The sequence below is a fragment of the Sciurus carolinensis genome, chromosome 2 (assembly GCF_902686445.1).
Source record: "Sciurus carolinensis chromosome 2, mSciCar1.2, whole genome shotgun sequence".
Lineage (NCBI taxonomy): Eukaryota > Metazoa > Chordata > Mammalia > Rodentia > Sciuridae > Sciurus > Sciurus carolinensis.
Window position 1 is genome coordinate 151,982,657 of NC_062214.1, and position 534,639 is coordinate 152,517,295.

General features: G+C 38.9%; 2 protein-coding genes, 1 non-coding gene and 1 pseudogene across 5 annotated transcripts; 2 read left to right on the plus strand and 2 right to left on the minus strand.

The window, feature by feature from the left end:
• Positions 1 to 145,089: 145,089 nt before the first annotated feature.
• LOC124977950 (high mobility group protein B1-like) lies at positions 145,090 to 145,731 on the plus strand (annotated as a pseudogene).
• Positions 145,732 to 187,331: 41,600 nt separating this feature from the next.
• Trnaa-cgc (transfer RNA alanine (anticodon CGC)) lies at positions 187,332 to 187,404 on the minus strand. Its single transcript has one exon. It is a non-coding gene; the product is annotated as a tRNA-Ala (tRNA).
• Positions 187,405 to 199,437: 12,033 nt separating this feature from the next.
• Positions 199,438 to 454,274, plus strand: Frmd6 (FERM domain containing 6). Of its 3 annotated transcripts, XM_047540498.1 has the most exons (15): positions 199,438 to 199,730; positions 290,263 to 290,325; positions 403,759 to 404,003; positions 411,567 to 411,657; positions 419,786 to 419,889; positions 422,453 to 422,529; positions 424,604 to 424,790; positions 428,090 to 428,245; positions 431,146 to 431,211; positions 432,073 to 432,141; positions 434,710 to 434,884; positions 440,389 to 440,724; positions 441,736 to 441,867; positions 445,074 to 445,165; positions 451,337 to 454,274. In XM_047540498.1, exons 3-15 carry the CDS (start codon positions 403,905 to 403,907, stop codon positions 451,619 to 451,621), a joined length of 1,869 nt encoding a protein of 622 aa, XP_047396454.1. In that variant the 5' UTR covers positions 199,438 to 199,730; positions 290,263 to 290,325; positions 403,759 to 403,904; the 3' UTR covers positions 451,622 to 454,274. The 3 variants fall into 3 exon arrangements, with proteins under 3 accessions (XP_047396454.1, XP_047396453.1, XP_047396455.1); XM_047540497.1 differs by lacking the exons at positions 199,438 to 199,730; positions 290,263 to 290,325 and adding an exon at positions 363,177 to 363,306; XM_047540499.1 differs by lacking the exons at positions 199,438 to 199,730; positions 290,263 to 290,325 and adding an exon at positions 363,177 to 363,306 and having other exon boundaries at positions 419,786 to 419,865.
• On the minus strand, positions 362,962 to 364,149 carry LOC124976600 (putative uncharacterized protein FRMD6-AS1). The gene has a single exon (XM_047539392.1). It carries the CDS (start codon positions 364,147 to 364,149, stop codon positions 362,962 to 362,964), a length of 1,188 nt encoding a protein of 395 aa, XP_047395348.1.
• Positions 454,275 to 534,639: the final 80,365 nt, after the last annotated feature.

Consider the following 534,639-nt stretch of genomic DNA (forward strand, 5'->3'; position numbering starts at 1 on the left):
ATTTATTTGGGTTTGTGTCCATGTCCTCTATTCTGTACCATTGATCTACCAGTCTATTTTGATGCCAATACCATGCCGTTTTTGTTACTACTGCTTTGTAGTATAGTTGAAGTTCTGGTATTGCGATACCCCCTGTTTCTTTCTTCCTGCTAAGGATTGCTTTAGCTATTCTGGGTTTCTTATTCTTCCAGATGAACTTCACAATTGCTTGTTCTATTTCTGTAAGGTACATCATTGGGATTTTAATTGGAATTGCATTGAATCTGTATGGCACTTTTGGTAGTATGGCCATTTTGACAATATTAATTCTTCCTATCCAAGAACATGGGAGATTTTTCCATCTTGTAAGGTGGAATTTCTTTCAATTTCTTTCTTCAATGTTTTGCAGTTTTCATTTTAGAGATCTTTTACCTCTTTGATTAGATTGATTCCCAAGTTTTTTTTTTTTTTTTGAGGCTATTGCAAATGGGATTGTTTTCCTCATTTCCTTTTCAGCTGTTTCGTCACTTGTGTATAAAAATGCTTTAGATTTATGCGTGTTGATTTTATAGCCTGCTATTTTGCTGAATTCATTGATGAGGTCTAGAAGTTTTCTGGAGGAGTTTTTTGGATCCTCTAAATATAGAATCATGTTATCAGCAAATAGTGACAGCTTAAGTTCCTCTTTTCCTATTCGTATCCCTTTAATTTCTTTAGTCTGCCTAATTGCTCTGGCTAGAGTTTCGAGGACAATGTTGAATAGAAGTGGTGAAAGAGGACATCCCTGTCTTGTTCCCATTTTTAAAGGAAATGCTTTTAGTTTTTCCTCCATTAAGAATGATGTTGGCCATGGGCTTAGCATACATAGCCTTTACAATGTTCAGGTATGTTCCTACTATCCCTATTTTTTGTAATGTTTTGAGCATGAAGGGATGTTGTATTTTGTTGAACGCTTTTTCTGCGTCAATTGATATAACCATATGATTCTTATCCTTAAGTATATTGACATGATGGCTTACATTTATTGATTTACGGATGTTAAACCATCCTTGCATTCCAGGGATGAACCCCACTTGATCGTGGTGCACAATTTTCTTAATATGTTTTTGGATACGGTATGCCAATATTTTGTTAAGCATCTGTGCATCTATATTCATCAAGAATATTGGTCTAAAATTTTCTTTCCCTGATGTGTCTTTTCCTGGTTTGGGTATAAGGGTGATATTAGCTTCATAGAATGAGTTTGGTAGGGTTCCCTCCTTTTCTATTTCCTGGAATACTTTGAGAAGTATTGGAATGAATTCTTCTTTGAAGGTCTTGTAGAACTCGGCTGAAAATCTGTCTGGTCCTGGGCTTTTCTTGGATGGTAGGTTTTTAATGGCTTCTTCTATTTCATTGCTTGATATTGATCTGTTTAAATTGTGTATGTCCTCCTGGTTCAGTTTGGGAGGATCATATGTCTCTAGAAATTTGTTGATGTCTTCGGTATTTTCTATTTTGTTGGAATACAGATTTTCAAAGTAACCTCTCATTATGTTATATATTTCAGTGGTGTCTGTTGTGATATTTCCATTTTCATCATTAATTTTAGTAATTAGAGTTTTCTCTCTCCTCTCTGTTAGTGTGGCTAAGGGTTTGTCTATTTTGTTTAGAACCAACTTTTTGTTTTGTCAATTTTTTGAATGGTTTCTTTTGTTTCAATTTCATTGATTTTAACTCTGATTTTAATTATTTCTGGTCTTCTACTACTTTTGGTGTTGTTCTGTTCTTCTTTTTCTAGAGCTGTAAAGTTAGGTCATTTAGTTGTTGACTTTTCATTCTTTTCTGGAATGTGCTCCATGCAATGAATTTTCCTCTTAGTACTGCTTTCATAGTGTCCCAGAGATTTTGATATGTTGTATTGGCATTCTCATTGACCTCTAAGAATTTTTTTATCTCCTCCCTGATGTTTTTTGTTATCCATGTTTCATTCAATAGCATATTATTTAATCTCCTGGTGTTGGAGTAATTTCTGTTTTTTATTTTGTCATTGATTTCTACTCTTAGTCCATTATGATCTGATAGAACACAAGGCAGTATCTCTATGTTTTTTGCATTTCCTAAGGGCTGCTTTGTGGCATAACACATGGTCTATTTTCAAGAAGGTTCCATGTGCTGCTGAGAAGAAAGTGAATCCGCTCGTTGATGGATGGAATATTCTATATATGTCTATTAAGTTTAGGTTATTGATTGTGTTATTGAGTTCTATGGTTTCTTTTGTTGGATTTTGTTTGGAAGATCTATCTAGTGTTGACAGCGGTGCATTAAAGTCACCCAGAATTAATGTGTTATGGTCTATGTGATTCCTGAAATGGAGAAGGATTTTTTTATGTACATGGATGCACTGTTATTTGGGGCATAAATATTTACATTCATTATGTCTTCCTGTTTTATGGTTCCCTTAAGCAGTATGAAATGTCCTTCTTTATTCCTTCTGACTAACTTTGGCTTGAAGTCCACTTTATCTGATATAGGATGGAAACCCATCTTTTTTACTGAGTTGTGTGCATGGTAGGTTTTTCCCCATACTTTCACCTTTAGTCTGTGGATGTCTTTTTCTATGAGATGAGTCTCTTGCAGGCAGCATATTGTTGGGTCTTTCTTTTTAATTTATTCTGCCAGTCTATGTCTTTTGATTGATGAGTTTAGGCCATTAACCAGGGTTATTATTGAGATATGATTTGTATTCCCAGTCATTTGGGCTTATTTTTGGTTTTTAAGTTGGCTTGGTTCCTCCTTTGAGTGGTTTTACTCTAAGGTAGTTCCTCCCTTTGCTGACCTACATTGTTGTTTTTCATTTCCTCCTCATGGAATATTTTGTTGGGAACATTCTGTAGCGCAGGCTTTCTGTTTGTAAATTCTTTTAACTTTTGTTTATCATGGAAGGATTTTATTTCATCTTCAAATCTGAAGGTTAGTTTTGCTGGGTATAGGATTCTTGGTTGGCAACCATGTTCTTTCAGAGCTTGAAATATGTTGTTCCAGGTCCTTCTAGCTTTTAGAGTCTGGGTTGAGAAGTTGGCTGCTATCCGTATTGGTTTCCCCCTATATGTAATCTGATGCTTTTTTCTCGTGGCCTTCAAAATCCTATCTTTATTTTGAATGTTAGGCATTTTCATTATAATGTGCCTTGGTGTGGATCTGTTGTGATTTTGTGCATTTGGTGTTCTGTAAGCCTCTTGTATTTGATTTTCCATTTCATTCTTCAGGTTTGGGAAATTTTCTGATATTATTTCATTGAATAGGTTGTTCATTCCTTTGATTTGTTTCTCTGGGCCTTCCTCAATCCCAATAATCCTTAAATTTGGTCTTTTCATAATGTCCCATAGTTCATGGAGATTCTGTTTATGATTTCTTATCATCTTCTCTGTTTGTTCAACTTTATTTTCAAGATTAAATATCTTGTCTTCATTGTCTGAGGTTCTGTCTTCCAAGTGGTCTAGTCTTTTGGTGATGCTTTCCATTGAGTTTTTTATTTGGTTTTTTGTTTCCTTCATTTCAAGGATTTCCATTTGTTTTTTTTTTTTTTTTTTTTTTGAGAATCTCTATCTCTTTGTTGAAATGATCTTTTGCTTCCTGCAGGTGCTCTTTCAGCTTATTGGTATAATCATTCATTGCCTGCATTTGCTCTCTTATCTCATCCTTTGCTGCGTGAATCATCTTAATCAGGTATAATCAGAAGTCCTTTTCTGACTTTTCTTCTAACATACTGTCATTGGATTCTATTAATATAAAATCTAGATTTGTTTGGATCATTTTCTTCCCTTGTTTTTTCATGTTTTTCATGTATCTTCCCCTCTAGCACTGCAGATCTGGGGTACTGCAGATTTCCCCCTAGAGGCTTATAGTGGCCCTATAGGTTTCCAAAACCCTTTCTTTAAGGGGAGATCAATATTAGCAGTGCCCAATTCAGACACTATGCAATCCTAGATCAAATAGCCCCTATGAGGACAATAACAAAATTGTCATAATAAACAGAATGAGTTCAAATATTATCTTTGGTAAAACAAACAGGTTTGCAATAAGGTCTGCAGTTTCAAATGGAGGACAAAGAGGATGCAGAGGGATGTAAATGTGGCTGTTAATGGGATAAGAAAAGAATATACCGAAGTTCTAGATAATAGAAAGGGTAAGAGTGTAATCAAAAGAAATTGGATGTTAGCATGCAAAAAAGGGAGAAAGAGACTCTGAGGGAACAGGTAAACAAAAGGAAAAGAGAGCAAGAAAAGTAAAGAAATAAAAACTTAAAATTTTTCAATAAGGAGAAAAAAGAAAATCTACAGTATAACAGTCATATAGTAATGAAGCCTCTCAGTGTTCAGTATCCTGATGCTTGAGAGGTACCTGACAATGAGCTTCAAGCCTCCAGCAGGCGTCTCAGGATGGATGTTACCCCACCTAAATATCGGAGCTATAGTTCCAGGATTATCCAAGATGGCTGCTCTGGCTTCGAAATGTGTTGGCAAATTGGGAGCTGCAGCTCAGGGTGTGGCCATGGTCAGCTGGAGGTCCTAGAGGCGGTTGTGGTTGGTCAGGCAGGGGTCCTGGAGGTTGGGTGTGTTTGGTGTGGTTGCGGGATCCTGGAGGCCGGGTGCAATCGGTCTGGGGTCCCGGTGATAGGGCGCAGTCAGTTGGTTTGGGGGTCCTGGCGGCAGTGAACAGTCAGTCGATGTGAGGGTCCCAGAGGCAGGGAGTGATCAGTTGGGCTGAGGGCTCCTGGAGACAGGGCTCAGTCAGTCTGGCCAGGGTTCCTATGGGGCCTGGCTGTTGTCTCAAAATAGGGGCAGCTACATGTATTCAAACCTGCAGGTACTGTAACATTGAACTTCCAAGCAACAGCAGGCAGCTGGTGCTCCACTGGTGGTCAGTGATCAGTTTGCTGACTGTTGTCGTATGATCGGGAGGTGAACCTCAAGCGTTGGGTGATGGATAGGTGTAAGGCAGGTGATGGACAGGCGAGAGGCAGGCAGATGGTGGATGATAGGTGCCTGAGAGTGAGCAATCTACTCTCAAAAAAGGTGTGGATATGCTGACAGACTGCAGGTGGTCACAGCAGACAATTGGGGTAAACAGCAGCGGATCGATAAGCAGCAAAAACTGCCTCACCAGGAAACAGATATCCTCTGCTTGAAACCGGAGTTACAGAGTGACAGGGAATGCAGCCTCCCTCTAGTCCGCCATCTTGGATCTCTTTTTGAGTTCTTTATGATGCCTAGAGATTAATACTCTATCTGAGGTTCATGTGGTGAAGATTTTCTCCCAATCCATAGGCTCTCTCTTCACATTATTTTTTCTTTTGCTGAGAAGAAGCATTTTAGTTTGAATCCATCCCATTTATTGATTCTTGATTTAACTTCTTGCACTTTAGGGATCTTGTTAAGGAAGTCAGATCCTAGGCTGACACAGTGAAGATTTGGGCCTGCTTTTTCTTCTAGTATTTGCAGGGTCTCTGTTCTAGTGCCTGAGTCTTTGATCCACTTTGAGTTGATTTTTGTGCAGGGTGAGAGATAGGGGTTTAATTTCATTTTGCTATATATGAATTTCTGTTTTTCATAGCACCATTTATTGAGTAGGCTCTCTTTTCTCCAGTAAATGTTTTTGGCACTGTTGTCTAGTATTAGATAACTGTATTTATGTGGGTTTTTCTCTGTGTCTTCTGTTTGTAACATATGTGTTTTGGTGCCAATACTATGCTTTTTTATTACTATAGCTCTGTAGTATAGTTTTAGGTCTGGTAGTGTAATGCCTCCTGCTTCACTTTTCTTGCTAAGGATTGCTTTGGCTATTCTAGTTGTTTTATTTTTCCAAATGAATTTCATGAATGCTTTTTCTAGTTCTATGAAGAATGTCATTGGGATTTTAATAGGAATTGCTTTAAATCTGTATAACACTTTTAGTAGTATGGCCATTTTGACAAATTAATTCTGCCTATCCAGGACCCTGGGAGGTCTTTCCATCTTCTAAGGTCTTCTTCAATTTCTTTCTTTAGAGTGCTATAGTTTTCACTATAGAGGTCTTTCACCTCTTTTGTTAGATTGATTGCGAAGTTTTTTTTTTTTTTTTTTTTTTTTGAGGTTACTGTGAATGGGTTAGTTTCCTTTATTTCTCTTTCAGTGGATTCATCACTGATGTATAGGGATGCATTTGATTTATGGTTATTGATTTTATATCCTGTTTCTTTGCTGGATTCATTTATTAGTTCTAGAAGTTTTTTGGTACAATAAATGTTGGCGAGGATGTGGGGGAAAGGGTAAACTCATACATTGCTGGTGGGAATGCAAAATGGTGCACCCATTATGGAAAGCAGTTTGGAGAGTCCTCAGAAAACTTGGAATGGAACAAACATTTGACCCAGCTGTCCCACTCCTTGGTTTATACCTAAAGAACTTAAAATCAGCATACTACAGTGACGCAGACATGTCAACGTTTATAGCAGCTCAGCTCACAATAGCTAAACTATGGAACCAACCTAGGTAACCTTCAACAGATGAATGGATAAAGAAAATGTGGTGCGTGTGTGTGTGTGTGTGTGTGTGTATGTGTGTATATATGATGGAATATTACTCCGCTTTAAAGAAGAATGAAATTCTGGCATTTGCTGGTAAATAGATGGAGTTGGAGAATATCATGCTAAGTGAAATAAGCCAAACTCAAAAAACAAAAGGCTGACTGTTTCTCTGATATGCAGATGCCAATTCACAAAAAGGGGTCGTGGGGTAGGGAAGAATAGAGTTGCTTTACATTAGGTAAAGTGAAGGGAGGGGAAGGGGTTTGGGGGTAGGAAGAATAGTAGAGCGAAACAGACATTATTACCTCATGTACATATAGGACTGCGTGACTAATGTGATCTTACAATATGTACAATCAGAAAAATGAGAAATTACACTCCATTTATGTATGATTTATCAAAATATATAAATGCATTCTACTGTCATGTACAACTTATTAGAACAAATTAAAAAATTAAAAAATAAAGTTATACTGCCTCTTTAAAAAAAAAAAAAGAGCAGAATTTTTCCCTTTCCCAAGAGAGGATGTGGTGAATAGAATAAAAAGTCCCATATTCACATTCTTCAGTTAATGTGGGGAAAGAAGCCAGGGTGTCTGTGTCGCTATGTGATACAGAGACTCTGGCTCCACCAGGTCAAGGCTCTGATCCCATTTGTCAGCCCCCCATGCTTCAGTGACACTTTAACATCCTGACTTAAAAAGTCTGTCACTTTTCTAGAATAGTAAAGACTGGAAAATCCTGACCACCAGCCAACTCCCAAATGCCAGGAACTCCTTACAGCTTTAGCCCTGGCCAGAGATTTCCCTGCCAGGGTTGGGTCTCCTTAGCTCTCGAAGAGGAGTCCTCCTTTTCAAGGGGTTAGATGGTAAAAAGAAGCTCCAGTGGTCTTGCCCAAGGGCTATACAAAGGCAAATAGAGCCCAGACTGGGGTGGAAAGGGGGCAGAAATTGCCCTGGTTCAAAGTCATTGTACTAGCTTTGATAGATGAAATAAGAATCAGTTACTTGGTTTTATTTCCAAGTTACTAGAGGAGAAAAAAAGACAAATTGAGGAAGAGAAAAGAGATAGAGTGGGATATTGACATCAAGGTCACAGTAAAGAAATCTGATATATTGTAGGTGAGTAGGTAAGACAGCTTTGAGTTCTTCACTTTAAGACAGAGTGATGAAAATGAGCCAGAATATTATAAAAGAGAGAGGACTATTCGTTTTACATTATCCTCTTCTTAGTTGGAACCATTTTCCTCTTCATCTTATTTATAAATGACTGCTAGTCTACTAGGACATTGAGAAAACAGGATGGGATAGGGAGTTGGAACCATATTTAAGTGATTCTAGGATGCTCATTTTCCATGTCCCATCATCTCTGGGGATCATTTGATGTGGTGTTGGCTAGCCTCAGTGGAGTTACAATTGATAATGTCAAAAGTTAGTCATAGCAGTTCATACTGTCATAACTTCAGTTGCATTAAGTGCATTGTTAGTAACGTAGGTTTGGAGTTCAACTGCCATTTAAACAGTCCTCTAAAAGATTATGCTATGAGTTGAAAGCACAATGAAAAAACATGTGCAAAAAAGGCCCAAAACAGAGCAGCAGGACTTTGAGATTAGTGAAGTAGATATACATGATCAGAAGGGTGAATGTGATAGTACATATTTTTGCAAACTGACAACCAAAGTACTTTCTGGAAACCAGGAGAGTAAAAGCTATCCCTCAGGTAGAAGAAACTGTTACTGAGATCCATGATGATGTTAACCATTCCAAGTCCAGCCAGTGACAGCAGAAACTGGTGGCACATCTTGGTGAATAAAAGAAGCCAGAAAGCAACCAGAGACTGATGGTGGAGAACATGGTTAAGGCATCATGTTCTATAGTAAAGGACATCGTTTGCTCTCAATGACATTTAAGATAAAGTGTGTCTTAGAATCAATGGAAAATGGTACAAATGCAGTCTTACAACATTAGGGATCCACTACTGTTTTCACTGTTAAGCAGATGGACCTAATGCTTCCTTTGTGGGTAGCCTCCTCTTTCGAGATTCAGTCAGTGCACAGTTGGCACATAGTTGACCAGGCACTCTTAGTGGGAGTGTCCTGTATGCCTATAATCCTACTTGCCCCATGGCTTAACAAACAGGAGATGAACCAGTCTAAGAGTATGGAGGGGAGTCTATTCTCTTAGGCATGTGAATTTGAGACAAAGGATTTAAAAAAATTACTGTATAATTTTACTTAAAGAGTACCCAGTTTGGGCATTATAAGGTAAGTGTTATAAAACTCAAAAACAACTAGATTTTTAAAAAGTCCTGCAGTTTCAATATCACATCTCAAATGTTTTAAAGTAAATTCAAGTAGTAAATATTTGTCTTCAAGATTGTACCTTTAAATTTACCAAGCATGATTATTTCATCAGCATACTAAATTTTATATAATCAATTATTAATGTCCCTAAGATAACAAAATTACTTCAAATTAATAAAAGCATTAGAAAATTATTGCATATATCTACATGTCTGCCAAATTTCTATGAACAAACAGAACATGAATAAAAGGAATAGTTACAAACTTGTTTCCTTATCCATCATACCCATCCCCACCTTGACTTTCTTCAGGGTTGGATAAAAAATTCTGGACATTTTTGGTTTTTAATTTTCTATCATATTTATGGTAGTACTTAATTAGGACTCATAGGGCAGAGTTCCATGTATTGGGCTTCAGGAAATCCTGTACCCCTGAAATAATATAAAAAATCTTGGGTAGTATGTGCTTTACGGTGGTATTAAGGAAAGGAAAGGATTCTGTTTGTCAAATAGATTTATTTAAAATGTCAAGTGTTCCCCTCTACCTCTGCTCCAGTACTGATGATTGAATCTAGGACACTCCACCACGGAGCTACATTCCCATCCCTTTTTAGTTTTGAGATAGGATCTTGTTAAGTTGCTAAGGGTGGCCTTGAACTTGTGATCCTCCTGCTGCAGCCTCCCAAGTGGCTGGGATTGCAGGTGTATAACACCATGCCCAGCCAAAAGTGTCCATGTTTTAAAGAAGGAAAGGGTGTGTGTTATTTGTATCTGTTGTGACCAGGGTGAGCATTTGGATTTGTTGTGACTATGCCCTTGGCCCCTCCCAGAAAATGGGCACTTAAGTTGAATATTTTGCCTTAATAGGAGGCTGGAGTTAGACCCTTTGGCAACTGAGTGGGAGACTTGTGAGTGACAAAACACCTCAGAAATAGCTTTGTGATTCTTTCTTGATTTGGGGATTTGGCTGCCAAAATGTCCCTGCTGTTCCTCAGAATAAACAAAGAAAAACCACTGCATTCTTGTGCCATCCAGATTTAATCTGGCACTTTGAACTTTGTTTTTTAAGTGACAAAACCCAGGTCCCAGTTCTTTAGTGTTCATTTTCCTCTGACAGGGTCAGATATACTGTGATTGTGATAAGAATAAGATGAGGGGAGGGCTGTAGGGGCAGTTACCCAAGCTACTTGCCACTGGTGGTAACTATTATACTGCAATTTGAAAATGCAAAATGGCCAGGTCCATGGATTCTTTGTTAGGTCCTTAGGAGTACTCTACTCCATAGTCCTGGCCTAGCCCAAATTAATGCTTAGCCTCTGAATGTCTGTTAAGAGATGACTTGGGAGTTAAGAATGTCTCCAAATTTAGCAAGCATCAGAATTTGTGGGATAGCTAGTTCAAAAGAGATTCCTTGTATCATACCCAGAGGTTCTGATTCAGTAGATTTGGGATTCCTGGAATTGGCTTTTTCTAACCAACATCTCCAGATGATTTTGAGAAATAGACTGCCAAGGGGTTTGGTATTCCAAATGTTGGGAACTTGGGTGAAGAAGAGGACACCTGGGCCCTTGATCATTCTGTCCTTCACATGTCAAATATGTTGGGTCTGAATCCTTTCCTAATCTTCTGAGCCTAGCTTGAGAGAGGAGCCCTGGGCCTGCTTCTGCTTTCTCAGAGATGTGCTGTGGGGACCAGGCTGACCTGGGTTCTGGTACCCTGACTCCCTTAGTCTTAGAAGCTGGAAGGTTCCTACTCAGCTCTGCCACTACATATCACCATTCCTTTCCAGCCAAGGGAGCACATCTCCTGAATGTCATTGAGAGTGGGATGCAGTATGTGGGCTAAATCCTTAACCAAGAATTGTCTGTCAGGGCCTGAACTTGTCCAAACCCTTTTCCAAGAAAAAGTCCAAAGCAGCAGTATCTGGAGTATCAGTATCTGTCTAGGAGGAGATAGAGTGGTATAGTGGAAGAACATTAACCTGGGAATCCTGAGTCTTTTAGTCATTCATTTATCCATTTGTTTATTCATCAGGTACCCTGTTGCTTGCCATATGCTAAGCATTGTGTTAGGGACTCAAGGGTGGATGAGACATAGTCCTTGCTATCATGAACCCTTCATGCTCATCAGAGTGAAAGAAATTTAAAAAATAGATCTAAAGTTTCTGTATGAGAGGGGATTGGGACTGTGATCTGGTTTTAAGAGATGGAGTGGCATAGAGATTTGTCTTCAAGATGATTTTGTATGGCAAAATGACTCATATCATTTGTTTATTTGGGGTAAATGGTAAGGAAAAGCTAATGGAGATTGTTTACTGGTTAAAGACACCAACCCCCCCAACACAACACCAAGCCCCTTGGTGCCAGTATCAGAGGGTGAACAACACATTATCTAATCTCTTTAATTATTCTTTCAATCACTTGACTGGTTAGTGACAGTCCTGAGTGCTAAGAGGTACACAGCATTATGGGAGCATTATGGGAGCTCCTGAAAGAACTGGCATTATGGTATGCAGGCAAAGATTTCTTAAGCAAGTGCTAAACTGAGCTCAGAATAAGAGGTCATAATGGGTGTGGATAAGTGGTGTGTTGGGACCTGGCCAGGGTGCCAGAAGCCCGGGGAAACCTAAGGGAGAGTGGCACAGCAAGGTTAGAGAGGTCTGGTAAGATCCTATAAGGGTTTATATATTTTTTCTTTCAACCTGTTGATAGGTGATCTTGAGTAAATTTTCTTAATTTCCTCATCTGTAAAATGGGGGAACAGAGCCAACTTGACAAGGTTGCAGCAAGTTGTTTTGCAAAATGTAGCTTTATAAAAACTATATCATTAGTGATTAGTCCTGATAACTTATGTTGTACACTCTTGAGAATGATAGAATGGTTTTGTCAGGAACCCAGATGAGACCCTCCTCAGCATCTCAGAAGGCTTTCTATGCAGGGGAAGGAGGCCCATCTGTCCTGCTATGCCAGCCCCTGATCCTGAACCATCCTGTTCAGAGTCTTCTGTGGGCTCAGCCAGACTATGTCCTCCAGCAGGCCCTCCAGCTCCTGGGAAGGAGATTCTAGTTTCTGGGTGTACTTTCACATACTTTTGTGCCTTCTCTGACTTAATGATTTCTAGACCATTTATTTTGTTGATGTTTTTGGAGGTATGTTGGAATCAGCAACCCTTGTTTAGATACATATGCATTTTTTCTAACTCAGTAAATCCATATTAATAGAATCAATGAATCAACATGACATTTTGTAGTAGCATCACGAAACAGAAATTGTACCTTTAATTTAAAAATTTTACATTAGTTTTATATGGTTTACAAATGGTCAGTGGAGATTCTTCTATAAAATGGAAATCTGTGTGCTCTTTACCTTCTCCTCTTCTTATTGTCTCTCTTTCTAAAAGTTGGGTAAACATGCTCAAGCAGAGTTTTTAGACTGAACCTGCTAACTACTCTCAAGGTATTATTTTCAGCCAGGCACTGTGGTGCATACTTATAATCCCACATACTCAGGAGGCTAAGGCAGGAAAATCACAAGATTAAGGTCAGCCTAGGCAACTTAGTGAGATGCTATCTCAAAAAAAAAGGACTAGGGATGTGGCTCTGTGGTTAAGTGCCCTGGATTTGATCCCAAGTACCCCCCCGCCCCCCCAAAAAAAAAAAAGTTAGTTCAGAGTTTTCTGACTTAATGAAGAAAGAATAGAAAAAAAAAATCTCTTGGGCCTTAAATCTAATGTTGGCTTAGACGCTTGCTACTGGTATGACATAATATGGGTTAGATTTGGCAGCAAGTAACAGAAAACTTGACCAGTGGTGTCTAACCCAAAGATTGATTGATTGATTAGTCAGTTATGTACGTAATAAAACATGAAGGCTGAAAGCAAGAAGTTGCTGTCTGGATTGAGCCTAGCTGAATTATGTCATCCAGGACCAGGTTCCCTATGTCTTTCTCTTTCATCTCCCTTATCATGTTGTAAACCTTTTGGTGTTGGTCTCCATTTGCCCCTCCACATTTTTTGCCTCTTACCTCTACCTGGGTTCTGATTCCACTGGGTCTGGCCAATGGGAATCAATCACAAGAGACTGTGGCTTATTGACAAGATAGAGGTTAATTTATTTACTTGCTTTCCCCTCTGGCAGTTGCTGTGTACTTTAAGGCCACAACTCACATATATGACTTCTTCTTAGTTCCCACTGGTTTCCACTGACTGTTCCCCACCCTTGGCCATTCAGTGCTAATGATCACTCCATCCCCTCTTTCTAGAAACTCGGTGCCTTACCATCCCTTTTTGTTTTCCTTAACCCTGCCCACATCTGTAAATAGTCTTTTTGGTTGCTGTCTTCTAGTGTGCCATGCCATGAATATAGACCAAACACATTTGCATCTTTCCACATTGTCAGAATTTACAAGTTACACCATTTTTATTGACTGCTATTCACCAAGTAATATACCCAGTTACATACCATACTTCAAACAATGATATATGTGGGTTACAGAAAGGCTATGAATGAGTTAAGGTGGGTTCAAGAGGATGAACTGAGAGCAAAGGCAGATAGACATGCAAGAGTCATTGCAGGTGGTCAAATAAGATTACCAGCAGAAGCCATTCAGGGCATCAGAGCTGTGAGAGCACAGAATAGGGTCTTAATAGACCATAGTTTCAGAATGTCACCTTGAGGTATCAGATTGGAGTGTACTGTGCATCCTAGCCCCAGATAGGACAAACCACACTGCCTGCCCTTGACACTCAATGTTATGCTGAAGCATAGACTTCCAGAAGCATTGGCTGTTTTGGAATAGGGATGAGTTCTGAAGAAAGTGATATATAAGAGAGGGGAATCTGGATATGCAGAATTGAAGGTATGTGGGAAGAACCCTGGCAATCGGCTGTCCTTTCTACAAAGCATGCAGTTATTCAACTTCTCAGAATACCTCAGGAAAAATGACTTTCAGCCATGTGTGCCCCGTGTGGGAGTCAATCACTGGGTTCATGTTTTCCATTTCTCCCTTTGGTAGGTATGAGGATGCAAAGTCTCTCTTTCCTTTTCACAGGTCCCAGGTCAGAACTCATGTTCTTGTATCATAGTGGCAGGGAAAAGGAAAGGATTGAGTCCTTTCTGGGATCTAGTTAGTTCCAGTTAGCTGAAGGACTTAGAGGAGATCCTGCCTCCACAGCCCATTAGGTATTCATGTACATTGGTTCTCTTATTCACAGGGGATACATTCCGAGATCTCCACAAGACCTCCAGGGAATTCCTGAAACCACTGCTAGTTCTTACCCCTGAATATATTACTATAGGTATAGATTAATTTATAAATTAAGCACAGTAAGATATTGACAACACAATAATAAGAGAGAACAATTATAACAATATACTATAATGGAAAGTATTTAAAACTTATGAATTGTTTATTTCTGGAATTTTCCATTTAATGTTTTCAGTCCAGAGTTAACCACAGGTAACCAAAACCACAGACAGTGGGACTACTATCATCATTTTTGTTTTTATTTACTCAAAGATGAATTTGCTCTTTTTCTGTTTTGCATGTGGAGATATAAATTTAACTTGAATCTAATTTTCCTCAGCTTTACTGTGGTAGTGGTAACACCCACCTGATGTGTGCTGTGTATCTTCATGTGCATCCACATCACAGAGACTAACCCAAAGTAGGTGTTCACAAATATTAGTGAGCAATATTAGTGTTTACAAATATTGCTCCCTCCTCTTTCCCACCTTCCTACCTTCCATTTAAAATCATTATGAAATGATACTAAGGATTTTGGAGGGCAATCTATCATTTTCCTTTTACCCCTTTTTTCCATCTTCTTACTATGAAAAATTTCCAACATACATAAAAGAGATGGTTTTAAAATGTGCCTTCATCATCACCATCATCAAGATGTGATAATGCTCAACAGCCTGCTGTATTTGGTCTATTTCATTTTTGTTGAAGCATTTTAAAGAAATCTCTAATATCAAATATCTCAAATGTATCAGTACATGTTTCTATAAAATAATATTTTAATGCAGTTCCATTAATATACTTCACAAAATGAATAACACCTATACACAAGTAATACCCAGACCATATTCAAATATCTCCACTTGCCACCAGTCTTTTTATAGTTGATTTGTTCAAATCAAGATCTAAACATGGTAGAGAGTACAAGAGAGACCAACTACATGGACCCTGTTTACAGTTTTTAGAGTAGAGTTCAGGAATTCCTTTGCCTTGTGCACAGTGATTCAGCTTTGCTGATAAAGTGCACCCTGACATTTGTGGTTTTGGAAACAACTCCAAATGGCCACGGCATTTAGCAATGTCTGCTAAGGCACAAATGTGACTCGTAGGCCCATCCAAACCTGGAAGGTATTTGTTCATCTAGAGAAAGAATGTAGCTGAGAGCTGGTGCTTGGCTTCTCAGTGACACTTTGTTGTTCTCTCTTCTTGTTCTTCTCTGATTTTGAATTTCATAGGCTGGTACAATAAAAACAAAATTAGGATAGGATTATTGATTTTTAAATTTTCCTTAGTAAGAACATTAAAAATATTTCCTATCACCTTTTGCTAAGGTTTGGACATGCTTGACCAGCAAAAGTTAGTGTTGAAAGGATGTCCCTGGTGTGGCAATGTAGAAGTGGGACATTTAAGGGATCATTACTGGCCCCTCTGTGCTGTCTAACTTCCTGTCACAACTTGTAACCTCTCCCTTTTACCCATACTTTGGCCATGGTGATGCCATAGTCATGAGGTAATGCAGCCAGGGGAGCCCTCACCAGTACCATGCTATTTGGACCTTTAGCCTCCAAACTTTAAGTAAACCTCTTTTCTTTATGAAATACCCAACCTAAGGTATTTTGTGTATCAGAGAACTGAAAAATATACCATCATTTCATAAGAGAAAGGACAGTTACATACTAAAAAGCAGGACTGACATTTCAGAAGAAAGGAGCATCTTTCCCAGGAATGATAGCTGGTCACCTTTTGATGGCATATATATGATCCATGGTTCCAGTTTTCTCTTTTGTCATGGACTAGTAAGCACCTTGTCACAGTTTGGTATTTGGGAAGCATTATCCGAGATTGCTTGGAGAGTAAAGGTTGTAGAGTGATCAGAATGTCATCCTTTTTTGAAAAATAGTTAAGTAGGAGATGAAAGTTTTAGTAAGAGCTGAAAATGAACTTATGATGTTGAGATAGGCATAGAGATGTTACTTTTTCAAACTGTGGTTTGGGGAAATGAAGTAGGTATAAACAGTTCCTGGAGTTGGATCTGGAGTTGGATCAAGGAATATCAAGAATTATTTTCTTAAGTTCATTAGACTTCTCACCCATCTTTCTCTTGGTTCCCAAGAACCCTTGTTGATTTTGCTTACTTTTTCCAAAACCACATCCCCATCCTTGTCTTGTACTCTGTACCAATATCCCTTATATGAGACCACAACAATTTTCTACATCCTCAAGCCTTCTTCCATGGCTTAGCACCAGTGCTAAGTGAATGAGTCCCCCATTTAAATCTTTCACCCACTCTGCTTTACTGAGCTTCAGACCCATGTATCCAATTGCTACTCAACAACTTCACTTGATTTTCTCAAATGAGAACTCTTTCTCTGCTTTTTCAATCTGGTTCCTCCTCCTCTTTTCCCCAGTGGACAAACTGGGGAAGTTGCTCATGCCAGAAAATGAACACATCCATCATTCCTCATATTCATTCCACTAACTATTCCTAAAGAATTTACTTCCAAATATATTTCCAATTTATTTACTTCATGCCATTCTACTGCTGCCACCCAAGTCTAGGACACTGTTAACTCCTGCCTAGACTATTGCTACAATTTATCTTAATCCCCCATCTCTTCCTTAACCACTTCTAATCCATTCTTCATACACTAGCCAGATGGAAATTATGTCACACCCCCATTCAAAACTCTTAAGGGATTTGATACAAATGAAAAAAAAAAAATCCCTAACAGGTGCTACAAGGCCAGTGTGGTCTCCCCAATGCTAACTTTGTCTCAAGCTACTTTCTTTCCCATTTACCATGCTTGATTGACACATACTGGAATTTGATTTCCTTGAACACTCAGCCCTTTCCTGCCTCAGGGTAGGGAACATGTAGTACATCCTTTACTGAAAAGGGACTTCTTCATTGCCTCCCCACCCTCTGTCTGTTCCTCCTTCCTATAGTTTAGGTCTTGAATGTCCTCCAAAGTGGTGCTATTGAGAGGTGGTGAAAACTGAGAGGAGGGGCCTTGTAGGAGGTCTTTGGTCATTGATAGTATGCTCCTGAAAGGAACTGTGGGACCCTGGTCTCCTCTTCATCCCTTTCACTTCCTGGCTATAATGTGAGTGATTTTGTTTCACCATGTACTCCTGCCATGATATTCTGCCTTCCCACAGTCCCAAAGCAATAGAACCAGCCAATCGATCATGAGCTGGAACTCTAAAACTGTGATCCCACATCAAACTTCTTTCTTTCTAAGCTGAGTACCTCAGATGTTACAGTGATGCAAAGCATTGGAAACATAGAAAACGCTGAAAATTGGTACCAAAGAATGGAGCTGTCTTTATCTTTACTATATACCTGACAATATGGAGAAGACTTTCGATTGGTTTACAGGAGGAGTTTGAAAGAGTTTGAAGGAGTGACTAAGAGAAAGCCTAGAATGCTGAAAGCAGAACTTACAACATTCCAGAACAACTCTGGTTGGGGCTCAGAAGACTAGAATGTTGATGAGATTGTTGGAATAGTTAGGATAATCATGGGGACAAAAAAAGGCAAATGTACACCTGAGGCTTTAACTCATACCATTTGAAGTACCACAGAACTGAACAAGCTAGGGCCCCAATTATAACAGGAACATGGAGGTTGCTTTTGCTAAAAAGCACTGACTTCAGTTGATGAGTAACTAAAAGAAGGATAAAGGCTTGGCATCTCTGCCTTTGTTTTATATCTGTTTTCTTTACTGCTTTAAACTTTGAGTCAAATTCCTGCTCAGTTCTGCATGTAGGTATGTTAATCACTTCAGGTTATCTGTTTAAAACCTGTTAACATAAGGTTTATTGGCCCTGAATTTATATAGCCTATCTCATTCACCTTCAAGGCTAAAGACACTAAGATAAGAGCAACTAAGATACCTTCAAGGGACACTCAACTGCCAGTTTTTACAGTGTCCTGTCCCAGGCCCTCTGAAATGATGCTTATAAGTCTTGTGCCATTGCCCTGTGCCTTCTAGGAATAGCAGTGCATAGCAGGCAGGTTGTCCTATGATGAGACCGTCCCCCTAAATAGGAACAATCACCTTAGGACAATCAAATTGGCCCTCCTTCTAAGATTATAGGTTTGATACACAAACGTCCTATAAAATAAAATGAAGATTGTCTCCTCCAGTGATAAGGACTTCTCCAGAGCCACCTAGCAAAATCAGAACTGAGATGATGATCAGTCAGAACCTAGCATACAACAGTAACCCAGTGTTTTACTCAGCTTTTTTGCTACTGTGACCAAAAGACCTGGCAAGAACAACATGGGGTGCGGCCGGGGGGGAGTTTATTTGGGTCTCATGGTTTCAGAGGCTGAGAGAGAGAGAGGAGAGAAAATATTAACCCCAAAGGCATGCCCCCAGGGACCCACCTCCTCCAGCCACACCCTACTTGCCTATAGTTACCACCAAGTTAATCCCTATCAGAGGATTAAGGCACTGATTAGGTTGAACCTTTTAGGACTCAATTATTAAACTCTCTTGCGTTGTCTCACACATGAGCTTTTGGGGGACACCTCACATCTAAACCATGGCACCCAATAAAGGACTTGTCCCTTACCTTATTTGGACCTTATTTGGAGAATAACCTAATCTCTGTCATTGCTGTCCCCCCTCTTCTTGAGGCACCCACCGCCTGCAACTAAAGCTTTGCCTATGCAAAAACCTGACTGTTTTTCATTTCTATTGTCACTGGACCAGAAGTTCCTGTCTGTGATATAAATGTGACTGTAAAGGCTATGCCGACAAGAGTGCAAACAGAAACGGGAACTTTATTGGGTATCTTACTAGGGGCCATCCATTGTTAACGCCTCCACAAAGAGTTTGACTGCATTTTGTCCAGGTTTTTTTTTTTATTAAAATATTTTTTATTTTTACAGACACATCATTTTGATTCATTGTACACAAATGGGGTACAGCTTTTCATTTCTATGGTTGTACACAATGTATATTTGTGCCATTCATGTAATCATACATACATATATAGGATAATACTGTCTGTTTCACTCTACTGTTTTTCCATCCCTACTCCCTCCCACCCCTTTTTCCTCTACACCATCTAAAGTCCTTTCATTCTTCTCTTCCCCCTGCCAACCCCCATCATTATATATTGTCATTCACTTATCAGAGAAAACATTCTGCCTTTGGTTTTTTTGGGCTTGGCCTATTTCACTTAACATGATATTTTGCAATTTCATCCATTTACCAGCAAATGTCATAATTTTACTCTTCTTTATGGCTGAGTAATATTCCATTGTGTATATATACCACAGTTTCTTTATCCATTCATCAACTGAAGGGCATCTAGGTTGGTTCCACAATCTAGCTATTGTGAATTGAGCTGCTATGAACACTGATGTGGCTGCATCACTGTAGTATGCTGATTTTAAGTCCTTTGGGTATAAACGGAGGAGTGGGATAGCTGGGTTGAATGGTGGGTCCACTCCAAGCTTTCTGAGGAATCTCCATACTGCTTTCCAGAGTGCAATTTGCAATTCCACCAGCAATATATGAGTGTGCCTTTTTCCCCACATCCACGCCAACACTTATTATTGCTTGTGTTCTTGATAATAGCCATTCTAATTGGATTAGAGGAAATCTTAGGGTGGTTTTAATTTGCATTTCTCTAATCATTAGGAATGATGAGCACTTTTTCATATATTTGTTGATCACCTGTATATCTTCTTCTGTGAAGTGTCTACCCATTTCCTTTGCCCATTTATTGATTGGGTTCTTTGTATTTTGGGTATAAAGTTTTTTAAGTTCTTTATAAACTTTGAAGATGAGTGCTCTGTCTGAAATGTGTGTGGAAAAGATTTTCTCCCATTCTGTAGGCTCTCTTTTCACATTATTGATTATTTCCTGTGCTGAGAAAAAACTTTTTAGTTTGAATCTATCCCATTTATTGATTCTTGCTTTTATTTCTTGTGCTATGAGGTCTTGTTAAGGAAGTCTGGTCCTAAGCCAACATGATGGAGATTCGGGCCTACTTTTTCTTATATTTGGTGAAGGATCTCAGGTCTAATTCCTAGATCCTCGATCCATTTTGAGTTGAGTTTTGTATAGGGTGAGTTTAGGGGTTTAATTTCATTTTACTGCATCTGGACTTCCAGTTTTCCCAGCACCATTTGTTGAAGAGGCTATCTTTTCTCCATTGTAAGTTTCTGGCACCCTTGTCTAGTATGAGGTTACTCTATTTATGTGGGTATGTCTCCGTGTTTTCTGTCCTGTACCATTGATCTACCTGTATAGTTTGGTGCCAGTACCATGCTGTTTTTGTTACAGTTGCCCTATAGTAGGGTTTACGGTCTAGTATAGTGATACCTCCTGCATCACTCTTCCTGCCCAGGCTTGCTCTGGCTATTCTGGGTCTTTTGTTCTTTCCAGATGAATTTCATGATTGCTTTTTCTGTTTCCATGAGAAATGTCATAGGAATTTTAATTGGAATTGCATTAAATCTGTGTAGCGCCTTTGGAAGTATGGTCATTTTGACAATATTAATTCTGCCTATCCAAGAACATGGGAGATCTTTCCATCTTCTAAGGTCTTCCTCAATTTCTTTCTTCCATGCTTTGTAGTTTTCATTGTAGAGATCTTTCACTTCTTTGGTTAGATTGATTCCCAAGTATTTTATTTTATTTTTTTTTTTGAGGCTATTGCAAATGGAGTTGTTTTCCTCATTTCCCTTTCAGATGTTTCATCATTTATGTGTAAAAATGCTTTAGATTTATGCGTGTTGATTTTATAACATGCTATTTTGCTGAATTCATTGATGAGGTCTAAAAGTTTTCAGGAGGAGTATTTCAGACCCTCTAAATAGAGAATCTTGTCATCAGCAAATGGTGACAGCTTAAGTTCCTCTTTTCCTATTCATATCCCTTTAATTTCTTTCATCTATCTAATTGCTCTGGCTAGTATTTCAAGTATGATTTTGAATAGAAGTATCTTGTTCCCATTTTTAAAGGGAATGCTTTCAGTTTTTCCTCCATTAAGAATGATGTTGGCCATGGGCTTAGCATAAATAGCCTTTACAATGTTCAGGTATGTTCCTACTATCCCTATTTTTTGTAATGTTTTGAGCATGAAGGGGTGTTGTATTTTGTCAAATGCTTTTTCTGCCTCAATTGAAATAACCATATGATTCTTTTCCTTAAGTCTATTGACATGATGGATTACGTTTATTGATTTACAGATGTTAAACCATCCTTGCATTCCAGGGATGAACCCCGCTTGATCATGGTGTACAATTTTCTTAATATGTTTTTGGATACAGTTTGCCAGTATTTTGTTAAGGATCTTTGCATCTATATTCATCAAGGATATTGGTCTATAATTTTCTTTCCTTGATATGTCTTTTCCTGGTTTGGGTATGAGGGTGATATTAGCTTCATAGAATGAGTTTGGTAGGGTTCCCTCATTTTATATTTCCTGAAATACTTTGAGAAGTATTAGAATGAATTCTTCTTTGAAGGTCTTTTAGAATTCAACTGAGAATTTGTCTGGTCCTGGGCTTTTCTTGGTTGGTAGGCTTTTGATGGCTTCTTCTATTTCGTTGCTTGATATTGATCTGTTTAAATCGTGTATGTCCTCCTGGTTCAGTTTGGGAGGATCATATGTCTCTAGAAATTTGTTGATGTCTTTGGTATTTTCTATTTTTTTGGAATACAGATTTTCAAAGTAGCTTCTTATTATGTTATATATTTCAGTAGTGTCCGTTGTGATATTTCCATTTTCATCATTAATTTTAGTAATTAGAGTTTTCTCTCTCCTCTTTGTTAGTGTGGCTAAGGGTTTGTCTATTTTGTTTGGAACTAACTTTTTGTTTTGTCAACTTTTTGAATTTTTTTTTTTTGTTTCAATTTCATTGATTTCAGCTCGGATTTTAATTAATTCCTATCTTCTACTACTTTTGGTGTTGTTCTGTTCTTCTTTTTCTAGGGCTTTGAGCTGTAATGTTAGGTCATTTAGTTGTTAACTTTTTATTCTTTTCTTGAATTTCTCCATGCAATGTATTTTCCTCTTAGTACTGCTTTCATAGTGTCCCAGAGATTTTGATATGTTGTATAGTTCTCATTTACATCTAAGAGTTTTTTTATCTCCTCCCTGATGTTTTCTGTTATCCATGTTTCATTCAATAGCATATTAGTTAGTCTCCAGGTGTTGGAGTAATTTCCCTTTTTTATTTTGTCATTGATTTCTACTCTCAGTCCCTTATGATCTGATAGAACACAAGGCAGTATCTCTATGTTTTTGCATTTACTTAAGGGCTGTTTTGTGGCATAACATACGGTCTATTTTCGAGAAGGTTCATGTGCTGCTGAGAAGAAAGTGAATTTGCTCGTTGATGGTGGAATATTATGTCTGTTAAGTCTAGGTTATTGATTGTGTTATTGAGTTCTGTGGTTTCTTTGTTTAGTTTTTGTTTGGAAGATCTATGTAGTGGTGACAGTGGTGCATTAAAGTCACCCAGAATTACTGTGTTGTGGTCTATGTGATTCCTGAAATTGAGAAGGATTTGTTTTATGTACATGGATGCACTGTTGTTTTCGGCATAAATATTTACGATCATTATGTCTTCCTGATTTATGGTTCCATTAAGGAGTATGAAATGTCCTTCTTTATCCCTTCTGACTAACTTTGGCTTGAAGTCCACTTTATCTGAAATAAGGATGGAAACCCCTACTTTTTTACTGAGTCCATGTACGTGGTAGGTTTTTTCGCATCCTATCACCTTTAGTCTGTGGATGTCTTTTTCTATGAGATGAGTCTCTTGCAGGCAGCATATTGTTGGGTCTTTCTTTTTAATCCATTCTGCTAGTCTGTGTCTTTGATTGATGAGTTTAGGCCATTAACATTCAGGGTTATCATTGAGATATGATTTGCATTCCCAGTCATTTGGGCTTATTTTTGGTTTTTAACTTGACTTGCTTTCTCCTTTGAATGGATTTTCCTTTAAGGTAGTTCCTCCATTTGCTGACCTACATTGTTGTTTTTTTGTTTCCTCCTCATGGAATATTTTGTTGAGAATATTCTGTAGCGCAGGCTTTCTATTTGTAAATTCTTTTAACTTTTGCTTATCATGGAAGGATTTTATTTCATCTTCAAACCTGAAGGTTAGTTTTGCTGGGTATAGGATTCTTGGTTGGCAACCATGTTCTTTCCGAGCTTGAAATATGTTGTTCCAGGCCCTTCTAGCTTTTAGAGTCTGGGCTGAGAAATCTGCTGATATCTGTATTGGTATCCCCCAAATGTAATCTGATGCTTTTTCTTTGCAGCCTTCAAAATCCTATCTTTATTTTATATGTTAGGCATTTTCATTATAATGTGCCTTGGTGTGGATCTGTTGTGATTTTGTGCATTTGGTGTTCTGTAAGCCTCTTGTATTTGATTTTCCATTTCATTCTTCAGGTTTGGGAAATTTTCTGATATTATTTCATTAAATAGATTGTTTATTCCTTTGGTTTGTATCTCTGTGCCTTCCTCAGTCCTTATAATTCTTAAGTTTTGTCTTTTCATGATGTACCATAGTTCTTGGAGATTCTGTTTGTGATTTCTTACCATCTTCTCTGTTTGTTCAACTTTATTTTCAAGATTAAATATTTTGTCTTCATTGTCTGATGTTCTGTCTTCCAAGTGTTCTAGTCTGTTGGTGATGCTTTCCATTGAGTTTTTTTATTTAGTTTATTTTTTCCTTCATTTCAAGGATTTCAGTTTTTTTTTTTTTTTAGAATCTCTTTGTTGAAATGATCTTTTGCTTCCCACAGTTGCTTTTTCAACTGCTTATTGGTATGATCATTCATTGCCTGCATTTGCTCTCTTATCTCATCCTTTGTTTCATGAATCATCTTAGCCATGTATAAGTCCTTTTCTGACTTTTCTTCTACCATACTGTCACTGGATTCTATTAATATAGAATCTAAATTTGTTTGGATCATTTTCTTCCCTTGTTTTTTCATGTTGTTCATGTATCTTCCCCTCTAGCAGTGCAGATCTGGGATATTGCAGTTTTTCCCCTATAGGCTTATAGTGACCCTATAGGTTTCCAAAACCTTTTCTTTAAGGGTGATCAATATTAGCAGTGCTCAGTTCAGACAGTATGCAACCCTAGACCAAGTAGCCCCTATATGTACATTAACAATATTGTCATAATAAACAGATTGAGTTCAATTATTATCTTCAGTTTAACAAATAGATTTGCAATAAGGTCTGCAGTTTCTAATGGAGAACAAAGAGGATGCAAAGGGGTGTAGGATGTAGCTTTCAATGGGATAAGAAAAGAATATACCAAAGTTCTAGATAATAGAAAGGGTAAGAGTGTACTCAAAAGAAGTTGTTTGTTAGCATGGGAAAAGGGAGCAAGAGACTGAGGGAACAGGTAAACAAAAGGAGAAGAGAGCGAGAAAAGTAAAGAAATAAAAACTTAAAATTTTTCAATAAGGAGAAAAAAGAAAATCTATACTATAACAGTCATATAGTATTCAAACCTCCCAGTCTTCAGTAGCCTGTTGTATGAGAGGTACCTGACAGTGAGCTCCAAGTCTTTAGAAGGAGTCTCAGGATGAGTTTTGTCCCACCTAAAGCTGGTAGTTATGGTTTCCAGGATTATCCAAGATGGCTGCTCTGGCTTCCGAATGTGTTGGCAAATGGGGAGCTGCAGCTCAGGGTGTGGGCCAGGTCGGCTGGAGGTCTTGGAGCCGGGGTGCAGTTTGTCAGGCAGGGGTCCTGGAGGTAGGTTGTGGTCGGTCTGGTTGCAGGATCTGGAGGCGGGGTGCAATCAGTCAGTCTGGGGATCCTGATCCTAGAGATGGGGTTTAGTCAGTCCGGCCAGGGGTCCTATGGGGCCTGGCTGTTGTCTCAAAATGGTGGCAGCCATGTGTAACCAAACCCGCAGGTACTGTGACAGTGAACTTCTAGGCACCAGCAGGCAGCTGGCGCTTCACTGGTGATCTGCGGTCAGTCAGTTTGCTGACAGCTGTTGGATGATTGGGAGGTGAACCTCAGGCAGTGAGTGATGGGTAAGTGTAAGGCAGGTGATGGACAGGAAGAGGCAGGTAAATGGTGGATGATAGGTACCTGAGAGTGAGCAATCTGCACTCAAAAAGTGTCGATATGCTAGCAGACTGCAGATGATCGCAGTAGACAAATGGGTTAAACCACACGGGATTGATAAGTTGCAAAAACTGCTTCACCAAGAAACAGATATCCTCTGCTTGAAACTTGAGTTACAGAGTGACAAGGAATGCAGCCTCCCTCCAGTCTGCCATCTTGGATCGAAGAAGCTTGTCCAGGTTTTTATATGTTGTGGAAGGTTGAGCTTAAAGTGATATACTGGTTTATCTGCAGGAGGAAATTTCAAGGTAAAAGCATTCAGACTGCAGTGTGGATATCGTTGCTGTTAGGCAAATTTATAGTTAGAATCGGGACCAAAAAAGAGCAGAGTAGGTTTTAGAAAGCTTGCAGTTTGGTCAAAAAGAACATGTATACTTGATAATCGCCATTCTGAACACAAGCAACAATAGGTGTTGGCGAGGATGTGGGGAAAAAGGAACACTCATACATTGCTGGTGGGACTGCATATTAGTGCAACCACTCTGGAAAGCAGTATGGAGATTCCTGAGAAAGCTTGGAATGGAACCACCATTTGACCCAGCTATCCCACTCCTTGGCCTATACCCAAAGGACTTAAAATCAGCATACTACAGAGATACAGCCACATCAATGTTCATTGCTGCTCAATTCACCATAGCCAGATTGTGGAACCAACCTAGATGCCCTTCAGTTGATGAATGGATAAAGAAACTGTGGCATATATATACAATGGAATATTACTCTGCAATGAAGAATGATAAAATTATGGCATTTGCAGGCAAATGGATGAAATTGGAGAATATCATGCTAAGTGAGATAAGCCAATCTCAAAAAACTAAAGGACGAATGATCTCGCTGATAAGCGGATGAGGACATATAATGGGGGGTGGGAGAGGTTAGCGTTAGGGTTAGGGTTAGGTTTAGGGTTAGGGATAAGGAGTGTGGTAAGAATGAAGGAAAGAAGGACTGTATAGAGGGAAAAGGGGTGGAGGGGTGGGGGGAAAGGGAAAAAAAAATAATGGATCAAACATCATTGCCCTATGTAATGTATGATTACACAAATGGTATGCCTTGACTATCTCTATGTATAAATAGAGAAACAACATGTATCCCATTTGTATACAATAATAATAAAAAAAAAGAACATGTATAAATGTGTTATGATGGGTTGACAGATCTGACTCCATGAGAATGTTATAGGCCAGACTCTGGGGGAAATGACTAAACAGACTCCATTTTGCTCTGAGACTCCATGTTATGTAGGAAATAAGATTCTCCCATGGGAGCACCCTACCTCTGTGCCCATCATCCGTTACTTGGTGTGACATGTTTAATAATATACAATGGCAACTCCTATGTAGTAAAAAATTGCTCTCTTTTGATTCCTATTGCTCCTAAACAATGTACCATGTGAACGGCAATTGTGTGGATGTTAGCAACCATTCTTTAGTTTGTACCTAGATAAGGGTCATTTTGACCCACTTCCCCCTCTGTCGATGATCTCATGATGTTAATGTGTAATTTCGAATCATAGCAACAGACACTTAAGATTAATGTGATTTTTGGTATAAGAACCCCTACAACCCTGTGGTTGGGGCTGTTCTCCCAATAGCCATTTTTGGGGCATTGTGTGAGACAGTCAGCTGGCCAGCTTAATAAAGACTCTCAAATTTGGACTTCTCAGTGGTGATCGGTCTGTTCTTAAGTTGTGCCCCATAACAGTGTGACCATGAGGGTACAATTGCTAGCCTTCATAAAAAGAAGCCAAAGAAGCCAAGTGCTTTCTTTCCAAGGTACAGTAAGGAAGATGCCTCAGGGGCATCTCAGGAATCTGCAAAGTCTACCTCAGGCGTCATAGGTCCAAAGGTGTAGAAATGCAAATTTGCTTGAAAGACTTTCCATTTCTTTAGAAAAGGAGCATTGGGACTGCCTGCCTAGGACCACCTGAGAGAATCTTTTACCCTGGGTTTTTCTCCCAAGTTCATCTGACAAGGCACTCAGAGGCCACTGCAGAGGTGGTTCAAGCAGCCCAGTTATAGCTCATGCTGGCCTCGGGCCTGTCATTGTCCACATGATGCTGGTTTTGCAGACATGTAGAATGTAAGACTTATGGAGTCCTGGAGACTTCCACCAAGATTTCAAAGGAAAACTTGGAAGGCCAGGCAGAGTGTTTGGGGTGACAGTACTTGCCAGCAGCCCCTGACAGGGCAGTGTGTGAGGCTGAGAGTGAAGCCAAAACTGCAGTGGAGAACCCAGAAGGGTAAAGGTACTGGCAGTGTGCATTGACCATCAGGGAAAGCTACAGGCAGCATGTAAGTCAGTCTGAGAAAAGGCCATTTGGGTTGCAACCAGAAAGACCAAGGAGGCAAGGATGCCTAAGTGTGAGAGCTGACATTCCACTACAGTATGCTGGACGAGGAGACTTGGAATTTAATGTTTGCCTGCTAGGTTTTGATATTACTTTGGGCTGATTCGATCTTTGTTCCCATGTTCCTCTCTTTTGGAATGGAAATGTATGCTCTGTGCTGGTCTACCAATGTAACTTGGAAGTTTATGGCTTTCTTTTATATTTTTAAAGGGACTTATAGCTGTATTTGCTTAGAGCCTTAGAATAGTCTTTGGTCTTGCATTTTGAGTAGTGCTGGAACAATTAAGACTTTGGGAACTTTGAGGGATGTAATGAATTCATTTTTATATTGTGAGATGGACATGACTGTTTTGGGAATTGGGGCAGAATGCTGTAGTTTGGAGCCTGAATGTCCACAAAGGTCCTTGTGTTAAAAGCTTGATCTGCTGTGTGGGATTTTTGGGAGATGGTGGAGCTTTTGAGAGGAGGAGCCTTGTGGGAGGTCGTAGGGTCTTTGGGGCATGCTGCTGAAGAACATAGTGGGTTCTCAGTTACTTCCTCTTTTTATCTTTTGTTTCCTGGCATGAGGTGAGTGATTTTGCTCTGCTGTGTATTCCCACCATGATGTGCTACCTCATCACAGGCCCAAAGGAACAGGGCCAATCAATCATGGACTGGGACTTGCAAAACTGTGAGACAAAAGAAACCTCCATCAGTTGATTATTGCATATGTTTTTATTATAGAGATAGGAAGCTGACTAACACACTCCTCAAGAAGGTAAGTTCCCTGGTGACTGATTTAACAATTCTGCCCCTTAATGAATTGCCAACATCTGGTATACGCTCTGCAAGAGAGTAGGTACTTGGTTAATCTCTGTTAAATGAGTGAATGACCATTCCAGTTAATACCAAAATTTTTCTGTCCATGGAGAGGAGAGGCAGAATATATTTTAAAAATAAACAAGGTCATATTTTGGTTAGATCACCTTAATTGATATTGAGTATTCAGACCAATATTTACCTTTATAGTTTTAATAATGGACATTTCTATGAAATAAAATAAATAATATTTGAATGATATTAAAATCTGCTTCATTTTATCTGCATTACCAATTTGCTGAGGTTCCTGTAAAACTGCTGAAAAGAGTGATTACTTTGTCTTAGTGAAGTGTTAAATTTGTCCATTTCTGAAGGACAGGGACCAATAATATGTTGATTAAAAAACACTAAGTGTCTTATTAGTGCTGGCTATTGAAAAGGCTAAAATCAAATACATGGAAAATGGCCCATAAATTAAACTCACACCTTTATAGCACTTTTAAAAGAAGAGTCACCATATTAGTGGAACCATTTCCTATAATACTTCTTAATACATTCTATAATTTTAAGTTTTCTTTTATTTAATGGAAATGAAATGTTTCTGAGAACTGCAAGCCCTTTACTCCCTTTTAATGCTTTGTCTTCATGGCTCACCATTGGCACCATATCATATTTGCTAATTTATCTACTTTGCAAATTAGACTTTTTGCTTTAGGTTAATTTGTTCCTTACTTTTGTGAATATGATTTATCTCCTCAGGATATCAGGTCTTTTTCTACTTCTGTATCCTCAGTGTAACATTCAGGATAGATAAAGTCATATAGTGGTAATCAAACACACCAAATCTGAGGGGATTTATTTCCTTCTCCACCTACATATCTGTGTGGGTCAGCAAAGGTACTCTGCTCATTGTGTTCTCTCAGAGACCCAAGTTGATGAAGGCTTCATCCTGACACCTGCTTCCCTGATCAAAACAACAATGCGGAGGAAGCATGATGAACCACACCGCCAGCTTTTGAAGTTTCTGTCAGTGTATAAAAGCATATCATTCATGTACAACCATAAGAAGGAGAAGTTTTCCTTTATTTATGTATGATGTGTCAAAATGCATTCTACTGTCTTGCATAACTAATTAGAACCAATTTTTAAAAATGGCATATCATTCCACTTGTGTGTCACTTGCTAGTTACAGGTCCAAGTGACAGGGCTGACTTCAAAAGGGATGGGCAAGGGCAACCTTAGCAAGTGCTGGGAAAGAACAACCAGGATCATTGGAAGCACTAGAGGGGTGATCCACACTCAGTGCTCTGCTTGGTGAGATTTCTGTATGCTTTTTTCACTGAAGTTGTAGGCTAGCGGTAAGGGAGAAGAAAGTTGCTCGTTGAAAATGAAGGACGTATTAATCACAGTGTATTTGTGCTTCCTTTCCTGATTTTAACTTCTAAAATCTGGAAGGGAACACCCTAGAGAATATTTCAAAATACAAGACCCATAGGAATACCTGCCTTTATGCAGGAAACACACTGATTAATCATTTGGTTTTCCACCCTGACCTAGTCAACATTTCTGCCAATGATTTGAATGACTGCAGATGTTGATATGTAGAAAACACTTGCGGGCTACGTGAATCTGGAAGCAAATTACTAGAGTGAGTAATTTGGGTGATAGAATTATGACCCAAAGCTGGAGTCATGGGTTGGAATAATGAGTTCACTCTAAGGGGTCAATGTGTAATGTTTGAATCTAAAGATGGGTTGCACAACTAAGGGATGGTTGGATTTTGAATAACAGCACATGTGAAACATCTCCCTGGCTCTCTGTTGACATGAATAGTGCTGTTATTGAATGGTGGGATATAGTGGCCAAATGAGCTAAAGGAATGTCAGTTTGCCCTCTTGGGAACATTATACCCAGGAGAGGACAGGGCCACACAGACTCTGCTCAGGCAAGGTGCAGAGGCTTGAGCTCAGTTTGGGATGTCATTCTTTGAGGGATAGGGACAGATGAGTCTACCCAGTGGAGAATAATGAGGTTATCAGTGGAACAAGAACACTCAAGGAGCAAATGAAGGAACTGGATCAACTTAACCTAGAGAATATAGAATGGACTGGGGAAATGTGGGATGGGAAGGCAGTCTTTGAAAACCCAGAGCTCCTAGGTAGAAAAGGGAATAAACTTTTATTTTGTTGCAGAAGACAGGGTAAGAATAGGTTATAAGGACACTGATTTTCACTCAGGGTGTAGAAAAGAACCCTGAGAAAGTTATGTCAGTGAAATGATTTGTGAACCCAAAGAGTACAAGGACCAGGTTTGTCTAAGATTTAGGGTTTTTGTAAGGCTTGGGATGCAAGTCTGTATAAATCAGTATCCAATTAAAGATTGTCTTTAATCTCTTTCTCTAAAGATATTCTATGATTTCTAAGAAAGATATGTTGGTTTTCTCAGAAAAATGTCAGACAAAATAATGATTTTTTTTACACAGTATTTTTGGTTTTCAATCCCATATTAATTTAATCACACAGTACTTTTTTGCATGATGCTTGAGCAATTGTTCCAGATCTGTGTCTAAGATTTAATCGTTGTTGGTAGATTCATGCCCTATAATTGTGTCACATAATCAGGTGAACATATCCCTGCAAGCCCAAAGTCATTCATTAAATGAATGAACATTTTAGAAATAAAGAACTGCACCTTTTTTCTCAAGAAATCACAATGGATAATTTTTTATTGTTCAAGTTGCTGTAATTCTTAGATAAAGCATGAAGGAAATGAACAGCAGTATAGGCAGTTAAAAAGTTCCATCAAGATGAAATTTCCCTGTGTTTATGCACAATCAAAGAGCTGTTTGTGTTCTGCACACACTTGTAGAAACTTTGTTCCTTTCTTTTGATTGTTTTTTTGTATTTGTGATTCTGGAGTAAACTTATTAAATCAAACTGCAACCTTGCAGATTTGTTCATTCTTCAGGGATCAATGTTTGTGTTTTTAGGAACAATAATACCATGACAAAGAGGTTTTGTAGTTTTCTCCCGGCATTCTTTTTGGGGATGTGTCACTTTTCCATTCTAACTCTTCAACTTCAGTAAAACCATGAGATAGGTAACTGAGGTTTGCCAACTTCCTGAAACCTTCCCCTTGTAATACATTTGCTAAAACCATGTAAATAGAGTCCTTTGAGAGAAGTAATAGTGAATGGATTGTATTTTTTCTAGTTGGGGATTTATGGAGGAGAGGTGTCCTTTCAAGTTTCTGTCTTTATATCCAGTCCCAACAGTAGAAATACGTGGATATGAGAGAATCCTGGGGAGGCTCTGATGGGACCTGAAGGGTAGTAGCAATTCAAAGAATCTCTGACCGAGAGGGGAACAGTGGGAAACCAGTTGCTTATTCAGACTCCTTTTCTGCATGCTCCTTCCTTTCAGTTTGGCATCACACATTCTGGGAATTTTCCTTGGATCATGCACTTGACTCTTCTCTTTGCCCACAAATAAATATTACTCTGTTCTTGGTCCTGTGCTGTCCACTCCAGTTGTTGGTAATAGACTTACTGTAGGATCAGGAAAAGAAATCTAGTTCTTGAAAAGTAAAATCCATAATGGATACAGTCTTAGTACCCTTTAATTGTCTACTCCTTTAATTGTTATCCATATAGAAGAGGCATGCAATTGTCTTATTCCCTGGTTCTATCACTGCGTGTACTGTGACTATGGTAGCCTGTGAAACTCTAGTTGGGAACATAATAATGCAATTTAGAAGGACAGTGATAGAGAAGATGTACATTTGTTACTAGAATATGCAACTCCCCACATATTCTCTCCAACCTGTTAAGTCCCACAGAAACCATTCTGGAGTATGAAACTGAGCATGGATTTCTATGCTCACCTTAACAGCCTCTCACATTGATTTGTGAAGAAAATCAGGACTGAAATTTTCAGTGGACATTGCACTTTTGATCCAGAATCTCTCTGAACTTTTTATGAATCCACCCTGGGGTAAATATTGGAAATCCATTGTTCAAGTTCAGAAAAAGGCTCGCCAAAGGTAAATAGCACGTGTGCTCATCAATGGTAATCAGCTTTATTTTATTTTGCAATAGTCCAGCCATGTTTAAACACTCATGGGAATGTGGCTGCCCTTTTCCAGGTTTGCATTTGAAGTTGTCTAAAAGGATAAATGTGGATTCTCCCCACCCCTACCAAGTGATTGCTTACATCTTCTCTCTTGGTACTCATCTTCCCTAGATATGATGATTTTCTCACACTATTCATACTGAGGTAAAATGAACATCCCCTCATTATTTCCCATAATTAGGATGAAGATGACACTTAGTTGTAGAGTAGAAACCTATCCTTAAGAGAGAAATTGGAAGAGTATTGAGAAATAGTTGCTTGTGGTGGTATGTCATGATTTGGATGTGAGGTGTCTCCCAAAAGCTCATGTGTGAGATAATGCAAGAAGATTTAGAGGAAAAATGATTGGGTTATGAGAGCCTTAACCCAATCAGTCAGTTAATTCCCTGATGGGATTAACTGAGTGGTAACTGAATGCTGGTAGGGTGTGGCTGAAGGAAGTGGGCATTAGGAGCATGACTTGGAATAAATATTTTGTATCTGGTGAGTGGAATCTTTCTCTGCTTTCTGATTATCATGTGAGCTGCTTCCCTCCACCACACCCTTCCACCATGATGTTTGGCCTCACCTTGAGTCCCAAAGAATGGAGTCAGCTGTCTATGGATTGTGACTCTGAAACCATGAGCCCCCAAATAAACTTTTCCTCCCCCAAAATTGTTCTGGTCAGATCTTTTAGTCATAGTAGCGAAAAAGCTGACTAAAACATTTTAAAAGAATATGAAGAGACTTACTAGTATTGGGTCTGGAAACTCAGTATGATGGGAATGATGTGCACAAAGGACTTAACAGTGTCAGGAGTACAAGAGAAGCTCTGTGGCAGGATAGTGGGGTTGGCTCCAGGGACTGCTGTTCTTGTGACCCTGCCAGGGGACTGTCCCTGTCTATGCTCTGAGGCTCTTCCTGTGTTGTCCTGGACTGAATGTGATCTCACAATGACTGTTCCTGTACTTTTTGGCAAATAGTATTCTAAATTTATGAAAATATCAAAAACTGAATGTTACTGATTGGATTTATTTCAGGAAATACTCCTTCACAAATACCCAGGGCAACCCTAAGCTCATGTAAATCCCTCTTGCTGCCCAACTGCTATTTAGATCTGCTGGGTTCTCTTGACTGCCCTGTTAGTGTGGCACTCACTGAACATGGCCACCCTCCCTGACACCATCCACACCTCCATCCATGCTTCAGTTTCACTACCATGTTATGAATCTCTCAAATGGTTTTAATTTTCTTCAACTAGTATCAGAGCAAAATTATCCTTGGGGCAGCCAAGCTCTTTTTCCTTTACTTCACTTGCTTTTGAAAGGCTTTATAAAATAATAATTGTATAATTTACAGTTATGAATTAATTATGGTTGGAGTAACAATCGCCAAATTACTGTTTGGTTTATAACTTTATTCTCATGACATTCATCAAATGACTGAAATAAATTGCTAACACAAGCACACATTTTTATTTCTTATAAAAGTTTTGTTTCTGTCTCCTATATAATCCTCAAGCACAAAGCAAATGCATGTGCCATCTGACTTTTCACTGAACCCGCAAAATCGGTGCAGGTCCTTGTTTTCTCCTCTTTTCTACTTTCAAAGTAGAAAGTTAGTTCTAATGTCTGAGGCAATCAGCACAACCATGATAGGAATCTCACCTCATTTGTGTTTGTCATTATACACAAAGGCACTGCAGAGATGGTAAGGTTTAATTTACCTATTTTATTCAGAGATGGGGGAGGGAAAATCTTAACATAAAGAGAAAATGCAGCATTGGGAAGAGATTGATTTTTCACTAGAATTGCTTGGAAGGCAACGAACTGGTGTAATTCCTTAAAATAAAGCCAAACCACTCTGATATGCCATCTTTTTACCATTTATATCCTAAAATTGGTTTGTCTTGTAAACTGGGACTATGGCATATTGATTTTGTTATCGTTCCTAGACTCTTAATAGTCAAATCATTAAGGAAAATAACTAGCATACTGTCTATGTATTTCTAAATTATAAATTTAACTCTGGACACAGTCATCTTCAAACAAATTGATGTTGGGTTTACAAAAGGATTTTTTGGAGGGTGATTTTAAAAACTGTCCTGCCTTTATGGTAGTCCCCACTTATCTATGGTTTGCTTTCAGTGTCAAAGTATGAAAATATTAAATGAGAAATTCCAGAAATAACTCATAGATTTTGAATTATCTGTCATTCTAAATAGCATGATGAAATCTTGTGTCTTCCCTCTCCAGCCCACCCAGGATGTAAATCATTTCTTTGTCTAGTGCATCTGTATTGTATATACTACCCGCCTGTCAGTCAATTAGTACCTGTCTCAGTTATGGGAACTACTATTGTGTATCATAGTGCTTCTGTTCAGGTAACTCTTACTTACTAGCCTAATGCTGCATCACTTCATCTCATCACATAGGCATTGTGTGGTCTCACATCCTCACAAGAAGAATAAGGGCGAGTACAGTAAATAAGATATTTTGAGAGTGAGAGGGGAAAGAGCACATTCACATAACTATTATTGCAGAACATTATGATGATTGCGCTATTTTATTATTGGTTATTGTTATTAATTTCTTACTCTGCCTAATTTATGGATTCAATTTTATCATACCTATGTACATATAAGGAAAAGTATAGTGTATATCAGGTTTAGTTCTATCTGCAGTTTCAGGCACCTGCTTGGGGTCTTGAAATGTGTCCCCTACAGATAAGGTGAGGTTACTGTAATTACACTTCTGCAACATTATTTTGGCTACACAGTTTTTCATCAGATGACATATATAACTCAACTCCTGATATAATTCATGGTGTGAATTCTCAGCGATATTTAAAAGTTTGCCAGGTTTATTATTCCTCCAATCCAAGTGTTTGTCTGCTTCCACAAAGATTACTTAGCTTCTTATGTTTCAAGTATGGCAACTTTTAGCAAGAGTTTTATGGAGAATCTAAAAATCATTTGTTTATTCATTAACTAATTGATAAATATTTATTATTTAAAGTATAGTATTGGTGTTTCTAGAGAAGTTAAGCAATATGTGGCAAGAATACTAAAAATATGGATGATCTTTGTTCCAATTTTTCTGTTTTCAGAAATCCATCATGAATTATAGATGTGCAGATAGATTTATGTACATGAATGTTCATTGCCATGTGGAGAGCAAAAGAATGGATGTGACTTAACTTTCCAGCAGGGAAATAGTTGAAATAATTGTGGACTATCCATATGATGAAATGTTTTTCAACCATTAAAAACAGTATTCTCTAATAAGAGTATTTAAAAATATGGAAGTTGCGTGAAATAGAATGTTAAGTGAAAAAAATCAAGCTACAATATGTGTACATTATGTGATCTCAGATATGTACAAAACAAATCAAAATCTATCCATAAGAAATAAAAGAAAATATCAAAATATAATTTGTTTCCTCTAACAGCATGATTCCTGCTCACTTCTTTATTTCTTCCTATATATGACAGATTATCTATGGAAAATATGCATTATTTTTGTGATTAAAAATGTTTGAACAGTTTAAATTATTCAGGATAGTTTATTCATTTCAATGGAGAACCTTTTATTGGAATCATCATTTTGTTTTGGTAAAATGAGTTGCTTCGGTTATAGTTTGATGCCACACCTTTATGGTGATGCCAAAAAAATTTTTGGAATGTTGTATTTTTAAAATTTTGTAATTCTTTTGAGATATACTAACAATAGAGTGTATTCGACATATTATACATACGTGGAGAATATCTTATTCTAATTAGGATCCCATTCTTGTGATTGTACATGATGTGGAGATTCACTGTGGTACACGCATACATGAGCGTAGAAAAGTTATCTGTGATTCATTCTACTGACCTATTCCTATTCCCCCACCTTCCCTTCATTCCTCTTTGTTTAATCCTTTGAACTTCTGTTCTTCCCTCCCCCACCCCCTCGTTGTGTCTTAGCATCCACATATCAGAGAGAACATTCGACCTTTGGTTTTGGAGTGTTTTTTTAAAAAATTTAAAAATTTTTTAATTGTTCTTTTTGGAGTGTTTTTAATGAAGGGAATCATATCAAGGATATGGAAAGTATCATCAATATACCCTGTGCACTTGTTCTTCAAGGACCAAAGGGAAACCCTCCTCTATTTTCTCTGTACCCTACCCTAGCACCCCCACCACAAATCCTGTGTAGCCACTTGTCACCTGTGTGGTGATTATCCATTTCTTTTCCCTCCTGAAAGGGCCAAGCATAGTACCTGGTTTATAGGAAAATATTGAATGCACGAATGCAGAATGGATAATTAAATTAATCATTTATTAAATAATTAATTAATCACCTTCTGAAACCCCTAATACCCAGGCAAACTGAAGCTGGTAAGTTGGACTTGATGGAGTGATAGCTCAAGAGAGGATCCACTCACATGTCTGGATGTGGAATGGAAGGTGTCATTACAACCTTCATGAATGTTGTTCATGTGCTTTCCTGACCTTATTCTCCATGATTGGCTTGTGCATCACCTACATTCAGCTTCACACTTTCTAAATGAGAATTGTAAAGCAGAAGGGAGGCAACCTGCTCTATATTCTTGCATTATTTGATCTTGAGCTCTGGTAGGGCTGATCCATTTCTACACACTGACTACCTTTTTAGGATGGGTTGAGCAAGGTTGCTGGAGTCCTCTGACCTCAAAATCCCAATAATAACAGAACAGCCATATGGTAAAATATGTTGAGGATAGAGGCTATTGTTTTGTATGTGGCAGCACAAAAAGATGTGTGACTGGGCTGGAAATAGGAGCCTTGCTGATAAACAACGGACCCTGTGAAGGCTCTGACTGCTCTCGGTCCTGGAGAAAATGGCTGGAACACAGGACTCTTTCTGTTAACTGCAGATTCCATTCCTATGGTGTAGGACTGATTAATAGGACACAGGTCACATTCTGCTCCCCAATGCCATGTTCACAATTCCTGCTGGAATTAGTGGGGAGCTGTGCGTTCACAAGCTGGGGGCAGTCTGGTTTCCTTGGATGAAGTATTGTGTGTGTGTGTGTGTGTGTGTGTGTGTATGTGTGTGTGTGTGTGTGTGTGAGAGAGAGAGAGAGAGAGAGAGAGAGAGAGAGAGAGGGAGAGAGAGAGAGAGAGAGAGAGAGAGAGAGAGAGAGAGAGAGAGGATGAATTGGCCTTCTCCAAGGGAAAAGACTGAGGACATCATTGTACTGGGAAGGCCTTTTCTTTGCTGTTATGAATTGCTCTGCTAATAGAAAGAATTAACAAGTACTCCATCTATCTTAAATCCCATTTAATATTCATGCCCAAAATAAACTGAGTTCTTGCCCTAATCTGGCTTGCTGACTGTTAACTTCTCAGCCCCAGGGAAAGGATCATTTCAATGGAATCTCTTCCAAATATTTGAAGAAAAGGGAGTGGAGATGGAGATAATGAAAAGGCTGATTCTGCCTTCTGAGATTAATGAATGCCACTGCCTTGAATTGCTTTGTGGCAAATGGCTCATCCTGGTTTTCTGAAGCATCTATCTCCAGTCAACACAGGCCATTCAAGGTCACCATGACTGGCCATAGTCTCTGAAGTATCTCTCCCTACCGGCCTGGGTAAAAGCTTGGTTTCTATTTTGTTTCCTGATGAGGCTGCCTTTTCTGCAAGGGGTTCTGAAAGATTCTTCTTTGATATTCAGTTTTCTAGAATATTTGCATTGTTCAGACACAGGTTGACTGTGTTTTCTGTTTTATATAGGGATTCTTCATGAAGGGTGGAAGAGAATTTGCTTTTATGATTTGACAAAACCACACCGACAGTAGATGTGTTATCAGTACTCTCGGCCATTGTAGGGCCCACAAAACTCTCAGGTGAGTCCTACCCTCTTACTTCAAGGTGAACCTTAGTACCCAAACCTACTGTATTAATTAGTATAATTTTAATACATTTTGATATAAATGCAAATAAATGCCTGTGACTTATTGTTCTTTAAAATTATTTCAGATATTCTTGTTCCTTTGCTTTTATATAATGAATTTAAAATCATATTGTCAAATTCCAGTCAAAATTATTTTTGGTTGGATTGCACTTTTACTGAATTTATAGGTTAATTTGGAGAGTTATTTCCTGTAGAATATCAAATCCTCATCACATGGTGTTGTTTTCTATTCATTTGGTCTTTCTTTCATATCTTTCCAGAAGCTTTCATAATTTTCTCCATAAAGGTCTTATGCATACTATTTTTGTGTATAGTTCAGTGCCTGGAACATTGTAGATACTCAGTAAGTAAATTCTTTTTAAAAGAATACATTTTGTTGCTATTGTGAATGGAATAAAAGTGCAACACATTTTTCTATATTGATCTTTTGTCTAGAAAGCTTTCTGATGTATTTTTCAATTCTAACATGAATTCTATGTAGGTAACAACATTATCTGAAAATCAGTTTTTTTCTTCTTTCCAATTCTTACATGCTTAATTTTATTTATTAATTTATTTTACTTGGAATAATCTCCAATACATTGTTGAATAGACACATTAATAAGGCTAACCACTTCTTTTCCTGAATTTAATGGAAAATTTAAGTCACTATAATAATATGTCTGCCTTCGGTAGATGCCCATTATCATATTAAAGATGTTCCCTTCTATGACTAGTGTTCTAAATGCATTTTTTAAAATGATGAGGGGGTTTCAAATTTGACTAAATTCTTTTTAAAATTTGCTTAATTAGATGTGATAATAATTTATTAGTATTTTTGGCATTATGGTTTTCCTTCTTTGTTATTTACACGTGTTCACAGATGCAGTGCAGAAGGGAATATGGCAAAATGGTTAAGAACATAGGCTCTAAAGTGAGACTATTGTTCTGCCATTTCAGTTATTACATTGGGCATATTATGTCTCTATGCCTCAGTTTCCTCACCTCCAAATGGAGTGACCAGTTATATCTATCACATAGTGGTTTTTCTGGAAAAAATTAAGTGAAATCATCCAAGTAAAACAGAAGAGTTCTTAGTGCCTTGTTGAATATTCAGTGTATGTCAGCAGCTGTTCTTCTATTACTATTGTTTTTCAGATTCTTGGTATCAAGGTTATAATAATAACTAAAAGGAGATTGAAATAGAGTTCTTTAATTTGCTTATATTATTTATATAAAATTTGGATTTTATGTTCATTGAATCTGTAGTAGTACTCGTTAATAAAAATCTGGCCCTGGGAATCTATATGGATTTTTTTTTTTTTTTTTTTTTTTTTTTTGCGATTCTTGAAGAATGTTAGATTCTTGTTTACTTCTTTTGTCAATATTGGCAAGTTTATCTAAAAATTATAAATTTAGTTCTCAAAATTTGGGTTCATAACATTCACTTAAGATTTTTTTAAACCTCTGTTTCATCTGATTTCAAATGATGACCTCTTTTCTAATCCTATCATTAAAAAATGTGTACCATCTCTTTTTTTTTGACCAGTCTTAACCAGAAAATGATCCATTCGATTCACCATTTCAGGAAAAAACTCAGTTTATTATTCCTTTCTATTATTTCCTAGTTTCTTCCCCTTACTTTCTTTGAGTTCTGTTTTTTCTTTCTAACTTCTTGGATTGAATGCTGATCTCACTGCTATGGTTTGGATATGGCTTGAGTGTGGTGGAAGCTTGGCCCTAGTGTGCTGGTCATGGGAAGTGTGGAAGCTGGAGAGGTGGGGTCTCATGGAAGGTGGTTAGGTCACTGGGCATTCTGCCCTTGGAAGGAATTAATGTTCTCAAGAGATCCCAAGTAGGTTCCCTCAAGAAAGGGTTGCTGTACAAAGAACAAGCCCAATCCCTGAATCTCTGGTTTATCATCTCACCATGTGACCTCTTCGTGTGGTCATTTCCCTTTACATTTCTCTTCTGTGTTATTGTGTTGCAGTTAGGGGTCCTTCTCCAGGATGCCAACAGGTACGCTTGAACTTACAGAACTATGAGCTGAGTAGATATCTTTCCTTTATAAAGTACTGCCTTGTGGTACTGATTTTATGTGCCTGACCTATGCGACTTAGCATAATGTCCCTCAGGTTCATCCATGTTGTCACAATGGTGGGATTTTCTTTCTTTTTAAGGTTGAATGTTATTATACTGTTGTATATATGCCTGTGTGTATATTTATATGTGGAATTTATCAGGAGAAAGTGTTTATTTTTTTCCATTTTTTGTTGGTACATTATCTTGTACATAGGCAGAATTCATTCTTACATATTCATACATGCACACAAAGTAATTTGGCCATATCATTTCCCAGTATTTCCCCTTTCTCACCTTTCCTCCCTCTTCCTTGTCCCTCTCCTCTACCTAGTGATCCTCCTTCAATTTTCATGAGAAAATTTTCTTTTCCTCTTTTCTCTCTAGTTTCTACATATGAGAGGAAACATACTACCCCTGACTGAAAAGGTTTACTTAATTCTCACATTTGGAGGCTGAGAGTCCAAATGACCTATCACAGGCTCAGCATTCATACTTGGCTGTGCTGCCTCGTGTTGGGGATGGCAGTGGTGGCTGAGCCTGTGTGAGCCAGTGATTACATCTCAAACTGGGATTGCAGTTTGTGTGTGTGTGTGTGTGTGTGTGTGTGTGTGTGTGAACATAGCCATATTCTGTCTTTAACAGTTCTCTTATAAAAAAAAACTACAAAGGAACCTCTGGAGAACTACTTTTTGACCATGTGCGTACTATGACCTAAGGACCTTCCACTGGTCCCACCTCCTGAAGTTTCTACCACCACCCAATAGTGCAACATGGGAGACCAAGCCTTTGATATATGAGCCTTTGGGGCACATTCAACCTCCAACCCTGTTTGGTTTGGATGTGAGGTGTCCCCCAAAAGCTCATGCATGAGACAACACAAAAAGGTTCACAGGAGAAATGATTGATTGTAAGAGTCTTAACCCAATCAGTGATTTATCCCCTGATAGGCATTAACTGAGTGATAACTGAAACAGTAGTGTAGCTGGAGGAGGTGGGAACTGGGACATGGCTTTGGGTATATATTCATATCTGGCAAGTGGAATCTCTCTCTGCTTTCTGATCATTTATGTGAGCTGTTTCCCTCTACCACACTCTTCCACCATAATGTTCTACCTCACCTTGAGCCCCAGAGGAATGGAGCCAGTCTTCTTATACACTAAAGCCTCTGAAACCGGGCGCCTCAAATAAACTTTTCCTCCTCTACAGTATGTTGGTCAGATCTTTTAGTCACAGTTGTGAAAAAGCTGACTAAAACAAAGCCATAATGCTCACATTTTCTTCATCCATTCATCTGAGCGCTTTCACTTTTTAAACTCAGGTCTTTCATTTTCATGTTGTTGTGACTACTGTTTTCATTTATCTTCTTCCAACTTCCCCATTAGGTATTCATATTATTATGCTTTGTTTATATCAATTTTTATTCTTATTTATTACCTATATATTGGTATTTGTGTTTGTCTTTGCCTCTTACTCTTTGTTCTGGATAAAATTTCCTTCTTTTTTTTTTTTATTGTAAACAAATGGGATACATGTTGTTTCTCTGTCTGTACATGGCGTAAAGGCATACCATTTGTGTAATCATAAATTTACATAGGGTAATGTTGTTTGATTCATTCTGCCATTTTTTCCCTTCCCCCCCTCCCCTCCCACCCTTCCCCTCCATCTATACAGTCCTTCCTTCCTCCATTCCTGCCCCCCTCCCTAAACCCAACTCCAACCCCAACACTAACCCTTCCCACCCCCATTATGTGTCATCATCCACTTATTAGCGATATCATTCTTCCTTTGGTTTTTTGAGATTGGCTTATCTCACTTAGCATGATATTCTCCAGTTTCATCCATTTGCCTGCAAATGCCATAATTTTATCGTTCTTTATGGCTGAGTAATATTCCATTGTATATATATATACCACATTTTCTTTATCCATTCATCAATTGAAGGACATCTAGGTTGGTTCCATAGTCTGGCTATTGTGAACTGAGCAGCTATGAACATTGATGTGGCTGTATCTCTGTAATATGCTGATTTTAAGTCCTTTGGGTAGAGGCCAAGGAGTGGGATAGCTGGGTCAAATGGTGTTTCCATTCCAAGTTTTCTAAGGAATCTCCACACTGCTTTCCAGAGTGGCTGCACTAATTTGCAGCCCCACCAGCAATGTAAGAGTGTACCTTTCTCCCCACATCCTCGCCAACACCTGTTGTTGCTTGTATTCTTGATAATTGCCATTCTAATTGGGGTAAGATGGAATCTTAGGGTGGTTTTGATTTGCATTTCTCTTATTACTAGAGATGTTGAACATTTTTCCATATGTTTGTTGATTGCTTGTATATCTTCTTCTGTGAAGTGTCTATTCATTTCCTTAGCCCATTTGTCAGTTGGATTATTTACATTCTTTGTGTAGAGTTTTTTGAGTTCTTTATAGATTCTGGAGATTAGCGCTCTATCTGAAGTATGATTGGCAAAGATTTTCTCCCACTCTGTAGGCTCTTTCTTTGCATTGCTGATAGTTTCCTTTGCTGAGAGAAAGCTTTTTAGTTTGAATCTATCCCAGTTATTAATTCTTGCTTTTATTTCTTGTGCTATGGGAGTCCTGTTGAGGAAGTCTGGTCCTAAGCCAACATGTTGAAGCTCTGGACCTACTTTTTCTTCTATAAGATGCAAGGTCTCTGGTCTGATTCCGAGATCCTTAATCCATTTTGAGTTTAGTTTCGTGCATGGTGAGAGATATGGGTTTAGTTTCATTCTGTTGCATATGGATTTCCAATTCTCCCAGCACCATAGATCTCAATAACACAATCAATAATTTAGACTTAACAGACATTTATAGAATATACCATCCAACCAAGAGCGAATACACTTTCTTCTCAGCAGCACATGGATCCTTCTCTAAAATAGACCATATATTATGCCACAAAGCTAATGTCAGCAAATACAAGATGATAGAGACACTACCTTGTATTCTATCAGATCATAATGGATTGAAGTTACAAATTAATGAAAGAGTAAAAAACAGAAACTACTCCAACACCTGGAGATTAAACAATATGCTACTATATGATGAATGGATAACAGAAGATATTAGGAAGGAAATTAAAAAATTCTTAGAGGTAAACGAGAACAAAGAAACATCATATCAAAATCTCTGGGACACTATGAAAGCGGTACTTAGAGGAAGATTTATTTCATGGAGCGCATTTAATAAAAGAAGTAAAACTCAAAAAATAAATGACCTAACACTACAGCTCAAAGCCCTAGAAAAAGAAGAACAGACCAACACCAAAAGTAGTAGAAGACAGGAAATAGTTAAACTGAGAGCTGAAATCAACGAAATTGAAACGAAAGAAACAATACAAAAAATTGACAAAATAAATAGTTGGTTCTTCAATAAAATTTCCATCTTAACGAGGTTTATTTTTCAATAGGTAATTCAGTGAGAATCTGTGAATGATAAATTCTCCCTGTGTTCATTTACAAATGTCTTTATCAGCTCTTTTGAATTTTAGTATAGTTAGGTATTGGATTCTAAATTGATAGTTAATTTCTCACAATAGTATGAAAATACTGTTTCATTTTTCTGTGGAATATATTGTTGCTAATGGGAAGTCTGCTGCCAATCTGGCTATCATTATGTTATAATTTGTCTCCCTATGTTTGCTGGAGAGATTTTCTATTGTTTTTGATATGCCGTAATTTTACCAAAATGGCACCCCCCCATTCTCTCTCTCTCCTCCTCGCTTTCACTCTCTCTCCTCCTCACTCTTGTTCCCTCCCTCACTCGTGCTCTCTCTCTCTCCCCCTCTCCCTCTCTCACCCTCTCCCCCTCCCTCCCTCCCTTCCTCCTCCCCTTTCTCTTTTTCTTGCATCCTGCAGGGAGACACTCTGCCTGTCCACTTAATAAAATCTCTTGCATGAGTTCCCTTGTCTGGAGTGGTTTTTGGGTGCTTTCAACTTGGAATTCAAAAAATCTCTGGGGATTGGGAAATTTTGTCTAAAATATTCAGATTCTCAAGCTGCTGGAGAGCCTATCATGGCAAATATTTCAACATCCCTTGAGCCTTTGAGCCCTGTTCCTTCATGCCCTTGCTTGTGACACCCGGCACCTCTGCCTTCTGGTTGAGGGCTCTGTCTGGGTGTGTTGTAGGCCCCTCCTCACCTCCCCTCAGCCATGATGTTCATTTTCCTTGGTTAGCTACTCTCCGCCTCTGCAGAATGGTGACTGTCATTAGCAGCGCTGTGGCTTGGCTGTTTTCAGTGCCAGCTGTGCTGGAATCTGTTCTCCCTTTCCATAGACACGCTGGCTGGCTTGGGGCTTCACCAGATTGCAGCGGGCTTTGCAGGCCTCTGTCAGCATTTTTGCCTTTTGCCTTCATTGTCTCAGTTGTTTCTAGGAGGTCAGAACTTCATCACTGAATCATCACTTGCTGAGATGTGTGAAGAGAGAACAACTCTTAAACTTTCCCTGTTAATTTGTGACTCCTCCTTTACCCTCCAGAACTCTAATGGTATCTTCAGGGAGCAGATTCATAGGAAGAGATTAATCTAGCAAGAACAATAGGTTGGGATGGACATAATTTCTCCATGTCCAATTACTGCCCACTTGGATGTGGGGAGGGGGTTGGTTAATTGTGCCATGTCATTGGAACTTGCTTTGGTGTCCATGTACTATGATGAAGCAGGAAAAGTAATGATGGGATTGCATTAGCTCTCCAAAAAGTGCTTATTTGAAAAATAGTGTGGAAAATAGGGTAAAAAAAGAAGGAAAGTTTTAAGGCAGAAAGAAAGGTGGTGGTAGGCAGAAATAGAGAACCACAGTGAAAGGCCAAGCAAATGGGTTGCCTCAGCTCAGTCCCTGGACTGTGCTCCTGGCTCTGCCCTGAGTTTTCCATTCTTGCTGACCTTTCCAAGTCATGAGTCAAGGGGGCATATTTGAAGAGCCTTATGTATTTGTTGACATAGGAGCAGCTGGGAGCCCCTCTGGGTGTAGGAGGACTTGCAGGTGCTGGAGGTGGGCAGGATGTGAGTTGAATAGCAAGGAGGGACCATCTAGGAAAGGGTGGCCACTGCTTGTGAATTCCAGGATTTCTCCATTTTTAATGAAACTTTGGGGTTTTGGCCTGTAAAGGACAGTCCAATGAGTCACTTCTGCTGAGCTGGGGTGGAAAATTGCTAGTTTTTGTTCTCTTACGATTCCAAAAAAAGTCTGTAGGTGTGCAACCATAGGTCTTATTTATTTCTCTACACTCTGCCTTTAAACAACTTAACAATTAGCAAAACTTCCTCATTTTGCTCCTGGTGGATGAAATTCTTTTTCTGTCTTTTGACCCTACAATAATCTTGAGAACTTTCTGGGCACTTATTAGATGAGGAAACTGTGTCTTGCCCCAAATCCTGTCCTTGTGATGGGATTTCCCAAAGCTTAAGACCAATCCCTGACCAAAGTTATGTTTTCAGATCAGTGATGATTTCACTTTTGTGCATGTTCTAACACTTGACATGGGCATTTATCTTAAAGACTTTCTTTCTGGACCTCTTTAAGGACTATTCTTAATTGCTCAATACCATAGTCTGTGGCAGTGGCTATGTTGTTGGTATTGTGTTAATTTCCAGACAAACATGATTTTATTTAATTTTTACAACCCTGCAAAGTAGGTATTATTATTATTGTTGTTGTTTTTTTACAGGAATACAATGAGGTTCAGAAAAATTAGTTAAGTTAACCCAGAATCATGCAGTTGGTAAATGGCTGAGTCAGGATTTGAACCCAGGTCTGGTCTACCTTAAAACCTATGTGTCTAACCAGCCTGCAAGGGACTCAGTCTGGAGTTCATGCTCCTGCCATCCCCACGTTCTATGTGAATTTTGTGTGTGTGTGTGTGTGTGTGTGTGTGTGTGTGTATGTGTGTGTGTGTGTATTTTTCTAGGAAGTGGGATCATGGTCTCTCTTGGACCATGTCAAAGGGTTGTGATCCCACATAGGTTAGAAACACTGCACTAAACTATTAGAGTCAGTGGATTGGTGAGGATGCTTTGGGTTGCAAACAAAACAAAACCCAACTCAGACTGGCAGTGTACCAGTGTTCATGTAGAGTTCAATCAGGATTCCTTCTTCCTTGCTCTGTAACACTCTTAGCTTTGCCCTCCTCTGGTACTGTTTTGTCCTCAGGTTTCCCTCACTGATAGCCACATGCTTGCATGAGTTCCAGTTCAATGTCTGCTCACCACATATCCAAAAGGAGGGCTCTTCTCTCCACTGTTCAATAGTACCTGTAGTCTACATTCTGACTGGACCAACTAGGGTCAAGTGTGCTGTCCCAGCTAGTCTGTGGGACTGAGGGATGCCATGCATTCATTAGGAGGCAGATAGCTGGGAGAGTACAGTGGAGGGGTGGAATGATGTGAGCACACCAAGACTGTATGTCTTCATAGCTTTCATGGTAAACTGAAGAAATGGAAGCTCAGAGATCCCAAATAACAAATCCTGGCTTGCTCAGCAAGTCAGTGGGGGAGACAAGATTCTTGTACCTAATTCTGAAACCCATGCTCTCATTTGGAAAGATAATCTTTTTTTTTTTGGTACCAGGGATTAAACTCAGGAGCACTAGACCACTAAACCACATCCCCAGCCCTATTTTGTAATTTATTTAGAGACAGGGTCTCACTGAGTTGCTTAGTGCCTCACTTTTTCTGAGACTGGCTTTGAACTTGCAATCCTCCTGCCTCAGCCTCCTGACCCACTGATATTATAGGCATGCATCATGGTGTCTTAGAAACCTACAATCTTAGGGTAAGATTATATTGGGTACCTTAGGCCACTCAAGACCCACCACTGGGACTTTGGAGAAGGGTCATTCTTACCCAAACAACAGACTGTTTCATAAGTCAAAGATGGGTGAAATGGATCATGGGGAGCCATCCCACAATACCCAACATGGTAAGTATTCTCCAAGGAAAGATCTTAGAACAGACTCCTTACCTTAATGGGAAAAGATGAAAGCAAATTCAACATCTCGTAGTAAGCTTTTTGGAATTTCATTGTTCTCTTTGATTTGAGGAGTTTAGTATGCTGCCTTCTCCCTATCCCCAATCAGAGCCTATTTAGTGAGGCAGGATGCCCCTACCAGCTAAGAGATATTTCCTTTGAGATGCATGTTCTAATTAGAATCGCTGTTCCTGAGAAGCATTTGCGTGGCCTGAGTTAAAGATTTCTTAGGTATATTTTCCACTTGTTTAGGAGTATGTCATTTCAGACTTCAAGTGCGGGTAGGGTAGAGGAAAAACATTTGAAAATGAGAACATGAAGGAAGACAGAAGTCTTTTTGTGAGAAACTAAGCAGAGTGATGACTGCTTGTGTCTGAAAATATAATTATACTCTTTTGTTTGCTTGATAGAGTTTTGATAGATAGAATCTTGACAGCTCTGTTATGAAATGTTAAAATATAATTTAAGTTAAAAAATCTTAATTATCTTAAATTATAGTCTGAAGTCATGTTCTAGGCTTTGATCCTTTTCTGTGTGGGACACAGCAGGGGCTGCAGGTGCAGCTAATCCAGCTGCTTTGTTTGCATAAAAGAATGAAAAAAAAGGTTGATTGACTCACTGGCCACCCCTGTGGTATATATGTATGCACAGAGGGGCACTAGCAGGATTTATCTCCTGCCCAGAAATTCCTAGAAGAGACTTTTAAATTTAGAACAGAGGGGCATTGTGGATATTTCCATTCATTGGAGAATAAAGCCCAAGCTCCTTAGTGCAATATTCAGGCTCTTAAGGACTTGGTCTTAAACTGCTCTCTTGGTCTCAAGGAGCTTGATGGTGCAGAGAGGAGAATGGGTTTTAGAATTGGAGACAAGACTTATTTCCCTGCTGACCAGCTGAGCAAGTCAGGATTTGCTATTTGAGTTCTCTGAGCTTCAGTTTTTTCAGTTCACCATGAAAGTGATGAAGGCATACCATCTTGGTGTGTTCTCATCATTTCATCTTTTCTCTGAGCCCTTCCAGCCATCTGCCTCCTTTCCATTACTCAGACCCTTCCATATATTCTGCTCTGTTTATTTCTCATGATCTCTTCCTCTCTCCCACTCATGCCAGGGAGACTAACTGTTCATTGGAGACACAGGTTGCATATCTTTCCCTTCCCTCTTTGTTCCCCCATCCTAGGAGATTAGTAACATGGTTTAAGTGCTGGGTACAACTTTGTAACATGAGTGTTCCCCAACATTTTCATCATCCATTTAGTTTTCTTAGAAAATGTCAATAGAAAGATAAAAAATACTTCAGTGAGTCAGAAGGCGAGGTGAGCCATAGCTTTCTAGGGTGAGTGCTGGAGTCAGGAGCTCTGGGTTTAAATCCTGACTGATGACATTGGGCAAGTCTCCATTCTGTGCCTCAGTCTGGTGGGCAGTGATGGAGATGGATTTGCAATGAGGCAAGTCTCATTCCAAATCCTAGTCTTCGCCACCAACCTGCCAACTTCTCCATTCATGATATCTGTGCCCCAGTGGTACAGTATGACCCTGAGTCCATGTTCTCATAAGGCTGGCCCTTCCCATCTGGGTGCTCCTCCAAGTCTGTTGGATGGTGATAAAAGTTAATAGAGTTTTGGACTTTAATACCTGTTTCTACCTGTTTCAAAGGGGGAATCATGATTTAAAAGAGGCTTAGTGAAGTTTCACAAATTCAGAAAGATAATTCCCCTAAGCTTGGGGTGAGTTGAAAGAGAAATTAACACATGCCAATCTGCTTGATGCAATGTCATTGCTTAGGGTCTGCAAGGGTTCAGTACGAAACAAAAGTCCCAGGTGCAAAAATGGGAAGGCATGCATTTCCTTCCTTCTGCCAATGGGTGTCCTTACTCCCAGTCTTTCCACAGACTCTTCCCATCTTCCACCCCTCCCCTGGCTCAGAATCCCTGAACACCTGCAAGAAAGCAAGAACCAGTTTTACCACAAACACATTGCACATGCTTCTTGTGAACTCCAGGGTGGAATCAAGCCCCAGAGAGGGAAAGAGGAAATAGTGAATTTTATTTTTCTTCAAAGCACATTGAATTCCACCTGCTTGTCTCAGGAAATACCAACAGTGCTCTAGGGTATCTCTTAGGCCAGGAAGCTCCCGAGAACATTCACTGCCACAGAAGAAATCTCCAGAGAAAATTTCTCTCAATTGATTTAAGTGCTTCTTGAAGTAGAGATTCTAAACGATGCTTAGAGGACAGTGGATATGTTTCTTTCTCCTTGGAGCCTGTTGTTTAACATCTTTGGGGAAAGTGTATTTGGAAGACAAAAAGAAAACTTTCCTTTTTTTAAATTTAGTAGTTGTTTACCCTACAAAGTTCCCATGTAGAAGGATAGGTGTTAATAAGGCTGCAGAAATTATTGTGGGAACCATCTGACCTCAGGCCTCTGTACAATATGCTAAGACACAGGATTACTCTACCTGGTTGCCTGCTGGCCTGCTCTCCTGGGCTCTACGCAGCCTCTTAGAAAGGTTTCCCCATTTTCTTACTTTTGACATGTGGGGCTGTAAATCTGTGAGCTTGCTGAGATGTCAGCCAAATGTGAAGCCAGATTCTGTGTACTGCTGCCTGTGTCATCTTCCAGACCTGAAGCCTTTAAAATAATCAGACATATAAGTACTTGAAAGGCCGAACAAGGAAAACTGAGCTGAAGACAGACTGCAACAAGATGTGACAAGCCTCCTACAAATTATTCATAATTCCATTCTGATTCATAGCAGGAATTAAAATAGCTTGCAAGCCCAAAGACCGCAGCTGGTTAAGGGAGAGCACTGGTGTGTTTGTTTATTTCCTCCAATGAGGGCAGGCCAAGTGGAGGCCTTGGGGAGGGAGATCCCTGCAGATAACAGTGATTCTTCAAGGCCAAATGGTCTTTTGGCTGGAACTCTTGGAGATTTGGTAACCAGAGTTGGACTGTAACCAAGGAAGAGGCTGGGGAAAATCTCAACCATCAGTTTCCTGGATATTTTCTGGGGGTGGTGGCTCCTTCTGTGCCTTTACCTCACTTATTGCAGATTGTCTCTGGAAAATGAGGTTCCCATAACCCAGTTTTTGGTCAGAGTGGTATTGATGAATTATCTACTTCCAAATTACCTAGAACACTTACTGAAATGCACATTTCAGGTCCCACCCCAGACCCACTAAATCAGAAACTTCATCAGTGTAGCTGGGGAATCTGCTCTTCTAGAAAATACTCCTGTCTCTTTGTATTAAATATTGAAATCCACTGCAGAAGCCTAATAGGCAAATACTTTCCTGAGCTCTAGCATAATCTAAATGTTTATTTCAGTAAGAGAAGGATCTATTATGATCCAGATTGCACATAGAAGGGCAGGAATTTGATGTATATGGAAAGACTTACTCACTGATTCGAAAAATGAATTATAAAGTGCTTACCAAGCATCTCTGTTAGAGAAGCTCAGTAATGTTGGTTGTGCCTGTTATTTTGTGATGTCACCAGTGAGAAATGCTCAGGCCATGTGGCAGGTACTTTGTCTCAAAGGACTTTTACTCTATGCAAATCTCTGAATCCTGTGAGGTACCATCTAATAAGTACTGAATTACCTAAGGCGAAAGTTAAATATTAGGTAAAAGCTAAGGCCTGGCACAATCAGGAAGCTTCCTGGAGAAGATGGGATATAAGATGGATTGTGAAGATTTGGTGGATTCGGGGTCTTAAGAAGGAGAAGACATTCTCAGCAACGGGACATGATGTCCAGAGGTCTGGAGGTAGAGGTGGGCTTGAAGACTGATGGCACAGTAAGAAGACCACAATGGCTGGAGTGAATGGGGTATGCTGGAGGTGGGTAGGATGGGCTGGATGGATCATGAAGAATTTTAGAAGCTACACAGAGGAATTAATACAAGAAAAGGGAACAATTGAAGCTATTGAAAGCTGTTGAACAACAGGGACCACACTATTGCATGGTCCCAGCAAGACCAGAAGAGTTATTATTTCTTTGGGCATCCAGAGATAAGTGCCATTCATATGCTAAGCAGAAAAGGTAGTGAGAAATCAGATACATCTGCAGAGATTCAGTGTAGAATCTGTATTAGAGAGAGATGGATGGGAGGAGATGGGGAAATAGAGGGCAGGCAATCCCAGGTCTGTGAAGCTCTGGCTGGCAGAGAAATTGGGCACCAAATTCAACCCAAGATGGCTTGAGCCAGATATGGAGTTGAGTTGAGGTCATGGGTTACAGAATCCACAGTGGAGGAGGCCAGGGCTTCACAAGCAGGGCAGGAAGCCAAAGAAGACATAGAATCTAGCGAGTAAGGAAGTCTTGGCACTGCAGAGTCTGTGGAATTATTCTGATTATCCATGGCAAAATGAGGCTCATGGGATATGCTCTTTGGAAATTCCAACAAAAAGTGAGTGCTGGGCCTTAAAGGGCCATCTCTCATTGCACAACAAGGACTGGAGATACATTCCACCCAGCTGTGGGTTAGAGTCACAGCTGAGTATAGTTTTCTTCCACATGGTATGCTGGCAAGATCATTCCACAGTTTGCTTAGAGCTGCTGTGGAAAAGACAGTAGGCTCTAGATGTGTTACTGTTGACTTCCAGGATGTCATGGCACTTCTATTTCTGGTGATGCTCATCAATCAGCAAACCTGTATGTTCGGGAAATCCATGTCATAAAAGAGAATGTTCAAATAATAAGGGGAAGTTTTAGATCAGAACTCAGGGATGGTAAAGAGATTGTCTCCTGGGCCAATTCCAATTATTTGATTGTTAGTTTCCTGGAGTGCTGGGTCTAAACTGGGTTCCTCAGGAAAGAATGTCCTGATTAATTAATGGTGTGTGCCATGGATGTGGGAGGAGTGAGTGAATGGTGGCACCAGCGCTACCTATTTGCCACGTCTAATTAGGTACCAACCTCCTGGCCCCATATGAGAGGAATATGAAGCCCTGAGACATAGTGTTACTCAAGGCCACAGAACTCAAGGGGCCATCTAGGGCTGGAGCTGAGGTCTCCTGACTCCTGGTCCAGTGTTTTTTTCCTTTGGCTCATGCAACCTTCCCACCCTCCTACTCTCCATGGGGCTGTCACACTGACTTCATTTTCCCAGTCCCGCCCTTGGCTTCTGTTAGACTTTGCATTAGGAACTTGGCCATGGAACTAATTTGCACAATGGCTAAACTTGTTTCACATGTGATGAGGACTCTTGGGGTTGGATTCTAGGAAGAGGAATGGCAGATTGATTCAGAATTCCCAGGTGCTGGAAAATGTAACTAGGTAGGGGGATGGCAAGAGCTGACTGAGCGTGAGGAGGAGGATTAATGAGGGAAGATATTACAAGTGAGGCAGCAGTAGACTGTCACTTCTTTTACAGAATTAAAGATGCAAAACTGAAGTTGGCGGTTTTGGGCTACTCAAAAGGGGAACATTGGAGGAAAGAAAGAAGCTGATGTTTATTGAGTAATGCTGGGAAAAATAATGTGGGGTCTTGGGCACACTCAAAACTTAGCTCTGCTGACATGAAGTAGGCATACAATCAATGTTAGCTAAGATAACCAGTTGTGCTTTCCTCATGTTATCCTCACAGCCAGCCTAGGAGTGATGATTAGTGCAATCTGTACAGTAGTATGAAGTGACTTGGGTTTTAGAATGGTTAACTAACTCTCTAGTCTATAAGGGGCTGATCACAGTTACAGGTTCCAAATCCCATTCTCTTTTCCCTGTTAGTGAGAAGGTGCCCACAGGGAACCTTCTACTTAAGAGAAAGAAAAGGGGTTTCTCTCTCTGCTTATTACCCTGCTTGTTGGTGAAAACCAGTTAGCTTCTAGTCTGTGGGACATCAATCTAACTTAATTCCTAATCCCTAGAGTAGAGACAGTTCTGCGTGCTGATTTGTTCTTGGGGTGTGTACATGTTGAAGAACTAACTTCGTAACTAAGGAGTATGTTTGTAACTTTTGTTAACTGCATTTGTTACTTGTATTATTGAACCTCTTCTCTTGTTTTTGCTTTTTAAAAAATGGCAGCAAACCATTTATCTGGAGAAATGTGCAACCTGCTGAGTCCAGACCACCCTTTCGTTCCTTTGGTATTTTGAGACATAAAATGTTGTTATTTGAATCTATTCAAAGATGGTCCTAGCACATGCCCAGGCAGGGCCTCAGGGTGAGCAGAACTCAGCTTGGCTGCTGGCTCCACCAGGCTAATCACAGGGTAATGTGGCTCCACCTCAATACAAGCTCCAGAAATTCAGCCTACACTTCTGGAGCCTGGTTGCAAACTGCCAGCTCTGGGCTGCCAAGCAGGAGCTGTGCCCTCAGGGACCATCTGCAGGGGTGGTGTGGCCACTTATGGGCATTAAAAGCAAGCCAACTGGTTTAAACCATCTTTTGCTGCTAGTGTTGGCTGTTGGCAAGGAATCCAGAATCTAGAAGCCACTAGGGAAATTACCCTGAAGCCTCTCTTCAGTCTTACAAAGGCCCCATGTCTAATTTAACTTAGTGCGATGGTCTCACAACTGCACCATGAGCTGTGAAGAGGTCATCAGTCTCCTTTAACACACGAGAACCAGAATGCAGACTTAATAAGTGGCCTGCCTAAGATTACATTGAGTCCCTAGCATTTTAAAAGGGAAAGCCATCTTCTCCATTTCTTTAGACATGATTGTTTAAATGAATACAAGCAATCAGATTCTGTTTTTATTACAGTGCTCCTTTCTGAGGAGAGATCATTATAATGCAAGTGAAAAAGAGAAAGAAAAAAATATTAATAGTTTCCTGCTTTTCTTTTTGGAGGGGAAGAGAACAAAATCATGCCAACCAAAAACACTTAACTACATGGTATTTCAACAGCTCCTATTGTTTTTCTTTAAAGACTTTGCATGTGTTACAGATTTGTATTTTTAAAACCCTGTATTTAAAAGTCTTTGCAGTTATGATTTCTAAAACTTTATACATACATTATTGATAAATAAACTCATAGGAGTAAACTTAGAAATTGCTATAAAAATAGAAAGCGAATGCTGTGGTACAGTAAAAATTTGGAAATAGCTATTTATATTCCTATATTTCTCAGTTTTTTTAATGCCTACATATATTGTTGAACAAAATTAAGGTTTTGCCATGTACAGTCTATTAGAGACCAAATTTTTTCCACAGAACATTGTATTACCCTATTTGTGTAATATTAAGATTATAATGCATTATTATTTTTAATTGATGAACAAAAATTATATATATTTACAGTACACAGTGTGGTACTTTGATATACACATATATTGTAGAATGCTTAAAGTGAAGGTAATGAACATGTCCATCACCTCACACCTCCTTCCTCATGGAGAAAATAGAAGCCACTGAACAGGCAATCGTTCAGCTTGCTGATGCTGCATCTGCAAACCTACCTTTTTCCATGTTCACACATTTTTCTCTCTTCCCATAGTAAAGTTAAACATTTCTCCTCCTTGCCAAGTATAAACAATTTCTATCCAGAACTACATCCCTGGCTTCCTTGTCAAGGAACTAGTGACTTCAATTATATCTCCTCTTTTTGGTATCTTTGAACATTCCCTTTCAATGGGTCTTTCTCCAAAACGTCTAAATATGATCAAATCTCTTTCATTTCTACATATTGTAAGATCACATCCGTCATGCGGTCATATGTACATAAGGTAATAATGTCTGTTTCACTCTACTATCATTCCTACCCCCATATCCCTTCCCCTCCCTTCACTCCCCTCTACCTAAAATAAAGTAACTCTATTTTCTCCCTCTTCTGCCCCCTTATTGTGAATTAGCATCCACATGTCAGAGAAAACATTCTGCCTTTGTTTTTTTGGGTTTGACTTATTGTGCTTAGCATGATGTTCTCTAATTCCATCCATTTACAGGCAAATGCCATAATTTCATTCTTCTTTAAAGCTGAGTAATATTCCATCACATTTTCTTTATCCATTCATCTGTTGAAGGGCATCCAGTTGGTTCCATATTTTAGCTGTGGTGAATTGAGCTGCTATAAACATCGCTGTGTCTGTGTCACTATAGTATGTTGATTTTAAGTCCTTTGGGTATAAACCAAGGAATGGGATAACTGGGTCAAATGGTGGTTCCATTCCAGGTTTTCTCAGGAATCTCCATACTGCTCTCTATAATGGTTGCACCATTTTGCATTCCTACCAGCAACGTATGAGTGTACCTTTTTCCCCACATCCTCGCCACCGTGTCTTCTCTTGATCTCTGACCAGAGATCCACTGGCCATTTTTTTAAAGAGATGTTTTCTTTTTAATTGACCTATAGCAATTGTACATTTTTATGAGTTATTATATAATATTTTAATACACGTATATAATGTGTAATGATCGGATCAGGGTAATGGGCATATCTATCACTTCAGGCATCTATCATTTCTTTTTGTTGGTAGCTTTAAAAATCTCTATTACCTATTTTGAAGTATTCAATTAATTGTCAATCATAGTTACCCTACTATACTATTGAATAGTAGAAGTTATTCCTCCTATTGGACTGCACCCCTGCACCCATTAATTATCCTCTCTCCATCTGCCCTCTCCCACACACTTCCCAGGCTCCGTTAACCTCTCTTCTATTTTTGACTTCTTTGAGATCAACTTGTAGCTTCCTTATATAAGCAAGAACATGTAATATTTGTGTTTCTTTGCCTGGTTTATTTTACTTAACAAAATATTCTCCGTTTCCATCCATGTTTCTGTAAATGACAGAATTTTTCTTTTTTGTGGCTGAATAATATTCTACATTTTCTTCCATCTGTCAGTGGACACCTAGGTGAATTCCATATCTTGGCTATTGTGAAGAATGCTGCAACAAACACGGGAGTCTCCTCAACTTACTGATTTCATTTCCTTTGGATATATACCCAGTAGTGAGAGAGCTGGATCATATGAGAGTTGTGTTAGCTAGTGGTTTTGAGGAAACTCCATACTGTTTTCCATAATGACTACACTGTTCACATTCCCACTAACAATGTGTGAGAATTCCCCTCTCTCCACATTCTTATCAGCATTTGTTATTTCTCTTTTTGATAATAGCCATTCTAAATAGAATGAGATGATATATCATTGTGATTTTGATTTGCATTTCCCTGATGATTAGTGATATTGAACAATTTTTCATATACTTGTTGGTCATTTATATATCCTCTGTTAAGAAATGTCTGTTCAGGTATTCTTCCATTTTTAAATGAATTATTTGTGTTAAAGGGGTTGTCAATAAACCTTTTTTGTAGTTCATTTCAACATGGTACCATCATAAAATGGTGCTCAGTGATTTATTTGATTACCAGTTAGAAAAATTCAGTACTTCAATGGTCCTTCCTTATTTTAGGCCAAGTTCATTAATAGAGACCTGGCTTCTGGAAAATTGATCTTTAATATCAACTGCTAAGTAGTACTCTTCATTTACTGAGCATCTAATATTGACATTATATTACTCAACACTAATATTGCAGGTTAACTGTAGGCACAAAATTCCTGAGACTTACAGAATTTGGGAACCCATGTTGTTATTTGAACCTATCATTAAATTTCTGTTGTTGCAGGACACACATGTTATGGCCCACTTGAATGCTTTGATGTTCCTGTGTAGTACTGACCCCTGTACAGAAGAGAATAGTAATCAATTATGTAAGAAACACTTGAACAGTTCTTTAGTACCTATAGAAGGCACAATTTTGATACAATCTCCAGTGAGTCACAATCTTGTAATAAGTCACTTGGATGTTGGTGGAACCTGTGAGTTGTTCTTATCAAATAGCATATAGATAGTTGCCCCCATAGTCATGTTATTGTTATATAAGACTCCATTGTAAGAGACGGGAGAGAAGGAATATCCTTCTGACCTTGAAATGGTAAGCTATCACATAGCATGGTCACTGATATCCAGACAGAAAAACGGGGACCTCAGTCCTACAGCTGTAAGGAAGTGAATTCTGCTAAACCAGTGTGCATGTCGTGTGTTCCAGAAGGGAAAGCAGCTGGGCCAATACCTGGATTGACCCTTATGAGACCTTGCAGAAGATTCAGTCAAGCCATGCCTTCTCTCCTGACTACAGAAACTGTGAGATGATAAATGGATGTTGTTTTAAGCCATTAACTTTTTGGTAATTTATTACATAGTAACAGAAATTTAGTACAATCTCCTTATCAGGGTGGAATGTGAGAGGGTGGGTATAAATCTCAGTTCTACTACTTATTAACTGTTTAACCATGACAAATTACTTAACCTCCCTGAGATTTTTACTTTAACTGTAAAATAGGAACAAAAGTAATATTATTTTAAGGTGAGGAGGATTGAATGAAATAATGCATATAAGTCATTTATCCGGGGACCCAACCCATAGTCATTTCTCTATAAGTGTCTTTCATTGCCACCAGAGACTGGACAGTTTTAGTCCTCAGATTCTAGACATTTCATTATGTTTTTTCTCCGTGGATTCCAGGTTTTTAAGATGTTTGCCCATCATATTATTTATTTGGATTTATCAAATATAATTCATTTTCTCATCATTTCTAGATCATAGAATACATAGAGCTTCTGATTCACTTGAGATATTCTTAATAGGATAATTATAGTTAATGTAATTTGACTAAAAGCAAAGCCATTTAGTGTTGTAGTTAATATAATTTCCATTAGCTTTGAAATATTAGAAATGGATTGCTGAAACTTGTTAGACTGCCAGCTCTGGAATCATATTAGTTAATGGATGGTAAATAGACATGGGGTGACTTCTGTTGGTAAACAGAGTGGTCATGGTTTACCCCTAAATGCAACCGTCTGCTCAGGTATTGCTAGGGCTTGAGAATGGCTGGAAAGAAAATTGTAAGTTCACATGAAATATAAAGGTGCCAGGAAAGGAAAAGAAAGATATCTGATTCAATGTTAACATCATTTACATACTTAAAGGCTGGAAATTCACTTGCACATCCTTGAGATTTTAGGAATGGTTGTACAATGTCAATGTTTGAGTTATGCTAAAGTGAGCATATAAATGTTCGTTCTGCATTTATATTAAAATGTCATTATTTTGCAATTTATTTTGTATATGGCACTAATATTTGAAGTATGATTGCTATTCTTTCATTAGTGCTTTATTTTCTCTGAATAATGTCTGGAAACTAGCATTTTGTTGTATTATTTGCATCGGGCATAATGTATTTAGTTCTAGTTGAACACTTTTCAAGTTGATTACATTTTTGATAGAAATTTATATTTATTTAGTAGAAGTCTCTCTTATGCAAGCTTAGCTAAAATTCTGAGGAAAAATAGCTTTAAGGAACTGTTTCATCTGGTCTTAAAGTACACTGATTTTTTTAAATGCAGAAAACAAAAATACAGCTTAAGAATTACATTTGAAAAGTTAAATGAGACTTGCCATTTACACTCTGTATATACCTTAAAAAACACCAGTTCTTCAATATAACACACACACAATATACACAGTCACATAACAGACCTACACTCACATAACAGACACACAATACGCATAAAACCCACAGCTCATACACACAAAACATACAAATAGTAGCCTGCATGAGTGTATTAAGGGCTCTGGGAAGTCCCACAATAGAGATCAATTAAACTTTGTTTAATCATATGCTCTTCAAATTAAATTAATCTCAGAATCCCCACCCCCACCCCACCCCAGTTAATTCTGATTTTTGATGCCTTAGTGTTTCCTGGAACATACTTTGTGAGAATTAAGTGTTGCATATGGTAAGTATGAGGTTCCCCAACATTCATGGGTACTTGATACATACACCATTAAAACAACCCACAAGCCAGAATATAAAGAACATGGAGAATTATGGCAAGTACTGAAAATCTTTCTTGCTTCCTTCCGGGGTCAAGGTTCTTTCTTTGGGTGTTATGTTGTGATAAAGCCAGGTTTGGCTGCAGGCAGTCACTGCTCTGCTATCCCCTTTCACATAGGTAGAGAGATCCTGCTCAGCAGTAAAAGGTAGTCATCTTCCTGCAAAACAATCCCATAACACAGGGATGGAATCCACAACTCTCTGCTGCCTTCAGCATCCTTGGACTTGACAACATGATTTACAGCATTATCCTTTCTGCCTTCCTGCCTTCCTGCCTCTGAGGACCAGAGGCAACTCCTTATCAGCTTGTACGCTTCTCTGTTTATTTCATAAAGAATGAAAAGGCATATATTTCAACATCTTAAGAATCTATGGTCGGGCATTTGGAGAGTGCTTACTCTAAAAGATTAACATGGTTTTATCTTCATTAGGAAGCTTTGACATTTGGTGTCAGGATGCCAGACCACAGTTCTATCTAAGCTCTCCTCAGGGTTTCACTGATGACTGCTCAGGTATAGGAAATCTTTATTGCTGCAACAAGAAGCAAACGCCTGTATAGTTGAATGCATTAATATTTTAGATTTTGAATAAAACCATAATCTTCCACTGAGTGAATTCTCTATTAGAGTTTGAAATCTTGGCAACTCCTAGATAAGCCTTTTATCAATAAATTACTTATTTATTAAGATAGAGCAATGAAAGAACTTGCTAGAAACTACTTTGATTTGGTTCACTCAATATTTGAATACATGCAAGGTATTTTGCTATGTACTATGCCTGTCTGTGTGCTCCATAAGCAAGAAGCCAATGCATGATATTCTCATTTTTCCAGGATAATTTCCACTCATTTAAGGGCTTATTTGATGGGTATTAGCAGACTGAATTTGTGCCAGAGGCAAACTGTCCTTTCTTCTTAAATACATAAAACTAGGTTAGTAAGTGAGTAACAAATAGCACCAAACTAGGCCCAGTTCACAGGAAATTTAAAATATTAAAGAACTACATCTATTTATAAATTAGTTTACTGATTAAATGAAAAGTTTCTTTTATCAATATTCTGAACTGACATTTTTACCAGGCTCTTCCTGCCTTTTTAAGTGTAGTGTCTTGAGTTGAAACACCAGAGTCCCCACTTTGGAATGTACATATGGTTTAGGAAGTCACATTGTTATAGAATATTTATGCCCCATCAATAGGACAAAGACAGGAGCTTCTCAGCTTTTTACCTGAGATCATTTCTAGAGGCTCAACTCTGGGTGTTGGGATGCAGAGGACTGCCTTTTATTTGTAGCAGGTTATGATAGTTAATTTTACGTGTCAACACAGTTAGGCCATGATACCCAGATATTTGGTTGAACAATATTCTAGATGTTTCTGTGAAAGTATATTTTAGGTGAGATTAACATTTAAATCAGCAGATCTCAACTAAAGAAGATTGCCCTACATAATTTGGGTGGCCCTTGTCTAATCAGCGGAAGGCCTTTTATTAAAAAAAAAAAAGACTGGCCTCCCTGGAAGAAGGGAAAATTCTTCTAGTACACAGCTTTGGGGCTTGAACTGTAACATCAGCTTTTCCTTGGGTCTCCATCCTCCCAGCTTACCCTGCAGATTTTGTACTTGGTAGTCTCCATAATATGTGAGCCAATTTCTTAAAATCTTTCTTTATATAAGTCCTATTAATTCTGTTTCCCTAGAAAGTCCTGACTAATACACAGGTGCTCTTTAATATGTCATAGACACCTGACTAATACACAGGTGTCAAATGTATGAGTTTCTTCATAAAAATAATCTGGGATGACAAGGAAGACTTTTAGCCATATGGTTTGGTATCTCAATTTGCCTGAACTTTAGCTGCTGTGTGACTCCCTGAAAACCCTACAACTGACCCTCAGAGCCCAACTGACTGCCTCTTAGGGAAAAACCTAGGTTCTCTTATACAGAGCTGAGCTGAAGCCCCTTGGCATTTTTTCTCCAGCTAAAATTACACATGGCACACTTCTAGCCTTGCACAACTCAAGAATCTATTCAGAAATAGAAAATAGAAGAGGAGGGAACCTTTCCAAACTCATTCCATTCAGAAGTTAAACAGCATGTCTGAGTGCCAATATCATACAGGTTGGCCAATTACTAGTTTAAGGCTTAGGTTTTGCTGTACTTTCCCCATTCAAGTCACATAGAACTGGCCCTATTCTATTATTGTGCCATTTTATACAATTTTGGTGCATTTCTGCTCATGCTTTCCCCTGACCCTATTCTGGAGAGAGGACCTATAAGACAAGCTCACAGATTCACCTGCATGGATACAATATTATATGTGGATGATCTAACTCTGAATGTTGGTAATGCTAATTATTATAATATTCATATATAGAGAGTGCTTACTGTGTGGCAGTACTGTTTTACAGATACCAAATCCTTTAATGCTCACACCAACCTTAAATGCCATAGCTTTATGATCCTGATTTTAAATGCAAGGAAACTGGATCACACCCAATAGCACTAAAAATAGCAAATGACCCAGAGGTGGTTCAGCTATACTTATTAGGAGGCCTTCCTAGTGTTCCACTGCTGGCCTTGGGAGTTTCCCCACCTGCCTCCATCCACAGGTGCACACAGCACTCCAATCCCCTAAGCCAGCCTTTGAGGACACCACCCTTTGGAGCAGAGCAGATGTGACTTTGCTTCCCACCAGAGAGGACAGCTATTCAGTCTGGATGTTTTCTGGTTGGTTCTCTTTCCCAAGGTTTCTGTGGCTTCTGTCCTATAGTGTCTAATTTGTCCTAATTTCCTTTTCCCCCTGTACCCTCCCCCTCAAAACCTGTGGCCCAATTTTGCCTGGTCTCTGTGCTCTGTTCCTTCTCCAACAAGTTTCAGCAAGTGTTCCCAGGGGCCCAGGGTGCCAGGTCTTCAGCTCACCACCAGAGAGTGGCTCTGTGCCTTTGATCTGCTTCATGTTCTGAAATGTCCTACAACACTGAGGGCTCTGGCTACTGGAGAATTTTCCATCAGACAGAGAAACTGACCCTCTCTCCTGATTTGTGCATAAGGTCATAAAGTACATTTCACATACCTTTTTTTTTTTTTAACCAAAGTTCAGTGGCACTCATTTCTTTTAAGTATGGCTTTAATCAACATATGAATTTGTAGAGTTTTAAGTTCTCAGTGATTCTGATTAAATTCTTAACTGTGAGGAAACAGTCTTCTCTTGCTGGAATACACTGGAGAACTCTTCTTGAGTTAAAGGAGCCCTTTCCACATGTCTCTCTGGAGCATCTTCCAGTGCCCAGTGTTCCCTCCCTTCAAGTGGAGGCACGCTCCTTCACCGTGTGTCCTTATATCTCTGACATACCATAAGTTCATGGAGCCCTTTATACCCCATGGTAAGATGACCGTCCAGGTAATTTTTTAAAAATGTTACTCTCCAAAAAAGAGCAGCCATTATAACCCAAAGAATTAATTCCTGCTAGAACTACAAGGTCTGAGTCCTGCCAGATATGGGCAGACTGAGCTGTCACTGTCAGGAAGCAGGAGTGGGCGGGAAGGAAGTGCAGACTAAGAGATTTGAGACCCAAAAACAGGGTCATAGAGTCAGAGTCCTGACGGCCACTGACACAGACACTGAATAAATAATGGCCAGGAGAGGAATGGGGCCACAAGTGGACAGCCAGGACAAAGTTGGACTTGGGTTCAGGCCTGGGCTGAGAAGACTCAGAATTGAGACTCAGAGACATCACTGTTGCTCTTGCCTCAGAAAGCGATGACTTTCCTGAAGTGTTAGGTAGATTCCCATTCTCTGAGGAGTGAAAGATCCTGTTGTCCTGGGGCCAAAGTGTGAGAGATCTTCACGTTGTGAGTGTTACTCCTGGTTGCATACTTGTGTGCTTTTAAGAAATTTAGATTTTCTTGGACATTGAGAGTTTGTTTGGATGTTCCAGCAGAGGAGCACAGCTACTCATATACCCTTGACTAAAGAACGGTTCTCCTCTATTTTGAGAAGGTTGTCCTCTTCGACCATGTGCACAGCTTTGGGAGGGATATACCCAGTGAAGCAGTGAGGGAGGAAGGGGACACCCGCCAGCCAGCCAGATCAGCCGAAATCAACCCTGGCAATCAGTGAGATGACAGATGTTACAGCCAGATCGCCTTCACATCCTAGATGTTCTTGGAAAACTGAGCTGAACTATGTGAGAGAAAAGGAGGAGGAGGAGAAGGGGAAGAAGAGGAGAAGGTGCATAACCAGTGAATGAGCCACAGTTGAGACAACCTTCTCTGAAATGCATATTTTAATATTTAGTTGTTTATCTGATTGTCTCTAAATATAACATTTCATTTAAGGGAGGAAAGGGGATCTAATGTATGACTCAGATATTTTGCAAATCTCATTTGTTATTCCTCTCGTGGTACAGGAAAGCAAAGTGAACTAAATATCTAAAATAATTACATTTCGCATTTGCCAATTCTTTTCCTTTTTTCCATGTTTTTATTGGTGAATTATAGTTGGACATAGTGGTGGGATTTGTTGTTATATATTTGAACGTGCACACAATAGAACAATATAATTTGACCAATATCATTCCCCAGTAGTTTTCCTTGCCCCCCACTCCTCTCTGTCCCCCTCCTTCTTCCCTGTCCCCTTCCCTCCTCCCTTTGTCTACTCTACTGATCTTCCCTTGAATCTCATGAGACCACCCCTCAATCTTTCTTTTCCTTTTTCTACTCTGTCTTCCACATTTGAGAGAAAATATATAACCCTTGGTCTTCAGAATTTGCCTTATTTCACATAACATAATGGTCTCATGTTCCATCCATTTTCCTGCCAATAACATACTTTCATTCTTCTTTATGACTGAGTAAAGCTCCATTGTATATGTACACCACATAGAGTACACCATATATCCATTCATCTATTGATGGACACCTAGACTGATTGCATAATTCAGCTACCATGAATTGTGCTGCTATAGCATGGGTCACTGGAGTACAATGACTTCAATTCTGAGGAGTGGAATAGCTGGGTCATATGGTGATTCCATACCTAGGCTTTTGAGGAACCTCCATACTAATTTCCATAGTGGTTATACTACTTTACAATCCCACTGACAGTGTAAAATTGTTTCCTTTTTTATCCACATTCTGTCTAGCATTTATCATTATAATGTTTGTATCCTTCATGGTTGCCATTCTAACTGTAGGGAGATAAAATCTCAGTGTAGTTTTGATTTGCATTTCCCTAATTGCTAATGATGTGGAACATTTTTTAAGTGTCCTAAAGTATTTTTGAACATTTTTTTCATGTATTTGTGGGCCATTTGTATTTCTTCTTTTGAGAAGTGTCTGTTTAGTTCATTTGTCCATTTATTAATTGTGGTTTTTTTAGTACCAGTGATTGAACCTAGGGACACTTAACCACTGAGCCACAAACCCAACCCTTTTTTATATTTTATTTAGAGATAGGGTCTCTCTGAATTGCTTAGGACCTCCCTAAATTGCTGAGGCTAGCTTTGAACTCACAATCCTCCTGCCTCAGCCTACTGAGCCGCTGGGATTATAGGTATGCACCATCACACCCAGTTTAATTCTTTATATATTCTGGATATTAATCTTCTGTCAGAGAGTACCTATCAAAGATTTTTGCTCATTCTGTAAGTTCTTTCTTTACACTCTTGTTTCCTTTGCTCTGCAGAAGCTTTTTAATTTGATACCATCTCATTTATTAACTCTTGACATTATTTCCTAAGCTTTAGGGGTCCTATTGAAAAAGTCATTGCCTGTGCCTACATGTTGGAGTGTTGATCCCACATTTTTTTCTAGGAGTTGCATAGTTTCTGGTCTAATTCCTAGAACTTTGATCCATTTTGAGTTGACTTTTATACAGTGAGAAATAAGGATCTAGTCTCATTCTACTACATATGGATAACCAGTTTTCCCAGCACCATTTGTTAAAAGGGCTATCTTTTCTCCAATATATGTTTTGGCACATCTGTCAAGGATCAGATGACAGTAGATGTATGGGTTTGTCTCTGTGTCTTCTGTTCTGTACCACTGGTCTATGTGTCTGTTTTTATACTAGTAACATGAATTTTTGTTACTCTAGCTCTGTATGGTATACTTTGAAGTCAGCTATTGTGATGCTTCCAGCATTGCATTTTTGGCTTAGAATTGCTTTGGTATTCTGGGTATTTTATTCTTCCAAATGAATTTTAAGACTATTTTTTCTAGTTCTATGAAGAATGTCATTGGTATTTTGATGGGACTTATATTGAATATGCATATTGCTTTTGGTAGCAGGGCCATTTTCAAGTCTTTCCTAACAGCCTTAGAACAGATTTTGTGGAGACCCCTGAATAAGTGCAAAAGGTAGTAGATATTAGCAGAAATTAAAGTTCACCTTCCTAAGCATTGTGGAAAGAGGCCACCAATCCACAGATTAGAAGGATGCGTATCTAGAGAAAACAATGTTTGAGACTTCTTAAAGATGTTATACTTACTGTGTGCAATGGGATTACAACTGTAATCCCAGTGATTTGGGAAGCTGAGGCCGAGATATGTTTGAGGGTATTCTGGGCAACTTAGAGAGACCCTGTCTTAAAGTAAAAAATAAAAAGGGCTGGGGAGGTAGCTCAGTAGTAGAGCACCCCTCTGTTCAATCCTCAGTACCACACACACACACACACACACACAAAAGATCTTACTCTAGCTTAATCTATGCATAATTATAGCATTCCCCACTTATTTTGCAAGTGTTTCATTATTCTGTCCCATCCAGAGAAGACGCCTCTCTTTGGTAGGGTAACTCTCATTTTCTTCCAGTGTAGCAGCAATTCCCACCTATAAACCTGCATAATTAGAGACCTAAAGGAGATCCACATTCCTTTTCTTGTTTTGTCTCTTTAAAACTCTCATTCATTTCCCGTTTCCCTGACACATCATACATGCTCTTCCTTCCCTTCATGCTGCTCAGGGCCCAGCCTCGGGAGAGCACACTTTCTAGAACTTTCTGGAGACATGGTGCCTCTATCTAAATGCCCTGTGGCTGGAGTTCTGGTAAACAATGAAAGGCATGTGTGGACTTGTGGGCGTATGAAGGTTTTGCCCTTCTGCTTCTTGGTGGGAAGCCTGGGAGGCTGGCCCCAGTTCAACCTCCAGCTCTTTCTTTTTATGAAGATAATGATGATCACAGAGTCATATTATTGGCTTCCCTGCGGGCACTTGGAGGCAGCCAGCCTGATGCTCTCACGTTCCTTTGCCTTTCATTTGGAAATAACATGTAGGGGCACATAGGCTTGGTCAAGATAATTTTAAAAGAAGAATTTTTTCATTTAATGAAAAAATATTTAATAAAGTTAGTTCAATTGCACAGCATATTGCAACATGCAAAGGACTTTCAATGTACTTGAAACATTGAGCTGTCTTTGTGATTGCACAACTATTAAAGTAGATGTTTTTCTCTGTTTCCATTGAAAGTGTGGCAGGAATGGAATATTTGCCATTGAGTCTTTTGTTTAAGCCATCGCAGTCTCATGTTTTTCGGCACAGACTAAATCCCACCTTAATCTAGTGCTCCTCAAAACACCTTGTACTTCTTTTATAGCCTATCATTTAAGCTAAAATTAGGATTCACGGTCATATACTTGTTAATTCCCTTTATAACAAGGAGTGTTGTTATCAATCTGTGCTGATGATCTGTTAGTTTGGGCTTGCAACTCACAGATTCTTTGAGGGAAAGCAAAGCACAAGTGGGCTGGCCTCCAGGATGTTATTTCCTCTTTTCTGTAATATCTTAAACCTCACGCAGTCTCCCAAGAAGACGGTGTGATAAAGTTTTCACATTTGGGAAATACAAGTCAACTTTGCAAAATGGTATGGACAAGTATAAATCTTTCTGAACTAATACATGAGACAGAAAATAAACAATATTAAAAGGGAAGGTGAATCTCTGATCTTGAATGAAAACAGGGCTTTCTTTTCCTCCTGATCTTTCAAAATACTGAGATGGGCTGCATGTTGCCCCTTAGTGGGCTCCACTATCAGGAGTCTAGACCAGTAAAGAGGGAAAAAATGTATCATTTCAATAAAAATAACAAGAACACCCTTTTTACTGAGTATGGCACACATACAAAAAGGTGGTATGTTGTGCCTATGTATTTGTGGGCACACGTATGTGTCCTAACTCTGTTTACTGACAAGGCCTAGAAACAATGATCAATTCAGTAGCAATGAACATCCTTAAAGCCCAGATACATCTTGAAATACCATTTCCCACTAAAGGAAACTAGAGAAATGGACAGGTTTGAGATGGGAAATGTACAAGATGTGTCTGGAACATCCTGTCATACCAGATAATGAGGAAGCTGTCCAACACCAACACAACCATGTCAGAAACACTCAGAAGTCAACTTGAAGAGGCTTCTAAGAGCCGAAGAGGGGGAAATTTGAGCTTCAAAGAGGATAATAATTGTAATTATTTGAAACCCATCAAATAAGTTGAAATCCATGACTTAATAATGATGCAGTCAGCTCTCTCTCTGCAGTTCTGTACCTGTGGATTCAATCAACTGCAGATCAGAAATATGTGGAGCTGGGTATGATGGCACACACTTGTATACTGGGGATGCCAAGACAGGAGGATCACAAGTATGAGGGCATCTTATGCAACTTAATGAGACCCCATCTGAAAATAAAATTTTAAAAGGGCTGAGGGTATCACTCAGTGGTACAGCACTGGCCTAGCATGCTCAAGGCCAGTCTCATGCTTTTCGGCACAGACTAAATCCCACCTTAATCTAGTGCTCAGTCCCCAGTACCACAAACAAAACAAAACAAAACAAAACTGTATCTATACTGAACTTTTTTCATGTCCTTATACCTTAAACAATAAAATGTAATGAGTGTTTATATATCATTTACATTGTTTTAGGTATCATAAGTAATCTAGAGATGGCAAAGTATCCAGGAGAATATACACAGGTTATGTGCAAATGCTATGCATTTTGTATAAGGGACTTGAGCATCTGTGGATTTTGGTATCCACAAGGGTTCCTGGAATCAATCCCCTGTGGGTACCAAGAAATGACTATGTTAAAAATTGACTTCCTCCAGAGGATAAGAAACCAGTTAACTTTTGTGAAAATTGGTAGATAAAGGAAGAATCAAATATTCTATTTGTCTATGTGAAGGTACCCCTGAGTAATCAAATAATAGATGAGGGAACCATGCTTTTATAAAAGCAATCCAATGGATGAATTAATAAATGGAAAAGAAATGAAAGAACTAAAGTATCACCATCTTGCAACCCTCTTTGAATGAACAGATCTTGGCATTGAGCATCCACAGCTGCTATCATCACAAGAGAGACAACCAGACATTAGTACATGGCTCAGGATGAAAGAATAAATCACCACCGAGAATCTTGCCAAAGATCAAACCGGAGACTGACCAGTTATCTGGATCCAATTCCTATTTGCAGGAAATCTGGAAGACAGAGGAACATGGTGACTTGTACCGCAACTGTACAATCAGCAAAGTCCAGATGGCAGGAGGTCTATAGGTTAAATACTCAGATACATAGTAAGAAAAAGAAAGGAAAGAAGTAGGGGGGACCTGTAGAACCTGAGATGTACAAGACAAGTTGAATTTTACAAATGGGTAATATTCTGTTGTGGTGTTTAGGGATGAACACTCAGGTTTCAGCCAGTGGGAAAACACCAACACAGAATATAAATGCATAACAAAATAAGGGTACTTTAGAAGTCAGGGTAGTGGTTAGCTTTGTCAGGAGGAAGCCACAGGGACCAGAATAGGACACATGGAGAGACTTGAACTGTGACTGGAAAGTTCTCTCTCTTGGCTTGGTTGGTGGTTGCTCAGGAGCTCATCTTGGAACACCTCACTAATTTACTCAGCCACTTTGTGTAGTTTCTGGAATCTGTGTTTTATTTTATAATGGAAAGGTTAAAAGAGAAGAAGATAAGAATAGTAATTTTAAATTTACATTTTATCAATGTAATAAAGTGCTTAGATATTCAAGAATAGTTTGGGTCAAGATACAATATAATGGGATGATATAAAGTGTGAGCTTTGGAACCACTCCAACAAATCACAGCTTGAACATTTTTCTGGCTGTGTAAACCTGGGCAAGTTACTCAGCCTCTCTGTTGTCTCAGTTTTCTCTTCTATGACATGCATGTTGTTGTAGTTCCTACTTCAGAGTGTCGTCATGAGGTTTAAGTGAGATAATGCATGTAAACGTTTAGAATACTGTAGGCATGCTTAGTAAGGGTTCAATATGTGATAGGTAAATTAGTCCTCCTTCTTCCCATTATTTTTCCTCACATACTGTAGCACTATCTCTGCCTTAAAATTCCTGGTCAGGGGTGGGGGCAGGTCCTCCCCTAGTCCTCAACTGTATCCTCTTATCCTCCTTTTCTTCCCATTCTGTGTTAAAGACTAAAGGAGGAATCTCTCAGAATCCATAGGGAAAGATCCCAATTGGACAGATCCAGAATCTGCTTAGTGGCCAGCAAGGAGGGAAAGGGATTTCTCTTATTTGTCACTGGATTCCTAGTCCCTAGAACAGTGCCTGACAGAGTGAGTGGGTGATAGACATTGCTGAAAGGATGAGTGAAAGAGCTTACAGAACATGATTTAGAAAGCCCTGCTCCAGGATTTCTCTCCTGCACGCAGAGTCTGAAGTGACCCATGGCTTTGCTTCCCTCCTGCCCAACTGTTTCTCTTCCTTGCTGCCCCATTTCAGTGTTCATGAGTCAGTTCATGTCTATGTAATTGCCCTTGGCAAAATGTACATATCATACTCATCCTTCCTCCAGAAAGCCAGACATTGACCCCAGCCCACGCCTGCCAACCCCCTGGTCAGTTTCCTCTGGAGCTCCCCCTGCCCAGCAGACTTGCCCAACCAATCCCTTCTTCCTCCAGTGCTCTTCAAGTCCTTCTTTCCACACCTGGCTCATTCCCATCCTGTAGTGCCAGTGTAGATACTATAGTATCAGTATCCATTGGAGCAAAGCCTTTCTGGACCAGCCTATCATTGGTATGTGTCCCTGTCCCCTGCTTGTTGAACCCCCTGTCTTCCTTCAAAGCACTCACCATGTCTCTTCCTGTGAATAAATGTGATGAATACATGGAGTGGTACTTGGTCACAAATGCCTAGGAGCAAACTGCAGGAGTAGAGGAGGGAGTGTGAGCTGGTTTTTCCATTGTCTTCACCATAACTTTCCTGAAGGGACCATGACTGTTGAGCTTAATAGCTGCGGCTTCTTAGTGGGAGTTCCATAAATCCTTTGCAAATTAATGAATAAACGAATGGATAAAATGTGAAATCTCAGGCTTGGGGTTGGGGCAGACAGTTCTACAAGATGAAGAATCACATTCTCATTGAGAAGGTAGACCAAGGAGTTGGGGAATCCAGAGCAGGGAAACTCATCAAACTTAAGGAAATAAGATTTTCTACCTGAAAGATGTGCCTACAGTGAAAGGAATCATCCCTGTCTTTACTCAGAGAGGGACTGGAAGGCAGGACTTAAGATCAGGACTGAACCTGTAGCCAAGGATGAGGGCTTAGGGACAGTGAGTAGGATTCCTGGACTTCACTGGTATCCAATGGACAGTCCTTGAAATGGATTCCCAAGGGCATTTTTGAGGTTTCTGAGAGTGACTGATGTCTCGGTTCTACCAAGGACTCAGCATGGCCTGTCCCTTACAGGGTTCATTAGGACTTGGTGTGCTCTGTACCTGTAGACAATCTGACTTAGAAAGGTTTGAATTTGAGTCTTGGTTTTGTCACTTCCAGTGTGGACAAGTTCTTAACTTTTCTGAGGTTTGGCTTCATAGTCTAGAAATGAACATTTTTCTACCTTCTTTTGCCATTCTGAAGGTAGATCAAGATCATGAGAAGTGCCTCATCCTATGTTGCTCAAACCTGGCTGTGTGTCAGAATAGTCTTTGGAGAATTTAAACAGTGTACCAGCACCTGGGTCCAACTGCTGGAGATTCCTACATAGAAAATTGGGTGGGTTCCAAGAATCTGTGGTTTAGGAAAGCTTACAGATGACAACAAAGCTCAGGCTGCTCTGAGCAATGGCATATATGCAAAGCCACAAAAAGTGGTGGCTTTTTCATCTACCTCTTTCTTCTCTGCCACCACCCCATCTTTTTTCAGGTCCTTTATGTGTATGTGTTTTTCTTTGTTATTAGGTGCAGCATAAGTGGACTCAGAAGCAGAGCCATAAAAAACAAGTAAAGGCTAATAGCAGACATTTTGGACACTGAGTCCAGCAAAAGGCCAGATGAAGGCAGCAGGAGCTGAGATCTTGGTGCTGATTAGTCAGCCTCAGATGTCTGGAGCAGCAAATGTGAAGGTGAGAGAGACGGCTCTACCAAAGCTTGCTTTGCATGAAATGACACATACACATCTTCCCAGTTTTTCTGTGTTTCGAAAATTCACTCTTTGCTTAAAAAAAAAAATGATTTTTGCTAGAGAGTTTGAAATACTCTTAAACGAAGCATAATCACATAAAATAAAAGTTGTGGCATGGTTTAATTTTTTTATGTAATGAAAATTTACCAAGTGGCTCCTGGGTTCACAGAACTGGGCCATTGAGGTATGATTACATTCATTTATTTATTCAAAGTGTTTATCAAGCACTATTTAATAAGCGTTGGGATATAACAGTGAAAAAAAAAATCTCTACCCTCTTGGAGTTTACATTCTAGTGACAAAAGACAAGTCATAAAAGAATAAACATAAAAATAAATCATAAAATATTAGAATGTGATGAAATGCTATTTAAAAGATTTTTTTTTTTTTTTTTTTTGGAGCCAGTGAAAGGACCCTGAGGCATACAGGGTATGTCTAGAGAGTAACCAAGGCCAGGTTGGTCTGAGTGAAGAGCAGCTGAGGAGTAAAGGATGAAGTCGAAGAGAAAATGACTAGATTATGTTAGGTTTTGTAGGAAATTTCTTTTACATTGAGTAGGACAGAAAGCCTACTGGTGGAAGGGTGGTGAGACAGAGGGATGAGATTTGTATTATAACAGGATCACTCTGGCTGCAGCACTGAGAATATATTTTAGGAAAGCCGGGGTGCAAGGAGGAGACACAAGAGGAGGTGCTGCAGGAATCCAGGGAGAGCCCCGGTGGTGCCGACTGAGGTGGAGCCAGTGCAGGTGGAGAAAAGCAGATCGATTTTGGAGGAAATTCTGCAGAATTTCCTGACAGGCTGAAGTGGGGTGTGAAAAATAGAGTGGGGATTAGAAAAGAACCCTAAGGTTCTTTTGTTATTGTTGTTTTGTTTTTCTCTTTTTTTGCCAGAGTGACCAAAAGGACAGAGTTACTTTCAAGGTGGGCAGATTGTGGGTGGATCCAGTTTGGGGAGGGATATTAAAGTTTGCTTTTGGTCATCTGAGTTTGATTCCCAAGTGGATACATCAGGAGACACTGGACCCAAGGGTCTGGAGTTAGGAGAAGCAGGAGGTGCACACGTGGGACCCTTGAAGGATAGAGGGCTTCATGCCAGAGTCTGCATGAAGTTGCCAAGGGGTCATGGTGCAGATGGCGGGAAAGTGCAAGGACTGAGCTTCAGCCCTCCCCAGGAGGTGGGGGCCGCAAGGAGGAGCCAGCAGATAGTGATGGGGACAAGTCAAGGGAGTGTGGTGTTCTAGAATCTAAGGGAAGCCAGCATGGTGAGAAAGGTGAGGGACGGTCAGAGGAAGGTAGCAGGTGCTGCTGGTGATCAAATGAGAGAACTGAGAGGCGACCATCAGATTTAGTTCTGCAGAGACCACTAGTTACCCTAACAGAAGCAGAGGGGTTAAAGCCAGTGTGGGGAGGAATTGGAGACAGAATAGAGAAAGAGGAAGTAGCTCACAGGGAACTGGGTGAAGAGGTTTTTATATTTTTGTTTTTAGTGGGAGTGATAATAGCATTTTTGTGTGATGATGAGACTAATGCATGAGATGAGGAATTCTTGATGCCAGAAAGAGAGGGGGATTGGGGGAGAAGAATTGCTGGAGTGACACCCTTGAGTAGGTGGGAGGGGATGAGGTCCGTGTGCAGCGGGGGCTTGGCATTAGATGGGCACATTGACAGGAAGCTGTGGGATCTGATCGAGGCAGCACATATGGTTGCTGATGCTGGCTCTGGTTTTCTCTGTAAAATGATAAGCAAGCTCATGATCAGGAAGGAAGGAGGGGGAGATGACATGAAAAGCCCAGGAAGGAGTAAGGCATTGCGTGGACTGCCAGGACAGCGGGAGATCTGCAGGCTGGAGAAGTGGTCATGGCTGCCTGGCAGCACGAGAAGCTCACTGATGTTCACCCTGAGCACCAAGTGGGATCAGTGAGTGTCGTTGTGACTTTGTCCCCAATCATGTGTTCTGGTTTGCTGGTTTAAGCAGAGTTGAGGTTTTGCAGGTGATAGAACTGGAGAGGGGTGAGGGAATAGAGATCAAATGCTCAGGGGTCATTGTGACAATCCACCAGATCACTTAAACAGGCTATAGAGTGAAGAGGGCAAGGTGGCACATAAAAGTGGTGAGATTAATATAAGGGAAGTCCCAGAGGGTGGAAGGCTTCTTGTTGGGGTGCTAGGTAGAGAGCTGGAGAGGTAGGAGGAAAGTGTCTAATGACTGGTTCTGGCAAAGGGAACGTGGTGGAAGAGATGTACCCAGTTTCTAAGCCTGGCACATAAGAAGTCCCCTCCTGCAATCGTATCTCCTCCCTCTTTTCTGTCTGCCAGCTGAGTGTAGAGAATCCAACCAAGGACTGTGAGACCAGGGAATGACCACACCTCAGGCCAGAAGGAGCCTGGTTCCCTGTGCCATCATATGGAAACTCTCCACCCGACCCAATATTGTGATATAGCTCAAAAAATGAAATATGTTTAGCATGTGCTTATTTAGTTAGATTTGTAATATATTTTTTAAAAAGTTATCCTCCCCCTACAAAATTGGAGTTGCTGAAATTATTGGTGTAGGAGGGTAGGTCCTTGGTAGTAGGTGGTTGCTTTCTTCCTAGTAATAATATGGAATGCATCGCAGTGCTTCTCAAACTTTAAAGTGCCTGAGAATCACCCAGGGATCTGGTTAAAACACAAATGTTGATTCAGTAAGTGGCTAGAATCCTGCTTTCCTAAGGAGTCCTAGTGATACTCGTGCTGCTGGCCCATGGACTACTGGGTGAGAATCTCTTCCAGGATTGTTGGAGGAGAGGAGTTCATGTGACTAAGAGGACAGGTTGTTGGAGCCTCTTTACATGTATTGAAATCACCAAGAATAGAGAAAGAAGTAGTATAGGAGAGACCAAATGAGCCAGGAGCTGAAAAAATCAAACAAGGAACTAGGAGTAGAGAGCATCGAGGAGAGGTAATGGGTGGGAGGAAATGCAGAGGATTTTTAACCAGGGAAGAGGTGAATAGTATAGAAGCAGTGTTTGGTGGCAAGGGGAAAACCACTTAACCTCCAGGCCCAGGGGTTGGAAGAATGAGCGAAAACCATCACGGTGCAGGATGGGGTTGGCTCAGCAGCAGTGTCTCAGGGGCTCCAGAGGAAAGGAAGATTCAGGACAGAGAGAAGGAACTTGGCTAGAGGATTGTGAAACCAAAGGCACATGGAGGGTCTTGAGATGGAAGATGGAGACAGAATGAGGGATGTGTGAAGCCTTATGGGGGCTGAGAGTGGGAGGAGAAGGGTGACCTGAGAGCCTGGACTTCCTGTGACCACAGACTCAAACAGGGATGAAAAGCATGATGTGATTAGTCCTCAGGAACCCAAGGCAAGTGGTGGTGATGAGGGACAGGGAGCTGCCTTGACTCCTGCTGGTGGAGGCAGGGAAGTCTGGGGATGCACGAATGGCATTAGTCCTCCTCCAGTGGGGACTTCTTGAACCCTTTTTAGCTCCCGTGGATGGAAGGAAGAAGGCCTGCTAGGAGTCGGGTCTAATAGTTACGATTAAGAGACTGTCGCTCTCAGGAAGCATTCTCAGTTTATACATAGAGGGAAAACATGCCTCTACGTATAATATGCCTACACTGGCAAATCAGAGCAGTCTTCATTTAAACGTTTGCTCTGTGTTCATTGCAGAAAGCCGAGTCTGTGCTCTTGGCATTCTTTGCATGACTGGGTGGCTGTGCCCAAGTTCCACCCACCAGGTGAGCCTTAGCTAATTCCCTTAACCCTGATGCCCTGCTTCTCATCAAGTGGTCTATGGACCAGCAGCATGGGTTTCACCAGGACTTCTTAGGAAGGCAGGATCTTGGCCACCTACTGAATCAGTGTCCCCAGGTGTATTGAAATCACTTTAAAGTCTGAGAAGCACTGCGATGCATTCCATATTATTAGTAGGAACAAAGCAGGTGCCTCCAAGAAGGAAAAAAGCAAGTCTAAGAAGAAGCCTTAGGAAGGATTACACGTTACTCATGAACCTTCAAATCCCAAGTTCAATGCATTTTTTTCCGTCCTGGCAGTGTACTGGATTCATGTGAACTTCATTAAAAAATAAAACAAACAAAGTTCTAACTTGCATGACTTGAAAAACATTTCATTGTTTCTTTAGGGAGAAATAGATCAGAACAAAGTTGATTATACAGAATAAGGGAGAAAACAACCCTGAACTTTTAACCTGCATGAGTTGTCATTAGAGTCTTAGACAACTCCAGAGTTTGGAGCAGTCTTTCTCCATGCTGGATGTTGGCTGCTCATTAGCGTCACCTGGGGAGCTTTCAAAACAGGGAAGAATAACAGTGTTGAGCCCCAACCCCAGATATTCAGATTTAAGTAGTCTGGAGTGAGACCCTGGCGTCAGATGATTTTCAAAAGCTCTCTGAGTGATTCTAATATGTAGCAAGGAGTGAGACACCTTGGTAGAAATAAAATGCAAGGCACTTTATCTAGAAGCCAAATTAAAAAGGGAGACACAAGTGAAATTAATTTTAATAATGTATTTAAAATATTCAAAATATTACCATTGAACATGTAAAAAATGATAATGAGGTATTTTCTTTGTTTCTTAGTAAGGCTTCAAAATCTGGCATTTATTTTGGGCTCGGAGCAAACCTCAGCTGTTTCATAGATCAGCTGTTTCAGGACTGTGAGAGCCATGTAGGTGCTGGCTTCATATGTTCATGTGATGGTTGTGGTGGCAGAGAGTGCAGCTTCAAGTACTAACTACAGAGCTAGGCTGTGGTTTGGATGTGAGGTGTCCCCCAAAAGCTCATGTGTGAGACCAATGCAAGAAGAATTAGAAGAAAAATGATTGGGTTATGACCGCTTTAGCCCAATCAGTGAATTCACCCCCTAATAGAGATTAACTGAATTGTAGCTGAGGGCCAGTGGGGTGTGGCTGGAGGAGATGGGTCATTAGGGGCACGCCTTTGGAATAGATATTTTATGAGCTGAGTTTAATCTCTCTCTGCTCTCTGATCATCATGTGAGCTGCTTCCCTCTGCCATGCTCTTCTGCCATGATCTCCTGCCTTATCTGGAGCCCCAGAGAATGAAGCCTGCCTACGGACTGAGACCTCTTAAACCAGGGAATCCTAAATAAACTTTTCCTCCCCTAAAATTGTTCTTGTCAGGTATTTTAGTCGCAGCAATGAAAAAACTGACTAAAACAATAGGTTTCCACCTCCGGATATGAAACAATTGACCATTTAAAGCAGAGGAGGAGCGTCAGAAGATAATGAGGTGTAATTCAGCATTTCTTATATTTTTTTCTCAGGACGATTATAAGCAGCCCCTTAAAGATCATTGTGGAAGTTCTATGAAGAGGTAGGATTTAGAAAGTTTCCAGATTTTCTTCCTCAAAGGGAAATGTTGTTTGGGATTTCAGTGACGTAGCCATGTCCTTTGTGATGCTCTACTGTGAAGGTACACAGAGGAGTACAGTGCTGGCTCCACATCCTAAGGTGTTGGCAAATAATCCTGTTCATCTGGTTTTGATGTAGGGAAAGTTCATGTAGGTGCTGGCTCCGTATGTACACATATAGTCACACTTTCTGCCTTGGAATGAACCACTGTGAAGTGCAGGCATCTTTGGGGGTTTTGGTATCTGCATAACTGAGTCAATGTTGGAATCAGGGATGGGAGAGGATAAAATTCTGTGGTTTGGCATTAGCCCAATTCCTTTCCTCCTCTTAGAAAAGAAGCATCATTCATGGATCTTCTCCCAAACCAGCTGTGGAGAATAAAAAAGACCTTAGTATTGACATTAGATTGGTTTCCTAGGCTCTAATTTTTACCATGTGTTTTTTCCTAAAAAAAATAGAGAACTCCGCCACTGGCATGTGTTAAACTACAACAAGGTCATACAGCTCTTCAGAGCCTGAGGCAAATAAGCAGAAAGTCTTAGTGGCATGTGCTGAGAACTAGGTTAAACCAATTTCTCAGGACGATTGCAGAATGGTTTGCTAGCACTGGCAGTCAAGTGTAGAGACTTGGGAGGGATGATCTCCCCTGTCCCTCCTGTCCCCACAACCTCTCCAATCCGTCCAACTCCCTATGCTTATGTCAACCCTCCTTTCCATGTGTCACCAACATGTCTTAGCTTCTGTCAAAGCTACTTTTTCCTGAAACTGACCATGGTCCATAAAAAGAAACAAAAATTGTCTTTGGTTCATCTACCCTCTCCATTTTGGACCCTTCCCAGTGAGGGAAATGTAAGACTTCTTCTCTTCTGAAGGCCCTCGAGTGTATCTCTACTGTCAGAATCCCGCTCAGCAGAGCCGTGAACTTACCCACACCAAGATATAACCTTTTACTTCAAGGTGCAAATGACAATCAGTTACAATCAGTTGTTTCTTTCCCAAGATTTTTGTGAAAAAGGAATAAAGCTCTACCAGAAGAATATCAGGCATCAGCCAGTTAGTGGGAATTTCTAAAAGGTGATTATTAAATTAGACCTAGCGGAAGCCTAAAATAGCACTGGGTAGGCGATAGTGCGACTTTTTGGAACCAAGGACATGATTAAGTTGGAGAACCTTCAAGGGGTCAAGTATAAGCCTGCAATTATGTTAGGCTGCCACCAGGGGCACTTTGGGGCTGTGGCCATGTTGCCAAACTCTCAGGCTAAATATAATCAGAGAATAAGGTAATTTTTACTTTTTTAAAAAAATGTAGAATTTAAATACTATTGCCAAAATTAGGTTTAAAGATGATTCATATAAGTAAATTCTTTAGAAAACCAAAGCCTAAGAAAAAACTTTCTACCTGCCTTCACTGTTTTCATCATGCAAGGCTATAGACATTATTTATAGCCAAAATATAAAATGACTGGTTCCTTCTGGCTCGCACTGATTTCTTATTTGTGAATCATATCTTTCACTATGACAAGGGAGAACTTTTAAACAGGATTTTCACAATTGCAGTGGCCCACCAATTCCTGTAACTTTCCCTTTTCTACTGCCACGTGGAATGGGAGGAGCATTGTGTCAGTATGTGGAGAGTGCTTTGTTGACTTGATTGTGGAGAACAGTCACATGAATTATAATTTTTTTAATAAATGAAGTAATTTCAGTGGATGGCTGCAAGATATTTTAAGGGCTTTTTGGGTCAGATTATTCTGAAGTCACTCGTTCAGAGAGGTCTGACACTTATGAGACAAAATGTGTGTTACTTCATCTGTCTGCAACTCTACTTTGTTTAAAGATTGGGTATTATTTGTTCCATCTAATGTGAATGTCTGTAGGACACATAGAGGACTATTTTAGGTTAATCCTGGAAGGTAAGGTGAAGACAGGTTATGAAAAAACCTTAGTGTTGTATTCTAGAGGTTGCACTCAATTTGGTGGGTGGCAGGGAACCACTGAAGGTTTTTGAGTAAGTGGGTTGACGTTCTTAGAGTGGTACTTTAATAGCAGGAAAAATCAATAGAAGGAAAAAGGCTCAAAAGCTTGATGGAAGGACCATCTATAGGACCAGGCTGCAGATTAGATGTGGAAACTAGGGAAAAAAGAGGAGTAAAAGATGACTGATTTTGAGTATAGGAGCATGCTAGTGTCCTAAAAGAATAGGAAGACCAAAAGTTGTTCAGAAGAAATAGAATAAACTTGATTGTGAAGATCAAATAAAAATATTTACTGGAACCCCTTGAGAAGTATAAAATGCTATTCTCATGTAATAAAATAATAAAATAAATGTTAGCATTTATTAAGCATGGAGCAAGTATTTCCGTACTCTCTCAGAGACAGGCTGAGCTCTCCCTACATTAAAATGATCTTTAACTCCAGGAGGAAGAACCTCTGTGCAGATGGGGACTAGGTCCTGGGCTTATTTTACAGCTGGGCTAAATGAAAGGAAGCAGTGAGAAAGGAGCAAAGGTCCCATAAATGGTCACTCAGCATGACATGGCAGCTCAGACATGATGAGCTTTGGTACAGGAGCATGGGCCTCAGGTAGTATTGGTTGAGTTAGATTCAGACTCTGCTACTTAGCCAGCTAAGTTATCTTGGGCAACTTCACCTGTGTGTGCTTCAATTTCCCCATTTTTAAAAACGGCTAATAAATGTAGCTGCTCCTGAGGATGAAGTGAGAGTATGCTTGCAAGTGCTGAAAACAAACCCTGAGCACGGCAATGCCACAAGAGCTGTCAGTAGTGGTGTATGGGAGTTAAGTCACAGAAAGCTGCAAGGACATGGCCAGTGATATCAAATGTTGTGAGGACTCCGTGACAATGAGGAGGAAACAAGATCATCGTGTTTGGCAAAAGGGACCTGTGTAATGACATTATGCAGGAGAGTTTTCTTAGAGTTGTGGTGAGGGATGGCAAAGCTTGCTTTCGGGATGCTGTGATTCACTTATTATGTTAGAGTAATAGTAATAGCAATAAAAAAAGAAAATATCTATACTTATTTCTTTCAAAGTGGCCTTCTGATAGAATTGTTAAGCATTGAGGGGATTTTTTTTTTCAGTCTTCCTCATGCCCATGAATAAAGCCCAGTAAAGTAACAATGTGTTAAAAGAGTGGGTGCTCTTATTGTTGGCTGTCCATATCTGTGGGTTTTATAATTGCAGATTCAACCAACTATAGATCAAAAATATTTGAACTCCAAACCTTCTTGCATTGTCTCACACATGAGCTTTTGGGGGACGGACATCTCACATCCAAACCATAACAGCATTTTACATCCTCACAGAAACCAGAGTACAGGTGTTCCAACAAAGGTTGTGTGCTCTCTCTCCAGCACTGTCTCCTTTACCTGTCAGGAGCTCAGTCTATAGAAATGTGGCTAACCGAGAAAATAATTAACTACTATAACAGTAATGAAACAAGAAAAACAGGCAATTGAGATGCAGCAAGGACATGGTCAAGACATATTGAAACATAAGGACCATGCTACCCATGCAGAAATGGGAAAAGAAGTATAAGGGTAGAGATACAAACAAATGTACATAAATAAAAGCGAGGAGCATGTCCTACCCAGTGTAAACTAGTGTGAAGCTGATGCAGGAGTGAATTTCCCACAAGTGATTTCAAGACTGAAAATGTGAGATCCAAGATGGCGGACTAGAGGGAGGCTGCGTTCCTTGTCGCTCCGTAACGCCGGTTTCAAGCAGAGGATATCTGTTTCTCGGTGAGGCAGTTTTTGCTGCTTATCGATCCCCTGATGTTTACCCATTTGTCTGCTGTGATGACCTGCAGTCTGCCAGCATATAGACGCCTTTTTTGAGAGCAGATTGCTCACTGTCAGGTGTCTGTCATCCACCATTTGCCTGCCTCTCACCTGTCCATCGCCTGCCTTACACCTATCCATCACCCAACGCTTGAGGTTCACCTCTTGATCGTCTGACAACAGTCAGCAAACTGATCGCCGACCGCCAGTGGAGCACCAGCTGCCTGCTACTGCCTGGAAGTTCACTGTTACAGTACCTGCAGGATTGATTACACGTGGCTGCCGCCATTTTGAGACAACAGCCAGGCCCCATGGGACCCCTGGCTAGACTGACTGAGCCCCGTCTCCAGGAGCCCTCAGCCTGACCGATCACTCCCTGCCTCTGGGGCCCTCACATCAACTGACTGCTCCCTGTCGCCAGGACCCCCAGACCAACTGACTATGCCCTATCACCGGGACCCCAGACTGACTGATTGCACCCGGCCTCCAGGATCCCACAACCACACCAAAGACACTGGCCCTCCAGGACCCCTGCCAGACCAACTGCATCCCATCTCCAGGACCTCCAGCTGACCACATCCACCCCTGAGCTGCAGCTCCCCATTTGCCAACACATTTCGAAGCCAGAGTGGCCATCTTGGATAATCCTGGAAGCTGGAGCTCTGATCTTTGGGTGGGGCAAATTCCATCCTGAGATGCCTGCTGGAGGCTTGAAGCTCATTGTCAGGTACCTCTCATGCATCAGGCTACTGAACACTGGGAGGTTTCATTAGTATATGACTGTTATACAGTAGATTTTCTTTTTTCTCCTTTTTAAAAAAATTGAGGTTTTTATTTCTTTACTTTCCTTGCTTTCTTTTCCTTTTGTTTACCTGTTCCCTCAGAGTCTCTTTCTCCCTTTTTTGCATGCTAACATCCAATTTCTTTTGATTACACTCTCACCCTTTCTATTTTCTGGAACTTCTGTATATTCTTTTCTTATCCCATTAACAGCCACATTCTACATCCCTCTGCATCCTCTTTGTCCTCCATTTGAAACTGCAGACCTTATTGCAAACCTGTTTGTTTTACCAAAGATAATATTTGAACTCATTTTGTTATTATGACAATTTTGTTATTGTCCTCATAGGGGCTATTTGGTCTAGGATTGCATAGTGTCTGAATTGGGCACTGCTAATATTGATCTCCCCTTAAAGAAAGGGTTTTGGAAACCTATAGGGCCACTATAAGCCTCTAGGGGGAAATCTGCAGTACCCCAGATCTGCAGTGCTAGAGGGGAAGATACATGAAAAAACAAGGGAAGAAAATGATCCAAACAAATCTAGATTCTATAGTAATAGAATTCAATGACAGTATGTTAGAAGAAATGTCAGAAAAGGACTTCAGATTATACATGATTAAGATGATTCGTGAAGCAAAGGATGAGATAAGAGAGCAAATGTAGGCAATGAATGATTATACCAATAAGCTGAAAGAGCACCTGCAGGAAGCAAAAGATCATTTCAACAAAGAGATAGAGATTCTCAAAAAAAAAAAAAAAAAAAACGGAAATCCTTGAAATGAAGGAGACAATAAAACAAATAAAAACCTCAATGGAAAGCATCACCAACATACTAGACCACTTGGAAGACAGAACCTCAGACAATGAAGACAAAATATTTACTCTTGGAGGTTTCAAGATGGCGGACTAGAGGGTGGCTGCATTTCATGTTGCTCCAGGACTCAGGATTCAAAAGTGCTAGAGAGACTTGGGACCAACTCAGAGCAGCTGGGTGAGTCTCTCCCATTGGGGAGGCATCCCGGATGGGGCGGTAATCCCGGAACGCAGGGAACTTTGTGAAGTAGAGTTGCCCAGCGAGACACCCCTCCCCCCGCTGGAGAAGTGAACTTGGACAACTGGGAGCATTGTAGAGGAGGTCGCTCAGCACAGCGCTTGGATTCGGAGCAACCCCTGGGGCTCCGGGCGGCTGCGCAGAGGAGAAGCTGTGCAGCGAGCTGTTTGGACTCAGAGCAACTGCTCCTGAACACAGGGGGGCTGCCCAGAGGAGGAGGAGGAAGAGTGTGGCGGGTCGCTTGGACTTGGAGTGACTGCACCAGAGCTGCAGGCGGTTGCCAGAGGAGGAGCTGCATGGCGAGCTGTTTGGACTCAGAGAGACTGCTTCTGAACACCGGGGGGCTGCCCAGAGGAGGAGGAGGAAGAGTGTGGCGGGTCGCTTGGACTTGGAGTGACTGCACCAGAGCTGCAGGCGGTTGCCAGAGGAGGAGCTGCATGGCGAGCTGTTTGGACTCAGAGAGACTGCTTCTGAACACCGGGGGGCTGCCCAGAGGAGGAGGAGGAGTGCGGCGGGTTGCTTAGACTCGGTGTGACTGGATCAGAGCTCCAGGTGGCTGCTCAGAGGAGGAGGTGAGTGGTAAGTTGTTTGGACTCAAAGCGACTGCTCCTGAACAACAGGGGGCTGCACGGAGGAGGTGTGCGGTGGGCCGCTTGGACTCAGAGCGATCGCTCCTGAACATCTGGGGGGCTACCCAGAGGAGGAGGAGGAACGGGTCGGGTCACTTGGACTCGGAGTGATTGCCCAGGGCTATGGGCGGTTGGCGGGAGGAGGAGGCGCGCAGTGAGTTGCTTGGACTCCTAGTGACTGCACTGGAACACCGGGCGGCTGTCCAGAGGAAGAGGTCTGCGGCGGGTCGCTGGAACTCGGACCGACTGTACAGGGCTCCAGGTGGCTGCTCAGAGGAGGGGCCACATAGCCAGGTGATTAGGTGCAGAGCAGGGTCCCAGGACCTAGGAAGCTTCTTGGTGGAAGAGCCGCACAGAGACACATTTAGAGGTGGAGCGAAGGTTCCAGGACTGTGGGCAGATTCTCTGAGGAGAGGCAGCCTAAGGAGACTCATCTGCGAAGGGTGAGGCTCCCAGGCCCAGGAGGTAGGTCCGGGCCCCTGGGAACGTTGCAGAGGAAGGCAGCCCAGCCCAGGCAGTAGTTGTAGATTGAGGGGAACCTCTAGGAGGGAAATGACCAGCGAGACCTCCCCACCGGGTGAGTCTTCCCTCCTGGGTGAGGTTTTCCCACAAGGACAGTAAAACCAGAGACACAGGCACAAACAGGCCTTGCCTCAGCCCACAGCCTAATTCCCAGTTGGATGACCATTGGTCAACAAGTGGAGGCACCTCTGCCCATTAGCAGGGAATATACCCCATCTGAAGGCCACCACCCTTAGGCAACTTCCTTGTGAAGCACCGCATTATCAACTTCATCTAAGACTTCAGACTACTGAAGGATAAGAGGGGATATACTAGAAATCTTCAGGGACATTATAAATCCATAGAGGAAATCTGCAATATCTTAGCGGTCCACTGATACCTGAACAATATGAGAAAACAAGGGAAGAAAATGCCCCAAACAAATCAAGATGTTACATCAATAAAATCCAATGACAGCATGGCAGAAGAAATGACAGAAAGGGAGTTCAGAATGTACATAATTACATAATTACATAATTCAGGGAAGCAAACGATGAGATGAAAGAGCAAATGCAGGCATTGAATGATGAGATGAAAGAGCAAATGCAGGCATTGGATGATCACACCAATCGACAGTTAAAAGAGCAAATACAGGAAGCAAAAGATCATTTCAATAAAGAGTTAGAGATACTGAAAAAAAACCAAACAGAAATCCTTGAAATGAAGGAAACAACAAACCAAATTAAGAACTCCATAGAAATCATAACCAATAGGATAGACCACCTGGAAGACAGAACCTCAGATATTGAAGACAAAATATTTAACCTTGAAAACAAAGTTGAACAAACAGAGAAGATGGTAAGAAATCATGAACAGAATCTGCAAGAACTATGGGATATCATGAAAAGGCCAAATTTGAGAATTATTGGGATTGAGGAAGGCTTAGAGAAACAAACCAAAGGAATGAACAAACAATTCAATGAAATCATATCAGAAAATTTCCCAAATCTCAAGAATGAAATGGAAAATCAAGTTCAAGAGGCTTATAGGACTCTAAATACACAAAATTACAACAGACCCACACCAAGGCACATTATAATGAAAATACCTAACATACAAAATAAAGACAGAAAATTAAGGCTATGAGAGAAAAGAACCAAATTACATTCAGGGGGAAACCAATACGGATATCAGCAGATTTTTCAATCCAGACCCTAAAAACTAGAAGGGCCTGGAACAACATTTTTCAAGCCCTGAAAGAAAATGGATGCCAACCAAGAATCTTATACCCAGCAAAATTTACCTTCAAATTTGCCGATGAAATAAAATCCTTCCATGATAAACAAAAGCTAAAAGAATTTACAAAAAGAAAGCCAGCATTACAGAATATTCTCAGCAAAATATTCCTTGAAGAAGAGATGAAGAACAAAGAAGCAAATCAGCAAAGGGAGGAATTATCCTAAAGGAACTGTCAAATAAAGGAGGAACCAAGTCATGTCAAAAAAATAAATAAATAAATTAAATTAAAAAAATGAACCAAATGACCGGGAGTACAAATCATATCTCAATAATAACCCTGAATGTTAATGGCCTGAATTCATCAATCAAAAGACATAGACTGGCAGATTGGATTAAAAAGAAAGATCCAACAATATGTTGCCTTCAAGAGACTCACCTCATAGAAAGAGATACCCATAGACTAAAGGTGAAAGGATGGGGAGAAACATACCATGCACATGGACTCAGCAAAAAAGCTGGAGTATCCATCCTCATTTCAGATAATGTGGACTTCAAGCCAATGTTAGTCAGAAGGGATAAAGAAGGACATTTCATGCTGCTCAAGGGAAGCATAAATCAGCAAGATAGAACAATCATAAACATCTATGCCCCAAACAGTGGCTCATCCATGTATGTCAAACAAATCCTTCTCAATTTTAGAAACCAAATAGACCGTAACACAATAATACTAGGTGATTTTAACACGCCTCTCTCACCACTGGACAGATCTTCCAAACAAAAATTGAACAAAGAAACCATAGATCTCAATAACACAATCAATAATTTAGACTTAACAGACATTTATAGAATATACCATCCAACCAAGAGCGAATACACTTTCTTCTCAGCAGCACATGGATCCTTCTCTAAAATAGACCATATATTATGCCACAAAGCTAATGTTAGCAAATACAAGAAGATAGAGACACTACCTTGTATTCTATCAGATTATAATGGACTGAAGTTAGAAATAAATGGAAGAGTATAAAACAGAAACTACTCCAACACCTGGAGATTAAACAATATGCTATTATATGATGAATGGATAACAGAAGATATTAGGAAGGAAATTAAAAAATTCTTAGAGGTAAACGAGAACAAAGAAACATCATATCAAAATCTCTGGGACACTATGAAAGCAGTACTTAGAGGAAAATTTATTTCATGGAGCACATTCAATAAAAGAAGTAAAACTCAACAAATAAACAACCTAACACTACAGCTCAAAGCCCTAGAAAAAGAAGAACAGACCAACACCAAAAGTAGTAGAAGACAGGAAATAGTTAAACTCAGAGCTGAAATCAACAAAATTGAAACAAAAGAAACAATACAAAAAATTGACAAAATAAATAGTTTGTTCTTTGAAAAAATAAACAAAATTGATAAACCTTTAGCCACACTAACAAAGAGAAGACGAGAGAAAACCCAAATTACTAAAATTCAGAATGAACAAGGAAATATCACAACAGACACGACTGAAATACAAAACATAATTAGAAGCTATTTTGAAAATCTATACTCCAACAAAATAGAAAATTTTGAAGACATCAGCAGGTTTCAAGAGACATATGAATTGCCTAAACTGAAAGAGGAGGACATACACAATTTAAATAGACCAATTTCAAGTAATGAAATAGATGAAGTCATCAAAAGCCTACCAACAAAGAAAAGTTCAGGACCAGATGGGTTTTCAGCCGAGTTCTACAAAACTTTAAAGAAGAGCTCATTCCAATACTTCTCAAAGTATTCCATAAAATAGAAGAGGAGGGAACCCTCCCAAACTCATTCTATGAAGCCAATATTACCCTGATACCTAAACCAGACAGAGACACATCGAGGCAAGAAAATTTTAGACCAATATCCTTAATGAACATCGACGCAAAAATTCTCAACAAAATTTTAGCAAATCGCATACAAAAACATATTAAAAAGATAGTGCACCATGATCAAGTCGGTTTCATCCCAGGGATGCAAGGTTGGTTCAACATCAGGAAATCAATAAATGTAATTCACCATATCAATAGACTTAAAGCCAAGAATCACATGATTGTTTCAATAGATGCAGAAAAAGCATTTGATAAAATACAGCATCCCTTCATGCTCAAAACACTAGAAAAAATAGGGATAGTGGGAACATTCCTTAACATTGTAAAGGCCATCTATGCTAAGCCCATGGCTTAATATTATTCTAAATGGTGAAAAACTGAAAGCATTCCCCCTAAAAACTGGAACAAGGCAGGGATGCCCACTTTCACCACTTCTATTCAATATCGTCCTTGAAACTCTAGCCAAAGCAATTAGACAGACCAAAGAAATTAAAGGGATACGAATAGGAAAAGAAGAACTCAAACTATCCCTGTTTGCTGATGATATGATTATATACTTAGAGGAACCAGGAAATTCCACCAGAAAACTTTTAGAACTCATAAGTTAATTCAGTTAAGTAGCGGGATATAAGATCAATGCACATAAATTTAATGCATTTTTATACATAAGTGATGAATCTTTGGAAAGAATAATTAGGAAAACTACCCCATTCACAATAGCATCAAAAAAAAAATAAAATACTTGGGAATCAATTTCACAAAAGAGGTGAAAGATCTCTACAATGAGAACTACAGAACACTAAAGAAAGAAATTAAAGAAAGTCTTAGAAGATGGAAAGATCTCCCATGTTCTTGGATAGGAAGAATTAATATTGTCAAAATGGCCATACTTCCAAAAGTGCTATACAGATTCAATTCATTTCCAATTAAAATCCCAATGACATACCTTACAGAAATAGAGCAAGCAATTATGAATTCATCTGGAACAATAAGAAACCCAGAATAGCTAAAGCAATCCTTAGCAGGAAGAATGAAACAGGGGGTATAGCAATACCAGAACTTCAACTATATTACAAAGCAATAGTTACAAAAACGGCATGGTATTGGTACCAAATAGAAAGGTGGATCAATGGTACAGAATAGAGGACATGGACACAAACCCAAATAAATACAATTTTCTCATACTAGACAAAGGGGCCAAAAATATGCAATGGAGAAAAGAGCCTCTTCAAACAAATGGTGCTGGGAAAACTGGAAATCCATATGCAACAGAATGAAACTAAATCCGTATCTCTCACCCTGCACAAAACTCAACTCACAATGGATCAAGGACCTTGAAATCAGACCAGAGACCCTGCATCTTATAGAAGAAAAAGTAGGTCCAAATCTTCACCTTGTTGGCTTAGGATCAGACTTCCTTAACAGGACTCCCATAGCACAAGAAATAAAAGGAGGAATCAATAACTGGGATAGATTCAAACTAAATAGCTTTCTCTCAGCAAAGGGAACTATCAGCAATGTGAAGAGAGAACCTACAGAGTGGGAGAATATCTTTGCCAATCATACTTCAGATAGAGCACTAATCTCCAGAATATATAAAGAACTCAAAAAACTCTACACCAAGAATAGAAATAACCCAATCAACAAATGGGCTAAGGAAATGACAGACACTTCACAGAAGAAGATCTACAGCAATCAACAAACATATGAAAACAATGTTCACCATCTTTAGTAATAAGAGAAATGCAAATCAAACTACACTAAGATTCCATCTCACCCCAATTAAAATGGCTATTATCAAGAATACAAGCAACAATAGGTGTTGGAGAGGATGTGGGGAAAAAGGTACACTCATACATTGCTGGTGGGACTGCATATTAGTGCAGCCACTCTGGAAAGCAGTGTGGAGATTCCTCAGAAAACTTGGAATGGACCTACCATTTGACACAGCTATCCCACTCCTCGGCCTATACCCAAAGGACTTAAAATCAGCGTACTATTGAGATACAGCCACATCAATGTTCATAGCTGCTCAATTCACAATATCCAGACTATGGAACCAACCTAGATGTCCTTCAATTGATGAATGGATAAAGAAACTGTGGTATATACATATAATGGAATATTACTCAGCTATAAAGAATAATAAAATTATGGCATTTTCAGGCAAATGGATGAAATTGGAGAATATCATGTTAAGTGAGATAAGCCAATCTCAAAAATCCAAAAGACGAATGATCTCACTGATAAGCGGATGATGACACGTAATTGGAGGTCGGAGGGGGACAAGAATGGAAGAAGGAGGGACTGTATAGAGGGAAAAGTGGGGTTGGAGGGGTGGGGGGAAGGTAAAAAATAACAAATGTATCAAACATCATTACTCTATGTACATGTATGAATATACAAATGGTATGCTGTTACACCATGTTCAAACAGAAACAACAGGTATCCCATTTGTTTACAATAAAAATAAATTAACAAAAGATATTTGAAAAAAATTGTACCTTTACTAAACCATACCTACTTTAGTTTTTCTGATCCTTATTCCCTGAACAGTGCAGTATGGTAACTATTACATAGCATTTACATTGTATTATGTATTATAAGTAATGTAAAGATGATTTAAAATATATGGGAAGATGTGCAGTAAGTTGCATGCAAATGCAAAGCCATTTTATTTGAGGGACTTGAGCCTCTATCTAGTTTGGAGGAGTGTCCTGGAGCAAATCCCTCAGGGATACCAACTAGATGATTTAAAATACACAGGATGTTGTTCATAGGTTATATACAAATACTATGGGGACTTGAGGTTCCTAGGATTTGGTATCTGATTTAAAATACCTAATACAAAGTAAATGCTATGTAAATAACTCGTATAATATTTTGTTTTTTTAATTTGGATAATTTTATTATTTTTGTTTGCTTTTAACATTCTTAACCTGTAGCTCATTGAATCCTTGAAGATATAGAATCTGGATTCAGAGAACTAACAGGTTATACTAGATTATTTCCCAAAAGGACACATGTATGTGTATGTGCTAATAGAAAAATATGTCTTGCTTCAGTTTCTATTTCTCTGATTACTTCTAAGTTTCAATACTTACTGATTGCATTCCTCTAATATCATTTGCTGGTTCAGCTTTTTGTGTTGGTTTATTTCCAGAAAAATGATTCTTTAAGTTAACCTAAGATGAAGGTGATAATAAAGTTAGACTATTTATTACTTTCTGATACTTACTAACTCCCCCAAAATATGGACTTCAGTCTAGAGCTGTGCTTTTGAAATGCAATCACCATGTCAAGGTTTGATGCATATGAGCTTTAAAAGGGCCAAATACTTACTCTTCCTACTCAAACAGAATAAACCACCTGAAATACTTCCCTCAGGGGAAAACAGACAAACAAACAAACTTCAGAGGTCTTTAAAAAGAAAAAGATCTTTAAGAAGTAAAACTTGATATAATATATGAGCAGCTCAAAGTACTTAAAAAACAGTGGGGCAATTTGAAAGCATTTTTAAGAAAGTAATCAGGTTTTTTAGATAGATTGATGAAAACCTAAAGGCAGGATTCCTTAGCATCTTGTACCTACAGAATCAATTTCTTTTTTTTCCTTGAAAACTGTACTTTCAGTTGAAAATATAGAAAAAGAAAATGGAAAGCTTGGAAAATGGAAAATGACCAGTATATGGGTTACAAGTTCTAGCATTTGATGTCTTTGACACATTCATTATGTCCTTCTTGTCCTGGTGTATTGATCAATTTGCAAGGAGAAAAAATCAATTCCAGCAAAAAGCAGGAGAAAGAAAGGAGGTAGAAAATTGATGGGAGGGTTAAAAGAATATCTCAGGGCTGGGGAGATAGCTCAGTATTGGGACTAATGACACGTTAACTAACTCAGGCTGACTCCTTACTCCCTGGCGAGTGAGCAAAGGCGGTTTCAAAGGTTCATGACGATAAACCGGACCACCGTCAGGGATTGGTTAACAACAGTTCTGCAAACGTGATCAGCTCGTGCCTGCCATATAGTCCAATGGGACTCGCCTGTGTGAACCACACTGCCTTGCTGACCTTTAGGCTGATTGGTTCCCGCCTAGCCCCCACCCTACATAAAAGCTGTGCGATTTCCTCAATAAACGAGTTCCTGCTGTGACTGGTCTCCCTGACCGTCTGATTGTCCTCCGCTGGGAGGGCTGGGAGCGGGCGGTCAGTTGGCCCTACCTATCCTGGTCTGACCTTGTTGGGGAGTGTCCCCTTCCCTTGTCACTGGTCGAGAAGAGCAGGGGGGCTTAAGACCCCAACAGCTCAGTTGGTAGAGTGCTCGCCTCGCTAAGCGCTAAGGCCCTGAGTTCAATTCCCAGTACTGCAAAAAAAAAAAAAAAAAAAGAATATCTCAAAGAATCCAAGTTGGGGGTGCAACCGATCTATAGGAAGAGCCAGCGGGGAGCCTTTTGGGATTGCCTCCTTTCTCTCAATTTGTCTCTACTTCTCTCTCAGTGACAACTTGTTCTTTTACTTAAGATTTTTCATTCATGAATCCAGAATTTTTGGGAAAGAACCAGTTGGCTGAGCTTATAGGAAACTACCTATTTGTGGGTCTCCTATAGCTGTGTGGGCAGAGATTCCATAGTGTGAAGGCATGGCATTTCCTACTACGATTTGGGTGGTGGATGAGTGGATAGAAGCTGTTCTCAGCAAAATGTGAGCTGGGCAAAAAATTAAATAGCGTGCCTTCTATACCTGCTACCTTGTTTCCCTTTGTGCCAGTCAACTGCAACTTCAGTTTTGCAGAAACTTGATACACTCTAACTTGTCCGTTCCTCTGGTGAGCTATTCTATGGCACTTTTTGTATATTTGTGTCTATGTTCAAGTAATGTATCATAAATACCTAAGCATTTATCTCCTGTGTGTATATAAGTAGATAGAAGCATTTCTTTAATTGTGCTTATGAAAGATTTCTAGAGAAACAAAATAATATTCTCTGTTCAAATAAAAGCACTGAGCTGAACAAAGATATAGTTTTTTTATTTACATGACTTCAGGGTCTTTCATGTGCTAACATGTATTGCATACGTATGTATGATGGAGTTGGGGGAAGGAGAGAGAAAGATCATTAGAATTTCCTAAACTTATTGAAATGTACATGTGTGTGTTGTGTGTGTTTAAATTTGACAAATATCTAGAAACATCTTGGATGTCATCTAGAATGCAATTTTGGAAATGCTTAGTTTTAAAGATAAATATGAGTTTCCTTTCAGAAAATGAAGAGAAAAGGTGTTGTATGCAAAAGAGATGAAAATTTGTTAATAAAAAAGCCAAAGAGAAAAGACAACTGGAGGAAATGTGAACCTTAGGGAGAAAATTAGCCAGGGGAGATGTGAGATGCAGCCCTGTTTTCCACTGGCATGTAAAACGCTCAGGTAAGCGAGGCACCCACTACCCAGTGTAAAATAGCAGAGTGCACATTTTATGCTTCTGGAGCACCAACTGTATTTTTTGTGGTGTTTGTTTTGATTTATGAAATACTCTGCCTCAGAATTTCACACGATCTTAGGTATGTTTCTATGTAAGTTTAGGAGAAAAACATCATTCAGCAATAGCAGTAGGTCGACAGCCAGCTGCTTCAACTGAAATTACCACATTCTTATAATTGGTAACAGGATGTTTCAAGCTCCACATTTCCCCTCTGCATTAAAGTCTTCTCTTCTACGTCCAGAGAAGCACTGTCACCCCTTCCCCACCCCAGATTTCTCTTTTAGTGATAAACTACCAAATTACCAGTTTACAAACTAAAGCCTTTGTTTTTAATATCCTGCAAGACAATGGACAAAGGCTATATAAAAGTTTTAGCTATCCTGATCACACCTTAGGAGAGTTGGTCCTTCATTTAAACCACAATCTGTTACAGACCAGATACTGTTTTAGGTGCAGGGAAAGTGGCAGTGAATGAGGCAAAGCTCTGCCCTCCTGGAGCTTCCATATGAGTGTCTGTGTGCTGCTAGGAGTGTGTGTGTAAGTAGACCAAGTACAGTGAACAAATATATAATGTCAAATATGCATGTGCTAAGAAGCAGACTAAACACATGAAGAGTGACAGGTGCCATTTTAGGGAGGGATGGTCAGGGAAGGTCTCTGTGTTCAATAACACCAGAGTGCTCACCTGGACTAGCTGAGAGAGTGAGACACAAAGCTATGCCAGGGAAGAGAGTTCCAGGTGTCCAGAAGAGCAAGTGCAAGTCTTGGGGAGTCCATCTGCTGGATGTGTTTGGGGAGTAACAGGTGCTCCGGGAGCTGGAACTTGGTGAGCAACAGGGAGAGAGATGGCAGAGGAGTCAGGACTGCAGTGGGGCCAAGGTGGGTGTGTGTGCGGCCATGGGGTCAGATTGTGAAGGGTCCTGGGGACTCCAGGAATCTTTTTTTTTTTTTTTTTTAATTTTTGGAATCATTTTTATTTTATTTTGTGATAGGGTATAATAACCAGAATACAAATTATCAGCAACAGTATGCTCTACATTCTGTTACTCTTTCTTCTCTCAGTCACTATAACCAAAAAATTCTTATGTGAAAGGAAAAACACACATGCTCTCTGTCGAGCACTTTGGGAGAAGGGCCATGAGGAAACGGCAGTACTGCATGTGTGGAGCCATGATGGACAGGCCCTTTAAATGGGGTGGGCGTGGCCACTGATTTGGTATTCCATTTGCTGTCTATAAATATCACTTTTAATGAGAGCCATTAGCTTGGTGACTGGGTGAAGAAAGGCAAGTAGCACCAGGTCGCAACTGCTGAACGGTGAGTCAGTATGGCTCTGTTCTTACCTGCATGACTTAAAGAAGTGAAAAGCTGTTGGTAGGTGTATAGAGGCATGCTGGTGCAAGCCAGGAAGAGGCATAAATCAAATGACACTCAAGACTTACTGGTGTCAGGAGCAGAGAGAGCTTTTACTATACCCTCAGAAATCCACTGAAGATAGATTAGTTCTGAGGCAGTAAACCACTTTCTATTATCTTTCTAACACACCTATTATAGTGAGTTTCAAGCAAGGTGCTCAGACCTGACTCCCAGGAACATCTTTGTAATGGCACATAGAAATGGTAACATATTCCAGGTGCCAGGCTCTGGTGATGTGGCTCTGCAGATGCTCTGAACTTGGTAGCTTTAAATTCTCCCTCTGGCTTTGCCCCTGAGGAGTTCTGTTGTATACCTGACTCCTTTTGTTTCTCTCTTCCCCTTCACTGTCTCATATGTCGAAACCAGAAAGATTCTGGGCTCCAATTCTAGCTTCAGAACTCAGTGACCATGTGTCCTAACTAGCAAGTATGGGATCTTTCAGGGCCTCGGTTTCCTCATTTATAAAATGGGGGCAATATTATGTACTTGTTATAAAGTGCCCAGAAAAGGATTTGGCATTCAGGAAGCAACTGAGAAATGTAATGGATGTTAGAATGTAATAAATAGGAATTTGAGTCTTCTGGAGCGATTACTTGTTGATTGTCTCACTTGAGGGAAGTTTTTACATATTGTTTTTAAAAAATAAAAATTTAGCTATAAAATGTATACAGTCTCTTTTTGTGCTTCAACTGGATACTAATACTCTTACCATTCCTATAATTCTGCCCAATTACATAAAGGGAGAAGAATCAAGATTTATTAAGCACCTACTACTGTTGAGGCATTATATACAGATATTTTCTCTCATTGAGACTCAACATTTTTAAGTATGGCTATGTTCATCCAATGATTGAGAAAACAAAGCTCTGAAAAACTAACATTAAGAATTTAGCAACTGATGAAATGGTGGAAGTGAATGCCAACCTAGGTCTGCTTGAATCCCAGACCTGAACTCCTTCTAGGACCCTGGGTGGTCTACCAACAGCACATCACTGTATGCGAACACTCAGTGTTGCACCTGAAGAATGCCCTTAAAATAACAACCAGGGGATCAGCAGGCAGGGGATTTTACCTTGCTGACTGAGTCTTTCAATCTCACTGGACTCTGAATAATTCCCAGAAGTGGGGCCAGTCTCGTTGATGGTTAAGTATAAACCTATCCTTAGGCAACACTAGATAGAGATTCTTCTAGTCTATTTTTAAACTCAACACCTCCCTGGCAATCAGCTCTGCCATCTTATACCCTTGTAGAAGTCCTCATATTCAGCATTAGTCCCATTCGTGGGGATGCCGCCACTCCTATCAAAGCTCTACCCAGTTGTGAAGACAGATTTTGAATCCCACAGTACACTTCTCTTAAAAAACTATAATAATAGCCCGGCTCCTTTAGATTTCTCATAAGGTCCATTTCCTTTGCCTTTTAATAAATTTCACAACTCTTTTCTGGACACTTTTTTCAAACTTTCCACCACTTGCCAAAGTTACTGAGTCCAGAATCGGACATTTAAATCTAATAGAGCACTAAGGAAGCCTGGGCAGCCCTATAAATCTATATTCTCACCTCCTGCTTCTGCACCCCGGGGGTGTGTTCCATGTTTATGCTGCAACATTAACGCATTGAGTCATTTTCCTCAAGAAATGCCAACTTGGGAAAGAAACCCAACAAATGAGAAAGCCAGGGTTTCTAACAGTATCTAATAAAGCTCCTGCTACTACTATTGTAATGGACAATTCCCACACATAGTTCCAAGAAGGAACATACCTAAAAATGAGCATTTTCTACTACTCATCTCCAGAACTTAAAGTGCCAGAAAAATGGATTAATTAAATACATACTATTAATATTCCTGGCCCCCAAGAATAAATCCTTAGTTAATAAACAATTGGGGAAGGACCCATATGGATAAGCAAATAAGCTAAGATAAAGACTTTTAAAGTGTTTTTTTTAAATTAAAGTATTAACATTTGGTGTTCATTTATAACTTGGGGATTAAATGGATTATTTGGAATAAAGAAACGAGTTGCTTATTGTTTTAAAAAATACACTCATATACATCCAACCAGAGGGAAACATGTTCACAATTTGATATTTGAAGTTTCAGTATTTGATTTGGTTCATTTTTTCAGAGTTATCATTATTACATTTAAAATTTAATTCAGCTTGAAGATTAGAAGAGCTTTCAAGATTCTTACACAAGATTTTTTTTTTTTCTTGTCGCATCTTTGATCAGTATTTTTGTCCCCTTTGGGACTGTATTTTTCAGTTTCAAAGAGTCAATGAAAACAAGAATGCTTAATTTACAGAAAATTCTTATTTAATAAATTGATCAAAACTAGCAGGCAGACCTGGCTACAAATCCGGTCTCCCACATTGACAAACAGTGTGACCTGGAGAAAATGACTTAATTTTCTGTCTTAGGATTTTTTGTAAAAATGAATGTACTTGCAGTTCTTAATATGGGCTTGAAACATGGTAACAGCTCAACAAACATTAGCAGCCCTTACATCTTTGCCAACTCCTATTCGTTTAGTTAATTTGAATTCTAATCCAGTTCTTCAAAGTATCAGTCATCCCACCATTTTAACAAACTAGTCTTGGGGAAAAACATAAAATACCATTCAAATTAAATAAACCTTTGAAATTCAAATTGAAATGCGTTCAGAATCAAACTATCTCTTGCTTTTGTTTTTTTCACTTTATCCGAAAAAGTCTACCATTATGAATCTTAGTAACGTGTGACATTTCCATTCTTTAGGATATTTATGTAAACTTGATGTCTATGTGGCTTTTTTTTTTCCATACAGCATGTGGTGATTTTCATCTGTGACGTGGGCACCCATCTCCTTATGTTTCCATGATAATTGTTATTGTTGTTTTAATAAGAACTTTTATTTTCCTGATTTTATTAACCCAGAGTACTTTTTTTTAATCTCATAGAACTTTTTTCTCCCCTACTATTTTCATAAGCAAAATGAAAACTTAGAAACTTAATTCAATGTTTCCTAATATGAAGCATAGAAGTGGACAAATATTACCAATTCTCAATGGTAACAAAATTGTCACATTCCGTGATAAACTGTTACTGTGATGGCCCCCAATGAATTATGTCCTTGTGTAATCTCCTCCCACACTGACTCTGCTCTTGGTAATGGAGATACTTTTGGTCAAGGAGACATTAGCTGTATGATGCAAGGGGAAGCTGGGTAAGTAGTTGCATATTGGAGCAGGGTGTTTTTGATATTTGCTCTTAGGAAGTAACTGCCATACTGTGACAAACCCCAAGTAGCCACACAGACAGGACTATGTGAAGGAAGACTGACTCTCTGATGAATAGCCCTAGTTGAAGTCCCAGCTGACAGTCAGCAGGAGCCTGCTAACCTTGCAAAGGAACCCTCTTGAAAGTGGATCTTCCAGCACCATTTGAGCTGTGCCAAATGACATATGTGGAGCAGAGACAAATTGTCCCTGCTGAACCCTGACCAAATTGCAAAACTGTATGCAAATAAGTGATTGTTCTTGTTTTAAGCCACTGGATTTGGGGATGGTTTGCATGTTGCAATAGATAATTGAAACAATCACTTTCATTCCTGACCAAAAATGCAAAATCAAGAGAAACTGGCAACAAATTGACTTAATACAATAGTGTTGATGCTAGATAAATGCAAATCTTTCCCACCTAAGGCATAACGAGATGTTGAGAACAAGGAGGGTCCTGAGGCTCAGAGGAGAATCAGATGTCATTTTTCTAGTGGAGGCAACAGTTCATCTGTTCTTTCTTTGCTTTCTGTTTTTGACACATATCCATGAGGCACTCAGAGTCAACAAAGGAAATAGCAGTCTCTGATGGAGTTAGCTTACTTCCTACTGCTTTAATTTTTACCAGATGTCATGACCTTTGATAGATTGAAGTCTGACTGACTTTCTTATGCCTTATACAATGCTGGATTGTTAAAAAGTGACTAGTGGTAGACCAAGAAGGAGCAGCAACTGAAACATAAGCCCAACTTCCATGAGAATGACTGACACAGATGATAGAGATGATGTCTTACATGTGCCACATTCATACTTAACAAGTCAGTTCTTCCACACAGACATGATTTGACTGTGGAGAAACTGCAGCTTCCTTTCCTGGTGGTGTATCTCAGCAGGTCTTGAGACTCCAGCCTTCCCTGTGCAGTGTTTCTGGCACCTTCCTGCTAAAGGGTGTGGTTCTCTTCAGTACTCATCGAGTTCCTGATGCCTCTCCAGACACTGTACACTCCTTGGTGTGTGAGATAGTAGATTTTAGAAGCTGGGGACAAATCTGAAGGGGTGAGGCAGCTCTTGCCTTCCAGCTAAAAATAAGAGTGGTGTCTTTATGATTAGCAGCTGGCAAGAGGATAAACTTTGGAATCCTGGAAAGGATCGAAAAGGTGGAAGAGAGTTTGTTGCACTATAAATACAGTCCCTGACCTAATGATAGCTTCAATTACCATTTTTGACTTTATAATGGTGCAAAAACAATATACATTCAGCAGAAACTATTTCAAAGTTTGAATTTTTATATTTTCTTGGGCTAATGATATGTGGTACCCTACTCAATAGAGATGCTGGCCAGAGGCAGTAGGCTGCAGCTTCCAGTCATCTGGTAACAAACGATAGGGAACATATATACTTTGTTTACTCCAAAGCATAGAAATTGCTGATTATTTCATCAGATAATTGAAAATTAAAGGGTTTTCCTTCGAAATCTGTAGGGACTGTACAATGTAATAGTTGTAAGAACTGGAGTTCTTATAACTGGAGTTTATAAGAACTATAAGACTTCTTGGGTTCGTTTAAAAAAATTTTTTTTAGTCATAGATGGATGCAATGCCTTTATTTTATTCATTTATTTTTATGCAGTGCTGAGGATCGAACTCAGTGCCTCACACATGCTAGGCAACTGCTCTACCATTGTGCTACAGTCCCAACCCTTGAGTTCTTAATTATCCTCTGCCACTTACTAATCCAGTGAACTTAAACAAACTGTTAATATCACTAAATCTCAATTTCCAGAATCTCTAAGATGAAAGGAATAATAGTACCTACTTCATAAGTTGTTGGAAAGAGCAAATATGCTTGGTAAATATCCAATAAATATGGCCTATTAGTACTGGCTATTAATTCTCTCCTCAAGCACTTTCCAACCATTCATTGATTGAACGTGCCCTTAACTGCAAGGCAGGAAGAATCATTTTAACTATTCGAAAGATAAACTTTGAGATGTGTCCCATTTAGATTTTCTCATAAGAAACCTAGCTGCAAATCTGGAAATATCCAGCTTCAGAAAACCTTTATTTGATCTAAACATATATTATAAAATTGTATTTCAAGAGCTTTTTCATTTGTAAGCATTTAAATGATCTGTGTAGTGGAGATATTAAAGTAATGCATATCCCTCACAACTAGTTATAGTATGTAAATAGGTTTCTGAGACCCTCTTTGAGTCATCTCTGCCCAAGGAAGGCTTTTGATCATAGAACCTTTTTTCAAAAGACTATGCACTAAGGGAGCACTAGGATCACTATTACATACTTAGAATCTTCAAAGTTCTGTGTTAGGAGCTTTATTGGGAAACCAGCAATTCATCCATTCGCATGCAAGTAAGTTTACCAACAGAGCATGACAAATATTGGATATCCCTGTCCTGACTGTTCCTTCTTGAATTTGTAGTAAAAACATCTAACGTTAGATATGGCTTTAAGTGTATAGTACGATATTGTTAAATATAGGCCATAATACTGTACTGCAGATCTCTAGAACTTATCTTTCATTAAAGAAACTCTGCAGCCATTGAATAGCAACTCCCCCTCCCCCAATCACTGGCAGCCAACATTCTACTCTCTACTTCTGTGAGTTCGCCTGTTTTAGATACCTTATACAGGTGGGTTCATAATGTATTTGTCTTTCCGTGACTGACTTATTTCACTTAGCAGAATGCCCTCAGGGTTCATCCATGTTTGGATGATATTCCATTGTATGTGTCTACATAATTTTTTATCCATTTATCTGACATTACTGTGAATAAAGCAAAGAACATGGGAATGCAGGTATCTCTTTGAAATCCTGATTTCAAGTTTTTGAATGCATACCCAGAAGTGGGATTTTTGTATCATATGGTTGTTCTATTTTTAGTTTTTTAGGAACCTCTATACTATTTTCTATAGCAGCTTCACCATTTAACATTCCTACCAATAAGGTACAAGGATTCTAGTTTTTCCAAATCTTTTCCAACATTTGTTTTCTATGTATATATCTACCCACCTACTATCTGACCATGTATCTTAATGATCATCCTGACAAGTATGAGGTAATATCTCATGGTTTGGATTGGCATTATTTGCATTTTCCTGATTACTAACATTGAGCATATTTTCATATAGTATACCCATTGACCATTTATATGTTTTTGGAGAAATGTCTATTCAAGTTTTTTCCTATTTTAACTTGAATTTTTGTTTCTTTTGAGTCTTAGGAACTCCTTATATGTGTTAGATAGTAATCCCTTATCAGATATAGCTTGCAAATATTATTTCTATTAGTATATTGACGTCATACTCAGTCAAGTGTTGTCTTTTCCATGCAGAAGTTTGATTTCCTTTTCCACTCCCTCCTTCACTCCTTCCTTTCTTTCATTTCTCTTCTCTCCCTTATTCCCTCTCTCCTCTTCCTTCTGCTTTTTCCTTCCATCTCATTGAGATTTTCTCCTAATATACTTGGGCTCTTGGAGTGTCTGTTGTGGTCATAGAAAAAATGGCAATGAAAGTTATCCATGTAATTTAGAAATTGTACTCTGTGCAATGGGAACTTGTTCCTTCTACTCTGTTTGGACCATGTTTTAAAGTCTGGGATAGAATTTTCTTTTGCCTTTTTTTTTTTTTTTTTTTCTTTTACTGGGGATTGAACCCATGGTTTTGGCCATGGTAAGCAAGTGTGCTACCACTGAGCTACATCCCCAGCCCTGGAGTGAAACTTCCTGAACATACTCAATCTCAAGGTCATGGCTCATAGAGCTGGTTTACTTAGTTAACTTAATCAATCAAAAGACCAGAAAACTTCACACCCACTAGGATGACTACTACCCTAACAACAAACAATAACAAGAGTTGGGAGATGTAGGTAAATTGGAATGTTTGTACATCATTGGTGGTATTGTAAAAGGGTGCAGCTGCTATGGAAAACAGTAAGGCAGTTCCTCAAAATATTAACAATAGCATTGCTATATGGTCCAGAAATCTACTTCTGGGAACATACCCAAAATAACAAAAAGGAGGATTTCAGTGAGACATATGTATACTCATGTTCATAGCAGCACATAAATTCACAATAGCCAAAAGGTAGAAGCAGCCCAAATATCCATGGATGGATGAATGGATAAAGAAAATATGGTGTATAGATATCATGGAACATTATTTGGCCCAAAAGGGAAGGTAATTCGGACACACACTACAATACGTATGGGCCTTAAAGAAGCCAGTGAAAGAAGCCAGTCCCAAAGGAACAAGTGTTGTATAATTCTACTCATATGAAGTATCCAGAGTAGCCAACTTTATAAAAACAGAAAGCCAGGGCCCTGGTGAGTTAGGGTTTAACTGGTACAGTTTCACTTTGAGAAAATGAAAATTCTGGAGATGGATGGTGGTGATATAACTCAATTGAACAGCATGAGTGAAAATGGTTAAGGTGGGAACTAGGGATGCAACTCAGGGATAGAGCACTTGCCTAACATGCATGGGGCCCTGGATTCAGTCCCCAGCACTGCAGGATAAAAAATGGTTATGATGGTAAACTGTATGTTGGGTATTTTACCAAGATTAAAAAATGTTTAAAGGATAACACACAATAAAAAGTCTTAAGAAGGTCTGTTTTATTTCATTTCTCACTGGTTATGAAAATACTATAATCCTAGTACCCAAGTTTTATAAAGCTTTTTTTCGCCCTAGTTGACCCTAATGTTTTTAACAGATGACATAGAATGAATACCCACCTGTGTCATTCACACAGCGAACATATGAAGGTAATATTATCATCTTTATTTTAGAGATGAGTATATTGTTCTTAGAAACCCAGCTGTTAAAATTGGTTTTCTTGAGCATTCCTAAGAGAGGCAGGAGGTATGGCAGAAATGATTGGGCCCACTCAATCAAATGAAGAAGTAGAAGGGACACAGGTATCTACTTCTCATCACCTATAAAGCTTTAGAATAAGTTGGTCCTAAGTATAACTGGTTGTGTCTCATTTCTTTGAAATTTAAAAAATGAATTCTGAAAAAGCGACATAAGCTATTTTTCCCTGTCCAACAGGTGTCAGACACACAGGTTTATCTCAGAACCTGGAATCGTCCTGAGAGTTGGATGTGAGGCATGCTTTAGTAGTGTACACACACACACACACACACATACACACATGAAATTCATAGGCCCCACAATTAGAAAACCACGTTCCCATTGATTGTCAATTTTCACTAGTTGACACTTGTGCCTAGTACCCACTTGGTGGAGGTATGTCTCTTAGTTCCCTGATCTTGATGTAGTCTAATCCTAAGAAGTGGCCCAACTCGAGTGCCAGATAATAGCAGGACCAAAATTTCAAATGTTTGTTTTGACCAGACAGGTCTACAGGGCACAAATCCTTCTGTTTCTTCATAGGTCTGCTCAGAGGGCCAGGCCCAAGCACTCAGAGGGTCCTGGGTCTTCCTGGTCCCCAGAAGTGAGAGGCCTCCTGTTTTTAGAATGAACCTGAGTCCTGGGATCTGGAAAAGCACTAGATGCCTTCAGTGAATGGGTAAGAAATGATCAATTGATGACTTCAGAAGGTGAAAAAAATATTTCCATGACAGCTTTTAGCAGTACTTAGCAACACTATGATACAAATAGCATGGTAAAATAATGGGCTGCTTCACTATCGAATATCCTGTGAATTTCTCCTCAAGAAAGAGCCATGTCTTATTCCTCCCTGTGTCTAGCCCAGCACTGAGCACAGTGTTGTCAGCAAGAAGCATAGAGCTGATTGCCTGAATGAATGTGTGCTCTGTTCAAAGTTTGTCAATTACATCTGATAAATGTAATTGTTTCTGTCATTAAGACTCCTCAGTTCTGATGTTGGCAGAGAACACACTGCCATGTGTAAATCCATGGGTAACCCTTTGGAGTGATTCATGCTTCTCATAGGGTCCAGTGGAATGTTACCCTGGGATGTGGGAACCTAGGTTTCTTGGACACAGGCAAATTTAGAGGGGAGATGCCAGTGAAGCTCAGTGGAGAAGGTTGGTGAGGCTGCTTCAGGGTTCCAAGGCTGACCCTGGAAGATCTTCTCTTTCCAGTTGTGGTGCCTACTACAGGGATGGGTATTCAGTGGAAGAGAAGGAAAGTGAGTGAAGAAACTTGTACTTAACATCTTTTGTATGATTTCAAAGTTTTTCTGTAACATTTGTGAAAAAACAAAGAACCTTCATTTCTTTTAGAACCACACTGAGGAAAAATAAATTAGGTTTGCACTTCTCTTCCCTTCTTTATTTTATATATAGTTTAACCTTATCATTATATAGATGAGGAAACTAAGGGTCAGAGTGGCAAAGTGACTACCCAGTTATCTAATTTTGTACATGAGAACTAAAACCCATGGCTCTCGACTCTCTAGACGACTACTGTTTCTACTACTTTCTACTCTGTCTTCCACCAGTCTCCTTTCTTAGAGCGCTTTATTCTCTTTCACCATTATTATAGTTGTAATTTATAGAATCTTCCTTATGTCCCAGACCTAGCAACTTCTATGTATTTTTATTTAATCCTAATAGCTTTATAAGGTCAATACAATTGTTTTAGCTTTTTTTTTTTTTTTTAAATTTGTAAAGAGAAATTTATTTTCTCACAGTTCTGGAGACTGAGTAGTTCACAACCAAGGTGTTGGCTGTTTCAGTTGTTTGATAAAAGCAGCTTTCTGCTTCCAAAATGTTGTGTCCTCTGTAAGGAGGAGAGCTATGTCTTCATATATGGAAGGCAGAGGGTAGGACAAGTAAATCCCCCCCACCAAGTCCCTTTACAAAGTTTCCTATTCGCATTCATGCACACAGAGCCCTCATCACACAATCATCTCTCAAAGGCCACATCACTTAATTCTGGGGGTTTCAACATGAATTTTAGAGGTGACAAAAACATTGAAATCATATAAAACATCCTGTGACCTGGTATTTTTCCTTTTTATTTATTTATTTATTTTTTCTTTTCTCTAAGTACACCAACTCTGTAGGGGTATTCATTCACCTCATCACTTTGTATACCACACAGGTAAAATCATCCTGAAATTTATAGATTCTGTCCAGAACATTTTGTGAATTGTATTCATGTATACAGCTGAAAGTATGACATCTCCAAAATTTAACTCCTTTTATCCCAACTAACTACTCTGCCTGCATGTTCCCCTATTTCACTAAAAGACAACTCAAAACTTTCAGTTACTCATATCAAATACCTGGGAGTCATCCTTGGTTCCTTTTTTTCTTTCATTTCTACATTTAATTCATCTGAAAATTATATTGGCATTATTCTCAGATTATATCAGGAGTCCAACTAGTAGTTGGCACCTTCTGGTCTGAGCCACCAGCACCTCTTATCTGAACTTCTTGTAACAGATTCTTATCTGACATTCCTGCTTCTGACACATTTAATGTTATACCATTGTCCTTTAAAATAAAGATTGCTGTTGAGAAGCCTGTTGATAAAATATATTCATTTCCTTATAGTCATTTTACTTGCATAAACAAAAGTCCTGTTGTTATTTTTTTAATTTAATACCTGATGATTTTGCTAGACTATTTCTTTTTTTTATATTTATTTATTTTTAATTGTATACAAATGGGATACATGTTGTTTCTCTATTTGTACATAGAGTCAAGGCATACCATTTGTGTAATCATACGTTTACATAGGGCAATGATGTTTTTTTTTTTCCCTTCCCCCCCACCCCTCCCACCCCTCCCACCCCTCTTTTCCCTCTATACAGTCCTTCTTTCCTTCATTCTTACCGCTCTCCTTATCCCTAACCCTAAACCTAACCCTAAACCTAATGCTAACCCCTCCCACCCCCATTATATGTCCTCATCCGCTTATCAGCGAGATCATTCGTCCTTTAGTTTTTTGAGATTGGCTTATCTCCCTTAGCATGATATTCTCCAAATTCGTCCATTTGCCTACAAATGCCATAATTTTATCATTCTTCATTGCAGAGTAATATTCCATTGTATATATATGCCACAGTTTCTTTATCCATTCATCAACTGAAGGGCATCTAGGTTGGTTCCACAATCTGGCTATGGTGAATTGAGCAGCAATGAACATTGATGTGGCTGTATCTCTGAAGTATGCTGATTTTAAGTCCTTTGGGTATAGGCCAAGGAGTGGGATAGCTGGGTCAAATGGTGTTTCCATTCCAAGCTTTCTGAGGAATCTCCACACTGCTTTCCAGAGTGGCTGCACTAATTTGCAACCACACCAGCAATGTATGAGTGTTCCTTTTTCACCACATCCTCGCCAACACCTATTGTTGCTTGTATTCTTGATAATTGCCATTCTAATTGGGGTGAGATGAAATCTTAGGGTAGTTTTGATTTGCATTTCCCTTATTACTAGGGATGTTGAACATTTCTTCATATATCTGTTGATTACTTGTACATCTTCTTCTGTGAAGTGTCTGTTCATTTCCTTAGACCATTTGTTGATTGGATTATTTGTATTCTTGGTGTAGAGTTTTTTGAGTTCTTTATAGATTCTGGAAATTAGCGCTCTATCTGAGGTATGGTTGGCAAAGATATTCTCCCACTCCGTAGGCTCTCTCTTCACATTTCTGATAGTTTCCTTTGCTGAGAGAAAGCTTTTTAGTTTGAATCTATCCCAGTTGTTGATTCTTGCTTTTATTTCTTGTGCTATGGGAGTCCTGTTAAGGAAGTCTGATCCTAAGCCAACAAGTTGAAGATTTGGACCTACTTTTTCTTCTATAAGATGCAGGGTCTCTGGTCTGATTCCGAGGTCCTTGATCCATTTTGAGTTGAGTTTTGTGTAGGGTGAGAGATAGGGGTTTAATTTCATTCTATTGCATATGGTTTTCCAGTTTTCCCAGCACCATTTGTTGAAAAGGCTATCTTTCCTCCATTGCATATTTTTGGAACCTTTGTCTAGTATGAGAAAATTGTATTTATTTGGGTTTGTGTCCATGTCCTCTATTCTGTACCATTGATCTACCTGTCTATTTTGGTACCAATACCATGCCGTTTTTGTTACTATTGCTTTGTAGTAGAGTTGAAGATCTGGTATTGCAATACCCCCTGCTTCGCTCTTGCTACTGAGGATTGCTTTAGCTATTCTAGGTTTTTTATTCTTCCAGATGAATTTCATAATTGCTTGCTCTATTTCTGCAAGGTACATCATTGGGATTTTAATTGGAATTGCATTGAATCTGTATAGCACTTTTGGTAGTATAGCCATTTTGACAATATGAATTCTGCCTATCCAGGAACATGGGAGATCTTTCCATTTTCTAAGGTTTTCTTTAATTTCTTTCTTTAGTGTTCTGTAGTTCTCATTGTAGAGGTCTTTCACCTCTTTTGTGAGATTGATTCCCAAGTATTTTATTTTTTTTGAGGCTATTGTGAATGGGGTAGTTTTCCTAATTTCTCTTTCTGAAGATTCATCACTTATGTATAAAAATGCATTGGATTTATGAGCATTGATCTTGTAACCTGCTACTTAACTGAATTCACTTATGAGTTCAAAAAGTTTTCTGGTGGAATTTCCAGGTTCCTCTAAATATATAATCATGTCATCAGCGAACAGGGATAGTTTGAGTTCTTTTCCTATTCGTATCCCTTTAATTTCTTTGGTTTGTCTGATTGCTCTGGCTAGAGTCTCAAGGACGATGTTGAATAGAAGCAGTGAAAGAGGGCATCCCTGCCTTGTTCCAGTTTTTAGGGGGAACGCTTTCAATTTTTCACCATTTAGAATGATATTAGCCATGGGCTTAGCATAGATGGCCTTTACAATGTTAAGGAATGTTCCCACTACCCCAATTTTTCTAGTGTTTTGAGCATGAAGGGATGCTGTATTTTATCGAATGCTTTTTCTGCATCTATTGAAATAATCATGTGATTCTTAACTTTAAGTCTGTTGATATGGTGAATGACATTTATTGATTTCCGAATGTTGAACCAACCTTGCATCCCTGGGATAAAACCCACTTGATCGTGGTGCACTAACTTTTTAATATATATTTGTATGTGATTTGCTAAAATTTTGTTGAGAATTTTTGCGTCGATGTTCATTAAGGATATTGGTCTGAAATTTTCTTTTCTCGATGTGTCTCTGTCTGGTTTAGGTATCAGGGTGATATTGGCTTCATAGAATGAGTTTGGGAGGGTTCCCTTCTCTTCTATTTCATGGAATAGTTTGAGGAGTATTGGAATGAGCTCTTCTTTAACGGTTTTGTAGAACTCGGCTGAGAACCCATCTGGTCCTGGACTTTTCTTTGTTGGTAGGCTTTTGATGACCCCTTCTATTTCATTGCTTGAAATTGGTTTATTTAAGTTGTGTATGTCCTCCTCGTTCAGTTTAGGTAATTCATATGTCTCTAGAAATTTGTTGATGTCTTCGAGGTTTTCTGTTTTGTTGGAGTATAGATTTTCGAAATAGCTTCTAATTATGTTTTGTATTTCACTCGTGTCTGTTGTGATGTTTCCTTGTTCATTCCGAATTTTAGTAATTTGAGTTTTCTCCCTCTTTCTCTTTGTTAGTGTGGCTAAGGGTTTATCAATTTTGTTTATTTTTTCAAAGAACCAACTATTTATTTTGTTAATTTTTCCAATTGTTTCTTTTGCTTCAATTTCGTTGATTTTGGCTCTGATTTTAACTATTTCCTGTCTTCTACTACTTTTGGTATTGGTCTGCTCTTCTTTTTCTAGGGCTTTGAGCTGTAGTGTTAAGTCGTTTATTTGTTGATTTCTACTTCTTTTTTTGAATGCACCCCGTGAAATAAATCTTCCTCTAAGTACTGCTTTCATAGTGTCCCAGAGATTTTGATATGATGTGTCTTTGTTCTCGTTTACTTCTAAGAATTTTTTTATTTCCCTCCTGATGTCTTCTGTTATCCATTCATCAGATAATAGTGTATTATTTAATCTCCAGGTATTGGAGAAGTTTCTGTTTTTTATTCTGTCATTTATTTCTAATTTCAATCCATTATGATCTGATAGAGTACAAGGTAGTATCTCTATCTTCTTGTATTTGCTAACAGTAGCTTTGTGGCATAAAATATGGTCTATTTTAGAGAAGGATCCATGTGCTGCTGAGAAGAAAGTGTATTCGTTCTTTGTTGGATGGTATATTCTATATATGTCCGTTAAGTCTAAATTATTGATTGTGTTGTTGAGATCTATAGTTTCTTTATTCAATTTTTGTTTGCACGATCTATCCAGTGGTGAGAGAGGTGTGTTAAAATCGCCTAGTATTATTGTGTTGTGGTCTATTTGATTTCTGGAATTGAGAAGGATTTGTTTGACATACGTGGATGAGTCAATGTTCGGGGCATAGATATTTATGATTGTTATGTCTCGCTGATTTATACTTCCCTTAAGCAGTATGAAATGTCCTTCTTTATCCCTTCTGACTAGTTTTGGTTTGAAGTCCACATTATCTGAAATGAGGATGGATACTCCAGCTTTTTTGCTGTGTCCGTGTGCATGGTATGTTTTTCCCCATCCTTTCACCTTTAGTCTATGGGTGTCTCTTTCTATGAGATGAGTCTCTTGCAGGCAGCATATTGTTGGATTTTTCTTTTTAATCCAATCTGCCAGTCTGTGTCTTTTGATTGATGAATTCAGGCCATTGACATTCAGGGTTATTATTGTGATATGATTTGTATTCCCAGTCAATTGACTCATATTTGTTTTTGACATGATTTGGTTTCTCCTTTATTTGGCTATTCCTTTAGGCTAGCGCCTCCTGTTGCTGATTTGCATCGTTGTTTTTCATCTCTTCCTCATGGAATATTTTGCTGAGAATATTCTGTAATGCTGGCTTTCTTTTTGTAAATTCCTTTAGCTTTTGTTTATCATGGAAGGATCTTATTTCATCGTCAAATTTGAAGGTAAGTTTTGCTGGGTATAAGATTCTTGGTTGGCATCCGTTTTCTTTCAGGGCTTGGTATATGTTGTTCCAGGCCCTTCTAGCTTTTAGGGTCTGGATTGAAAAATCTGCTGATATTCTTATTGGTTTCCCTCTGAATGTAATTTGATTCTTTTCTCTCGTGGCCTTTAAAATTCTGTCTTTATTTTGTATGTTAGGTATTTTCATAATAATGTGCCTTGGTGTGGGTCTGTTGTAATTTTGTATGTTTGGAGTTCTATAAGCCTCTTGTACTTGGTTTTCCATTTCATTCTTCAGATTTGGGAAATTTTCTGTTATTATTTCATTGAATAGATTGTTCATTCCTTTGGTTTGTTTCTCTAAGCCTTCCTCAATCCCAATAATTCTTAAATTTGGCCTTTTCATGATATCCCATAATTCTTGTAGATTCTGTTCATGATTTCTTACCATCTTTTCTGTTTGGCCAACTTTGCTTTCAAGATTAAATAATTTGTCTTCAATGTCTGAGGTTCTGTCTTCCAGGTGTTCTATCCTATTGGTTATGCTTTCTATGGAGTTTTTAACTTGGTTTATTGTTTCCTTCATTTCAAGTATTTCAGTTTGTTTTTTTTTCAGTATCTCTAACTCTTTATTGAAATGATCTCTTGCTTCCCGTATTGGTCTTTTAACTGTTGATTGGTGCGATCATTTAATGCCTGCATTTGCTCTTTCATCTCCTCCTTCAATGCCTGCATTTGCTCTTTCATCTCCTCATTAGCTTCCCTGATCGTTTTAATTACGTACATTCTGAACTCCCTTTCTGACATTTCTTCTGCTGTGCTGTCATTGGGTTTTATTGATGTAGTATCTAGGTTTGTTTGGGACATTTTCTTCCCTTGTTTTCTCATATTGGTCAACTGTCAGTGGGACCCTGAGATATTGCAGTTTTCCGCTATTGGCTTATAGTGTCCCGGTAGATTTCCAGTGTATCACCCTCCCAGCCTTCAGTAGCCTGATGTCTTGGAGGAATCTGATAAAGCAGCGCATCCAAAGAAAACTGCCCCTAGCCCCCTACTGGTTCTACGGTTTGGAACTGGTTCTGTGCGGAAATGCTCTCACTGTGGGCCTGCACCGTGCAGCTGGCCGTGTGGGAGGAGCCCACTGCCGGAGTGTGGAAGGCTACCTTGGGAAGACTCTAGCTGCCCTGCCTGGCTCCGATAAGCCACCTCTATGTGGGCCTGCCACCTGGGCCGAGCTTTACCCAGTGGGCAGACTCACCTGTGGCTCTATTTCAGTCCGAGTCTCTCAATGCCTCCCCTTCTTAACTCCTGGGTTCTGGAGCGACTGGGGGTGCAGTCACCCTCTAGGCCGCCATCTTGGATTGCCCTGTGAAGAGAGCCTGCGACCGGAGTGGGCAGAGCTGCCTGAAGAGTTCTCTGGCTGCCCTGCCCTGATCCCAGAGGCTGCTTGCAGATCAAAGCTCTCCGTTGGTTCGGGGACTTGTGGCTGGTTCTATGTAGAAAACCTCTCACTGGGCGGTCTGGTCTGAGAAGCTAGACTTGAAAGGCACCTCCCACCGCAGGGGTCCAGGCTACCTGGGGAGGTCTCTGGCCCTATCCTGGTCCCTGAAGCTGCTTGTGTGCCGGAGTACGTTGCGCTTCACTGGCTCCGGGACTCAGAGCTTGTTCTGGTCAGAAAGGCTCTCACTAGCGGGCCAGTTCCGTTCCGAGAACCTGGAGAAGCTGGCTGTGTGGGCGGGGCCCACCGCCGGAGTGCGCAGGGCTGCCTGTGGATGACTCTAGCTGCCCTGCCTGGCTCCGATAAGCCACCTCTACCTGGGCCTGCCACCCGGGCCGAGCTTTACCCAGTGGGCAGACTCACCTGTGGCTCTATTTCAGTCCGAGTCTCTCAATGCCTCCCCTTCTTAACTCCTGGGTTCTGGAGCGACTGGGGGTGCAGTCTCCCTCTAGGCCGCCATCTTGGATCGCCGCCTGTTTTAGCTTTTTTTTGCTGCTGTAACTAAGAGACCTGACAAAAACAATTTTTAGGAGGAAAAGTTTATTTGGGGGGCTCACAGTTTCAGAGGTCTCAATCCATAGAAGGCCAACTCCATTCCTCAGGGCTCTAGATGAGGTAGAACATCATGGTGGAAGAGTGTGGCAGAAGGAAGCAGCTCACATGATGAACAGAGAGCAGAGAGAGACTCCACTCACCAGATACAAATATAAACCCTAAAGGCACACCCCTAGTGACCCACCTCCTCCAGCCACATCCTACCTGCCTTCAGTTACCACTGTTAATCCCATCAGGGGATTAATTCACTGATTGGGTTAAGGCTCTCATAACCCAGTCATTTCTCCTCTAAACTTTTTTGCATTGTCTCACACATGAGCTTTTCAGGACACCTCACATCTAAAACATAACAATTATAATTGCTACATCATGGATGAGCCAACTGAAGTTCAGAGAAGTTGAAAGAGCTGACTTGAGGTTCTATAGCTAGTGCTGATTCCAAAGCCCATGATCTTAAACACTGTACCCCAGCATCCTCACAAGGCCCCAGGTCTGTACATGGTCTCCATTCCTCAGCACTGTAGAGTCTTGCTTCTTTTTTACTATCAATAATTCCAAGTGAAAATACTCTATGTAGTGACTTAAGTACCTTAGACAAGGAGACTTGAATAATAGAAATTTATTTTCACATGATTCTGGAGCTAGAAGTCTGAAATCAAGGTGTCCCCAGAGTCAGTTTCTTCTGAGACCTCTCCCCTGCTTTGTAGGGTCCTTATCTAGGTGTCCCCTCTGTATAAGTCTGTGTCCTAATTGCCTCTTCTTCTAAGGACATCAATCATATTGGATTAAGGCCCACCCTAATGGCTTCGTTTTAACTTAATTACCTCATTAGATAATTTAGGCCTATCTCCTAATCCAGTCACATTCTGAGGTACTGGGGGTTAGGACTTCAACATAGGAATTTTGAGGGGACAGAATTCAGCCCATCCATGTAGACTGGTATACCCTTCCAAGAATGCTCTCATTTTGAAAGAAATGCCTTAGATTAAAAAAAAAAAAAAAATGCTCAAGCCTAAAAGAATAACCAGGTCATTGCTTCATGCACAAAATGAAGGCAATATGTATTCCATGTAAGAGCAGGTGGGAGGAATACAGGTTTTAACTTCACTTTCAACAATACTGGTCAGTCCTGACTCTCAACTGGTATGGATGAATTCTCAGGTCATTGCAAGTTACTTAGAGGAAAAAGAAAATAACAATTCAAACTGGTAGTGCCTGTTCACTGGAACCTCATGGACACCTCACATTTCTAATGATCATCCCTTCTGGAAGAATCTGTAACTCTCACAATTTAATGTGATTAACAGCAATTTTGAAATTCCGGAGGCACCTCAGGCAAATTCCCAGGGTCAGTGAACGACATAGCTCCACAACCATTTACTGTTAGTTTGAGAGTTATTTGCTTGGTGTGCAAATAATTCCCTGACTTCTGACTGAAGAGCAGCCAATTCTTCTTTCTCAGGAAGGCCCTTAAGTTCTGTTTATAAATCCTCTTTTGTCATAAAATCCAGACCCAAAGAGTCTCCAGTTGCACTCTTGTTATTTCCTGGCATGAAGTAAATCAAGGATGGGATGCAGGGACAGCTCATGCAAGTGGACTTCTAGTGCTGCCCACCTGGAACTTCAAGCATCAGGAGTCCTTGAAGAAATGAGGAAGAAGCACTACTTTGCGGGTTACAAAGTTGGGGGCCTCTTGGGTTTCTCCTTTCCTGGAGGTCGTGGGGTTTACACAGTGGCTCCATTGTTCAAAACGAAATGAGGTGCCAAACTCCTGTCCTGAGAAGTAGAAGCCTCTCCCTATTTCTTCTCTTCCTGTCCCTGCCCCCTACTCCAGCCACATTGGTGTTTGAACTTGCAGTTCAGGTCAAGCAAGTTAGTGCAAATGATATATTATTGTATTTGACATGTTCCTGTGGCAAACAGGTGTGGATTTAGTAACATAAATGATGCCTGATGTTTCTCTTTTCCCCACCACTCCTTACTAACTAACCCTAAAGTCCTGCCATTATCTTCCCTTGAAGAATAACCAAACTAAGGTTATTACTTCTCATTTAGACTAATCAATAGGATGGCCAAACATTAAAAGTAAGGTACCCATCCTTGGGATCTAATGCCAACTCTTCACTACCTCAGCGTGACCCATGTGAATAGCTCTTCCTAACAGCCGTAAAGCTCTTGCTTGTGTAGGTCATCTTGAAATTCCCCTCTAGCTCTCTCTGACTCTTGTAGGAAGTAAACCCAGCAGTCTGCAGCTTGGTGAAGCTGAGGGCCTGTGAGACCCAGTCAGGCTGCCCTCCCCACTGCATGAGGAACCGCTGGGTTGACTGGTTCTGCCTCTCAGGCTGGGTGAGGACAGGTGCCACATGATGGCTGCTACGCGGAGCCCTCTTGGGAACAAGTCTGGGCTTCACCCCAGTGCTGGTGAAAGCAGGTCAGAGCCTGAGCGAGAGGGCGGGGGCCAGGGAGGGGAGGCTCCACACATTTGTTTTTGATCCTCAGAGCACGCCAGATGGACTTAGGATAACTTGGGATCTGTAAGAGAACATTCTTGTCAGGAGGCCAGAGGATAGTGCCAGAACCTTCAGCATTAGGTTGAGCCGAAGGGTGACGCTTCCCCTCCTAGGCTGGGGAGGCCAAAGGCCCACTTCCTGCTCCAAGGAGAGGCAGATGTGGTGCAGAGAGCTTCCCGAGTTCCTACTTTGTTGTTATTCCTAGGTCTTAGGCACCTTGGCTAACAAAGAATCCACTCAAACCTCCCCTTCTTTCCCATTCATCCTTCCTTTTCTTTTCCTCTCTTGCAAAAAAAGCATTCATTTTCTCTTTTCAAAACTACAACAAAAATGTTTGTTGTTGTTTCTAAACAAGAGGACAAAACCAGAGGGAAGAAGTTCAGTTCTCACTTCATGCAGCATCTCTTCCCTTGTGTGGTGGTCTGTCTACCACTGGAAGGAAGATCCAGTAACCTTTGGTGTGTCATCAAGAACAGTTCAATTCACACTATCCAGAAAAGCTGGGAAAGTAAAGACCTTGATGTTCCATACATTCCCACTTATTTAAAGAATATATTCCGTGACCTAGAAATTTCTTATACATGTATATGTAGTCAAAGATGTACCACTAATTAGTAAATAACTTGGAATATTTGTTCATGGAGGTGGAAGGGATTTTTCTCATGATTCACCACCATCTGGTTAAATAGCAGGAAATGAGATGTTTGGCAGATTTCTTTTCTTTGGCCAGAGGATTCTTTTCTTCCTGAAGAAGCTGAACATGTGCTGCGTGGCCTGTGACCTGCGAGAGGTCTTATACTCTTTTTCATTACAATCTATGGGCTTGTGGTGTCCATGTTGCCACAGAGCTGTGGGCTGGGGAACACAGCTGCCCGGGGTTAATGACTCAGAGCCACCACCTGTGCCGATTTGTCTCTGGTGTCCATCACACAGACATGTGCAGAGGCCAAAGCAACGTTCACACTTGCAAATTAACATTCTGCTTGACAGAGCAACTTTCCAGGTAGAAAGTCCAGTCTTCTGAGCATTAAAATTTCAGATGAGTCACTAGAATCTGCATTCAGAGAGTCTCTTGGCCAAGTTAGTCAGCCAGCCAGTGTGACAAGTTGGACACTCATATGTAACTTGGCAAGCCAAGGCTGCCTTACTAATCAGTTAGTTTGAGCAGGCTCCTCTCATGATTGCAGATCTGATGGTGCAGTGGTGGCTGTTTTTGTCCCTATAGTGACAGTGCTTCATGTGAGGAACTGGGAGCACATGTCCTTTGCCATGACTACTCTTAACTCACCTGTAGGAATTTGCACAGAGGTTGGGTCAGGAGCCTGGTGACCTGGTCAAGGATCTGACCCTGCGAGGTAGAACTTCATCTGCAAGAGGAAACTGGAACATGGATCCATGAAGGCTGTTCAAGGCGGTGACATCCAAACACCCTGGGGCTGAGAGTCAGGTTGTACATGTGTAAGACAGGCAGGAACTGAGGAAAGAGGAAGCCACAAGCAGAGGATGGGGTGCACTCTGGCATGGAGAGTTGCCTTCACAGGGAAGCTGCAGTCCCTTCTTATAGGGTGTCTTTAGCTAATTGAACAGGTGGGAAGGAAATGTCAAGATCAACAAGGTAGCCCAAATGCCTTCCCTTTGGCCCTATGATATCATAGGCAAGAGACAAGCTTAAGACAGGAGATGGGAAGTTTCCAGAAGTTTTGAAATTTTTGCAAAGTATATTCTGTGTTTGAGGAGCAAGGATGAGTTGAGAACAACTTTTACCTAGTAATTTTTTTCCTTTCTTCAAATATTAGAGGCCTAAATATGTACTCTGTAGTTGCTTTGTTAATAAATTGGTTATGTCTGATGTATTTAAATGTGTGAAGTCCTGTGAGAAAGTTTAGAATCAATAGGGCATAATATTTTTTTCAAAGATAAAAAAGGAAATGTCCCTAGGAGAATCTTGTTTTGTGTTTATGCTTGGATATACCACAAACTTTCTGTGAGGATTTCTTCCTCAGTTTTAGAACTGATTAGATACTATCTCAAAACTAGTTATTTAAAGCTTTGCTCTATTCTCTTGCGGGCCACATGGAGGTGTTGGAATATGCTTAGATTGTTGGAGCCATCCTGAGATGAGAGCAAGCTAACTGCACCTTTCTGCCCATGCTCCCATCCCCTGAACACCCAGCTGCAGGTGGGTATTCATTTCAGTGTACATATAGAAGGTAGAAGTCATGGTCTTTGGACAAGAAGGGCTAATTTTCTTTACTTCTATTTTTGGTGGTGGAATGTGCTTAGTAACTCACTCAAGAATGTTAGATATGCATTAATGGCCGTTTTTCAAAGCACATTCTCTCATCATCTGTATAAGAAAAAACATTAATGTCACAAACAATGTCAATTAAAATGACCAGTGGTTGTAAGTTGAGCAAACTGTATTTTTAATTTTTCTTTTTTTTTTTTTTTTTTGCTTATTTAACTATTTCACTAGAGGTTCTTAGATTATGAAAGGGCACAAAAAACAAAAATCTCTAACAACCAGTCTTTTTGGAACAAGGAAGTAATGATATTATTTTCCCAAATTCAAAGAAATAATGATAAATCCAATTTATTACTTTTCCAAATTCAAATAATTGCATTCTGTTATACTAATCGGAAAACAGCAGGTAAACTGGAAGATTGGAAATAAGAGTCTCACCCAGGGACAGTGGATCCCATAATCTTCTCACTGGTCTCCAGGTTTTCCTGAGTCCAAACCGCCGACCCACTGCAGCCAGAGACAGTACCCCAATCCTAGAGCGGCTTATTCTTTGGCTCAGAAATGCCAGGAGACCCCCGGCCCAGGCTCCCTGAATGACCTCTGATTCTCCGTCTGATCTGACCCCAACCCGATTCCCTGATTCTATTTCCCACATACTCATTTGTCCCCACCATGTGTAGACACACCCTAAACTCACAGCGAACTGCTCACTGCCCTGGAGCCAAGGCCTTTTCCTCTGTGTCTGCCATTGCTCATGTGCTTTCTTCCATTGATCTCCCTTGCTCCAGCTCTGCTTTTGGAAATTTTACCCTGTCTTAATTTCCTGAGTCAGGCATTACCACTTCCTCTCCGGCTTTCATCCAACATCACAGCAGATCCTCCTCCTCCTTCATGTGCGTTCTATCAAATGCAGTCCTGCACTAGTCTGCAGGGTACTGCATCAAGACTCTTCGTTGTTACTCTTTTATTCCTTGTAATTACTTGAAAATACAGGTTCAGTATCCCTTATCAGAAGTGCTTGGGACCAGAAATGCTCTGAATTTTATGTTTTTTCCAGACTTTGGAACATTTGCAGATACATAATGAGGTGTCTTGGGGATGGGACCCAAGTCTAAACACAAAATTCATTTATTTCATGTATATACATACATAGCCTGAAGGTGATTTCATACATTTTTAGTGCAACTGTGTTTTGGTTTCGACCTGTCACATGAGATCAGGTGTGGAATTTTCCACTTCTGGCATCGAGTTAAAGTTTGAAAAGTTTCAGATTTTGGAGTATTTTGGATTTGAGATTTTTGGATTAGGGACTCTCAGCCTGTACCAACTGGTTAAATCTATTACTTTTCTCTGTAGTAGATATAAGCCACAATTTGAAAGTGCTAAATCTTTCAGGAGGCACATGAATACCTGTGAACCCTAATTAATCTAGATTAAATTTGAGATACTGGTCTGCATTAGAAAAATATCTGCTCCTTAGAATATTATTTCCAAATTATAACATTATTACTTTTGAGTACCTGCAGTTACCTGAGTGAGGTTGTCAAGTTTTAGGCCTCCTCTAATTGATCCTGATGAATGATTTCAAAAGCATTCTATCACCAGAGTCTTATAGGGTTTCCTGTTTCAAATTCAGCCAGGTTCTGGGTACATAAGTAGATGCTTCCCAAGTCTTCATCTAAGACAGCTGTGCTGGCTCTGTTTCCCTTTCTCTCTTTCCCTGTTTTTATTCCAATTATAGTCATGTTATTGATTGACTCTCACAGAATAAGCTTTAGCCAACTCTTGTTAAAATGAGTAAAATCGTTGAATTGATTTAAATAGAAATGAGAGGTTTTATTGTATAAGGCAAAAATACAGGGGAGCATGGAAGTGAATATTTTTTTAAATTTGTATTTTCTTTTATGTTTCCAGTGTGCAGGAAGATTTGGTTTGCTCAGTTAGGAATTATTCCACAATTACAGACCATTAGTAAGTTGATCAGATTTCACAAAGGTTTTCAATGTGGGAATGCCTAGGCTACTTTCAGATAATAGTGATATATCAAGTAAGTAAGTAAAATTAAAAAGAGTCACATTTTAGAATTAAGTAATACGTGAACAGGCTTCATTATTTATCCGCCCCCCCATAATTAGTAACCAGAGTTTTGCATTTATAGAAGCCAGTTTATAGAAATGTATAAAACAGATGTCTGTACTTTTTGTGCTAGTACAACTAATAGAAACTAACACTTAACGAATGTTTACTATGTGCCAGATGCTCTTCTAAGTATTTACATTTATTAAATCATTTAATTATATGAAGTAATTTAATTCCTGTAGAATTTTGGAGCCATTATAGAATAATCATTTTATTTTAGAGATGAAGTAACAGAAAAATTGAGCAACCGGCCTGAGGCCATACAGCTGGTAGGTGGTGGGGCCAAGATACTGAGGTAGTTCTGTCCAACAGGGAGGGATTAACAAAGCACCCTGAGAGATAACACAGGAAACAGCCTATGTCTCAATAATGCCACAATCTAAAAGAGAAATGAGACGTACATAAAATTCCAAGGGGTGAAAGAGAGAGGACAAGAGAGGGGTTCAAATCAAAGGCTAATTGATGAAGGTCAGCAAAGGGAATTAAGCTGTTGTCCTAGTTGCTGAGGAAGACTGTTGGGCAGAGATACCACTTAGCTACCAGAAGAAGAGGACTTCATCATGTTGAGATGGAAGGTGTGGGAAAGGAACAAAGAGAACTTCAACCCCAGGTCAGAAGAGTTTGTTGCAAGCCCAAAGAGGTTGTGCTGAAAGTGGGCACGTGAGCAGGAATAGTGTGAGCTTAAGGTTAGAAAGTCATCTGGGCCCACCCTGGAAAGCCATTCTGTCCTTCATGGGACATTCGTGCTGTCCTGGAAAGGAGGGGAAGCTACTGAGGAAAAAAGGGAGCTGTTGTTGGAGAAGCAACTCTAAACTGTTATCTTTAAGATGGATGAAAGGAGAAGACCAGAAGCTGGGGTGTGTCAGATCTGTCACCTGGTGTCACCTGGTAGAGACAGGTGAAGAGGGTCCAGGAAGGTGACAGTGGAATAGTGAACCATGGGGAGGGGCCAGCCTCACTCTAGCTGTGTGACTTCTTTACCTTCTATGAGGGAAAATGGCCTTTACTGTTGGGAGGAAATTAGTGTAGAGATCTTAGCACCTGGTGTGCCCATAACAGGTGCTCAGTTACAGCCATGGGGAAGGTCACTGTCATTATTATTGTTGCTACTGACACTTGATTAGAGGGAGAGGAGACCCTTGAAAGGGCTCTAGGGTCTCACATCTCTCTGATAGGAAAGATGGGCACTGCTTTAATAAAAATAAGAGAAACATGGAATTTAGACCAAGCTTGAGGGAGGACAGAGGAGCTGTTTTGCACAGATGGAAGCCTGTTCTTGTAGGTAGACATGGAGCTCTGGAGGGAGACTGCCAGGGCCTGCTATTAAGAGTTACCTACAAGGAAGCTGTGCTTAGTCCCCAATTTTTAGAGCAATTTGGGGAGTCCCCTTCTGGGAGCACAGTTCTGCAGGCCCAGGTGCAAGGTCCACATGCCCAGATGGGCCACCATTTTTCTTTGGCTTAATTAGAATTTTGCAGGCAGTGTTGGAGTCCCAACTCATTCTGCATAAAGTAACATGTGTTGAAAGAGCTAACCAGGTAAGGGTAGCATATCCTACATAGCTGCCTCAAGAGGCTTAGAAGGTGACCTGGGCAGGGGGATGCTTTACTTTCCTCTCTACACCTCCAGGAAGGAAAATGTGGCAAGTTCCCTCTTTGGACACTGTTTACCCCAGAGAACAAAGAGAACAAAAGAGACTTTAGAGGGGAAACTGTAATGCCACAGGGCCCTTGATCCGGTGGCCTTGGACATAGGCCTTTATTAATGTGGTAGGAAGGAGACTTAACTGGGAGAAGGACAAGTCATCTGGAACTGCTGCTCTGTCTTCAACCGAAGGAGTGACCTTGAACCAGTCATTTGCTTCTCTGGGTATCAGCTATTTTCTCTGAGACTGCCAAAGTAAGATTGGAATCATACCTGGATAATAAATCATAATGCTGCTTCCCCCCATAATGATGGGTTCCCAAGGGTGTGGCATGTCAAATGCGTGGGGATGGAACTGGGTAACTTGAAAAAGCCCTAATGTCATTTTTCCATCTCTCCTCACATCTTCTGGTGAAAATTGCCAAATCTCTTCTGGTTCAAACAATTTATGGGGTTATTATGAATTTGAGGGAACCTATCACTGTAGGACAGAAAACAGGTACTCTGATTCTGAATATATATAGTTAATGTTTTTATTTTCAAAGTCTCCTATACACAATATACATACACATGCTTTTTTATTTTGCAATCATCCAATAATTATTTAATGTCTACTATAAGCCTCATAGAACTTGATGTACAGTTCATATTTAAAAAGTATCACCCAAAACATAGATGCTGGAAGTTTTTCATGCTGGAGGGGATTTAGAGATTATCTATTCTCCAATCCTCTCTATGTTGCAAGACAAGGAAACTGCAGTCCAGAGAGGTTGTTAGGCCATCTGCCTAAGGTCACAATTCAAACAAGCTACCACCAAGAGCAGAACTTGGTTCAGTGATGCATGTCTTAGAGTCAAACAGAGGAAATAAAACTGCATTTGCCTTTCACTTTCACAGCGGTTGGACAGCAGGTCTCAGATATTAGTGTATGCCAGAATCCTGGGGGGTGCTTGGAAAAATGCAAACTCTTGAGCTCCCACCTATAAAATTGATTCAGTAGGCCGTGAAGTCCAAGAATCAGTATTTTAAGAAGTTCCCTAAGTCATTCTGATGGAGAATCCCCAAAGGCAGCTTTCAAGAAAAATATTGTGTTCAACTGATATATTATGTCCTTACTGATGTTTAAATGTTGGGCCAGTTAATTCATACTCACATGGAACAGAGTGAGCCCCAACCATAGGCACAGGGCAACGTGCTCATCCCCTTTGATAGGAATGAAAGATGAGCATCAAGCAAGGACTTGTGGCTTCAATCTGTGTCCCTCACCCCGGTTGACAAGGCTGAGGACAGATCCCAGGTTGCTGGGGACATCCTTACTGGCTCTTCCAGACTCAGACAGTCTCTCACATCTTCTTAGATTTATTCCTTGTCAGATTCAACACGAAAATCCAAAAGGGAATGGACCTTCCCAGTTATTCATGACAGATTTGATGACATTTGGATTCCAATGCAATTAACAAAACCTTAAAGGTATTTGTTTACATACACACATTAAGATAACCCAAATTTTAGGTGAGTGTGTGCACTTTTTTAATTACTTATATTCAATCAATTCTTTATTACTGTAAGAGAAACCTACCTTAAACAAAAAGGAGGAATTGACAATATGCTATCTTGGACAACCATGGCCTGTAATACTTCCAGAACTCAGAAAAACATGGGAGCTACTTACTAGGAACTGAAAATGGAAGCAGAAAGCTCATTAAAGCCTCTCAGCATCTGTTGTCTTACCAGACTTCTCCCCTTTATTCAAACCTCCCTTCATCCCATACCTCTGTAAACTACTGAGGAGTGAGATAACTGGGTTAAATGGTGGTTCTGTTCCAAGTTTTCTGAGGAATCTCCATACTGCTTTTCAGAATGGTTGCACCAATTTGTAGTCCCATCAGCAATGTATGAGTGCATTTTTCCCCACATTCTCACAAACATTTATTGTTACCTGTATTCTTGATAATTGCCATTCTGACTGGAGTAAGATTAAATCTCAGTGTAGTTTTAATTCGCATTTCTCTAACTGCTAGTGAGGTTGAACATTTTTTCATATATTTGTTAACCAATCATATTTCTTCTGTGAAGTGTCTCTTCTTGTACACTTACTGACTGGGTTATTTGGTTTTTGGCTGTTATGGTTTTTGAGTTCTTTGTACATCCTGGAGATTAATGCTCTAGCTGAGGTGCAGGTGGCAAAGGTTTTCTCCCATTCTGTAGGCTCTCTCTTCACATTCTTAATTGTTTCCTTTGCTGTGAAGAAACCTTTTAGTTTGACACTATCCCTTTATTGATTCTTCATTTTACTTTTTGAGCTTTAGGAGTCCTGTTGAGGAATTCAGCTCCTAAGCCAACATGATGAAGAGTTGGGCCTACTTTTTCTTCTGTAGGTGCAGGGTCCTTGGCTTAATGCCTAGGTTCTTGGTCCATTTTGAGTTGAGTTTTGTGCAGGGTGAGAGATATCATTTCGTTACACATGGATTTCCAGTTTTCCCAACACCATTTGTTGAAGAAGCTATCTTTTCTCCAATGTATGCTTATGGTGCCTTTGTCTAGAATGAGATAACTATTTATGTGGGTTTGTCTCTGTGAATTCTATTCTGTACCATTGGTTTTCATGTTTGTTTTGTGCCAATACCATGCCATTTTTGTTACTGTAACTCTGTAGTGCAATTTAAGTTCTGGTATTGTGATGCTTCCTGCTTCACTTTTCTTGCTGAAGATTGCTTTGGCTATTCTGGGTCTCTTAATTCTCCAAATTAATTTCATGACTGCTTTTTCTATTTCTATGAAAAATGTCATTGGAACATTAATAGGAATTGCATTAAATCTTATAGCACTTTTGGTAGTATGACCATTTTGACAATATTAATTCTGCCTATCCAAGAATATGGGAGATATTTCCATTTTCTAAGGTCTTCCTCAATTTCTTTCTTTAGAGTTTTGTAGTTTTCATTGTAGAGGTCTTTTACCTCTTTTGTTATATTGATTCCCAAATTTTTTTTTGAGGCAATTGTGAATAGGATGGTTTTCCTAATTTCTCTTTCAGTTGATTCATCACTGATATTTAAGAATGCAATTGATTTATATGTGTTAATTTTATATCCTTATACTTTTCTGAATTCATTTATGAGTTCTAGAAGTTTTCTAGTAGAGATTTTTGGGTCTTCTAAATATTGAATCATATCATTGGCAACAGGGATAGTGTGAGTTCATTTCCTATTCATATCCCTTTAAATTCTTTATTCTGTCTAATTGTTCTGGCTAGAATTTCCAGGACTTTGTTGAATAGATGTGGTGAAAGAGGGCATCCCTGTCTTGTTCCAGATTTTAGAGGGAATTCTTCCAATTTTTCTCCGTTCAGAATGATGTTGGCCTTGGGTTTAGCATATATAGATTTTACAGCATTGAGGTATATTTCTACTATCCCTAATTTTAATAGTGTTTTGAACATGAATGTACACTGTATTTGTCAAATGCCTTTTTTTGAGTCTATTGAGATAATGTGATTTGTGTCTTTAAGTTTACTGATGTATTACCTTTATTGATTTCCATATGCTGAACCAAACTTGCATCCCTGGGATGAAACCCACTTGATTATAGTGCATTGTCTTTTTGATATGTATGCAATTTGCCAGTATTTTGTTAAGAATTTTTGCATCTACATTCGTCAGGGATATGGTCAGAAGTTTTCTTTCCTTGATGTGTCTTTGTCTGGTTTTGGTATCACTGTGATACTATCTTTATAGAATGAGTTTGGAAGGGTTTCCTCCTTTTCTATTTCATTGAATAATTTGAGAATGATTGATGTTAGTTCTTCTTTGAAGATCTTGTAGAACTCAACTGAGAATCTATTTGGTCCTGGGTTTTTCTTGGTTGGTAGGCTTTCAATGGCATCTTCTATTTCATTGCTTGAAATTGATCTGTTTAAGCTTTCTGTGTCCTCCTAATTCAATTTGCACAAGTCATATGTCTCTATAAATTTGTCAAGGTCTTCATGATTTTCTATTTTATTAGCATATAGATTTTCACAATAACTCAATTCTCTTCTGTATTTCAGTAGTGTCTATGGCAATATTTCCTTTTTCATTGCAAATTTTAGTAATTTGAGTTTTCTCTTTCTGTTTGTTAACTTGGCTAAGGGTTTATCAATTTTATTTATTTTTTCAAAGAACCAAATTTTTGTTTTCTTGATTTTTTTGGATTGTTTCTTTTGTTTCAATTTCATTGATTTCAGCTCTGATTTTAATTATTTCCTGTCTTCTACTGCTTTGGGTATTCATTTGTTCTTTTTCTAGGGCCTTGAGATGTAATATTAGGTTATTTATTTGATGACTTTCTGTTCTTTTAATGAAGGAGCTCAATGCAGTGAACTTTCCTGTTAGTACCGCATTCATAGTTTCCCAGAGATTTTGATATGTTGTATTTCTATTCTCATTTACCTCCAAGTATTTTTTATTTCATCCCTGATTTCCTCTGCTATTCCTTGGCTATAGTGTATTATTTAGTCTCCAGGTGTTAATAAGAGTAGCTTCTAGTTTTAATTTTATCATTGATTTTAATTTCATTCCATTATGATCCAAAATGCAAGGTATTATCTCTATATTTTATATTTGCTAAGAGTTGTTTTGTGGCCTATGATATGGTCTATTTTTGAGAAGGATGTTTGACAAAGAAGAAAGTGTATTCAGTCTTTGATGAAAGAAATATTTTATATGTCTGTTAAGTCTAAATTATTAATTGCATTTTTTAGTTCTATAGCTTCTTTATTTAGTTTTTGCTTGGAGGATGTATCCAATGATGAGAGAAGTGTGTTAAGTCACCCAGTATTACTGTGTTGTGGTCTATTTGATTTTTGAAGTTAAGAAGGGTTTGTTTGATATATGTAGATGTTCCATTGTTTGGGGCATATATATTTACAATTGTTATGTCTTATTGATGTATAATTCCCTTAAGCAGTATGAAATGCCCTTCTTTGTCCCTTCTGATTGACTTGGCTTGAAGTTCACTTTATCTGATTAGAGAATAGAAACCCCTGCTTGTTTATGAGATCCATGTGAATATGTTTTTTCCCATCCTTTGACCTTCAGTCTGTGGAAGTCTTTGCCTGAGGTATGTCTGTTGAAGACAGCATATTGTTGGGTCTTATTTTTTTAAAATCAATCTGCCAGTGTATGTCTTTTGATCAATGAGTTTAGGCTATTTACATTCAATGTTATCATTGAGAAATTATTTTTATTCCCTGTTATTTTGTTGTATTTCTGGTTTTTAATTTGAATTAGTTTCTCCTTTGATGGACTATTTTTCTAGTGTAGTTTCTCCCCTTGCTGGTTTTCACTTTTATTTTTTATTTCTACTTCATGAAATATTTTATTTAGTATGTTTTGTAGAGCAGGCTTTTTAGTTTTGAATTTTTTTTTCTTTTAATGATGTTTGATTCATTCTGTTATTTTTTCCTTCCCCCCTCCACCCCTCCCACCCCTCTTTTCCCTCTATACAGTCCCTCCTTCCTCCATTCTTGCCCCCTCCCACCCCCTATTATGTGTCATCATCCGCTTATCAGCGAGATCATTCATCCTTTGGTTTTTTGAGATTGGCTTATCTCACTTATCATGCTATTCTCCAATTTCATCCATTTGCCTGCAAATACCATAATTTTATTATTCTTTATAGCTGAGTAATATTCCATTGTGTATATATACCACAGTTTCTTTATCCATTCATCAATTGAAGGACATCTAGGTTGGTTCCACAATCTAGCTATTGTGAATTGAGCAGCTATGAACATTGATGTAGCTGTATCTCTATAGTATGCTGATTTTAAGTCCTTTGGGTATAGGCCGAGGAGTGGGATAGCTGGGTCAAATGGTGGGTCCATTCCAAGTTTTCTAAGGAATCTCCACACTGCTTTTTTAACTTTTGTTTTTCATGGAAGGTTTTTATTTCATAATCAATTCTGAAGCCTAATTTTGATGGGTATATATAGTATTCTTGGCTGGCATCCATTTCTTTCACAGCTTGGTATGTAGTATTCCAAGACCTCCTAACTTTGAGGGTATGAGTTGAGAGATTATCTGAGATCTGGATTGGTTTCCCTCTAAATGTCACCTGATGTTTTTTTTCTGGCAGTCTTTACAATTCTATCCTTGTTCTGTATGTTAAGCATTTTCATAATAATGTACCTTGATATGGGTCTGTTGTAATTTTGTATATTTGAGGTCCTGTAAGTTTCCTGTATTTGAGTTTCCATTTCATTTTTTAGGTTTTGGAAATTTTCTGATATTATTTCATTGAAAATATTGTGCATGCCTTTCATTTGTATCTCTGAGACTTCATCTCTCCTGATAAATATTAAATTTGGTCTTTTCAGGTTGTCCCATATTTCTTGGACATTCTCTTCATGGTCTCTCATCTTTTTTCCACTGTCAACTTTATTTTCAAGATTATATATTTTGTCTTCATTGTCTGAAACTCTATCTTCCAAGTGATTCAGTCTATCCATGATGTTTGCATTGAATTTTTCATTTGGTTTATTGGTTTCTTCATTTTGAGGATTTCTGTTTTTCTTTTTTTCAAACTGTTTCTTTATTGAAGTGATCTTTCACTCCCTATGTCTTCTCTCTGATATCATTCCCTACATCATCCTTTACCTCACTTGTTTTTTCATGTTGTTTGTGTGTCTACCCATGTAACAGTATGCATCCAAGGCAGTAGATTTCTAGACTTATAATGTCCCTGAAGGTTTCCAGTACCTCACTGTTTAGGTGGAGACTAATAATAACATAAGCAATCCAAACAATATACTGTATTAAACCAAATATTTCTTGCTATGATATCTACAATGTTTCACAATAAACAGAAATGATATAATCAGTTATTGTCAACAGTAAAAACATTAAATTTGCAAAATGATTTATAATTTTGAATGATGGACAAGGAGAGAACAGAAATGATATAGGATGTGACGATCATGAGGGAGGAGGAGAAAGGACAGAAGTAAAAATTAAAGGATGAGTGAAAGACAGAACAATAGAGATTGGCTAGTAGCAGAAGAATAGAGAAAAAGTGATTCCAGGGAAACAGATAAGTGAGAGAAAAAATATATAAAGTAAAAATCTTAAAAATTAAAAATTAAAAAAGAATAGAAAACAAAACTGAAATGTACTAATCAAACTTCCCAGTCCTCAAAAAAAAAAAAAAAAAAAAAAAAAAAAAAACTGAAAAACTCACCCATGAAAAATAACTGGTATCAAAAATGCTAGAAATGAGAAAAAAACAAATATGAATATGTATAAATGTACATGAACCATTAAGATCACAATTAAGCAGAGAAAAGAAAAAAGGGATAGAAAAAAAAGGTCTCAATGAAAAGTTAAAGAATTGTTTCTGTTGGAATTAAAAAGTTTCTCAGCTTCTCTTTTCAGTGGTTAGGTTGGGTTGTCTGGAGTATGATGCTTGCTCCACCCTAAGTTGGGGTTGCTAGAGTGAGAAGTAATCCTGTAGGTGGAACTCCTGGAGTGGGGCTTTAGACTTAGGAAGGTTTCGGGCTCTTTGCTGGTTACCAATTGGCCTGGAAATTCTAAATTGGCAATCTCTAGGGCTAGCAATTGTGGTTCCATGCTGGAAGACTGCACCTGAGGCTCTCCCCTGGGTTCCACTCCTATGGTAGAGGAGCCAATTCTTAGTCTATTATATCACCTGCAGACCCCAAGTTTTCTGGTCTCTGGTTCAGTCTCCAAACTGTCTCTCTCATCCCCACCCTTTCAAATTCCTGGCCAGGCATGTCTCTCCCAATGCTCCTGCAAGTACCTGGATTGAAGTGGGAGGGCAAGAACATGGTGGGTTATCCAACTAGTTATCCCCTGTGTACACCTCTCTCCATGTTTAATTTTCTCTTAGTCACTTAGGAACACTGTATGTCATGCAGTGTGGATTTGCCAGGCTGGATTTCAGGCCGGATTAGGGTTTGCCAGGACTCAGCTCCCTCAGCTGCTGGCCCCTGTGCCAAGATTGCAAAATGGTTCCTTTCTCTGTCCTCCACACCTCCGCATGCCACTGGAAGAGATGCAGTTTCTTTCCTGCACAAGGTTATTTTGCACTGCACCTTTCAGTTTAGCTGGGCAGAGTCTTTGATCTCTAAACTCTGTGTACCCAGACACTCCTTAGTCCTCCTAAAGTGCAGGTTCCTTGAATTTCCTTATCCCTCCTCTGTGCTCACGGAGGAACCATTCTGGCTGGTGCCTCCAGGCACAGCAGCAGCTATAGTGCTGGAGATTTATTCCTTATTTTATTATATCCAAACTCCTGAGTTCCCAGTCTGCTTTGAGGGTCCAGTATTAAATTCCAGTAAAGTTGCTCCCCATGCCCCAGCTCTCTCTTTTTTCTTTTCCATTCACCCACCTTGCTTAGAAGCTTCCTGTCTGCTTTCTTGGTTTCATGCCACAGAGCAGCCAGGAAAGCAACTTGCTCTTTTCCACCATCTTGAAACCAGTCTACACAATTTATTTTTGATTCAACATTAAAATCTACTTTTATTTGCCCATCTAGACAAAGGGCTTAGACATTATTCCTGCTTTCTCTCCCACCAATTTACCCTTGTCCACTGTCCCTTGTTTGATAGTTTATGTTTTGCAACTCCACCAGTCTTTCTAAAAATTTCAATCTAGTTTTAAAAGAAATTAAAAATTCTTTTATAATTTCATTGGCATACATGTTACTTAATTAACTTGCTTAATTACAATAAAAACTATAGCAGCATAAACAGGCTTGGGCGCATGCAGCTCAGCTAGTGGGAGCAAGTGTGTGGGTTATTTAAAAGTGGCACAGAGGCTGTGAGTGCTCAGCATGCTGAGGCATTAGACAGCAAGTTTACGTAGAGAAAGGAGAGTGATGGTTAATCCAGAGGGCTCTTTAGGTTCTAAAGAGCATTTCTACTATACAGTAATTTATTTAAACAATTTCCTATGTTGGACATTTTTTTCCCCTGCTTTCATTGTTAAAAAATAATGCAGAATTAAATACCTTCCCAGAAAAATCTTTGGGTCCCTTCATAATTATTAACAATTGAAACCGCTGGGTAAAATTATACACATTTTCAAAGGCTTTGAATACATTTTTTCAAACTGTTCTTCAGAAAGTTTTCCTTGGATTTGATGTTTTAAAACACAATTTAAAATAATAAAAGACCTCTTAATAGGCAGTCTAATTAAGCAACCAGCTCCATTTTCCTGCATGTGGTAGGAATTTAAGTCTTTTATCCTAAAACAATGACTTCACCTCTTCTAAGACATGGCATAAAAACACCTTCCTTTTGTTTTCTGCGACAATAGCAACAGTTCCCACGGATGGAATTATTTTTCATCTAGTAATGCAATCCATTTGGTTTTAGGATGTGGCTAGGAAAAATGAGCCAAAAATGCAAGATTAAGGCAACTTGATTTCCATGCTGTGTACATAGTCCAGCTTTGGGTTTGGCCAGTACAGTTTCTATGGTTTGGGAGTTTTTGTTGTAGCAACAAGTTCCTCAGGCATCAGTTTGTAAAATGCAATGTCCCACTTGTGAGGAACATTTTGAACTCTGAGAGGAAAAGAACCAGATCAGGTGGTATCTTGGACAGGTTCTCTGGAATGCCCATCCTAGCCCAAGCTCAAGCCAAAAGTGAAATAGTCATTTTTCCCTGAAGTTTTTCCATTGTTTAGAACTTCCCAGTGGGAAGATTTGACTTGCTAATGTTAGCAGGGTTTGCATGGGGACAGTGGCAGAAGTATATGACTCAAACTAATATGAAACCACAAAATTGTGATGAATTTGGAATCACTGCTCTTCTCTGACTGCCTCCCCAGGTATTTGAGATGAGGAGGTATCTGAGAGAGTTGAATTTCTTCATCCCTAGGGTTTTCCTTGGTAGAGATCAGGGCTTGAGAGTGGACCCTGGGAAACAGGCTCTGAAGAGAGTGCTAAAAACAAAGCAGAAACCCTCAGCTCAACCACGCCACCCAGCCACAAGGGCCGCATAAACAGTAAAAGCCAAACAACTGGGCCAGAAAGGAGGGAGTTGGGGTAGCCAGGAAAGCCTGGGGCCAGTGAACGAGGTCTGGCTAGTTTCAGCCAAGACTGGATAGTGCTACCCTTGAAGGCTTTTTATGAAACTTTGGCAAACATTTGTGTGGGCAAATACTGTTCATTTAAAAAGGCTAGGATGAAATGGGCTGTTATGGTTTCGAAGAGAAGATCTGCACACAACAGTAGGCAAGTTGGAGAGTTATTTAAACACTGAGTCTTAAGAGAGGTGAGAGAACAAGGAGTCCAGAAAGCATTTTTGGCCAAGTCTGTGGTTCTCTTACCCCTAGGGAAGGGACGGGAGGGCTTCTGGGTTCCCTCTTCTCTCTCTACTTTTTATAGCAGTTTATAGTTCCCCAGTAGAAATTTAGTATTTGGGGAGTACATGCTATTTGAAAGTATTTTCACAATGACAGAGCCAAAATAGATAAAACACATGCCAGGTAAAGTGAATAGTAATACCATCCACCTAATTGAAGAAAAATAGTTTATTATTATGTCTGAAGTCCCTGTCAGGCCCTTCCACTTTCAGAGAAAGCTGTTATCCTGATTTTTGTGCTAATCGCCCAGTCTTTCTTTAAGATTTTTACCTTTCATATTTATTTCTTCGTAAAACATATTGTTCAGTTTGACCTTTATTTGAACTTCACGTAGATAGAATCTGACCATGTTCTGCCACTTTTAAAAATTAATATTATGTTTTGGGATTCATCCATGTTCTTGTACAGATCTTCAGTTTTTGTATTATTGCTATGTAAAAATAGATTAGCTGACTATGCCACAAGTTTAAGTTTATCCTACAATTGAAGGGCTTGTGGATTATTTCTTGATTTTTCCCCCTATTACTGCACAGTGCTGCTGTGAATATTCTTACATGGGTCTTCTGGTGCCTTTGTGCAAGGGTTTCTCTAGTTTTATTCCTAGGGCAGGAGTTGTAGAATCACAGACTTGTGAGTCTTGAAATTTATTAGGAAATGCTAAATTATTTTCCAAAGTGGTTGTGCCAATTTTAACTTCTAGTGGTGTACAAGTGTTAAAATCATCACCAATTCTTATTTTCAAATATTTACTTTACTGGTAAGTATAAAATACTATTGGATTGTAATTTAAATTTACATTTTTCCTTAATACTAAGGAAGTTGGTATTTTCATTTATTGGTATATTTTCTCTTTGGTCTTATGTCCATTCAAATTTTAACCTTCTTTCCTTCCTTCCATTTACAAATTTATATAGCCTGAATATTCACCTTTGGCCAGTTGAATTTGTTGCAAATATGTTCTCCCAGTCGGTGGCTGGTCTTTTTACTGTATGATACTCTTTGGTATTCAAAAGTGCTTAATTTTAATATGGTTGACATTTGCCAATTACATCCTTTATGATTTAGACTTTTATCTCTTATTTTCAAAATGTTTTCCTAAAAGCCATAAAGTTACTCATCCGTATTTATTTTTTCTAAAAGTGTTAGAGTTAGCTCTCCCCCTTAAGTCTTTAACCCAACTAGAATTTAAATTTTTTTATTCGTTGCTGATGAACCTTCATTTATTTGTATGTGATGCTGAGAATTGAACACAGTGCCTCACACATGCTAAGCAAGTGCTCTACCACTGAGCACAATCCCAGCCCCTAGAACTGAATTTTTATATAAACTGTTAGGTAAAGATCTATTTGATTTGTTTTCCTTGCAATTAAACTATAGTTCCAACACCATTTTAGAAAAGTCCATTCTTTCTTTACTGTTCTATAATGCTCTCTCTGTCAGAAAACACATGGTGCTCTCTGTTCCATCACATTCCATTGTTTTAATTAACATAATATATGATAATTTTGGCATTGGATTAGGTGAATTCCTCTACCTTCAGTCCAATTATTCAAGATTATCCTTAGAACTTCCATGTGCATTGTAAATGCAACTTGTCTAATTATGTATGTGATCTAAAGGGAAAAATTTGTAAAAAGATCTGTCAGAATTTTGATTTACATTATATTTGTTACAGATTTTAGGAGACTTAGCATCTCCACAATATTGAGTTAGCCAATTCATGCTGAAATCTAGTTCTGCATTTGTTTATGTACCTTTCAAATCATGTTTTGTCATTTTCTTTGTGAAGGCCTTGTAGATAAGATATATTGCTTTACATTTTTATGCTATTATATTTAGTATTTTAAAATTCTCATTTTGGAAATCTTTTGTTGGTATTAGCAAAGAGTTGCTGTTTATATCTAGATTTTTATATCCAGAAAACTTAAATAACTCTCTTACTAGTTCTGATTATTTATGTAAAGGTTCTTTGCGACTTTCTACATGAGTATTCAGATTAATTGCAGTTAATGTGAATTTGTTTTGTAAGTTTCTTCATTTCCTACAACTGGCTAGAACTTACCACATTGTATCAACTTATTAAGTCAACTTATTATTCCTAGGCTAAACCAAGATTTGTTTGGAAGATACATTTTGTACATTATTATATTTGTTTTGCTCGTATTTTAAATTCTGCATCTATGTTCATAAGTAGTATTGACATGTTATCTACTTTTCTCCTAGTATTCTTGTGAGGACTGAGTATCAAAGTAATGTTATTCAGTGAGTTTGAAGGTATTCCCCCTTTTCTCTATTCTAGAATAGTTTGTAGAACTAGAATTATTTCTTTCTTGAATGTTTGATAGAATTGCTGGTAAAACCCAATAGATCTAGAATTTTGTTTGTATAAAGATTTAATTCCTTTAACAGTTATTTAATTATTCAGGTCTTCTATGTCTTCTTGAGTCTATGTCAGAAATGTACATTTTAAGTAAGTTTGTCCATTTGCCCATATAAATATTTAAGACCACTTTCTATATTTAGTAAATAGAGTAATAGAGCTTTCTTTCTAATTTCTATTTTGATTCCTTATTTGGTCCACAAGCAATTTAGAAGTGTGTTTCTTAATTTCTAAACATGTGAATGTCTTCTAATAACAGTTTTATTGTTGATGTATGATTTAATTACCTCATTAGAGAACATGAGATGTACTTTATGGTTCACATTAATTTGGTCAATTATGAATGCTTTATGTGTGCTTTGATGGTTTGTGTATTTCAGAGAATTTTTCTATTTTATATGTGATCAAATTTATGGGCACAAAGTTCATAGTATTGAACTTTATTGTTCTTTTCAGCAGAAGACTGAATGCTCTTAATATTTTATCTCTGGTGTTCTGGAACTTGACTAAGATGACTCAATTTGTGGACCTTTTAAAACTTATTAAAACTAGGATATACTGGATATCCAGAGTCTTCACATTGTTATCTTTTATTACTATCAGAAAATTCTGTTATTATTAAAAAATGTTTTTTCCTCTCCAATTTTCTCTCACTTCATTCCTGGACTTAAGGAACACTGCTCAGATTTATGTCAACACCACTTCAGTCTATTTTACCTAACTCTAAACTTCCCTTTTGAAGTATCTAAATACATTTGTTTCTAATTTTTGTATTCAGGATTATATTTTCAGGTCTGCTTTTCAGTATACTACTTCTCTTTTTAGCTTTGTCAAATCAACTGTTTTCAGACAGACATGGTCATTTTTATAATCTCTTGCTTTCTACTTTGTTTGTTTTGGCAGTACTGAGGATTGAACCCAGCTACACCTGCAGCCTTTTAAAAAATGTGTTATTTTGAGACAGGGTCTTACTAAGTTGTCCAGGCTGGCCTCAAACTCATGATCCTCCTGCCTCAGACTCCCGTGTCTCTGGGAGTACAGGCATCCCCAGCCTGCCTGTTATACCTTTTACTTGTATAGCAATCCTTTTTTAGCCTCTTCCCTGAAATCTTTTCATTGTTTCCTGCCCATAATTTTGGTTGTTTCTCATTTCTTTGAGTATATAAAGTATTTTTTATTTGTGTCCAATAATTTACATGTCTAATTATTATGTATATCTGCTTCTCAGTCTATTTCCCGGCATTCTTTAATAATGGTTGTTTTCTGACATTTCAGGGATATATATACTTTTTAACATGAACTCATATCTTTAAAACTTTGTATTTGGCATTTTGCACATGGTTCAAAAATGGTTTCCATTCTAGAGGTTTTCACTTGACTTCTGTCTAGTTTCAGGTCTACCACCAACCCCAAACACTTTAAAATAAATATTCGCCTTGAAGATTTTTGAATAACCTAAGGTAAAATGAAGCCACATAAAATGTGACTGGTAGTTAAGAATATTCAGAATTATTCTCCCTCCTACCATCCCCACAGTTTGAGAGAGTCAATTTTCCTTATATTTCTCAGGGATGGGGCAAGTCTATTCCTAAATCACCCTTTACTTGAGCACATAGCCCTAGTAAGCTTTTATGGGGATCTCTTATTAGCCATCCTACTCTCTGTGTTCAGGAAACAAATTCTTCCTCTGTGAACTCTTTGCTGTACAAAAATGAAGATACACTTTCCCCGGGTTTGACAAATCCCTTGGAGCAAAAGCCGACCTAAGTACTCTGCTTACTTTTCTAGATTCTTGCTTTAAATTAGTTCTTTTTTGACCTCAGAATATGTCTTCATTCCTGGACAGATCATCAACAAGGCAAAAAAGATGCTAAAATAACATTTCATTCAGGATCTTTAGAGACTGTTTCCAGCAGTGGAATGGATCAGTGTTTCTAGCTCACCACAGTACAGAGAAATGAATATCAATTTCACTCCTTTAACCTAAGGCTTGGATCCTTTTTAAAATGCAAATGCCTGTGCTTGAGATAGGGTGTTAAGGCAGCTTGTCTCTTAGTGTTATCTTAAAAAACCACCTCCAGGAAAAATCATCTGATATGCTTATTAAAATGCCAATCATAGGTCCCATTCAAAATTTCTGAATACAGATCTTGGGATGAGGCAGGGGGAGAGAATTTTTATGAAGTATCCCACTGGAGAACTACTTTTAAGTTGTTATCTTTTATGCTTTTATACAAATTTGTTTCAGATTCTCTTCTGAAATAAATTTTTATAACAACAACAGCAACAACAAAAACTTAGAAATACTTCATATCTGGAAGAAAACATCTTCCTGATGTTGACTTAAAAATTTTTTTTTCCAGGTCCTGCATTGGGGGTACTTTCTCTAATTATCATCTTTATCTATTGATTATTTAGTCTCAAAGTCAGAGGTTAACTTTTGTTACTAAATTGTCTGAAGAACAGCCAAGAAATTGTGAAAGTTTATTTTTTTTTTTTTGGCCACACTTGTAGAGAAACCACAGATCCTCAAAAAGAGTAAGTAGCTTCTTCTTCCAGAAAGGGATGTGTTATGTTTTAGATAAGTCATGTCCTCCAAAAGCTCATGTATGAGACGACAATGCAAGAAGGTTTAGAAGTGAAAGGATTGGGTTATGAAAACATTAATCCAATCAGAAAATTAATCTCCTGTTAGGGATTAACTGAGTGGTAACTGAAGGCAGGTAAGGTGTGACTAGAGGAGGTGGGTCATTGGGGGCATGCCTTTGGAGTATATATTTTGTCCCTGGAAAGTGAAGTGTCTCTCTTTGCTTCCTGATGTGATATCCTGAACAGCTTTCTTCCACCATTTTCTTCTGACATGATGTTCTGCCTCACCTCAAGCTCCAAGGAATGGAGCTGGCCTTCTATGGACTGAGACCTCTGAAACCATGACCCCCTAGAGAAGCTCTTCCTCCTCTTATTGTTCTCATCAGGTCTTTTGGTCACAATGGTGAAAAAGCTGACTAAAACAGGGATAGGGACTTTGAATGTTCTTATAAAATATGTTTGAGCATAACTCTATTGTGATAGAGATCTTTGAAATACATTTACTAGGTCAAAAGGTATGCATTATTTTATGGTTTTTCCATTCCTAGCAAAAATAGCTTTAGTATCCAGATTATTTAAAAAAAAAACAGTATATATTCAGTGTTAAATATGTAAAGATATGTCAGAAATATTTAGGAAGAAGTTAAAATTACCCAAACCTATCATAACCTAGAGAAAACTATGGTCAAACATGTTCATATTTTATTTTATTAGGCATTTTTATTATGCATAAACACATTTTTCAAAGCCATATTATTTTGTACATCCTCTTTTATAATCTTATTTTTCACCAACATTATATTGTGACTCTCTTTCTACATCTATAAAGGTGAAATTTAGAAACCTGAATAGTGTTTTGTTATGCTTGGCATCTAGTAGAATACCTGATACTAGAAGTTCTCAGCCCTTGTCTTTGCAGAAGGGACAGTCATTAGACATTCAGGTTTAAGCCATTAGTTTCCTCCTACCATCAGTCATTGCATATTGGATGAGGGGTAAGCAAGCCCCCCAAAACAGCCAGTCCATGGGCTGGCCAGAGATCCGAGGTACAATCTCATAATCAAGGACTGCGATAACTCATGAGATTCCCTTTTCTTAAGGAATTTGAATTGAGAATTACATAGAGGAAAAGACAACAGCAGGAGAGCAGAATTGAAAAGTCATTCAGTGCAAGACATCAGAGGTGAAGGGATGTGTTTCAGGTGCATTTCATCAGAAAGCAACTCTGACATAAAGATAAGAAATGGAAAGGGAGCTTCTGGGATGCAGGAAGAAGCAGTCAATTCACGAGTCAGTTCATGGCTGAGCACAGGAGTAGAATCCACGCTTAGGCTTCTGGACTCTCCCTCCGGTCACCTTCTGCTGAGATTGGGGATGGCCCATTACGGGGCTCTCACTGTTAAACTCCTGTTAGATTTCATCTCCCTAATACTCATGTATCCTTACAATTTTATCTACCAATTCATCCACCCGTAATTTGAAAGTTTGAGTGAGTCTCTGTTCTGTGAAGCTTAAAGAATATAAATAGCACAATTGTTTTGATTGTTTAGACCCAAGAGTTAAGACAGTGGATTTTTTGTTTCAGGATTATAGTTGGGGTGTGTGTGTGGGTGGGTGAATTTTTGTTTAAATATATTCCTTATTTCTAGTTTCATTGCAATGATTAGGAAGCATGACCTATATAGTTTGCACTTTTCAGAATGTGAGGTTTTCTTTGCACCTATGAATAGTATATATTTCTACACACACTAAAAGGAGTGGTGTGAATGTACACTCTCAATGTGAAGTTCCAATAATTTAACTTTATCAAGTGTATTATTTAAGTACTCTATGTCTTTCTGTTGGCTTCCTGAACTATCAAGAACTAAAGAGTGGTCTGGAAAAGTCTTTACTTCATACTGTCTCTGACCATCTTTTTTCTAAAACTTCCAGTTTTAACTTTATACAGTTTGACATTATTCATTTTCTGAAGTGTTTTTTCTATTTAATGTCACTCACCTTGACACTTTTTGTCTGATGCTTATGTGGCTACCAGCTTTCTTTTTTGTGTGTTTGTTATGTATCTTTTGTCATGTCTGTATTTTTAACTGTTCTGCATCACTGTTTTTGTTCAGGTGTGTCTCTTAATAAATATATATAGATATTGTTGATATTTTTGTTTGGATCTGTCAAAAGTCTCTGGAATTAATAGAATGACTTTAGACACTGTCTAGCCATCCCTAAGTCCATTGATTTTCTTCCTGGGCCCTTAGTTTCCCTTGGTGTTAGGTGTGGCTATGTTCTGGCTAAAATATGGTAAGTGAAGTCTGTTCATTTCCCTGGCTCTGTCTTCTTTACTTTTTCTGGTTTACTTGACAACAGCCAAGGCAACCTTGTAAAGTACAAGTGAACAGCAGAGCCTCTCTCAGTCTGAGTCCTTCGATAACTGCATGGAGCAGAGGCCCTGTTTTGCTGTTTGAATTACTTAGAAGAGAGAAATTAATTTCTCCTATGCAAAGTCACTCAGTTGACATCGTCACACCAGCTAGTGTGAACTAATGCAAGAAATGGTAAAGAATGTGCAGTGGTTTAGTAACAAAAACCTAGAACATACAGTACAATCTTAAGAGTTGGGCAGTCAGGAAACAGACGGAAGGCCAATGGGATGGAGACCCACGAGCTGCAAAGGTAAAACATTTGGAGAAAATGTTGTCATTGGACTGGGGAAGTAGCTCAGTCATAGAGCACATATCTGCTTAGCACATGTGAGGCTCTGCGTTTGATCCCCTGCACTGAAAAAAAAATCACTTATTTGCAAGGTAGATAAAATGCCTACTGATCTCATAATTTTAGGGAAAGAAATCCAATGAAAGAATGTCAGTACTGTGTGCTAGTTGACAAGGGTATATTTTGCAAAGTTTAGGAGGAAAAGTTTATTATGCAAGAACTGGTTTGCTCTTCTGATTTGAAAACAAAAAGAAAATAGAGTCCAGAAATTTGGAGCTTAAGGATCAGGAAAAACTGACTATTTTGGAACACAGACAGCAGCAAATGAAGTTGAAAACAGATTTTGAGGGGTACAGCCCTTTGAGACTCAATCCTAGAGCCAAGCACTCATTAAGGTTGTGATATTCCCTCCCAAGTCTCCCCAGATCACCACCATTTCACCGGGTGAAAAAGAGAGGAAAGGAATTGAATGAGGAAAAAAATTAGACTCAAATATTATATCTAGGAAAAAAATCTGGGTATGGATTTGCTATCAGGGAACTTCCTGATAGCAAATAAATTAGAAACTATTAAGCACTTAGAGAGAATTGTACAGCCTGTGTCTAGAGTCTATATACTATTAGAAACTTCCTCTCTGATATTTAAACTCTGGTAAATGGAAGTGCCACATCTGTCACCTGATATAGCAATCTGGGAAGAGTGACCACAAACTAGGGCATGGTCAATACCAGTTGAGGCTATTTCCATGCAGTTTCTGCCCTATGTTTGGTAAAGCTGTTGAATAAGAGGTCAAGTTCTGAACATCATTTGCCCACATATCTGGAGGAGTCCCACAGCACGCAGGAGGCAGCCCACACCTTCAGGCTTCTCTTTGCTCTGGATAATACTGCAGGTCTGTAACAGGAGAGAGGTTCCACGCGAGCTGGCCTCACCCATCCCATAGCTGTCTCTCACACGACCCTTTCCCCTTCACACTTAGAAAGGCTAGAACAGTTCCCTGAGGCTTCCTTCCTTTTTTCTCCCTTTTCTTTAAAAAATTTTTTAACAGTTTTATTGATATATAATTCACATACCTTAAACAATTTACTTATTTAAATTATACATTGTCATCATAAAGCTGAAAATGTGCTTTGAATTAATTCAGTCTCTGTTGACACACATGAGTCTGTTTGCTATTTCTCTAAATGGTTTTGAAAAAAAAGTTTCCCCTTATTATTATCATCAGCAGTAGCAGTAATGATTTATTGAGCACTCGTTATGTAATGGGCGCTCATTATGTAAAGGCTATTTAGGGAATGGTATGTATATTAAATCCACTGTGATATGCTTAGTACAAAACTTAAACATATAATCTGTTGAAAATTCTTTAATGAACAAGTACATAGAAAAGTCAATGATTACAAATGATGATAAATTCTATAAGGGAAATTAACAGAGTGAAGTAAGAGAAGATGAGAGGAAACTACTCAAGTGTTCTGGGAAGCATTATCCATGGAAAATTTACCATGGAATGATTTACTGCAATAAGATTGACATTTGAGAGTTAAAATATGTTTTATATCTGAATCTTTTCATTTCATATTTGGGCAATGTTTCAATGAAGACATGAAATCAAGCAGGCAGTTGGGTTTTCAAGCCATTTTGTACTTTTTTTTCCCCACATAATGGCAATATATGTACATATTAATTTTCAAAAACATAAAATTAGAGAAACTTTTAAAATACAAATTTACATCTTTGGTGATCATACCAAATTAAATAGTCGAGTGCTTAAAATATGATCCCAATTTTTCAAAATAACATGCAAGTTAATATGTTTTATATATATCATACATATGCATGTATATATTTATTTGTTCTAATTAGTTATACAGGACAGTAGAAGGCATTCTGACATACATAAATGGAGTATAACTTCTCATTCTTCTGGTTGTACATGATGTAGAATTACACCAGTCATGTGACATATATGCACATAGAGTAATAATGTCTGATTCATTCCACTGTCCTTCCCACATCCACCCTCATTTCTATTGAGAAGATTTTCACTACAGTAAGTAGGCAGATGAACAACCTCTGGGTAAGCTGTTCATTCCATGGGTGGAACGTTGTTAATGCTGTTCACAAACATTTCCTTCCAGGGACAGGTAGGATTATACTTCACTGCCCTTTTAAATTTAGGCATGACCAAATGATTTACCTTGGCCAGGGAGATGTGAATAGAACTGATGTGGATCTTTTCTGGGATTAAGCTTTAAGGCGTAATGTGCAATTCATTTAGCTCTCTTTTCACCACTGGGGTCGTGGAAACTCATAATGAGATGAAGGCTTTGTCAGTCTGGCCCCTGAGCCATGTTCCTAGCAGAGCTCTCTGCCAATCTGCTTTGGATCTGCAGTGTGAATGAGCTAGAAACCTGTTGTGCCAGGCCCCTGGGTTTCTGGAGTTATTTGGTTTATTCTCATTCAGCACATGAATATCAGAATTGGATCACTTTATAAGATCAAGATAAACCAGTTCTTTCTGGGAGCTACCTCTTCCCCCCATATTCCCACAAGTGTCCAAGCACACAGCTGTGGCCATGTGAAGGCACCACACACTGCTGCCCTCTGGGTCTACAAAGCTGTCACAGAGCGGCTTCAGCTCATCTCTGGTATAGCTCCTCTTGCCTGTGGACGGAGTCTTGGAACTGAGCTCCTCACGTGGCTCATCTCTCTTTTGACTTTGGACCAACTATCTTCTTTTTGCTCTTTAATGAACATCCCTTCCTAGTGATTCATCTCCCCTCTCCCAGACCCTCCCAGACAAGTACTCCTCTTGCTGTGTCCCAGGAGTCTTCTGAGGTTCTGTGGTTTGGTCTTGTCTCCCTGGACCAGCAAAGGATCTGGGATATACCTTTTTCTTTTGTATCAACAGTGGCAAAGTCAACTTTATCAATTTCCTCTTAATCTAACTTGTTTACTTCTCCCTTGCCATTCTTACTAGCCACTTCTTAAGGGTTTAGCAGTAAGTTTACTTACATCTGGAGAGTTGGAATATTCCTGTGTAAATAGGTATGCAGCACTCTGTTGGCACTTAATATGGGAAAATTAAAAAAAAATAAAATATGTACTTCTTGAGCACAAAATGTTACCTTTTTAGAGAAAAAACTCATTGTATGTGAAATAATGTGTGCCTTTTTTCAGCATTATATATGTATCAGTAAATTCTATGAAATGTGGTTTAGACAATTGAAAAATTGGGCAGCAGTTGATTAGGTTCAAGCTACAGAGTACCTACTTTATTGAGAAGGGAAATAACCCTGATGAGGTATTGGAAAGATGGCAGCATCCTTTTTCTCGTCTACTGGGAAGTGAAAGAACAATAGTTCAGGGGCAAGGGGATGGGGGAAGCCACTGATTACATTTCAGAAGAAATGTGAAAATAGAACATTTTTGTTTCATTGGGTAACAGATTAACCTCCCGAGTCCACATGTGGATGTAGATAAATAAGTATTTGGTAAAGTTGTTTTCTAGGGTTTCTGTAAGAATCATCACTAGAATAAGTGAAAAATGGCAAATGTGGCAAAATCAATCACTTAAATTCCCTTCTTTGACCAGCATGGAGGGAGTGGAGAGAATCTCAAAGCCAGAGAGACTGTGGGAATTATAGGCTGCATGTCACTTTGCCTCCACGGAGGGCAGAGGCCCCCATTTTTGTCAACCTCCTGTCTGTACCTAAACACATTCCAGAAAATGGCCTCACTTTGCAGGATGTGTCCCTTTTGGTATATCCTTCTCTTCAGGGAGTCCCCTGGCAGCACATGCTAAAATGCCTCCCTGTAATAATGTTGTCTATAACAGTGTTCCAAAAAGGATTCCTGTTTCTTTGTTCTTATAAGTGTAAGAGCTTGCATGTGTTGTGTTGCTCTTTAGCAACAATCAATAAAACTTATGGGAAAAGAAAGTATCTCCAAAAACAGGAAGGAAAAGTGAGAAGGAGCAGCTGTCCTCACACTCCTAGCCTTTCTCAGCCATCAGTTTAGCTGTAGATTTCTCCAGGACTACTCCCTTGCCTAGCCCTGCTCTACTCACTCCCAGGAGAACAAAAGGTCAGCGTTTTCTGTGAGCTTGTGGTGTGTTTGGACTTGGCAGGACTAGCTTTCATACAAAACAGCTGAAATACAGGATCCAGTCTGTGGTCTTCACCCCTAGGGCGCTCTGTATCTGTGACAGCTTGGGCAGCATTTGCCCCCAGCCCTTCCCTCCTCTTCTTTTCCAAGCTTCTGTCCTTTGCCCTTGTTGGCACCCAACAGTGCAGCCCAGGCTTTTGAGCACTGGACATGACTTTGGGTGAGTTGGATGCTGCTACCCAATCTCATTTCCTGACCAGGTCTTGGCTCCTGACCAATTATCTGAAACCTTGGAATCTCCACTTGAACTCCTCAGCTCTCTATCCTCCATCACCTCCATCTGTTCTTCAGTGCCTAGCCCAGAATACCTGAGGATTCCCAGGACTGACCTTGCACACTGTAGGATTCTCTGCTTTGTCCAATCCCTGTATCTCATGTGCCCATTCATCTTCCATTCCTTCACTTGGTAAATGGCCAAATGCACTACCTCACTTCACTCCTTGAAGGCACAAGTCCTATTATGCCTTCAACTTCTGGCAACTACCTTGCTGTTTTCTGGATGGTCACTGGCCCCTCATCTGTAGTATGCCCCAACCTCACTCTCTTTTCTGATTGCCATGTTCCATTTCATCATCATCCTCTTTAAGGTCTCAGGACCTTTGCTACAGTTTCCTTTTCCTAGGGGGTGTCCCCTGTCCCTCCTCCTTCGACCACATTCTATGCATAGCCATCACCTCATTTTCCTTTCAGTCTCAGTGTAATGTCTGATCCCCTACTAGATATAAGCTCCATCGGAAGCATTTTGGCACTGAATACTGAGTACAGTGGCTGCACACAGTGAGAGCATCATGATGGTGTATTGGATGAGTGTAGGATTTTCCTGGCCACCCTAGACCCTGAACTTCAGAGTCATGTTGACTTTCTCCTCTCTCTTGCTGTCCAAATCCAGTCTCAAGTCTGTTAACACTCTTGCTCAAATAAGACCTCTGTTTCTGGATTATTAAAATAACTTCCCAAGAGGTATCCTGTTTTATCTATTGTCTCTGCCGTCATTGTTCTTCAGTGACTTCTCTTGAATTATTTGCCATGATTGTTGTTTCATAGTAAAACACCTTCTACTTTCCTTGTACCTTAGCCTGACATTTAAGATGTCTCAATGTTGTTTTCATCCTTTCCCCTCCATGTCCTCTGTCAGGTCAAGCTGCATCTCAGCCTTACCATTCAGTTCACATCCTCTCCATGTGCCTGTGCCCTGTTTCCTTCACCTATACTCACCTCTATCTTCTCCATTCTACCTGAAAACTCCTCTCCCCAGTCTGAGCTGGAATTGGACACTGCTCCCTCAGAATTCTCTGATTTTTGTTGATATTGCTAGTATCACATTACTTTCTACCTTGTACTATTATTGTTTATATGCAAAATGCTTTTAAAGTGAATTGCAAACTCCTCTACATATGGGACTAAATATGTATGTGTAGTTAAGTATATATATATATATATATATATATATATATGCATATATATATATATATATATACACACACACACACACACACACATACATACATATGTATGTTACTTAGGGTCTACAAAATTTGATTTCAATAGATATTTGCTGAATAAATGCACAGGGTAACTGATCTGTAATGGAGGTAAGCAGTACCAAGGAAGACAAGAGATGCTAGGTACTGTGGCAGTGTGAGAGTGGAACAACTGAGCCCAGAGTTTAGGATCACTGTAGCTCCCCCATCAGAGAGGGCTGAGTTACTGAGGAGAACTTTCCCTTGAACTTCAAGACTTCTGTATTACCATCCTCTTTGAACACTGAACTGGTAATGAGGATCTCGCTTCAAGGCTGTTGATGGATGGGGTTTGACACCCAGCTTTGTGGTCCTCTTGCTTCATTTCACAGTCTTAGAGCTGGCAGAACAAAATTTCACAGACTGAAATGATCACAGGAAAATTGAATCTGGACTCCAATTAGCTTACTGGAGTATAGAACAACTGGTAATTACCAATTTTTATTTAAATTTCTTTTCTCTCTTCACACACTGGGGTCAAGGTTTCTAGTCAAATAATAAAATATGATTTTTTGTTGAGTTAGGAAAGTTAGAGTAGTTGCTTTCTGAGACTTGGCAGGTATATTGTTTTTTCCCTTGAGGCTCTGTAATAGCAGAGCTTATAGCAAGATGGAAAAATGGGTTTATCTCATGAGCTAGTTCCAGTTGGGTGGTAGAGGCTCCCTAGAGTATCTACCATCTTGTAGCCGAGTATCATTAAAAGAGAATTGAGCACATGTGTTCTTTTGTTTGGTCAACACATGGTTAATGAGCACTTTAGTATGTTCCAGACCCCTTGCTGATCACTGGGGATATGAAACCAAAGGAGAAAGGAACGATTTGACTTCACGCAGCTCACAGACATGTGAGGAAAGCAGACAAATTGTGAGTGTGTGAAGAGTCTTACAAGAAGAAGCACATAGGTCTCTTGGAATACCTGATTGCAAAGAAAGGGTAAACTTAACCCCAGGCAGTGGTAATTATTATTATCCCCATTTTACATACACAAAAATTGAGACAGGAAACCAGCTTGTTGAGGGTCTTGTGTTGTAACTAGTAGAATTAGAATTCTCAACCAAGATAGTTTTACTTTGAAGCTCCTGATCCTCTGTTCTTATTGGGTTTTGTTACTCTATATCAGACATGACCATAAACTATAATAGAATGATATGTCATTTAGCTTGTGCTGTCTCACAAGGGGTGATTGTGCATTTTCAGGAACTTTGCAAGTTTTTCTGTGTTGTGCTAAGCTTGACATCAGCCATGGTGGGAATATCTATGAAATAGAAATTGGCATTCTCTATAAATCAAACATTTTTCTTTTCCAAAGAGCTAGTTATTAAACATCTACCAGCATACCACTGAATGTGCAATGCTACCACATTCTTTAAAAATTCATAAAATCAAGTTTTTAAAAAGAATTCAGTCCAGCAGATCTGAACTTTTAGTGGCATGGGAATCATTTGGGGAAGGTAGGATTTGTTAAAATGGATTTGGGTTCAGGAGGTGTGATGGTTAATCTTGATCATCAATCTGATTGGATTGAGAGGTACCTAGGAAATTAGTAAAGTTCACTTCTAGATGTGTCTGTGATCGTGTTTACAAAGATGATTGGCTTGTGTGTCAGGGACCTGAGAGGGCAAGACCCAACCTGAATGTGGGTGGCAGTATCCAATAGACAGGGGATCCAGAAGGAACAAAAAGTGGAAGGAGACCGCACTGGGGCAAGTGAGTTCTAGATGGGCACTGGGCAATTCTGTGCCTTGCTGAGGAAAACCAACTAAACATGGGCAAAGGAGATCCTAAGAAGCCGAGAGGCAAAATGTCATCATGTGTATTCTCTGTGCAAATTAGCCGGGAGCAGCCCAAGAAAAACCACCCAGATGCTTCAGTCAACTTCTCAGAGTCTTCTAAGAAGTGCTCAGACAGGTGGAAGACAAGATCTGTTACAGAGAAAGGAAAATTTGAAGACAGCAGAGGCGGACAAGGCCTGTTATGAAAGTGAAGTGAAAACCTATATCCCTCCTAAAGGGGAAACCTATATCCCTCCTAAAGGGGAAACAAAAACAAAGTTCAAGGATCCCAACATATCCAAGAGACCTCTGTTGACCTTCTTGTTCTGTTCTGAGTATTGCTCAAAAATCAAAGGAAAACATTCCAGTCTTTCCATTGGTAATGTTGCAAAGAAACTGGGAGAGATGTGGAATAACATTGCTGCAGATGACAGGCAGCCTTACAAAAAGAAAGCTGCTGAGCTGAAGAACATTATGAAAAGGATAGTGCTGCCTCCTGAGCTGAAGGAAAACCTGATGCAGTGAACAAGGGAGTTGTCAAGGCTGAAAAAAGCAAGAAAAAGAAGGAAGACGAGAAAGGTGAAGAGCAGGAGGAGGAAGTTGAAGAAGATGATGAAGAAGATGATAATGAATAAATTGGTTCTAGTGCAGTATTTTGTTTTGTTTTGTTTGGTTTGGTCTATAAAGCATTTAACCCTTCTGTGTACAACTCACTACTTTTAAAGAAAAAAAAGAAATGTAAGACTGCATAAGATTTGTTTTTAAACTATACAGTTTTCTTGTCTTTTTCTTTTTCTTTTGTATAGTTAACACACTACCTAATGTGTCTTTAGATAGCCCTGTCTGTCCTGGTGGCATTTTTAATAACCATTGCCTGGTACAGTAGGGGGGTTGTAAATTGGCATGAACATTTAAAGCAGGTTCTTTTTAGTGCACAGCACAAATTAGCTATATACGGGGACAGTAGCTTTTTATTTTCAGTTGCCTCTGACACAGCTTATATGAAATAATTGTTGTTAACTGAATACCACTCTGTAATTGCAAAAAAACATTTTTTTTTTAAAGAGTGGAAGGAGAAGAAGCCCACCAGTGCCCACAAACTCACTTCTCCCTCAGTGGGGTGTGATTTTTGCTGTTGCCATCTCTGGTGAACATCAGACTCCAGCTTCTTCAGCCTTGGAAGGTGGACCCACATCAGTGACTGTCCAGGAGCTTCCAGACTCAGCCTCGAAGTGGGGCTGCATCATTTGTCCCTCTTATTCTGAGACTCCAGTTTCTTGGACTGAGTACTTCCTGGTTTCTCTGGCTCTTCAGCCTGCAGATGGCCACTGTGGGACCATTCAGCCTCTAATGTGAGCTAATTTAATAAATTTGCTTTTGATAACTATGTGTCTATAATTATACCTATATATTTGTCTATAGATATATATGTCTATACATACATATGTGTATGTGTGTGTATAATATTTGTATATTTCCTATTGGTTCTTTTCCTCTAGAGAATACTAACACAGGAGGTTGGGACTGAGAAAAGAAATTTTCATTTCCAAAAAAGATTCAAAAGGAAATGAGAACCACTACTATAGAACAAACTTTTAAAATGGTTTCTTTTCTTCCTTCTCTTCCTCCTCCTCCTCCTCCTCCTCCTTCTTCTCCTTCTCCTTCTTTTAACATTAAAGGTGCCATGTGAACTCCCTGTCAGTGGTTCCAAACCTTGGTCACCCATTAAAATTACCATGGGAACCAATAAAAATATGAGGAATTGGTAATATGTGCCCAACTGTATTTCAGAATTGATATGGATAAGTAACTCTGTGACTTCTGATGACCCTCTCTTGGTTTTGAACTTGAATGCTTATTGCATTTGTCTATCTCAGTGTGATCACTATTGGATATATGGGGCAGATAACTTGGCTCTTTAGTTTATAAGTTTTCAGATCAAAACAAACTGTATTTGAAGAATCATACCTGAGTAGACTCATTTTTACCTGGACAAGATTTAGAAGGTGAGATTCTGGATTTCAAGTCTGAGTCTATTGCTGTAATGAGATGAAGTTCTTGGGGATTGTGGGAAGGGGTGAGTGTATTTTGCATATGGAGTAATACAGAAAATTGGTGAATAGAAGATGAACTGTAGCAGATTAAAGTGGTCACAAATTCTTTGATACCTCTAACCCCTGGAAGGTGGGATTTATTTCCCCTCCTTGTGGGCCTGGAAGCCTGATAGCATTGACCAATAGTGAAGGCAGCAGCAATGCTGGGTCAGAAGGGACCTAATCTTTAAAAGGAGTGGCAGGGCTGGGGATGTATCTCAGTGGCAGAGTACCTGCCTACCTAGGTTCAACCCCAAGCACTGCTAAATAAATTAAAGGAGGGGTATTTTCTACCTTGCTCTTGAGCTACCATGTGAAAAGTTTGCCATAGAAGAAGACTATGCAAATATTCCCTGAGAAGACATGATGAGAAGAAGAGACCAGGTGAGTCCAGAATTCCATTTGCTCCTATAAAGGCAAAAATCATATGAGGGAAGCCATATTGGATTCTCCAAACCAGTTCAGTTGCCAGCTAAATACCACTGAGTGATCCCGATTGACACTGCCTGGAGGGCTACATGGTTACTCCTGCTCAAATTCCTGTCTCTCACGATGGTAAAATCTGTAAAAGACCTTTGTTGTCAGCTACTAAGTTTTTTTGGTGGTGTGTTACATAGCAATGGATTAGCAGAACCCTTCCCCAAGTGAGTGTAATGTTCAGCCTCACTGCTCAGAAATCATTCACCTGGGCGCCATGAAGATTTTTTTCCCTAACCTTTTATCCACATATTACCCAATCATTCTGTTCATTTCCCACCTAAGTAAACTATTTTTACTTGGAAAATATATCTCATGCATTTAGAAGAAAGAATTCATTACCTCCATTTAGCATTCAATAAAATGTTGAAGACTTTTAATGAGATCAAGTACTAGATAAAGAGTCAGGAAAATTTAACTTTAGCCTCAGATTTGACATCAGTACCCCATAACCTTGAGCAAGTCATTTGTCTTTTCCTAGTCTTGTTTTTGACACTTACACAATGAGGAAGTTAGACTACTTTGTCTGTAAGTTCCCTTTCACTTGTGGGATTTTGTGACTACCAGTGTAATGATATGTCAAGAAGTAACTACCAGTGGGGAGGGTTTATTTTCACAGAAAACACACAGCTCATCAATCTCCTTTTGATCACCAGTGACTCAGTCCAGATTCATATTTACCACCCAGGGGTGAAAAGTTTTGTTTCTACATCACTAGTAACTTCCTCAGGTGGTTAGCTTCCTGAGTATTCATGCCTATTTTAAATGCACATAGCTCAAGAAGAAAGGAAAAAAAGAAAAAAAAAAAAAAAAAAAAAAAAAAAAAAAACAAAGTTCAACATCCATTCTTTTATTCCATAAAATTCTATGAAGGCTTTGTGTTCAGTTTGATTATGCTGGGCAAAGGGTGCTTCGTGCCATGGGCTGTTCCAGTGGAATGAGAGATAGAGTAATGAAATTCATGACATGTAAGTTTGGATTTACAATTCAGCAACAAATCTGTCTGTGAGTCTTTCAGAATTTATCCACCTCGCCTTAGTGACATGTCAAAAGCAGAAAGAAAGCATTCTTTGTGTGGAAAACTGAAATATGTACCATCCTAGGACTGTAAATATAGTTGGTCACTTCCTGAAGCTCCAGTTAATCCCACTGACCTTTCCCAAAATGTTTTTTTCTGGCCTCCATTAATAGCAGAGGACCTAACCCACTGCTGTTAACAATGCACATTACAGTTCTTAAAAGCTGGAGAATAGTAGCTCCATGTAATCAGAACTGTTTTTTTCAATTCCTTTATTTTCAAAATTCACATATAACCTTGTGTAGAAGTTCAGATATTCCTGGTAGTTAAAAGTCAATGTCAAACTCTTAACATGCCCCAGAGGATCATAAAAAAAAAAGAAAAGGAAAAAAAAATCCTGCTTATTCCCCTACCCTCATAAATCAGACCAAACACATTCTCCAATAAGAATATTTTCTCTCATCCTTCGCTCAGTGCAAAAAGCAGCAGTACAAAATATGAATTTCTTGATGTGTGCTACCCTTGGATGACAGCTGGTAGAATACAACATTGCCATTTGTATTCAAGGGACCTTTTATTCCCAGCTGCATGAGCCAAGCCACAGGGCTTGCAAGAATGCTTGGGATGCTTCCTGTGGACTTAGGACACAAAGAAACTGTGGTGTGGCTCTGAAATAGGAACCAGTAGAGAGAGAAGAGCTGAAAGGGACATTTATTATGTTAGAAAAGGCATTGGTATTCATGCTTGCAGTGAGTGTGTATGTGGAAGATAGCATGTGTGTATTTATGAGAATATGTATATGCTGACTTTGGTTTCTTTATTTGAAACAATTGAAGTTATTGTTCTCAACATATAACCTAGAAGAGTATCAGAATGTCTTGGTGGGCACTGAGCCATCATACCTGTGGTTGGCCAAGTTGAATGAGAGAATCACAGAATTAGAGAAGAAGCCTGTGTTTTTCCTATTAATGGTTAAACCATTGCCCCTGATAAAATTTTGAAAAGTTTGCAAATAGGAAACTGGTCACTCAAGCTGGAATTCCTTCCAAAATAAACTCCTTATTTCACTAAGTATTGAGCAATTTTGGTATGCCAGGGAGTTCCAACAGAAGTTGTTTTCCATGAAACATTCAAAACTGATCTGTTTCTAACTCATCCCATCTGCCCTATAAGGGCCTTGGAAAGTCACCAGTAATATCACCTGGTATAGCAAGTGAAAGATTTGAAACATTTTTGTGTATGTCTAAGTCAGGGGATCACCACACACACCAAAGAGCTTTTGAGATGATTAACCAAGATTGTGGTGAAAAAGGAGCTTGAGTTTATAGTTCATGGTCCTTATTTGGAGTATCATGGATTTGTGTACAGAAATATAATGATAATACAAACAAGACCTTGAAGAGTATCTGACATCAGTGATAGACTCCCCTTAGTTATTCTTTTCCAAATTATAGATGCACTAATCAGCATTGTAGGGTGAGGGGGACCCCGATGTATAGGTCAATTGTTCTTAGTCTCATAAGTAACAAATAGAGAGGTTCTATGAAAGAATGATTTGTAGGTGTCAGGCTGGGGTTCTTGGTCATGTGAGATCTCTCATGTGGAGAGGAAGCCCAGATTTTATAGGTACCCACTGCACCTTATTTAGTATAAGCCTTACTTAGGCTTATACTGCTTTGCTTTTCTTCCAGCCTTGGAGACTATAAACAAAGGAAGATATTTCATTTTTTAGTATGATAATGGTGCTAAATTAAACAACAATCTCTTAGAAAATCAAAAAAAGACAATATGTGCCAGAAAATGTTGAGATTAAGAAACAGTAATGACTGTTGTTCAGACAATCCATTTCTTACTGACGTAGCATTGAAGAAAAGACAGTGATAGAAATGCTCTCTTTGCTGAAGGTTTAACCTCAATGGATCAAATCCAGCTCCATTTCTGACCTGACCACATACACGTAATTGATGCTTAAGTGCGGATCCCCAGGCAGTGCTTGTAATTTACAAGATTGATTTTTTTTTTTTTCCTCCAAAGAGCTGTTAAATGTGATTCATTCAAATGAAACTCAGGAAAAGTCCCTTTTCCTTTTGCAAACAGAGAGGTAGAAGAATTCACAATGATCTGGAACACAAAATCATCAGTCATGGGGTCGTTTGGCTCTGACCTTTGCCAAATGGGGAATTGAATGACTTTTCCCAGCATGAGACATGAGGACTAAAGACTGAAACTCAAATGTTAAGATACTCAGAGCTCATGTTAATTGTTAACTTCATGATTTCTACATCAAACACAGCGCTTACTCTTAAGCATCTGCAAAAATTATTTTTATTGACACAGGAAACCTAAAAATAACCATGACCTTGGACTCTCTGATGACACAGCCTGGTCAGGACACTAATCAACCTGCAGGATCGAGGTCATAGACAGCGCTGCAAAGAATAGAATTCTGTTTGCCCAGCATGCTGGTTGTGTGGATAGGGCTGATCCTATCCTAGACCTTAGCATGCAAGTCTAAGGTCACCAGGTCTGGAGCTCAGTTTGGAGGGTTAGGTCCAAACAACCTTGGAGCCAGATCTAAAAGTCTCTTGGCCATTTCTGTTTCTGGATTCTGCATTCATGAATAGATAATTCACAATAATGACATTAAAAATGACCCTTAAACATATGAAAGTTTTTCAGACTCATATTTAGAGGAAAACAAAGCAATGCTGAGAGACCATTTCTTGCTTATTGGATTAGCTAAAAGTAACTTTTAGAACATATTCTGCTGGTAAAGGTATATGTGAATGAAATAAACAAATGAAGTTTCACATATCTTGCTGGTAGGAAATTAAACTGACCCAAACTTTTGGGAGTGAAATCAATACCTTTTAAAGTTATATCTGCACTTACTGTTTGACCCAGCAATTCCATTTTAGAAATCCAACATAAAATACACTCCCAATGATATAAAAATACATGTGCACACAATTATTCATGGAAACAATATTTATAATTGCAAAATATTGAGAGAGTCTAAATGTCTATAGCACTCTATAAAAAAAAGAACAAAAGGCTGGGTACTGATTTTCTAAGATATTCTTAGGTGAAAAAAAAACAATGTACAAAGAATATTCCACATAAGAAAGCATAGAATATTAAAAGCATATACCTATATCTGTTCATTTGTTTATAAGTAATACAGACAGAATAAACCAGGAAGGAGTGTTATTGGTTACCTGGAAGGGGTGGAAGAAAGCAGAGTGGGAAGATTGGGGAATGAACACAGAGAAGAAAGGATTCAGTATGAATATACCACTCTGTGTGGATCTGACTCAATGATATCTAAACCTTCCATGAGAATGTTTCACATAGTTTTTCGCTTACCAATAATTAATTAAATTCAAAGAGGATGCTGAGAGAACCCGAAATAGAACACAATAGTAAGAAAAGTGCTAACCTAAATAACATCAGAAAACATGTTGACTGTCTACTGAGGGCCAATGTACAAAAAACTGCAAAAAATACCTGTATACAAATGTTAAAATATAGTTGGTAAATGTGTTTCCCATGGGGATGTGGTTCAGCAATTCTGAAACTACTTTATGTGTCTACTAGGATTGAGTAGATAAAAACATTGTGAATAATGAGAACCATATTTCTCAAGTAGAAGATAGAAGTTACAGATAAGGAAGAGGGAGGAAGCCAGAATGAAATCAGTGGTGTTAGAATAGAAAGTATCAGGATAACTAGTGATTTTTATTATATGAATGGGATAAAGAAGTAAATACAGATATGTGTATTCATGTGCAACATGCATGCACACATTTCCTATACCTGTCATCACAGTAGTGATGAGTACACCTAGAATCTGAATATTTGTTCCTAAACACTATTCTTCAATAAAAGGAACCAGAGTTCCTCGTAGAATTGGTTGACTGCAGGTCTGAGACAGAGAAAATATAAGCTTGGTCTGGAATATCCTACGGTGCCAGAAAGTAAGGAAGTACTCAAAAACTGATGGACACGTGTTGAAAAGATACAAAATATTTGAAAAGGCTCAGCATGGTGAAAACTGGAACAATTTGAGCAATAACAAAAGATGGTAATAAAGAATCATACTACCTAGAACAAAAGAAAAACTGTAAGTCTCAATAGACATAATTGAAAGAATACTTAAGAAAATGAAAAAAAAAACACCCACAAGTCTTTTAGTAGGATTCCAGTTAACAAATGTAATTAACAAAAGAAATGATGGAAATAAAAATTACTCTTCATCAAAGAGCAAACTGTTCAGGCAACAACACGCATTGGGCACTAAAATTAATTGGTAAAATAGAATATGATAATTTTAGTCTCAAATTTTCTCTCAAATATTACACAGGGAGAATGCAATGTCTTCATAGTGGAAAAACCTAACAGACACTACCTTTATTAAATCATCCAAGTTAACATTACCAGCAATAAAGCATGTGGATATTGCATATCCCTTGATATTGGACACTAAGAGTAAAAATAACTTCCAAAGTATTCTTGCAAAAAAAAGAAAAGAAAAGTATAATTATGAGAAATAATCAGAAAAACCAAAACTGTGGGACTTTCTAAAAAATAACTATCAGAAGTGTCAAAGCATGAAGAAAAAAATGACTAGGAGTTGTCACAGATTAGAGATGTAGGAGATATTACAATTAAATGCAATATGGAATCCTGGATCAGAAAATAAAAGACATTATTGGAAAAAATGGAAAATTTGTAGTAGGGTCTATAGATTAGTTAATAGTATCTTATTGTTAATATTCAGGTTTGCATAATTGTACTACGGTTATGTCAGACGTTAGGGAAACTGGGTGATGGATACTTGGAATCTCTGGATTTTCTTTGCAACTTTGCTTTAAGTCTAAAATTATTTCAAAACAAAAAATATTTAAAAACTGGTAAACAGGAGTGAAGGGAGACACAAATGAGCATTTGCTTTTTATTAAAAACTTTAATAGGCCACATCTTATTTTTTACAACTTAAAAAGTTAAAAAACTGCATATCATCATGTTCAACCAAACCCATGTTCAAAACTACTTATACTAAGAGAATATGCCTTAAAAATGACCCTAAGAGTTCAACTAATTTTTTCTCACCTGATAAAACACAGTTAGAAATAAGAAATAAGCCAAAATGACACTATATACATATGTCTCAAATTCTGTGCACACAAGTCTCTATACTGGACTCCAAGGAGATGCCCTCAATCATTACTCAGAGCCTATTCTTTCTTTGTTCCTACGTGGCTCGTTAAGGTTGGCTCTAGTTTTCTTGCTGATAATAAATAAGAAGAGAATAGCACTGCATCAGACCACTGCAGAGGCAGGTCCACAGTGAGCGACCCCTGCACTGTGTGCGCCAGGTCCTAAGGTTTTGTAAAATTGCAGAGGTGAACTATTTTAATCCCAACTGGCTCAGACTGCCTGGTGCCACTGTGACTTGCCCTCCAGTACACATCACCTCATGTCAGATGGCATGGTGAGGCTGCAGACATTTTTGGAGATCCTGTTAAGTAGAGGTTGATTAGGGTTTATTGGGATGTATTTATGTATTTTATAGTCACTGCTGGGTATTATTAAATCATTTCTCCCCTAGCCAGAGTGGGATTGTCTGCCAGAAATGCCCTCCCTGTCCAGTTTGGTATCTTATTTCATATTTTTAATTTTGTACTCTTTCTTAAAGAGCACCTTTCACCCCAAAACCACCACTTGCCTAAGCTTCAGGCCCCTAAAATTTTGAATCCACCCTTAGGATTACACTAATATTTGAGGGTAGAGACAGTTAGAAATGTTATAACAAGGAACTAGGCAGAAAATAAACCCTCTTAGTTAACGTAAGCAAAAGATCAAAAAGCTTAAGTGCTCTGGAGCTATTTAGTGTATGGATTAGGATCCAGAAAACTTCAACAGATCCTAAAGCCACCATTGTATGGGAGCATATATGAAAATTGCTTCTAGTACTAATGACTGTGAGTCATGAAGAAATGCTTGAACTATTGAATTTACTGTTACAAATAAGCAGAAGAATGTAGTTTGCTTTAGGAAGATTTTTAAAAGTTTAAAAATGTTGGTGCTTCCATATCTTAATCTTCAATGATCCAGAAAACATAACTAAGAACAATTAATTATCCAAGGGTGTAGATGACAGGGGTTACACTCTAATCAGGTTAGGTAAAGCTGGAATTGTGAGTTCTGATCTTTAATCAAAAAATAAGTGTGCTGGACCAATCAGTTGAATCAGATCTTCCTAGACCATAAACTGATTTCTTCCTATACCTTTTTTTTTCTTTTTTTGGCACATTTCTCAGTAAAGTGTTATCGGTGGGGCAGACCACTCTCAGAAAAATGCTGTAGAACTAAGATTTTTTGTTGAGCCAGAATGGTATCAAAGATGAGCCACAGCGAGGATATGGGGAGAAAGGTACACTCATACATTGCTGGTGGGGCTGCAAATTAGTGCAGCCACTCTGGAAAGCAGTGTGGAGATTCCTTAGAAAACTTGGAATGGAACCACCATTTGACCCAGCTATCCCACTCCTTGGCCTATACCCAAAGGACTTAAAATCAGCATACTACAGAGATACAGCCACATCAATGTTCATAGCTGCTCAGTTCACAATAGCCAGATTGTGGAACCAACCTAGATGCCCTTCAATTGATGAATGGATAAAGAAACTGTGGTATATATATACACAATGGAATATTACTCAGCCATAAAGAATGATAAAATTATGGCATTTGCAGGCAAATGGATGAAATTGGAGAATATCATGCTAAGTGAGATATGCCAATCTCAAAAAACCAAGGGATGAATGATATCGCTAATAAGTGGATGATGACACATAATGGGGGGTGGGAGGGTTTAGAGTCAGGGTTAGAGTTAGGGTTAGGGAGGGGGGCAAGAATGGAGGAAGGAAGGACTGTGTAGAGGGAAAAGAGGGGTGGGAGGGGTGGGGGGAAAGGGAAAAATAACAGAATAAATCAAACAACATTACCCTATGTAAATTTATGATTACACAAATGGTATGCCTTTACGCCATGTACAAACAGAGAAACAACATGTATCCCATTTGTTTACAATAAAAAAAAATACTAATAAAAAAAGAAAAGATGAGCCACAGGCCATAGAACCTAGTAGATAGAATTGCACCTTTTAAACAGAGAAAGGATCACCAATATTTATTGAGTATAATTGATTAAGCATTATGCAAAACATCACTTCATATTATAACACATCTGATTTAACCAGCATAATAATTTCAATAAAGTAGGTATCTACTCATCTTGTTTTTCATATGAAGAAAATAAGGTCCAGAAAGGTTAAGTAATTTGTCTAAGGTTTGCTAACTTCTCAACCCTGGCACTATTAATATTTTGAGCTGTACAATCCTTTGTTGTAGGGGATGTCTGTGTGATTTAGATGTTTAGAGTATCTTTAGCCTCTACCAACTTGATTCCAGTTGTGACAACCCACACCTAGTTGTGACAACCAAAAATATCTGCAGGTATTGCTGGTGTCCTCTGGGGGAGATCTTCTTTGGTTGTTAAACTTGCACACCAATAGGAGTGGATTCACTGCTGCAGACCCAACATCCAGTCATGCTCCTTTTGCCCAAAGGATTCCTTTGTGCCTTTTTCAGAAATCTTTGTATTCTCAGTATCCAGCTGGCCTCGCTCCACAGCCAGGAGCAGGACACAGGGGGCACTTTGGGCCCTGCCCATATTCCTAGATCCTGACACTCAGTCACTGGGTCACTTCTTTTGGATAATTCCTCTTTGTATCCCATCAAAGATCTGTAGAGATTCTTGTCTATTCTTCTGTCTTCCTTAGGTCCCATTTTCACCCTACTTGACATCCATTCCTTAGAGACTGAGGTTTGGAGTTATGACTTTCTCCTAGTTTCATGGAAGATGGTGGGGTTTTTATTTTACTATTTTCCATTCCCCTTAAATTTTATGTGGCTTTAAGAAAGGGAGTTGAACCAATATACCTCTATGCTTTGATCTGCACGCAGAGACCCTGATCCATTTTTTACTTCCTATGTCACAACATTCAGAAAGAGACAGACAGGGAGAGAAGAAGTGTCTAAATGCAAGTCAATGCCCTTTGAGTTTTGGTATTATGCACCCCTCCTCCTACATTGATGGTGGGATGAAGCTAAGAATGGATAGAGAGCTCCATGAGGTGGCACACCCCTGTAATCCCAGTGGCTCGGGAGGCTGAGGCAGGAGGATTGTGAGTTCAAAGTCAGCCTCAGCAAGACCCTAAGCAACTTAGTAAGACCTTGTCTCTAAATAAAATACAAAAAAGGGGCTGGGGATGTGGCTCAGTGTTTAAACATCCCTAGGTTCAATCTCCAGTACCAAAAAAAAGAATATATATAGAGCTCTTCTTAGAAGTGTAAAATTTCAGAAAAATGCATTTAAAATCTTGTGGGAATAACATAACATAATGAAATAAAATTGCCTTGAAAATTGCCATAACTCTACAGTGATATCAAATGTGCTTGATAATTATGTAGTACTTAATGACATAATTAATCTCTTCTACCTCTATCCTTTCAGATGAATTCAGAGACATGCTCTATTTGAGCACCCGAAGACTCAAGGTTCTCAAGGCCCCACCCGAGGCTGGCTCGTTGTTCTCTGTTTGTGTGAGTGCTCACAACTTCTACCATCAGACACCCACTGGGTGCCACAGATCCCTGTGTAAGGCCCATTTATAACCAGCTTGTTCCATGAAGTGCATTAAACGCTTCTCAGACATTTAATATCTTTAAATCATTTGTGACTGGTGGTGAGTTTAACAATTTTGATATTAGCAGAAAGTGCTTACTGGATTCTGAAGGGGGAGTGGGGTATTGATCTGGGTTGGGGGTCCCTTTCTCCCCTTAGTGTCTTTCTCCCCTACCCTCCTCTCTGATGTCCTTTCTTTCCCTTTCTAATCTTCCTTTCCTCTTCTTTCTTCTCCTTTTACCTCATTTCCTTTTTTTTTTTACTCCTTTCATATTCAGTCCTCTCTCTCTTTTCTCTCTCTCTCTCTCTCTCTCTCTCTCTCTCTCTCTCTCTCTCTCTCTCTCACACACACACACACACACACACACACACTCCTCTCTTTTTCAAAGCCCTGACAAGGGTTTGAGAAATAATCATTGTGGTTACTGCCCAGTACAGTGCTAGTTGAACGAAACCTCCAGAGAAAGCCAACCTCTTCCAACACCCAGCTCTTCCACACAACAGACTAACCGGCCTTGCAAGTGTTTCTGCCTCAGATTTCACCCTGACAAGCTCCTAGAAAGCCTCCCCCTTTGTTTGCCTTTAGTTTTACTATCTTCTAATTGTTAAATGTTTATCTCTTACCCCCTCCTACCCCTGTGAAATGTTATAAGGGCCTCAAGGGCAAGGACTATGCCTTTTACCTTTATATTATTCCAGAGATTGCTTAGAAAATATTTGTTGACATATTTGACATGTTGACTTTCCCAGGTCACCTAACTTCCATGGCTTGTAACTAGACATTGCTGATCGCTTCTCTCCTCTGAAGCAGCCTTCTTCAGGATAACTATATGCCAGATCTCTTTAGTATGAAACATTCGGAAACTTTATGCTCCGCCTCAGAAGAACAGTGAGAAAATCAACAAAGTAATGCATAGTTCATCAAGAAACACTGGAGTAGCAAAATAGGTGAATTTACCAGCTTCTGGCCTGTGCTCTGATCCTCTCTGAGCTGAAGGAAACCGGCTTCTCCACGTTTAAGGAGGAGGTGAAGGCAAAGCATGGGGAGAGCCCACAGGAATTCAACCTGATGGCCATCATCTCTGGAAGGCTTTGTCCACTTCTCTCTACCCTGTCCCAGGACACATCCAGCTCTAAGAAATAAAACAAATTTCTTCTCTATCTTTCAATTAAGCTTCCCAGTCTACTGTTTTCAAGATATTCAAAGGTTTGAGCAAAGGCTCTTCTCTCTCAGATTTGTTTTATTGAGGGCAGGACTACTAAGGGACACAATGCACACTACCAAGAAGAGCTTAAAAACGTCTAAGATGTCTAGATTTCTTATTTCTGCTCCCCAGATCTTTCTATTTATATTATCTGAGTGTCAGAATGGATGTGACTCAGCTGTGATACACCAAAAGATTAGGTAGTGTGTAATCCAACCCTCGTTCGCTCATTCTCAGCATATGGCAAGGTTTGGCTGCCAAGCACTGCTCAGTCTTGCCTCCAAATTCGGATGAACAAAGCACCCCATGCTTCATGAATCCAGCTTACCCAGGACAGGCCATCTTCCTGGGTGTGGGTTAGGCTGAAGTTCCAATGACTTACAGGACCCGAGTTGGTTTTCCTAAGTGGGGTTCATCCCTCATCCAAACGACCTGCCTTCCGCTGCAGGCTTTGCTCCCATCTGCCAAAGAAACCAGGCAAAGATCTCTCTCCCCAGTGCATTTGAAGCAGCCTTCCCTTTAAAAAATAAACAGGGAAGTGTTTCCTTAGCATCCTCTACCATGCCAGGCTTGCCTCTCACTAACAGAGAAGATTGTAGAAAGAGGATTGCTTTTCCTTGAGTGGAAAAATTTCGTGCATATGTTTGAGGTGGGCATGGGAAGAACGAATCATGCCCTTTGAATTGTTGAATTTTTAATAGAACGATTTTTTTTCTTGTCAAGTACAGTACTGGCAAAAGAGACCCAGGGTTACTTTTGTGGTTCTCAGACCCTGAGGTTGATTCCTGATATTCACCCCCTATGGCTGGAGAGTGAAGATGTACCCTGGCTCATGGACACACCACAAGTTGTTTATGCCTGGTTGCCAGGATATAAAATTGGGATTATGCTTCAGTTCAGTTTTTCCTGTTTTTCCAAAGCAACCTGCGACAATGCGATTGTGGAATATGCAATATGGATGGTAGTCATTTAGTAAAAATGCCAGCCTACACCTATGGGCTGATAAAAAATGGGAGAGAACAAAGGAATTTATACTCATGACCCATCTTTTTCCCTATTGCAAAGATTCTTTCTGCCTCAGTTATGGACAGGGTTGAAAAGCCAGCTCTGTCTTGGTCCTGGCAAGGAGTCACTGAGCCCTACCTCCTTAGAGTTTTAGTCATCTGATTTCTAATCTGGTTTCCTAAATTGCTTTGGCAGACAACTCTTGTGCAGCTGCTGGGGTGTGGAAGCATCCCTGTGCTTGAGAATTCCTGCTTCTCAAATGTAGGTTTCTACAGAACTACATCCCAGTGACCCAAGATGAAGCAGCTCCTCAGAGGTATTTCTTTTAAGTGCTCATCCCCATTTCCTAATGCACTGGGCTAAACAACTTATTCAGAGATAATTTAAGGATCATTAAAATGCCGTAGAAAACAATGATCAATTTCTTTTTCTATTTATTTAATGAACCAGGAAGAGAGTGAGGGTCTGCCTCCATCCAGTTGACCTCCAAGGCTTGGCGAGTCTCTGCATAGCTTTGCTCCTACTGAGGAAGGGTGGATGGGGCAGGAAGTTTAGGGAGGCCCCCACAGAAACCTCTGGCACAGCAGCCTCAGGAAAAATTATATGCTTTCCAGGTCTCCTTTCTCTATCCTGTGGTCATCAAAGTCAGTGGCCAGGGCTGGTCATGGGATCTGGGCTCTTTTTTTGTGATCTCAAAAATGGGCCCCCTGTGCACTTTCCTGGTTCATAGAAAAGGAGAGTAAAAGAAAAGCACTGAAACAGAAGTGAGAATTTACAAACATCTAAATCTCCATGATTATAAAATCATGCAATTTCAGAGCTAGAAGGAGATTATAGACCAACTAGTCAAACCATCTGACTTTGCAGCTGAGAAAACAAAGAACGAAAAGGACTAAGGTACAAAGTTACAGAAAAAAATTTTTGACACACACTAACATCTTATTAGAGGTACTTTATAGTGTTAAATGTAATAGGGAAGAGGAGAGAAAAATGGTATTTTCACAAATAACATAAATGCTGTGAATTGATATGAAAAATATCACATTTAGCAAAGGATATCCAGGGTTGTGATTTATTTTTCACTTACCCATAATTATCTCAACAAATATTTAACAACAAATATTAAATGATTTTTATGGTGCTACAACTATTACGATGCTAGCTAACAACTCTTGCTTTAACTATATGGCAGGTATGTTGCTACCTGTCAGGCATTTGATCCTCGCAGCAGCTCTGTCTCTGTTTCATGAGGGGGCATGAGGGGGCAAAGGATCAAGAGGTTTGGTACTTACCCACTGTCAGAGCTGGGAAATGAGAGAGTAAGGATTCAAACTTGGAGTGACCAGTTCCAGAGTCCATTTTTAATTTCCACCATCTTGCAGGCGTCTGTTGTGGGCCTACTGCTGTGCTTAGGAGTTAAGAAGACAGTTTTCTTAAGCAGTTTACATTTTCTGGGTGGAGGCAAGATCCTCATAGTGGCAAAGCTCTGAGTTGGGCTGGGGGAGAAGAGGAGACCCTAGGGATGGTTTTCCTGGTGCTCATGTCTCTTGTTTCTGTCTTTGAGATAGAATTCACCCTACAAATGAGGAGAAGGTAGAGATAGACTGGAAGATGGACTAGAGACTGCACTGCCCTAAGGAGAGTAGGAGGAAGCAACAGAGGGAAACGTGTGGCACACAGGACGGTAGTCCTTCTCTCTGTGCAAGTTGGGGCTGCCTGTATTGGGTCCTGGGTTTCATATTTTTCAAAGTCTATAGCACATCCAAAGAAAAGTGAGTTTAGAAACCATGCAATGTGATTATCTTTTGACTCACTTTTTCAGAAATAATTCAGCGAATGTTTATCTACTTTATGTATACTAGAACTTCAGATTCTGGGTTGGTCCGCAAGCAGCAGTCATTGTCCTCAAGATACTGTAGTGAAGCCATAGTGAAGGGGTTTACAGGACAAGAAAATAGACTCTGTGATTGACAGGGATTGTGCAAATCCTGGGAGAAGAAAGAAATAGGGAAAGAATAGGGATAGTCAACATTTTGGAGAGAAGGTTATCATGGGGAAGTACAATCTCTGGTTCCTGGGAGAGCTTGGGTAGCAGGGAATTGAGCATTGGTCACACAGGTCTGACAGAAAGTTCCACACTGGTTGCAAGGAAACACTGAATGACCTCTGAGGATTGTGAGTTCTTTGATATTTTTAAAAACTCTGTCCCCATGCAAGTGGGCAAATGAGGCCAGAGATGCAGGACTCACAAGAAATCCTTCACAGCATCTGACTCCTTGCATTTCCCATGGTGGGAGTGAAGAAGTATAAATAAACAGAGGGCTCCCAGGGGCCATGGGAAGCTATAGCTGGGGCACAGGGAGAAGTGTAGGGATTTGTGTAACTGGTTGACCTCCTTACATTAGGAATTCTAATAGATCCCCAGTGTGCTCAGAAACCACATAGATTGTATTCTAGAAGGACCCTTGAAGCTCCTAATGAGGTTACTTAATGTTCTGCCTCTTATAAAATGAGTGTTCTTCCAGAAAGTTCAGAGCACAAGTTGAATACCAGGAAGGAGGAGGTTGTGCTTTCTGGATGCAGATACTAGAGCATTCTACTGTTTTCTATTGCCTGAACATACCACAGAACTCCACGCATACCTTGAGGCCTTGGTTTGGACTTTGCCCTGTGTAGGGCCACCAACCTGAGGAGTCAGGGAGTGCTGATATCCAACTTGTAGCCTATGCTCTGGACACTTGAGTGGAACCGGGATGTGTTAGAGGTAGAGTCTTTTCCTCCTGCAAAGGAAACTTCCAACCAGCTGCAGCTCTGCCTCCCCATGCCCCAGCCTCCTAAACCCTACTCAACTGTATGGATCCAAATGTAGTTATATGCCACTTGTTCCATTCACCACTCCTCCACTCCACCATCTGTGCATACTTAATTGCTCCTTTCTTGACTTTCTCAAAGCACCTCATTTACTACTCTGTTACAATAGTCATCACAGTCTAATTTGTTTTATTATTGCTTTGTGGGCATATCATGCTAGCTTGGCAGTTACATGCTGCCCTGAAGACATTATTTCTCTGTCTTTTGGGGCTTTCATACTGTCATACAGAAGCTAATGTCATTCTGTTGCTATTGCTTTGTAGGTAATATAGTTTCTCTCTGGATGCTTTTAAAATGATCTCTCCACCTTTGGTGTCCACAGTGTCACTATGCTGGATTATTTGCAGATTTCCTTTTATTTAATCTCTTTGGGATTTCTTTGAGAATGATTGATGTTTGGAGACTCCTCAACTTGAATATTGAATATTTAATTGAATATTGCTTCTGTATCATTTCTATGATCTCCTTCTGGATTTCCAATTAAATACAGGAAATTCTTTAAAAAATATTTTGTATGACCCAGTGTGGTGGCACACACCTGAACCAGTGGTTCAGGAGGTTGAGGCAGGGGGAGCACAAGTTCAAAGCCATCCTCAGCAACTCAGCAAGACCCTGTCTCTAAATAAAATAAAGTGCTGGGGATGTGTCCCTGTCCCAGTGGTTAAGTGCTCCTAGGTTCAATCCCGAATACCAAAACAAAACAAAACAAAACAACAACAGCAACAACAAACAACCTTTCATATGTCTTTGATGATTATTAAAAAATATTTCTGGAAAAAATATTAAAAATATTTCCATTCATCTGTTGAAGGGCATCTAGGTTGGTTCCACACACAATGGAATATTATTCAGCCATAAAAAAGAATAATATTATGGCATTTGCAGATAAAAGGATGGAATTGGAGAATATCATGCTAAGTGAAATAAGCCAATCCCCAAAATTCAAAGGCCAAATGTTTTCCCTGATAGGTGGATGATGATATATAATGGGGGTGGGAGCAGTGAGAGAAGAATGAGGAACTTTAGATTATGTAGAGGGAAATGAGAGGGAGGGGGGTATGAAAACGGTGGAATGAGACAGACATCATTACCCTATGTACATGTACGATTACACGAATGGTATGAATCTACATCGTGCACAACCATAGAAATGAAAATTTGTATCCCATTTGTGTACAATGAATCAAAATACAGTCTGTTAAAATTTTAAAAAATAAAGTGTCGAAATCAGAAAAAAATATTTCCATTGTTTTATAATTCCAGGTTTCATTCTGGATAGCTTATTTGACTCCACATTCCAGTTTATTGATTGATTCTTAGGTGTGTGTATGTCTAATTCCACACATTAAATTTCTAATCTCCTTGAGGTGAGGAGCTACATCTATTTCTTTTTGGTTTAGAGTCTGGTACATGGCCAGTGATCGATAAAGATCTACTAAGTTGAATAGGCAGGCAAGGTAGAAATATTCCCTGAACTATCAATTGGTTATCCAGTAGCAAGGAAAGAGGTATCATGGTCATTTAGTGCTTGCTAGTGGCATGAAGCGCCGATTGGCTTGTAATTCTTGTCTGTCATTAAAGGGTACGTTAGGCCAGGCAGAAGCATGTAGCAGGTGTGCTTAACAACCACCACGGCCAAGCCTCGTTTTCAAATAAAACTCTCAAATGTCATCCTGCTTATGCAATAAAAATTGAGGCAGGAAATGAGACCTACTGCCAAACTTCAAACTAAGGAAAAAGTAGTTTTTAAATGGGTTACCTCACCTGGTTTGACACAAGTATATTCTGGACACATTTTCTCACTTAGAAAGAGATGAAGAAAGGTTACCATCGAGAAAAGGAGTTCAGTAAGTCTCAAAAAGCTTGCTCAGACTGGTTGTGGTCTCTCGTCCCAGGCACCAGGGAAGTGGGACAAAGGTAGGCAAACAATATCTGTAGAAATACATGATGCCGTCGGTAATCATAGTAGCCCCTCTGAAGTCTCACTGAAACAACTGACTCTCTTTACAGGACAGATGTCTGCTCTGCAATTGCTGTTCCCAGTTGCTGGTGGCCACAGTCATGTACGCTCAGTGTCACAGTCCAGAAAAGATATGCATGACTTCAGAGGGAGTTTCCCGGCATATTTTTTGGCAAGGGGGAAAGGCCTAGTGAGAAGGGTGAGTCTCTCCTCATGGCATTCAGTGCCTGGCCTTTAGCCATTATTCAGTGGGAGGTTCTTGGGGAGAGACACGAAAATCAGTCCACAAGGCAGTTCTGTAAAACAGCATGTGATGTCTGCTGTTGATTTTGAAATTCTACCCAGTGAGAAAGGAATCTCAGCATGCAATAAAGTTTCCCCTCAGCTTATTTGATTATTGGGCTGATCCACATCTTCTCCTGTCTGTCAGTGCTGCTGTAGAATAGTTCCGAAGCCACAAAGAAACAGCTGGCCCGCTATTCCAAAGAAGGCCATCTGAAACACATCTGTAGTCCCCAATCTCAGTTTCCAAATTGAGCATGTTGGATCGTGGTGTAGTGATCCCAAAGAGTGTCATCAAATCCTCCCAATTGAATTCATTTGAATCAACTTTATTATTATTAATAAATACGTATCCAAAAGCATATACAAGTAATAGTAGTAGTAGAGCCAAACATTACAGGGTGACTGTTGAAGCCGGAAGTCAGCAACACCGTCTGCATTCAGTCCAAGTCAATTGCAAACCCACAGCTGGATGATTCACAGGTCCCTCGGGAGCCCCTACCTCTCAGGTCAGCACAGAGGAACAGATGGCAGCACCAGTAGGTCAAATCTGATTTCCTCTGCCTAGAAATCTGCTGCTTTATCTCAGTCGGGGATTTCAGCTATTCCTGATGGCAGCGATTTCCATCTGGGCCTGTGGTGAAAAATAAACTCCTGAACCATTAAAATTCATAAAGCTGTTAACAGTTAAGATGCAAAAAGCTCTTGAGATGTCTCCATGCATGTGACTGTTGTCTGTTTTGTGTGAAAACAATCATACCTGTGGCGAAAATTCAATATACTTTTAAAATTGAATCTTTTATGCCAAGACCCTGTGACTTAATGTCACAGAGGTAAGAATTAGATGAGATGGCAATGATGAAAGTGCTAGTTCGAAGATGACAATGTCACCGACAATGTCTGACAGCTCTTTAAGGAAAAGGTATGAAAGGCAATTTGAGATAAAGTTGAGTTTCAAAAATTTATCTAGGAATTGCAGGGTTGTGTTTTGTTTTGTTTTGTTTTTTGTACCAGGGATTGAACTCAGGGGCCCTTGATCACTGAGCCACATCCCCAGCCCTATTTTATATTTTATTTAGAGACAGGGTCTCACTGAGTTGCTTAGCACCTCGCTTTTGCTGAGATTGGCTTTGAACTCATAATCCTCCTGCCTCAGCCTCCCGAGCTGCTGGGAGTACAGGTGTGGGCCACCAGGCCCCACAGAGTCTTTTGATTTAGATGTTAGGCAGAAATCCAGACAGGAAAGGAGCAAAGGTGCTCTTGGCCAGTGTGAGTTTCTCCCTTAATCTTGGGTCACCAAGTTGATCTCTTGACTATTGCACCCATGTGCTTTGCACAGAGCCTGGCAACTCTCTGCAATGAAACCCAACCAAAAAATTCCCCCATACATCTTCTTGAGCAGAGCAGACATGAAGAACTTGTCCTTGTGGTAGCAATTCCCTCCAGGATCCAGAGAAAATGTGGGCTACAAGTAAATTCTGAGGATGTGAGCAGGTGTCCTTTCTAATGGGGTCAGCTGCCCTAGCAAAATAGGAAACTAATGTTTCCAGATATTTAGACTTCTTAAGAGATTCCAGAATTTGGGAGTTTTGTATAAGGTCTTCAGATTTTCAAACATTGACATAGAAAAAATAAAAAGTCATCATGTGCCTGGTGTGGTGGCACATACCTATAATCCCAGCAGCTCAGGAGGCTGAACCTGGAGGATCATGAATTCAAAGCCAACCTCTGCAAGTTAGCAAAGTCCTAAGCAACTTAGTGAGATAAATAAAATATATAAAGGAGCTGGGGATGTAGCTCAGAGGTAAAGTGCCCCTGGGTGGTTAAATTCACAGTACAAAAAAAACCAAAGAGCAAACAAAAACTATCATGTGACCCAAGCAAACTATGCATATGAAGAGTAGGATTTGACCTGCTGGCCACCAGCTTGTACCTGGAAGAAATAGATAAGTTCCACAATATTTTTTTTGAGAGCTCTCTTGTGCCAGGTATTGTCCCAAAGGCTATGGACACAGAGGTGAGGAGAACCCAGTGTCTGCTTCTGTGAGTTCACAGCCCAGAGGAGAGGGAAGCTGACTCAAATAGGTCTTTCAAGTGCACTGTGGGGTGTGGTCTGAGTGACAGCAGGCTCACCTGCAGAGTGCGCATGTCATGAAAGGCCTCCTGGGGGCACTGATGTGGGAGGAGTTGAGACTTGAACCTGAATCAAATCTAACCAGGTAGAAAAGCTAACTAGGTAAAGAAGGTAGATGGGGTAGAGAAATAGGGACATACTAGGGAAAGGTTCAACCAAGAGGACCAATCAAGAAGGTGGAGCAGGAATCGGGAGAGAAGCAAACTCTCAATGGGGAGAATATTCAAGAAGCCAGGGTAGTAAAACCAGCATGAGATGGTAAGGGCATGGCCTGGGGTGAAGAGGAAACAGGAATTTAATAACTATTTAAGAAACTAAGTTGGCAGGACATGGAGATTAAAAGAGGCAATGAAGGGGGCCTAGTCACAGACCTCTCCAAGGTTCTAGAGCTGGTGGTGAGCCGGTGGTAGTTAGGTGTCTATCCCTGTTTGCCTGGATTGTTCTGGTTTTAAGAAGAGAGTCCTGTATCCTGGGAAGTCCTTCAGTCCTGGGCAAACAGGGATGGTTGGTGATTCCAGTGATGGTCCTTCAACTAACATGGGGGAGAGTAGAAGAAGCTATAAGTTTGGGAAGATAATGAATTTGGTTTGGAGCATATTGAATTTGAAATGCTGGTGGATATCCAGGGGAGGATATCAGCAGGCACTTGGAAAAGGAGTCAATAACTTAGGAATGGAAGGTCTCTGACAGGGAAAATGTATTTAGGACCCATCAATATAAATATAGGTTAGTTAGGACCATGAATGCAGGTTACGTCACCCAGGGACAGATTGTACAGCAAAATGAATAAAAGTCTGGAGAATGTTATATTGGAAGCTTCAATGTTTACGGAGCATATGGAGAAGGAAGAGCCTCTGAAATACTGAGGAGGAACCATTTAGAGGATGTAATGAGGACAGACTAAAGATGAGATTTTCGAAGCCAAGGGAGTAGAAAGCATCTCAAGGCATGAGCCATCATCAGAGTCAATGGTAAGAGAGATGTCCAGTACCACCGAGCGTGAAGACTCTGGCTCAGCACGGGTGACCTTAGCAGGGATCCTTGCAGACCTTTGATGGGTAGACAGTAGGTGACTCCTAGGGAGAAGGGAGAATGGGTTGAAAAGTTGAGGCAATGAGTACAGCCTAATCTGCTAAGAAGCTTAAGGAAAAGGGGACAAGGGAGATAAAGCAATGGCCAGATGGCTATGTAAGTCAAGGGGGAGTCATTTAAGATGGGTGAGAACTGAACAAAGAGAACTGAGAGAGGGGAAAACTGGTAAAAGGAGGAAAATCAAAGACATGGCATCCAACAGAGGTAATTAATGAATCAGGGCCCATGGAGAGATCAGATGATAGGAGATGGACTCAGAGACACAGAGGAAGATTTGGGTCTTAAATAGGGGAGAGAAGAATACAATACACGCTGGAACTATGGGATGGAGGGCAGGTTAGGGCGATGGAGAAGTGAAGGTGCAATATCTATGTAGAAATGGGAAGTCATGAAACATAGTTGCATTTAATGTCAGGTAGAGGAGATGAAAATGGAGAAAAGTTGAAGGAAACTATAGATAGTTGAAGAGAGCCCTCAGCCATGACTTTCAAGGGGAACAATAAGCGCCTATAGATTCTAAGTACTTAAAGATAACAGTGGACACAGAATTTTTAGAAAAGTTCAAGCAAACAGATATTGCAGAAGTGGCTAAATACATGCTATTTTTCAGAGGGTTACCAAATTATTCCCTTTAGAACTAGAGGATCTGAATCAGATTCAATAAACTATTAGCTCTATCTCACATACGTATACAAACACATGTGCAGCTGCATGTGTGTACACATGGATACACAGAGCCCTGATACACAAGCAAATTACTACCGGCTTGGATTCCAAAATAGGCTTTAAAATCTTTGAATAGTAATGTTTTCAGACATAAACCGAAGAGAAATTTTTTGCTATGTGGGCATAAATACAGAAAGGCAATGTAAAAAAAATGTTTCCCAACTAAATTTGTATATTCAGTTAGGATGCATTGAGAAATCGTAGAGGAGTGGTTCAGAGTCAGTCTGGAGATGCACGCTTTGAAAGGAGATTACCAAAGCCCATGAAACAAGGCTCTGCTCAGCACCAGTTGGTGGGTGAAGCCACAGCAGCAGGATGTCTATCAGAGAGGATGATACCTGGCCAGCAGTCAGCAGGGAGGCCTGGCGCTCCTGTGAGTCACCCCTCCCTCACAGCCTAATGCCTCTCCTGGCACGGGAAATACAGAGGCATTTCATCAGCGCTGCTTATTTTGATCAACCACTAGGAGGAATGTATTTTACCTTCTGGTAAAATACATTTTATTTATTATTATTATTATTATTATTATTATTATTTTAATTTTTAAAACATCAGCACCCCCACCCCCACCCCAGCATTAAAGCAGTACGTGTCTTTATAGACATTTTGGTCAATGTAGAACAAATAGAACAAAAAAAACCAATATATAACCTCAGTCTCAAATACATTATCATTTTGGTGAATTCCCTTCTCACCTTTCCATTATGGTTTTCAAAATGAAAAAGACTGAGTTCTTCCTGACCCAGGAATTCCAAGACAGAGAAAATTTCCTGGCAGAGGCACCAAAAGATCTGGGTTCTAATCCCAATTCCTCCACTGCAGAGTTGCCAACCCTCCTGAGCCTGCCTCCTGGTTTATCAGATGATGGCATTGATGGACCAACCTCTAGGGCCTGTTCCAAGACTCGGATGTCACAGCCTGGGTGTTCTTACTTCCCAGGAATTTTGGACACAAATTTTTCTTGAGCAGTTATAGCTCCCGCTCCCAAATCTGGAGTCTTTCAAAGCTGTGACTACAGGACTGCAAAGGAAGGTCTTTGAAGTGATGTGACTGATCTCTTATTCTTTATTAAGTTCTAGACATTTTTAAAAAGTGATTGCACTGAGTAAGGATGCATTTCAATGTAGGGCACGTGTCAGATCTCTATTAACATAAGGTTTGATTATTCAGTGAACTGGGAAAAGCCAATAGCTGATTCATTCTAGCTAATAACTCTACTGAAAGAATCAGGAATTTAAAATAACAAACTATTAAACAAATGTGGCCCAGCATGTCCCAGTTTGTGTTCTCAGAGCAATTAGGAATTCTGGGAGAGGGAGAGAGAGAGAGAGAGAGAGAGAGAGAGAGAGAGAGAGAGAGAGAGAGAGAGAGACAGTGAGTCAGGGGTGGGGAAGGAGAGGGAGAGATGGATCCATCAGTGGTCAAGGAAATTCAGGAAAGTTTAGGTTAGGTCAAGTGTAACAGGTTTCTTTACTGTAGAACTCTTTAGGATCTTAAATATGCTTGAATGCATGGAGAATACCAAAGGAAATATGGAGTCTGTATTCTAAGCTATCCTGGTCATGACTATTTGACAAAGCACACAAATTCACATCCAAATGATTTAATTTTCTCTCCAGAACAGTTTGAACAATATTGTTCTACCTCCTCTAAGTTCCCAAAGAGTAGTTTTCTTAAGGCACCATTATGGATCTTTCAATCATTATCCATGATTGCTCTGATCATTGTGGAGGTATCTTGAGCTGAGTTTTTTTTTTTTAACTCAACCTTCTTGACATTTTATATGATTCATTTTATAAATTCTTTCATCTTAAGTGTGATTTTTATTTTCTCAAGTGTATATTTATCAACTGAGTGCTACCCTCGCCTTGCACTATTCCAGTGTTCTCAGCTCTGTGTTTAATCTCTGCCAATCTGTGTGATCTTGGATGAATCATTTCTTTAAGTAGGGTTAGGTGGCATAGGGTGGGTTAGCACCCTTAGGCAGAAAACTGGTTCAAGAGCAAACTCAGAATCACAGGATTTGGGTAAGTTAGAGGAAAGGTAAATGTCTCGGAGTGAGAGGGGAAGGCATGGAATCTTGGCATGCAGAGGAGTTGGGGGTGAGGCAAGGAATCTGAGCTCTCCATTACCAAGGCCACCTCTTCTAAGATGGGGAAGGTTAAGTTCAGGAACAGGAGAGGACTATTCTGCATGGGGAAGATTAGGAATTGAAATTCAGAGGAAAGTCTCGGACCTGGGCCTGGGCTACCTGTCACCTTCTGGGATTACGGGAGGTTGGCTCAGGCAGGGGGTGGGATCACCTGCAGATCTGTGGGCTGAGGAGTTCAGGGAAGGAGTGGTTCCTGGCATGTGGACCAGATGAAGTCTTTGGAAGCACTGGGTTTGAGGGGGCTATGGGTGGGTATTTATTTCTATCTGGCTCATCACTTGGTAGGAATATTTCTTTATAGATACCTCAGCCATTACTAGATATGACCCAAGTCTGGCTGAAGTAGAATAATGCTGCTATTAATGTGATACGCTTAACAACAACATACATTTGTTATCAAAGGCAACTTTATCAGGAGTCTTGGATGTCTCAAGTGGAAGAAAAAGGAGGTTTCTAGGGATAATTAGTATTAAAAAAAGGATTATTCTTTGCTCTCCCTCCTGCTGCAGCCATCTCTCTGTCCTGTTGTCTCCAACTTGCCTTTGGCCGTAAAGACACCTCCTACTTTTCTAATTCTTTTCTATGCTGTTTCCTAGAAATCTTGACTTGGTTTCGTGTCATTTTTGCTGTAGTCTAGATTTTTTGATTGATCTTAGCCCCCAAATAACCAGATTCTCTGATTTGAGCTTCTGAGGCCCCGACATGCCTTTTATTCTTTCTCTGTATCTGAGGACCAGGTAGGAGCTGAACACAGAGGCACAAGATGGGCAAGGTTGAAACGACCCTGACTTCAGGAACAGACCCTCTGGCTCTTGTTTCTGGGGTTCTTGGAGTCATGGAATGTGGCCCAGAGGGCTGTCTTTTTGCTCACCTAGATTCAGCCAGTTTGTCCTCCCCTTCCTTCCTTCCTCATTTCACTCCTGACTGTGCTCTGGATCATCTGCCTTGAGCATCTGCCATTTCTGTCCCTTCCCACAGTGTCCCCTCTCCTGCCTGCTCCCACTGACCTCACCCTCTCTGCAGGCTGAATCTGTTCTGCTCTGGTCAACTCCTCTCTCCCACAGTCCATGGCTCAGTTGGGCCTCTGCTAATCCCACCTGCTCCCTGTGTGACGGCTCGTGGGTGGGTCTGGTTTCTGGTGGAGGGCGGTGGGGAATGGTCTGCTCAACGGGAGGCTCATTATGTTTTCTGATCCACTTCAAAGAGCAGCACAGCAATCAATGGACTGATTTTATCAAAGGAAGTCAATTTCCAAGGTGTCCATGAATTCAGGTACAAATGTACAGAACGCATTGCTAATTGTAGTTTATGAGAAAGATGTCTAAATGGAGGCATCGAAATGCCTCAATTATAAAATATTTATAAGTACATTTTTTGCATATATTACATGGAATTCACACTTAATAAATAAGACTGTACAAAATACTAGGAACATAGAGTAGAAAAACATCTGGACCAGGGGTCTGGAGAGCTGATTTCCTGGGCCTCACTCTGTCTCTAACACACAGTGTGATCTGAGGCAAGTCCTTTCACCTCTCTGGGCTGCAGTTCTCCAGTTACCTTTCCCCATAATGAAAAGATCTATTCAGACCATGTACCATATTGCTCTTCTTATAGTAGGAATTGGTATCAAAAAATGCCAAACTGAACCAATCAAACAAACCCCTTTGGAATCTTCAGAAACTAGTGATGACACCCATATTTAAAGAGTGTCTACTATAATATCATTAAATGCCTAAGGAAGCAACAAAGAAAAGACTGTAAGTGATCAAATGTAGGATGACTGCAGAAACCAAAAACAAAACCCATGACAGGAGAGTTGGTGCTGTGGTTGACAAGGCATTTTTATGAAAAGCAGATGTGGGCAACTACAAGTCCCTGTACTATCAGGTCCTTGCTTTGTACTAACTACATCTATAATGCAGTCGCAGCAACTTACTATTTTCCATTTGAAGCTAATGGTGTGGCCAAGAATGAGAGCAACATCTACCCAACAGCTAGTACTCCTGAACATCCATCTTTTTTTGGCAGTACTGGGGATTGAGCCCAGAGCCTTGTGCATGCCAGGCAAGCAATCTACCACTGAGCTACTTCCCCAGCCACATTTCTTAGATATCACTATTGAGCAATGCTTTATAATTTGCCCCAGTTACAGTAGACTCCAGATGTTAGGAATTGGACAGATCATACCTCACTATCATTGAATGAAAGACCTAATCAACAGGTAAAAGAACATCCCTTATGAGAGCTCTCAACAGGGCTAAGGGCCTGGTTTATGCATCACGCACAGAGTGGAGCTGCTGAGGGGAGAGGAGAGTGTGTGATAGGAATCCCGAGATTTTCATCTTTGCATTCCTATCACGGCATGCATGCTATAACACAGAACAGATGAGTATTAATGTGGAACAAATAGACCCAACTGTGAATATTTGGTAAATCCTGGGAGCAGAAGAGGACCTCAGGAGCTCAACCTGTACCACCTCTGAGATGCCCTTCTTTTCTGACATGATTATTTGTTTAGCAACCTTTTTAGGGAGTCTTGGAATGTGGGCCAGATACAGTGAGTATAAAGCTGACTTGCATTCCGTATGTAGAACACGATTCCTTTGTTCCCAAACTCAGTTGTTCACTTTTTGACCCATCTTGCTTTGTATGCTGTAATTCTTAATAATTTTTGAAGAATCAAAGAAAGGATATGATAGGATATGAGAGATCAAGACCAGTTTTGTATTGATAGGATATGAGAGATCAAGACCAGTTATTAATTATCCCTCTTTCTTCATGGCCTCTTTCCCACCTCCTCTCACCTCTGCCAGGATTTCTTATCTGTCCAGGAAAACTGTTTGCCAAACAACTGATTAGACTTTCACAGTAAATTGCATTTTTTTTGGAGATGATCCTGATAGCATTTTCACAGTTTCCATGGAAGGTTCTGAGATTATGTATCTTATCTTCAAGCCACTCAGTGTCTTTGTCTAAGCTGCATGTTATCTCCAAGATTTTTTGGTGATTTTTAAATGGGTTAGGTCCTTTGAAGTTTGGAAGATAGTTCTTCCTGGGTCTTTCTCAACTCAGTGAATACCACAATGCTATCTTTCCAGACCATTAGTGATACAATTCCAGAACCAACTGAATGATTGATTATTTATAATTAGAAAGCTAGAAGATAAGCAAGGTGAAAATGAAGAATTGAAAGGGAACCTGGACTGTGTTCTAGTCTGCATTCTGTTTTTCTTTCTCTCTCTCTCTCTCTTTTTTTTTTTTTTTTTTTTTTTTTTTTTTTTTTTTTTTTTTTTTGGTTGAACACCGCAGTGTTGAGGTGAGCAAAGGGTGACTCATGTCATGACCAGTTGCCAATACAATCATGCATGGATCTCTAGTCACAAGCCATCATGTACTCCTGGTCTTGTTCCTAAGAAGCCTGCAGCTTGAATCTGCATGGAGACTGGTTGGTGGAGGTGGAGGAGTGTACTTAAAGAGATACTCAGGCTCCCTGGTACGAGGACAAACTGTGGCTTTGTGGCTTGAGTTGCCAGAGAGATTGAGAGAGCTTCTTTGAATTAGCAGAGGTGGCAGAGTTTGTCTGGTTTAACCCTCCCACACCTATCCCTTCTCCATCATCTCCGTTGGAAGGTTGTACAGTACCTGAGATGCCCAAGGCAACAGAATGAAGTGCTAAATGGGGCTAGCACAGATGCACCTCTGTGTATAATGGGGTTACATCCCAATAAACTCACTTTAAGTTGAGAATACCATAAACTGACAACGTGTTTACTCTACCTAACCTACTGAACCTCACAGCTTGGCAGCGCAGTTCACTAATGCCAAGCAGCTCCAGAGAGCATTGTTCTGCATATCGCTAGACTGAGAAAATCAAAGTTAAAAATAGGAAGTACGGTTTCTACTAAATACACGTTATTCTTGCACCAACATAAAGTTAAAAAATAAAAAGTTGAACCATCATACGTTGGGGACCATTTATAATGGATTAACTCTTATGTTGACCCTTATATTTACTTTCCTATTGCTGAAATCCAGTTTTTTACTTTCTTTGTAGCAACCGAAAGGAAATGTTTTTTACAATCCCTCCTCGTCTTTAGTCTTTTTCTGTTTCCTATAATCTCTCAAAATTGACCATCAGTGACTCTAAGATTTCTGACAGCCTTGGACTCCGGTTCATGCAGGCCTGGAAACTTGGGGCCACTTGAAGTGACCAAGTCCTCTCTCACAAGCTCTATGATCACCTGGAACCAAAATTCCCTCTTACCATTGTTTGTTCAACCTCTTTAGGTCAAACACTAAGCTCCCTGTTGATTAGCACAGAGATAAAACAGCCACTAGGCATTTCTGCTCTCTCTTCTCTACTATTATTATACACCAACTTTTCCAAGCAATGTTCTTTGTTTCTGCTTTTTTTTTTAATATTCATACCATTAAAGAGCGATTGCAGACTCCATTTTTTTTTTACAAGTCTCACAGCTAATGCTAATTCTCAGCCTTCCTGACACTATCCTGTCCAGCAAAAACAAAAAACAAAAAGCAAGAAAACCCAAATCTCTTAGCTTGAATGGTTTGAATGGTCTTGTCTTTCCTTTAATACAATTTGGAAACCTAATTTTTTCCACTACGTATTATGTTGTGAGAATCTTTCCAAGTTGTTAGAATTTACTCATATGACTGTACCCATTCATTCAATAAGCATCTATTGAGCCACTACTGTGTGCCAGAAACTATAACAAGTATTAGAGATGTGTTAGAGAAAAGAATACAAACAGGGCCTAATGTTAGAAATGCATTAAATAATGATACAGATCTTCAGTCACATCAGCAAGTGATACAAAGGAAAAACATTAGGACTATGAGAGAAAACACATGGGAGTCATTGACCTAGTCTGGGACATAAAAGGAGTTTCTCTGAACAGCACAGATCATAATTTGCTCCACAATTACCCCATTTGGGAACTTCGCACTGTTTCCAATCTTCGGTTATTTTCAATAAGCCTACAATCAATACCTCTGTGCATGAGTGTTATTATTTCTTTTGGGCAGATTTTTATTTTTTTGGATCAGGAATTGACCCCAGGGACACTTAACCACTGAGCCATATCCCCAGCTTGTTTTATTTTTTAGTTTGAGACAGGGTCTCATTAAGTTGCTCAGGGCCTTGCTAAGTTGCTGAGTCTGCTGAGGCTGTTGAGGCTGGCTTTTAACTTGAATACTCCTGCCTCAACCTCCTGAGCTGCTGGAATTATAGGCATGTGCCACTATGCCCACCTAGATTCTTAAAACTATAATTACTGGATCCCTCTGTGCCCAAGTAATGTTGTTGCTCACCTTAAGGTAATTCCTAAAAGTGTAATTAACTGGGTCAAAAATGTGAACATTTTATGCCTCTTGACTCATATTATCAAAAAACCTTCTAGAAAAATCAATACTGCATTAAGAAAGCTCTTGAAAGGTTTCGAACCACCACATCACCAATAACCTTCATGGAAATAGACTGATTTCAAGGGATCAGTTAAATTACTACTAAGAGCAAGTGACATGTTTCCTGTACATGTTCTAAACTGGTGCTACTCAACTGTAGTTCTCCAACTGGTGTAGATGTTTAATTGTCTATGATAAGCAAAGTAATTGAGAATTAAACATCTAAAAACTTTTATGGCAATCTGATAAAATGAATCATGTAAAAAATATTTGGTATGCATATTGTATATAATTTTTTCCTTTTGTTTATTTTCCTAGCAATTCATTACTCTTTTTAAAAATAAAAGTATTTGTTCGTGATAAGTCTGGAGGAAAAATAAGTTCTTCCTCACAGAAAGTTTGTGCAAAAGCTAGTGGAGCCCCTTGGTCAAATTTCCTTCTGTAGGATTGGAATGTTTCAATGCTAAATGATGACTTTTTCCCCTTTCTCATGGGAAATCAATTGGATCAGCAAGTTTTGAGCACAGTCTTGTGTACTTAAGTTAACTCACATGAGATATGTGTACACCTTTCCCAGAAAGATAAAGCACACCTATTGCAACAAATGGGACATGTGTTATTTAAAGAATATCTGTGAGAAATTTCTCAGTCTGGGAATTACAATTGTTTGCTGTTTTGTTTTTGCTCTTAGACTATAGCAAGAACTTAGCCTTTGAACCTGCCTGTGATCCAACAACATGATTAAGGTTAGTTGCTAGTACTGCCAGTTATTTCTTCCCAGAGGAAGTAATAAAACTTGTCCAAGGGGGTGCAGGGGGAAGACCTTCCGCCTCTGAAACTTTCCACCATTTGTATCCATAACGTTTAGCTGTGGGTTACAGGCTAGTTCCTGAGTTTTCACGTCCCCGAAACAGAAACTAGAACTGTTCAGATGTTTGATATGATGGAGAAATCTCACCAGTCAAGGGCTGAAACCGATGTGGATAATATCTGAATGTTATTTAGCACCATACTAGGCAGAAAATAAAAGGAGCTTCAAAACAATCTTTTGCTGGTCTGTCTTGTAGTGTCCTGAGAAAGCATAAATGGAGATCAGAGGGAGGGATCAATCATAACATTGGTGAAGTCCCTAGCAGGTGAGAACCATGTTTTCCTAAAAACTCTGCCTATGACCAATTTGCTGGCCAATATAAAAATTGAGCATTTCCCTCCTCTTCTACTCATTTTGAATGAAAAGGAAGGTAGGTCGTGGTGGGTTGAAGAGTGTAGATTCTGAAGTTAGACTCTACAGTTCACCAGTTGGTGAGCTGCTTGGGGTTACTTCCCTCTCAGGATCTTAGTGTTCTCATCCATATGTAGGAGAAAATCCATGTGAGGTCCCTAGCATACACAGTCCCAGCACACTATCAAAAATGATAGTTGTTCTGGTTTTTATAATAAAACTCATCAGAAGAGATTCTGTTATAAAGGTAGGTGGGAAGGGAGAGGAAAGGGGAGAGGGACGGATAGGAAAGAAAAAAAGAAAGATCAAAAAGCAATGGCCGAGGTCATAGGCTTATCCTTCCTATGGGATGTTGGAGAAGGGCATGGGATTTGTATCTGACTGATCTGAGCTCTGGGCCTGGCCATGCCATATACCAAGTATGGGATCCAGACAGGCGACACCACTGAGCCTCAGTAGCTCTTTTCTTCTACAAATGGGATGATGTCAATAATACCTGGCTCATGGGTTGAGTGCAAATGAGCTAATGCCCAGATAGATGAGGGGTAAGAGTCATGTAGGTGTAGATGATCTCGCTCGGGACTCTTCCTTTGGTGTGACTTTTCTTTGACATGTGCCTGCTTGAACTGGCTCCTGGAGGAGGTGGGCCCTTCCTGAGATCTGCATTTCAGGGCAGGGGCTTTCCCCTTCTTCTGGGCTTCTGTGCTGCAGTTGTTCACTTAGATCAAATGGTTAGATCCATTTAATCTAAGGAGGGGAGGGTTATGCTGGGTTTATCAGTGTGTGTATTTTCTGAATTGCTTCATTATAACAATGAGCCTGTCGATAAGGAAAATCTTGGTCCTGGGCCCTTCTGCATCTGGTTTAACAGTGTAACCTCTTTTGGAAATAAAAATCTGAAGACCTGTAAGATAAGTTTCTTTTTAAAGAGAGGAGAAGATAAAAGGAAAATTCATAGAAAAAGAAATAAACTGAAAAGCCAGAGGCCAAGAATTCTAATCCTGCCTCTGCCTCCACTTGTTTACGTGACATTGGGCAAGTAACTTCATCACTTGGTGGCTTCGTTTCCTTGTCCATAAGATGTGTTGCGACAGCACTAATGGACCGTATTAATACCCACCTTATATGTATATATTTCAGCAACATACTGCTTCTAGGACTCCCTGGTATGAGGCAGGCTGGAAACAACTTTTTTCTTATTATATTTCAACTTGACTGGCTATATTCCCCATATTTTGTTCTTTTCTTTTTTTTTCCCCCCCTCTAAGGCGCTGGGGATTTGAACAGCGGTCCTTCCACATGATAGGCGAGCACTCTCCAACACGAGCTATTTCTTCAGCCTCTACTTTGTTCTTTTCTCCATAAATTTTCTCAATTCTCCTTCCAGTAGCTGCTCACTAATGCTAATCTACTGAGAATATCAGTTTATTCTTCTAAAGGGCATTCTATTTCTACATTAAAAATAAATCTCCAGGGCTGGGCTCAGTGGTTAAGTGCACCTGGGTTCAATCCCTGGTACCAAAACAGAAACAAAAATAAAAACAAAAACAAAGTATTCAGAGTGACTCCACAGGAAAGGACCCAGGAGGCTCTAAGGAACCATGGCAGCAGGAAGTGGTGTGGTGACTCCAGGACCTCTGAAATGGGTGTCAGCGGGGAGCGGCAGTGAGCAGTGTGGCTTCTGACACCCACACTCTGACAGATGCCTTGCAGGCCTTCCTGGAAGACACATGCAGCCATTGCCCACAACGGTCTTCTGCCCATCAATATTAAAATATGGCTGTCATTTTTTAAAAGTTTTTAATAAAGAGTAATTATGTTAATTTCTGCTCCAACAACAACAAAAAATCTTTACCGATAGTAAGGGATAATTGTAAACCCAAGGCAGTGAAAAAAGAAGAAACAATAGCAGAAGAGAGAGAATAAATTTTTGGAAGATAGAAAACAGATGAAGAGGTCCCTAATGAGCAAGCAGAACATGTGCAGAAGCCCCCTAACTAGAGCTGCAGAACTTCCAGAAGCCTGGAGATTTGTAGTCGGGTATTCCTGAAGGCAGCTGCAGGAACAGCTGAGGACAGGAGAACTGGGGTAGCAAAAAACCACCCTCTTTACCCTGGGCTACAAGATAGCTGGCATCCATCACAGCCAAAGGTGAGTTTACCCCCCTCGGGAGGTGACATCCCAGGGGCTCAGGGAAGGAAAGAGTAGAAACCCAGAGAGATCTGAGTGTGAGTGAGCTGGCGGGTCTATGAACAGGAAGCTGAATGCTAAGGTCTCCTGCCACCTGGGCCCAGGATACCACCAGTCAGACACACCCAAAGCAGGAGACTGGAAGAGTCCTCTGGGAAAACAGGCAAGCTGAGGGAAAATGGTCTGCAGAAACTGAAATGTAAGAGTTCAACAAAAAAGCTGGATCCAAGCAAGATAAGCAAATGATGAACTATACCTGCCATGCAGCTCAGCTCCTGCCACACACAGAGCTTCTAACCAGCCAGGAACCACGGCAAATTAAAAGGATGACTCAATATCAAGAGAGAAACCAAAATAAACAAGGAAAGGTCCTAAAGGAAAAAGAGCCAGTGCAGGGAGCAAATAGAAGAAGGCAGAGTAATGTAATTAACTTTCTTAGCAAATTAACACAGGTATTATGTCATGAGGCAAAAAAGTAATCGTGTTGCTTTTAGGTTCATGAGAGTAGTTGTTTGCTTAGTTAAAAATTACAATGTTAGTTAAAAAGCAATTGAAAAATCTCTTTTAAATAAATTTATTAAACCATAACTGATGGGCTGTGCATATTTAAAATGTACAATTGATGAGTTTTGGCATTTGAGTTCATGAAACCATCATGAAAATCAGGAAATGTCCATTTCTAGCCACCTCAAAGCATCCTCACACCCCTTTGTAACTGCATCCCTCTCTCTACCTCCTGGTAACCATTATTTGTCTTCTGAAACCACAAATTCATTTGAACTTTACAGAACTTTAGATAACAGAATCATATAATAAGTACTCTTTTAATCTGACTGCTTTCACTAAGCATGATGATTTGGGGAGTCGTCTGGTGTTGCATGTATCAGTAGTTTGTTTCTTTTTGTTGCTGCATCTTATTCCACTGTATGGACATACCACAGTTGATTTACCTATGCACATGTTACTGAACATTTGAGTTGTTTCTCATTTGGGCAATTACAAAAAACTGCAATGAATGTGTGTAAACTTTCACGTAAACAAAAGTTTTTATTTCTTTTTAGTAAATACCTAAGAATGGGATGGATAGTTATATGGTAGGTATATACATACTAGACAAAGGGTCCAAAAATATGCAATGGAGAAAAGATAGCCTCTTCAACAATTGGTGCTGGGAAAACTGGAAAACCATATGCAACAGAATGAAATTAAACCCCTATCTCTCACCCTACACAAAACTCAACTCAAAATGGATCAAGAACTTCGGAATCAGACCAGAGACTCTGCATCTTAAAGAAGAAAAAGTAGGTCCAAATCTTCAACTTGTTGGCTTAGGATCAGACTTCCTTAACAGGACTCCCATAGCACAAGAAATAAAAGCAAGAATCAACAACTGGGATAGATTCAAACTAAAAAGCTTTCTCTCAGCAAAGGAAACTATCAGCAATGTGAAGAGAGAGCCTACAGAGTGGGAGAATATCTTTGCCAACCATACCTCAGATAGAGCACTAATTTCCAGAATCTATAAAGAACTCAAAAAACTCTACACCAAGAATACAAATAATCCAATTAACAAATGGGCTAGGGAAATGAACAGACACTTCACAGAAGAAGATGTAAAGCAACCAACAGATATATGAAAAAATGTTCAACATCCCTAGTAATAAGGGAAATGCAAATCAAAACTACCCTAAGATTTCATCTCACCCCAATTAGAATGGCGATTATCAAGAACACAAGGGCAAGCAACAATAGGTGTTGGCGAGGATGTGGTGAAAAAGGAACACTCATACATTGCTGGTGGGGCTGCAAATTAGTGCAGCCACTCTGGAAAGCAGTATGGAGATTCCTGAGAAAGCTTGGAATGGAACCACCATTTGACCCAGCTATCCCACTCCTTGGCCAATACCCAAAGGACTTAAAATCAGCATACTACAGAGATACAGCCACATCAATGTTCATTGCTGCTCAATTCACCATAGCCAGATTGTGGAACCAACCTAGATGCCCTTCAGTTGATGAATGGATAAAGAAACTGTGGCATATATATACAATGGAATATTACTCCGCAATGAAGAATGATAAAATTATGGCATTTGCAGGCAAATGGATGAAATTGGAGAATATCATGCTAAGTGAGATAAGCCAATCTCAAAAAACTAAAGGACGAATGATCTTGCTGATAAGCGGATGAGGACATATAATGGGGGGTGGGAGGGGTTAGCATTAGGTTTAGGGTTAGGTTTAGGGTTAGGGATAAGGAGTGTGGTAAGAATGAAGGAAAGAAGGACTATATAGAGGGAAAAGAGGGGTGGGAGGGTTGGGGGGAAGGGAAAAAAATAATGAATCAAACATCATTGCCCTATGTAAACGTGTGATTACACAAATGGTATGCCTTGACTCCATGTACAAATAGAGAAACAACATGTAAAAAAAAAAAGAAAAAAAAGAAATGATCAAACTCTTTTCCAAAGTGGTGGTACCACTTTATGTACTGCCATTCTACCAGCAGTATGAATTACAATTGCTCCACATCCTCACCAGCACTAACAATAATCAGTCTTTTTAGTTTTAGTCATTCTGATGTGTATATAAAACTTAGTTGTAGTTTTAATTTCTATTTTCCTGATGAGCAGTGATGTGGGACATTTTCCCACATGCTCACTGAACATTTGTATATCATATTTTGTAAAATGTTCTAGTCTCTTACTCATTTTTAAAAGTGGGTTACTTGTTTTATTGTTGATTTAGAAGGATTCTCATATATTCTGGATACAAGTCATTTATATGGATTGCAAATATTTTCTTGTATTTGCATATTTAATCGTGCTTTTTGAAGAACAAAAACTTGATTGGAAAGTTTTTCAATTTCTTTCTTTTCTAATTTTTACTTTTTTAAAATCCTAAGAAAACTTTGCCAAGATCACAAAGGTTTTAAGATTGTGTGTGTGTGTGTGTGTGTGTGTGTGTGTGTGTGTGTGTAGTACTGGGGATCAAACTCAGGCGTGTTCTACCACTGAGCTACATCCACGCCCTTTTTATTTTGATACAGGGTCTTGTTGATACTATCTTCAAACTTGCCATCCTCCTCCCTCAGCCACCTGAGTTGCTGGAATTACAGGTGTGTGTCACTGTGCCCAGTTTTCCCATATATTTTTTAAAGAAATTTTTATCATTTTAGGGGTTACATTTAGGTCTAGGATCTAATATTTTGAGTTAGCACTTATGTGTGATAGGACATGAGAATTAATGTTTACCTTTTTCTGTACAGATACATAGTTGATCTGGGACCATTTGTTGAAAAGACTTTTCTTTTCCCATAGAATCATTGTGGCACATTTGTCACAAAATTAACTGATCATATGTAGGTTCATTCCTGGATTCTCTATTCATTCATCTAAGCCTCTATCTTTTTGCCAGTACAAAACTGCTATTACTATCACGGTAGCTTTATAGTAAGCCTTTGTGTGTGTGTGTGTGTGTGTGTGTGCGCGCGCGTGTGCGTGGAGGGGTGCTAGGATCAAATCCAGGGCCTCCCACATACCAGACAAGCTTTCTGCCCCTGAGCTACACCACCAGCCCTATTGTAATTCTTAAGAGTAAGCTAAGTACTCCAACTGCTTTCTTTTCTAAAATAGTTTTGGTTATTCTAAGTTCTTTGCAATTCTGTATAAATTTTATAAGAAGTGTATCATTTTCTATAAAATAGATAGCAGGGTTTGGATAAGAGATAGCTTTGAAACTAAAAATCAATTTGGGAATAATTGCTACCATAGCCATATAGTCTTCCAGTCCACAAATGACATTTATTCTTCTATTTTAAGGTTTCTTTAATTTTTGTCATCAAAAACTAACCACTTTCAGCATAAACATCTTAGAAATATTTTGGTAAATTTATTCCTATTTTATGTTTTTATGAGGTGCTACTAAAATTTGAACTTTTTAATTTTTTCAAATTATTTGATGTGTATATATAAAAATTCATGTGTCAGCATTGCACCTCGAGTGTTTGCTCAATTCTTTTGTTGTTTCTCATAAGCATTTTGTAGATTCTCTGGGATTTTCTATGTAACCATCATATCAGAATTAGGGCTATTTTTTTCTTTTATAATGTTCCCCTTTCCTCCACCCTTTTCATTTTTGGCTCTATTTCTAGAACTTCTAATGCAATGTTAGATAGAAGTGAAAGGGAGTATTCTTGTTTTGTTCTCAAACCTAGGGGGAACAATTCAGCCTTTTGTCATTAAGCATGAGATTAGCTGTAGAACTTTTTGTATAAGATCATTATGAGTTTGAGGAAATTCTCTTCAATTCTCATTTCACTGTGACTTCTTTCTTTTCTTGCATAGGTGATGAATTTTGCAAATGCTTTTTTTGCATCTATTGAAATAACCATATGATTTTCTCCTTTATTAATATGTGAATTATAGCCACTGATTTTTTTTTTTTTTTTTATTGTTAACTGAACTTGAATTTCTGGGATAAAATCTACTTGGTCAGAATAGTAGTTCTTTAAAAAAAAATCATTGGTTTTAATTTGCTAATATTTTGTTAAGAATACTTTTGTTTAGGGCTAGGGAGGTAGCTCCGTGGTGGAATGCTTGCCTACCTAGCTTTGCACAAGGCCCTGGGTTCAATCCCCAATACCACCCACCACCACAACAACAAAAAGGAAGAAAGAAAGAAAAATAATAATAATAATAATAAAGAACTTTTTTGTCTATGCTCTAATATTTATTTTTTTTTCTGTTATGTCTGTCAGGTTTGGTATTAGGGTAATGCTAATCCCATAAAATGAGTTATTTAGTGTTCTTTCTTCCTCATATATTCAGAAAATGTGTATGTATGATTGGCGTTGTTTCTTCCATGAATGTTTGGTTGAATTCACCACTAAAATCATATCTACACTTAAAGTTTTGTTTGGGAAAGATTTTTTATAGCAATTCAGTTTTTTATAGATACAGAGCTATTTAGATATCTGGTTTCTTTTTATTTCAATTTTGGTAAATTGTATTTTCCCAGAGTTCATTTAAATAGTTAGTTTGTTTACATAAAGTTTTCATCTTATTCTTTTTAAACTTTAAGTATCTACTAGATTTGTGTTGGTGATAACCCCCTTTCTATTCCTCATATTGGTAATTTTTGTATTTTTCTCTTCCTTTTTTCCTCTCTCTATCCATCTAGCTTGAGGTTTGTCAATTTAACTTTGGGATCTTGCTCTTTAATCTATTGAGTATTTATTTTGGTAAACTCTGCTCTTGTTTTTAATTATTCTCTGATTTTTAATTTTTCTCCTTCTTATAATTTTAAAGCACTTTAACTGAACTCCACAAGTTTTGTTACACTGCTTTTTATATTCATTCAGTTCAAAATCTTTCCTAGTTTCCCTTGTGATTTTTGTCTTTGACTAATAAATTATTTAAGAAGTTATTGTTTGCTTTCCAGATGTTTGGGGGTTTGCCTAGTTATTGTTATTGATTTATCATTCAATTTTGCTATATATTTCAATTCCTTAAAAGTCATGGGCTGAACTGCTGTACATGCCTAGACAGCATATACCCTGTCTTTCAATGCACCATGTGCACTTAAAGAGAAGCATTCTCTGCAGTTGTTGGACCTCGTGTTCTATAAATGTTAATTAGACAGTGATTGATGGAGCTGTTCCTATCTTCTACACTTATGCAAATGTTTTATCAAATTTTTCCAAATTGTTTGTTGACAGGGCACTAAACTCTCCTGATATAACTGAGGAATTATCTATTTCTTCCCTTAATTCTGTAATTTTTTTTCTTCATATATTTCTTTGCCTTGTTATAATTGTTTTGTCTTCCTGGAGAATTGATTGTTTTTATCATCATAAAAGGTTCTATGCCACTTTAAAGAGATATTCCAGTGCTCTTCAAGAGGACATGGGAAGTGAAATTTGAATATATATACTGTCAAAAATTTTTTTGAAGGTAAAATTGAAGAACTCTCTCAGCAAGTAGAATGATAACAACAAAAACAACAGTGATAGAAAATGTTAGAAAAATGGTAAGAATTTGAAAGGATTGCTCTAAAGACTCCAGTATTCAAATAATAAGAGTTGACAACAGAAACAAGAACAAATAATATGTCAAGGAGGAAATTATCAAAGAAATAATAAGAATATTTCCCATAAATTATGGACAAAGTTTACCAGACTCCAAGGGCCCCCGGGAACCAGCCCAATGAAGGGTAAGATCTATATCAAGACTCAACATTGTGAGATTTCAGAGAGGCTGTCCTAGGGACCCCTTTCATTTTACTTATTTGCTGTCATGAGAGAAACTCTTGTTGAGGGAGAGCAAACAGGGTCCTATCCCCAGCTCGCCTGAACTTAACCTCACCGCTGTAGCACCGTGTCAGGAATTCTCAGCAGCTCTATTCCCCTTACCCAGGTTTCTGGTTCGTGTGAATCTTTGAAATGCTGCTGGTACTCAAGCACCGAGGCGCCAGGAGTCTTTGTTTAACCACTTTAGCAAGTTAATCCCCAAGGCTGTGCTTTAAGTCTGCTACCAGATTTAATTGAGGATAATGTGTTCGCTTCCTTAGGAGAACATGTGCCCCCACATGTGATAAAACCTAATGGTTACCCTTGGAACACTTATTCGTTGATACCCTTGAGCAGTTTGGGAAATAATTTTCGGATGAGGTATAATGAGTGCAGTTACTTTGGAGGTCATCCAAACGAGGGTACCCGGACCAACAGGAAAGGCACTGGGAAACGGGGAGGGCCTGAGCCTGTGCCCTACGGTCCTGCTGCTTGTGCTACCAATTCAGGATGATCATTTACAGCTGTAGTTTCCTGGGGCCGCATCAGCCTTGGAGACAATCAGGACTTGGCCTTGGACAATCAGGTGGCTCTCAGTGTCCTCTTGACCTTACTTTTGTTCTAAGTCATACCCCATCTCATTTTCAAAGGCTCCCAGTAAAGGCTGATCCTCACCCAGGCAGTTGTCAGTTTCTGATGCCCTTTCTCAATAATTCCACGTGGCCACGGCTCCTGTGCTCCTCTTGCTCCCCAGCTGACTTTGAACTTGGTGACAGTGATGCTCCAGGGGTCACAGTTTCTGACTAACATAGGATGGTGTGACCAGTAAGAGAGCACACCTCTTGATGCTTCCCAGAGGTAGTCCTGTCCTTCCTGTTTGACACACCCTGTGTGAGGACATTTGAACAGGTTGAAACAGTACTCCTTTCATTTGAAGACACTACCTGGAGTCTCTTCAAAAACCTTTCTTGCTGTCCTGGACTAAGCCCTGGGTTAGAGCACAGGCTTTTGGCTCATTCTCAGCATTTCCAGCCTTCCTATGGCAACATTCCCTCTTCTTTCTTTCCCTCACTCCCAAGCACACACATCTGAGGAGCATCTTTGTTTCCTACTAAGGACTGATAGTCATGGTCTTAGAACTAGTTTTGGTGCTTTCTTTACCTTTTTATCCCAAGAAGCCTTACAGTCTTATTCAATTTCTCTTGACATAGAACTACCCCAGAGTTTTCAAAGGGGTGATTCAAATGAAGGCATCCCTTGGAATTCTTTGTTTTAGTACTGGGGATTGAACCCAGGAGTGCTTAACCACTGAGCCACATCCCCAGCCCTTTTTTTTTTGGGGGGGGGTGCTGGGGATTGAACCCAGGGCCTTGTGCTTGCGAGGCAAGCACTCTACCAACTGAGCTACGTCCCCAGCTCCCCTTTGTATTTTTTATTTTGAGACAGGGTCTCACTTAGTTGCTTAGGGCCTCACTTAGTTGCTCAGGCTGGCTTTGAATTCAATGATCCTCCTGCTTCAGGCTGAGTCATTGGGATTATAGGTATGCACCACTATGCCTGGCTGGAGTTCTTATTAATCATAGTTAACATTAATTGAGCACCTGCTATGCACTAAACAAGTCATTTACATGATCTCATTTAATCCTCACCCAAATTCTGAACTCCCCACTTGACAGAGGAGAAAACCTGGGTTAGAGAATCTAGGTAACTTCCTAAATTCACAGATTAAAATAGACAATCAGGGATTCGAATTCACATCTCTCTTCATCACTGTCCCATTTGGTCTCCCAGGGGAAAGACCTGGAATACTGGCTTCCTTGCTGCCCCAGGAGGGCCCAGGGCAGAGAAGCTTCAGCAGCTCCACTTCCAGGCTTGAATTTGAACAGTGTGGACCGACTTAAATTTCATCCCAATTCAGGAAAATGCTGGGGTGCTTACTTCTCCTTCTTGTTGTGATTGGCACAGCGAGGAGAGAGGACAGTTAAGAAATGTGTCTGCCCTTAGAACTCTGAGGGACGAGATAGGCACACAAAGCCATTCAGTACTACCTGATGACTTTTCATGGCACTTAGATAACAGAGAAGAGGGTGAAGTGGTGACAGAGTCAACAGGAAACTATAGTGGCCACTGAGGACTGGGCAGGAAAGAACTCTAGGTCGCACATCTCAAGCATCGCTAGAGTGGCTGGGGGATTGTTAATGGTGGGCTTGACCATGTCTTTGGGCTGGTAAGATTTTGGTTTGCAGAAAGAAAGAGGGAGGATGCTCCAGGGAGGAGAAAGCATGACATGACAAAGCAGAGGAGAGAATGAATGTGGCATTTGGGCAGGCATTGAAATGGGCCACACTAGAATGTAGAAATGGGGCTCACACTGGGGAAGGGTGCAGGATAAGTTTGAGAAGGATCTTGAAAGTTATATTCAAAAGTTTGGAATGCAGTGTGAAGGCAACAGGGAACCACAGAAGGTGTTTGGATATGGGGGAGATGAGCAAACAAGTATTAAACGCCATGTTTTGTTCATAGCATGGCTCATTCTGCCATATCAAATGACTGTGACTGGTGTCAATCTGCTAACACTGAACTACAAAATTAGGTTCCTTTATCTTTTCAGCATTAGAGCCACCTTCTTTCTGTCCGATTTTACCCTGGACTGAAGAAAAACCTTATGGAGAAAGTGAGAGATTTCCCTTTGGTTCAGAGTCAAGGGAGCCAGATAACCTTAATAACAGAGTCATCAGTTATGATAATCCCCACTTCCAAGATAAGAACATACCTGCTAAGAGAGTGACAGGGCTTGTTTCAGCCAGCCTGAACTTGCTGTCTCTCTTAAATAATGACAGAGTCTCACCCACGGACTTTTGTTCTGTTTCCCCTTTCCCTAGATTCAAGGCAGACTACATTTTCCACTGTTTCCTCAGTCAGGAGGCTATGCAGTTGATGTGGTTTTGAACTGATTGACATAAATAGCATTCAGCCCTGAGGATGCAAATGGGTCACACAGGCTCTTGACTGGATATCAGAAATTCCTTATTTGCTTGTTTCATTTGGGTGAATGAACTGTTCGGGCTGGATTTCACCCATTCTGAAACAATAACACCCTTTCAGAGGATGTTGCTATCCCAGGGTCTAAGGGAAATGTAACTGCTTTGGATCTTGTAGCTTTCTGTGCTTCTTTACGAAGTGCATGAATCATTCTGGTGCTGTTAACATACTGCATGATTTCTCTGTCCTTTAAATCTATGAGTGGCATGAGAAACTCTGTTTTTCCTTTGTATTACATTGAATACTTAATATATATGTGTTATACTTGATATAGGTATGTATATTGGTATCCACCAACATTGCTACCAACATTAAAAAACTATTGACAAATTTTGCAGCTCATCGTAGAAGAAAATAGGTAATAGCTAAAAAGGTTTCCTTTCACACTTTCAGCCAAAATACCCTAGAAACTACAAGGAAGAATTTACAAAAGAAAAATAATAGACTGTAAATTTAAGATAGAGAAAGGCCATAATGCAGAGGTCCACAGGGAACGCTACTAATGTAATTGTCAGTGGGACATACCGAGAAGCATATTCTTAAGATTACATGCCACATGCCCCACACACTCAACCAGACAAACCCAGCTGGTGCCAACAGATAATAGCTAATGTACCTTGCTCCCATCATTTGTATCCTACTATTTCAGAACCTCGAGGCTACGCTGGCCAGAAAAGCAAATGGCCCAACCAAGAAGAAACTATCTTCTAAGCTAACCAGAATTAAATCCAGAGGCATGCCTCTCATCCAACTCCTCAATTTCTTCTTTTTCACACCTATTCGTGGACTATGGCCCCTAGACTACAGCTGGACAGGAGATAGATGGAGCCAAGCAGAGGTGTGTTGCAGCCTAGAATGACTAACTGTATAATACAAAGCACCATGATAGGGAGCCAGTAAAGAAGCTGAGAGCAATGCATGCTGGGAGGACACCTGATCTTTCATGTATTATCCTATGAAATAGGATAGTGGATTGTGTTTCTGTCTCTATCAAATAATGTAGCAAGAACACAAAAAGCCCAAACCTAATGCTCAGATACCTGAGCTAGGAAAACATCTGGAAGACCCTGAAAACTGAGATAGGGAGATGTTAATCAGTTTACCTTGTAATTCTGCTTTTTTTGTACCCAAAGGAAATTGAGGAAGCATGAAGACTCTTCTCCAACACTGTCTGTTGGCAAGTGCCAGCCCTGAACATATTGTTTCCTATGGGAGTAGGTGGGAGAATGCCTACAGGGGACCTAGGAAAAGAATATTACAAGGTAAGGGAAAGGAAGGTTTTCCATTAATATTTGAAGCTAGATATCTTTGAAAATAAATTTCTTGAGTCAAGGGACTGTTTCAGTAGACGTAGTGTTTGGTATCCTCAAGATTAGTGGCAGGCCTAGTCACTCTGAGTCAGGAGTGAGAGGCCATTAGGAGAAAGCAGGTTGGGATAAGGCATATTTGCAAAAATTGAAACAGAAATAAAGGCAAATTTACCAAAACTACAAAATCAGAATTAAAACTGGCACTGAAGACAGTAAAGACAGAGAAGATTTTAAAATGGAAAACAAAGAAAGGAGCAAAAGAAATGTTGAGTGAGAAGATAGAAAACAGAGATAATCTAGGAATTATGTTTATCTCAATAAATAAATTAAACAAAATATCAGAAATGGTGGTCAAATATGTGGCAGGAGACCACTGTCCTGAGTGAAGAAGATCTGGGATTAAATAACCAGACTCATACAGAGACATAGTTTGTAAAATGCTCTGAGATTGCAAAACATTTGGATTCTGCTTGAATCCTTCAGGGATTCAGACAGAAATGAGCAGTTTACTAACAGGAACACTGGGTTCAGGATTCTCAACCTTTAAGGCTAAACCCCAGTCATGGAAACAAGGTTGTATTTGAAGAATTCTGTACTCACCAAGCATGATGTTTATGTGCAAAGGCTGTAGGAATACATTTTCAGATTTATAAGAGGGTGGAAAATGCATCCCATGTGATTACTCTTGAGAAAAAGTACTTGACTTTGCTGTCCAATTGATCAACAGGCAGCACTGGCCTGGGGACATACACACACACACCAAGAAAAAAAGTAGTAAAATTATTTCCAGTGAACATTGGAGTCTATTAAAATATAAAATAAATAATTCTTTTGCATATTACCAAACTGCATGCTAAAGCTAATATTTGTTGTTGAAAAAAAAAGATTTATTAGGTCTGAAAATTTTAAATCAGATGCACAGAGACTGATTAATGAAGAGAAAGAAGTATATTCCAAGTTCTCCAAATGAGTGGGTGTTTTTTTCTATAACTTGAGGACGATATGAAATGTTTTCATTTAACATGATATAATGTTTTCTCTGAGTGGTTTTAGTTGGAAACCTCCAAAGGAATGTTTTTCAAGCTAGCTTATCTCTAACACTGAAATTATTACAGAATCAGATGGGAATTGTATCTGGCTTCATTGGCAATGAAGGAAATTCTAATAAGCTGAGGCTTTCAGAAACTACAGAAAGAGACAAGGCATACAAATGTTTTATTTTTTCCTTGTTGAATTTTTTTATTCCAAGTAAGAAAAATGGTGGCATTGGTGAAAGTGAGGCACAGTCAGTGGAAACTCAAAGTAGGGTGACTGGTAAGGTACCTTTTCTCATGTGATATGTCGATTGACAATGATCTGTTCCTTTATTGCTTATGAGTTTTCTTAGGAATTCATGAATTGCAATTGAGCCAATGTAAGAATTTTGAAATAGGATTTCTTTCTCTATGGTCTTAGCCTCTGTTGAAGCTTTGATTTGAAGTGGGAGGGAAGAGGAATCTCATGAATTATTACATGTGTTATACTTCATAGAATGGGTGTGTGGTGAAAAACTGAAAATTATGCCTATGATGAATATGAGAAATAATTATGAATGCTACAAATTATTAAAACTTTAATCTAAATCAGTCTTTTCCCCTCCTTTACAGTGATATGCTGATGTGATATTTATCTTTGCTGATAAATATCTGTACTGATATCTGTACTCACCTCTGGTGTTAAAAGAAAAAGAATTTTCTGAAAGAGAGTTGGAGGAAACCCATAACATTGTGGTGCAAATATTTGATTACCTGGGAAAAATTTTGCTGTCATCTAATTTTTAATAAAATCAGAAGACCCAGGTCTTGGCCAGTAGCCCTTGTCCCTGTCCTGTCACCATCTAAAAATGCTAGTTAATTTTGTCATTAGTTGCTGACAGCTCATCTATAATTTCCCATATTTAATATTTTAAGTGTTTAAGGTGATGGATGTAGTGAGAGTAACTCAGAAAGAATCACACAGGGCCATTTGTAGACCATGAATTCTCCCACACCATTCATCATTGTGCTTTTAAGTGTTTGTACAGCATTTGTTTGCTCAATTTCCAAACACAGTGCAACTCTTGCAGAGTAGGAATTTTAAGAGATGTAGAACATCTGCATGTATAAATGACCAACCTCAATTCTGATAACTTAGAGTAGACCCAATACTCTGCTGGTTGTCCAGGAAACATGAAATAAATATGCAGCTTATTCTCTCAATGAAGCAGAAAGCTAGTTAGGGAGACCACGGTAACACACACAAAACAAATAACCAGTTAAGTGTTAATCTGAACTGTATTGTCTTCCCTGTCTTTGTTTCTCCATCTGTAAACAGAAATAATACAACTACTTATTCCAACATGGCCTGACTCATCATTAGTGTTAGGTGCATTATTATTCATTTGTAAATGTACTAGGAGGTAAGAGAAAGAAGCGATTAGTGTGCGCTGTAGCAGTGGAGAAGTTTAATTACAGAACTGAGACGTGAGCTGGGCCTTTGCTGATGAGTTAAGTGTAGACGCTTGGAGACCTGAGCCACAGAGAGGTCACCTGAGGTGGAGAGCTTGGTGTCATAGAGGCATGTGGGTTCTGTCTCCATGGTTAAGATAACAGTCTGACTGGTTCAGTTGGTGAATTGCCCTTTGTGGGAAAGAAAATTGAATAGAGAGGGTGGGGTGAGATTATGGAGGCTTTACTAGTCAGGTAAGGGAATTTGGATTTTGATATGATCAACATTGAATTGTCTATACGTGAGTTGTAAATGGTGACATGACAAAGCTGTGTCTGGTAGTGGGACATAGGATAGTGGGAAGGAGTGATCATGGAAGGCAGAGAGGCCAGAGAATAGGCTGTGGTAACAGCCCCACGGAGTTGTGATCGAAGCTTGGCTAGCAGAATGAAGAATAAGCGATGGAACCAACGAACTAAGAAAGAACTGGCAAGCCCTGGGAAAGGCAACAATGGAAGACAGCACCTCGCATCTGGGTCTAGTGCCAGCCACATTTGCTGAGTAGGGCACTGGAGCCCACAGTTGACACTTACATGTGTATTGATGGAACAACTGATGTCTAATAACTGATGAGGTTGCTGAAAATCTGAGAATTACAGGGACCCTAAATATATGGCCAGGTAGAGAAAAAGACCAACAATTGAGAAAGAGTATAAAAACAAGGTGTCCTCCTTACTGGTCTTTTAGCTATTTCTATTGTGTATGTATGTCTGCTCTAGAGAAAATTACCAAGTATTTGTTTAAAAATTCAGGACTGTAAAATTCTATTTGCCTATGTGTGTCTTCCACTGGTCTCTGTAGTGCTTGAGGACAGGATTGCATCATATTTACACAAAGTAACTGTATCATTGGAGTCTGTCTGATGTCTACCTGGGTTCAAATCCTCTAGCTGTTGGCCTGAGTGAGTTTCTGAATCTGTTTTAGTTTCCTTGGGGGTAAAATGTAAAAATAATAGTATCTGGGATACTATTTGGGGGGGGGGGTACTGGGGATTGAACCCAGGAGTGCTTAACCACTGAACCACATCCACAGCCCCCCTTTTTTTATTTTTTAATTCTCAGAGACAGGGTCTCTGAGTTGCTTAGAGCCTCACTAAATTGCTGAGACTGGTTTTAAACTTACAATCCTCCTGCCTCAGCCTTCCGATCCACTGGGATTACAGGTGTGTGCCACTGTACCCTGTTGGAATACTATTATTATAGTATTGCATTGTGATATCATGGTACCACCATATGAGGCTTAAAGCCAATAAATACTAAGAGCTTACAACAGTGCCCAGGGAAGGTTAGAAGCTATCTGGGAAAAGTCATGGTAGGGTGGTGGATCATGGTGTGGTGGAGAAGGTAGAAGTAACTTACTTTTCCTCAGTGAATATAACCTCTTATGAGCCATTGTTCAGTAAACAGGTCTCTACCTAGTATGTTGAATGCATAGTTATCAAAGGTGATTCCCATGAAAGTTCATGTAAAATACTGAAAGTCAAGAGCAAATATTTTGGGAGTGTCTTTTAAGGCCTGAATCCTAGGTTTCAAGGAGTGTCTCCTTGGTTCGCCATTCACACATTAATCATTCCACTGAAACAATGCTATGTGGGTTATATTCCTAAAGATACAACACTAAAGAGTGAAAGCTATTTGCAAAAAGCATAAGGCATAAATAACATAGATGTCTCACATGAGTTAGTCACCTGGGGTGCAGGTTGAGCTCCTTTAGATCATGCTTACTTTTATTAGTTCTTAGACTGCAGGAAAGTTGACTTCTAGGCCCTGAAAAGTGGCTAGCATGGTTGGAACAGTAAGTGCGAACTGTCAAAGGAACACTCTCTGTCTCCTATCTGGAACCTGAAAGGCTTAGAGTACTTTCTGGCATATGGGCTCTGCCACATGGTTTCTGGAGGGGGACATTCAGTCAAAAACTCAATAACAGAGATTTGGGCATACGCAGAGCAGACCCTTTTGTTTTTTCAAGAACTGGTCCTAATTTGTATCATGTTTTCTTTTGTTTGTTCACATTGTGTTTTATAATTTCAAATCGCATTCCTCTTCCAGGTATACCAGAAGGCAGGCAGTATGTTATAAGAACCTCAACCCTTTACTGTTTTTCAAAGGGGTTGGAAGTTTCAGGGACTAGAGAGTAGGAATCCTTTCAGTACAGAAGAGAAAAACATGTCTGCAAAGGCTGACAACCTGAACTTGATTGGTGTTTTCCAGGACATAAATAAGATGCTGCCTCCAATAGAATTATCTGACTTCACCTACTTTGGGCTTAAATCCAAATGCTCCCTAGAGCTATTTGCTGATGGCCTGAAATGCTAAGTCTGGGGCTTATGTCATGGTACATGGGCAGGATGCAGGCCCTCTTTCTGGAACCAGTTCCAGAACGTGGTGTCATGGAAACAGTGGAACCCCACACCCACATTTGGCTGAAGGCCATGAACTCCCTTCCAGAGCCAACATAGAAGCTTTTAAATTCTCATTTCTAGAACAAAGCTCCTCCTGTAGCAGAGCAGGCTGAAAGGAGGGTTCTATGGGTATTTCTGTATCTTGTCTTTAGCAGGGAATCAGAATTACATATTTTACTTCTTTCTCAACTCAGCAAGAACCAGTTGGAATAGTTGAACTTCAGAATTGTCACAGAAATTCTTAAAAAGAGGGAGAATCTGAGCTGGCATGGTGGCACAAGCTTGTAGTCCCACCAACTCAGGAGGTTGAGGGGATACTATTCAGCCTACAATAAGGATCCTTTAAATTGTTCACTGTGTGAGCAGATTTATGCCTTTTTTTTTTTTATAAGACCAACCCTCAATCTGTAACACTCTTGTTTGAGAACCTTGCCTCTGTCTGCACATACCATGCCTACCCTCTAACTCAATTCTGTTCAAAATGCTTTGGCCCCCATTTTCTGTCTTGTTCATCAACCACCTAAACACCTAGTCATAAACCTGGTGTCCCCTTGGACTTCTCCCTTGTCCTCACCATTGCCTGCAAACAGTCATCAGCCCTTGTCTACCTGTCCACTGAACCCCTCCTGCCTCCTGGACCCCAGCCAGTGCCTGGCTCTCCCACTGCTCCCCAGACACTATCAGAGCCTCACATTAAGGCTGCCTAGCTCTGGTCTTGTTCCCCTGTTCTCAGTCTCCATGTTGCTGACAGGGTCTTATGGATGAAAACCTGTTCAACACTCCCTCATGTGACTGAATCTGATCCCTCAGCAGACTTCCACCTGTCTCCTCTCTCATGGCCTCACACAATGCCACACTCCAGCCACATGCAGGCCCTCACGGTTTCCTGAACTTACCTCGCTCCTCCTCGCCTCCACACCTTGAACATGTTGCTTATACTTTCTGGCTCAACACACTCTGTTAAGCCTGCCTGCCTCCTATCTCTTCATCCTTATCTCAAGGCTTGTTTTCATTTTGGAAGTCGTTTTTGATGGGCCCTTAGCTGGGTTGTGTGTACCCTTCGTCAATTCCCCTCAGGTGCCTGCTTAATCCTTGATTTTCTTATCTGTCTCCCCAGTTAGATTCCTTGATGATAGATCCTTTCCACTCCATATTCCACTTATGTACATCCCAGTTATTGAACACAATGCCAGGGAAATAATAGCTTTATTAAATACTTGTGTAGTGAATGAAATGAGATATGTCTGACAGAGTTTAAAACTAGTGATTGACCAAATCAAGACCAATCAATATGTGACTCAGTCTAATGCAATATGCCGCTCTTTGATATTTCTAATTTCTGCATTCTGATATTCAATATGTGACTGTGCTCATATGGTCCTTTGATGGTGATCCTATATGTGGATATCAAGCAAGAGTGTGGCTCATCTGAAGAAGAAATTGTGTGTACACACACACACGCGCACGTGCGCGTGCACATCATCTATCTTCATACTTTCTTTTTATGGCTATGTATTTTTAACTAGGGGAATTTTCAACTAGTTAACTTCCCTGAGGTGAGGGAGTTTGATCCCAGAGCATTTTAACAAAGGAAGATATCTAGAAAGCATTCTGCTGTCAATCAGAGGAATTTCCAAGAAGCATGTGCATGTACTTCTCAGAAATTGCCTTAAAGTTCCAGATCTGATTCTTGTTGGACTACTCTTGAGTTCTAGCCATATTTGCAAGTTCAATCACTTTCTTTCCGGGAGTCTGCATGGATGAGGCAGGGCATCTGACTACTAAGCACTAGCGGTATGAAGTATGGGAGAGCAGCTCTGTATGGGAGAGCAGCTCTGTATAACGATTTCCATGTGAAATTGCTGTGTGTGTTCCATGCACACTGGTGCTTTCATTCACTGGCTCTGCAGGGATGTATATATGATGGTCTTACTGTATATGTGTTATCAAAACTGGCACTCTGGATACAGAGAAAGAAAGAAAAGACTAGACTAGCTCCCAAAGGAACCAAATTTTATTTCATACCTGGGTCTTAATATGCACTTCCACCATGCTAATCTCTTTCCTTGTTGGTTTATATAGCTTTGCTTATCCTTAGATCCAATCACAAGATGTTTATTTAAAAGTGATGACTTTGCTGGTGAAGATTCTTGTCGTTGCATTGAATATACTGATCATTTCTATTCCTTTTTATTTTTGTGGTATTTAAGATATATTTGGCTTCATAACCCTTTAAAAAAGGATGATGTAATGCTACCCCGATGGTATGGAGAACTGCCCCAGATACAGTAAATAAGAGGAAAAAAGCAAGTTTCAGGATTGTATATATAGGGTAAAACCACTTTTATTTTTGAAAGACTGGTGAAATGTTCTGGAGTCAGCAGCATCAGTATTCCCAGGAACTTGGCAGAAATGCAAATTCTTACACCTCGCCCCAGACCTACTGAACCAGAAACTCTGGGTGTGGATTGGCAATTGTGAACGTGATCTCCTGATGGTTCTGATAGGTGCTCAAACTGGAGGACAGCTGCATTTCTAACAAGCTCTAGGCCACTTCTGCTGCTCTGTGGATCACATTTTGAATGGCAACTCACCAAAATATTATCCATGGTTATTTGGGGGCATTCAAATTGTGGGGCATTTACACTTTGTATATTTCACCCGTACACATTATTTGAATTTTGAACAAAGAACTATATTCAGAGAAAAGAGTAAAGAATTTAAGAATCTTTCACCAAAATCTGTTTTACTCTATGTCTCTCTGCTGTGCAGGCTTAGTCTTTTAAAAACATTTCCAAGAGTGAATCAAAAGGAAACTCATTTATTGGTCCTATACATCCCCATACCACCCACATTGCTGTAACTATGAATGTTAAAAAGCAGTGGCGTTAGGTGTAGGGGGCAGTAAGAAGGATTCATATTAACTGAAAGTTTTTCAGGGCAGGAATGAGAAATCTAATTGGGTTGAAGAAGATAAAGGACATTTTTTTTTTTTTTTAATCCAAGGGAAGTGCTAGTGTCAGCTATGAAAGAATCCAACTCTTCAAATGACAGTCTCAAGAATTGGTCTCCTACTGTCTCTGAGATCTGCTTCCTCCTGCAGTGACTCTATCTTCGGACAGTCCCTCTTTCCCTAGGATAACAATGCCAGCTCTGGGCTCTGCTTCTGTGATTGGCAGCCACAGCAGGAGGAGGCTGCCCCTGCCCAGCAAGTCCAGGAATGACTCTCGTGGGCAGAAACCCACCTCTGAATCTATGGCAATGACTCTGGTTGGCTGGACTTGGCAACATGCCCACTTCTAAAAAAGTCTGGGGATGGTAAAACCTCACCCAAACCAATGGAGAGGAAAAGATGATTCCCCAAATAAAATTGAACTTTTGATACAAGAACAAGGGGCCATAGATGTAACAGTGAAAGATGATGTTGTGTTATGCAGATTTTCCAACCCTGTCTTCTCATTGCACTTATTGGAACCCAGGGTGAAGTGACTTATCCAATGTCACACAAATAGCCAATAGTAGAGCCAAGATTTCCCAATTTCTTCTCTTCTGTCTTTTCTTCTCTACTGTGGTATCTCCACCTTTTTTGCAAACCAGTAATGAATGAAACATGGAACTTGTATAATGCTTGCCTTATTGTTGAAAAGTCTTCTTCAATACTATATTTCATATTAGGTTAAAGAAATTGTAATTACACATTCATCATCTTTGACTCTCCTACATTGACTTCCCAGGGTAAGAAAACTGCATTCCTCCTGTGATAGTAATCCTTACTGCTCCTTTCCTCTTTAGGGAAACAAGTCAAAGCTTGACCAAGTGTAGCTGCTGAGCTACTTGGAAGAGCTTTGAGCCCTAATCAGTCGATCCCATGAGTGAGGTGGGTGCCCTATGGACAGAAAAGCTCATGCCAGCCCCTGCTGTCCTTTTAGGGCATATTTCATTCCAAGAATTTGATTAATAGTCTAGTCTGGGTCCTTCCCCCTGGGCGGACATGCTGCTCTCTCAATTTTCCCAGGCCCAGTGATATCCCTACTGACAGGTACAGGCATGCATCAGAAATCTGGAGGCCTGCCCAAAAAGTATGTCTGCTGTTTGTAGCATGTGGCAATTACATGAGTAATGCAGAGGCAGCTCTTCTATGAGAAATTGAAGCTGGAGAAAGAGGGCTTTCCTCCTAGAAGGAAGGGGCTGGGTGAACTATTGCCTGGGAAGCCTCTGTCCTCTCCTTCCCATTCCCCTGAACTCAATTCATTTCTCTCCAAACATTCTTGAGCACCTGGCTCTGGTACTCAACAAGCCATGGGAATGAGAAAGAGCTGGCAGGGAGGAAGTAGCTTGCTTGCTCATAGCAGCTGAAAGTTTTCTTTCCACCGTTCTGGTTCCAGGGAAGGGAGCTGAAGAGACTCTGACATCGGGCCTGTTCTCCGAGCAGCACCTGGCTCCTGGGGGCTTCAGCAGCAGGTAGGAGAAGAGTGCTTGCTCTTACCTTTAGTTTTTATGAATATAATCTAAAGACAAGTTTCATGTTAAATGTCAGTATGTTGGACACAGTAGAATCATCAAAATGTTTAAGCGATTTTGATTTCATCTGTGAACTAGCCCAGACTAATGGAAGAATTGGTGCTGTTGGTGAAGAGTTTTAGTCCCATGATTTCATCTTTGGGGAGGAGAGGCCTTGAGATGTCCAAGTGTTACAGCCACGGCAGGCAGGGCAGGAAGGAGTTCACATCTTATTGAATTAATGCTTGTGTGCTCTGGACTTTAGCTTGTGTGTGTGTGTGTGTGCGTGTGTGTGTGTGTGTGTGTGTCCTGCACTATGGAGACACTTACCTTTGTTAGAACCTGCTCAACACAGGTGTTGATCTTCCAGAACACAGGCCCCCTTTGATATGTCACATTTCGTTTTCAATGTTCCTGCTCTAAACATTTCATGAGTCCAACAATGACTGACTTCTTTTAAGACACCACCATACGTTTTTCAGAGTCTGAAAATATCAAGTAGGTGTCAAGTTACATGAATACCAATTACATGTTCACCCTCTGGGTCGCAAAAAGAGACGTTTATATATTTTGGGTTCATGCACTTCTTTTACAAAGGATATAACTTAGTAAAACTAGACAAGAGACCATAAAGTGAATGCAATGAGCTGTTGCAGAGTTTGTCATAACCAGAACCCAAGTGCTGTAAAAGTAAAATATGCTGCATGTGTGATAGAAGGAAGTCATAAAGGGAATATGGGAAAGAACAAAGTGAGTTTATGTGAATTTTTAGGTCTACTTTTTAAAAGAAAACTAAGTTTGTGAGTCAGCAACCAGGATGTCAATTCTCAGAGAAGACGTTTATGAATTGTGTCATTACATCACTTTTCTAAAAGGACTGAAAGTGAAGTTATCTATTGTTTACCATTGTATGAGCATTTATGCATTTAAGAGACAGAGAGAGAGAGATGCATACTGAGTTACAAATACATGCTGAATTATTTTAAAATGCATATCTCTTACCATGTATTCTGCAAATACTAATCAACACCTTCTGTATTATGGACACTGTGCTAGGCCCTGGACTGCACACACACACACACACACACACACACACACACACACACATATGTATATATCTTCCATATGCATATATATACATGTACATGTATGTACATATGCATATACATACATATAGGTATATATGTACATATGCACATATGTGTGTATACATGTACATATATATGTATATCAAACGTTAATGTTCTTCTTCAGTAACCTTTATCCATCTCTTATTTGTGTTGTCAACAGAAAGACAACCACAGAGTTTTAGTGCCATTATTGTTAGGGGATTCCTAAGGTCACCTAGTTAACCTGAATTTCTTGTGTACTGACCTACTAGAAAATATACATATTGTCCAATTGGGAGGACACCTGTTGACAATGAATAGCACCTCTCTAACTTCCCTGCGGGGCTCCAGCTTTCTTAAAATCCAGTTCTCTGAGGCCTTGCCAGTCAATGCACTATTGAATTTGGATCCTATTTGTGGTCTCTGAGTGCTCTGGAGGACACTGCTCCTGACTGAGAGCAGGTGCTAGGCAGGTGCTATGCCTTCTTTACCCTGTCCTGTTCCCAAAACCCTCTGGAATGAGCTTGGCTGGTGTCGGGAGGTAGAGCTCCTTTCCCTTTGGAAGTCTCTTCTCTGCGTGTCTCCCAGGGGACCTGCTTCTTCCTTTTGTGTCAGCTCTGATTCTCCTGGGGCCTCAGCAAGCACTGGTGGACCTCTTTGCATGCTAGCCCTGTGGTGCTGTCCTGCCACTGGGGGCTGGCTCCTCAGCTAGTCTGAGGTTGATAGATGGGACAGTCACCTCATTCCCAGCACATGCTCTTCTTTTGCACTTCTTCCTTACAGCTGCTTCCCATCTTGGTCACTGTAAATAAACACTCTGGAAAACGTCTGGTTTGCCATCTATGGTGCCTTAGCTCTGTACAGCTCCCAGTTCTGCTGACCATTGCTGCTGGGGGTGAAATGACAAAGCAGAAAGAAATCAACAGCAACAATGATAACAGCACCCAATATTTGCCGAGCCCTGGCTCTGGGCCAGGCACTGTGCTGAAGGCTGTATGCACATGTTCTAATTTATTCTTGGCAATTCTGTGGCATAGACTACTGGCATTCTCATTTTACAGAAGAAGAAACTGAGGCTTAGCCTTTTACCTGTTGCTAAGGGATCAAATCTAACTGCCTGCTCCAAAGCACACATCCATAACCTGTGATGAGCGTGACAAGCAGGTTTGGCTTGAGAGTTGGCCAAGGGAGGACCCTGGAGGCGGGCTCTGAGGCTGCTCCCTCTGCTCTTCCTAGCTCCCCTGCTCTTCTGTGGAGCCTCTGAAAAGGTCTGCTGGAGACCACCAGGGAGACCAAAGGGCTTGCTCTGCTGCCTGTGACTTCTCTCTTCAAGTGGTCTATCATGCCTGCCTCTGAGGTCTGGCAGCTGACATTTATCCTGATCTTTGTTTATAAACAAGGGCACACATCCTGTTCTTTCCTTGCTATTTGGGACTGACTTTAATTCCATAGGAGCACATGTTCTACTTCCACTGTGCTGGTGTTTGGGAGACAGACTTCAGACTTAAGGGGAGTCAGGGAGTGTCCAACCCTGTTCTTTTCCTTTCTTTAACTTTCAGTGAATGCATTCCCCAGAACCCACCTAGAACCAACCAAGAGGAGTTCTCTTTGGGGATGATCTCTGTTTCATCAACTACCATTCCCAGTAACTGAAACCGCTTTCAGGAAGAGTTTGAGAAGTCTCCAGGATGTTTACCCTTGGGCTCCACAAATCACGAGTGATGTCCTTGTTTTTGAGGGGCATGCTCACATCCAGAACCCATTTCTGTTTGTAGGCAAGTCTTCTGTAATGTAGATCTTGTCTCACAAGACAGGGAACCAGGGAAGGGCTAAGATTGGCCTCAATACCAAGACCATTGGTAGTACTTTGGTTAACTTGAGCAGTGCACTGAGTCCCCATCCCCTTAGGCATTTTAGAAATGACTATTGTATGACATGGAAATGAATTAATGAAGCACAAGCATCTTTGATATTTTCAGTTTCAAAAGGTTACCTTATGTTGACATATTTAAAGAAGAGAATGAAAGAATTGGATGTTTGAAACAATAAAATGGGAGAAGACTAATACTAATTGAGCCCCTATTATGTATCTGGTACCCTTGTAGCCTCTGCATATGATGATATAGCATTGCATCCTGACAGAACCTGGCAAGACAGAAAGACCATTTTACAATTGAAGAACTTAGGTTCATAAAAAGTTAAACTACTAAGTGTGGTGGAGGTATAATACAAGCATAGGTCAGAATTCAAAGCAAGGTTGCTCTCTTTATTCCACATGCCTCCATTATGGCGCCTGGTTTATAAGCCCCTTCCCAGTGGAAGGAGTGTCCCCAGATGGCTTATCTCATTTAACCTGCACAATCCTGGGATGTGAGTGCATAGAACTTATTTGATAGATAAGCAAATGGAGACTGAGCTGTGACTGCTGGGCCAATGGAAACCAGGGCATGCTAAGTCTTGCTTCCTACTCATCTCAAAGACAGCCAATTTCTGGGGGAAACGGTGTTCACAAGAAAAAATTTAATCCCCTGGATTCTAATCAACAATAATCTCTCTGTATCACTTTAGATTTTTCCAACCTTGATTTTAGCAGCATGTTTGCTACGTATGCTTTACTTTGTTCTCTATTTTAGCCCTGATATTTTCTGAATAGCTGTCAGGGCCATTCCCTGTTGCCTTGGACATAAAGTCTGGTTTCTGTGTAGATGGCAGACTTCTTAGCAGATTGTACTTGGCCACACCCTTGGTTTTCTCTCCCAAACATACTTTTTTCCTTCTTTATGGCCTGGATAAGCTGAAATTTTTCCAAATTTTTAACTTCTGCCTCCATTTATATCAACAATTCCATATTTAAATCATTTCTCTGCTCTTGTTTCACATAGGTGGTCAAGCGAAGCCAAACTGCCCCTTCAACATTTCACTAAGAAATTCCCTCAAATATCCAGTTTCATCACTCACAAATTCCACCTTCCACTAACCCTGGAACACAAACACTTTTCAGCCATTTTTTTTTATCATTTTGTAATAGCAATCACCTTTTGTTCATTGTCCAATAACATGTTCCTCCCTCCAGAGGGATGAGCTCTGGAGGCCTTGAGCATCCAGAATGTTCTACCAACATTCCATTCAAGACCACTTAGGCATTCTCTAAGAATACCGAGGCTTTCTCTATAGTTCTTCCTTTCTTTCTGAGCCTTCACAAGAATCAATTGTAAAGATTCATTTTGGAGAGAAGCCAAACATTTAGACCATAGCAGGAAGGTATGCTCTCCTAAGAGGAAATCACTGAGTCAAATAGTATGACACATTTTATAGCTGTAATGACAAATTGCCTGACTTCTCTTTTCAGAAGTCAGTAACAAACACCAGTACTTATTTCCTTACAGTCCCAGCCTGGTCTATTCTTTATTAACCTGATTTTTTTTTTTTATAGTTCTCTGCTCCAAAAGGTTTGGGGAACTGGCCTTAGAATTGTCTTTCTCCCCATCATTGATCCTTCTGAGAACTGAGTTATCTACCAGCTGTAATTTCTCCAAACAGGGTAATACAGCCCTAAATTGCCATTTTCCATACGAGTGGAGTTGAGAAGGTGGAGGAAAGGTATGGGATACGTTGAGAAATAAAGACAAATAGGGGAAGAACTCATGATAAATCAGTAGTCAGAGCAGTAATGGAGAATGTGGAAATATTAACCTCTTTGTGAATCTTGAAGACTAGGATCTGAAATATATTTATTCATTGATTGATTTCTATGGTACCCATCTCCAGACAGCCCCAAGCAACCCCCACCTCCTGACAGTAGCACCCTGTATTGTACCTTTCTATATTCTACCAGGTTATTCTGTGTAGCTAGTAGAATACAGGAGAAGTGATGGTGTGTCTCTTCCAATATTGGAGGTTGTAGCTTCCATCTTGGGTGAACAGCACCATGGAGGGGCTCATGTGATGCTGGTGGGGACAGTGTTCTACCTGTAGAAGAATCCCAGAGCACACCTCCACCAGAAACCCTATCGGTTGGCTCGCCTCGTTCCTTGTTAAGAGTTTGAATAGATAATAACAGGTAACTGTTGCTGTAGAACAAACCACTCCAAACCACAGTGACCAAAAACAACAAACATTTATTGTTCTTTGGGTTAGCTGAAGAGCTCTTATGTTGTTTTTTTCTGGGCTTACTTGTATGACTATAATCAGCTAAAGATTTAAGAGGCCCTCCTAAGGGCAGGGCCTCAGACAGGCATGGCTGGAGCAACCAAGAGGGCTGCATTTCTCCCTCCTGTCATCATGGACTTTATCAAGAGACAATAGGAGATGCTACAAGTCTTCTTGAAGTCTGAGCTTAGAAGTTGAACAATCTCATTTCTGCCACTTTCTATTGGATAAAGCAAGTAGGAAGATCATCCTAGATTCAATGGATAGGGGAATAAACTCTACTTTTTAATGAGAAAATTTTCAAATAATTTGTCCTCATTTTAAATCCACCAAGTTCACACTTTGGCAACAATTATTTATGTACCTCCCATGTACCAAATATATTCATTCTTTTCAAAATCCCTGGAGTCTCTTCTAATAACCACACAGGCCCAAAGTAATGATCTAATGATCTGCATCTTGTCCAGACATAGATAAGTCTCCTCATGTGTAGCTCCTCTTCATTCAGAAGGAAGTTTGCCTTCCAACCTAGCAAGTCTTGGCCTGTTTACTTTCTCTAAACTCTTTCCAAATTAAACCATATATCCAGCATACAATGAAACAGGGACAAGAGAGTCCTGATAGTTATCCCTATCCAAAAGTTGGAGGCAATGGCAGTAATTGGTCCACAGTAATTCTGAAATCTCTCTGGACACATATTTTCAGGTTCCTCTACTCAAGCAGGCAGGGTCCTTTGATTAGGACCTGGTTTTGCTTTTTACTCAGCCATCTAGGTTTTTGATTCTACCTTCTAAGATGTCTTTTCTTTTTGAAAATAAGTGACCTATGTTTGCAGCTAAATCATTTTCTCAGCCTGCTTCCTGCCTGTGAAAATGTGAAAGCCCAGAAGTCTCCTATCATTTTAAGTTGTTACTTCAGTATGATACAACTGCTTTAAAAGCTTTGTGGGTTTTTTCTGTATCTTATTTTTGTATCCTCCATTAAATAAAATCTTCACCCATAATTCCCTTCTCTTACACTAGAGTTGTCCAATAGAAATATAATGCATACCACAGTTGTGAGCCAAGTGTATAATTTTTTAAAATCCTAATAGCCATGTGTGTATGTGTGTGTGTGTGTGTGTGTGTGTGTGTGTTTTGCCGGGGATTGAATCTGGGCCCTTGCATATGCTAGGCAAGAAATCTACCACTGAGCCACACCCCAAGCCACAGCCAAATTTTTTAGAGAACAGTAAAAAGAAATAGGTAGAAGTAATTTTAATAATATATTTTCTTTAGCCCAACAGATCCAAAATATTATTTCAACATATAATTAATATAAAATGTATGAATATGATATTTTACATCTTTCATACTAAGATTTTGTTTTAAAAATCCAGTGTATATTTTATGCTTAAATACATCTCAATTCAGACTGGCCACATTTCAACTGCCCAGTAGCTTCTTGTGGCTAGTGGTTACCATATTGGACATCCCAGCTCTAGGTTACTGAGCTATTTTAAGATTAGGCTTCTATGATTTTTAGAAGCCTTTTTGTCTAGTTGAGAAGGCTACTTAGCACTACCCAAAGTCTTTTATTAGTGCTCCTAATAAAAGGTCTTACATCCACCCCTTTGATTAACTTTTACCTTGAGGTCATTTCTTACTGAGAATCCTTTGCCAGCTGGAGAGAATGGAGATGAAAAACAGTTTTAGTTTCCAACTCAGCAAGTTCTGGGCCCTCCTCATTTCCTCCACTTTCTGTTTGCAAACGAAATTGTTCTTTCTTCAGCTCACACCTCTTCCTGAATTTAGTGTTCTGTCTGAAATTCTCTTTAGACAGACCCACAGACTTATTGCATGGATCTTTTTTTAATCTTACAAGTTACCACAGGTGGCAGTTTTGCTGATTGTTTCACCAATATGGGTTGCCTTTTTCCAGCTCCCAAAGACAATTTCCTTACTTTTCTTCCAGCCTCTGCCCACCATCTGGTCCCAAAGCCAATGCTGCATGTTTTATATTTTGGTCATGGAAGCACCCCATTTTTGTTTTTAGTGATCCATTGCAGAGTAATGAACACCTCCAACACTTAGTGACTTAAAACAACACTGATTTATTGCTTCTCATGATCTATGGACTGACTGGTTAATTTAATCACTTCTGGTAATATCCAGGCTTATTCACATGGCTGCCTCCAGCGGGAAGATTGACTAGGGCTGGGTTCAGCCGGGTCAGCTGGCCTCTTTCTCTGAGTGTTTTTTCATCCTTCAGGAGGCTAGACTTTCTCACACAGTGGCAGCAGCATTCTAAGAGTACAAGTCTCAATGTACAAATATTTGCCAAGTCTCTACATTATCAGTTCTGATAACCCCATTGGCCAAGCAGTCCCACAGCAAAGCCCAGAGTCAATATGGAAAGAAATCACACAAGGGCATGGATCCTGATCGTCATGACTAGCTGAGGAATAATTAGCATACAGCCTTCCAGTCTATTTCCTATAGGCATGGTATGCATTACCCAGGATATTTAATATAAAGCCCTTTTTAGAACAGTCCTGCTGCTCCACAATCTGTCCAAAGTCCCACAGGCAGTTATTGGAATTCTGTTCCAAAATTGCTTTTCCTTTACATCTAGAAAGATTCCATGCAGCTTGTTCTAGTCACAGTCCAATAAGGAAGAAAGAATTGAGCAGATGGGACCTGTTTCCTGGGAGAGGAGTGAATTGGAATTCCACTACAGTGGCACTAACCTGGGTAGTTCCCACACAGAGCCCGGACGTTGTCCCTTGCAGTAGGTGATGTTCATTAAACACCTGTTCCGTCATGGTCTTTTTCTTCTAGAGAGGAGATTGACCCTGCCCTTAACAGAAATTGTTGACCCTCAGCAATGGTGGCTGAGCCCATATATTTTCTGTGAAAAGTAATCATCTGGCCTGAGTAGACAAGAGAAAGTGAAGCAAGAGGAGTGCCCCATTTTCCTTTCCATATTTTATGTTAAAATTCTATGGTTTAACAGAAGTCAAATTTCCTGTAAGAGAAATTAGCTAACATTTTTTCAGCACTTGTTATGTGTTAGACATTGTATAAAATCTTCAACTATTTTATCTCATTTAATCCTCAAAGCAGTCTGTTTTACAAATGAGGAAATGAGATCTAGAGAAACTACTTAACAGCCCAAGGTCACACAGCAAGTAAGAGGGAGATCAAGGGCCTAAACTCAGGTGGCCTGACTTTGAGGGCCATTAATCACTATCACACAGCTGTCTTCCTACAGGGAAGATGAGAGACAAGGAAGGAAGAAAAAGCAGCCATGGGTTATAGTAGGAGCAAGGCAATTGTCCAGATTCTGTGTATGTTTTCTTCAGGCATTTGGTTCTTTGGGGTTTTGTATAAATTGTTCTTATGGGACTCTGACTTGTCTCTGGTGCCTTGCTTTCTCAGTTAGGGAAGTATTTTTTCCTAGTTTATCTCACTTGAGCCTCATATCTGAACTGAACTTGGTAAATTGAAAATATTCTAATGTCTTGTAGAAATAATGGCTTTGTGGCCCTGAACCTGACCGGAGAGTACACTGTGCCCCCTAAGACCTCAGCAGGACTCTCACTACCCTAGTGGAAAACACACAGCATCAATAGAAAATACTCTGATTCTGCTGCTGCTATATCAAGATTAATGACATGTGAATGAGCCAGGTTTGCAGGGAGTAAAAGCAGAGCAACTGACATTCAAAACTGACTCTTTTAAAATCTGCCCAAATGTGGCTGAAGTTGCACTTTAAAGGTTTTTGGCAGTTATGCATTTTGGGAAATGATGGGGGAAATCTTAAAGATGTAAATTCAGGTGGACTTAATATAATGTAGTGTGCATGTAAAGAGAAAAGTTTTGAATGGAGCAAAGTGCTCTACTTCATCATTTTAGATTAATTTTTGTTTGTATTAACACAAAAAGGCCTGGATCATTAGTGTGTCTTCAGCTCATAGAGGAAGAAGATTTATGAGGTTAAAGAAATCTGGAGGCCATAGAGGATGCTACATGCTCATAGTTAAGGTGCGAGTCACATGTCCCTCAAGCACTCTAAGTTGGAAGCCCACGGAGTGACCAGTGAAGCACATTGTTCTTATGTTAATTTCTATTGCAGATGTCAACAGTCTCAAATGTATTACCATAAATTAGGAAGTATCTTTGATACTTCATGGATTTTGGCCATAAATACTCTATTAGTCTGTTTTTTGTTACTATAATGAAATACCTGAGGCAGGATAATGTTATAAAAAAAAGGCAGCTCACAGTTTTGGATATTCAAGGGAATAGCACTGGCATTAGCTAAGCTCTGGTAAGGGCCCAATTTGCTGTGTCACGTCATGACTGGAGTATGAGTGTGAGGAAAAGTTCACATTTCAAAACAGGAAGCTAGAGGGATGAAGTTCCCATGACCCCTTCCAAGGGCATGTCCCCCGTTGACCTCCCAGGAAACCTCCCCTCTTAAGGGCCTCTTCATCTCCCATATCCAAAAAGCCAAGTTCCCAACACATAAACCTTTGCAGAGACAAAACACATCCAAACCTTAGTAAATACAGGAGAATTGTCAGCTAACCAAGGTGGCTTGGAATTAAGAGGGCTGATACCTTAGACAGCTTCCCTTTCCCTTCTTCATAGCATCAACCATTTCTTCTGCCCATAAATTCAGACAATTCAGAATCATGCTACATACTGAATAATCTCTCCATGCTATCTCCTTCTGTCTTGCTGCCTCATTTGGGTTGGGTTTACATCATTTTCAATAAACGTCCTTTGGACATTTCCAGTAAGAAGCATCCTAGAATGTTAGTCATGATTTATCTTGTATAAATTTAGCGCTGGTATAAGACATGTATTTCTCCATCCTGCATTATCATGACCCAGTGCATGGGATTAGGATACGTCCTCTGCACTATCTCTATACTGTAAATTCCTGTTTAAGCAATCTTTAATTTTTGACTTGTCACTAATTATATTAATAAAGGGGAATACCATGCAGCCTGCTTAATTGATACCTATCATGGAGCAAAATGTTGTTTTTCATTAGGTTATGATGATTTCTGGTCAAGTCCTTATCATTAAAACAATAGAGGTTTGCTCTCGGTTATTTGTCAGTTTGGGTGATTGTGGTGCCTCTGATGCAGATTTGTTCTGGGTGTGCCACAGAATGGAAAGCACCTGTTTCAAAGCAGCGTGTGTGGTTGATAGCTCCTGTCTGAGTCTCTGGGCCAGTCAGCGCTATTTTACCAGGGAGCAGTAGGCACCTCTGATTTGACCCAACAGAGAGGGGACTGAAGGACACCAATGAGAAAAGCAGGAGTGAAAGAATGAGCAGTTTTGAGTCAGGCCAGAGTAAGGGTTTCCTGGTCTGGAGATGAGTTGCAATGTCAGCAGCTGAGAAATGAAGCTGTGAGCTGTCACTCACCAAGGCACTCTCAAAAGCCCTTTTCTTCCCCCTAGATAAAGATTTATTAAGATGTTGAAGAGGATAGCATAGACTACACTTGCCCATATTTGTTTTATAGTGTTTCTTTTTAAATTCAGACAGCAGCTCCCTGTCATTTTAATTGAGCTATTCAAATCCTAACAAGACGCCAGGCAGCCACTGGCACCTGGTGCCACACCTCTTGTTTCTCCTCAGGTCCTAAAGCTAACCTAGGCTCCTGGGAGCAGGTCTCTGCGAGAAGTTCTGTCTTAAGGCTCAGACCTGAGTTAGGAATGGTTCCTCTGGTGACTGACACCTCTCTGGCAGGAAAGCAGAGTCCCCTACCCAGAGGCTAGGTTGGATGTACACTGTTCATGTGTCATTTCTTTATGTTAACAAATATTTTTAAAAATCGTTATCATTTATACCATAAGATGGATCACTTATTTTTTAAGTTTTTCATTCATTGACTGTGTTAGTTACTTTCTTTTGTATAACAAACTGGGCATGTCTTCAAGAAAGGAAGGGGACTTACAGGTCAGGGGACAAGGACAAAAGGGCTGTCCACACAAGATGTCAAGTCTAGTAGAGGGATGGATTTCTGGTAGATTCTGAGTGGCAGTGACTCCCAAATCTGTATCCATAGCTCTGGATGCTCTCCAGGGTTCCAAATTTTACAATTTCCCTTTGGTTGTATTCGCTTGAAGTCCAAGGGGGACCTTCTTCTTTGTCCCCACTCCTACCTTCTCCTTCCTCCAAGTCTTCTTGAACTTCTCCCAACTTTATCTACCAGTCACCAGATCCTCCACATTTTATCTCAAAAATTTCTCTGCTCCAAGTCCCTACTGTTCCTGTCTTCTTTATGACTCAGTGCCTTCACATGGCCAAAGGCAGTGGCCTTTTTTAGTGGCCTTTCTGCCTCCATCTCTCTCTTTCTTATTTTCCCTTCCATGCTACTGCTAAAATTAACTATGTCAACTCCAATCTGATCACCATTCTCCTCTAAAACCCCTGCCTTTAATAATCTGTCATATCTACAGAAGAAAATCTAAATTCTGCAGTGCAGCATCCAAAGCCTGTCTCCATCTGAAATCCGACCCACCCTACCTGACCACAACCTCCTCTGGAATGCAGGTTTTAGTGACTTTGCTTATACTCCTTCATCTGTGTGAAATGACATTTTCCAGCCTATCCCACTCTCCACTGTTCCATCAAATCTACCAGAAATTTCACCTCCTCTGCCATGTTCTCTCCAGCTCCCCCAGGCCACCATATCAACCCCTAGAGCACTTCCCACAGAGCTGCCCCTGTGGCTGTGACAGGGGTGTTCAGCTTGGTGCCTACACACATCAAGTACTCAGTGATGAGCAGGTGGGAAAAGGGTCCAAGGAATGACAAGGTATCAGAGAGGAGAAGAGAGAACACTGAACACCAAGGTAAAACAGCAAGATGTGTTCATTTACAACCATCAGACTGGAAAAGACTAAAAAAACTGATTGCCCAGTGTTGAGGTTGAGGGAAGACAATAGCCTTTGCTGCTGGAAGGTTGGATACAGGTGGAGAATTTGTCCAGGAAAATTTGACAGGATGCATCAAAGTCTTAAGAAGATGACAGAATTTGACTAGCACTTCTGTTTTGAAGAATTCTTCTTAAGGGAAGAATCTGACAGTGATGCTTATCTAAAGATCCTTGTTTATATCAGCAATAACATAGCGACATGTGAAATGTGAAACTATAGGTAATTGATTAGATAAACCATACCACCTTTTTAGGCTCTGAACTATTAAACAGACATTAAAAACGATAACGTGGATCTGTATTTATAAATATGTATAATGATACTCGTGATTTAGTAAAAAATGGGAAAAGTCAGTTATAAAAATATATGTATACGGTGATCTCACATATAAATACCAACATAGAAAAAAATAATCTTGCAGGGTACATATCATAATGTTAGCTGTGCTTATTCCCAGTTAACAGTGGTATTCTTTATGTTTTCTGTATTTTCTGAATGAAATGAGCAGGAATTAGTTATATAATCACACACACATACACACACACACACACACACACACACACGCCCCATAAAGCTGTTTCTATTAAGGGAAAGAGCAGAGAAAGCAGAAATCAGTCGCAGCACTTAGCCACCTCACCCTAAATTCCAGTTTTCCAACTTCATAGTAGCCTCAGGGCAGCCTGGCTTGGGTGGACACTTAAGGCAGAAGAGAGGCAAATGTGTCCCATACCTAGTTTAATATTCAAACAAGCCAAGAATCCATTTGAGGATATCTGAAAGTCACTGGGGCTAAAGCGGCTAGTGACCCTGAATAATTCATAGATCTTTTCAAAAGTCTACTATAAAGGAAAATCATTTAAAAGCAGTGTCTCTAACAGGAATTGCAGTCTGAATGAGCTAAAACGGAGCAGGGCCGCTGGCAGCAGCTCCTGGGGCTGATGACCTCCTCCTCTTCCCGTCTCCCACCAGCACATTTTAGCTCATAGAGAGCCTGCTGGTTTCCATTCAATTAGAAGTGTTCCACCAACAGTGTTTGTTGAAAACACAACCCAGGGGAAGCCAAAAGGGGCAGGCTGGGCACTGAGGCAGCGGCAGTGCTGAGTGAGGGCCTGGGGAGTTTGACTCTGGATCCTTCCCCAGACCCCTGGACTGGGCAACAAGTGAGGAGCCACCTTTCCCTTGGCACTGGAGATCAGGGCTACTCAGCCTCCAGCTGCTCTGTGCAGCTTGGAACAAGGGAGCCCTCGCCTAGCCATGGGAGGCACCTTATTCTTCAAGACTCCTTCCGCTACAGGGCAGCCTCAGGCCCTGGTGTGGTCGGAGCGGCTTCTCCCCTCTCCAGCCCCTCAGCCCTCCCTGCTGCTGTTTCAGTGATGAGGCTTCTGGGCAGGGGCGTGTATGGAGAGCACACAGCAACCCGGCCAGCCCTGCCTGGTGACACATGCCCTGTCTTCCCCCACCTCCTGCTTCTTCAATGCTCCCTCCCTTGGCTGCCCAGACTCATAACTCTGGAGGGCCCCCGAGGCTGGCCCTGGCAGCCGTTTAGCCGAGTCTGTCCCCAGAGCAAATTGTCTGGGAGCTCTGCCAGCTCCTGAAGAAAATCTGCCTTGTGAACGGGGAAGAAGCCTCTTTCATACTTGCTGCTAATCACGTTATTCACAGGAGAGAGATCTGCGTTTCCTTCCTTTCCCACCAGCCTCCGTACGCAAGCCCCTACTTGTCCTGTGTCCTGGAGGAGACAGGAGCAGAGGTGAGCAGGTGTGGACCACCGTCCAACACGTGGAGGACAAAGTCAAATAAATGTTCTAAGAAGTGGTCTGATGTCTCAAAAAGCTAAGGCAACTTATTAAACAGAAGAAAAATAATGATCTCGCCTGACTGGAAAGTTTATGGCAGCCCACGATGAGTACTCTCCCCCTTCCCAAAACAAAACGTCCTGCGAGTTCTGTCTTAAAAAGCAAACTGTAATTAAAGTCTGTTGCCTGTGAGGTTGATTTCTCTGTGATGTTTCTAAGCCGATTTGATTGTCTCTGCCTCGTCTTGTCCTTTCACTTTGGCCTTCTCTCTCTTCTCACGCCTTCCTCCAGACCATGGTCTTTTTCTTTATTTCCTTCCTGGCTTTGGACATTCTCAATCTCAAGTGAGTGGAGGTCAGTGGTCACAGGGTGACTATGAAAAACTGGGACTTGTAAGTTAAGAACAACAGCAACAAAAATCATGTGAAGGGCTGGGGCTGAGCACTTGCCTAGCATGTGCGAGGCACTGGGTTTGATCCTCAGCACCACATAAAAATTAAACAAATGAGATAAAGGCCTGCTGTCCATCTACAACTCAAAAAAAAAAAAAAAAAAGAAAATCATGTTTATAAAAAAGTCAGGCATAGACAAGGGACATCTCCTAGTAATGAGTTCAGGAAGTTATGCCTTGACATGACTGCCCACCTTTGTTCTAAATGTTTAAGCAAGTCCTTCTCAGGAATTGGTTCTCGGGATAGTTTACCGGGCACACAAGAGAATCCATTACCATACTTTAATTTTGTCCCCTCTTGACTCTGGCTTTTCTTCATCAGACTTGGCTCTAAATTACAAATTCTAATTGGAAAAAAAAATCACTCTAGAAGGACAAACATTTGTTACCAATAACAATGCACATGTGTGTGTGTTCTAAATAAGCCTCAAGGGCAACCCCAGTGGAGATGATCCACAATTATTTTGTGAAAACAGCAATGCTGGAGTTAGGCAGAGCACCCTGAGGGGCTGTTTTGGAAGAGAGCTTCATTTGGATGTCTAAGTTCAGAAAAGTTGTATGTTGTTTATTTTTAATCATTCTTAGTGTTGTGCAGGGAGGCCATTGTGACATGGGGTGTGTACAAACACTTATTGGACAAGACCTGTGAGGAGCCCAGCTCTGAACTGAGCATTTTATATGCAGTCTCTCCTGTTATTCTCCTCCCAGCACTGTGAGAAAACAGACTTTGCGAGGCAGGTAACCTAATGAAGGCCATGTAGCTCAGTTGTGGCCAACCCAGGATTTGGACCCATTTTGACAACTCATAAGCCCAGTTTGCCAACTCACCCACCTGAGGCAGGTCTCTTGTTTGCTTTGTGCTCCTACCATACCATGTGGTTTAGTGAGTCAAATAAGACACAGTGCAAGAGACACATCTAAACTGCTCTGCAATTAACAAACAACTGTCCATATGTTCCTTCTATGGCATTTCTCCTTAATGCTCACTCTTCCATTAGCTTTTTTTTTTTTTTTCAGGAATTATTTCCCTATCTTTCCCCTGGCATATTATGAGTAATCTCTAAAAGATATCCAATCAATATTTTTTTACTATAGATTTTTGCTTTAGCCAATGACTTTATTTGTAGATTTATCTGACTTGCCTCATATAAAAAGATCCCAGTAGAAAAAGTTATCACTGATGTACCAAGGGCAGCATACACATGTTATTTTTTGTGTACCATCTGAGAAATCTGAATACATAAACACATCATATCCTGTGTTTACCGGCTCTATCAAAAATGCCTGTAATTGATCTCCTCTTCCAGTGCTGGGAAATCTGCCTGTCCCTCTGGGATTGCACCTCCATGGCCTTCCATAGCTTTTCTACCTTTCTCAGTTTCCACCTTCTGCTGTCAACCTGTGCAGGGGCAAAATCTGTGATATCTGTTTCATCGCCTGATGGTTTCTTTATACCATGCCTGACCTCTCTGGATCACGTGAGCCCTGCTTTTACCAGGAGGCCTGTTGAGGCACTGGCTAGCTCTTGACTTTCTTTGCTTCCCCCATGGCCTCCAGCCCAGGGTGAAGACTGCAGGGCTGCTTGGCAGAGACTGTTAATTTAGTTGCTTTATTTACCTCTAAGCCTGCTCAAATTCTCCAAGTGGCCCTCCTACTTTCTAACCTCCCAGATGACTATTTCTAGTTCAACTTATTAAGTGAGAAACTGATGCTCTCCAAACAGAATAGAGACAGAGACCAAGTTATAAATTACTAAAATAACTTTTGGTCTTAACAAAGGTTGTTTTATTTGTTTTGATTTTGTTTTTTGGGTAGTGCTGGGGATCAAACCTAGAACTTCAGGCATGCTAGGCAGGTGCTTTACCACTGAACCACCTCCCTAACACGACTATAGTTTTTTATGTATAACCTTGGTGGTAATTTTTGTATCAGGTTTCCCAAAAAAGAAAGACTGTGACTGATTCAGATAAGATAGTGTCAGAGTCCAGCGGCTATGAGATGACATGAGGAAGAAAATCCTGATTGTGGAAATTCGTCAAGGTTAGGGGATAAATGAGGATAATCCATTTCAAATTATGAGGATAAACAGGAGTTACTGAGAAGCAGGAGTATTTTTGTAGGTTATAGAACACAGCACTTTATCAACCATCAGTGCTTCCAATAGAGAAGTCTAAGAGATTGGAGAATATGTCACCATTTTATAGATGTCACCATTTTAAAGATGGAAAAACTGAAACAAAAAAGAAGTTAAATTTCTTGGAAGAAAAAAAGATTGGTTAAAAACAAGGATTCAGATTGTAGTGTTTATAATGAAATGACAAATCTAATCTCTATGTTTTCTTCTGTTTTGGTAATAGTACTTCACAGTGTATATACACATAGGAATCATATCCAATCACTTTAGTCCTCTTCAACATAGGACTAGAAATGAAGAACACTGGGCTTTGGGTTTCACCTCTATGATAATCTCCGTCTCTGAAGCCTAGCCATGTTATCCTTTAAGTTCCTCATCTTTAAAGCATTGGCCTGGAGCTGGGTGGTGGTGGATGGATAATAATTATTCATATGAAGGTGCTGTGTGTTGTGGCAATTTAATTAATGTTTATAAAGTACTTGGAGATCTTCAGATGAAGGTGCTCAACCCAAGAACAATTATCACAGGATCCTTCCCACGTTCTGCTCCAGATTTGGGGACCAAAGTGAAAGGAGTTAACCTTGGGACAGGGAAGCCCAAGCACCAGAATTATGATGGAGGGTGTAGAATTCACCCTCCACTCCTTGTGCAGAGAGATGGTTTATTTGGGTTGCTTAAATTCTGCCACAAATCACCATAACCCCAGGAGACAGTGTCCTATCATCCATCCATCAAGCCCGCCACTGGGGAATTTTCTGACTCAGCAAATTCAAAGCTGGTTCATGTAAGGAAGTCACAACTTCCTTCTAATCACTGCTGTAAGATTCATAAAAAGAACTTAAGTCTTCGGGATGCAGCATAAACTGGTGGGTTCTAATAAGTGTGGTGGAGAAGTATTGGCAGAAAGAGAAACCTGTATGTCTCCCTTTCTTTCACTCAGTTCTGATCCTGTGACCAAAATGAATGGAGCAAGGATTGGAGCTCAGTGGTGAGGCCACGGTAGGCCCCTGGGGCTCCTATCCTTACTGCCACAGTGGTCCTGGGATTGGTCACTGGAGGCACCTTGGAGACCTCCTCCTCCCCATCTCTGGGAGCTGATGTGCATGGGAGACTGGCCATTTGACGTCAGATGGGGAGGCTTTCTACCTTCCCTCAAAGTTAGGAGTGCCCTGAAAAGCACAGTGGCCAGGAACGACTCTCTGTGCCAGCTTCCCCAACATGTCCCTGCAGAACCAATTGGATCAGAGTCACCTGGGAAACCTACTGAATCTGGGGCCTGAGGTTGCATTTTAACCAACTCCCCACATTTCTCTGAAGTGTCCCCATCCTCTGACTCACTCCTTGTTAAGATCAGTTATGACTAAAAATTTGGTCCCAATGACTGAAACAGGCTGGACAATCTGATTTCCTGAGAGAAGCCATTCCTGACAGATGGCTTATTAGGTAAATGCTACCTAATTTGAGAAAATGTCTAATCAGTTCCTCACCAGAAAATACTGAAGGACTAATTCTTTGATCCATTCCTCTCAGCCTATTCCATAATTTTGCCAATATTTAATACCTACTAAGAATACCTGTGCCACTTTTTTCCCCCTAATAGATATTCTGGCTTTACAATGTAAGGTTTGGATGGTAAAGATTCAAGACAAATGTTCTTACATTCAGGGGAAGTTAGAATTCATTTGGTCAATGTTCTTGGCTATTTCCTGAATCTATACATTTTTTTAATTTAAAAATTTTTTATTTGTTCTTTTTAGATATACATGACAGTAGAGTATATTTGACATATTATACATACATGGAGTATAACTTATTCTAATTAGAGATTCCATTCTTGAATTTGTATATAACATAGAGTGTCACTGGTCTTGTATTCATATATGAACATAGGAAAGTTATGCCCTAGTCATTCTACTATCTTTCCTATTCCCATATCTCCTCCCTTCCTTTCATTCCCCTTTATCTAATCCAATGAACTTCTATTCTTCCCTCTTCCCTCTGTTTTGTTTTAGCAAATCTGCATGTCAGAGAGAATGTCTAACCTTTGGTTTTGGGGGGATTGGCTTATTTCACTTAGCATGATAGTCTCTAGATTCATCCATTTACTAGAAAATATCATAAAGTCACTCTTCTTTATGGCTGAGTAATATTCCATTGCATATATGTATCACGTTTTCTTTAACCATTCATCTGTTGAAGGGCACTTAGGTTGGTTCCATAGCTTAGCTATTGTGAATTGAGTCCTTAGGGTATACACTGAGGTGAACTTCTATGTTTTAAAACTAAAGGAGGATTTAAGTATCATTAAGAGGTTCTCTAATGATCCAGGACCAAGTCTGGGCACCAATTACTTAACTTTGTCTTCAGCCTTGGCTTCTCTGGAATTCTATCCTGTCACCCCTTTGTGCATGCCCTGCCTCCCTCATCTTTCACATCTGGGTTCTGGCATCTCTGCATTCCTTATTGGAGGAATTTAAGCTTTCTCAGCTCCTACACTCATGGAGTGTAGGTTGATGAGCACTAACTGGGGTATCAGGGAATCACAAACCTCTCTGAGCCTTGGTGACTTTCTCTGTGAACATGAGAATAATTCTCACCTTGCCAGGATTAAAATAGATGATGCATGTTATATACCTCGCCTTGTCCCTGGCACTTGAGGAAGGTGCTCAATAGTGGTAAAATGTCACCACTGTCGTCTCCTGGGCCCCTGCTGTGCCTCCCCCTTGTGTCTCTCTCTCTCATCTGATCCTGGTGGTAGCCAGCTCTGACTAAGAGTCTCCCAAGAAGAACGCAGCTGGTCAGAGAAGGGAGTAGTTCTTAAGATTCTCCCTCATTCTAGCATGTTCTTCAAAAGTGATCCTCTTTGACAATTTTTAATATAAAATACTAATCAGTTTTTAAGGCTATGATTCCAAGAAGAGAAAGGAAACAATATGGGTGTGAGACAGGTAAGGAAGGTGGTGGGTATTACTTTTTAATTTTTTAACTTGTTTTTTCTTTTTTTCTCCTATCAACCACTAGCAGAGTTTTCACATGTAAGTTCCTGATCTTCTGGGTCAATCACAGTGGTGTCCCCACCCTCATCCTAGAACTGAGTATCAGGCGTCTCCTTTCTTAGATTGTGCTGTGAGACAAACAGAAGCACATAAAACAGTGTCCAGTTCAGTGTCCAGTTCTGATAAGGAACCTCTTGCCCTTGGTCCCAAGTTCCATGGCACCTCACCTCACTCGTTTCCATTACCCAGATCATAGCTCTCTTCAGTTCCTGCTGTCAGTGCTGATTCTGGGACATAATTTAGTCCCTGCTACTTCTCAGAACTTCCTATCTCCATCTAGTGCCTTTGCCCAGTTGAAATCTTTATTCTTCATCTGTCTCCATCTGTCTCCATCTGTCACCATCTATCCCTCTCTACCCACTACCTACCTCCCCAGATTTCAAACTATCTGTTGCCCTGTGACTGAACTCCACATACGTATTGTGCCTCTATTTCTACCCTAACTGGAGCCCCATTTGCTGCACCCTGTATGGACCTCCCCATGCTCCTGGGACATAGTGTTTTGGTCAGAAAGTCCACTCTCACCTGGGCCTACCTAACCACCAGTCTTGCCCCTTAATGACAGGTTTGTTCCTCCTTGTTACATGGCCTTCATAGAATCTAACTGTAGCCAGAACACCAACTGCTTGGAATAGGCAGCCAATGACACAGAAAGAATATCCTCAGGAGACAGGGAAACAGAACTGCTACTGAGGTTTCCAAGGAGACCTATCCATTGACTAATTGAATAGCTGTATTGAGGAGAACCATCAGGGAGCTGAATTTTTATTATCAAACAGCATAAAATCTCTACCTACAGGCCTAACCAGTATAGAATGAGTGTGAAAAAAAAGTCATCTTATAATACAAATTGAATGTGAAAAGTGTTAGAAAAACAGAGCTTCAAGGAGACTAAGATGCTGCAAAGTAGTTACTATTGTAATGCAGAGGGTCCGTAGACTGGAAGGGGACACTTTCTAACCTGGGTGTTCTCTGTTCTGATCTCTGTTCCTGAACCTCAAGGAAGTTTGGCTATTGTGCTTCCTAATTTCATCTTTAGCCCTGCACAGGAGGGGTGACTGTACGAGGTGGAGAGGGGAGAAAGTGCATGCACAGTGTAGGGGGAGAGGCTGACAGTTTCTCCTGCTAAAGATTTGTCCACGGGTTAACCTCTTACCTTGAATTCCCTTTCTGAAGGACTAAACACAGCTATTATGTATCCCAAGACTCCCTTTTAAAAAGTGAAATGTGTTCTACTTGAGTTAATAGATTCTCCAATAGCAGGGACTGGTTTTTAGGTTAGCTCTTTGCCATCCAGGCAATTAGATACAGGACAGGTCCATTTGCATTGGGGACCAGCAGGAGGAAAGAGTGCAGGCATGCATTGATTAAAGTGACCACTGGGGAATACAGCTCTGGAATCAAAGACATCAGAGGTAGGAAGAGAGCCAGGGCAGTGAGAAGTGAACACAAACAAAAATGGCACCTCCACATGCCTTCAGACGGAGGAAAGCGAGGGTGTGCAAGCACGCATGTGTGTGTGTGAGCGTGCGTGTGTGTGTGTGTGTGTGTGTGTGTGTGGTGTGTGTGTTTGAGAATGGGTAGTCTGGGGTGAATTCCTGACTTCCATTTGTCTGTATTTACAACCTTTTAGAACCCTGTCATCTCAGATGTTTAAAAAATGAGAAAGTGCTTATACCTCCCTACCTTCAGGCAAAATGGACTAAGAGTATCAGATAAATATGAAAAGCTGTGGGCTTAAAACTCCATTTGTTTATTATTTTGAATGACATGTAGAATAAAATGTTCCAAACTTAACATTTAAAAGGGAACAAATAAAGTAGCCCATTATGCAAATGGTATTATGGGGTGGAGAGTCTCTGGGCAAAGGGAGATAAATGTATTCATAATCGCGTTTTAATCTTTTCCAGTGGAAATAATTCCTTGCCTTTTTTAACCTGATACTAGTCTTTGAGTGAAGGGATGGTAACTTTAATCTAGAGCCTGGTCAAGATAACTATCAATTGCCTTAACTATAATGGATCTTGTAATTTTGCTTCCAAATTGTAATGTCATTTCAATTCTCTTTGTCATTACAGATAGATAGATGTTCTGTTGTGAAAGACTGAATGATGAGTTTTGTTGTATACTTTAATTATTATTTTTGTTTTGAAAAATGCCTAAAATTTAGAACTAGGAAATAACAGGGATGATTAAGCAAACAATCTGTAATTGATATACTCCTCCCTCTAAATTACATTTTCCAATGGTTTATTTATAAAAGTTGACCAATCCGGTTTGGCTGTTTCCATACATATGAAGCCATATCTCTCCCCTGAGAAATTTGCTGGCAGACAGGCTAGGAGCAGTAATGAGTTTTCCAATCCAAACCAGCTGGAATCAAGGTTCCAAGTACTTTATTCCATGCAAAGAATGCACCAAATGTCACAAGGATATAAAAATCCTTAATGAAGCATTAATAAAGAGAGCTGTTTATCCTTCATGTAGCTATTATAGAGGCCAATAAGAATGTAGAAATAAGGCTGTCTGAGAAATACAGTGGTGTTTTTCTCAGTCATAGCTCTCAACCCTTGGTGAGGAAGGATAGAATGTCATCTGTTCACTCTCCCAGTCCTGATTCTGAGCAGAGTTGAGTTTTCCTTCCTTAGGACCCAACTCCAAAGCCTACCATTACACCATTACCATCCAGGCAGAGGCAAATGCACTTCATCTTTTGCAAAGCAATGTGCTGCAATGTGATCCTGCTACAAAATTAGCAAAAAGCCACAGTTATTTCAGTCATGGCCATGCTTTTGTGGAAGACCATTCTCTAAATGCAAGCAGGTTCTCCAGTGTGACCTTCTGTGAAAACTCACAGACCGAACTGCCTCCCTCTGTTCCTTCCTTGGAGGGTTGAACAGGAGTGATGAGCAGCCCTACAGCCCTTCTTCCTAAGTTTCTGTGTACAACTGTCAAATCCCATTGCTCCACCAAGCATACCCAAGGCAATGGACTGGTAGGATTAAGGCACTCCTCCTGGAAAAGTACAACATAAAACATTAAGGCAATTGTGGCTAAGAGAAAAAAAAATATTATCTCATTATGTTCCAGAGAACCTCTTTTAAACAGAGTCCACAGAGAAAAAGGAATGGGAGATTTTGCTAAGTCCTGGTCTGCGAAACACTCATCTCCATGAACTCAGATGTAGCTATGTGTTAAAACTGTATTCAGCAGTTATGTTTTCTTTAATATGAAGCAGAATATACCATGAAGATCACTGCAATACCAATAATTTAATCTCATCTCATGTCACAATGAAGGGATATTATTTAAAATAAAGGGGAAAAGAGAAATGTAGACTTAGACGTTGACTACCCTCCCTGGAACCCTGTAAATAAAGGAAGTTGTCTTTCAAGGGCAATGAAAGAGAGTCCCAGAGTCCCATGTAGACCACCACATTTATTTATTTATTTATTTGTTTGTAGGAGATTGAGTCAAAGGGCACTTTTCTATTGAGTTACATCCCCAGTCCTAAATTGCCGAGGGTCCCTCTAAGTTGCTGAGGCTTGCCTCAAACTTATAATCCTCCCATCTCAGCCTCCTGAGCAGCTGGAATTACAGGCATGGACATCATGCCCGTCTCCACATAGACCTGCTTATGTTAAGTAGCTGTGAAATCTTAGGCAAGACATTTACATTCTCAGAACCCCATTTCTAGCTCTATATTATGGTTATAAGTACTAATATTCCTTGTGATTACCTCCCAGAAAATGCATATAAAACTGCTTTCCAAACTATGGTGAATCTTCTTTTTAGTGTTAGTTTTACTTCTGATATAATCCAAAAAGAAAATATTTTCCCTGTGACCCTTGTTATTTCCGAGGTCCAGAATATTTTCTCCCACTTTGAGAAATTTTAACCAGTAGGAGTGAAAATGATACAAGTCTTACTCTGAGTATTAACTGACTTCCTGTCTGGGGTGTTGCTGAGAGATTTGGATTATCTCAATGCTGGCATAGCATTATTTTCCATGAGCAGTTATGGCTTTTTTGTGATAGCTCTTCTATTATAGCAAATACAAGCAATACCTTCAGAATGACTCAAGCAAGTTGACTGTCTGACACTTTGATCAATCATACATGCACATGACCATCATATATTAACTGCACTTAATAAATAATATTAGCCAGGGAATGAAAAAAATTATCCTAATCTCATGGTACTCACTGTTTCACTAACAATAAACTAAAAAATTTAATACATGGTACTCTAGACAGATCTCACATTTCTAACTCAGTACATGGAATATGGTACATTTAAGAAATAGTTGGCTGGAAGAAATGAATAAAATATAGTCCACTTGGGTTCTGAGAGTCAGAACAAACTCATTGGATTCCAATTTTGAGATCCAAAGAGATACTTGAGGTTTTTCAGTTTAATACATTGGAGGTTCCTGTTCTTTCTGAAATCCAGAGCAAACCCATTTTTTCAATTATTTCCTCCAGGGCAATAAGAGGTTCATGGTGACCCTTACACCATACGAAATAGTGTTTGTGTTCACTGCTGACTCATCTTGTGTAGTGGAGACAATTTTCTGCAGAGAAGTATTGGAGAGATAAGAAAGGAATGAAAGTGGACATAAAGTAAATATTCCTGTTAGCATAAAACATGGAGGAGTGTGGTCTTTATCATTGATGGGTCTTGTGCTTCATAAACCCAGGGGCTTTGTCTCAGATAATTTATCAATTATGGTGAAATAGGTAATATGATTTGCATTGGCACCAAATTTTAAGAGACATCCACTGCATTCATGAACAAAACTTATTTGTCCATTCTATCCCAAGGAAGGATATTTTCAAATGCTTCTTCTCTGTGAAAGCTACCATGAAGAAAATGAAAAAGCAAGCTACAGAAAGGGAAAAATTTACAATATGTATATCTACCAAAAGATTTGGTCTTCAGATAAGGAACTTTTAAAACTAAATAATGAAAAGACAAATAACCTAATTTTAAAAATTGGCAAAAGAATTGAACAAATGCATCAAAAAACCCCATATGAATGATCACTAAACACATGAAATCATGTTCAAACTCACTACTCATCAGGAAAATGTAAATTATATGCCACAATGAAATACCACTGTGCACCCATTGGAATGATTAAGGTTAGAAAAGATATAGGGATACTCATGGTCTCATACACTGCCCATGGGTACATAAAATGGTGCAACCATTTTGAAAGAGGTGTTTTCTTACCAAGTGAATCAACTGTTAATTTATGACCCAACAATTCCATTTGTGGGTATTGTATTCACCATGAATGAAAACATATATCTTCTCAAAACTTTCAACATAAATATTCACCATTGCTTTATTCTTCATGGTCTAAAACTAGAAACAACCCAAATGTCCATTAAGAGGTAAATGAATTTATAAAGTAATCCATACAGTGAAATTAGGCGGCATTTAAAATGAGTAAACTCTTCATATACACAACATAAATAAATCTCAAAAAAGTGATGTTGATCAAAAGATGCACACAGATGCAAAAGAATACACACCAATGATGTCTGAAAAAAGAAATTATATAACAGAAAACAGATCAGTGGTTGTTTAGGGATGGAGTGGGGGAAGATGACATTATAAAGGGATGTGAGTGGACTTTTTGAGATGATGGGTGAAAACATTCTGTATCTTGACTTAGAGATGGTTACACAGATGTATTAATTTGGCAAACTTACACACTAAGATAGGTGCATTGTATCACCAGTTGTAGTTTCATAAGATAGATTCAAAACCTGGCAGCATGCAAACGCACACATAAATGTACTAAAATAGAATTTGGAGTAAAAATACTTATAGTATATACAATTAGTATTAAAATGTTTTTATTGCAATGGAATGTAGACAGCTAAAATGAGATTGAAGTATATAAATTGAAAGAAGTGCTCCCTGTTTCTTCTCTTAACAGTCATACTGTGGTTTGCCTTAGAGAACACAAAGAACAGTGCACCTGAATATTCAGAGAACATTTACATATTTATGTCTTTTATCTTCCAATAGAGAATGTATGTTCCTCAAAGCAAGGATGGTTGTCATTTTTATTTAAATTCATGGGAAAAAAGCATTGCTTTGTTGATAAAAGTGAGCAGGTTAAGAAAGTCAAACACAAAAACCCTAGCTAAAAAGCAAGTCTTAACCCCAACCAGGAGAAGAAGGGGAAAAAAAACCTTGCATAAGCTGTTTTGAGATTATAAATTTTCAATAAAGAGATGTCATGACATGATGAATTAGTCTCCAAATGATGCCAAATTCATTGAATCATACTACACTTGGTAGACACAAATCCCAGTCCTGCCCATCTACTCCTTTTCTTTTCCTTGAAATATATCTTGGGTGCAAATCTCATATCGACTCCATGGAAGACACAGCCTGCTCAGATGCTGGCTACTCCAAGAGAAAGACCATGAATTTTCTACCTGTCATCTAGAGCTCTTGGCATTGTAACTGACACATTTGAAACAATACATCATGTGGAATGGTCAGGTCTTTCTTACGTCATTCCTTAACTTTTGTTTCTCTACTTTTCTTTAACTTACCAAAATAAATTTTTGAAGAGCAGAAGTGATATTTATGTACCATAGTTTTTAGTTTTTGATAAATCATATTTGTGGTTTCATCTTCTTTAAGCCTACTTAATTAAGTAGACTTTTCTCTGAGCAATGCAGAAAACTCACTTAAAATGCAATTAAGAATATGAGGTATAGAATGAATACTTTTAAATGTAGTAACCATTTTAAAGGTAACAGGATTAAAGGTCGTTTAAACGTCTCATCCATGAAAACATAAATTAAAAAGCCAGAATTCTTGATTTAGCTGTTCTTCAGGTTTGTTAGCAGAATTTTTAAAGTGGTTTAAACACACCTCATAGTGAATTATGAAAGACCATGCATCAAATCATAATTGAATTCCTATGTAAAATGTCTTATTTTTAAATACCAGAAAATAAGCTGGTCTTAACCTCAAAAGTTTTAGGTTATGAATGACATATAAACAATATCATTTTCAGTTGCCCATCCTGCAGTGGAAATAGAAACCAAGAGTGCAGGAACAGGAGTGAAATAGCAGAATGATGGATAATTTAAACTTAGCCTTTGCAAATAAGCTTTAAATTTTTCAATTAGCTTTCTCATTTAGGTTTCTCTTGGTCATATTACTGTTGTAAAACCCAGCCACTCTGTTTCAGGAGTAGCAGTTTCATAATGAGAATGCCTGTTTTTCCCTTCTACTTTATTTAGAAAGTGCTCTAGGAAATGGAGCATGAATTTAAAATCCAGTCACATGTATCTGCACCTCAGCATCATCACAAAATTATACATTTGACAAATTTGCACAAGGGTCCCTGTTTGGGGATTTGGAAAGAGAATGCTGCATTTCTCCCTGAATTGGAAATGCTTCCTGTGCTAGAAATTTCTCCAGCAACTTGAGCAAATTAGATTTGGCTTGGAGGACTCAGACCAAAGAGAAATCCTGCTGTGGGCAAAGTTAAAATATAATAGACATTGGAAATGCAACACATAATAGAAATATAAATTTTTATGTATAGTACTTACTTCATTCAGCAGCATGTATGCTCAGTTGGAATTAGGGGAGATTGGCATGGCCCCATGCAAAGGTGAACAGTGAACGTTTTTTGTTAAATGAACATTTTTTGTTATGATAAAATGTTATGCTAATTTCTAGTAGACAAAACAGAAAAGGAGCTGGTCAATGACATTGTTACAGAGCACACTTTCAGGCAAGAGACACTGAATTAAGTGAGTCTTTAGTAAATCTGCTGTTAGACTTAGGTCAGGCCTAAATTGCAGGTGCTCATTTGATAAGCAAGACTGAAGCCCTAGATGCCCCCTTGACCCAGGCAGGAGTTATCAGGTGCGAGGGGAGTTCCAAAGCAAGCAATTTGGGAAGGTTCTTGAACTTACCACCTTGCTCTTCTGCATCACAAAGACCGATGACCAGTGAAAATAGGCCGGCCAGTTTGTCAAGCAATATACACTTATTGAGGACCCACTTGTGGAGAGCATTGTGTTAGACGGTAAGGTGTCACTTGTGTGGGTTTCTGTCCTCATGAGATCACAGTCCAGTTCACAGTTTGTGGTCATAGATGACGGCTGTCCAGTTCTATTCTGCATTGACCCAGGTTCTGTGTAGGGCCCTTCCAGGACAAATGAGGCTGAGGGGAAATCTCTCTTGGTAATCTGCTTCTACCTTGCTCTACCAGAGCAATAGGATACATATACTAGAAAGCAAATGATTAACACAAATATGATTTAATTGTGTTTTGTGGATTATTTAGTGCTGGCAATGTCAGAGGCACAGCTTCCAGAAAGGTGCCCCACTGCTTATACCATGCATATGCCTTGCTAGTTTATAGTTGCCCATTTTTGTACCTACACAAACACTATCAGGTATCTTACATACAAAAATACACAAGTAGATGCATGTGGTTTCATATACAGTGCAGTGGTTCAAACCCTGGACTCCGAACCCAGACTTTGTGAGTTCAAATCTCATCTCCCTGTCTTGCTAGTCTTACTTTTTGGCAAGTGAGTTTACTTTTCTCAGTTTCTTCCTCTGTAAATTGAGGATGAAAATTTATATTATAAGAATTTAAAATTTATTATATATAAATATCTTAGGATAGTACCAGGATATAGCAATCATCCAGTAAAGTTTATCTATTGACATTTTATCATTGTACCATACTTAGTTTTAATAAGGAACTTTACAAAACCTTAGCAGGTGTTTCATAGGGAAGAGAGTCTGCTGCTGGAGAAGTCTTCCATTCTGTTGGGTTTGCTGATCTTTTGTATGGATTACTTTTAGTTTTATGACAACAGGGGATATTGTACTGGAAGATTTTTATTTCTTTTTCTTCTTTGTACTTCATTTAAATATAAAATCCTGGATGGATAGATGGATGGATGGATAAATGGATAGATGAATGGATAGATGGATGGATGGATAAATGGATAGATAAATAGATAGATGCTGGATAAATACAGAATTTTTTTAAGGGAAGGGGAAATGAACCTGAGACTGTGTTCAAAGACCTTTCTTCATTCACATGGTGTTTCGCTTTTTGCCCCTTGATTTTAACTCCTATATATACCATTCTGGTGAGACTCTCTTCCTCCTGCCTCTTCCTTTTGTGCTGATTACATCATGATCCCTGACCTCATTCCTTTCAGTTCATCTTCCATTTCTTCTGGAGTATGGCACACACTTTCCCAAATACTTACTGTAAAGGGAAAGTTATAAAACAGAGAAGATTTCTTACTTTTACTCTTAGAAGAAGGTGTCGTTTGGGAGGCTCTCTGTTAGGCAGAGACTCTGCTCTCAGGAAGTTGATTGTTTTTGAAGGAAATGATAAGGATACACACAAGTGCAAACACAAGTTGGTAGTCTCTATGAAGGGGGTGAGGTGAGTCCTGTGGGGGACACAGGGAGGGTCTGGAGAAGGTCTTAGGAAGTGAGTGGATCTTCCCTTCCTGAGCAGTGCTTGTTTAGGGCTGCCCTGCTTTTGACAGGCACCATGCTCTATTGACAACTCTACAGTGAAATAACTGCCTACAGCCCAGGCTCAAGGGAGCGCACTAGAGAACACGTTGCTTTGCATGCAACCACTTATTTTTATTAAAGATGGAGCAGCCTGTCTCCTGCCTGTATCTGTTCCCCCTTATCACCAGGGTGCACAGTACTTATAACCACTGTTATTTCTTCTTCTTCTTCTTTTTTAATCCTTTCTCTGATCTCTGGCCTCACTTTGCCACCCAGTTTGCAGGCAAGAAATGTCAGGGAATTCACATTCCCTAGGAGTAGCCCCTAATTAATAATGACAGGAGTTGGACTATAAATACCCAGCTCCCTTCCCCTTGGCTCTGATGACTCTGAGGTGTGTCCTTCCCCAGAAACAGGCTCCAGTTGCCCACAGTGATGGCTACTTTCCCTTCCCTTTCCTTTCTCACTTTCCCAAGTCACCCAACACCGCTTTCTTTTTTAAAAAACTATTTTCATAACTGTTTTATTCTTGTCCTATTTATCTTAAATATTTTTGAAACTTCTAATCACTTATTTTTATTGGTTCTTCTTAGTTATACTTGACAGTAGGATCCATTTTGATAAAATTATGCAAGCATGGGATGTATCTTATTCTAATTAGAACCCCATTCTTGTGGGTAGGCATAATAGTAGGATTCACTAAGGTACTTTCATACGTGTACATATGAAAATTATGTTGGATTTATTCTATTGTCATTCCTATTCCTATCCCCCTCCCTTCCTTTTGCTCCCCTTTGTCTAATCTGCTGAACTTCTCTTCTTCCCCTCCCCACTTTCTTGTGGTTTAGCTTCCACATATCAGCAAAAACATTAGACCTTTAGTTTTCTTGGGTTCGGCTTATTTCACTTAGTACAATTATCTTCAGATTCATCAATTTACTGGAAAATGTCATAATTTCATTCTTCTTTAAGGCTGAATAATATTCCATTGTGTATATGTACCACATTTTCTTTATCCATTCATCCACTGAAGGGCACCTAGGTTGGTTCCATAGCTTAAGTGAATTGAGCTGCTATAAACATTGATGTGACTGCATCACTGTAGTATGCTGATTTTAAATCCTTTGGCTATATACCAAGGAATGGGATAACTGGATCAAATGATGGTCCTATTCCTAGTTTTGTGAGGAATCTCCAAACTGCTTTTCCAGAGAAGTTGCCCCAATTTGCAGTCCCACCTTTACCTTCCAAATAAACATCTTGCATCAAAGCCTTGCCCTGGTATGTTTCAACCCAAATCAGATTCATGAACAAAGCCCATTTGCAAACCAACCAACAAAAGATCATTTCTGATATTGTCCCTTCACATGTCCCGCTCTTTTTTGTGTGTGCGATTTAAAATTTTTTAAAAATTTTTGTTCTTTTTAGTTATACATGACAGTAGAGTATAATTTGACTTATTTATACCAACATGGAGTACATACATCTTATTCTAATTAGGATCCCAGTCTTGTGGTTGTACATGACGTGGAGATTCACTGTGGTGTGTTCATATGTGTACATAGGAAAGTCACACGCTCCACTCTAGGTCAGATCCTCTCCCTTCTGTCTCCACACGTGGCTCCATCGCAGCATTCAGCATGGCTCTCTCCTCCAAGCGTGAGGTTTTGAGGATGTGATTACATCTTTTACCTTTGTATCTTTGACACCTCAATAGATACTTACTAAATGAATTTCCTGTGGAGTTTGCAATCCTCCTCCAAGGAGAATGACCCAGGGCAGTATGTTTTACCAGATGTGTGGCAAGAAGGACAAGGTATATGAGGATGGGAAATAATGTCTCAGAAGAGAGGGGAAAGCAACTCTGGCAATTTAGCCATGGTTACATTTAACCCCCATCCTTGGGTAAAGCACATGAGTTATTGTGCTTCAACTTCTGTGTCTAAAGGGGGATTAAATAGCACTTGCCACAACTCAGTTTTGGAAAAGCACTTGAAACTTCTGAACGGCTCTATATGATTAAAATAGTAGCCACCGTTCCATCATTTAAATAATCTCATTGGCAAAGATCATGCATTAATCATCTCAGCAGAGTATTTTTATATTCTCTGAACATCTTTCATCTGAGAATATCACTATGGTTTATAAACATTAACTGAACATATTCCTCATGACAACATCCAGATTGGTCCTTTACATGAATGAATAAACTGAAGCCTGAAATGGCTAAACCACTTGTCCCAAAACATCCAGAGTTGAGGGCTGGGGACAGGTTACCACAGCAGAGTAAGTAATCAAAGGAGAGCCCTCTATAAATATTTAGGTAGATGGGACAAATAAATCAGATAGACCCATAAGGAAAATAGTGCTCTCTCTTCCTTTCCCTGCTTCTCAGAAACCATCTGGGGTTCCTGATGGGACCTCCAGAAAAACCTTCCCTGAATGAGAGCTTTCCTGAATTACAAGATCCCCTGCAGAATATTTAACAGTTGCTTGTGCTCAGCAGCAATTCTCTGTGCATTCCAAAGAGCCATTCAAGTGACCCTATATCTTTTATGCTCCTGACAATAAAAATAACTGTACCTTCCAGCCAGATAAAGAGGGGAGGCTGCTGCATCTTTATGGAAGACAGATGGGTGCGGCTCATATTAAAATGACTTCCATTTCAGTGAAACAGGATCCCTCTGTTTCAGCATCTGTTCCACAAACAGGAAGGGACCCCTCAGCAGGACTTCTGCCCAGCAGTCCCCAAATTCTCCTGCCATGCCCTGGAATTGGTGCATGGCCAGTGGTCTTGATATCTACTTTGTCTAACATTGAAAACATAAAGGGAACCATGTGATGGTGATTCTTTTACATCAGAGCAGAGAGTAAGAGAAACATGTTGGTGCAAAGAGATCTCCCGGCCAAACCAGTCAGTCAACCAAGAAGCTCCCAGGAAGCTCAAAGAATCCACCCCCACCTCTGCCCCTGCCCTTGCCCCACCACCCATTCCAACAAGCCATTAAGGGCTCAGCTGAGCTTTCCTAGTAAATGGTGCTGCTTCCCCGTCTTCTGTTCTAGTAGATATAAAGGATTTCCCAACCACAAGGCCCCAGACATAACTCCTCTCACATTCAGACACTTACAGACACACCAAATCTACAGTCAGCTTTTTGGGACATGTTGGCAGAACTGTTCCATAAACCCAACAACAGGGTATTTTGGATTTTCATCTCATGTCTTCTAAATGTAGAAGAAATTCTTTACAGTGTCTGAAAGCACAGAGTTTGGTGCTGAGCTCCTGGTTGTGTTTCTTGTTAACTTCTTGGCCTTGGGCAAGTTGTGTAACTTCTGAGTTCCTTGGTTTACACATCTATAAAAGGAGAATAATAATAAAGATAACACCTACTGACCTTTCAGGATTGTTAGGGTGACTAAATGAGTTAGTACATGTTAATGCATGTAAGGTACCTGCCATTCAGTAAGCACTATAGAAGTGTTTGTTAGTTAAAAATACACACACCCACATATATCCACACACATGTGTATGTGTACTATTTTATGTACAGAGAAAGAAAGGAGAGCGAGCCTACTGCAGTCCAGGCACTGAACATTTTTTTCCATGCTGTTCTTAATCAGGGTACTCATTGTATACCCACTAATAGTCATCTCCCCCTAATGGATCAGGAAGAAAAACTGACTTCTTTCCTCAAGCAAGTAGTTTGGGGGGTTAGTTTCCTCCCCCAAGACCACTCACTCTGAGAGACATGTCTTTAACACCTCACCTGGGAAAGTCACCTGGCTTATATCTTATCTAGAAGGAACTGCACAATTATTTTTCCCTTTCTTCCAGTTAAAGGGTACACTTTCTATGATTGGAAGAAACACCAGATCAGGAGGATCAAAGACAGATTCCAATTCTCATCCCCAGGTTTATGACAAGATGCCCTGGGTGAACTACAGGCAATACTGTCTGAAGTATTGTGTGGGAACCAGCTCCCACCAGCTCACAAGAGCCAACTGAAAATTTAAGAAAGTTTTTGAGGTCATTGTTAAATGTAGTCACTATTTAAAGTTAAAATTACATAAACTTTAAGTTATATTCTAAAGAAAGGTAGTAAGACTTGACTCATCACTGTTTTTGGTGTTGGGTGGCGGTACTGGAGATTGAACCCAGGGCTCACACTTGCTAAGCACACACTCTACAACTGGGCTGCACCCCTTGGCTCTTCAACCTCTTACTTCTTCATTATTTTACTACATATTACTATCAGTTATACTCTTGAGGTTACTTAGTCTCCTGAATCTGTATAATAAGTTGAGTATTCCTCTTCTGGAAATCTGAAATACAAAATGCTCCAAAATTCAAAATCTTTGAGTGTCAACCTGACACCCCAAATGGAAAATTCCTTACTATGATACTCTGTTTCATGCACAAATTATTGAAAGTATTGTATAAAATTACTTTCAGGTTCTATGTATAAAATGCATATAAAACAAATAAAGGTATTGTTTAGATTTTAATCCTATCTCCAGGTATCTCATTTTGTATGAGCAAATATTTCAAAATTAAATCTAAAATCTGCAACACTTCTGGTACCAAGCATTTTGGATAAGGGCTGTTCAATTGTCATGTGATGATGGTACTGCATCCCTTTTCTGAATGCCACTTTCAGTGGTGTCCTATAAGTTTAAATTGGATAATATGTTCACACAACAGAAATTGGCAAATGCAACAGGTAAGGCTTATGTCTATTGTCTTATTGATTACATAGATTTATGAAAGTAGTGGGAAGATGTGAATGCTGCAGATTAAATTTGAAACTATGCTGCTTCTACCTTGAGCTATTAATTAGAAAAGAAAGTTAGTAGATATTACCTTAACAAAGAGATCTAGGTTAACATCACCACTGACATCATGAACCCTTTGGCCTTATGTGCCTAGAGGACTATATTTCTTCTGGAATCATCTTGTGTGAAATGCATAATCTTAACATAATCACAAAAAAATGTCAACTGAACCAACACTGAGAGACAGTCTACAAAAATAGCCATTCTTTTCAAAATTGTCAAGATTGTGAAAGGCAAGGACACACTGAGGTGTTGTCACAGCTGCGAGGACATGTGACAACTAAATGCAAAGTGGAATCTGGATGTCTAAATAAGGTATGCAATTTGGATAACAATACTGTTCCAATGTTAGTTTCTTAGTTTTCACAATTAAAACTTAACTGCTTATGTTAGTCAGTTTTCCATCACTATAAAAATATTGGAGACAATTAAGTTAAAAAGAGAAAAAGTTTGGTTTTGGATGGCAGTTTCAAAGCTTCCACTCCCGAGATCAGGTGAACTATTGCTTTTAAGCCTCTGGGGCGGGGGGGGGGAGGATTCTGGATAGTGATGGCAGGGAACAAGGGCAGAGAAAAGAGCTCACCTCCTGGCAAGGAAGCAAAAGAGAAAGGAAGAGACCGAGGTCCCACAATCCCCTTGAAGAGTGTACCTACAACTGGGCACCACCTCCTAAAGCTTCCACCATTTCCCAATGGTGCCACCAGGGACCAAGAAACACATAGACCTTTGTAACATATGGCCTTTAACACATGGACCTTCGGGGTACATTCAAGACCCAAACTATAGCACTGTGTCTAACTTGTTTTTTAAAAAAGTTTTATTGCATCCACAGTCATTATATAATGAATAGCACAAAATAATCCAGGAAATATTCCTCTAGTATTCAACATTATTCAGTTCAGGAAAGAATCCTCTCATGTCTTTGTGTTGGATAAGTAAAGTTTTGACATGGTCTTTGTTGTTTCATTTTGGCCTTATTCCGTAACACAGATAAAAATAAAAATATTCATATCAGAAATATATTCACTTATCAATTGTAATGATAGGCTGACTGTGAACATAAGTCATGTAAGATGGGAAAAAAATCAACAAATATTAGTTAGTTTTGTTGCTTGTATTAGAATTGTGTACATCAGTAAAATTTATAAAAAAAATTTACAGGGGGCTGGGGAGATAGCTCAGTCGGTAGAGTGCTTGCCTTGTAAGCAAGGCTCTGGGTTCGATCCCCAGCACCCCAAAAAAAAAAAAAAAAAAAATTCAGTTTTGGGCTGGGGAGATAGCTTAGCTGGTAGAGTGCTTGCCTCGCAAGTACAAGGCCCTGAGTTCGATCCACAGTACCGAAAAAAAAAAAAAATTTACATTTTTTTCAGTCAAGTGTCAAACATTTATTAGCACATCACTGAATATCTGTTCAAATCATTCATCTTTCCTTTGGGGCTTTTTTCAAGAAGTTATTATATATCTGTTCAGAATTGCATGTACTGTTTAAATACATAGAGACTTTGGTGGATAGAAATTTTATTATTAATACTCTTAATGAAGTACACCTTGGTAAAGGAAATCATCACTTCTAATTAATCATTTTTATAAATATATATTTTCATAATCTGGTTTGGTATTTTGTTGATTGTGTCTGGGTACCTTGTAATATTGTTGACAAAAGTTATATTCATTTAAAGGTATTGAATTTAATACCTTTCCCCACACCAGCCTCCTTGGCTCCTGATAGAACCCTGGTGGTTGTCTTAGCAGTCATTGCATTCAAGCTTCATCGAGTCCTCAGCCAATTTTCCAAGCAGGTGAAAGTGTTGACATCCAACATGATTTACATTAATAAAAATTTTGTTTTTTTTGTTTGTCTCATAACAGGTTGAGTCTAAAGATGTCCTACCTATATGAATAACAACATACATTGACCCAAACTCCTAAGGACAGGACTTGCATTTTGTTCTGTGAACATTTCCAGAATCACTTTTCCCATTTTTGGATTATATCCATCTCTTCAGCTGGGTTATTACAACTGTCCTCAGTCCGACCCCAAATCCTCTTCCAGATACAGGAGTCACCATTTGCATCCCCAATCCTTTTGCTGTGACTGGTCTGCAGAACTCACAGTTGTCTGGATCCACTTCCTGTCTCCTAGGTCTGGCCATCACTCCACTTCTATCTGAAATAACTTCTCCCTTCCTCTCTGCCCAGATGAATCCTGCCCCTTTCACCCCCTTTCACCAGGCACGATGTCAGGATGTCAGTTCTTCTTCCTTTCTGGAGTTCTTCATGAGGACTTCTTCAACTTTCCTTCTTGAAATTCCCATATTACTTCTTGGGGGGCATCATTCATTTAGAGATTATACTTTATTTTGGATTGTTGGATATTGTGTATGTGTGTGTGTGTGTGTGTGTGTGTACTCTCCAATATGATTTTAAGCCTCAAACAATGGGAACTACTTCCTATGCTTTTATTTGTCATACTAGAAACTTAGTGTGGATTTGATAAATATTTGTTGATTACTTTTTAAAAAAAACAAATGAACAAATACCACAATTGAAGTTTTAGGTTTTAGTACTTTCTTCAACATTAGTCTTTAACCTTTACACAAATTTTTTGTCTCTAGAAACGTTTCACTTCTGAGTCTTTCAGATTAGAAGGATCAATATCATTATAATCCATAGGTGCATAAGAACTGTCATCCCTTGGTTTCTGTACTAAAAATAATATATTAAACTTCTTTAAAAATTTTTTATTATAATTCGTTGTACATGACAATAGAATGCATTTATACATTTTGATATATCATACATAAATGGAGCATAATCTTTCATTTTTCTGATTGTACATATTGTAGGATCACATTGGTCATGGAGTCATTCATGTACATGAGGTAGTAATGTCTGTTTCACTCTACTATCATTCCTACCCCCGTACCCCATTCCCTCCCTTCACTCCCCTCTACCTAATGTAAAGATCTGTATTCTTCCCTATCCTTCCCCACACTTATTGTGAATTAGCATCTGCATATCAGAGAAAACATTCTGCCTTTGGTTTTTTGGGTTTGGCTTGTTTTGTTTAGCATGATATTCTTTAACTCCATTCATTTACCAGCAAATGCCATAATTTCATTCTTCTTTAAAGTTGAGTAATATTCAATTGTATATATATACCACATTTTCTTCATCCATTCATCTGTTGAAGACACCTGTGTTGGTTCCGTAGTTTAGCTATTCTGAGTTGAGCTGCTATAAACACTGATGTGGCTGCGTCATCATAGTATGCTGATTTTAAGTCTTAACAGTGATAGCAGTGAGAAGACAGAGCTCAGTCCTAGGTTATCCTAAAACTCACTCAGCCTTTTAGTCAGCTTTCTTCATTGCTGTGATCAAAAGACCTGACAAGAACAACATAGAGGAAGAAAAATTTATTTTGGGGGCTCATGGTTTCAGAGGTATTAGTCAGCCAGCTCCATTCCTTGGGACTTGAGGTGAGGCTGAAAATCAAGGCGGAAGAATGTGATGGAGGAAAGCATCTCAAGACATTACACCAGAAAGCAGAGAGAGACCCTACTAACTATGGACAAAATAAATACCCTAAAGGCCTGCCCGCAATAACCCACCTCCTCCAGTCACACCCTACCGGCTGCAGTTACCATCCAGGTAATCCCTATCAGGGGATTAATTCACTGATTGGGTCAAGGTTTTTATGACCAATCATTTCACCTGTAAACTTTCTTGCATTGTTTCACACATGAGTTTTTTGGGGACACCTAACATCTAAACCATAACAGCCTCATTTTATATATCTTTGCCAACCCAGTGCCTAGGACTCCCTGACTCTTAGTAGAATTTCAGTAAATGGTATGAGTGTCATCTAGCCCTTGAAAGGGGTATGAGATCATTCTGAAGAATGTTTTCCTAAATTAGTTCAGAAATTATTATATCCTGCAAACAAGAACCAACCATGCAGGCCTCCGTGTCGGCGAGTGCTAGGTTATTTACCTTATTGCAGCACTCTTGATTTCATCTGAGTATGATCCAATGACAAGGAGAACACCATTCAGAAGGCCCAGTGAGCAAAGCCAAGACTTACTTAGGTTTTTGCTGTGCTTTGAGAAGGTCTGAAGTTCTTTCTGAGAAAGGGCAGGTTGATGGTAGGGAACTGCCCTGCTTAAGGGCCTTTGGCAATTTCTTAGGGTGGTTTGATTTACAGAAAAGTTGCCTTTAAAAAAAAAAAAAAAGCCGAATAAAACAGGTTCCACAATACACTTGTGAGAGTTGTCCTGAATAGCATAAATTATTTTCCTGAGGCTATTAACTCAAGAGTCTGAGTAACACAACTGGTATTTTTATGGGCGACTAATGCGCAGGGAGCATGGCTGCCCTCTCTGTGCAATGCTTGACTACTAGCAGGTCTCACCCAGTTAGAAGCTTGGAAATAGACATCTCCAGACACTTCTATGTGGTTCAGCATACCTACTAATTCCATCATTTACAAGAAATTCTCTTGAACTCTATAGTAATAAATGTCCTGGGCCCGAGATGGCATGACCAGATCCTCAGGTTTCCTTCTCTTTTCTAGGTTGCTACCAACCTCCGTCACCTCCTCTGCTCCACCTTCAGAGGGCATCTCTAGGTCATGGCTGAGGTGCTGCCTAATTAATTTTTGTCACTGTACACTGACACAACTCCCCTCAATTGCAATTCTTGTGGGTTTCTTTCCTCAAGGTGAATTCTTTTATCTCTATCATAGTGAGACTAATAGGAGGAAAGTGTTACAGGGAACAGCAGAATTTCAGTTCCTGGGCGGATAGGGAAAGAACCTAGTTTGCAGCTTCGGGTTGATTGGTTGTTGTGCATCGGTGAGGCAACTCTGCCAGCTCCTTGCACAACCAACAAGGCAAGCCTGTGGAGGGTGGGGGCGCAGCCTGTCCCTGTTCCTGTCTGCCTGCAGGGACTTGTCCACACAGGTCGAATGGCTGAAGATCTCAGTTCATTCTGAAGACTACTCACTGGTTATGCTTCCAGAACCACACGCTTGAACCACCTCCTCCACATACGTGGTTATTACCCATAGGACATCACTAAAGCAAGGATTTGTCACTCTGCCTATGTTAGTGTGGGATTTAGTCAGCAGGACTCAAAGCTTAGTCACTGCAGTGCTGCATGATTAGAGAGTGAGCTGTTTCTTGCAATGGTTGGATTTTTATTGGAAAAGGGTGTAGGCACTGGCTACTGGGAATTCCTTCTCTAGGCTATGATTTGACAGCCTTGTCTTTGAAAATCCTTCCACTTTTCCTATTCTGAATGCCCATGGAGTCTATGTAAATATCACTGTCTCTCCCCCCTGACCCAGGCACGGTCACTTTATTGAGTGTTTCCTTCTACAACATTCTACTTAAAGGAGTTGTCAGTGTCCCTATCCTTTCTCTCAAACTAGGGATTAAAATTCCCAGCCCTCCAGAATGGGTGAATAATTGCTTTGTCATGAGAAACATCAATATCAGCCACCACAGGAAGTGGGGTAGGGAGCAGCTGGACAGAGGCCTGCACTTCGACTGAGAGCAAGGTCATTCGTGTAACCCAAAAGGTTATGCCTTCCTGCTTGCCTTACACAATGCTGCTGAGCTGAGCAGAGCTGGGCTGAGCCGAGCTTAGTCCAACTAAGACTAGAAGCAAGTGCAGGTCCCCTTCAGTAAGACCACTGAGCCCCTGGAGCAGCCCCCAGCTGCATGTAGTAACAATGACCCAGAGTGATCCTCAGGAGAAAGCAGATTCTACTTTGCTACGGGCTGCTTGTCCATAGGTAAGGGAAGCCTGTTCATTCCCCACCATAAGTCAACTGCTCTATTTGAATCTTCCGGACACTTTCTCTCCCAAGGCTTGGGGAGCTAGGAAAAAAAAAATAAATAAATAAAAGAGTATGTGGGGTGTGTGTGTGTGTGTGTGTGTGAGTGTGTGTTCATCCTTTTCAGTTATCTTCTGATAAGAGATCAGGAAAACTGAATACCTCCTCAGTGTACAGGATTTGAATAGGACTGGTATGTGCCAAAGCTTTTAAAAAAGTAACAGCTTATTGAAATATGATTTACATACATTAACTCCATCCCTTTAAAGTGTTCCATGCAGCAGTTTCAGTCTGTTCACAGACATGTGCAACCATCACCCCAGTCAATTCTGGCTCCCTTCATCACCTCAAAGACAAACCCTGAATTGTTACATAATCATGACCCGACCTGCCCACCACCCCATCCCCAAGCAACCTCAGATCTGCTTTCTGTCTCTTTTAGATTCGCCTATTCTGATAAATGTGGTCTTTTGTGACTGACTTCTTTTACTGGCTTCTTTCGAGGAGCATCTGTTCTAGAATCAACCAGTACTTCATTTCTCTATTATGGCTAAATAATATACCACCGTGTGGATAAGTCACATTGTGTTTATCCACTCACCATGTGATAGACATTTGGGTTGCTTCCATTGTTTGGCTATTAATGTTGCTCTGAACATTGGTGTACACATCTTTGTCAGGACATATGTTCTCAATTATCTGGGAATGAAATTGCTGGGTTACATAGTAACTCTATGTTTCACTTTTTGATGAACTGCCAGACTGTTTTCCAAAGTAGCTGCATCACTTGACAATCTCATTAGCAAATTATGAGGGTTCTGATTTCTCCACATCCCATCAACACTTATTATTGTCTGTCTTCTTGATTATGAGCTGTCCTGGTGGATGTGCAGGGGCATCTCATTGCAGTTTCAATTTTCATTTCTTTTGTGATTAATGATGTTGAGCATCTTATCATGTGCTCTTTGGTCATTTGATATCTAGAGAAATATCCATTAAAAGTCCTTTGTCCATATTTTTCAAAGTATACAGAAAATATTTTACTTTCTAATTTTTATCATTCATAAACCAACCTAGAAATTTCAGGGAGAACATTTTGCGTAGTGCAATGATAAAGATAATGGAATTTCTTATATATTTGGGGGGAATTTATTTTAAAATAGATGATTTTTTTTTAGAGCAGCTGTAGTAGGTTCATGGCAAAATTGAGCAGAAGGGAAAGAGTTCTCATATCCTCCAGATAGGCACAGCCTCCTCCATGACCAGCATTCCCCATCAGACTGCAACATCCATTATAATCAATGAACCTTCGTTTGACATGCTATTATCAAAGTCCATAGTTTATTTTAGGATTTACAAGTGCTTAATGACATATCTAACATCAAAGCATCATACAGAGTAGTTTTACTGCCTTAAAAATCCTCTGTGCTCCACCTACTCATTCATTCCTTCCCAACACTGATTTTTCCTTTTTCACAATGTCATATAGTTGAAATCATATAGTATGGAATTTTTTCCAGATTGGATTCTTTCACTTAGTAAAATGCATTTAATTTTCCTTCATCTCTTGATAACTTACTTCTTTTTAGAGTTGAATACCATTCCATTGAATGGATGTACCACTACTTACATACTCAACTACTGAGAGTCACTTTGCTGCTTCAAAGTTTAGGCTACTATAAATAATGCTGCTATGAACATGTGAAGGTTTTTTTTTTTTTTTTTTTTTGTAAACATGTTTTCAATTCATTTGACTAAATATTGAGTGTGATTGCTGGGTTGTATGATAAGAATATGTTTTGTTTTATAAGCAACTTCTAAACTGTATTCCAAAGAGGCTGTACCATTTTGCATTTCCACCAGCATTGAATGAGGGTTCCTCTTTCTCTGCAACCTTGTCAGTCATTGATGTCATGCTTTGGATTTTAACCATTCAATGTGGATAGTGGTATCTCATTGTTATTTTAATTTGCAATTCCCCAGTATCCTGATATTCTTTTCATATGCTCAATTGCCATCCATATATCTTTGGTGTTCATTCACAGCATGTGCTCATTTTTTAAATTGGGCTGTGCACTTTTTCTTATTGAGTTTTAGGAACTCTTTATATATTTTGGGCAAGTCTTTTTTCAGATATGTCTTTTGTAAACATTTCCTTGAAGGTCATGGCTTGTCTTCCCATTCCTTGACAGTGTGATTCACAGAGCAGAAGTTTTCATTTTCATGAAATTCAGTTTATCAGTTCTTTCTTTCTTGGATCTTGCCTTTGATGTTGTACCTAAAAAGTCATTACTACACTTGACCTCATCTAGATAAATTAGTTACTTTCCAGGAGTTTCTTATTTGTGTCTTTTACATTTAGGTCAATGATTCATTCTGAGTTAGCTTTACTGAAGGGTGTAAGGTCTGTGTCCAAGTTCATTTTTTGGCTTGTGAACTTTGAACATTTTTTTATAGAATTTTTTTTTTTATTGTTGAGTTGAAAAAATATGTATTCTAGATAGAAGTCTCTCAGTCAACACAAGCTTTGTGAATATTTCTCCCACCCTGTGGTTTGTTTTACTATTTTGATGGTGTACTTTGAAGCACAGAAGTTTTGAATTTGGTGAAATCTGACTTATCTATATTTTTCATTTTTGTCACTGGTGAGTTTGGAGTTGTATCTAAAAAACCATTGCCCAGTCCAAGGTCAAGAAAATTTGCTCTTATGTTTTCTACTAAGAGTTTTATAATTTTTCTCTTACATTTAAACCAATTATGTATATTTTGAGCTAGTTTTTGTACATGGTGTGAGGTGTGGGTCCAACTTCATTCTTTTGCATGTGAATACCAAGCTGTTCTAGCACAATTTATTGAGAGGACTATTCTTTTCTTGAATTATCTTGGTACCCTTGTCAAAAACCAATTAATTAAGGCAAAAGTGTTTATTTCTGGATGCTCAGTCCTATTCCTTTGATCTATATTTATATGCTCATACCAGTACCTCCCGTCTTAATGATTAGCTTTGTAGTAAGTTCTGAAATTGAGAAGTGTACTTAGCTTTGTTTTTCATTTTCAAGGTGGTTTTGGCAATTATTTCTTTGCAGAAATGGACAGGTTGAATTTTCATATAAATTTTAGGATCAATTTGTCCATTTTTGCAAAGAAATAATCTGGGATGTTGGTAAGGATTATGTCGAATCTGTGGGTTGGGGAATATTACCATCTTAATATTAAATCTTCTTCATGAACACAGGATGCTTTCCCATTTATTTAGGTCTTCTTTAACTTTTTTCACCCATGTATAATTTTCAATGTACAGATCTTGCATTTCTTTTGTTGAATATATCCCTAAGTATTTTGGTTTTTTTTGATGCTGTCTTAATGAAATTGCTTTCCTAATTTTGTTTTTTGGATGGTTCATTGCTAGGGCACAGAGGTATAATTAACTTTTATATTTGATCTTGTATCCTGAAACCTGTCTAAACTCATGTATTAGTCTTCATAACTAACTTTCTTATTCTCTCCCCTCACTACTTTGCACTACTTTCAGTTTCTCTAAAGTACTAAGCACTCTCTTGGGTGCCACAAGGCCTTTGCTCATGGTTCCCTCTGCTATAGCCACCACAACTCAGTTCATACCTGGTCTTTTTGCAAGTGACTCTATTTGCTGTGTTTCTCCTCAGTGCTTACCTCAACTTACTCCTTCCTTTGTTCTACACATTGACTAATATTATTTTGCTCAACAGATTTTAAGTCCCCGATCACTTTTCCCCTCTACAATATTCTCAGCACTTACAGCATGCTGTAGTTAAGTGAATACTTAACAAAGCATTTGCTGAATTAATGAATAGTTGGTGTTGGGGAAATACAGCCACCATTAAGAACTTTGGGTGGGAGTCATGGGGGGAGTTGAAGGTGTGGCACATACCATCTGCATAACCAATCTGACCTCCTTCTGGGGAATTACATTCCAGAATGGAATGTGATTGTCTTGGGAGAGCAGAGGCATTAAATGTGAGGCCAGTAATGTGGGGTTTTTTCTTTCTTTTGCTTTTTTTGTTATTGTTTCTCCATTGAAACTCCCTGCCCGGTGGTGGGAAACTCAGAAAGGAAACCCCAGCTATCTGAATCATTGGTAGATGAATAACCGCAGTCTGACTTCTCATTTGCTTCTTACCTTTCCTGAGGTATGGTTACTTGCGGGAAGCGGGGAGGTTAGAAAGATTCAATGCTTTTTTCTTGCCAACTCTAACAAACAGGAAAATTCCTGAACAGCTGCTCCAGTGACTAGCAAGAAAAACATTCCCTTGGAGCACTGCAGCAGAGACACAATTTTGGGGCTCACTCTCCTGAAAGATGTTCTAGAGCCTTTCAATTACTGCTCACCCTGGGGTGCTTCATAAATATCAGTGACAATTGTTAGAAAGTGTTTTTTTCCTTCCCTTATTGGAGTTTTCTTTAAGTCTGAGTTAAACTGTGGTGTGTAGTGGCACCACAGACCCATGGTATCCGCTGGGAGTCCAGGGGTGACAGAGAGCAGAGGGAAGCCTAGCCAAGAGGCCTACAAAATGAAACCAGGAGGAGGTGGGTCCACAGCCTTCTGGATGTGTGATGAATGTCCTGTCCACGTCTGGGAATTCGGGTCCCAGTTGTCAGCATGCAGATGGATAATGCTTGTATTCAGAGACTTTTCACATTGTGCTGTTTTATATGGTCCATGTGCATCTGAGATAGGGTTTGGTTCCAGATGTTTTGAGACCTTTTAGACACACAGTGAAGCATTGTATCATGAAATTACAAGACTGTTGCGGTAGGGACCCCTAGACCACTGATTTTTTTTTTTTTTTTTTTTTTGTCTCTCCACCTGGCTCAATGACTGGCTCAGTGTACGAGCTTAAGGAAAATGGAACAGAACCTCTTAAATAAAATGTTGTGCTGGGTGTGGTGACATGCATTTGTAATCCCAGTAGCTCAGGAGGCTGAGGCAGGAGGATTTTGAGTTCAAAAGCAGCCTCAGCAACTTATTAGAGGCCCTAAGCAACTCAGTGAGATCCTGTCTCTAAATAAAATATAAAAAAGGGCTGAGCAAACTACTAGAGTGCCCCTTTAGCTGCCCAGCAAGCATTTGTAGTTTGTACAATGGCAGAATGGGCCAAAAGTTTAATGTTGTGACCTGTTTTGAAAATAAAGTATCTTGAAATTAAAAAAAAAAAAAAAAAAAAGACCTGGGGATGTGGCTCAGTGGTGTAGTGCCCTTGGGTTCAATCCTTGGTACCAAAAAAAAAAAAAAAAAAAAAAAAATTGAGGCATACCAAACTAATTTTGTAAATTTGTTCTTACAGCCCCATGAACTAAGCTCATTTCCTGTTTTTAAAACTATTTCATCCTGATGCTCATCCTTCCTTTTTGTCTTCTATGCCATGAACATTCAGAATACTTACTTTTTAGTTGTTTAGCACAAATAATTTACTAGTTTTGAAGAAATTCCACACAAAAATAAATAATTGTTTTGCTGCCAATAAACTAAAATTTAAAGGAAAATGACTCAAAAGTGGAAAACATAGCTAACTGGGCATTGATTTTAAATGCTTTGTCAAAGGAGATTTTAAAATACAAGGAGTTTATATTGAAACAGAAATGGAAGAGGAAGTTTATAAAATCACAACACTCAGATACATTGACTTTCTTAGACTGAAGTATTGAGGGAAACACCATGCAGGAGCCTTGCTTATGTTTTCTTGCTATCCCAGAATACCTCTCTAATAAAAGGGGGTGGGGAGAATCACCATCTGGAGTTTGCTATCTGAACCCTTTCAATGTCAGTAATACTGATGTGGAGCATCTTAGACCAGAGGTATTTGAGTTTTCACAGGCAAGTTTCCAGTTGCTTCCTAACAAAATTACCTCTATGTAGTGGCAGACCTTTAAATGGGGATGACTTTACTTGAGTTTCATAATTTGTTGAGTTTGATGCAAACAGTTTCATCTCTAACTGGGTCAAGATCATTGAACTTAGATTTTCTTCCTTAGATTTCCTCTACTTACAAAGCTTTGCCAATCATTTAGATGCTGTTTTGGTTCCATAAATATTCATTGAGCATTGACTAAGATACTCTTTTAGATTCTCTGAAAAAAGCAGTAAGGCCCAAAGCTCCTGTTTGTGGAGTTTATATCCTGGTAGATCTTATTTTCCTCACAGTAAAATGGAATAAAAATAGTCCATGTCTCAAAGGATTGCTCTGAGGATTAAGTGGGGGTGGAGGAGGGAGGGAGAAGGCAGAGAAATTGAGTGAGGAAATGCCTCCTGGCTCATCAAGAATCTTGGATCTCTAGGGATTTAGCAGAGGTCAGAGGAGACCCATTATTAAACTGCAGAATTGTCTGAATGGTTTTAGGCTGCAAGGAAAGAAGCAAGAGAAAAAAAAATGTGGAAAACGTGAGTGAGAGGAAAAGAATAATACCATGATACCGATAACACAGGTAGATAGATTAACCTTGAGCAGAGACCTGAACTGGGACTCCAGCTGTCAGGGGGAGAGCTTTGAATGAGAAAGCCAAAAGCTTAGGAAAGCAGGCTCTGAGAAGTGTCATTTAAAGTTGTTAACAGTCTTCCACGTTAAGAAGTAGGAACTTTGAAGGGTAAGGTGGGATGCCTCTGAGACATTTTCTGCACTAAATTATATGTTCTAAGTCTTTGACTACAGAAGTAATTTAAATACCCATGGAAATAGAATGTCAATATTTCTCCAAGTTTGTTCCCAAGACCACCAGCATTAAATCACCTACATGCTCGTTCAAACTACGTTCTCCTCGGCTTCAAAAAAGGACATTTGGAAGTTTACTTGGAGAGTTTCATTGTTTTCCTATCTTAGTAAAATATACATAACAAAAAATTTACCATTTTAACTATTTCAAAGTACAAATTCAGTAACTACATTCACCATGTTGTGCAACCATCGTCACTAAGTAGTTCGGAAACACTGCGTAACCCTCTAAGGAACCCTGTACCCATTACACAGTCACTTACTCTGACAACTGCTAATCTGCTTTCAGTATCTATGAATTTGCTTATTCTGGATATTTTCTAAAAATAGAATCAACATTTGGGTCTTACTGCTTTCATTTAGCTTAGTGTTTTAAATATTTGTCCATTCATAGCATAAATTATTATTCCTTTTCTTTTATGGCTGAATAATATTCTATAGTAGGATATGCCACATTTCATTTATTCAGTTATCAGCTGATGGATATTTGGGTCATTTCCTCCTTTTGTCTATTGTGAATAGTGTCTCTATGGTCATTTGTGTACAAGTTTCTGTTTGAACACTTGTTTTCTATGCTTTGGACTATATATCTAGAAATGCGATTGCCAGGCTGCTTGGTGCCTCTCTGTTTAACTTATTAATGGAGTGCCAGACTTCATGCACAGTGGTGGCACCACGTTCTCACCCCCAACGTATGTGGTTGCAGTTTCTCTACATCCTCAGACTCCAATTATATTCCCTCTTTTAAACTATAGGCAACCCAATGAGTGTGAAGTAGTACTTCATTGTGGTTTTGATTTGCATTTCTCTAATAACTAATGACATTAAGCATCTTTCCATGCATTTATTGGCCATTCGTATGTTATCTCTAAAGAAAGTTCTATTCAGGTCTTGTACTCATTTGTTAATTGGGTTGTTTGTCTTCTTATTGTTCAATTTTAGGAGTTCTTTCTCTGGAAACTAGATCCTTGCCAGACATATGATTTGCAAATATTTTCTAACTTTCTGTGAGTTGTTTCTTCACTGCCTTCATTGTATTCTTTGATGAACAAAAGTGTTAAATTTTGAGGAAGTCTAATTTATCTGTTTTTTCTTCTGTTGCTTGTGAGTACCCAGTTTTGATTATGATGTTTATGACTATGATTATTACACTAGAACAGTCAATCTTTAACCAAGATATTATCTGTTGAGTATAACACGTTTCTAAGGGTTTCTGAGCAACCCTTACCAAAATTATTGGAACTGGATGTGTTAGATTTTGGATTTTTTCAGATGTGGGAATGTTCATGTATACATAAAGAGACGCCAAGTCTAAACACCAAATTAATTTGTGTTTTAATGTCACCTTATACTCATAGCCTGAAGGTAATTCTATACTACATTTTTAATGTGTTTGTATTTTGACTATGACTCATCACATGAGGTCAGGTGTACAATTTTCCACCTGTGGTATAATGTTTTAGATTTTGGATTTTGGGATTGGGGATGCTTAACCTGCAGTTAGGTTTGCTTTAGGTATATGATCTAAGTATACCAAAGAAATCACACACATTTTATTTGCTGGTTTTTTCAATTAACATTTATTAGCCCAAGTATTGTTTAACATTTAATTTTGATTACAAATGATTTTCATGCATTATTTAGAAGGGTTAAAACAAAACAAAAAACAAAACTTCTAATTACAAACTGTGTAGCCACTATTACTTTCTTGTAGTCATTTCATTGATCTAAATACTTGCTTTTATCTAATTTGTATTTCACTCACCAAAAATTTATTGAGCACCTACCATAAGCTACATGTAACTGTCAAGCACTAATTGAAGATAAAAAGACAAGTTTTGTCTCCATGGATCTCATAGTCTTGTAGGAGATTAAAAAACAAACAAAAAAAACAAACATGGAAGTAGAGAAAAACCATACTATGTGTGAAATCTCTGGAAGAGAAAGAGACCAAAGTGCTGTGGGGGTTATAAAAGAATAACAAACTGTATCTGTGAGTGATGGGGACTCAAGAAATGTATTTTGAGCAAGGAAATTCCATGAACTCATTTAATTTTTTGAAATACAGTTCTGGTAGCAGTGTGGGAGTGGACTGGAGACTAGAAGGGATAAAAATGAGACAGTGAGGTTAACATTTTCGCAACAAATTCTCCCCATATTCTTTTTTGATTAGCCCTTAGAAATGTTCCAAAATGTTTCAAATGTGGATATGAAGTTTATGGAGCGCTTCAAACATTTGTAGAATTCTTCCATGCAGTGTCCGCAGAGTTTCAGCTGTTACCAAAAATGTGGCCAGTCTCATTCCATCTATGTTCCCCCACAAACATTCCCTTCCCAGATATTTTGAAGCAAATCTCAGACATTATATTAATTTATCTATAGATATTTTATTACATAACTCCTTCCGATACCTCTCGAAAATACTATTATCCTACCTAAAGTTAATAATAATTTCTTAATGGCATGAGGTTTTTAAAACTTAAGGATTTACATAAATATTCACATATAAAATTTTATCTTATTTCCCATGGAGAATTTTTTTCCTTAATATCTTTGGTAGAAGATGGTGGGGTGATGATGTTTCTTAAAAACTAAATGAAGTTTCTTAAAATATACACAAAATATGTAACTCCCAGGGCCACATTAGTTATTAACTCTCCCATGATATATATTTAGCAAAGAAGTTTGTTTTACACATTTATAGTTTGAAAATGATGTATATAAATTGAGCTCTTTCGAAATTTTATCTTTGAGGTTACTCAATAATAATTCCTCACATTTGTGTAGTGCCTTGAATTTTCCAAAGTCCTTGCATGCCTATTATCTAATGAACTCTAATGGCACTGCTGTGCAAAGACGCCTATTATCTACTGTTTACAACTGTTATCAATTTTGCTTTGTGTGCCTTTGGGCTTGGAATGAAATAATAAACAGTATATGCAAAAATCCTCTACTTGTGAGCTAAGAAAGATTTGTAGTCAATCTTGCATGAGCAATGAAAAGAAATTGGTGTAACGTCTCATTAGTTATAATTTACTTAATTTCCTATAGTGTGGGAATATTTGGCATTTATGCACGCACACACACACACATATGATGGTGTTTAAATCCATTGTTATAACTCAGTATTTTTCATGGGCTCCCAACCCACACATAAATTTCTTAAACTTCTTGGGAAGGTTTGTAGTAAAATCAAAGACCATGGAAAAATATGGATTAATATAAGGTTAGGGGCTGAAACATGCTGACAGATTACTGTTAATTAATGCTCCATTCTTTTTGAATTATTTCTTTAATTTTCTTCAACATTCCCAGACATGCACTAGGCAAGGTTATCTTTGAGGCATTCCATGCAGAAAAGCTTGGTGACTCTTCATCAAAGAGTTCATAGTTAGTGTAGCTCTTTACCCATAAAATAAAGACAATTGAAGTGCTCCTTAAAAACAAAATGTAATTTTAATTTGTCTGAATGCCAAGGATATTTGAACTGCCTTTGCATTCTCACGTGACACAGTGAAAACCTGCCCCAAGACTGGAAAGGAGAACAGAGGTTGAGACTGTGGGCTCAGGAATAGAGCAAATCTGGGTTTACAAACTGCTGGATTTGGACCAACTGCTTAGCTGTTCTCTGATTCAGGCTCCTCCAGTGATGTGCCAGATTCTATTTTACCTGCTTCCAAGAGTTGATTGTTAAATATGCAAGAAATTTGTGAGCCAGTGTTTTAAACTGTTGGTTGAAATCCAAGGTGTGAATATTTATACCATGTAAATTGGCAAATTATATATATATGTGTGTGTGTGTGTATATATATATATATATATATACATGATATATATATGGTATACATATATATAATACATAGAATTTGCCAATTATATTTATAGAGAGAGAGCGAATTTGATGATATACACATACATGCATATCAGAGCTTCCTTCCCTTCTCCCAGAACTGATTTACCACCTCATAACTGGCTACTAAAAATGTTTAAGGACCAAAAAAAGTTAGTTTATGCAACTTTACATAGTATAGTTGATCCTTAGTCTCCATGAGAATTGGTTCCAAAATTCCCTATGGATATTAAGATTCGTGGATGCTCGGTATTTATGTAAAATGGTGTAGTGTTTGTGTATAACCTATGCAATCCTCCTGTGTACTTTAATTTGTCTCTAGATTGATATAATATCTAACTACAATGTAATAGTTGTTACACTGTATTGCTTAGGGAATAATGACAAGAAAAAACTACAAATTCAATGCAACTGTAATTTTTTCCCCAAACATTTGATTTAACATTGGTTGAATCCAGGTAGTACAACTTATGAATATGGAAGGTCAACTATACTCTCTATATAGGGAGTATCCAATAAATGCTTGCTACTATTTTATGGATGTTATTATTTGCCATTGAAAATAATTGCAAATAACTCCCAATTGTTCAGCTATAAAATTGATAAATCTATCTCCTATGTTTTTCCTTTTGCACTAATTAGACATGTCACTAACATTATACCAGGGAACATGTTCAGACACACAAAAAAGCAATGGAAACTTAACTCTTTGTAGTGCTTAGTAGCATCTTAATCCCAATAAAATTTGTGATGGGAAAGAGAAAGAAAAGAATGGAAGTTGCGAAAAAGTAAAGGTAGAAGAGTCTACCTACTCTCAAAATATTCTATTTGTGTCTTCCTTGAAATCATTCATTGGTAATTCATTATAAATAGCAATTGACAAAATAATGAACAATTTTGAACACTTGGTAGAAAAATATGAAAATTCTGGAAATCTATAACAAATAATAGATTCCTGACCTAAATTATGTTAGGTAAAAAAGAATTTTTTGTTCATGTAAATTTCAGAGGTAAAAATCAAGGAGTTGGTCTGGTTTTGAACACAGTTTGATGCAGGTTTTTATAGGTTGTGAATTTTTGGTTTCTCTGACTTCTATTAGGTCACCAGGTGGTGGTGCATCAGGAAAGAAAAAATGCTTTTTTTATAGTTCCTGCAAAATTCCTAAATTCACTCTGAACAGGTTTTGTTTACATACCTGACTGCTCTGTGGAAGTCCTAACAGATTTCTAGTAGGGTAGAGGTAATTCAGAGTCTAAAAAATGGGATGCTAGTACACTGATAAGATGAAAGGAGGGATAGGGATATAGCTCAGTGGTAGAGTACTTGCCTAGCATGAGCCATGAACAAGGCCCTGGGTTTGACCCCAGCACTGAAATAAATAAATAAATAAATAAATAAATAAATAAATAAATAAATAGGAGGTCAGACATACAAAAGAAAAAAACAAAAACAAATTGCCCTCTACAAATCATCTTCATCATCATAATTGAATAGCTATTGATGACAACTCATGAACAGATAACACACAGCTTTCCCATTGAAGAAAATTCTGATAATGAACATCTGAGCTTAGGTTTTAGATCTGGACACTTCTGATACCATTCGACCTTAGTCATAAAGAAGTAAAAATAGAAGAGTGTTGAAAAGTAAATGATAGCAAAAAAATAATTTCCCACACCTCCCACATCTTTCACATTGAAAGTTCAGGTGTCAGGGAGTATTTCTGGTATGTTCTGGGTGCTTTCCTTGTCAACCAAGAACCAGAATCTTGTGGTATACGGACCTTAGAAATTTTGGAAGCAGTAACAACCAAGAAAAGTGAGAGGTAAAAATTCTGTGTTCCGTAATGGAAACAAACCTGTTGGCATTTAGAAATTCCACAGAGTATTTGGCTGTCAATTTGTTTTAGAATTTCATTCCAGGAAAGTAAGTTCTAACTCTAATGTTATGGAGAAGTTTAAATATTTACTCTAGGGGAAAAAGAAAGCCTTCACAAAACTCTCCACCCCAGAGTCTCAACCATTGACAGATTACATAATTCCATCTAATGCAATGTAGAAAGCTCTATGCATCCTGCTCTTTGCTGGGAAGCCAATGCTTCTATTTCTCTTGGTTGTAAGTTGCCTGCCCTGAGCCAGATGTCATCCTGAGTCCTAAGCCTCCCCTTGAAGCCACAGGCTGTAATGCCTGAGTCATGGAGGTTAAAATTCAGCCTTTTCTGGTTTGTGTCATATGCACATTCTGCAATAATTCTACAGGAACACTCCATGATTCATGTCCTAACCTGGTGTGTCCTAACCAAATGCATCATCTCCTCTGGCAATGTATACTGAGAGCCCTATAGTGCTTATTAGTATGGAGTGATTTAAGCAAACAATTTTTCTATCCCCTAGGAACTTTCTTATGGTATCCCACCCAAATGTGTTTTCTTAAAAACCTTTGTGATACTCACCTTTATCTTCTTTAAATAATCTTATGACTATGTCAAGGCAACACCAAATATAAGAGTATTTATTTTATCAAACAGGGGCACATTTGTAAGCATTTTGGAGGGTGACATGATTCCCAAAGATTTTGAGATTGGATGGATGTTATAATCCTGTATAACCCTGCAAAAAATATCTCGGGTCTTTGATGAGTGAACTAGAAACTGCCAGACTTTGTAAATAGTATCTTCTAACACTGATTTTGAAATAAAGAGAAATGTTGGGGAGGTGATATAGAAATTACCTTTTACTAAAAAGCACAATATATATCAGGATCAAAAGATGGGAATAATTACCATTTTCTTTTCTAATACGCAAGGATTTCTGGATCTTAGAAGGGAATTTCCATTATTTGCAAAGTTATCATTAAGGCTGTGCAACTGTCACACCAGAGGACAGGCACCACTTAAAAATACAGAAAAAATTATAAAGAAGTCTTGCCAGAAAATAAATGAGAGCATTCCTGATTGTTAAGAGTCATGTAAACATAGCTGGCATTTGTCCTCGTTTTCTTCCTGGGACCTTTTAAATGAAAGGTTAGTAATTCATTCTTAATCACCCACAAGCTGTTAGGTACCCTGTGGCTTGTAGCCATCAGAATTAATTGCAGGTGCCTCTGAGGGTCTGCAAAACACAGTAAATGTGATCATGACTGATTCCTAACACAACCTGGCAGGCTTAGGGCAATTAGCTCTGGATCCCCTCTCCTTGTTCTGAAGTGTGTCTAATTCTCAGTGGATTTCTGAAGCCCCATTTTGCCTTTCTTGAAAGATAATTCAAGAACATCTGTGAAATAGATAAAAGTCTGGATTAAACTCTCGATTTTTGGAAGGGAGAGTGTAGGAAAGAGGCACCGTAGGAGCTAAAGGCTAAAGTGCTTCTTTGAAGCCATGTCCCTAAGAAAAGTGAATTTGGTGGTGATCTATTTGCTCTTGAATTTAAGAGGCGTGACTCTTCCTGGTACTCAATGGTCCAGACTTAGCATCATCTTGATGTAATATAAAACCTTGCCTTTTGAAGTATGGTCAGAGGACCAGCAACATGACCATCACCTGGGAACTAACTAGAACTGCAGAATCTTGGCCACCCCAGACCTGAATCAGAATCTGCATCTTAACAGGAACCCAGGTTCTTGCATTCACATCAGTATCTGAGAACTACTAGTGTAAGGCATGCTTGGGATACTTAATCCATTTAGAAAGCTTATCATTCTGTCTGGAAGGCATTTATATTCCAGGTAAAATTGAAAACAGACCCAGAGGAAGCAGTGCATTACTGTTGCCCAGAGGCAGAGGGTGCTGAGAAGACACAGGGTCATACCTCTCTGGGTTCCCAGCACCTAGCTCAATGTATGACAAATTGAGATGGAGGAGGGAAGGAAAGTTGAAGGGCATGGTACCTACCCCTAAGAAAGCTTAAAAGAAGAAATGAATTTTATATTTTATATTTTGGTATCATGGATTGAACCCAGGGGTACTTAACTGGAGACACATCCCAAGCCCCCTTTTTTTAAAAATTTATCATAGATTTTATTTATTTATTTATTTTTTAATATTTTTTATTTTTACAGACACATTTTGATTCATTGTACACAAATGGGATACAACTTTTCATTTCTATGGTTGTACACAATGTATATTCATACCATTCATGTAATCATACGTATACATAGGATAATACTGTTTCATTCTACAGTTTTTCCATTCCCACTCCTTCCCACCCCCTTTTTCTCTACACCCTCCAAAGATCCTTAATTTTTCTCTTCCCCCCGCTAGCCCCCATCATTATATATTGTCATGCACTTATCAGAGAAAACATTCAGCCTTTGGTTTTTTGGGCTTGGCTTATTTCACTAAAGCATGATATTTTTCAATTTCATCCATTTACCAGCAAATGCCATAATTTTATTGTTCTTTATGGCTGAGTAATATTCCATTGTGTATATATACCACAGTTTCTTTATCCATTCATCAATTGAAGGGCATCTAGGTTGGTTCCACAATCTAGCAATTGTGAATTAAGCTGCTATGAACATTGATGTGGCTGCATCACTGTAGTATGCTGATTTTAAGTCCTTTGGGTATAAACCAAGGAGTGGGATAGCTGGGTCGAATGATGGGTCCATTCCAAGCTTTCTGAGGAATCTCCATACTGCTTTCCAGAGTGGCTGTACCAATTTGCAACTCCATCAGCAATGTTTAAGTGTGCCTTTTTCCCCACATCCATGCCAACACTTATTATTGCTTGTGTTTTTGATAACAGCCATTCTAATTGGAGTTAGATGAAATCTTAGGGTGGTTTTAATTTGCATTTCTCTAATTACCAGGGATGCTGAGCACTTTTTCATATATTTGTTGATCACTTGTATATCTTCTTCTGTGAAGTGTCTGCCCATTTCCTTAGCCCATGTATTAATTGGGTTCTTTATATTTTGGGGTAAAGTTTTTTAAGTTCTTTATAAACTTTGGAGATGAGTGCTCTGTCTGAAGTGTGTGTGAAAAAGATTTTTTTCCCACTCTGTAGGCTCTCTTTTCACAATGTTGATTGTTTCTTGTGCTGAGAAAAAAGTTTTTAGTTTGAATCTATCCCATTTATTGATTCTTCCTTTTATTTCTTGTGCTATGGGGGTCTTGTTAAGGAAGTCTGGTCCTAAGCCAACATGGTGGAGATTCGGGCCTACTTTTTCTTCTATTTGGTGAAGGGTCTCAGGTCTAATTCCTAGATCCTCGATCCATTTTGAATTGAGTTTTGTACAGGGTGAGAGATACAGGTTTAGTTTCATTTTACTGCATATCGATTTCCAGTTTTCCCAGCACCATTTGTTGAAGAGGCTATCTTTTCTCCATTGTAAGTTTTTGGCACCTTTGTCTAGTATGAGATAACTGTACTTATGTGGGTATGTCTCTGTGTCTTCTATCCTGTACCATTGGTCTACCTGTCTATTTCGGTGCCAATACCATGCTGTTTTTGTTACTATTGAGTTTAAGATCTGGTATAGTGATACCCCCTACACCACTCTTCCTGCCCAGGATTGCTTTGTCTATTCTGGGTCTTTTGTTCTTCCAGATGAATTTCATGATTGCTTTTTCTGTTTCCATGAGAAATGTCAAAGGGGTTTTAATTGGAATTGCGTTAAATCTGTATAGCGCCTTTGGAAGTACTGCCATTTTGACAATATTAATTCCGCCTATCCAAGAACATGGGAGATCTTTCCATCTTCTAAGGTCTTCATCAATTTCTTTCTTCAATGTTTTGTAGTTTTCATTGTAGATATCTTTCACCTCTTTGGTTAGATTGATTCCCAAGTATTTTATTTTGTTTTTTTTTTTTTGAGGCTATTGCAAATGGAGTTGTTTTCCTCATTTTCCTTTCAGATGTTTCATCGCTAGTGTATAAAAATGCTTTAGATTTATGCATGCTGATTTTATAACATGCTATTTTGCTGAATTCATTGATAAGGGCTAGAAGTTTTCTGAAGGGGGTTTTTGGATCCTCTAAATATAGAATCATGTCATCAGCAAATAGTGACAGCTTAAATTCCTCTTTTCCTATTCATATCCCTTTAATTTCTTTGGTCTGCCTAATTGCTCTGGCTAGTATTTCAAGGACAATGTTGAATAGAAGTGGTGAAAGAGGACATCCCTGTCTTGTTCCCATTTTTAAAGGGAATGCTTTCAGTTTTTCTCCATTAAGAATGATGTTGGCCATGGGCTTAGCATAAATAGCCTTTAAAATGTTCAGGTATGTTCCTACTATCCCTATTTTCTCTAGTGTTTTGAACATGAAGGAGTGTTGTATTTTGTCAAACACTTTTTCTGCATCAATTGAAATAACCATATGATTCTTATCCTTAAGTCTATTGACATGAGGGATTATGTTTATTGATTTATGGATGTTAAACCATCCTTGCATTCCTGGGATGAACCCCATTTGATCGTGGTGCACAATTTTCTTAATATGTTTTTGGATATGGCTTGCCAATATTTTGTTAAGGATCTTTGCATCTATATTCATCAAGGACATTGGTCTAAAATTTTCTTTCCTTGATGTATCTTTGCCTGGTTTGGGCATGAGGATGATATTAACTTCATAGAAGGAGTTTGGTAGGGTACCCTCCTTTTCTATTTCCTGGAATACTTTGAGAAGTATTGGAATGAGTTCTTCTTTGAAGGTCATGTAGAACTCGGCTGAGGATCTGTCGGGTCCTGGGCTTTTCTTGGATGGTAGATTTTTAATGGCTTCTTCTGTTTCATTGCTTGATATTGATCTGTTTAAATTGTGTATGTCCTCCTGGTTCAGTTTGGGAGGAGCATATGTCTCTAGAAATTTGTCAATGTCTTCGGTAGTTCCTATTTTGTTGGAATACAGATTTTCAAAGTAGCTTCTCATTATGTTCTGTATCTTAATGGTGTCTGTCGTGATATATCCTTTTTCTTCATGGATTTTAGTAATTTGAGTTTTCTCTCTCCTTCTCTTTGTTAGTGTGGCTAAGGGTTTGTCTATTTTGTTTACTTTTTCAAAGAACAGACTTTTTCTTTTGTCAATTTTTTGAATTATTTCTTTGGTTTCAATTTCATTGATTTCAGTTCTGATTTTAATTATTTCCTGTCTTCTACTACTTTTGCTGTTATTCTGTTCTTCTTTTTTTAGGGCTTAGAACTGTAATGTTAGGCCATTTAGTTGTTGACTTTTCATTCTTTTCTGGAATGCGCTGCATGCAAAGAATTTTCCTCTTAGTACTGCTTTCATAGTGTCCCAGAAATTTTGATATGTTGTACTGTTGTTCTCATTGACCTCTAAGAATTTTTTTTATCTCCTCCCTGATGTTTTCTGTTATCCATGTTTCATTCAATAGCATATTATTTAGTTTCCAGGTGTTGGAGTAATTTTTTTTTTTATTTTGTCATTGATTTCTACTCTCAGTCCATTATAATCTGATAGAACACAAGGCAGTATTTCCTTTCTTTTGCATTTCCTAAGGACTGCTTTGTGGCATAACATATGGTCTATTTTTGAGAAGGTTCCATGTGCTGCTGAGAAGAAAGTGTATCCACTCGTTGATGGATGGAATATTCTATATATGTCTATTAAGTCTAGGTTATTGATTGTGTCATTGAGTTCTATGGTTTCTTTGTTTAGTATTTGTTTGGAAGATCTATCCAGTGGTGACAGCGGTGTGTTAAAGTCACCTAGAATTATTGTGTTGTGGTCTGTTTGATTCCTGGAATTGAGAAGGATTTGTTTGATATACAGGGATGCACCGTTGTTTGGGGTATAAATATTTACGATCACTATGTCTTCCTGATTTATGGTTCCCTTAAGCATTATGAAATGTCTTTCTTTATCCCTTCTGACTAACTTTGGCTTGAAGTCCACTTTATCTGATATAAGGATGGAAATCCCCATTTTTTTACTGAGTCCCTGTGCATGGTAGGTTTTTTTCCCATCCTTTCACCTTTAGTCTGTGGATGTTTTATTCTATGAGATGAGTCTCTTGCAGGCAGCATATTGTTGGGTCTTTCTTTTTAAACCATTCTGCCAGTCTATGTCTTTTGATTGATTAGTTTAGGCCATTAACATTCAGGGTTATTTTTGAGATATGATTTGTATTCCCAGTCATTTGGGCTTATTTTTGGTTTTTAACTTGGCTTGGTTTCTCCTTTGAGTGGTTTTTCTCTAAGGTAGTTCCTCCCTTTGCTGACCTACATTGTTGTTTTTCATTTCCTCCTCATGGAATATTTTGTTGGGAACGTTCTGTCGCACAGGCTTTCTATTTGTAAATTCTTTTAACTTTTGTTTATCATGGAAGGATTTTATTTCATCTTCAAATCTGAAGGTTAGTTTTGCTGGGTATAGGACTCTTGGTTGGCAACCATGTTCTTTCAGAGCTTGAAATATGTTGTTCCAGGCCCTTCTAGCTTTTAGAGTCTGGGTTGAGAAGTCTGCTGCTATCCGTATTGGTCTCCCCCTATATGTAATCTCATGCTTTTTTCTCATGGCCTTCAAAATTTTATCTTTATTTTGGTCAGGCAGGGGTCCTGGAGGTTGGGTGTGTTTGGTGTGGTTGCAGGATCCTGGAGGCCGGGTGCAATCGGTCTGGGGTCCCGGTGATAGGGCGCAGTCAGTTGGTTTGGGGGTCCTGGCGGCAGTGAGCAGTCAGTCGATGTGAGGGTCCCAGAGGCAGGGAGTGATCAGTTGGGCTGAGGGCTCCTGGAGACAGGGCTCAGTCAGTCTGGCCAGGGTTCCTATGGGGCCTGGCTGTTGTCTCAAAATAGGGGCAGCTACATGTAATCAAACCTGCAGGTACTGTAACATTGAACTTCCAAGCAACAGCAGGCAGCTTGTGCTCCACTGGTGGTCAGTGATCAGTTTGCTGACTGTTGTCGTATGATCGGGAGGTGAACCTCGTGCGTTGGGTGATGGATAGGTGTAAGGCAGGTGATGGACAGGCGAGAGGCAGGTAGATGGTGGATGATAGGCGCCTGAGAGTGAGCAATCTACTCTCAAAAAAGGTGTGGATATGCTGGCAGACTGCAGGTGGTCACAGCAGACAAATGGGGTAAACAGCAGCGGATCGATAAGCAGCAAAAACTGCCTCACCAGGAAACAGATATCCTCTGCTTGAAACCGGAGTTACAGAGTGACAGGGAATGCAGCCTCCCTCTAGTCTGCCATCTTGGATCTCTTTTTGAGTTCTTTATGATGCCTAGAGATTAATACTCTATCTGAGTTTCATGTGGTGAAGATTTTCTCCCATTCCATAGGCTCTCTCTTCACATTATTTTTTCTTCATTTTAAAGATTTCTGTTTGGCTTTTTTTGAGAATCTCTATCTCTTTGTTGAAATGATACTTTGCTTCCTACAGTTGTTCTTTCAACTTCTTATTGGTATTATCAATTATTGCCTGCATTTGCTCTCTTATCTCATCCTTTGCTTCACAAATCATCTTAATCATGTATAATCTGAAGTCCTTTTCTGACATTTCTTCTACCATACTGTCATTGGATTCTATTAATATAGAATCTAGATTTTTTTGGATCATTTTCTTCCCTTGTTTTTTCATGTTGTTCATATATCTTCCCCTTTAGCAGTGTAGATCTGGGGTATTGCAGATTCCCCCTATAGGCTTATAGTGGCCCTATAGGTTTTCTAAACCTTTTCTTTAAGGGGGAGATCAATATTAGCAGTGTCCAATTCAGACAGTATGCAATCCTAGACCAAATAGCTCCTATGGGGACATTAACAATATTGACATAATAAACAGAATGAGTTCAATTATTATGTTCAGTATAACAAACAGATTTGCAATAAGGTCTGCAGTTTCTAATAGAGGACAAAGAGGATGCAGAGGGATGTAGGATGTGGCTGTTAATGGGATAAGAAAAGAATATACAGAAGTTCTAGATAATAGAAAGTGTGAGAGTATAATCAAAAGAAATTGGTTGTTAGCATGCAAAAAGGGAAAAAGAAACTGAGGGAACAGGTAAACAAAAGGAAAAGACAGCAAGAAAAGTAAGGAAATAAAAACTTAAAATTGTTCAATAAGGAGAAAAAAGAAAATCTACACTATAACAGTCATATAGTATTCAAACCTCCTAGTGTTCAGTATCCTGATGCATGAGAGGTACCTGACAATGAGCTTCAAGTCTCCAGCAGGCGTCTCAGGATGGGATTTGCCCCACCCAAAGATCGGAGCTGTGGCTTCCAGGATTATCCAAGATGGCCGCTCTGGCTTCCAAATGTGTTGGCAAATTGGCAGCTGCAGCTCAGGGTGTGGGTGTGGTTGGCTGGAGGTCCTGGAGGCAGGGTGTGGTTGGTCAGACAGGTGTCCTGGAGGTTGGGTATGTTTGGTGTGGTTGCGGGATCCTGGAGGCTGGATGCAATCAGTCGGTCTGTGGGTCCTGGTGATAGGGCGCAGTCAGTCAGTCTGGGGGTCCTGGTGGCAGGGAGCAGTCAGTCGATGTGAGGGCCCCAGAGGCAGGGAGTCATCGGTCGGGCTGAAGGATCCTGGAGATGGGGCTCAGTCAGTCTGGCCAGGGGTCCTATGGGGCCTGGCTGTTGTCTCAAAATGGCGGCAGCCACATGTAAACAAACCTGCAGGTACTGTAACAGTGAACTTCCAGGCAACAGCAGGCAGCTGGTGTGCCACTGGCGGTCGCAGATCAGTTTGCTGACTATTGTCGGACGATTGGGAGGTGAACCTCGAGTAGTGGGTGATGGATAGGTGTAAGGCAGGCGATGGATAGGCAAGAGGCAGGCAAATGGCAGATGATAGGCGCCTGAGAGTGAGCAATCTGCACTCAAAAAGGCGTCACTATGCTGGCAGACTGCAGGTGATCACAGTAGACAAATGGGGTAAACAGCAAGGGATCTATAAGCAGCAAAAACTGCCTCACCAAGAAACAGATATCCTTTGCTTGAAACCCAAGTTATGGAATGACAAGCAGCGCAGCCTCCCTCTAGTCCACCATCTTGGATCCACGTCCCCTAGCCCTTTTTGTTATATTTTGAGACAGACTTGCTAAGTTGTCTAGGGCCTTGCTAAGTTACTGAGGGCTGGCTTTGAACTTGTGATCCTCCTGCCTTAGCCTCCCGAGCTGCTGGGATCACAAGCATGTGCCACCATGCCCAGCAAGAAATGCATATTTTTTTAAAAATTGGTTAAAGAGCCATATTTTTGATTTTTTGTGTTTTTGTTTGTTTGTTTGTTTTTGTTTGGTTATTACCTAAATAGGTTTGCTTCATTGTATGATGATAGTGGATTACATGTCAGTCCTATAAACTCTTGTTTTAGGAACTGAGTGTAGAGTTCCTGGCCTCCAACTGCCCATGGAGCCAGATTTGGGATGTGGAAAGGTATGTCTTCAGGCCAAGAAGAATACCTTCCTTTTCCTGGACCATCTGCATTTATCCTCTCTGTTGTTGTGTTCCTTTTTTTTTTTTTGCGGGGGGTGGTGGTGCTGGGGATTGAACCCAGGGCCTTGTGCTTGCAAGGCAAGCACTCTACCAACAGAGCTATCTCCCCAACCCCACTATTGTGTTGCTTTTCTTCTGGCTATTTACCATCTCCATAGCTAGAGTATAAACCTTTTATAGGTGTGGACAGTGTCTGAAACATTGAGTCCCCTACACCTAGCATGTCTCCTGAGATGAACCAATGCCATGATGGTACTCATGTTGCCTGCTAATAATGAGAACCATATAACAAATGAAGGAGTACTCTCCAGAGAACAATCTGTGCCCTCACTTCCTCATCCGTAGATACACCGTTTCTGTCAAAAACAAGAATATCATCTTTTCATTGTATTATGTTCAATACATGGCTGGAAATTAGAACCAACTGAAATTATATAAATATAGGGAAACTTCTGCTTTTCTAACACTTGAATGAAAATGGCATTTGTGCCTCTTTGTCCCCATTGCTCTCTGGGAGCTGTTCCCCTGAGAGTCCTTGCCTGTGCCAGCCTCTCAGGAGGAGACACGCCAGGACTCCTGGCTCAGATAGATTCCTGAAATAATGCTCCATGATAGAGAGATAGAAGCAGGCAATTAGAGGGGAAGAAGCACTGGTCACAAAATCAGAATACCTGGATTTGGATTCCAACTTTCTCAGTGACTACAGTATGAATTTGGCAATTTTCAAAATGTCTGTGAAACACTTTGGTGATGGGGAGTCAGGTTCACCAAGTGCAAGTTGCTCTTGCATCTCTAAGGTTCAATTTACTCACTGTGATGCATAAAAACATTACATACTTTAGTACCTAGCATGCTGAACATATATAATGAATTTTTCCAATTCCCTTCCAGTTTGCTAGTCCTTGGTGCCACCCATACTATTTGACACACCCCCTTTCCTATGCTGGATCTCCTTAGGATCAAGCGTCCATTAGATTACTTTCCATTTGTCCCTTGCTGCAGTGACCTGAAGTCAAGGTCTCTCTGCCAAGTAGACTTTCTTCCAGCCCTAGAGTCACTTCTGCCCATCACTGACTACCCACCTGAAGCCTGCATCTAGATCCAGGAGCTGCCTACACCCAAGGAAAAGACTTTTCTCATTTGCCACTGTTTACTGACTCGTAGAAAATGGTTAGAATCCAGAAGATTCTTGGACCACTTACACTTCTAACTTTAGTACTTTGGGTATTCTTGGACCCAAATACAAGTTTCATAAATTTTTAAAAATTCAACTTTGAGTATATAAGTTCTTTGTAGAAGAAAATCCAACTTAAATACATATAATTAGAAAGAAGAAAAAGCAGGTCAATCATAATCCTACCATAATCAGAACCATTATTTGGCACCTTGATGAATGGCCTTTGAAATCTTTATATAAATGAATATATATTATAGTATACATATATTTATATATAAACAAGTATATTTTATATGATTTTACATAAATGTATAAAAGCATATAATATAAAATACATTAACGTATCATGTATATTAAAATATTTTGAGTATATATATATGTATTTGCCTCTATACCATGTTTTCAGAAATAACACACATACACAATCTGAATGTTTTTATTGTTTCAGGAGCTTCTTTTTCATGTATCACTTCTGCTATTGAATACAAATCATTATTTAAACAAATCAATGCCTAGAACATTGCTTAGCCCACAATAGTGTACAATGAATATATATACCCTAGTATTTTTTGTGTAAATCTTGAATTTTCTATGTTGGATTTCCTTTAAATGTAGTCAATTTGTTGATAAATTGGTACCAAAAGTTTATACATATTTATGGCTCAGTGGTAGAGTACTTGTGCATGCACAAGATCCTGGATTTACTCCCCCATATGAAGGAAAAAAAAAATTACATGGAAAAAAAGACCTTATCCAAGGGAGATCTAGGTGGCCTGTCTACCAAAACTTTTCACTTTAGAACTGAGCACAGAATTGGTATTGGTATTCTGTTTGGACTAATTCAACACTACAAATCTAAAAACTATTTTTCCTCTGAAATTTGGAGGAATTAAGTGCAATGTTTTCAGGGAATGGACAGCCAGTTACCAGAGTGACAAGCGCCCTTGTGTTCCCTGCCAGCAAGCACAAACCTTGATGACTGTAGGGGCCAGGCAGTGATTTCACGTGTGAAGTAGACTAGGCATGATGCAGAAGTATACCCACTGGGTCACTGAGAAACTGCAGTGTCACCTCCTTCCAAAGGGCAGCCACTGCTGAAACTCATTATTGTGTTATCATGGGGCTCCATGGTACCACATATTCTTATTTTTCAAAAGTCAAAAATTTGAGTATGTGAAATTCCTAATTCTGAAACAACAGCAACTTATTCAGTTTTAAAAATGTAAAACTAAGCAAGCTAAACAAAATCCACCTGAGAATCTGTGTGCTAGGTTAGAAAGCTATTTAAATTACCTGGAAGACCTCAGGCACTGGAATACCAGGTGTACGGCTGCTTCAAAGATGGGCTGCAGCTGCTTTTATCAAGGGGCACAGCACGTGGTTCTTGTAAACCAGACCTAGATTCTCAGGGGCTCCTGCAGGAAGTCACAAGTGGATGCAGGGAGTCCCAAGATGTCAGTTCTGTTGTCAGTTCAAAGAGGAGACTGCCAACTCCTTCCACTTGCTCAGTGAATTTGGCAAGTAGATTAATGCCTCCATATTTCAAAGGAAAAAGAGTTTTTAGATTTGTAGTGTTGAATTCATATGATATGAACAAATTCTTATTTTTATAAAAATCTCCTAGACTAAATTATAAAAGCCCTCAGGTTTACCTTCTCTTGGAACTCTGGAGTTAAAAGCCTCTACCACTTCTTAAAAGAAAAGCAAATGTCAAAAACAGACAAATCCCAGCCAAGTGATAGGAAATGTCATTGTAAGTTAATAGCCTTAATAGCATCTGCACAATGGTCATTAAAATATATTCTTTCCTATAAATGCCCTTAACTCTACAGGATGGGGATATGGCTTTAATCAGACAGGTCCTTAGATCAGGTTATGTCAGAATGCAAACTGGGGATTATGTGCTACTTGATCGACAGAGGAAAGAAACCCAGAACACTTTTGTTTGCAGTTAAAATACTTTATGAAGGAAACAGATAACTAGTCATCTTTATTATTCATTTTCTACGAGTACTTGAAGAACAGAGGCTGACACAGGCGCTACCCTGGAAATTTTGAATGTAATTTTAAAGTACAGTGGGTCATAAATCCACAACTGTAAGAAAAGAGGCACAGGAAAGGAGCACTTCAAACGAAGTGATACTAATGGAGTGAGCACTGGGTACATTATGTATATCTGACTCAGCTCCCAGTCCCAAAGGGCCAGAGGTGCTCTCTAGGACTACTGGGGTTCAAGTCAGATTCAGTGCCCAATTCCTGCACCATAGTTCATGGCTGCATGGTGGAGTAGGATTGGCACTGAAGAAACTCAGGAACTGAACTTTCATGAATCCTGGGAGATATTAGGATTCATTCCCTAGAAAATGCACCAGGACAAGAACTTCTGTGAGTCCTACAGAGTTATACAAAATGCATGCTGGGAAGAAGCAAGAAGGGACACTCCATAGGTGCTGACCCCTCAGAGTTCTCAGGATTTGAGGAATTACCTGGGGCATCTGAGATGATTTGAGGAATCACCTGGGAGAGGTTCAACTGATTTGCATTTTTATATTAAACACTTTCTATTTGAAATGATGTGTCTGATGATTAGATTCTTTTTTCCCTTCATTTTCTGATATCCACACATTTACCTGAAATACTTTCAGTGAACACCTACATCGTATCAGGCACTGTGCTGGGGGCCAAGCATAGTAACACTGACACTAAAAGTTTCTGTCTTTATAGAATTTGCCATCTGATGGAGACTTATATTAAGTACTCCTACAAATGGTGAATAATTATAGTCAGGATAAATGCTATGTATCAAGTGTTTCTTTTGTACCTCTTTTTCATATCCTCTCAGCCCTACCTCTTATCTAATTAGTGCTGTGGCAATCAGTTCCAGACAGACTTAGATCAACAGAGGAGTCATGGGATAGTGGCTGTCCTCAGTCTGTGGCTTTCTGCCTTGAGAATGATGCTGAGGTGTGGGAACCTGCTCAGAACTCATAATTATCCAGCCTGGAGGCGGGATGTGTATGGTAAATTAATACCAATGAGGACACCTTCTTCCAATGAGAGAGACCAAGGCTAATAAATTAACATTTCTCCTTTTTATCCTATGGATGGGAAGTGCCAAGATGCCTTTCATCAGGCTCCTGAAAATGTCCCAGCAGGATTGAGTATCAGTTACCCACAGCAATAACCAAAGCGTAATTTATCTTTATGTTGGTTTTCCCTCTTCCTCTTTCATTCTTCTAGTCCCTTGACTTTTCTTCCTGAGAGCTGTCCCCAAATAAACTATCTTCATGTAAGCCATTCTCAGGCTCTGCTTTCAAGGACCTGAATCTAATAAGAAATATAAAGACTCTGAGAAAATGTACACATGCCCCCCCCGCACCCCCCCCCCCACACCAAGGTAACTCAACTTAATCTGGATATCTGAACCATAAGAGAATATATTAATGCATTACCTGTTGTACTACACACTTCCGGTTTCCTACCTGATAAGTCATTTCTCTCTTCTTCTTGGTTGATAGAATCCCAGTTTTACTTCGGTATCTGCCCCTGGAGGGAAGCTCAAGCATTCGTTCTATTCAATCTAAACCATTTTATTTATCAATGATTGATATGCACATGAACATATGACCCAGTTTGGGCCTGACAGACCTAAGAGGAAGTCTGCTGGAGAATTCTAGAAATTTGATTCTCTTATTCCAATGGCAGGAAGTGACTTTTCTGTGTCTAGTTATGATGCTCAGAGCTGTGGCAAGCATTCTGTGGTCTTGAAGGCATCTAGTTGAAAGACAGGCCTCATGCTAAGAAAGCATGGCAGAACGTTGGGAAGATCCTGGATTCTTGATGTCATTGCTGAGTCACTGAATTAATGATTTCCTTATTGTTTTACTCTGAGTTGAGTCTTTCCCAAAGTCCTAACCACAGGCTAACCATGAGCAAAGCATCAGACAATTTCCAATAGAGGGACTTTCCACAAAAACTTGACCAGTACCCCTCAACAAGGTCATTAAAAACAAGGAAAACCTGAGAAACTGCTATAACCAGGTGACATGACAACTAAGTAAACGTGCATCCTGTATGGGATCGTGGGACAGAAAAGGAACATTAGGTAAAACTCAAGAAAATCTAAATAAAGTAATAATATGGCTTTAGTTAGTAATAATATAGTGGCATTTGTTCGTTAAATCTAATAAATGTATCATAGTAATATAAGAGGTTTGTAACAGAAAGAACTGGGCATGAAGAAATAGGAACTCTACTATGTTTACAAATAGTCTGTAGATTTAAAGCTCTTCTGAAAAATAAAATTTGTTTTTTTTTTAATGGCACCTTGGCCTGTGCTTGGAAACACTAATAGTCCACAAACCGTGGGCCTTTCTCCTCAATGCAAGATTTCTCCAGTAGCTTTCTTGGTTAAAGGAGTAATGATGTGAAAACTTAGTCATTGTTTTACCTAAGGGCCTCCAGATGGCTGTCATCTGGCAAAAGTCTACTCCCTGAGCTTTCTAGCAGAATATATGATCTTCAGATGCATACTGCAGAATATTTAGCTTCCAAGGAAATGCTCTACTGATTGTGTCTAAATAATGTCAATTTTTAACCTGGCAATTAAAGTATAACCATTAATATACAACTAAGTTCATACCAAATTTTATGTTCTATTATTCATTCAACTAATACATGGTTGCCTACTATGTACCAGGAAATATTTAAACCATGTGCACTTGATTTTCACAACTGGGTCATGTAGGAATTGTTTTTGGAATGGATTAATTCTGAGCACTTATACATTTGTAGCTTTAACAAGACACTTGTGCAAGTCTGCTCCTGACTAAAAAGGCAACTGATAAATAGTAGTGATATATTAAAGAAAGATACTACTGTTTTGATGCTGTTAACTTAATTACATGTTGGGTTCAGTTTACTTCCTGCATAAGGTGCAAAATTCTTTGGGTGATTTGTTCAAAGGTTGGAACATGAAAAATGCAAAGACAATTTATAATTACCTCCTGCTTCTGATGTAGTCATTTGTACATACCTCAGCTATTTATAAACTCCTTCAAAGTCAAGGCTAAATATTATTTACCTTCCTATCTTCTGTGTAAATACCAAAGGACCTTGCATATAGTAGATGTTCAATACATTTGATGAATGAATTAAACCCAGTTTGCCTCTACTGCTCCAATGACTTAGCAGGAGTCTCGACTGGAAATTACCCCATATGTAGAATACGCCATCTTGTTTATTACATTCTTCCCACCCACAAAGCCAATGGTAAAATTGAGAAAGCTTGCATTTAGTCAGCTTAATCAATTTGTGTATTTGAATGCACTATATTCATTTTTCATATCAATCACTGAATAATTAGAAGGTATTTCTTAACAATTGTCAAAATACTTCATAGTACCAGTTTACTTTGCAGAATTTTGTTGTGGAGAGCCTTCATTATCAGTGTCAAACCTTAAGTTCTGAAACTGACTCTGTGGTGAAATTTGCTTAATTGCTTTACAAGAATGAGGCTCAGTCAGGCTTATCCTTTTCAGCAACTCTTATGTCTGAACCCTTTATGCATTTAGATCAAGTACTTGGTCAAGTAGGGAAAGGTATGGGGTAACTTTTGACCTGTCTTCTGTTCCAAAGGTGATCTAGTCTATAATTAAGTCCAAACTTCCTAATTCATAATCTATTCTAATTTTCATGAGGATACATATCTTACTATAACATAGTACTGTGGTGCCTCACTTATCACTGGAGAATGAGGTTGCCACCTACTTCTGTCCCTGCCCTCTCTGCTCTACTCTTTCCACTGTACTCATACAGCTTCAGCTGGGATATCTGTACATGTGGCTTCCAAGTCCAGATGTAAATCTCTGATCTTTAGGTTAAATTCCAAATTTCTGCATTTTCAGACTCCAAATTTTGTTTTTTTGAGGGACCACATTATTTTCTCCTGGTACTTAGCACAATATCTTACATGCAATAAGAAAGTGATAAATGAGAAAGCATTATTCATAATAGCCAAGATATGGAATCACCTGTGTCTATCAATAGATATGTGGTATATATGCACAATGAAATGCTTTTAACCTTAAAAAGAAGGAAATGTTATTTGCAACAACCTGGATGAATCTGGAGGATGCAGTGCTAAGTGAAATTAACCAGGCGCAGAAGAACAAATACTGCAGGATCCCACTTATATGTGGAATCTAAAAACATCCATCTCATAGAAGCAGAGAGTAGACTGATGGTCGCCAGGGACTGGGAGTGGGAGGGGGAGGATTTGGAGCATATTCTTCAAAGGATACAGAATTTCAGTCAGATAAGATACCTAATTTTAGGAGATCTATGTAACAGGTGAATACAGTTAATAAGAGTGTGTTGAATGCTTGAAAATTATTAAGAGACTAGATTTTAAATGTTCTCTCACCAATAAAAGTCTGCAAAAGTAATGAATATATTAATTTGCTTATTTAGCCATTCCACATTATATACATATATCAAAATATCAAGATGTACACTCTAAGAATATACAATTTTGTCAGTAAAATTTTTTAATTAAATGAACAAATTAAGAACTGAATGTATCATACAGAAAAACCAAAGTTGATTCTCTTAAGAGCTAAAAATTTTAGTCATTTTAATAGGAACTCTTTCAAAAGAGTCATAAAATATAATTGCAAACCTTTTTCAAAAAAATACTCTAAATATAATTTAACAATTTTTCAGCTTAAAATGAACATTGTGAATATCGTTGCTATAACATACAATAATATAGTATCCCTTCTGTGTTATTAATCATTTGAGAAGATTGATCGTCCTCTGAATGAGTTCCTTTGGGTGTGTTTCATATTCTTCACTGTCAGGATGTCAACTGTCATTTCTTGCTGTCACTTATATCTGTACCTCCAGCATCTGCTTCACCTTCGCCCTCTGATGGTACCTTGCCTTGCCAAATTTTGTGATTTTAACTGCTTAGAGTTAGGAAATCCAGTAGCTAACTCTTTAGACATTTCTAAGATGAAAATGAACAAGCTCTAAGAAATGCCCTGAGGAATTATGTTATGAGCACGGTGTCTGGAATTGTTTAAGTCAGTTTTGTCCCCTGGGAAACATTTTTTTGCCCCGTATCTTAACCGTCCATGAAGTTGATAGGTAGGAGAAAGCCACATGTAAACATGGCCTGTCAAGTAGTATTTCATTTGATTTGGTACCTGCATTCTGATACTAGAGAATATACTAACTCTGACTCAGAAAAGAAATAAGATCTGGAAATGTAAATTCACAAGGAATGTATTATTTTATTCCCTCCATCTCTTCCTTTTTGAAGGTGACGATTTTTGCTTTCTAAAAGACTTCCACAATTATGTTTTCAGTGATCCCCAAAGTGTGGTCCTAGGACCAATTTCATCAAAAACACTCAGATTGCTTGTTAACATGAAGATTCCTGTGCCCTATCCCTGGTCAATCCAATCAGAAACCCTCAGCTAGGATGGCATATTCTGGATCTTTCTTTCTTTCTTTCTTTTTCTTCCTCCCTCCCTCCTTCCCTTCCTTCCTTCCTTCCTCCCTCCCTCCCTCCCTCCCTCCCTCCCTCCCTCCCTCCCTTCCTTCCTTCCTTCCTTCCTTCCTTCCTTCCTTCCTTCCTTCCTTCCTTCCTTCCTTCCTTTCTTTTTTCTTTTTAAAACAAGCTCCTGTGCTGATTGAGTCTCAGGCACACTAGAGTTTATACTGATGAGCTATTAGGTCTCTTCTACCATTCTTTACAGTTCTCATCCACCAATCTTCCTTCTATTTCTGGACTTTTCCGCACCTTTTGTTTATCCACTTTTTCTTAAATTTTCTGCTCTCCAGCTTCTCCACATTCTGAAACTTCAAGTACTTTCCTTGGAACCTTTTCTATCTCCTTCAGTTATCTTTCTTTAATCAAAAGTAAATAAGGGAAACATTTTCTTTCTGCAAATATGATTCCTGCAATCTGCCTAACCATTTTCCTGTGCCTGGCAAGAGAGGTAGATGGGTCACACAAAGTAACAGAAATATCCTTTCTAGAAGTTCCTAAGAAGTGAGTGTAAATGCATTCATGTTCTTAGGTAGAAAGATGAACTCATTGACATATTTTAATAATTTTTATTTGTTTTAATTACTTATACAAGACAGTAGAATGTACTTTGATGCATCATATATAATGAAGTATAATTTCTCATTCTTCTGGTTATACATGATGTAGAATCCCACTGGTCATTTAGTTATATATGTACAGAGGGTGACAATGTCTAATTTATTCTACTGTCCTTCTTTTCCCCATACCCACTCCCCTCCCATCACTCCCCTCTACCTAATCTAAAGTAACTCTGTTCTTCCCTAGCCATGCCCACCCCCATCGTGCATTAGCATATCAGAGAAAACATTTAGCTTTTGGGTTTTGGGAATTGGCTTATTTCTTTAGCATGATATTCTCCAACTCCATCCATTTACCAGCAAATACTCCATTCTTCTTTGAGGCTAATATTCCATCATGTGTGTTTGTGTGGGTGTGTGTATGTATATATATATATATGTATGTGTGTGTGTATGTGCACCACTTTTTAATCCATTCATCTGTTGAAGGGTACCTTGTTTGGTACCATAGTTTAGCTATTGTGAATTGAGCTGTTATAAACATCGACGTGGCTGAGTCACTGTAGTGTGCTGATTTTAAGTCCTTTGGGTATAAACCAAGGAGTGGGATACCTGGGTCAAATGGTGGTTCCATTCCAATTTTTCTAAGAAATCTCCATACCACTTTCCATAATGGTTGCACCAATTTGCATTCCCACCAGCAGTGTATGAGTGAACCTTCCCCCACATTCTCGCCAACATTTAGTGTTGTTTGTCATCTTGATAATTGCCATTCTGACTGGGATGAGATGAAATCTTAGAGTAGTTTTGATTTGTGTTTCTCTAATTGCTAAGGATGTTGAACATATTTTCTTATATTTGTTGATCAATTGTATTTCTTCTTCTGTGAAGTGTCTGTTCAGTTCCTTAGCTCATTTATTGATTAGGTTTTTTGGTTTTTTGGTGTTAAGTTTTTTAAGTTCTTTATAAATTCTGGAGATTAATGCTTAATCTGAGGTGCATGTGGTAAAGATGTTCTCCTATTCTGTAAACTCTCTCTTCATGTTATTGATTGTTTCCTTTGCTGAGAAGAGCGTTTTAGTTTGACATGGTGAAGATTGGGACCTACTTTTTCTTCTATTAGGTGCAGGGTCTTTGGTCTAGTGCCTAAGTCTTTGATCCATTTTGAGTTGAGTTTCACGAAGGGTGAGAAACTAGGGGTTTAATTTCATTTTGTTACACGTGGATTTCCAATTTTCCCAGCACCACTTATTGAATAGGATATATTTTCTCCAGTGAATGTTTTTGGCACCTTTGACTAGTATAAGTTAACTTTATTTATATGGGTTTGTCTCTGTGTCTTCTATTTTGTACCATTAGTCTACATGTCTGTTTTGGTGCCAATATCATGCCAATTTTATTGCTATGGCTCTGTAGTGTAGTTTAAGGTCTGGTATTGTGATGCCTCCTGCTTTAGTTTTCTTGCTAAGAATTGCTTTGGCTACTGTGGGTTTTTTATTTTTCCAAATGAATTTCATGATTGCTTTTTCTAGTTCTATAAAGAATGTTTTAAGGATTTTAATTGGAATTGCATTAAATCTGTATAATATTTTTGGTAGTATGGTCATTTTAACAATATTAATTCTGCCCATTCAGGAGTATGGGAGATCTTTCCATCTTCTAAGGTCTTCAATTTTCTTTTCTTTGGAGTTCTAGAGTTTTCATTGTAGAGGTCTTTTACCTCTTTTGTTAGCGTGATTCCCAAGTTTTTTTTTTTTTTTAAGCTATTGTGAATGGGGTAGTTTTCCTAATTTCTCTTTCAGTAGATTCGTCACTGATGAATATGAAAGTGTTTGATTTATGGGTGTTGATTTTATAACCTGCTACTTTGCTGAATTCATTTGAGTTTTAGATGTTTTCTGGTGGAATTTGTTGGATATTCTAAATATAGAATCATGTCATCAGCAAATAGTGATAGTTGAATTCTTCTTTTCCTATTCATATCCCTTTAATTTTTTTCTCCTAATTGCTCTGGCCAGAGTTTCCAGGATTATGTTGAATAGAAGTGGTGAAAGAGGGCATCCTTGTCTTGTTCCATTTTTAAGAGGGAAAGCTTTCAATTTTTCTCCATTTAAAATGATGTTGGCCTTGGGTTTAGCATATATAGCTTTTATGATGTTGCGGTATGTTCCTATTATCCCTAGTTTTTCTAGTGTCTTAAACATAAAGGGGTACTGTATTTTGTCAAATGCTCTTTCTGCATCTATTGAGATGGTCATATGATTCTTGTTTTTAAGTCCATTGATATGATGAATTACATTTATTGATTTCCATGTATTGAACCAACCTTGCATCCCTGGGATGAACCCTAATTGATTGTGGTGAACTATCTTTTTAATATGTTTTTGTATACAATTCGTAAGAATTGTATTGATAATTTTTGTGTCTATTTTCAACAGGGATATTAGTCTGAAGTTTTCTTTCTTTGATGTGTCTGTCTGGTTTTGGTCTCAGAGTGATATTAGTCTCATAGAATAAGGTTGGAAGGGTTCCCTCCTTTTCTACTTCATGGAATAATTTGAGGAGTATTGGTGTTAATTCTTCTTTGAAGGTCTTGTAGAATTGGCTGAGATTCTGTCTGGTCCTGGCCTTTTCTTGGTTGGTAGGCTTTCGATGGCATTTTCTATTTCATTACTTGGGATTGATCTGTTTACATTGTATATGTCCTCCTCATTCAATTTGGGTAGATTGTATGTCTCTAGAAATTTGTCAGTGTCTTCAAAGTTTTCTACTTTATTGAAGTATAAATTTTCAAAATGGTTTCTAATTATCTTCTGTATTTCAGTTGTGTCTGTTGTGATATTTCCTTTTTCATCATGTATTTTAGTAATGTGAATTTTCTTTCTCTTAGTGTGTCTAAGTGTTTACCAAATTTATTTTTAAAAGAACCAACTTTTTGTTTTGTCAATTTTTTCAATTGTTTCTTTTGTTTCAATTTCATTGATTTCAACTCTGATTTTAATTATTTCCTGTCTTCTGCTTTTGATGTAGATTTGTTCTTTTTCTAGGGCTTTGAGTTGTAATGTTAGGTCATTTATTTGTTGACTTTTTATTCTTTTAATGAATGAGCTCAATGCAATGAACTTTCCTCTTAGCACTGCTTTCATGGTGTCCCAGAGATTTTGATATGTTGTATCACTATTCTTATTTACCTCTAAGTATTTTTTTATTTCATCTCTGATTTCTTCTGTTATCCATTCATCATTCAATAGCATATTATTTAGTCCCCAGGTATTGGAGTAGCTTCTATTTTTTATTCTATCATTGATTTTTAGTTTTATTTCATTATGATCTGATATTATTTAGATATAGAGTTTCTCTGTTTAGTTTTTGTTTGGAAGATCTATCCAGTAGTAAGAGAGGTATGTTAAAGTCATCCAGTATTATTGTGTTGTGATCTTTTTGATTCTTGAAGTTGAGAAGGGTTTGTTTGATGTATGTAGATGCTCCATTGTCTGGGGCGTAAATATTTACAATTGTTATGTCTTGTTATTCCCTTAAGCAGTATGAAATGCCCTTCTTTGTCCCTTTTGATTAACTTTGGCTTGAAGTCCACTTTATCTGATATGAGGATAGAAACCCTGCTTGTTTACACAGTTCATGTGAATTATGTTTTTTCTCAGCCTTTCACCCTCAGTTTGTGGTTGTCTTTGCCTATGAGGTGAGTCTCTTGGATACAATATATTGTTGGGTCTTGTTTTTTAATCCAATCTGCCAGTCTGTGTCTTTTGATTAATGATTTTAGGCCATAAACATTAAAGATTATTATTGAGATATGATTTGTGTTTCTGGTATTTTGGTTTATTTCTGGTTTTTAATTTGACTTAGATTCTCCTTTGATTGACTATTCCTTTAGCATTGTTCCTTTCTTTGCTAGTCTTCACTTTTTTTCCTCACTTCATTCTCATGAAATATCTTGTTGAGTATATTCTGTCTGAAGTGCAGGCTTTCTAGTTGTGAATTCTTTTAACTTTTGTGTATCATGGAATGTTTTTATTTCATCTTCAAATCTGAAACTTAAGTTTGCTGGATATAAAATTCTTGGTTGGCATCCATTTTCCTTCAGAGTTTGAAATATATTATTCCAGGACTTCCTAGCTTTGAAGGGCTAGAAATCAGTTGAGATCCAAATTGGTTTCCCTTTATATGTAATTAGATTTTTTTTTCTCTCACAGCCTTTAAGATTTTTATCTTTATTCTGTGTGTTAGTCATTCCCATTATAATGTGTCTTGGTGTGGGTCTGCTGTAATTTTGTACATTTGGGGTCCTGTAACTCTCTTGTATTTGATTTTCCATTTCATTTGTTAGGTTTGGGAAATTTTCTAATATTATATCTCTGAAAATATTATACATTCCTTTGGTTTGTATACCTGCTCCTTCATCTACCCTAATAACTCTTAAATTTGGTCTTTTCCTATTATCCCATAATTCTTGGATGTTCTCTTTATGGTTTTTTATCATCTTCTCTCCTTGGTCAATTCTGTTTTCAAGAGTAAATAATTTTTTGACTTCATTGCCTGAGGTTTTATCAGTTCAGTCTCTCAGTGATACTTTCTATTGAATTTACAGTTTGGCTTATTGATTCCTTCATTTCAAGGATTTCTGCTTGGTTTTTTTTTTCATAATTTCTAACTCTTTATTGAAGTGATTTTTCACTTCCTGTGATTTTCATTGATTTCACTTTACAGATCAGTTTAACCATGTACTTTCTAAACTCCTTCTCTGACATTTCTTCCACCATGTTGTCAGTGGACTCTGTCACTGGAGCATCTTGACTTGTGTGAGGCACTTCATTCCCATGTATTTTTCATGCTGTTCGTGTGTTTTCCAATCCAGCAGTATGAATTGAAGGCAGTACAAATTCTACCCTTCTGACATACAGTGTCCCTGAAAGTTCCCAGCACCCCACTTCCAAGGGAGGAGACCAACATCAACAGCACCCAATGCAAACAATACACAGCCCCAAACCCACTGGATCCTATTAAGATTTCCACAGCTTTCTCGCAACAAACAGAAACAACAAGTTCAATTACTGCCCACTCTATGCACAGCAAATTTGCTGAAAGTGTCCATAATTCCAAATATTAAACAAAGAGAAAACTGAAGTGGTGTAGGACATGATGTTCAGGTGGGAGGAGGAAAGAAGTCATAAGCAAAAATCTATAGTAAGAGTGGAAGAAGAATTGACAGAGTCTGATCATTAGTGGAGAATCCAGGAAAACAGACACACAAGAGGAAAAATACAAAGAAAAAATTTTAAAAATTAAAAATATAAGAATACACAACAGAACTGCAAAATACCATCCATACACCATAGTCCTCAACAAACTGATGCATGAAAAATACCAGGTCCCCAAAATTGTAAAGATGCTAGAGAAGAGAAAAAAATTTAAAGACAAAAACAAAAACAAACCAAACCAAAAAAAAAAAAAAACACCTCAGTGGAAAACTGAACAACTATTGTTTCAGAGTTCAAACTTTTTTCAGTCCTGTCTGATTCTTCATGTAGTTGCCAGGCCCAGACTGGCCCATATAGACCCAGTCACTTCCACAGATATGAGTTTCAGATACCCCAAGCTTGGCCACAGTGCAGTCCCAAGATCTCAGTGCTGTTCCAATTTGCAGCAATATCATCAGGGATTCACTCAAATAGAAGAGCGACCCTGAAAAGAAGCTGCCAGATGGCAGTCAAGAGCACTTCCAACAGGAAGACTCCAGACGCAGCCAATCCTGCAGGCACTCTAACGCTGGACCTCCAGATCCCACAGGTGTCCCCAGAGACAGCCAAGCCCCAAGATGGCGCTGGTGGCAAATCAGCTGGCATCCTGGCTCCCGAGGTGCTGGCCAGCATCACAAGATGGAGGCAGCCAGGTGTAACCAAACCTGCAGGCACTCTGGCAGTGGACCTCTGGGCAGCTGCAGCAGCAGGTCAGTAGTGGGTGGTGGGTTGTGGATGCAGCAGTTGGCGGCAGCAGCACCTGTGCAGAGAGAAGACCTCTGGGCAAAAGTAGTGGCATCAGGGATAGTGGAGTTGGTGGCAGTGGCACTGGGGCAGTGCATCCATCCCTGGTGTAGGCCACAGCCCTCCAGGATGAACTTGTTGACTCTTAAAGTCATTTGTAAACTTCCCTAAAGTCTTGATGAAAGCACCCAGAAACCACTTCGGACGTGGGAACTCAGGCAAGAGATTTTATTAAGTGAACAGGCAGAGTGTCTCCCTGCAGGGTGAGAGAGAGAGAGAGAGAGAGAGAGAGAGAGAGAGAGAGAGAGAGAGAGAGAGAGATAGAGACAGAGAGACAGAGAGAAGGGGGGGAGAGAGAGAGAGAGAGAGAGGGAGAGAGAGAGGACACGCGCAAGAGTGAGGAGAATAGAAACAGTGAAAGCCAGGAGGATAGAGAGAGAAAATGTTGGGGGTGCCATTCTTAAGTAGTGGAATTTCACGGGCTAATAACAGCGGACCAGTGGCTGGCCAGGAAGTTGGCGGGGCTAACAATCTGGACCAATGACTGGCTAGGAAGTTCGCAGGCTAAGATCTGGGTTGTAAAGTGGTGTTGGGGAGGCAGAATAATGGCAGCAGCAAAATAGCAGATCTGAAGCCAGTACTTGACATTGTAAATAGTACCTTCATTATTAATGTTCTGTCCTTTTCCTTCTACTATGTTTCTTTTAGTCTCTTGTCTTTAGATTTTAAAGTTCTTCTCTCTGGGGAATGCATATTGTAATTATTTTATATCTTCCATAATAGCACTAGCAATCTGCAATACATTTATTGACATGGAATAAATAGGTGTTGATCTGTATTTTGCATCATTGATTTCTGTATCACAAGATAGGTGTGAGAAGGCAGAGATTCAGTTAGAAACTCTTAAAAGATTTATATTAGTATCCTATTCCTTTTCTTTCATTCATTCTTTCTTTTCTTGTTTTTTTTCTTTTCTTTTCTTTTCTTTTTTAACTGGAATTGAACCCAGGGTCACTTCTACCATCTAGCTTCATCCCCGTTTCTTTTTAAATTTATTTTTTATTTTGAGATGGGGGTCTCACTAAGTTGCTGAGGGTCTTGCTAAGTTGCCCAGGCTGGCTTTGAACTTGTGATCCTCCTGCCTCAGCCTCCTGAGTTGCTGGAATTATAGGTGTACACCACTGTGCCTGGCTCCTATGTCTTTATGTAGCAAATTATACCCTGGATGGAGTGGTAATGATCAGAAATGTAGTAACATTCATATTCGTGTAGTCAGGTAGCAGCATGCTGACAGGCTGGGAGGGGCATGGTGTTGTAGTCCAGTGGGAAGTGAACTCTGAACATCTTTCTTCCTTGCATTAATCCTATATGTTATTATTTTGCTTTATTTTGTTTTTTTGCATCAAGAGTCCTCCCAGGGCTGGGGTTGTGGCTCAGGGGTAGAGTGCTTGCCTAGCATGTGTGAGGGACTGTGTTCTATTCTCAGTACCACATATAAATAAATGAATAAAATAAAGGTCTGTCAACACCTAAATTTTTTTTTTTTAAAAAAGAGTCCAAGAGGGCCATTCTTCCACCTATCCTGACCTCTCCTTGCATGACTTTCTCCAAACTCCAAAATAACTCTTTGTCCTCCCTTAGAAAACTTTCCAGTCTATTAACTTGGTATTAGGGAGAAAGTGACTTGATGTTTGCATTTTAAAAACAAATGTTATTGAATGAAATGCATTTTGGATTATTAACATCTGGAAATCCATATTCTCAAGTCCCTCTCCCCACCATCAGAAGACTATGGTAGTAACTGAGGTAGTAACTTGCCATTCATTTGGAAAGGTCATGCTTTGGGGGAAGATTGAGCTAACTTCTAAGTAGAGAATCTTTGACCTCTGAATCTAGATGATGCATTTAAGGTGAAGTTCTTCTGCAAGAAGCATGAACACCAGTTACCTCTCAAGGATGAATTCAGTCATGCAAGACTATATAGGAAAGAAATCACTGTGGCTGTGACTCATATAAATGACATTAATTTCTCAGGCTATCACTGTGGTCTCTCTTGCAGTCTCTAACCCTAACCCTACTAAAAGAAGGCATTTTTAATTATGGAGGAGTAGAGTGTGGAATTGAACAAAAACAATTTAATTTGAAGATCCCTTCAACATTGGAGGGGATATGTCACCTTTGTACTAGAGACTGCTGTGCCCCAGCATTTGGAATGTGTTATAAACTACCAGGGCTTAGACATCAGAGAAAAGGTATCATCTATAGAATGTAGAGTCTGAAGTTGTACCTCATGCATGAGATAAGTCAGAGAGCTGCAGGCAAATAGCAGGAGACTTGTAGGCAAATATTATATTGAATTTGACAACAGGCTTAGGTGGTTTTTTATGATTTCAACCTGACATTGACCTGATGACTTAAAAAAAAAAAGACTCTTGGATCTGAAGGGTTCTTCCTTCCCAGCAGAGGTTTCCATGTTAAAGGATGAGCAAACTTTTTTCAGTGAAAATGAAGGTCAAGGGCATCTGAATGATGTGTGTGATCCTTTCAGGCTGTTTTAATTGAGATTTTCCAGTATAATGATTTAGTGAGAAGGATAAAAAAGGAAAGAAAGCAGCATAGATTCATTTTCAATCTTATCCCAAACTTATATGTATTTGGGATATCTTCCCTAGAGAATCTTATCTTGTAAGATTCAGATGCTAAACTATTTTATAGAACTACTTTCCAAAATTTCCAGTTCAGTTTATCTCCCTATTATGTAAAATCTGGCCAAAATCAAAGATTCCCATCCTAGATTTTTAACCTTCCTTCCAGGGCCAAAGTCTGGCATCAGTGCTTCTTCAACTTAAAGACGAGTTGAGAAATGACCATTTGAGAAAGCATACATCAGTGCAAAGTACACATTCATCTTCTACTTCCACATCTCCATCCTGTCCCATTCCAGCATCTGCAGGCTCTGTGATCCCAGAATGAATGTCTCGCTTTCTTAACCAGATAATAAGTATTAGCTAGTGTTTGCCTGGACCCAGGGACTAATGGATTAGGCCAGGAGTTTAGGTCTAGACTGACCCAAGTGCACACAGACATCTCTGTTCAGAGTCCATGAATGATGACATCATCAGGTAGGTAGAGATGGCAGGAGCATTGTTCACACCTCATGGCACCCTGGCACCAGTGTTACTTCACGCCCCACCTGGGGTCTTTAAGCTGGAGATATAATGTTATGAAAACCCTGAGGCCAAAGTAGTTTGGGTTGACTAAGAGTGGAAACGCCAGTGTACATGGTGAACGCCTGAGCCCCCTGCGGTGTTAACCTGGATAAAACTTCTTTATTTCACTTCATGTCAAAAAACATCCGAGTCATCCTTTCCCTGCATTCCCTTCTTCAGACCAAGTGCAATTTCTGCAGAATGGCTAAATCATAACGGGTTGGAAAAATGTATCACCAGGAAGATTTGAGTCAGTACAGGATATTCTCCAGTGTAAGATTTTATAACCTGAATTGAATTGAACGTAGTAGATGAACTGACATGGTTTCCATTATAGCGATTACGGATTACTTCAGTGATCACTGCTACATACCAAACCACCCCAAAATTTACTGACTCAAAACGCTGCTGATTCAATACGCTGCTGGATTCTCTGAGTCAGAAATTCAGACTGGACACAGTAAGGAGAGATTGCCTCTTTCCTCAAAGTTTGGAACCTCAGTTAGGAAGATTCAAGAGCTGGGGTGAGCTGGCAGTTGAGGCCTGAAATCATCTGGAGATTTCTTTCTGACATGCCTCCCAGTTTGTGTTGACCGTAGGCTCAGAGTTCAATAGGGCTACTGACTCACGTGCCACCAAGCAGCTCCTCTTGTGTGAGTCTCAGAACAGCAGGACTTCTTCCATGGTGATCAGCTTCTCCCAGAGTGAACTAACTTCTCAAGAGAAACAGGAGGGTGCTTTGAGGCCCTTCCTGACCTAGCCACACAGCATCACTTCCATAGTAATAGAATTATTCCTTATAAGCTTAGACTCAAGAGTCAAAGCCTACAGCTCCCAATGTGTCAAATAATTGTTATATATGCTTTGAATATGTTTTAAAATCTCCTCATTCATATAAGGCATAACTATCAAGAACCAGAGCCATCAAAGAATAAATGCTATCACAGTTACAATACAACTTTGATTAAATGTGTATCTACGTTACAATAGGTCATAAAGAAGTGAAGAAAGTATATTAGAACTTTATGATGATACTGATGACTATTAAAAATGCTTAATATAATCAAGTGTGGAAAAGTGAAGGCTTATTCGCTGGCAGTAGGTGTCACAACTATGCACGTGGAGATATGTAGAAACGACTGTATTTTCAGAATTCAAGATAGGTAACTTTGCAATGGCAGGTCACAAACTTTCCAGGTTCTAATCACCTTTACCTCTTAAAAACAAAATTGTTTTATAACAACATTTTAAACTCTTACCATGAAATGTTCTTGGCAATGCTGCTATGGACTAATTTTGTGTATCCTGTCTCTATTGACTATTCCGGCTGCCCCTTGCTCAGTGTTACTTCCCACCCCACCAGGAGGCCCCAGTTCCTCTCCACCTCCCTCGGTCATATCAGACTTTCATGCCCCATTTTTCTGAGTCTTTCTCTGCACTGTACTCAGACTTATCATCACTTAAAAATACTTAAATTCCGAAGCTTGGATCGTCTTCTTATTAGGGCTGTGCATTAGAAAATGCATTTGTGCTGGTGTCTTTGATCTTTGAGGCGCTCTATGATTGAAGTTTGTCTCAGGCCCTCGGTTTCCTCTCTAATAAGAGTGAATTTGGGCAGAAACTTGCTTAGCCTAGTTTTAGACAAAAATCTCTTTTTTATGGTTTTTGCATGATGAGATGAAAAAGAAATTGGCCCCTTTGAGAAAAGAGGAGGTAAAAATGGAGACGCCTGGACCCGGGGAGATTGAGTGGCCTCCATTTTGAGCATAGAGTGCTGGGCTCTGAGAGCAGTGAAGAAGGAGCAGACCAAGGACAACTTTGACAGAGAGATTAGGGACAGCAGAAGCTCAGAATGATGGGTGACTTAAAGGATATAATTAACAATCTTCTTCTGAGGAGCAGAACAACAGCAACAGGGGTCAAGGGCCCCAGGGCAACAGCCTTCTTCCAAACATGAGCGAAAGCAAATGTTTAAATAGGCAGGTCACATACTAGTTAAAGAGTGACTTCACTTGCATGTAGGAGCTTGTGTTTGCCCAAATCTGATGCCATGTCACTTTCAGAAAGGTTATCAACGTATGATATTTTCCTAAGGAAAAACAGGGGGGGAACTGTGTGTGTGTGTGTGTGTGTGTGTGTGTGTGTATGTGTGTGTTCCGTTCGTGTGTATATTTTAAGAGAATGAAAAAGACAGAGGAAATGATCTTTCATGGAAGTGTATTCACAGACCTGTCCATGTGGTGTACTCAGCTTAGACTAATTTCCATGGTGTAGCCTATAGAAGTCTTGAGGGAAAGCTTCTGTGGAGAAGCGTTTGTCATTCAGAAGTCATCATCCACACAAATTCCAGCCCTCTGTTTAGCTCCTTGGATGGCACAGCCTGGGGCCTCCTCCCTTTGTTCTGCCTTCCACATGGGGAGAAGAGGTGGAGCCCAGAGAGATGAAAGTTCTTGACACTAATGCCCGGCAGGACAAGTCTGGCAACTTTCAGAACAATGCAAATCGAATGGCCAAATTACAGTATTTTCCCCACACTGGAGTGACTTCTTCACAGGAAGTTGTTACACTTGGAGTAACCCTGCCAAATACTATTGTAACCCATTTGATGGCAGCTGTCAGCTCCACTGAGCTTGAAGATGTTGCTGGAACTCCAGTTGAGTCGAGGGTTCAAGTACCAAGAAGTGATGGCAGGAGGTGAGACACACCTTTCTGGGTCTTCTACCCTAAGGTAGTTTGGGATTTATTTTTAAATATTTAAAAAGAAACAACATTTTTCACTTTCAGTCTAGGAAATTGGCAGAGTTCTTTGATGGTGGTGGCCACGGTGGTGGTTACCCTTGTTTTTGTTTGAATGAATCACCGAGAAGCAGAGGATGCCATGCCAGGAAGAGATGCTGTGCAGTTCTAGCCCAATCCCTGTCAGCCTGGAAGGGAGGGGAGAGAGCTGCCCTAGCCCCAGGGAGCTGCCCTAGCCCCAGGGAGCTGCCCTAGCCCCAGAAGCAGTAAAGCCTGGCCAGCAGTCAGCTACATTGCGTTCCTCCTCCCTGTGTCCCTTTTGGGTTACACACTCTTTTAAAAATGGGTACCAGCTTAGACAATTGCCATGGAAAAATCAGTTGTTCATTTGATCAGAATTACTGCCAAGGTTTAGTTCCTGAATTTGATCCTGCTATGAATAAGCAACTATGTGTGACCTCCAAAGGATGTGTTAATTGGTTAACTTTGTTAGTAGTCCAATTAATCAGAAAGTTACTCCTTCCTACAGGACTATAGCTATTGTTTGAAGCAGTACTATGTGGATTTTATATTCTACATAGAAACTGAGTTTGAATTTATTCTAAATAGTATGTGGATTCCATAGGTGTAATACTCCCAAGTATTATATTTTTAAGTAACTGAAAATATGTGACATTTATACTGTATAATTATTTATAGACATTATTTATAAGAGGAATTTTTTATTTTATCTTATTTATTTATTTATTTTTGGTACTGGGGATTGAACTCAGGGGCACTTAACCACTGAGCTACATTCCCAGTCCTTTTTGTTTTTTATTTAGAGACAGAGTCCCATTAAGTTGCTTAGGGCCTTGCTAAGTTGCTGAGACTGACTTTGAACTTGCAATCCCCTGCCTCAGTCTCCCAAGCTGCTGGGATTACAGGCATATGCCCACCAAGAGGGAGCTGTGCCCACCAAGAGGGAGCTGTTTATAGGTAATGATTGTCCTAAATTTATATGTCAAGGTAGGTGGATATTCACTTTCCCTTAGCCTAGCGTCAATGGGTTGGGAAATCAATTTATAATGTGCCTTGGTCGATAATTTAAAAGAGAAAAAGAATGAGACAGAATGAATGGAATGGAATAAAATTGCACAGAATAAAGTAGAAATTTTCAGAAGGTTTTTTGTCTTGGTTTTCACTGTCCCACGTAATTTTAATTTTCAGTCTTAGATGTACCGATGTGTTGTTCTTGGTCACAGTGTAAGTTTATGTCTTTCTGAAAGTCATAGTAAAATCGTTAAAAATTCTCCATGTTAGTCTCTGGCTCTTGGTTTGAAGTCTCTGAGAGCTTGCCTAGCGAACTTCATCATCCAGCCTCCTGTGTCTCACAGTGAAGTGACATCAACACCAGGTGGAGCCAGGACTGACTATGCCTCACTCACTGCTCCTCCACCAAATTCCCCCAGTTGTCGCCGTGGGGAGAAAATGAGTAGCATTGTTTTTCCAAAATGCACTCCGACATCATCAAAAATATTCTACGTTATCAAAAGTACATCTGTGAAAATACTACTTTGTATTTCTGTAACATCTTTCATTAATGGTGCTGGGCTTATAGACTTTAGTGTACATGGTACTGCCATATTAAATTTGTCCATTTTTCTGATGGGCAAGCTTCTCAAACCACAAAACAAAGGGAGTGGGTTTTGTTATTGTTGTTGTTTTGTACTGGGAATTGAACTCAGGGGTGCTTAACCACTGAGCAACATCCCCAGCCCCTTTTGAAATATTTTATTTAGAGACAAGGTCTCACTGAGTTGCTTGGGGTCTTGCTAAGTTGCTGAGGCTGGCTTTGAACTCACAATCCTCCTACCTCAGCCTCCTGTGTATACCTGAGATTACAGGCATACACAACCATAACTGGCAAGGGAGTGTTTTAAAGTAGACACCTACCCTAGAACAAGTGTTTGACTGTATCTTTCAAAACCAAGGCTTCCAATTGTAGGTTTTTACTTTCATTTGTATATACATGTAATATTTATATGCATGTTAATATATATGCATATATAGGAATATATATAGTGTAATTTCATTTTTCAAACCATATAATGCACATGTTTATATTGACTAGAAGTATATAATCAAAATGCTAACTGTGTAAGTCTCTGGGTAGTGGAAATTTGGAGGATTTACATTTTTCATATGATTATTCTATAATACATAATAATTATTGCTAAAACTAAAAGGAGTAAAAGAAAATGTCCATAGGGCAATACCACCAATAGCTCCCTAGGTCCTTACAGAGGCTGGCTTCTGCTCTAAATAAGCTAGTATACTTATAATTAGCCACCCCAGCCCTGATTCCCATTCAATAAAAAATTCCCTCACCTTTCATGATCTCTTCCCTGAGCACTATTCTGAAATACAATCTCCCTCTGTGTTCTATGAAGACAAGATAAACTTTGAAAAGGAAAAAATACCCCCACAGAATTTTCTTCCCTTTTTCTTAAAACAACAGAACAATTCAAATATTTGATATAATATTCTCCACAAGTTTTAATTTTTCCATTTGGCAGAATAACAAATTGGGCTCCCTTCTCTTCTCCTGGCTCCAGAGAGGGTGAAATCTTATCCTCTAAACCAACCAGAGGAAATTAGGACTAAAAAGAGAATACATACTTAGGGGTTCCTACTTAATGACCAGAAAGCCCCTGGGCATCTACCAGTAGACTTCAGGACCAATTGGAAGGGAAACTTTCTGTGACAGAGCAAAGCAGTCTCACTGGTGGCTGCAAACTGTACACAGACCAAGTTGGAAAGAGGTATCCAAGGTTGCTGATTGCAGATCAAGCTCTAAGCCAGGTCAAACTGGGTGCCCTTTACTGTTGGCACCTTATTTAAGAATGTGACATGTTCCATCTTGGGGGGATTTGGAGATAATTTAATATGACCTCCTCACTGGAGGAATAAGAAAGAGGAAAGGATAATGGATCCGCTCAAGTTCACAGGGCTGTTTATTAGAAAGGCCGAGTCCACTGGGCTAAAGAAATGCATATGTTTAGAATGGCCAAGTGAACAAGTGGGTGACTCTTCCAATACCAGCATGGAGACTCATTCCAAATCTAACATGTGCAGCTTGCTTTGCCTGATGATTTTTTGTATGCTTCATACATTTCCTCAGGTCAGTAAGGAATTGCTTGTCCACATATGCATATCGATATGAAAGTGATACTTTGCAGGTGAATTTGACCAATTTTCAAATATATATGAACGATTCTCAGTTAATGTAAAATTCTTTATAAACCATAAATTATTCTGAAAAAACAGAATTGTCAAAACCTCAATTTATCTGCTTTATCAATCCAAATTTTCCTACATAAAATCTGCTTCATCTGGGTCTTCCTAAATTAAAAGGCCGGAAGGTTAATGAAGCCCCATCCTTCTTATACAACACCACCTGTAGAATATGCATTTTTAAAAGTCAGAATCCTGGGAAGATAGCTCAGTCGGTAGAGTGCTTGCCTTGTAAGCACAAGGCCCTGGGTTCGATCCCCAGCACCCAAAAAAAAAAAAAAAAAAAAAAAGAGAAAAAGTCAGAATCCCAATATACTTTCAGAACCTAAAGCTAAACTCTTCTCATGTGTCATCCATGTTGGTTTCTGCTCTAGACTGAGAACAATGTCTTATCAGTTATCCTTCTGTGTGTAACCTTTTATGTTGCAAAAGGGGCAGGAACACTTTTAAATTATGATAATTATTATTTTTTCTTTTTTTATAGTGTATTGTAGTTGTACATAATGGTGGGGTTCATTTTGACATATTCACGAATGCGGACAAATGCGACCGCTTATTTTGATTGCATTAGTTGGAGTAAAGAGCTTGCCAGAGACCCCGGACAGGAGACTGTCAATGTTCAGCAGGGGTGGAAAATTTCACTGCTGCAGCAAACAGTCAGTTGTCATAGGTGAGCAAAGCAGGTTGAGCAGGGAGCAGCAACAGGGAGTCGTGTGAGCATAGAGACAGGGTAGCTAGGGCCCCATCTGTTGGGGCAGGTGCTCTCAGCTCCAGTTCATGATTACCATGAAGAAATGTAGGCCAGGTTGTAACAGATTGTCTAATTGTTTTGATGGAAAATATCAATCTAGGCCTTTAAAATTTTTTGTATTTATTTACTTTTTATTCATGCGTCATAATTATACATAATAATAGAATGCATTATGTCATATTCATATATGAACATCACATAATTTATTCAATATCCTTTCTCAGAACTTTCCTTTCCATCCCTTCCTCCCTCCCCTTGACCATGTGCTCTACCCCACTAATCTCCCTTCTATTATTATTTACTAGTGCATTATCATTACATATGTATAGGATTCATTGAGGTACATGCACACACTCTTCCCTCCTCCTTTCCTCTCAATCACCTTCTATAAAAAATGGAATCTCACTTAGCATGATATTCTCCAACTCCATCCATTTACCAGCAATAACCATAATTTCATTCTTTTTTAAGATTGAGTAATATTCTGTCACATATATATATGTGTATATATATATGAATGTATATATATATATATATATATCACATTTTATCCATTCATCGTGTGTATATATACCACATTTTTTTAATCCATTCTTCTGTGGGCACCTAGGTTGAAGGGCACCTAGGTTAGTTCCATAGTTTGGCTATTGTGAATTGAGCTGCTATAAACATTGGTGTGGCTGCATCACTGTAGTATGCTGATTTTAAGACCTTTGGTTATAGACCAAGGAGTGGGATAACTGGGTCAAATAGCAATTCCATTCCAAGTTTTCTGAGAAATCTCTATACTCCTTTCCATAGTGATTGCACCAATTTCCATGGCCCACTAGCAATGTATGAGTGTACATTTTTCCCCACATCCTCACAAACATTTATTGTTGCTTGCATTCTTGATAATTGCCATTCTGACTGCGGTGAGATGAAATGTTAGAATAGTTTTGATTTGCATTTCTCTAATTGCTAAAAATGTTGAAAATTTTTCATACATTTGTAGTTATTTAATTTTTATTCTTGTGACATGTCTGCTCAGTTCCTTAGCCCATTTATTGATTGGGTTATTTGGGTTTTTTTGGTGTTAAGTTTTTTGAGTTCTTTATATATCCTGGAGATTAATGCTTTATCTGAGGTGCATGCTAAGTGAAATAAGCCAATCCCCCCAAACCAAAAGCTGAACATTTTCTCTGATATGCGGATGCTAATTCACAATGAGGGAGGGGCAGGATTAGGAAAGAATAGAGTTACTTTAGATTAGGTAGAGGGGAGTGAAGGGAGGGGAGGAGGTAGGAAGGATAGTAGAATAAATCAGATATTATTACCCCATCTACATATATAACTATAAGACAAATGATCTTCTACATCAAGTATAACCAGAAGAATGAGAAATTATACTCCATTAATATGATGTATCAAAGTGCATTCTACTGTCATGTATGACCAATTAAAACAAATAAAATTTTATTTTTAAAATGAGATCTCACAAAAACAGAAAGGAGATCAATCTAGGCTTTTTAATGTAAAATCATTCAAGGTGTTAATGTTGACAACTAATTTGAATTTGTTTAAAAGTAATGCAAGTGAAGGTCAAATAGCAAAGTTCTTTAACCCACTGCTTACCAGTATGAGACTTCTAGATCCCTACCATGATATTTAGTGAGTGGGATTAAATTGTATAATCTAATGTATTTATTTTCTAAATCAAACAAAGAAGACCCATTGGTTTGTATAAATCATATACATCCTTTAATCATTGCCTTAGTCACTTTTTTCCTAAAACTGTCTTCAACTCTATGACTTCATATACTGCTAAGGTCTGCACTGCACAGTTGAGGCTTAGTTCTATCCTTTCTTTCATTGGGTCTAATTATTTTATGTTTGCAGTTCTTACATTCAGACTCCATTGTAAGCACTTCCAGGTTAAGACTCACATTTAATACTTCTTTTATGACAGCCTCAAAGCTCAATAAATGTTTGCCGTTGGTATTTTTTTTTTCAATAAAGGGCAAAGAAAATAGCCTTTGCTGACACGCAAATACGTAGTTATACTTGGAATGAGTTTAGAGTCTTGAAATTGCCAAATTTCTAGCCCAGGCAAGCTAGAAAGGTAGTCTGTGGGCACCTGGCCCTGATGAGCTGATGAGCCTGGTTTATTGTAAATTTTTAAGAAGAAAGCACTTGGCAAAATAGCTGTGAGTTCATCATGTCTTCCTAGAATAAAAATATTGTAGGCTAGATTTAATCCTGTGGAGGGGACGTGACCCTTTATAAACGTTGATTGTGAATGGGAAATATTCTGAGCCAACTCTTGTCTGTAGGAAACCCTCCACTGATTTTGACATTCATAAGTCTGGACTCTCTGGGCCTTCCCAGACTGCTCTGGAGGAGCAGAGCATGAATTGTAATCAGCCTGAATCTAGAAACCAGTGAGACAGGAGGAGGAATAGAGGAAGCATTGAAGTTCCAGAGAGGAAAGGCCACGATTTTTGTTCCTATATGAAGTGACAATGGGTTGGCCATGCGGGTGCCATGCCTTGGTCTTTAAGGTTATCCCTGTTCTGCCAAGAGCAGGCTAAAAAGCCAGAACAGTCAGGCAGGTGTGCTGGGCTGCCTAAGAATGTGCCTGGAGTGGGGCTAGATTTGGTTTGAGTTGTTCGATACCACCTGCAAGTGAATAAGAATTCTGGAAACAATGCTGCCTAGGGATCCCTGAGACTGCTGGGCTTGATGTGCTGGGGAATCCAGAGGCTGCAGTGAGAGTGGACTGCCTGACCAAGTAAAGCATTGTATCCCCTCCCTTACCCGGAAATGCCGCAGATAAACTATCTAGAAAGTGCTGTTACCGAAGAAGATCTATTTCCATACTTGCCCTCATAAACCATAAACAGCACAGACATGTGCCTCTCAAACACTTTTTTTTTTCTTTTCTTTTCTGTTTTTTAGTGCTGGGGATTGAACCCAGGGACACTTTACCATGGAGTTACATCCCCTGTCCTTTAAAATTTTTTTTTATTTTGAGAAAGACTTCAGAGCTCTTAATTTCCCTATATTATTTGATAATACAAAAAAAAAAGAAATCATTGAATTAGCAGATCACATCATTGCATTAGAAAGCAGACTTTGAAAAGCAAAAAAAGTGTTTTTAATCCTTCAGTTATTAAAAATCATTCCGTAACTTAGGCAAATTAATATATCCTTTTTCCTAGTCACTGTATTAATTCATTATATCTTATTCAACCACACATTTAATCTAAAAAATGATGCCAAAAATATAACTTACATATCCATGGCATAACGGTGTTTACTCTGTCCAAGAATTAATATGTTATAGTGAAAGAGAAATTTATATTTCATTTCCTGATTGTCCCTTATCTTTCTCTCAACAGTTTTCACACCCATTTTTCTCTCATGAAACTTCTTTTGGTTGAAAACATCTCAGATTTCATCAGGTAAGATACATTAAATGTAAACCTATATACATTTATTTTTAAAACCCCTCAAGTTTAGAAAATCCAAAGATGGTGCATCAGCCTTGGATAGAGATATCTAGAATGTAAACTGGGGCAGGTCAAACAGGATCAACAAACATACACAATTCAGGATACATTTTGATTCTGATTATGAGGGTCCCCAGCCAGCAACATAAACGCCGCCTGAGAACTCATTAGAAATGCTCTACGGATTTCTACAGATTTCTCAGGCCCTCCCACAATGCTTTAGTAAACTTCTCAGATAATTCTGAAGCACACACAATTTTGAGCATCAGTTTTAGACTGGCTTCACAGACCAAAAGAACTGAAAATGTCTCCTCTTGGTTGAGGGAATTCGATGGTTTCCATGTCTGTTATCCTTTCTCCATTGCCTTTTCTTTCCTTCTGGTTTATCCATTCCTCGTCTAGCAAGTTCAGGTTTGCTTCATAAAATCATGCTTTATTCTTTATGAAAACTTAAATGCTACATAATCTGGGACCCCAACAAAAGCAGGCTTTTAGTTGAAGTTGTCAATTAATATACTGATTTAAATCCCTTATTAGCTTTGAGAAGGAAAATAATCACCAAAGATGCATCTATGAAAAGGTGCCCAACTTCTGAGATGGCTGCCTTTTACACTTAATATGCATAGGACATTTTCTTTACAAGTGAAGCAATATTTTTATGTACTGGAAGTGTTGAATTGTCACCTCTGAAGTCATTGCAAAGCAGTGTATTGTATGAAGTGTGATCCTGTTCTCTTTTACTTATATGTTGACGTTCTCTGTGACATTTATTGTCACCAAATGGGGAAGCTAACCTAGATAGGCTGCCCAGCACCCATATCTCCCCCAACTTACTGTGCTTTGGTATAACTGTGGAGATACCTATGAATTATCTGCTCAACCTATAAAGAATATCTATGTTATGTACAGAAGATATATATATAGATAGATAGATAGATGCTATCATTTATGAGATGATGACTAAATGCCACCCCAAAGTGTCTACTTAAGATGATCCCTCATTTGCAATGAAGTGCATAACTTTTTCTTCATGCCTATTTCTTGAGAAAATAGTTATTGGAGTCTCTAAGACTCAGTTTCCTTGCTTATGAAATTGAGATAATAGAATTCACTTGTTAGGATTATTCTAAGAAATCCAGGAGAGAATCCAGAACACTTAATACAATGACAGTCTTATACACTAGCCTTGATTACAGATAATTTTATTAATAGAATTATAAAATTTAAAATGTCACGTCAGACCTTGTCCCATTAAGAACAAGCATAGGGAAGACCTCATGTGTCTATTCCTTGCATAATTTGCCTCTGTGTGTCCCCATCACCACCACAACGCCACCACCACCACTACTCTGCTTTATTTTCCAAGAGGATTTGTTGTTGTTGTCACCACTTCCCTGTTCTCTGCTTCTCTGGTTTGCTGGCCATTCCTGGCACTGCAACATGGGACCAGGTAGAATTGGGGACGTGGTAAAGTATGGCACTGTCTATCCAGAAAGCGCAGAATAGCAACTACTATTAGCTCCTCTAATGTCAACCATCCTTTGGAGTGAAATCTAAAAAGGGTCATCTGGTGACTCAAATGCAGACATTAGAAGATCAAAGGACCCGAAGAGGCCCTTGAAAGATGGATTTATCTCCCTAGCTGCTTAGAATATGCTGGAAAGTTTCAATTCCCTCTATGGAAAATTACCCTGTGGATGGCTTCAGTGAGAGAAGGGATGCAGAGACGGGAGAAGGGGATTCTTGGAGAGAGGTATGTAAAACATTAGGATTAAATAAAGGCCCAATGAACAAGAGACTTTTGAGTTTGAATTAGTGACATAGAAAAATGAGAAACATCTGGAGCCTTTACTTATTTTGCTGGTCAGAAACACAGTCTCGAAGTCCTTTGTTGAATCATTTACTTTGTAAAGACTTATTAAAAACAAATGCCTAAGGTGGTAGAAAAGAGAATGCATTGAATTCAGAAAGCCAAGGCCTTTAAAGGAACCATTTCAAAGAGCTTCATCTTCTCATCAACTGAGCTTAAAGCTGTCTCCTCAAATGAGCCCCCTTTTTCCATTTGAATTCACACTTGAAGAATGAAAGGCTTTTAGACCCATTTGCAATTAAACAGTAAAGTTTTGGAGAAGACCAATTTTCTTCACATTCTTTAGTTATATGATTATTTTATAGACAACACCACCTCTACACACACACACACACACACACACACACACACACACAAAACCCAAGTACTGAAGAGAGGGGGTGGTCTGCCCAGATGTTGCCCTTAAATTTATTATGGACACAGCTGGGATCTACAGATGAGGTTGTTTCCTTTTTCATTTCAGGGGAAGATTCAGCTGTCCTGGAATGTGCCATGGATAGGCTTCTGGCCAAGACAAACCAGGGAGGAGAGAGGAGGGGTTAGGAATCCTTTAAACCCCACAGGGCATTGCTTTAGTGTGCTTGGGCCCCTGGCCGGCCACTTTCTGTAGGGAAATTAGGTGTTACAGACCAATGAGGTGGTCTGTGCTGGAATTCTGAGGAGACCCCTGAGTTATTTTATGCCCAAGCCTGGGTCTTTTATCACCCCTTCAGCCTGCGGGAGACAAAGGAGAGGAGAGAAAGAGGAGGAAAGAAAGGTGAAAAGGGACAGAGGAAATGTCTGGAGACAAATAGATATTTCAGGGACACTCTGCTCCCTCATCCATTTGCTACGCTTCTCGAGTACTTTCAAGAAAGTAAATATTGTGAGAGGCCAGGTCCCAGGGAAGGCATAGAAAGGAATCCTATATTAGCATAAGCTACGTTTATGAAATTCTGCTGGCTGCTGGACTCCCACGGTGCTACTGCGGAGCTGGTCTCACACTGGGCTGGTCTTTTGAATTCAAGTTGTGATGATATAGACAGTCCCTGTGTCTTATATCTCTCTGCTCAAGTTATTAAATGCAAGAGACTGGACACCCCTGCCGTAAAGGAGATGGAGGAGGGGCAGGAGCCAAGACCATCATGCTCATAAAAGGACCTTACCAAGTATTCAGACCCCAGGCCTGGTTTCTCTCCAACCAGGTGACCTGACCCCAAAATGACGACTACATATAATAGCAGGGAAAGAAAAAAAGAAAAAGTTGCTTTCTGTGAGGCATACCCAGAATCCTGCATCATTTATTTATTATTAAATTCATCATCCTCTTCAAACTATATTTTATGTTCTAACTGAAGTGTCTCTTTGGGTAACAGTTTCCATAGAATTGCTGGTCACCATGTGCCTGAAGGCTTGATTTATGCAAAACTACCTTTGATTCAACTTCAGGGAAGGTATTGGTGTCCTGATCCTGCTCACTGGACTCTGTCCTTATGGTTTTGTAAACATCAATCCTCTCTTCCCTCAGCTTTTGTCTCTGCAGACTAAAAGATGAGATAGGATGCCCCCACCTCTACTTGCTCAGCCTTCTCTGGTGTGTCCTGGGGTTTATTGGACTACAGTCTTTCAAGGATAGATCAGGATACGTGCAGAAATAGAATACAAATATCCACTGAGCCTTTAAAACCATCCTGGTAAAAGGTCTTTGCTTTGACATCTACATGCATTTTGTATTATTAAAATACAATGTAAACATGTTGCTTTTACATAAGACCAATTTGGCCTTTTCCATCCCAGCATGGAGCCTATTAAAAAATCTCACATGCCTGGAGAAATGTGCCCAATCAGTCACTCAAAATGGCTAGTAACATTTTTATGAATTCTATTTTTTCCTGAGAATGGCTTAAATTTGAATTTTAAGATTTGTCATTTAATTTAATTTTAATATGTAGCTTAAATTTTAAGATCTGGTCGCAGTCTAAAGTAAAGATTAGAGGCAAAAGACTTAAGGCAGCTAATTTACCTTATCTATCGATATAGAGTGACTTAGAAAAACAGACTGTGAATAACAGCTTTGTCTGCTCCCTGCAGCCTCAGGGCTGTGGTCTTGCATCAGCTGAGGGGCCACCTGGATCTGCCTTCCCTGCAGATGCTTCCAGGTGGCAGTAGTGGTGGGGTGGCAGTGGCTGAAGGGATGGAATGTCCCTTCCAGGGCCTCCCTGGGTAAGCCCTGTAAGAAAGCATCACAGGAGGGACTTGCTGAGTGCCTATCAAACTTTTTATTTTCATTAGATTTTTGTAGAACTTTAAGCCTCCTGGTCATAGAATGTTTTCTTTGTGAAACCCTCAGAGGGTTTGTTTTTCCTCTTCATCACAATGGCAGGAATACAGAACTTTCTCATGATTTCTTAATGGGATTCAGCTGCCCAAACTGTAGAGCTTTCGGCTGTATTTTAGAATCCACTATGTCTTTACCTCCTTCATTTGCAGATGCCCAGTTCTCCTGCCCCATCTCCATCTCCCTCTCCCCATCCTCCTTTCTCCCTGCCCCCTCTCCAGCAAGAGCTCACAAGCATGAGCTGCGTCTTTATGAATATGAACCTATCGGTAATATTCCCCAATGGGGCAAATGCTACCTTATTTCAGACCGTCTCTGGTATTGTCTGACATTCTTTGAAAAAGTAGATGTACATTGAAGACCCTTGTCAGCATCAGGCTGCTGACAGCAGGTGGTAATGACCATGAGCCAAAATGGGGCCAGACCAGCTTGAATCTGTGGTCAGCATGGGGAGGAGAGCAGGTAGGACACCAGGGACCAAGGGAGTCAGAACAGATAAGGATCAGAGCAGACCCAGCACCCAAGACCCTGGAGAATGGCCCACAGGAAGAGGATCTGAGAGCAGGGCCCACAGAATCTGCAGAACCAGAGGGACAAGGTACAAGGAAGTTCATAGCAAGCTATGTGTCAACATGGAAGAAGACATGCCAATCGTTTCCTGCTTCAGGACTCCTCCTTATTCCTGCTGTGCAGACACAAAGCCCAGTATAGGTGGAAACAGGGAACTGGGACAGGAAGCATAGGGACAGGTGATTTCATGGATATATCTCTTAGATCCCCAAAGGGATTGTGATCTCATAGAGAAAGAAGAGTTCTTTCAAAGCTCCCATGTGAATATTGAATGTAAGGTGGTTTGCAGAGGCAGTTCCTGCTGACTGAAAACTCCTCTGTCTTTAATCTCAAGCATGCCTATTTCATCTCTTTTGAAGCATAATGCTTTAAAGTTTTTTTTTAATCCTATAAAATTCAACATCTGACCTCCTTCAGTGACCAAGCTTCACCCTACATTACATCTAACCTCAAGATCTTCGTCTTTTCTTGCGTCCTCAGCATGTTGTCCATTGGCCCAGTCTTTCCATATTTCCATTTCCATCATTTGCAAAATCTTCCCTCCCTTCATGACCCTTTAGAGTTCAGATATACATGCTTTGGGGACCGGAAACTCCCAATAGCGAATTAACCACTCAGACCATCTTGTCTGGCATGCCATTCAAATGTTCAGAAAATATGTCATTGTTTGGATTCCATCGTTCACTGGCCATGTGCTGTCAGGAGGGTCCCTCCCTTTCCCTAAGCCTCTCTTGCCTCCTCCTCTGAGATGTTGTAAGAATCAGAAAATAATGGAGGGGGAGGATTACACATTTTAAAGCACCATACACATGGAAGGCGTTGTTCTAATAAAACATGGATCCTGGGCTCACAGTGGGGTGGGGTGGAGCCTCTGTCAGTCATTCTTTCAACTTGTTTGTGTAACCTCTGGTGAAATATTAATAATTGCTGCTAAGCATAGGTTTCAGCACATTCTTTTTTTCTCCTGTGGCATGCACAAGGCAGTCACATCTGCCAAGAGCTGATCCTTCCCAGAAGGAATGGAGGGGGAAGATAATGTAGCCAAAAAGGATTTGGGGACTCTATCAGATGAAACATCTTAGAAGTCATTTTAGCTACTCAAATCAGGAAAGAACAACCACAAATTATCAACTCCATGGAACAAATAACCAATAACTTGGCACTACGGTCCTTGCCATTTGAAATTTCTATTTAGCCGTGTTTCATCTCCAGCAGCTATCATCACTATGAACATCAAGTTGAACAGCATTACTATTAGTTCAATTAAACTTCATCATATATTTTTGCATATCAAATATGTGCCAAGTCCTATGCTAAGTATAGTGCCTTGAGTAAATTCATGAATTCTTCCTTAGGAATTTCATATACAGATAAACACATGCATTAGAAATCTGATAATTGCTATCAGGGATAATGGCTATACTGAAAGCACTGTGGGAGCACATAGGTGGAGAAAAAAACTCTATGGGAAGCTGAGGAGGTGATAACCTGTGAGCTGAGCCTTAAAAGATAAATAGAAATTGGCCAGAGAGTGAATACAGAGAGAGGTTCAGCACATGGGCTGGGGGTCAGTCTACCTAGTCTTGATCCTGGATACTTCCTATTGCATAACTTGGCTAGTTACATGTTTTGATGCCTGTTTCCTCATCTGCTATAATCTAATAGGGCCTACCTCTCAGATGCCCATGAACAGAAATGAGTTAAGGTAGACAGAGTGCCCGGGAACTTCCTGTCCTGGGATCAATTGCTCAGCAAGCAATGGCCATTCATTTTATTATGATTGTTCTTTACTAAGTCAACAAGCAGGAAAGAGATTCCAGAAACTCTTAGCAACCTGGTCTCTAAATTTAAGAGATTTATCCTACTATCGTTAACATTATCATTAACATGAATGCTACCATTTATGAGTCAGGCACTAGACTCAATGCATATGTAATTTCATTTAGTTCTCACAACAATCTTGAGACCCAAAACGTTTACACTGAGATATCAATGGCACCATAAAGAACATGACACTGACGAATATAAGTAACAGGGAGCGAATGAGAGAGAATTACACAAGAAGACACGTCCAACCTGGGCACAGTAGCACAGCCTGTGATCCTAGAGACTTGGGAGGTGAGGCGGGAGGACCTCGAGTTCCAGACCAGCCTGGGCAATGCAGTGAGATGCTGCCTCAAATCTCAAAGTTGCAAGGGCTGAGGGTGTAACTCAAGGGCAAAGTGCCCCTGATTCAACCCCCAATACCAAAATGGTGGGTTTGAGCTAAATGGTCATGGGTGTTTGTTTTCATTTTCATTTTCTCCATTTGTTTTAGCTTTCATTTTTGTTTCTCTGCACGTTTGTTGCCTCTAAGCAGAACACACCCTTTCCAGTTTGCTCTGGCTCCCAGGAGTTGTGTCCTAAGAGGTCCTGAAAACCTTGGAGTCTCGAAATTTGTGGCGTGTAGGCACGGATGTGGGATTGAGGGTGGTGATGCCAGGCACTGTTCTAGGGACTTTCAGACATGTGACTCATGTGACATCCCGAGCAAGGTATGGTTACCCCCAATTTACAGACCAGTGGACTGAGTCTCAGAGAGGGTAAATCAGAGGCACAGAAGCAGTGACGTACAGGGCATATTCTGAGCCTTGATCCTGGAGGGAGGATCCATGCTGGGGAGAAGGCTGAAGGACCTTAAAGGCCAGGCTTAGCGACTGGAATGTGGCTATGGGAAGCTAATAAATGGCAGGTGTCCTTTTCTTCTTTACAGCTTCATGAAAACCCACTCTCAGCAAATACATAGGCTGCCACCAGGCTGGCTTGCCCTAAATAGGGGGAGATGCTAGGTGAGGCTGAAGGAGAATTTGTTTTGGAGAATGACCTGCTCTAAGCAGGGGCAGTCCACCGTCTCATGGAAACACAGGGAGGAAGGTCCTTCCACTCAGTATGCTCGGCGGAGCTACAGATAACCTCATTTTTAAGAACTGGCCATCAGTTTCCTTCCCTGGATTCCAACTCTTGACTTGACTAATATTTGTTTTGCAAGGGGGAGAGCCCTGTGAATAAAGAGCACATTCCTTAGCTTTTGATCCTTAGGAGCTCATGATGCTGCTCCTGTTTACCCCTCCACCCTCCTCTCATTCCACTCCCCAAATGGACTCCAACCAGATGGATCCCATTACAGTTCATCCCCTGCACCAGAACTTCTCCAGAAAACATCATCAAACCACACACTACCCACAACCTCCATGACACCAGGCACTACTGCCAGGTTCCACTTCTACAGAGAGTGTGTTTACTTGTTTACGTTAGACAGTAAGTTCCGTGATACTAGGGGTCCTGTTTCCTCGCTCATTCAGCTCCCCTGATCTAACAGTCCGCAGCAAGTAGTCAGCGCTCAATAACAGTTTGTCAAGTGAATGAGTAGATGTCTAAGTGAGAGAGTGGCGCCCTGATGTCATGATCCTTACTCATGGTTGGACCCTGGTCTTCTATTTGTCAGTATGTCGTTCTGATTGTCCACCTGACCTTAGACCTCCAATAACTCGATCACTTATTCCCGGATCCACCTCCCAGATCCAACATATTCCCCAACCCTTTCACAATCTGACACATGCACACACTTACTGCCACCAAAAGCAACAAAATACAGGTCTTTTCTCTCCTTTCTGGGGCTCAGTTTTTCCCCCAAACCATTGTTACCTGCCAGAGCTCTGCTGCCGTTACCCACGAAATCTTCCAGGAACTTACAGGTTTGCCATTTCCCTTTCAAATTCAACAGTGATGTTCAAATGGATTAGACTGGAAAAAAGAGACAAGGAGGGCATCCCTAACAGCATTTGATTTTAGAGCATTTCTTGGAGTAGAAGAGAATTGTGTCATGCAGTGTGTGAGTGAGGGTGTGTGTGTGTGTGGGGGGGGTCTGGTGAACTCTCTTGGAATGGACAACATGGGAGGAATGTGGATATCTGCCGGCTCGTTGGAAAGGAGTGGGCTCTGAGTGGGCAGACAGCTGGAGGGGCTCAGGAGGCGTTCTGCCCAGCAGGCCAAACCTGGAAGTTCCAGACTAGCAATAATAATTTAGCAGCATAATTGCCAACGCCTATGAGCAATATCTATTTTCCAATCACTGTGCTAGGCACCTTACATAGATTATCTCAATTATTTCTTACATCAATCCTGTAAAGTTGGAAGCTTAATATTCCTGTGTTACTACTTAGGAAAAAGAGGCACAGAGAAGCTAAGTAACTTGCACAAGATCTCACAGTAAGTGGTGAAGCCAGGACTCGAACCCAAGAACTCCAACATAAGAATCCCTATTGAATGTGGAATGATTCAAAGACAGTACCCTTTGATTATTGAGAGTTAGAAGGTAGGAGCATCACCAAACAGCAACAGTACTTGTTTTTACAAAGGAATCCTCATAGACTGAGGAAAATGGAGGGATCCTTGGGTCTTAAGGAATATATACTGGATGAACAGGAAAAATAGTTAGAAGTATCTTCTAACATCTTTCACCTCCAGTTCATTTATAATTTGTCAATGTATTCCATCACACATATAGGGCAAGGAAGTATGGGACTGGAACACCCTGTGATGCATATAGAGTGCTCCCCAGAATTTTGCAGTGCACAACCTGCTCAACTTTGCATGGTTACCTTTATATCTACAAATTAATATAGGGACTGAATGCTCCATTAATGGAGATCTATTAATGGAATTTCAGTTAGTGTGACCTTTAAAAACTAAAATAAAGGGGGGGGGTGGGAAACTTGTGAAAATAATAAACTGGCTGCAACAATACCATGAAAAGCAGCTATCTTTCATCAGTGTCTCTGTAGCCTCCTCTGCTGCCATTCTTCTCCTTCAACTATTCCAATGTCCTTGAACTTGCCACAGCCCCCCAACATGCATGCTCCCACACATCCCAACCTGTACAAATGCTTCTCCTTCCTCTCAACCTCTCCTCACCTTCCGTTACCCATGACTTCCTTAGCCTTCAAGATCTACACTTCCTTCCCTCCGTCCTTCATGCATTCATTCAAAAAACACTTTTGGAGCACCTGATGTAGGTGCAGAAGTGCTCAGGATGAGTAAGGCATTGGCCACCCTCCCATTGCTCACAGTCTAGAGGAGAAATGAAATCAAGTGAGTCCTCTCCAGGAACTTCCATAATCATTCTCTACTTCCCCCAGCTAGAGAAGTGCTTTAAGTTTTGGAAACATTTGAAGTACATATCCTTATCAGTCAAATAACAATCCAAAATGCTTAAAGCAAAGCAAATACATAGCAGAGAAACTTAGACAATATTTGGAAGCTTTATATCAGTAAGTTTATACAGTATGTTCATCTTTCTGAGTTCATTTACAAGGAGGTTATAAAATGCTGAATTTAAAGCTCAGTCAATTTTCTCCAGCTTCTTGCCAATTTTGTGGCATCTCATTCCACTGCATTTCCAGCCTTCAGAGGGTCTAAGTGGTGCCGGTGAAGAGTTAGTTGAGAAAAAAAGCTTCATATTTCATTCTAGTCTGGAAATGCTTTTTGTCCCCACCATACTGTGGGAGGCTTGACCCAGACAGACATACACAATGGGAAAATAATTTCATCCCCAGAGAAATAAAGTAGCAAATTATCCTAAGGGAACCACAGCAGGTGAGACTTGTAAAAATCCTCTGCTGTGGATATCAAGCCCTGGCTGGCCATGCATGCTCTACTTTGAGACATAAGGATTTACCTTAGCAGACTCCCTCTTAGCCTCCTATAGAAAGGGGGCTGTGTTCTAGTTATTTCTCTAGCCCAAGCCCTTTGCATAGGGCTTGATAAATACTTGCAAATATATTACATATATTGATCAAAGTGGAAGTCTAATGCCATTTCCTCATGGCTGGTCATTTCCCTAATGTTCTGGAGAAAAGGGCATTAGAGTTTATTTCTGTTTTGTTTCTTTGTTTGGAGAGGAGCCACAGAAGAGTTCTGTTGCTTCGTTTTTCAAGAAATGTCAAAATCCAGAAGAGACCAGGATGAGATCCAAGTCCTTGTCCATCAGTATAGCATAGGTATCGTCCCGTGGATGATTCCACTTAAAGAGTAATGCCCTTGGATCAGCTTCTCTCTCTTGTGATCAGCACTCAAGAAAATAATTGCACACCCAAGGTTAGTCCCCTATCACCTGGAGGTTTTGCTGAATTTTCACCTTAAGAATTATAACCAGACCTTTCTAAGACTCCAGATCCCCACATCCCTTCCAAAAGCTGCACAAAGCCCACGAGAAGTCATGAGCCTCCCGCCACCCGTACTGATGCTACGGTGTGGATTACCTGTGGGACGGTCTTGCCAACAGGAGACGGCTTGTGAAGCCATGCTTGGCCTGAACACACAATATGTGTGTTCATCACACCTTCAATGGAATGTAATATTTGATGTCACTACCCTCTTTTCTTGTCAAACTTGGCATTGGTGTTTGGTTTGGCTTGGTGGTGAGAAATTCAACAAAACCTTGGAAATTTTCCTGCTAGAGCACTTTTTAAGGGAGTTAGGTTGCTTAAACAGGAAATTAGCATTGCTTGGCATTCATGAAATGCCCCTTGTGTGTATTAGTGAGAAGGTTCAAGGCCAAAAACGCACACTTCATCTCAACAATATTTGAAACTCACAGGAAAAAGGACTGAAAAGATAAATTGATGAAAGAAGGAAATTTCGTCATTTTATTCTGCACATATTTTTAACTTTTTCCCCTTTCCTCTAATAACTTCGCCTCAACATAATGACACTTGTGTGCATTTTCAAAGAATTTCCATTGTATTATGTATTGAATTATACAAAGTCGTTTTAGTAGATCCATTAGAAAATTCTCATTCTTAGCTCTTAGAATTGGACTATAAAGGTTCATAACAAAATTGGGACATTAAGAAGAAGCCAGTGGCTGCAGCTGCAGGAACGTTATGATGTTCGTGGGGGACATAATTTTCGTTTGTGAAACCAAAGTGGCTTAAATTTGCAGCTCACCTTCCTGGTCCTCCCTTGCTGCCCCCAGGAGTGTCTGGAAGAAGTGCTGGTGACAGTGTGCTGACTTCTCTTCCCACACCTGTGCTCCTCATCCTCCGTGTTTCCCCGCCACCCACTGGTGCCGTGGCTCTATCTCTGCGACTTGGATCAAATTGATGCCAATATTTTTCTGATGACAGTGACAAAGGGGCCCATTATTGATCTCAAATAGACTCCTGGATTTAAAAATTAGCCATTCAGTGCTGGGCACAGTGGCAGCTTCCATGGGAGGCTGAGGCAGGAGGATCATTTGAGCCTGGGAATTCAAGACCAGCCTAAGCAACATAATGAGAACCTGTCTAAAGAACAAAAAGACATTTGATGGTAAATGAGAGCATTTTTTTTTTTAAGAAAGAAATAAGTTATTAAAGAAGTCTAGCACATTCTTTAGAGTCATCCATTTTGTAGATTCCTGCTTGTCCATTTTTGATGCTTCCCTATCTTTTGGCTCACCACAATGAAAAAATGTGATTTTCTTCTTAAAGACTCGAAACAATACCCCACCTCTTCTGAGAGGTATAGATGGCTGCCCCTGTTAACTTCTCTTCCTGGAAGATGGAATTTTCCATAGATACAGTGTTGATATTGAATAGATTTTCATTCTCATTTTCTCTTTCCTGGTTTAATCTTCTGTAAGACAAGTTATAGTGCGATATCCGTGCGTAGGAACTGAGCAAATGGTCATGGGGTACCTGAAGGAAGTCAGGTAGATTTGGACTCTTTCTTCCAAAATTATATCAAAATGGTCTTTGCACCTACTTCTCCCTCCTGCTGAGGCTGAGTGAAAACTATTTTATGTATTTCTCTATTTACTTAACTCATAATTCATTCAAAGTTTTTATTAAGCACCAGTTTTTGTTGTTGTTGTTGTTGTTTTTGTTTTTGTTTGTTTGTTTTTGACCAGGGCCTATAAAAAATAAGAAATAGTGAAGATTCTTGCTATTTACTTGGGGAGACAATATCTACAGGCAGGAAATCATTGAATTCTTATTTCTATTTTAAGTATATGAAATTTCATTGTAATAAAAAATGAAATTTACCATATAGCCAAAGCTCTTCTATGTGTTGAACATAAATTAACATATATATTAATCCTCACAGCATTCTTACCAAGCAGCTGCCATTATGATCCCATTTTACCCACAGTGAAATCAAGTCACCGTGATGGGAAACTCAGTGCTGTTTTGCTTTGATGGTCATTGACTTCTCCACCCTGGTCCTTCCTTTGGTGACTTCTTCCACTACCATCAGCCTGTGAGTGTTCACCAGGATCACTCTCCTCAGAAGCAGCTCATGGTAAAAGTGCTGAAGGCAAATGGCCAAAATTGGAATTCTGGTTCTACATTTCCACACTTGGATGACTTGGACAAATCACTTACCTTCTTTGTGGCTCAGTTTCCTCATCCATAAAATGATATTGTGATCAGTGCTTACCTTCGAGCACCAACGCAGTATTAAGCAAATAAACACATGTCAAGCACTTAGAATAGTCCCTGCATATAGCAGATGCTCACAGAGGTTGTTATGTTGTCACTATGCCACGATTCTCCTTTACTCCATTGTGGGTTTTTGTTGTTGTTGTTGTTGTTGTTTTGTTTCTTCTACGACAGCCTGGCAGGATGGAGTTCTTCCATTCCACCTTGTGCCCATGGCTTGTTTTGTAACAATAATTGGCATGTTACATTCAGCCCAAGCAACCCCCTCTGCCTCTCCAAAACAAGTGCCTAAGTCCTCACAGGCTCCCCACTACCTCTAAGTCCCTCCCCAGGAAACCTCCTTTCCACCTCACACACAGGCACACATAGGCCAAGTTTGTTCCCAAAGGGGGAGAAAGTGACTCCTTTCTCCTTCTTTTTGCAATCTTAAGCCCTAAAATTATGAATAGTCCACCCAAGTTTTTACCTAAGAACTCTCAGACTAAGCAGATGATGCTATTCTCAAATTCATCTGACATTTCAAAAATAAGTTTTCTGCTTCTGAAGTAGGACCAAGAAGGGATCAAAGACAAGGACTTGAGAGGCAGCTGACAGAGGTCCAAGTCCAGGTTTCACATTTACTAGCTATGTGACTTCAGATCAAATAACACCTGTGACTTGGTTTCCTCACCGATAAAAAAGGAATCTGCATCTTGTTTGTTGTAAGGATGAAAGGTTTTAAACTTATGGAAAGTGTAGTACCTGACACAGAGCAAGTGCTCAATGAGCTGACTCTTGATAGTATCATTACTGTTATTATTGTTGTTGTCATCATGACTCCATTAGTCTTCCAAGTTGTAACAGGTGTAGGTATTTCTAGATCATTAAGGAAATGCTTCAAAGCCATCCCCAATTACGAGTACATATCATGTTCGAAAATGTAATGTGTGAAAAGATCTTTCAACAAAGTTTGAAAATTGTTTCTGACTTTAGGTGAGGTCTAACATTGGAAGGCATTAGAGCAAAGTGGCAGCCAAACCATAATCCACTGTTTGGATTTCCCATCAAGCTGGAGGTGCCAACAGCAGGGCCACCAGCCAAGCATTTCAGTCATCTCTGCAAGGCCAGAGGGTTTCAATGCTGTACTAAACTGTTGGAGAAAGAGCCCTTTGAGGAGATTCAACCACTACTATATTGGTCCCAAGTTGATGTGGTGATACTACTTCCTGCCTTATTTTTTGGTTCTTTTTAAAGATATTGTTATGGTTTGGATGTGAGGTGTCCCTCAAAGACTCATGTGTTGCAGGCTTGGTCCCTGAGGCAGCGATGTTCAGAGGTGGAGTTTTTGGGATGTGACTGGCTCATGAGGGCTCTGACCTCATCAATGGACTAACCCATTGGGGAATTCCTAGCTGAATGGACTGTTAGGAGGTGGTAGAAATCATAGGAGTGGGTCCTTGGGGGCAAGCCCTTGGGAACTATATCTTGTTCTCAGCCCCTTCCTCTCTGCTTCCTGGCCATCAAGAGATGAGCAGCTTTCCTCCATCCTGCCCTTCTGCCATGATGTTCCTGCCTCGGCCCAGGCCTTCAAGCCATCCACCAGCTGACCATGAACTGAAACTTCTAAAACCATGAGCCAAAATAAATCTTTCCTCTTCTTGTTATTCTTAGGCATTTTGTCACAGAGACAAAAAGCTAACACAGACATCATAGGCCGTAGCAGTTTTAAGTTTTTAAATAGCTCTTTGAGGCACATGACTAACCTTGACATGTTGGTTTTATCTTCAGCTAAATTTTAAAAGTAGATTGCGGTGACTTTTCTGGAATTAATAGATGAGGAAGCAACGACACCTCCAATTTCAAGGGGGTACTGTGGAAATGACACCAGATTGATCCCTGTTCCTGTCCATGAAGGTAACCTTGACGGTCCTTTCCACTGAGATTAGCTGAGTTGACATCCTTGTTCCTCCTCTGTGCATTACACAGAACAAAGCAAGGCTTAGGGTTACAGCACGATGGAAACAACTCCCTGGGCTCCAGAGTCAAGGACTGTTTGAGTTAGGATTCTAGCAGACGATTTTTCACCCATGTTTTCTTTCTTCTTTAAGATGTTCTCTGGCATTACTATTGTCTACATTACTCAGCTATTTCATATGCTTCCTTCTAATTTTTTTCTAGACATTTTAAAAGATGAATTTTCATTAGCGCCTAGCAAAACTAGCAGAGGGAGACGTTTCTGTAGGTCTCTAATGATTGCATAATGAAAATTACAAAAATTATAAATTATACATATAGGGAGCAGAAAAGTTCCCCTGGCTGCAGCATCTTCTAGGATCTGCAAGAGTACAGCCCCTACAGGGATCAACTCTCCTGACCTTTTGTTTTGTTTTGTTTTGTTTTGTTATTATAAACAAATGGGATACATGTTGTTTCTCTGTTTGTACGTGGAGTCAAGGCATACCATTTGTGTAATCATAAATTTACATAGGGTAATGTTGTTTGATTCACTCTGTTATTTTTTCCCTTCTCCCCACCCCTCCCACCCCTGTTTTCCCTCTATACAGTCCTTCCTTCCTCCATTCTTGCCCCCCTCCCATCCCTCATTATGTGTCATCATCTGCTTATCAGCGAGATCATTCATCCTTTGGTTTTTTGAGATTGGCTTATCTCACTTAGCATGATATTCTCCAATTTCATCTATTTGTCTGCAAATGTTGTAATTTTATTATTCTTTATGGCTGAGTAAGTAATATTCCATTGTATATATATACCACAGTTTCTTTATCCATTAATCAATTGAAGAACATCTAGGTTGGTTCCACAATCTGGCTATTGTGAATTGAGCAGCTATGAACATTGATGTGGCTGCATCTCTGTAGTATGCTGATTTAAGTCCTTTGGGTATAGGCCGAGAATCAACAAATGGGCTAAGGAAATGAACAGACACTTCACAGAAGAAGATCTATGAGCTATCAACAGATACATGAAAAAATGTTCAACATCTCTAGTAATAAGAAAAATGCAAATCAAAACTACCCTAAGATTCTATCTCACCCCAATTAGAATGGCGATTATCAAGAATACAAGCAACAATAGGTGTTGGAGAGGATGTGGGGGAAAAGGTACACTCATACATTGCTGGTTGGGCTGCAAATTAGTGCAGCCACTCTGGAAAGCAGTGTGGAGATTCCTCAGAAAGCTTGGAATGGAACCACCATTTGACCCAGCTATCTCCTGACCTTTTAAGACATATTTCAGTGATTGGCTGGAACTAGCATGTCAGGAGAGCCAAGGATCCTAAAGCTACTACTACAGGCAAGCTGTCCTCAGCACCATGCTCTGAGATACCATCATCTAGGCCTGGCATGGTTCTCTGCTGAAAGAGTTCTGCAGATTCTAAATTGTGAAGAATTAAATCAAAGAACCTAGAGAAGCCCACAGACTCCACGGGAAAACCAGAGAACCAGACTCAACACCCAACAAAAGAACAAAGGAAATTCATAAAGTCCCATGCTGCATGAACAGTTTGGCTCAGGTGCTACCATCTCTGACTATATGCCACCAGCTGGTACCACTGTCATTATGGTGGTTGTTGTCGTTACTCAAAGGAACCCTAAACTGTCTAGGCTTCTCTGTGTTGCCCACACTGGTATCAGATTCCCAAAGGTAATGATCACTTGGCCTCCAACCACACAGTTAGTGACATCTCCAAACATGGAAGGGAGATTCAGGTGAGGGGGAGCCAAAACATGAAATATTCGCTTTCTTTTCCATCCCTATCTTTCTATTCCCATTCTACCTTGAATCAAGTATAAAGCTTGTTTCCCTCCACCCAAAAATGTTGAATCCTTACAGTATAACAAATCCAAATGGTATTAGCATTAACAAATCCCTATTATAAAAGGGAAAGTCAAATCTGGAAAAGGTTAAGAGACTTTAGAAATGAACTGAGAGCAATTGTCACTGTGTACAGGTTTTAAAACACCATTTACCTGTTTGTTGGATTTCATCTTTGGTCTGTTTTTTGATAATGAAGCCTGTTTTATTTTTCTAATAAAACCTCACAAGAAACCTCATTATCTAAGGCAGATAAAAGCAGAGCTGTTTGGGTTGCAGGAGGATAGGGTAGAACACAGCCCCATCTACTTGGCTTCATACTCCTTATTTCTAACACACAAAACACCACTGAGGTTTGGAAACTACTGCTGCCAACCTCAGCGAGGTTGACCACTGCTGATTCACTTTCTGTCACTACCTCTCTAGCCCTGGGCTCAGGACAGGAAATAGCGCTGAGTTCAAACAGAGAGTTCACTGTTCATACCCACTTTTATCCGTGGCCATGGTCCAGCATTTCTCAAAATATGTTCCATAAAGCACTAGTTCATCAGGATATTAATATGTGAAAAAAGAGAAAAAATGTTTAAAGTTGACTTTCTCAACTTAGCTCACAATACGGAAAACAACAGGTTTCTAAAAATTAAAAATATTTGTTGTCTACAATAAGGGACTCTCGGAGAATACAATGACACTCTACTGAAGTGTCTAGACACTTCTTCAGAGACGTGTCTAGAATTTTCCAAATATTTGAATAGAGACCTATTTTTCAAGTTGAATCTCTCAGGACTAGTCTCTTGGACTTTTTGGTTTGGTTTTTGAGTGCCTGCTAATACCATTTGGCTATTCTTGGAGAAAAATGGTGCTTACCCAACCATTTTTGTTAAAAGGTTTCCTGTAAAACTTGTAAATCCTGGAAGAAATGCTAAATTCACCCAGGAAAGGTAAGCCAGTATGAGTCCCTTATAACTGCAGGGCCTGGTTTATGTGCAGCATTTCTCTGTGAGCAAGAGCACAAGAAGCAGCCAGAAAAATCGTAGGCCTTGATATTCTTAAGATAGTAATTACATGTCTTTAATTAAGAGATATATAAAGTTCAATCACCAAAGGCAATGAAGGGAAGGGAAACTTGCTTTCAGACTTACTCTTTCTAAATCCTGGTGGTTATATATTTACCCCTTAAGAGAAATGGAGATCTCTTCAAAGGTCTGATCCAAATGCAGGAAGGGACCTAAGTTCTGGGGAGGAAATGATTTAGCTGGATGGAAGGCACTGAGCTGCCCAGGGCAATCCATTCCAGATGGACAGCCGTGACTTATCATTTTACTCTGTGGAAGTCAGTGTGTAGCCTGATTTATAAAGGCCCTGTTGCCTTTTTCTTCAAAGGAAATCTGCTCAGCCTGGAATCTAATACCTCCCTCAATGACATCTTTAACTCACCAATTCATTTCTCACCTGAGATAAATCACTTACCCAATGTGAGCCTCTGTGGGTTCTGTTTTGTTTGTTTTAGCATAAAATTGGAGAAATCATAACTGCTTTGTCAGTTCTGGGGGTCGTGCTGAGTATGGATCATGCTGGTTAGGACCAAGGCTAGCCCACACTGTAGCTTCGTGCCAATTAGGAAAAGGCAGCCCTTTTGGAAATCTGCAGCCTGCTTGCTCAGGTTTGGCTAGCAGCATGGGCTAGATTTCAGCCCTGCCTACTCCTGAGCCTTGTACAACTTGCCCAACTGCACAACTAGTATCAACATATGCAAGAGGACTTTGTAAACTGAAAGATGCTTTCGTCAGGCAGTGTGGCGGAGCAATCAAAGACAGCACCACCCTAGATCTTGGTCTCATTACTGGCTATGCCACAGCAGCTGTGACCTGGGCAAACTCATCAAACTCTTCACGCCCCAGCATCCTCATGGTAAAATGAGAATGATAGCATATGAGCTCCATGAGAAGATTAAGTGAGATAATGTCTAAAAGAATTTGGACTAGAGTGAACACTCAATAAAAGTTAGTAATTACTGTTATTATTATAGCATGTTAAAATAGACTTTAGGGCATTATTAATCAATTTTTTTTCTAGTGTAGATCCTATATTCTAGCCAAATAAACTTCCTCCCAATGTAACAAGATCCACTGACCAATCTCTGGGCCTTTCCCTGTGATGCTTCTTACCAGAAAGCAGTTCACTCTTGGGTCAATCACAGCTATCATCATATAAATCAGGCTACAAACATTACTAGACACTAGTTAGTGATAGGAATAAATACTTAATGATAATTCATAAAATTCATATGTAACTTAAACAAAGATCTGAATACAAAATTATATATTCACAATCCTAATTTTGTAAAAAAAAATGTTAAGCATATGCATCTGCATGTTTTACATTGGGTTTATTTTAGTTACTATGGATTAGTTAAATAACACTTGTCTCCCAACAACATAGTTCACATTTCAGTTACCTCAATATATTGAGTAATTGTACAAAGTAAAACTTCAGGGCTAGCAGTTCAATCCACAAATTAGTATATGAATGACCCTTCAATCATGATCAGTGACCATTCTTATCACTGGTTTCCAAGTCTGTGATTGATCAGTTCATGCACAGACAGCAAAGTGTATGGCTGTGTTGCCGCCTTCCCTCCCAGTGATAAATACATATGGCATGTTTTTAAATTGGTAGTAGAGGAAAGTGGCCAATGTTAATGAAAGTGCAGTAAAGAAATGAAAAGTTGTAATGATGGGAATGCAATTTGAATTGAATGTAAACTGAGTTGTAGAAGAAATTGCTGACCATGGAAGCATTGAGGCTGCCGCCCTTTGAGAGATTTTTGACATGGAGATAAAACTTAGTTAAGACGAAATTGATAGATAAGGAAAATGGTTGTGATTAAAAGTGTGATAATGTCAAAGAGGAAGGGAAACTAGTAAAAATCTTTACATTAAATTCTCAAAGGTAGCTCATATCTTTGAAAGTAGAAGCCAATCCAAACTTAAAGAGGAATAGGATAATTTGCCTAAGTATAGTAAAGGTGTTCCCTTGTATTTTAAGTCATATAATGAAAAACAGACAAGTATTGTTCAAATGACTTTTGTTTTTTACAAAATCTTTTTCTGTGTGTGTGTGGGTATGTATGTGTATGTATATAGATACATTTCATTAATTTTTTTATTTTTGTACCAGGGATTGAACCCAAGGATGCTTAACCACTGGGCCACATCCCCAGCTTTTTAAATTTTTTATTGTGAGACAGGGTCTCACTAGGTTGCTTATAGCCTCACTAAGTTGCTGAAGCTGACTTCAAACATGTAATCCTCCTGCTTCAGCCTCCTGAGCTCCTGGAGATTTACAGGCATGCACTACGAAGCCAGACAGTGTTCCTATATTTTAAGAGTACTAAATGTTTATTTTAATATTTTTATTTCCCTATACATTTATAACCAACAGTAAGAAAGTTTTTAGAGTTCTGACGAAAAAAATGTAAAGGTCATAGAAATTAAATTTCCCCCATTGGTAATTATTGTCACTTTGCATTTTTTCAACATGCATAATCATCTCTATAGTCCACATGATCATGCAAAGTGAGAACTATCTTGCTATTCTTAAATATCCCCCCTCATGTGTTCAATGCATCGTCCCCAATCTGTGTTGTTAGTGAGGGACAGTGGAACATTGACCAGATAGGCCCTGCTATGAGTAAGTTAAGTAGTAGGTGTGCCCTTGAAGGGAATATTGCACCCTGCTCCACCATTCCTAGCTGCTGTGGAGTGAGCAACTTTCCTCTACCACATGCACCCTGCCATGATGTTCTGCTTTGCCACAGGATCAAAAGCAATGGAGTCAAGCAACCATGGACTGAAACCTCTGAAACCTTTCCTCCCTTAAGTTGAGATTATCTCAAGTATTTGTCACAGTGACAGAAATCTGACTAACAAGCCTATACCCATATCTCCATAGGAAAAAAGAAATGACTAAATGAAAATACACCAAAAAGTTAACATAGGTATTAGAATTACAGCTGATTTTAATTTTCTCCTCTGAAATTTTTATATTTTTAAATGTTCAACCATTAGCACACATTACTTTTATGATCAGAGAAGAAAGAGATATTTACAAAATAGTTGAGAGTTTAAGACACCTTTGAGTGGTCCTTGCTATATTTTATTCAGGCCCCCTCAACCAAAATATGACTAAGATGCCTTTTTACAGTACTGTAGCTTTATAAAGGCTTTGGATTATTGTCTGTGATTTTCAAGTTTTTTTCAGCTAAACTGAAATTCCTTGTGTGTAGGGACAGTGTATTTCATGTGTTATCCCTCCCATCCTTGAAGCCTATACAACATTCTATATACATAATAGGTACTTAAATAAATATTCTAACCTACCTTCCAAAAACCTGCTAGTTATTGCTGAGAAAAATTACCCACAGAGGCTCAAGGAACATATTAAATGACATTTGAACATATTTTACAAAACTTTGTGTAAAATTATTTAAATATTCTACTCTTTTGATTAAAAATTTAATTCCTCTTCTTCAAACAATATAGTGATTGAGAGTCTAGAGGCTCCTAAATCATGGTAGTTACTTTTTTTTTTTTTTTTTGGTTTCCATGGTAACTGCAAAGCAGCTTCAGAGTCTTGACACATTTCTTTGGATTATGGCAAATGAGGTGAAAATTCTTATCCATGTGTACAGGTCAAAGGAAAGTTATGATGTTTTGGAATCCACAGCTTCAATTTCTTAAGTGTTGTTCCTTTAAAATTAACAGACTATCTCAAAAAATGTCTTTGAAAAAAATACATGTCCTTGTTAAAAAATGTATGAAGTACAATGAAAGAAAAACTCTGCCTTCTTCATTGCATTTAAGGATTCACTATCTGAACCAGCTGAGGACTGGTAGTGATATGGAGGGATTAGGCAGGTGTATAATGCTGTTTGTCACTCAGTTTAGTACACAATGCATTTGATATTTTTTCATCTAAGCCACCTTCTTATCTTTCATAATATTCTGATGATTGTATTTCACTGCAATGCCCCTAGCTTAGTCTGGCATCACTGATGCCTGTGTCCCCACCTCCATTTGACCAGGAGTATAGAGGAGGCTCTGCCACCTGCACCCAACAGCTACAGCAGATTCTCCCTCCCTATAACAAAGTAATTTGCAGTGTACCTCTGAACCAGTCAAAGGGAGACTCTGCCTCCCTTTTTAGACTTTTGCATTCACCTTTCCCTGAAGAATCTGAATAAATGGAAGCAAAGATAAATTCTAATTTCAAAACATATCTAGAATGTTTAGCTTTTCTTTCACAGGTTTTTAAATAAACAGCTCCCTCCTTGCTAGTTTATTAAATTGTACCTGTGACAAGTGACAAATGAGTGAGAGCTTTCAGTCTTGTGTCAATACCAATAGTTGGCTGCTGCACATGTCCTGTGCTTCTGAAGAATGCTTCAGATCCTCTGTCCTCAACCTTGGAGACTGTAATGAGCATGTGAATGTGCCAGACAGTGGTGAGCTTTCTAACGACAAACCCAATTGTTTTGACTCTGTCTGCCCTGTTGGAGTTTATGGGCTTCGTTCTTGAAGTGAATAATCTAGAAAAACACTGATTCTCACTTTTGGATACCAGAACGGTTGTTGAATGTATTAAGTACAAAACTGAAGATGGCAATTTAATATGTTTACTATATATTTGTAAAGCCCCCTTGTCTACCACTATGAAATAAATTTCTATTCTTCCTTGTCAAGAATAGAATCCCTATACTTTCTAACCAAAGATAGGACAAAATGAGTTGGCAGATACAGATGTACTTTTGGGGTATGTGAAGTGGGGATATTGAAGTGAGTTATTGATAGGAACTCGAACTTAGGGTATTTCTTAGTCCTTGCCATAGATATATGAAGAACAGGAAATGACTATGTATTTCAACCCTTTTCCACCCCAGTAATCCAACTCCCCATTACACTTAGAAACAGGAAATAGAGCAGAAAGTTTCCCTGTTGTCTACAGGTAGAAAGGCTTTGCAGAACTGTTTAGGAAGAGCAAAACTGACTGCTTTGAATTTTCATTCCTTCTTTTGGAAATGATACTTACATCAGGAAAACTACAAGAACTTGTATAGAAGAGAAATAAAGAACTGAATGAGAGGGGGGCAAGAATGGAGGAAGGAAGGACTGTATAGAGGGAAAAGAGGGGTGGGAGGGGTGGGGGGGAAGGGAAAAAATCACAGAATGAATCAAACAACATTACCCTATGTAGATTTATGATTACACAAATGGTATGCCTTTACGCCATGTACAAACAGAGAGACAACATGTATCCCATTTGTTTACAATAAAAAAATAAAATAAAATAAAAAATTAAAAGGGCTGGGAAGTAGCTCAGTAGTAGAGTGCCCCTGGGTTTAATCCCTAGTAAGGGGGAAAAAAATTCAGCTGGAATTGTCCTTGGAAATGAATGGAATTTAAGGTTGTAAATCACATTTATATCTTGATAATATTGAACTTTTCAATTCAAAATAGTGTGTCTTAACCTTCTTATTTTTCATTAATATTTCATTTTAATATTTCATAGTATTATTGTTTTATTCATACTATTCTCAAGCTTATTTCTAGGTATTTTATTGCTCTTTTTATTGTTATTAAATTTCATTTATTCCTAAAAAAAAACAAAAAACAAACAAACAAACAAAAAAAAGAACTGAATGATGCTCTTTTGGGTTCATCCAGCTTTAACAGAAGGGATGGGGAGCCTTGAATTGTGCTGGAACCAGAGTGGGTCCTTGTGTTTTTCATTCCCAATGGTCCCAGAAGTCCACAGGGACCAATGAACCAAGGTTCTTGGAACAAGCAAACCAGGCCTATGCTTATAAAACGTGATTTGAGAGTTCCTGAAAGATTTATCTTGCCAAAGCTATATCAATCCCCTACTCTTGGGTGCCCAGACTTCCACCTTTTAGAATTGCAGTGGTAGAGCTGGGCACAGTGGTACATGCCTACAATTAATCCCAGGAGTCTGAGGCAGGAAGATTGCAAGTTCAAAGCCAGCCTCAGCAACTTAAGACACAAAGCAACTTAGTGAGACCCTGTCTTAAAAAAAAAAAAGGAAAAGGACTGGGGATGTGGCTCTATAGTTAAGTATCCCTGGGTTCAAGCTCTGATACCAAAAAATAAAAATATTTTAAAAAATAAAAAAAAAAATAGTAGTGGTAGGCTAAGGCATTATGGTCAGAAGATCCCTTTGAATGCAAATATGTGAACTGGATATACAATTTAATTTTCATTAGCTCTTATTTTCCAGATTGTTTTATAAAACAGTTTAATATTCTTTTAACGGAGACTGGGGAATAGGATACTCAGGAATCATAATGCACGGAACTGGTAAACTCGATTGTATTAGAAAGGATGAAAATAAAGCCTGCCTCCAGGGTAGACCTGCTATGAAAGCGTCATTAGCAGTGTGAAGGTTATCTCTGGAGCAAAGAGTCAGAGAGAAAAGGAATAGAGAGGGCAATCCCTTAACAGCATCAAATCCAGCAGCATCTGCCAAATGGTAGATGGCAAGAGGGATACCCTTCTGCTTCATGGAAAACGCAATTCATAAGGGTGAATTGAAGATAATATTATAGATCAACTATCTGCTATAGAATAGAAATTACAAGTTTTTCCATATGGTTATAGACTATGGTTCATTAAAATTTTTCAGTACACAATGGCTTTCCTGCCTTAGAGTCTTAGGTAATAACCAGTCTTCTCCATTCTGATTTTAATAGTAAAATATTAAATTTAATTCTGATTTTAATATTAAAATAATTAATTATTAGGATTCTAATGTGAATGGAATCTAAGTTCCACAATCATGAATTTACAGTTCCTCTTTTTTAAGGGTATGTGGATGGAGTTTTATGTATTTTGTTTTGTGCTTGTGGAAAAATGTTTTACTTCTGCTGCTGTTGAAATCATAGCTGCCTGCTGTTTTCTGTAGCAATGAAATATTGTAAGTCTTGTCACTTGCAGAACTAATGTTCCCTCTGATGTTCCCTCTCTAGCCCTTTTGATTAAAAAGTGGTGACGGCAAGAGACAAGGTCTGGGACTGAGAGTTGCCTATTATTTTTGTGTCTTATTTTATCAGAGTGATTTTCAACCCAGATGTTATAGCAGAATGAACTATGAAGTTTTTTGGAATTGTGAAATTTCCAGGAGTGTGTGTGTGTGTGTGTGTGTGTTGTCTTAAATTCCACAGGGAATCTGATGCATAGCTGGAATCAAGAATCCTTGCTTTTTTATTTTACTTCAGGGAATATTTGCACACAGTTTAAGTCTGAGGTTGGAATATGATAAGCTGAAACTATATAAGATCCTGTCAAATTATCAGATCAAATATTTGATGAGGACTCCTCTCTCTGTAATGGCTGCTTCTATGACTTCCATGAAGTGTCCTCCTTCATAAGTTACTCGTGTGGCTAAAGGTACAGAGTGTCATCAGAAATGACTTTCAATGTGCTACTTTATACAAGGGTGGAAATGTTTTGCCTCCTGAGGGTGGTGGCCTGAGTTATGGCTGAGGCTCAGGCCCACAGTTAAACAGTGACTCTTCTTGTGGCCTATGAACACAGCTTGCCACTTGGGCAAGTTGGTGGGTCAGAGTTACCGTGAGCAGAGCCCTACTTCCCTGGTTCAAAAGTTCATGGGCACAGAGAGGGCATTAATAGTGTATGTTTTGTTTTACATAAAAGGACCTCATGGTGCATGTGAGGCAGACAGAGCCTTGCATATATTCACGGGCTCCTCAGATTGCATTTGCTGCTCTGTTGTTGCAAGTCTAAATGCTACACAAATGTTTGCCCTCTCAGGAAAAACTGCATAGCATTTGAATAACACATGTTAATATGTTCATTTTATAAATTTGCATTTTTATAAGAGCCTAATCACAATGTGTGAAAGAGGGCATTTATTCCTGAAGTAACATAACCTTTATGTGCACAGTCATCCGCGCGTTTTTCCCACCATGTGATAGATAGAGCAACATATTGTCTAGTGTTTGCAGAGACATGAGCTAGGTGCTGTGAGAGCTGAGTGGTATGGTATCCTACCATAGAGAACTGACCTGAGGTTCATTGACAAAATGTATGCGCCATGACTAGAATACGGGGCAGAACATGGCACATGAAACGTGGCACAATTAAACTACTTTGCTATTTAAAATGAGAAGATTGACTCCAGCTGAAGGTAATTAGCAGAAGCTCTGGGACAGACAGTGTTTGTCCCAGACCATGAGGGCTAAGTAGGATTTGGACAACACAGAGCTTGCAGGAGGGACCAGGTGGGGTGACTTTCCAAAGAAAGAGAGCAGGGGTGAGTAGAAGAAAGAGACAGAAAACCTAGGACTTACGCAGCAAGTTTGGCAGGAATATGGAAGGTGTAAAGAGGAAAGGCAGCTCTGCCACCTGGTAGAGGGCCAGCTCAAACAATTGCTAAGCCTCTCTGCCCCAGGTTCTCATCCGCAGCGATGGAAATAGTAGTGCCTATTTGCTAGGACTGTGCGAGGAACAAAGGAGCTGGAGTATGTAAAATATTTAAAACATGCCTTGGTACATAGTAAGTGCTCTATAAATGTTCAAGCCTAGTAATTAAAAAAGAGGGTAAAGAAAACCCAAGACCAAGATGACATAAAATGGTTCTAACTCTTAGGACCTAGTATTCAGGGCCATTAAGAGTTTTGCATGGTCTCTGACACTGGGGAGCAGCCAGGTTCTCCGACTGAGGTGACAATGAACCTGGGGCCAGTTTTGTAGAACCATGTGGTTGGAGTCAGAGGCCTGGAAATAAAGATGATTTCAGAAACAGAGGGCTGCCTGCCCCTACCCCACTTTTGCTGCTAATATTAATACAGAATTTGAAGAAAGAGCAAGAAGCCATCCTTGGAGATTCATCTCCAGGGGAAATTTTCTTATTTTGAATTTCCTTTAACTTTCTTTCATGTCTTCTTTAATAATGAAAGGATTAAAAAAGAGAGTGAAGAGAAAAAATAGCTTTGCCTTAGGAGAAAAAATAAAACAACCCAAAACACACACACACACACACACACACACACATACACACACACACACCTAGAAATCAACATTAAAAATCTGTAGTCCTAGAACAAAGTGTCCCCAAGAGCCAAACCTCCATGCATGCCTTTCATGCCTGTGGCAGAAGGACCCCAGGAGTAACTGAGAACTAATGAGACCCCGACTATCTGGTGCGGGTAGAAATCAGTCTTGCTTGCATGGTCACATCTCATTGCCTTTCTAAGGCGGGCACAAACTTCCTGAGTCATGCTTGCTCTTTTCTTCTTCCAGTTGTTTTTTTTTTTTTCCTCCAAGCTTTGATAGTCAGGTTCTGAAGGATAACTACCTCGCAGGCTAAATTCTCTTTGTTAGATGCTGAAACAAGAGCCTTCGAGACCCTCTTGCTTCTCTGTGCAAAGTTCTCCTTGGAATCTAGTCTGGCTTCTGAATGGGTCCCTGAGGGATTTGGTCCTGGGTCTGAACAGGGAACCTGGAGTGTGGGTCTCTATTTCAGCTTCCCCAACACCAGCCCCTTCTTTGACTATCACACAGACTCCCTCTACATCATTCTAACAAAAGGAGTCGTCAGAAGATTTGAAATCACAAATCTGAAAGCCCCTGCACTTTATAAATTCAAGGTCACATTGTTGCTATTTGAAGTTTTAAAAATTACAGCACTCTCACTTTTTCTCCCAAAAAGGCATACAAAAGAAGACAGTGCGATTTGTAATTTTTTTCTCCTTTCTTAGCGGAAGCTCTTCTGTGAATCACCAAAGGGAATTAGTTACTTGAACACAGACACAGAATTATTGTAGTGATGGCAAAGTAAGATGCGCTGGAGCTCAGGGGCTTAATTTTTTGCTTCCTTCAGTAACATAGTTCCGAAGAGCAGGAGTAATTGGGACATAATTTATTTATCAACAGGACTTGGAATACTCCCTTGCAGTTGATTTCGGAAATCCATTTGACTCTTGCCGAGTGTTATCATCAAGGTGAGAAAGGTCAAAAATAGACAGAATTTTAATGACCAAAGTGGGGAGAGTTCACTGTGGATGTTTAACACAGCCTGGCATTTGGCCACCAACCTCTGGGTCTTCCTTCGAAGTTCCTGATGCCTCCATTTATAAGATGGTTAATAATAGCCTCATACCTACTCCTCCACAGTTACAGCTAAATAACAATTTCCATGATAAGCCTTTATTTTTCTGCAATTTAGAATTTAAGGCAGCAATTTCATCTACAACGTCTAAGCCCAGAATTTATTTTTAGCTTTTACAAAAGAGAGTCATACTCATTTAACTTTGCCTGACAAAATGAGAGAAAAATGTTTTTAAAAGTACAGATTTTAATTAGCTAGACAATGCGCCTTTCTCTGAACCATTGAACCCTGGCCATTGCCAAAGGCAGGGAGCCAGGTGAAGTGGAACCCTGGTCCAGATGAAGGGAGGCAATGTCTAGGGTTTGCTGCAACCAGCAGTTGCCAATAGCCTGGTCTAGAAATGTGCATATTATTTTAATGACATATTAGCCCTTGGCTTTGAAATGAAAATGGGGTGATTAAAGGAAAGAATATCTGAGCAGAAATTCTGAGAACATAGAGATAAGGTGCGTTTTTTCATCAGTGCCTTTCAGAAGCTCCTAGATGCCCAGATGTTGACCTTCAAACTGCCTCTCCTAGCCCTGGGGCTTCTGGGCAGACCCCTCCCCAGCACTCCCTGTGGTCTGGGCAGAACTGAACTCCAGGGTGGCTAACCCAAGGTACTTCATTGCTAGGGAAAAATTAGCTGGCTTGTAGTCTCTAGGGTCTAAGTGTGTTTGTTGTTGTTGTTGTTTCCCCAAGGTCACCTTTCTGGGACATGTCATAAGAGGGTAATCTGCCCCTGGGTTTAGGATGTGTCTTTCAGGAAAGAAGACTTGGGTCTTCAGTCTGAGTAACTTACCTTCCTTCTCCTCCTTGGGGAAAGATCTTTGAAAAACGCATTTCACATCAAAACCACGGTCAGTAGTTGCCTGAGAGTTAGTGACAAAACTCCCAGGTTCAGTCACTTGCTAAAGGACTCACAATTGCCTTTTATTTGGAGCTTCACAAATCTCTCAAAATTTAGTGAAAAATTCAAGGACTGCCTCCCAGCTTGGGTTGCTGCTTAATGCAAAAATCGTTTTTCTTTGATCATTTATGCACATATAAAATCATAAAATAGGGACTTCAACTGGATAAAAGCAATGGGACCCTGAGGAGGTGGTGAAACCATTATCCATAATATTGGGATGAATCTCTCTATCTCTGTACATTCCAATGTTTTCTGAAAAGGAAGAAATATTGTTTGCTCATTTTATGAGTGTTAGAAAGTTGTTCACTAGGAGGCATTAAAGTGAAAAAAGAAACAAAAAATTTTGCTCACCTAGCAACCTAGCTGTCCCCAGCTATGTAAGTAGTAATGGAAGCTTCTTGACCAAAGGACAAAGTCAATGCCTCTTCTGAATCACTCCATTTTCCTTGTCTTCAGGATAGTTGGCATTCCCATCCCCTATTCACTCACTCACCTACTCCCCCTCCACCACTCATTGCTCTCTGTACATTTCACCTTAAGGACTTTTTTGCACAAAAGAAATTACTGAAGAAGGCAGGGCATCTTTATAACCAATATTTTCCATGATATAATTTGGAAATTGACTATTTTCTTAATGCTTATGTGCCCATCACAACATGACTGAAGAATGGCAATGGTTAGATTGATAGCATTGCCTAGGCTTGATAGCATTGAGCAATTACAGCAGTCTTTCACATAGCTTGGGCGTTTTGTCTATTTCATCCCTTTCTTGGCAGTTAACAGCTTCTGATTTGAATTTTTAATTTTCCTTGTACAAAATTGTTCTGCCTCCCCGATTCAATTGTGAGTACCCAGTAGACAGAGTTATCTTAGCCTTCTTGGGAAGTCTCTTCATACCAAAATCAGCTTCCTGAATGAAGAGTTGGATATCCTGTCACTCAGAAAGGGCTTCCCCGACATCCGGTTAGCCACATTTCCAGCGGTCTCTTGAGTGGAAATTCCAAGAGGCAGGGTTAGTAGTGCCTGCCAGTGACTGCTTATTCTGAACTATATAAGCTAGGTGATAGATGCTCCCAGAAATAGAATGGACTAAGGAAAATGGAAGTAATTTTGGACCCTGTGGAATATGGGGGAGTGGCCAGACTACCAAAGAGAACTGAGGTACCCAGATGTGTGTGTGTGTGTGTAAATCCAGGAGAAGAAAGTGAATCCTCACTAATTCTGTAACTTGGTTTGGGGCTAGAAGCAGATGAGAATTACATTTCTAAGTACAAGCAGATGATTTGGAGCCAGGGTAGGCTGTCTATAGCTGTTTTTACATGGCACCCTGGCTAAGGGTAACTTTTACATTTTTAAAAATTTGGAAAAAATCAATATAAGAATACCATTTTATAACATGAAAATTATATGAAATTTAAATTTCAGTGTCTATATATAAATAAAATTTTATTGAAACAGCCCTAATAATTCATTAGTGTATTGCCTATGTCTGTTTTCCTGCTCTGATGGTGGAGTTAAGTAGTTTCTACAGCAACCCTGTGGACTGAAACGCCTACAATATTCACTATCCTTTCTTTACAAGAAAATTCTGTTAACCCCTGATTTAGAGCAATTTTTTTTTTCTTTTTAACTTTAATACCTTTGGATGAACAGCTTTTTATTGCTGATAAACCCTTTTGAGCAAATAGTATTTCTTCCTTTTCAAAAAGTATTAAAATGTAGAGATAATTAAAGAGATGTTCATTCCAACATTATTAACCTAGCGAGAACAAAACTTCATGCCTAGCCATTAGGTGTTGACTAAAGTGTGATGCATCTATACAGTTGACTGCTGTAGAATCACTTATTGATGCTATGTGCTAAATGTTTGCATTCCCCCCCCCCAAAAAAAAAGGTAATATGTTGAAATGATGACTAGGAGGTGAGGTTTTAGGGAAGTGACTAGGTCATGAAGGTAGCACCCTAACCCCTGGAATCAGTGTTCTTATAAAAGAGATCCCTAGAGAGTCAGCTAACTCTTCCACTATATGGGGATACAGCAAGAAGACTCCAGATATGAACTAGAATTCAGCCCCTCAATAGATACTGCATATGAACGTGTTGGCAGCTTTATCTTAGACTCCAGAGACTCCAAAACTGTGAGAAATAAATTTCTGTTGTTTATGGGCCACACCATATTTTGTTATACCAGCCTAAACAGACTAAAAAAAAAGTGACATAGAATTTTTCCAATATTATCTCTTTATCTAGCATGAATCCATAAAAAGTGTTCTTATCAAAAATATCTTCAAAGACTTAATACTAAAATTTAGACAGGTTATATCTGAGTGGTAAGATTGCAAGTAATTTTTTTATTCTGTTTCTCTATATTTCCTAAGTGGTTTTCCATGAACAAGTATTACTTTTATAAAAAGTAAAAATATATAATGAAAAACCCCTTCTTTCTCTGATAATTAGACACGCATAGAAAAATAGAACAAAATTGTAATACATTTGAGTTTTTCATCCTTCCATAAGGTAAAAAGTAAGATCTTCTGGGGGACAGTGAAGCAGGACCTGGGCATCACACTGCCCGTGAGGCTTTAGAACTCCAGCCTGCTGGTCACTAGTTGGATCACCTGGTGTGAATTGCTTACTCCCTCTAAGCCTTGGATTCCCAAGTCCTCAAATAAGGAAAATAATATTCTCATAGGACTTTTTTGAGGCACTAAATAAGACAGTGCATAGACAAACCTCACAACTCACAAGGTAACAGGCACGGAAGCATTAAAAAACTAAATTTCCAAGATATCTTATGGAAAATGTTGGCTATAAGGATGTCCAGCCTTTCACAGTAATTTCTCTTGAGAAAAAAAAAAAAAATCCTTAAGGTGGAATGTATGGTGTGAGGATTGGGGAGGGTGAGTGAGTGAATAGTAGGGCAGCAAGAAGGTAGAAATGCTAAGTATCCTGAAGACAGTGGAAATGGAGTGGTTCAGAAGAGGCCTTGGTTTGTCATTGGGTCAGGAGCTTCCCTTACTACTCATGGACCAGGGACAGCAAGACTGCTGGGGAGAGGCGCACTTGGTGGAACATGTGTCTTGTGTGTGGTGACGCAAGTCTTTGGAGTTCTAATAGTTCACAGCACAATTAACTGTTTTGAGTGCCTGTTAGGTGAAAAGCACCAGGGATCCCAAGATTCATAAGGCACAGTCCACTCCAGAGTGAGCTGATGGGTTTGGGGAGATGACTTTGGGATAAGGTACTGAGCAATGAATCCAGGTGTCTACCTCTTTCCAGTTCAATGAATCAGTGTTCCAAGGAATGCTTGCACACTCAAGTTAGCAAGAAGAAAGATTATTACTAAAATACTGTTAAAATGATTATATTTGAAAAAATTATTGGATATGATAGGACTAGAAATCAAAAGAGTCACTAAAAATAAACAATGATTAGTTAGGGGAATAAATGCTAAGAGCTTAAGAAAATGGAGAGAGGGAGAAGGCTCTATGGCCCATGATATTTCTTCCAACAGACACCAAGGAGAATCTCTTGGGTAACATAGCAACAGGTGTACCATATTCTTTTATTCCTCCTCATTCATTTTTTTAAATAAGGAATACTACTCTAAGTTTATTTTCCACATTTAAGCCCTTCCAGATCCTTCTCTTATCTATATAGTCCAAATCTATTAAATTATTGCTTACTTAACACTGTCCCATGAATATGGCCCAGTTCTTGAGATTATATTCTTAAATTGTCAATGCCCTACAGGAGTTGTGATCTCAAAATACATGAGGGGTAAAAGAAAATAAAAACCCATCAAGTTCACTGTATCTCCACCCCTGCCTTGCCACCATCTAATTCATCACTTAATCATTAATTTTTCTAAGCTGTTTTCTGGTCTGCAGTTTTCTTTACACATTCATTTATTTACATATATTCTTTGCATTGTGTTATTCCAATTTTAGGGCAGATTTGCAAAGGCAAGCTATTGCCAATATCAAACAAGGGAAATAAATCATTTTTTAATATATTCATGCCTGAAGTATTTAGGGTCTCTATAATTGCACTGCTTACATCTTACCACAAAAATGTATGTTTTTAAATGCCTCTCTTGATGCACAGGGAGGATATATATCCAAAAAGGCTCTCCAGTGAGGCATCATACCCCATTTATAGAAAAGGCAAGAAGTAGACCAAGACTACACATGATTAAGTTCCTGTGGAATCTGAGATATGGTTCTTCATGGAGTGAAGCCTCTTTTATCATTGGAGATAGTATGTGGACCTTGCAAAGATTGCAGTGTTATGTTATGGATTTTGAAACCTATTGAAAGGGAAGACAACTGACTCACAAAATATCACTTTATTCATCTGTGAATGGATTTAGTGTGTGGGGCAGGAGGAGCTGGAACCCCTGAGTCACAGAGCTTGTGTCTTTGCCTCTACTGAAGTAGGATACTCTGGACCTCTTTGGGGTGACTGTTTATTACCCAGAGTCCATGCTATTGGCTCCAGAACGTCAGAGAAATTGATGCCTTAGTTGAAAACTGATGCCGTAGCTAGAAGTAAGATTGGTCAGTTCCCAGAGGCCAGGAAAAGTGTGTTCTGTCCAGGGTAAGGTGAGGACCATCTTCTGGAGGGATCTGTGAGGTGCCAGGAAGTCCTGGAGGGGAGAGTCAAGAATGTAGCATCACGTCTCCAAGTAACTTGATAGCACCTACTTGGGATCCTTGCCAGAGGAAAAGAGATCCTCCATTCCACACACACAGTCACACACACACACTTACACACATAGATTCACACACATGCAGTGGTACACAAGTAAACAGTCACATATACACATGCACATTCACATACACACACACCTATGCACACATAGAAACACTCACATATACAGTTATTTATGCAAACACGTCTCACCAGTCCCCCATACACATATGCACACACCTATTGGGCACTGTGCAGGCTCTTTCCAAGAAGAATCTTTAGCCCCAGCTCCCTCCCGGGGCCTCTGCTCTAATGATGTTCTGGCTTTGGGATGAGCTCATGGTGACCCTGACACTCCTGGGCTCGGTCCATGAATTATTCCCATTCCAATAGCTCTAGAGTTGAGTGTCTGAAATGAATGCTGAAAAGCAGGAAGGCTGCAGTTGAGAAAAAAAGAGAGGGCTGGAAGAAGGGGTTGATCTCTTCAGGCTCCTCTGGTTTAAAACAAATTGCAAAACTAGCAATGTTTGGTCTGTTATGGTGGAAAGTGAATTCTGCATGTAGTTTAATATGGAGAGGGTCAAATTGAATCAAAGAAAGTATTGGCCCTGTCACTGAGCTGCTGATCCTAATCTTGAGCAACAAAGAAATGCCGGGTGTGTTCATCTTTCATGGTATTATTTTTTTGTTTTTTAAATTTCTTTGATTTATTTTACTATTTTTATTACCCAATAACATAGGAATGGCAAATTATTGGGAAAATTTCAAAACATGTAAGTAAAGCCAAGATCATCCCCCTCCCTCAGGTGACCCCTCCTGAGTCAACCACTGTTAACAGGCAGCATAGGGTCTTCCAGAATGTGGACTGTCTGTGACACCCTACGACATGAAACGTCTTACAGCTTACCTGTCTTGCCATTGAATCATATGTCTTGAAAGGGCTTTTTATTAAGTGATTTTTTTGAAGGAAAGAAGTCATCAGGCGGGGCCTTTGCCCCATTCCTGCCCGGTGCCACATGGTGCCTGTGGTTGTTACAGAAATCCCTGATTCTGGGTTCCTGCCTTTTCCCATCTTCCAGATGTAGCACTTGCTGCTTTACAGTGTGTCTGGGCTCCCGCCTGTCTGCTGTGGCCACGTGAAGGAAACAGAGTCGTCTTACTGTAATTATTTGAGGTTCTGGGCAGTTTTCTGTGCATCAGATCCCGTAACACAAAACAGAAGAAAACCATTATGCCCCAAACCCAGCTATTTACTCTCCCACACAGCATTTTCTGGGAAAGGGAGGCTGTAGTGATCTCTGTGGGAGAGGGAGCTGAGATCTCTGGCCAGGAGGCAGGGTCTGCAGAGTGCACCCTCCACGCCCCAGGCAATCAGGGAAAACAGGACCTGGGAAGGCTTGGCTCAAGCACTTTGGCCAGGAAGAGTAACCCAGTACTTTTTTTTCATATTTTTTTATTGGCACATTATAATTATACATAATAGTGGGATTTGTTGTTACATATTTATTTATATACATGATGTAACAATATAGTTTGATCAATATCATTCCCCAGTATTTCCCTTTTCCTTCTTTTCCTCCCTCCCCCAGCTTCTTTCATCTACTCCTATTTTCATGAGAGAGTCCCCACCTGGTTTATTTGTTCTTTTCCCCTTCCCTTTTTTCTCAGTAACTTTCACATGTGGGAGAAAATATACAACTCTTGGTTTTCTGAGTTTGGCTTATTTCACTTAACATAATGGTCTCAAGTTCTATCCATTTTCCTGCAAATGACATAATTTCATTTTTCTTTATGGCTGAATAAAACTCCATTATGTATATATACCACATTCTCTTTCTCCATTCGTCCACTGATGAACCTCTAGGCTGGTTCATAGTTTGGGTATTGTGAATTGTGCTGCTATAAGCATGGGTACATATGTATGCTATAGTATAATGATTTAATTCTTTAGGATAAATATGGAGGATTGTTATAGCTGGGTCATATGATGGTTTCATTCCTAGTCTTTTGAGGAAACTCAATACTGATCTCCATAGTGGTTGTAGTAATTTACAATCCCAGCAACAATGTAAAAGTGTTCTTTTCCCCACATTCTCTCCAGCATTTGTTACTATTTGTATTCTTGATGGCTCCATTCTAACTGGAGACAGTAGTCCAGTATTAACACAACACAAGCATCATCAGATTTTATTTCTCAAATCCCAGTTTCAGAACCTGCTGGTTCTAGAACCTCAGTCAGATACTTATTATCTGCACACCTTATCCTTCTCATCATGGATAGTACTGAACCTTATATATCGTTTTTTCCTATGTGTGCATACCCATGATAAAGTTTAATTTATAAATTAGTCACAGTAACAGAGCAATATCAATAATAATGCATTAGGACAGTTATAACAATGTGCTATAATAAAAGTGATTTAAAACATATGAATTATTTATTTCTGGAATTTTCCATATAATATATTTGAACCAACCCGTGGTTGACCGCAGGTTACTAAAACTGGGGAAAGCAGAACCACAGATATGGGGAGACCACTGCAATAGCTATTATGGCCACTTTATGGGATTGTGAAGCTTATGTGAGAGAATGCATTAAAAGTCCTTAACACAGTGTCTGGCATGAAGTAATTCCTCAAGAAATATAAACTGCTGAGTGAGCTTTTTCCTCCCCTTCCTTCTCTTAGAATTCTTCTTGGTGATTCCACACCCTTGTATCTGTCCAGAGAGTCACACTTTCCCTGTTTGGACATGCTTGCAAAGCTGGGAAACTGCCTGCTGTCACCAGGTTGGCCCTTCCCTGTGGGGGCTCCCTGGGATTTGCCCTCACTCATCTTTCCTCATACCCTAAAGCTAGTTACTTCAGATCTTCCTCTCAATCCTTAGCATAAGCTAAATTGACCTGAACTCATTCATACATTTACCATTAATTCCTTCAGTGTATATACATGTTAGTGCCTACTAAGTGCTGGGCACTGCAATAGGATAGAAAGGGTAGAAAGTGACATGGTCCCTGTCCTGAGGGTGCCCAGTGTTATGGTTTACATAAAAGCTCATATGTAAGACAAGGCAGAAAGATTCAGAGGAGAAAGGATTGGGTTGTAAGAGTCTTAATCCAATCAGTGATTTATTTCCCTGATATGGATTAACAGTGGTAACTGAAGTGGTAGGTATAGCTAGAGGAGGTGTGAATTGAGCATGGCTTTGGGTATATATTTTTATCTTGTGAGTGAATGCAATGTGAGCTGCTTCCCTCTGCCACACTCTTCCACCATGATGTACAGCCTCACCTCAAACCCCGAGGAATGGAGCCAGCCTTCTAAGGACTAAGACCCCTGAAACCAGGAGCCCTCAAATACACTGGTCCTCCTCTACAATCATTCTGGTCAGATCCTTTTAGTCACAGCAGCAAAAAGCTGACTAAAACACCCAGTCAATGGGGATCAGACTGTCGTAATGCAGGGTAACAACCAAATGCTCTGAATGCCTTGAAGAGGGCATGCAGACCAGCCTTGGAGTGGCGTCTCTACTTTCTAGATTTCTTCAACTCTATCTTCCAAACTTCCTATTGAATTTTTTATGTCATCAATTACATTTTTAATTTCCAAGTATCCTTTCTCATTCTCTAATTATTATTTTTTTTAAAAAAAATAGTGGTTCTTGAAATGTACACAGGAATCAGCCTAAAATCCCAAAATATATATTTGGACCAGAGAGATTCTAACAACCTGAGCAGGAAACCTGGTTATGACTATCCCAGTCTCTCAGAGTCTGGTTCTCTGTGAGATAAAACAGACAATTGGCCAAGCTGATAAAAGCTCTCATTCCTGGCATCAATATCGTTGTTGTCTGTTGTTATGGGTTACGGTTTGGAGTGTTGAGGGGCATGGTCTGTACTTCCAAGAATTCATAGACAAGTGAAAGAGACTGGCACATGAACAGTTACAATACCAGTGGGCAACTCTACAATTATCAGTGATGTATTGTTCAGGAAATGGTGGAGGAAGAAGAAGGGAAAGGTATCACAGCAGGGGTAATATTATTGCTGTGTCTTAAAGGACAAAAGGTCATTCACCAGGCAGAGAAGGTGCAGAATGGGTGGCAAAGGAGGAATAATGTTCCTGGCAGAGAGTGAGGTGTGCATTCAATCAAAGAGGTATTAAAGAGCTTACAGCATGATTGAGACTGGTGAGAAGTTCTAAGACTGAAATTCAGTGTTCCTGGAGTGCAAGGAGATTGAGGGAGAGGAACCTGCAAGAGATTCAGCTTAGAAGTTGGTTCATCTGGATTGGGCAGGGCCTCAGCTGTCATGTTAAAGGCACTTTGTAGTCATTAAACACTTAATGTGAACCTTTTAGAAAACATGGTGGAAATTATGGCTCATCTCATCCCCAAAATGCACATAAATAGAGTTGCAGTGTCTCAGGTACTCTGAGACCCCTTCCTGTCTTTCTGTTTAAGCAGAGAAGAAGCCCCTCAAAGGCTTTAAGCAGGAATTTCATGTTGAGATGGAGGATCCAGTTTGACTTTCCCACTTCCTACTGCCTGTGTGGCCATGAAGTCACATCTGGTGTAAGCATCACATACCTGCAATCCACCTCTGTTCCAGCTGCAGTTGTGGTGGACAGTTTTGTGCAAATTCTGACAGTCCTCAGATTGGCAGTGTCCCCTCTCTTGACCTGTACTCAGGCTCACTCTCAGGGCAGCTGTCTGCCTTTGGACCAAGGGGAGAGGAGAGTTGGTGGTTAAATGCCAAAGCCTCCTTTCTTCCAGGCCACTATCTCTCCAGCCACTTTGTTTTCTAGAATTCTTAAATTGCTCGTGAACACAGAGCTCCCATTCTATGTCTTTTTATACCTTTTAATTTTTTTTTCATTGTTTAGTGACTGTCAGGCAGGAAAAGAGATAAGTACTCATACTCAATTGGCCATTACTAGCAAGGTATTTGTTTGATTTTTTTTATACCACTTAGAATAAAGCTTAAAATGTGAATTTTACCAGTAAATTTTAAATGGAAAACAGATATGAAAGTAGGTTTAAAAACAGAAGGAAATTAGAACCAGGACCCTCAAAGTTCTAATTTAAAGATTTTAAGGAATTTTTAAAAATCACTTTTCATTGGCCAAGTAAAATGCCATGTGCCATGTTCCACTATAATATTCTTGACAAAAGTCAAAATAGGTAATACTGACTTTCAGTTTTGAAAATATGTATATTCCCTGGTTCCAGGGTTAGAAACTATTAAACACACTGCAGGATCAGGAGACAAAAGTTTTCCAAAGTAACTCAGAAGTTTGTTGTTGAAGTGGTTTATTGAAAAGAAAAGAAGGAAAATCAGTTGATGGCCATGTCTTTGACTATTCTTTCAATCTATGACTGTGGCATTGTGTAGACAGAGTTGGTTTCAAGATTCACTGACTTGCTTAAAGTGCAAGCAAAGAAGAAAATGGACATGGGGTAGGCAGGAAAATGTGCTGGAACAAATAAAATTATTGAAAAGAAACTGAGTAATCTTTCTATTGCTTCTTGGCTCTGTGATACAGGAAAACCACTTTTTGTGGTCTCTGAGCATGATCTGATCTGCAGAGGGTGTTAAAGTCAGGAATCTCTTTGGAGAAGGAAAAGGAGAAACAGAGGTTAGAAAGGGTCAAAGAAAACCACAGATGGGAAAACTAAAGAAATTTTAAAATTCCAATTCCCTTTAAAAATATTTTGTTTTTGTTGTTATTTTGTCTTATTTTACCAGAATTTCCCATGGAAATTTATAGAATGACCTAGTAGGAAGAACTCTGGCAATAAAAAGGGATGCCAAAACATCCTTTGACCAGTTTCTGGCAGGGACATTTTTCTTTGGCTCTTGAACTGGGATGGAATCACCAGGCAGTATTGAAAAAGACTGATGCTTGGGTCCCACTTTTAGAGATTTTGATTTAGCATATGATGTGACCAGGGTGTTAAGATTTCAATGACCTTTCCAAGAGCTTCTAAAGTACAGCCAAGACAGAGACCACTTTCTTCTAACTACAGTCTTATATTTTAATGTGTACATGAATCATCTGGGAATCTCATTAAGTTGCGGATTCAAATTCAACAGGTCAGGGCTAGGACCCAAGAGTACGTTTTAACAAGCTTTCAGGTGCAGAGATATAGAAGTTGCTGGTCTGAGAGGACCACACTTTGAGGAGCAAAAGACTAGAGACAGTTGAGGTCATTTTGAGCTGTTACTACTATGATGCGATCAGCTTGCTAGATTTTATGTCTTTAAATATCACTCCATTAAGACTCAAACAACTCTAAGTATTATAATGTGAGTAGTTGATGGACCATTACATCGCCATGAAAAGTTATGCCAAATAGGATAGAGTAATAATGGAAGAATGTCCAGGTCATGATGGAGAGTGAGATTAAAAAAAAAAAAAAAACAGTGGCAGATGAAATTTTATGTGATCACAAATATGTCAAACCAAAAATGCACAGAAAAAACTGGGAAGAAATGTTAATAGTAATCTCCATGGTGGGATAGTCTTCTATTAGTTTTTATAATTTTTGAGTATTCCAAAATGAAATCCAGTGACTTTTATAACAAACACAATATTTTCAAAATAAATACCTAAAACTCTACAAGTTGAAATAATGTAGTGCATTAAATACTTGTGTGATCTAATTGTATATCCACATCCATCCTTGTTTATATTAAGAATAAATACAGCTTATGTTAATATCTTCATTTTACAGGTGAGAAAGCTCTAGATGAGACAGGTGTTTAATTATATAGCTAACAATTCAAAGTTGAGACTAAAATTAGCCTCATGTCGTAATGTGGTCTTTCCACTAAAACTTTCTCTCTCTCTGTACAAATATTCCATCCTTGCTTGTGCCAAATAACTCCTAATAATAGCTCCAAGTCCTAAGTAACCATGTGAGATAAGGGAAAGATGGTTAGACCAAGTACAAGAAACACTGAATTCTAATTTTATCTTGCCAGGAAACTAGGTACATGACCTTGGGTACATTGCTTATTTTTCACTTCTGTAAAATGGGTATTAATAGAAATGCCTACTTCGAAGGTCATTGTGAAGATGAAATGAGATGGCAGGAACTTACTAAGTGAGATGACTCCACCTCTGAAGGTCTTGATTTGCTTGTCAAGGAATGAGAAGGCAGAATAGAAGACCTCTAAGACCTGCAAGGTTCCCCCAAACTCTATGTGTAAGGTTAGAGAACTGTACTTTTGGAAGGTCTATAGAAATAAGACTACTTGGAAGTTCTGCTATCAAATGAGTTTCTACTAGTTCTTAGCACTGTATTAGGCAGCAAGGACAAATTCAATACAATAGGATATGTGCCATCCTGGGGAGATACAGAAAGTGCTATGACAGTCCAAAAGTAGATGTAGTAGAGATAGAAATAAACACACTGTTGGTTGCAGACTTGATTTATTAACCCTGTGGGTTTTGAAAGGGAAGGAAAGGGCATTGTGGCAGAGGGAAGCAAGGTGCCAAACCTTGAAGGTGTAAAGGAAGGCTAGGTCCAGTCTGGGGTGGCTGGAGCGTATCTTGGGAAGGGGAGGGGATACAGAACCAGGATCCAGGCAGTTAATGGAGGAACACTTTGGCTACAATGAGGGGTTTATGATTTAATCTTTGAACCAGAGAGTAATATAATCAGATTTGTGATTTAAAAATTAACTTTAGGACTGGGAGTGTAGTTCGGTGGTAAAGTGTGTGCTTAGCATGCGCAACGTCCTGGGTTCAATCCCCAGCACCACAAATAATCAAAAAATAATCACTCTTAGAGCAGCAAGAAAGATGATGTGAAGGAAGAGAGGGGAGTTTGAGGTTATGACAATAATGAAGGCAAAATAAAACCCAAAAGGGTGTATTAGAGAGACTGATAGTTCTTAATGACTGTTTGCATGAGTAGGTGTGGGCAGGGAATGGAGAGAGGAGGAATTCAAACATGACTGTGACCCAGATAGAAAATGCAGAAGGAAGAACAGGTCGGAGTGAGAGGTGCTAGTAAGTTCAGTCTTCCTGGAGAAGCCAGGAAGACAGAGTGAGCAGATGGGTGGATATGTGTACCTCTAAACCTAGAAGGAGAGAGAGCCTAGACTTTGTGTGTGAGTGGTGAAGTGATGAGGGGGTCAGTCTGTGTCTCTAAAATGCTAGTAAATGTTAGGGGCTTCCATATGTGGTCCAGGGACAGCCTTGCCTGTGTCACAGTCTCCTGGTGCTGGGCTCTATCAGAGGCCTACCAGTGCAGTCTCTGCAGGCTGAGGCATGAGCATTTGTATCTTAACAAGAGTCTTTGCTCTAAGAAAAAGCACTCTTTGAAAAACTGACAAAAGCTGTAGACCCAGCACCATCCAATAGAAATTTAATGTGAGTTACATATATAATTTTAGTTTTTGTGATAGCCATATTTTTTAAAAAGTAAAAAAAGAAAAATTAATTTTAATAATGGTTTTTAGCCCAGCATAGAGAAAATATTTTAATTTCAGTCAATCCATATAATAATAATCAATGAGATAGTTCACATTCCTTTTTTTAAATCACTGTAAGTCTTCAAACTTGAGTGCAGATTTATTCTTTTTTTAAATATATGTTTTAGTTGTCAATGGACCTTTATTTTATTTATTTATATGTGGTGCTGAGAATTGAACCCAGTGTGTGTGTCAGGCATTCCAGGCAAGCACTGTACCACTGAGCTGCAACCCCCGCCCCAAGAGTTCATTCTTCATCGCCTACTTCAGTTGAGGGCACAGCATAGCAAGTGCTCAGTAGCTCTACGTGGTAGTGACAACTGAACCGGACATGCAGCTATCCACCTCGCATGTTCTGCCCTAAAAAATGCACGTACACACAGAATTCCCTAGCATCCTGGGGATTCCCATGGCTCCTGAAGCTCATCTGTACTTGGTTGACAACTTGGGTTTGTAGGGTCTTTGGGGGTTTTGTTTGTTTGTTTTGTTGTCTGAGTCTGATTCTGGGAGTAGATGACCTTCTCTGACAGTGTAAGGATTAACTTTAAATATTTTACTCACATTGAATATAGAGTAACATACATTGTAGAATGATTAGAATTCATTCTGGTACTTAAAAGAATGGATTAAACAAATCTGTTTTAAAATTCAACAGTGGACTATCTACTCTAAAAGATGGATTTTTCTATTTTCTGGGACACACTGCTGGTTGCAGACTTGGTTTATTAACTCTGTGGATATTGTTTCTTGGCCAAACAAAAACAGAGAGTTATATGTGACATTTTCTGGGTGAATATTTCAGATAGGATTTTTAGTCCTGTGAGTTCTTTTCTCTGGTTTGGGTGACTTCCTTTCCCCAGACTTGGTTATATACCCATTGCAGAGAACTGTCCCAGACTCCTGTGTGTGGGTCCTTAGGAACAGCACCCTCATAAAGAATACTTCTTACTGAGTCTCAGGCAAAATTATTTTTAGAGGCAGCATCATGTTGTGTTTGAAAGAATGACCCCCCACCTCCCCATAATTGGGACTATTGGGATGACTTGGTTGTGGTCTCACCTAATTATAGACCTGTGACAACGGTCTGAGGCCATCAACATGTTTCCGAGGCCTCTAAATCAAGGGTGAGCAGTTAATTGCTCACAGGTGTTTTCTCGTGCTTATGAATACATGCAGTCTATGAGTTTTACAAAACTTGGCAGAAAGAAGGGCCATAAGACCGAGCAGGTTCTTAGATTTACTCAGCTAATTAATCAGGCAGAGGAGGGATTTGACTACTCCGTTGAAGAACCTGAGTGGTTGGAATACAGCTGAGAAGTAACCTACACATTTGAAGGAGAGTTTAAGAGGAAAACAAAAAGAAACAAAAAAAAACTTCAGTAAGCCGCTGCCACTAAAGGCTCAGTGTTGTGGCTTAGCTTGTCCTCGCTGCTTTGTGGATAAGTCACCTCTGAGAAAATGGTGCTAGGTGCTAAAATAAAGCAGAGTATGTCAAGATATGAATTTTAATTTCTAAAGCTCTATGTAAACTACAAGGCATACTGTTGATTCTTTTCTTCTGACTACCAAGAATTATTGTTGGGACAATGACCTTGGAGAGTATGGAAATGTAAATGAAAGGAATTCTATTTTAGATGTGTTTTGAAATTTTTCTAAGTAAGTAAATGTGACAATGTGACTTTATTCTTTGGCTTATGATAAAACCTCTTATAATGCCCTAATAATTGCCCATGGTAATTTCTACCGCACTTGCCCCTGAGAATAAAAGCACAAGAACTTACAGATATATAATTCACTTATAGTCAGATAGACCACATCATTCTGCCCAAGAAGCTGGGTAGAAAATGATTTTATAATTCAGTTCAACAAGCATAGCGTGAATGCCCACAATGAGCTGACGCTGATATTAACAGAGATGAAAATAGCACATTCCTTCTCCCAATTTGCTTACATTGAGAGGAGAGGATGAAAAAAGTAAGTGGAGAATTCCAGTTCAAAGTGTCACATGCGATAGAAGTCTCAATGCAGCCAGGGAGTTCTGGAAACATTTCATGGAGACTGTAGCAACTGAGCCAAGTTATGAAAGATTAGGAAGAGTTAGTATGGATGTGAAAACCTGGTGTTCTGGGGAGAAGATTAGCAGAATACAAAGGACTATGTGGGGAGTGGGTAGACGTGAGAGTGGAGATGGCAGTAGAGATGACGAGTTCCAGGGGTTCCTTTCCAAAGGAGTCTTCGGTTTGCTTGCAGTCTGAAGGGAAGGGTCTAGTAGAGAGGAAGAAATCAGAGATACATGAAAAATATGGGTATAAAGGACTGAGTTTTGAAGTTGTTTTGAAATAGAGGGATGTATCAACCTCCAGTTAAGACTAGAGAGAAGGGCAGCGGGGTGAGAGTGGATGTGGAAAGCGTATGGGGGGATGTGAAATTGAGATGCCTGTGCTTTATGCCCTCACATTTTCTGGTAAAGTAGAAGTTGATATTATCTGCTTAGAGTAACAGTTATAATCCTTGACTGTAAACTGGAATCATCTAAAACAAAAATAAAATAAAAAATTAATGAAAAAGTACTGATTCTTGGCTCCACTGCCAATAAATTCAATTTAATGGATCTGGGATGCAGGAACTGGCATTTTTCAAAGGACCTGGGGTGACTTTAATGGATTGCCACTGTTGAAAACTGTTGGTTTAGACAAGAGGGGGTGAAGAAAGCAGAGAAGATTTGGAACAGCTGCTAGGGGGAAGGAGAAAGGCAGTGGAGAATAAGCAATGTAACTGTGAGGATTCTCAAAGACCAGGTGAGTCTTGAGCTCTTAAATTTATGAGGGCCAAACTGCAAGTACTGATATACTGATATATATATATATATATATATATATATATATATATATATATAATTTATATATATATATAATTTATATATATATAAATTTATATATATAAATTTCCATCACCACCCCCAGCAGCATTGAAGGGAGCTGTTTGTTTGTGGTGTTGTCCAAGGTGGGTCTTGGTGGCTACTGGTCTGATGGTAGTTAAGAACATGAACACAAGGAGACTGAAGTCTGAGAGAGGGTTGAGGTCATTTCCATGTAGTCTAGATTGTACTGGGAAGAAAGTGAGTCAGGAAGTGGAATTTGGTCATCCAAATTCCACTATCATCCTGTATTTTTGCTGGGGTAGTATTAATAAACAGAAATATGGGCCAAAAAATAAGTGAGTAAACAAATCACTAGGAGAAACAGAGGGAACAGAGACTCTTCTACCTATCTAATTAGTTGCCGTATAGCCTAGAGGTGACAGAGCATGCTTACTATAAATACGTATGGCATTACTATGTCAAGAACTGAATTTTACTATAAATACATATGGCATTACTATGTCAAGAACTGAATTTTATCTCCATCCCCCTTTGAAAATCACTTTATATGTTCATGAATAAAACCTAGAATATGTCTATGCTGTGTATGACTTTCCCATTTGTCATAGGAAGCTTCTCTAAAATCCTTAGGGGACCTGTGTGGTAGCCCCCTTGTTTTCCACAGGGACAGGCAGCATTGCTCTTGCTAAGGCGGTGACCTACTATTGAACTGCTTTGCATGTACACAGTGAGTCATTGTTCTGGCAGAATTCCCTGCTCACCACACACATTTTGACCTACCTTTGGAATGTGGGAACATTGACCTTATATATGTAGACTGGCAGAAAAGTGACTCTGTCAGAGATTTTACTACTGAACAGCAGGGAGGTGGTGGGGGGAAGAGAAGAGAAGGGAAAGAGGAAAGCAGCAGGAGATGGAGAGTAGAAAGGGCATAATGATGAAGAGCAACCGGAAGTCATTCTTCCATCTGCAGTATTGCTCAATATGGGAGACCTGATTGAGTAAAGCACAGTATGTTACAACTGCATTTCAGTGAGAATATGAATATGTATGTAATGTAAAACATATTTAAATGATATATTGCTGCATGAAGATGTTTGAGACCTTGGGCAAGTTTTCTAACCTCTTTGTGCCTCCAATTTTTGTACCTATAAAGAAGAATGATTATGTTACATACCTCGTAGAGTTGTTGAAGGGATTAAATGAGTGAATATAATTGGAACAATCCTGGTCCATAGTAAGAGTGCAATGTGTTAGAGAAGACTTTGTTCCCAACACAATGAAATATGTCTGAGGGGACAGATATGCCAATTACCCTGATCTGATCATTACATATTGTATACCTATACAGAAATACCACACTGTACCCATAAATATGTACAATTACTATGTATTAACTGAAAATATATTAATATAATATTAAGAGCAGCAAATATTAATCACTGTTAATATTGTTTTTCTGTGTATTAGGCAGCTGGGAACTTGAGGACCTTAAACCACCTTACCCAGTTTATTTGCCTCTTTAAACTTGTTTTGCTATCTGTACAAGGAAGATACAATCATCTTGTGAATATATAAATAAATTTAAGGAATTTAGGACAATCGTGCACTTTAAAACAAGCAATATACAAATGATATAACATACAGTGATGATCCACTTATTCAAAAGGATTTATTGAACATTTATTATGTACATTTATTGAACCAGAGTAGACATAGTATCTGCTTTCATGTCTGTAGTCTATGAGAGAAGTTAGGCATTTTACACTGAGAAAGAAGCCTTACATATATTATGTATTAAATTATACACAATATATGATGATTCAATAATTATTATAAAATATATACAAAATTCAAAATCATGAGGGTCATGAATATTATGTCTTGAGAATAAAAATTGCTTTCTCCAGGTACATTACATTATCAACATTAGTCTGAGTGTAAGACTTTTCTGAAGATTTCACATTTAGTGAAAACCTGAGGGTGAAAAGAAACCTGCGAGTATCGAGGGTGGTAGGGAAAAGAAAATATTTCAGATAATTTTTAATACAAAGAAGGCTAAGGCAGCGAGAGTTTAGGAAGCCAGGGGAAAAGTGACACAAGATCTGAACCTCATTAAAATATCTGGAAGCAAGAGCATGGGTTGTTCATATTTACTTCTTTAAAGTGATGGCTGTGAGCAGAACAGACTAGAGAGGGACCAGTGTGGATGGAGAGTGACCCAGGGGAGGCTATTGATAAGTGGTCCAGCAAAGAAATGATGGTGGCTTGGGGAGACTGGAATAATCAGAGGTGGGAAGAAAAATCAGCAGAGTCAAATTACATTTTGGAGGTGAAACTGACAGGACGTGGTGCTAAGTTGAACACAAAGGGTGAGTGCTGGGAAGTATCTAGAATGACGCCCAGTTTTCTAGTCTGAGATGCTGGGTAGATGGTGCAGTCACTGATTGAGATGAGGAAGTCTATAGGAGGAACAGGTTTGGTTGGAGATGATTACATGTTATTTGCTTTCAAAATTAATGAATTAAAATGGAAATTATTTTAATCCACTGGATTCAGTAAATTATTATAATTACAAATGTACCTTTATGAAGAATTGACAGTTTCATCTGATGTGAAATATTTATGTGCATGTGTATATATACATATATATGTAAATTTGTGATCACAAGGAAGTTCGGATGATCCTTGAACTTCCTACACTTAAAGAATTTCAAATAATTGGTTGTGAGACAAAAAAAAAAAATAATAATAATCAATCATCATGGAACCCATAATTCCCTTGACTGTATTTTGGTATCATTTGAACCTACTAGTAGGTTCTGCAAATGACAGAAATTTGTCATGACAGAAATGTGATTCAATAAAATGAAGAATCTTCTTGTATTTATATTAAAACATAAATTTACATATGTACAGAAGCTGAGCAATCTGAAGGAACATTCATTTTTAATAACTGCACAGGAGACCAGGCATGGTGGTACACTCCTGTAATCCCAGAGACTCAGGAGGCTGAGGCAGGATGATGGAAACTTTGAGACCAGTTTCAGCAACTTAGTGAGACCCTGTCCCAAAATAATAAATAAATAGGATTGGGAATGTAGCTCAGTGGTAAATCACTCCAGTATCAAAAATAAATATAATAAATGTGCAGGGAGCCAGGGTTCAATCAGTGAATAACTAACACAATGTCTCTTATGCAATCTTTTGCTGTAGATAGCTGTTTATTAAATAATATAGTTGGGCTTTGAAACATAAATTAAAACAAAGAAGAGGAAGAGAAGAACAAGAGAAAGATAAGGACAAAAAAAGATGGGAAAGGAAAGGGAGGAAGGAAATGAGGGAGGGAAGGAGAGGAAAGGGAAGGGGAGGAGGAGGGGAGATGAGATCATGGCTTTCTGGCTAATAAATATGAGGACAATACATAAAGAAAAAATTACCATTTGGAAGGGTTGCCATATGACAAGACAGATTTCTTCCCAAATAGCCCATAAAACAAACCTCCCTACCATCACTACCTCACAGAACCATTCCTCACTATCCCACACCCAGAACATACGTCTCCAGCTATTGGGCAGTGTACGACTGCAACCTAGGACACAGATCAGTCCAGATGTTAAGGAAGCCTCATACTTCCTAGCAGCTGGCCCTCGGTACCTACCAAAATTATGTCAGCTACTTTGCATACTTTTTGGAATGTCCGAAATAGCTCAACAGCTGGATTCCATGTGTGCCTTTCTTTCTTTCTTTTTTTTTTTTTAAGGGTTTAATATTACTCCACGGAGAAAAAAAGAGTTGGAAAGTGAAAAGAAAGATGAACTTGAGAGTAAAGACAAGGGTTTCCTTGTAACAATTGTGTTCAAGTTGTCTCAGAAGACAAATGGGCATTCTGTCACTCAGATCCTTTCACTTTCAGAGATGACCAGCCAAAAACTGTGAGATAAGACAAGTTATTCATCTTTATGACCCCTAGGTCCTTCATTTGTAAAATGAAGCAACTAAAACTAAATGGTCTACTTGAGATTTCTCCCAGGTCTATCCTTCTACGACTTTGATCACCTCCCTGGGAACACTGTGTTCAAACACCATGGGAACTGGCTTGACTTGCTCTGTGGAGGTCATCCAAACCTGATTTCCACTCAGTTTGGTCTGTGGATTCTACTTTTAAATTGGTCTGGGAACTTTTCCTCTAAAATTTACAACTGGATGAAATAAATCCATCAAGGGCAGCTAATTAGCACGATATAGCTGCCAGCAGTAACTTATGAAGGAAGTTCTGTAAGGATAAAGGGAAATGATTCTCCCAGACCACAAGAAAAGTTCCACTGATTTGGCACAGGGTCAGGAATTGGGCGCCAAAATGAAGGGTAGAGGGGTGATGACTGGGTCCTTTTCTCTGAGAAAGTTATGATTCCAAAGTGGAAATGGACAAAAGTCCCCGTGTGTCCTTCCTTCTATTTAGAACAAAGTTAGGCTACCCCAGGCACAAGGGCTTCCACAGAACATGTGACTTCAGTACTATGGGCCAAGTACTGTACTGTTCCCCATCCATGTTGCTGGCATATTGTTGTTTGTAAATTGACACCAGACGTAGTGAGCTGGGCAGAGCACGTACACCGTCTTCAAGTTCTGACCTTTCCAGAGACAGTTCCTGAGTAGGAAGTAGTAAATTCAGGGAAAGAAATGTCCAGGCCAGCTGACTTGCCAGAGTTTGATGATAGAATCAACTTTGTTTGCTGCAATGGGGCTTTCACATCACCACATTCCAGACTGAAGTATAATTACTTTAAACACAGAGTGGCATTTAACCACGCCACTGTTTATGTGCCCAAATCAGCACTCAGAGGAAACTGCCTTTTAAGCCTTAACTTTTTGATGTAACCTCAACACTGCATGTGACTTTGGCAGGGCAAAGAAGCCTGGTTATTTGTGCCTGATGGGATGACTCCAAGGTGCTGAGTGGTGGAATTGTAGTCTACCCACAAGGGAGCTGTCTTGATGTCCTCCTGGCTCCACTTTTGCATGGGGTGGAGGTTTCTGCCTTACCATCCTTTCAAAGTGATCTAGTAGTAATGAACTGTTGTGTCCCATTAAAGCCAAGTTATTGCACAGATAAACTTCCTTAGCTCCACCAGCACATTCAGATGGCATGTTTCACCCAAAGAGGAAGCACCCAGATGAGCTTTTTAACTGACCTGAATGTACTATTGCTCCACCCAATAGGTCGTTCAGGAAGATGGGTGGATCTTCATAAGAACATAACAGCAGGGACTAACTCTACCGGATTAGGTAGTACCACTTACAGATTCTTGGATCTCTAAATGAAAGAAGGTATACACACCAATTATTTATTTATTCTGGTTCTGGGGACTGAATCCAAGGCCTGATAAATGTATCCATAGGCAAGTAGTCCTCCACTGAGCTACATCCCCAACCCCCAGTGACTGATTTTTTTAAAATGTATTTAATTCAAATAATATCCAAACAATGCCTTTTAAGAAGACAGAAAAACAACAGAAACTTCTTCACAACCTGTTGCAAGTGGACAGTGTTTCCCCCACTTTAAGGTTGGGAAACAGAGACTGTTTCAGGCACAGCTGGGACAGAAAGCCAGCGAAAATAAAGTTAGAAGTGAGAGCTTCTCATCTGGGCCAAGCTTGTGTGGTCACAGAGGGAACCAACATAAATAAGCTGGCTATATCATTTCTCATGCAATCAGGACTATTGCAAAGGGAATTATTAAAGTGTAACCAAGAATTACAGATAAAACCTGAGACTTTTATCCAAACAATTCTCCTGCAAACTTCACCAGTGCTACCACATCTGGGTGAACCCTTGAAACCAATGAAGTAGAAGCTTCAGATACCTCACTTGCACAGGTCCCTGTGAATGCTGGGTGAGACCAGCACTCCAAGAACATTGTAGGTTTAGAACCAAAGCAATCAGGAAGTGTTCCTTTGTAAAAATTTCTGGTACCTCATTTAAAGAGAAGTAAAGTTCCAAATCTCCAAGGCTGTTGTCATTTAGTTCCTTGGTCTAAATAGTCACTCTTGTCCTTAGTTTTACATACATATTTTTATTTTTCTCAAAGAGCATCCTGCTATTCACTCCCTCACTGCCACCCAAATTGTATAAGCTTTAGGTTCTCCACCTTGTGGAAGGCCACCTGTTTAGATGGGATGGTCTTGAGAGAGATAGGAATCAGAGTCTATCCAACAGGGTGCAAACCAGGCAATTTCTCACACTACCACATTTGTATTGATGAAATCAGAATTAAAATCTGAATTAGAATCTAAAATCTGAAATTAGAATCTAAAATCTGCTTTAGAGAAGCTAAAGCAAAGGGTCACAGATGAAAGAAAAAGGGCAGCAGTAGTCCTGATTCCTATTCTCTGATTGTAGGAAGAAATGTGGAATTAGTTCATTGTATGCTTGTGAGCTTCAGGCCCTTTTGTAGTATCCCTTGTTAGGGTTACTTCCTGTCCTAGAGCTTCACTTCAAAGCAGTCCCTGATCACACCACAACTCCCCCACCTGGGAAAAGTTCAGTTGAGGTTCCAGAAAATTTAATCATATTCACAGCACTGCAAAGATACAGCCCAAACCAAGCTTTGGGAGTCCTTCAACTGGATTGCTTCTCTGCACTGACCATTTTGTGGTTTTGTAATTTGTCATCATAAGATCCTGTTTTCTTGAATGTACAGTGAAAATAAATACTCCCTGCTCCTCAAAAAAAAAAAAAAAGTTCCAATTTAAAAATCAACTGGTCTCTACACTCATAAAGCAATGTATTCAGTGGGTGAAAGGTGAGAAAGGAACAGGTAGTTGTTAAAACCAAAATAATCTTGGTGGAACTCATCAGTTTTAAAAGATGAATTGAGATTCTCATACTGCAGAATCTCTGCTTCAATGAGTTGTGCATTTTGAACCAGTCCATCATTATTTCCCTGATGCTAATAAGGAAATGGCCTTTAAAACGGACTCCTGGATTCTGCAGGTCCAAATGCTCAATTATGTTTAAGCATATAATCAACCCAGGTTGATATATATATACTGAATGCTATAGTTCTGCAGTTCACTCAGTCCTTTCTCATCTCTGTGACCTTTCAAAGATAACACACATTTTATCAAGTTTTCCTGCCTCTTTACAGCTTTCAGCCTGAACTACTTCCCATCATTCGCCAGTTTTCCCACATACCAGTTTTCTGGAAGATGCCAGACCACTTACTGGTGCCCCCTTCCATCACTTGTAGCCCCTGCTCCTTGATCATGTCCCAGCACTCTATGCTGTTATGTTTTATTGACTTGCCCATCTCCTTTACTAGATGAAGGGCAACAGTTTGCTATAGTTGTAGCCATTCTAGGAGTGTTGGATAAAGGAATTAATGAATAAAAGCAAGAAGACACTGTGTGGTGCTGGACATGGCAAGCAGTGTAGTTTGGTGGCTCTGGAAGTAGATTTAGAGAATTTCTTTTGAGACTTATTCTGTTGTTTCCCAACTTAAAATCTGCAGCATTTACTGAAAAATACCATGTAATACTATTCAAAGTTGTATAAAAGGAAAATTCCAAGGTCTGAATGATTCTGAATGATATATTAAAGGATAAATTAGACTCTCCCATTTCTGGACTTTCTCCCTCTTTCATTTCTAGCTTTTAATATGGCTGCCTTCCTAAAATTGAGATGAATCTGTAGGGTGAGTATGAACAGATATATCATTCCATTGTGGAATACGTGTCTATCTTGTTGCTCTGTCTTTTATGAAATGATTTCTGGAAGGCTCTGCTTAGCCAGTGGATCAGAGCATTGTCTAGAGCTGCTTCAGTGCAGCCCCAGGAGTTCTTTAGGGAAGTTTTTCACTTGCCCTTATAAACTGCAGCACTGAGATAGCTAAAAATCAGCATCAAATCTTTGCTCCACAGGTAAAGTGAATTTTTAAAGTCCAAATTGGAGCTGAGGGAGGGTGGAAAGAATTGTCTGAAAATCTAACTTGCTATCTCAAAACTTATTAAAATAATTGTTCATCCCAGTCTTGTACACATTTAAAATTACATAAACTCACTGGAAACTTTTCAAATTGTAATGACAAAAAGTTCATTGTATTGCTTGAAAACCATAAAGACAGTTAACGTGATCTCTCCTGTTATACTAAAGAGCCGACATTATCATAATTTTAAAACATCATTGACTGCCTATTCTGTCTCCAGCATAGTATGAGTTGTAAGGGGGCAAAACAGGGTGGTTGGAGGGAAACTTTGTAAGCAAAATTTGAACACTTGGTGTCTGACTTCCATCAATGTGCATATTTAGAATGAGAACATTTTTGTGTTGGAGGTGGTAGTGGAAGGTTGCATATATTTCTCACTTAGAAACTGATTCAGAAGTTTAATTTCTCCTGCTGCATTTTCAGTGAATAAATGAAACCAAAAGTGAAAACAGAACCAGAAATTTTAATATTTCTAAGCCTATATTTGTCCTATTGTCCTTCTGGGATTCCCCTTTTCTTCTTTTTTAAATGATGTCTGAAAAATAGACACATTTCTACACGTGGCAGGAAGCAGTGTCTGGATAACTCTTCCCTGTGCTCTTATTGGAATGGAATTTATTTAGTGTCACAAGGAGCTGCAACACACACACACACACACACAAATTGCTGTAGTCTTCAAACCTTGTTAGTTGCCAAGAACAAACCCTATTATCCCAACCAGGTGGTTGTCCTCCTTGTTCTGATACATGCTCATTGCTCATTCCTAGTTCCAGGTCTTTGCCGAATGTTCTTTCCTTTCTTCTCTGCTTGTCCATACTTACTTCCATCAGGTCACAATACCAATGTGTTCCCCTTTCTCTTCAGCTCACGTTAACTGTGCCCTTTTCTAAATTCCCCTAGTACTTACTGTCTGAATCATTCTTTTTAGAACTTAATTCTATTTTCATTTCTTTTTACCAAATTATGAGAACCTAAAGTACAAGGGTACATGGTACATGTCTTATTTTTTGGAGTTGTCATATCCTAGGTTCATGCTTGGCATTAAATGGGCAAGATAAATATTTATCTAAGCAGACAAAAAAATTCATCCAGTCCTTGGTGGCACTCCAAGGTCTGGAGAACAAGATAGCATGGTGGAAAAAAGGCATATGGATTTTGAGTCAGACAGAGTATTTTAACCTCCTTTGCCCCGTTTTTTGTTGTTGTTTTGTTCTTTTATCCTATGAAAAGGAATAAAAATATCTACTTAGCCAAGTTATCAGAATTAGAAATCATAAATGGGAAGAGACAGGTACAGGGCCTTCTGCATAAAGACTCAATAAATGGTGGTTGTTGTTTATGTACCAAGGCCTGGAAAATAATTATGCTATTTTGTATTAGTTTGTAAGTGTATCACATTCGTCTACATGACATAGTGCTCTCACTTTCTTGATAATCTTACCTTGCAATACTGGGACTGGATAAAGTTGAAAGGAAGTGTTATTAAACTATCAAGCCTTAAACTAGCTGGATTTAATTAATCTTTGAGATTTTGGGTCACATGTATTTTTGGCCACAGGTAAATTGCAAATTAATAATTTCAGCTTCTTAGGTATATCTTTGTGAATGAGACCTAGAAAGGCATTTCATGAGTAACTGAAAAATGATGGTTGAAAGATAGGGTTTTCCTTGATTGAAATGTGGCATAAAAGGATGAAAATAAGGTCATAGCTAGATAGGACAACCTAGTGCACAGAAGACTGAGACCAGCAGATGGGGGAGCACAGTCCCAAACTCAAAATGTAATCAGGAGACAGTAGGGCACAGAGAGGCTGCTGGGCCAAGACAGGAAGTGGCAGATGGACATGTTGGGTGCTAGTTCTCAAAAAAGCAGGCCTTGTGGGTGCCCTGCCATTTCCATTGCTAATGTTGGAGGATAGAAGCAGCTTCTGGCCTGCTCATCATCTCCTTAATTCTATAGATTTTCTATTTATTGGAATCACACAACATCTTTTTTGCATCTACCTTCTTTACCTTAGTATAATGTTGACATTCATCTGTGATGTAGTGTTTATTCTGAAGTGTTCCATGTTCACGCATCAATAGGTGAACATTTGTTTCCAATTGTTATTATTAATAAGGCTACTATGAATATTCACATACATGTCTCAATGTGGATATATGTTTTCATTTCTCTCAAGTACTGGATACGAGCAAAATTGTTGAGTGACATCACAGGTGTAATTTTTAAAGAAATGGCCAATTGTTCTCCAGGATGAGAAATAAATTACCACTAGCTCCACATCCTTTCCAACACTTCTTATTGTCTGTCTTTTTAATTATACACATTCAGTGGGATGTAGGCATTCCACCATGATGAAATCTACTTATCAACTTGAAATTGGCCCTTTGATATCTGAATAAGCAGAAAAGGAATGTTAGTTCAAGGAAAAAAAACAGAATCAACAAAGGTATTTATTCTTCGTTTTCTTCTCACAGTGATGGGATTGAGTGAGAAGTTGCACATTCAGAGAAAAAAGAAAACCAAGAACCCAGTGTTTGTCCACTGCCCACATGCTAAATATGTAATGAGCATTTCCATGTTTTTTAATTGCAAACTTCATAATCCTTGAGATAGTTTTATAATTGTCATTTCACAGATGAAGTAACACATGCACAGAGATGTTAAGAAAATTATAAGAGGTCACAATGATAATGAGTGAAACTGGCATTCAAGCCCACAGCATTCAGTTCCAAACTTGTATTTCACTATGCTGAAATTTTAAAAAAGGAGGAAAAAGTTTAATGATCAGAATTTAACAGGAAATAAATGTATATGTCAATTAATGAGAAACTGTTATCTATGAGATTGTGCTATTGCCAATTATTATACCTAAATTACACAGTCAACAATATCTTGTTGTATAGAACTTCCACTCATTTCCACACTTTAGTGCTATATGTATATGCAAAGTTCAAACCCTGTGAACTAAAGAGTCTAACTGAGAGCTTCAAGAGGAATGTGGAGGAGTAGGATTCCTGCTTATTGAAAAGGCATTTTGATTTTCTCCCAGCTAAGAAAAGATTGTTCATTCTGAGTACTTGCCCAGTTAGTGCAGAGAAAATCCACAGGGACATTTTTACCATCCAAGGTGAGAAACTGAGACGTTCCAGAATTAAACTGGTACATTTTTTGAGTAATAGTTTTGCTTCCCTCGGGTAAGAGGAATCTTTGCTGATGTCATTGCCACCCACCACCACCTGGCATCTCTGCATGGTGGCTCCAGAGCAGTATATAGAAGGAATGGAGAATTTAGAAGCAGTAGCAGGGCACTTGGAAGAAGGCTCTGCATTTACAGATTCCACAGCGGGCAACTCCTTAACTTCTCTCTTCAGAACATTTGACTTGTGGTTTCACTCCATTTTCCCCCCATAAATGTTTATTTGGTTTTCATGAGAGGAAAAAGTGATACATTTTCTTTAGGATGTCTAGTTTCCTTGATTCCCCTATTCCTTATAGAGTCAAGTAAGGGGCTACTCATGCTTAGGTTGGGAACAGCATAAGAGGAACAGGGATAGGAGATGGGAATATGAGTAAAATATCATGAAATTGCTTTTTCTCCTTATAACAGCCAATAAAAACTCTGGTAATTGGGGATTATTTGGATTTTTAACAATTAAGTCTTCAAATTTTAGGGCCGTAAAGTAAATACTAATTCTGGCAGTAGTTTGTTAACTAGGCCTATCTTGTGTACTTAATGGCACTTATCTTCTAATGGGAATAAAAATACCAGTTAACATCCCAGTGTTTAAGAGAGGAAAAACTAGCAAAAGTGATGACAAGGCATTTTTCCAGAATAAATTCTCATTGGTGTACTTATAAAAGCAGCGATAATACAGCACATAGGTCAATGTACTTCCCAAAGTACATCGTTCAAGAGATTTTTATTTTTTAATTTTTTTTTTTTAGCAGTGCTGGGGATTGAACCCAGGGCACCAGGCATGATAGGCAAATGCTCTATCACTGAGCTACATTCCCAGTCTTGTCCTAAGAAATATTAACAGGTAAGCTTTGTGGAGTGGAGGGCCCCAAGTCCATAATCAAATAAACACTGAGTAAATTTCTTTGTTGAACATCAGAGTCTTTAGTACATTAAGTGTTCATTATGAGACTCTAAAATTGTCTAAAAGGATGCTCTGTGGAGTACTTCCTGGGTTGCTTGAAGAGAAAAGCTTAATCTCAGAAACATTTTGACAAACATTTTGTGGAAAAGATGGCACATAAAATATACAGGAGTATAGTTTCTTGTCTATGTAAAGTTCTCATATCTAGGCAACCCTTTCCATCTCACTTCCATCCTGTCTTACTAAGAGCTCCAAAGAGGATCCAGTCTGGTAAATTCATGGAGGATGGAATTATTGAAAGAGGAATGAAGCCTATGGCTCTTTCTACAGCTGAATTGTCTTCCAGGAACCTAGAGGGCCAGGCTAATTGAGGTACTGTGAATGATGGTTCCACACCAAAGGGGAATTCATTATAAGATAAAACTAACTTATATGATAACTAATGCAAACAGAACTTACTTGAACCTGGAATTCAACAAACTGACTGTAGGAAGACATTTTTAGAATCATGGAAAGTTTGAATGGCAAGGAATTATTAATTTTGGTTAGACCTGATAATGGTAGCTGGTTATAAAAAACAAACAAACAAAAAAACACCATTTTTAAGAGACACACACTCAGGAATTTAGTGTGGAATATTATGATGTCTAACATTTACTTTAAAATGACTCAAAAATACATGAAGCAAGTAAGGCAAACATTAATAACTTCAAATCTAAGTAATGTGATGATATATGGGGGCTTTATGATATTTTTCTGTAGGTTTGGATTTTTTCATCATGAAGTTTCTTAAAAGTGGATTTATCAGCACCAAATCAACCAAATAGAACTGTCATTACTTGTTGGATCCTAGGTTGGGAGTCTGCAAATTGTTTCCCTCTCTCTCTCTCTCTCATGTCATATTACCAATGTTTTGGGGGTATAGGAAGCTGATATGCTGGCTGCCTCTGGCCTTTTATAGTCTTTAAACTTTAACCAGTCATTGAAGTCTGGTTCTTGGTTTTCAAGAGCCCACAAAGCAGTGATAAAGGTGTGTAAGTTTGTAATAGAACAAAAACTTACTTACTGCCCAGATACATAGGGTAAGAGTGCAGATGCTAGCTCAAAGATCATCCATCTCATTAAAAAAGTAAGTTTAACATGGCTTGTTATTACTGATTAGTTCTGATGTTTGCTCTCTGTGATACAAACACAGCTGCACATCTTTGAATTAAAACAAAGAAAGTGAATAATTGTCATAATTAGAAGGTAACCATAAACTAAAATAAAAAGGAATGATATGTTTTACAAGTAAAACAATTTAAATACAAATAACAACTCCATAATCCATTTATAACGTGTCTTAAAAATAAGTTTCCTGGGGAGAATGGAACTACATAGGATTAGCATAACCAAGTTATATATTATATTTCACACACTAAATGACCATCAATCTTTAGAAGTGATATTTTGATGTATCTTTCTAAATTTTATTTTTTAAACTTTTAAATGCTGCAGTGGACAGAAAAATTAGATATGTGTAGAATTCATGCTATTACTCCATATCATTTATACTTTGAATAATCCATATCATACTTTTGAAATGTTACTGCAGGTTTACAGAACATGCTGAGAATCTGCTTGTAGTTCATATGGCCTACATCAAGTGGATTCCCAGAATGATCAGCCATGACCTAAGCCATACAGCCATTACAAATACATTTGCAAGCTGTTTTAGTTTTCCTACATTGAAATAAAAATGTAACTACATTTTCATACACTGAAATAATATACAACTATATCTTTAAAGTGCTTGTTTATTAATCTAAAATCATGTGGCACAACACAAAGAGAACTCTTAGTACACTTTGGGAGACATCAACCTAATTTAAGAGCAACGAGAATAAATATATCAGAACCTTGGCTAATAGAGAAAAAAGGAAAAATTATTCCTCAAGGGACAGAACTATGCTGTAATTATGTTTGCATGACCTGTACCTAGAAAAGTGTCTAAAACATCTTAAGCATGCAATACATATCTGTTCAAATAAGTGAATGAATGCTTAATATCTCTGAATTATCTCTATCCCCTATTCCCAAAACCAATTAATTGTCAAGGTAAAGGATTTAATGAAAGCTCTTAGTCCATGAAAATTAAATTGTCGGGCTTGGCCCCTTCTGTAGGAAATGTAAAACTCAAAATTCAAATACTCCTGGGAAATCCAAATACATTTTCATTTACCAATGTCTGTAAAAAAAAGGCAAAAATATTTAGGTGAATTTACTAAAATAAATTGACATTAGCTTTCAACATTTTAAAAACACAAGAATATGGACAATTCCCTTTTGTGAATCTGGAAGCAGCTTAGTGTAATTGAAACAAGGGAGTCAAAAAGACTAGGCTTGTATCCTGGCTCTGCCACTAGTTAGATATAGGTAACCTGGTAAACTCAATAGCTATGAGTTTTGGCTTTTTCATATATGAAATGAAAATGATAAATTAGCTATAAGTTTCCTTCCAGCTCTAAAACAGATTTGGCTTTTTGATTATCCTTCTCCCAAAGATCCTGAGCAGTGCTTGGTGTTAAGCTTTAACTTCGTTACTAGTATTGAGCAACAGAGTCTGGCATGTTCTTGGACCCAATGAATTATCATTCTGAATTATGACCAGCCTAGCTTCTGGCAAAAAAAAATTCTGGGCATGTCAGTAAAGGGTCTGGGTTATCTAATTTTTAAAAAAGTATATTTAGAAAAAATTTAAAATGCTCTCATTTCCTTTAATATTTTAAATGTTTTACTACGAGGCACAGCATTTTAGCTTTCTAGGACATGTTCTCTGCAGTCAGATTATGTTTTTTTCTTTAATACTTTTTTAGTTGTTGATGAACCTTTTATTTTATTTTATTTATATGTGGTGCTGAGAATCGAACCCAGTGCCTCACACATGCTAAGCAAATGCTCTGCCACTGAGTCACAACCCCAGCCAGATTGGGTTTGAATCTGGCTTTAGAAGACATGGGACTTTTTTTGTGCCTCGGACATTTCACTTTTTTTTTTTTTTAAAGTAGTTATTAAATTTAAAAAAATACTCTGCTTTATGCATTTGTTGGGAGGCTTAAGAAGCAAACATACTTTGCAAAACATACTTTAGGTGCCTGATAGGTAATAATCACTCAAGAAAGCTGCTTATAATCTTTGTTATATATCCTTTATCTAGAAAAGAATTTTCCTGCTAAAACAGCAACAAAAACAGTTTCGTGGGGCATGCCAAGTCCTTCACTCTGATTTGTTTAAGAGTGAGGAGGCAAGTGGAGACCAACACCTGAGTGGTCCTTCCCATTCCTATCCTAGAGTGTCCTCTGTGCCATTGATTGAACTGCTTTAGTCAACTCATCAACTTTGCCCTCTGTTGGCTGTTTTTTTGCCTGGCTTTGTGTTATTCCCACATGAAATGCTGGGTTGAAGATGGCTCAGGAAGTCCCTGTATTGGCTAGTATCCTTCTGTTTTTGTGAGCAAAATGAGATAATGTCTGTGGTTTTAAAAACTATAAAATGCTATTTGCTCTGTCCAATTTGAGGATAAAATCTACAGGGAAAAGGCTAGAATGTGGGTTATGACCCCTGGAAGGTCTCTCATTGTTACAAGGTAAAGTGTTCATGGAGCTGTTTATTTGTCCCCATTTGTGCACCCTGAGGGGGATGACCTAAAGGGAAGTAGTAGAAAGCCTCTTCCCCAAGATGCCTGAAAAAGAAGCTAAAAAAAGGCAACCCTTGAGAAGAAAAAAATAATTCAAAAGCATCTTCTCATATTCACATTTTAATAATATATCACATTTAAAATTTTTTCATTTTTAATTAAAATTGGTCATAAATTCTATTTGTATGACTTTGTCCCATATTTAAGGGAAAGAATAAACATTTTAAATAAAAGCTCTTACACTAAAATCCTTTAAGAGCTGTACTTTGATGTTAATGGATATTCTCCCTTTGAATATGTAAATGAAAGATGTCAAATATGTCATATGTCATTACTTTAGGAATACAGTTTTATTTTATTTATACACACACAAACACACACATGCACACACACACACATATATATATATATATATTTTTTTTTTTTTTTTTAAGAGTAATGAGTGATATCAGTGGCTAGAAATAGTGACTGAGGGGGGAAAAAAACTGACCTAAAGCAAATGGCATGTTATCAGCACAGAACAGTACAATTACCAACATGTTGCTGCCTCACATACTTCCAATGCAGTGTATCTAAAAACAAATTAAAGAGAATGAAGAATAAGGAAAACATTTCCCACCCCCCCATTAATTAGCATAAGTCACAAAATTAAAGGGACTGCATTTTGAAGGACTTATAAATAGTTAAGAATAAAGTTCACAAGTTGATGTCTTTATATTTTCATGAATATAATCCATAAATCCAAATACAAGTTTTTTCAAATCCATTTCAATTTAAGTCATCTTTCCTTAATCTCCCAAAAGATTTTAATGGCTGTCTTTTCTTGAAATTTAAGGATATCTATTTATAAGTTCTCCAAAATGCTAAGAGTAATAAGATAATCTTTGCTTTAAGGAAATTTGCCCAATTTTTTCTATTGGTAGTAAGTGGAATGAGACAGGATAGTTATGGTGCCCAGTTCCCCAAAACAAGGGAACAGTAACTCATCCTTACTATGTTGAAAATGGTTCAGGAAGTCCTGTATTGGCTCAGTCCTTGTATTACCACTCCACTCAGACAGAGCTTCCAGTTGAGGGTGGTTCTGCATTGTTCACATTCCTGCTGGAGAGTCTCATTGCTGTGCCACTTCACTGAGAGTCACAGCTGACATAGGAGATTCTTGTCACATGCTAGATTTTGCAACTTGGTTTCAAAAATGATACACAAAAGCATAGGGGCTAAAGGCAAAGATGATTCCAGGGACTGCCAATTTCCCATTTGCAATCTAAACTGTTAAACTTTCTCCTTTATACTATGTGTATGGCTCAAATGAAGTAACTGGAAACCTGGAAGTAAAAAAGCTGAGTTGCAAACAGATTGCAGAGGGGTGTAGCAACTTACCTGAGGGCTTTGATCATTCTTGCTTTAAACTGATCAGTTTAAGACATGGATGGTCACGCTTAAGCTGCTGGAGTGGAAGCAGTGTCACCAAGCACAGCTATATTGATTCTTTCTTGCCAAACGACCTCACATAATTCTTTATAATTATTTAAAAATAGTTCCACCCACTGGAAATGGGCTGAGGATTTTGTTCCTAACCCTTTCTGTTTTATATTTTGGGTTTGAATCAGTTTGAGTGGGCACATAACTTGGATACCTCTTCCAGTTTGCTGAAAGTTTGTTGTCTGAAAACCTGATATTCTATCAAGAAATTGTACACTCCAATGTCAGATTCTTTTTTAAAAAAATTAAAACCAGATGTTTTCATTTTCTTATGGGACATTTTTTCTTTTTAGGTAATTGTGTCCCAGCTTCCTTATTTATAAAACAGAAATTATGGTGTTACCTATCTTTTATTTTATGATAAAATGAGATAATAAACTTGGCACAATACCTAAACACAGCAGGTGATCAATAAGTAATAAGCTGTCATTTTTATTTTAAATGAACTGCATTCCTGGAAACTACCTTTAAATTTATCATTCATTGCAAAATAGTTTGTATCCATGCCATTTTACATTTACCTATGAAGTATCATCTTCCAAAGTCCTGAATGGACCAGCACAATGGGAATGAAATATATCTCTCTATATATCTAAATATACACATATTGTATTATGTTTGTACATGCACACATATATATGAAATATTTAGATGTTCATTAGACAGCATCAAAAGAACAAAGTTATGAAATGGGAAACTGGGATGCTTATAAATCCTGTTCAGTTTATATTCCATTTTCTCAGCTCTGCCCTTTAGCATATTTATGGAAATGTTAATTAAGACTATGCTTCATTCATACACAATTAGTTTGATGTGGCAGTTTCTGGTGACTAGATGTAATTATGTTATTCACAAACTTCATCTTTAGTTGAATGGCTTCTTATTGACCAAATTAATAACCAGCTTTAGTTATTCCATTTACATCACAGGAAATTAAAAATAGACAACCTTTCCCCAATTTCAATTAGATGTTCTGACGTCAATCTCCTAACTGTGATAAAAAGATTACTAATCACATCTTAACACATTCCCCCTCCTCACATGTTTGCATTCATTGGAAGAGGGTGATACAGTACCTAAAGCATTTGGAGCTGCAAACTAAACATTTCAAAAATCTGACCTTTTCCTTTAAAACTTGCTTTAGCAATAGGGTGACTTGTTCATGTGGTCACGAATGGGTATCAAAATCATTTGGAGTTTGTTGCTGTTATTTTAATTCAAGATTATCAGTCCTGTCACCAGTTCTTAAATGGTACCCTTAAAATGACCCCATACTAAAAAAGAAGGCTGTACAGGAAGACATAAAATGTGTATTGACTGTCACAGGGCTGAGGAAAGATCCAAGTAGTTAGAGGAAGGGTAGAGGTAGACACCAAGTCCAGATGCCTTACTCTGTAGGTCCCAAAGACATGATCCTTCACCTCCAGCTGCTTTGCAGCAGGTCCTTGGCAGGTTCAGCCAGCATCCCAGATGGAATCCACTGCCCACCTAACTCACAGGGCACCTAAATGTTCAGTTAAGTTTGCCTTTTAGATCAGTGGTTCTCAAGCAGAGGCAATAATCCTCCATTGTGGGATTGTCCCATGCCCTACAGGATGTTTAGCAGTATCCCAGCCTCTACTTGCTAGGTGCCAGGAATATTTCCCTTCTCCTCCCCTCCCCATTAAGTCATGACAACCAAAAATACCTCTTCATTTTCTGCTTGAGGAGCACCAGAAGTGGCAAAGTATGGATTGAAGATTCCTTTGCCTTTCAAATATCCTGTCTTCAGATGCTGCAATTCCTTTAATAAGGTCACATACTTTTCTTTCCACAACCATAGATTAAAAACTTAAACTACAGTTGCCAGTTTGAGGTAACTTTGGTGGGAATACATTTCACTTAAAGCTTAACTAGTCAGTGCATAATGGAAAAGGGCTGGTTCTCAGACCCTTCTTTATTCTGCTCAGAAAGGAAATAGTAAGTGCTAGAGGTTTTTGGACACCAAAAATAAGCAATTTTTAATTTAAAGGCCATAAATAAAGAAGAAACTTCCAAACCTTGATTGCATCACCTGGAATTATTCCATCCATTTGTCAAACATGTATCCACTGCCTTGTCAGGTGAGGTGCTAGGCATAGTATGAAATTAAGAGACTTTAGCATCTCCATAGGTGAAGAGGGTCTAGGTGGTGAGATGTTGAGTATTTAAGAGAAATAATTTGAATGTAAAGCTCCAGGATAGGAGACTAGTTTTCACTTACTTCTGTGTCCCTAAAACCTAGTACAAAATGGTACTCAACAAGTATCTGCTAAATGAATCAAATGAATGATGGAGAAGACCTTGGAAGAGCTAGAGGTTCTTAGGGCACAGAGTTTGAGGAGGAAGAGACTGAGGAGTCAGGAGAGAAAGATAGAGAGGTCTGGAGGTGGAAAGGAGTAAAGCCCAGTGAGGAAACACATGATAAATTCTGTACTGGAAGTATGACACTTTGGTCAGAGTATGAAGTTAGTGTAGGATTTCTTGGCTTCAAACCCAGACACCACTATGTATTTTCTGTAAGACACTGGACATCTGTAAGCCAGGGACAGCAGGGGTATCTCCCTCAAAAAGCTGTTGTGAGGATTCAATAAAGTCACACTTACAAATCTTAGATGAGTGACCAGTAGAGTAAGAACTGGGTGATGGTTGAGAGTTGCTGGATTTCAGAGTGGGATAAGGGACTTGCAGACAGCCATAGGCAGCTGAACAGTCATTGAAACAAGAAAGCAAGGCAAGTAGGGATGAATGAAAAGGTGATGAAGCATCTATGGCAACTAATGGACTGTGGTCTTGGTGCTGTGTCTGACTAATCGGCTCATTTATTTTTTCTTTAGGCTTCCTTCGTGACTTTAAAGCAAACTACAAGGAAAGGGATGATTGAGTTGACCTGATTTTTGATATTGTTAAGAAAGTTGTATTAGAAGGTCAAGGGTACTGGGACACAAGACTACCCCAGGGATTAAACTAAAAAGGAAAGAAGCAAAAATAGCTAATAAACTGAAAGAACTGTGAGAGGTGAGGAGCTTGGGGACAGAAGGACTGAAAGTCTGGGGAAAGAGGTGGAAGGGCAGGATGTGGTGAACAGAGCAGCTTCCAGGAAGGGTTCAGAGGTGCAGCCACTCCTGCTGACATGAAGTCCAGTCAAATTTCCACAGTGAGCAGTAGAAGCAAGGCCACTCATTTCCCCTCGTGGAACTCAATTCACTCTGTTCCCAAGGTTATCTCATCAAAATTACTTGTTGGCAAGGAATTCTGTAATTTAGTAACCACTCCAGAAAAATCACTTCAATGAACTTCTTAGTATATGGAAAGGTTGTAGGGTGAAAAGTTAAAAAGCTGAAGTAAGTGTGAAAACAAAATCCACCATAAGGAGTAGGGATTGATATAGAATATTTACTATTATATTCACTTGAAAAAAATAAACATTAAGTGAACTGACTTATATAAGGTGTCCCAATCAAATCAGCCAAAAGTCTTCTCAAGAGATAGATCCTTTCTCATCAGTCCCTGGGATATCTGCAAGAAGCACTTCATAAAATGTTAATTCACTTGTTCTCCTCTCAGTATGTCTGCCTCTCTTCTCTCCACCTCACCCTCAACACACAAATGCACACATACACACACTCTTCCTCCCTCCCTACACATAACTTATGGGATTCACATTTAAAAATATGTGCCAGACACTATTCTAGATGCTAGGGTCACAGAACATAGAGATTAGCCTTGTGGTCATATGAAGCTTAACTGCTAAAAAAATAGACAATTGATAAATTAGTGAACACATTCATAAAAAATTTCAGAGAGTAAAGTACCATAAAAATTAAGTGCATGTGATAATACTTTATCACATTTGTATATTAAGCCTGTATTATACATAAAATTACCATAGATTAGGTACATATCTCCATTATTCTTTAAGAAACTGGGACACAAGTGACAAAAATTATTATCTAATATAGATTATCAGCAGAAAACTGCTAATTTGCTGATTGTTTTTCTGCTCAAAATTATTTAGTTTAATTATATACGAATCACAAATATATAAAAAGTTTTAAAAAGGGAGCAAGTTTAAGGAGTATCTACCATCACAAGAGTCTTCCTTTCAAAGCTAGATCTAGTTTAGAGTGCTATTGTCCAGAACTTTTTTCTCTCTATGCCTATCGAATCTAAACGTCTAGATATGAGGTATTTTGAGAATAGTCTCCCAACCCATGGTTTCTAATTCAAACTCCATGGTCTAATTATCAGTATTCTTTCCTTTAAGAACTGGAATATAAGAAATCAGTCTAGGCTAAGAGAATGATTGATTAAGCTAATCTTGAAAAAGAAAAATCTAACCACCGCCTTGCCTGTAGAAGACTATCTCTTTTTTTCTTTTCCTCCTTCTCCCTCTCTCACACACATCTGGGTTTATAGCCAAGCCAATGAAAACTGAGGGAAGATTTTGTTTCTTACAGGTGAGAGGAAAATAGGAATCTAATTTAGGCGTCTGAAAATACTGTCTTGCTTTCATCCAACCAGCTAGTATAACTAGCAGAGATAAGAGTCTTTATTTTATATACCTTGTTTTATAACCAAAATCTCAACTGAAAGGATGTTTCTTGGAAGTAGATAACAGAGTCCTTTAGTGCTAGTGAAATTCCTGTGAAATTCCAGAACCAAGGGTATCTATCTGTACTTTTATTCATCATTCATTTGTAAGTAATGAAAAAAATTTAAGGGCATATTTGTTATGCTTACAATCTCCTAATGTAACTAAGTTAAAACAGAATGGTTAGATTTCATAAGCCCTCTTCCTGGCCAGGCTGGAAATGCACTTTTGAAAGATGGATGTTCCATCTTTCACTGTTCTTGCTCAATAGGTCTTGGGCACAAATTGATAAAATGTCATAAAATACCAAAGAACATTTCAGGGGCCTATGACATCCATAATGTTATCATTTGTGTTTGAAAGTAACTCCTCCTAAAATATTATCTCAGATAAACACAGAGCATGCCTCAGGCATAATGCAAAGTGACCAGGGTGTACCGAGATTCCTGCTTCCTTCTGTCTCACATCTATCTCTCCAGTGGGAGTACAGGGAGTTGCCTCCCAACTGTGAAGTAGGTATGTTTTCTTTCAGCTTCTCAGAGAGTAATCAAGAAACCAGAGTAAAAAATATCCTGGAGCCTTGAAGACCCATCATATAAACACACAAGTGATACATCAGTACATTTTAAGTATAAAATGTACTTAGGGAATCTACCCTTTTCCTCACACTTCTACTAGACATTTTTCTATTCTAGAGTCCTTCTGCTTGCCCTCCGTCTTAACCCTCATGTCTGAAGCAGCAGTCCTACTTTTGAATTAAATTCCTTAACTCTGTTTCAGTTAGCAGCATCTCCCTTCAGCTAGTCCTGCCTCTGCTGCTATGCCTTTCAACTCTAAGCCACTAGTATAATTCTCTATGCTGGGTTATCCTACCGTATAACCAACACTTTCACAAGAACCAAGGGCTGGGCCTGGTCCTCCCAGTCTTATCACACTTTTTTCCTTACATCTGGAGTATTCAAGTATTTAAGTCCTCCATGAATTGGAAAGGGATGTTAATGGTCAAACTGAAACATAATAGAATGAAAACAACATAGCTCCTCAGCTGTGTCTCCTGTATACTTTCAATATGTGATATCAAACCAAACTTTGTTCCTGAATAATCAACTTATCCTTCTTTTAAATATTTTCTCAAAAGTTGATGAGCAAGGGAGCAGAGTTCAATGAATTTAATTTTTTCAACTATCTCTAAACCGGGGAAAGATAAATCATCTTGAGTTATCTTGCTATATATTATTAATCCCTATGCTGTTCTACCACTGCAAAACAATGACAAAGGCACTTCATGGGGAAAGGATCCATAAAACCTTTGTAACATGAAAATATTGTAAGCTGAAAATCCATTTAATGCACCTAACTTACTAAAAATCAGAGCTTAGCCTAGCCTACCTCAAATGTTCTCACTTATCTTAGCCTATAGTTAGGCAAAATAATCTAACATGAAGCCTATAATAAAGTGTTGAATATCTCATGTAATTGATTGAATCTACTACACTGTAGTGTCAGTTGTTTACCTATGTGTGTCTTAATTTCACAAGACAGTATTCACTGCATAATCACTAAACCAGGAAAAGATAAAATTTAAAGTGTGCTTTCTACTGAATGTGTACCACTTTTGTACCATCATATAGTTTAAAAAAATCCATATCTAAACCATCATTAGTTAGGGACCATAGTTTCGTACCACCTGTATTTGTATTCTGGGTTAGGTGCTCCTGGTATATGATAATTAGATATTGGATTAAATGATGTTAATCAATTTTCCTGATTTGAGCACTAAAGCCTCTTTTGCTGTTTTTACTTTACAGAACACAGTAAAGTTTCAGCTGAGAATAGTAAGGACGGCATTTTTAAATGTTAGGCAATGAAAACCAGAACTATAGCACTACACTAAGTGTTTATATGCAATTATTTTGTCTTTTATCAGTTACAGGAACTTTAAAACCTTAGAAAAGGACTTAATTTTGCTTGAAGTACATTTAATTTTGTTTTCAAAATGAATCTCTGTAATTACAAAAAAAGAAAAATGAACCTAATTTCTTTATTATGACCTTCAGCCAGAATGATGAGTAGTATTTAATTTTGGAAAAGTATTTTTTAAAAACCAGTATGTCAAATTACTGACTTCTTCAATTAGAACTTATATTTCAGCATTAAAATATTGAATCCAAAAAACCTTGAATTATATGAGATGAAAATAATTTTTTTCTCCTAATAGTCTGAACTAAATTGTCAATATATTATTCTGGTGTGTAGAAAGTACTTGTAAAGAAATGTAAATTATAGCAGTTCCTATCTCTTCATTTTCTATATAATTATGTCCCTTACACCAAAAAGTTTAAATATTACCCACCAAAGTTTTAAGTTTTTTTAATTACAAAAGTAGGTTAAAAGGTCACTGTGCATTAAAAGCATGCCTCTGTGCTTACTACTTCTGTGACTTTTACCTCTCTCACTTAAAATAACCTGGGGATATTTAAAACAATCCAAAGCTCACATCATATTCTGGAAAAATTAAATGGTATGCCTGGAACACATGCATTCATAGTTTTTGAATATTCCCATGTGATTCCAATATGCTGACAAGCTTAAGAACTAGTGCCTCAACGGACCTGTTTTCAAGCAAACTTCTGTTCCTTTCCCATCTCAGGAGATGTCTGATGTTGTCCCTGAAGGTTCTAGGCTTTCTGCTCTTCCTCTTGTATATCTCTACCAGAGCAAGCATTGAGGATACTTTATATACTTGCATGCTTATTTCCCCAATCTGCTATAAGATTCCAGAGTATTTTTATTTTTGAATCCCATGGTCTAGCACTGTGCCTCATGTATAGGTATAGGTAAACTCAATACACCCATGGGATGAATAACTTTTTCCTAAGAAAAACAAAAGTAAAAATACAGAGTTGGGTTGATATTAAGTGCGTCTCCTGTAAATTTCTACATGCTACATAAAACCAAACTTTGTCCCTGGATAATCAAGTTATGTTGTTTTTAAATACATTTTTTGAAACAAGTAATAATTTAAGATATTCAGGATGACATTTCACTGGTGGGCAATGTTCTATATTTAGGAAACATTTCACTGTACCAGTGAAAATAAAACTATCTCCTGCTGGGCGTGGTGGTGCACACCTGTAATCCCAGTGGCTCGGGAGGCTGAGGCAGGAGGATCTAGAGTTCAAAGCCAGCCTCAGCAAAAGTGAGGTGCTAAGCAACTTAGTGAGACCCTGTCTCTGAATAAAATACAAAATAGGGCTGGGAATGTGGCTCAGTGGTTGAGTGACCCTGAGTTAAATCCCTGGTTACTCCCACCTCCCCCCAAAAATTTATCTCCCCATATTAAAAATAATATAATTATTATCCACAAAATTGAATTCATTCTTGTAATAAGCACAAAAGAACACTTCCCGTGATAAATAACTAAAACCACCCATCCTTTCTCTGCTCTTTTCTATCATTAGTGGACAGTGTATTGTTTTCAGATCAATGCTTTCAAAAAATTTTTAATGTTGCACAGGTTTATGAAACTGATTTGAAAAGTATGTATTTATTTATTTATTTAACTGGAGATTGAACCCAGGGATGCTCTACCATTGAGCTATGTTCCTCAATCCACTTATTTGGAAACATGCTCTTGCTAAATTTCCCAGGCTGGCCTCCAACTTGCAATCCTTTTGCCTTAGCCTCTGGAATTGCTGGGATTACAAGACTGCACCACCATGCATGGCCTGATTTTAAAAGTTTAAAGTACATGGTTTACAAAATGTCTTATGTAAGAGTCTATACTTATTGTGGTATGCACACCGTTAAAATGATCATTACAATTCAAAAAATATTCACGTAGTAAATTCTTTTACAACCTAATCCTAGACAATAAACACAATCTTAAACACATGTTTTTCAAAAAGCTGTTTAAAATATTTTGCTCTTTGGGTTGCCTAATTATTTCATATTAGCAGCAATGTTTCACAATCTAACAATATGTTGTTTTTTATCTACTAGATTTCCATGCATGGAGCTTGAAAATAAATTACATTTACAAACTGTTCTCCAAGAGAGCAATATATTTCTCATTCACCTCATTTATCATATACATGAAATGCTGAATTATCTCATTAGACATCAAATTAAAGAATTTACCAAGTAGTATTCAATATGCAGTTATTCTGAGTGCATTTAAAAAATAAAATCGAAAAAGTCTAAACTTCCACTTTTTAGTGCCTATATTGTGATCTACCACTGTTAACCAAAATTTTATTTTAGTATATCAATTAAGTACAACTAATTTAAAAAGGTAATGATAGAAAACATACTCCTTATTCTCTTTTTCATTAAGTTGTGAGTTTACATCATAATTACAACATCCCTAGAAACTGTCCAACTTCATAAGAAATGAGCTCCGAAGATATCAATTGTGAAAACACAAAAAGATCACAGCTCCTAATATGCAGTTTTAGTGTCAAGAGTCTCAGAGCTGTGAATAAGACAACTAGTCCAAGTAAGTTTCAGTTGTAAAGAACACAAAATTAAATTTCTTTTTCTGTGCAAACAAGGCACATGGGACAGGCACACTTCGAACCAATAACTAGCTTTACACGTTTATGTTTGGATCAAAAGAAGAGGGCAATTTTAAAGTTGCTTTTGTTGGTCAGCAATCAGATGTTGGCTAGTGTCCTTTCTCAGGTTCTCCTCTGCTTCCTTGTCAAAATCAGACACGTAGAACCCTATGAATCACTCTTTTAGTGAAGATGTTTCTGCCACCCCAGGTCAGGGGTCACAGGGTAAGCAAAGTCAAGGGAAGACCTAGGATTTGGGCGAAGTGACTGGAGTTTCTGCGGGTCAGGAGGGGCTTGGGTCTCTTACCATGTCCCCAGAAACTAGCTCCTTCCCTAGACCTAACAACTAAAGGTGACAAAGAAATCCCCAAGTTCTGGCTCCATTCTTAGTGCTATAAAAGCATCTTCCACTGTTCCTATCACTAGCCGCCCAGTCGGCCACCAACAGGAGGGACAAGAATAAATTCTAGGGGTCACATGCTCCCAAAACACAGCAGAGGCTGTGTCTACCTGGAAATCAGGTGAAGCAGAGAGAGCGGGGGAGGCCCGGCTTCCTCGGCTGCGCCCCATCCATCCATCAGTATAAAACCTGAAGGCGCGGCGTCCCGAGAGGTGGATGGGCAGATGGGTGCGGGACTAGAGGGTTGAAGGGAATCGAGGAATCACGAAGCCTCCTCCGGTAGGGACCGCCTCCTTTCCGAGTGGCCTCCCCTCCGTTTGTTCTGAATTAGTAAGATGATGCTCAGGCCAAACAGCCGCCCCCCGCCAGCCGACTCTGATTGGGAGGGAGCGTCCCGGGGGAGCGGGGGGACCAAGCGGCGGAGAGGGCCATTTGGCCAGAAGGGGGAGTTCCGACAGTGTTCCCTCGCGCCTCGGTCTCCCTCGCACCGGGAAAAGCTTACATCGGCATGGTCCACACCACGGCGTCCACCTGAGGCTCTTTTCGCTCCCCAGGGCCTGTGAGGGCCCGTTCCCTCGGTTTTATCCCGCTCGGGGCTCGTGGTGCCCCTCCCGGGAACGCTTGGTTGGGTCCGAGGCGGGGCGGGCAGGACACTCCACGTGCGGCTCCCGCGGCTCCGCGGCCTCTGCCACCACCTCGGGCGGGCTGGGGGCGGAGCCTCGGGGCGGACCAGGGGCGGAGCCTCGGGGGCGGACCGGGAGGCGAGGCGAGGCGGGGCGGGGCGAGGTGAGGCGGGGCGGGGCGGGCGCGGTGCGCTCGTCAAGCAGCCAGAGCCAAGGGGCTGAGTGGAGCGGACAGGCTCGGCGCCGGCAGGAAGAAACCGAGAGCTGAAGAGTCCGACGCCTGGTGCTCGGGAGTTTCTCGAGGTAAGAGTAGGAACCCAGCGCCTGGGGCCTCCTAACCCACTCCCTCGCCTGGGCACCGCGTTCCGACCGCCCGCTGTGCCCCCTGTCGGCCGGACAGTGGCTGCCGCAGCTGGACGGGTTTCGGGAGGGTTTCTTGAAGTCGCCAGTCCGGGCGAAGGCAGTGTCCCCCTCTTCAAGTCTTTCTTCTCGCTCCCTCGGGTCTAGGCGTCGGGCACCGGGCGAGCAGGTCGCCTCGGCGAGTCGGAGCTCGCCCACGCCAAGGCGGGAGGACGGGGCCCCAGGGCAGCAGAGCCCGGCAGCGGGGGAGGCGCGGAGCTCCCGGGCCGCCTCTGCGGCGAGGGCGGGAGGCCGGTCCCGACTGCGGGCTGCGCTCCTGTGTTCTGTGCGCCGTGCCCCGTCCCCCGGATCGCTGGGTTCCCGAGGTTGCGGGGCTCCGTGGTGGTCTCCAGCGCCCTGTTCTGGGTCTCCTGCCTGTCGCTTCCAGTCTCTGTGACTGGGCGCTGGTACCAGCATCTGAGCCCGCATTCCTGGGGGCTGTGCGGTGCCGCCTGTTGTGTGTGCTTGGTGGCCGGGCAGACCGTCTTCGGGAAAGGACCGGAGCGCAGCTTCTGCTCGGTTGACCCTGAAAGTGCCTAGTTGGAGGAGCCGAAGTCTGGTCTGGAGCTCGTGGGCGCCTGAAAGGGATCTCGGGAATACACGATTTGGGGGGTACGGCCTGCAGAATTTGGGTTTCTGGAGGAGTTTGCGGCCCGCAGACCGGGCGTAAGGCAAAGGAGACCACCAGCCTATCTTCCAGGGTGGCCGGCCGGGCACTGTCAGGTATGAACAGCTGGGGCCACCCATGGGAGGTCCACAGGATTAAAACAACACCTCTAGTCCCGGGATGGTGTAGCCTAATGGTGGGACATTTTCTAAAAGGTATGAATAGATGGAAAGCTGTCAAAACAAGCATATTTTAAAGTTGAAATGAAAGCTGGTAAAATTTGAGGGCCGTACAGTTGTGTGGCTAGTGTCCAGAGAAATATTAGCTCGTTGACTCCCTTTTACCGTTTTGCGGTTTTGTTTTTATTTTATTTTAGCAAAGAGTCTATTTTGCCAATATTTCCCTCAGGAGCTGTGCATTACCCACAGTGGGGAAGAAAAACTTCAGCCATTCTCAGGTTGCTTTTGACTTTAAGCCTGTGCTCTAGCACTTCTAAATGTAGAGGAAAAGTATCTCTTGCTTTATTTTCCATGTTTGATTCCTCCCTTCTCAAGGACCCGGTGATATTTGTTTATTGGTTTTATAAGCATCTATTTAAACGTACTTTTTGCACGAAATACTCCCAGTTGCCACAGGGTGTAGTTTGGGGATTAGAAAATGCTGTTGGAGAAAGCTGCTGGTGGCTTCATTTTCCAAGAATGTAAGTCATTTCCTTTCTGTGATTTCAGGGAGTTGATATTTCACAGCATCAGAACTTTGAGGGGAAATTTTTCCGTAATACATCTATCATTAAAAAGGCTTTGGGGTTTCCTTCTTAAGAGCAGTGCATAAATTTAAGCCAAGCAATGTTAAAGGACAAGTTTTTCAGCATCTAGAGCATTATAAGACTACTGTAGAGTTAAGTAGTTTTTAACAACCAAGACCTACAAATGGCCAGCAGGATGGAGAGTGGGGGAGGGGAGAAGACTAGAAAAAGGCAGGAAAACAGATGCCTTTGCTGTTGTCCTTTGTAGTATAAAACTTGTGGCAACTAATCATTTTCCTTGGGTGTGGTATTGGGAAAGAAAAGGTTTATGTTAAAAAAGGAAAATACGGTATGAAACAACTGACATTTGAATGCCTTTTCAGTATGTTTGTAAACATATTGGATTCATATTTCATATTAAAATGGACCTTTGGTAGGATTATTAGATATAAAGGGTCCCTGAGGGGATATCACATATCAGGTTATCTGCAGGATATCTTCTTCAGAAAGCAGACTGACTGTAATATGAACTAATCCCCTTCTCACCCCCCTTTGAATTGCTTATAAGAATCCCTGAGATCTGACATTGATGGGCCACAGTAATCAGCAGTTCTTGCAGTGCTCAAAACATTTTAAGGGACGGGAAATCTTTCTCTGTTTCCAGTCCCTCCTTTTGGTGAGTAACAGGGGTAGTAAGTTCCCAATTTGAACTTGCAGATTTAAGATTCCCCTGACTCTACGGGAAAATGCCTGAAAAAAACATGGGCTAGGATAAAGACACTGCTTTTGAAAGCAAATGCCAGTGTGCCAGGTAACAGTTTTTAGCTGCAAGTTCCTTAAAAACTATCATTAAACTGGGCTAGCTGAATTAGGGGTGTTGTAGAGCTTTTTCTAGTTTCTGGATCTTGTTTCCACCTTTAACTATGCTTATAAAGCTTTTGGCTTTCAGAACTTATGACATAATAGACTGTGTAGCCTTTTGTGGCAGATACTTGGAATGAAAGTTTGAAACAGAACTGTTTTTGACTGAGCTGTCAGTTTTAGAGTTTAGTGCAAATGAATCCTGTCTCACAAATTTTTTGATAAAGGAATTCTTTGTAGTTTTCGAGTTGGATATTGCACATTTTGATTTCTAAAGTTGAGTTTTTTTTTTTAAACCTGCAAACAATTATTTTATTACATGAAAGCCAGTACCAAGAAAAGATTAATTCAGTCCAGATGTAAAAATGTATGTGAATTTTAGGTTTGGATGATCTCAACAAGTTTTCTTTTTGTTGATGAGGCTGCCTGGATCCCAGATGGCATTCACAAATTATCCCTTAGGTAGTTTTCAGAATTGAGAACCAAATTTCATGGGCATTTTCTAAAGCCATTTTAACATGGTTTTAAGTCTTTAAAAGGTAGAAAGCAGGGATGAATTTTTTTCTTATTATTCATTAATGCATACCTCATGCATGCTCTAGTTTGGTACATGAAGCCTGTTTCTTAGATAGGAAAATGAGTTATTTAGTATAGTGTATCCTTATGGACAAAATAGAGACTTTGTTTTTCATTTATGCAATTTCAACTTATTCCTTCTCCAGGAAAAACAAAAAAACAAACAAACAAACAACAAAAAAACAACTTTTAGGAGTGTATAGTCCTCAATGGAATTCTGCTGCAATACAGTTTGTGGTTTCAGGTTCAGCAATTGGTTCTTGTATGAAGATCCTCAACCCTCTATCTATTGCCTTTCTACCCCTAACAATGAACAACAAACACAATAAGAAAGCTTCAGTGTATTTTTTAATCTGTATCCTAACACTGGAGTTTTAGGGTGTTTGTGGCATACTTAAAATTATATATTTTTAGGAAATCTTTGTATAATTCTATATATAATTACACATTTTAAGAGTTTGCTACATTGTGATTGTGTGTAAAACAGAAGGAGGAATAGGAAAAATTTAGGGAAGGAATTTATGATAGTGAAATTTTAGTTAAAAGTGTATCTTCCCTAGGTCCTAGCAAGGAAAATGGTATTGTTGCCCTCTGTGGTTAAACTTTGATGTTGGGGGTAGTTGAGAGGGCTTTTTGAATTGTACCTTATCCTGGGGAAGAGGCTTTGGGGGCTATAAAAATAAGTAGAAACGAGTTAAAGGGATAATTTGAGAGGAAGAAGGAAGTAGAATACTGGGCATTGGGTTGCAAGAAAAATTTAAACTTAGGATAAGTATTTAAAATAAGGCTGAGGTAGGGACACCTTTTAATTTGGAAGTGGAAATTAAAGATTGAGATTTTTAGTTGAGGAAAAAGAATTAAATGATTGGAATTGAGCTGTCTGTGAGCATGGAATAGAGCCGCTGGTTGATATTTGCCTTGGAAACCTTACCTGCCTCAGTGTTGAATCACTAGTTTGATGTGCAGAGACTGGGTGCTTACAACTGTCCCCTACCTCCACCAAAAGTCGGTTCCTGTTTCAAAGATGGGAACACATTTTGTCTAAGCGCTAGTGGCAAAATAATGCAAATATTTAATTAGTCCCTCAGCATTTGGGGAAGCTGCTAATGCCTTCCTCCTATGTTGTGGGACCAGAGGAGCTCTACAGCAGTCAGAACTGAAGTTATTGAAGCTGAAGTTTTGAGTAAAAATGAGCAATCTGTGTTTCTCATTATCTTATGTGATTTAGTAGTATAATTACTTCTGATGCAAGTTTGTATACTATCACTTTTTATATGCATCACATTGTGCAATCTTGCAATATACCATATTGATCAAAGAGGGATTACAGAATGTTGAGAATGGGAAAGAATTCATTGATCTGACAGTTGGTTGTATTACTTCATCAAGATAAAAGTCTGCTAAACAAATTCCCAGATGAATCCACTATAGTCCCAAGGAGAAGACTCTGTTTTTTCTGGACCTTCTTTGGAATTCTGTAGCATTTTCTTGAATGTCTTTCCCCACCTGTGTGGCCTTGCCAGCAGAGTTCAATCTCTATAGCAGGAAACTTGGTAGAGATTGGGTCATTACTGAGGTTTTGCATTAATGTGGTGATAGTTGGAATACTTTTAGATCCTTAGTATTCCAAAGGGATCATCCTGGGGTATTTTCAGATGTTTTCCAACTTTTTTTTTTTTTACTTTATATAAAGCAATACCTTGTTAGTTGATAGCCATAGTTTTATGTGAGAGAAGAATTCATTGTAAGAATGAATTCTGAAAGAAGATTTTAGGAAATGCATTGAAATGTACACTGAGCTTCCTAGGTGGTTCTCTTTCTGATCACATTAAATGATATGTAATGAATTTTCTCCCCACAGGTAGCAGCACTTGTGGTGTAGCATTTCAGTAGATGGCTGCTGCTGCTTCTTTTTTTGGCAGGGGAGTTCCTTGCTTTATTTCTTAGAAATTCTTCTTGAAGTATTACATACAACCAGGAAAATCCAGAAATAAGAAGCATACAGCACAAAGTGATCATATTTGGGTAGCTAGCATCCAAGTCAAGGAACAAAAAAACTTGCTGTATAGTCATAGTCCTTATCCCAAGATTAACCACTATTCTGACTGCTAATGTTGTAGGTTAATCTGTTCTTGGACTGAATTTAAATGCAATCAAACATAAGATGTTGTTTTTTTGATGTTTTCTTTAGCTCAACATATTGTCGTGTAATTTGTCTAAATTGATAAAGGTAGCAACAGTTCCTTTTTATTTCTGTGTATGAATATACCCAGTTTATTTATCCATTCTGCTGATGAACATTTGGGTAGTTTGGACCTTTTGATGGCTCGTAAGGTTAACACTTTAGGTTGGAAGGAGAGTACAGTCTTCAAATTAACAAAATAACTTCAGAATTTTTTTTTTTCAGAATAGTTCATTCTTTAAAAAAAGCTGCAAAGAAGATTCATTTTTTGCATTCCTCCTGTGTTTATGCGTCGTCTCTCCTCTACAAAGTTCTTTGCTTACTCTACACCCTCCCCCCCACAGTCAAGTTATCTTAAATACCCATGGAAACATCCAGTCTTTACCAAAAATAGCAGTGATATTCTGATGCTGAAGTCTATGGTAGTCCCCAGAAAGCACTTACCGTAAAACATAGGATTATGATTTCACTGAGAGATCTAATAGAGAAAACAAAGTGCTTGCAAAGGACTATTGTACTATTGTACTATTTGTACAGATTATTTTATGTCATTTTTCCCCAAAGTATAAAAGACATCTCATGGTTCAAGAAAAGGCTCAGCATTTTAGCTTAGGCGCATTAAAAAGGTGTAAAAAGGGTAAAATTGTATAAGGTTTGCAGATTTGTAAATATATCGTGCTTGGATGAGATACTGCTTATGACAGCAGAATTTAGCATGTGTAATGTTATTTTTAAATGTGCTGATCATAGATCCACTCAGACAAGTTATTCAGTGAGTTACTATAGAAAGGTGTATTGCATTTCGAACATAGAAGAGAGGCAGGAAAGTAAAATGTTAAGAATGAGATCTTTGAGATCAGTCTTCTGGGTTCCAAATCCAGCTCTGTTATTCTCCATTATTATGTAACTTTGGGAAAGTTACTTCAACTCTCTGAACCTCTTTCTTCATCTGTAAAACCACGGGTAATAATAGTAACTATTCCACAGAGTTGTTTTGATTATTAAATGAAATGGTACACATAAAACAACTGGCCTGGTCTTTGCCATATAGCACAGTCAATTAATGTTGACTCTTATTGCATAGGACAAAAAGAAATTATGTATAGAAAGATTTATGTATTTTTAGAATTCTCTGAGCCTTTGTTTACTGGAAATTCATGGGATTTTTATTATAGATACTATATACATATATTTATGGCATTAATCAGGGGACAAAATCTAGTATATCTCAGTTACATATGTTGGAAATCATTATACTGCTGCATAAGGAACAGCTGGCCTGTCCCCCCATCACTAATTGATCAAGTTATTTTTCCTAATTCCCAACCATCTTGGTCCCCCTAGCTTCTGCCTGCTAGATAATTGGTTTTTTGCAGATGCTAACAAGCAGATCTACAGATTTAAATTCTCTTTGTGGTGATTAATGTTGTGCAAAGTACTTCTAAACTTAAAGAGTATTGGTGACCCTTGTCTTTGGCTCACATGCCCTGTAGTTTCAAGTGAGTCCTTAAAAAAAAAAAAAAAAAAAAAAAAGGCAACTACAGGTGTGGGGCAGATGTTTATTCCTCCCACTTCCCTGCCAGTATTGGCACAGTTTATATAATGTGGGTCAAACCCTTTATGATTTTTTGTTATGAGGCTCAGAGTTTAAGATTTTAAGGCATTTATTCAAAGGAAGTTAATAGTGCGAAAGTTTCAGAGGGACCATTTAAGAAAAAGAAACTTAAGCACATTAGAAAGACACACATCTAAATAGCATAATTACAAGCTCAGCCAAAGGACAGGATCCTCTAGATGAATCATGTTGTATCATTCTAATCTGTTCATTAAAGGGGGACCTTCCCCAGACAACCCTTTTGTGTAAAATCTTGAACTTAGTAAACTTAACACTTTAAAAATGTTCACTAAGTCCATCAAGACATAGATTTGTCTTTTTGAAGTATTCAGGACTATACTGAATACTTTCAGCAGTGCCTGCCAAAGAATTTCATGTCTGGTTGGGGAACAAAATTCATGTGTGTGGAAGGGTTTTAGATATTTCCAGGTAAGTGTTAAATTGACTCCTGGGTTTTAAGTAGTGATGTCAATGATGACCAAGCATAAGATGTCCCCAGCTTCCCTGGGGTTCTGGGTTTGTTTAGGGTGGTAAAATCTGACTGAGATCTATCTTCAGGGACTTTTCTAGAAATGTTCAGGGTCTGTAAAAAGTCTCAAACACTGAAATAAAACCAAGAAATTGAAATTATTAAATGTGTAAATTAACTTTTTCATTCATTCACTATAACATGCTCAGTATATGTCAGTCTGTGTCCTAGGCCCCAGAGACAGGTCAATGAATGAAAGAGAAGAAAATCTCTGCCTCCATGAATCTTATATTCTGAGACAAACAATAAACAAAGTAATTTTTATTGTGTTTTAGAAGGTAATGCCTGTGGTGGGGGGGGGGTAGGCTAAGGGACATTAGGTGGCCTGAGGGGTAGGGTCATTGCAATTTGGATTCCAGATTCTCCTCTGCTTAGGATGGGATTTTGTCCCAATAATATTGAGAGTATTTTTTGTGGAAAATGCATTCAATACACCTAGCCTAGTAAATATCATAGGTTAGCAACATAGTAGACTATAGATTATCAGTTGTTTGTCCTGGTGATCAAGTGCTGACTGGGAGCTATGACTCATTACCCATGAGAGAGTATCATACTGCCCATTCTCTATCCTGAGAAATATCAAATTTCAAAATTCACAGTACAGTTTCTACTGAGTGCATGTTAATTTCATACTATGATAAAGTTGAAAAACCATAATAGAACCATCCTAAGTCAAGGATTTTCTATAGTGTGGTCAGCATAGACCTCGCTGAGAAGATAACTTGAAGGAGGACAGGAGTCACCCAGAGATCCCTGGGTAAAGAGTGTTCAGCAGAAGGACTAGTGAAGGCCTTCAGAGGTCTCTGCCTGGTGTGAGAAGGCCACAGCAGTGTTGCATAGAGAACCAGGAGAATAGGAGTAGATGACATCAGAGAACTTTGGAGACTTCAAGTGTAGAACCTGCCTGGACCATTTTAAGGACTTTGGCTTTTACTCTGAGTGAAATGGGGAGCCATTGGAGGGTTTCAATCAGAAGAGTGAGGTGGTGTAATTTGCATTTATCAGAATCACTGGCTACTGTATTGAGTACAGAAAAATGGAATGGTGGTCAAGGGTAGAAACAGGGATACAAACTAGTACCTGCTGCCAAAATCCACTTGAAAGATAACAGTAGTAGAAGAGGAGATGTTGAGAGATGGCCAAGAATTTGTAGGAAGAGCCAGTAGAATTTCCTGACCAACTCTTTGAGGAGTATGAGAAAGATCATGAGAGAGATCAGACTATAAAGATAACATCAAAGCATTTTACATAATTATGGAGTTGCCAGGAACTGGAATGGGGACGATAATAACCGGGACCTGTTTTGAATACCTTGTGTTTGACTTCCAAGTGGAGAAGTAGGGTAGGTTTTTGGGTATAGAATCTGGAATTTAGTCAAGAGGCCCAGTTTGAAGATACAAGTTGGGAAGTTGCCAACAGAATTTGGTTGAGGTAATTTGAGGAATATATGTAGACAAAAAAGGAGGCCCATGGACTAGGTCTTGGAGCAAATCAAATACTTACAATTTGTAGAGAAGAGAAGAAATACCACAAATAATATAAGAGACTATTTTAAGCCCAAGGAATTATGCACATATTTCAACATAAGTGGATCCAATTAAGTATCTCTATTCCTTGAATAACAGTGTTTAATTATTAGACTATATTGATAATTCCATTGACCCATATCATAAGATGGATGGACTATGAGATGTTTTTCTGTCATAAAGATGTTCTAGGATAAACCTAGATGCTTTGTCTAGATGTTGAACTTAGGAGGAGCAATAAAAAGGATAGGAAGGAAATTAGAAGAATGACTCTGAAGACAAGAAAAGGTCTCCAGGAGAAGAGAGTGATCAGTGATATCACATGGTGCTGAGAGGTCCAGTAGGGTGAGGACTTCAAGTTGCTTGTTGGATTTAGCAACCTGGAGGTAATTCCAGTTGTTGGTGGAGGAATAAGGACAAAGACCTAATTGGAGTGTGTTCAAAAGAAATGAAAAACTTTTAAAAGATTAGAATTATTTGCAATTTGGTTTCTTATAAATATTTAACTTTGGATGTGAGTACATTTCATATGTCTGATAGGATATGGGGTAGGACTCCAGAAATGAGAATGTTGGAGGCAATATGGGCTTTCAGCAGACTGTGATAGGAATAGGAGCCTCTGAGTTTCCCCCTACTTGTTATTGATAAGATGCTAGCTTGCTAATTATGGTTTCTTAATTTTGAAATAGAGAAACAATTCCCCTGCAGATTAAAAATTCTTCTTAGAAAGTCTTTGGACTATTGCCTATATTTGCAGTGTAGCTCAGTGGTAGACTGACTGCTTGCCTAGTATGTGTGAGGGTCTGGAGTTCCATCTTTAGCATCCCTCTGAAATGAATAAAAAGAAAAAGAAAAAAAAAAGGAAAAAACTATATCTTAAAGATACACTTTGTGTTAACACGTTTTTAAAGAAAGACATGTTCTTGAATTCAACCTATTAATTCTTTTATATGAAAAGTGAGATGTGCTTTGAATTAATTTCTTTTTCAGCAGTGGTGATAGATTGAGGTATCCAAGTTGCACAGCATAGTGCCCCACTAACCTGGAGACCTTCATTTATAGAGTAGATAGCTCAGGTTAGGAATTCCAAAGAGCCAGAGAAAATTAATAGAAAAGTTTCTTCTTTCTTATTTCCTTTCTACTTTATTGATGACATTCATCAAGGATATTATTCCCAAGTATGTGATTAAGCAGTCTTCATAGTTCTGTATTTTATGTCATAATTATGCACCAAGAAGTTTCTGGGAATTACCTTAGACTTATAATGCTAACTTTCCATAATACTACCAAAACAAATCAACAAGTCTCTGATACTAATTATCTTTGCTTTCTCTAAGCTTATTAAAACACTAACACTTAGACTTTTGATGTGTAAGTATTGTTTTTGGAGTGTTAAAGGATTACAATGATTGGTATAAGTAGAACTTATATGTATTTTGAATGTTGTTTGGTAATAAAAGAAAGTATAGTATTAGCCTTTGGAAAGTTGCTAATTATGGAAAAATATTAGAAAGGGCAAGAACTTCTCATTTGTGTTGGCTTATGGCACATGTGTTGAGAAATAGAGCTCTACTAATTATATATGTGTTTCTAGTGGATTGTGGCATAGACACATAATGTCAGCATTCTCTTAGGCACTACTCTCTCAACATTATTTTATTAGTATCATTTTGAATGTTTTTCCAGCTGAAACTTGTAAGTCACTCTACAGTTAAATGAATGTAATTGGCTTGAGAAGTACTCAAGGCTAATATGAAATAATTTGGCAGTGCAGAGTGTTTTACATGTTACATACTGGAGTGTTCAGAGGTTTAAAGCTAAGAAAATTTTAAAATTAATGTTAGTCCCTTAACTCAGTGACCACAGGATGAAACACAGATCTCTCAGCCTGGAATTCTTCATGCCAAACAAGAGTTGCAAGCCTGAGAGTCCCACCAGCAAGATTGGCTGTAGATGTTTTCCTCTCAATACAGTGTTAAAAACATTTATGTGCCAACGTTTAAGAACCAAGAAATTTGACATTTCAAAACATTGAATTTTATACCTTCTTTTGAAGAATTGGAAGACTTGGCAGTGATCTGTTGGAGCACTATAACAACTTTCCCCTTTATAGGGGGTGGCCTCTGCAATCCTCACAGTCCCTGGAAGAGATTCTCTTGCCCCTAACTTTAAGACCAAGTGGCTTTTAACATTCTATTGTTGCCTACACCTGTGAGTTTGCTGTGCTTGTGTTGTAGTTACTTATTTTCCATTATCATCTCAAAGTTCCTCAATTCTAGTCAAAATGTTCTCCCTATTATGTGAGATATGCATGCATGCTTAGTATATATCATATTTCCTCTTCTGGATTCTCCTGGTGAACCTGGGCTACATACTGCTGTATCACATCCTTGAAACATAGCATGCAACACTCTGTATAGTCATTTATATATGTACATACATATTTTTTTCCTGCTTCCCAGTTGTACTGTAAGGTTCTTGAAGGCAAGGACCATATAATTTACTAGTGCCTAGCAAATTTATTTTAGATTTTGCTAGGTTAACTATTGTTTAGATTTAGTTAATAGGGCATTGTAGTCTATGATTGTAATGACATTGTAGAAGAACTAGAAAGTGCCAAAATGTTTTGTAGAATCTATTGCTTCAAATAATGCTTTCTTAATTTACTCTGCCCATTTCTTTGTAGTAGCATTTACATAATCTATTTCAGTATTAATTCACTAAACACTTCATTTATTACCTATTCCTTTACATAGATGAGTAAAGTTACCAGGTAAATGAGCCTTTACTGCTTATCATTTTATTTTCTTTTAAGAAATTCTTTTTAGATATACATGAAAGTAGAGTGTATTTGACATATTATACATACGTAGAGTATAACTTTGATTGGGATCCTATTCTTCTGGTTGTACATGTTGTGGAGTTTCATTGGTGGTGTATTCATAGATGAACTAGGGAAGTTATGTCTGATTCATTCAACTGTCTTTCCTATTCCTATCTCCTCTCCCTTCCCTTCATTCCTCTGTCTAATCCACTGAACTTCTATTCTTCCCTCTCTCCTGCTTGTTGTTTATTAGAATCTGCATTTTAGAGTCATTTTATTTTCAATATGCTTCTAATGACTAATACTGTTAAATGCCTCATTTTTTTCATTCATTTGGCAGATAATGCATCCAGTATGAAACATCCTCCTGAAGCTTTTTTTTAACCTATAAAGATAGATTTTGTATAATGGAGTACCTAATGGTTTAATTTTGCTAAATATTATTGAGAAATAGGTAGCTTTCCAGTCTATTCCATGGCAGTTGATAAAATAATCAGAATATAAAACTTAACCTTCAAAATGAAACTAATTTCTGTAACAAAATAATAGAAGTGTGCTTTTTTTCTTTGAAGGATACAAGTGTTCAGGAAAAAGGAAAAAATTGCTATTAACCATAGTCATTGATTAATGATAAAGAATAATTTATAGCTCTAGAAATTATTGTATGATACTTGAGTTGAATTCTGTTTTAAAAACTAAATAAAGGAAAAAGGGAAACTGGCTAGAAATTTAAGACTTAGCTAACTTGGAAAACAATTTTTGTTTTTATGATACTATTTATTTCAAAGGTAAATATTTATACCTTTGAAATAGTTTCATTAAGGACTTTTCTCATGACTTTCAAAATAAATAATAAAAAAACATATTCCTCTACATGTTGTTAAAGGATGGTCCCTGTATTTAAGGTTTCTAAGCTAATTATGGAAACACATTAATAGTTGATCACTCTGATCTTAGACTGAAATATTATAGTATCACTAAAAAAACAGTAGTGTATTGGTAACATGAGTGAGCCAAAAAATAGAGTGGGTTTTTGTGTGGTTGCATGTATTTTATCACAACATCAGAAATGCTTTATATATTTTTTCCAAAGAAAATAGAATTCTATACTTAACTAAATCCATCTAAATATAGTGGTCAAGTTAATTTTTTGCATAGTTCAGTGCCACACTGAAACAAAGGTCAGCTGCCATGGTGCCATTTCTGAAATCTGTTGGGGAACTCATGTTACTTTAATTATAGAAAGAAACTCAGAAATAATTATATAAGAAAGTTTTAGTTCAAATAAACCCAAGATTTTCAAATGTACTATTAACAATATTTAAGGAAATCATTAGGAAACAGTTTTTAAGAAATGTCGAGTGTCATCTAGAACTTAAATTTTAATTCTTTTTAAAATAAAATATTTTTAACCTCAGATATTTATTTTCTAGTCTTGCATTCATTTTAAATCTGTAAAAAACAAAGACATTGAGCTAATGATTTGTAACTGACTAAATTATTGACTCTTACAGATATGTTAAATTAAAAATAAATTTTTATGTCTTTCCATTGTAGGATAAAACTTAGAAGGAAAAACTAATGGAAATTATCTAATTTATAACACAAAATACCCTTTAAAAACTGCCTTATGTATTTTTTATCTAGGCCAGTGTTTCTGACCAGTAAGTTTTCAGGAAATTTGTAACCAGTGTATTATAGACAAATCTAAATACATTTTAATCTATAGTCTAGTTTCTATCAAGGAAACTTAAAATATATTTTAAATTGCCTAGGAAATTGAAAAGGTTGTGAAATTTTGTTTGAGGTCTTAGGTGGGCTGGGGTACTGGTCAAATTGCTTTTCCTAGTGCTTAGGTCCTTACTAGACAAGCTGTCATGGTGACTCCTGTAGGTTTGTATTTTTCTGGTAGGATGACACCGTGTTATTGAGTCAGTCACGTCTGCACACGTAGATAGTGAGCTGCTTGAGGACAGACAGAAGTTATGTTTCTATCTCTCTTGAATTCTTTCTTAGCACCTAGAACACTCCTGGCTCTTGACGTTAAGCCCAACAGCATTACAACTTTATTCTTTCTGATCCATGTAAGTGAGGGAACTGTCATCTGGATTTAAACCAGCAAATCAAGTATCACTTGTTCACCCATGGGGAAAAATGAAGAACTAAAAGAAATATGTTTATCAAAACCCATGGCCTCTTTTTCAAATCTGGCATATGAGTAAAATATAACTTCACATAACAACATTGCCAGTAGGTTGGCATTGAAAAAAATACATGTTTTGTTGCTGAATATTTCAAAAGATTATGCAAAATGCAAATTTTCTTAAATAGTCAAAAGACCCTAAGTAAAGTTTTTCTCTTTTAATTGCCAGTGGAATGCAACAATAGAAATTTCTCAGTGCAAGAAGTCAAGCTCTCTTTTGAAATGCCTTGGTTTGAGGTTTATTCTCAGCCTCGTCTTATTTGTGCTGTTTTCTGTGAACCTAATGAAATACAGTATGCACAAGTTTTCCCTGCTTTCCTGGGGTTGACCAAGGCACAAGCTTAATCCACTGGAAATTCTTATTTAAACATGACTGCAGTTTTTCCGCCTGCTGGTCACTCTTGGGGTGATCCAGTTGTTCACAGGGAGGTGATCTTAACTTGGCCTGGAATTTGTCCATTTGAGTTGGTATTCTTGGCTCTGTAGCTTAGGAATTAGGTGATAATGACTGTCATGTTTTCTTAAATAAGAGTTTCGTATTGTCTACTTTTCAGATTGCGGGGGCCAGGAGATAGGTTTGGATTGTTTCTAAATAAAACATACTGCTGTGCCAGCCACCTTCTGTGCTATTGCCTTGACCCTCTTGGAGATCTATGAATTTCAGCTTCCTCTGACTTCTGTTCTTCAACTCTTCTCTTTTTTCTGTTTTTGCTATATCTAACCATTTATGTTCTCTATTATTACAGGGAAAGAAACCCTCTGCATATGATATATCCTATATTGGGATCAAAGGGCTAGTGGAAAGGAAAATAACTGAAATCTTATATAGAGATTTTATCTCTTAGAAGTTTATAGATAATATAGTTAATTTTATTCCTGTGTGTATGTTTGTATATTTTTCTGCTTGAGGATAGTCACAAAGTTACCTTGTAAATAGCTTTGTGAATTTAAACCTTCAGCAACTCAGGGAGGAATTTGAGCCATACAAAAACTAAACAATGTATTTATGAAAACCCATGTGTTTATCTTCCAAGTCTGACATAAGCAAAATACAACTTTAAGAGTATTTAGGTTTAATGTTGGCATTGAAAAATATAAATTTCATTGTTTAAATATTTGAAAGGATATAGAGATTGCATTGGAAGATTACTAAATAGAATGCATTTATAAAACAAAACGTTTTCAATGAAGAAACAAACCAGGGTGTCATTGATTATGTTCTTGTGAAAAAGAATTTTAATCACATACATATTTTCAAATGTTTGATTGTAAGAATCATTCCAAATGGTGTACTTTAAATTTTCTGCTAAAATAGTGTATCTGTACTTTAGTTGATAAAGTTCTTCTGCCTGTATGTGGTGAGAAATAGAACCACACAACATGATTAAGAATTCTATCATTAGAATTTGGTATTACAATAAACTATAGTTCAAAAGCTGAATTATATCCATTATTTGAGGTCATGTATTTTAAAGTACTGTTAGAGGATGGAAATACTACTAAGATGGGACAACGTATTTGAAAATGCCTTTTAAATGTGGTATAGACACATTTCAAGTTCACATCACAGTTACCTACCTGAATGTGCATTTACCTCTGATAGGTATTAGCAAAAGAAAAAAGAGCATAGAATTTTTTATAGTGTGTATGTGCCAACCTACAGAATGTTGCTTAACTTAGGCTGCAAGTAATATAAGGGAGATTCTAAAACCCTAAAGTGTTTATGGATGTAGGGCAAGGTGCACATTTATCAGATTATTCAAGGGGTCTAGAACCTAATAAAGATTAAGAATCATGATTTATTTATGTTATCTCTTTCTTAAAAATTAATGTGAGAATCTATTTCATTCCACTAGATTTTCTAGTGTTGTGATAATAGTTTATATGTATGTGCCATTTTGTAGTTTTAAAAAGAATTTTTACTTTGTTTTTTCTAATTGAATTCTCAAAGTGTTAGTCTCTCTGTTTTACAGATGTAGAGACTTGAACATTACATGTTTCCTGATAGTTTGTGACAAAATCAGAACATACAACTCTTCTAACCTGGAGATCTGTGCCTTTTTTTTTCTTTCTTACCACCAGTCACAGTTACCCTGTCAATAAGACATATCTAGAGTGTTTGCAAAATATTCTGCAGTATTTTTATTCCTTTTTTCATTCGATATCTTTTAAAGGCAATTTTAGTTTCTGCCAGTTGCTAAATATCTTATGTTCTTTAGCTTACATTGATTTTGCAGTAGAAAAGTTTTATGTCCATCTGAGCTAGAGATCTTTTCAAATATTTTCTGCTTTCTATAATAATGCATTTAACTTGATAGAAAATTTCAGGTCATTGGATTTTATATATAGAAAGCAAGATATATATCAAACTTTACCTTATCAATCCTTTCTTTAATGCAGTTGTTTTCTTGAAAAATCCTCTACTAATTTATAGAACTAGTTAGAAAAGGAAAATTAAAACAAAAGTGTTTTGAAATGATTGCACATTATACATTTAAGGTTAGACATTAAGGATAGCTGCTTGATCTACTCTTCAGAGCGTCTTTAAATTGGACTAAAGAAGGCTGCGAAGTTCAAGCAGAACAAAGCTAGTATTTTATGGAAGCATTTACACATATCTGTAATTCCTTTTTATTATTGGGTAGTCTTCCATAGTATAACTTATACATTTACTTTCTGTTAATGGAATTTGGCTTGTTTCCAGTTTGGAACTATTATGAATGAAGTTACTATGAACATTCATGTGTAAGTCTTAGGTATACATATATTTTCATTTCTTAGCTGCATGATTAATGAATATTTAACTATTAAAGACCATAAAATTCTTTTCAAAGTGGTTATGTTGTTTAACATTTCTATCACCAGATTGTCACCAAGACTTGTCATTGTCAATCTTTTTAACTATTCTAGCAGATGTGCAATGGTATTGCAGCATAGTTTTTATTTGCATTTTCATAATGACTAATAATGTTGAGCATCATTTCCAGTGCTGATCTGCCATTTGTATATCTTCTTTGGTAAAAAGGCTTTAAAATTTTTGATCATTTTTTAAGTTGTCTTCTTTTTGAGTTGTAAGAGCTATTTATGTATTCTGAACTTAAGTCTTCAATTAGATATGTTTTTTAAAATTTTTATTTGTCCTTTTTAGTTATATATAATAGTAGAATCTATTTTGATATATTTATACAAACATGAAGTCAGATATGTTTTTAAAACATTTTTCCCAGTTTGAGAATTTCTCTGTATTTTTAAAGTGATTTTAAAAAGGTGCAGAGTTCTTAATTTTTTTTTATGATTCATTTTTTTTGTACCCTAAGAAACCTAAGGTTATAAAGACTTCCTAGAAATTTTCTACATTTTAGGAATTTAGCTTTTAAATTTGAATCTGATTCATCTCTTAAGTTAGTTTTTGTGTAACAGTTATAATTTTTTTCATATAGTTATCTAGTAGTTTCAGTGCCATTTGAATTGTCCCCCGTTGAATTATCTTACTGTCTTTGTCAAAAATCAAATGACTTTCTACATGAGACTTTATTTACAGGTTCTTTATTCCATTAGATATTTCGGTCTCTGTTCCATTAATTTATATGCCTGTCCTTAGGCCAATATTATACTGTCTTGATTTCTATATCCTTTATAGGAAGTATGCAAACCAGGAAATAAGTTCTCTCACTTTGTTCCTTTTCCAGATTGTTTTGCCTGTTGGAATCTCTTTGTCGATTCTTACAGAAAAAAAGAAAGAAAACCCACTGGAGTTTTTTGGAACTTTATTTTGAAATTATTTGAGACTTACAAAAAGTTGCAAAAAATAGTGGTTCCCATATTGCCTTTGTCAGCTTCCCCCAATGGTAATCTCATAACTATGTTTTCAAAACTAGCAAATTGACATTGGTACAATACTATTAACAAGGTTGTGGACACTATTTCATTTTCTCCAGTTTTCATGCAGTATTTTAATTCTCTGCTATTTGGTCTGGACTACATTAAATCTGTAGATCAATTTTGGAAAAATTGATATATTTTAACAATATTGAATCTTCATTCATATACAGTGTATCTCTCCATTTAGTTAGGTTTTCTTTACTTTTTTGAAGAAATTTTTTTCTTCAATGGGTAAGTCGTATATATTTTGTTAAATATATCTTTAAATACTTAATATTTTTGATGGTATTATAAAACAGCATTTTAAATTTCAATTTCCAGTTAGCATTAGACATAAACTTTTTGGTACATTAACCTTCTGTTTTGAACTTTGCTAAATTCACTTAATGATAATATTTTTGTACATGTCTTAGGATTTTCTACATTGACAATCATGTCTGCAAACAAGGCATTTTTACCTCTTCCTTCCTTTTCCTTTCTTATCTGGATGCATTTTCTTAACACTTGCTGAGATCTCAATATCTTGTTGAATTGAGTAGTAAGGCAGACATCCTTGCCTTGTTCCCAGTCGTAGGGAAAGAAAACATTCTTTCACTATGAAGTAGAATTAATATTAGCTATGAATTTTTCATAGATGTGTTTGATCCGGTTGAGGAAGTTCCTTTTTATTACTAGTTTGCTGAGGATTTGTATGTTTTATTATTAACATGCATTGAATTTTATCAAATGTTTTATCTATTTTTTTGAAATTGATTTTGTTTTTCTTTTATCACCTACTATTATAGTGAATAACATTGATTGTTATTAGTACATTATAATTATACATAATAATACTAACATAATTATACATGCATGGAATATAATTTGCTCTATTTAAGTTCTTTCTCTTTTAGTCCTTTCAGTATTTTCTCTTTGCCTTCTCGCCTCCTTCTCCCTGTTCCTATTTCTCTACTCTACTGGTCTTCCTTCTATTTATTTATTGTTTTTTTTTTTTAAATTGGTGCTTTACAGATATACTTAAAAGTGGAATTTACTGTGGTATATTCATACCTGTATACAGCATAATTTGGTCAAACACCCAACTTGTTCATTATATTTATTCTTTATATGTCGCTGGTTTCAATATAATAAATTTTATAGGATTTTTGCGTCTATGTTCATGAGGTATATTGATTTTTTTTTTCTTTTTCTAATTCTTAAGTCACCTAATTTTCAGGGAATTGCTGGGCTCAGAATTAGGAAATATTCCTTTCTCTTCAGTTTTCTGAGGGATAAAATGTATAAAATGGGCATTGTTTTTTCTTTAAACATTGATAGAGTTTACCAGTGAAGCCATCTATCAGAAGAGTCTTCAGAATTTTTTAATTTAATAGATATAGGATGTTTAGTAATCTATGTCTTCTTGAATGAGCTTTGGTAGTTCATGTCTTTTAAGAGATTTGCCCATTTCATGTGTATTATAGAATTAAGCAGATTAAATTTGTTTATAATATTTTCATTACTGGGTACTAGATTAGTAGAGTTTGGACTCTGTTCTAACAGAGGTGTTACCATTTAATTCTTCATGAACTGCTTTTATACTTTAATAAGATGGGTCCAGAGCAGCCTTCAGGCTAGAACTACTTTACCTGCTCTAAGGTCATATCCTTTAAAGCAAACCTTCTGATGCCATACGTATTAAAGGTCTCTCCTCTCTGCCTAGTGGGAGGAAGAACCATTTCCAGACCTATATGAACTCCAAGAATTGTATGGACTATTGCTTTCTGAAGATTCTTTCCCTGGCCTTATGAAAAATTTTTTCCACATAGGTTTAGATCACTACTTTGCCAATGATTTGAGGGAACCTCTAGATCTTTGCGCCTTGCTCTAGTGCCTCTTTAGTAGTCTGTGCTGCCTACAAGTCCTGGCTGCCTGTCTCCCATTCTTTAATCCCACCTTCTCAACTCAGTGAGATTGAGTTGATAGGCAAGAACTGGGAGTTCTTGACTCTAACAGGTAATTTTTTTAAAGCTCCTCGAACTGGAAGAAATACTATGTAGAATATAGTGCTTTATCTTGATTTTTAAGGTAGAATTCCTAGAATAATCACTTGTCAATTGAAAATTGTTTACAGGTTGTATGTGGTGCAATTGACTTGTTGAGACTGCATTGAGTACTTTTATAGTATCAGCTTATTCACAAAAGTGAATCACTTAAAGCTCATTTGTCATTTCCAGTTGCTGTAAATGGCAGCATAAGAAACTGTCCTATCTTATACTCTTGGAGCATATAATTTCTAAACTCTAGACAAATTACATTCAATTGGAAGATGCTATTGAAGGAAAAACTCTTCAGAGGGAATTTCAATGTTTAATCTCCTGAATATTGAGACCTAAATGTTTGTTTGTTTCAGTACTGGGGATTAAACCCAGGGTTTCACACGTGCTAGGCAAGCACTCTACAACTGAGCTACATCTCCAGCCCTTGAGAACTACATTGAAGGTGAAAAGCAACTAGATAATTCACAATTTTGTGACTCTCATATCTGAGTGAAGGAAACCTCACATAGTCTTCCCTAGTATAAAGTCCATTACTCCACCTTTTCTTAATTGATTCTTCTAAATGTGAGGGTCACTGAAGAAAAATAGACATTCGTCACAGACAGGGCCTCACACATGCTAGGCAAGTGCTCTACCTTTGAGCTTCGTCTCTAACCCCAGACTCTCCTCTTAATGAGTACTTAAAAAACAAAAAGTCCTACTTGATAGTTTTTGTCTCTGGGACAGAGATGAGATGATTCCAAGGCAGCTCTTGGTAGTATCGTTTTGGATAAGAGTAAGAAAGTAAGAAAGTTCCAGTGCACTACTGGCGTTGAGTGGTGGTCCTGCCGTGAGTGATGGCTAACCTTAGAGTAGGCTGCCCATCCAGTTCTCCAGGATAAAAGTTTATGGGTCAGTTCCAGGACTAAGTCACCTTTCTAGTGTGATTAAAGCCGTATGAAAAAAGAATGTCAATCAGAGGTAGGGTGGTTTCCGTTTTTTGTTTGTTTGGCTGTTTTTTTTTTTAAACTCGGATCTTCAAGGTTGACGTATGGTTCTATTTTTCATGGAAGAGTAACCTTGTTAGTGTAGGGTAAGGTATAATTCTGTTTTCCTTCCGGCACACCCTTTAAAAATCAAACTTTAAGTCTCTCTTACAGCATCACAGTATGACAACCACACGAAGCAATGCTTTCTTTTGGCAATATGGAGGGGGATGCACATCATAAAACCAGAAAATCATTGAATTAGTTTATTAAATGGAGGTGATCTTACTGGGCTATTCAGTGATGAACTATTGGGTTTTGTCAGCTTCATGTACCAGAGGGTCCAGAGGTTCACCTTGTGGCTTTATGTCTATTTTCTTAAAAAAAAAAAAAAGAAAAAAGGATAATAATTAAGTTAACTTGGTCTGTAGCTTATTTCAAAACCCAGTTGAGAAGAGTTATAGAAATAAAGCCTGCAGATTGGCATATGGGAAATAGAATATTATTCCACAGTTAAGTACCACTATGATATCCACACATCATAGCCATTTGGTGGAACTGGCAAATCTGTGTAGTCATCTTCCAGAAGCAGGCTAAGGGAATTAATTGAGCAGTGGATGACAGATAAGAGAGACAGCTTCTGATTGAAGCTGAGGTAGGGTCGTTTTTCCTTGGGAAAAACATAAGGGATGCAGCCCTGATTTTCTGTGATGCTCCCTCCAGCCACCAAGAGTTTCCAGAACAACCAAGACACCTCTGTCTCCTCAGAGTAGTTTGGCTTATTATTTGATGACATTCTGGGGAAACAGGATTTGCTTTTAAAGATTGGATTGTTGACCTCTAATTAATGAAGGCTGTGTTAAAATAGAAGTGTCTTTTAATGTGTTGGAGATAGAATCCCTACCTGACAATGACAATGGGAAATATTTTATGAAGTTATAATAAAGAAGCTATATATAAGATAAACTTTTTTTTATCATTGTATCTTAAGTGCTTTTAAAACTATCAATCAGAGTTCCGAATGGATGTGACAACTTTGTCTGCAACTTATGTATTCACAGCAAACCCCAAAGGGGGTATAAAATAAAGACTTTTTTTGTAGTAGCATAAAGCCTTGTTAGAATGTTTAGAGGAATTTTTTTTTTTTTTTTTTTTTTTTTTTTTTACTTTGAAGTCTACAGATTGTGCTTTTGATCTTTTACTGTAAAGAATGACTGGCCCCATGAGTCTCACTTTGCACCATTCTGCTTATGTTCAGTACACGTGTGAGACAGGGCACGGCCTGTGGCCGGTGCTTCTCCTTTGGGTGTATCTCAGGAACAATATAATCTCAGCCCTGAAATTTGTGTGTATAAGGGTGAAAATTGGATTTCTGGCATCTCAAAGTCTTTTTCAGGCTTTATAAAATTTTTCCGTAGCTATCAGGGTAAAAGGCAGGTTTATTAGCACTTAGTATGTTTGACTTTGTAAGTCATTTTAGCACATTTCTTAACTTTACATTGAAATATATAAATCATTAACTTAATGAAAAGAGACTAAATTATTTTCAAACCATTAGAGCTTTTTAATAGAACTTAAGAAAAATCCTGTAAGAAAAATCACACCTGGGGCCCCAAAATGACAGGGATCATATTGGCCAGGGCAGTCTCTCAAGGTGCTGATTTTTTTACCTGTAAAATTAAGGAGTTGGACAAGGTCATCTCTCAGATTTGATACAGTATATAGTTTTCATTCCATTGTACTTTCTTAAAATTTTTCCATGTAGTTGTAGGTAGAAACTCAGAAATTAATCCATATACATGTCACCTAATTGTCTCCTACAGAATTCTTTAACTAAAAGTTCTAAGATTGTTTTCAGTTTCAGAGCCATGAAAGCAATCATGTAGTAGGTTAAATAATATTTTATAGTGATCACATTAGTACATGGTAAACTCTGCATAGGGACCTCGATGAATTCATCATATGTGAAATACAGCAGGCAGTTATAGCAGAATCTCATACTTGGTATATATTACGTATCTTTTAAAAAAATGTAACCACCTATGTGATTATTTACAACATTGTCAATGAATACCTGATTTATTTAACTTACTGAGATTGTGAAATGTACACATAGAAAAATGTTTATAATGTCTATGTGCATTTCAAGCAATAATAGTGATAAAAGACACCATTGGATTTATTACCAAACTTAAGAAGAAAGTTTCTCTTGAGACTTTGAAGCTCCCTGTCCCTTTCGGAACACTTCTCCTACCCCCATCCAGCACCACTATTATAATTTTGAGATTAATCATACCTTTCCTTTTCTTTAGTGTTATCACATATATAGTATCTCTAAATGGATCATTCTTTGGTTTTGCTTATTTTTTAAATTTTCATTTATAAAAATAAGATTATATATATTCTTCTGATAGTTGCTTTTTTAGCTCAACGTTGTTTTTGAGAGTCATACTTAATGTGTAGCTGTAGTTCATTAATTTTCACTACTGAATGTTTTTAATGTGCTCTTTATTCTGTTGTCAATGGACTTCTTTTTCCAGCTTATACATTTCATTGCTGTTGTTTGTAGGAGATTTTTAATGATATAGAACATTCTTATACAATGTTCTAAGAATGCTAGAAACTTTCCAAATGTTTTGTTCAATCTTCGTTGAAGGCTTTATGCTCTCTTTAGGGGGAAAACATATTTCAGGGGGAAAATAAGTAAAGATAATGTTAAGATTCCATATATTGCTACCAGATAATGAGAACTTCACAGCAAAATCATTATCTAGAAAACTATAATTCCTGTGTCAGAGAGAATTGTGTGCAAGTCCCTTGAATGAAGGAATCAAAGATTTCATTGTGGAAATTAGAAGCAGATGCTTCTAAGTCAGAGGATTTTCCCTGAGAACAGCACTTTTTGTTGGCGATGTCATGCTAGAAATTCATCTTGGTTGAAAGGAATTTTTGTGCCTGGTTGCTAAACCTGATATGACTTTTGAATACAGATGGCTGTGAAAATAAGGTTTCTCTGGTTTAAAATTCATGAATTTTACATTGCCTTTGTACTTCTTATTGGTTGCCTATATGGCATCTCCCCACATCCCTCAACTTCCCAAAGGTACCCAGGTTTTCATTTTGATATCCATGTACTTCAGGGAAAGTTGATCCCACCTCCAGGTCCAGAGGTAGGCTTGTTCCTACCCAGTGATGCGAGCCTTATGATACAAGACAATCGAGCAGAATGAGTATCAGTGTTCTCTTCTTACTTGCTTCCATACTCTATTGGTTTGGCAACTCTGAGAAATGTTAACCTTAAGATGGAGCTGATTTTAACTACTAATAGTTAACATTTTTATAGGACTTTCCATATTGTCATTATTTTCATCTTACAGATATAAAAGCTGAGATTAGAGGAAGGGACTTGTCCAAGGTCATACAGCTAGTTGTACAAGGTCGTTTGCTTAGTAAATGACCAACTGAGTCAGGCACAGACATTTTGGACCAGAGTCTAAGTTTGAATTTGATATTTTTGGTACCTGGGACTTAGTGTTTTCCAACTACTATGTCTTCACATAAGTTGTTTTAACCTGACACAGAGACTTTTCTAGAAACACTTGTCTTGATAGTGTTGGAGAATAGCATTTGCACTGTTTGTTCACTAAATTTGGGGAAAAAAATGCACCTTTTCCCCTGCAACTTGCAGAAAATATTCAAGAAACTGGGACCAACAGTGACTCCTGTTGAGGGGAAAAGTACATCTTAAATCATTTTAATCTTAATTGCTAAGGAACTTAATTTCTGATGAGTAATTTTAAACAATTATTTCGCAAGTCCTACTGGGTACCTAACATAGAACCAGTATGACCCTAGGCATTAGAGAGGTACAAAGATGCAGACAGAACCTGTCCCTAGAGGAGGTTTGGGTCCTCCACAGGGAGCAGGGGAATCATTAGTCAGCTCCTAGGGATGTGGAAGCATGCTTTCTAGAGCAGTGTCTTGCATTATCCATGGAGAATGAAGATGTTTTGTTCTCTTGGAAGTGGGTGGATGAATGGGACAAGGCCCAAGGGAGGATATTCTAGGCAGAGGGAACAGTGTGGTCAAAAGCATGAGAAGTATGAGAGCAAGACTTGTTGAGGAAACCACAAGGAAATGAATTGCAGTAATTCAAACCATGAGTTGGAAAATGGTTATATTGAGGAGGAGTGGGACTGATGGTGAAGATTGCAGTGCCTTGACATTTAATTAGCCCATGAAAGTGCTGAACCATTAATGAATGTGAGTAGGGGTGTGATACGTAAGATTAGATGTACAATTTAAGGGAGGTTCCATGACAGCATTGTGGGGATGAATTTAAGGAATGAGATAAGATAACATTAAAAATTCAGATGAGAACACAACAAGGGTAAGGGTGACCATTAACAGGTAATCTAGAGAGAAGGAAGTGAGTTTTCTCACTAATATTATTTTTAAACAATTTTTTTGTAGTTGTAGATGGACAGAATGCCTTTATTTGTTTATTTTTATGTGGTGCTAAGGACCAAACCCAATACCTCCAACGTGCTAGGCAAGTGCTCTGCCTCTGTGCTACAGCCCCAGCCCCTCTTACTAATATTATTTTTTAAATATGTGTGTACCAATTAAATCATCCTAAATCTTTCAATCATTGAGGACCTTTTTTTTGTTTTTTGTTTTTCCCTTTTCCTTCTTCTCCCCCATCTTCTTGAGTCTTTGTATCTGGGAAGATTGCTTTTCAAAACAAATTAAGTTATTTGTTTTCACTTTTTTCACTCTGGCATGTGCTATCAAAATAAGCACTTAAAAATGTTATGAATGTTATTTAAGTGAATGATCTTTGAATTTCCATTGAGGCATCATCATAGGTAAATATTCTGTTTCTTTTAGGCTTTTTGAAATGTTGAAAGATCCTCACGACTTCTTTTATGAACTTTAGTATGGAAGCCATGTAATAGTTTGTTAACAGAGTTATGCTTATTAATCTTTAATATAAGAAAAATGATTTCATTTTCCCAAGTACTGCTATTATCATTACCCTTTACTTTGCCTCTGTAATCAAGTAAATAAAGTGAGTATGGTCATAGCAGAAAATAATGCCAAAGAAGGGGAAAACTTGAGATTTGGTGTTGGGAAAACTTGAGATTTGGTGTCAGGAAAACTTTCGCCAAAGCTAGAGAAGGTGATTGGTAGAGTTAACATAGAATAAAACTTCGAAGTATACACTACTAAGAACTGAGTCTCATCAGAAGCCTCTCCAGGTACTGAAGAAAGTGCCTCAAGTCGTGGGATAACACTCTGTAACCTGGTTTCTCAGCTGACCGGTCTGTGAATTCATACAGGACAGGAACCCTGCACAAGGCCCAGCTTCCTCCTGCCCTCCTGCCAGGCCCTTTACACATGTTCCTTCCACTCTTGGAGTTCTTTCTTGTTCTCCTGCAACATGTGTTGTTTCTTCCCTTTATGAAATCTTTTCTGAACGTTGCACTCCTGCCTGTTTGCAGTCTTTTTCTCAAATCCCACAGCCTTCATCTTACCACATCGTTTAACATTTAAAGTATAATTGCATCACTTCCTGTTGTTTCTACTGTGTTAATTTTGCCATGTTGAAGAGATTATGAACTCTAAAAGGGCCAAAATTTAGAAATAGTGTGAAAGTCTAACAGATTTTTGTGATTCTTTTCTTCCCCCATAGTTTTATTGGGGTAAAATTGAAGTACAATAAAATGTACATATTTGAAATATGCAATTTGATCAATTTTGACATGTATGTAACCAGTACAGTCAATGTAAAAAGCATTTCCATTACTTTTTAAAATTTGAAATCATGCACATTGTTTCCTGCATGATTTATTACATTATAAATCAATCATCTTAAGATATATAGAATCCATCCCCAAATGTCAACTCTTTCAAAATTAAATGGCACACTTATAAATATCTCAGAGGTCAAGGAAGAAAACACAAGAAAAGTAAATAAAAAGTGCTTTGAACTAAGTGATAATAAAAGCTTAAAATATCAGAATCTCTGGGATGAAACAGCATTCAGATGATCATTAATGTCTTACAGTATTTGTATCAGAAAGAAGCTAGAATAACAAATTATTTTCAAATTATGTTGTATAAAGGAAATAAGACTAGGAGCAGAAATATATGAAATAGAGAATAATACAGCTAAAATTTGATAGAAGTCAAACAAGTTTAATCCAGAAAAAAGCAAGAACACAAAAATTAATATCAATGGAAAGGGAGCTATCAAAATAACCTTACAATGCTAAAAATATATTGATATATTACAGTTGTATGCCAACATATGTGATAGCTTACATAACATGGTCTGTATTAGAGAAGATCTGTGTGCTGCTGAGAAGAAAGTGTATTCAGTCATTGATGAATGCAATGTTCTATATATGTCTGTTGAGTCTAAATTATCAATTGTATTTTTTACTTCTATAGCTTCTTTCTTTAGAATTTTTGTTTGGAGGAGTTTAGAGGATCTATTCAGTGGTGACAGAAGCAGTTAAAGTTACCCAGCATTATTGTGTTGTGGTCTATTTGGTTCTTGAAATTGAGAAGGGTTTGTTTGATGTACCTAGATGCTCCATAGTTTAGGGCATAAATATTTACAATTGTTATGTCTTATGGATGTATAATTCCCTTAAGCAGTGTGAAATGGCCTTCTTTGTCCCTTCTGATTAACTTTGACTTAAACCCCTGCTTGTTTAGGAGATCCAAGTGAGTGATATGTTTGTTCCCATCCTTTTACCTTTATTCTGTGGATGTTTTTGCCTATGAGATGAGTCTCTTGGAGACAGCATATTGTTGGGTCTTTTTTAAAAATTTTTTCATACATGTATATAGCGTAATAATGTCTCTCTCATTCTACTATACTTTCCATCCCCACCCCCACCCTTCCCCTCACTCTCCTCTGCATAATCCAAAATTCCTTCTTTCTTCCCTACCCACCCCCAACTATGGATCAGCATCCGCTTATCAGGGAAAACATTCAGCCTTTGTTTTGGGGGGATTGACTTATTTCACTTAGTATGATATTCTGTAGTTCCATCCATTTACCTGGAAGTGTTAGAATTTCAGGCTGAGTAATATTTAATTGTGTATATGTACCACATTTTCTTTATTCATGTATCTGTTGAAGGGCATCTAGGTTGATTCCATGGTTTAGCTATTGTGAATTGAGCTGCTATGAACATTGATGTAGCTGCATCACTATAGTATGCTGATTTTAAGTCCTTTTGGTATAAACCAAGGAATGGGATAACTGGGTCAAATGGTGGTTCCATTCCACGTTTTCTTAGGAATCTCCATACTGCTTTCCAAAGTAGTTGCACCAATCTGCAGTCCCACCAACAATGTATGAGTGTACATTTTTCCCCACATTCTCTCCAACACTTATTATTGCTTGTATTCTTGATAATTGCCATTCTGACTAGCATGAGATGAAATTTTAGTTTTGATTTGCATTTCTCTAATTGCAAGAGATGATGAACATTTTTTCATGTTTGTTGATTTATTGTATTTCTTCTTCTGTGAAGTGTCTGTTCAGTTCCTTAGTTCATTTATTGATTGGGTTATTTGTTTTTTTGGTGTTAAGTTTTTTGAGTTCTTTATATATCTTGGAGATTAGTACTCTTAACTGAGGTGCGTGTGATAAAGACTTTTTCCCATTCTGTAGGCTCTCTCTTCATGTTATTGTTTCCTTTGCTGAGAAGAAGCTTTTTAATTTGAATCCATCCCATTTATTGATTCTTGATTTTACTTCTTGCACTTTTAGGGGTCTTGTTAAGGAAGTCAGTTTCTAAGCCAATGTGATGAAGACTTGGGCCTACTTTTTCTTCTGTTAAGTGCAGGCTCTCTGTTCTAGTGCCTAAGTCTCTGATCCATTTTGAGTTAATTTTTGTGCAGGGTGAGAGATAGAGGTTTAATTTCATTTTGTTACTGTTATGGTTTGGATGTGAGGTGTCCCCCAAAAGCTCACGTGTGAGACAATGCAGGAAGGTTCAGAGAAGAAGTGATTGGGTTGTAAGAGTCTTAACCCAATGGGTGAATTAATCTCTGATGGGATTAATTGAAGTGGTAGGGTGTGGCTGGAGGAGGTGGGAATTGGGGCATGGCTGTGGGGTATATATTTTGCGTCTGGAGAGTGGAGTTTTTTCCTGTGCTTCCTGATGATGTGAGCTGCTTCCCTCTGCCACACTCTTCCACCATGATGTTCTGCCTCACCTCCATCCCCGAGGAATGGAGCTGACCTTCTGTGGACTAAGACCTTTGAAACTCTAATAAACTCTTCCTCCTCTACAGGTGTGCTCTTCAGGTCATTTAGTCACAGCAGCCAAAAAGCTGACTAAAACAGTTACATATGAATTTCTAGTTTTCCCTGCACCATTTATTGATTAGGCTATCTTTTCTCCAGTTAAATGTTTTTGGAACCTTTGTCTAGTATGAGATAACTGTATTTATGTGGTTTTTTTCTCTGTGTCTTCTATTTTGTACCATTGGTTTATATGTCTATTTTAGTGCCAATACCAGGCCGTTTTTATTATGGCTCTGTAGTAGAGTTTAAGGTCTGGTAGTGTGATGCCTCCTGCTTCACTCTTCTTGCTAAGGATTGCCTGACTCTTCAGAGTCTCATGTTTTTCCAAATGAATTTAGTGATTGCTTTTTCTGTATATATGGAGAAATTCATTGGAATTTTAATAGGAATTGCATTAAATCTGTATAATACTTTTGGTAGTATGGCCATTTTGACAATATTAATTCTGCCTATCCAAGAGCTTGGGAGATCTTGCCATCTTCTAAGGTCGCATTCAGTTTCTTTCTTTAATGTTCTGAAGTTTTCATTGTAGAGTTCTTTAATCTCTTTTGTTAGCTTGATTCCCACGTATTTTTTTTTTGAGGCTATTTTGAATGGGGTAATTATCCTAATTTCTCTTACAGTAGATTGTCACATGTATAGAAATGCATTTGATTTATGTGTATTGATTTATATCCTGCTACTTTGCTGAATTCATTTATGAGTTCTAGAAGTTTTCTGGTGAAATTTTTTGAATCTTCTAAGTAGAGAATCATGTTGTCAAATAGTGACAGTTTGAGTTCTTTTCCTATTCGTATCCCTTTAATTTCTTTCCTTTGTCTGATTGCTCTTGCTAGAGTTTCAAGGGCAATGTTGAATGAAAGTGGTGAAAGGGGGCATCCCTGTCTTGTTCCAGTTTTTTGGGGGCATGTCTTCAATTTTTCTCCATTTGGAATAATGTTGGCCATGGGCTTAGCATAGATAGCTGTTACAATGTTGAGGTATGTTCCTACTGTCCCTAGTTTTTCTACTGTTTTGAACATGAAGAGGTGTTATATTTTGTCAAATGATTTTTCCGCATCTATTGAGATAATCATATGATTCTTGCCTTTAAGTGTGTTGATGTGATGAATTTCATTTATTGATTTCCATATATTGAACCAACCTTGCATCCCTGGGATGAACCCTACTTGATTGTGGTGCACTATCTTTTCACTGCATTTTTGTATGTGATTTGCCAGAATTTTATTGAGAATATTTGAGTCTGTGTTCCTCAGGGATATTGGTCTGAAGTTTTCTTTCCTTGATGTGTCTTTATCTGGTTTTGGTATAAGGGCAATACTAGCCTCATAGAATGAGTTTGGAAGGGTTCTCTCCTTTTGTATTTCAAGGAATAATTTGAGGAGTATTGGTGTTAATTCTTTTTTGAAGGTCTTGTAGAACTTGGCTGAGAATCCAGCTGGTCCTGGGCTTTTCTTGGTTGATAGGTTTTTGATAGTGTCTTCTATTTCATTGCTTGAAATTGATCTATTTAAATTGTATATGTCCTCCTTCATCAGTTTGGGTAGATCATATGTCTCTAGAAATTTGTTGATGTCTTCAAGTTTTTTTATTGTATTCGAATATAAATTTTCAAAATAGTTTCTAATTATCTTCTGTATTTCCGTAGTATCCATTATGATATTTCCTTTTTCATCACAAATTTTAGTAATTTAAGTTTTCTCTCTCTTTGTTAGTGTGGCTAAGGGTGTATCAATTTTATTTATTTTTTCAAAGAACCAACTTTTTTGTTTTGTCAGTTTTTCCTATTGTTTCTTATTTCAACTTCATTGATTTCAGGTCTGATTTTAATTATTTCCTGACTTTTGCTGCTTTTGGTGTTGATTTGTTCTTTTTTTTCTAGTTCTTTGAGATGTAATGTTAGGTCATTTATTTGTTGACTTTTTATTCTTTTAATGTATGAGCTCAGTGCAGTGAACTTTCCTCTAAGCACTGCCTTCATAGTGTCTCAGAGATTTTGATATGTTGTATCCGTGTTTACATTTACCTCTAAATATTTTTTATTTCCTCCTTGATTTCTTCTTTTATTCATTCATCATTCAATAGCATACTATTTAATCTCCTGGTGTTGGAGTGGCTTCTATTTGTTATTTGATTTCTAGTTTCATTCCATTATAATCTGATTGAATGCAGGGTAGTATTTCTAATTTTTTTAATATTTGCTAAGAGTAACTTTGTGGCATAACATATGGTCTGTTTTAGGGAAGGATCCATGTGCTGCTGAGTAGAAAATATATTCGATCCATGGTGGATGAAATAATCTATATAGGTCCGTTAAGTCTAAATTATTGATTGTATTATTTAATTCTATAGTTTCTTTGTGTAGTTTTTGTTTGGAAGATCCATCCAGTGGTGAGAGAGGTGTGTTAAAGTCACCCAGTATTATCATGTTGTGGTCTGTTTGATTCTTAAAATTGAGAAGGATTTGTTTGATGTACATAGATGCTCCATTGTTTGGGGCATTTATATTTATTGTTATGTCTTGTTGGTGTATGATTCCCATAAGTAGTGTGAAATGGCCTTTATCCCTTCTGACTAATTTTGGTTTGAATTCTACTTTGATATGAGGATTGGAACCCCTGCTTGTTTATGTTTCCCATGGGAATGATATGTTTTTTCCCAGTCCTTCACATTCAGTTGTGGATGTCTTTTCCTAGGAGGTGAGTCTCTTGAAGACAGTATATTTTTTGTTGTTGTTGTTTAATCCAATTTGCCAGTCTGTGTCTTTTGATTGATGAGTTTAGGCCATTAACATTCAGGGTTATTATTGAACTATAATTTGTATTTCTGGTCATTTGAGTTTATTTCTAGTTTTTAATTTGAATTAATTTCTTCTTTAATTGACTATTCCTTTAGTGTAGTTTCTCCTTTTGCTGATTTTCACTTTTTTAATTTCTTTTCATCTTCATGAAATATTTTGTTGAGAATGTTCTGTAGTGCAGGCTTTCTTTTAGAGCTTGGTATATGTTATTCCAGGACCTCCTAGCTTTGAGGGTCTGGGTTGAGAAATCAGCTGAGATCCGAATTGGTTCCCCCTATACATAATCTGATATTTTTCTCTCATAGTCTTTAAAATTCTATACATATTCTGTATACTATTTCATTATAATGTGTTTTGGTGTGGTTCAGTTGTAATTTTTTACATTTGGGGTTCTGTAAGCCTCTTGTATTTGATTTTCCATTTCATTCTTTAGGTTTGGGAAATTTTCTGATACTATGTCATTGAAAGATTGTACATTCCTTTGGTTTGTGTCTCCACGCCTTCATCTATCCTTATAAATCATAAATTTGATCATTTCATGTTATCCCATAATTCCTGAAAGTTCTGTTCATGGTTTCTTAACATTTCTCTGTGGTTAACTCTATTTTCAAGATTGTTTTCATTGCCTGAGGTTCTGTCTTCCAAGTCATCTAGTCTATTGTCAATGTTTCCTATTGAACTTTTAATTTGGCTTATTATATCCTTCGTTTTGAAGATTTCTGTTTTTTTTTCAGAATCTCTCTTTATTGAAGTTATCTTTCACTTCCTGTATTTTCTCTCTGACTTCATTTCTTATACCATCCTTTTCTTTGCATATCAGTTTAACTATGTACATTATAAACTCTTTCTCTGACATTTCTTCCACTGTGGTATCAATGAATTCTGTTAGTGTAGTATCTTGGTTTGTTTGTGGCATTTGTTCCCTTGCTTTTTTCTGTTGTTTGTGTGTCTACCCATCTACCAATATGGATCTGAGGCAGTAGAGTTTCTACCCTGTGGACTTGCAGTATCCCTGAAGGTTTCCAGTACCTCACTGTTTAGGGGGAGACAAATAATAACAAAAACCAATGCGAACAATTCATAGCATTAAACCAAATAGTTTCTACTATGATATCTACAGTGTTAATTTTCACAATAAACAGAAATGATATAATCAGTTATTGCCTACTATAGAAACAGCAAGTTTGCAAAAGGGTTTATAATTTCAAATTGTGGACAGAGAGAGAACAGAAGTGATATAGGATGTGATGATTATGAGAGAAGAGGAGAGAAGAAGAAGTAAAAAATTAAAGAAAGAGTGAAAGAAGAATACAGATTGATTGTAAGCAGAAGAAAAGAGAATCAAGGGGAAAAGGAAAAACTATATATGAAGTAAAAAATTAAAAAAAAATACAAACCTATACTATGCAAACATCCTAGTTCAAAAAAAAAATAATCCATGAAAAATAACTGGCTTCAAAAATGCTAGAAATGAGAAAAAATATGAATATATATAAATGTCCATGTACCATTAAGTTTACAATTAAACAGAGAAAAAGAATTAAAAAAAAAGATCTTGATGAAAAGTTAAAGAATTCCTTCCACTGGCGTTTAAAGACTCTCGGCTTCTCTTCTCAGCAGTTTGAGGTGGCGTCATCTGGACCGTGGTGCTCCACCCTCTGGATTGCTGAGTGAGAGAGGTCATCCCATGGGTGGGATTCCTCCAGGCAGTGTTTAGGCCTAGGTGGGCTCCAGGCTCTTCACTGAATGACTGTTGGTCTGGAGATTTTAAATTAGGGCACCTCCAGTGCCCAGTACTTGCTGGTCTATGCTGGAAGACTATCCCCAGGGTTCTCCCCTGGGTTGCACTCTTGTGGTGAGGGACCCAATTCTTAGCCCCCTATGTCATCTTCAAAACCCAAATTTCCTGGTTTCAGGTTCAGTCACAAAACAATATCTCCCACACACACACCCCCTCTTGAGTTCCCAGCCAGATGCATCTGTCTCAGCAGGTTCTGCAGGCAGTCGGATTGTGGGGGAGGGATAGAGCTGGGTGGGTTTCTGTGACCATTTGTCCCCTGTGTAAACCTCTCTCCACATTTTATTTTCTCCTGATCTCTTAAGCACGTTCTATGTTGTGCAGTGTGTATTTACTGGGCCTGTATTTGGAGCCAAACTTGTGTTTGCCAGGAATTGGCCCCTTCGTGCATTGACTGGTTCCTTCTTTTTGTCCTCCACGTACCGCCTGGAGAGATGGAGGCATCTTTCCCCACACACAGATATCCGGATATCCATGCAGTGCATCTTTTAGGTTTGTCAGGTTTGTCCTTGGTCTCTAAACACTCTACACCCAGACATGCCTTGGGTCTCCCCAAGATTCCCTTATCTCTTTTTGCTCTTGGAGGGACCCCTCTGGCAGGTGCTTTTGGCCCAGCCACGGTAGAGGCTGTGCCACTGGGGATTTCTTCCTTATTTTATTATATCCAACCTTCTGAGTCCCTGATCTGCTTTGAATGTTCAGTTTTAAATTCCAGTAATGTCCCCCCACTTTTTTTTTGTTCTCCTACCTTGCTGAGAAGCTGGTTGTCTGCCTTCTTGGTTTTATTCCAGGGAACAGCCAGGAAAGTGACCTCCTCTATTCCATCATCTTCTGTGATCTTTTGAAGAAAAAAAAAATTCTTACTTATTATTAAATTTAGGGTCTTTCTTTGTATTTTAAAATATATAGTAAAACAGGATCACTTTTTGACTATCATGGATATCTGTGATTTGAAGGGGATGAGCTCAAAATATTTTTTATTTTTTTATGTGATTTTTGATATACTATGATTTGCTAATATATTCTTGTTGTCAGACTGTATAGATTTTTTTTCCAGTTTTCACTTTGATGGAATACTCTTCAGTAAGTACTTTCATTCAGAAGTATAATGTGCTTTGTTTGAATTTTTTTTTTAGACATTCCCCAGGAGTGGGATTATTGAGTCAAAGGTATGAGCATCTTTCTGACCTTTCTACAGACAAAGCCATATTGGTTTCAGTGTTTTACAGTGCTTCCCATAGCTTTTGAGAATATATAAGTTTCACTAATTATTCTCCTTATTGCAATATAAAGTTCTTGTCTTTCTTATTCTCCTTTCTATAGCCAGAGACTCATCACATAATTTTAGTCATTAGAGTGTGATGAGTATTACTTGGCACCAATTCAAGTTCACTTTAATATGAAAGTTCTTTTCAATTCTTAACCTCAGGGTATAGCAAATGTTATTTATACAAGAATTAAATAATCTGTTATCTACCAACAGAGGAAAAAGATTCCTGGAGCTATGATCAATGACAAATTACCACCAAATATTACCAAAAAGCAGAACTTCTACTTGGTTTTCATGATATAAACCTGTTCTTTTAAAAAAAAAAATTTAGTTATAATGTCTTTATTTATTTATGTGGTGCTGAGGATCGAACCCAGTGCCCCATGCATGTGAGGCAAGCACTCTACCACTGAGCCACAACCTCAGCCCCTGTTCTTTATCTCGATAGTAAATAGTACATGTCATGTATCAAGCTCTGTATTAAGTGGGTCACATATGAGTAACCCATTTAATAATCTTCTCACTAATTTCATGTCAAAGGTAAGATAAATGAACTCAAAGAAGTGTAAAGACTAGCCCTGAGACACCCAGGAGATATCAGAACTGGGATTCAAATCTAAGCAGTCTGACTGAGAGTCCAAGCTGTTAGGTAGTACATTATTACTATATATTGTTACATTCCATCTTTCCAGTCTCAACCTTTTCATTGATCTCACAACTAGCCTGCATTTCACATGAACTATAGCCACTTACAGTGCAATGTTATAGTCAGATTATACTCTCTATTGGGTTACATTTGATAATTAATGGTTTTTCCCTTACCAAATGTATAAAATAGTCCCCAAATTAATATATTTTTACCAAAATTACTATGATAATACTATTAACAGCTTCATTGACAAATATGTATCACTCTTTCTTTTCAGATATTTTGTTTGCAGAAGAGGCATTTTTTTCACAGCTACTATAAATTTATTACAGACAGTGTTATAAAAGTATATCCAGCACAAATCTATACAAATACATTGTGGTCTCTAATGACAGGATTATTCACACACACATTAATAATTAAGATTAGATATTCCTTTGTTGCTGAAAATTATAGTTGTGAATTAACTGCCCAATATGCTTTGCTTACCTTAAAAACATTTATGCCTTATTCCCATAAGTTACTTATTGTATGTGATGCTCTTAAAGAATGGTAGTATCTGCACAGCAACCCTACCACCTAAATTTTTCAGTTACTTAGACATTTTTCTACTTTTGTAGATCTTTTCTGCTTATGTTGCATATTCATCATAGTGAATATTCTGCTTTGTTTGAAAATGGAGAAAATCTTTAAAACAGAGCAATTTTTTTCAAGTAAAGTAAATATTAGTATTGATGTACAGCCAGTGGTAGTAAATATTTGGTGAATAAATGAGTGAATTATCAAGTAGTTAGCTTCTTGTTGAATGGGCTGTGTTAGAGAGGACTTACTTAGTTGCAAGTGCCAGAATTAGTTTAGGAGCAAGGATAATTGGTATAATTGATTGACTCACCAAATGGGAATTCCTATGGATAGTTTTGGGCTTCAAACACAACTAGAGGCAACAGTTCAGTTGATGTAATCAACATTGATTCTGAGCTTACCTTTCTTCTGTGATGGTATTCTTCTCAGGAAATTTCTTACAATGTAGTATCAAAGATGTTTATCAGCAGCTCTAGGCTCATAGCCTTTTCACAAAGAGCAATATAAAGAGAGAATCTGCCCTCTCCATCCCAGCATGATTACCCTATGTGATATATAGCATCCACACCACTTCCATCAGCTCTCTCACCTATACTAGACTTACTTGTCTTCATAGCACATACTATCGCTATCTCTGTTTGTTGTCTGTAATAGAACAGGGTACTTATTTGGTTTAGTGCTGTGCACTTAGCACTTACAGTAGGTGTTTAATGTACATATTTTGTATTAATAAATAAATGAACAAAAACAAAAAGTTGAGACATTTGGATATCATTTTTAGGATAGACTACCATACGTTAGAGACAGTATATTTATTCCCAAATGATCCCACCCACAGTACTGTAGCACAATATTCACACTAATGCTGTTATCCATTATAAATTCCCTTGAGGTTTACATGGGAGTTGCCCCATCAGAGTGTGTGTACTCTTAGGAATCAAGGACAAATAAAGTTTATTGGCAGTGATGCATCCTTAGATGATTATCCCATAAGTGAGGGAATATCTGTTGCTTTTGTATTGCTGCTTTTCAGCCAATAAACATTATATAAAATATATCACATAGATATGTGTGTAATACAGTTTTATAAATGTGTGACAATTAAATTAGAAAATAAGGTCTCTGCAATCCAATTTTCCAAAGTAATTTCTGCCTGTTTTTCTTAGGTATATTGATTCTTGATGTGTCTTAACCAGGCTTGCCTTATAATAGTCTCTTATCAAATTATTATATTTTTATTTTTCTAGGAAGATAATCCTAGAATTGAAAAGCCACTTTTGCCCCCACTCAAAAGGAGACTATATTATACTGGTAAAAATTCAAGGGGGAAAATTTCATAGCTCAGTATATTTTGTTTTTAAGTTGGTTGTTAATGAAGATGGTGGGTAGGACTTGATCACTATTAAGGCCTTTATGTTGTTGCCTGGAAATTACTTTACAACAACATGGTTTGTCCACAGACACATTCTGACCTAAGATGCTGGACATGAGAGAGTTGTCCTGTAGTAGGACATGTGTCTTCCTGGCATTGAGTTGGGGCTTAGCTTAGGATGAAGAGTAAGTAACCAGTGTCTGAGAGGCTGCTCTCTACAATTCAAATTGATATGAATTTAGTCAGTGCTTTTCTCCAGGATTACCCCATTTAAGATTAAATTTTATACTGGTATAAGTGGAAGAGATGGTGCTTTTGCTATTTCAGTGGAACCATTTAATCAATTTAATGCTGTCCTGGGTAAAATAAAGCATAATCCTCTCTCTCTTTTAGAGCTTTTTCTACCTTCAAAGCAAAAAAAAAAAAAAAAAAAAAAAAAAAAGTAGTGAAATAGCACTATCTCTTCTAAAGTCTGCTTATATTAAATTTGCTTCAGTAATCTTCCAATCTTCTTCTGTGCTACATACTTGAACCATAAAATAGAAGTTGTACCCAAATGAAAATTTCAAGTTATTTTAATGAAGCTCTTGAAATATTTCAAACCTCAGAGGATTTTTTTCTCACTTTATCTTTTAAATTCTAGAAAGTAGGTCAGTAGAAATACTCTTCTTTAATTGGTTTAATTAGAAATGGAAAATTATAGGACTAACTCAATTTGAAGTATAGATTTAAATAAGAAAAATTACACTGGGGTTAATATCACTTAAGAGTTTGGTTTAAATAATAAACCATTTAATCATAGCTTGTAATTTCTTCTTAAAAACATTTCATATAGTAAAGATGAGGTCTCACTATTGAAATATACCAATATACAGGGAATAATTTTTACCATGAAACATAGTATTTGAAAAAGAAATCATTTTAGAACTGCATTTCTCAAATGATATGCCCAAGAGTATTGCTCTACAGGACCATAATAGATATGCTTTGGGGAAAAAAATGTTCTGTACTCAAGTAAATTTAAGAGGTACTAAAGTAAATTAAAGAAGTTGACTGCAGGATATCTCAGAACCTGGATATTTTCTGAATTTCTAAAAAGGGGTTAAACAGATTATAATACTTGGCAAACTTATCCCTAGACACCATTTTTTTTAGGAAAATGTTCTTAGTAAACAAATTTGACCTACTTTAGGGTTTTATACCTTTGAAAATGTTAAGATTGTTACAGTGATGATGTGATATCATTCACATACATTGTTTAATCCCACTTCTTGTCTCTAAGGTGTTTTCCCTCAAGATAATATATCCAACACTCTGCTCTGTACCTCCCATTAACTTAAGTGGTGGTTTTCAAACATGGCTGCACATGAGACACCTAGCCCGGGACATTCTGCTTCAGTAGAAATGTCACTGTGCTCAGGATTCTGCACCTATTACAAAACACCTAGGCGATTCTTATAAAGCCAACATTATGCCCTGTCAACTGGTGCTTTGGAACTGTTGTACTAAAAGTGTGCATTTTCCAGATGAGGGATTAGATTTGGAAGGCAGTTAGATTGTGGTCCAGAATACATGGCTGACCATACATTCTGGAGAAAACTGTAGTACTGACCTTCAGTGACTCAGTGAGGTAATATGATTGCTCTAACCCAACATGGAGCAGTTGCTCATATCCTTCAGAAGAGTAGACCTTCTAAGCAGACTTCTGGTCACCTTCCTATTGAGGAAATGCCACACATGATTACAATTTGTTTTTTTTTTTTTTACTTTTGACTTATTCTTTTTATATGGTATTCTATTTATACATTAAAAAGAATGCTAAATTGTATTTACTTCTTATGCTAATAATATATCCTCTCCACTTCTGCTGATAGTAGACATTTAACTATAAAGAGCAAATAGGCCAAGATTTGATCTCATTTATGTTTGATTTGTGCTTCGTTGAAAACACATTCCTAGAAATTCTCTGTTGCATCTTATTTAAAAAGTTGGCAAGGAATAATCCCATACATAGAGGACAACTAATCTTAGCATGTCCTTTTTGAATAATGTTCTATTAGCAGTAATATATGTAACACTCATTGAAAGTAAGAAACATTTGCCACTTTTAAAATTACTCCATGAGGTGTTACCAATGCAATAAGACATGAAACAGAATTGAGAGATGTGATTATTGAAGGTTGGAGATTAAATTTTCATTACTTATAAACAAAATTTTATGCATCAAAATCTGAGATAATTTTTTAAAAAATAAAAATAATCTTAGTCAACTGGTAAAATATGAGAGGCATCCAAATTTCATAATTCTTTTATATGCAAATGTGCTTTAATATATGCAATCTTATTTGCATGTATTGTTGAAATGGAAAAATTAAGTTTGAATTATCAGATTAGAGAATCAGGAGAGAGGAGCACCATAAAAACTGAACAAAGAAAGTTGTAAGAAGGGCCTAAAAATCACAGTAAATTGGTAAAGCAAATCCTATACTTTACTACTGATGGTCCAGAAGAGTCTGATTTCCTTGGCAGAGTCAGTTGGTAAAGTAAAGGAAGTGGAAGCCAGACCTTGGTGGTTGAAGAGTGAATGTGATGTAAGAGCCAAGACATTTATTTTGCTAGTAATGGAAGAGAGTGAGTTTTATTGTTGCTATTTTTGTCATTTGGATTCCTAGCCCTTAGTTATCTCCCTTGTGAGACTAGGAACTACTCAAAGGCAAGATCTGTTTCCAGGAGCATGTAGTGCTTAGTACTGCCTTGCATGTGTGAAGTGCTTGTTGACTTGGAGTTTAATTCATGACTGTGAATGAAAGTTTCAAGACTGTTGTTAGTGGGCAAAATATAGAGTACATTTCAGTGACTTCTTATGTATTGTACGAGCACCCTGCCTTAAAATATGATGTTCCTGCACCCACATAGTAGTTGTGCTCTACTCACCTCCCTGTCTGCGTCTTCACCAACTCAATACCTTATTCACAGGCCTCCCTTTGGCTTTTTTACAGCTATGAAACCTACGTAGTCAGCTACCATGATGCTTCTCCTGTCAGCCGTGTAATGAGGAGGAGAATCTGGCTCTGGAGTGCTGGGAACCTGAGCAGTTGCTGAGGACTCAGAGCCCAGCCCTGACCACTGGAGAGCCCACGACACAATGAGCAAACTGCACTTCCATAACAACAGAGTCATGCAAGACCGCCGGAGTGTGTGTATTTTCCTTCCCAATGATGAATCTCTAAACATCATCATAAATGTGAGTAGATTCGTTTTAGAAATGTTTGAAAATTGTGTTCCTACCACATTCATGTTATGGCTTGGTTCAAGGTGAAATCAATATTGAATGAGACCAGTAATAATACAGCAGAATTGGTATTAAATAATCTACACAAAAACAATCTTACATTATGACTTATGTGCAGCTGCCTTCAAATTTGAGAATTTTAGTAACTCTATTAAAAAAACAAACACCATTTTAAAACTTTTATTGAAATGTAATTTTCCTTGAAATACATAAAGTCTAACCAATTTCAAGGACTAATTACATGGGCTGTGCCTTTGAGTCCTAAGTAATTGCTTATAGTTTGTGAGTCAGTCAGCTTGTTTAGTTAACCTGGATTGAGGAACATGATACTATTTTTTAACTCTAAAATCTGAGTTATAATTTACATACTGCAAAATATAGAAATTTTAGTATGCAGCTTAATGAATTTTTACTAGTGTATACAACAAAATAACCACAACTCAGCTTGAGATATACATTTTCAGCATCTTTTATGACCCTTCTAGTCAATAACCTCTTTCTAAAGGGTAATAACTATCACCAGATAGTAGTTTTGCTTATTTCTGACCTTCATGAAGTTGAAATTATGCGATATATTCTGTATGTGTCTGGCTTCTTTCACTGAACAGTTGACCTGTGAAATTCATCCATGCCATTTTATGTGACAGTAGTTCTTTTTCATTGTTGTGTGATATTCCAAGGCATGAGCATGCCCAATTTAGTTATCCATCTACTATTGATGAACATTGAGTTATTTTAAGTTTTAGATTCTTACCAATAAAACTTCCAGGAACATTTGATGCATATGTACATACATACACATTTCTGGATTTATACCCAAGTGGCTATGCTGTGAATCATAGGGTTTATCAACATATGTGACCTTGATAGAGAATGTCACATATGGTAATCAGTAGCATACCTGGCATTCTTCAGTTCCTCTCCCTATTATCAAATTTCATATCCTTTAATTTACTTAATTTTATTCTGATGAAATTAAGGGGAAAAAATAGCCTTAGTGCAATGCCTTGAATTAGATTATTCCCTTATAATATACTACTTTATTTTTAACCCAATTTCTGTATAAAGGAATATTTCTAAGCATTATATTGAATATATATGGCATGTAAATAGTATCAGTAAAAGGTTTAGATAGGAAAACTTCTGCTTAATAGGCATATTTCTGGATTGGAAATTATGCTAAAAATGAACACAGTTTCTTGATTTACTCATGTGATCTCATTTCTGCTTATGGGAATTGTCTGAGCATCAAACCTGCCTATTGGATGGATTTTTATCATCTGTTAGGCAGAATTTCTAGTGATGAACTGCATTTCTGCTCAGGATACTTAAGGTTGTTTTTGGATGTACAAAGTATTATGCCATTATTTTTTAGCATTTGATTTTTAAAATTTAGCAAAAATTGGCAACGTTTCAGTGTAGGCACTGGAAAAATAAATCCTAAATCTATTATGCACATGAATATGCTGTTTTAGTTCTTTTATACAGTTATATAAAAGATTTTCTTTAAGTTTTTAAATTTACATATCCTAGGACATGCAGCATAAACACATACGAAGCTTCTCTCACTTCCATTTCTGTCTTCTTACTCAGTGGGATGTGTGTATATGTGCTCATGTGTGTATATCCACACACAATATATGGACTAAAATCATACTAACTGCAGTGGGGAGACCAGTCTGACTTAAGAATACTAAGAGGCAAATTTAATTTCTTTGCAAATTAATTTGTACTAGAATCTCAGCTGCAGGAGATAATTTTGGATGATAACCAGTCCATTTGTTCCTATAGATCTGTGGTTTTAAAGCTTGAATATTTATTAGAATTATTTGGGGAGCTTGCTAAATAGTCAGACTGTGTGCTCCACTAGTTGGAAATACTGACGTAGAAAACCTAGGCAGAACCTGAATTTTACATGTCCTTAAACAGGGGCTGTGAATTCTCTGAAATCTTAAAACCAGAGAGGCAAAGACTTGTATCCCAGCATCATCTAGTTTCTTTCACTCTCCCAAACTCCATTTACTGAATTGTACTTTTGGCATTGTCTCAGTGGCCTAACCCTTTTAACAGTATATTATGCATAATAAGCACCAAGTAATGGTTATCGTTAGTAATAATATCATCATCATCATTATTGAGAAATGTTATAAGATTATTCATATTTTAACTCTAGTTTACTAGATTTGTGAATTTTGCACAAATTGCTTAAGTTACGTTTTAGTCACCTTTTTGCTGCTGTGACTGAAATTCTTGACCAGAACAATTTTAGGGGAGGAAAAGTTCATTTGAGGGCTCATGGTTTCATGAGCTGGGCTGGTCCATAGAAGGCCAGCTCCATTCCTTAAGACTTCAGGTGAGGCAGAACATCAGGGCCGAAGAATATGGCAACTCATGTGATAATCAGAAAGCAGAGAGAGACTCCACTCCACGGTTATAAAATATATACCCTAAAGGCATGCCCCCAAGGACCTACCTCCCCCAGCTACACCCTTCCCACCTCCAGTTTCCACTCGGTTAATCCCATCGGAATTAATTCACTGATTGGGTTAAGGCTCTCACAACCCAACCATTTCACCTCTAAACCTTCTTGCATTGTCTCATGCATGAGCTTTTGAGGGACACCTCACATTCAAACAACAGCTTACTACTTTCCCACTTCCAAAAGCAACTTGCCCAGTACGTGGTACATAATAGATACACAGTTTGCATTGCCTTCCTTTTTGCCTGCCCTTTACAAAGAATAATTGAAAAACAGTTTGATAGTGAAAAGATGTGGATGTGTTAAAACATCCAGACCTGAATTTAAAGCCCATATATGAATGACTTAGAAAGTTCATTAAGCCTCCTTCAGCCTTAACATCTTCACCTATAAAATATGAATAATACCTGTCCTTCAGGGTAACTGTTAAGAATTTGGGGTTAACACATAGTATTATTACTGGTACATAGAAAGCAGCTGCTGTTGATATAGGTTGAGCATCCCTAATCCAAAAGACTGGTTGGCCATGTATCATGATTAAGGTAGGTTTTTAGAGTCACAAGAACCTGTTGAAATCCCCACTCTACAACTTACTTTGCAATTCTTAAGCACATTTCTTAGAGAATGTTTGTTTGTAATTTTCTCTCGTTTGACTTCCTCATTTGTGAAACGGGGATAACCTTCTTCTCCTCACAGGGACATTGTGAGGATTTAAAGATGTCACATGAATAAAGTGCTTAGTGTAGTGCCTGGCACAGTGGGATTGCTCAATGAGTGAGTCCTTCACAGAGTAGCATATTACTTGTTCCTACACCCTTGGAGCTGTTTGTTCCTTTCATTAGGGTGCTGGGTGACTGAAATGAAAATGAAGAGTCTGCACCCCTTGTGGGCTTATATGACTTCTCCCTCCAGGGCATGAGACTCTTCTGCCTCACCCAAGCTCCTCTCTAGCTAGCACCTGAACCCAAGCAGGAATGGGGTTAAGTAGTATGGAACTTTGCCACTGCTAGAAAAATGTTTCAGCTCTACCAAGTGACCCTTTATTTCTACAAAGTATTAAGTTTGGATTTAGAAAATAGCGGTTTGTAGTTCAGGTGTAACAAATTGACTGTAGCAAAAGCAATTTAATCAACAGTTTTGTTTTTTACTTCATCATTTGTAAATATTTTTTTAAACAAAGAAAGTTTTTTTTTTCCTCTGGCAAGTATGGTTTATGGAATGTTGTCCTTCTGCATGTGGAGTAAATTTGGATCATTTTGAATTTTCTAGGAACTACACTAGGGGTTATTTTAAGTTATTTTAATCATCAAGCAAATATTAAGTATGAAAACAGAAAATTTTGGAAATAAAATCATGATAAATATAAGAGCCATTAAGAATTTGTGATAGAAATTTTGGCTAAGAGCATCTGTCTTTTATTTATTTATTTATTTATTTATTTATTTATTTATTTATTTATTATCTTTTGGTACCAGGGGCTTAACCCAGGGCGCTTAACCACTGAGTTACAACCCAGCTTTTTTATTTTTTATTTAGAGTCAAGGTCTTGCTAAGTTGCTTAGGGCCCTCACTAAGTTGCTAAGGCTGCTTTGAACTCTGAATCCTTTTGCCTCCACTCCCCAAACTGCAAGAGCATATGTCTTAACTAAGGCTAGAATGAACAACTCTTTCTAAAGAATATTTTAAACTTTCTTATACAATAGCAAACCATTGATACATTTAGGATCAAATTGCTGTTTTAATTTTATAGTTACATACAGAGTATAGTTTTAGATAGAACTTTTACTCTAAATAGCTCATACTGTGTAGCACTTTTTAAAGTTTCAGTTGCTCCTGAAAATTAAAAAACTTGAAAATTTCACAATCAGCTTAAACATAGCTTTAAAGACTCATACTGTGCAAATATAGAAAACTCAAGCTTGTTTTCATAGCAGTTAAGATTTTATAGTCACATCCTTATTTAATTATAGTTTTTAAACAAAAGCACTATATTTGCTTGATAGATGTTAAAGAGCTTTATCAGTAGGCTACAAATACCTGATTTAAACTAGCAGAACAATCATAATTATATAGGATACATGGAAGAAATGTACAGTATTATTTGGTCAACTGTCACTCAAAGTTACAACATAGTTTATTTTATGTACATTTAGTTCAAGGTTTGGAATTTTAACTATTTGCTGCATTTTGTCCAGACTGCTTTGTGTCCAATTAGGTCAAACTAAATATTAAGTACATCACACTAGGGCTGAAAGGTGCTCTAGAATAATAAAGTCTCAAATTTGTAGTATTTAGTACGACTTAAGATATTTGCTGTGTTCTCTTTTTTATCATTGTTTATTTAAGCTCATTTGTAAAGTAGAATTATGATAACATGGAACTCAAAATCCTGAGTGTTTTCAGTGAACATTGGAGATAATGTAGTCCCCATAGGACAGACATGAAGCTCTCATGTGATTGAATTAAGGTAGTTGTATACAAGGGGATGATAGTAGTTTCACCTTGGCAGATGTGACCTTTGGTGGTGCTTGTGGGTTTACATTGATATGTTTTTCCTAAATTTCTAAATAGCACATTTTTAAAATAGTTTGCTCAGTAAATTAGGGAGAAGTCTGTAGTCATGGAACACACAAAGGTGTAGAGGAGCCCTCAGGGAATTAGATTTCTGGCTTTCATTCATCAAACATTAACTGAGTGCTTACTATATATCCTGAATATTAAATAAGACACTGTCCTTGCTTCATTGAGTTCTGATGCTGCTTAAGCAACTGAACATGTACTACTCTGGTCTTAGATGACGTTGGTCTTTCCAGTGGGTAAAGTGCTTTAGGTTGGACACCATTTAATAATGAATGTGCAAAAGAGTGATAAGCCCATCTTTCTAATTGTAATTAGAATTATCATCAATTTAGAATTGTTTGTGTTTCAATTTTTAGGGCATCTTTTTATCAAGGTATTAATGGTCGTTAATTCAGAGTTAACTAATTTAAAACATAATAATTTAAACTAACTGGCATCACTGTCACTGAAGAAATGATTAAAAGTTTAATGCCTTTGAGAGGGGATATGCCACATGTAATGTATGTAGCTATAATTATAAACTATCATGTTGCACACATTTGTGTTTTATTTATTTATTTTAATATACATATGACTTGTGAATTGCTGCTTTTGCCACTACTAGTTACATGACTTTAAGCTGAGCTTTCTACTTCTATAAAATGAAGAAATTGTGCTGAGTAATCTTTTAAAGTCAATCCCAACTGTAATAAACTTTGGTGATTCTGAATTAAAAGAGGCAGATTCAGCAGAATTATTGCCCTCTCCCACCAACACTTCATTAACATTTGAGAAAGCATTAAAACTGTGTCTTTTAAATTTAGAATAGCTTTTCCATAGAATTCCAAATTAATATGGTTTTAAGATGGAATTATATACTGACTCAGAAAAGGACAAAGATATTAGATAATAACAGTGATTGGATGAAATAAATAAAAACTAGGCGGTCACTCATTGTTCAGTATATAAATAATTTGCTTATAGCATAAGAAGAAAACTCCTTGAAAAGATAACTTGCCCTGAACACACATTTCTCAAAAGAAGATACACAAATCATCAGTAGGTGTATGAAAAAACGCGTAGCATCACTGAGCATCAGGGAATGTAAATTGAAGCTACAATGAGATATCACCTCACCCGTTAGAATGATGCTTATCAAAAAGAGTAAAGTTAATGAGAGTTAACTCATTAGGGAATGCTTGCAGTTTGTTTCCATTGTGGAAAATAGTACAAGGCTCTTCAAAAAATTAAATATAGAGCTACCATATGGTCCAGCATATATATTATGGAAATATATCCAAATTAAATGAAATCAGTAGGTTAAAGAGACCTCTGTACTCTCATGTTCATTCATTGCAGCACTTTTCATAATAGGAAAGATGTAGAACCAACCTCAGTGTCCATCAGTGGTTGAATGGATAAAGAAAGTCACAATCACACACACACACATACACACACACGCCACAAAATGGAATACTGTTCAGCCATAAAAAGAAAAAAATTCTGTCATCCATAATGTTTATGAACCTGGAGGATATTATTATTATGTTAAATAAAATAAGCCAGGCTCACAGAAAGATAAGTACTGCATAGTATTATTTATATGTGGAAACTGAGAAATCTAACTCAAAGCAGCAGAGAGTAGAATAGTGGTTATCAGAGCATAGGGGTGAGTGGGGTTTGGAGAGATATTGGTCAAATGATACAAATAGTTACACAGTTACACAGGAGGAATAAATCCAAAAGCTGTATTATATAACATGGTGACTATTGTAAATGATATTGTATACTCAAAAATTGCTGAGCAGATTTTGTGTTCTCATAAAAAGTGAAGTAATTCATGTATTAATTATTGCAGTATGCCTATTCAATAATGTATACACATATCAAAGCAACATGTTTGCATGCTATAAATGTATAGTTTTTATTTGTCAATTTAAATGTATACATTATTTTTAAAAAAGAAAAAAAGATGCCTGTCAAATGAATACTTTTAGTAATCAGGGTAAGCTGTTCTAGGCACATTTTTTCATATCCATTTTTCATACACTTTGATTTGGGAGCCTTGCCCACTCATCATGAGATTTATGAGTCTTGCACAATATTGTATTAGTACTTGATTTTCATGTTGTAAAAAGTGATACTGTGGGGCTGGGGATATAGCTCAGTCAGTAGAGTGCTTGCCTCGCAAGCACAAGGCCCTGGGTTCAATCCCCAGCACCGCAAAAAAAAAAAAAAAAAAAAAAAAAAAAAAAAAAAAAAAAAAAAGTGATACTGTGATAATCTTTATGAAAATACAGCCACAGATTAAAGTGATTTCCACAAACCAACAGTTGTTTTGCTAATTGGACTAAGAACTAGTGTCACTTAGTCCTATCTAGGTATATATTTATAGTGTATTAAATTACCTGATTGTGGCTCACTGTGTGCACCTGGTTTAATTATTATCTCAAGTTGTGCCTTTTTCTCCTTTACAGGTTAAAATTCTGTGTCACCAGTTGCTGGTCCAGGTGTGTGACCTGCTCAGGCTAAAGGATTGTCACCTGTTTGGACTCAGTGTTATACAAAGTAAGTCTTAATCCTATCTCTGATTGATTTAGTCTATCCCTGAAGCAAATCAGGCATATAGTTATAAAACTGTGATTGTTAGAATATTCATAAACTGATCTTCATTCTTAAGTCTAAAATTTTTTAACCTCAACTACTATGTATTTTTTAGAAGAGTTGGGATTTTAGTCATGTGTTTATTATAGTTTCAACTAAAATTTGATCCTCTTTTGAGGATCCAGATTTTTTGCATTTACTCTCTTAATGTTTTAAGATTAAATATTTTTAAACTTTTTTTCTTTTGTACTGGAGGTTGAACCTAGGGACACTTTACCACTGAGCTACATCCCTAACCCTTTTTATTTTTTATTTTGGAGCAGGGTTTATTAAGTTGCTGAGGCAGATTTCTAATTTGTGATCCTCCTGTCTCAGCTTCCTGAGTTGCTGGGATTACAGGCATGTACCACCACACTTGGTTTACTGTCTTATGCTTTAATGAGCTATGCTTCATCTTTAATTCCTTGTATTGTGGGAATAGTTGGAGCTAGGAGCAAAGTACCCTAGGTACTTTTATAATCCATTTAATAATATTTGGTATTACAAAAGTATTTCAACAGTTTAATAGTGATCTTATTAATTGCATCTTATTTTCTGTCCCCCACCACACACATTTGTACTAGTCAGACCATATAACTCAAAACATAAGCTTATTCTCATCCATATTCTTTATGTGAGAAAAACTCAAATGAAGAATTCCATACAAGCTTTCCTTTCCTGTATCTCAGAGTTAAATTCTCAGGACCTATCTGCAGCCATTTTTTTGTTTTCTTCTTTCAAGTCATATTTTAAAATTTCTCTGATTTAGTCTTCTACATACTCAAAAATCTTTCATATCTTTGCTCATTTTGTCAAGAAGACTTTTTTTCATGAAATATATTTATTTATATTTTATATTTGGGCACAGGCATGGATTATTTTCTACTACTAGGATTGGTCTAAATTGTAAAGTTTAATATAGAACATGAAGAGACAGTCTACAAATGGGGGAAAATTTTTTCCACCTGCACCTCAGAGCATTAATCTCCAGGATATACAAAGAACTCAAAAAACTTAATACCAACCAGGCATGGTAGCACACGCCTATAATCTCAGGAAGCCGAGGCAGGTGTATCATGAGTTCAAAGCAAGCCTCAGCAAAAAAGCATGGTGCTAAGTGAGATCCTGTCTCTAAATAAAATATAAAATAGGGCTGGGAATGTGACTCAGTAGTTGAGTGCCTCTTAATTCAATCCCCAGTACCAAAACCAAAAAAACAAAAAACTTAACACCAAAAAAATCCAAGTCAAATGACCAATCAATAAATAGGCAAAGAAACTTAACAAACACTTGGCAGAAGAAGAAATATGAATGATCAACAAATACATGAGAAAAGTATTCAACATCACTAGCAATTAGAGAAATGCAAATTAAAACTACACTGAGATTTCATCTCACTCCAGTCAGAGTGGCAATTATCAAGAATACAAGCAACAGAAAATGTTGGTGAGGATGTAGGGAAAAGGTACACTCATACATTGCTGGTGGGATTGCAGATTGGTACAATCAGTCTGGAAAGCAGTATAGAGATTCCTCAGAAAACTTAGAATGGAACCACCATTTGACCCAGTCATCCCACTCCTGGGCATATACCCAAAGGACTTAAAATCAGCATACTACTGTGACACAGCCACATCAATGTTTACAGCAGCTCAATTCACAATAGCAAAGCTATGGAACCAACTTAGGTGCCTTTCAACAGATGAATGGGTAAAGAAGATGTACATAGACACAATGGAATATTACTCAGCCATAAAGAAGAACGAAATTACGGCATTTTCTGGAACTAGAGAATATCACGCTAAATGAAATAAACCAATCCCAGAAAAACAACAGCTGAATGTTCTCTCTGATATGCTGATGCTGACTCACAATAGGCACAGGGGAGGAAGGAGTAGAGGTTAACCGGATTGGACGGGAAGTATGGTGGGGAAGGAGGGGATGGGAATGGAGAGACAGTAGAATGAATTGGACATAACTTTCATGTGTTCGTATATAAATAGGACAACCAGTGTTAACTCCATATCATGTACAGCTAAAAAAATGGGAAATTATACTCCATGTATGTATGATATGTCAAAATACATTCTACGGTCCTGTATAACTAAAAAAGAACAAATTTAAAAAATTTTAAAAAGCTTTATATGCACCACGATCAAGTGGGGTTCATCCCAGAAATGCAAGATTGGTTCAACATCCGTAAATCAATAAATGTAATCCATCATGTCAGTAGACTTAAGGATAAGACTCATATGGTTATTTCAATTGACGCAGAAAAAGTGTTTGACAGAATACAACACCCCTTCGTGCTCAAAACACTAGAAAAAATAGGGATAGTAGGAACATACCTGAACATTGTAAAGGTTATTTATGCTAAGCCCACAGCCAACATCATTCTTAATGGAGAAAAACTGAAAGCATTTCCTTTAAAAATGGAAACAAGACAGGGATGCCCTCTTTCACCACTTCTATTCAACATCATACTTGAAATACTAGTGAGAGCAATTAGACGGACTAAAGAAATTAAAGGGATACGAATAGGAAGAGAGGAACTTAAGCTGTCACTATTTGCTGATGACATGATTCTCTATTTAAAGGATCCAAAAAACTCCTCCAGAAAACTTCTAGACCTCATAAATGAATTCAGCAAAATAGCGGTTATAAAATCAACATGCATAAATCTAAAGCATTTTTATACATAAGTGATGAAAGGGAAAGGGAAATGACGTAAACGATTCCATTCACAATAGCCTCAAAAAAAAAAAAAAAAAACTTGGGAATCAATCTAACCAAAGAGGTAAAAGATCTCTACAATAAAAACTACAGAACATTGAAGAAAGAAATTGAAGAAGACCTTAGAAGATGGAAAGATCTCCCATGTTCTTGGATAGGCAGAATTAATATTATCAAAATGGCCATACTACCAAAGTGCTATACAGATTTAATGCAATTCCAATTAAAATCCCTATGACATTTCTCATAGAAACAGAAAAAGCAATCATGAAATTCATATGGAAGAACAAAAGACCCAGAATAGCCAAAGCAATCCTGGGCAGGAAGAGTGAAGTAGAGGGTACTGTAGGAGGTATCACAATACCAGACTTTTAAACTCTACTACAAAGCAATAGTAACAAAAACAGCATGGTACTGGCACCAAAATAGACACGTAGATCAATGGTACAGGATAGAAGACATGGAGACATACCCACTTAAGTGCAGTAACCTCATACTAGACAAGGGTGCCAAGAACTTACAATGGAGAAAAGATAGCCTGTTCAACAAATGGTGCTGGGAAAACTGGAAATCCATATGCAGTAAAATGAAATTAAACTCCCTCCTATCTCTCACCCTTTACACAACTCAACTCAAAATGGATCAGGGATCTGGGAATTAGACCTGAGACCCTTCACCAAATGGAAGAAAAAGTAGACCTGAATCTCCATCATGTTGACTTAGGACCAGACTTCCTTAACAATACCCCATAGTGCAAGAAATAAAAGCAAGAATCAATAAATGGGATAGATTCAAACTAAAAACTTTTTTCTCAGCACAGGAAACAATCAATAATGTGAAAAGAGAACCTACAGAGTGGAAAAACAAATCTTTTTCACACATATTTCAGACAGAGCACTCATCTCCAAAGTTTATAAAGAACTTAAAAAACTTTACACCCAAAATACAAAGAACCCAATCAATAAATGGGCTAAGGAAATGGGCAGATGCTTCACAGAAGAAGATATATAGATGATCAACAAATATATGAAAAAGTGCTCATCATCCCTAGTAATTAGAGAAATGCAAATTAAAACCACCCTAAGATTTCATCTAACTCCAATTAGAATGGCTTTTATCAAGAACACAAGCAATAATAAGTGTTGGTGTGGATGTAGGGAAAAAGACACACTCATACATTGCTGGTGGAGTTGCAAATTGGTACAGCCACTCTGGAAAGCAGTATGGAGATTCCTCAGAAAGCTTGGAATGGACCCACCATTTGACCCAGCTATCCCACTCCTCAGTTTATACCCAGAGGACTTAAAATTAGCATACTACAGTGATGCAGACAACATCAATGTTCATAGCAGCTGAGTTCACAATAGCTAGATTATGGAACCAACCTAGATGCCCTTCAATTGATGAATGGATAAAGAAACTGTGGTGTATATATACACAATGAAATATTACTCAGCCATAAAGAAGATTAAAATTATGGCATTTGCTGGTAAATGGATAAGTTGGAAAATATCACGCTAAGTGAGATAGGCCAAGCCCAAAAAACCAAAGTCTGAATGTTTTCTCTGATAAGTGCATGACAATATATAACAATGAGGGGGGGGGTGATGGGGGAAAGAGAAGAATGAAGGAACTTTGGATGGCGTAGAGGAAAAAGGGGTGGGAGGTGGTGAGGTTATAAAAACAGTAGAATGAAATAGACAGTATTACCCTATATATATATATGATTACATGAATGGCATGAATATACATTGTGTACAATCATAGAAATGAATAGTTGTACCTCATTTGTGTCAAAATGTGTCTGTAAAAATAAAATATTTTAATAAAAAAACAGCTTTATATGTATATTTTCACACACACACACACACACACACACACACACACGCGTGACAGGAATTGAATCCCCTGGTGCTTAAGAGTAAGCCACATCCCCAGCCCTTTTTTATTTTTTATTTTGAGGCAGTGCCTCACTGAGTTGCAGAGGCTAGCCTTAAACTTGTGATCCTCCTGCCTCTGCCTCCTGAGTCACTGAGATTACATGCATGCTCCACAACAGCCAGCATCAGTACCTTTAAATGTTTATGTTCTTCACGTTAGAAAGTGCATCATGATCAACTGATAAACCAGGTCCTTTCTCCTCCAAAACATGAACTGTTTTCAGTTACCTTTTTTGGAGAGGTCAAAGAACGTGGTTCAGGGATCTCCTCAGGGTTCTGTGAATCAGCCATTTGCTCTTCTGTTCTTCCTGTGGTGGTCAGAGCAATTAAAACACAAACAGTAAGTTCCATACTTGTGTTAGTTAATACCTCTGTCATCTTTCAAGGAAGGGCCTAAGATCAATAAGATGCCCTATGGATTTTTATTGTTTTATGCTCAAAGTTAATTCTTCTCACTAAACTACAGCCAGATTGTTGATCAATGTTGTTCAGCAAATCAGTCCAAGAAAGCCAATTTACAGCTCCCTTAGATTTCAAAACAAGCACTTTAAAGACATCTTCTTTAAAGGTGAAGGAACAAAGGAATGGGCATCAGATGGTCCAGTTCTAATGCTGGTTCCACCACTAACTAGCTGTATGACTTTGGACACACCATTTGACTTCTCTCATTGTCAGTTTTTCACATGTCAAATAGAGCTTACTGCCCCACCAACTTTGTAGTATTGGTGTGTGCTTGAGAAATTATTTTATAAGCTTCATTTTGTAGAGTACTTTAAGATTCACAGCGGTTAAGCAGGAAGTATAGAGAGTTCCCACATACTCCCTGAACCAGACACACACACACACACACACACACAAAGAGCTTCCCCCACTATCAGCATCTGCACCAGAGTGATACACATTACAATCAATGAACCTATACTGACACATTCTTAGCATCCAAAGTCCATTGATAACATTTGGGTTCACCCCTGTTGGTTTATGTTCTGAGTTTCGACAAATGGCATGAAACTACTATTCAGTATACAGGATAGTTTTACTGCCCTAAATACTCTCACACATTTTTAGATTGGTATCTGAAATTCTCCTTGTAAGTCAAATAACAAAGGATATAATTTCTGGAGTACTTCAACCGTTAACATTTTAAAATACAACTATTATAACACTCTAGGGCCTTCTAAATACCAGGAATCTAAATTCCAAGTTTTGTACTTTTGTTTTGAAAATAATTTCCGATTTATGGAAATGTTGCACGAATACTACAAAGAATTCCCGTATCTCCTTCATTTACATTCCCCAAAGGACAGCATTTTACTGCATCTGTTCCTTCCATTCACCCATCTCTTTCTCTAATGCTATGTACTACAAACAAGAACATTCTCTTCTATAACTACAGTGTAAATGTTATAATCAGAAAATTAACACTAATACTAAATGGATTTAATTTTGTCTATTGTCCTAGTCATAGTCATTATAGGCAAAGAATCTAGGACTGTGAGATACATCCAGTTTTCATGTCTCAAGTTTTCTTTATTCTGGAACAGTTCTGCAATCTTTCCTTGTCTTTTATGACTTTGGCATTGAAGAGTGCAGTCAGATTACTTTGCAGAATGTCCTTTAATTTGAGTTTGCTTGATGTTTCCTCGTGACTGATTCAGATTATGTATTTTGGGGGTGGGAATACCAGATGTATGATGTGTTCTTCTCGGTGTCATATCAGAAGACACAAATTACCTATTTATCTTTTTACTGGTGATATTAACTTTGGTCACAAATTACTCCACATATTTTTCTCCACACATGAGTTCATATTAACACTCGTAATTCTAACCTATTTCCATGAGATTCATTTCAGTTCTTCCTCTTTCCATTATTTGTAAACTGTTCCTCCAATAATGAGAAACCCAGCTTACTCATTCAGTCATTTACCAGTTTATTACAAAGAATACAGATGAAGAGACACACATAGAGTGAGGTTGGGAGAAGGGGTACAGAGTTTCTACACCTTCTCTGAGAGCAAAATTCTCTAGGAACCTCCACCTTTCAACTTTTCAGAAATTCTAGAATTCTTAAGTTAAAAACTCTAGTCAAGATACAGTGGTAGATTAAAAACATTATATGTGCTCCCATGGTGTCGTCTCACTGCTATTCATTATGTTGCTACTTCTGATAGGATACACACCAAACATAAATTAGATTCAACAGGAAGATTGTCTGGTCTTGCCACTTTTTTTTGACCAGTAGAGAAAAAGAGATGGGAGATAGTATTACTAACCTGATAACTGGATTTAAGTAACCTCCCCCTTTGTTGACTCTGGGACCACTTCTTCATCCTTTTCATTCAAATCAGATGATATAATACTCCATTTATAGTCAGAGTAGTTTTATTCTTCTTATTCTCCGACATTTTTCCAGGTGAACCTCACTATTTAGCCAGGAATCAGTAGTGTAGTCAAACTTGTTTATTCTGGGAGTAAAGAGACCACTTCCCTTCCAACATGAGTATTTTAATGCAGAACATTTCAAGAGGAATTGGTTTGTGAAAAATATAAATAAAACTTTGTACAAAATAGGAGTGCTTAAGACTTTTCTTGTGGAATATATTTGTCTTTTAAAGAATCTCTTTCAGAGAAGTGGAGAATTTATAACCAGCTTGTTTTCACATGTGTATTCATTTTTACATAGTTTTAGCAGTCTTATTTTCTATTCACCTGATAAACAAGAACCCCTTGAAGGAATATTTTTGGCATTCATACTTGTTTTTCATAAGATTCTTCTCTTTTCACAAAATCAATCCCAAAGGCAATACAAGAAAACACAGCATGGCAAGTTTATCATTTTGTTTTAATGCAGGAAATATAGGGAATTATTCTTAAAGACTATTCTTGACAAAGTGACTTCAGACTCCTCACTTGGAAATGTGCTGTCATTAATAATTTCTAATTTATTACATAGCAATTAAAATGGTTTTTCTACCCTATTTCATTATTTTGCACCTACGGGAACAGTTTTCTATGAGCCAAACAAAAGCATGTTTTTCTAAGACTAAGTAACACCCACAGTGTTGGAACTTAGATGAAGTTATAATGACCCTAGAAACTAAGCAAAAGCAGAAATTCAAAACTAGTTTTTTATAAATGTTAAATATTACAACTATATTTTATTAGTATGAATTTTGTACTGCAGAAGTGAAATAACTTATAATCTCATTAATACATAGCCCGTAGTATCTTTTAGTATCTTGTTGAGTTTTCTTGGTAGTATATAAATTCAGAGTACATTCACAAATCTGGAGAATTATTTTAAAAAGTTGTTTCTTTGAATATTCTTTTCTTTTAAATATCTCTTCCTTCGCATCGTCTTCTTTTTTTACTATGCAGATAATGAACATGTATACATGGAGCTGTCACAAAAGCTTTATAAATACTGTCCAAAAGAATGGAAGAAGGAGGCCAGCAAGGTACGACAATACGAAGTCACTTGGGTGAGATTTTACTTATGAGCAAAATTATTTTGATTTTTAAAAAAAATGTTTATTTGACTGTTAAATATTATCAAAAAATCATAAGTAATACTTTTTAGAAAATGGAAAAAAGGGAATTATACATTCTAAAATATTACATTAATCAAGTATGAATAACAGATTCTTCATGGCTGTTTAATAATGTTGAACAATAACTTTTTAGTAATCTTGGGATACTGCTTTGAAGTAAAAAGATGGAAAAATGATGTGCTTCTTTTCCATGACTTTGTTGTCAAAACTTGTTTTTAAAGTTACTATTAATTTTTAAATCTGTTACCGTAAGGAATTCCACAAAAACCACGCGGGGCATGGGAAATCACATAAGGGAGTTTATTAAGCAAACAGAGTGTCTCCCTGTTTGCAGGGTAAGAGAGAAAATGAGAGGAAAAGAAAGGGAAAGAGAAAGGGCATGAGCTAGAAAGAGTGGAAGAGCGAGGAGGAGAAAGAAAGTGAGTCGGGGGGAGAGAAAAGCAAGAGAGAAAAGATGGCGGGGTCGCTACCCTAAAGCAGTTGAATTCCGCCAGGCTAACAGGGGACCAATAACGGAGAAGGATACTTGCAAGCTGACTGATGAACCAATAGTTAGCTAGAATGTTCACAGACTGACAGTAGTTGGGGGGGAGGGAAATGACTGCAACAGAAAGGGTGGGGAGAGCAGCTTTGTACATTACAAGCACAGCTAGCAGTCTTTTTCTAAATGGGGACGTAAATCATTAAGAAGGTGGTAAGTTGTGTTTAGGATCTTACATAGCAGAAAGTTTAAATCATGTGTCTTACTTGATTTGAGTTTAGTCAGGGGCCAAGTGGGGCCTGAGATTTTAGGGCAGTATCTGTCAGGGAATCCCCAATATTCTTGAATCGTTGTTTCCTGTCCAAAATATCTTTCCACCTTTGTGACAAGGAAAGACCTTTTCTGCCAGGTAGCACTTACCTGGTATTTTAGGGTAAATAGAGGTACAAAGGCACAGTGGCAATTCTGTCATCCCTTTTATGTCTGGGGAAGCAGAATTGAGAAGAATAGGAACAGGTGGGGGAACATATTCCTCAGGAGGAAGTACAGCATAGCAGATAGGGCATGTTGGTCCTGTTGCATAGGTTTGTTCCTCATGGAGGCAAAAATGATGGGGCCTGCTTTGATACATGCATCAAACTGATAGTTCCAGGAGGGAGAAAGGTATTGCTGACAGGAACATAGTGGAAAAGGACTGTGACACATTGTCCCAGAACTTAATAAGACACAAGTTATTACAAGAAGCAGCAGATGTCCTCTACTAGGCTTACCACACTTAAGTTAAATATGGCTAGAGCAACCCTCTGTATTTGATTCCTTTCGCTTGGAGCTGTTTTGGCTGGACCTATGGAAAACAGCACAGACAGTAATATCATCATTCTCAGTGAAACAGGGTTCCATTGCAACTATAGGTCCCAGGTTCCCTTGTTGAATTCCTCAAACCTTCTGCCGTGTGTTGACCAGTCAGCTTCCAGGTTTTAGACTAGAGAAGGGCTGTAGTTTCCTCAGGTCTCATTAGTGGGCAGGTTGGCATCTGTGGTGGGTGAAGCCGAGCTGTCACAGTGTGGCCTCTGGTGTGTTGCTCTGAGTGGGTTTCTGGAGTTAGCTTCAGATGTCCAAGTAGGGAATTTCTCAGTAGCAACTGCCTTTTTAACTCGAGAGTAATGTATCCATGTGCCTATTCCTTGTGGAGGATTTAGCCCAATTCTCACAGGAATTTGGGTGACAGTTCTCACTCCAGAGGCGTAGGCCTTCTGGCTGAGGCCGTGCTGCCTGAGGTCTTCTGTTTGCTTAATAAACTCCCTTATGTGATTTCCCGTGTCCGACGTGGTTTTCGTGGGATTCCTTACAATTACTACACTTGCATTTGATCTTTTGTTTTCATACTGTTGCCTTTATTTAGTAAACATTAATTCCATTTATATGGGAGAACATTCACAGGAAATTTATGTTGAGTTTCCAGGATCACCCTAGTAAGTCAGGAATAAAATTGCTGTGTCTAATCCCAGATGCTCCAATTCATAGTTAAGAATTCTTGGGATAAACTGGAAGGCTACTTCAAAGCCAGTGACAGAATAAAGAAGATGAATGTCTAAATAAACAAACAGCATATTAGAATTTGGTATGTGGAATGTCAAGGGAATAAGAGAACATTTGTAATAAGGAGCAAATGGTCACCACAGGCGACAGAGCTGAGCCAGGAGCTGAATCTCAGCTAGAAATTTCTATGGCATTTATTTTTATCTTCCCTTATGTTGTCGTTGGCATTACTGTGAATGAGAATTAATAAAGAGATAGTGTCCTGTTTTGCTTTGTAACTTCCTGGTTTTATAGGAACCTGGTATCCACATGGAACAACTGCCTACCCACTTAAAGTCCCTGCTCATTATGAGTAAATAAAGCCCTTTGGTTTTTTGAAAAGTGTCATGCAAATAATGGTATTGTGCTTGCCTTTGAAACCCATTTTTGAAGCAACCAAAAATATCTTGTTTCCTGTGTGTGTCTTTGTTTTAGGGTATTGATCAGTTTGGGCCTCCCATGATTATACACTTCCGTGTGCAGTACTATGTGGAAAATGGCAGATTGATCAGGTATGAGGACAAGGAGAAATTCTAAACCTTTGTTTCCTCAAAGCACTTCTTCTAATGTACCAAATAAGTTACTTGTGTTTATTGTTTCTTTCCACCTGTTAGAATATAAAGTCTATAATAGCAGTTTTTTTTCTTTTTCATCTTTTTACATATTCAGGTATCCTCAGTCTACAAAACAGAGGTATAATCAATAATAAATATTTATTGAATATTTAGTGATAATGATAGACTGTGAATGAAAATGTTAACATCACTGGCTCACTTTTTTTTACTCCACATTTTCACTAAAAATCTAGTTGAGAAGAAGGAACTAGCTCTTCTGTGGAGAGTGGAGAGGTTGATTAAAGGATGATATTCTTTTCCAGGAGTGGGATGGAGTGTGCCTGGGCAGGAACTCACTTGTAAAAGTGCCTAGATCTTTGCCTGATGTTCCTTTTACATTTGAGTGTCTTGTGTCTATTCATACCAATGCTTCAGAGCTAAGATTAAGCCCAGTGGAGCTATACTGTGGTACATTGAGGTGCAGTTTAATGAGGGCAGGTAATGAGTCTTCCTTCTGGGGATAGGTGTGTGAACAGTACTATACCCATGATGAAAATTCAGAATTTACCATTTTAAAACTCATTTACTGTTTTGTATAGGATTTGGTGCTGTAAAATTTTCAGAAGTAATTTTCTTGGCTGATAGAAAACACAAGAAATGTGAACTCTGTATTTTACTTTATTATTAAACTTTTAGAAGCTCCATATAAAAGAGAAAAAGATACATTTGACTAGTGAATTATAAGAAAAATTCATTTGTGATATTTTATGTCATTGCTAGATGCAAATTAAAGAGTAAAACATATTATCCCATAAAGAATATTCTTTTAAAGGCTGAAAAACTTTACTTGTGATTCTCAGTTTATATACATTTTTCATTCAGTTTACCTGGTAAGGGTGCAATGCCTTAGAAAGAAGGAAAATATATTATTTAGCCACTAATTAACCTCCTGGGGCTAATGATAGTTTAATTCATGTCTATATTTCTGCCTTTTCTCCCCATGGTTGAAGCAGTCCAAACAACGTGTGGTCAGTATTTATAAAAAGAAGTGTTTTGAAAAGTTCTGTATCCCAAGGGGAAAGAATTACAGAAATGCTTTGTTTTTAAGCTCCTCATACTTAAAAAATGTCTCAGTTAAAAATGAACCCATACATTTTTATTGTCATCTACTAATGAGCTATATATCTTAGGTAAACAGTCAGCCTAAAATGGTAGTCAGTTACTTCATTAAAATACATACATATGCACACATTTTTTTCTTGCATTTTTACTTTGATTGCAAAGCATCCTATTTGCCCATGAACATGTTTATTTTTTTGAGCTTTGATTAGATTTTCCATAGTCCCTCTTTAATGGAGACTGTTTTTTCTGACCTCAGTGGACTGTCAGGAGTGCACTGGTAGTTGTTCCTTTTGTGGGGAGCATTATGGTTGTCATGACGAACATCTATGAAACAAAGCAATAGTGCACTTAATAAAAAAATAATAGATTGAAGAGACACTTTTACTTCACTCTCAGAATTACAAAAACAAAAAACACTATAGTTAAACAGATTTTTTTATTCTAGAAGGGTATATAAACAAACATTTTTAAAAGGGCCTTTGATATTTATAAGTGCTCAGCTAGGAAACAAACAAAAAAGAACAACAAAACATTAAATCCAGGATTACCCCTAGATTTGTTCTTATTTGGGTCATGTGTGCAGCATCGTGGTAGCAAAAAAATTTTAAATACAGCAGATGCTTTGGCTTCTAATAAGTCTATTCTGTACATTCAGTGTTGTTTTTACCATATTGGAGTAAATACCTCTTCCCTTCTGAGGATGGATCAAAAGCTGTAGCCTTATCTTTGCTGTGTGGTAGTCAGACTTGGAGTCCTCCCCTGCCCTCACCTCAGTGAGGTGAGTAAGTTGGGAGGGAGGAGCAGAACCAAAGGACTCCCATCACCAGATGGAGAGCAGGATTGGGTTCTGTTTACATGCAATTGCATTGTTCCACCAAAATGTGACTTGTGTTTTCTTTTATTTTCCTAGTGACAGAGCAGCAAGATACTATTATTACTGGCACCTGAGAAAACAAGTCCTCCATTCTCAGTGTGTGCTCCGAGAGGAGGCCTACTTCCTGCTGGCAGCCTTTGCCCTGCAGGCTGATCTTGGGAACTTCAAAAGGAATAAGCACTGTGGAAAATACTTTGATCCAGAGGCTTACTTCCCATCTTGGGTAGGCACTGTTTTCAAATTCTCACGAGTGTTTTCTTGAGTACTTTTCTAATTTGCTGTTTCTTATACTGCTTTAAGAGATGGGAACCACATGTTTGCGGGACCAGTAAAACCGTCTATGATGCCTCAACATAAACTGAACACTTGAGAGCACGGCACACATAATGTCTTGATGTGCTCCTCTGCTCGCAGCTAATGGGGGAGGGTCTGCTGTCCACCCCCAGTATGGTGGAACTTGAATTTGTTGGTCTCCTTCGCCATGTACCTGGCTGTGTCTTATTCACTCTTAGTGGACCAGTATTTTCCCCCATTGAGGAAGAAACAATTACTCCTTAAAAGATGAGATCATTCAGTTTTCCTGGACTGAGCAAACAAATCTAAGTCACCTTCTCGCTCTGCCCTCCCAGTCCTTCCCTCCTAGGAGAGGAGCCATTCTTTCCTTCAGGAAGAAATTTTAGGTTGTTCCAACATGAACTGCCAATCCCTTTCTGCACCCTAGTCTGTTTCTCTTCCCCTTCTTTCTACAGATCTTGCTGTCTTTTTCTCTTTTCTGTGTCATCAGCCCCTCCTCAGACTCACACTCCTTCAGTCGGAACACTCAGAACGCGAGTGTTCATCCCACACAACCTAGAGAAAGAAGAACCACCTCGCTTGCCTGCCTTGTCAAGAAGCTTCTTAAAAAAGCAGTGTGTAGTATAAGGTTACGTGGCATGATGGTTAGTACTGTGGACTCTGAGAATATACTGCTTCTTCCTTCCCACGTGCATTCTCAGGCCACTTTCACCTGCCTTTTTTCCCTGCCAGCCCATTCATGGTGCTGTCTCTAGGTCACCAGCAATTTTTATATTGCCAAGTTCAGTACACACCTTCCACTCCTTTAACTGAATTTCACTACTGCACTTGACACTAAACCAGCTTTTAACAACCTCCTATGAGCAAGTAATTCCCAAATCTATTTCTTTCCCCTGTGTCTGTGAGGTAGCCATTTATTCTTAAGTACCCAAACTAAAAACGTCCTAAATCAAATTCATTTTCTTTCCACCTCACTCCTATGTAATCCTACCTCTGTTTTTGGCAGGGCACAGCCATCTGCCCATGCGTCCAGAAACTGGAGTCGTATGGAACTCTCTCTTGGAACCATGCCTTCTCCCTGTCCTGTCCAGCCAATCTCCACAGCATCCTCTGATAAAACACTTCATTGCCTGCCACCCCACTTAAGAAATAACATCCTCTTGTGTTTTGTGGCTGTCAGCTTTTCTATATATTTATGGTTACCTTCCCCATCATGGTCCCTTCCATTTTCCAGGCTCCAACTCTCAGCAGCACTGCCTTGGAGGCTAGTCCCTGCTTCCACACTTATTCCACAGCTTGCAGATGAAATGATTTGGGGTCTTTCCACCCTGTGATATGAAAACTAGGGCTTCTAAGTATGACTTAGAAACTCCCAGGATATGGTCCCTCCAGCTCTCTCTCTGGTTGTCCTGCACCTTGAACCTTTTGTTCTAGCGATATTCTGCAGTTGCTGCCTCTTCACACCCACTGTGGTGTTTCACACTTCTGGGCCTTCCTTCTTGCAGTTCCTCAGCCAGTTGAGCCCCACTCCCTTTTGAGCCTGCTGACTCCTTTGGATTCTCCAAGACTCAGTTCTGGTGTGGCTCCCTCTGGGCAGTCCAGCTAGGTGCCCAGTGGCCCTCCTCTGACTGAAGAAGACTTGAACATAAGTGTTGTCCATCTATTTTCAAATGATCTGTTTCTCTCTTCTTCCCAGTAAATTCAGTGTTTCTTAATATGTTCCAAGGAACAAAAATAAACAGAACCTTTATGATCAGCTGTTCACACTGAAGTGCACAATAAGTTTCTGACTGACTGACTTTGCTTCAGTCATTGAAGACCACAGTGTATCAAGCTCTCACTGTCTGTAGAGTGCATTGCTTTCTTGCTTCCTCTAGTTGCCATTAGACACTGATTTTGATAGTTATGTCAGAGTTTCCCAAAGAGTGTACTGTGGCACACATTGTGGTGAGGCACCAGTTTCCTCCACTCTAGAGATGACTCAATCATCTACTTTATTGCTCTCACAAGTATTATTTTCTGTGATTTTTGACCTGAAAAAAGAAATATTGACACATATTGATCTAGGTGATTCCCATAAAAAAGAAATCTAGAAAAAACTATATATAACTTGTTCTCAGCAAAATTGGATGATCACCCAATAATTTATTTTCTTTATTTTTAAATTATTTTTTTCATTTTTACAGACTGCATTTGATTCATTGTACACAAATGGGGTACAACTTTTCTTTTCTATGATCGTACACAATGTAGATTCACACCATTCTTGTAATCATAGATGTACATAGGGGTAATGATGTCTGTCTCAGTCCACTATCTTTTTTTCCCCTACCCCCTCCAGCCCCATTTCCCTCTACACAATCCAAAGTTCCTCCATTCTTCTCTTACCCCCTCTCCAACACCCAATAACTTATTAAGTTTAATTCTTTACAAATTATTTAATAGGAAGAAGGAAAATGTCAATATATGTAAAGTCATTTTTAGACTAAAAACTCACTAATTTTTTATTCTAAGTACTCTCTTTTTGGTCACATTGTATAATTCTTTCCATATTTTATAATCCTTATGAAATCAACTAAGACTTTAATCAACACCTTTCTCTCAGCCTGCAGCTGCTGGATACTATATATTTTTGATATCTAAAAGCTCACACTAATGAAAATCTAAGCTATTCAACAAAGCATGTTTGAATGAGTTTGTTTTCTTCTAAGTATTCAAATAGATTGTTCACAGCCTCTTATGCAAGAACCAAAAATATTTGGAGAATTCCCCCAAGTCCCTGGCCTTCTCCAGATGAACATTTAGACGCTCTCACTCTGTGGCTGTAATTTAGAAGTGAAGTAGGATCCAGAACCTGCAGATGTGATGACAGTAGATGTATGTCATGGTACCAATCATTTTGCAAGTATAAACTGTGATGTGTACAAAACCATACACGTTTGCATGGGATTTTTTCTTGGTGATTTTAAAGCCAGCAAAACCTGTGGCATTTCTTCTTAGATATGCAGCACTGCTGCTAAATGGACTCTGTGGCTTATAGTATTAGCTGATTCAGCTTAGTCTCTTAACAGTTGATGAAAACAGAATAAAAGTGGGAATTTCCTAATGGAAATTAGCCAGTTTACAAGGCCTATTTTAGTTTCTCTCCCTTTCATCATTTTGGCAGTGTGGGTGGTACTTACATCCCTCCAACAAATGTTGCATTGCACACCCCTTGTATCCCAACAGGTTGTTTCCAAGAGGGGGAAGGACTACATCCTGAAGCACATTCCAAACATGCACAAAGATCAGTTTGCACTGACCGCTTCCGAGGCTCATCTTAAATATATCAAAGAGGCTGTTCGACTGGATGATGTCGCAGTTCATTACTACAGATTGTATAAGGTACAAAACTGCAAGAAACTGTGACTTTTGGTAGCAGTGCCTTCTCAATTAGGATTTCAGTTCTCTTGAAAATTGTGATTTCCTTTTTTAACTAACTTTTATGAGTTTTGGTTGAACTGCCCTTTGTTTTCATAGGTTAGTCTGGAAGGTGATGGTGCTTTCCCTCTCGCGTGGAAGCAGGATGGAGTATTTTTTTTAACAGTTTTTATTCTTCAAAGTGAGGCCATGCATGTATCCTATGCATTAATCATTAGAATACCACAGCAACAGCTAATGTTTATGGAGTACTGTGCTTATGGAACACACTTTATATTTATTACTTTTTTAATCCTCATAACTCTATAAGAAAGGAACTGTAATCCTCATTTTATAGACCAGGGAACTAAGGAGTTTAAATAATTCACCTAAGGTCACAAAACTAAGTGACAGAGCCAGGCTTCAACCCAGGTCTCCTGATAACAAAGCCCATGTGCTTAAGCCACTACACTCATGCCTCACTCTCTGCAATCCCTTACTGTCTTTTGGGTCCTGTGTATCCCTGGCCTTATTATTCCACCCTGGGGCAGAGGTCATACACCCAAATAATGGAGGTGGGGCTTATTTTGCTGGGAATCACTCACACTACTATTTCTAATCTTTTTATCTTCTCTTCCCTCTTGCCTCTATCCCTTTCCCAATTCCACTTTCTTGGTAAGAACTCCTGAATTCACACTTCATTATTCAACATATGTTTGCACCAAATAGGATGAAAAGCATGGTCAGTTGGGCCTAATTGCTTGGGACTGAATACCAGCTTGCCTTCTTACTGTGTTACTTTAGACAAGTTACTTATTCTCTCTGTGCTTCAGTTTCCCCATAGTTAGATGGAGACAAAAACATATTTATCTGTTAGGATTGTAGTTTACTAAAGGAATTAATGAATAAAGAGTGCTTAAAACAGTGCTTATAATCTGGTAAGCACAGTGCAAATCTTGCTGCTGTTACCATTAGCATTGTTACTACCATGCTTGTTATCCCTGCCACACCCCTTGTGGTAAACTGAGCTTAACTAGACCCTTGGAGTTGAACTGTCTTTAGATGTGTTGCTGGCTAATCTAGGAGTTCTGAAAACTTAATCAGGAACCAACAGATATTCTCCCTTCTTCCCTCTTTTTCTCTCCTTTTCCTTAAAATATATCATTTGTGTCACCTTACTTTACATGAGAAAATGTCAATAAATGACACTTTTGACAATTGGTTTATATTTTGAAATGTGTCAGATGTATGAATGATATACTAGAAAGATTGTGGCTTTGGAATCAAGTATCCAGTAGAAACCATATGTCACTACTCATTGCCACTGGGTCCTAGGCTACTTTTACTGAAGTAACAGTGGAAATGATGCTGCATATTCCAAAAGAGTGGGAGGGGTCAGTGAGGTAACTAATCTGAAATAACAAGTGGAATACCTGTCACATTAGTGAGTGCTCAATAACTATTAATCACTTCTTCCCTTATTTGCTAGAGGAGCTTAGTATTTTATGAAGAACTAAGATTCTTTGGTGAGGTAGATATGCCCAATTTATCTTTTTCGTAAAAAACGCATTTTTCAAATTTTCTTAATGTGTGATTCTTCTATATTGCATAGAAAATTACTCTCATCTGCTTAATTTAATAAAAATTTGAATAAAGTGAGTGAATAGATATTGTTACTTGATGAGCAGTTTTCATTCTTCGGAGAAATCGAGTGACAACCATTAAATACACTTGATTTAGGTGTTGCTTATAAAATGGAAAAAAGATAGGACATGGAATATTCTGGAAAAAAATATTTAATGATCCTTTCCCACCAATAGTACCTCACACCTGAACAAGCATTTTTTTGTGAGCACAGTCTTATCTCAGAAGGTATCTCCAGTACAGCTTGGAAAGGGAGATCAATCAAAACTTGTCATGGATAGGTTTTTCCTGATAAACCTGAAAAGTGCCTTTCTTTACATAAAAATATATGAGTTGGAAAGAAACCAGTCTAAAGAGTGAAAATAGGCTATGTCTTTATCACAGATGACTGTGTGCATTTTCTAAAACTATTTCTTTCCATGTTTGAGAAAACTGGCATCAAACTTAATGTAATGACCTACACATATTCAGTTATCGGTTTGAGATATAATGAAAACAGTAACTTTATTTAATATTTTGAACTTCATACTTATTACAGACAATCACTTGAAAGATGGGGCCAAATCTCTGAGTTTTTTTCCTTATTCTTGTTATAGTTTAAGTTTCACAGTTTATGGTTTAGTTGTTAGAATATATATCATATTGGCAAGTGATAACTAAAATTCTTAAAAAGAATATTTCCAAACTGAATATAAAGCTTTTGTGGTTTTATTATCTGTGCCCATGAAATAGCTTTAAATGCTTAACCATTTTCTCTACTTTTGGCTTCAGAATTAGGAAGCTGGGAGATTTGTCCAATTTTAAACATACATAGTCTAGTGCATGTCAGTTTATAACCATGACATTAGAGTCAAGATTCTAACATCTGAGAGAAGAGTAAGCATAGGATGGAAGGTGAAAAAAATTAAAAGCCAAAAGTAAATAAATAAAAAAGACTACCTAATAAAGTTCTCAATAACCTAAGTATGTGGTATATTGTAAGAAGTGGAAGGATATTAACATAGTGAAAACACTAAAACTTTGAAACCTAAGGACTTAAAATGTAGAATACATCATTGTTGATTTAATGTATGGTCATTATTTTCTCAAATCTTGTAGAAAACTTGGGATGTGGAAAGACGTGGAAGTTATTCTAAGTCAAAAACTTTCCAATCTTGAAATTTCTCTTTCCGTTTCTTTGGTGCTGTATTGCTTGTTATAGGGGAAAAAATACACCTCTTCATAATATTTTATTTCTATAGGATAAAAGGGAAATTGAAGCCTCGCTGACCCTTGGATTGACTATGCGGGGAATACAGATCTTTCAGGTTGGTACATGAGAATTAAGTGTCAAATGGTATTGACCATGTCTTACATTGAGAGTGTGCCTGTGAGTTCCTGCTGTAGGCTCAGGGATCCGTTTCCAGTCATTATTTCCTATTTATCTAGCACAGATATGGATGATGGAGACTGGGTGAAGGAAGTGAAGCCTGATGCCTGACAGTAGTAAGTCCTCTGTAACAGAAAACAATAAGCTGAAGATTAGCCCAGGTTCATCATTAACAGATCACTAGTAATCGTTAATATCCAAACATTTCTCTTTGTGTGTTATTGATTTTCAATATTTTTTTATCCTCTAGAACATTTAATAACTATGGGGAAAAAATGGCATTTTAATATGGAGCCTGACCAGATGTTTTAATTTCCGTTACTCTTTTCTGATAAAACTTGTCCCTTGGATAAGTAGTGGCTGTCACCCTTTTGCAGCTGGGATGCTGTTATCCTACAGCCAGCAACCAGGGAGAGAGAAAAATCTTCCGGCAAGACATTGGACAATATAAGGATATCTTTGATGTAGGCAAAATACCCAATTATGAAAATCTGAGTCCCTTATCACATCTTTTGAATGTCTGAGTCTTTTGGACTTCTTATTTAAACTTAAGGATAGACCAGGAGGGAAAATATTGCTTAAAGGGGCCAGTTAATGCAGTCGCGCAGGAACTAAAAGCTACAGAATTTTATCACTAATCTTTTAATTACAATCTGCACTTCTCCAAAGAGAGTTGGGGAACTCTTTCAGATTTTAATTACCAAATTTTAGGTTTTCTAGGGAGAAGCTGGAGCCATTTTAGAATATCGATGAGTCCTTTTTCCTGTTAACTCTATATGCATCATTATTCTTTCCACAGAATCTAGATGAAGAGAAACAATTACTTTATGATTTTCCCTGGACAAATGTTGGAAAGTTGGTGTTTGTGGTAAGTTGAAAATAACTGATTAAAAAAAAAAAAAGTCTCACAAGTTGTTTGTTTTTGCGAATCTTTATTTTTTTGTCTTCTTTTTAGAACATTTCGTCTCAGGCACAAAAGTTGTTTATAAAAAAGTGAAGCCATAAATAATTTACCTCCTTATGTCCTTATAATCCTTGTCAGTCATAGGAGTAGTGAACTTAAAGTCAAGAGAATCTTATAACAAAGGGTTTACTGAATTTAATTTATGTGTCCCCACCGCACTACCCTAAGTTATTCTAGTTGCAGAAGAAATGTGGTGGGAAAAGCACAGGATGAGTTCATCACACAGGATTACCATAGGAAAATCTGTAGCAGAGGGCTAGAAACAGAAAGCTATAGTCACAGGATGAAGTTCTCTTGGTATAGAGACCGGCTGGTGTTTTTGCGGAAGTTACTTCTTTTGAGCAAAGAATAAAGGGTGATATAAAAAGATGTTTCTATTAATATCAGAGTATTTAAAACTCATCATTATAAAAGAAAGTCTACAATGCTTAATGGGAAAAGTGCTTTTATTTTTAGAATATTGAGAATGATACACTTTCTTTTGTTATAGCAAATTCTTGATTTTTCCCAACTGTTTCTCTGCTTTGCCATCTATATCCATTTTTTGGTAGGGTTCAAAGAATTCTACTTAATATTATGTATGCCTGGTGATCATTAAAATTCATAAGTGCTTTGTTCAGAAATTATTGGAAAATATACAAAGTAGGTATGTAAGGATTTGTAGACCTGTGCTCCTCCCCTATAAAGAAAACGGCCATTACAAATAAAAGGCTGTGTTGCGCATAGAATGTGGGCCTGACTCCTTGCTGCCCTGTGAATCAACAGACCTATTTCTGACTTCACATTACTTTAATTACTTGGGCATCATTCAATCGGATTTCACTTTGGTCATACATTAAGTGAGGCCTGCCCTACCTCCTCTTCACTGGCTCTATTGTGTTCAAGCTCTTTGCAAAAGGATCTGACCTGTTTGAAAATGAGCAAATCATAATCCCACTTGCCCCTTTCATGGCCCAAATTCAGTAGGAATAAAATGCACTAATCAAATTGAGATTTTCAGGGCACTGCACTCATGGTTCCTGAATCTTGTTGTGCATCAACCTTATCTGAAGAGTTTATTGAAGATAACAGATTTCTTGTCTTTATTCCCTGCCCCAAGAGATTTCTGATTCAGTAGGTCTTGGATGGAGATAGCCCTGCCTGGCTGTGTGACCCTGAGCAAGCCACTTAACTGCTGCTTTGATCTCATTCTAAAATGGTGATAATTGACCCTTCCCGAGAGACTTGTGTAAGGATTAAGTGAGTTAATAGATGCTTAGTGCTCACTAAATGTCAGTTACTAATATCCCAGCATTGGGATCCACTAGTAGAGCCTTTAAAAAGCCCAGAGATGGTTGGGGTTTTTGTTTGTTTGTTTGTTTGTTTTTTTAAAGCCCATCCATATCTGAGCTACACAATCCCAAGTTGCTTTCCAACTTTGAGGTATGTAGGTAGACTACTCTCTCGGCCTTCTAACAGAGAATCATTTTATCCGAAATATTCTATTTGAAATATTTTATAACTCTATTGCCTAATTCGTTATTAGAAAAGTTTAAAGAATTCATAATATCCAAATACAGTGGAATGTTGAGACTTTCCCTCAAACCTAGACTTTTATATTAATGATCCAGATTTAAAAGGTGATATTTTGGGAGAGAGGTATACTGGGGCATGAACACAGGGGTACTTTTCGCACTGAGTCATATCACCAGCCCTTTTATTTTGAGACTAAATTGCTTAGGACCTTGCTAAATTGCTGAGACTGGCCTTGAACTCAGGATCCTCCTGCCTCAGCCTCCCATGTCAGAGATTCCTTATATTGCCACTGATAGCTATTCTTCTTTCTCTTTTCCATCCTTCAACTACCAGCTGCTGCCTTTGTCCAACTAGAGACATTTTCTATTTTTCTAAACCCTAAGTAGGTATCCTGTATTGTTCACTATGAAAACTTATTTATTGCATTCCCAGAACTATTATTTCATGTGTTTATTTACCATTTTTCCCATCAGGATATAGCTCCTTGAGAGTAGGGACATTGTCTGTCTTATTATTTCTTCAGTTCCCTGTTAGTTTTGGTTAGTATTCGATAAATATGTGGATGCCTTAATCTCTTCCAGAATTTATTCCTTCTTTGCTAAGTTAGGGTGTTAGAATTGTATCTCAGGGTGCTTTTATGATGATCTCTTCTCTTCTCCATAATACAAATAGCCTGACCAACCAGAGAAACCAAATACATTCCCTAATTGTCCTATATAGAAAATGTTTCTCAGAGGAGGCTGGCTAGATACTTCCCTGAATTTTTTATAATCCTCTGTCCTATGACATTTTTGAAAGGGAAAACAGTAATTCATCCTTTGGGGAATTTTGAATGGAGCTTTACACATCTATTTCTGATTATGTAGGTTACCTTACTAAGTAAGAAATGAAGGAGGCCTTAGCAAATTAAATCAGAGGTTTTTCTTCCTTAATTTGATTCATGCTTTTCCTCCACAGGGTAAGAAGTTTGAGATTTTGCCAGATGGCTTGCCCTCAGCCAGGAAGCTCATATACTACACAGGGTGCCCCATGCGCTCCAGACATCTCCTGCAGCTTCTAAGCAATAGCCACCGCCTCTACATGAACCTACAGCCTGTCCTGCGCCAAATTCGGAAGCTGGAGGAAAATGAAGGTATCACACGGTCTTGGGGTTGGAGCAACAAATGGTGCCTATACCACCCTCAGCCTCTTACGCTACTGCTGCTCTGAACCAGGATTTTAAGCTCCAGAAGCCTGGGCTTCAGAAACTGGGACTCCAAAGATTCAGAGCAGCAGTTCTGTTTATATCTCAGCACAGTCCCGAAAAACAAGAGGATGGGCTCAAGGCCCACCTACCATAGTACCTGTTCAAAATCTGCAAAGTTACCCCATTCATTTAGCTTCAGTCTCTTTAAAGTTTCCCATACCTTGCTTGAAACCCCTCAAAAAAAAGTCACCACATAGAGGCACAGGGCGAGCATTTATCTGCATCTCAGATTTTATCTGCAGCTCAGAGCTCTGTATACGCTGACCCTCCTTGGTGCTATTATCCACAGGCAGTCTGGAATTCCTCCTGATGTGATTATTCCTTAGGTTAAAGTGACAATAAAGGTGGGTCACTGAGTGTCTCCAGCCTCTCAGATTGACAACTGGGAGGTCCCCAAGTTTGACCCAGCAAGAATGACAAAGGAAAGAGAACTTTTTATCTGAGGTCTTTGTGAGCCAGTCCTATGGAGGCTTTACTAAGCTGCAGCTGAAACAGAGCAGTGTATTTGGGGCCCCAGAGTACCAGGCAAATTGGGCCAAGTCAGAGTGAGGAAGAGGATGAAAGTGATGTTGGGGCCTCTAACATCAGAATTCAACTTTACAGTATTAATCTATTGGTTAACCCTTTATCTTGAGTTGTGGCACATTGGGTTTTCTCCATTTAACTCACCCAACTTCTAATTCCCCAAAATACTGTGTCACACATTTACTTATTTTTTTAATGTTTTCAATTTGTTTTTCAAAGTCATGTTGCAGTAGTTTTTATGATAATTAGGCTTTATGGTAATTTGATTATTACAGCTAATGGACCTCAGGATACAACTTTTTATCTTAGGTCTATATCTAAATCAAGTTTTGACCCCTGAAATCTTTTTTTCCTGCAAAACAGGACAACATAATCAATAAAATAACCTTAAATTTGTGCATCTGATTGAGTTCTGTCAGAAACTCTCAATCCACATAAGACCTTCTTTGGAGATTCCCTGATAATTCAGCAGCAGTTAGGACATGAATCACTCCCACTGTCTGCCACCAAACTGTATCAGTCTCAGGAAAGAATTCATATAACTTTCAGGTGCATTGGCTTCCGCTGCTGCCAGGCTGTCTTTTCTTCCCCACTGTGACTCATCAGTATAACAGATATATCTCCCCTAAGCTGACATAAATATTAAGAGGAATTCAATGGAGAGCAGAAGCAGGAGCCTTTGAGAACTGGTGACTTAATTAGGTGCAAAGCCCATAATTTGCCAAGTTTACCTCACTCCTAAATGGCTACAATGGCACCTTGAGAAGTTCATTTATTCCATCAGTTCTCACCTGCAGCATTTTAGTGAATTCTTGTGTATATAACCTTAAGGTGAACCCTTTAGATCCTAAGAGAATTAATGATTGCCTTTTTATTAAAATGTTGTAACAAAACAAACAGGGGATGTAAGTTTATTATAAAAATAATATGTACTCTAAAAAAGTCATAGAAGATGAAGCACAGTAATTTTGTTCCTGCATATTTAAAATGTTCAAGTACATTCTTATTGCCAGTACATCAGAGGAAATTTTTTTATTTGGTCTGTTTAGTTATACATGACAACAGAATGCATTTTGATCCATTGTACATAAATGGAGTATAACTTTATGAAGATTATCATGCTAAGCAAGATAAGCCAATCCCTAGAAACCAAAGGCCAGATGTTTTCTTTGATGAGTGGATGCTGATACCTAAGGTGGGGTTGGGCAAGGGAAGAATGGAGGAACTTTGAATTGAGCAGAGGGGAATGAGGGGAGGGGAGGGGAGGGGCAAGGGGGTGGGAAAGATGGTGAAATGAGATGGACAGCAGAGGAAATTTTTTTAAAAAACTTTTTTTGTAGATGGACACTATACTTTTATATTATGTATTTATTTTTATGTGATGCTCATGACTGAATGCAATGCCTCATACAGGAGGCAAGTGCTCCATTGCTGAGCTACAGCCTCAGCCTCAGAGGAAATTTTTAATGACTTGTTTTTCTGGGTTATAAAATAATACTTGTTGTAGAAAACTTGAAAAATACAGAAATGTGTAAAAAAGAAAAAATTATTATCAATAATATCACTATCCAGAAGTAACCATCTTTAATAGTATATATATATATATATATATATATATATATACACACTATATATAAAATATATATATATACATTTTAAATAATTGGGATATACTGTAAATAGTTTTAAAACTAGCTTTTTTAGTTGCAGAATTTCCATATTCTCCTATAGCATTAAAATTTTACAAAAAAAAAAATAATAAAAGAATTAATGACCCTCCTCTATAGTTTTTAAGATAAAATTCTAAAGGATTTTGCTTTCTTGGAGGGACAAGCTTTGCCCATTACCATGCTTAGTACCTAGTGTATTTGGGAGCTTCCGTGAATAGGCATTTTAGTTTATTCTATGCTATGATAACAAAGTGCCACAGACTGAAGCATTTTATAAAGAACAAAAATGTATTTCCTACAATTCTGGAGGCTGGGAAGTCCAAGATCAAGGGATTGGCACCTGGTGGGGGTGCATGATCCAGAGGACAAGGAGCAAGCAATAGTAATAGTAAAGCAGGAGACAGACATGCAAACTATAATGTAGGGAATTGAAGGATGATAAAGGTGTAAGCTGAACCTTTTATTTAGATGAGTGTAGGTAGATTCAGGGGAAGTTTCTTTTCTTTTTCTTCTTACAAAGGAAGTGTGCTAATATTTTTTTCTGCTTAGAGGTACTTTCAGTCTAAAGAAGGCTTAAGCCAACCTTCTCTGGGCCAACTTTGACCTGAATCCAGTTATCTCATCTGCACTAAGGGCTTATCATTTTAACAAGAACAGCCTCTTTCTTGGAATTAATTTAGGATAAAGAAAGTACTTTTCTTAATTAAATTTCATTTAGAATCACCTTGTCTGAGACACTGTTTTAACATTTTATGGTAGAAAATGATCATGAGAATTTTTCCATATCATTTAGGAGAGAAAAAAAAACATGCCTTTTGTCATTTAAAAAAAAAGTGTAAGTGCAACTTCATTCAGTAACTTGAAAATATTAAGTGTTAGGTTAAGAGGTCAAATTTACTGTACTGTCTTCCAAAATTTTGTATGAAAAACTCTGTTGTCTCTAGGCTTTTACAACAGAGGGAATAAAAAGAACACAGATTGATGATCTATGCTGTTGACACCAGTGATTATTAGGAGGAGCAAGATATTGCATTTTGCATTTCTTAGAATAAATACCAGAATTATTTAAACCTTTCCCTCATTTTGTAACTGGATGAGGCTTCCTCGATGTTTGCAAAAGACCCAAATGATACAAGAAGGGAACAGAATCTAGTCCCTTAGAACACTAAGGCTATGCTGATACATTGACAGCAAATGTGATTTACACTAGGCTCCTGTTACATCTTCGCATAAGTGAACTAATGAGTATAGAGAAACTGTAGTTGATTCTGAGCCTATCAGGAAGATGGGAGTGAAAGGACTTTAAAAAAAAGTTATTGGTGCATTACAGTTATACATAATAGTGGATTTCATTGCTACACATTATTATATGTACTTAACACAATTCAGTCAATTTAATTTCCCATTACCTCCCCTTTCCTGTTTTTCTTTCCTCCCGCTGGTCCCCTTCCTTTACTCTACTGGTCTCTCTTCTATTTTCATGTGATTCCCAACCCCCACTTTTGTTTTCCTTTTTCCTCTCTTGCTGCCATATATGAGAGAAAGCAGATGACTCTTGACTTTCTAAGTAAAAAAGCTATTTTTAAAGATTCAGAAAAGCTTTGAAATATTAGATCCACAATTTCTAATTGTCTTAGAACTGTACAACTGTAGCATCTTAGAGCAGTTATTTGGTTTTTTCTCTCTCTCTCTCTCTCTTTCTACCCTTCCAAGGGCCACATGGCTATTATTTTGAAACAACAGTGAATAGAATTACATGAGAATTTTGTAAACCCTTTGACCCTGTGTCTTCATCTCTGCCCATGTTGACTTCACAAGTCAGGAATCATCAGTCCATCTCATTGCGGTGATGGGGAGGGATCTGCTTCCCAGTTCCTGCTGCTTTCTCTGTGGCTACACACACTCGCCTTTGTGTTTCAACCCAAATCCTTAGAATAACATGAATGAGCTGCAGCCCAGAAATGTCTACGCAGCTTTACCCAATTATTTTTTTTGCATTTTGCATCCTGTAAAGTGCATCTTCCTTCTCCTGTTGCTCGTTCCCTCCCTGGGGAGCCTGTGGTGATTGTACTTCAGAGGTAGATTCAGACCTGGGGAGTGCAAGTATTTTCACAAGACAAGAAACAAGACAATTAAATCCATTAGCAGCCCCCTGAGACCCCAATTACCCATCTAGTTAGCAGTTTCTAAAATAACATCAACTTAACATTCCCCTAGTGCACTCTTGTTTTTAACAGTGTCTAATGTGTTATTTCTCATCAGTATTGAGAAGGCAAGGAGACTAAACAGTTTTTTACATTTTCTGACCTGAAACAGAAAAATATTATTTTTATAGCAGTTGCATCCCTGCAGCTCAGTTTTAATTTCATGCTTTAATAAAAGAGGCTTCCTATTGTCTTTCTAGTGTCTAGCTCTGACTGCATTAAAGACCAGCACTGACATGTTAAATCAAAGAACAAATTTTACCAGTCTGGGGCCACATGGATATAAATCATCAGACCAGTAGTGATTGCAGTGTTTTCAAACTAGAGAATAAAACCTCACTAAATGGAGTAAAGCACTGTTATATTCATGAAAATCTAAACTTTAGAATCTTTGAGAGAAATTTTCAGAATAGTTTTTTCTTAAATTGTATACAACAGCTAGACCTAACAATGGACCAAATTTAACAAATGAACAAACAAAATAAATGGCAATTAGCATAATCATGTTTATTAAATTGTCTTCTACAGCAGTGCTTCTGAAATAACCTGTGGAGAAGGACCAGATTTTTTGAATATCTAATATGTTATGGATTGATACTTTTGTAAAATACAAAATAACATTAGTGACTGTCATGACAATGTCACATTGCTCTGGAAGTTTCTAAATGTTCTCAATTACTACACTTATTTCACTATGGGACAATAACAACTCACAGAAAGAAGTGGTCTGTGACTACACTTTGAACAGCACTCCTCTCTAGTGTTTGAAGCTTCAAAACTCTGAGTGGTTTAAATAGTCCCCTCATGTCTAATGTACTGGTTTTCATTCATTCTGCAGCCTTCCTAAGTCAAGCTCCTCTCTCAGTTTTCACCACTTTCCAGGCACTAGATTCAGAATGTGAAATTATACTTGTTCTTGGCCTGATGACTTTCTCAAGCCATTCCTGTGTCTTAGTTGAATGTGATGATGAGCTGTGTTCTCACCACACAGAGAAGAAGCAGTACCGGGAATCTTACATCAGCGACAACCTGGACCTCGACATGGACCAGCTAGAGAAGCGGTCACGGGCCAGCGGGAGCAGCGCAGGCAGTGTGAAGCACAAGCGCCTGTCTCGCCATTCCACCACCAGTCATAGCAGCTCCCACACCTCAGGCATTGAGGCAGACACCAAGCCCAGGGACACAGGGCCAGAGGACAGCTACTCCAGCAGTGCCATCCACCGCAAGCTGAAGACCTGCAGCTCAATGACCAGCCATGGCAGCTCCCATACCTCAGGGGTAGAGAGTGGTGGCAAAGACCGGCTAGAAGAGGATTCACAGGATGATGGTAACAGTACTGTCATCACCAGATCACTTTTTTTCCCTGCAGTTTTTTCAAGTATTGCTTCTGTATAATTGGTGCCTAGGGAGCAACTAGGTAGTGGTTACAGAGAAGCGGTATCTTGTGGTTTTCCCCCATAACTTGATCAAGTTGCTTGTGTTTGGCTATGAACAAGAAAGACATCCTCTGGCCGAGATCTTTGCAGCCAGAGGGTTGGCTGTTTATGTGAAGTAGGCTGGAGGTTAGTCCTACAGCCCTGGTGTCTGTATTTCTGATTACCAGATTAAATAAGGCAAAGTTAGTGGTTAGGACAGCAGAGTGGAGTTCAGTGATAGTGACAGAAATATCTTGAACTTCTGCTCCCTCCCCTAAAAAATATTTGGGTCCATGGCATTCATTAGATTAGCACCTGACTGCTAGGAACTTAGTCTCTCTTATGGAAATCAGATGAGACCTATGGCCTATGTCAGCCTAACTTAGCACTTATTGCCTCTTTTTAATTTTTTTTTTTCCTGTCTCAGATAAGTGCTATAGCATTCTAGTTGGGTGAAAAAATGTTGACCCTGTTAAGGGAAACTGCAGAACATGTTTACTATAGAATTCATGTGACTCTCAAAGCAAGTCTCTTAAGTGCCTTGAGTGGGTGAGAGGGAGCTTCAGGAACTGCCCATTCTGCCTACATCTGTAGTCCATGCTTTGGCAAATGGCCCATCAACCTCAGCTTGCTCTTGATCATCACAGTAAGGTCACAGTTTTTCTTCTTCCTTAAATAATTAAGAATAATTGATGATTAAATCATGTCATGAGAGGATACATAGGTAACACAGCAGTCCTGTGGAATAAAGAACAAGTGACTCTTGGCTGAGAACTGTCCCTAGAATTTCCTATTGAAGAGTCTTACTAGAAGATTTACTTACAAATATGTATAATTGTATGACCACCTTCAAAATGTCGCAGTAGATCGTGGTCATCATTTCCCTTCATGTCATTAAATGTCTTCTCTCTCTTCTGGGTTAGAAATAGAGATGTTGGTTGACGACCCCAGGGACCTGGAGCCCATGAATGAGGAAGCTCTGGAAGTCAGCCCAGATGTGTGCATTTACATCACGGAGGACATGCTCGTGTCCAGGAAGCCGAATGGGCACTCTGGTGAGTTCTATGACCAGTCTTTCCCTGAGGCAGTGGATTATCCCAGACAGAAAAGCAGAAGATAGAAGGGGTGGGTGGGAGCTCTAGATCAGAGCAGGACTAGAAGAGAGCTACTCCAAGTCACTGTCCTAGACTGCAGGGCCAAGTACCTTCTGTGAGAGAAAGGAGGGAATTAGCATCTTCTATCCCATGCTTTGAACAACAGGTAGTTGCATAAAAGGGTTTTCTTTATTTTTTTGCTTTTAAATCAGAGTCAGAGAATCATACAATAACTCTGGAATGGGCTGGAGACCTTTCATTCTGGCCTCCTATGTTCTTACAGGTGAGAAAACTATAGGTTTAGAGAGAGAAGTGCTTCATGTCTAGACCCAGAAGTCAAGCCTCTAGGTTTGTCTTGTTTGGTATTCCCCTCTGTGACGTAGAGGTACAGGAAGGAGTCTTGAGGCAAAAACATGCCAAACAGGGTTGACCTTAGAAGATACTCTTAAATTCCATTTTGATATAAATTCCTCTAGAAGGCACGCATTCACTGTCACCCTGTTTTAGGATTACATAATATTATATATGTTTCTACCATATGAAAGATACTATCTTTTAAAGGCAGCTGTGTGGATTTCATTCTTAAACCTAAGTTGCTTCTGTTTGCTTTTACACACATCATGAATCAGTCTCTGTTCTTTCAGGAAATCTGCCTTAGGAGCCCATTCTGTAGAAGTGGCCTGAGTACTTATTGTCCTGCCACTTCCAGCTTTGATGGAGTGAAAGGCCCTGTTCCAACTGGGGTGTGGCCTGTCATTGCCCTGTTAGCCCCTCAGTCCCAGGTGCTTGAGCCTCTCATGAGTGTCTGGCACCAAGAATCAGAGGGAAACAGACTGACACGTACAGCCCCCATCATCCTGGCACTGCTGTGCAAAAATATAGGGTGCCTTTAACTACCTTTAATTTACTTAAGACAAACCATGTCCTGCAGATGCTCTGTAGGCCCATTCTTCCTCACCAACAGACTCTTGATGCTGGTCCCTGTAGATGTGCTTATAGTTCATAGGCTAAACTTTGCTCCTTTTGCCCATTTGCTCTATTATGTTAAATTTCCTCTTTAAAAATACAGGTAAATATATGTTAAGAACATATACTATGTTCACAATTATAGGCACATGATAGATACATAGGTAGCTCTACATTTATTTGTGAAATGAAAATAGTCGAAAGTAGTGTACACTGCAGGGCCTGAGGAAAGGAGGACATGGGGACAGCCAACTTGTACTTTGTGTATTTCTATGTTCAACTTCTATAAAGTTGTTAATCTTGTAATTTAAGTAGAAATAAAATTTAAATAGGATGGCTGTTTTAAAAAATTATACCCAAAAAAATTCTGTTGACATGTTATTTATATTACCAAAAAAAGGAAAAGACCAATAAATGGTTAAGTTATACTCTATACATACAATGGAATGTCATTCAACCATTACATATGAGACTTTCAAAGAATACTTAATAACATATGAAAGATAGATAAACAGTATGAATTGTATAAAAGTATGATCTAATTTTTAAAAGTTTATATAAAAAAATATAGAAAAATAAAAATATTAGCCTTTTCTCTGTATGATATGATTATGGGTGACTTCCAAATTCTCTACAATGTGAGCATGTAAACGTTATTTTTAAAACACTGAGATAAGGTTGAGTAGGAATGAGGAATACAACTCTGCCCTTCTTTTTTATGAAGTGTGATGGTAGGTCAGAGTTTTGAGCATCTGCTTGATTCTGATTTTTTCTTTTTTTTTTTTTTTTTTTTGGTGGTGAGTGTGGGTTTTGGAGAAGAGTATTTGCAGGCATGATAACCAAGGGTACATTTACCAGAAAATTCACAAGGAACCATACCGTGGTCCAGCCCAAGTCAACACATTCCTATGAGGATTTGTTTAAAGGTTAGGGCTCTTCACAAAGTGTCTCTCTCAAGAAAGCCTCTACAAAAGCAGTGTGTACTAACCCATGAGTCTCATCTGAGAGTTCTTTAAACGTCCTTGTGTTTTCCAGGAATGTTTTTACAAATTTCATGTTTCAGTTGAACTGATTTTTAAAACCGCCCTGTATACAAGGCATCTGCTGAGCTGTGAATCATTAAAATGTTTCAGAAGCATTAAGGAATAGAACACAAAAGCCATTCCTATAGGTTGAATAAAAATCCCATTTCTTGAGATTCTTTGCTTGTGAGGTAGGGATGTACTTTTCCTAAGCCCTTTGGCCTTATTGAATGTAGGACTGGACCTACTCATTTCCTTCATGTATCAATGAAGAAATATCTCAGTGGGGGTTCACTTACATCTCCAGTTCTTGTATTTTAGCTTCTGAAACTTTTTTTTTTCGGGGTACTTCACTCACATGCCACAGTCATAACGGGAAATGTCAGCCCTGGGTTTCTGTTTCTGAAAATTCATTAGGTTTTTCCTGAGCACCAAGTTAATTAGGGGCTATGTTGATCTCAAAGACTCACAGAATCCTCACCATGGCCTCCCATCTTGGTCTCTTCCCAGCGGAATCTGTAATGGGATGTATGTGCCACAGTGGCTTTGGCTTCATCAGCCAAGAGGAGCTCCTCACCCGTGTCACACATTCACTGCCAGGCATCAAAAAACCCTAGTGAACTGGAGCTGTTATCAGCCCCAAGTTGTAAGAGGAGACTAAGACATGGGGAGGCTCAGTCATTGGCCAGGATACACAACTACTTCATTATCTGGCCAAGTTCCAGCTCAGACCTGTCTGACTCCAAAGACCAGTCCACATACCTAACCACTACATGTCCAAGTGGAAGCCAACTTAGAAGGCTGCATCCTCTTCCCCAGCGAGTAGACTCAATGTTAGTGATATGTGAAAGTGAGAGACTATGAGATTTCACAGAGACTATTTTATACCTGCAATCTTTGTCTTTATTTTTAATATTGTCCTAAATAGCTTATTTAGATGTTTGTTTCAGAAAAGTTCAACTCTAAACTTCTTTCTCCACTCTAGCCCTGCTTTTACACACTACCCTCTCTGTTTCTGCAAAAGAATATATGCCATCTGATAAGCCACCAAAGGGTCACAAAGAGGCTCCTCAGTAATGAATACTGTTGTATTTTTCTTTCCCAGTAGTAGCATATATCAAAATAGAGATGTGACTAATCTGAAATATTCATTGTTTTCTTCTCTGTATTTTACCTCAGGGTTGATTGTGAAAGAAATCGGTTCTTCCACATCCAGCTCTTCAGAAACGGTTGTCAAACTTCGTGGCCAGAGTACTGATTCTCTTCCACAGGTACTAAAGGAATTGAAAATTTTTAAATTAGCAACTGGAATTTTAAAATTTTAATCAGGAACCATTTTTATTTACATAAATGAGCAATAAATTAACCCAAGGAGATGATTCTTCTCAGATACATACATTTTGTTTTATTCTGAATTTATTTTTATTTTGTTAGTTCCACTTAGTTTTGACTTGGTTTTTATTTGCAAAAATTGTATACTTTGTTTCACACTTTTTGTAAGTGAAAGTCTGTGGTCTTCTGGCTTCAGATTAACTGCACTTGTACATGTGTCTGTGTGGGCAATTGATCTCAGAACCTAGTGGAATAATATTCTTGTTGGGTGTGTTGTGTCAGAAGTATTTCCACATTCTGGTTATTGCACTCAGATTGAATTTTTCAAGTATGCTGAGCTAGAGCAGTTGACAACCTGTGATCACTGTTAAACTATTAAAATGTCAAAAGATACAGTAAAAGTACTCTGAAACTTAGGGTTTCCACATTTGGATTTATTCTGCCTGTTACTGCTATTCCCTGAGCACTTGCTCCTCCTCCTATACCTCTCTTTCTTGGGCTCTCTGTGTTGCTTATGTGTGAGGTTTTGTTTGTGTCTGTTTCCTTTTTCTTTCCCCCTTCCTCTTTTCCTTCCTTTTTTTTTTTCTTCCTTCTTTCTTTCTTTCTCTAGCATTTTGAGTCGCTTTATCCCCTACTTTTTATCCCTTCTTCCCTTTTTTCTCATTTTTCTTTTTATTCCCATCAAAGTAGCCATAATGTAAAAACGACATTTATTTAATATTTTTTCTGGGAATTCCAAGTAATTTTTAAAACTGTAATACCAATGATGAATTAAAGTCCAAAGTCAGACTGTGTGGTTTGCAGCTCCATCATCCAGTGTTAACTCTGTTGTACAGAAAACTCTCCATGGGGCTCAACTGAGAATCAAGTTCCACATCTATATATGTAGACATCACAGGCACATGTGTGTGTGCCTGGAGGACTTGTGGGGATGATCAAATGATCCTGTGTGTAAGATCCTGTTGGAGCCTGGGAAGAAGACATCAGTACAAAGTGCAAGTGGTGTCACTCAGATGTGACTCTTGGTAGCAAAATGTCCTGTAGCTTTTACCTCAAGCAAAGGTGATACCTGAACGCTGCCTACTGCCACCCTCAGGACCCCAACCAGGATCCCAAATGACATTCAGTTCCTGTCCCTATAGACTTCTCTGTGGGGGTGAACAGTTTCTCAACCCTTCCTTGTTCCGATGACCTTAACAAGGTTGAGGAGGGCCTTTCAGGAGACAAGTACAAAAGCAACACCGTGCCTCTGAGCATATTTGACTACGTGCCCTTGAAGAAGCTTTGCCTCCTTCATCACAAGCAATCTTCCTACAGCAGTGAAGCTTGTCTTCGGACATGATGTCAGTTCCTTTGCACTCCAACTGTATCATCATGCAGTGGTGAACAGTATCAAACAGATAGGAAGTCATACAGCAATGGCAGTGACAGACTGTGGTCATCCAGCTGTTAAAGATGTTTAAGTTCTGTGAGCCTACATTTGTTGTTGGCAGTTGCCTCCAGATAGCGTCTGACAGCCATCGGTATGATTGGGTATTTTGTGGAGCTGGAGTGCAGAGGGATGATGAAGATCACATGAAGATATTACTAAAAGTTGGAGGCATACTAGTTTTGCCTATAGAGGTTGAGGACTGCTCTGCATTATGCCTGGGCCTTTGGCCAAGCAGAAATGGTGGCTTTTCTAATAGAGAATTGTAAGATCGACCTCAGTGATCATGAAGGCAACACACCATTGATGAAGGCACTACAGTACATGGAAGAGCAGTGTGCAAATATCCTATTAGAACATGGTACCAATCCACATGTTCACAACATCAGGAATGAAATGACTCTTCACCAGGCTGTTGCTTTGAAATTACCATCTCTAGTGGAAAAACTGATTTCACTAAATGTGAATTTGGAAGCCAAAACCAAGAATGGCCATACACCACTTTTACTTGTCATAAAGTATAAAAAAGAACTGATGGTAGAGATTTTAATTCAGAGGAAAACAAATATACATGCTGTTGAACTGAAGGGAAGAACAGCCCTCATGTTTGCTCTGGAACACGAATCAGAACACATAGCTGAGCTGCTTCTCCAGAATGGCATCGATGTCTCTGCTACAGATAACTCTCAACAGATGGCATTAGCTTATGCTGCTGCTAGTGGTCATAGTGGTCATAGGGAATTAATTCAATATATGAAAGCAGAACCTAAAAGTTCTGAAAATATCAACCCAGTGGATGGAAATTCTACAATTGATCCTTTAAACAGTCGTCCCACTGAAACTGATCCTGATGGTGCCTGTCTTACATTGGATGAGCTCTACTATCAATCTTATTTAAAGAATGTCCCCGAAGAAGAAGGAGAATCACATCAAGCTTCTAATGAATCAAGGAAAGAGGAAGCAAACACTGACACTAGGGAACCAGGAAGCAGAACATTACCTGACAACTGTAATGCTGATTGTAAAAAGAAAAAGGTGGTTGAAACCACTCTTGTAGAACATTGCAGCATAAAGAACAATCCACATTTTCTCTTCATATTAGTTGGCCCAAAACCCAAACAGGCCAATGCTTCATCTGGAGACTTTAATGTGAAAAATTTTCATCCTTGCCTACCAGGAAGTAGGCAAGGAACCCTTACCAACTGAAGAAGAGAAGGGCACCTCTCTGAGTCTTCCTCAGAAATGCATCGGTGGTTTATCTGGTGATGCATATCAAAGAGAGAAACATGGCATAAGAGGACCTATAGAAGACGTACTGTTAGATGTAACATCAGAGGAAAAGGAGGAAGGGCTTAGTGGCCCTGAAAATAAGCAGTCACAGCAGGCTGTCTGCGCCTACTCTCCACTGAGACCCGAAGCCCCTCTTTCCATCATCATGCGGCCACACTCCAGTCCGACTCCATCCGTGGAGACATCAGGAAGCATTAGGCTTTCTCGGGCCTTGGGCCACCAGGATGTTGAGGAGTGGCTTCCGTGACCTCATGCCTGCACTGCAGACAGCGCCTGAGGTCACAGAGGGGCGACATGACAGCGCAGTGGCGTCACGGCTCCCATGGCAACCGGAGACGCTTCCGGTCCTGGCTGCTTCAGACCCGAGATTCAAAACAAGCACCGGCTCCGCAGAGACGGTAAGAGGAAAGACGAAGAGGAGCGAGGGCCAGGCGCCTGATGTTTCAAGAGATGGGATCCTAACATCTTGGCCCAGTGGAAGAGGAGCTATGGTGTGTGCGGGGAGCAGCCTAGCGGACCGTGGATTGCTCCGGGTTCAGGCAGGACAGGCGACCCCGCTGAAGCCTGACAACTCGCACTACCCTCCAGGCCTGCTAGGTGGCGCTGTGCTGGTTTGGCCACCCCGGGCATCATGACAGACTGGTCACCTAGCTCCTGCTGCGGGCAGTGAGCCCCCACGAGATCTAGGGGACCAGGTAGGGACGGAGAGCTGCTGAGGGCACGTGGGTCACCAAGCTTAGCACCGGCCCCTGGTGGCATTGCCCTCCAAAACCGCTCCTCCAGGTCTGGTCACACCCGGGCTTTGATTGAGTCAGGCAACTGGCCTAGGGCCCCACCAGCCACACAGCATGATCGCTGCTGACAGTTCAGGACCGGGGAACGTTCAGCCCAGCTCCCTGCTTTAGGTACAAACCCACCTAAATGCATTTTTCTCATAGTAGACAAAGATGCCAAAAATGTGCAATGTAGAAAAGATGCATCTTTAACAAATGGTGCTGGAAAAATTGGAAATCCATATGCAGCCAAATGAAACTAAACCCCTATCTCTCACCCTGCACAAAACCCAACTCATAAAAGATCAAGGGCCTAGGAATTAGACCAGAGACTCTGCTCCTAATAGAAGAAAAAGTAGGTCCAAATCTTCATCATGTTAGCTTAAGACCAGATGTCCATAACACGACTCCCAAAGCACAAGAAATGAAAGCAGGAATCAACAAATGGGATAGATTGAAAAAAAGCTTTTCCTCAGCATACGAAATGATCAGCAATGTCAAGAGAGAGCCTACAGAGTGGAAGAAATTCTTTGCCACACACATTTCTGATAGAGCACTAATCTCTAGAATCTATATATAAGTCAAAAAACTTTACACCAAGAATGCAAATAACCCTGTCAATAAATGGGCTAAGTAATGAGTAGACATTTCACAGAAAAGATCTACAAGCAATGACCAGCTATATTATAAAATGTTCAAAATCTCTAGTGATAAGAGAAATGCAAATCAAAATCACCCTAAGATTTCATCTCATCCCAATTAGAATGGTGATTAGCAAGAATTCAAGCAACAATAGGTGTTGTCGGGGAAGTGGGGGAAAAGGTACACTCATACATTGCTGGTGGGATTGCAAATTAGTGCAGCCACTCTGGAAAATATTGTGGATATTCCTTAGAAAACTTGGCATGGAACCACCAGCTATCCCACTCCTTGGCCTATACCCAAAGGACTTAAAATCAGCATACTACAGTGACATAGCCATATCAATGTTTATAGCAGCTCAATTCACAATAGTTAGGTTGTGGAACTAACCTGGATGCCCTTCAACGGTTGAATGGATAAAGAAACTGGGATATATATATGATATATATCATATATATATATATATATATATATATATAATGGAATATTATTCAGTCATAAAAAAGAATAATGTGGCATTTGCAGGTAAATGGATGCAGTGGAGAATATCTTGCTAAGTGAGATAAGCCAATCCCAAAAAAACAAAGGCTGAATGATTTCTCTGATAAGTGGATGATGATACATAATGTGGGTTGGGAGTGAGGCAAGAATGGAGGAAGGATGGATTGTATAGAGGAAAAAGAGTGGTAGGGATGGTGTTGGGGAAAGAAAAATAACAGAATGAGACAAACATCATCACCTTATATACATGTATGAGTATGCAAATGGTGGAACTCTACTTCGTGTACAACCAGAGAAACAACAGTTGTACACCATTTGTGTAAAATGAATCAAATTTTAAAAATTCTATGAGGCTATTAATTCAGATGGGGTAAGCCTCTTCAAAGTCCTAAGGCAGAAGAATTCTTTTAAGAGTTCAAATTTTTTATTTATGAAATATAATCATTTCCTCCACAAATATCTGGGTTAAAAAAAAAAAACCTTGTCAGGCTAACAAAGGTAATTTGAGTCTTTTTCTTTTCTTGAATCACATTCAAGAAAATTCAGAAAATAAAACTCCATGTAGTTTAAAAAAAATAAAACTACTTCTCCCAAAAAAAAAAAAAAAAAAAAAAAGTGATATCTCATTCTAGCCAGACTGTGCTTTTTAGTACAGAGCAACGAAAGTTATGATACCTGGTTTTCTTAATCAACCCAATAAGTATCTTCCATTCATATAATTATCTGAAACATTTTTTTCACTATTAATGGGATAATGAGTTCCAAAAGTCTGCTACCTTCTATAAAGCATTTGGCAGGACACAATTTCGTAGTGTTCAGGAACAGCCTGTTAGTCCTGGTACTTGCCTCTCAACCTTTTCAGCACCAAGAATACTTTATATTCTACCCAGGAATTATGGCTTTTTAAAAATTCCTTCTTCGAATTGTGCTTCTTGAGCAATAAATTATTTTTTCCATTTCGTATTAAACTGATAACAGACCTCAGCACAAGAGTGTAGTTGCACTGAATTGCCATATCCTGGTAAGAAAAGCAAATAGTATCATTACCTTTACAACCTTATTTTATGATAATTACTTGATTTCTGGAATGCTAGGGATAGTTGGATTCCTGTTGAATTTGTATTTCTTTGCTTTGGGTATTTTTCTGTTAATCTGTTAATGGGGGGAATAATAGCATCTGCCTTCTAAAGCTGTTGGGAAGATTAAATAGCTTAGTATTGTGATAAGTGTTTAGAGCAGACCTGGCACATAGTAAGTGCTCAGTAAATGTTGGCTGCTGTTGGTGTCAGTGATGGTGGTGATTTCTCACACAGAGTCCCAGAGGCCCAAAATCCACTGATTGGAAACCGCTTTCTAAAATATAAGGATTATTTAGCTTTTCATGATTTTGCAGCTTCTCTCTTTGTGGGCAAACGTGCTAACCTTTCACTTAATCAATACTCTTAAAGTCATCTCCACCTTCCCTTACTTTGCAGACTATATGTCGAAAACCAAAGACTTCCACCGACAGACATAGCCTGAGCCTTGATGACATCAGACTTTACCAGAAAGACTTCTTGCGCATCGCAGGTCTATGTCAGGACACTGCTCAGAGCTACACCTTTGGGTGTGGTCATGAACTGGACGAAGAAGGCCTGTACTGCAACAGCTGCTTGGCTCGGCAGTGTGTCAACATCCAAGATGCTTTTCCAGTCAAGAGAACCAGCAAATATCTTTCTCTGGATCTCACTCATGATGAAGTTCCAGAGTTTGTTGTGTAAAGTAACACCTGTGTGCAGCCAAGTGGGCGGCCTGCTGTTCACCAGAGGCTGTGGAAGTCATGGGTTCTTTACATATTGTGCCATATTTCTTCACCCCAAACATAGCTCTTTCTTTATAATATTTGTGATGGAAACAAAAGCCTCGGGACAATTGCACTTTAAGTATTATGCAGAGGTGAAAGAACTACAGAGAATGTACAGCAAGACAAGTGCCCAAATGTTTATTGATCCTTTGGAAGGAAATGTGCTTTACTGGTTACCAGGCCTTCAGACTGTTGGACCGTGGTGTGTTTGTTTATCTGTTGTTTTTTTTAATTCAGTTAAATATAGCATTACAGTTTCTACCACATGAAAGATGTTAGGCTTATTTGTTTGCTTGTAAATTTTTTTTTTACCACTCCCTCGTGAAGTGCTCATGGTTTGAGGGAGGAGAGAGGGAAGGTTCTCTCTTCTTGTATTGGAGAGAACTTTGTTTAGTATATAGCCATTGCTGCCTCACTGAGGATGTCCCAACGTGAACACTAATGAAGTGGTCACAGTCGTGTGGTTCTAGCAAGCCAAAGATATGTGCATAACAGAGGCACCGCTGATAGCCAAGAAGACGTGAATTAAGCAATAACCACAAGAGTGTGCACGCTGTGATGCCTGTGACTCCTCCACGCCTGGTCAGTGCCGTGTCCTCCTCTTTGCTCTTCCAGAAAGCTCTGGGATTCCGTCGAGTTCCTCCTTGGAGTAACAGACGAGTTGTGCTCATGACATCATGCATTTTGTGGCCTTCACAAAGCTGGTGTCTGTTGAAACAATGGGAATGTCTGAGAAAATGTACTTGGTGGTGTTCTGCTTGTTACTTTTCAATTATCAAGAACAAATGACGGTACTGCTCATTTCTGCTTAACCAAAATCCCCTACCCATGTGTTTATATTATACATATATAAATACATGGGATTATGTGTGTTTATATGTGTTTAAAGATTACTTACTCTTCATTTTGACTTCCATAGCTATCTTGCATATATAAACTTCCTTGTTCAGTACTGAGGATACATCACTGAATGAATGATACAGACAATCAGTTGATATGTGTAGAGTTAAGAATGACTTTTTCCTCATGTGCCTTTGGCCATGATTCTCAATCCTGATTGCATAATAGAATAATTTGGGAAACTTTTTAAAAAGTAATAATGTCTGGGTCCCAACCCAGACCAATTAAATCAGTCTCAAATGGGTGGGACCCAGGTGGAATTGCCTTTTGCTTTAAGGTTTTCCAGATGGAGCTAATATGAAACAGGGTTGAAAACCACTGATCTGGAGGGTGTTCTTTGCTAATTTTGAAGTAAAAGTGTACAGAAGATATTAGTATACAAGAAAGGGCCATTTTTAAGACAGTTACTGCCATGCTGCTGTTATGATGTATAATGAACCAAGTCAGAAGGATAAATCTATCCACCTTTTGATGTACAATAAAAAATGTTGCTTGTGCTTCAGGAGAGAACTTCATAGCACAGTGTCTTTCTATGGGATGTTTTTTAATGATTTAGTATTTTACAACATTTGTTTACCATATTTTGATAAACCATTTTTGCTATTTGCCAGGTTTTATTAAAAAGATCTATATATTATTTTCTAAAGAAAGTCATATTTTTGTACAAAATTATGTTTTCGGGTAACAAAGAAATAGATTTAGGGGGACAATAGAACATAGCAGTGTTACTGTGGATGGGAGTCAGTATTAAAACATGTGACTGCAAACACACCCCACCCATGCCGCCCCACCCTGCCAGGGGCACAGCAGCAGAAGAATTCATCCCGTTAGCTTCACCTGACACTTTAAGAGGGGAAAAAAAAGTCCTGTATAGTCCTACGGTCATGAGATTTTTTGCTTTTTCAAATGCTTTCAAAGAACCAAAGTTTCAGATATCAGAATGTATAAAAGTATCTCAGTCTCTGTATAAACAATAAAAGAATGAAGATTGTTTAATGATTTTTATTTACAAGTCATTAAACAATCCACCATATCTTGTTGCTGTTTAAGAGACAAATCCTGGTCAAGTTTGTACTCTGAAGAACCCAGATTATAATGTGGTGCATTTCCTTAGCCCTTAGTGTTTCTTGCAAACTTTTTTTTTTTTTAAGTATTTAATTGAACAGGTAGCACCTTATACTTTTTTTCTCTGCTTCAGCTAGAATCAGACCTTCAGGGTTTTGCCAGCATTGTTGGTGGTTTTGCACACCCTCTTTGTAATTGGATTTGTGAATAGTCTTGGTGGGTTTTCAAAAATGAGACATGCTAGGGAACATTTTTGCTTTTCGATCCACTATTTGCAGCAGAATTATATATGTGTGTGTGTGTATGAAAATCCACTTTGAATAATCTACATTTTTTTATTTGGAAATTGTTTTAAAAAAATAAAAATGGAAAAGTATAAAGCCATTATTTATTCTGCATTTGTTACATATCCATTGCTAGTAAATATACCAGTTTGGTATATGTTGTCTCTATACATCATCTACATTTGTATTTGCAACAATGAGCTTTATATCTACATAAACTGTAAATAATCCTTTCTGTGAAAGGATCATCATATCAGGATGATACCAAAAGTATGTAAAAAAAAAAAAAACTTCATTATTTTGTAATTATTTCTTATAGGCGTTTCATGGTAAGATTAGTAGTCAATAAAGTTACTTTTTTTGCCTTTAAGGTGTCTCTTTATTATTAGACTTTCTCAAGCAAGAAGCATGAAGACATGAATATGTTTTCTTTCTGTCCTTCTGTCCTATAATGGAGCATATTAAAGGACAACCTAAAGGTCCCATGTGATAAAATTCCAAGCAACACAGTCCTGGTGGTGAGGATGGTTGTAGCTGTCACTGAGCACCCCTGTGTGCCAGGCCCTGTTTGCATGTCCTGGAACTGCATGTATTAACTCATTTAATCCCCATATTCCCACAAGGAAGGTGCTTTTTTATTATCAAGTTAGAGGAGGGAACCAAGGAGACCTTTCACAGCTTCTACCAAAAGTTTAACATATATGGAATAGAGCCATTTGGTCAAAGCATGGAATCCAAATCAAAACTTTTCTAGTGGGATGTTACTCAAGAATTTTGCATAATACCTGGTAAATTTAAATAAATTGGAGTCAATGGAAGAAAATACCTGTCTACCTGTTCTGCATCTGATACTACTCACATGTCCAATCATCCTTTCAAGGAGTTGTCGCCCTTCTTATTTCACAGTGAACTGCCCAAGATCTGACTGCTGGTGCAGCATTTTTTCTACCAGAATCGTGTTCTGTCACATATACCTTGTTACCCAATGCCCTTAGAGAAACTTCAGATCCTAACAGAGATGACAGACTCCCTTTTGGTAGTGTTGAGAAGTGAAATTTGCTTGCTAATTTGATGATTTTTTTAAAGTACCCATTATGTGCCAGACATAAAGGAGAGGGATAGAGGCATTGCTTTGACAGAGGCAGTAAGGAGTTGACAGTGGGGAATGGGAGACTGGAAGATATAGAGAAGGTTTTACTGGAAAGACCATTCTTGAATGAGGAGTGCTGGCAGGATGGGTGAGATACACACAAAAATGCTAGACAAATAGGCAGTTTTCCTGTGCTTGGGAAGACTAGAGTTAGCTACTGCTTTCAATTATGAACTGGATACTCTGTGACTACTTTGGATGTTAGACATTGGCACAATGGCCACATCCACTGTAGGCCACAGCCACTCTGGAATGACCTAGAGGGCATTAAACAGCTATACCTAAGAGGGGTCTTGCTCAGAGACTGACTGATTTGGTCTGGGGTGTTTCTGCAGGTGACATTGATATACCTCAGGATTGCAGTTCATTGGTCTCTATTTGAACCTGAGCATTGCAGGCCAGCCAGGCTCTCTGCCTCCAAAATAGTGTGGGATGCGTTTGGGTGGGTCTCCAGGCCTGTCCAAATATACTTCATTTTGTGAGAATGACATGATTTTATCAATCAACGGTCAAAGAGTGAACCAAAATTTCAAGTGAGGCACTGAACTCACCATTTCAGAAAATCTCAACACAGCTACCTTCAAGAGAAAAGGGTGTTACATGCATATGACTCTTTGGCTAAAGACGGCAGGGGAGGCTGTGTAAGTAGAGTTAAAATCTCTTCCCTGTCATTGTTTTCTTTGCCTCATCATTTCTCAGATGCTTTGTACAAGTTGATCCACCCACAGAGGTATAATGAAAATAAGCTAAATTCACCCAGCCCTTTGATTCTGCAGTCTCACATTTAGAGTTTAATGGAGGAGTCTGACCTCTGGAAAGTCCTGTTCAAATGCTCTGAGCCATTGTAGGTGATGAAGTTATATACTCTCAAGAGATGTCTCAAAGTCTATAAACATGGCACAGCTATAATTAACTAACTCGGCACTTAGGGTGGGTGTTTACCCGTCTGGTGTCAACTCTAGTCAGTTGAGGTCTCCTCAATTTATTATCGTCATTACTTCAAGAGATAGATTTCATAAGAACAGACAGTTCCCAATTAGGGAAGAATCATGTTCCAAGTTTGCTTCTAAATTGGTTGTTTGACATTTAGAACACACATCCCCAAATTCTCTTAAGTAGCCTGCACATGCCTATTTAATCCAGAGATATTATTAGAGATCATTTTTTTCTCTGTGTATTAGTAACCTATCTGTCAAAGAAGAGGGCCATGGTGTAAACAAGGTAGGCGGAGTAACCCAACAACCAGATGCAGTGTATCAGTAGTTTGATCTTCAAACTTTACTCCTTGTAGTTCCTCCATGCCCAGCTGTAATAAAAGTAGAAAAAGCATTGGGTGAGCCATGCCACAATGAAGTAGCCCCAAGCCAGCGTCCTCAACGAGGACTGCTTCCGCTGCTTCTCATCCACAGCCCTGACACCTGGTCCAGAGCTACTCAAGGCTGCTGTGCAATCGCAAGAGAGTCAGCCAGACCAGACCCTCATATTCTGATCCACAGGGGTGGAAGGAAGAACCAGTTTAAGAAGTGGAAGTTCCAGGATATTCTTAAAACTATCCCTGAATTGCTGCAGAGTAAGATGCTGCAGAGAGAAATCAAGGAGCCCCTATCGGAGCCTTAAAATGCAACAATATGAACATTAAGACCATAATGTCCACTGGAGGATTTAAAAGAAGGCCGAAGTAAATCAATAGACCATGTTCCTCAAAAGAAAGACGCACTCATGTAAATGTCAAATTTTCCCATCAATTCCAGCCAAAATTCCAAGTGAACCATTTCAGTCATGATGAAGCAACAAGGACTAGCTTTATCATCCAACCTTAAATAACTGTTTAAAAAAGAAAAAAGTACATATAAAAATGTTTTTAAGCCTGACCCCTGGCTCTGGGTAACCTCTTCTGCTCAGTGGGACTATGGGATGTGCTTCCTCACAGTAGGGTTCTGCATGGCTGGTGAGGGATGGGACAGAATTTTCAGAATCTTCTGGAAGCCTCAGTTTAGCTCCTTCCCAGCTATTTGCCAAGTGCCTCTTCCCTGGGCAAGGGCTCCCAACACAAGTGGCCCCTACTCAATTGTGACTATAAATGGTCCTCAGTTTTTCCTCCCACCCTCATTGTCTTCAATTCCACTTCCTCCCCACTGAACTGGGATGGTACTCGGTTTCCTGAAGACACATGGAGTCCAGCCAGGAGAGGCTCCTTGGCCAGGTGGCTGGTCCACCTGTCACTGCCGCAGCTTACATGGTTGTCATGCATGAAGTGGCTTGCTTTGGACATGCATTCTGGGTTCCATTCCTCATCTCAGCTTCTACTGAAAATCACTGTTATTGCTGTTATTACCAGAGTCCCTCTGGCTGGAAATTGGAAAGGTCTTGGAGCTCGGCAGCCTCCTCTTTCACCTGGACCCATAGTCTGAGAGTCTGAGGTCCCCAAAGCTGGGTGCTCTGCCCTCTCTCCTCTCTCTCTCAGGTGTCCCCTCTGCTTCGTCAGAGGGAGGTGGCAGGGAGGAGGAACAGGAGGACCTGGACCTTCTGGTAGGCTTGGGTGCTCTGCATGGAGTTCCCTGTTTTCTCAGGCAACATTTCCCTCCAGTGGCTTCAGTCCCAGCAGTCCACTGATTCTCTTAAAGTACCTCATTTAGGACTTCTCTCTGTCATGTTCCACATTCAGTGCCCAGGCAGAGATCAACAGGATCATGCTTGTATCTTCTCTCTGCCTTGTAGCCAGCTTCACGGGGACATTTCATTCATCACGAACCAAACCATGTTTCCTGAATGCACTGAGGAAATGTCTGTCCTCCTGTGTATCTCTGGGCTTTCCTTGGACTTTGATGACTCCTTCTACTTCTTGTTAGGTGCTTAATAAAGCATTCATGCAATGTCACTCCAGAGGACCCATAGTGATACTCTTTAACACTATGAACAATGGTCACATCTGCTGGGCAAACAATTTTGCAGGGCTTCACTGAAATTGGGCTGACTATGTTGATGGAAAATGGAATGAAATTCCCTTTCCTTTTTGTTACTGTGGACTAGGTCCCGACAAAACTTGTGTTCCTGAGACAATAAGCCACTGGATTGTCAGAAGCCCTCATCAAGAGAGTCCCTGGACATTGACCTGGCCCTCTCCAATAACAGGAGACGAACACTTCCCTGTGGAAAGTCTCCTTTGGGTCCCAACAATTTGGAAGTTTTGACTAAAATTTTGAATGAACTTAATTTGCCCAACTCAGCAATTTCATTTCTAGGTATTTACCCTAGAAATAAATACCTATGAAAAAGACTTATTTGAAAAGAGAAACATGCTGTATGATCTAAGTGTCAAGTAAAATTAGCATGACCTTATTAATATATAATATGCAGCAGTTAAAAATAATAAATGGGGCTGGGGTTGTGGCTCAGTGGTAGAGCACTTGCCTAGCATGTGTGAGGCACTGGGTTTGATTCTCAGCACCACATATAAATAAGTGAATAAAATAAAGGTCCATCAACAACTAAAAAAATATTTTAAAAAACAGTTTAGATGTACAGATATTAACTATTGTCAACATGTGTACAAAAAGGAAAATTAAATGCTATACACTAGTATAGTAGGAAAATACATGATTACATATGTGTGTTTAAATGAGAAAGGACCTTGAAGGACATCTAGCAAACTAAAGTATGGGTAACTCTGAAGAGAGGCACGACTGAAGACATGAGAGGAAAAAGATGGGGACATTGTCCAACCCAGTGGTTTATTGACTCAGGAACACAAGTTTTGGCATTTGGTTCATAGCAAGGAAAAGGAACAGAGATTTTGTTCCACTTCCCAGCATGCTCAGTTAGCTCAGTCTTTTTTTATTTTTTCTTTTATATTCCATATCTTCTCAGGAAATCAGTTAACATCAAAAAATGCAGAGAATAAAAACTGTTGGAGGAAAAAAACTATTAATATTTTCAGAGACAAACTATTACACTCAAAAAATGGAGAAGACTGATATACAAATAAAGGAATAAAGATAGAATTGTAAGAACTCTTCAAAAATGATAATCAATAAAAGTAAAGAAAAAATGTGATAGCCAAAATAAATATTCCAAATGAAGAGGTGGAAGACAAAGGGAATCTCTTCAAAAGCAGAACAAGGAGACAAAGAGTACAACAGAAAGAACAAGAAAATGAGAGGGTCTCAATACCCAATGGTAGATGTTAACAGACATATCCATAAGATAGCTTACATACATGGATAACATGAAGGGGAAATTGTACAAGAAAATTTCTCAGAATTGAAAGACATGCATTTCCAAACTGGAAAAAAAATGCAAGGAATGCCCAGAAAAATAAGTATTATAATACATCCTCATACAACTTTGAAATCATCCTACAAGTTCTGTGAAGAACATGGGGGAAATTTGATGGATGCATGTATAGAATAACTAAGTAAATATAAAGTTATTAACTCTGCGAACAAAATGTTGAAAAAAGACGTAATATAATACACCACATAGCTCAGCAATTAACATTTGCACAGTCCTTATGTATGCACAATATCAATTTAACAAAAAATATAGATTAAGTATTGGAAGGGAAGAAAAGTCTATGTGGAGTGGGGAGAGAGTGGAAGGTATATCAAGGTGCCGTATTCTGATTTTTCATACTATGCAGTTGATACTGTCCCAAATTGAAAAAAAATGAGTTGTGAATGCTCTAAGACCACCACTTAGACACATGGAGGTAAACACTTTTCTTCTAAAACAGCTTCAAGAGTTGAAAGTATTGGTGCTGGGGAAGGAAGAGCAGCTGTTCTTTTTTGTTAGATACTTTGTAGTGCCTTTGACATTTAAATTATGTAAATGTACTACTTTGATAAAAGTAAAATCCTTTCAAGAAAATAAAAAAATTATTTCAGTCACTAGCCTTCAATTAACCACACCACCAGTTTCCTGGAGAGCCATAAAGTGAAAAGGAAAATGGAAGTCAATGGGGTGGGGATTCAGTTCTGTTGTGAGAAGTGGGCTGTTGGCTTTACCTGGAATGAACGGAGCAGTTGTTGCCCAGCCAGGAGGTGCAGCACAGGAGGCAGGCTCTTCCCAGCATGCAGGCTCTTCTGGGAGGGGTTGGGATAATAACGAAAAGGTCCTTGGGAGCCACATGGGACATGTTTGTAGTGAAGATGCCAGAAGGCGGGGCGGGTCACCTTCTCCATGCACACTGGGAAGTGTGGCATGGATGCTCAGTGAGAGCGATCTGGCTTCAGTTTCCTTGGAGAAAGCAGCCAGCAGATGGGTGTCTGGTAACCCAAAGCCCTTGTTGAAAGGCTACAAGTCAGTTGCTCCACCTGGCACTGGGGCTAGGGCTGACTCTGGTTTCAGCCTCGGGCCTCTGGGGGCTCATGACAAAAAGTGGGGTTGAAAGAAACTGGAACCTGAGACCAGGTATTCCGAGGGAGGGGCTGGAGACACGGGTGGGGATCCCGGAGTAGGGTTGAGAGAAGAGGTTAGCTAGGAAACTGTGCATCAGTCTTGCCCCTAGCTTAAGGGTTCACAAAAAGAGCTTTTTCAATATGGATTTCTTCCCAGGCCTCCTTGTATATCTACTGATCAGAACCAGTATGGCCCCTGGTTCTGATACACCCATTCATTCTTCTGACCACCCTAGAAGCTGCTAAGTCCGTTGTAGACAGCCCTTGCTGTCTATCTTAGCTCCTCCTTTCCTAGAATTTCAGGTACAAAAGTTGCTTTCCAAACCCCAGGGATCTGAGAGAACATTGTTTGAAATTGTGCCTTTTACTAGGGGCTTGATATCATGTCTATCACAAATTCACACTATAGGAGAAGCAGGTGTTCTCGAAAGGGCAGGGACCAAGCTCTCCTGGAGATTGTTGTCAGTTTTCATTCCCATTATCCATCTTCCATGAGAACCTCTGAAAGGCGATTAAGAGATTCACAAAATTTTTTTTCTCCTTGAAGGTGTGAAAAGGGTGTGGTGGAGTTCATCAGTGGTGGGCAGGCTGATGGGCTTTTGCTCAGCCCCAAGAGGTAGAACCCAAAATGAAGACATCAAAATGGGCTGCACTCAGTTATAGAAGATAAGAGCTCAGCTTTAGGAACCTAGTTTCCTTTCCCACCCAGTTCACACAGTACTGGGATAGTGGAAGGAGAATGGTGGAAAGCTCTGAGAAGCTTCTCCCCCTAAAGATGAATGGAAGGTGGCAACTGGATTATTTTATCTGAGTCACTGAGCTGACACTGTATTCAGCTGCCTGGGAACTTCGTAGCTCACTTTCCAGGTAGGTTTATGTATTCACTGAAGATCAAGACCACCCTAATCCAAAATCCAAAATATATTTTCTATGATGAAGATTCATGATAAACTTAGATATTGAAATAAAGTTTTATGTTTAAAAATTGTACCAGGTTATAAACTAGGCAGGGTCCATGCCTCCCTTGTTCTTAGCATCATCCTGATGATCTAGCACAGTGCCTGACATAGAAAGGGTGCCCAATAAATGTTAGATTAAGCAATGAGTGAAAGTTCTATAGCAGTGTGCCAAGGTGCCAGATGGGCCCAGGAGAAACCAAAAATAACTCCTCTTTACCTGGGACACTCTTCCTGGTCCTTCCCTTCATTCTAATCTTAGCTACATGACCCATCTGAGAAAATTCTTCCCTGATCCCTCCTTTCTAAAACTATCCTCTTCATTGCATCTCTACCACATAACCCTATTTATTTATTCATAGCACCCGTCATAATCTCTAGCTCTCTGACTCACTCACTTATTTTATTTCTTATTTTTTGATTGCCTGCTGTGAAGGCACCTGAAAGTCAGAACCTTCTCCATCTCGTTAGTTCCCTCACTCCCTAGCATCTAGAACAGGCACTTGGTACCGCAGGAGTTCCATGCCTTTGGGTTGAAAGAATACAGTAACATTCAATTATAAGAAGAAAGAAAACTTTCCTCCATTCTAGAACATATTTTTTAGTGGTTCTGAATGGGGTTGGTCTCATGATGGATTTTGCATATTTAATGTCATCTTTCCCTCGTAACCCTCCCTGAAAAACTGCTAGAGTGGGGTGCTTGTGTGGTAGATTGTATCTCAGTGCCAATGAAGGACAACAAACGGGGAGTATCCTGAGCAGAGAGCTTAGTGGCCTCTAAATCCAGGACACTTTTACTAGGAGGATGGAAAGATATCAAAGGGAATAAAATAAGGAAACCAATGCTCAGAAATGATTAGAAGGAACTTGTAGTGTCAAGAGCATCCAGAGTGGGCAGGGCCAGCTTGCAATGGCCTTTATTTGGTGCAGGGTGTTAAGAATTTCTCTCCATCCTCCCAGCTTGGTGTTTATTAATGTGGCCAGGAGAAGACATGCCTCTTCAAGTGTGCCCGTGAACACACATTTGATGGCCTACACACTTGGAGGACAGTGCAAGCAGGCTAAGCCTAATCCTCCGTGTCCACTGGACGCCTGGGCATGGCTCAAAGCCAGTCTTGGCTTGGCAACTGCCCCAGGTTTGAGCCACTGCTTGCAGCATTGTTCAGAGTGCTCGTGCACCACCCAGAACCATCAGAACCACTTGACATGAAATGCAGATTCTTGGAGCCAACCCCCATGCTCCAGAACCGGCCTCCAGGTGCAAGGCCAGGAATCTCCTTTTTTAACAAGCTCCCCCCACACATGATTCTTAAGCGACTGGTTGTCAACCAGGACAGGTAGAAATGGGAGAATGATTCCCTTGGGACCAAACCTGACTCCAGGCAGCTTCTGGAGTGTCTGCCCCATGTCTGTTACAAAGGCAAAGGGAATTCCACAGGCTACTGCTGGATGCTGGAGGAGCTGGATGAGTCTGAGTGAACCCCCACCCGCACCCCAAGTATGTCCTGAGGGACCTGGGGGGAACCAGATTGGATCTCTTCTTTGGAAGATCCACTGCCTCTTCCTAACTGCAGCCTGACCTCTGGTGGTCAGAAGGGAGTGGTTTGGTGGGAAAGACCCAGAGCGGCTTTGTGCAGTTCCAGGGGAAACTTGGAAACTCTTAGACACTTAGACACCCTAGAAACTCTGCCTGTACTCCACCTGCAGATGTTCTTGCCCAGCCTGGGAGTAACTGAGGGGGCGCGCATGCGCAGTTCATGGTTCTCCGAGCTCTGCTCTGCCTCTGTCACTTGCTCATCTCCTTGGCTCCCTTCACCCAAGACATCTGCAGGTGGCATTTTAACTCCAGTTCTGCATTTCATCCAAGGGAGCAGGAAGAGAGAAAAGACAAGGAGTGACTGGGTCTTTTTCATAATACATTAATAAATTTCAGGGTTGGTTGTTTTCTTGAGGGAGGAGAGTGGCCACAGTTGAAAACTGGCAGCCTGACCCACCTGTGGAAGGCGTGCCTGTGGCTTCCATTATTCATGTGGTTCTTTCTTCTCATTAGCCTTGATCACACTCTGGCACTCACCTGGCTGGAGGACCTGAAACCACTGAGGATGGAGCCAGCTGGCTGCACAGCTGCTGCAGCCCCTTCCCTGTCCCCCTGGGTCCTAGTGTGGTCGACTTACATCCAGATCCCTAGGCTGCTCAACTTGCTAAAGCTCGGCCACACACAGATGAAAATGATGGTAAACTCATTTAATTTAAAAACATTCCTTAGGATGTGATAGCCAGTACACCTGGATCACCTGAACTTCATGAAAAATAATTGTATACTTTTGCATTTCTGGAATTGAAAGAGTGTTCAATTCAAGGAATGATTATTCTTTTATCCAGTGATGGGTACGGTAAGAAAGATGAACATGATAATGGGAGTGAGGTAGAGATGTCACATGTGGAGGAATGGAGTAGTGCCTTTCCTCAGCCTGGGGAGCAGTCATGTAGATTGAGTGGAGTTCATTTATTTCACCATTTAACATACTTTACAGGATACCCTCTATAAGACATCTGTTGAACTGGATGCTAGGAAGACAAAAAAAAATTATTTTAGTAAGACAGATCCTCAGTCTTGAGGAAGCAGTGGAAAGACACAGCAAAAATTATCGATCATGAGCTTCTGTGGCATATTTAGCTCTTTGATTTGCTGCATGATTAGCATCATTGATAATCCCATTCATAGAGCACATAGACTTTTATTCGTTTCTCAAAATAATTCTGTGGGGGGCTGGGGTTTTGGCTCAGTGGTAGAGCGCTTGCCTGGCATGTGTGAGGCACTGGATTTGATTCTCAGTCACTGCATATAAATAAATGAATAAAATAAAGGTCCATCAACAACTAAAAATATATATTAAAAATAATTCTCTGGGAAGGTCCTATTGTAATCCTCATTTTGTAAATGAAGAAACCGAGTCCTGAGAAAGACCAGATAGTTTGCCTAAAACCACATAGCAGTAAGGACCTCGAAGCTCTTTGATAAGGTTTGGATATGAGGTATTCCCCAAAAGCTATGTGTGAGACAATGAAAGAATGTTCAGAGGTGAAATGATTAGATTATGTGTTGGAACCTAATCCGTGCATTAATCCACAGATAGAAATTAACTGGAAGGTAACTATAGACAGGTAGGGTGTGGCTGGAGAAGGTGGATCACAGGGAAGTACCTTTGGGGTTTATGTTTTGTCCCTGGTGAGCAGAGCTCTCTCTCTCTGGTAGCTTGTTGCCATATCCTAAGCTGCTCTCCTCTGCCCCTCTCTTCTGCCATGATGTTCTGCATCATCTTAGGCCCAGAACTGTAGAGTTGGCTGACCATGGACTGAACCTCTACAAATGAGCCCAAATAAACTTGTCCTCTTCATTATTCTCGTCAGGTCTTTTGGTCATAGTGACAAAAATGTTATCTAACACAGTCTTCCACCTCTAATCTTGTTTTTGCTGCTCTCAGGCTTAGCGTCAACTTCTCACCCTCTCACTTGAAGAGCTCTCTCTACCCAAGTACCATCCTGACATTCTTTCCTCCAATCTCAGAAGATACAGCACACTTCCTCCTGTCAAAACTCACTCAGCACCACCCCTTCTCCTGCTGCCCTCTTAGAACTCCGGCCCTTCATCTCCTTTCTCCTGGGCCTTCAAGTCATCACACTCCTTCCTTCCCTGCCAATTGATAAATATGCCCGAAGCTCTCCTTTTCTAAACAAGCATGCAAACAAATAAAACAACACAAAATAAAAGCCTTTTGGCCCTGTATCCAGCTCTCATCTGCTCAGTTCCTGCCTCACCAACTCCATCCATCACCCACCTCCCTCCACCCCTTTTCCTCCAAAGCCTCCCAAATGGTAATTTCTCCTCACCTTCTCTACTTTCTCAATTTCATTCACAGTTCTTTTCACTACATTCTGATTTCTGAAATTTCCTCATTACCAAATACCATGGAGGTTTCAGTCTTCATCTTGCTGGGCCTTTGCTGTATTTGAAACCATGGAATTCTTCTTCCTTGTAGGTCTCTGATCATTTGGTGACGACACTCTCCCCTGGTTCTCTTTACACTTGGAAGGCCAGTACTCTCTGTCCTTTATGGACTTCTCTTTTGCTGCTTATCTTTTAAATGTTATGTTCCTAGAGTTCCCTCCTTACTCATTAATTTACTCCCTCTTAGCTTCCTTCCAGGACAATCTCATCCATTCTCCTGGTTTGAACTACACCTACACCTACCTGTTGCTTTCTCCCAAATTAGTATCTGCAGCCTACACCTATGGTTGCCTCTGGTCATCTCCTTCTGGACGTCCTCTGAGTACAGCAGACTCAACACACGCAAAACCAAATTCACCACAAGACTCCTTTCTAAACCAGCTCTTCCTGAGTCTCTGTTACAGGTGATAACATCAACATCTAAGCTAGAAACTTAGAAATCACTCTTGATACCCGACATTCAGTTGTTTGATAGGGTCCTCTTGCATGGATCTTCTAGATGCCTCTATCTTGATTTTATTTTTTTGGCCAATATCCTAGTTCTGGCACAATTGTCTCATTCCTGAATTATGCAATAGCATCCTAACCAGTTTCCCTATGGACAGAAATATCTTTCCTAGATCTATTCTCCACCTTAAGTGCAGAGCAATCTTCATCAAACTCTCAGTGGCTGCCCGTCACTTAAAGTCAGAGCCCAGTCCTTTTGTGAGATGCACAAGGAGCCTATGTTCTTGCCACTGCCTATGACAGGAGTGTCTCCTTTAGTGACTCTGCCTTGTGCTGTCTACAGGATGAACAGTCTGCGGTCACTTGCATTCTGCAGTTCCTCACTCCCACCCCTCTGGTGCAATTTTCCAAGGAGAAGATCTTTCTGCACCCTAGGCCCACTCCTCAACCCACTTAGCCCAGCTAGCCCGTCATTCATTCCTTAGAAACCACTTCTTATCAACCTTCCTCGCCCTCTCAGGATTCTGTTCCCACAATTTGCCCTGTGTCGGTGCCATGTTGGTCAAGTTTTCATGGGAATGGTCATAATGCCTGTTTTGGTGGAGGGTTTCTAATTACCTTAAGTGATCCAAATATTCTCTTGCTTGCACAATGAGATTCATGAGCTATCAAGGAAGTATTATGAATGCTTGGGGTGCCATAAACTGCCTTTCAAAAGCTATTTAGATTCTAAAATGAGGAGGAAAGACTTGGAAAGAAAATGAATGCCCTATTAACAGGGCTACCTGGACCCATGGCTCTGAGGACAACCAGGATCACTTCAGCCCAGGTTCGAGTATAAATGAGAAGAGGTGAGGATTGAAATCCACTCCTATTTCCTGATACATAACCACAACTGTAAATGCTGTCACAAGTGGACATGCAGCAACGGAGGACATGGGGGAGATTTGAAAACCATGCCACTGAGGTTATAGGAAAAAGATAAGGAATGCATTCACATTTTTATGGGACAAGAGGAGTGAAAGAATTTTAATGCCTAGTCAGGATTCAGTTCCCTGACCAAGGGCAGAGGCTACTAGTATATCCCACTTTGGAGTTAGGAGATCTGACTCTAGGAGCAGAACCAAGTGCAGCACCACAGCGGGCAAGTCCTGCAGCTTCTAAGCAGCTCTATGGGATCTCCCTACTCCAGTTTCCCCTCCATCCATCAGCTATCACCCGTAGCAGAATCTCCCTTTGTGCCCTTTGGTTTATCCTGACCATTTTAGGAGTGAGGGAGGTGACTTTTTAAAATACATACATTTTCATCTGACTTAAAGCATGCTGGGTTTCAAATTTCCCCTGCTTCACTCACTAGTTTTTGGCTTCTGAAAGAAGAGAATCGTGTGCCATCTTGTGGTCGAAGGCTGCCACAACAACTGTTTTGTCCAGAGACGGGAGTTCCTTGGTGCACAGCTCTGGACAGGGTTCTGGTTTTCAGTAACAGTAGTCAGAGACTGCACAGTGGAGAGACGGATGTCACTTGGAGCTGAACTGGCCAGCTCCAAGTATTGGAGTAGGGTCCAAAGGGACTTCTTCTGTTCTCTCAACTGATAAGATTTTATCTTTAGTCATTTCCCCCCTGGTTAATAAATGGATTTTGATTGGTAGCGGCCTAAAAACAACGAACTTGCACCGTGGTAAGAACACCAGACTGAGTTAAGACACCTGGCACCTAATTTTCCATCTACCATAGCTACCCAGGTGAATTAGCAATAGAGGATAATGGAAAGGGCCCTGACATGAGACCAGGAGGTTCAAATTCGGCCATGATCATGATCTGGTGTGTCACTTTAGGAAACTGTTCTTCTGAGCGTCATCCCTCTGTCAGTTTCTTCTTCATAGTCCCCTGCAGGGTGGTATCCTACAAGTGAGGAAACCGAGGTGCAGCGAGACCCTGGGAGCTGTCCAAGGTCCCACAGAGCCAGTGACTCAGGTGGGACCTGATCTGAAGTCTAATACTCAAGTACATGGGTCTTTCTAAATTTGTTTTCAGTTTTGTAATTTTTTTTTTATCAGGTGAATGTGTATGTTGTGGGGATCAGTCCTAAGCTAGATGGCTTGGGTTTCCTGTGTCTCTGGGTGGTAGGACAAGCCCAGATTCTGCAAGTGCGCAACAAAGCCTATTAATTCCCTGTGTGTTCTCATTTTTCCCCCATCTAACATTGTTTGTAAAGTCATTTAAGAGATTCAACCACTTGAGCTTCAAAAACCACATCCTTTGATTTCTGAAGATAAAAGGTACAACCTCGAGAGAGAACACTGTCATTCTGCTGAGGGATTAATAGGAAAATTAAATCCTTTATGGGGAAGACAAGATGTTGTGTGCCTCTGATACAGCTAGCACTGCTCTTGGGGCTGTGCCCAAAAGGTGAGGTGCATGTTTTATCTTCTCCAGTCACCCCTGAGGGTATTCAGGCGCAAAGAGGTCAAGAAACTTGTTTGAGATCATGCATTTATGACTTTAGCACAGGCCTTTTTCTTAAATAGCTTCATTGAAGGATGGTTGACTTTCAATAGACTGCATGTGTTTAAATTATAAAATTGGATACATTTTGATGATATAAACCTGTGAAATCGTCACCACACCCCTGATAACAAACATAGCCAATATCCCATTAATTTCCTCATTCCCCTCAGAAATCCCTGCACTGCCATCCCCAGACAACCATCCATCTGCTCTGTCACTGAAGTTTTCATTTTATATACTTTGATACAAATGGAAACATACGGTATGCCCTCTTTTATGTCTGGCTCTGTTCATTCAGCATAGTTATTTTGAGATTCATTCATGTTTGGATGTATATGAACACACACACATATATAATATGAATGAATACTTCATTCCTTTTTATTATTCAGGAGTATTTCTTGATGTAGCTATGCCACAATTTATGTATCCATTCTCTTGACAATGTATTTTTGGATTACAGTCTGCTCACGGTATCTGCAGGTTCTGCATCCTCAAAATCAAGCATCCACAGATAGAAAATGTTTGTAGGCCTCCAATGGTTGCATCTATACTAAACACATACAGGATAATTGTATTTCCATTTGGGGGTTACTATCAGTAAAGTTTTCATGAACACTGAGGGGCAAGTCTTTGTACTAGATATAAGCTTTTATTTCTTTTGAGTAAAATCCTTGAAATTGAATGCTTGTGTTATTAATCAGCATAAGTTTAATTTTTAAGAAACAGCTAAACTGTTTCCAAAGTGGTTGTACCATTTACATACCAGCGGCATACCAGAGTTCTAATTTCTCCACATCCTTACCAGTGATTTGTATGGTCAGTTTTTTTCCATTTTAGACTTCTAATAGGTTTATAGTGGTATCTCCTGGTGGTTTTAATTTGTGTTTTCTTAGCAACTAATGATGTTGAGCATCTTTTCATGTACTTTGTGGTCATTTGTATATCTTTATGAAGTGTTTGCTCAAATATTTTGCTAGTTTTTAAACTGGATCCTTTGCTTATTATTGAATGCTATAGATTGGATCTTGAATGTCCCCAAAGGTCTGTATATGAAAGGCTTGGTTTCCAGGGTGGTGCTAGTGGGAGACAGTGGAACCTTTAGAAGATGGGACACAGTGAAAGGTCCTTAGGTCATTGGCTGTGTGCTAGAAGGGGATTGGGGGACCCCAGTTCTTCTTCTACTTTGGCTTCCTGACCATGCAACAAGTGGTTTTGCTCTGACACATGTCCCCACCAAATGTACTGCCTCCCCAAACCAATGGAACTAATGAATCATGAACTGGAACCTCCAAAACTGTGAGTTTTTCTCTTTATAAATTAATTACCTCGAGTATTTTGCTACAAGAATGTAAGACACTAACACATTGCATTAAGTGAGTTCTTTATGTATTTTGGATCTGAATATTTTATCAGATATAAGATTTTTCTAACAGTTTCATTCTGTAGATTGTCTTTTTATTTTCTTATTGTCTTTTGAACAGTGTACATTTTAAATTTTAATGAATTCCAGTTTATCAATTTTTTTCTTATTTTTATGTTTTAGTGCCATATGTAAAAGGTCTTTACATAACCCAAGGTCATAAAGATTTTCTCTTCTGTGTTTTTCTAGAGGTTTCATGGGTTTGGTTTTACTTTTAGGTTTATGACCCATTTGGTTTGTATTTTTTTAAATATGATCTGAGATACATATTAAAGTTTTTTATTTATTTACTTTTTGTGCAAACAAATAATCAATTTTTCTAGTAAATTATTCTAATATGTATCCATTTTTTTAAAAGACTATCCTTTCTTCACTGGATTTCCTTTGCACCTTTCTTGAACATCAGTTGACTGAAATACATGTTATTCTAATTCTATAATATCTATTCTGTTCCATTGATCTATTTGTGTATTTTTATGCCAATATAGTACTATCTGATTTCTCTGACTTTATAATATATAAACAAAGTCAGTTGATGGGACTACAGACTAGTACAATCATTCCAGAAAGCAATGTAGAGAATCCTCCAAAAACTAGAGATGGAACCACCATATATACCAGTGATCCCACTCCTTGATACTTTTCCAAAAGATCTAAAGTTGACATACTACAGCAATACAGCCACCTCAGTATTTATAGCAGCACCATTCACAATAGCTAAATTATGGAATCAACCCAGATGCCCATTGATAGATGAATGGATTAAGAAGTTGTACTATATATGTATATATATATATATACACACAATGCACTTCTACTCAGCCATAAAAAGAATGAAATTATGGTATTTGCCAGTAAATGGATGGAAATGGAGAATATCATGCTAATATCATGGAGAATATCATGCTAAATGAAATGGCAAACTCAGAAATTCAAAGGCCGAATGTTTTCTCTCATGCGGAAGCTACAGTAAAATCGGAAAGGCGGGGGAGATAGGATAACATAAAGATAAAGGGGAGATCAGTGATGTAGAAGAAGGAGATGGAGAAGCAGAGTGGCGGGATGGGATAGGGAGACAATGTGAGATAAATTCTTTAAAAATCACGTTATGTGCGTATAGAAATATACTACAGGACTTTCACCTTCATGCATAGTAGAAAGAACCAATCAATTATAAGTTAATAGAGGAGTGAAAGGAAATCTAGTAGAGTAGAAGAAAGAGAATGAGAGAGGGGAGGGAGAACCTGAGGGAAGTCAGGGGTGGATCATGAAGTGAAATCAAATTCCTCGCCTGTACCAGTTTGTGGGGATGATCCCAACTACTATGTATAACTATAAAGCTCTAATAAATAAATAGATAAACAAAATCAGGGCGTCTAAGCCCTCTGACTTTACTGTTCTTCAAAGTTGTTTTAATTATTCTTCAACCTTTGCATTTTCACACAAATTTTAGAATCAGCTTGGCAGTTTCTACCTTCCCCCACCAAAAGAAGGAAAAGCAAAGAAGGAGGAGAAAAGAAAAAAAATTTTTTCTTAGCTTTTACTTAGGATCACATTGACTCTATAGGGATAAGGCTTGCCTCATTTTTTACCATCTCTTAGGAGTCACAGATTGTTTCCTAATGCTCATATTATTATTATTATTTTTTTTTTAGCCATACTAGGGATCGAACTCAGGGCCTTGTACTTGTGAGGCAAGCACTCTACCAGCTGAGCTATCTCCCCAGCCCTCCTAATGCTCATATTTTGACAACTACTGTTTCATCTTTTTAACTGTGTTCTGTTCTTTGTTTGGGGGTTTGGGTGGTGGTGCTGCTGCTGGGGATTGAACCCAGGGCCTTGTAGGTGCTAAGCATTCTCTACCACTAAGCCACGCCCTCACCTCTAGCCTTGTTTCACCTTTTCCCCCCACTAATCTTCTAGTTTTTTTAGGCAGGGATTTTAAATGTAGTAACTGTTCTCCACCCTGACTGGAAAGAGCAGACTAACAAACTGAGGACTTTTAATCCCGAATCCCATGTTGTTTGTATAAGAAACATAAGAGAGAATAGGCATATTATTACCTTTTTTTAAAAAAATCTTACAAAAAATTAAGTTTTACTCCTTTTACTATCTTCAATAAAAGCTTAAAGTGTTGCCCCCTCAACTCCTGAGGAAATTAGGTTACCACAATTCAACTTTAAATTCTCAAGTTTTTATTTTCACAGATTAAATCTATAACATTTGTTCAATTCTTCATAATGGAAAATCACCAAAAACTGATCTCATGTCAAATTTATTTATTTAGGGGAGATGGATAGGGTGCTGTGTCCTCTGTAATTCTGATAGTTGTTAAATGATTTCCTAGGACAGATGACATAGCCATTTGGCAGGAAAAACACTAGTTCTGATAAATCCCATCTTGTCCCCAAAACAGAAGGGGTCTGTGGGATATTGGTGGTTGTAGGCAAGCGCTCAGCCATTGAGCTGCATCTCCAGCAGGAATATTGGTGTTTCTAACCAGAAACCCTAATAATCAACTATATATACTTAGCTCCACTTCATTAACTTTTTGGAAATGAACCTGTTGGGAAAGCTAACCTAATGTCATCCATTAAATAAGAAAAAATAGAAATTAGATCATTAAAGCAAATCTGATGTGAATAAAACAAAGTAAAAAACGCTTTATTACTCTTGCTGATTTCAAAGCAATCCTTTAATTAAGATTTTTTTTTCACCAGTAAAACTAATTTGACAAGTTCACACAGCAAGCACATCTCAATTTACACTTTCAGAAAGTGGATCTTTTATATTCCAGAGAATTGATGTGTAATATTCCACATATTACAGAAGGAAACAGGACCTAAAGACAAAAGAAAAGGAAACACCGCACAGTGGTGGTGTGATCATTCTTCCTATCTTGTTTGGGCAGGAATAGCCAACGGTAACATTTTCCATTTTTGAAACTAGATGTAGTCTTTTGAAACTAGATGTAGTCTTTCTATTTTTTCATTGATAGCCTGCTTAGAAATGTTATTGGAGGTATCAGTTTAGTTCTAGAATTTATCCCTCCTTGGATCTGTTGATGGAAGTAGGAATTTGAATACCAGTAACATTTCCAGTTGCTGGCTCCCAGGAAGATGGAGCACCAGAAGTTTGATAACTGCTCAGAATATTAATTTTTTTAATTTGTTTTTATTTTAAACAAATGGGATACATCTTGTTTCTCTGTACATGAAGTAGAATATTAATTTAAGCTTCAACCTGGTAGTCAGTGATCGCTAGAACATATAGTACTGACCCAGCTGCTCGGCTCTCTTAGAAATGACTTAATTACACAGTTGGAACAGCTGCTGGAGTCAGCCAAAGACACAGGGAAAAAACAATCCAAAACAGAGGAGAAACAAGGCAGGATTAATTTGCGGTCTAACTCATTAAGACCTCCTGCTGTCATCTTTTGCCAAACCACTGAGCCTTCATGTTTTAGAAAATGTTCTCAGGCCTCCAGCCACTCTTATTAGTTCTCTTGATTTTGCAGAACACATAACAGCCCCCCCCCCCGCAGGAGTCATTAAAAGCACCCAGAGCACGTGATTTATTCAAACTGGGCAAACACTGCCCAAAGAGACAAGGGGCCAGTTTGTGGGGGTTTTGACCTTCTTGCTGGTAGTGGTAAATCCCCTGTGGAATTGGCTACCAACTGACCAGAGAAGCTCTTACATTCCTTCTGTTTGTCCTTCCTCCTTCCCCCACCTTCTTTCTTCTCTCCTTTTTCCTTCTTTCTCTCTGTCCTTGTCACCCTCTGGCTGCTGGTCTGAGGATGAAGATGGGCTGTCAGGGACACAGGCATACAGCAGCTGTCTGCGTACTTATTTGACAGCTTGTGTTCATTATCTCTCCTAAGCTTTAGGATACCTTGATACCTCAGAGGAGGCATGTCTCCCCATTATACAGACACAGGATCGAGGCTTAAGGAGGTTATGTAACTGACCTAAGGTCATTGTACTGGTTGTTAAGCAATATTATTTCTCTTTCAAAACCACCCTATTATGCTTTGCTTGGTGATGCTGAGGCTGAAACTCTGCAAACCACATTTCTTCTTCGGCAGCTGGCTCTTTGTTGACATGCTAGCCAGAGACTCTGAGGGCAGAAGAGGGAGAAGGGACTCGTTTCTTCCTATTTCCTTACTGTTCTGTCAGCATCATTCCTGTAATTGGGTTTGTCACCTCAGCAGCAGTAATTTTCCACACACCCAGAACCAGCACCTCAGAAATACCCACACCTGTCAACCATTTCCCCTTTTCCAGAGATCTGGATCCCAGCCACAAAGGAGTCCTGTTCCACACTCCTGGATCCTAAGGACCTCTTCCTCTCAGTCCCCCAGCCTTGGGGGCTAGGAGCAGCTTCCTGTCTATCCTATCGATCCTTCTCTAGCCTAGAGAAGTTACCATCTCTCTGGTGACCCAGTGTCCCCTTTTCACTTCATCTAATTCCATTGAACCAATTCCTTCCTGTCAATTCTTTTCTGTGCAAATTACCGGTTTGGTTTTCATGTTTCTGACTCACACACACAGAAGTAATAGGATTAAAAAACAGGTGTAGCTGACTCCAAAGCCAGACCCCTAACTCCTCCTCTGTGCTACTTCCCAGCCCCATCTCTGCAAGCTGGCACTTTGTGTTGAGAGTAATTGGGAACTCAAGTCACTCTTGGGGTGCATTCCTTGGGGAAAGTTCTAGACATTCATAATGATGACTGAAGATGTCATTCACTGCCAAATGGTTGAGAAAACCCCTGGCAATGGCATAAATGACTAAAGAAGTCTTTGCTAAGTAAGACAGCTCTGATTAATATATTCCTAAAAACCACAGAATTGACACATTTACAAGTAAGGGGAACTCATCAACCATCTGTAATTCTGAGGGAAATCTTATTTTTCTAAAAGCAGAACATAAATATTTTTGACTTGGTCTTACTGATAATTTCGTTTTGCAAAAGAAAGAGGAAGAGATACAAGGGACTCTCCCAGATTAATTCTGACCCACCAGGAAGAACTGGTTATTAAAGCAGAAGTGTGGAGCCCCTGAAGCCAAACCATCTTTCACATGGGGATAAAATCCCCAAGAAAAACCAATCTCAAAAGGTTCTAACAGATCTTTTCTCTTGCTTTTCTCTCCTACACACTTGCTTACTTTGTCCTCCTCTCTTTTCACACTCTTTCTTGCGCATGCCCTTTCTCTTTCCCTTTCTTTTCCTCTCATTTTCTCTCTTACCCTGCAGGGAGACACTCTGTTTGCTTAATAAACTCCCTTATGTGATTTCCCATGTCCGGCATGGTTTTCATGGGATCCCTTACATTGGTGCCATGACTCGAGATGGGTCCTTCCACTGTCTCTTAAAACTGTCTCTTAAGCAAGTAGAAACCCATCTGATGCCCCAGTGACCCCGGACACAGCCCCACCTTCCATTCGCCTGGACGCTCAGCTTTTTGCATGGAACACCAGACTTCAGATTGGGCATGGATATCCCCAGGGAAGGGAAATGAGCTACCTTCAAGGCACTGCGCTCTTCACACAGTGATGAAAGGACTGTGCTACGACTTCCAACCTGCTAGAACCTTTTCTCATGGAACATGTACCTCAAAATATGCAGCACAAGTTTATACTAAAACCAAACCACCTTGCTGTCCCAGAAAACAAATATCTGAACCAACTGTGGGATCCTGTGAAGAATGGCATTGCCTTTTACAAATGAGTAAACTTGGGCCTAAGCACTGAAGAAGAAAAAAAATGCATAAGCCTTCAGAGGTGATGGAGGACACTTCCCTTACATATATCAATGATTGACATCATCTGAATGCCAAAGGAAATTCAAATATTCTTCATGTGTGTGCAAAATAATTCTTTTGTGCTTGCAAGGCAAGCACTCTACTAAGTGAGCTATACCCCTGGCCCCTGCAAAATAATTCTTGTAGCATTAATGAAAATGTATCATACTCTATTTAAATTCACTGCATAGTAATCTTCTTATGGCAAAATTTTATGGATGTATCCAAAGGGAGAAAAATGTCAAATTATTGACACTGATTTTCTTTAATGTTTTTCATGATTTTAATTAAGTCTTAGTATTAAAAAAAAATCTTCCTTTAAATAAACCTTCCACAATGCATTAAAAAAAAAAAAAAAAAAAGGCTGTAACATGGGCCCTAAGTAGGTATACAGTTCTCAGGAGTCCAGACGAAAGTGCTGACTAATTTTGTAAGCAAACAATCTGAGAGAAGAGATGGTGTAAAAGATGGGAAGATCTCCTAAATGAAATTCTTTTTGTTTTTTTTTTTTTAGTGCTGGGGATCGAACCCAGGGCCTTAGTGCTTGCACGCACTCTACCAACTGAGCTATATCCCCAGTCCCCTAAAAGAAATTCTTGAGACTACAAGGGTTCAGATCTTCATAAGGAGTGGAAATGACTAGCCTTCAAAAATGCCAATGTGACTGCACAGAGAGCAATTTAATGAATTTAATTAATCAAAATGGAAGAGGCAAAAAATGGAAGAAGTATACAGCAGATGATCTATGAATGCCTCTTTGTTCCACGCATCCTCTAGAGGTGAACAGTCTAACTTGCTACCTCAAGGCACTTAACTCTCCAGTTGAGGAGACAATGAAACTAACAAATAAAAAACAAATAAATATAGTTTGACAAGTAGTAAATATAAAAACATTGTGTGTGTTGAAGCAATTGACATTGGCAATATTCTACCATTTTCTGTCTGTAAAAATGGCAGTTTCATATGGTACAACTTGCTGAGTGGTTGGGAGGGTGAGATTTTTCCTAAGATTGTAAGGGAAGGCCCCTTACAGAAGGCAGCAGAGGAACAGAGTCCTGGATGTAGTGGGAGAATGAGCCATGAGAAAACTAAAACGAGTATTACAGACTTAGGGGAAGAAAATTTCAAGAATCTGAGGTTGGGATTGTGGGTGAGTGGGAGGAACATCACCAAGTTCAAGTGGACATGATAGAAGGGTGGGAACACTGAACAGTAACAGGTGACATGAGCATGGCAGCCAGAGACAGTTCACATGGGGCCCTACAAGACTTGCAGGGCAGGACAGAGACTTTGAATCATATTCTGGGAATAAGATAAGAAACACTTAGAGGCATAAGAAGAGGGGGCTGTGATCTGATGAGGATTTTTAGAAGATTCATCCTGGGAACTTTGGAGACCAAACTAGAGAGGGCCAAGTGTGGAAGCAGGGTGACAAGTTAGGAGGCCCTTGTAGGAATCTAGGAAAGAGTCAATGGAGGCCTAGGCAGGGTTTGAGCAGTGCAGGAGTTGAGAAATGGTAGGCTTTAGGATACACTTTGAAGCTGAAAGTGACAGGATCTGCAGATTGAATTAGATAAAACAACAGAATAAGGAGTTGAATATGACAAGAATTTTGGTTTGAGTTATTGGAGAAATGGTGGAGCCATTTAATGAGCTGGGAAAGAGGGGGAAAGGTGAAAAATCACTTGGGTACAAAAAAGTGAAGTTTGACTTTAGATGCGTTCAATTTAACTTTCTTCTCTGGCACCAATCTGAAATATGATGTCAGCAGTTGGATGAACAAATTCAGAGTTTAGGCAGAAGACAAGAGATGTACATTTGGGAGTTGTTAGCATACCTATTTATTTAATGCATGGGGGGCTGGTAGAAATTATCTCAGGAATAAATGCAGGTAGACTAGAGATGCTCAAGAACAGAGTTCTAGGGCACCCCAATATTTAAAATCTGAAGGGAAGGGAGCACAGCACAGGAGCTCAGGAGGAACTGACAGTGAGAATAGAGGACAAGTGAATCAATTATGACCCTAAGTCACTGTCCTTGCCACAGCCTTATTTGGAAGAGGGTCCTGCCACAGACACTGGGGGAATAGTGAAGGAATCTGAAAGAGTCTCCTCCAGCAGAAGCTGTTCAGAAGAATATGGGGTTGTATCCCAAAAAGCCACTTCCTCCAGCAATAGTAACCCCTACACTCCCCACTACTCCTACCTCCTCTTCCCCACCCTGAGTCACACAAGTCAGCCCTAAACACCAAACAGAAGTAACTCTGTCAGCTCAGGTATTTGAGGTGTTAAAAAAACCTCTTGCCTTTCAACTGACCAAAATAATTATAATTAACTAATCCTAATTTAAAAATGTTCATCACCTCTGGATATCCCTCAGAAAGTGATTTCCTTCCCAGGATGTATAAAGTTCAGGTACACAGAAAGTCAGAGGACAAATTCCTAGACAAGTGTTGGAAAGTACTAGTGGATTACAGACTAAATTAATTAGAAGACTGAAGGAGGGAATAACAGGAGACTCCATCTAGAGTATCAAAGATTAAAAATAAAAGGCCATTCTGCATTCTGAGCAGTCCTGTTTGGAGACTACTTTTAGAGTACAGTGACAAACTCCCACAAAAAGGCTTGGGGAAGAGACCAGGTTTCTGTTGCTCAGGACATTTGGATATAACACCAGGATTTGCTGGGCTGTGCTTATATAACCCCTGGCTACAGTGCTGTGTGTGGGAAGATAAGTGCCCACACCTCCACCTCCCATAGATGCTAAAGAATGGGAAACTCACAGAGAAAAGGGGCCAGTAAACTACATGCCAATTAAAACTGCCTTCTGATTCAGGTATTTCCTTTTTATTCTAAACACCTCTATGGATGGATGGATGGATGGGTGGATGGATGGACAGATAGACAAATGAAAGTCTTGAGGTCATGAGATTTGTGCAAACATCAGAGTTGGTGGTTTTAACAGTGTTCACCTTGTGCATTGCCAGTGGGAATGTAAATGGTGCATTAACTGAGGAAAACAGTAAGGCAGGTCCTCAAAAATTCATCATAGAATTATCACATGATCCAGCTATCTCACTTCTGGGTGAAGTAAAGGAGAGCCTCAAGCAATATTTGTAGACCTGTTTTATAGCAGCATTGTTCACAAATAGCAAAAACATGGAAGTAACCCAAGTGCCTATCAGCCAATGAATGAATAAATAAAATACACAGAGAATGGAATATTATTTATCCTTAAAAAAAAGAAATTCTGATGCATGCTACAACATGGATGAATCATTTAGACATTATGCTAAATGAACTAAGCTATAAATAAATGGACAAATACTGTATGATTCCATTTAATATGTGGCACTTAGAGTAGTCAAATTTATAGAGACAGGATGTAGAATATTGATTGCCAGGAGTGGAGGGAAGGGAGTATGGGAAGTTATTATTTAATGGATATGGAGTTTCATTGAGGAAAATGAAGTTCTGGAGATGAATGGTAATGATGGTTGTCCAACAAAGTGAATATACTTCACATTAAAGTGTTCACTTAAAAAAAAGGTGATCAAAGAATAAGTTAATTTATTAGTCCTTTCTCCATTGCTATTATAAAATGCCTGAGGCTGGGTAATTTGTAAAGAAAAGAAGTTTATGTGTCTCACAGTTTGGGGGGGTTAAAGAGCACTACTTAGCTCTGGTGATGGTCCCCTCAGCTGTATCACATCACAGCCAAAGACATCACAGCAGAAGTATGTGGGAGAGGATGAGGTCACATAGTGAGACAAGAAGCCAGAGAGTGGGAAGGGGCTGGTCTTGCTCTTTTAGGACAACTGGCTCACTAGAGACCAACTAACTCCCTAGGAGAGACAAGAATCAAGCCCTTCCACAGGCTGCAACCCTGGTGAGCAGCCTGTGCTTAGCACTACTTTTAAGGGTTCTACCACCTACCAACATCACCACACTGGAGACCAAGCTTTCACCACACGAACCCCAGGAGATACCCTCAAACCATGTGCAAACCATTGCAGTTTAGAAAGAACGCTCAGAGCTGGGGTTGTGGCTTAGTGGTAGAGCCCTCACCTAGCATGTGCGACACTGGGTTCGATTCTCAGCACCACATAAAAAAATAAAATAAAGATATTGTGTCTATCTACACTAAAAATATTTTTAAAAATAAAATAGTAAGACTGTTCATTAGGCAATGGTATCTTTTAAAAATTATTACAATTTCTTCACTGGAGAGAAAAATCACATTGTTAATATTAAAGAGATTGTCTTTTTAGAAAACGCCGGGGGTGCGTATGCAAAGCTGGTGTGTGTGTTGGCACATAATTTTTATAATTTTTATGTGATTATCTCTGAGATTATTTCTATTTCCTTTATATGAGAGTTATAAATTCATCAGTAACAAAACTAGAGCTCTCAGCATAAATCCGATAGCTGGGGGAGAGAGAGTATGTTCAGGTTGCTGAAGGAAAAAAACTGGACTTTAAATAATTAAGCCAAAATAATTGCATTAATTAACTTATATCCTTAATCACTAATTTCATTTTTCGATTTCCCTAGACTTTTGGGGAAGGAACAGTCTTTGTCTCAAAAGCAGGCTTTGGTGACCTACGGGTTAGAAAAGCAACCAGAGATAAGGAAGCAAAGATATTTAAATGGCAACTTTCCAGCAATTACTAATTGAAAGTCTTTGTGATTTTGACTGAGGCCATTGTTTTTCCCATCTGCTGGGCTAGAATGTGGGTAAAGGAGAGTTACCAGCTGTGTCCCTCCCTCTCTTTTTTTTTTTTTTTTTATGAATGTACTAAGTAATTTTGAAATTTGTATAAATTTAAAAGATGGTAAAAATAAATATTCTAATGGCTCAAATGTGTCTTATTTCAATTGAAGGATTTTCTAAGATAAGTCAGTGTGAAACCAGGAAGAAATTTCTACCAGCAAAATTTGTTTGTGGTGGCTATAGAATTCTCAGAGAGAGTAAAATAGGGTTATGGGTATGGCACGTTACCAAGGTGTGCAAACGTGCATCTTTGCATCAAAACAATGGCCACCTAACTTTTTCAGTAGAGACAGGGGACAGACAGACATGAATGGTGGGAACACGAGGTTAAGAGAATCATTCTATAAAATGGGCCCGCTCTGCTGACTCCCTCATGCTTTCTTTTCCAAGAAGCAATTTGCCTGCCACCCTGCCTGGCTTAAAGGGACAGGATATGTCCCATTCCTCAGCGAACTATCTGGAGAAACGCAGGCCTGAAATAATGTTGATAAGAGGAACCCAAGTTACCCTGAGGGGGAGAATTTTGTGACCCTCTACACATATCAGATTTCAAAACTCAGGGAGACAAGGATGATTCTTTCTAACCATAAAATCTATGGTTAAGAATCCAATTAGAACCTGTCAGCATGGGACAAGGTGACCTAGAGTTGTCCTGGCAGAGGGGACTTGAAAGTCTGATGTCATCCTGCTATCAGTCAAAAGTCAAGAGGTTGGACCTGCATGGGACTCTTTGGAAACTTCTCTGGGATCTCCAATAAAACTGGAGAGCAGGAGAGACATATTGTCCTTCTCCTTTCTGAGAGGACCCCCTCTTTCCCTTGAGAGTGCCCCTTTCTCTTTCCTAGTCCTTCAATAAACTCATGCCTATTACTCTGAGTGACATGTCTGAAATCCTTCCTGATTTGATCTCCAGAATCAGGGTCCAAAGCTGGGGTGGGGGTGTCTTTATGCTGCCTCAGTTTCCCAGAGGGCCCAGCCCTGTAACAGTGGAATGTCACACAAAATATCGGAGACTCTTTAAAACTATGGGTGAAAATTTTACACAAAATATTTTTAAAATATTGAGCTCATACAACATGAATATGAAATTATAGCAAATCTGCTGTGATTTACCTATAGAGGTATTTTTTTTAAATAATCAATAATTATGGACTCAGGCCATCCTGTAAAAACTTATGTAGAAATCATTCCATGAAAACTTTCTTCTGAGTAAGAAAGTAATGTGAGCTGTAATTCTGTGCGCATTTCACTAATATATCTTTAAATGCATTGAAATCACATTTCTAGTTGCCTTAAAGCAATCAAATTAAAGGTAAAGACTTATCTGAGGTCCCTCAATATTTTGGACTTCTTTGTCATTGATTTGGTTGAAAGCTGAAACATTTACCAAAGGGCAAACCATGTGAGTAGCTTGCTTTGCCCAGTAGGTTAGTACTCTACATTTAATGTTTTTGAAAAAGTTAGGTCCCTTATTATATATGGTTAGCACCCTAACAGCTGATTGTTAAAATAAAATACCCCTCATTAATGAAAAAAAATGGAACAGAGAGTGAATAAGCAAAGGCTCAAAAGCAAAGTGAAAGAATGTTACCCTAAGAATTCAGATGTTGCAAAGAGCACTACCTGTCCACAGTAGGAAAGAGGGAAGTCTCCTTAGCAAGGGAACTAGAAAAGAATGTGGGGGGGTGAGGGTGGGGATACCATAGGATTTTGAAATGAAGGATAGATGTTTGGGCTGAGAGTGTAACTCAGTGTCAGACCACTTGCCTGGCATGTGAAGGCCCTGGGTTCCATCCCCTGCACGCAAGAACAGAAAAAAACAAACCAAAACAGATAATTGGTACCTTAGGAAAAATGATATCCAAATGGTCAAACATTTGGGAAAGATGGGAAAAGATTCCTCTTTATTTGTCCTAAGGAAAATGCAAATTTCAAACACATTGTAATATCACTCTATATCTACTAGTATGGCTGAAAAATAAAAATGGGGAGGCTGGGCATGGTGGATCATGCCTGTAATCTCAGAATATTGGGAGGCTGAGTCAGGAGGATTGCAAGTTTGAGGACAGCCTCAGCAACTTACGTGACCCTATCTGGAAAAAAAAAAAATTAAAAGGCCTGGGGATATGACTCAGTGGAAAAGAACCCTTGAGTTCAATCCCCAGTACTGAAAGGAAGAGAGAGAGAGAGAGAGGAGAGAGAGAGAGAGAGAGAGAGAGAGAGAGAGAGAAAGACGGACAAAAGGAAAATTATCAAGTGTGGGTGAAAATAGATAGCAAAGAGAACTTTTTTATGGTAGTTATAAGAGTATAATTTGGCACAACCACTTTGGAAACTTGTTTGGCATTGTATCCTAATGTTGAACTCATACATCATTTAGGACCCAGGAATTCCACTCCTGGGAACCAACAGCAATGTATACCTGTGTTTCTGTGCTCACCAAAAGGCAAAAACATTTGTAACAGCACTATGTAAAATAGTCCCCAAATGGAAACTGCACAAATGTCCCTTAATGATTGGATGGATCAAGCATGGTATGTCACACAACAGATTACTACACAGCATCAAAAATGAGGATCTACAGACTAATATGCAACAACATAAGTGAATCTCACAAATTCTTTGGGCAGCAGAAACTAGGTGTAAACGAGTGTTTCATTTAATTCCATTCATTTAACTTATAAAAATTGGTAAAACTCATCTATGCTCTTAGAGGTAAAGAGAATGACTCTTGGGCTCTCAGGTCATGACGGGAAGGCAGTAGGAGGGGATTTCTAGCTGCTGGTAATGTTCAGTGTCTCCTTCCAGGTACTAATTACACAGGTGCAAGCAGGTTTTTAAAATTCACCAGGTTGGACACTTACGATAGATGACCTTCCTTGATGTATGTTATATTTAAATATAATGTTAAAAAAATAAGGAGCAAATTACCAAGATGGCACTACTAACAGGAAAATATAAAAATGAATTCCATAAGAATGCAAGGGCCATATGTCCCTCAGATTCTGTGGCCCCTTGGAGTGAGGTTGAGTTTAGTTTTTCTTTTCTGGCAACTGTGAGAGTACCAACCAGACATCATAGACTTCTGTGTGATTAGAATTTCATTCTAGCATGTTGGAACTAAGGTTAGAGAAGGAAGGAGGGAGGAGAGAGGGAGAAAATAGAGAAAGCATGATCTCCACGCTTCCCCATGGAAGTTCTACCGAATGGATGTATTCCTCCTATAAATTATACTCGTCACCCTAAAACCAAGACTGCAGCCCCAGCATAGAAGAGATGCTCTTCGATGGAGCGTGGGGATAATATTTCATTTCTGGGCAGCATTGTACTTCCAATACAGGGTTTGATGTGATAATGTAAAGTGTCCAATTTAATAGAGGTATATACATGTCATGTAAGTTTACATGGAAGGGTTGGAAACTTATCTATATCATAAGACTTTTTTTTAAACAAAGAGAAAAAAAGCAGAACAGGTAAATTGAAACCATCAGCATGAGCTAATCCTTTATGGCAGGGTTTCTTTACTTCAGAACTAATGACATTTGGAGCTGGTTAATTCTTTGTGGTGGTGGCTGTGCCCATGTTTGTACCATGGTTAGCAATATCACTGACCTCTACCCTCTGGATACCAGTAGTACTCCCCCTTTAGTCAGGACAAGTAGAATTGCCCCTGGACATTGCCAAATGCCCCCTGGAGACCTACTCACCCCAGGGAAGAATCACACCCTGGGAACACCTTGCTTTGTTTCTATGATTCCCATAGGCAGTCCTGGTCTCCTCCAGAGTAGCAGTGACTTCAAAATCCAATCCCTCTCACTGTTTTCCAGTCAAAGGAGCCAGAACTCCTTGGAAGATGTTGGAACTAGTCTTGAGGACAAGAAAAAGCAAGATAGGCTGAATGTATTTTGATAACTCTCAGAAAACAAAAACAGTCCCAGAGAAGTCTGGATCTGGTTTTATTTGATTTTTTAAGAAGATTCCCACTGTTAAGGTCAGAAAAGCTAGTGAGGTTTATGATAATAATGAAGAGCAACAATAGTAGTAAAGGCGATTGGAAGGAGCTCATTTTTAGGACTGTGCTTAGAAAGCTCACAGCTGTAGAGTTGCTCCTGGGCGTGAAGCAGGGAGCACTAGGTTACATGCTGATGTTTAGACCAAAGCTGATTTTGCTCTGGTCATCTTCATGATTCTGCCCAGCATCAATTTTTGATAAAAGAGTCCTTGTTCTCCTAATCCACAGCCTTCAGGAAGAACAGTTCAAATAGAAGACAACTAGGAGCTGGTTTCTAGGAGCTACGGGGGACTCTAGTCCTCAACCCCAGATAACTGTTCTACTAACCCAGCCAGAGCGAGCACCCTCAGTGCTCAGGGCCACTTAAGAGTATCTAGAAAGGACAGCTGTTTAGGAAGCAAGCCCAGCTCCACAGCTTCAAGAAGTGGTTGCCTATTAATCAGGAACTAAACGGATTTCAGCAAATTCATTTCTACACTGGGGAACGAGGCCTCAGGGGGACATGAAAGTCAGTGCTTATCTTTAAGAACATGCTCTCCAGAAACCTCCTTCACCTCAAAAATCCCTTGGCTCCTGCCCTCCCGAATATCCTACATTCCCCTATTGTTAAGGAGAAAACGACAATAAAACCTAAACATAATGACACCATTTTGGGATTAAGCCCAGACTCCCTGGGAGAACCTCTTTTGAACAGAGGGCTGGAATTTGTAATGGGTGTTGGTTAAGTACAGAATGTGCTGTCTCCTAGTAAATGGTCCTTTGGAGGGGGTTGTTTTAGTGTGAGCCATTATTTCCTCTCTGACCAGGGTTCATTTGCTTTTCCTTTGGGAAATTCACTCATATTTTTAATCTTATAAAATGACCCCTGTCTGGCAGATTGGCTTACATCATCTTGTATCTTCTCTGGCCACAGGGATTAGTTCAGGGATGACCGTGTTACCCAATTCAGACCAATGAAGGAGTAAATGCCAGCAATCATTGAGAAGATGAAAACTGATCAGAAGATGGTGGCATCCTGGGTGTTGTGGGGCTAGGTTCTCAGGTTGAGAATGGCTACAGTCATTTTGTTACCATGAGGGAAATGAACTTAATGATAAGAATGAGCCAAGAGATATAGAAAGCCAGGACTTAGTTTTTTATTTTCAGAATCAAACTACCTGAAGTCAGGGATAAATCTGTATGTTCACTTATATAAGTCAATCATTTTCATGTTTTCTTTTTATTTTTTTAGCAGCTTACAATAATAATTTATTATCTCACACAGTTTTTCTTTTTAACATTTAAGTCATTGTACAAAAAGTTTTCTATCACTTGCAACATAAAGGATCATGACAAATATATGTTCAGATAAAAGTTAGAGGGATTTGCATGAAACTCAATGACACCAGTTGCGTTTATGGAGATGCATTAGGGGTCTAGGTGAAGAGGAAGATTTATTTACATGTGTATGCAAATAACTGTTTCATTTTTTGGTTTGCTTTTTTTCCTATGTGCAGAAATCTTTTTCAATTAAAAATCAAGTAGCTTATTTTAGAAAAATAAACATGTCCTAAAAGAGGACTAGTTGCATGCAGATCACTTTTAGGAACTAGTTAAAATCACAGAATTTCCCTTAAAACATCTGAGTGAGTAGGTCTGAAGGACCCAAGAACCTGTATTTTTTAAAGTTCTCTTCAGCCAAGTTAGGACATCATTCTGCCATGGAGCTCTCCACCCTGGCTGCATGGTAGAATTACTTAGGAGAGTTCCCAAAAGTACCAGTGCACAGATCATGCCCCAGAAGAATGATAGGTCTTAACGAAAGACAACCAGCAAGTACAAAAAGACTTTCTAGGGAGGGTGTCTTATAGAAGCTCTGCAGGCTAAAACTTTGGTAGGAACTTCTGGTAGGAAAAGACATTGATATAGTCATTTTAGAAAATGTTTGATAACATCTACTAAAGCTAAGCATATGCCTTCCTATGACCCAGGAATTCTACTCCTTGATAAAGTCCTAAAAGATTTGGGTGTATATGATACCAAAAAGCATGTACAAAATTATTCACAGTAGCTTTATTCAAAATAGCCTAAACTGGAAACAGCCAAATTGTCCAATGGTTCTACCAATGGTAGAACAAACAAATTTATATGGAATCATCGAAATCCTCCACAGCATATATAACATACATAGAATATAAAGTATAATACAAATTATTGTACTTATGTATATAACATTTACAAATCACATAGACATTACACCTGGTAAAATAAACCTTATTTGAATGTATAAGAATGCATTTGTGTGATCTTTTTTATGTGAAGTTCAAGAGTAAGCAAAACTAGATCATGATAATAGAAGTCAGGAGAGGGTATTATCTAAGGAGGGCTTCTGTGGTGTGGGCAATGTTCTATATCTTGATCCACTGGAGAACCCAGGTAGGTTTCATTATAAAAATCTATCAAGCTGTACATTTCAGATTAGTGTATTTCACTGGATGTGTATCTCAGTAAAAAGTAAAAATAAAAGTCAGGCACGATGGAACACATCTATGATTCCAGCTCCTCAGGAAGTTAAGACAGAAGAATTGCAAGTTCAAGGCCAGCCTGAGCAACTTAGGAGACACTGTCCAAAATTAAAACAAAAAGGGCTGGGAATGTAGCTAAGTAGCCTAAGCATGTGCAAGAACCTGTGTTCAATCTCCAGTATTGAAAAAAAATTGTAAAATTAAAGACAAACAGGAAAAAGAATGACTCTAATATGCATCCAGTTTTGAGAACCACTATTCTGTAGCTTCTGGCCTCAGAAGGGCATTTAAAAAATAGGTCACACTCTGCTTTGGTGAGAGGATTTGTTTTGTCCCTCTTATTTCTCTGAAATACTTCCTTCAATTGACCCCTATGGAAACTGGCCTTTCTGTGTTATTAATCCCATTGGCCTGGGGAAGTGGGAAGGAGTAAATTACATGTTCTAAATGTTAAATTACTTCTAAACTTCTATTTTTAATTATAAGAATTTTTTATGCAATGATATCACTAGAATGGATGGCATAAATCAAAAATGTGTCTGTATATTTTTCTTTCTTGCAATATTTGCTAAGGTGCAATATGGATGATGAGTCACATTTTCCATATTGTACACATAAAAGGCTTCTCAGTAGCCAGGTGTGGTGGCACATGCCTGTCATCCCAGTGACTCAGGAGGCTAAGGCAGGAGGATGGCAAGTTCAATGCAGCCTCAGCAGCTTAGCAAGGCCCTAAGCAACTTAGTGAAACTCTCTCAAAACATAAAGTAAAAAGGACTAGGGATATAGCTCAGTGGTAAAGGGCTCCTAATTCAATCCTCAGTACCTAAAAAAAAAAAAAAAAAAAAAAAAAAAAAAAAAGTTCTTAGTATCATATATGGAAATGCAACTCATTTAAAAATACCTATTCCTGCCTTCAAATGGCTCATCACTCTAACAGCATAATAGGCCTAGCTCCGGCATTCTTAAACAAAGTGATATTTCTCAGTGGGAACCAGTGCTGGGCTTCCATTACTTGCTCAAGATTTCTCCATCCTGCCCAGCACCAGTTCTGAAATGAAAATGAGTATCCTGTCTCACCTTCAAACTGAAGAGCTCTATCTGGTCCCTGGAATGAACAGAAATCCTATTCAATCGACTGGGATTATAAAATTCTTAATACTTTCACTATTTAAGGTGAGGACCATCTTTTCCAAGTAGTGCGTTCATCACTGACCCCAGAAAAGGCCCTATCTGTTATTTGATTCTCACAAGCTGCTATGTAAAGCACTATGGTCAGAATACAGAGGAAGGCCCAGCATTTGGTCATGGTGTATGGTATCTGGAAAGGAAAAAAAAAAAAGAATGGAACAGACTATGTCAAGCATTTAATGAAGAAAAAGTGACTGGAACAAAGTGCCCCAAGGGTTCAGAGTGACCGAGATCACTTCAGAATAGGAAGAAATAATTAGAAGAGCCCTTGCAGGCTCTGCCCTTGCCACATTTAAATAAAGAGCAGTGAGAGGGGAGGAATAATTGAAAAGCAAGTCAAACCCTACTGGAACCTCTTGAAGAATGTCCAAGAGAATACGAGAGATTGGCTACAGCGAATCCTGAATGCCCATTCCACTTCTGTCTCCCACGTGCTCAGGTGGAGAGTGAGACAGGTTGCGAAAACCCCATGCTGATTACCCCTGTGCTGTAGCAGAGGGCTTAGGTCACCCTCTACGGTAGACTTTGATGTTTTGTCCTTTTTCTCTCCATCCATCGAAACTATAAAACTCTCATATGTAGTGTTTAGATGGTTCTGATAATGGGTTACTCTAAGTATATTGTCTTCATTTATGTTTTCAGCCACCCTACAAGCTGGATATAATTCATGTCCATTTTACAGATGAAGAAACTAACACACAGAGGAGTCAAGTAGCTTGCCAGATTCAGTCAGTACTTGGTGGAGCCAGCTCCTGAGCCTGGCTCCCTGCCCAGGTACCTAGCTCCTGTTGCCATGGAAACTGTTCTCAAGGTGCAGAACTCTGGACTATGAATGCAGCCCTCTAGACTGCTCTTGAAGAAAGCCTTCTGTGACAGCAGGAGCTTACACTCATAATTGCACTCCTCTTTAGCCCCTGAGTCTTTCTTAATGCTATCACGTTGTCTTAGGGTTTCACTTCTACCTAGTATGTCTGTGGACATGCACGTCTCTGTACCTCCATTATAAGCTATCAGGAACAGAGTCTATGACTTCCAGGGAAGAACATTAACCATAGCATGGACTCAGCAAACATCTGATTCTCTTTTCCTGTATCCTCTTTTGCCTATCACAGTGTTATATACATTTCCAAAAATATTACTTGCAGACAGTAGGCATACGAAACCTCACTTCAGAATTTAGACATAGGTTCTACATACCACTTTCATCTCTCAGACTACACTTTGCCTGTTTTGTCCTGAAAAACAAATAATAAATAATGGCAGGAAAGCTAATTACAGAACTTTCAGATGAATTATGGCAGGCTAATAGCAATCTTGCTCCAAAATAATATTTGACTAATGTTTTAATATTATTACTCTCAGTCTCTGGGTGAGTTTAAACTCATTTTCCTTCCTCTCTCTTAGAAAGAACAATTAACCTGCTCATGAAGTAAGATGGTTGAAAGGGGAAAAATAAGACTCACAAGGCTCAGAATGTGACAAATAGTGGAGAGAGAAGCTGCAATGCCCAGGGGTCTGCTCTCCTTTAGCCATGGTCTGCACTCTGGGCTCGGGTTTGGTCATATGTAGCAGGAGCTGCTAGGTCTGTTGTCCAGACTTTGCTGCTGCAAATCATTACTGCCCAGGGCTGAGTGCCAGGAATAGGAATTGCCAGGATCCACAGTAGTACAAGCTTCAACTGTTGGTTTCTGCTTTGGATCTGAAATGTGCCATTGTACCAAAAAAAAAAGTACTTAGGTATTGGGGGAATCCAGGACTGGAAAGGATGAAGGGCTGAAGCACTGTCAAGTCAGGTAAACAGATCCTTGATGATGATTAGCTTCACTTCTAAGGTATAGGATACGGGGTTCCAGCCTTCCAGAAACCGAGGTTCTATCTTAGGAGAAGCACTTTCAAGAATCCCAAAAAGCACTTGGACACCTTGCCCTGAAACATTTGTTTTATGACGGATAAAGTCAAGACATTTTCATGCAAGGTGATTCCTCAGGGATTATATGGAGCTTTCCTCAGGGATTATATGTACCCCTCTTGTCTTGAAGCCCAATTCTCAGACTTTGCCTGACACCTTTGTATTCTCACCACCTAGAAACTAGAAGCACCAAATATGAACGGTAGATGACATTATGAAACACTCAACAAAAGCCAGTCACTGTTGCGGCACTTTTCTATTAACTCATGTAATTCTAACAACAACCCTGTAAGATAGAATTGACAATTCCCTATAATTTATTATGAACAAGTTGAGGCACAGAGAGGTTAGGTAAGTTGCTCTGGCTCACAGAGAGGCAAATGGCAGAGTCGAGATTCACATCCAGAAAAGTCTAGTCCTCCAGTTCACTTTTTAAACACTGTAATATAGCCAGGTTATGGGGAGGTTTAGGTAGAAATGGGGACCGTAAGGGGAGGAGGCATGGATAGGAAGTGAGATGGCCACAGCTTCTTTGACACATCTCCTTTCAAGACATGAAGTTGATCTTGGCTGACCCTGTGGCTTGCTTTGACCCACAAAATGTGGCCGTAGTAGTACTGAATCTGTTAAAGGCCTGAGTTTTAAGAGATCCGGTATCTTCTGCTTTTCTCTGTTTGGAAGCCCAGGTGCAAGGAAGACCAGTTTTCCAGTTTTTCTTCAGAAAGGAGAGGCCATGTGGGAAACCCTGGACATGAGACACCTCACGGAGGGTAAGGCCTTGTGGAAGAGCACCAAGCTCCCCTGCTGACAGAACAAAGCCCCTAGGCATGTGAGAGAGGACCTAATGAACTTGCAGTCCAGCCATGTGAGTAAACTCAAGTGAGAACAGCAGAACCATCCAGTCACCCAGAGAATGGCGAGAAATCATACATGATTCTTTGAAGGCACCAAGTTTTGAAGGGGGTTGTTAGGCAGCAAAAATAGCAGATACAGAGGGTAATTGAATTACTTGACCTTAAAATTCTTTCTTACCCTGAAAATTTATGACTCAGTGAAGGAGGATAAGCACATTTAGTTGAAGTACAGCACTTTGTAGGGTAAGACCAGGGGATAAGCTTAAAGTTAGCTAAAAGGGAACCTCAGTGCCCCAATAAGGAATCTGGACTTTAACTGGTAGGTTCTGAAGATGTCTGAGGAGGAAGTAGCATGAGAAGATAGCTTTGTAGGAAGACTAACATAGCAGCAGCATATAGAACAGGCATGTGAACATGTAGAGCAGACAGATGTGAGACAAAGGGACGGAAGGCCTGATTGCTGAGCCTAACAGATGCAGTTGGAAATTACAGAGCAACAAGCCAGTGAATGCAGAATCAAGCATCCAGTCTTCAAAGAGCAGATGTTTTCTGCCTAACTACGGCCTCTATCAACTCTTCATTTTTCCCAGCTATGCATGTGCTCACTTTCAAAGATCCATGGGTGATGCATGGTTTGTGGTTAAGAGCCTGGTGTTTGATATGAGAGAAAACTGGCTTTCAATATTTTATCTTCTACCTTCCAACTGTGCAACTCCGGGCAAGTTACTGAGACAAGTTGTGTCTTAGCTTCCTTCTCTGTAAAGTGGACATAATGATATTTGCACCACATGGGGATTGCAAAGACAAAAAGAAATGATGCCAGGTGTGTATTTTTGGCAAATGACCAAAAGCCCAAGTAATACACGTATTCAGATGATCTTTTCTCTTTCATGCAGTAGTCAGGGTTGGGAGTTTCAGGTTGGTGGATGAGCTCTTCTTCACACTTGCATGTAAGAGCTCATATTAAGAGTTGTGTTCAATGCATACCTTCCATTGTTATTCCATTCCCCACTGTTCCAAAAGGAAGAGGGGAAAAGAACATGAAGGACCATGCCCAAGAAGGATGGAGCCAGCCCCCAGGCACCAAACCTGTTCACATCCCATTGGTAAGAACTTAGGCACATGGCACATAGGCTGCAAGGGACTGGGAGGTCCCCAGCTAGAATTCCACTCAATGAAAAAGAAGGGAAGAGAAGAGCTGGATATTAGTTGACATTACTGAACTACTAAGCCCACCTGAAAATATCTGCCAACATCTTGCATACCATGAAGTTAAATCAGCATCCCTTGGGGTGCAGCCTGGGCACCGGATTTTCTAAATCTCTTCAAGGGACTCTAACGTGCAACAAAGTTTAAGAACCACTCGTTTAAGATTTATCTCTGTCATGGCTCCCTGCCTCAAGGGTTAAGGCCGCATATTTCAAACTTTAATGAGCATAGGAATCTCCGGGGTGGCCCTTGTTAAAATGCAGACCCTGATTCAACAGACCTGGGATGGGCCTGAGAATCTGCATTTCTAACACACTACCAGATGAGGCAGACCTACTGGCTCACAGGCCACACTTTGAGTAGTGAGGGGTTAAGCAATTATATTCAGTTCTAGAACTCCAAGTTACCATTGAGCGATCAGTTCCATGATGGAATATTTTGGGTAATCAGTGAAGATCAGTGTATGCTTTTCTGTTCTTTCCTTCAAGAGCAATATCATCTTATAAAAATCGAATGAATACTTCCCTACTTCAAACTTGCTAGTGCACTGTTTCAAAATACCCTCTTGAGACAGCCCCCAAAAGGAATATTCAATGGGTATCCTCTCTTGGAGGAAAACTGACTTGAAGTTTTGTCCTGGGAAGTTAGAAAACTGGAGGAAAGAAGTCTGAGGGTTGTCTTTTATTTTAAAACTGATGTTTTCCACTTTCACAAATGTGTCTGCCTTTAAAGTAATAAGAAAACACTGATAATAACTTTGGGAAGAAACTTAGGAAATGCTTTCTTAAAGAGGACACAAATTGAGTTTTAATTGCAGGCACTGCAATTAAACTTACCTGTTCCAAACTGCAAAGGAACAGATAAGTCTGAGTATCCTGCAGTTAAAACTTTGGTGCATCCAAAGCCTGTTAGAAATTTTAAACCACAGTAATACCCATTTCCTTTTCTCCCATTCTTTCTTGAATTTCCTCTATCCAGATTTTCCCCAATAGTATTCCTCCATACCTGTGTTTTGAGAAGCCCAATGTTCAGTACACAGGTTAACTCAAATCTTTAAAAACTTGTGTCCACGCAGTACCTATCACTTGCTCTTTTTTAATCAACCATTTCAAAAGAAATATTATATGCCCATACTTAAAAATTGATGTGTACTACAGGTTTATAAATAAGAAACCGAAGTCCATCATTCTACTCCTTACCTCTCCTGATGTCTATTTTCCTGTGGCAACTATTTTTGAGTCTTTAGTTTTTTCTTCCAATATTTAAGTAAACGAGATTCTTGAATTGCTATTTCATTAATCAATTTCAGGTATTTGGCTGAGGTAGGATCTACCACATGTCTCCCTTATTCAAAAACTTCTTTTTCCTTGCAATAAACAAGTATTCTTTAAAATGATGTGATTTAGTCCCCCCAGGAGCCTTTCACCTGAGAGTTTTAGCATCTATTGATCACTCTTACCTTTATCAATTATTACATTAGCATTGCAAATGGCTGTTTTTCTATCATCATGTTCACATTTCAGCAAGTCTTCATTCCTTTCTCTTTCTTTTTTGCTATCAATATTATTCAATATGTTACATTAGTTACACTCATTATTTTTGATGCTCTAATTGTTCCAAATTTGGCCAGCAGATGCCCTTTGAGCTGGTTTCTGTAAGCTCTGACACAATCCCATTAATCTTTGAGCATTTCCTTACTCTGAAACAACAAGATGTCAAGACTCACCTTGAACTCTTCCTGTCCTAAACAAGGACTCAACTACTTTCCAGAAAGAGCCTCAGTTCCTTGTAGGAAAGAAAGCCATTTTGGGTTTCTGGTTATAAAGCAATGCGTGCTTACTGTAGAAAAATCCTGGAAAAAATTAAGGAAAGTATAAGGAAGAAAATTAAAATCACATTGTTATTCTACCAACTACAGATAATGAACATTTAATTTCCTTCTAGGCTTTTAAATATGTATTTATGAATATTTTAATGTTAAATTATGGGTTGATACTATAGTACTCTGCATTTACCAACTATATCATGAGCTTATGTCATTAAATAATCTTAATGACAATTTTAATGTTTGTGTTATAGAAACTATGTCCTAAGGTTTTTGATTTTTCCCAGAGCATCACACCGGCCTATTGTGAGCAAACTAAGCCATCCTACAGATGTGAAGCTGCATCCTGAATCTCCATGGAATTATAGGACATTAGTTTAGTTGGGTATCAAAAAGTAACATGGAATGCATTGATCTCTCAGAAACAGAAATTTGTACAAGGCAATAAATCCTATGTTCACCCTAAGCCAGTTATGTGAGATTTATCCTATTAAGTGCTGTGAGGGGACGTATTTCCTGGAGTTTGGACACTTGTTTCTTGAAGGCATCCACTGACAATAAAACACCAAAGAATTTATTATAAGTGTTCCAAGAGTGAAACTGACTTTTTTTAAAAAATATAGTTGACCAACAAATAGAGATTACTTTTCTACTTCTTCCTTTCTATATGGCTGTGAGTGTTATTTAACTGCTCTGTAACTCACTTTTTTCTCCATTTTTTTATTGGTTCATATTAGTTATACATAACTAAGATTCATTTTGACATAATTACAAGTGCATGGAATATAATTTGCTCCAATTCAGACCCCAGAACTTACCCTTACCTCTCCCTCCTCCCTCCCCCTGTTCCCTTTCCTCCACTGTACTGATCATTTTGCTATTTACTTACATTTGTTTGTTTTTTAATTAGTGTCTTGTGGATATACACAATGGTGAGATTCACTGTAGTATATTGATATATATACATTGGAAAGTTAGGTTAGATTCATTCCACTATTTCTCCCTTATCCTGTCAATCCCTCCCCCTCAATTCACTTCTTCTATTCTCTGATCATTCTTCTATTTTGATGAAAACTGCCCCCTCTATGCCCCCCATACCAGTTTCTCTTTCTCTCTTTCTCTCTCTCTCTCCTTATTTTAGACTATCTTTCACATATCAGAGAAAATACTTAACCTTTGACTTTCTGGGTCTGGTTTATTTCACTTAGCATTATAGTCTCCAGTTCCATCCATTTACCAGCAAATGCCATAATTTCATTCTTCTTTATGACTGAGTAATATTTCATTGTATATATAAGCCACATTTTCTTTATCCATTCGTCTGTTGATGGGAACCTAGGTTGGCTCCATAGTTTGGCTATTGTAAATTGAGCTACTATAAATATTGATGTGGCTGTGTCACTGTAATATGCTAATTTTGTGTTCTTTCGATATGTACTGAGGAGAGGGATAGCTGGGTCATACGGTTGTTCCACTCATTGTAACTCGTTTATAAAACTATGAGACCAATAGTAGTTTCTCCAACATGGTCTTATGTGCCAATTAATTTAAGTAATAATATGTTTATCACAGGGTCTGACATAAAGCAAGGGCTCAATAAATGCAAATTATTAGAAGAATTACTGCAGGATAGAATGTTGAGTGGGTTTTGAACTGACATGAATGAGAGAGCAGGATTTAGGCTGGTGATGTGAGACCTAGGCGCATTTGGGAGAAAGAGGAAACCATAGCTGGCAGTCCAGGGTCTGCTGAGCTGGAGTGGGTATGTGTGTTGTGATGACCAGAGAAGACTGCCCTCACAATGGCATGATAGCTCGGGGTGAGCTTTTACCTCCCGTTCTTTTTTCCTGGCATATTTTTACATACACAATCTAGCACTTCCACTGACTTGGATTAAAGCAGTAGTGGTGGTTTTCATAGGAAGAGAGTTGAAAACTCGTCATTGGAAAGTGGAAGTACTCAGCTGGCTTTTCAAGATTTTTGCAACTTTGAAACCTGATGCCCACCTGATTCTCAGCTCTCCTTACTCTTAGATTTTCTTTCAGATCTGATAAGTCTCTTGGAGGAACCTAGCCACGTTTACATAGTAACTGTCGGGCACACGCAAAGGTCACTTCTAGCCATGTGACTACAGAAAAATTACTTAATCCTCTGAGGTTCTAACTTTCCTTATTTTTAGAACAAGAATTACAACAATATTGTCTACTAAATAAGGTCACTACAAGAATAAAATGCAATGTCACATGTGTAACACCAAATATCATGTCAACCAGTCACATATACAGGATTAACAAAAAATGGTACTGTTTATTTATGATGATATATATTTGAGATTGAAAGTTTCAGTGTTTATATCCTCACTACCACCATTATATTTTTTGTATCCAGTTTGTAAGCTAGACTCTGTCAGATACATTACTTTAACCATGGAGTACTTAATAGTGAAAAAGAATCTCATCTGTCTGTTCCCACCATAGGTATCCATGCAATAGCATTCTTTCACTCCATAAGCATGCATTGAGCTAGCATTGCTTGATTATGCCTTACTGTGGTGGACCCTGGACATGTACAGAACGTGCACATAACTCAGAAAAGGCCAAAACATTTAAGTCACTTGTGATAATGTTGAGTTGAAAGTTGGAATATATATTTGGCTATCATGTTACTTATTAGGCAAGCACAAAATTAAAGTAAGTGTAAGAAGCAAGCCCTTTAAAAAAAAATACCTTCCAGAGAGCCTCAAAGATAAGATGGGCCTCTGATAGCTTTATTTGGAAACACTCTGCAGATTATGTCACCTTGAGTAGGTGAGAGACATGACTAGAGGTCATTTTTGAAGGATTCGTCATCTTCTCAGAAGAGAATGACAGACTCAGTATCTGGAGCCAGCGGTGGTCTCTGAGTGGTATCTTGAGAAGAACCCTCTTCTACCCCAGAGCTTCTAAAATACTCTGAGCCTGAAAGTTTGGATCAGGGATCAAGGAGATGTTTTCAGTATTTCTAGAACAATTCAGTGACCTGAATAGGTTCTACCAAGTCTATCTGAAATCTCTTGTTATGATTTAGATATGTAGTGTCCCCCAAAAGCTCATGCGTAGGGTGGTGAGTCAATGCAAGAAGGTTTAGAGGTGAAGTGATTGGGTTATGAGAGGCTTAACACAATCAGTGAATTAATCCCCTGATGGGGATTAACTGAGTGGTAACTGAAGGCTGGTAGGGTGTGGCTGGAGGAGGTGGGCATTGGGGGTGTGCCTTTGGGGTGTACATTCTGTATTTGGTGAGTGGAGTCTCTGCTGCCTGATTATGTCCTGAGCCACTTTCCTCTACCACACTTTTCTACCACAATCTTTGCCCCTATCTTAAGTCACAAGGAATGGAGCCTTGATTCAGCACCCAGATGATACTGTGCTGACTGACTTGGTGATGCTCCACTTTCCCTCGTACTTGTCATCTCATGGTCCCGAGATGGCTGATCGAGTGCCGAACATGTCTAGATTCAAAGCAGGAAGAAGGGGGAAAGGGACAGGCCTGTATAAAATATGGTGTAAAGTGTACAGGAATCTGTGGGGCATGTGGAAAGTTAGGTTTAGTCTCTCTACCTAGCCAGGGTCTACAATGGTAAGACAAAAAAAATAAATAAATAAAACCATACCTGGGGACTATGCACAATGTCAGTGCCAGCAGAAGTATGAAAACGACTATTACAGGAGCTGAGCGCTGTCACAATAGAATAGACATTGCAGCCTCCCCTCTCCACCCCACATCGGGTCTACCTTCCCACCTTGTTGCAGTCCTGCTCCCTAACTGGGCTTGCTTCAGCTCCAGGCAAGTTTCCAGAAATCATGGCATGCACACCTGAAAGGAGCAGATCTGGGTCTGCTTGTCCTTCACACAGATACCACTTTTCTATTGGTATGAAGATGGGTCAGAGATTCAGATAGAGGACTTGGATGACAGTATTATCCTGGCAAGTGTCCAGGGTGGCTGAGAAATAGCATTTAATGCATCTGATGGCAGAGCAGTTGAGGTGTGACTGGATGTGACCGAGGACAAGGACCTCTCTGGCACTGACATTATCAGAGTTTGGGTGGCTCTCAATTCCAGTTTTAGAAAGCCAAACGTCCACTTCTGGCAGCCATCCAATGGCCATATTACATTTTGTGACCATGAGTTAAGTTTGGAAGGAGTTTATAGAAAAGTAGGTAGGTGTTTTGTGTGGATGTGTCTTTCATAACATTTTTAATTTGGTAAGGGCAGGGAATATATATTTCCACCCTCACACCATTGTGCTAACCCCTAGCCCATGATGTGTTTCTTTCTAACTTAGTAACATACGCCTGCAACTTAGCAATCTCCCCACTGCCGCACTATCCCCACTAGCCTCGTCCTTGTCTCCATCTCTCCAGCTACTGTCCTACCTTGCTTTTTTATCGAATACAGATTTTAAAGCTCTGAGCCCTGCAGTGCCACTTCGGCTCTCATTTTCTGCCCCCTCTATGGTACCTGGCACCATTCACAGTGGCTCTCTATTCAGTTTCTGGTCACCACTATCCCTGGATTTTGTTCCCTGGGGGGGTTCCTAGGTGCCTTTTCTTTAAGTGTCTGTTTTCTCCTGGACCCTGTCCTGGGTCCCATTTTCTACTTTCTGCTTCTTCCAGAGTTCCTTGTCCAAATTCACAGCTTAAACCATCACTGGTATCTCCAGCTCAGATCTGTCTCCCAGACATCACAGGTGAGTGAGACATCTCTAATGCATAGACCACAGGTACACTGAACTCAACATGACCAAAACTGGAAACAATCTCTTGCCTCAAAATGGAATTGCTCTTTTTAAGGAGCACCAGAAGCCAGTGCATCATCCTAGAATCTTTGTGTTTGCATTTTATGCATCAGTCACCCTTGTTCAGATATTGTCACCCACAACCACGTCCACATCCACATCCACATCCATCGTTGTCCATCAATGGGATAAAGAAACAGTATACATTTGTACACATGCAATGGGATATTATTCAGCCCGAAAAAAAGAAGCTCCTATCATTTACAACAACATGGAGGAACCTAGACAGTATTGTGTTAAGTGAAATAAGCCAGAGAAAGAAATACAGTGCATGTATGAGCTCATTAAAATTTTGGAATCTAAAAATGAAATGAACAACAACAATAGCAAAAACCAAACACTGGAATACATAGAAACAGAAAGTAGAAAATGATTAGCAGGGGCAAGGAGTACAGGAGCAGGAAATGGGGAAATGGAGGTCCATACCTGATTACAGTTGTGTGGGCTAGATCATACACCTAGAAAGCTAATGTACGGCATGAGAATTAGAGTTACAATGTTGTATTATGTACTGGAGATTAACTAAGAGAATAGATTTCAGGTATTTCCACCATTCATCCAAAATCAATCAATAAATAATAAATAAATAAATAATAAGCTTGAGATGAAGGATAAGTCAATTTGCTTGACTGTACCATTTTCTCACTATAAGTGTATCTATGTATATATACATCAAAACATACCTTAAATATATACAAAAATATTACTGTAGGTGACATCCTTAACCCTTTCTTCAAAACTACCACAGTATGTCATTAGTTGGTGCTTCCCCTTTGATGTATCTCCACTGCCTCTTCCCCTCCAAGCCAGTCTGAATTAGTTGCCCTGCCTCTAAGATCCAAAAGTAGCATTAGCACCCAGCTTTAGCACTACAGCCTTCTCCTGTAGACTTACAATTAGGTATTTTAATTATGTGTTGTCTTCATGGGCCCTAGTAGGTTGTGATTTCTTCCAGAGCAAAGACCCTTCCATAACAATTTTGGAATTTTAGTAGTCAACATACAGTAGTTATGAAATTTTTGGCATAAATTATCCAACAGATGGCTGACATGTTTATACTATAAAAGTTCATTAACATTTTTAATCTACATAGAAGAGAAAAAAAGACTATAGTTCCAGTACTTAAACTGAGCTACAATCACATTTGGTTGTATTTTCTTATTTTTTTTTTCCTATTGTTAAAATTTATTTTTACCTAAACATAATCATCTTGTACTTATAATTTTGCATCCTGCTTTTCCACCAAGAATATTTTCTTATTGTTAAATATTCCTTGTATCATTATGAAAAATGCTTTTGTTCCTCATTACAAAACATATGCTTGCTGATGATAATTTTATAAATATAAGAAATTAAAAGAATAATTAAAAATCAACCACAATCCCACTGTTCAGAGATAGTTATTAATGTATTGTTTAATAAACTATTTAACATATTTTATACATTTCATTATGCTAAAATGCATTTTCATGACAGAACTACATTTTATACTGCTTCAGATTGTTTTGGGCATTATGAAATCAGAATTTTCTGTACCATTTAAAATATCTCCCAAATGTTTTAATAATTGCATAATAGTCCATTATATGGTTGCTCCATGGTTTATTCAACTACTCCTCTAATGGAATTTCTGATTGCTTTCAATTTGTTTAAAATTGTTACAAATAACAATTAAATAACATGTTTGGGTTTCACAATGTAACTTCCTGGTATTAAAATTAATCTGTGAAAACATGAGTATTTTAAAGACATTTGATAAATATTGTCAAAATGCCTTCCAGAAAGTTTTTATTTATCAGTTTGTCCTCCCACCAAATAGAAGAAGGCAGCCCCCTGAACTGCCCCCTAATACAGGGAAGTTACTGTTTATCAGACTGACAAACACTAAAAAACATAGACATATCTAAGTTCTTGCTGCTTCATTTATTTTTATTTCCTTCACTACAAATGATATTGAAACCTTCAATAATTTTAAATGACTCTTATAAATTGGCTTCTTTTATGAATTACTTGTTAATGCCTTTTGAGATATAATTTTTAATGGAAATACTACCATGATTCATATAAATTCTCAATACCAGAATATTAATTTTATTGTTACTTTTCACAAATATTTTTCTCAGATATTGTTTCCTGTTTAATTTTATTAATGATTTTTCTTAATATGTAGATTTTACTATTTATGTAGTCAAGCCACTATTTTCTTTTGATTTCTTCTATTTATTTTAACCTTAGAAAGTACTTCCCTGTCCATAAATCAAATATTGAGTTATTTTTTCCTTCTAATATTTTTATGTTTTGATGTATTTTTATACTTAATGCTTTTATTTAATTGAATTTATTTTGGCATGTCACATGAAACAAAGATCAAAATCGAAGATAATTTTTTCTTTCAAGAATTAAGCAGTTGCATGAACATGATTTTTAATAACATAAAATGTTGCACTGAATTGCATTTCAAGACAAGATTGCTGCCAGGCACAGTGGCACACACCTATAATCCCAGTGGCTTGGGAGGCTGAGGCAGGAGAATAGCAAATTCAATTCAACCTCAGTAATTTAGCAATAACCTAAGTAAATAAGGGAAACCCTGTCTCAAAAATAAATAAATAAAATAGGGCTAGGGATGTGACTCAGGGGATAAGCACCCTTCTATGTTCATTCCCTGGTACCAAAAATTAAAAATAATAAGTAAATAAATAAAAGACATAATTGCTGTATGATTGCACAAATGGTGTGAATCTACATCATATACAACCACAGAAATGAAAAATTGTACCCCTTTTGTGTACAATGAATCAAAACACAGTCTGTAAAAATAAAAATAAGTAATTTTTTTCAAAAAGACATGATTGCTAAAGGGAAATTAAGATAATGTTTCTAATGAAATAAAACCTCCTTCTAATGCAATTTGGAACATAGGTGAAGGGTCTGGGATCCCAAGAGGCGGGAGCAGAGTGGAACCCAGAGTATGAGTCAGGCCTTGGGAGTAGAAATGAGTTCCATTTCTGAAGATATCTTCAGCAGGTACAGGTGAAAAAAGAAAAAAACAGGAATGTGGTTATGGAAACTCTCAGACTTAGGAACATAACACATACAAAAGATTGACTCAGCAATGCCTCGACACCATATTGCCACTCCCATTTCTGTGAAGGTCTATAAATACAAAGAAATAGGAATAACAAAGAGTAGATGGGGAAAATGTTACATTTAAACCAAAACTCTAAATAAAAATTTAATATTTAAAGTTAAAAAAAGACAGTAAATGGACATTTATTATTTTAATTTGCATCACTTCATACCCAAACCTCAATCCTGAACCCATGTTAAACAATAACTAATATGTCCACACGTTGCTAAATATTTTAAAGACTACAGGAACTCTATGCAAACCGAATAAAAATTTGTCTCCAAAAACCTGGGCTGCCTTAAGTAATATGTTTCCTCAAAAGTCAGGAGAGATTTTCCAATAGGAAAGGAATTGTTACTGAATCTGTTCCCTCCACTGAGGGTGTGGACCAAAAGTGTCAATAACACGACAATTGTCTATCTCTACTTGACAGATCTGGGTTTTGTTTGGTAAGTCAAGTACAGGACCCAGCACCATTTGCCAAGGACCTCTGGTTTGGTTTGGCAGGCCACAGTAAGCTACTGTGCCTATGCAGCAGAGTCCTGGAAAATTTGCTTTCTGCCCTTTTTAGTTATCATAACAGAAAAGACTTTATGTCTCATAATATCTGCATAGCTGTGCAAAACCGAGGGTGTCAGCAAAAAAGAAAAAGAGAAATGTTGCAGCCGCACTCATGTACGCGTGTGCTCACACACAGACACTTGGCTCAGCTTTACTGATGAGATCTTGACTTGGCAATAAAACAACGTTGTAATTCATGCAATTTATGAAACACACACACACACAAAAAAAAAATTGCACTAAATAAGTAGTTGTCACAGAAACATAACAAATCCTTATGCTACCAAGCCACAGCCATATACAAACTATTCACATTTTTCTCTTAAAGGGGGTGAGGGCATACACAAGCTGGAAGGATCTCAAACCATAGTGACCACATTGTAGCACAATGCCATTGTGCTACATTTTGAGGTTTCCAACTTGACTTTTCAGTTTTCTTATAGTTTATTAATTGTTTCTTAATAATCATTTCTTAGCTTTCTTTCCCAGCAAGGTTACCAAGTCCTTGAGTGCAGAGGCAGCTCCATCTTTGTCTTGCTCACAAGCCCGGTTCTGTGCTTTGCCCATGAAAGATGCTCAGTTCAATCCCAGTCTAGGAAGTGTAACAGGTATGTCTGTTCTGTGTTGTTAGATGGTTCTTAAGGACAAACAAAGCAATAGTTAATATATGGTGATGATCAAAATAACTGGTGCCAGGAAAAAAATGAGTTAGCTGCTTTATTCAAGAATGATGATACAATATATGGATTTCCCAGACCTCTCACCTCTGAAAGGGAAAAAGAAAAGAGAGGAATGCAGATTTTTCAAGCTGGTTGTTAATACTAATTTCTTGTCATTATTCTGGACAAGGACAGGGTTGACCATCTTTGTGAACTACTAGAAGTTTCCAGAAGTCTCTTCTCTGTGTTCCATAAAGGTCTGATCCTGGTGTTCAGGGTTTCAAAAGTCTTTACTGAAGTTTTATTTCTAGCAACTAAAAGTGGAAATTTTGTCTAGCAGTAACTGAAGAACATTTTAGTTTTTATAGCTTCATTGAGGTACCATGAAAATCATATAGATGTAACCTAACCACCTGGAAAAGTTTCCTAATGCCCATTTGCAGATTGTGGCTCCCACTTTCTGCCCTGGGCAACACTAATCTGTTTTTGTCTCTAGAAACTGCCTTTTCTAAACACGTCATATAAATAGAATCATATATACAATTTGCAGTCTTGCATTTGGCCAACCTCACTTCATTCATGATCAGCATTACTTTCATTTTAATTGTTGATTATTATTCCATTGCATGGATTGACCACATTTTGTTCATCAATTCTCCATTTGATGGATATTTGGAAAGTTTCTAGTTTGGGGCATTATGAATAACGTTCCCATGAACAGTCACATCTGTGTTTTCCTGTCAGACATATGTTTCCATTTCTCTTGTAAAAATTCCTAGGATTGGGACTGCCAGGTCACATGTTACGTGTGTGTGTGTGTGTGTGTGTGTGTGTGTGTGTGTTTTGCTGGGAATAGAACTCAGGGCCTCATGCACTCTAGGCAAACACTCTACTATTAAGCTAAACCCCAGCTCAATGTTCAACTTTTTAAGAAACTGTTACACTGTTTTCCAAAGTGATTGTAGTATTTTAATTTCCCACCAGCAATGCATGGCAGCTCTGATTTCTCCACATCCTTTCCAACTGCAGTATTTTTTTATTTATTATACTCACTCTGGTTAATGAGTAATGGTATTTCATTACCCTAAATACCAGTGATATTGAACATCTTTTCATGTTCTGATTTCCATTCTTATTTCTTTGATGCAATATCTGTTCATAGCTTTTGTCCATTAAAAAATGGGATTGTTTTCTTATTATGAGTTTTTAATGTATAAATTCTAGATATAAATCCTTTATCACAAGTTTGAGTCTGTGGTTCATCTTTTCATTTTGTGAATGTTGTCTTTTGAAGCAGAAAAGCTTAAATTTGGGTAAAATATCATATATCAACAGTTCTTATATTATGCCAAAATAAAAAAAAAATTATATAGCTAAAATATTTAATATTAAATATGCATAATATATATCACATAAATGTAATTTTTACTTTTATACTAAATATATATTATGAGGAAAGTTAGTAAAAAAAGCTTTCTCTTTCATCCCCCAGGCTTACTTTGTATTTTGAGTAGAAGCAACAGTAGTACTGTTATAAACTAACATTAAGGTTTTCAAAACCACAATGAAAGAAATCCACTACATGTCAGCTAGCATCAGAGACTCAATCTGACACCTGGGTCACAGTACCAATGCAAGCACACTTCCTCAACAAGCTTTATTTAATTACATTAGTTGAGCAAACACAGCTACACAGACACTTCTGCCTGCCTTATTGATTTCCTTCCTGTGCTGTGCTTCCTGTTTGTGTTTTCGTCATTTTCCTTTGTGCAGGGGGTGTTTTGTTTCTCTATTTTTTCCCCCGCCTCTGCTGAAGTTGTCACAACGTGGGAAGGAGACCCTCAAATCCCCAGACACATGGTTTCCCGAAGAATTGCTGGATTTGTTGCTTTTTCATTATGCTGACAAGAGTTATGTGCCTGCCTTTTGTTGGTGTTTTTTGAGCAGGACATACATGTCAGGAACAAAGCATCACTGATACAATGTTTTATGCTTCTGAGGAAGCTTTTTCATTAGTGCTTAGCATACTGAGTACAATCGGGTTCTAGAAATAAAGAGAAATGTGGTGTTGACAGTGTAAACAGAGTCCCTTTTCCACGTGGTAAGGCAGGAGTTAAAGAAAAAGTTATAATTCTGAATGCCAAATTCAAGAGCACTGAAGAGGCATCTGGAATAATTTACTCCTTCTCCTGAATCAGCCCATCAGTGGGCAGCAATTGCTGACAAATGAATGCTGGGATCGTGGATGAGAAAGCAATAAGGGGAAAGGGAGAGGGAGATTTAGCGAGGCTAAGAGTCGAAGCCAGCAGAGAGGGGGTGGTAGAAGCTGTATGGGAAAAGCACGTAATGAATCATGTTCCATATGATGTGCGTGATGTGGGTGGCAGGGTGGAGACCTTGAGCTTGACTTAGAGTAGACACATCATCCTCTGAGATCAAGGGATAAGAGGGAAGACAGGTTATTGCTAGGGATAAACTTGTTGCTTGGGAGGAGTAAAAAAATAGGAAGCCATCATGTCTGATGGAATCCATTTTACTTGATGAGGTAGGAGATGAGGTCATCTGAAGAGTTCAAGGAGGGGAATCAAATATTGAGGTCTTGGAATTATTTGTGGAGGAGAGGGAGACTAGAGAGAAGGAAGGATTAGTTAAAAGGTCAGTGACTAAGCACAACTAGAATGAGCTATAGATTGCGATGGCTGTGTGGTTTTCTCCAGCCACATCTGATAGTAGGATTTAGGAGCAATGAGGAAATGGATTGGCAAAGTATTGAGGTTTCCTGGGGGTACAGCTGACCCAATAATACAGGAGGGAGATGTATTTGGGTGATGAACTATACCTTCCAGGGGGGGTAGCACACAAAGGAGGCTAGAGGATGTTGAATCCAGCAGTTGTCAAGCTTATCTAAAGAATCACTTGAGAATCTTTAAAAAAATCTCAAAGCTCAAGAGACCTCCCAGGAGAATTAAATCACTTGCCCTTAGAGTGGGATTCAGAAATAGACATTCATATTTTTTGAAGCTCACCAGGCATTCTAACATGAAGAAGAATTTGGAATAGAGTGGGCCTGTATATTAGGACAGTGGTCCTCAAATTGTGGTTTCCAAACCAGCACCATCAGTATTATCTGGCAAGTCCATAGAAGTGCACATTCTTGAGCTCCACCTCAGATCTGCTGAATCGTAACTTCCGGGGAGTGGATTTCATCACACTGTTTTAAACTCTGTGAATTTCTGATGCCTATTAAAGTTTGACAATCGCTGAATTGGGAGGAAAAGAAGATGTGCAGGTCCTGGCGAGCTCTCTGAGAGCTGGTGTAAAGAGGAAGCTAGAAGGACCCATACCCTTTGATATAACATATTAGCAGACAGTGACTACCTTGGCTTTAAGCCTCAAAAACTTCATGGAAGTAAAGGGTAGCATGTTGGATGGTCATTCACATGTATGTTCAAATATTCAAGAAGTATGTCAGGACTTGGGCATGGTGAGGAAACTTATGATCCCGATCATGTGTCTAGATCTTCAGTGTTTAAACAGAAAGACAGAAAGTGGCAGAAACATCAATGGAGAAAACATTCTTTTACACATGGCAGAGAAGCACCACAAGGGAGCTGAGTGAATTCTGACCTCAACCCCTGTGTCTTTTCTAGGAGTTTGTAGGACAAAGAGCAGCCTCCACCAAGAGGGAGACCATGAACATTTGGAAAAGATAGGCTTCACCTAACTGTGGTGGAAGTACATTGTCAAGAAGAAAATGTGGAAGCATTTATTTTCTGTGGAATGGTGGCTTAAGAAGGCATAGTGGAAAGGGTAAAGGGTTTGGAGAGAAAGGTTGAGGGTGGAAGGAATCAGAAAGGAGCATAAAGCTACAGAAGATGAGAGAATAACAGAGGAAAGATGTTTGGGTGTAGAAGGGTAGGGGAATGCAGGTACCATTTGCCTTATGGGGCATCAGACATGGATTATTGGTATGATAGTACTCGGTTGATCTGACTAACTTCTTTAACATGAATTACTTTGTACTAGTTTTGGTTGGTCCCAGACAGTCCTGCAACCGTGCCTGGGAACTGAGTCCCTGTGCAGTAGAGGACACAGTCTCCAGCAAGGCTGCTATGTGATGGGCAGGCCACCACCAGGACTGGTGAGTTATCTCAAGCCCAACAGAAGGTGGTAGAGCCTGGTATGTGATTAGCTCTTCCACATGGGTGATATTCACACCTTAGTACTGCGGATCTTCTGCTACCCAGCAGGGAGCTGTGCCTGCCCGAAAATTGACTTCAGGGCCCAATTATTATCAAAAAGGACATCAGGACCAGAAGAACTTTAAAAACTTTTAGATATTGCTTATCTTGGCTCTGACTGATAAGTGAGCAGAGAAGAAAGGGAGGAAGGAATAAATCAAGGAGACAATAATAAAAGCAGAAGAAAATAGGTCCTTTTGACTGGGCTAAGTAGTTTGACTTTTGATTTCTATCTGACTCACAGCCACACTGAGGATTCTGGAACACATGATTCCCAGGTATGAATTAGGATTTCTAATGGTCATAAGATGTTGCTTAGTTTACAGACCAACAAAATTGCATGGGCTGGTCCAAGACTGTTACAAAGCTGCTGAAATTTATTCCTCTCTGTACTTCCTAGCTGGTCTTCTTTCCTTTTCCAAAAATCCTCGTTGGTTGCTTTTCTCCCTATAGATCTGTCTTCGTCCTCCTTCAGGATCATCCCCAAGGCTCCAGTTAGGGACAGCAAAGAGGTTTTTTCTCCTCTTTTTGCCTCATGTTTTGATGGGCAGGCATTTTCATACTGTATCTCCCTGAGGACTTTAGCTCTCAATTCAATGTCTCCAAACAATCTTGTCACAATTCTCAGGGATGTCAAGGTCCACAACAATGAACCTTTCATGCTTTGTCACTCAGGAATAACATTCATAATACATAACAACTGGTACACAAAGACGCCAATCAGTAGAATGTATACCAGCTGTAAACACTTGGGTAAAACAGCAAGGTACAAGCTGGCTCAATAGCTACATCTTCCTTCCTGCCTGGATTCTCAGTCCTCTAGTGACCTTGTCCTCCCCTGCCTCACTGTCTGCTCCCATGGCTGTATCCCAGGTTTGTCATTATCATCAACAGCAATCATTCTCTGTTTACCTTCTAACTAATCTTCTCAAACCTATAATTTTTTTTTAATTCGAACAGCTCTTTGACACACCTACAAGCTGTCAGTCCTCACCACCTTTCCACTATCCCACCAGCTCCCCAAAACCCCTGTTCCCTCCTTCCTTAGCTCAGTTCCATAGTTCATCATCATTATTAGTCTCCCATGCCCTTCTCTCCCTTGACTTTCACTCCAGTGTATTCACGTGGCAACTCCAATCCCAGTTAAATCCAACTCATCAGGTTCTCCAGATCTATATTCGCATGGCTGCTATTCCCTGCCATCTTAAAGGCAAAAATCCTGTCTTGATCCCACATCACCCTCCAGTCATTGACCATAAGCCTGCTCTCTCTTATAGTAAAATCTCTTGAAAGAGGTATCTTTCTTCACTGTCTCCAAATCCTCTACTCCCGTTCTCCATTAATCTCACTTTTAGGATTTCACCTCCACCACTGTTACAATCTGTTCTTATCAAAACCATCAGACACCCACTGCTAAATCCAATGGTCCATTCTCAGTGTTTATTTGACCTCTCATGATTGATCATGCCCTACTTCTTGAAAATCTTTCTTCTTTTTATGATTCCTCCTCCCTTAGTTTTCCTCCTCTATAGTTAGCCATTCCTTCTCAGAGTCCTTTGCTGGTTCTTTTCATCTTACTGACTTTAAACTAGTGGAATTCTTCAGGGCTCAGTCTTTGGACTTCTTATCTGTCTAAACTTGCTTCCTATACCCTCTTTGCCTCCATGACTCCCAAGTTTGGACTTCTAGCAAAGACCTCTCACCTGAACTCCAGGTTCATACCAACTACCTATTGAACATCTCCACTTGATGGTGAACAGGTATCTCATGTTTAGCATGTCCAAAATGCAACACTTGATTCTTACCTCCAAACCATTCTTCTCACAGTTTGCCAAAGCTCTTCAAGTAGAGACTTTAGTCTTCCAATTACTCAAGTCAAAAATCATAGAGTTGTTCATTTGCCATCTTTTCGGCCTCAGACTCTACATCTAATCCAGCAGCAAACTGCTTTGGCTGAACCTTCCATATGTATTCAGAAGCTGACCACTTTTCACTACAGTTATTTCTACCATGGTCCACGCTGCCAATGTTCTGGCTTGAATTATTTGTTTTGTTTTCGCGGTGCTAGGAATTGAACCCTGGGCCTTGTGCATGCTAGGCAAGCATTCCTCCACTGAGCCACATCCCCACTCTCTGACCTGAATTATTGAAAGAACTTTTTAATTAGCATCTCTGCTTTCATCCTTGTCCACCTTCAGCCAAAGCTCATTACAGTGTCCAAAGTGATCCTTTTCAGACATTAGGTGACAGAGTTCCACCTCTGAATAGCCTCCAAAAGTCTCCTACTTTGTTCATGATTTCACTTCATAAACTAAAATGCCTTAAAATTTGTGATGTGATCTGAGGAGACTCTGCACCAAGATGAGTGTCTTGACCCCTGTTCTTCTCTGTGTGTCCCACTACTCTCCTTGCTTTTGCTACCCAAGGCCTCCTCTCAAGGGCTCAAGTAGGCCAAGCGCATTCCAGACTTAAGGCCTTTGTACTCTGCCTAGAATTCTCTTCCTCTAGACCTCTGCTTTTTAAATTTTCTAGTTCTCTAATTCCAAAAGTTATTTAGTTCCAACAGCTTTAATGTCACACTCCCAGAGACCTTTATCTTTAATATTCTAACCTACCTCTTCATCCCATATTAGCACTTCCTATCTCCCTTTCCTTTAAATTTCTTTCCAGTACCTAATCAACCTCTGACACACTATACATAATTATTTGTTTACTTATCACATGTGTTCCCCAGTAGAATATAATCTCCGTGAGAATAGGACAGGAATTATTGCCTGTATAAACCACTATGTAATCCTCTGTACTTAGAACAGTGTTAGGCACATATTATGCGCTCAATAGATATTTGTTATGAATGGATGAATGTAGATGGAAAGGACAGCAAGGGCAGTATGATTCATAAAACCTAGACTACCAGTGGCTGGGATGTAGCTCAGTAGTAGAGGACATGCTTAACAGGCATAAGGTCCTGGGTTCAATCCCCAGCAACAACAAAACAAAAACACAAAAATGTTAACCCAGTATCAAAACCCACAATCCATAGGGAGAAATATTGCATTAAAAGGGTCACAAAGAACTCTGTCTTATTTGACTAACCAATTTTAAGGGAAGGAGATACACATTTTAGGATAAACACATTTTCTTTTAGCAATCAAATATCATCTGACTTTTCTTCCTCATCTCATGACCTATAAGAAAGTAGATCTCAAAATTCAGATTTAACATCACTGGAGAAGCCCTGATGTAAGTGAATTACCTCATGACACATGTCAGCATAATGTTTTCAAAAGAAATCATAATGAAATACCTAAAAGGTAATTTAGATCTTTAGGGGTCTCACAAAAAAGTACCAAAGTAGACCATTAAACAGCAAGCAACATACCACTTAAAGATTCTTTTTACTGTTGACTGTATTATTTTTAAAATTAACAATTTTTATATATAGTTATTGTGACAAATTTTTATTTTAACACATAAAGTTAGCTCAAAAAATAAAAATATGAATATATAATCAGTAAAAGCAAAAACTAAATAAATAAGTAATGAGATATAAAACAATTAGTTCATGACAGGGAAATAAACCATTATCTCTAGGATTATATATTTTCTGCTTTCAGAAATAATTTGCATCTCTAAAAGGCAAAATTTATTCTCTCTCAGTTTCTTAGCTCAGGCTACTATAATAAAATACCATAGATTGGGTGACTGAATTAATAGAAATTTATCATTTAAATGATTTTTTAATTTATATAAAATATAAAATTCTCACAGTTCTGAAGATTGGGAAATCCAAGATCAGTTCCCCAGTGCGATCAGTTTCTGATGAGAGCCCTCTTTCTAGCTTTTAGATGGCGGCCTTTTCCCTGTATCCTCCTGTGGCAGAAAGAGACAGAAAGCAAGCTTTGGTGTCTTTTATTCTAAGGGCACTAATCTCTTCATAAGGGCCCCACCCTCATGATTGCATGTAAACCTAATTGTTTCTTTAATGTTCCATCTGCAAACACCATCACATTGAGGATGAGGGTTTCAACATGTGAATTGGGTGGAATTCAGTCCATAGCAATAGGCAAAAAATTTGCCTCTTATCAGTTTTCTGCAAAGTTTAAAGTTTACCCTAAGGTGGTGATGTCTGTAACAACAGTGTGGCAATGGCCCATGCCTGTAGTCCCAGCAACTGGGGAAACTGAGGCAGGGAGATCACCTGAACTCCGGAGTTCAAAGCTAGCCTAGAGGGTTTTTAAAGAGTGGTCAAGAAGCCTTCAGTCAAAGGAATGAAAACTATTGTTTGCGGAATTTCAAGAAGAAAGAATTGAGGGGTGGGATATTTGAGGGGCATAAAGAATGGCAGTATTGATTTTTAGAAGTTGCCAGGAACACTGTCAAAAGGTATCACTCACCCATCATAGTAGCCAGCCCAGCCAGCATTATTCCTGTGTGCTGTCTATGGGATGATGAAAGAATTATCTCACATCAGAATGGCTGCCACTTCCCTGCCACACCCCCTCTTTTTGCACTGATACAATATGGCAGCCAGATGGGTAGTTTGGGATATATTTATTATGTTTGCATAGTTTACAGTAGATGCCTTGAGATCCTCTCAATAATATCACCGGAATGCCTTTTCACACCCTCATCATGCAGCACCAACCAAGTCAGTGAGCATGGTCCTATGCTTTTGGACAATTTCTGGAAAAGATTAAAAAAAAAAAAAAAAAAGGCAGACAAAATGATTTGCAGGATGTTGACTTCATTCAGAAACTGCATTAAATAGTAACACATTGGAAAAAGGGGAAGAAGGGCCTTTGAAAGACAGGCAGGAGAGGGGAAAACAGGACTAGGAGGATGAAAATACGGACTTATACAGAACAAGTTCTCCAGAGGTACTCCCACCCTGAGCTGTAGTGACTGGTACTGCACTCTGATGGCCTCCTCCCTGGCCTTGCCTGGCTTCTGTTTGCTGTGGTCTCCCCTGCTGTGGACAGAGTCATGTGGAAGACAGGCCTTCTCTGGTGACTGAAAACAGAACTTGTCAACCAGCTGGGAGACAAGAGCCAAGTGCTGGATAAAGGTGGCAGATGAAAGGCTGATGAGATGCTAATGTTATTCCTTCCCGAGGGTGACAAGCCTCTACCATGTGCAGCAGGCTTTGTGGTCCTGTGCTCTGTGGATACTAATGCCACTGGGTGCTGGGTAAGGACAAGAGACGCCCACTCAACATCGAGGTTGCTAAAGGAAGTCCTTTTTGTGGGGAGAAGGAAAGCGTTAGGATGTTGCTTAAGCGAATCTGGGAACCAGTCTAGAGCCATAAGGCATGCAAAGTTTTTGAGTATCTGACCTGAAGTGCTCATTAATAGAATGCAATGTTTCAGAAATGGATTTTCTTTTCCATTCCCTTTAGAGCTTTCCATTTGTTCCTGCTACATCCTACTCTGAGTTAGATCACTTTATTATATTCTTGGCTTAAAAATACCCTAAGTGCCCCCCTAATGACATATGAGTGAAGGAGAACAAAATTCTGTGCTATAAAGAGCTGGGGACCCTGAAGGTTAGCAGAGTCTTAACCAAAGGGGTGGAATGTAAATGAGCAGGAGGTGAGCTCTGGAGAGTTAGAATTTAGCCACTGACCCAGCTTCTTAAATGCTCTCTGAAGTTGCAGAAGCAGAGACAAAGGAAAGCTTCTAGGCTAACCTGATGTTTATTAATGGCCCCAGGCTCAGGTGACGTGAAGAGGGAAGCTGAGCATCAGTAATTACCATAGGAAAAAGAGGCAGCCCTGAACTCATCACATCTGATAAGAGGCATAAAGCTCCTGAAATATGAAGTATCGACAAAGAGGAGGCTTGCAGGCTTTTGATTCTCTCAGTGTTTAAACCTACTTTCCATCCCATTTCTTTTATGTTGAAACAGAGAGAGAGAAAAAAAAAAAAACTATTTATATCCAGACTTCTCAGCTGTCTTTACCTGCAATATTTTAGCAACCCAAGGTTGTCTAGGTAAATAGGGGATTTCGAACTGCATTCTCCAATTTCTTCTCCCCGCCTCACAACTCCAGCTGGGACCCAGACTATTACCAACCATCTGTCTGAGAAATGCTGACCCCAAACATCAAAGTCTAACCCATTCCTCATTCTCATGGTCTGTGCTCCTCCACGACAGACACATCTAAAAAAATTCTTAAGCAAACATGATATCATCCACTCCTGCCCCTTACCCACATCTTCCCAATAAAGAAAAGACCTGAATTTTCTCAAAGGTTCTCAAAGTCATCTTTCTTTTAGAATTGAGAGTGAATATAAACATTTAACAGAGCAGAAAGTCTTAGCTAAAATGCTATATTTTTCTTTTTCCTATTAGTTTATAAAAATGAGTCTTGCTACTGTTAGAGCTTCTGCTGGTGAGTGCTACAAAGGAAGTACTAATGCCCAACCTTGGAAATATCAGGGTGTGAGATGTACAGGGAAAACCAGTTTGCAGATAGATTAGCTTGGGATGCTCTAACAGTTAGGGTTAGGGTGGGTTGCTTAAACAGCAGAAATTTATTTACCAGTTCTACAGGCTGAAAAGTCCAAGATCAAGGTGCCTAGAAAGAAAGAGAGAGAGAGAGAGAGAGAGAGAGAGAGAACCTATCTCTTAGTTGAAGACTTTGTCCTCATGAACTAATGATCTCCCAAAGACCCCATTCCAATTATTATCCCATTTGGGATTTAGGTTTCAACATGAGAATTCTGGGGGGACCCAAAAATTCCCTACATAGCAGAGGTTGTAGTGGCAGAATGGTATAATGGAGCAAGGTCTGGACTTGCTGGTGGTCTCAGTTCTAGAAACTGCTACTTCACTGAGTGAACTTGGACTCTTTGTGTCTCTGTTTCCTTTTACATAAAATGGAAGTCCACATTGTATGGGGTTGTCTGGGGAATCAAATGAGATAATATATATAAAAATGTTTGACAAATTATAAAAACCACACAAACATGAGTTATTATAGTTATATCTTATCATAACACCTTCCTCATCACTGTCCTCTCTTCTTCCTACAACTTCTTTTGTTACTGCCCTGGTTTTGCACTGCCTCGATGGCCTATCTGAATTTTTACCCTGCCTTGATATTGCTTGTGTTATATCCAAGATGGCAGCCAAGGGATCCCAGAAACCTGGTGTCACTATAATAAAAGACATGAAAATTCCCCTCCCTTACTAGTCTGTCCCTCCCCCTTATATCTTTCCCCTAGTATCTGTAACCACCTGACCTTCAAGAAGTGAGAAGTTGATCTGTGAGTTTATCTCCCTCTTCTGTTCTTAGCCAAGAATAAAAGTCTCCAGAACTGGTCAGTCAGTGCTAGGTCTTGTCCTTGATTCCACAGTTCTGAGAGGGAAAAGAAACCCAATCTTTGGGCTCAAAAATCAGAAACAGTTTTAGATAACCTGACCAAAATTTATCAGGGGTAACCTACTCCTTTCTAACCCATTCTCCTCCACTCACTCTTAACTATTCATGTCCAGGTGGCTGGGGATATAGCTCAGTTGGTAGAGTGCTTGCTAGCATGCACAGAACCCTGGGTTCAATCCCCAGCACCACCAAAAAAAAAAATCCTCATTTTACATTGTTTCCCACACCTAGACCTTGGAAGGAAGAAAAAACATCTGGATGATAACAAAAGCTAAAATTTATTGAACATGTACTATGAGCAAAGTACTCTGCTAAATATTGTGAGATACAAATTTGAAAGCATGATTCATTCAAATATAAAGTGAGTAGATGTCAAAAGGATTTTAATTTGTTAGTGAGGGAACCAGCAGTATGATTCAAAAAGAATTAGAAAGGCTGAAGTGTTTATAGAGCTGAAAAAGAAGAATACTTGAATAATGTTCATAATTTAGATACATAACTATTTCCTATCTTCCTGGAAAATGACAATGTAACCTTGGGGTGATCTTTTCAACCCAGAAAAGTCCTTCTGTGTTACTTTTTGACAGGAATCATTTGCATTGCTGATGGTCCTCTACAAGCTAACCTTTATACTTATGGGTTATAAACTATTCTATTAAAAGAGTAAATAGAAAGTCAAACAAAAGAGTCCACTATAGGTACTATGTAGAACCCCTGCAGATCTATACACAGCCCCTGATCACCATGGAAAGACCTAAAATTCCCAAAGTTTGGATAATTATTCTTTTTTTTATTAGCAATCTTTTATTTGTTCTAATTGGTTAGATAATTATTCTTAACTGCCTCATAGACATGTAATACAGAAGAATTTAATATTCACTATTTCATGAGATCTATATAATTCCAAAAGGTGTTTTTTTTCCACTTACAAATGAGGAAACTAAAAATTAGGAAGATCAAGAAATTAGTTCAAATTCATTGTAACAAATGATTACCCAGATCTACTTTATTTTAGGAAGTCCTTTTGACGCAATGTATACATTAATAAAAGAAAAAAAAAATAATTTAATGGAAAGAATGATATTCACATAGTAAAACACATAAGTTCCAAGCATACGGTTCAATGAATTTTTCTGTATGTGCATATGTGTGTCTTTGACCAAACGCACATCACTATAACCCAGACCAAGATGCAAAACACATCTAGAAATCCCAGGTTCTCTTATACCCGTTTCCACTCTAAAGCCACCATCACCACCAACTCCAGGTGGTCATTTTTCTGACATCAATCACCATGAATTAGTTTGCCTCTTTTTCATAAAATGGTATTGTGCAGTTTGTTATCTCTTGTATCTGGTGTCTGCCTCTAAATTGCTGAGGTTGGCTTTGAACCTGCGATCCTCCTGCAGGGCATAGAGGCACAATTCTGTAACTCCAGCAACTCAGGAAGTTAAGGCAGGAGGATCGCAGGTTCAAAGCCAACCTCAGCAATTTAGCAAGGCCTTAAGCAACTTAGCAAGACCCTAAGCAATTTAGTGAGTCTCAGTCTCAAAATAAAAAAATTAAAAATGGCTGGGTATGTGACTCAGTGGGAAAATGCCCCTGGGTTAAATTCTTAGTACCAAAAAGTAAATTAATAAATAAAATAAAAGTCTTATTTTTTATAAACTTTTGTGGATAGAAGCAAACATTTTTATTGACTGTATACTCAGGAATGGAATTTTGGATTGCAGGTTACATTTGTGTTTAGTTTTAGTAGGTACTGCCACATATCACACATTTTTCCAAATGGTTGAACTAGTTTTCATTCCCACCAGCAGTATATGAGAATTGCAGTTGCTCTGCAGCTCATCAATATATGATGTTACCACTTTTTAAATTTTACCTTTTTCGGATTGAATAGGTACTCCTGTGGTGTGTAAACTGTTATAAAAGAAGAAAATAACTTGTTTATTTCTCTAAAGCTTTAGAATTAAGGAAATGAAAGCAAATAATATTAATTCTATCTGGAGTGAATGAGTAGATCCCATGCTTCCAATCTAAAGTGTCACTTCAGTAAAAGAGCAAAGACACAGAAATACAATTATACCTTCCTGATACATTCAATTATACTCAGTTTGGGTACCACTATCATAATGACATTTGTCCACTCAAGTCTAGTTGGTACAAATACTCAATAATATCAGAACACCCTCTAAATTTAACACCATGTAAAAAGCTCTTTAGGAACTGTTATGGTTTAGATATGAGGTGTCCCTCATAAGCTCATGTGTGAGACAATGCAAACACGTTCAGAGTTGAAATGATTAGGTTATAAGAGGTGTGACCTAATCGATGGCTTAATTCACTTGAATGGGTTAATTGTAACTATAGTCAGTAACTGTAGACAGGTAGGGTGTGGCTAGCGGAGGTAGGTCACTGGGGATGTGCCTTAGAGGTATATATTTTGTCTTTGGTGTGAGTAGCTCTCTCTGCTTCCTGACTGCCACATCCTGAGCTGCTTTTCTCTGCCATGATGTCCTGCCTCACCTTAAGCCCAGAGCTGTAGAGTCATCTGTCTATGGACTGAGACTCCTGAGCACCAAGTAAACTTCTCTAAAATTTTTCTTGTCAGATCTTTTGATCACAGCAGCGAAAAAGCTGACTAAAACAGGAACCTAATCAATATTATGTAAGAACTACATAGATTTAAGTAAATCTAACCATAAATATAAATATGTAAAAGTAAAATTAATATACAGAGATCTAACTTTGGAGTGATTCCCTGTCCTAAGGAGATAGTAAATAAATGCTGTTCGTTTAATGGTTGTGAATGGTATTAATGGCACATTTCTCTTTTGTTATCTGTCCTCAACAAGCTTTGCTGTCTCTTTTTCAGGATTTTGTGCTGGTTCCACATAAGATCATTTATCTCCATGGGTTAGTCAGCTTTTGCATCATTGTGGCCAAAATGCCTTCCCAGAACAACTTAGAGGAGGAAAAGTTTATTTTGGCTGACAGTTTTGGAGGGCTCAGTCCATGGTCAGCCAACTCCACTGCTCTGAGCCCAAGGTGAGAACATCATGTTAGAAGGATGTGCTGGAAGAAAACTGCTTGGCTGTGGTAGCCAGGAAGCAGGGGAAATGTGTGGTGCCAGGACAAAATATAAACCCAAAGGCATGCCCCCAAAGACCTGCTTCCTCCAGCCAACACCTGCCTACCTACAGTTATCATTCAATATAGTACTCCTTTCAAATGAATAATCCACTAAATGGATTAATCCCCTGATTTAGCTCTCATAATCTAATCACAAACTTTCAGGAGATACTTCATATCTAAACTATAATACTCATTCAAGGCAGATTCACTAATTTACAGAAAACTCGCAATCTTTGTTTCAGCGAATACCTTGAATTGTAATTTTAAGCAGTCTTTGACTGTATTTCCAAATCTGTAGTTATTTTTGTTCCTACTGAACAAGCTAATACAATTTAGGATTCTCAGGAAGGCTGCTTTCCATCAATGACCACACTTTAAATTTGCTCTGGCTTCTCTTTACTACAGTATGTGAGTGTTTGATAGATGACCATAATCTTTTGGCAGGAAGAGAACGATTAAGCTGTCTGGCTTCAAATCCTCTCTCCATCAGTTACTAAGTGATTTTGGCAAATCACTTAACCTCCATGTACCTCTGTTCCATCATCTCTAAAATGGGAATAACAGCTTCTACTTTAGAAGGGTGAGAATTAAATGAGATATTATTTGTCAAGCACTTAGAATAGAATAGCAAACAATGTACAGGTGTTTATTAAGTAAAATAAGTTTTTTAAAAACCCTATTGCATAAGTCTTTATTTAATTGCTCAAAATTTTTCTCTTTGGATTCTTTAATGGACACTTTAGACTGTTCCACTCTGGATCCACACATTTTCTTACATCAACTTATATACAATACTCTTAACACTGGAAGTACAAGGTGCTCAGTAACACCGAAGGACCCCAACTATAAACACTATAGAAGAATCTCTAATATATTATGTGAATCACAGAGCCAGACTGAAGAGGCTGCATATTGTATTCTTCCACTTTGACATTCTGGAAAATGCAAAATGATAGGGATGAAAACACTGGTTGCCAGGGACCAGAGTTTGGGGGAGGCATTAACTCAAAGGGAAGATGAGAGAATTTTGGGGTGTGATGCCACTATTTCTTATCTTGATTGTGGGGTGGCTACACAGTTATATGCATTTATTGAATCTCACATAACTGTACTTTTAAGAGGATAAGCTTTATTACATGCAAATTATACCTTAATCTTCCTACAAATGGAAAAAAGAATAAGAGGTACCACAAAGTATTTTATTTTTTAAAAACTTCCCTATTGCCCACTCTATCACACATTGGAGTGCTAGAATATGTGCAGAACCATGTCTAACTTGAGACTCAGGCCACTTAACTGTACTTCTAGGAGTAGATCCCCCAAGAGTCCTGAAATTTTAGCCAGTTGTAGGATACTCTTAGAAAATGGCCCTTTGCTTTACTGTCTCTGTAGTAAGCATTGGACATATGTTGTAGTTGTTTTATATCAATTACTTATACATCTCACAAGCAAGGAGCTATGAAGGATTCAAGAAGTTATAATTCACCAGTGAGAATGGGCAAAGGTGAGTTAATCATGTCTCATGAAATTATCACCAGAGCAGCTTCATCAATAGCTGGAAACCTTGAAACCAGTCTGAGAACATGTCACCTGCTTTCTGTTTTACCTCCAGGATTTTCTTTATCCCTTATCATTTTATCACGAAGAACCTTTATGTTTCTGTATTGTGTCTGATATACCTTTCCCTCAAGAACATTCATGGTGACATCTATGAGACAATCTACCTTCAACAGAAAATCAGAAGTGGCTCCTTTGGTCTATTTGACTGACCTCCCTCCCTTTCTGGGCACAGTCTTGGTTCTCCTGTCTGGGTGCAGCCCTCATAGTCATCCAGCACCCAGTCTCTTGAGAGACTTCACCCTTCTACAAATGCCACCTTCCACTGGTCACCCAATCTCCCCAGGCCCTTTGCATCTTAGGTTTTGCTTCTCTGCCTTGTTGTCTGGATTGTCACTCATTCAGTAGCTTCAGATTTTTTTCCTGGGTTAAGCCGATGGTGGCTTTGGATCCAATGAGTGGGTAAAGAGAGCAGAAAGCTACCTTCACAGGTTTGCCCCCAGGTCAAATTACTGAAAGAGTGACCCAACCTTTCAGACAAGTCTAAGTGACTGCCTTTTAGCATATCTCCTACAGTACATGCTGAAAGACAACTCCCTTATTTCTATGATATCTGTTAGTTACATTTAATAACAAACCTCTGAATCTTCTCCTGACAGTATTCTGAATCTTACAACTGGCTTCTGTCAAACATATGTATAATGCCTGAAACATAATATATTGTTTCCCATCATAACAAATAGATTAATTGAAACCTGTATATTTTATTTTTCCCCTAAGAATAGAGCTCACAGATACATTCTAAGGAGTAACCAAAAGTGTACAAATAGTCAAGAAAATAGCATCTATATAGAGATGTATATTTGGTAGACAAAAAAGGCCCAAAATGTACAAAATCAGACACTTGCCGTTTTGAGACAACAGAAGACAAGAGAATAGGAGTAAGAACAAGGGTAGCATCACAGAATGTGTCCCTCGGTTTTCAGCAGTGACTCCCAAATGTCACTCTGAGGATCAGCAGCATCAGGCCTCCTTCAGACTGAGTCAATTTCTGGCAGTGTGCCCAGGAAATCTATATTGTAAAATACCTTCCCAGCTGATTCTGAGTTTGACCAGGCTTGGGAAGCCCATGTTTAGAGGCTCACTGGAAAGAAAACTCTATGTTCATATAATCCTCACAATGACCCTCTAAGGTAGGCATGATTTTGGTCCCCATTTTGCAGACAAGGATGCTAAAGCACAGAAAAGCCACCCAACCAGTAAGATGTGGAGTCTGGATTTGAATCCAAATAATCTGGTTTCAGAATCCACAGTAATATTTCAACAGGAATATTAAGAGGAAGTAAACAAACACCACATGGAAGGAATAGACTAGAAAGAGAAGAGAGGCAAATAAGAAAACCACTCCATAGAGACCAGTAAATTGTGAAATACACACATCTTCTGACATTTAGAGGAAGGTAGAAGTTCAATGAAATTCTGTGCTTTAGGGTTATACCATGATAATTGAGATATTAACAACAGTCTTCAGACAATGCAAATTCCCATCAGAAAGGAGAATAAATTGTGTCCAAGAGACTATACATGAAAAAGATATAAGATATATATTATTTATTTACTTATTTTTCGTACTGGGGATTGAACTCAGGGGTGCTCAACCACCAAGTCACACCCCAGCCTTTTTGATTTTTTATTTTGAGATAGTGTCTTGCTAAGTTGCCTAGGGCCTTGCTAAGTTGCTGAGGCTGACTTTGAACTTGCAATCCTTCAGCCTCAGCCTCCCAAGTTACTGGGATTACAGGTGTGTACCACCAAGCCTGACCAAAAAAAAAAAAAAAAAAAAGACTAATATATATATGAAAAATGTTTGATATGAGTTGACTATTCACACAGCAATACAGAAAATCTCATTAAGGAAAACATGTCAGGTCTCATATTATTCTGCTTAAGGACAGTTTTAACTCATTGTACATTATTTTCCTATTGTCTAAAAGGCCTCCTTCTTGTCTAACCTAGATGACAACCACAATGTCATAATTACTCACCTTTCCCCGTCTAAACCTTAATGAAATTGAGATCCTTAAAAATCCTTCTAGTCAAAGCCAGGACACTAAAAACCTTTTTCAGATAAGAGACAATTGTGCCGATAATATCTGGTCTAGACATAGGGATTCATGAAAGAAGGTACAATTAGAATATTTTAGTCTGAAGCTTGTCTCAAAATCACTTTTCTAAAAATCCAATTGTAATATATTATTTTTGTAGAGGGATAAAGTCAACATCTTTCCCAGATCTTCACTAGAACATTTCATTTATTTCTTCTTTCTATATCCTCTAGAGCTGTCCAAGTGGTGCTCACCAATTACTGAATTTCACTGGCAGGCAGAATTTCACTTGCAGCAGCCATAGGGCTCTGCACACATACATAAAGTGTTGAGGAGCAGAGTGGCACTCCTGTCCCATGGCAGGAGTGGCTTTTTCTGAGGTCCCACCAGAATAGTCACAGACCTACTTAGAGTCCAACATTATTTAATGAAATGGTTGCTTGGCTTATTTTGCCAAAGGGTTGGCCCATGTGTGACCCTTTTTTACAAAATACAGTCATTTGCCAGAAGTAAAGGGGGAAAAAAATCTCTCTCTTGGGAGAACTCTGCTGCTAATCTTATTGCCATGAAGGTAATAGTCTGAAATTTCGAAGCAAAAGACCCACCAGCATTGTTATAAAGCAGAAGAGACCAACAACTCAATTCAGTTATAATTAGTTGAACTATTTCAGGTGATTTTAATCAATGCATTTCTTATCATAAGTCACAGGGAAGTTTTTCAGGGCCAAGAGAGGGAAAAGATGATGCTTCCATGTTAATACAAATGAATAATTGCTGACTGGCTTAGATGAAGGCATAGCTGGCTACCCTTAGGAGGATTCCTGACTTCCTCTTTTTCGCTCTTCTCCCTTCCCCCTCTCATATATTCCCAGACACCTAACCTATGAAGTGGATCAAAATACTCAAGTATTTGGAGCATGTCCACTCTGTGCTCATCTTACCCTACTCCTGCTAAATGCCTAATCACATCGTCTTCACATGGTCTTTCCAAAATGTAGACCTAGTCATATCCATCCTCTGACTAAAATCTTCTAGGGTTCCTCATTTTTCCACATTGGTTGAAGTGTCATGGAAGCACTTCCCAGTTGACCCCAGCCCACCTCTGCAATCCAGAATGTGCCCCATCAACATACTCCAGCCTTTTGCTTCCACTATGCCAAATTCTTTGTGGCTAACAGAGAAAGTCATGTTCTATCCCACTTCATGCCTCCAAATGCCAGTTACCCTGGTCCCCACAGCCCCCTTTCTCTTCCTGCACCTTCAGCCACAATATCAGTTGCTCCCTTGGGTTGCAAAGACTCTCATGGAAATTCAAACAAAGCAAATTTATCTTCTCCCTGTGTGTCCTCTTCTCAGTTCTCTTCCTTGTGATCCTCCCACATTGTTTACATAGCTGTCTCAGCTACTCAACCAGTTTGACTGAAGACATTCAACCTGTTGAGGTAAACACATGAATTAATTTTATCTTGCAAATGGCTATCACCAACTGTGTTTCCCAACAGCTCTCCTTTCCCTCCAGGCACCAGGCTCTTGTAACAATATTTCATTCTATGTCAATAACTCTTCAGTTATTTGTGTTTGTTACAACAATCTGGTTGGGTTAACCATGGCATATTTGGTCCAAACCTCCCTCTCCCAAGGCAGGCTAGATGGGATCTGCCAAGTCAGTCTACAAAGAGTGTGATTAGATGGATGCTCTCAGGTTCCCACTGAAGTGGACTCAGTCCTAAGAAGGTCCTCTGCTACCCATTCCTCCTTACCCACCAGCACAATTTTTGCTAAAACAAGTTAGAGCTCTTGTGGATTTCATTGTTAGGGAATGTCATCTGTTAGACCTATAGAAGGTGCAACAAAACCTTGAAAATGAAAATGTTCTCATGTACTTAGGTTTAAAATACTGTAAAAGATACATCATTTATTGTGGCTTCTATTTGTTTATGGGCTCAATAAGGGTTATGGCATGGAACTTTTTAAAATTGTGTAACTTTAAATCATAAATAAAAATCCATGTATCTTCAAATTATAATTTGGTTTTAGAGACACTTTGGCCCAGCATTTCTCTAAGTATGTTCTGAAGAACTAAGAGCCATTCTGTGAAGACGGTACTCAATGGATAATTGCTTTTGGGAAACACCGTATTCAATGGGAACTGGTTCTTAGAGGGTTACTATAGATGTCAGAATGTCAAAAGCCCTGTCAAGTCCTATAGTAAATAAATCTGGTTGATGTCCTTGAATTTAGGATTTTACAAAATGATTTGAGCTTTGAATTCCCCATCCCAACTCTTTTGCCTCTGTAATACCTATTGATCCAGTTTGGGACATGCTTACTTTAGGAAGAGGAAGTGATATGTTCTAGAAAGAACAGTGAGAAACGGCAGTTACAGACAAGGCCTGGATCTTTGTACTACCTCGTCCCTTGGGCTCAGGGACTTTATCTCTCGGCATCATGACTCCTGTAGCTACAAAACATGAGAGGCTTGAACTCATTGCTGCTCCAACTTCTGACCAAAAAAAAAATTAAATTAAATTTAAAATGACCTTGTGATTCAGCTGCCAATATTGATGTAAAGTACCAGTTTTCTCACTGTATTTCAGTAAAGCTATGGAAATTCTGCCTGATTCAGTTTTTTTTTCTTTTTTTTTTTAATGTATGAAGTATTTGTCAAAAGGCAGAAAGATTATTTTGGAAAAGGAATAAACATTAATTTGAAACCATTTGACTGAGATATAATGATGAAAAGTCAAGGAGGTGAATTAGCAACAATTTTAGTTTTTTAAATATATTTAGAGTAATAAAAATTCTGTTTTACAAATTTTTTTTCACATGCAAGTGTGTTTCATGGATATTACTAAACACAGACAATACCCAGGCTATGAAAATCAGAGAAATCTGGATTAATCAATTTTTGGCACACAGTTATATCAGGGCATTACAAATCAATAAAAAGAAGATAGAAAAAGAACTCTTTTTGTTGTCAATTCTCCTAAGTTATTGGATAGAAATAAAAATTCAACATTATTCGAACTTTAAATGAGAACATTTGGAATCTTAATTCTAAAATTCTAAAATTGTACAAACAAAAGCATTCTAAAAAGATCTATGAGACCTGCTTTTTGTTTTGCTTTGACTCTAACTTAATTCTTTCACTCCAGTTAAATATTTCAGATTTCCTCTCAGTGGGACTCAGGCTGATCTGCTGAAGGGTTCTAGCCACCTGAGAATGGCATCTGTCTTCCTGTCTCCATGCCAACTCCTCGGGATTTCCCCCTTTCTCCTCCCCGACTCCCCCAGTCTTTTCCTCTAATGTGAGACACACTCACTCACACCCTGGGAAGAACACTAATTCTAATTGCGATTGGTTCCCTTCTTCCTTTTTTTTTTAATGTGAAAAAAGAAAGCCTGTGATGAAATTGTCTTTTAAAATATGATTTGTTTTGTTTTGTTTTCTCACTATTCTTACTGACGTCTTTGTGTGGTGCAGTGGCTGGGATCCCACTGCATTTACATGGTAACCAGGAAATCAGTCATTCAGAGTTGCCATGGTAACCGGAGGGGGGAAGGGAGGAGAAGTCCATTTTATCACAGTAAGCTGTGTCCCTTTCAGGAAGCCTACATAATTTTTAGACAGAAGTCATTATGAAAACAACAAAACAAAAAACGCCTGTTGGCCTCAAGACAGGCCTGTGTACTGGCATCACAAGCACACTGTAGACTGTGAGGGCGAGTGAGCAGGTGGCAACTGCGACAATGAGAAGGAGGGCGTTGCCTTTGGTCCTGGCACACAGCACTGCCTTGGCCTCCAGAGCAGGGCTGCAGGGGGAAGTCTGTATGCACAAGCACCAGCACCAACCCGGATCGCCAAATCCCCGCTGAAGCTCCAAGTGTGCAGAGGAAAAGCAGGTAACCAATGTGCTCCAGGAGAATGCCCCTCGGTTGGGTGGGGTGCAGCTCCACTTTTTTGGTAAGAAGAGCTCAGGCTGCGGAAGTGGGGCACAAGGTGCTGTCCCAAAAGAAGCAGAAGTGTCTGCTCATTTCCTGTCACAGCTGCTCTGGAGCTGAAGGTAGTCAGATTTCAAATTTACACAGTGAGATTATCTTTTATGGGCACAATAATGAATCCTCAGTGGACCAGAAGCCTTGAACTATAGGTAGATTGTGTTTTACAACAGACAAGAGGGCCTTAGATCCCCAGAACAGGTTTAGCTCCTGGATTTATTTAATCTGACCTTTACAGAGTTGAATTACCAAGAGTTGATCACACCTTCAATTGAAGTTGAGAAAGCACTACTTGATTTTAAAGTCTTCCGATGGCAATACTTCAATATGCCAGGAGATAGGAATGCTACTCTACCAGTATAGTTTTTCTTTTCTTTTCTAATTCTTATAGTTGTAAAATAGCTTATCTTCCTTTTTAAAAAACTGCAGGTTACTCTTTTCCTCTTTTGAAGTCTACATGAGCAAATTCGTGATCTCCTCCTGTCTCCCCACAAAGGGTTCCAGCAATCCCCCTATTTTATCTCAGTACCTGGCTCCACCATTTGCCATTCACTTTGGAGCCTTTCTTCCTCTTCCTATTCTCTTTCCCTCCTGCTCACTTCAGCAGCAAATTCTTTAGCCTTGTTTGAAAATAAATCCTGAAATTACCTCTTCTCATCTTAGTATTTGTCATCCTAAACCAAGCCACACTCATCTTTCTGAATTCTAAAAAGTCTCTTGATTGTTCTTCCAGTTTCCTTTTTGTTTACCTGTGTTCTGGTGTTACCACGCAATTCAGATCATTTCATGCCCTGTTCTGACCATTTCCCACTCTACCCATAGCTACCCATCACATTCAGAATATAACAATGATCCACAAAATTCTATCTGATGTGACCCGGCTACTTCTCCACCTCATACACTAGCTCTCTCCTATTTTTACTTTCCCTTTTACATACATTGATCTCCTTGTGTTCCTTGAACACATCCGCTAATCTCAGGGACTTGCATTTGATGAATGGTCTTCCCTACATATGAGGAGGCCTCCCTACCTTACTTCCTCCAGGTCTCTGTCCAAATATCCTTTCCTACAGGAAGACTTTTGTATTAGCCTAGAAATAAAAGGCATGCAATTTTAGGACAATGAAGTTACTAGTTATAAGGGATGTGTGCAGGGTTAATAAAATCAACAGCAAGATCTGAAACCACGCCTAGGCTTGAAGGGGCTAGTGTCATAGGAGTGCAAAGAGCTGCAGTCCTGGAGAGCCATAGGGCTGCCCAGAAGAGCTGTGGTTTTGTGGAAGGAAACCAAGACCAGAGCACAATGCTAAGGAACTCACTGACCTCACTTTCCGCCCATCAGCCAAACACAGATGGAAACCAGAGACCAAAGCAGACAGGGTGATATAGTACTGTTGCATAACAAAGTATCCCCTGACATAGTAGCTTGAAACAATAAATATTATCTCTTACAGTTTGTGTGGGTCAGGATTTTGGAAGAAGCTTATCTGGGTATTTCCCACCCCTATCTCACTTGATATTTCAGTCAAAATGTAGTTATTTGAAGGCTTGCTTGGGCTGGAGGCTCCATTTCCAAGGTGTTTTACACATAGGGCTTTCAAGTTGGAGCTCACTGTTGGCAGGAGATCCAAAATCCTTTCCATGTGGGCCTTTCTGTATAGCTGCTTGAGCATCCTCCCAACATGGCACCTGGATTCCCCGAGAGTGGGTGATCTAAGAGGCCAAGGTGGAAGCTATAGTGCCTTTTATAATCTAGCCTTGAAAACCACATATTGTCACCTTGGCCACCTTGATCTGTAAGTCAACAGATTAGAGTCAATACGGGAAGAGAACACTCAAGGGTATTATCAGCAGGAGCTGAGATTAATTGGGGGCCATCTTAAAGATACCATGGACACAGAACAAAGAAAAACAAAGAATGAATTGAAAAAATATGGGGGAATGAACAAATTAAAGAAAAAAATCAGAGAAAAACCAGCACCCTTCTTCGACCATCCTACTTAAAATATTGTATGCATTTCTACCAAGCCCTTCACTCTGTTTTGTTTTACTTCATGGGGTTTAATTGTGTATTTATATGTTTATTGTATTATTTATTTTATGATTCCCCACTATCATGTAAACTCCATGAAATAGGACTTATTCTATTTCATTTTCCACTAGTAAACTTCCAATAAATATTTGCATATTTGAGTATTTAAATTATATCCAATTTTGAGAAAAAGTAAATGGTTAATTCCAGTAATATTGGTATAGTTTTTAAAGTAAAAGTTTGTTTCTTTCCCCTCACTCCCCCACCCCCAACAGGGTAATACTATTCAGAATAAGACTTTGCCTCTTGGAGATTTGCAAGCAATATTATTATCTCTTAGTCTCTTTTTCCTCTTCAGTTTCTTTTATTTTCTTTTCAGGTTTCGTTTTGGTTTTGTGCTTTTTTTCCTTGTTCTTTCTTTCTATTTTTTAACTGAATTTAAAAAGCAAGTTGTCATATTTCTCCCTCTTAAAATAAAAATGAATTAAATGGCCTTTTGTCTATGTGGTTCTCATTTAAGTTATCCTTTTAGAGATCTTATTTAAAAATTGGCCCTCATGAGAAAAATAAACACTTCTCTCCTGACTTTTTGCCTATATTTCCCTCTTCTCTTCATTCCCAATATCCAGCAAGGGCACCTGTGAAAATTTCTTGTCCTCTCTGGCACATAAAAGTAAAAAAATATCACTGTTCTATGGTTATTGATGATCGGAGAAGAGGACAAATCACAGTAGAAAATTATCTCTTGGTATGGACGCCAAACACAATCTGATCCCCATTGATTGGTTATAAGAAGGTGGTGGTGGCCTCAGGAATATCTGCACCCAAATCCAGCATTGGTGGAAGGGTGATTTTCTGTTCTATCAGTCCCCAGATATGTATAATATATTAGTATCATCCCTGACGCTGTATGGAGGAAACCAATCTCTGGTTTCCCTTGGAATTGGGGAAAGAGCCTGGTTGTTAAAAGACATAACTTGCTGGTATGTGCACATGCTTACCACTCCACACCAAAGGTACGTGGAAGGTTTCATCATAAAGCCTTCTGGCAATGAGGGGCACCTAAGTTCACCATCCATACCAGAGCCAGAAGCTGTGACTCTTAGTTTTGACTAAACTCATCTTTACTTATATCATCAACAGGAGTAGTGAAGCTCTGTTAATCCTGTAATTTTATTCATTCATAAAGATTTAGTGAATCCTTAGTATGTACCAGGTACCATCAAAACCCAGGCTAAATTCCCAAAACCAAAGGCTAAAAGTTCTGATACGTAAATGCTAACTCCCAAAAAGGGATGAGGGGGAGAGGGGATTAGTAGTGGAGAATAGAAGTGCTTTGGATTAGACAAAGGAGAATGAAGGGAAGTGGGGGAAAGGGGAATAGCAAAAACAGTAGAATGAACTGGACGTTACTTTCCTATGTTCATATATGAATACACGACCAATGTAATTACACATCATGTACAACCAGAGGAACGGGAGTTGTACTCCATGTATGTATAATATGTCAAAATACATTCCACTGCCTTGTATAACTAAAAAGCACAAGTTAAAAAAATATTTTAAAAAATGACCCTGGCTAATCAAGGTAAGCACCCAGTTACCTTCCTAGAAATTTAATGGCAGAAGGTTCTTACTTTCCCATGTGATGATTGTCATAGATGATGGGTCTTTGAAGAATTTCTTTAGACTATTACAGAATAAGGTAGAGATATATCTTCTTAATATATTGAGCAAATCCATCCATGTTGAACATGTTAATTTATTTCTCAGGATCTTATTTTTCTCTAGTCGTTAGTATGAACATTTTATTCTCTTCCATATATTACCTGTGGTTATTGCTGCTACCTCCTTCAGACATAAACAGTTGTTACAGGTTATCCTTAAATGAGGGTACAGGTAATATCATTTTCCATTCTTATCAACTTTGTGCCAAGTGTGTTCATAGGATTTGGGCAAGGTTATTCTTTTCTTTTTTCATATTTATATTGTCAATTTTCAGTTAATATAAAACTTTCTAGGTGCAAAACTTTGTAGGCAAAGCATTATGAGGAATATACATTAATATTTTAATAGTAAGCAAATGACTTGCCTGTGATCTGGGTGGATTTCAGTAATTTGGAGTAGGAGTGAGTCAATAACAATAACTGGTCTTGAGCATGTAACCTATTCATTTGAAAACAAAACCATAAATGACAATGTGTAATTAATAACCTGCTACGCTAACAAGATACTACAGAACTTTATTAATGTTTATGAGTTACAAGTAAACTATAGATATTTTGGCTGATAGTACTCCTCCTGAAATTAATCTCTGTATGTCACTTGTAATTTTGCCTTTATTCACATATGCCAAACAATATTTATTGCATGCTTATTATGTCCTGTGCACTTAGTACTGTGCAAGGAACCAGAGCTACAGCTCCAAGCAAGACATTACCTATGTATTCTAGTATTTTGCGTATGGTGGAGGATAGATAAAGGTAAACAGGCAGCAGCAATGCCTTATGATACAAGCTACAATCAGGATAAACAAAAGGTGATTTGTGGAGGAGGGAATTCCTAGCCCAGCCATTTTCTTTTAGAAAACAATAAAAATAGCAATTTGCTAAGGAATCTTATTTATAGATGATTTTTGCCAAGTCAATAATTTCAGACTTCTAAATTTACTATATACCATACAATTCTCTGTTGAACTTTCCTGTGTAATCACATAAGTAGGACTTAAAGAATGTTGAATAATTTCTTACTATAATAACTGAAATGATTTTGGCAACACTTCATGGGAAGTTATATCTAATGTTCTGCATTACCGAAAATGTACCATCCAAGTTTATAGACTTGCAAAAAGAGCAATCAATTGACAACACTTCCCTTTAGAAGAGCTCTCTACGTATAGTGGAATTCATTATCATCTAAGTAAAGAACAGATTTCTCCTAATGGCTTAATATTATCACTTGGGGTCTTTCCTTTTCCAAAATCAATATCACCTTCTCCTCCTTGCCACATCCTCTTCTCATTTTCTGACTCTTGAAGATATTTTCGGTAATATTTTAAGTACTCTTGGTTGCTTGCTTGCTAATTCTTTTAGAATATTACCTGATTTTATAAAAATGTGTGGTCATCTGTTTTCAAAATAATCAATAACACCCGACTTTCTTACCTGGGGCCTAATTGCTTAGATTCAGCTGAAGATAACAAATGCATGTTGATCTCATGCAAAGTGTCAAGTCCAGGGCAAGGTGCTGAATATGCAGAGATGGGAGACCCAGCTCTGGACTGTAAGGAGGGCCAACTCCGGTTATTAGACTCTAGGGGGCACTGTTAGGGGAGACACATTCACCAGACCATGCTTACTACCAGAGTCCTCCTGGATTCCTATGGCTGTGTTTCTGAAATTCTAAAACATAGGTGAAAAACAGAACAGGGGAGGGTCGGGGACCAAGGTCATAAGTAAATCTATGAAAATTGATTTCCCTTTACAGTAGGGAAATCAACAAAGACACAAAGATAAAATGCCTTCAAACATTTCCTTTAATTCCCAAGCCTCTTTTGCCAACCTATTTACTGTCAAAATAGATCACCCTGTCTAGTGTGCATATTTGGCAGGAAAAAATCAAGTCTTGCCTTTCTGCCTTGCCTGCAAATTACTGGAGTTATTATTGCATAGCTTTTCTTTCAAGACACTTCAAAATGATTTACTTATGTGATATTAATCGCACTGATTGGTATCCTTTAATTCTGACATTCTTTCTAAAGGATTGTTTTTCCAGGGCTTTGCTAGTGCACAATGTTCTCTAACCTCTGTCACACTTTGTTGCTGACTCCCTCTTCTTGATCTTGTTACTCGTTTCCTGTTGTCCCTGAATTTCTATATTGATCTTCAGAGACTATTTAGAAGGGACAAGTTTTAGTTTACAGAATTACTGTTTCTGTTTTTATAATGCATTTGCTTTAAATGTTTTCAGCTGATCCCACTCAGTGAACCTTCTCCCATTTCTGCTGGTGGAAGGAGGGTTGGGAATGTTTCCCACTTACGGGAAGCCCAGGACTTCAAACACATGGTGGGAAGCCCACGAGTGGGGAGCATCTAGCCTTGTTCCTGTGTAAGCTTGGTTAAACTGTTTGGATCCTCATTCAGGCCTCAATGTTTCTCTTACTATTTCCAGCTTAGGTTCTGCCTCTCCTGCCTTTTTCCCTCTTATGACCCTCCAAGTCCAGTGCCCTCTTCAGCAAGACCTCACACTTCATTGTTACTTGTATCTACCCTTGGACCCCTCACTCATTCCTTCCCCTCCTCAACTACACTTGTAATTCTTTCCCCCTGAGATGTTAGAAAAGCACGTTTCTTGAGCTCCTTCATCACTGATACCCTCCCCAGGGTTGTGTGCATGCAACACATATACACACGTGTAACATTCAGGCAATAGCAGAGATGAATCTGGGGGTTCCACACACTTCCACTTAGCTCCCCAGTTAACCCTAATGGATAGGAGAACTGGTTTTAACAAATTCTCTTTCTGGAGGAAGAGTTGGCCCTCCTTCCTCACACTCCTTGTCCTACCAACTTTTGTAGGACAGAGACAGAGAATGACATTTTTCATTAGTAAAGGCCAGCAACTCACTCTCAAGAAAGATTAGCTTGGCCCTGACCCTCACTCTCTTTAAACCAAATATGATTAAGTCTTCTTGGCTGCTGACAGCTGGAACAGGCTCAGATGTCTGGAGGAGGGACGATCTGGTGACACAGATCAAGGCAATGATGCCTTTTTGGACTCTTTAGAGGGGCATCTACTCCCTTAGGTTGATCCAAGAAATGTCTGGAAGTCTGTTTTTGTGTGTGTGATAAAATAAAAGCTCGATAATTAATTTATTAACTCTTTGTTAATATGGCACAACAATTAAGCAAGTCATTAAGTGTATCATCAATGTATATGAGTGATCAAGATTTATTAGCATATGAAATTCACCTTCTTATTCCCAATTCACTCTTCGTTCCTCACCACCATACATGCACAGAAGGAATGGCTTTGCTGGCACCCATTTATGATTCTTTTCTGAGACAACAGAATGAAAAAGGAGAGAGAAAGACCACAGTTGAGATGTGGATAGGAGAGCGAGAAGAGCTTAGGTAGAGAATGCAAGTCAATCAAAAGAGTAGAGAATTAATTAGCTGGGCATAGCACGGGGAGAGAGAGAGAGAAAGAGAGAGAGAGAGAATTGATAAGAGAGAGAATTAGAGATTTGGCATAAAGAGGCTCTGGGACAGCTGTGAGGTGGCAAAGAGTGGAGACTATAGAGGGTATGTGAGAAGAAGTGTTTCTGGCTTATAAATTGGCCTCTTTAAAGTTCCTCCATAGATGTAAGCAAAGAATAGCTTTCTTATTTTCTCATTTCTTTTAAAGTTTTTTTTTTTTTTTAATTACCTTTTTGTTGTGAGACTGTGCTTCTTTGTAAGCAAGGTGCAGAAATGCAACCAGAAATTGCCCCAGAATTCTTTAGGGTTGCCAAATAACAAATATTCCAAATTGGGTATGCATGTGGCATAGTTTTCTGCAGGCCATTTGCAAAAAATAGAGGGATTATTGTTTCTTATCCCATGACCAACTAACTTCTCATTTTAGACTTCCTTTTTTCCCCTTCCCTAGGTGCCCAAATGAATACAAAGGCACTTTGGAATTTCTGCCAATTATCTTTTCAATATATAAACATCTGTGAACTATCTTATGTCAGTTAAGCACACACAGCAAAGGTGAACAGAACATGCCCTAACTCTAAGGGGATCAAATACTAAGGGGTGAGGTGGACGTATAGCAAATCATTAAAACAATTGGTGCTGAAACGAAAGTAGAAGCAAGTCACCATGTGCTTACGGAGGTCAAAACTGGTTCTGCTTACGTGGTCAGGAAAAGCTTCTGAGAAAAGCTGAGTCTTGAAGGATAGTGAGGGTAACCAGCAGACACCATGGAGGGACAAGAACAGTATGTGTCAAGGTGCAAAGGAGAAAGGAACACAGCAGGGTCTGACGTGAAGATGGACATAGGGTGGCAATGGGCAGTGAGGCTGGCGCATAGACAGGCGACAGCACAGAAGGCTCTGCATGCCAGGCAAAGAATTGAGGCTTGCATCCAGGAAGCAATGGGAAGGGAGAAAAGGAAGACTTATACAGGGCAGTGATATGACCAATGCTTCATTTTAAGAATGTACTTCTGGTGGGGATGGCTTGGAAGAGAGACTGGAGGTAGGAGGATGGACGAAGTTAGGGAGTGTCACAGTCATGCAGGGAAACCCAAAGCATTCAGGAAATAAGACAGTGGTGAGGGGAAGAAAAGAGGCGTTTAGGCAAAGAGATAATTTGGAGGTGCTAATGAAAGGTTGAGGAACCACACTGGGATAACACAGATGAAAGGTTCTGAGATTATTCATGTATTACTGCTGTGGGCAACTGGTGTATTTTATTTTATGCTTCACAAAATAAAATAGAAAATATAGAAAGGAAATAGACTTTGGATGAAGATGATGTATAAGTCTTGAGGAACAGGAAATGTAAGAACTTGAAAGAACAGCCAGTCAGCATTCTCAAAGCACAGGCAGGACACAGGCCAAAATGATGTTCTCTTCTTACTGTCAACCTCCTCTACTGAGTAGATGCAAGAAATGCAACAGGTATTAATGCCTGCAAATAGGGCCACTGATGAATGCTAGAATATTTTACAGGCTTTTGTCTCTGCACTGATTAAATACTCTAAGACTCATGTCTAGTAATTGAAGGCATGAATTTTAAATGGTAAGATGAAATTCTATCATTTTTTCCAGGGAAAAAAAAAAAAAGAGATGACCATTTTTTTTTTTCAGACTTGCTACTTACTATGCTTGTGTTAAGAGCTCTCAACTGGATTCATCATCTCCCCTGACTAGTTTATACCTCCATATTTTACCTTTCTCTCCTGAGAAAGAAGTTGTTAGGACCAGTTGAAAGCAAAGAGGTCAATGACAGGAAGAGAAAGATCTTAAAATCTAGTTTTTTAGTTTTGAAGAGAATTTGGTCGGCACCTCCTGGCGATGGCC

Coding starts and splice junctions, on each gene's coding strand:
- Frmd6 (XM_047540498.1), top strand. CDS start 403,905: ATGAGCAAACTGCACTTCCATAACAACAGAGTCATGCAAGACCGCCGG. Junction 428,246..431,145: donor ATTACTACAGATTGTATAAG/GTACAAAACTGC, acceptor TTATTTCTATAG/GATAAAAGGGAAATTGAAGC. Junction 434,885..440,388: donor GAAGCTGGAGGAAAATGAAG/GTATCACACGGT, acceptor CTCACCACACAG/AGAAGAAGCAGTACCGGGAA.
- LOC124976600 (XM_047539392.1), bottom strand. CDS start 364,149: ATGGGTGGCCCCAGCTGTTCATACCTGACAGTGCCCGGCCGGCCACCC.